Source organism: Triturus cristatus, chromosome 9, assembly GCF_964204655.1.
Source record: "Triturus cristatus chromosome 9, aTriCri1.1, whole genome shotgun sequence".
NCBI lineage: Eukaryota > Metazoa > Chordata > Amphibia > Caudata > Salamandridae > Triturus > Triturus cristatus.
The window spans coordinates 214,642,498-215,103,867 of record NC_140592.1 but is presented as its reverse complement, the minus strand read 5'-3'; the positions used below and the strand labels follow the sequence as shown (position 1 = coordinate 215,103,867).

General features: G+C 44.5%; 3 protein-coding genes across 8 annotated transcripts in view; all 3 read left to right on the top strand.

Moving 5' to 3' along the window:
* RPP14 (ribonuclease P/MRP subunit p14) overlaps nucleotides 1–38,815 on the top strand; it is a 113,911-nt gene extending 75,096 nt beyond the window's left edge. For all 3 annotated transcript variants that reach the window (XM_085624750.1, XM_085624752.1, XM_085624751.1), the window contains exons 5-6: nucleotides 19,166–19,244; nucleotides 37,247–38,815. In XM_085624750.1, the coding sequence (XP_085480876.1) occupies nucleotides 19,166–19,244; nucleotides 37,247–37,303 (136 nt within the window). In that variant the 3' untranslated portion in view covers nucleotides 37,304–38,815. The remainder of the gene's footprint in view (nucleotides 1–19,165; nucleotides 19,245–37,246) is intronic.
* Nucleotides 37,320–38,815, top strand: HTD2 (hydroxyacyl-thioester dehydratase type 2). Its single transcript, XM_085624749.1, has one exon. It carries the CDS (start codon nucleotides 37,320–37,322, stop codon nucleotides 37,848–37,850), a length of 531 nt encoding a protein of 176 aa, XP_085480875.1. The 3' UTR covers nucleotides 37,851–38,815.
* Nucleotides 38,816–126,829: 88,014 nt separating this feature from the next.
* Nucleotides 126,830–410,348, top strand: PXK (PX domain containing serine/threonine kinase like). 4 transcript variants are annotated; one of them, XM_085624748.1, is made up of 19 exons: nucleotides 126,885–127,108; nucleotides 232,192–232,242; nucleotides 234,786–234,833; nucleotides 283,238–283,424; nucleotides 286,305–286,382; nucleotides 291,924–291,997; nucleotides 297,869–297,943; nucleotides 305,961–306,065; nucleotides 319,543–319,644; nucleotides 321,817–321,978; nucleotides 323,430–323,547; nucleotides 332,651–332,729; nucleotides 350,951–350,999; nucleotides 354,594–354,671; nucleotides 354,968–355,054; nucleotides 374,712–374,781; nucleotides 382,591–382,650; nucleotides 403,473–403,502; nucleotides 409,050–410,348. In XM_085624748.1, the coding sequence occupies exons 1-18, from the start codon at nucleotides 127,007–127,009 to the stop codon at nucleotides 403,487–403,489; spliced, it is 1,542 nt and encodes a 513-aa protein (XP_085480874.1). In that variant the 5' UTR covers nucleotides 126,885–127,006; the 3' UTR covers nucleotides 403,490–403,502; nucleotides 409,050–410,348. The 4 variants fall into 4 exon arrangements, with proteins under 4 accessions (XP_085480871.1, XP_085480874.1, XP_085480872.1 ...); XM_085624747.1 differs by having other exon boundaries at nucleotides 126,887–127,108; nucleotides 382,588–382,650; XM_085624745.1 differs by lacking the exon at nucleotides 403,473–403,502 and having other exon boundaries at nucleotides 126,830–127,108; nucleotides 382,588–382,650.
* The last annotated feature ends 51,022 nt before the right edge of the window (nucleotides 410,349–461,370 follow it).

Sequence of the window (461,370 nt, the reverse complement as noted above, 5' to 3'; positions counted from 1 at the left end):
CACGCTTTGTTAATAATCAGCCCCCAGGTGGGCCAGGTCCCTGTGGCATTTGCATAAAAAAGGTGGGGGGGGGGACGCACAGCCCCCCCCCCCCTTTCTGGGACTTACTAATGCCCCAGGGACTAATTTTAAAATGCGGGGGCCTCTCTGCCCCGGTGCCCCAGGATCACCACCTCCCAGGAGCCATGTTGAATCTGTATTGTGGGGCCTCCAAGACCTCCCCGGGGACTATCCCCTCCCCAGGGCATCTTCTTTCTAACAATTTTGGAGGCCAGCCCCCGCCCCCCCCCCTCCCCCCCGGCCGTTCTTGGCCCCGGGGACTGCCAGGCCCTACAAATTAAAAAGGAGGGGTGCACCGCCGCCCCAACCCTTCCTCTTGGAGCAATAGATGGCCCTGGGGACCACTACCTGTCCCAGGGCCAGCTTCAACCATGTCCAGGGGTGCCCGCCCCCAGGACATAGCTGCTTGCTATGGCTTGGCGGGAGCTTTACCGCTCCCGTCAAGCCATTGCAAACATTCCTCTTCCAGCAAGTGAAAGCATTAAAATGCTCTTGCTTGCTGGAAGTGGAGCAAAATTGCTTTCACAGAGAGGGAGCTGCATGCTTGGGGGGGGGGCACATGGCACCCCTTAACTATTTCAGAATGTCGGCCCAGGGAATGGAGTCTCTTGGCACCTCTTCCCTATTACATGTAGGCCAGTCCCCGGAGGATGGGGTCCCCCTCCACTTATAAAAAGGAAATCATTTTTTTAAAGCCAGCCGCAAGTCACTGCGGGCCTTGCCCCCTTTCTCCACCACTCTACAAACGCACCTCCTGGTGCACTACTTGTTGGGGGATGAAGTCCCCTTAGCTTTTGAGGGTCCTAGGGTTCCAATTACCCCTCCTGTTACCTCCAGTAAGTCCCACACAGTGGGGTTGCTTAGAGGTTCTCAGAGGCCACGCCTTTCTCCACCACTCTGCAGACGTGCCTCCTGGCGCACTACTTGTTGGGGGATTAAGTCCTCTTGGATGCTTAGGGACCTTGGGGGGGGGGGGGGGGTCAGGAAGCCCTCCTGTTACTTCCAGTAAGTCCCTTACAACTGGATTTCTGAGAGCTAGTTGGATGCCCCACCCTCTTTCTCTACCACTGTGCAAACGCGACTGCTAATTAAACCAGCATTCGGAATGCAATAGGTCTTGCATTCTCTTGAGTTAGAGCTATTGGCATTGTGTATATGACAATGTTTCTTTACATATGTGTTATGGAGTGTATGTATGTGATGTGCAGTGGAATTACAGGGGAGAGGAGTTGGCCAAACGGCTAGGGCGGTCGACCTCGAATTTGAGGAACCGGGTTCGAGTCTCTGCAATGACGCTGAACATCCTGTGATTCTGGGCAAATCACTTAATCTCCCCGTGCCTAACAAAAAGAAAAAATGAATGTGTCCTCATGTAACACAACTGGTGCCATGTAAAGCGCTCTGATAACCGATAACTTCGGGTCAAGTTTGCGCTAAATAAAACTCTGTTAAAAAAAGAAAAATGAGAGCTGGGCTGGAATTGTTAGTTGTGGAATTGTGTGGTGTGGAGTGCTTTTTTGTAGTGGAATTGTGTGGCGTGGTGTGCAATGGAATTATGTGGATAGAAATGATGTCGTATTGAGTGTACTGGTATTATGTGGAGTGGGATTGTGTGATATGGAGTGTAATTATGTGGAATGTTATTTTGTATTGTGGAGTGGTATGTACTGCAGTTTATTTATGTGGTGTGCTGTTGAATTTTGTGGCATGATGGGAAATTGTGTGGTGTGGGTTGGATGTGTGTGTTGTGTAATTGGGTTGGTTTGGTGTAGAAGTATGTGGTGTGGTTTGGAAGTGTCCCAGAATGCCCTGCAGCAGCTTGCGGCTCCTCTGTGGAAAGTACTGTGCCCCGGAGAGATACATTCCAAAGAATCAGATCATGAAGGAGTGGAAACCAGTTTTCCTGTTACCTAAAGCCGAGCTGATCTACATGTATGGTCATGTTTTGTTTTAAATATGCAGTTTGTATCTGATGCCAACCTAGGTTGGCAGAATTGGAACGTGGAGCGGCCAACTCTTTCCAGCTTTCTTTTTCCCAAACACAGAATATAAAATAACCTTTTATAAAGCTGGCAGGTTACAATCACATTTTGACAAGTTTCTACCTCTGTATATCTAGTTTCTGAGGCCATGTGACGAACAGAGTGTATGCTTTAGAAACACCAATGACAACACAACATGTGCTCTGTCTGCTTGGCCACCTCACTGCTGACCCTTCTGTTGTGACAGGCCACAGCGAGCTGCTTGCTGAAGTAGTGGGTGGGCACCATTTGCTGCCATGGAGCAGCTTTGAAGTAGGCTTTAGGTGCTTTTTCAGGCCGTGTACCTAATGGTGGGTTGCATGCAAATTTGAAAAGGATCTTTTCCGGAAACAGTGCTCTCATGTGACGTTTGCGAATCAATGCAAAGTACATATTGTTTCTAACGCGCGGCTTTCCAAAGCGCCTTTTACAATAATTGATAAAGACACTATAATCTTTGCACCAGTTATGATAGATGGTATTTCAGACACTGCACACCAACAATATTATTACTATTATACACAGCACTCGCAGCCAGAGAGTTAACAAGCAAGGATGCTGAAGGGGGTATCGGAAAGCAAGGACAGGGTGGGGCGAAGGGGACAGCATATGGACAAACAGTGGTTGGGAGGAGACGGCATTAACAGATGAAAAATAAGTAGTGTAGTTGGAGGGGGTTACAGAGACATGTGAAGTTACCGTGCTGGTTGAAGCGGAGTGACTAAAAGGAAAAACTATGCGCAGTGCATTAAAATGTTTCAAACAGCGATGGGGATGAGGACGGTAGCTGGGCGGGACGCAAAACCGGGGAGGAGACGAGACGGGCTGCAGGAATTTAGCTGTCAACCTGACCTGCCTCTAGGAGATGGTGCTTACAGGGGAAAGAAAATGTCTGGTAGCGCTTGGAGCAAATTAACGTAAACATTTGCAGGCTGCCTGCGGTTACCCCGTGATAATAATTCATAGCCCCTGGGAGGCCCCTTTGCATTACCTATAGAAGAATCCTGCCTCTGCTTTTCATTGACCAATGCCGAAGGCAAGCACATTCCTAAGAGAAAGCACAGCCTAAATGATTAGTGGAATACCCCTGTCGCAGAAGATCCGATCAGAGCATAACAGGGCACCGCACTCATAATTGATGTATGTCCGAAGTATTAAAAAAATGTAGGTGGGCATCATACTTGCATCCGTCGCTTTAACAATTATAAACAAGCATTTGCAATGCAACATGTCTCGCATTACTGATAATTTGAGGTACTGGCATTGCAAATAATAATGCAACGCCAATAGTTGATACTTTCAGTAATGCGAGACCTAGTGCATTGCAACTGCTTGTGTAGTGAGCCAGGAACCAGCATTGGATGTCTCAGTTCAGTCCCAGGAGCTGCTTCTAGAGGTCCCTAGTGAGTAAGGTACCAGCATTGCATGTCTAGGTGCAGTACCACATGCTGCTCTTAGAGGTCCCTAGTGAGCAAGGCAGGAGCACTACATATGTAGGTGCAGTACCGCAAGCTGCTCCTAGAGGTCCCAAGTGAGCAAGGCACCAGCACTGCATGTCTAGGTGAAGTACTGCTAGCTGCTCCTAGAGGTCCCTATTGAGCAAGGCACCTGCACTGCTTGTCTAGGTGCGGTACCGCAAGCTGTTTCTTGAGGTCCCTAGTGAGCATCATAACATTTTGGGCACCTACGGTACTGCACCCTGCAGAAGATATGGTAAATCCACCTTACCCATAATGCATTGCATGCAAGATAGTACCACGAATACATTCAAATAGCAATGTCCATATATACAATTAGTAGCTTTGAAATGTGAGAAAAGAATTATTATATTAATTCCTGGTTAGGTTGTACTCTATGCGTAGCTGATGAAGGGAAATTTATAAAAGGTCTAATATAAATGTGAGATGTGCTAGCGAGTAACGTAAACACTGCCAACCTAGTTTAGGACCAAGTGAGTGTCCTGTCTGAAGGCCTTTAAGAAAATAGTGCCTTGAGACTGTAATTAAAACCTAGGGCGTAACAACACATGTAACTTGGGTATCCTCATGCGAGGTTACAAGAAGAGACAAGGCAGGTACTAAGGAGGGACTACTAAGCCTAATGACCAATGAAAAGCCACCATGTACAAAGGACAGGAGCCAATTAAGAAAGCAGAAAGTAGGCTGAGCTTTATGCCCATATCCTGAATAGTGCTACAGCAAACAAATGATAGACGGAATGCTGACAATGCAACCATTCTCCCCTAGTCAAAAGATCTGGGTTAAATCCATTGTTCTTTTGCCCACTATGCCACCCCAGTTCGGACCCAGCCATATGCAAATCAGTCTTGACCCTGTGCCCCATGGGATTAGTCCAGACCGAACTGCCAGGCCAGGTCCTCCCTGGACCGGAAACAAGCATCCTGAGACCGGTTTCAGGGTATGTCACCCTTCTTCAGCCAGGCTAGCTCGAATCCAGTGGCACAGTGAGCAAGGGTCCCACGTCTGGGCATTCCGTCTATCATTTGTTTGCTGTAACACATCCTGAATAGAGCATGTCTCAAAGAGACATCGGAAGCGCTACCTAGGCAGTACCTAAAAAGAGTTCCCCACACCAGCACATGAACCATGGAAGTGGAAGGAAACTGTACTTGGGCTGTGCTCCTGAATGAAAAAAAAGGAAGTGACATATCGCTGTATGAACCATTTAGGAAGCTGCAAAGAAGTGCGACACTGCACTGAACCAATGGGAAAGCAGCAGGCGGGAGGAAAGTCCTTTATCTAATACAGTAGGTCTTACAGACAGCTCATGCGTGCTGCCTAGGCTTGACCTAAAACCTAGAGAAATTCACTTACAAAACCAAAGGTTACAGAGACGTTATAGCTGAATATAGAATTTGCAAAGCCATAGAAATTCCCTTAAAAACCAAAGGTTACAGGACGTTCTAGTTAGAAAATAGAATTAAAAACAACCTTAGAAATTCACAGAAGAAAACAAGTTACAGGGACGTTATAGTTAGGCTCAGATTTCACTCGTACAAAACCAATGAAAGTCAGCAGTTATAGTTACCGGAGATAACTTTAACTTCCGCCCCCGTAATGCACTGCTTATGACCTCCCATATTACATCACTCATAGCGTGGTCAGTAACATCACTGAGTGAAATCTGAGTCCAACTATATCGTCCCTGTAACATTTGCTTTTTTTCAGTGAATGAACATGTATCCATTGGCAGAAATTGTACACCAAATAGCTGTTTTGTGGATTCTCTGGTTCTTACTACAATATGATTGTTTCAAAAATAAAAATTAGATAAAAAAGAATAAACATTACTGAGCTTTATTAAATAATTTTCTAGATACCCTCTGTGTAGATGAAAATATTTGCAGTTCCCATTGTAAAGCCATCTTTCTACTGGATTCTCAATTATTAGCTCACAACTACAGTAATGTTTGGGTACATCACTGCAGTACTGTATTGAGAATCACATAAGTGATAGGATATGTCAATATTTGGGGAAAAAGAAAAGAATGAGAGCACATTTCAATTGTTAAAGTATAGGAATGAAAAAGTAAACTAAAGACAGAAAAATAATGTTAGAATGGAGGAAAAAGTGTGTATATTCAAAGACCCTACTCCTAAAATACCTTCAAAAGAAATAGTTTAAATAGTTTTTAGATGGCTAATAGGTTGTTTGTAAATGTATGTCAAAAATAGTGACATCTCCCTCATGCAACAGGTTTTGGAGATCCAAGACACTTCCTCATACTAATTTGATACGAGGGCCAAGATTGTAGAGAAGGAATCTACTGCCCAAGCAGTATTAATTTAGAAAAAAAAGCTCTCCCACTAATGAGCAGAGTACATAACACAGTATGATAACTGCTGTGCAGGTAATTGAAATAAAAAATTGTCTTCTTCAAGAGCTGTTTCTCAAGCAACCTTCAGACAACATCCAAGCCGCACTGTTCTGCTTCCATTTCTGACACTTCTATGTATTTGGCCCATTTCAAAGGAACTCCTTCCTTCAATTCTTGTTCCTTACCCAGGCCAAGAGATCAAAATTGCACTGAAGAGACATTTGCTACAATAAGAAACACCAACTGAATAACCACCCATTCTGATGGTAATTTAAAATTGGTATTACTTTACCACTTTGTTTCTTTAGTTTGTGGTAGAATACGTGCCTTTGTTATGGGTTTGTCTTTAGCAGGATTTAGCCGTTTGCACAATTCATCAAGACCTAACTGTTTTCACCATGTATGAAAACAACCCACTATTCATTTCTTATATTCCATTATCAGTGCTGTGTACATCAATTATAAATCTAAATGTTTTCTTGCAAGCCTTACTAATACTAATGTGGTCTTTGTAGTCCCATCAAAGACGTTCTATTATTAGGAAGCTGATTTTTACCCATGTACCTTGATCTGCTGAAGGTTTGCCTTTTGTGAGCTCCCTAAACTGTGGAAGAGTGGGTGATGTTTTAAATGCACTAGAATATTGTTCTGGATGCTTTTTAAAAGTCCCTGTACCAAGAGTAAGTCTTTCTAGATTCAACAGGTGGTGAGTTATTTTCCCCTCGCCATTCATCCTCTTGCCACCCTAATCTAACACCTTGCCCTCTGCCCACTTCCCAGCATCTGCACACAGGGAGGGCCCTGTGTGCTATACTAAGGGTATTGGTATTTGTAAAGCAAGCATGCCGTTGGTATTGTTTCTTGGCATTGTGTGCTGTGAATTGTACATTGCCAAACGGGTCTTGGGAGTCTGAATTGTGCATTGTTGCCCAGCACTGGTATGTAAAATTATGAATGGTGGATGTGTTATGTAATGGAAGTTCTGTTGAATCTTACATGTTGAGCATACAATCTGATGATGCTGATTATGTGTGATGTTATAGTTTGCAACCCGGTGCCTGATGTTTGATTTATGCAACCTTGTTTTAGGTGATTGTTAAATGTATTGTTTTGTGGACAGTTGAGTCTAGTGTTATGTTAAATGCCAAAAGGACAGTACTTACCTGTAACATTAGTTTTGCAGCTTGAACAAATTACCTATTCACATGACACCCTTCTGTATCCATAGTAGAGGAGTGCTCAGGGAAAATGGAATCTTAACACGGTGAATGTGTTGAAACTTGGTTCATCATAACAAAATACATTTCAGAGACCAGCCATTGGATGGCAGCGTAATGCAAAGCATGACATTCTAGAATTGCCACAAGCTGAAACACCTCTTGTAGAGATTCTAATTGAAGAGTTATTAATAATGCTACACATTCCACTATTAAAATGTGCCTAATCCCAAAATATCGTTATATACTCTCAAATCTGCGTGTTCAGGTCCTGGATGGATGATACTCTGAAGTTGAAATTACAATCTTTATTAGGGGCAAAGTACAAAATATCCATAAATAGACTGAAGATTCACATAGGCATAGTCCTTAGGTTTACTGACACCAAGAATAACAAAACTCTTACATGGTGAGCAAGCACCTATGCACATCTACAATATGAATCTAATCTTGTTCTCTCAACATACCGGAAATGGTGATATTTTGTTAATAACTGGGAATTCAGCTAACGAGATCTTTCATAGAATAGATAAGCAACACAGCTGTGAAATCCACCTATGCAGAACGGCAGTATTTGTTAATTCCTTACCTAAACGTAAAGAGCAAAAAGTCTTCACTGAACATTGGTGCACTTGTGGCATTAATCATGTCGGCTGCACTGGCATTGCAGTACCCTTATGTACTCTGTGCACTAAGTACATTTGAGCCAAAACTGAGGCCTGGAATTATCTTCTCTCACAGAACCTGAACATGGAAGAGCAGGATGGATACAAAATGAACCAACAGATCTTATAAATTCCAGCCAAAATGAAAATTGGAAGGAAATAAAACAATCCTTCTGTTAATTGTACTGAAAAAAATAGTTGCCCAGTAAAACTTTTTGAAATTTGGACTAATTAACTAAATAAAAAATGAGGCCTCCTGGCTTGAAAATCCGGCATTTTACAAACAACTAAGTCTTGATCTGCAACTATTAAAAATACAAGTAAAGGTGTTATTCAGAGTTTATTAAACATCTCTCCTCAATCCTGTTTCCAGAATAATTCTGTAAAATCTGGATCTTAAAATGTGTAATTGTTGCATAAAGAATTATCCTACGTAACTGGAGTTCACCACAGCAATCACATACTGATGAGTAGGCCACGGGCTTAGCTACACAAGCCTCTACAGAAAGGATCACTTGTCATCTCTGAAGCAAGTTATATTGAGCGCCATGTGTTCCAGATGCATGTTAACATCTGCTTGAACTGTATGTAGGTCAGTCTTGCATTCTTTGACTGCATGATCACTTCTATCTCCTGATGTTGGCATATTTCACAATTACTAAACACTCTCTAGCCCAATGTTTTAAATTGCTTTTTAAATAAAGTATTTAGACAGATGTTCTCTAATATAATAATTGTTGTAGCAAGCTGGCTCTTTGTATAGTGGACCAAGAAGATTTACTCTATGTAAAGATTCCAGGCAAACCCCAGATGAATTAGAGGCACAAATGCTCTCTTTTGTGGTAGTGTGGACGAGCAGTGAGGCATATAAGAGGTAGCGCCTAAGCATTTATTGCACACACAAAGACAGTAAGTGAGACACGCACTCAATAAGGAAAACCAACACCAAATTAATAAAATAACTCATCATTTTATATGAATTTAGATACCAATATCTTTGGAATCAGGTAAGTACTTTTGGAGTTACACATTTTTGCAGTTTTTAAAAATGGACACTGCAGTTTCTGAAGTGGTAATGTTATCATAGGGAGGAAAGACATACACTGCATACAGGTACTTCACAGCGACTTACGGGACCAATCTCCTGGACTTAGGGTAATTATGGGGCAAGGTCTAAGGCAGCACCAACAGGTCACCTCGGGCAGCATTGTGGCGGCCGGGTGCAGAGATGCTTTTCAGCATCAGGTGCCCAATGTTTTCCTATGGAGGAAAAACATGTAGTGCATTTGGCCACTTCACAGCGACTTACGGGAGCAATCTCCTGGACTTACAGGGAGTATGGGGCACGGTCTAAGGTCACACCAACAGTCACATCAGGAGACTCCGGGGTGTCCAGATGCAGAGGTATAACGGCGTCTGGTGTCCGCTTCACTGTAATGGGGAACGATCTGGTTGGAAAGAGGCTACTTGCAGGGACATTGGAGACCAAACAGGCTGAATCAACAAAGGGGCTCAGGTCTCACAATGCTTTGGGGCGTGGGGACACCTTTGATTCTCTTCGGGCGAGTGCGGCTGGGCGCAGAGGTGTTCTGAGGCGTCGGGTTTTCGGAGACACTTGCAGTAGAGGAGGCCTGCATAAAGAGGCTGCAGGCAGCGTCAGTGAGTCCCTTGTGGGCAAACGCAAGGTGGACTTTGTCTCTGGATAGTTAGGGGACCACGCTGACTAGCTCATTTTTCATGCCTGTCCAGGTGCCAAAAGGCTCTGGACAAAGGGGGTTGGCTGCCTCTCTTGTGATGGAAGCCAGACTCTCATTTCATAGTCTGTGGCTTCTTTGAAGCTCCCCTGCCTTGGAATGCTAATCAGCAAGTCATCCTGTGGGAGGGGGCGTGAACACCCTCTTCCTATTCAGGCTTTGTTTCTGGTCTCCTGTGAGCAAAGGCCCTCACCCTGGGAGGTCAGGAACTTGTCTTGGGTGTTAGGCTGGCAGAGATCAGTCAGCCAATGCACCAGAGGCATAGGTTTTCAGGGGGCACCTTTACGGTGCCCTCTGGGTGCATGTATTCACAAATTCATCACTGGAATGAGGGTGGGTTTGTGAACACGAGATATTTGATACCAACAGGGGTACCATTTACTAGGGACCTATAGAGAGTGCTAAAGGCATTGCTAACTGGGGAAACCCTTGTACAGTTTTTGGGAAAGAGCTCTGACACTGGGGACCTGGTTAGCAGAAACCCAGTGCACTGCCAGTCAAAATCCCTTCATTTACCAGGCAAAAGGTTGGGGTGACCATGTCAAAAAATGTGGCACTTTCCTACACAATGTTGTGGGCCCTTTAGGGTGACGCACGATATGCGTCAGCCCTTTAGGACCCTCTTTAGGACTCATGCCGTAGGTACATGGGGTACCATTTGCTAGGGACGTACAGGGGTGCTAAAGTCCTTAGCCAATTGTAGCACAATTAGACCACACCTTGTTTTGGGGAAGGAGCACTGACAACGAGGTCTGGTTAACAGGCCTCAGTGCACTGTCAGTTTAAAATCAGCATCTAGGAGCTAAAAAGGGGGCAAAATGTAATAACTAAAACAAAAGCCCAGTTTCCTACAATTGTGAAGTTTCTTCATTTAAACTGTTAACATCGTGGTCATGCTAATGTGTGTATTGAAGAAAATTAACATTTGGTAATTTGTTTACAAGTCAAAAATTGTTTTGTACCCAGCTCTGCCAAGCACTTGCTGCATCTTAGACCGGACAATTCATAGCCCTGCAGTCCATATGAGCAGATAACAAAATGTGTCATGCCAATGAGATGCGGAGAAGGGATTCAGTTAATAAAGTGCAGGTGACATTAAGTTGTCCACTGCTGAGAATGTTCTCTCTGCCGTAAAGTTGTTTTTAACAGTGTACTTTAAGAAGCTGTCCAGAGAATGGTTTTAGCGTGGTACTTCCCAAACGTTTTAGAACCACGGTCCACTTTTCAGAAAGACAAACTTTCCCAACCCTCCTAGCTTTAACGGACATGAAGGTGGGGTCAGTTTGTTTAATGTAATAGCAGACATGCTTTCAAAGTGCTGTAAATGACCAAAATAACAAACTCTTCACATGCCCATTGATCTGTCTTTATCGGACTGTGGCCAATGGAATGATGTTGTGATAACCCTGAAGATGGCGGCCGCGGTCTGGACGAGACGGTGAGCGGGATCGCCCCCGGGAATCCCCTTGAGGAGAAACAACTGTGACACTGCATGCAGCCCCAATACATTATATTAAGATATACCGCAAGGAAAGAGACGGCGGAGGTGACTGGGGGTCGCCATAGTGAACCGAGCGTGCATCCGACTAAAGCAAAACGCTTATAAACAGTATAGTGGGGCTAACGGTGTACAAAACACCACTGATACTGGAGCGACGTGACCACATCCGACATCATCGTAAATTTTCAACTCTGCATATGGTATAGATGTGTGAACCCATGATCTGCTACAGCCGAAAACGAAACCTGGTTGATACTCAGACGCCGCGCAGTGACACTAACCAGGACCCGGGAGAGAACTTGCATTCTTGTTAATCACCAAAAGGACATATAAAATCTAGCAAGGACTTGAATGCGCAACGTGATCCCACCTTGCATGTCCCTGTCATCCCCAAAAGACTTAGGCTGCCTGTGCCACTGTATGCAGACATAACGTCCTCTAACTCCCCGATTCTGGCTCACGGCTGAGAAGCCTTTGGCTATAGAACAGGAACACGTCCGCAAAGTCAGTAAGTGCACGAATTGTTGATACTATACTTAACACCAGCCCATAGCTGCCACGGTTTCAAATTGCCATTTGTGACATTTCCATAATTTCACTGAAATTATGAGTGACATTTCAGCGACTATGAGTGACACTTTCTCACGAGCGAAAATCATGCAATGAAGACGAGGGAAACTTCTTAACATCAGAAATTACAGCCGTTTGAGCAATAAGAAACTCCAAGAAGTTCTTGAAACTACTGCAGAGCACTAGAAATGGAAGGGCGCTAACCCTAGTGCTCGCTCCTGACAGATGAGTGAGAGCCCTCCTGGCAAAAGAAAACACCATCATGACCACGGGCACCGGCGCACCGTAAGTCACACCAGATCAAGCCAGCCCTAGCGGTGTTCACCCTTGGGCCCTTGCTGGCTGTCTGGTGACCCTACTGTGCTTCGGAGTGAACGTTGAGTGCTATACCTACACAGGATTGAGTTCTGATTCGGATTAAAACCTGGTTGTGCCTGGTGCGCCCAGCTGTGTCTGCAGGGCCTCTGTAAGTCTGATTGCAACATCATGATACGAAACAAGTTAAACTCGCCTTTGAGCATGAAAGACTCATCCGGCACAAAGATGATGAAGTGGACACTGATTTTTCTGTCCTTTCTGGTTGTCGTCTATCTTCAAAATGGCACCGGTCAGGCGATTTCAGGTTGACGCCCTGTGTGGTCCACAAAAGGTGAGCAGAGGGGCCGACTGGACATCAGCCATTGTTTTCTTCCTCATCTTGTTTTTCTATGTTTATTGAATGGTTGGGCCCCGGAGGTTTGGGATCGCCATCGGCGTAAATCCTGAGTAAACCCTGGAAATCGAGCCTATCAAACCAAGCTACTTGCTTCATATTGCTAAAATATGATATAATATTAAAATATAATATAATTGCTTCCCCACAGACTATTGTTTTTGGATTTTATCTTTTGCTTTTTGAGGTTTGTGTTTGTTTACCTATCTAATTTACTCCAATTTTACGATGTAATCTGTTTTGCTACCTAATCTGCTCTTGATTTTTAATTCATCCCTTGTTTATCCTACTCCCCTATTTTATCGTGTTTGTTTACCTATTTAATGTGATCCATATTAGCACTGGTATCTGCTTTTAATATCTTATCTGCGCCTGACTGTATTTCCCCGCTTATTTGCCCCCTTGCTTGATTCATCATATCTACCATGCTTGTTTTACCTTTTCTACCCTACTGAACATCAGTGATGTAAGTTGTTTTGCTATTGAATCTGCTCCTGATTTTATTCCTCTTTTGCTTAACACTACCTCCTTATCTTGCCTCTGATTTTTCGACCCCACACTCTCCCAGCACCCCCCCTCTCCTCCCCTACCCTACCCCCATCTCCTTTAACTTCCTTCTCTTTACTCTGTCTCACGTCCACCCAACATGCCTCTTCACAGCACTGACCATCACCCTCAGGACCATACCCTCTCTAAACACGGCCCCAACTCCTGGACCATTCTCTACGTCCCTAATCTCTCCAAACACGCAAGGAAAAATTTCAAACAAACTCCTCATCTGTAACCCTGAAACACTCCTTGTTGATAACTACCTCAGCCTCACCTCCCCCATTATTAACAACTACATCTTCTACTCCAAACGCCCTTCCAAATGGAAGAGCATCTTCCTCCAACACCCCCCTATCTCTAAATCAACCAATATACCATATGGATTTAAAATATCCACCACTCCCTCCCAAGCCTTTCATGGTGATATTGATATCTCCATCTTCAAAACAGGTAACATCCTCATACAAGCCTCGCCATCCCACCTTTCTATCTTTGAACACCACTTTAGCACTATGTCTCTCCTCCTTAACCACTCCGCGCCTAACACTCCTCCTCCCCGAACGAACAGAGCCCCTCAAACCTCTTCCTCCTCCCTCCCCCCCACTCTACATCCACTCCCCACCTCCAAAAATTGTCCTCACCATCTCCCTCCCTGGACCCCCCTATTGATAACGACTACCCCCATCCCCAATTACCTACTTCTCATCCCCCACTTATCTCCCTCTCTCCCCCTAACCCCCTTAACCCTTACTCCTCTGACCCCTCCTTGAATAACGGTAGCCCCAAACTGCTGTCACCTACTTATCATTTCCTTCCCATGACCCGCCCTCCCCCTGTCCCCCAAACCTCCCTCTCCCTGACCCAACCACTCACTTACCCCACTGTCTTTTCCCCGCAACCACCTATCACAACTCCTCACCCCCTACTCCTACCAATCCCATACACTCTCTGATCCTCCCCTTCCTCTCTACACGCCCCCCTCAGGCTCTACCTACCCAACCCCCCAACCCCGCACCTCAACGCCCTATAAACACCCATCTTCCTCACATCCCCTCACCCCAACCCTCAATAATTACACATCCCCATCACACCAATATATTTGTTTCTCACTCGCTTCATGCCCTTTTATACTCTCTGACCACATCACCTGAAGATTTCTGCCCCTTGTATAACCTAACCCCTCCACTCTCACTTAACAGCTCCGCCAGCCATCACCCCATACCTACTACCCTTTCTCCCCCCTCACACAGTAGGCCTCCATCCGCAACTAATCACAACCACTCCCTATCCCCAGACCATTCTCCTCCCACCTCCTACGCCCCGTCATTCCTTCCCTGTACCCGGAATACCCCGAGCCTACACAACACTGTACTCGTCCTACCTACTTTAACTTCTGAACCCCTCACTCCTCCCAGCCCCGTCACCGCTCACCCCACACCATCTACCACATCTCCCCCCTCACACATTAGTCCACCCTCTGCAAATAATTCAGACCACGCACTCCCGATACCTCCCCTCTCCTCAATTGCCCAGATCCTACACAACATTGAATGTGACCCATCTAATTTAGCTACTGAATTTGCCCGACTCAGAAAAGACTTCTTTGTACACAGCACCAGATCCCTCCCTCACCATAAAACCACCATCCTCCCTCCCTCAAACATCCCCAATAACAAACACAACCTTTGGAGATCACTCCCTCTCCGATGCCGTAAGCATAGACCTCTCCGCACCTCGAACCATCTCTCCCCGTCCGACCTTTGTAACTCCTACCTTCCTAATCTGCCAACCACCAACCCTCCACTTCCGTATGCCCCCATCCCTGTTATCATAGGGACAAATAGAACCCCCCTCCTCCCCTGCTTCCCCCAGACCACCACCCCAACTTTCGCTGATCCACTCTTGCCCACCCTCCATACCCAACCCCACACTACTGAAATGCATGCTAGTTAACTGTCGCTCCGCGGTCCTACACGCCACGGAAATCTCGGAAACCATCCTGAGTGAATCTATTTATATTGCATTTCTCACTGAAACATGGCTAAATGACCACTCAACGAGCATACTTGACCTTCTCTTCCCCCCAAATCCCCCACCCCCCCCCCCCCCCCCCCTACCCGGAATACTCTATTCTTAGAAAAGACAGACCTAACAGAGTTGGGGGAGGGCTAGCCATTATCTTCAAAAAGGAACTTCAGATTTCCCTTATCACTGACCCAGGCTACTCCTCATGCGAATACCTGGAAGCAGAACTGTTAACTCAAAACTCCCTCCCAATTCGTCTACACAACATCTCTCGCCCCCCGGGACCACCACAGCCCTTCATTGAGGACTTATCTGATCTACTGGCACAATCAGCATTATCCAACTCAAAAAATCTCTTTCTTGGGGATCTCAACCTCCATTGGAATGATACCAATGACCCCACCATCTCCCTCCTCACTACACTTCTTGAAATCAACGAACTCAAACAACTCTGCCAATCTCCAACTCACACTAAAGGATCCATACTTGACGTCATTCTGTCCAATGATGATCTGACCTCCGTTACCAATATCATCCCCACTGACTTGTCCGACCATCACCTTATACTGTTCACCATTGCTACCTCAGCAAACCTCCCGCCCCTAAAACTACCAGACCTAAGAAATTGACCAGAAACCTAAAAGGTATCCCCCCAGGTGTCCTACAATCGAAACTCCAAGCTCAACTTCTTCTCATTCCCCCCCCTCCCAAAATGCGAATGAGCTCACTGAACTATTTAACAATACTGTTAGAGATATTCTTGACCAACTAGCCCCGCCTAAACTCAAAAACCAAAGAAACACCCCCTCAAACTCTTGGTTTAATACAGAGATAAATAATGAGAGACGGGCAATTAGACTGTCGGAAAGAACCTGGAGACACCATCCCTCACCCTCCCATCTTGCACTTCTCAGACATGCTAGATCCACTTTCAAAAAACACATCCTCCAGGAAAAGGCATCCCTCTTCCGCACTTAACTTGACCGTGCCAAAAACAGACCCGAAACCAAACTTTCCCCGCACCTCCTAATATGACAGCCTCATCAGACAGATGTGAAGAAATTGCCCACTTCTCTGAAAAAATTGCCAAAATTGAACAATCCTTCCTTCCCACACAACTATCCACCAACTTCCAATACAATCTTGTCCTCACCTCTAATGCTTACTCCACATCCCCCCCTTCCAGACGACTCTCTCTCCTCTGCCCTCTATCCTACCGCTCCCCAGCGAGCCTCCTCACCCACCCATTTCCATACCCCCCACCACTCCACAGGCCTCTCACCTTCCACATCCCCAGTAACTAACTCCCCTAAATCTCATCCGAAGAACAATGCGTCCTTGCTCAACTTTCTCCCCGTCACTGAGCTTGAAGTCCTCAATATAATTGGCAATCTAAAACCGTCCTCCCACACAAAAGACCCAATACCCTCCAACCTTGTCCCTTCCCTGAAGCACATCATCACCCCATTCTGGACCAAAATCATCAACACCTCTCTCTCCACCGGCTGTGTCCCCTCCTCCCTTCAGCTTGGTCAAATCTCGCCCATAATGAAAAACCCCAATGCTGACCCCAATGAGCTAAATAATCTCCGCCCCATCACTAACCTCCCCCTTCTTTCAAAGGTACTTGAAAAATGTGTCCTACTTCAACTAGACAAACACATAGAAAATTTCAACCTTCTCGACCCCTTTCAATCTGGCTTCAGAAAAGGCTGCAGCACCGAAACGGCAATGCTCAATGTCATAGATGACATCCATCAATCACTTGACAATGACGAGACCTGCCTTCTTATACTTCTTGATCTCTCCGCAGCATTCGATATAGTCAACCATTCAACCCTACTTAATGTGCTTAGGACCCGTTTCGGCCTTAATGGCACTGCCTACAAATGGTTCATCTCTTATCTACAACACTGTACTCAGCAAATCAAAATTCAAAACTGTCTCTCTACCCCCACTCCTGTCTCCCTTGGAGTCCCCCAAGGATCTATTCTCTCTCCCTCCCTCTTTAACCTCTTTATGGAACCCCTCACTCTCATTCTTAACCAAGCAGGCATAAATTACCACCTCTACGCCGATGACACCCAAATCTATTACAAGATTAAAACTCATGCTGACATCTTCCACCTCAACAACACCCTTACCAAGATCCTAACCTGGTTCCATTCCAATCATCTCAAACACAACCCTAACAAAACCGAAATCATTCTCTTCTCCCCCAAAAATAACCCTCTACCCATTCAATCATGGATCCCTGACCTCAATGCACTCAATTGCTCACTCACCCTGTCCAACGCCGTCAAATCTCTTGGCATCACTATTGACAACACCCTAAACCTTAATGTTCACATCAAAACTCTGCCAAAGGAGCCCTCTTCACTCTCTGTCACCTCAAGAAAATCAAACCATTCATACCCACCGATGATTTCAAACTCATAGTTCAGTCGCTTGTTCTGTCACGTATTGATTATAGTAATGCCATCCTCAATGGAATCCCCAAGGTACACCTAGCTCCAATCAATGCTGTGCTCAGCCTTGTTGCCAGGCTCATCACGGACTGCAAACGCTTCGATCATATATCCCCGGCTCTCAAATCTCTTAAATGGCTCCGTATCGAAGTAAGATCTGCCTACAAAACCGCCTGCATTACTCATAAAGTCCTCCACCAAAACACTCCGCATTACCTCTCAAAGAAACTCCACTCTGCGGGCTCCACTCGACCTCTGAGACGCACCAACACCCTACTCCTAATCCCACCTCTGCATAAAAAGAAATCTACACAGTCTTGCTCCTTCTCTGGCAATGTCCCTATTATCTGGAATGCCCTCCCAAAAAACCTGCGCTGTAATCCCTCCTATTCTAGTTTAAAAAAAGACCTCAAAACCCACCTCCTCAATTATTATTGGGGTTCCTAACCTGTGTCCTACTCATGATTTCTTATCTATCGTACTATATTTGTTCAGTAATTATCTACCCTGTTCTCCTGTTCACCATTTACCTAATTTACTTAAATGCATAGCTCCTGCCCCTGTTTATTTATCTGGTTTTGTATAATGCTCATGTTGTTTGTACTTTGTATATTTCAAATTTCTGTTGCACTACCTTTCATATGCTTTTATACCCTATGTGCTTTATACTATCCTTATCTTGTAAAGCGCTCTGATACCTCTGGGTCTAGTCAGCGCTATATAAAACCTTCAAAATAAAAAAAATAAAAATAATGATCTGCCCATAAAAGTGGCAGATGGTGAACTGCACTAAAGCTGGAACACTTTCCTGAATGGGGTGCTCGCCTGTGGCATCTGTTCACTAAGATCACAAGGCTTCTAAAAAATCTTGGTGTTGATACCACTGAGTTTAGCAAATTTGAAAAACTCCTTGTGCAGCAGAGTATAGAATAAGGACTCGTATCCATTTTTGTGTTAAAACTAAGTCCAGTAGTGCATTTTAGACTAATATTACCCAGTGGCGGTCACCACTAGGTATACAGTTAGAAATGCTTTTTGTGTTTGCTAATAACTTTGGCACCGTTTGACGAATCTTCACGAATCTTGACAAAACTTTCCAAAAGAAGTGCTACTTTTTGTCTAGTTTGTGCACTGGAAAATTTCAGGCTAATCAAGCTGGGTCAGAGATAAGGGGGGTCATAAAACGCGAAATCCCCATCTATTTTCCAAAGGCTTTTTTGAACAGCACTTCTGCAAAAACCGCTGAACAGAATTACACCAAATTTGTCAGGAAGCTAGATTGTAGTCCAGAAAGTGTGCCTCTTGTGATTTGGTGTAAATCTGTTGAGTAGCTTTTGAGAAAATAAGGTGCAAACATATTTGTAAATGTGGTGAAATGGTCCCTCAAACAAAACTTCCCCCCCCAAAAAATTTAGTGTTCTGATTGACCCAGGGAGCTTGTTTCCCTTAGGTCAATTTGCTCACACTAATTTTTCTTCATGTTACTGGCAGCCATTCACCAATCCCTGTGTTAAAACAATAAGCAGCAATTTGTCTGGAGACCTAGCTTCACATCTGACCTCTGTCTTTGTACGCACAACAAATGTGGAAATAAATACAAAATGTAAAGGAATCTTTATTTATTGCTCTTTCACAACTCGCCGAATGTGGGCTGGCGACTCACAGTTTGAAAAAGCTGTTTTAGAGAGTAGCTGACAATTGCCAGACGTGAACAGGCTTGCCTATGCACATGAATCCTGCAAAATGAAAGCAATTTATTATGTGTTTATCTCATTTTTCCTACAGAGGCCTTGTCAAGCTATGGAGTGCCCTAACCCTGCTGGGAAATTACCAAAATCAAAGCTGTGCTTTCAGAGTTATTCAGGTAAAACTGCTAATTGCATCTTTGATTTGGGTTATTGGTTTTTCAGAGAAGATTGTTTTATGAGAATGTAGTGCTTACATGGAAATATCTGTTCTAACTGCACTCCTGCATCAGACTAGTCCTGCTATAACCAACTATTCCCTTTAACATGATTGTCTCTTATATCAATAAACTGAGTATTTCGGCGTATTTGCTTAATTGTCAGAAAACATTTCTAACAATTATTTTCATATCCGCTCAGCCAAATCATCCATAGATTACATTTCAGTGAAAACACTACATTTTTACAATTTTTTTAAATGAAAATCTATGGGAAACACGTTGTCTTAACCGAGTCTACACACTTAATGCAAAATGGACAATGCACCCATACGTAATCGAGAAGCTGACCGCTTCCTTTGGTATGCAGCATGATCAGTCAGGCTGTTGGGATTTTTCAGCTTGCTGAGAAGGATTTTGACATCCTGTTGGTGTATACATGGTTTAAACAAAGGAAAGTAACCTCCCACCATTTCCTCAAAATGCTAACCCACCTCGGCTTGTTTCCTTAGTGACCTGCTAAGTCTTATTGATGGGAGTTCTTGTGTTGGGAGAAGGTGTCCTGGCAGGATGAACCTGATTCATGGGTCATTTGCCGTCAGAATGAATATCCCTTGGGGGATTCACAATCTCGTAGATGCCTGATAGGAAGTTGATGCAAGGGAGGGGATTTGCCGAAGAGTGAAGCCAATGTAAGTAGTACGAGTTATTTCAAGGTCCTTCAGCTCCAGTAAGGTGAAGGAGCCTTCATCCTCATCTGCCTGCAGGGGTGGACCCTGACCCTCCACGGGACACTCGGTCCTTACTTCACATCACTGGTCATTCGGCATCAGAAGTCGCAAGGTCTTCTCGCTTGATATTTTTCTTTATTGTTGAGTTCCTCACCTTCTAGGTCGGCATGCCAAGCGAGAATCCGGTCTGATATGTGCCAAATGTCTCGCTGTGGCTCGGACCTCAACCATGGGGACAGATTTGTATAAAAAAAAAAAAGCAAAACTGGCATCGCAGGCATTGCCCTTTTCTATCGTTGATGCAGTGTGATAAATACAAAAACTGCAAAGTGCAGGGCGTGTGAGCTTGAACATAAAATCCAAAATTATGCATTTCAGTTTGATGCTTACATGATTATTCAAACACATGCATGTGAAACTGTCTGCAGTCGATATTTGTGCTTCCATCTGTCTTCTTGAATTCTTGCATTGAACTGGAGAGCCAACTCTGAGGTATCTCTTCCAACTTTTTTGTTTTGCTGATACGTATCATTGCCTTCATTGTGGTATTGACCAGCAGCGGTCCGTGGAGGGAGTTCCGTGGGGCGGAAAGCCGGGCGGGGGAGGGGCAGGGTGGGGGGTACTAAACACTGGAACATGGATAATTGGAGGTAAGTAAACAATTAAATAAATAAAACAAATTTCGCAGCGCGCCCTGCATCACAAAATGCGGTGCAGCGCGCGCTACAAAATTCGTTTTATTTATTTAGTTGTTTACTTACCTCCAATTGTCCATTTTCCGGTGTTTAGTACCCCCCACCCTGCCCCTCCCCGCCCCACCTTTCCGCCCCACGGAACTCCCTCCACGGACCGCTGCTGGTATTGACCCACTTCTGAAATAGTTGTCTTAAATCTTAGAACGCAAATTATATTAAGTTGTTAGATTGATTTAACAAGTGATGTGTATTTATTTAGCACAATGTACTATTCAGCTTGTGATGGAACTGAACACAAGTACTTCCACTTGAAACAGAAAAGAGAATATACCAGTCCAATAAATAATGCATTATGTGATCAGGAAACCTGGTTTCAAATCCTAGCTTTCCTACATGACCAAAATGTGTGAACTTAGTCAAATCACTTTACTGTGCCTGTTTTCCTTGATTATCATGTTTGACAGTACCTTGAAGTAATTAAGTTCAGCATGTCCCTAAACATAACTATTTTAGTAGACCTATGATGTTGCTCCACCTATATTGATTGATGATAATGGCCACGCATAAGGGAGAACAAGTCTTCTGACTAGTTTCTTGGTTCACTCATGGCATCAATTGCATGTTTAGAAAGTTTGTGTAGTGTGGGGGAGCAGCCTTAGGACTAACACAGAGGAGCGTAAGACATTTATTGCAAAACATTGACCAATAATGGACACATGACTCAAAAGGAGATCCACACCAATTTTAGACATTTTTTACTTTATTTGTATTTTATCTCAAGACCAAGACCTTAGCAATAAGGTGAGTATGTTTTTATATAAAAATACTTTTCACTTTCAAAAGTCGACACAGAATATGTTTGAAGCAGTTCAATGTTATCCTATGGGGTAAGCTATAGTGCGGTTTAACAGGTAAGTACCACACTTACAAATCCAGTCTTCAGGCCCAAAGGTCAGCTAGGGTCAGGTGAGTACCAAGACTGCACCACCCGTGGCACAGGGGCGGCCGGGTGCAGAGGTCAAAGTCTGAGTTCGGCCCAATCCTTTTCAGTGGAGACTGGGGGTGCCTGGAGTCACACTGCTTGCAGGCAAGTGGATCGGTTGCATGGTCCAAGCTTTGAGGGTTAGCCCAAGCACAGGGGACAAGCACAAAGCAGCACCAAACATACACCATCAGTAGCACAGGGGCAGCCGGGTGCACAGTGCAAAATAAGCGTAGAGCGACCAATACTTTTCAGTGGAATTTCTTCTTTTGACAAACAGGCTGCAGGTATGCACCAGAGCTTGCAAGAGGGAGACCAACGACAGCAGAGGTAAGTAGAGATGTTATGTTATAAAATACTTTTCAAGCGCACGTTCACCAAACGGTTTCTTGGCACTGGAGTAAAAGTAAGGCAGCAACAGAGGGGTAAGCCTGATTGTCATAAGCCTGAGAAAACAACCATGTCTTCAGCTGTTTTCTAAAAGGTGCATAAGAGGTGACCGACCTCAGCTCCACGGGGAGCGAGTTCCAGAACTGAGGAGCGAAGACTGCAAATCGGGAGCCACCATGTTTCTTACGAAAGGTAAGTAGAGATGTAGGGGGTGGCAGGGGCCCATTCGGTTTAGCTCACCAAGGCCCTGGGGCTTTGGGTGCAGGGGTGCCTTTTGACGTCTGAGTCTTCTTACTGGAGCCGGTCGGGGGGTGCCTCTGGATTTAGTCTACAGACGTCGTCGTGGAGGTCAGGAGCGGTCAATCAACACTTGACTTGAGGTCAGAATTCCTGGGGAGACTTCACTGGGCAGGTGGGCCCCTCAGACTCGGGCCATAGGCATCTTATGCAGAGTGGTCAGGGATCGCGGTTCCACCTGTATCTGGAGCCATTGGAGTCGCTTTCTTCTGGAAAGGTCTGCTGTCCACAGGAGATTGAAGTCTTTCTCAGAGGTCACTGACTACAAGACAGGTCACAGGTTTGCTGGACACAGGGCCGGTAGGGCTGAGCCAATGCAGTCGTCGTCTTCAATCTTCTCTGCAAAGGGGTCTTCTTTCTTCTTAGGTCAACGCAGATATAGTTTGTAGGTCTGGGGGAGCCGCATAAATACTAAACTTGGAGGCATTTTAGGAGAGTAGCTGGTAGGACCAATGGGCACCTTACCCGGGGTGGGGGCGTAGACCTAGCCCTGATTGGAGGGGTCTCTCCATCTTCAAGATGGCAGCGACTGAGAGATGTGCTTTACCTCGCCTCCCCAACCTTAGGGGATGAAGTTGGCAGAGGTGGGCACACCTCCTATTCTCCTAAGTTTTCCTGCCGGCTTTCCCGCCCAAAGTGGGGGTGTAAACCCTGGGCTGCCATCTTCTGCTAGCAGAAGAGCCTGGGGGGGCGTCGCATTATAAAGGCGGCAGGCCTTTGAAGATTCCCCTTCGAGCACCTGTCCATCCTGGTGGAGGAGGTATGACACCTCTGCCCAAGATGTGCATTGCTCTTGTCCTAGAGAGCAGGGACCCTCTACCCAGGGGTCCAGAAACATGTCTGGTGGTGGCTGGCTGCCAACAGCCGGTCAGAGACCACACCAGGGTTGGTAGGTTTTCAGGGGGCACCTCTGAGGTGCACTCTGAGTACATGGTACAATAAATCTCACACTGGCATCAGTGTGGATTTATTGAAAGGAGTAGTTTGGTTCCAAACACTCCTGTGTTCAGTGAAGCCTTCATAGTGCTGTGGAACTCAAGTTGTTGAGTTTCCCATCCATGTACTCTGAATGTCTTTACTGGTACTTACAATATTAAGGAATGGACCCTAATATTGCAGTGGCATGTCTGCTTATGCAGATGTGTCCTCAGCTGTGGTATAGTGCACCCTGCCTCAGGCTCTGAGGCCTGGTAGAGGGGTGACTTACCTATACCTCCTGGCAGTGCTGGCTGGCATGGCACCCAGGCAGGGTGCCATTTTGACTGTTCTTTTCGGCCCTTCACAGGGGCATGTAAGCTGCAAGGGCAGTGGCATGATCCCAGTGAGGAGGGTTCCAGGGGACCCTCTTCAGCTCTCCGGCCCTAGGTACTCAAGTTACATCGACTAGGGACTTACAGGGGGAGAAGTACCAATTGTGGATATGTTTTGGGGAAGAAGCACAGGCAACTTGTTTGACAGGGACTATGTGAACTACAATTGAAACCACATCAATTGTGGTTCAATCCACCACCTCCTCAATAATATTGCCTCACATGTGATATCCTCCAGTAAATTTCTTCTTCTGGGTGACTTCAATGTCCATAGCGAGATCCCCAATGATCCAGAGGCGTCTATTTTTTTGGCCGAACTATCAACACTAGCACTTACCAAAATCAATACTGCTCCTACACATAGCGGAGGCCATACTTTAGATTTAGTCCTTTCTAATACATCACACATTAAATACCTATCAACTAATCCTCTGACTTGGTCTGATCACTCCTCTATAGAATTTAATCTATTAGGCCCTGCAGACCAAATAACCATAAATAAACCAGTATCACGAGAATACAGACAATGGCACAAACTAACCCCCACACTATTCCGTGATACATTCATCCCTCCTCAACATTCTGCCTCCGATTCACTAGACAATTGTATAACCACTCTTCAAAATTCAATCAAATCCTCCATAGATGCCTTAATCCCCCTGAAATATTCTTCAACCACCACTAAACGCACTCAGGCCCCATGGTACTCCGAAAACCTCAGCGTAGAAAAAAGCCATTGCAAAAAAATAGAACGTTTATGGCGCAGAACTAAGGACCCTGTGGATAAAGGCTAATACAAATCAGCCCTGGACTCCTATCATAAAAACATTAAAGCTGCCCGGAAAAGCCACATTGCCAATCTTTTAGAGGCTACAGACAATACACCTAAAGTCCTTTTCCAAATACTCAACACTCTCATTAGCCCCAAAGCCTGTAACCCAGAAGATGAACCCACTCAGGCACTTTGTGATAACATAGCCAATCATTTCTCGCAGAAAATAAATGATATATATAATAAAATAACTTCCACTACTTCGCCCCAGAATCTACACATTACAGCAGTCTCCCCTCCTCCTACTGCACTCAGCCTTCATAAATTTCCTCTGCTCACGTCTCAAGAAACTGAATCACTATTGAGATCTGCCAAATCGGGTTCTCCCAGGGACCTTATTCCAGCCAAAATCTCGAAAAAGTTAGCAGGGGAACTTGCCTTACCACTTTGTCAAATCCTCAACAAAACTATTGAGGAAGGCAAGCTACCCGATGACTGGAAAGCAGCACAGATCATGCCTATAAGAAAGAGCACTAAATTATCTCCAGATGTGATATCTAATTATCGCCCAATTTCATTACTCCCCTTACACAGCAAACTGCTAGAAAAACATATCAACACCCACCTGTCCGCATTCATTGAATCTTCCGGCTGCCTCGACCATTCACAATCAGGATTTCGCCCCCGGCACAGCACAGAATCAGCTTTAGTCAATGTCATTGATGACATTCGAATGCAGACGGACGCTGGCCGAGCAGTAATTCTCATACTGCTCGACCTATCCGCTGCATTCAACACCATTTCACACCAGATTCTACTGAAAAGACTACAAAATATAGGAATACAGGACATGGCTCTAGACTGGCTAAGGAGCTTCCTCAAAGGAAGAACACAAACAGTAAACCTAGGTCCTTTTAGTTCCAAGACCACGTTGGTCACAAAGGGAGTTCCTCAGGGTTCCTGCCACAGCCCCTCCCTTTTTAACGTGTATGTCACTCCTCTAGCCACTCTTCTGAGAAACATTGGATTCTCTCCAATCTCGTACGCTGACGATACTCCGCTTCTTCTCTCTTTTGATAAAGACTCCCCCAACACCAAAAATATTTTTTCTGAAGGCTATAACATCATGGATGAGCAGTAACTTCCTACAGCTCAATGCGGAAAAAACAGAAATAATGTTATTCAAGGATGCAATTACTAGCTGGGCACCGAGCTGGTGGCCCGAAGAACTAGGCCCGCCCCCCTCCCCTAAACCAGTGATTAAAAACCTAGGAGTTCTAATTGACAGTAAACTCAATCTGGATGAACACATAAAATCAACTAAACGTGCATGCTTCTATGCCCTTGGCCTACTCCGCAGAGTTTTCCACTTCCTCCCTACGTCCACTCGGAAAACATTGATACATGCCCTAGTACTCAGCCGTCTGGACTTTAGCAATGCCCTACTTATCGCCGCAAAGGAATCCTCCCTGAACAGTTGCAGGTGGTCCAGAACACGGCAGCTCGTCTGACGAACAGTGCACCTTACCGCACACCTTCTCTTCCCCTACTCCTTAAACTTCACTGGTTACCTATACGTAAGAGGATCCAGTTCAAAATCTGCTGTTTGGTGTTCAAAGGCCTCAATCACATGGGACCTACATACTTGGCGGGCAAACTAGTTAGGTATTCACCTTCACATACCCTACGTTCCCAAGGGAAAGGTCTCTTGACCATTCCTAGGATAAAACAAACCAGATTGGGAGGCAAGTCTTTTTCCTACCTTGCCCCCCAACTTTGGAGCCAGCTTCCTTTGGACATCCGGCTCTGTGACAACTACCTGTCCTTTAGGAAAAAACTTAAAACAACACTCTTCTAATTCCATCCAGCTTCCACCCTTCTCGTCCTCAGCGCGGAGATACCCCACCCGGGGTGATTCAAGCGCTTTACAAATGACATAAATAAAATAAATAAATCAAAACCAGGCAAAATGTGTGGGGCTAACCATGCAAAAAGAGGTACTTTCTCACAACCATACTGTACATCCAGAAGCAGGGCAGCCAACGGTCCCCGACGTTCTGCACCAGCGCAACAGATTTAGCACTGGGCTCTCCACAACAACATTCATCTGCTGCCTGAACATTTGCCTGGAGTGGGACATACTTTTTGGATCTGTTCAACAGGATTCATCAACAATCCCACTAGTGAAAATGTCTACCACAAGCCCTCCAGAAGTACTTTCAATGTTAGGGGACTCAAACAATAGACCTGTTCACCTTCTCCGAAAATACAAATTGCCAAAATGTTGCCTTCCGATACCCAAACCTATGGATGAACTGCCCAGGGATATTAGTTTATACATTTCCACCATATCCTCTACATGGTGTGGAATGTGAGGCAGGTGACCCTCATGCTAATAGCACCAGAGAGCCCAGAATTGCTCCCAGACAGGTCAGTTAACCCTCACAAGAAGCTCCCCCATATACCAGACATTCTCACTCAGCAGGAGGGACCGCTCAGATAGCCAGATCCCAGACATCTGAGCTACTGGATTTGACATCTGAGTTCTTAAGAGTTTGGTTACCTCAATTTCCCAGAGGAATGAATGGCTAGCTTGTGGGAAGCATACAAGCCTACTGCTGTGGACAGATTGGCAGAGGTCATTCTCGGCCTGCGTTGCTGCGCTAGCGCTGAAAACCCACTCATTGCGTCTGTTTTTATTAATCATGGAAAACTGCTTTTATTCTTACTTGTGTTTGTTGTGAATTTTGCTGCACTTTCTCTTCGCAGCCTCTGTGCTCGCCGACTCCCCGGTCCACCACAGCTTTCCTTATGCTGATTGAGTGGAGGGAGATTACCGAGGCTAATTGTTTGACCCTCAGTTCTTCCGGGTGGGGACGTTAACGGGCGGCCATCTTGGCAGGGTGACACTCTATCTTTCCTACCTGGGCCTGTCTATTTCAGGGCTTATGGCGCCGACACGCAGCGGACAGATTGGCAGAAGTCATACTCGACCTGTGTTGCTGCGCTAGCACTGAGGACCCACTCATTGCGTCTGTTTTTAATAACCACGGAAAACTGCTTTTATTCTCACTTGTGTTTGTTGTGAATTTTACTGCACTTTCTCTTTGCCACCTCTGTGCTCGCCGACTCCCCGGACCACCGCAGCTTTCCCTATGCTGATTGAGTAGAGGGAGATTACCGAGCCTGAGGCTAATTGTTTGACCCTCAGTTCTTCTGGGTGGGGACGTTAATGGGCGGCCATTTAGGCAGGGTGACGCTCTAGCATTCATACCTGGGTCTGTCTATTTCAGGGCTTATGGCGCCGATACGCAGCAGATGCGCGCAGCGGGTTTGCCGATGGCGCGCCTAAGGCAAGCCCATCCGCGGCCGGACGGCGGCCAGGGCCAGTGATGTTGCCCAAATTCCCTGTCATCGTTTACATACGTGGAGTCGGGCAGAGATACTTGCCCTCAGACCCCCCTCTTGTTCCAACCCGTCTCTCTTGGAACCCGGAGGGCCTAAACGAAACTATCTATGCCCTTGCTGTGGGTTCGCCCCTATTACTAGCCGCTTTACAAAGCGACGCAAGGCTCTTAGCCTTAATCCCGCCAAACCACCCACGGAAGTGGAGTTAGAAGCTGGCTTAATCAATTGCAGATCCCTGCCCAAACATTCCTTGGACATACATCAGTCCCTTCTAGAGAACAGCTGGGACCTCACGTTCATGACCGAGACGTGGCTACGGGATGATTCCAATCCCGCGCTGACTTTAGCTTTCCCCAAGGATTATGGAATAGTCTTTGTCAATAGGCACAGCAGGAGACCTGGGGGTGGGTTAGTAATCCTCCATAAAATTAAATGGGAGATTGCTACTTCCAACTTCGAGCAGATAGATACTATTGAAGGATTGCCCTTCTGCGTCAAACTCTCTGCGTCCACCTCATGTTCAGGACTCCGGCTTTACAGACCACCTGACTCCAGCCTTAAATTTGCCCCTATCCTCGTGGATTATGTTGCCCAGGCCAGCATGCGGTATTCCAACTATACACTGTTAGGCGACCTGAACCTACATGTGGATGATCCTACCTGCCCGCATAGTGCCAACTTTATTTCCAGACTGTCCGGCTGCAATTTAATACAACATGTGCGATTTTCTACACACAAGGCTGGTCATACACTGGACCTTATTTGCTCTAATCTACCCGACATTGTAGTCCACCCTCCTGTTCCGGTGATCTGGTCAGATCACTTGTTGATCCCTTTTCAATTACATCTGATTATCGATGGGAGAGCCACCTCCATCCCCAAAGATCTTAGAAGGAATTGGAGTAGGGTTACCCCTGAGTCTCTTTCCCAACACTTGAAGGACTCCAAGCCCTCTTTTTCAAACGATCTAGATGCTAACATCGCAAATTTAAATAAATCGGTTAGCGAGGCACTTGATTCCATGGCCCCCTTGAAACCAGTTAACTCTTCTAGAACGTCCCCCTCTGCACCGTGGTACTCTGAGGAGATCAGAGCAAAAAAATCTGAATGTAAAAAATTAGAACGTAGTTTGAGGCTAACTTACTCCGAGGAAAGTAAAACTTGTTATCGGGCAGCACTTAAAGAATATCGCAAACTCCTTATTGGAAAAAAAAAGAGACTTTCTAGCTGAACGGATTAGGATTTCTAAAAATTAATCTAGGGAAATTTGTAAAGTCTTTAACGTACCCCCTCACACTCACCCACGTTCGAACTCCCTCTATGTAACAAAATCTCCAATTTCTTTGAGGAGAAAATCGCGCTTATTTACTCGTCTTTCCCTGTTGTACCCGACGCCCCTCAGATGACTAATGCTCACAAATTAGAGCAGACTGATAGGCCAATCTTCTCTGAATTTGTGGAGATCTCTATGGAAGCCTCACTGACAGAGCTGCAGAAGTGTAAATCAGGGTCTCCGGGCGACCCTTGGCCGGCAAAACAATACAGTGCTCTGGCAGAGTGTCTTAATCCCCACTTAAATGCCATCTGGAATTCCTCACTCAGACAGGGTATCTATCCTGCAGCCTGGAAGCACGCCTTTCTTCTCCCTATTCTGAAAAAAGCCAACGCGGACCCTGAAATTGCTAGCAATTACAGACCTATCTCTCTGCTCCCCGCCACGGCGAAGGTTCTGGAGAAACCGGTGCACCAGAAACTAACTGGCAGGGTTTATTGAGTCCAACAGCCTCCTTCATGAATCTCAGTCGAGCTTCCGCACAGGATTTAGTACAGAATCTGTTTTGATTGAAATGGCTGATTCCATACGTTGGGCAGTGGAAGGAGGCTCAAAGGCCATGTTGGTGCTGTTGGATTTATCTGCAGCATTCGACACTGTGTCTCACCCAATCCTATTAGATCGACTGAAGGACATAGGCATCCAGGGAACAGTTATGAATTGGTTATCATCCTTCCTATGTGACCGTAATCAACAGGTCCTGACTCACCCCTTCACCTCACCCCTTCACCTCACACACCAAACCTCTTAAATGGGGAGTTCCTCTTTAATGTCTATCTAACACATTTGGCGGAACTTATCTCCAAAACGGGGATTAAAGTAAAATCATACGCGGAGGACACTCAGTAACGGTTCACCTTTAGAGATGTGTCCGTCTCCACCTTTGACCCTCTAAAAGAATGCCTCAAAAACATCGCCGACTGGATGACCGCAATTTTTTAAAACTTAACGCGGACAAGACCGAGGTCTTGTTTTATAATCTACCCTCTCCTCTCCCGTCTCATGCATAGTGGCCTTCGGAACTGGGCAATGCTCCCACCCCAAAGGACTCGGTTAAAAATGTTGGTGTGCGATAGGACAGAGATCTGTCCCTCTCGACTCATGTTCAAATGTCCCGGCGGTTTGCTTTAGCAAAATTAAAACTATTAGGAAATGTATTAATTTCCTGCCTGTTGCAACCCGCAAAACCGTGGTCCATGCTCTAATCGCGCCTCTCACCTTGATTACGCGAATGGCCTGTATATGGGCCTTCCGCTTGGCTTGATCCACAGACTTCAGATTGTTCAAAATGCCGCTGCCCGTCTGGTCTGTGGCGTCGCGCTTTGACACCACATTTCCCCGTACCCCTGGCAACTACATTGGCTGCCAATAGCCAAACGGATTGAATTCAAGGCACTAACGTTTGCCTTTCGAGCAGCTAAAGGAAGAGGTCCGACCTATTTGAGGAGGAGACTCCTACCTTATCAACAAACCAGATCTTAAAGGTCCAATAATAAATGTTTTCTTTCCATACCCTGTTTTGTGAAAACTAGAATGGGAGGCAGAACATTCGAGGTGGGTACCACCAAATGCTGGAACAATCTCCCCCTGCACCTTCGCACAATACAGTCCGAACAGGAGTTCAGAAAGTCCCTGAAAACCTGGCTTTTTAGTCGGCATGACTAGTTCTGCGCGGCCCCTTATCCTGCCTACTGTCTGTAATAGCACCGGGACACCCCATTTGGGGTAGCTGCGCGCTCTACAAACGCCTTTATTATTATTATTACTGCTCGCATCTGCTATACCACAAAATGGAAAAGGTTTATGGATTACTGTGTTGACAAACATTTAGATCCTCATTCCGTGCAGCTAATTTTCTACCTCCTACACTTATGCGGGCAGGTCTCGTCTACCCTTCTACAAGTTTACACTTAACAGCAGTTGCAGCGTACCAGCAAAAAAGACAACACTTACCTGTTTTCTTGAAGGGTCTAAAGAGGGTAATTTCTCCAAAACCTCTGCTGGCACCTGCCTGGAACCTCCATGTAGTTTTCATTTGAGATTTGTGAGATTTATAAAGTGCATAAAATCAAAAGGCATTGAAGCGGTCATCAAATAAGGCATCAGAAAGAAGGGGACGAACCTAACAGGAAACATGCAAAAAAACAAGCCCGAGAGTCACCCAGGCAAAAGAGTTATATAAATAACCAGGTTTTCACCTGTTTGCAGAAAGTGGAATAAGATTCTAGGCTCCTAATCTTTTTAGGGAGAGAGTTCCACAACCTGACAGCTCCCATCGTGAAGGCTCGTCTCTCCCTGGACCTTGGAACTATCACTTTTCTCTGTCCTCCAGATCTTAAAAGTATGCTTGGAGCATACCAATTAAAGACGTTCCTGAGATACCATTAGCCCTGTTGATGTTGAGCCTTATGTACCAGGCACAGGGTTTTAAAAGCCACCTGCATTCCAACCGGCAACTAATGGAGTACTGAAGCCTTCCCTTACTGAGATGTGTTTAGGCAGGCCCAGCACCAACCAGGCAGCAGCATTTTGAATGCCCTGAAGCTTTTTAGTGAGTACTGATTGGCATTTAAATACAGAGCATTGGAGTAGTCAAGGCGAGATGGAATAAGTGCAATGGCAGATCTGTAGAAATAGCGAATGCCTTTTATCCCTAAGCTCCTCAGGAACAAAGGGGATAACTTCTTCAAGGTCTTGACGATCCAAAAACAAGAACTCTGTTTTATTGATTTGGGTGTTAAATGTCAAGGGATTATCAAAGATCACCCCCAAACTTTTAGCTGTAGCCACCAGAGCAGGTAGAGCACCACTGGTTGCTGGCCACCAACGGTCGGTCCAGATAAAATTTTCTGCCCCGAAAACCACAATATTCGTCTTCTCCCCATTATCATTGTAAGCCAGTTCTCTCTCATCCGAGTACTGACTTCGGCTATACAAGCCTGGACCTGTCCACATCCTCTTCCTGATCATCAAAGATGGAAGCGATGATTTGGTTGTCATCCACATAAGACGATGCCTAGAAACCAAAGGAACGCATCAGCTTTGCAAGGGGGTGACATATAGGTTAAATAAGGAAGGGAGGAGGGAAGAGCCCTGCAAAACTCCGCAGAGAAGCTGTAAAGGTGTGGCCCTAAAGTCCCCGCAGCTGACTAAGAGTCCTGTTCATTTAAAATGACTCCAGCAGGTTAAAGCTGCATCCCTCAGCCCAGCCTTCCTCAGCCTATCCAACAACACCGAAGGTGATATGGTGTTGATGGCCGCGGATAGATCGAGCATAACCAAAATAACTGCGCCTCCCAGGTTAACTTGCCATCAAATCGGCCACCACACCAGTAGTGCAGATTCAGTGCTGTGGCTCCTCGTGAACCCATTTTGGAAAGGGTCCAGAAGTTCATTATTGCTGAAAAATTAAACCAATTCCTGGTTCATGTGCTTCTCCAGGATTTTAGCTGGGGCTGGCAGATCTGGCGGGGATGTTTTAGATCACATGAATCCCCATTCAGCAATTTTTTAAGGGGAATGACAACCGCTTCCTTCCAACACAGGGGAAACACTCCTGACTCCAGGATCTGAGAATTTACTTTCTCCAGGGCTTCTGCAATTGGTTCCTGGGCCAACTGCAGTACCTTCGGTGGACAGGGGGTCGTCTGGTGAACCTGAAGTGATTTGCTCTAAAAGGGTTTCGATTTTAGCCACTGGCAAGGGAGAGAACCAGACTAAATAACAGTCAATAGGGTGACCATTGCCTTTCCTAATAGGCTCTTAAGATTCTGCATAGAACTTCATTATCTTTTCCTTAAATATCTCGGTCACCTTGGCATGTAGTTTTCACTTATTAGTAGGAACTGTGCATTTGTGGACAAAATAAACTTAGGATGGTGCCAGACTGATTCCATGCACCCCTACAGGGTATGTTGTCTCTTGGACCAGCGCACTCACAGTGCCACAGCTAGCCCCTCTACACCTAGACAGGGAGCGAATAGTTCTAGCAACTACTGAACATAACCCTGTGCCCTCAGGAACCTTTTGCTCAGTCACTCGTGCTCTCTTTCGCTCAGATAAATATACAAAGAATACACATGAAGGGACGTTTTTCAATATTTATTGAACCAAAGTGATTCTTGTATAGAAAATATGTGCTGCAAACAGAAACAGATGAAAGCTGTAACAAGTGTCAGGACAGTGAACAGGACGAAGAGTTCCACCATCTTGCTGAGACAATGTATATATATGCAAGCATATGAAACAGTATAACAATCTAACTTACTCCTACAATGGGAACCCTAACCTAAGTGTCTAGGGTGTTAATGTATGGCCCGCCAAGAAACCTCCTTCTGGATGATCTAATCCCTTTACGTGGTGGGGAGACTGTATGGTCACTATTTGGACACCCCTCACGGAGATGTCAGCTGCCAGGCGAAAAGCTTCAGCATGTAGGGACCCCTCGAAGTCAGCAGAAGTGTCTCCTCTGATTGTACTTGGAAACAAAAGGTTTTATACAGAAAAAGGCATCCTTGCCTTGGGTCGAGATTGTGATCAAGCTGCCACGGTTTGAATTCCACAGAACACTGTGTCGCCATGTGGACATAATAACAAACACATTTGTATAACACATGTGAGGGCCTTGCACACAATGCCGAGGCAATGTGATAGTGTTCTCACAAAGTTCTCCGTGCTAGCAAGGTCGGTGTTTCCAAGAAACTAACCGAAGTGTCACAAATGCAAAAGTGTGTCAAAAGTCAATGGGACAAAATGATGGCAACTTTAGGAAAGAACCGTCTTCATGTAAAATGGCATTATTTCCTACCAGGCTTCACACTGCCACATGGCAAACTTATGACCAAATCTTGAATTCTCCAGAACTTGTTGTGTAGGAATCAGGGGGGAGGGGGTTGTGAGATTGGTAATCCTCTTTAATAGTTCTTTCGGAATATTAATAGCAGATCTTATCTTCAGCGAAAAATAGGATGGCTTAGCCTCAAAAATAGAGCTTTTATATTGTTCTTTTCTCCCAAATAGAGTACCAGTCTCCGTTCCTGCCTACAACATAGTCTTTGGAGCTCTTTAAGTGTTTCTGAAAACCATGGGGCTGATGTTTTCCTCCTGCAATTAAAATTCGTTCAGACCTCTATGGCTGACACTCCCCAATTGTTAAAATTCTACAGCTAGTGAACCCAACCACTTGAGTCTCTTACTTGAAATTTGGCTGACACTTCAGCCAGCACTTTTTCTGAGATTTTACTCCACTTTCCGACCCTAATAGTTACTCCATCTCCCTATGCACTCTAAACAGCACCATATGATGGTCTGACCAGCTTAACTGAAGGCAAACTTCCACTGTCGGTATATCTAAGTTGGTAAAGATCCCATCCAGCATGTGTCGGCTGTATGGTTGATGACGGGCACCTGTTGGGAGACGCCAAAGCTGTTCGTAGTGTCCAAGAAAGCCTTGGTATCATTATCGCCTTTCTCTTCTAAATGAAGAGTAAAATCCCCCAAAATGGTAAAGTTACTACAGGAGATGAATGGTTCAAGTACCTGGTACCCATTTACAATAAATTGCCTTCTAGGACCAGGAGGGTGATAACCCAGCAACCTCGTCAGAGTCTGAATATGGTTGTTATAATTTTAAAATACCCCACCTCACCTCCCTCCATGGCAGAGGTATTGACCAGCTCTAGATTGCAGTTCAGCCAGTCGCTGCAGATAATGGCCAGTCCCCCACTTCTCTGGGTACTCCTATCTAGCCTCACAATGGCATAACCCAGTGGGAATAGCTGCCACTAGTTCAGGACCTGAATCCTCCTCTGCCCAGGTTTCCATAATGAACAATCGAACTGCGCGCAGTGATCATCATCTTGCTAATTTCAATACTATGTTTTATCGTAGTGCAAACGTTATCCAAGGCACACTCTAGTATGTCCTTCCCCACCTAATCCCCTCTGTTCTCTATTTCCCTGTTATTATCCCTGTTATGAAGTCTAGGTACTATAGTTACCGCCGGGATCCTCATAGACCAATTGCAGTGCAAGCAATACCACGGACCAGCACTTCCAGAATCCATTTTGTCACACCCCTCTATGCTTACTTTCTGCTTAGAATTAATGGGTTCTCTTTTTGCACACCCACACACAGTCTGTGTCTTGGAAGGGCACTTTCCTTTTTTTTAATTTAAATTCTTTTGATTAAACTTACAGATGAAAACCACAACATCACAAGTATGACATCCATTGTCCCGTGTAAATTCTTAATAGTATCGACATCTCTTATTTACCAATCAGTGTTTGGCCCTTGTCTCAAATTTATTCGGGTGTCAGGTCCATTATCAATTGGCTCATACATTACTTTGTCCATTTCTCGCATCTTACATTCAGTACCTCGTTGCATCATTTCAGATCCCTCTATAATCCGCCCACCTATCCCAGACTTTGCCCCACTTCCCAGGGTATCCTATGCTTTAATAGACCTCTTTCTCAGCTGCCCCGCACCAATAAAGGTCTTTCTTCCATTCTGTGACTTTGGTGGGTTGTGCTGCCCCCTACAGGCCCTAGCTATGTCTCCTTTTTGCTATTATGGCTGCTAACATTAGCCACAGTTTAGTACACTTAGGCCATGTTTTCTCCCCTGTTACGCATAGTATGTGCCATCGGGCATCTAGCAGGGCCAACTGCCCGACACGGCGTTCATCACCTGTGTGACCTACTCCAGTATCTCTGGGAAGGACTCTTTGCTAATCGTAATCACCTCCCTCTTATGCAGGCTCTTACAGTTTAGAAACCTTTATTGAGGTTCATAAAGACAGTGTTGTTCTTCATACCATTCCCAAATTTCCCCCAGTGCTGTTTCACCTGTCCACATTAACCAAACGATTGAGCTCTCTGCTTTTTTTCTCCCAACCATACTGTGAGGCAGAAAGGGCCCTTCACACTCTGGATATTGAGAGCGCTCATGTACTCCATTGATCGGACTAGGCACTTTAGAAAGTCTACTCAACTTTTTGTGGCGTTTGCCAAACCCCACAATAGTTCTGCCATCTTTAAGGCTGGCACTGCTGGGTGCATAATTAAAGTGTTTTCAAACTTGCTATGTTCAAGCTAAGCTACTTCCTGTGCACCCTAGAGCACATACACACAAAAAGGATGCAACACTGTCCATTTTGGGTAACATCTCTTTGGCGGATATCTGCGAGGCTGCTACTTGGTCAATTCCATATACCTTCACCAATCATTATTGTATTGACTTCCTTCAAAGTCAACAGTCTTCTGTTGGCCAAGCTTTCTGAAGAACACTTTTTCATACATCTGCTTGCTAGGCACTGCTTTTGACAGGGATTGGGTTCTAGTCTGTGCGTAACATGTGCATCTAAAGCCGCACATGCTATAAACAGAATATTTAACGATCTGTTCGTAATGTGTACTGCTGTAGATTCATATGAGCTGGCATTTTTTCCATGTACTTTAACTTCCATTGTTATGCACACCACACTAAGTCTCCGAAACCACACTCCACTTATACTACTCGCCTGCTGAGTGGAAAAACAAACTGAGGTGAAGTTATTATGCTGTTCCATTGTGGACTAAAAATGGAGTTGCAACAATTCTTGGGACTCAACCTTCTTCTTAGAAGAACAAGTTGGAGGTGTCCGGGCCCAACACTAGATGGCAGGTGTATGCAGAGAATATGAATCTACAGCGCTACACACTACCCACAAATGGTTACAGAGTAAGGTATATATAAACTGGCAAAATAGACAATATACATAGCATAGGTTTAGCGTATGTTATGTTGATTTTTATTGTATATTTTACATTAAATAGCACTGTGCTTTTCTATATGCTAAATACGAACTAGCATTCATGCTAGTCTGTTTTATGTACATTTTCTCAAGCAACTATTTTGAGATCTAATCCTCTCTAAATACAATTTGTCTCTTTCGTATGTCCGACAGGTCCACAGTGTCCAGATAGAAGCATTGTGAATGTGATAAAATTTAAATTGTGTGCGTAATAGTTACTGATTAATGTTTGTTCTTTGTTTTTCACCAGACGTCTCCATTTCTGCTTGCTCTAGCTGGTAACAGTAGAGAGCTTGTGCTGGACTGAATGAGCAGGATAAGGAATGTTCAACGTGTTCAAAATAATGCTGAGACAAATTGTTCTCAGTGGAGCTCCAGTGTGTCAGCAGCTGGCTTCAAAGCCTGTTACAACCACATGGCTCTGCAGAACGGTATCAGGTCACTGTTCAGAAATAAAGGTTGGAAATAGGGCAGAGCTTACCAAAGTGTTCACTCACAAGGATGTTATGACTTTCTCAGACTTAACTGGGGATAAAAACCCACTGCATGTAGATGAAGACTATGCAAAAACAACAAGGTTTGGAAGGACCATTGTGCATGGTGTTCTAATTAATGGGTTGGTTTCTACGGTATTGGGGACAAAAATGCCTGGACCAGGTTGTGTCTTTCTGTCTCAAGAAATTAGGTTTCCAGCTCCTTTATATCCTGGAGAGGAAGTTGTAGCAGCCGCTGAAGTAAAAAAGTTAAAGCAGTCCATCGCCTATATTTCAGTGTCGTGCACTGTGCTAGAAAGTGAAAAGACAGTAATGGAGGGTGTGGTGAAGGTCATGCTTCCAGGGCGTAAAACGTCATGAATGTTGAAGTGAACAGTAGATTAAATATCATTTTTTAAATAAAATCTTCAACCTGACTACATCTGTAAATATTTTTTTGCTTTAAAATGTTAAGATTTCTTCAGTAAAGGCATCAACCTTAAAATGTAGTTTTAAATTAGTGTGTTCTGTAATCCAGTAGATTAACAAGCTCTATGATATTATTTTTTCGCCTTTCATGCTGCCATGCAAATGTGTGATTTATCATTCAGAAACTGTTTAGGCTGTATCTATCAACAAAATGTCATCCCAGTCCTTTACCTACAGTAGTTATTGTCCTTAATAAAAAGAATTGCAGCAGAAACACAATTATGAGCTATGCCGTCATATTTGACCAGTGACTGTCATGAACCATTGAACCAAACGCTGCTGCCGTTGTCATTTTCAAGTCGAAGCCTACCTTACAGTGCAGCTTTCTGGTTTGCGAAGACATCTTGGGGACATTCAGAAAGCTTCCTTGGGAATTTATTCTGACCATGGCTTACCATTCTCGTTGTGTTTTGTAACTCACAGTTACTTGCTGTCTATTTGCTGGCTTTATTTGTTTTAGGCTGTCCAGTATGTCTTTGGCCCTCCCGTGGGACATAACCTGTTTACTTCCATGAGTGCTCGCTTTCTGTAAACAGGCCTTGAAATTGTGTTCTTATTTGGTCACATTTGTTGTGCATATAAAGACAGAGGTCAAATGTTGAGCTCTGTCTTCCGAAGGAGCTTGATGTTTATTTTTCTTTCTCTGACTTCAAAGTGGGAAGATTTATATGACAATCCTGCTGGGTAGTGGGGTTGTCTTGGAGAAAGGCTGTACGTTGTTTTTTTTTTTTTTCTACCACACAACAAAATTTAAATGTCTGTAAATAAACTGTGCAAATATTTCTGTCTATATCAGAATTAAGCAAGCACTAATAAAGCACATTTCTTGTAATCAGGAATGCCATTTTAACACATTATTGTTTGTGCGCTTGTAGTGTTATCTGTAACTCTGTGTAAATGTAATAGTTATTTCAATTGAAAATGTGGTCTGTAATAGCAGTATGAAACCCCACCGTCCACTCCATGACACTACTCCCCTCTATGCTACGCCACTTTGCTCCGCGCTACTACATGACACTCCACTCACAACATTCTACTCTATGCCACTCTACTCCAATCCGTGCCACTCCACACTACTCCTCGATTCTCCACTCTGACACTCTACTCCATTCTACTCCACCCTGTTCCACTCTGCGCCACTTCACACCACTTCATGTCACTTCACTCTACCCTAGTCTACTCACTTCCCTCTTTGCTACTTCATCCTATGACACTCCACTCTACGAATGTCACTGTCTCACTACTCTACTTCATGACCCTACACTCTGATACTCCACAACACTTTTGCTATATGGCATACCATGCCACTCTACGACCCTCCACTCAGTTACCCTCCACTCTACGACACAACACTCCCCTCTCCCTCTACTCCACAACCCTCTACTCCACCGTATGGCCCATTTCTCTGCAGCACTTTCATCTTCAACACTTTACTCTATGTCACTCAACTCAGTGCCAATCCACTCTGCTCCACTCTATGCCGCTCCATTGAGTCCATCCACTCTATGCTATTCCACTCTGTCCCTCCACTCTATGCCGCTGTACACCACTCCTCTGTACTCCACAACAATCTAGAAACCTCTACACCATGACAGTCTATGCCACTTTACGACAATGCTACTCTACACCATTCTACCACACTACGCCACTCGACAACACTGTAAACGACGACACTCCATGCCTTTCTCCTCTATGCCACTAACTACTATTAGCCACCCTAAACAGCAGCCATGCTGGTGTACAACATGACTAAAACAAACTAGCAAATACAATAGCTCTTGTGTAGGGGAGACCTATTGGCTTTGCCAATGCTAGTTTCTTCTGGAACGCTAACCACATCAGCAAACATCATTCTTAAAATCACTACCAAATGCGCTCTTCTCCATTATGCAATACCAAACTGTTATCTCCGTTTGGAGTTTCTACAAGTTTAATGGTTCTGAAATACCTTTCTCATGATTCAAGGAATGAGATCTTGATTGTGTAAGGTTTCACAAGTAGTCTCCCTCCCAGTGTTCACTCAGATTTTAAAAGGTAGATCGCTCCATTGTCAATTTATTTTCAACTGAATCCACAGTTAGGTACACTGAAGCATTCTTTGATAAACTACCGCCTGCACAAATGCACCTGGATTGTTGACATTTCTCAAAAATTCTTCCCATTGGCAAATTCAAGCGTGAACATTTTTTTTGCATTTCTTGATCTTTTTGGTCATTTGATTTAGTCAAATGGTGTTGTATGTACACTTGCAGAATTTCTTTATCTCTAGATTATCTTTCTGCCTGTACAGACATCTGAATTAGCCCTTTAGCTCTTTTTTTCCTTAAAGGATTGTATCTACAGATAATAGATAAAACAGTAACTACTTAGTCGACAGTACAGGAAATGATGAGAGATTTCTTTCTAAATAATAACAAAAAATTGATGGCGGTACTTGATCTGAAGCTTCTACACCAGTGTACCAAAGCTATTGATTTAAGTGGGTTCCTTGCTTTTCTGAGACTGGATATTACGGCATGACAAGTTGCAAATTTCATTTTTCGGTAGGCGACTAGACTCTGATTTGGAAGAAGGGCTTGTGCTTTTCCTTGCCCTCCCTTTACTGATGTATTATCAGACTCTGAAAGGAAAGTTCAGGAATGCCTTACAATCTGAAAAAACTGGCCTATAGCAGGGGCAGCTGGTGACATTTGAAAGTGGTGGGGCGTAAAATGATTGGCATATTGCACCATTGCGAGCGAGCGTAGCAAGCGATCCCGTACCATCATAAGGGGGATTTGTTGCGATTCTCTTCCCGTGAAAATTTTGAAAAAAGAGAAGAAAAATGGTGCATTTTCAAGCAAATTTGAGAAGGCAGGAAGGTTAATAAAGCAATTGTGAAAGTGCCTCTGTAAACTGTCACTTTTCTCTTTACCTATCTCTCTCCCAGAATTCACCACCTTCACCTGTAAGTGGCTGCGAGCTGCTCTATCGGCGTCACTCTCTTCCAGTGACACTCTCACTTTCCCATCATCTAAGTATCCCTTCCTACCTTATCTCTTTCGCTATCTTAGCATCTCCCCTCCTCTGTCAATGGCTGGGTGCTGCTGACGCTGCCCGGTGACTGTCTATTGCTGCCCCTTCCATTGTCTTGCAACCCCCCATGCTCTCCTCTCTCCCTATCTTGCTATCTCTTCCTATCTTGTTGCTGTCACATCCATCTTGCTTGCTATCCCTCCCTACATCTCTGTATCCCTTCCTCCCTCGTCTTTCTCTGTCTCCGCACCTCCATTCCCCCGTCCTAGCAAGTGACAAGTAGTTGCGACAGAGCTTATCTCACACAAGAAGCGGATTAACTAGCTCTAGCCTCTACTATAGCGCCTAATATGTACCGGTGATTGCAGGTGGTGAGCGCTTAGCGCTGCCACTCTTTTAAGGTCCGGCGTCCGGGGCGTATTTCTCATCATCGGCCTTCACCTCCAGAGCAAGAGAGAAAAGTCAGTTAACTGGGGAATAGAAAGAGAAGGAAACAGTGACATAAGGGAACGAGGGTGCAGAAAGGAACGTGTGAGAGTAAAGGAGATAACCTAATGCCTATTGCTTATATCATTACAAAACAAAAGCAGAATGGTTTAAAAAGACCACGTTTGTGAATACAGAGCCGCAGTATGCATTTTGGTTTTCAATGCACGCACCCCACAAGCAGGTATTTCAGTACCTCCAGGAACAGTGTGCTTTCCCACCCAGGGAAAACATGGTTGTTGAAAGAGCGAGGAGGCAACAAAAGTAGGGCTTTACTGGCAAACACCGTAATGTGGCGGTAATGTGTTTAGGTGTGAATAAATCAATATGGCCACCTTGCTTTAGTTAGTTATTTTTCATATTTTGAATGTTTTATTTCTCTCTACCCTGAGGCTGCACTTAGAAATTGAAAAATGTCAGTAAAAAACTACGTTTCCAGCAAGTGTTTTCTTTTTTGGATCCATTTCACAAGGAAGCAGATAAACGAAAGGAGGAAAGAGAAGGTAATACCGGTTTCTTGAAGTCTCGGACCGGTTTTTACTACATGAGGAGGAGCGAGTCACTGTCCTTGTCGTCTTTGGGCACGAAGGAAAAGACAGAGTTCTTTTCCTTCTCTGCCCGGTTCGCCCGTCCCCAAAGGCCGAGCCTTAACCATCGGCCTTGCCCCTTGGCAAATTCCGCCGTCGGGATGCATGTTTAAGAAAGTAGGGGAACGGACTCAAGCAGTGACTTACGACAGAGCACATCTCACACAAGAATCGGTTGAACATCATGAACTATCTATCTATAGCGCCTAGTGAGAGTAACGTAGCTGACCTAATGCCCATTGCTTATATCATTCGAAAGCAGAATGGTTTAAAAAGACCACGTTTGTGAATACAGAGCCGCGTGCGCAATATGCATTTTGTTTTCCAATGCACGCAAAAACATTCTTCAAAGAGCGAAGAGGCAGTCGCGAGGGGAGGAGGAGGGGGTCGCGGGGGAGAATAAAATTAAGACGAAAACATACCTGACCGCCTCTGCTCCGCGTTGGCGCCTCTTGAGTTGAAACGGGAACAGCACAGGATTGGCTGAGGGCACAGCTTACTCTTTGCCCGCCGCCTGCCCATTAGGAGACCGAGGGGCTCCTAATGGGCATGCGCAAGTCAGTGAAAACCCAAGTGCCCATGACTGGGCACGGGCGAAAAATTTGCTCGCCTTCCCCACTCATGCGCACTTGTGCTGCAGTGCTGCCTGTCCCTGGCTGGTCTGACAATGCATGTCAGTCAACATGACACCGGACCGCCCACGGTCCAACGTCGTGCTGACTGACATGCATTGTCAGTTCTCCCTCGGCGTCTCTGAACTTAAGTAAACTAAGTTCAGAAAAACAGAGGGAGCTACGGGCGGGGGCGGGGGGGGGCAACGCCCCAACGGACGCACCGCGCCTGGCCTGTAGTAGAGGTGGGCGAGCCCTTAAAAACTCAGGTCACCTGCCCGGCTCAAGCTCGGCTCGAAGTCCTCGTAGACCCTCAAACCCAACACGATCTTGGCCGAGCCTCTCCCCCTGAGTCAAGAAACTCCAACACTGACGCAATGTCTATTGGCATCTTTTACCAAAAGACAATGTGCTTGTTTTGTTGTTTTTTTTTTTTTAAGTTGTAACAGCACGTTGTTTTTCACAAGCAGTGTAAAGCAGCATTTTGTAACAATTCTGAAAACACAAACGCATTGCCTTTTAGCACCTCTGTCTAAAAACAGGGCACCCTTGTTGCTGTTTGCTGACTTTGGACCTAGGGAACCAGGTTCGAGTCTTGGCATAATTCTGAGCAAATCACTTCATCTCCCCAGTGGCTACAAAATTATTGGGACCTTGTGTAACGTCACTAGTTCTCATGTAAAGCAATCTGATACTTTCGGGTTGAGTTTGCGCTACATAAAACTGCAAAAAAGAAAGAAAAGGGAAAAAAATGTAGGTTTTGACAGGCTGTGAAAAACAGCTTTGGGGGTAAACTCTGAAAACATGAACATACACTGCCTTTTAGCATGACAGGGCACTTGTGTTCATGTTTTTAAAATTTGTAACAGAATGTTGATTTTTCTTTTTTGCTTATATGGGTGTCATACTCATCTCCATCTTCAGTACCCACTGTACAGAATATTCGAAATAATATGAGGCGCTCATCAAAAGATCATAAAAAAATCTTCGGAGAACCAAAGCAGACTGTAAGAGATTTATAGATTGGCACAACCATGCCGCTCCCAAGTACAAACTGAATTATATTGTTCGGTTATCCCTGGTTCTCTGCCTAAGTGCCTTCCCTGATTTGTGGGTCTTTTCAAAATCACTGGCTTGGTCGTGAATTCTGCAGAGCACCTCAAATTAACAGCAAAATGGCACATATATGCAGTAGTTCAGATTTCTAGGGTTCAAAAAGCAACCAACACAAAGTGCCACCTCCTCCAATTGTAATAAATAACTCACCTGAGCATGAAGTGCAGGAGATTCTTGAGTCAATAGTCGGAGGACAGTTTCATACCTAGTGTCCTGGAAACGCTATGATTCTTCAGACAGATCTTGGGAACCAGTCATTTGGTCATGCAGCCCACTTAATATGGTCTTTCCATCATCAGTTCCCTAATAAACCAGGTCCTTATTTGAGGGCTATAAGGGGCCCCTTGGGGAGAGGTAATATCTGGGATCCTGGAGTTCATGGTCTCTAGGGGTCCTGTCCAATGTGGTAGGAACACAGTCATATTTTTCTCAGACTCCAAGATACAAACTTGGATGGCCCAGTGGCAGCTGGGGAGGCAAAGGAGGGAGAGTCACATGGTTACACAGATAAGCCCTTCAGGGCAAGGTAGATAGAATTGAAACATTCCAGAGCAGATGGAACATTCTGGAAGGTGCAAGAAGGTTAGGGACACCGAGTCGGTAAGAGTTGGTAATATTTAAGCACCAGTCACAGTATTACACTTTGTCTGGCATCAGCAGTTGATTGGTTCTCTCTTTCGGTCACATCGTTTGCATTCCATGCCCTTTTGTTTTGTTTTCTCCTTTTCACTTAGTTAGGGCAGCTCAGATTAACCTTTCCTTTCACGGATACTGACCTTTGCTTGCTACCATTTTAGAATTCCTACTACAAATTCAAGCATTCCAGGGCATCATGCCTCCCCGCACCTCTACTATTGGAGGCAGCCTTTCGTATTTGGTTCCCAGACCAAATACTGGTTATGTGGGGGTTAGTCACTTGCTCTCCACAGCCATAACCTGGTTGGTAAGAGATTCTACTGACCCTCTCAAAACATTGTGTCCTGTTTTACACAAGTATATTTAGGTTAGTGATGCCTTGTTTTATCGGATTACCAGGGTTACCAGTCAGTCCATTGCAGACCAAGAATTCCTGCCTCACACCTCCTTCCAGCCTTGCCACTTAGGCCACAGGCCAAGATATTTATGGAATGTGTCTTTTACCTCTACCTCCCTTCTAATTTTTCTCCCCGTATAGTCACTTCAGATTATGGAGTTCTTTACAAATCTTAATTGAAAGGGGAAGACTGGGGTTCCTGTCGGAGTCCCTGGTCTGAATTATAGTGATGTTGTGACTGAGGTGAAAAAGTATTTTTATTCTTTTCAAATGGAGTTGAATTTTCAAACAGGTAGCATTGAATATTATCACAATAGGCACATTAATTAACACTAGACCACCATATAAATGAGGGAATGTTGTAAATCTATTCACTTTCCACTAGAATCTCCTTCCACGGCCCCAAAAGAAACCTCCGCTCCGCCGACCTAACCCTAGTCACACTCCCCCACATCCACAGGGCCAGAACGGGTGGCAGATCCTTCTCCCACATCGCAGCCAAGACCTGAAATGAAGCATCAGACGAAGCCCGACACTGCACCTATTCGGAAAGGACATCAAGACCTGGCTCTTCGGATGATCACGGAGTTAACCCTCCCCCCACCCCTCAGCGCCTTTAGACCCTCACAGGTGGGTAGTGCGCTTTGTAAACCCCTGATTGATTGTTTGATTGGCTAGATGGAAGAAGCAGATTGACTGTATCATGACAAAGATTGCTACCTTAAGTTCAATTTTGATTCCACCAAGTTTCTAATGAATTAGAGAAATAGTATGCTTGACAAGTGGAATATTTTCAGTAAAACATTTTGAATGTTAGGTGTCTGGTGACTCCAGCCACATACTTCATTTGCAAGATACATAAATGCATGTTTAAACCACCGGAAGGCCTATATTGTATAGCATGGAAGTGTTGACATTATCCTCCACAGAGACTTGATATGTTGATTTCCACTGCCAAATCATGGCCAAATGCCTTGAATCCCCCTCGCTCAAGTAAAGAAAAAAATTTTGATTTTTTTTCATTGCTAGGCCTCACCAGAGGTATATATATATATTTTTTTTTATATATATATATTCAGGTTCGAATTCTTCGTGAAAAGATGAGAAAAATATTATACACCAAATCTTTTCTCAACAGCCTTTCTAGGTTTTGTATAATATACAGTAAAAGGCCACAAGATTTCCTGCCCTCCATCATGGGTGCATGTGTGGAAATATAAATACATTGAGTATTCAAAGCGTGAGCTCCTACGTAAAACGCTCATCCTCTCATTAATCCATCCCCGAGGAAGGTCCTTCCAGCAGTCTGTGGGCAATGGAGTGGAGTGTTAGCTTCCTTCCTTTATTTTCTCCCAGTATTGTTGTAGCAGTATCATCCTGAACAAAGGCCTATTCCTCTGGAGCAGCACTTTCATTTGGGCAGGGTATTACATCTAGGGTGAGTGGGTCCTTTTGTACTCCAGGTGGAGTTTGCTTTCCCAATAACGGTCCTAGGCAGAAGCCGAAAAACCCTCTGATCATCTATGAAGTCTTTCGTATTGTTTCTATAAAACCTTTCTCTATAATCCTGTGAATTAATTATCAACAGAGCAGTTCCACCTTATTCTTTGCCTTTTTTGGTCAGCAGTTTAAAGTACCTCAGGACCATTTATGGTTTCACGTTCTCTGTTCCAGCAGACATTTTTAGTTCTCACCTGCAGGCAGTTTTTAGCTATTCTGTTGCTGAAGACCTTTTCTCAACAGTTCCAATGCTTAGGGCAGGCTTTAGGTCAACCCATTGCTCTCCTTTGGTTGGCATTCTTGTGAATCAAATTTTCTTGCTTCTTATTTTATGGCTTTCCTTCCTCTTGTTATCCTTTTTCCACCCCAGGGCCCAGCTTTTGATTCAACAACTTTTATACTTCCACAGCTCTGAATCACAGAACTACTTTTTTGTCTGCTCTCCATGCGATTGCATGTGTTTTTAGCTCTCCGAATATTGCTTCCCCTTTAACATCAATACCTTCTACACACTCTGTGTTGCTCCCCCCAAGCACCTCCACCCCCCTCTCGCTCAGCTTTTTAGGTCGAGCCTATAGCATGCGCTGCTCTGGCGAGACTTTATGTAAACAGTAAAAGGGCTTTGGAAAGCTCGCCACACGCTCATGCGTGTGGTTTGTTTTCCTTCAGAGGCTATTCGCCTTTGCGTGCGTCTTTCTAAGAAGGACAGCACGCAATTGGGCAAAGGCGGGTGTATGTCCCGCCTTTGCTCCGCTCACGGCCTATTGCTTGCGGTTACCCGCAAGGGCCACATCTGTTTTGAATTATCGTGCACCGATGCATGCGTGATAATGCAAAATAGATGTCTTGCTGTGGCGCGCACCACTTGTGTCCTTGTTATAAACTCGTGCCCAGCTAGCTGTGCTTCTCCGTTCCAAACTCAAAGCATGAAACACATATCCGATATTTTTCTTGTAGAAAGACTGCGGTCCTGACTGGCTGATGCAGTTTCGGTTTCACAATCAGACGTCACTAGCCTGAAGAGAAACCTGCCCACAGCAGCCAGGGCGCTTTGGTGGAGAGGCGGGTTGAACCTGAGCCCCCGGCGAAGCCTGCCCTGCTGCTGCCACGATACACACAGGCGGCACACGGCTTTGGGTAGGTCACGTCACTGCTTTTACTGCTCCACCCGAGACCAATATTCAACTGGTAATACATAGGTAATGACGATGCGAGAAATTGTCTTTCTTTTAGAGTTTGTCCGGTTCAGTTTTTATCCTTAGCGGTATCATGTCCGCCCGGGAGACGGAGGGTGAAGAGGTGTTTTGTGTTGCGAAATATCCCTCGGTTACTTCAGTAGTACAATTGAGGTACATGCATAGCAGAGCAACATTATAGGTACAGTGGCACGCCACCAACATCTGACGCGCCTCAGTTTACACATGATTTACCATGGCACAGCACTGCTATCCCTCAGGTTAGAGAAGATATACATCAAAGGGTAGCAGGAGTGGCTTGTACTACTGTACCTCAGCCACTGCCCTAGATACTCCTATTGTCATGTCCTGAAGAAAGAACCAGGACTGGAAAATAAGAAAGGTTCTAAGAACCAGGTTTGCTTTCTGTTGTTCCTACACTTTGTCCTTCACCTAGCTTCATAGCAACTAATAGAACGCTGCTTCGAAGGTCAGGTCTTGTTGCCTTAAGTTAAGGACACGAATATACGTTTCGTACCGGTGGAAACATGCGAACATTTCTCCAAGTTCTCCAGCGAATCCGAAAGCATCCACAACCCTCCTTGGAACTACACTGCTGCTGATTGGCTGATCAGTCACGCAGGCATCCTCGCTTAGGTTGGAGCAGTGGCAGCCTTGGACCTTCTGCCCGGAACTTGGGATTGACAGCGCTTTTCTCATGTATTTCGATCTCCTTTCACGAGTCTAAACTCAAGTGAAATACATACATTCTACCACATCCCGCACACGTCTTTTATTGCAGTTTTATATAGCGCGAACTCAACTTAAAGGTATCGGGGCCCATAGTGCCAATATCGGCCACACTCACCAGCCCTCTCGCAGCAACATACAGGTAGCATAAATAAGCAGACAAGACAACTTTTGGTGGAGAAAATTGCTGCAGGTTAATTAGCATACCAAATATGCCAAAATGGTGGGTTATCTTACAGGCGATTCAAAGGCAAGCCGCCCCTCGCGGCCTACCACCTGATGGGCCAACTTGCATCGTGGTCTTAGCCAATCGGTGCTTAGCGGTTGTGGTGAGGGGATAGCCCCTCCCCCTTCCGGTGAAACATTGGTCCACCATATAACTCACGCCCCCCCCCCCTACGAGGGGCGGAGCGTTCAAGCGACCCCCGGTTGTACAGGTTTCCAACTGCCCGTAGGACAGATGGGGCGCCATCGCACCCCAGGGTCCACCGCACAGACTTCCTGGGGATATTCGGCCTCAGCACCCTTTGTGCTCCTGAAGAGGATACCCCTGAGTACCTTTCCGCCTCTGGATCGCCATATAACTCCGCCACAGCCCTGGGTGTGGCGGCCGTCGCAGCCAGGGCCCCCCACCAAGGCCTGTGCTACTATTTGTATCCCGCTATTTCCAGGGCCTCCCCTAGGTAAAGGAGGAACAAGTCCATGCCTATTCTGGAGAGATGTACCCCATTGTCCTCGAAACACTCTATGGATTTAGCATGAAGCAAACCATGCCTTATGAATCCGAACCCCATTTGTTCGGTGAATTTATGCATTGCGCAATTGACTCTCCTGCGCGCAGCCTCCATTGCTTCCCCAGATCGTGCTCCCTGCCACAGGAGCCGTGGGCTGATCTCTGACCACTACAGTTCACATGTCCCTAACTTATTGCTTAATTTGCAAAGAGTGGCTTTCATATTTTGAAGCAATGTCCTCTTGCCCAGTGCCATCAGGTCGTTGCCCCCCAGGTGAATGACCAGCATGTTTGGGGGACTCGTCACTCCCCCCAGTCTCTGCTGCAGTTTGTCCAACAACCCATTCCATCGCATGCCCTGGTACCCCAGCCAAGTTATCTCGGTGTTTGAAAAGCTGTGCCTCCATTTCCTTCTCGCAGCCCACTGTGCCAATCTGCTGACGCCAGAATGGCCAATCACCCAGACTTTTGTTCCTGGTAAATAAAGAAATGTGATGTTGCAAAACGTTCATTACCAACACAGCATGCCATAATGAAACATTTAAATTACACTAACTCCACACTCCCGCCAGTACCCGGAAAACCGGTTCCTGCGGGCAAACCAAATAACGTGGCTCATGGCCATACACAATTGTAAACAGTAACTTAAAAAACATGCCCCCACCACACCCCATGACCGGGCTGCAGAAAAGGCCCATAGAGTTCGTGGGCTCATGGACGTATGTATCTTTTGAAACAGTGGGATTGCCCGCGCCCCACTTGTTTGATACCCTCTGCTGGCAAGCCTTCCTTAAATGCTGTAGTTGCTGCCCCTATGCGGAAGGAGTGGCTGCAGAAACGTTTGCTAGGGTCCTTGTTACCAGATAGCGCCAGGCATGCATGCATGATGTGTTCCACCTGGTACTTAGTAAGGGGCGAGCTGTCTGCGTGTATGAAAACATAAGCGCCTGCTGCCGGACGCAGGGCCGCATAGGCGGAGAACAGCCTAACTGGGCAATACCTCCCGTCCCCCCAACTGTGCAGCCAGAACACCCTGCCCTTGCCGCTCTGATCTGTCTTCGACCTTCGTAGTGTTACTTTGAGGGAATCCCCAGCGAGAACCACATCCTGCCAATTCAGAGCCACCCCAGACTTATCATTCTTCGCTCTGGCCACCAACTCACTAATGCGAAGTGCCCCAAAGAAAGCCAGGCTGAACGCGGCAGCAAACAATGCTGCCTCAAACTCTGAGTGAGTAGCCTTGTGCATCCAATCTAGCATCCCTTGGAGTGTCTCAAAGTCTATAGGGGACCTGTTGTCCGGTGCCTTTGGTTCACTCCTGGCCCACCCTTTTAATGCCGCTCTGATTTCAAAAGAACTCGTTGGATCTGACTGCCCCTTGAGTCTAGCTTGGTGGCTGATTGCTGCAAGGTAGCCCGATATGCAGGAATGACTCTTCCCATTGTCTTTAGCCCACAATATGAAGGACTGCACTCTGGTTGCTAAAGATAGATCGCCTCCATTCCATGGGCCCGTCACTGAACAGAATTTATTCACACAGGATTTATATCTCTTGTTAGTCCCCGGCGCTAGGGATAACTTGCCCAGGCCCCTCATACGTTTCTCCACTTCAACAGGAACCACAGGTGCGCTGGGAAAGGTGTCCCCTCCTCTCTCGCTCTCTGCCATGCCTCCCGGAACCGGTGCCACTGAAAAAGAGAGAGAGCATCAGCCACTGTGTTCTGCACACCCTGAATGTGTCGCGCCCTGCATTCAACATTGTTGTAAAGACAAGCCCGCACCAACTCCCTCGAGGCACAGAACCAGGGGACAACTCGCTGACTGGGAATTGATGGCCTGCACTACCGCTAGATTGTCAGACCAGAAAAGGACCCTTTTTGCCGACAGTATTGTGGGCCATAAATGGAAAGCCACCACAATGGGGAATAACTCCAGCACTGTGATGTTGGTCGTGATCATTTTCTTGTGCCAGGCACTGGGCCATTTCTCAGCACACCATTCCCTGTATAGAATGGCTCTGAATCCTTTCCTGCTTGATGCATCTGTGTGTAGGGCTAGGTTCGGGCTGCCTGCCCAGGGAGCCCTCCAAATTACTGAACCATTAAAGTTGGCCAAGAAATCCGCCCACATGGCCAGGTCCAGTCTCGTGCCTTTGCTTAGCTTGACCATGTGGTGCTTTTTTAAGACCCTGGAGGTGGCCCTGGCCAACCTTCTGCCAAATACTCTTCCAGCTGGTATGACCCTCGCTGCATAGTTCAGTTTCCCTAAGAGCCCTTGAATGCATTCTAGGGTGGCCTTGCCCTGCGCAACCACAGACTGGATGTGTTGTGCGAGGTCGCGTACCTTGTCTGTAGGTAATCTGGATTCCCCCGCGATGGTGTCTAGCTCTATCCCTAGAAAAGTTAAAACCTGTGCTGGACCCACAGTTTTACCTGGTGCAAGGGGGACCCCCAAGTGACTGGCCAGCTGTTCAAAATCCTCAAGGGCTTGCTTACAGTCCTGCATGTCCTCACTCCCAATGAACAGGAAGTCATCTAGATAATGGGTCACCCCTGCAACCCCGTAGGTATCCTGGAGGGCCCATTGCAGGAAGCAACTGAACGCCTCAAAATAGGCACATGACACCGCGCAGCCCATGGGCATGCATCTGTGAAAAAAGTACCTGCCCTCTAGCCTGAAACCCAGCAGGTGATGGCTGCTCGGGTGGACTGGTAGCAAGCGAAACGCTGATTCGATGTCCGTCTTTGCTAACCAGGCCCCTCTGCCTGCCCTCCTGACTAGGTCCAATGCTACGTCCAGAGTACAATAAGACACAGAGCAGGTTCCCTCCCGTAGCCCATGGTTAACCGATGCCCCTTCTGGGTAAGAGAGGTGGTGAATCAGTCTAAAAGCCCCTGGGTCCTTCTTGGGCACCACCCCCAGGGAAGAGACTACAAAGTTGTCGAGCGGGGGTTGCAGAAATGGACCCGCCACCCTGCCCAAAACCCTCTCCTTCTCTACCTTTGCCCTCACTACCTCCGGATGCTCTCTCGCAGACCTGAGGTTGTCGGCCTCTCTCCTGCCCAGGGGGACCACGTAGGGGATCTTAAAGCCTTCATTGAACCCCAAAAGCAGTGTGCGGCTATCTGTTGCGTTGGGGTACCGTCTAAGAAGAGGCGTGATGTTAGCCAGGCTGACAGGGGAAGGGCCTTTGGAGAAGAGCCCGTGGGAAGTTGAACTGGCTGCGGGGAGAAGACAGGTGGGGGGGGGGAGAGATATTGGTATCGGTTGTGTTCTTGCCTCAACTTTGTTGCCCGCCTTTGTCGACTGGCTGCCTATCCCGCTTGGTATGGCAGGAAACCGCTGTGTGGGGCCCACCACATGTGTTACACGCATCCAGGAACTTGCACGTCTTACCCCAGGAGCAAGATCCATTGTTAAAAAGGCGGCATGTACCCGGGTGGGACCTCCTGAAACCTCCCCTCTGTCCCCCTCCCCTACGTGCCCCGCAAAAGGACTGTTTGCCCCTTGCGCTTGTTGGAAATGACCCCTTGGAAGACGATTGTCCCCCCTGTGTAGTTCCCTGGGTGCCTACGCTTTGCTGTGAACGGGAACCCATATGGTCCATCCAAAGCTGGACCTCTTTTTGGTCCCAACCCATCTCCGGGCACTGAGACATCTTCCTCCTGAACTCCCTGTCATAGTTCAACCATCCATTTCCAAACCACCTCATAGCCTCGTTATGTATGGTCATGGAGTATTGCACCAACCCTGGTCCCTGTTCCGGAAATTTCTCCATAGTGACAGATGCTAGGATGGAGAAAGCCTCTAGCCAGTCAGCTATGTTCTTCTCCGGCCAAGGCTGGTATTTTACTTTTTTATCATCCTCCTTCGCCCCCATTTTCCTGGCGTCAAGCCCCTCTTGTCCCAGCATCAGCAGGGTAAAAATGTCCACAAAATCCCTCCTCCATGTTCCTTCTTTGGCTGCCTGGGGCACTTGCCAGGCTAGAGAACAACGCCCAGACAGCAGGGGTGCCGTCGTGACTTGCTGGACCAGACTCGGGCTGGCTGCTATGGGGGGGGGAGCGAGACGGGAGTTGGCGCTGTGGTAAGCACCCCAGAAGTAGGTGTAGGAGGAATGCCCACTGCCGGAGTAGGTCTAACCTGCCCCCTTGGCTCCCCCACACCTCCTGCCCATACACTTGCTGCTGCTAATGTGGCTCCTTCCTTAGTGCCCCCACTGGGGCACAAAAGCGCGGGGTTGGTGGACACAGAGCCTGCTTGAAGCTGAGACATGAAACTGTTCATAGTGTCCAAGAGTTTGGCAAGCTCATCCCTAGTGGCGTAGTTACCTTGGGCCGCGGTACTGTCCAACGGGGTAAGTGGCCCCGGGGGCGTGGGCGCACCCAGCGCTGTAACGACCTCCTTGGGGGCCTTAACTGCTCTGCTCCTGGGTGGTGGCAGCGCATCTACTAGGAAATCCCTGGACGTGGGTTTGCGGACCTGCTTGGGCCTAGATGGGCCTGCCTCTGCACCGGGCTGTTCCGTAGGAGGAGAATTGCCGACGGTCCCAGAGTCCTCCTGATCGGGGACGTTCAAGATGCCATTGGCCCATGCCAGGCCTTTGATCTTGGCCATCTCAAAGAAATTGGCCCACTGTGCGTCCTGAGAAGTGCCCGGCATCGAGTTGTCCACCTGGGATCTCTCCGGAAAAAGGGGGGGTGAGCCCTGGCTATCCATGGCGACCTTCGACTCCACACGGGCCCCTGATCTGAGGAGATAAATTTATGGGATCAAAACATGATAATGCTTGGTTGTTTATTGCGGACACCTCAAGCCCCCTGCTTCCCCGACGCTCCTTGCCCTCCAAATCCCCTATACTTACTTATTGTGCGATAGCGCAAGTGGACCTGGGGCGCGATGCGCCCGAAGGCTGCTCAAAGTATGCTCTGCGTGTGCTGATGAAGTGGGAGGCTGGGGGGAGAAAAGGAAACGTTAGCGGGGACCCTGGTGGGCGAATGAGACCCTAAACGCCCGCCCCCCATAGGTCCCGATGGTCCCCCGTGGGACCCGGAGCCATCTCTCCTGTTTCCACCCGAAGGTATGATCCCTGACCAATACCTGTTTCTCAAGCTGTCCAACCTTTTGCGTCAGACTCCTTGTGACGTCGCCTCCTTAATGACTTTCTGACCTGGAATAAAGAAAATATTTATTATTGCGCCCTGGACGAGGCCAGCGTCCATGACCCCTCATGCCCTGTCACATCTTCGCTGCAGACCCCTGTGTCCCAGGACCCCACTGCGGCCGTGGACCTGTCGTACCACTGTGCAGCTGTACCCAAACGAATGACACAGCACCTGCAAAGGAGACACGTTAATCATGCCCATAAAATTGTACATATATGCTATTGCGTCCCCCCACTACATCCATGCTGTGGGGGGGGGGGGGGGGGAAGCCAGGCGAGCGTTATTAGCCCTGTCCCGCCACCTGCGTTAGCCCCTTCCTATAAATGCCCATGACCATGCACATGAAATTGCGTCCCTATAAAACATATTAAATAACTCTGCTTTCAAAATTCGCTAAAATTGCTAAATTTGCACTTTTTAGGGGAAACCCCCCAGTAATACATCGCTGCCTGCCTTAAGATCCTATTTTGCCCGCATAAAATGGCCCTAAACTCGTTGCAAAGGCTGCAGCATCCTGGTGTTCCCATTCAGGCCTCCCATCCAAGTACTAACCAGGCCCGACCCTGCTTAACTTCCAAGATGGACCCTGAACGTCCAATTTCTTGAGGAGCCGGCTGCGTGTGCGAGGCTGCCCGACTGACACTTAACCACAATCCACAGCAAGCGCCAAGGGCCCGAAGAGCAACACTGGCAAGCCTTGCCGCTTCCCCGAGCCGTTAGTAGAAAATTGTGCCACTCAGATTGATCGATAATGAGCGTTGTACGAGATAAACAATTATGCGCACAACACAAAATTAAGTTTCTTCATAAAAGCAGCAAACACGCTCCGCTGCGCATCATGCATGCTGTGCGTTGATAATGACTCAAGTGTTTCTAAACTCAACACACACTCGCGGAAAACAGGCAACGCTGTGGCAAAGGGGCAGAACTTCACACACTACATATAAAACACCATCCGATTAAAATGGCCACAACCTTTTGGTCCTTAAAGACTTCCCCTTCTGCTCCCGGCCCGTCAAGCGAACCTCACCCCTAGATCCAATGTGGTCCAGGACATCGACTAATACACTGAACATCGCTCCCGCCTGGCCGTGCGCACCCACCTTTTAAATTAGTGAAAAGTTGCCTCCTTGACGGCGAGGCAATTCAACTCAATGCTTGCCACCTATTCCACAACAAAGGCCCCCCCACGTCCTGTCCCGCCGGCGCAACGGGCCGCCTCGTGGGCCCCCCAGCGGAGCTCGGGCCTGAACAGCAGAAAAGCCCCCCCCCTTCCCCGCCGGGGGGGGGGGGGGGGGGGGGGTACTGGGGAAGATCTGCCTGCGCTTTGAGTCCTGTGCACTGCCCCGGACTCCATTTCCCAGTGATCCCCACCCGTGAGCACCAGAGAAGACGGCCCGGAAGTAGCGGAGCTGAGCCTCGACTAGGCCCGCCCGCGAGTCCGACCCAGTAGACAGCAGGCCTGCCCCGCAGGATAATGAGGTGAGGCGCGGCACCCGGGCACCACTGGACAAGAAGGGGTGCATTGGCCCGGCCCAGTCCCAGCGGCCGCACCGCAGGGGGGGAGCCCCAGGCCCCGCCAGCACCCATGAAGGACCATAGAAAAGCCTGAAGCATCCGGCGGCTGCTAAAGCAGAGCCGGATCAAGCGGATACCGTAAGCCGTGTCCCCCCCCCCCCGCAACCCGCCGGACACCGAAGGTGCGCTAGCCGCACCTGGGCCCCAAACCCTCTCAGTCAAGCGACCCCAGCCACCACGCTACATCCCTGGAGGGTTAGGGGGCCCACTCCCCCGTATCCCCCCACTAACTACCCCCCTGCGCACACCATGGCGTCACCTGATCCGCCTAAAGCGGTGCGCGCGAGTCGTCAAGTCCTGCGTACTACTACCCCACAATCAACACGCCCCCCACCGCTCTCGGGGCCCACGAGAGGGAAAGTGGGCCACCCGGACCTCGGTGCCCAGTTGGGGGAGGGTTCCGGCCGGAGCTGCACTAGATCGTGCGGGGATGCTGCTGCTGCCCCCCACCCCGCAGGTGGCCTACAGCTCTAGCCGGGCCGCCCTGCCCCCGATGCCCATCCTGGACACAAGGGCGAGGGGGATAGGCCTATTGCTCACTCACCGCGTTATGGCCGCAGCATTTCCACGATAGCCACGATAGTTGGCGAGGGAACAAAGAGGCCGCCAGGGGGGCGGGGGAGGACTGTATACCTCTCCCTGACCCCCCCAGATGAAAATGACGCGTAGGGGACCCCAACCGGGGTCTAAGGCCAAACACTAGGCTGCCCAGTGTGCCATCTTGTGGCACTAAAGGGGCTGCTCTCTTATGAGGGTCCCCTGCGGGGACAGTCGGTCAGCCTGCAGTGCATGAGCACCAGTTGCATTACGGACAGACGTGTTCTGTTTTTGGGAGGGGGCGGGCACGAGAGATTAAGTGATTTGCCCAGAATCACAGGATGTTGAGCGTCCCGGTTTTCCAGCTTCAAGTACGACTGTTCAAGCCCCTACGCCACAAACTCTCCAGCTTTCGATTTCTTCTACACAAAAATGTATCCAGCAGCAAGTGGGCGCAGAGGCCTGGCTTTACCTGCAGCTAAATGTCTTGATTAATGAAAGGGAGCCGCTGTGGCGGGCAGCCTGTTCCTGCAGTCCTTCTGAGCAGAGATTTGAGCACCGGTTTAGGAACAGACTGGCACTTGTCGGAGACGGGGGCAATAGCCCACATTTTTACCTGCCACCAAGAGCAACGCTGTCTCCTGCTCACCGGACTTATTCTTCAGTCCAGCCCACACAACTATCTCTCACGTGTTGTGAGAGACAGAGGTACTCCTCACTTGCAGCACTCAGCGGGGCTGCCCCTCACTTGCCCAAAACACCTCCCTATTGGCCGATTGACCCCTGTGCCCCCACAGCCGGTCGCTCCCCCTCACTGCTCTGCCTACCTGTCGCTGCCTGGCACCTGCCCACCCTGTTACCTCCGCCTGACGCCACTCACCTGGTTCACGCCGCTGCCGCCTCCTGCCTCCTGCTTCCTGCCTGTCGCTTCCTGCCGCTGCTGCCCCTCCTCGCCCGCTGACCTCCGACGCTGCCCCGGTGACTTCCGCTCCGTTTTTTCCCGCCGTTTTCGCCACCGCTGACCCGCTCTCCTCCTTCCTGCTCCCGCCTGCAGTCCCCGCCTCCCCCCACTGCCCATTGGACAACCCGCTCCCGCCTCCCAGCTGACCCTCCCTCCCGGCTCCTTATTTATGACGCCCCCTGAGCGACCGCGCAGCGGACGCGCGCAGCGGGAGCGCCGACTGAGTGCCGAAGGTGCGCCAAAGGTAAGCCCGTCTGTGCCCGTCCGTGCCTGGACCGCGCCCAGCGCCAGACCCCCTGGCCCCCGCGCCCGCCAGCCTCCCCGCAGGACCTACGACTTCACTTCGCTCATCGCACTCAAAACCGCCCGAGCCCCCGGGTGCTACCGAGCGTCCCCGCGACACACCCATGGACCCTTCGCCTGCCGATCCTGCAACTTCTCCTGCCTCCAAACAAGCACCACGCCCACCAAGACGGACAACAGCAACCACCTCAAGTGCATCCTGATCAACACACGCTCCGTCCACAGACACGCCGTGGAACTCTGGAACCTCCTCGACACCGCATCTCCAGATGTCGCCTTCCTCACGGAAACCTGGATGAACACCTCCTCAGCCCCCGACATCGCCATAGCCATCCCGGACGGCTACAAGATCATCAGGAGGGATCGCGTCAACCAGACCGGAGGAGGGATCGCCATCGTACACAAAGACACCATTCGCATCTCGACTGACTCCACCGACGCATTCAACACCGCCGAATACCTGCACTTCCAGATCCACACCGACCCCAAGACTACCCTCAGAGGCACCCTCATCTACAGACCCCCGGGACCACGCGCACAGTTCTGCGAAGACATCACGGACTTCATCAGCCCTCACGCCCTCCCCTCCGCCGACTACATCCTCCTCGGGGACCTCAACTTCCACCTGGAGAACAACGACCGCAACACGACCACCCTGCTGGACAACCTCGCCAACCTCGGACTCCAGCAACTGGTCAACACCCCCACCCACCACGCCGGCCACACGCTCGACCCCCTCTTCTCATCCAGCAAGCACGTCACCTTCAGCCACTGCACCGGACTCCACTGGACTGACCACAGCTGCGTCCACTTCAGCTTCAAGAAGAACACGGTCCAGCACCACCCGAAGCAGGTTCCCCACAGAAACTGGAGCAAGATCACCGTCGACCAGCTCACCACCTCCCTCAGCCAGAACCCACCGGTCAGGACAACGGACCCTAACACAGCAGCCCTCGACCTCACGCAATGGCTGACCTCCTGTGCCAACGACCTCGCCCCACTGAAGAACCCTCTCACCAGGCCCAGAAGCAAGAAGGCCCCCTGGTTCACCGACGAACTCAAGGACTCCAAGAAGGCCTGCCGCACCCTCGAGAAGGCCTGGCGCCTCGACAAGACCACCGACAACAGAACCGCCCTCAAACTCGCCACCCGCAGACATCATCTGCTCATCCGCACCACCAAGAAGAAATCTTTGAAGGAACGACTGGACAAGAACGCCCATGACAGCAAGGAGCTCTTCAACATCGTCAAGGAGTTCTCCAACCCCAGCGCCGGCAACAACGACATCACCCCCTCGCAGGACCTCTGCGACTCCCTCGCCTCGTACTTCCACCGCAAGATCGCCGACATCCACAACAGTTTCGGCGCTCCACCCCCGCACCCATCGACCGAACCTACACACCCCGCCGCTATCCTCCAGACATGGACCAAAGTGGCCACCGAAGACACGACACGCATGATGAACACCATCCACTCCGGATCTCCGACCGACCCATGCCCCCACCATGTCTTCAACAAGGCCGCCTCTACCATCGCACCTCACCTCCGAGACATCCTCAACGCCTCCTTCGACACAGCCACCTTCCCGGAGAGCTGGAAGCACGCCGAGCTCAGCGCACTACTGAAAAAACCAACAGCGGACCCGACCGACCTCAAGAACTTCCGCCCAATCTCGCTCCTTCCATTCCCTGCCAAAGTCATCGAGAAGGTCGTCAACAAGCAGCTGGCCGCCTTCCTCGAGACGAACGGATCCCTCGACCCATCGCAATCCGGATTCAGAGCCAACCACAGTACAGAGACCGCCCTCATCGCAGCCACCGATGACATCCGAGCCCTGCTCGACAAAGGTGAAACAGCGGCACTCATCCTCCTTGACCTCTCCGCAGCATTTGACACGGTCTGCCACCGCACCCTAGTCCAACGCCTCAATGACACCGGCATCCAGGGGACTGCTCTGGAATGGATCATCTCATTCCTCTCCGGCAGAACACAGAGAGTACGCCTCCCTCCGTTCCGCTCTGAGGCCACCGAAGTCATCTGCGGCGTCCCGCAAGGATCGTCGCTCAGCCCCACTCTCTTCAACATCTACATGAAACCCCTCGCTGCCATCGCACGCCAACACAACCTCAACATCATTTCCTACGCCGATGACACCCAGCTGATTCTCTCCCTCACCAGAGACCCCGACACCGCCAAAGCCGACCTACACGAAGGGATGAAAGATGTCGCCGAATGGATGAACATCAGCCGCCTGAAGTTGAACACGGACAAGACAGAAGTCCTCATCCTGGGACCGTCGCCCTCCGCATGGGACGACTCCTGGTGGCCCCCGGCCCTGGGCACCGCACCCAAGCCAACGGACCACGCACGCAACCTGGGCGTCATCCTGGACTCCTCCCTATCGATGACCAGACAAGTCAACGCTGTCTCCTCATCTTGCTTCCACAACCTCCGCATGCTCCGCAAGATCTTCAGATGGATCCCGACCGAGACCAGGAAGACTGTCACCCAGGCCCTCGTCACCAGCAGACTAGACTACGGAAACACCCTCTACGCCGGCACTACAGCCAAGCTTCTGAAAAGACTTCAGCGTATCCAGAACGCCTCCGCCCGTCTCATCCTGGACGCCCCCCGACGCAGCCACATCTCGAGCCACCTGAGAGACCTGCACTGGCTCCCTGTCAACAAGAGGATCACGTTCAGACTCCTCACCCACGCACACAAATCCCTCCACGACCTGGGCCCAAGGTACCTCAACGACCGCCTGACTTTCTACACGCCCACCCGACAGCTACGATCCGCAAACCTCGCCCTCGCCGCCGTCCCTCGCATCCAGAGAGCCACCGCCGGAGGAAGATCCTTCTCCTACCTAGCGGCCAAGACATGGAACTCCCTGCCCGTCCACCTGCGGCTGACCCAGGACCACTTCGCCTTCAGGAAACAGCTCAAGACCTGGCTGTTCGAGCAGTAGCAGACCCCCTCCCCCAAGCGCCTTGAGACCCTTCCGGGTGAGTAGTGCGCGCTATAAATTCCATGATTGATTGATTGATTGATTGATTGATTGATGTGTTGCTCTGCTGGCTGATATCACACTCATCACAGATAGCAAACCTACCTCCCGCCTGTTTCTGACAGCAGAGCTACCGCTCACCTTTCGTAAACACTGGTGTGATCCCACAAAAGGTTACAGACAGAAGAACCATGCCCGGCTTCTTTGTGTTCCAGGGCCACTGGAATTATGTGATTGTGTGTTGCATAATTAGATATTTGCAGCATAATCTATCATCTACTGCATAATCTGCAGGTGTTGCCCCCCGCGCCCCCCCCCCAAAAATCCTAATTCTAGCTCAAATGGTTCAAAAGTTACTAAAACGCAGCAACACTTGTGCTGCCAATGGAAGGCCCTTTGCAAAGCTTGACTGCCACCTTTCTGTTGTTTATTGCTTTCTCGGGGTGTTAAAAGGGTACTCATGAGGTGCAACCACTGCCCAGACAGTGTTAACAAGGATACAAATGGCAAAATAATAAAAGTAATACTAGCACAAAATGTGCCGCATTCCGCCGCATAATGTAACTTGTCTTGCAGCATAATTAACTCAACCCTACAGAATAATTCGGTCCTCTACTGCTGCATAATTCCAGTGGTGTGAACCCGCCTGATTAATTATCGGTTTGTTTAACTGTCTGTTCTGTCTTACACGGAAATCAAAGGAACAGGAGGTCTTCGTTAAAGAGAACCAAGGAGACAACTCTGGTAGGGCAGGAAACACTACCAGATGGGAACCCGAGAGTATGGGTGCTATGGGGACAGAAGGACTGGCAATTGAGCGACTTTACACCAGAACGGATCAGACGGAATAACAACAACACAGGGGAGCTGCAGCCAAGACCAGCAAAACGGTGCAAGATAAGGACAGGTCTGTTTCATCTACAAAGAGGCAAGAAACGAGAACATAGCAATAATGAGCGCCAGATGAAACACAGAAGATCCGCAAATATTGCACCTTTGCACATAATCTCCAAGGTCATTTCGAAGGGCGTAAGACCCATTACTGATACCGACAATACTGCTGTACCTGGCTGAGGTTAGATGGAAGGACTCGTGACCCAAACCCCCACTGGGAATCATCTTCGAGAAACAACACACTACACACACCGACCGGTTAGGTTAAGGTCCAAAGAACAACCCCACCGGATAACCCACACCCTTGAAACATCCTACCAACACCAATTTGGAATCACAATTGTGGAATAAAGTCTGCAAAATGTGTTAAGAGGTCAAATACCCAGAAACACACCCTTACATAGCAAAAGGTCGATTTATAAACAGTGGGACAAGACATTTCTCCACAAGGACACACAATGCTACCAGACCACTAGTCTTTCACTGAGCGACACCATTTAAAGCGCCATGAACACTTTTTGGTGTATGTGCGCTTTAGAGATATGCTGGAACATAACCACAAAATTGCGTAAGTAACAGTTGTCTTTGGAAACTGTGAATACCAGGCCAAGAGATGTGGTGCGGGAATGGTTTCTACTCACCTTCAGGGGTATGAGTTGGGGAATCTGTCTGCTTCTCAGCCCCCAGACACCAGCTCGGCACATTTTCCCATCGCTCACACATCCTGCTGCTCACAGATGCTTACTTTCAGAGGTGCATCTCCTGTACTTCTGGCACGCAGCAGCCCTGCTGTTCAGATAACTTTAGGACCACACCTTCGTGTTGCAGGCTACAGCTAGTCACCTAATGTTTCAAATATCTATGTGGAAAACTATTTTCCTGAGCCACACAGTCCCCTGGCAGTCACCACAACTGGCTGCTGTTTAAGAGTTCAGAACTTGAAAAAGGCCAGGCTGATAACTCTCCGCCTTGGCAGTGCAAGAGGGTTTGGTTTTAATCGCACAAAACACCTAGATGTGTGTGATAAGGGGCCACCAGGCATAGTTTTTTTTTTTTTTTTTTTTCCCGCTGATCGCAGTCCCGTATCTTTGGCAATAAAACTCTGAACCCCCAGACCCCACCCCTGAATCCCACCCGTCCCCTCCAGCCCACCCACCTAGTCCAAACTGTTGAGGTCGCCTGTCGATCGCCACCATTTCCGCTGTACGCCCTCCTTGCCCACCCGCATCTCGCCTCGCTATGTCGTCCCCCGCGCCCTTCCCCGCCTCTAATCTGATCCAGCAAGTGTAGTCGTTATGCCTTCCCCCCACCGACAACCTCCTCCGTGGCCTCTCCCTCAGCTGCCTCCAAGCTAGAACCCTCCCGGGGGCTCTCCGCTTCCGCGCCACGCCTGCCAATATATTCAGCGTACAATCCCCAAAAGTTTTTGGGCCGGCTGCGCGGCGGGAGCAGTTCACTGAATCTCTCTGTCTGCGTGCAACAATACAGCACATCACGCCTCCACTGCGCCACTGTGGGCAGCGGGCCCCGCATCCAGCACATTGCAACTCGCCGTTTCGCAACCAGCATGCCCATTTCTACCAGACGCCGCACCGCCCTTGGTACTACCCTGGAGTGCCCCAACAGCGCCACCGCCGGGTCCGGAGCCAACTCCACCTCCGCCACTTCCGCTATCTGCCGATAGACCGTCTCCCAATAGGCGTATATGCCCGGGCAGCGCCACGCCAGATGCATGAAGTCAGCCACTGGGTGCTTACATCTTTCACACGTGGGCTCTTCTCGCAGGCCATATCGATGCAGAGGCTCCGGGGTGTAGTAAAATCTGTTTAGATATTTGAAATGGACCAGCCGGTGTCTGCCATGCAGGGAGATGCGACGTATCCCCGTGCAGCAGTATGCCCACATGGTATCGTCTATAATCATTTCCAAATCTCTCTGCCAAGCCAGTCTGGCCTTGGTAAACTCCTGCGCCCGTTGCGACTGCGCCGTGCTATATAATTTAGAGACCAACTTTTGTGGACTTTCATTCTTAATAATGAAGGACAACTCCGGTACCTCTGCTGGTTCCGCCATGTCGTCTCCCAGCAACTGTCTCCAGGCTTGCCTGACTCTATGGTATTGGAAACGGTGCAATTGCGCGCCACCCCTTTCCTGTGCTGCCACTTCCTCCCACGTCTTGACCACCCCGTTTACGAACATGTCTCCCATGGTGTGCACCCCCAACGCTTTCAGTGACCGCACCACCCCCTCGTCCGTGCAGGGGGATAGCCACCTCGCCCAGGCAATTGGCATTGCTGGCGAGTACAGCTGCGCCCCCGAAGCGCGTTGCAGAATATTGTTCCAAGCATGTCTAGTGGAGTTCAGAGAATCTAAGAACCCCGTTCTGCGGTCCGTAGGCTCAAAAATGACCGCTGGGAGCGGGAGCGGCGCTGCGTACAGAGTCTCCAGTTTGAGATACGGCACGGCCCCGTTTCCATGCATCCAGCTGTGCGCGTGTGCCCCCTGCGCCACCCTGTAGTACAGTTCCATATCCGGCGCTCCTAGGCCTCCCAGATGGTAGGGCAGCGTCAGGACCCTCCAACTAATCCGTGCCTGCCTGCCCGCCCACGCCAACCTCAACAGCGATGCCTTTAGCCTTGCGAAGAAGGCGCGCGACAGCACCATGGGGATGTTCACAAACAAAAACAGAAACCTAGGGAGTACCACCATTTTCATGATGGAGATGCGCCCCAGCAGCGAGAGAGGTAGCCTGATCCAAATCTCCACATCATCTTCTAGTTGACTGATAGCCCTGCCATAATTTTCGGACAGCACCACCTCAGAGTCCATATGAAGCTGGATCCCCAGGTAGCGGACCGCATCGCCGACCACTGCAGCGGATATTCCATGTCAAAGGGAGCCGTAATCGGCGTCAGCGGGAACACTATAGACTTGCTCCAGTTTACCTTCAGCCCCGAGAGCGCACCATATTGAACCACCTCTCTCAACACAGGAGCCAGGTTATTTTCTGGGTCCCTGACGTATAGCAGAGTATCATCCGCATATGTGGAGACCGTTATCTTATAGGTTGGGAAGTTGATTCCCCTTAGACTGTGATATTCACGCAGAGCACACGCCAGTGGCTCCGCCACTAACGCGTACAAAAGAGGCGACAGGGGGCAGCCCTGTCTCGTCCCCCTCGTGATGGGTATGGCATCAGTAACTTGATCTCCCAGCCGCAGTCTTGCGGTGGGGCCGCTGTACAACACCCCGATCATTTGAAGAAAGACCGGTCCCAGCCCCATTCTCGTCAGGACCTGCCGCATAAATGGCCACTCTACCGAGTCAAAAGCCTTTTCCATATCTAGAAAGACCGCTAATGCGCGCGTATCTGGGCGTACATGCTGCAGGACCCCGAACACCGTCCGCAGATTGTACGTGAGGTTCCGACCCGGCACGAACCCTGCCTGTTCCGGTGCAACCAGTTCCGTGGCGAGCAAGGCCAGGCGTGTGGCCAACACTTTGGCGTATAATTTCGCATCGACGTTCAGCAGCGATAACGGCCTATAGGAGCTGCATTCCTCCGGCGGCTTACCCGGTTTCGGAATCGCCACCAGTAGCGCCTCCCGCATAGACGGCGGCATGTGCCCTTTAACGCACATATCATCGAACAGAGTCGATATGTGTGGAAGGAGCTGATCAATAAAGGCTCGGTAGAACGCAACAGTGAGGCCGTCCGATCCCGGGGTACTAGTCGCTTTCATGCTTGCTAGGGCTTCTAGAATTTCATCCCTCTCAATCGGCAGAGCTAGGAACTCCCTGTGCTCATTTGTAAGAAACGGCAGCTTAATATAGTCTAGATACTCCCCTATACTATCCTCCATACCAGTCTGTTGAGAGGTGTACAGCGTGGTGTAGTACGACTGAAAGCGCGCAGCTACATCTTCTTCGTCCGCCAAGAGCACTCCTTCCTCCGATCTGACCTGGGTGACGACGGTTCTACGTCTACGGGCTTTGAGCAAATTCGATAATACCGATCCCGGTCTGTCGCCCTCCCCGTACACCCTGGCAGTGGCGTACTTCCCCAAATGCAGTACCTCTGCATCAGCGGCCTCGTGAAATTCCGCCAGTAGTGTCTTCATCTCCTCCGGGATGCCCTCTCCATTCGTTTCGCGCTGTCGAGCCTCAAGGGCCTCCAGCTTACGTTCCAGCGCGGCAAGCCGCTGCCGGATGTCTCGCAGCACCCCCGAGTGTTTCGCAATCGCCACTCCTCGGATATAGACCTTAAAGGTCTCCCAGATAGTCTGGAAGTCGTCCACTGAGCCTACATTGGTGTCAAAGAATAGCTCTATCGCCTCCGTAAGTTCCTCCTTAAAAAGGGGGTCTAACAGTGAGTATGGGGGGAATCGCCAAAGAAACGGCGGGGGCGATGCCCTGGGCGTCGCCAGGGACATTAACACCGGAGAGTGGTCAGAGAGTGTTCGCGGGAGCACCGCACAAGTCCGCACCTGCGGTAGGAGAGACGATGACACTAGCCAATAGTCTATCCGTGTGTGCAAGCCGTGATACGCCGAGTAATGTGTGTAGCCCCCCTGTTCCGGGTTGCGAGACCTCCACACGTCCTCCAGGTCTAAGCAGAGCATTTCTCGCGCAATCGCCTTCGCTGCAGCCGTCTGTGCCCGTAACGGTCCACCCGATCTATCCAGCTCGGGGTTCAGAACCACATTGAAGTCACCTCCCCAGAGCACATTCCTCGCGCCGTGGTCCCCAATCGTGCCCGCCAGCGCCGCGTAGAAGTCTGGACTATCATAATTTGGCCCATAGCAGTTAACCAACAGTACCTCTAGGCCTCCGCCTTGAAAGCGCGTGAGCACAAATATGCCAGCGCTATCCGCTGCTAGTAACTGCGTACTGTACTCCGCCCGAGGGCTGACCCAAGTCAGAACCCCTCTAGAGTGTGTCGTGAACCCCGCCGCATGCGCGTCGCGCAACTCCCTGGAGCGCAGCATGGGGCTATTATTAGGAAGGTGTGTCTCCTGTAGGAAAGCTATATCTATCCGATGTCTCTTAAGCTAGTGCACCACTTTACGGACCTTTCGGTGGTCATTCAGGCCCCTGACATTCCAGGTCAGAATCCGTAGGTCGCCCAAGCGTTCAGCCATAGCCACCCCATTCGTGGACAACTCTGCAGCCATAGCGCCCAGCTCCCGCCGCTCTGTATCGCAAGTTGCAGGCGCGCACAATTATACATCTTGGAGCATACCGACAGTAACACCTCAAAACCCCGCAACGGATTTCCCCCCCTCCCCCCTCCCACAGCAGACCCACCCCAACATGGCCTTGCCGATTCCCATAAATGGGCACCCAAAACCTCCCGCCTCCCTACCCCCAACGAACTACCCAACTGACAGTTGTGGAACGCACTCGCGGGCGGAGGTTGCTCAGCGCCCACACCCTGGTGTGGAAGCGCCTGGTCCCTGGCAGCAACCACCCGGCCCGGCGAGCCTCTATCTGCCATCCCCCCACCTAGCGTCAATCGCCGACCGCATCGCCGCGGCCATTCCCGGGTCCCATTGGCCGCAGGAGCGTTCGCCAACCTCTCGCATAAGATAGAAGACATAGTGAACTCCCCCAGCCGCGTGCGCCGCCCTCGGGCACGGCAAGCTAACCCCCCGCCAAGAGCACCCGCCCGCGGGAGTGTCCCCGGAGGGAGGGCATGCACAAGGCCCCACTCTGTCCACCATCAATTGTACCAATCTTACCAGCCGCACCCCCCCACTGATCCCAGCGTAACTTTACCCAACAGCCAGTGAAGAATGACCAGTCTTGCCTGCCCTTCGGGGTCAGTCCTGTTCATCCAGTCCGCCTTCCCCCACGCCGTCCTGGGGGTGCGCCGCCGGGCTCCTTCGCTGCTCTTTAGACCAGTCTTTCAGCGCTCTCTGCAGTGCTTTGGGATCTTGAAATATATGTGATTTGCCCTGTCTGTTAACCCGTAGCTTGGCCGGGTACAACATCGCATAGTCCACACCTAACTCCCGGAGCTGTTTTTTGGCTGGGGCAAACTGACGTCTCGCTTCCTGCACTCTGGCTGTGAAGTCCGGGAAGAGTGATATAGTCGATCCTTCGTATGTCAAGGTTTTCTTCTCGCGGGCCGCCCTCAGCGCAGCATCCCTGTCTCTGTAGTTCAACAGTTTTGCGATAATTGGTCTGGGCGGCGCTCCCGGCTGGGGCCTGGGGCCCAAGGATCTGTGCGCTCTCTCCACCACGAACATCCCCGAGAACACCTCCTTTCCTAGCAGCTCCACCAGCAGCGTTTCTACAAAGCACTCCATGCGGCCCGTCGCGGTCGTCTCCGGAAGGCCAATAATGCGCAGGTTACAGCGACGCGAGCGGGCCTCTAAGTCCTCCGTTTTATCCTGCAACACTTGCATCTGGCGCTCGAGCTTCCTTTGGTCCGCGTCCAGGGTCGTCTGCGCTTCCTCCACCTCAGAGAGACGTCTGTCCGACTGATCCAGGCGTTCCGCATGTTTGTCTAAGCGCTCACCCATACGGTCCATCCTGTACGAAAGCGCGTCGATCTTGGCTCCGAGGGAGGTTATGCCGCTCTGCAGCCCCTTCTCCATCGACAGCAGTAGCCCTTCGAAGGTCCGGCTCCTCCTCCTGGGGGGCTGATGCGCCCCCCGGCGCCCCCTCCAGCGGCGTCTGAGCTTTGGGGCGCCGCTGTTCGAAGGTTAGCTTAGGCTGGGATTTGTCGGCCTTACCCATCTCTCTTCTCAGCGCTACTGAGCGCGTCGCAGCCACCTGTGCGCGCCAAGCCCGCGCTCTCACACGCTCCTCCGTGTAGCTGGGCCACTTCCCGCTGCCTCCGATCGTTTATCCCGTGCCGTGGGTGACCCTACAGCCTTCACCCAGGCCGCCACCTCCGCCGATCGCGCGGGGCCCCGAGTTACAGTCGCCGCACTCCTCTCCGTTCTTCACCACTGGGCACTACACCAGGCCGCAGCCTCGTCTCCGCGTAACCAGGCGAGATCCCAATCAGGTGGTACACCGGCGCTTAAAGTTGCTCCCAGCCGTTGCCTGCAGCCAGTGGGGGCCTCAGCTGGGCCCACGCCCTTTCTGTCACTGGTTTTCCCCTCTTGCGGCCCTTTCACCTCTGCCGCGGCGCGGCTCCACCAGCCTCCAAGGCCGTTTCGCAGTGCCAGCCAAGTCCAGGGCCGCCACGAAGCAGCGTCTGCTGTGTGCCCCCCGTGCTCCCACGGCAGCCCGTCTGCGTCCTGAGCCTCAGCCCGAGTCGTGGCGTCACCGTCCGGGACTCGCACCGGCACACCAGGGCCCCCTATGCCAAACGTTCTTGGGGTGTTTTAACTGCCAGCATCATGCAGCATGTTCCTTAACAGGCGCTACTCTCGCCGTTCGTGAGCCGGTTCCGGTTCACCCTGGGGGGTGCCCGCCTGGCCGCGCAGCCGCCAGCCTCCGCTTCCCCCCACCTGCGCCGATGTTCTTCTCTCCGGCGCCCACCGCAGGGTCGCGTCCTCCGTCACCGCCAGCAATACTCTTCCGGCCGGCTTCCAGCTCTCGCGGCCGGCCGCACGCACTGCGACGCACAGCAGCCAGCCTCCTCACGCGAGGTCGGGGACCAGCGGCCCAGTCCGCTCACCGAGTCGTCCTCTCCCGGTGTCGATCCACTCCGCGCCGAGGCTCACAAAACCGCCAGACGGTAGCGCGGTCCCTTAGATGTCTCTACAGCAGACGGGTGGTTCTATGCCAGGTGGTAGAGGCAGGATTTTTGAAGGATTTGTTAATCAGCTCGTCGGAGCTCCGAGCTCAAGCAGCCATCTTCGCTGCGAGCTAAGCTCCGCCCCTCCACCAGGCATAGTTAGACTGCCTGGTTGAATTTCACCCAAAGTACTCATCCATATATCATCCAAGAATGAATTTAATTATTTTGCAAGTTGACATCCGGGTTAATGACAGCATTGATTTCATAAAGTTGGAGTACAGCTACTTTTACCTACCCTAAAGGGAGAGATTTACAGTCCCAGCACGGGGCGCTTACTTACCCATGTGCCAATTTCCTCAGGTGAGCCCTTCTACCTGTTTCCTGGCTCATCAGATAAAAGCCTGGAATCAATCTCTATCTTGTTGGAATAGATGGGAGAACTAGGATACATCAGAATGTTGTGACTCCTAATACTTTGAACATTCTTAGCTTCTTTTGCTTTACTCTGGGTTCCTTTGTCCCTGGACCTCATCCCAAAAGGACCTCCAAGGTTATAGGGATCATTTATGACAGTGACCTGAGATTTCTGAGATGCTGCTGTAAATGTATCCACTGTGTGTTACCATACTCAGCTGGCCCTGGAGGATCTTAAGACCTCTGGCACACCAGAAACGTTTGAGTGCAGATGTCCTATTTTTAAATATGGACCTGTGACAATCCCGTACACCGGTCATCCATGCTTTCAATCAACATCAATCCAATTTGAAAACACATTTCCAGTTGTCTCTCACTGAGAATAAATAACAAGAATTCGCATAGCCAATAGGTCCCGCTTTTGGGACCTTATAAGTATTTGGTTATGCAGCACAATATCCTTGGTGCAACAACATCAACTGTTGCATGGCTAAACACTTATAAGGTCCCAAAGGCGAGACCTATTGGCTATGCCAATGCTTGTTTTGTAAATGTAAATCATCTCCGTGTTAGTCACGATATTCATTTGAATGGGAAATCCAATGCATTTTTATTAATTGGAAAACGGTTGAGTTCTGTAATATATCACCTCACACTTGTCTGGCTGGTGACCGCCTCGCCTCACTGTGTCATTTCACGGTCTTGCAATGCCACCCACGTGAGGCCATCACTTGCTAAACACATCCAAGCCTGCCTGCACTACAGACCAGCAGAGACTAGATTGATAAAGATAAAACAATGGGCAGTTCAAGAGGAGTACAGGTATCTCAAATTCAACATCCCTCCTTAGGGTAGATGACCTATTTTGCGCCTTCAAGCACATTCAGAGGGTTTGGCATGAATATCTCTTGTGACCCTCTGGCCTGGCAAAGACTCGTCCTGAAATGACCACCTGTTAACACTTGGCTGTGTCAAGTATTAAAGGTGACCTGTCCGTGCTTCAGGGAACACTGGCAGAGCTCAGGGTTTCGTACATAGCTGCCCGAGTGATTGCATGCCTCCATACGTGATTGCTGTATTCATTACCTATAATATATGATTTTTGTGGTCATCTGACTCCAGTGTCGTGCCTATTCCTTCCAGTGTAGTGAATAACAGCATTACACTTTTAGCAGTCTAAACCCTGACCCTTGTAGCTTGCTCAGTGCTTTGCATCGCCTGTGGAAGGTGTAGTCTGAGGTTAGGCTGCCCAGAAGATACAAAGTTACTGTATAGTCTTCCCAGTTCCCCCATTGCTCACCTGCCCTTTCCTACTCCCCATTGCTCTTGCCACACAAAATTATTTATTCTTCCCTCCGATTCCTGCACCGGATCTACCATTATTCCGCCATCCTCACCCTCACGTTACTCCCCCCACACTTTTTTGGAGGGCCCGGCAGCTGCAGTGTGCTTCTGAATGCGCCTTCTAAAACAATATACTTGCTTACTTTTTGTATGTCTTTATAGTTTGCCATCCCAAAATGGGTATGTGTCATCTTGAAACGGTAAATTAAAATGAAAAAAATTGCTTGTAAGCATGCACATATGCCATCATGCTGTAGGCGTGCACCTATGTGCCTAAGTGTGGGGACTCATGTCCACTTCATTGACTGTGGGTTTTATTTTAACAATGCTGCTCAGAATCGGGATATAAAAAAAAAAAAAAATCTGTACATGCTGAACACCATCGTCAACAAACATTGGCAAAAACAAAATACACGACTTGGCTTTGCCAGTACTTGTTTTCCACTGCTAGCAGGTGTTTTCCTTCAGATAATCATGGGTGAAATGCCAAGGGCCATGGACCCTAATCTGTGCCCTGTGTCTCAGGATTTCAAGTACCTTGAGTTTAACCTTGGTTTTTATTAGGTCTTGCCTGACCCAGCGCATGCGCTGGTCTGGCGAGACTTATTGAGAGGGCTCCAAAAAGTGCTACCAGGCCAGCCTAAAGCTACAGTCCAAGTGTGCGGGCACGCGCGCCGCGCTTGACCACAATTGGCCACTTTGATGTTTGATCGCGATCACTTTCACTTTCGCGGCCGCACGGCCGCTTGGCATAGCCAATAGGTCTCGCTTTTGGGACCTTATAAGTATTTAGTTATGCAACTGTTGCATGGCTAAACACTTATAAGGTCCCAAAGGCGAGACCTATTGGCTATGCCAATGCTTGTTGTACTTGCAGCAGCACACACCGGATGGCTTAAGATGCTGTTCAGTGCTAGCCCCTTTTCCACCAACTATACTCTGCCCATGAAATATCCCAATTTACCTTCTACTGTTTTAATGGCATTTCTAAGAATGTGAACGGGCACTGGAAGGGCCCTCTTCCCACTGCGTAACTCCAAGGCCTGCTCTTGACAGGCAAGGAGTTGTCTCCAAAACTTGATTATGAAGGTAGGAAGAATCATGGTGGAAATGAAGGCTTACAAAACGGCCTGCCCTTAGGCCAGTTTTCCACATTGACATCAGAAGATTGCGAAGGAGGTGGGATTTCCTCTGCTACCCACCCGACATGCATCTGGCTCACCCATATGGATGTTTTCTGGTGGACTGGATATTTTTAAGCTCACTGAAGGCTTTATTTGGTACCCACAAGTCCCACTTCCATTTATGGGAGTAGCTCAGCCCTCCTCCCCCCTAACTCCCCCTCTCCCACACTGCCCCGTACCTACTACTTGTGGTGTGAATCTGAAAACATTGAGGGCCGCTTGGACTCTGGATGCAAGCAAGGGTGAAAGGAACAGATCACAATGAGGATTTAAACGATGGATTAAAGAGCAGAGTTTCATGTCTATACAAACCTATAATGATACACGGGAACAATATAAAGGCTTTTCTGTTTTATGAAACTATTTAACACTATGAAATCACACTGTTAGGATCCTTGTCTTTCATTTTATCTTATCAGTTTTCAGGAACATTTATTTCTGTGTTTATTTCGCTTTTTATATGTCCATCCTCATGTAGAGTTGTTTGACACATCCTCGACTAATAATCGATGTTTTCAACTCCCCCCCCCCCCCCCCCCCCCCACACAGCTTAAGTTGCGTCATGCCAGAGAGGCAAATAGTTACATCCCCTTAACTGTGATACGAGCTTCGTTTAGAAATCTGGAGATTCTGGTTGCCAGGCAGCTATCCTTCTCTCCCGAGAAGAATACTCTGGTAGGAGAGTGGAAACTTGTTTTTTGTCCGGTATGGGGCTCTGAAAAGCCTGAGCAATCATCATGAATGATATCTGCTGTCTGCTACACAAGGGAGACTTAGAAGGAGTGATTCTTCTGGATTTACCTGCAGTATCTGATGCTGGGGTCCAAAAGCACTTGGTCTTGAGTCTCGCAGAGATGGGATTCCAAAGCACCGCTTGGACATTATTATTATTTATTTTTGTAAAGCGCGATAGTCACCCGGACATGGTTTAAGTGTTTTCTCTAAAATTGTTCCCAAAATCCGACACTCCCCTTCCATTCCAAAAGGGTCCCCATTCAATTCTGGGTTCCTCCAGGCTTGTTGCTGTCCCCAATGTTGTTCAACGTATATGTTCAGCACCTTCCCGGCCTGATTGGACTGCCTGGTGCCACGTAATGCATAGGACACAAAAATTATGATTCACCTAACAAAAATATTCCTAGCTCAGTGACCAACCCGAGAGACTAACGGTCATTCTACAGTGGACAGACCTACGGCCTCATCGGCATTAATCTGAATGCTGACGAGACGGAGCTGTATCTCTGTGGCAGCAACAAGATCTGCTGGTGTGACAACATTTGACTGGCCAGCATGGATGAGCCTCCAATCCCTGCCACTAAAGTCAAATCCTTAAGATTGACACTTGATCAGCATGTGTCAACATTTCATCAATATGATGGGACTTTGTCTGTTGCTTCTCGCGCGCTTATGAAGGTCCTACCAGTTCTTTCTATGGTGCCTCATGCTTCAAAGATTACCTTCTCTATTTTGTTCACATTTGAGTACTGCAACTCGCTATATCTGAATCTTCCTGCCTGTTAACTTGCTAGGCTCCAGAGAGTGCCAGACTAAGCCTCCAGGATGGTCTGGAAGATGAACAAGTTGGATCATGTTTCCACATCTAGGAGGAGTCTCCAGTAGCTGTGTTTGAGCAGAGAATTCAGTTCAAGACAGCATTGCACATAAATCTTTTCATGGTAGGGCTGCTCTTGCTTTGCAAAACTTCTGTCTTACAGCTGACCATAGACGTTTTTTGTGGTCCAATAGCCAGCCTCGATTGCAAAGTCCAAAGATCGATCAGTCTGACGATGGGATCTTTCCTTATTGAACAACCATCCCTCATCTATTTAGCAAGCCACGTAGATTTCCAGACAGCCTTCAAGATTCTTCAGTTTACTAGCGTTTAGGACTGTGTGGCCAAAGTTTCACCCTATACTTTTTACTGCCAGAAAGTCACTGGGTAGTGTACGTAATCTTAATTAATATATAAATAATTGTGGCTGCTTGCAGATGTGTCTGTGCAAGTACATGCATTTTACATTCTGTGCAACATGGATGGCCTGCCATGTTGCCCCCTCCCGCTGTGTAAATTAAACATTTAGAATTCCCGAGGTCTCATAACTGCAGCACACGTTGGCCCGTATATTTTGATCCCTTCGGTGCTGACCAGGTCTATGTGGCTTCCGGAAGTCACACTTGAAGCTGCTTCTGCTACACCCTCATGCACGAAGATCTGGAGCCCAAAACCTCGAATTGTGACAAGCAAATATGCTTGTGACAACCCCATGGTATCTGCTTGATACACAGGAATGCAACACTCGCACATCTATGACATGCTGATCCTGGTCTATCACCATTGTGTTTTTGCATAGAATGGGTGGGTGGGCTTTACAAACTGGATGAAATGAGGATAGTGACTGATGTTGTAGATTGTAAGCGACCATGGTCGAAGTCAGTGGTTTTATGCAGCTTGCAGTGCCATGTCATGCTGTTTTTGAAACACCCCACCTCTCTAGCATAAGGATTAAACTATTTTAAGTCACTACCTCTATTGTTGTCTATGAGAGGGTGCTGCAGTACCAGTGGTTGGCCAAATGTAGTGCTGTACTTACTGCAAAAGTTTAAGTTATTGCAGAAGTGCAGTTTGTAAATCGGGGCCTGCGTGTGTGATTTGCAATAGCTATTTGTGAATGTCTCGGTGACAGTGAACCCATAAACAAGTAACTCACATTAGGTGAATTATTCAAGATTTGTGGTGTTGCCAATTTCACAACTGATTTTAAGTGAATGAGAAGTAACCTTTTGACTCCAGGCTTTCCAAGGTAAGAAAGTGCATACCAACCTATCTCAGAACAACAGGAATAAAAACTATGGCTCACATGATGCATCAAAGCACTGGTGTTCAAGCACCTACCATGTTACACTATTGTTAGACCGAACATCCTTGCCATGGTATTCCCCCAAACGTTTTGCTTTCACTCCCTGCTTTTTTGGATGAACCTTTTTTTTTGTTGCCATGAGACTCTGTGCACTTTATTCCTGCTAACCAGTGCTAAAGTGCTAGTGATATCTTGTTCAAACATGATAAAATTGGCCTCCACCCAATTGGCACATTTCACCAAAGTATTACTGTAAAACTTGTTTCAGGTGTGCCACTGCATACCTGTAGTGCAGTTTTAATCTGCCATTTCAACCTGGCAAAATAAACCCTTTACCAGGACTAAACCTTCCTTTCCACTACTTGCAAGTCAGTCACCCATAAGGCAGGCCCTAATCACTCACAGGGCAGGTACATGGTATTTAAAAAGAAGGACATGTGTCTTTGAGGTTTACATTTTGTGGCTGTGAAAAACTCCTATAGTCGTTTTTCACTCCTGTAAGGTCTATCTCTCCCATAGACTATCACTGGGGGTACCTTCTTACACTAAATACGTGCTAACTTCAGTTTGGGACCAGATAGATACATGCTTCCACTCTAATAAATTGTCATTTAAAATCCTCTTTCATGGTAAAGTCAGATTTATGTTACAATTTTGAAAATTGTACTTTTAGAAAGTTACCATTTTCTGCCCAAACCAACTGTACCTTGCTGTCAATGTTCTGGGTCACATGACTGGAAATGGCTCTCCTGTTGTGGGTTGTGTTTACCTTCCAGACATTGAGACAAATGGACCCTAGGTGTGAGGGGAGAGGGTCTTCCTGACCGGATGGCTGAGGTGGGGCTGTGTCCCGCCTGATTACGTTTCAAAGGGCCCTTCCAGAAGCACACAAAGGAATCTGACACCAGGCCTGCCCTTGCCTTTGCACCCTAGACAGTTTGGAGCCCGGACCAGGGCAAGGGGGAGAACTGACCAGAACGAGTTTCAGCAGTAGGCCAGGGAATTTCCCACACAAAGACTGGCGTTGGCTATAAAAATGGAACTTAACTTCTCATTAGAATACTCCTGGACCTGTGAAAGATTCGGAAGAAGGACTACCATGCTGTCTGAAGAAGAGGAACTGCCCTCCAAACTGAAGAAGGATTGGCTTGCCTTTAACCCAGACTACCCAGAGTGACTCCAAAGGTTGGTTGACCTCCAGTGTGAGCTACAGGGACACAACAAGCTTTCAGAGGCCTCCTAGCAACTGGCCAACAGACCAGCACCAACTGGACACGCCTGAGCCCTGCTGCTTGAAACGGCTGGAGTGAGTCCAGATCCCCAAGAGGTGCCTCCCAGGTCTTAGACCGTTGGCTGGCATCGGTGAGATCTCCTGAAAAAAAGGTGAAGTTGTAGAAGTTTTTGGCTCCTTGCGATCGTTAAGTGATCTCTTTGCACTGAGAACTGACTTCCCGCAACAACCTCCAGTGCGAGGTTCTGACAGGACCGGCTCTTTGCGCTGATTACGAATGTCCGCAATGACTGGCAATGAGACACCTGCACTTTGCACTGACAGCGACCGTTTGCGTCGATCCACCAATGCAAAGCTCCAGCAACAACTGTCTCTTCACTCTACAGCAACCACTGTCCGTAACACTCGACCTACACCTCGCGCCTACAGCCTGTAACTTGTGGCCCACGCCGATGTGATTGGCACCATTCACAAGGACTTGAGAAGGTGACTGTTTAACGGGACTAAGCTGGCCCCTATATCTGACCCACACTCCATCACGGTTGTCCTGAATTTGTTACTTTCCCCTGGTCCAGTGCGACCAGACATCAGCAAGTGTCACTTTGTGCTTTTTGGAGGTATTTTCACCTAAAACTTTAAAAAATCATATTGTTTTTTCTACTGATTGGATTGTTGTCGTTTGGTGTCATTTTTATTAAGAAGATTTACTCTTATATATCTAAATTGGCTTGAGATTATTCTTGATTAAGTGTTTTTTAATGTATTACTGTTTGAATGCTGCATAAATACTTTACACATTGCTTATAACTTAAGCCTGACTTCTTTGTGCCAAGCTAAAAGAGGGTTATGCACAGGTGAATTTAGTGACTTTTGTGGTTCACCCTGACATGGATTGTGTTTATTATTTGAGTGGGGCTTCCACCCTTCTCAACCTATAACCTAATTTCTTACAGCTACTATCACAGCTCTTCTTTCTATGTCCTATATGCCAGTGCCTCAACTAAAAGCTGCACCACTCCCTCAACGTCTCACTTCCATTACATTTCATACTGTAGAACACGACATCTGCTTAAACCTACACCTACATCAAAATAACATATCAAATCACCTATGGGTTGTGAAGTTATCTTTCACTCCATTTAACTCTTGAATCATGTGTAAACATAGCTAAAAGAGGGGGTGGAATAATGATTAAATCTATTTACTTAAGAGAAACCATACTTTCCATCAATTTTATGTAGGAAAATCTGTATGGTATGTAAGGACCTGAACATTTGTTAAGTGCTTACCAATCACCAGGGCCATTGGAATTATGCATCTTTATGGCATTTTCGTCATCATTATGGTTTTGCCTCATTTGCCACATAATCCATCAGCTGTTGCATAATCTACAGATTTTAACAAAAAAGTTTCTGTCTCAAATGTATCAAAGGTTACTAAAAACCATTCCTACGATGTGGAAGGCTATTTGTAAAGGTTGACTGGGCATCTTTCAGTTGTTAAACTAGTTCTAAGGTGATGGGATATTTCCACAGACAGTGTTATCATGTGTAAAAACGGCAAAATAATGAAAGAATGCTATCTCAAAATGGTCCAGACTTTGGCGCTAATTTGGCTTTTCTTGCCACAAAATTTAGACAATCCTGCTGCATAATTTGGTTCTCCCCTACCGCATAATCCCAGTGGCGCTTCCTATCACCAGAGTGGTCAGTTGTCCAATCAGTCTAAAATAAAACTTCATAAATATTCGTTCCCCAAACCAATCTGCTGCTATCTAAATGGATCACATCTTAGACCCCACTAAGGCAGCAGTGCCACCATTGTCCCTCTCGCTGAATGAGTGCTGACCTTAAGGTATTTATTCCTGCCTTTTGCATATAACACTTCACCCAATAAGCTAAAGTTGTAGATGAGATGGGAACAAAAGACTTTGCAAAGGTAATCAGAAGCTGACCCAATAAGGCCTAAGAACTCTTCTCCTGATGTGTCCACAGACAACATGCCATAGGAGTCAGAGTAATGAAGATTAGTTAGACATGAATATGGGGGGAGTGGCCCCAGTGCCATCATATATCTCTAGACTTGTGCCTTTAAAGTAGAAAAACCTTTAGTTGTGCTGTCTTGCTGATTCCCATTGCTTGATAGGCTGTAGAAATGGAAAATAGATCTATTGACTCAAGATGACTGAGGAAAGTACTGTTCCTTGCACTGACAGACCAGGAGTGACAAATAACAATATTGCCTTGTGGAACAATGAAGACTTCAGTATGCAGATAGCTCTAGACACGTCCAGCAAATGAACCTGTTCTTTCGCACTGTAGGAAAGAGAAGTGAAGAAAATGGGAAAACCCAAATTCTGACAACTGTGAGAAACTGATGGAATTGTTCAAAGTAACAGATGTACAACTACTTTGTTGGGAAACATTTTAGACATGTTTTTTTCACACAGAAGAGCTCCCAACTCTCCCACCCACTGATCAGAACAAATGACCACTAAAACAATACTTTAGCATACAAGGACATTGGCTGTATTGACTGCAGTGATTCAAATGGGGAAGCTTGAAGAACTAGGACTACCACAAACGAATTTGAAACTGTACAACTGATCACTTTAAAACAAAAAATACTCTTGAGCAATCTAGATGCTAATTTGTTTATGGACAGGACATCTGGTCACCTAAAAGCTCTGATTGCTGTCCATAGCTCTTTAGAGTTAAAATAGATAATCCAAGCAACAATCCATCCCAAAGAAACTCTAGAATTCCAACGGGATCACAAGATGAGGCTTGTCTTTCAGTCTTCTGATACCAAGATTCATATTTCAATAATGCCTAGCATATACCTTTAGTGTCTCTGATCTTCAAGACCGCAAGATGTGTAAGGCTACATCAGAAGAAGAGCCACCGGCTGCTAGAGCAAGCCTTTCCAGAGCCAATCCCTTAGCCAAAGAAACCTGCTAGTTAACAGGTATTGAATTAGAGACTGTAATGTGGATGGCATTATGGAAATTATCTAGGGAGGATAAAATGTTTACTGGCCTAGAAGGGGATACCAGTCCCGCCCGGGCCCATAGGGTGCCACCATCAGTATCCTGATCTTCTCATCTTGAGCTTTCCTCAGAATCCTCCAATTCAGGGGAATCAAGGAAAGGAATACAGAATGTTTTGTGGCCAAGCAGTTGACAGGGCATCTGTTCTCCATGCCTTTGGAGACAGAATCAGAGGTTCAGAGGAAGAACATTGGTCTTTGAGGCAAAGAGATATATCCATGGGTGGCAAATAGTATCTACTGAAAAAACTAGAGGGTATAACCTCATTGTCACTTATGTGGGAGAGCCTCTGATCAGGTGGTTTGCAAGACCTGGAAAGAGTTCCCCGTCAATATCAGACGCTAGCAAACCCTGCACACCTTCAGGAAGAACCTCAAAACCTGGCTCTTCGTCTGATCCGGGCCCCCCTCCCCCCCCCCCCCGCCTTGAGGCCCTCACGGGTGAGTAGTGCGCTACATAATCTCCTGATTGATTGAGGTTTATTCTCACTCCCAGGGAGAGACTGTTGTCCGAAGGAGGGAAATGTCTTGAGACAAGGTGATAACAGCAGATTCTGTAGACTTCCCTGTTGATTTACATAGGAGTGGGCTACCTGATGTCTTTACTGACACAGACCAGCTGACAAGGATTCAGTTGTTGAACTGTATTAGGGCTTCGAAAATGGCCACCATTTCCCTTCCTTCAACTGGAGAATCTCAGGCTTTCCTCCTGTGACCAAAGACCTTGAACACTGTCACTCCCTTGAATTCCCCCCTGCGCCCCCAATTATTGCTGATGGCATCTGTTGTCCAGATGACTGGATGGTGGGAGAGAGATGGAAACTCCCCTTTTCAAGGAGCCACCACTGACGGGCCTGACAAATGCTGTGTGTCACAGAAACCAAAGCCTCATGGTATATCGAGTATTGACTCCAACAAACCAAAAGATGCTGCACCAGGTGTTGCAGAAGACTGTGAGACCATAAAACCACTATCAGGGTACACAAGCAACCGCCCTTGACTCTACTAGATGTTCTATGGCTTTTAAATTATTTTTTAGCAGCAACACAAACTGGCAGAGGATCAATGTTTCTTTTCTTGCCTGAGAAAGAACTTTCCCCAGGTCTGTCCAGAATACTGCTCTAATAAATTGGAGATTCTTAGAGGGAGCAAGGTATGACTTATGGAAGTTGATTACTGTTCCACGGGACTGGACTCTAGCATAGTTACTGAACATCCGTGATTCCTTTGGAAATAGAAGATGCAGAAATTAGCCTGCCATCTAAAAAGGAAATAGTTTATTTTATTTATTTAGAGAGTTTTATATAGCACTGGCCAGACCCGAAGGTATCGGAGCGCTTTACAACATTTTATCAGAATGTCAAGTGACCATAATAGAACATATTGATTCATGACGAGTACAGTTTAGACATAAAGATTAACAAATAAACACACTGAGTTCTTGACGAATCTACAAAGGAATGAGACAAGGGTTAGGTGATGTATACGTCCTCTTAGCAAAGTGAGTGTGTGCTGCCCTGACCAAGATACAATGTAGAGCGTCAGCTATCCATCCGGGAGAGATCGGTTGAGAAAAAGGTCTTTGAGCTGGCTTTTGAATTTTGGAAAGGAGGGGTTAGTTTTGATATGGACTGGGATGGAGTTCTAAATTTTGGGCGCATTTCCAGAGAAGGAGCGTGATAGGGTTTTTTGTTTGCAAGTTTTTCGAGGAATGAGAAGTAGAGTGTTAGTACTCCTGAGGTTCCTTGTCTGACCGGCTTTAAATTTAGAGGCCAGGTATGCAGGTTTACCGGTATGCAGGGCTTTGTGTGTGAGACAGGCTGTTCTGAAGCTGGCGTGCATTTCTGTTGGGATCCATTTTAGCTCTCTGAGAGCAGGAGAGAAGTGATCATATTTTTTTATTCCAGTGACCATCCTGACTGCTGCATTTAGAGTAGTTCTGAGGGGGATTTTGCTGTGCCTGTGAGAGTAGCGTTCCCGTAGTCTAATCTAGATAGTACCAGGGATTGAGTTGCTTGTTTGAGGTCATTGGGAGGGATGAATGGTTTTATTTTGTTAAGCAGTTTTAGGTTAATAAAAGCGCTCTTAGCAGTGTTCTTGATGTGTTTGACCATGTCTAAGTTTGGGTCCAGACTGATTCCCAGTGATTTTACTGAGTCTGCTGGGGTGAGACTGCAATTGAGAGCATCAATGGTTTTTAACCATTCTGTGACTTGGGGGGTTTGGTCTTTGTTGGCTATGATGAGGATTTCCGTTTTGTCTTGGTTGAGTTTCAGGTGGTTGAGGGATAGACAGTGTTGGATTTCTTTTAGGGTGATGTTTAGTCTCTGTATGTCGTCAATGGAGAACGTTTCTAGGTAGATCTATGTGTCATCCGCATATAGGTGGAAGGGATGTTATCTTTTTTGAGTATCATGGAGAGGGGTTCCATGTAAATGTTGCATAGTGATGAGGAGAGAACTGAGCCTTGCGGGATACCTCTGCTTACGGGGCGTAGGTCTGATGTGCAGTTTTTAATTTTTATTTTTTGGGTGCGTTTCTGCAGGAAGGAGGAAAACCACTGTAGGACCGCCTCGTCTACTCCGACCCTTTCCAGCAGTACGTTGATGAGTAGTTTGTGGTCAACTGTGTCAAAGGCTGCCGATAGATCCAGGAGAATGAGTAGACAGCATTGATCAGTGTCTAGTGATTTATGAACATCATTAATGGCATTCAGGATCGCTGTCTCAGTGCTGCAACTTTTTCTGAAGCCAGATTGATGCAGGTCTAGGAGGTTGTTGCTGTTGATGTGTTGGGTTAGTTGCAGGAGGACACATCTTTCCAAGATTTTTTCTAAAAATGGGAGATTGGAGACAGGCCTGAAGTTGTTGAGATTGTTGAGGTCAGAGCCCGTTTTTTTCAGTAGTGGCGTTACTTGATCAATTTTGAGACAGTCTGGCATGTCTCCAGTTCTTATGGAGCTATATATAATCTTGGTCCAAATCGGGGCAAGGGTGAGTTTGAGCTGCTTAACCAGTCGCGCAGGGATGGGGTCCGAGAAGTGTGATGAGGGTTTGGCACGGGTAATCAATTTGATGATCTCTGCTTCAGAGATGGGAGTGAAAGATTTCCAGTTGATGGGAGGGTGCCTGGCTAGGCTGTGATCTTCTTTGCTGGGTGGCGGGATTATGTTAGGCAATCTGCGGTTGGCGTCCAAGGAGAGCTCAATCTTGGTGATCTTCTCATTAAAGAAATTGGCAAAGTTGTTACATAGTTCTTTGGTGGCCGTCACTGAGGAAGAGGGGGGCTTGGAAGTTTGTTGTCTGATGATATTAAAGAGTTCTTTGGGTCGATTTTTGGCCTTTGTTTAGTGCATTACAGAAGAATGAGGTTTTTTTCGTTCTTGATGTGGTTTTTTATATTCCCTGCGTTCGGATTTGAGTAGGTCGAGCTGGACTATGGTCGGGTTGTTTCTCCAGAGTCTTTCTGCAGCTCTTAGTTTTCTTCTTTCCGAGTTTAGGTCATTGTTGAACCAAGATCTAGAAGACATGGTCCTGGCTTTTTTTTGTTTCCATGGGGCAATCTGGTCGAGAATGGAGGTCATTGTTGCATTGTAGTGCGAGGCGAGTTCAGTTGTCGAAAGGTCGCATGCAGTGGTGGGAAGGAGTGAGCTTACCCTTTGTTCAAGGTCGGCAAGGGGGATCTGTGTTAGATTTCTCACCCAATGTGGGTATCCTGTGTACGGGGTAGGTGGTGGCATGTCTGATTGATGTGGAATAGAATGATATGGTGATCTGACCAGTCAACAGGAAGGATATGTTCAATAGTGATTGTGTCTTCGTGAGCTATGATGGCATCTAGAATTGCCCCCTTGTTATGGGTTTGTTCGGTGCAGTGCTGGGTAAGATTATTGTTACATAGAAGTTCGTTCAGGGATTGGATCAGCAAGTTGTTTTCATCGTTCCAATGTAGGTTGAGGTCACCTAGTATTATGTTGTTGAAGTCTAGGAGAGAGCAGTGGGTTATCAGGTCTGAAAGGTGTTCTCCGAATGGCTGGGTGTTGCCAGGAAGATGGTAGAGGAGATGGCAGTTTAGTGTTTTTTTTTGTCGCTCGTCTTAATCATGGCTGTTGGATATTCAAATGAGTTATATTTGAAGGAGTCGGATTCCATTACGGAGATGTTGCTGTTATGGATGATCGCAATGCCCCCACCTCGGTGGTTCGTTCTATCTTTATTGATGATTGAGAACCCCGGGGGGACAAGCATGTCCATCATTGGGGGGGAGGACTCATTCAACCAAGTTTCTGTAATGAATGTGATGTCTATGTCGTTGGTGAGGATGGTTTCTGTCAGTTCAGTGGCATGCTTGGTGGCCGATCTACAATTAATGAGCATGCATTTGGTCGACCCCTTGTCACTGAGTTTCTTCGTTGGGGGGATCACTGGGATATACATGAGGACAGCTGGAGGCCTCGGCGTTCTAGGTGGGGAGCGTTCTCTTCCAAGTCCCGTGATCACCTGGATTTTGGAGCCGGAGTTGACTGCTGAGGATGCGTTATAGGAGTTGGCAAGGTCAAACGCCTTACTCATGGACATTGCTGCGGTAGTTCTTTTGGGTCTTCGAGGCTCATTCAGGAGGGGGGGTTGTAGTCCAGCTGTGCCATTGAGCCTTGGGGGGTCTTGTGAGTTTAGTGTTGGTAACTGTGGATGGGAGGTGAGGGTGTTGGGAAGGCTCCAGAGGTGATAAGAGGTATGATATGATGTTGATGCCCTGTATTACAGTCTCTAGTTGGTTTTCTAGTGTTGTCAGTCTCTGAGTCAAAGAGTAGGAGGTGGTGGAGTTCAGGTTTCTTCTTTCCCAAGTGGGTCTGTCCAGGGATGGAGATAGCTTGCCGGATAGAGAGTGTCCCAGAGTGTGGGGGTGTGCTAAGTTGCCCTTGGGGGTGTTCGAGGTCATGTGGCCTGGAATGAAGAATTCCACCAAAAGAGCTAAAACTTTAGTACATACCCTTGTGCTGACGAAAGGCCGAATGGGTAGGATAGTGAACTGGTGGTGGTGATAAAAGACAGAGAAACGTAGAAACCTTTGGGATTCTAGGTGTTTTGGATATGCAATCAAGCCTCTTTTAGGTCTAAAATAGTTCCCGGGAAGGACAAGGTGAAGAGTCACCATTTCAATAGAATACATGGAATTAAAAAGCTGACACCCTTCATATCGAATACAATAGAGTACTTTCCCGATTCTGGGCCAGAAATAGAAATGAATAGCATCCCAGTCCTTGTTCTATGTCTGGAACCTGAGCAATGGCTGCTTTCAGAAGTAACTTTTGCAATCCTTACAGAAGAACCTGACAGCTGAGATGACAGTGAGGAACCGGGGTCACTCTAAAGATGTCTGGAGGAAAATCTCAGAAATTAAATGTATATCCATTATGGATGGTCTTTAAGATCCATGTGTCTGAAATCAACTGCCCCAATTTCTGGCAACATTTTTAGGCAACCACCCCCATGTGCGTCTTCTGAAGATTCTGTAGGCAAGTAGACAACATTTTGTTGTGGGAATGGAAGCCAAGGAGGTAGCTCCAGAGCGGGTTTTGTTAGAGATCGGGCTCCCTTGGCCTTGAACCCTCCTTGAGCCCATTTAGGAGGACTATGCATACACAACAAAGCCAACAGTGGCACCATTTCAAAACAATAAAAGTCAAGCAATGAAATCAAAATGATGATCACACTGATGAGTAAATCAAAGCACTGCCATACAAAAATTCTTTATATTTGAAAAAGGAGGCAACAATTCTGTCCAGATTACAATATATTTTCACACAACCGTCTCCGCTTTGTGCCTTTTCCCTGTCATAGTTTGCTGATACAAATACCTTACTAATGCCTAGGTGCTGAGGGGGGAGCAATCCAGCAAAAGGAACCTACATATAAAACATCCTTATTAATACTGGTCAAGACTTGCCAACCACTTGAGAGCTTGGAAGTTTTCCCACAAGATCCTTTAAATGAGGCATAACAAGACAAAGCAGGGTAACGTAATGAAGGGCACCCACAAGAAGGGCGAGCAAAACAAACAAAAACATCAGAAAGTTTCAAGAGGTAAACAAGGCTTAGCGAATCAAATCCCGCTAGCAGCAAATGTAGCAGGACCCACTACTACTACGAGATCAGCCAAACATGAAGATTAAACAACAATTAAATATGATTTCAAGAACAGCAGTATAAAACAGTGAAAACCATAGCGGGGATTCATAATAACTACAACTGTAAGGAACTGAAGGATCCAGCAGACAGGCCAATAATAGAGAGAGCCTGTTAACCTCATCACCATGAGCTTCTATTGAGAACAAAACTACGGATACAAACAACGCAGGCAGTTTTGCGTTCAGCGCCACAGACGCTAAACTCCTAGATGAAATTGAGCGTACACAACCAGGGGAAGGATGAAGCGTAGAGGCCCTCTACTGTAAGGACAGCCAGACGCCCTTACGTTTCTAACCAGTATTAACTGAATTATTCTTGTGGCAACAAATGCCTTAACCTGGCAAACACACAAGCTGGAACTCCAGGTCAATCTAATGCAATCACTCGCCACAAGCACTGCTAACATGGACAAAAAAATCAACAATTTAGAAAACCTATTTAAAGGCCTTATCCCACACAACTCCATGTCAATCTGTATATGTGCACCAATAGTAGACAAGCTGTGCACCTTACCGGACTTATTTCCCTTTTATTCGATCATTTAATGAGCTCATGTAACCATCTCATTGCACCTCCATCAGTTTATTAGGGCAATGGTAAGGATGAACTAAGAGAAGTCAGGACACAATCCACTACAGCAAGATAACAAAAGAGCAACACCCAATTAATGTGATGGTATTATCAGAAACATCATCTGCAATTACAAATACTGATAAAATGGAAAGTGGGGAATTTTATCCAGGTCTCAACTGAGACCACCGCTCCAACAATCCTGAAGCTCACCAGCAGACAAAAGAAAGAACAAAAAAAAGCTCAGGAGGGCCACTACTCACGAACTAGTGACTAAACGGGGGTTACAAATGGATAATTATAAAACTATCAGACCCTTTACCCAATATTTTCTTCGAAGGGTTTCAATCAACAGCAGAAAAAAACTCTCTCCAAAGACACGACCTAGAGACCAATAATTCAGAAATGATTGATAGAAGGATGCAATAAAGTAATCAGTGCAACTAATCAACAAATCAAACAAGGAAGGACGAGGCCAGTGCATCAATGCAACCTGAATCATTCTCTTACAGCAAGATCTGGCATGAGAGTAAGGGAACAAAGTCCCATAATAAGGAATGCCCCAAGCCCGAACAGCAAACCGACAGAACAACATAATCCACACATGCAACCAAATAGGTGTGACAAAGCATGGGAAAGCACCGGTCTGCAGCAAGGCAGCATAGCTGAACAAACCAGTGACCTACATTACAACTCTCAACACACAAAGGAGACAGTGAGGGGAGTCCTGAATGACATTAAAAGATCAAACGCTTCACTCTCCTTTAAAACCAACATTCCTACAAAACAAAGCAAACAACCAACTGCCAAATGCTCTCAGATAATCAAAAGATCACGCGTAACTACTTTGTTGGTGACGAACCCATGCAAAACAAACTTATTTTTATACCACAATACAGATCAAGAGATAGCAGAGACATTTACTGCAACACATTCCCTCACTCAAACATCTGGGAACGGAGGACAATATAAGGATCCAGTTTAAGGGTCCCCCGCCCTCGAGTGGCAATGAAGCTACTGTTGTACCATGGCACAGCCAGCCTCAGGTAGCATCAGTTCTCCGTGAGCAACACTTCTTTGCCCAGTGGGGCATTGCAATTCAGCTTAGAGAGCCAGAAAGATATCCTACTATTTTAATTACCCCCAAAAGGAACGATGATGCCCCCCGAGTTAACCAAAAGTATACTCAAGGGAACAAACAACATCATGGAATCTAAGCCTGGATTAAATCAAATAATTAGGGTGGACTTTTCACACCCAAAACAACCCAAAAAATGTACTATTGCCCCCACATAGCATCAAGATGTGGATAGAGATTGGAGCTGGCGGCCCTCCACATTAACAGCCCCCCGCTCATTCCTAATATATTCAAAGACAACTAAAACAAAGAGCAATAATAGGTATTTGAAGGTCATCTCATTCAAGGTTGCTGGCTTAAAGCATTTAATAAAACTACCAAATGCCATAAGCGTTCTAAAATCTGCTGCTGATATTCGTGCACAAGAGACATGGGCCACACACCCTTACATATCGAAGGTTTTTACACTATTAATCAGCAGGCTACAAAAGCCAGCAAGTATGGGAGATAAGCTGGAGGGCATGCCACCTACCTATTCACAAACAAATGATGGACGGAATGCTGACAATGCAGACATTCTCCCCCAGTCAAGAGATCTGTGTTAAATCCATCGTTCTTTTGCCCACTACGCCACCCCAGTTTAGACATGGCCATATGCAAATCAGTCTTGACCCTGTGCCTCATGGGAACAGTCCAGCCCGAACTGCCAAGCCATGTCTTCCCTGGACCGGAATCAAGCATCCTAGGACCGGTTTCTGGCTATCAGCCGTCATCAGCCAGGATAGCTTGACTCCAGTGGCGTAGTGAGCACGGGTCCCACGTCTGGGAATACCCATCCCACTTAGGGCGAAAAGCGTTACAACAAACAAATGATGGACGGAATGCTGACAATGCAGACATTCTCCCCCAGTCAAGAGATCTGGGTTAAATCCATCGTTCTTTTGCCCACTACGCCACCCCAGTTTAGACATGGCCATATGCAAATCAGTCTTGACCCTGTGCCTCATGGGAACAGTCCAGCCCGAACTGCCAAGCCATGTCTTCCCTGGACCGGAATCAAGCATCCTAGGACCGGTTTCTGGCTATCAGCCGTCATCAGCCAGGATAGCTAGACTCCAGTGGCGTAGTGAGCACGGGTCACACGTCTGGGAATACCCATCCCACTTAGGGCGAAAAGCGTTACAACAAACAAATGATGGACGGAATGCTGACAATGCAGACATTCTCCCCCAGTCAAGAGATCTGGGTTAAATCCATCGTTCTTTTGCCCACTACGCCACCCCAGTTTAGACATGGCCATATGCAAATCAGTCTTGACCCTGTGCCTCATGGGAACAGTCCAGCCCGAACTGCCAAGCCATGTCTTCCCTGGACCGGAATCAAGCATCCTAGGACCGGTTTCTGGCTATCAGCCGTCATCAGCCAGGATAGCTTGACTCCAGTGGCGTAGTGAGCACGGGTCCCACGTCTGGGAATACCCATCCCACTTAGGGCGAAAAGCGTTACAACAAACAAATGATGGACGGAATGCTGACAATGCAGACATTCTCCCCCAGTCAAGAGATCTGGGTTAAATCCATCGTTCTTTTGCCCACTACGCCACCCCAGTTTAGACATGGCCATATGCAAATCAGTCTTGACCCTGTGCCTCATGGGAACAGTCCAGCCCGAACTGCCAAGCCATGTCTTCCCTGGACCGGAATCAAGCATCCTAGGACCGGTTTCTGGCTATCAGCCGTCATCAGCCAGGATAGCTAGACTCCAGTGGCGTAGTGAGCACGGGTCACACGTCTGGGAATACCCATCCCACTTAGGGCGAAAAGCGTTACAACAAACAAATGATGGACGGAATGCTGACAATGCAGACATTCTCCCCCAGTCAAGAGATCTGGGTTAAATCCATCGTTCTTTTGCCCACTACGCCACCCCAGTTTAGACATGGCCATATGCAAATCAGTCTTGACCCTGTGCCTCATGGGAACAGTCCAGCCCGAACTGCCAAGCCATGTCTTCCCTGGACCGGAATCAAGCATCCTAGGACCGGTTTCTGGCTATCAGCCGTCATCAGCCAGGATAGCTTGACTCCAGTGGCGTAGTGAGCACGGGTCCCACGTCTGGGAATACCCATCCCACTTAGGGCGAAAAGCGTTACAACAAACAAATGATGGACGGAATGCTGACAATGCAGACATTCTCCCCCAGTCAAGAGATCTGGGTTAAATCCATCGTTCTTTTGCCCACTATGCCACCCCAGTTTAGACATGGCCATATGCAAATCAGTCTTGACCCTGTGCCTCATGGGAACAGTCCAGCCCGAACTGCCAAGCCATGTCTTCCCTGGACCGGAATCAAGCATCCTAGGACCGGTTTCTGGCTATCAGCCGTCATCAGCCAGGATAGCTTGACTCCAGTGGCGTAGTGAGCACGGGTCCCACGTCTGGGAATACCGATCCCACTTAGGGCGAAAAGCGTTACAACCAACAAATGATGGACGGAATGCTGACAATGCAGACATTCTCCCCCAGTCAAGAGATCTGGGTTAAATCCATCGTTCTTTTGCCCACTACGCCACCCCAGTTTAGACATGGCCATATGCAAATCAGTCTTGACCCTGTGCCTCATGGGAACAGTCCAGCCCGAACTGCCAAGCCATGTCTTCCCTGGACCGGAATCAAGCATCCTAGGACCGGTTTCTGGCTATCAGCCGTCATCAGCCAGGATAGCTTGACTCCAGTGGCGTAGTGAGCACGGGTCCCACGTCTGGGAATACCCATCCCACTTAGGGCGAAAAGCGTTACAACAAACAAATGATGGACGGAATGCTGACAATGCAGACATTCTCCCCCAGTCAAGAGATCTGGGTTAAATCCATCGTTCTTTTGCCCACTACGCCACCCCAGTTTAGACATGGCCATATGCAAATCAGTCTTGACCCTGTGCCTCATGGGAACAGTCCAGCCCGAACTGCCAAGCCATGTCTTCCCTGGACCGGAATCAAGCATCCTAGGACCGGTTTCTGGCTATCAGCCGTCATCAGCCAGGATAGCTTGACTCCAGTGGCGTAGTGAGCACGGGTCCCACGTCTGGGAATACCCATCCCACTTAGGGCGAAAAGCGTTACAACAAACAAATGATGGACGGAATGCTGACAATGCAGACATTCTCCCCCAGTCAAGAGATCTGGGTTAAATCCATCGTTCTTTTGCCCACTACGCCACCCCAGTTTAGACATGGCCATATGCAAATCAGTCTTGACCCTGTGCCTCATGGGAACAGTCCAGCCCGAACTGCCAAGCCATGTCTTCCCTGGACCGGAATCAAGCATCCTAGGACCGGTTTCTGGCTATCAGCCGTCATCAGCCAGGATAGCTTGACTCCAGTGGCATAGTGAGCACGGGTCCCACGTCTGGGAATACCCATCCCACTTAGGGCGAAAAGCGTTACAACAAACAAATGATGGACGGAATGCTGACAATGCAGACATTCTCCCCCAGTCAAGAGATCTGGGTTAAATCCATCGTTCTTTTGCCCACTACGCCACCCCAGTTTAGACATGGCCATATGCAAATCAGTCTTGACCCTGTGCCTCATGGGAACAGTCCAGCCTGAACTGCCAAGCCATGTCTTCCCTGGACCGGAATCAAGCATCCTAGGACCGGTTTCTGGCTATCAGCCGTCATCAGCCAGGATAGCTTGACTCCAGTGGCGTAGTGAGCACGGGTCCCACGTCTGGGAATACCCATCCCACTTAGGGCGAAAAGCGTTACAACAAACAAATGATGGACGGAATGCTGACAATGCAGACATTCTCCCCCAGTCAAGAGATCTGGGTTAAATCCATCGTTCTTTTGCCCACTACGCCACCCCAGTTTAGACATGGCCATATGCAAATCAGTCTTGACCCTGTGCCTCATGGGAACAGTCCAGCCCGAACTGCCAAGCCATGTCTTCCCTGGACCGGAATCAAGCATCCTAGGACCGGTTTCTGGCTATCAGCCGTCATCAGCCAGGATAGCTTGACTCCAGTGGCGTAGTGAGCACGGGTCCCACGTCTGGGAATACCCATCCCACTTAGGGCGAAAAGCGTTACAACAAACAAATGATGGACGGAATGCTGACAATGCAGACATTCTCCCCCAGTCAAGAGATATGGGTTAAATCCATCGTTCTTTTGCCCACTACGCCACCTCAGTTTAGACATGGCCATATGCAAATCAGTCTTGACCCTGTGCCTCATGGGAACAGTCCAGCCCGAACTGCCAAGCCATGTCTTCCCTGGACCGGAATCAAGCATCCTAGGATCGGTTTCTGGCTATCAGCCGTCATCAGCCAGGATAGCTTGACTCCAGTGGCGTAGTGAGCACGGGTCCCACGTCTGGGAATACCCATCCCACTTAGGGCGAAAAGCGTTACAACAAACAAATGATGGACGGAATGCTGACAATGCAGACATTCTCCCCCAGTCAAGAGATCTGGGTTAAATCCATCGTTCTTTTGCCCACTACGCCACCCCAGTTTAGACATGGCCATATGCAAATCAGTCTTGACCCTGTGCCTCATGGGAACAGTCCAGCCCGAACTGCCAAGCCATGTCTTCCCTGGACCGGAATCAAGCATCCTAGGACCGGTTTCTGGCTATCAGCCGTCATCAGCCAGGATAGCTTGACTCCAGTGGCGTAGTGAGCACGGGTCCCACGTCTGGGAATACCCATCCCACTTAGGGCGAAAAGCGTTACAACAAACAAATGATGGACGGAATGCTGACAATGCAGACATTCTCCCCCAGTCAAGAGATCTGGGTTAAATCCATCGTTCTTTTGCCCACTACGCCACCCCAGTTTAGACATGGCCATATGCAAATCAGTCTTGACCCTGTGCCTCATGGGAACAGTCCAGCCCGAACTGCCAAGCCATGTCTTCCCTGGACCGGAATCAAGCATCCTAGGACCGGTTTCTGGCTATCAGCCGTCATCAGCCAGGATAGCTTGACTCCAGTGGCGTAGTGAGCACGGGTCCCACGTCTGGGAATACCCATCCCACTTAGGGCGAAAAGCGTTACAACAAACAAATGATGGACGGAATGCTGACAATGCAGACATTCTCCCCCAGTCAAGAGATCTGGGTTAAATCCATCGTTCTTTTGCCCACTACGCCACCCCAGTTTAGACATGGCCATATGCAAATCAGTCTTGACCCTGTGCCTCATGGGAACAGTCCAGCCCGAACTGCCAAGCCATGTCTTCCCTGGACCGGAATCAAGCATCCTAGGACCATTTTCTGGCTATCAGCCGTCATCAGCCAGGATAGCTTGACTCCAGTGGCGTAGTGAGCACGGGTCCCACGTCTGGGAATACCCATCCCACTTAGGGCGAAAAGCGTTACAACAAACAAATGATGGACGGAATGCTGACAATGCAGACATTCTCCCCCAGTCAAGAGATCTGGGTTAAATCCATCGTTCTTTTGCCCACTACGCCACCCCAGTTTAGACATGGCCATATGCAAATCAGTCTTGACCCTGTGCCTCATGGGAACAGTCCAGCCCGAACTGCCAAGCCATGTCTTCCCTGGACCGGAATCAAGCATCCTAGGACCGGTTTCTGGCTATCAGCCGTCATCAGCCAGGATAGCTTGACTCCAGTGGCGTAGTGAGCACGGGTCCCACGTCTGGGAATACCCATCCCACTTAGGGCGAAAAGCGTTACAACAAACAAATGATGGACGGAATGCTGACAATGCAGACATTCTCCCCCAGTCAAGAGATCTGGGTTAAATCCATCGTTCTTTTGCCCACTACGCCACCCCAGTTTAGACATGGCCATATGCAAATCAGTCTTGACCCTGTGCCTCATGGGAACAGTCCAGCCCGAACTGCCAAGCCATGTCTTCCCTGGACCGGAATCAGGCATCCTAGGACCGGTTTCTGGCTATCAGCCGTCATCAGCCAGGATAGCTTGACTCCAGTGGCGTAGTGAGCACGGGTCCCACGTCTGGGAATACCCATCCCACTTAGGGCGAAAAGCGTTACAACAAACAAATGATGGACGGAATGCTGACAATGCAGACATTCTCCCCCAGTCAAGAGATCTGGGTAATGGATTTAGGCCCAGATCTCTGTACTGGGGTGAATGTATGACATTGTTCTGCATTCTGTCCATCAATTGTTGTTTTTGCATTTGTCACCCCGAGTGGGAAGGGTATGCTCAGACGTGAGTCCCTTGCTCTCCATGCCACTGGAATCAAGCTATCCTGGCTGACGAGGGCTGAAAGCCCGAAACCGGTCCTAGGATGCTTGTTTCCAGTCCAGGGAGGACCTGGCTTGGCAGTTCGGGCTGGACTGTTCCCATGGGGCACAGGGTCAAGACTGATTTGCATATGGCTGGGTTCAAACTGGAATGGCATGGTGAGCAAAAAAACGATGGATTTAGGCCCAGATCTCTGTACTGGGGTGAATGTATGACATTGTTCTGCATTCTGTCCATCAATTGTTGTTTTTGCATTTGTCACCCCGAGTGGGAAGGGTATGCTCAGATGTGAGTCCCTTGCTCTCCATGCCACTGGAATCAAGCTATCCTGGCTGACGAGGGCTGAAAGCCCGAAACCGGTCCTAGGATGCTTGTTTCCAGTCCAGGGAGGACCTGGCTTGGCAGTTCGGGCTGGACTGTTCCCATGGGGCACAGGGTCAAGACTGATTTGCATATGGCTGGGTTCAAACTGGAATGGCATGGTGAGCAAAAAAACGATGGATTTAGGCCCAGATCTCTGTACTGGGGTGAATGTATGACATTGTTCTGCATTCTGTTCATCAATTGTTGTTTTTGCACCTACGTATCCACGGCATTAAGGGTAAAAATTGCTGCGTTTAGTACACACCACACAAAGAATTGTTGTGTATAATGCACCTTTATTAAGATGTAGGTACAAGGATGTCACAGCCAGCAGACGTGAACAGCTTCCTCTCCAACTATCTCGCGGGCAATGCTTAATTTGAGCCGGTTGTTTCCAGTGCTCGGTGCCGGAACTTAATTGCTTGTGACAGTCTGGCTAATTTAAAGATGACCACAACAACAGTTAATTATTAATTCAATATACATTAAAAAGGATTATTACCTGCGGCTCAAGCCATTCTTTTAGCTTTGGGGGCCTGGAATAGTCTGAATTGTCACAAGGAGTGTGACGGTTTGTAGCTGTGTTTTTACTATCATTGGCAGCATGGCCCGGACAATGTGTGGTGCACGCTGCAGTGGCCTCCTGACAAGAGCCCTGGCAATTCTTTTTTTTTTACAACATAAGCACTGCACACAGGGTTCCATCACCTCCTATATATACATAGAATATGACCACATTCCAAATGCTACAGGAGCTAGACATTCTACTTAAAGAAACACCCCAATGCTACACATCCCCATTCCTTGAAACAATAAAATAAACCACAACTAAACAACACCCACTATTTTCCCTTTTTTCTAAAAACAAATACTTTATGCACATACATAGTTTTCCAAAGTCTTAGGTTTTCTAATAATTCTTCCAAATGTGCTGGTTTTACTACTGCAGTTCGCCACATTCTCTGATTGATCTCCACATACTGTCATTTTCACCCTATTCCAACTCCAAAGCACTCTTCATGTACCACACTGCTGTCCTCCACCTGCTGCTCATTCTCACGTTCTTCTTCCAACTACCAGTACTTGTTTAACCCTTGTTTACCTTCTACCTCCTCAACACCATAATCTCTTTTATCCTTACCATACCTTGCAAGGGCCAAACGACTAATGTGACAATTATTCCCATTGTCCAGCTCCACCGTATTCCTCATATCTCTTACTACTTCTTGGCTCGCTAAATATACTTTCGCCTTTGGCTACCTTCCTACCTGCCTTCACTTTCACCCACTGGCCTTTCACCAATTGCGCCTCTTTTGCTTTATGCTTGGTATTGAAATGCACCTTATTCTTTTCCTGTAAAGCTAAAATGTGTCTTCCTACACTCTCAGCATTCCAATCTAACTTCTTACTTCTCTTCATCCATCCAGGATTCACCTTAGAATGAGGCACTCACCCTCTCATCAAACCAAACGAACACATGTCCACACACCATTCTCTGGAATCCATATTCCCAATTCTTTTTCCCTTTATCTGCCATTGTATAATACCTTTCAACACTCTATTTGCCCTTTACTCTACAGCATTACCCCAGGGATGATATAGCGCTGTAATCGTATGATCAATACCTGCAAACTTTACAAAAGATTTAATCTCCTCCGATCGTACTAGTATAAATTGTACTCACGACCTCCAACTAAATCCCCCTGGAAAACAACTTTACTAGACTAATAATGTACTTGGATGTGCCATCAGATCATGCTCCATAATATCTCCATAATATCTAGTGCTATGTCCTCCCAAGGTAACTTAGGACAACCCAAAGAAGACAACAGGGGATTCAGGGTCTTCTGAGATTTGTCTTCATTCTCACAAAACATATTCTCACAAACCTCTCAATTTCCAAATCCACATTAGGCCACCAATAAAGCAACTTTATATTATGTTTGGTTTGTGTAATTACAGAATGCCCTTTGTTACCAATTGAAATGTTTTTTCCTCTCAGTAGGTGGAATAAGTTTCTCCCCTCTACATATAAATTTGTCATTTACACTCAATTCTTCATGCGCTTCCCAAAAAGCTTTCATTTCTCCATTGCATTAGGTTCTACGCACATTTCCCAAACCATTCACAACTTTTTCCTTCTCCATCTTTAATGTCTCCTCTTTACTGTATGCACCCACTCTTCTTTTTGTACACTGCTTTTTTCCTCATTAGCAAAAATACTGGCTACCGAGAATTCATTCAACAGATCCTGATCTATTTCCCTTTGCTGTAATGACAATCTGCTCAGGAAGTCAGCTGTCACATTTTTAACACCTGGAAAATATTGTACATTATATACAAACTCTTGCATCCTCATGGATGGTCGCGCAATTCTTGCTGGCGCTCTAAACAACCCTTCCGTGGTTAGTAGCTTGGTCAAAGGCTGTGGTCAGAACGTAAAGTAAATTTCCTACCCCAAATGAATTTCTATAAATGTTCCATTGCCCATATGCATGCCAGTGTCTCCCTCTCTATCACCGAGTGTTTTTTCTTCGTTGGTGACAGAGAGTGAGATGCAAACTCAATTACCACCTAATCCCCTTGTTCGTAACATATGTGTCTGCTAAATGATCAAATCCATGTAGACTAAAAGCACTATAGTAATGGCTTCTTTAATTTCTTCAAAAGACTTCTGGCATCCCTCATTCCAATCAAATTGGACTTTGTTCCTCATTACTAGCCTCATTTGATGAGTTTTATGTGAAATCTTTTCTATAACTTTTGAGTAGAACTTGGCTAACCTAAGGATTGCTCTCAACTCCTCCATGTTCTTAGGAGCTGGAGCATTCATAATGGCTTCCACACGTTTCGTCATCGATTTAATACCAACATCACTGATCTCGTGGCCCAGATAGGTGACCTTCTTTTCTGCAAACTTTCATTTAGAGCTTTCAGCAGACATACCTTTCTCTTTCAGAATGCGAAGCGCATTTCTCAAAACTTCGTAATGATGTTTCTTGTTCCTTCCCATTATTAAAATGTTGTCTTGGCATTAAACAACCTCTGGTATATACCGAACAACTGTAACATTCGTCTTTGAAACCCTGCTGGGGCTGTAGCGAATCCAAACGGCGTGCACTTGAATTGGAAACAGCCAAAAGGTGTGCAAAATGTAGTAAGGAGTCTGCTTTTGGAGTTTAACATCACCTGATGCTGTTCCGAAGACAAATCTAATGTTGAAAACCACTTAGCTAGCCTGGTTAACACAAAATTACGTCAATCCTAGGTAACGGAAACTGATGTACTAGTGTGTTTCCATTCAACAATCTCAAGCTCATTTAGAAGGATTACAACAATTGACAACATATTTGTTACAGATTTACTACTGTCTGTTTGTGAACAGTTTGAAATTATGCAATGCAATGACAGTGACCATTATCCATTGACCTTCAGCCTACTGGTGGAATACCAGACCAATATGCTGGGACCAATATGCTGGGAGTTTCAAGAGGAATTGATTGAGATCACCCTGTTACTGAAAAGGCTGAAGTAGAAATCCCTCTCTTGGCCACAATTTATCGAGTGAAAAAATGGTACTTGAAGAGAATCTGCTAGATTCAATAAATAAAGAACATTAATTCCCCAGTATGTGGCCCAGCATAATATCTTCACTTTATAAGTGCTGCAAAACATAGCACAAAGGAGGGCAAAGTACAAATAGACCATTTAACAGGGAAATAAATCCTTGGTATACCTCAAGAGTAAGAAGGTGCAATGCGGCTGTGAGAGCAGCAGCAGGCAGCTCAGAAAACACAGAAACAATGAAATGTTGGAATTAATGTTTAAACAAGCAAAGAAACAATATCGAGCTACTCTCTGGGCAGAAAAAACTAAATATATAAAAACCCAATAGACACATCGATCCTCATTGCTGGTGCAAAATATTCTGGCAAAATTCTGGGATTATGTTAGTACGCTAACCAAACCATTTAAAAGGTGCTGTGGATCACTTACGTACAAAGCCTGTATGCAGACAACATTACTCAAGGCAACCTCAAAAGAATATTAAGTAAAACAACAGTGGACAAATAATTTATTGCAGCAGCTAAAGTGAAGAAGGCATTGCAATCCATCAGAGAAGATTGAGCACCAGGGACAAATGCTCTTCCAGGATCATTATTTAAAGCACACATTGAGTCATGGACTAAGTGGTTACCTCCACTTTATACTTCATTTACCCATGCACTGGAACCAGAATCATGGAGAGGATCCATTCTTCATCCAATTTACAAGAAAGGTGACAACACTAATCTAGCTAACTATTGTTTGATTGCTCTGCTGGATGGGGAAGCAAATACCTATGCCAAGATACTACTGGCTGCTTGAGGAATGGACTAAAGAGGAAACACGAACACCATTCTACCAGACAGGATTTAGGGACAAATCTTCCAAGCAGGATAATCTAGTAGCTCTATCATGCATGATACATGGCTCAACGCTGCCCTCCAGATGTGCGCCTGCTTTGTCGACTACTCCGCTTCTTTTGATAGAGTAGATCATAATCTATTATGGTCAATGCTTAAGATTTGAGGTATCTCACAATCTTTACTTAAAGCAATAGTTTCCTTGTACTCTGACAATTGGGTATGAGTTAAATTAGGAGTAGGTGAGAAAGTGACCAAATAAATTGACATAAATCAAGCCTGAACCAGGGCAGCGTGTTGGCCCAGTTTTTATTTAATCTTTATATGGCGGCCATGATGAGTGTACTATCGAAATCTAATAGCTTTCCACAGAGACTTGGCACTCACACGATCCAATTTATTTAGTATGCAGATGATCTGGTTATCTTGATAAAACTAAAATAGCAATGCAGCAAACTTTGGATAAACAGCACAACTATAACTTATATAACAAACTTCAAGTAAAACCAAGTTGATGATATTTGGAAAATCATAGAATAAGTCCATGCAAAACTGGAATTTAGGTAAATTAAAGATAAGATATGTTACAACATAAAACTACCTGGGTGTATGGGTCTTAGCAACTGACACATCGATTATTCACGGGAACAATTAAAAAAAGGCCAGTAATCTAACGTTAATCCTTTGTAAACTCAACTCACAGTTATATAGCCCATTAGCAGAAGCAAAAGCCAAGCTTATTCCAATGGTCTCCTATAGTCATCTGGCATTTCCTTTAAATCTCTCCCAAGTTATGGATAACATTCAGTGTACAAATTACAGACATATTTTTGAGTTAACACACGACACTGTTCAGTGACAGATACAACTAGAGTTTGGACTTTTAAGACAGGATTTGGAATGTGAGTCATCCTTTATTAAATATTATCACCAATTCATGAACGCTCAACCTGACACACTTGAGATAAACATTCAAGAGATTTTTAATCAAAAGAACAATCCCTGGCCAAATTATCTTGCTGCAGCCAGGAAAGACAAACGCCATTCTGGATTCCTGCTTTTGCACTATTCCATAGGTGACATTGAAATCTATATTAAAAAAGCACGCGCAACACTTATCCATGGAAGTGAATTTAACCAAAATACAAAGCAGGTCCGATTCACACTAATCTGTAAATCATATGAGAAAGATCAGATGCCTTAAAAAAAAGGCTCTAAGCAGACAATGAAGAAACCAACTCCTGCGTGGAGGGTTTATGGTCTTGCCAATTAAAGAGTATAGAGCAACTTGGCATACAACGCAATCTGATAAAGAGGGCTGCAGATTCTTTAACTAGGTAAGGAAATCGATAGTGCACATAATTTGCTGCTGTCCTGAATTTTGAGCCTGCCATGCTCTACTCAGGCCAGTGTTTTATGAAATGCAATTACAACTTGCATAGGTGCCATGGCATACTACTCCACAACAATTGATATAACGGAACTTGCAGGGCTTGGAAAATGTATTAATATTGTAAACAATAAAATGAAATCAGAATTGCCTCACACAGTTTTAAAATCACTTAATGGATGGCCACCATTAGCTACATTGTGTTTTAATTAATGAAGCATTTTTCAAACCTGATTTTTATGGTTTTAGACACGGACATATTGTATTGCATGTGTTTATTGTAACGATGTAACTGATTAAATCAATGGATTATTCATTGATTCAGTCCAGGTACTTTAATATATGGTGCTAGTGATCCCACAATGAAAAGTGCAGTGAAAACGTGTGTCTATATAACAAAAGGGAAATAATTGGCTGGAAAAACGCTCCAGACTGACAATATAAATAAATAGTTAATAAGCGAAATTCAATTATTCTGCAGCCAATATCCCCTTATGTCAGTGACATGTTGATCCATAATAGAATGATAGGTTCATCCTGAGGACAATTTTATTTTGAGGTAGTCCAGGCATCAGGGCTGGGATACGCGTGCAAGCCAGTCACAAATACACAATCAGGAAATGGCAAATTGGTCAGGGTTGATGAAGGTGGCTACAGAAAAATTCAGGTAGTCCACAAGCAGAAAGAAAAATCATAGAATAGGCCCAAAGTAAGTTCAACAAGTGGACTGAAAAGGAGAACTAAATAAGGCTGTATAAAGTGGTAGGAAATTGTCAATGTCATCTTTAAGAATCTTGGACAAATTACGAAGCCCACAGTTTGCAAGCAACTCTTGGCATGGAGAAATCAGGAGACCTATTGCTTGAAAACAACTCTGGCACAGAAGTGTTGGAGTCAGGGAAACTACAGTAATAGTCTGCTGGGACTAAAGCACCAATAGGTAGGCAGTGACGTCACTAGGGTTGGTGTCACCCGGTGCGGGTAACTCATGGTGTCACCCCCTCACAACTTACCGCATGGACCTCCTCCGCTCCGAGTCCGGCTTCCCCCTCATTTCAGGGCGTGCCGGGCGGTTTAACAACATTTAAGTGGTGGATGCGTTTCTGCCAGGCAGCTCTCCGCCATGGTGGAGTCGTGTGACAATGACACTGTAGTTGAGCCTCCCACCCAGGCTTGGATATCGGGGGAGGTGCTCCTACAAGCTATTCCAAATAAAGGTCTCAGTTCAATAGCACATAAATGCCCAATAAAGGGCAACCACATACAGCCCCCGCCCCCCTTCCTGTACTCTGATGGGAGTGACAGAAGTAAATGGACTGAAAAATGATAACGCCACAGATTCACCCCTTGTGTCGTCTTCACATTTCAAATTACAGATGGCTGCCAGGTCACATGATAGTGAATTTTACAGCACATTTTTCATTACATAATCAAATTGTATCAACTTTCAAAGCACAGTAAATAGTAGATGATGACCTTAAAGAACATCAGGTTACCCACCCAGACATATGTACCCATAGACATTCTTTCAGAGAGGACCAAAAATAGACACAAGTAGTGAATCAGAGAGAACAAAGTAAAAGTGAGACCAGCCCCCACATGGTGTGTAGCGAGCAAGCGCAGTGAGCAACCAAAACTAGGGGGAGTTTGGGGGGTTGAACTTCTCCCCCCCAAGAAAATTTGGGAGACAGAAAGGCCAAAACAAAGCATTTTTCAACACATTTTTCATTACATATTAGATTGTATTAACTTTTAAAGCATAGTAAATGATTACCTTATAGAGCACCAGGATACCCAGTCATAAATCACAGACATTCCTACAGAGAACACTAAAAAATGAAATGTCGAGCATGAAACATGAATTTAAATATAACCAATTTATTCTTCTACCACCCAAATCTGTGTAGACAGTGAGCGCCCAGCCGTGCCTCTGCAGACAGATACCCCTGTGCCTGTTAACAACAGTGTGATAATGACTCATTAATCAGGTTGTACAGTGGGCTACCTGCTAGTCAACAGTTTATTGGAATGTATAATATCATAGGTATAGTACTTTGTACTGGCGTGGTGTTCCCACTATCCGGCAAAACGATATATCAGTGGTCGAAGTGGGGGAAAAAAAGTAGGGGAACTGTGGGCGGAGAATCAAAGGGCGGGAATAACCCAAGGATTGGATCAGTGGGCGGAGCCAGAGGTGAGGCCAGAATGCGCAAACATCCAATTTTTTGTATTTGTTTGGTTTCACTGCCCAGTTTTATCAACCAATGGATACACATGATTATTTAAGGTTATAATGAGTTATTGACAGTAAAATGTATTCACAAAGTGGGATATACTTCTAATCACAGAATGTCCCCAAATACGATAAAAAGCACAAGCCATTTGTCTCCGAGCCATGGAATTTCTGTCATCAGCACTTCTCCCTTTTCCACAGCAGCAGTTCAAACATGAATGGCTAAAAATCCTAGTTTGCAAATGTTTTCTAAATAATAATGGCTCTGCCATTTTTGCCTCATATTGCAAGATCTGCAGCATGATCTGACCATTTAAACTAATAAATTGTTTGTAGCTCAAACGTATCAAAAGTTAATAAAAAATGTGACTTGTGTTGCTGCGGAGTAGATGATAGTTAATACCTCACTGTTCTATGTTAGGATTTTAACTTATAAACTGCAAGTTACAAAAGGATCTCTCTGACAAAAGCAGTAGCCCACTGGCCTATTTACATTATGTGCACTTTGTGATCTGCATGGTACATGTTCTTTGCAGCAGGTACATTAACCCTCTGAGCTACCTTTCCATGAGTCAAATCTTCCATTAGACAAAATTCCGATCTCTCTCTACGAAGAACTTTAATCACCAGAGTCATCATGACATTTTTATTGTTACTGAAAATTGCTGGAGGCCATAATATACTTGCAAAAATGATGCCTCCACCTAAAGTCAGCACCTGGTGCGGTCACACCGGTTGCACCGCCCTAGAGCTGGCCCTTCTCAAGGGTCCTGTGATCTCAGTGACAGGGTCAATGTTGTTCTAGAGTGTGCTGCTTCATAGGCCTAGCCTTAACACTGGAGGTGAACTTCAATATGAATATTAGGGGACATGCCTTGAAGGTTAACCTACACTTGTCATGCTAGGGTCCACTTGCTGGTGCTACGACACCGGGGCTTCTAATGTCTTGCAAAGCCTTCTAAGGTCTAGCATGAGATAGTGCTCTCTCAGGAGAGCGGTCTGGCGGACTGGTTATTAAGGCTGAACCTGGTTCCCCAGTTCCAAATTCAGCAGCTCTGGCCATAGTGCCACATCCTCTCCCCCACTGAACACCATACTGCCCCACTGAGAAAAACTCAGATTGCCTTCAACTACAACCCAATTGTTGCCAACTATAAACACCTGGATGTGGCTCAATTTAAATTACACACTGGGCAAGAGCAATATGTGGCGTACATTTACAAACAAAAAGTGACAGCATCCTGGAAAAAGCAAACAATCATAGGGAATGCAAAATTATGCAAACCATGTGAAATGTAAGCAGGAACAACATGGTTACCTTAACGCTTTTACACTCACTGTTCAGAAATCAGTGAGTGCTTTTGCCTGAAAAGTTAAGGACATGACTACAGGGCCCTGAATGGACCCATTTCAATGGCCATTGCTTATATCCATACAAAACGTAAGCAGTATGGTAAAAAAAAGACAACATCCCTAGATGCAGAGCAGCAGTACAAATTTTGTTTTTCAATCCTCAATTTGCAGTACCTCCAGGATTGGTGCATTAGTTCCAAGCCCAGGGAAAACAAAGCCAAGACAACAAAAATAGCGCTTCACTGGCAAACTCTGTAAAAGTGGCGCTAATGTGTTTGGGTGTGAATAAAATGAATCTGGCCAGTTTGCTACCACTCTGTCTTACTTTATTTAGTTATTTATTTTTCATATTTTTCAACTTTTATTCCCGATGCTGCACTTTGGAATTAAATGTCAGAAAAATACGACATTGATTTCCAGCAAAAATGATTTTCTTTTTTGGATCCATTTCACAGGGGTGCAAATAAAAGAAAGGAGAGGAAAGAGAGTGAGAACCCCGTCTTGCAGCCACTGTTTTCAGTAAGGGAAGAACTGCCGCGCTAGCAGGCGAGAGGCCTCAGCATGTACACAGAGCTGCTGTGCCTGAAAGTCGTCTTCGCAGGCCTCCCGACAGCTCAAAAGATGGGCCCACAACTCGTAGAAGACGTCATCAGTGATCAGAGGCAGGCCACCTCGCTCTGCACTGCCTTCCCCCTGCGCCCTGCTCAAGAAGTCACAAAAGTCACTCACTCACAACACAGCACAGGCAACATAACCGCTTGACCACCTCCCATGACCATTAATCAATTGGTGCCGGAGAAACTCACCTGCTGTGTTGGTGGCAGACAGGGGGGGCTACGTCGGCGGCTAGCCTAGGAATAAAATTTAATTATGGCGGCCCAGAAACGGGTGGTCAAGACAGTGCCTCTGCTCCTCCTCGTCACTCGTGATGCTGCTGCAGGCCAGTCACGCGCACTTTTAGGGCCCAATGCGCATGCGGAAATGACATCAGCCGCCTGCACCTGGCCTAGAGAGGCGCACAGACGCGGCGGAGGAGGAGACAGTGCGCACTGCGTACAGGCACCTCCTCCTCCTGAAAGGTTAGGTTGCTCTGCACACACCGGCCCTGTTGGTGTCACCCCATGTGAGGGTGTCACCCGGTGCGGGCTGCACCCCCCGCACCCCCATAGTGACGCTGCTGAAGGTAGGTATCAATCATTATTGATAGCTTTAATGCAGTTCGTGCTGTGTCTACACTTTAGGTGAACTAAACACTCTTCTACAAAAAGATCCCTGTTTTTTAAACGATGGACGAAGTGGAGTCATTGGCTTCCAATCTTCTGCCTATTTTTGTTTTTCCCATTTCCTCCAGCTGTGGCCCAAAAGGTACTATAAAACAGAATACCCATCAGGAGTCACTTTTGTAAGCTATCTGGATAACTCTCTTGATGCTCCTACTGAGGATCCAGAAGCCACAGCACATGAACAGTCAAAGGAGATATCAGTGAGGAATCAAACTGCTGCTCTACTGTAGAGAAGATAGCAGTGAAATCATTTCCCTGCTGCATGCAGTCTGCAAGAGCTTGAAGGTCTCTTAAGAGGGACTGCACCACATAAGTTGCATTTATATTGGCTTGCACAGAGAAGCTTGAAGATGCATGAGAGCGCTTGTCTGCAACCTCAACCTTCTTGTCCACTGGATCAAAAATTGCTGCATCCTCAGAGTTGGTAGAACGGTGTGAGGATAACCCAGACATTAAAGAATCTACCTTCACAATAGGTGGGAGCTCCACATTAAACCCCTCAGAGGGCATCTTCAGGATAGAAACCTTGGTAAGTTTGGCTTCTCATCTTCCTTCCATTTCCTCGCTAGGAGTTTACGGACGACAGTATAAGAGAAAGTTTTAAAAACTCTGTCCTCTGATACTGCTGTAATATGTCTTCATCTTTATCTTCCTCAGCCACAGCCTCGGGAAAATTAAACTTTCCTAGGCTGAAAGACATCTTCCAAATCCATCCCTTATATGTAGCGCCCCGAGTTGTCCTGCTTCTCTTCCAGCTGATTGGGGTCTTTCCAAACCTCATTTGCCTGTAAGATCACTGCAACATCATTGTTGACAATTGTTTGTGGTAGCAATATAGAAGAAAAGTCTGGGGTAGCAACATCAGTGTTTTCCTCAGTCGTCTCCCCCTAAAGGAAAATTGGTTATTTTTTCAGTTTGACTCCATACTGGCAGCACCCAAAAAATCCAAGTACGTTTGCACAGTTTAAAGTGGACACTGCTTCCTGCTTGGACTCCGTTTCTATGGAAACTAGGTCATGCGGTGCCACCCAGTCTCACAATATCGCCACCATAGCAAATGGAGAATGATGGCGGTGGATGTACACCAGAGGCATCGCATGAGAGCCATTAGCCCTTTTGCTTAGGAAGTTCAAAGGAAAGGAAAATGTGCCCTCCCTGAAAAGGCCACTACAACAGGCTATGTGCGAAGGAGGACTACCAACTTGCTGGATTGGTTGACAGCCATTCTAACCATATGTACAGAAATGTGACCGACGTCACGACAAAAACACGGTATCATTGCCAAGTAACTGATTACCCGAATTACCTTGACAATGGAATCACAGGATGGGTGCCTGAGCTTACCTTGAAAAATATGCTTGATTGTTGCCATGAAGTAGTTCTGAAGTGTTAAATAAACATAGGCAGCTTCAACAATATAAAAGTGGCCCACCATTTGCAAACTGGGGAGTGAAAAAAGTGGTCCACATATGGAAAGTCCCCACTGTGGCATCTCCTGTATGCCTCCCGTGTGTGTGGACCTCCATGCCAACGACAAGTACACACTTGCCAGCCAATTAGCTATTGTAAGCGTTTCAAAGGTAAGTTAGCATGGGGATTCATCGGTGGGACTAGAGGCAGGATAGAGTTGAGAGGGTGCAACATGGGGAAAAGATGTGTGCAGCAGCTATTGTGGGTCAGGTGACAGTTGATTCATTTTTACATGGGAACTGCACCATCTACCACAGCATATGTGAGACACCAGCCTTGTGTTGCTTTGTGCACCCAGTGCAGTCTACTGTTGCCTGCACAGTGCTGTCTGCTACTTCACCCTATGCATTAAACAAAGATATTCCACACCCAACCAGAAATCCTCCCCACCAAGTCAAAACCAACCAACACACAGCCACAAATGCTGCCTACACACTAACCTGTCAGACTAGCCTACCTGGAATTGCCAGATTGCTCTATTGCCCAGTCCGACCCTGAGACTTAGACTGAGGCTCAAGGTTATAAATGTATATAGGTTCAGGATGGAGAAGACCAAATATGGTTTTTGAGTTTTTATTAATTTGTATGTTGTGCCTCGTGTGACTTGTGGCTTATTTATTTTTCAAGAGACAAGGGAACCCAAGTAATCTGGGGTGACAGTAAATATACAGGAACAATGGTCCCTCACAACATAAGTCATAGACAGTTATGAACACAGAAATACAATTATATCTATTTTATAGAAATTTCAATGGGAATTGTAATTTTATTTACATAATAAAGAAAGAAACCTTAAAAAGTGGGACAGTATTCACCGAGAAATGGAATTTCATTACAAGACCGGAGGCTACATTATGCATTAATCCTTTAATGCAGTCACAGACAGCCGCACTACATCATAAACAAGAAAGTTCTAGAGTGTAGAGAGTAGGGTACAAGTGGCATGAGGCACAAACAGACTGCCTCTTTTAAATGCAAATGAGTAGATAAAGTCCAGAGATGAGATCCAAGATGAACTAGAAGATGAAGGCAACAAGAGGTCCGGAGCGAAGAAGGCTGGAGAATGGACATTATCCAGAATTATCTGAAAAAGGGAATAAATGTCAAAATGCGAAATAAAAAGCAAACGTAAATTGCAAAGCATGAACTGATATCAACGTATCAAAATGCAGATTATAAGCATACAAATCGTAAATGAAACCTCAAAGGGTGTGGCTAAGGGCGGGATAATGATAGCCTCCGTCTCTTTAATGAAATCCAGATTTCAGGCATAACAATGTGGGGCCGAAATACAATCAATAATTAGGCCACAAACATATAAATAACACCATTGCACATATTTACAGTAAATAAATAAACAAGTCAGTGTCAAGGTACTGAGGTCGACAACGTTTCGATCCCTAACATAATAATGGGACCATCATCAGGACACAACAAGTGATGCCTGAGAAAAATGCCTGCATGTTGTGGTGGGCAAAGTGTTGCAACATGATTACTGTATAAGGAATCCAACCAGGGCTCAATCTAGATGAAGGTAGAGAATGTATACCATACATAAAGCAAATCCAGGCAATCTGTAAGAGTGTAAAGGTAACGGGCACTAAGGAATGGGACCGGAGCATGATCTGACTTCGGTGAGGACACGGAGTGTGTCCGCAATACGTGTTCAATCGGTAATTGAATCATGCGGTGACAGAGATCAGCCCATAAAGTATGCCATGACTTATGTAACCTAAACTGAACCAGAATATATCTAGCCTATGGGCAATGCCTGTTGTTGGGTATCTTTAAACAACACTTTGCTGTATTCTCTGAAGATTGGTGATTCTAAAGTTAAGGGTTTTAGATTTAAATTCACAAGCTGCGAGTCTGTGGCACAACTAATTAGTGATATCACTGCCCTTGACTTTTGTTCTTTACATAATTATTATAAATCACAGACTGGATGAAGGTGTCTTTACCTTACCCTTACTGTCTCGGTCGCTCTGCAGTACCGATCACATCACCTGCTTGGTTGCATTGACTTCAACATTACATGTTAATATCCTGTGAAGATCCCATAGCTCAGTGTCCCTGACTTCAGATGGTTTAGATTGCGTGATCCCTTCTGTACCCTACAAGTACTAGAATGTTGCCCCCAAGTACACTGACCATTTATTCATGCTGATATAACTGATCACTCTCTGACCTGCAGGCTTTCCTTTCTTCACCCAGTTTATTTATGACGTTAGAACTTAGCTACACTGGCAGAAATCAGATCTTGACTCTTTGCTGGTAAAACCTATCAAGCTGATCTACATCTCTTTGAAGTGTCTGATACACGAAATCAAACTGTATTTATCCCATGCATAGTTACCTAAAACCATTGCATGTAAGTATGTACAAAATATTGTTTTAAAAACAGCAATACAGTGTAATAAAAACATTATTTGAGAATATTAAAATCAAGTAATTGGCTGGAACTGTGCAACACTGTTAATTAGACTGCAGATAGGACAATTGTTATTAAATTGAGCCATGACCATAACTAAACGAATATTCAGGAACACATTTTTGAAGGCTTCTAGTCTTCAATCAGGGTTTATCTGAAGAGCTCTTCACTCATTTAAGAGACCAGGACAGGCGCAAGAATTATGAATAAGGGTTTTGTTATCCAGTTCTTTATCCACTTTGCATAGGCTTCAGACAGAGGATGGGGTAGATTTTATCCAGTCCAGAAGATAATCAAGTGTGGGAAAGACACCAAGACGAAAGGGCATACATTTAGCATTTAGGTACTTGGAATAGCACGTTCCCATGTAAGTCTGCGTTCTTAGCTCAGCATTAGAGTTCATTGTGAGTCAGGCATGGGAGCGACGTGCAAGAGTGTTTCTATCCTCCAGAGTGGATATCTCGTGCATTAATATGTTCAAAGCTTTCTTAAATGCATCAGTAGATATTGCAGCATTCTAGAGCTCTCCTGCCTGCCTGCCTGCCTGAAGGCTCTTTGTTGATTCATCTAGAAATTAGCGCTATGCGAACTTCTCTTTATGATTCTTCACAATTTCCAACCATAGTAAGATGTCTAACATATCCAGGGGCGTAGCTTCAGGCGGATGTTTAGGGTGTTAAACCCCGCTAATAAATGCATTTTCTAGTAAATAGTTGGATACAGGTGATTTCAGTCGGGTATAGAGAGCTGTCTATCGGATTTCATCAGGAATATTTTACATACACACTCCCTCTCCCTCTCTCTGTTTTGAAAGTTCTCAAAAAGTATGGCTATTTACAAAATCTTGTGTTTTCTCTCTCTTAGTGCTCACCAATTTGCATTCCTCTCTTTTTCTACTATCACTTAAGCCCTTGTCATGTGCCCTGCTAGTCTTAGGATGTGTTCTAACATTATATGTGATAACGCAGAAAAATGCCTATGGCAATAAATCAATACTGATGTCAATTTGTCCAGAGGTTGAATACGAAAACACATTTAAAAATAACACGTAGAAAATGGTGCAGAATGCACTAAGCTGACATTTCTATTTCCAGAGCTTTAGCCTAGGCCTTTTCTTTCTACAAAATAGATGCTTTAGGAAAATGCTGAACTTTGCACAAGCGTATTCAGTAGAATGACCCTATTGTGACTTGCTTAGATGGTGTCATAACTGTAAAATGTGGTGAGCTTATAAAATGTATTATTTCTCCAGCTACATATTCTCGATAAACTAGAACTGAACTTCCTTCATCGTCACATGTTCATATGAAATTGAATAGACAGTGTATTTTAACAATAAACGTACCCTTATAAGAAATTGACTTCCTTTACCTAATAAGAGATCTGCAGGCAAATGTTTCTGTCCTTGGTGTAGTTCATTGTTCCTCAGTGAATCATTTAACAAGTAATAGACCGAACACTGCAATATTCTTCACTGGGAACCAAGGCTAACTTGTCCCAGTCGTACAAATATTAACATGAGATGGTACTTTTCTGGTAATGTATTGAGTACTTCACATGTCTTCTGTGGGAAAGAAGGAACAAAATCGCTTACAGATGAAGGATGCTTTCTCACTGGAGGAGAACTTTCGGAAATGAAACATTGTAGTAATGTGTTTTTAAGTCTTTTTGAATAGTGTGTGTTTCTAGTTGGAGAAGCCATTTTTCCCAGAGCACCCATTGATGCTATTCTCTTATGCACTTGTCCTTTTTGCTGTGAGCTACTGCTGACCGCGATTGCTGTTGCCTGACACTTTGTAGGTGGTAATGACTTTACCCTTTTGCTTGGATGGGTGCAGCTACTGCCTTATCTGTTTTCCTATTTTCCTGATCGAGATTTATTTGTGTGCAGTTGTTACTGCGACTGTATTTTAATGCTTATGGAGAGACGAGACTTTCAAGAACTACTCTTTATGGGGAGTTCAACGTACTTTAGACTTTGATTTTCATGCTCCTTTGATCTTGCTGTTTTCCAAAAACTCTTTATGGGTTCTGATAGGTTAGGTTCCTTCTAGATAGAATAGGAACTAATTCCTTTAAAGAAACACACTGTTATGTTGCTATATTGATGATTCTGACCATACTTTTATGATTTTTGTAACCAGATTTTTTGATTTACTAATTGAATAAAAGGAGAAATAAAATAAAATCATTAATCTCATAATGAGAAATAAAGCTTTGAAAACATCCTAAAACTCTCATCATTGACTGAACTTAAATGTAATAAATTCCAAGGATTACTTTAACTACACACATCACAGTTATCTCTCCCCTCACCATATCAAGCTCATGTTTCCTGATTCGACACCTTAGTGTCCGCCCTGTAAACTGGCTGATGCCGGCTTCTACCATATGGTGTGGGAGTGCCCACCACTACAGATGTCATGGTATGAGGTTACAGCCACGATAGCGGAACTCGCTGAATATACTCTGTCACCTACCCCTGAATCCTGCCAGTTAGGCCTTCACCCTAAAGCAAAGGAGGACAAACATCTACATCGATTCATAGACCTTGCATACACACTCTCTTGCACTGGGCATGAGCAGAGGCCAACACACTACACATGCTAAGCACTAGAGGAGTGGGGAGAGTGGGTGGGGGGAACTAGGATACGTATATCCTTAACATAGAAGCCAAGAACGAAATTCAGCCACCATGACGGAACTATGTCCGGGACCTCATGAATGCATACTTTCTGTACAATTGTACCTAAGTATTATGTAAATCCTCCTGTTCATGTGATCTCTGTTCCCCTGTGGAAGGTGATGCCGAGAGCTGCGCCTGCCGATAGCACAGATCAGACATCATGTCAACCTACCATTATGTGCTTCCAGCAGCCTCGTCCTTACCCCTACTTTCTTATCATTTATTGCTTCATTGACTCACTGTCTGCTATTTAGGACTGGCATGTTTTATTGTCCTCACTGTCCTCGCCTGGGAATCACCCTTTACCTTAGTAGATCTTGTTCCGAAACTGTTGTAAATGGCCATACTGCCCAATCATGATGTGATCTACATATGTAACATATATTATATCATTGATGCTCTCTGTAACCTGCCTACCTCAATAAGGGCCATCTTATTGATGTTTTTAAAACAAAAATGACAATTGTTTTGATGATATAGATGATTTTCCAGTGGATATATATGGAATTAGTGCATGTGCATTCACCACCGATTGCTTAATATTTTCAAAACCTTTGTTGGCTTTAACAGACCAATCAAATTTTGCACCTTTCTTTAGAAGTGATCACAATGAGTGCACAGTCAAGATATAGCCTGGGACAAATCTAGCATAGTACTCACATAAACCCAGAAATGAGCATAAGGAATCTTTATCACCAGGAGGTGGTGCTCTCTGAATACTTTCTAGATTGCAAAACGTTGGTTTTATGCCTTCCTTCAAAATGGTATGACCCAAAAAATCAACTTGTTGAACCAACAATTTACATTTCCCAAGTTTCACTGTCTTGTGTCTTTCCTCTAAGATACACAACACTTTTTCAATCATTAACATATGCTCTTCCAGAGTCTCTGTGAAAATAGGGATGCAACCAATGAAGGTTTGCACCCCTTCCAGATCACCAATCAAAACATCCATCAGACGCTGGAATGCACTGGCCGTTGATGCTAATTCAAACCGTAAACACAAATACTTATAAGCACCATAAGGCATCACAAACATAGTCTGCTCTTGTGCCTTCATGCTCAAGGGAATTTGATGGTAGGCTGAATGCAAGTCTATAGTAGAAAAATACTTAGAACCACCAACATTAGCTAACATATCCTGAATACGTGGCAGAGGGTGACAATTCAAAACGATGTTCCTATTTAAAGATCTCAGTTCACTTGTCACGTGTCAAGACTATTGGGGAGAACCATTCTGGAGAGTCAGTTATTATCACTCCTTTAGCACATGATTTATCTAAAAGAATCTACAAATCCTTTTTCACACTTAACGGTATTGGTCTAACCTTATGTATAATCGGCACAGCATTCTCTTTTAATCTAATATCGCCCTTAAAACCTTTGACTGTAGCAATTTTGTTCTTAAATACTCCAGGATATTAAGCTATCATAGCCTGCACAAAATCCTCATCAGTACTAACTGACAAAATGGGAATGTCCCCAAAACAATGGGATTCTCATGTGCTGGTCTCAAAATAATACCTAATCTTGCTAAATCTTGCCACCCCACAATGTCACGACCTCTCACAGCCATATATACTTACATCCAAATTGTTCTATCCAAACATTCCAGAATTGCTTCAAAATACCCCAGCATATCAATATCTATGCTTTGGGGTTAACATTAGTAGACATGACAGACCAAAACGTGTAATATGTAATATCAGCCAAAATGGTAATTGGCACCCCAGAATTAACCGTAAAATTCCATCAACTGTTGATTGACATATCAGTTCTTTCATTTTCTTACTTGCACTAGATTCTTTCACAGCATTCACAGTCAAGAGAACATTGTCAAATTTTCCCACACACGCATCCACACATTCCTCTTGTATGTTCACATTCTTATTTTCACCCTGCTAGGCAAATTCAAAGTGACTCCACACACTGGTTAGAAATGTTCAATTTTCCTACAATTATTGCATTTCCTTCCAACAGCAGGAGGAAATGTAGTGTTACCGATATGGCTCATAGAACCTCACATATGATAACTATTTTGAAATTTCTTGTTTTTCCCAGTCTTAACATTCATTGCACAAACAGAATTTTCTGAAGAAATGCAACTGACAGGTTGTAAACCACAATGATTAGACAAAGCTTGCCATGAAACAATAAACCTTTCTAAGCTTTTAGCTATAACTATAACTTCTAATAGAGTAAGATTGTGGCATGTCAACAAACGTTCCTGTGTTTTCTTAGAATAACAGTTAAACACAAATTGGTCTCTTATATAATATATTGATTTCAAATTTGCAGGTAGAAGCTAAAACTCATAAGGCAGCAATAAACTCCACAACAGATGTTTCACTAGACTGTTTCATTTTAAAGAAATGATGCCTCTCCAAGAGTACACTGGACTCCTCTGAGTATTGTTTCTTCATTCTCTCCTTTGCCTTCATGTAAACATTCTAAAGAGCATTTTTCTCCGTGGGAGCAGCTACTATCAGAAGATTATCAAAGACTCCTAGGCCCGCAATGCTCAAATGGTTAAACAACAAGGCTAATTTCCTTGGAGGCTCATGATCAAATGCATCAATTGCAGTTAAGCATTTTTCAAAAATATGTAGCTACTCCTTCCATTTAATTTCTGTCTAGCCTGCCCTCCACAGGAATAGTGGTGGCTGAATCAATCACTGTATCAAGACTTGGTTGGATGCCATGGCCAAAAATGTCAGAAAAGGTGTATCCACAAATTAGATACAAAGTATATATAAATCCCACCTAATGACACAGACAAAACCAGTTGCTGATATATAAAACCAAATACTCAGGACCATTTTTTTCTTCATCACAACCTTTTGACAAACTAGATTTCAAGTAGGCACACTTGTTCAAAATGTGTAGCCCAAACAAAAAATGGCTGCTGCATCTCCGGTTAGACATGCAGATCGCATCCCAATCCAAAATGGCTACTGCATCTAACATAAGATGGACAAATCACAGCCCAATCTAAATGGCTGCTATTTCTAATGCCAGACACACTTTGGCTCTGTTTCACAATGCCTCCTGGGACCACCCATTCGATGTCATGCCACTATTAACTTGTGACTTGCTGGGGACGCGAGCCTCCTGGTAATCCCATGGAGATGGTTTCACATGCAAAGTTCTCAAGGGTGAGTGCAAGGCACAGCTGTTGGTTGGCAACAAAAGCAATTTCCATGGGGCACTCACCTGACAATGTGCCCTTTCCTTAATTGCTGGCCAGTGGCCACAGTTAACAAAGAAAAAATCCTCGACTCCTTTTGCCTCAGTGGGCCCTTGAAGATTCTCACTCCTCCTCAAATGCCCCCTCGCAAAAACGTACCCTACTCGTGGTACCAAAAATATGTAGCATACGTCTCCAAGGAGTCGGACAAAGAAATAACACTCCTGGTTAAACTTCTGTCCATAAATAAGAGTTGTTTATCTTCGATAGAAGGACCTATGAGCACAGACCTCAACATGGTCCAAGGGATCAGCTGTAATTGACATCATTAGGATATACACTCTGGAACCCTACCACATTACAAGACTAGAACCCCACTTGCAACATCTAAGAACATAAACAAGCATTGGTAAAATTAACAAAGCAGAACAACAAAGTACCCTAGTCACAACAGATAAAACTCCTGCTGACCTTCTCCATACTGGTGTACTATCTCAATTTTTTTGTCATTTTATAATGTATTTCCATGCACAAGTGTTATTTAATGGCTCTGCCTTTGAAGTTTGTTTTCTGGGGGTCGACCACTTTGAACAGGCCGTTCCCCCAATTGAGCTCTTCCTCCAGAGAGCAGGCTATCACAGCAGGACAGTTTCCAATCTTGATAACCCCAAACACAGGCCACGGGAGACACTGGAGGTGCACATATGGTTGTCAACCTCTGTGATATGCACATCAAAAGGTTACCAAAGGTCTCCAGCCCTACTTTATGATTCCCTTATCAGCCCCATCTTCAGCCCCTTTTAAAGTACAGTGATGGGCCTGGCTATTCTTTCCTCCAGTGCTTATCCCACCCAGCTCTCTGGAATGCAACAATCCACAAATCTCTCAGGGAAAGTATTCTACCTCCACATGTTCTTCCAGCCAGCTCTGGGGTTCCCAATCTGGACCCACAGGCCTCATGCACTGTACCACTCACAGGCATCCTACATATTACACTGCACGCAAACCTGCGTGTAGCTTCCCATCTACTGCTGCCATGGGCATACATACATAACAGCACGCCGTGTAAAGACACGGATGCAGGCCTCCATGCATTGCTTCCATCGGCGCTAAAACATAACTGTGTACCATGTAACGCACTTGCTTGTCTGGTCCTCCATCTGTCCTGAGGGACGCCAAGGGCGAGCTAAGCACACAGCAATGGAACTTCAATTAAGTGGGCAAGTAAGCCCCACACTCATGATAGAGCTAAACTGGCCTGACCATACTGAATACTCATTACAAAACGGTATGCTGCCACCACTGTGCTCGTGCTACTTAGCTTTTGGTATGGGCTGTAGTCCCTCACAGCTATGAGGATAGTGCATTGTGCTCCCAACCCAGACTAACTGAACTACAATCCATGGAACAAGCCTATGCCATGGTGCACACGCATGATCCATGCTCCCTCATAACCATAATTTGTTATCAAAGATCACTGCAGCTGGGGCACTCATGGCAGGGGTGCACTTCTATTACCATGCAAGGGACGTTTCCATTCCACCAGTTGCCTAGTCAATGAAATAAGCCTTCTAGAGTCAAGTATATGTTAAGAATTATGAAAGTTTATTGAACAAATAGAGTTTGTCCCGAAACTAAATGAACAATATTTATTAATTAGAAATATTCCATTACTCTGATGTGTTCAAAAGTGCTGGTCTCAAGGCAGACTCGGCTGCTGATCTATGCACTGGTGTGGACAGGATTCTCTGGAAAGACCGGAGGCTCTGATTATGCTTCTAAATGTTTACTGCCAACGAAAAAACAGTAAACCTTCAGAATACTACATGTCCCCTGAGGCTTTGAACCACGCCTCCTAAAACACACCACTAGTCAGTCGTTAAGCAGTACAAAATAGAAAAGCACCATCTTCCTGCCTTTTTCTTTGCTGCTCCACAATCAAGATAAGTGCCTCTTTATTTTGTCGCTTTACAGGCTTCACGTTTATACTGTGCAGTTTGCGCTATTTAATAATGTGTGCTTGCGGCTTCGCCGCTTGTTATCTGCTTGTGTAATCTTTTTCTTTCAGGTTTCGGTTGGTGCTCCGCAACCGATTGCATCACAAGACCGCTCCGCTGTCCCTTCCTTTGTCTCGTTATCGGCTCCTGTAGCACCTTACAACCATTTTTTTTTTTTTTTATTTGTTTCATTTAGTTTTTTTCCCACTTCTGCACTCTTGACGCTTTCTCCCTTTGCTGCCTTTCCCCCCTAGCACGTTCCGCACATCTGCACATCAGGCGGCAGCCCCTCCCGGGAGCAAGGCCTCATGTGAAGACCAATTGGGCCATACACGCGCACCTCTACGGAAGCCTGCTGGAGAGTCTCTCCTCAAACTCAGCACAATCTTAAAGACATCCCTGGAGCCGGGTCACTCCAGGCTGCAACAGCAGGGAGTTTCTGGAGTCTCTAGTTACCAGGGCACATTTAAAACTAAGGAGACCTTTGTCAGGCTGCTCGTGATTTCTTTATTCCTGTATAAGTCCTGCTGTCCAACACATTGGTAACTCCCTTTTAGAGTCCTGCAGCCAGCTTATTGCTCCTATTGACGTCCTGACTCTGGGCTGAGCAGGGCTGTAACAATATTGCATTTTGGTCTTCCAACTTTTCCTGAATATATATTTTGGTTGACCTTTGCTTCCCTCTGGGGACTTTGAGTGAGGTGTTTCTCCCCCCTCTTGTGAATATGTCTGACTTTGAGTCCTTTGACCAGGGTCTAGTTGCCTATGGCCCTGACGAAGACGAAGATTATTGCTATAATGATGGCATGGAGGCAATTATTGATGAATTGATCCAGAAATCTCTATATAAAGCCCTCAGCTCCGCATTTCTACCCATTTCTCAACGCTTAGACGAGCTTGCTGGGCGCTCGTCCACCTCTCCCACCTCCCACATCCGGGGTCCACCCCCCTTTTCTTCCCCTTCCGCCCCATTATGGCCACATGTGAAGATGATTGCTAAGGTGACTGAAGGGAATTTGCCTGATCATGCTTACAGTGCAGACTCCCTTCCACCACCCCCTCCCTCTTTTCCATCGCCCCCTGCCCTGGCCACTGATACAGATACTGATCCCTCTTCTTCTCAGAGATCCCAAGCTCGCAAACGCTAAAAAAAGTGCAAGCGCTCCTCTTCTTCCATTATATCCCACTTCACCTTCGACCCTTCTGATATTGTGCATCCCAGGTCCTCCGATTGGTCCCGTGCTCCTGCAGTGACTGAATATATGCAGTTAAATCTGCATAAAAGTTTTGATAAAGAAGTAAGGTCCCATTTACGCTCAGAATGCCCTCGGACAGATTTATCTTGTAAGACTGCCCTCACCCCCGATATTAATACATCTATGCAGACCTTCCTTAAGACGTACAACAAAGACCCAAAGAAGGGCAATGATAGAGCACTACGTGCATGCCAATACTAACTCATTGACGTTTCTGGCCCACTGACCAACATCTTAGAATTGGCCCTCCAAGCCCAAGAGACAGGGGCTCCTATTTATTCAAGGTGCTTGGTTGGACTCAGAGGGCAACTTGCCTCTTGGCCAATTGCGCACAGGCCTCAGAACACCACAAGTCTAGGCTTCTTCAAATTGACCCACAGTTGGTGGAACTGGCCACTGCAGAACTGGGTTCCCTGGCAGAAGTTCCAGTTGTTTAGTCTGGGGAGCAGACTATGGTACTTTATGCACAATTGAGCAAAGATCACTTCTGATTCTAGGGTTCTGGATACTGCTCAGGGTTATCAAATAGAATTGTCACAAACCCCATATCAGGATTCTTTCCCCTCCTCTCATTTTTTCCTAACAAGACAAGTCTTTTATAGACTACGAGCTTCAAGAACTTTTGTCAAAACAGGCAACTGCGCTGATGTTCCCTCAAAGGGGATTCTGCAGCAACGTGTTTCTGGTACAAAAGAAAAGTGGGGGGGGTGGGGGTTTAAAGTTTATTTCTGAATCTCAGAAATTTCAACCCTTTAGTGATTTGACACCATTTCAAGATGGAGGGTATCCATCTACTAAGGGACCTTCTTCAAGAACGAGATTGGATGGCTTCTCTTGATCTCAAGAATGCCTATCTATCCGTCCCCATTTGCCCCTCTCATCGTTGGTACCTGCAGTTCTGCTGGAAAAGCCAATGGGTCAAGTATCAATCTCTTCCATTCAGCCTATCCTCGGCCCCATGGGTGTTCACCAAACTTCTGAAACCAGTGGTTGTCCGCTTAAGGGAGATGGGGTTCGCATGATCATCTCTCTGGACGACATGCTTCTCTTAGCTCAAGATCATTCCCTTCTGTTAAGTCATTTGTCTTGGATGATGTCTCTTCTCCAGGAACTGGGATTTGTGAAAAATACCAAAAGGTCCATGACTATTCCATCCCAGCAAGTAGAATTCTTGGGTTTTCAGGGGGCTCCCTGAGAGCGCAATTGCTTCTTCCTCCCTTGAAAATAAAGTCCATCAAGAGGGAGTTGAGATCGACTCTGTCGAAAAAGATGGTGTCTTTGATATTCCTAGCCCGGATTGTGGGTTTGCTAGCATCTTTGATTCAGGTGCTTTTTCCGGGTCTGTTGCATTACAGAGCTCTTCAACGTCTGAAGATTCACTGCTTGCAACAGGGTTTCAGTTATGACCATCTAATTCCTTTGTCTGTCAAAGTCCAAGAAGAACTTCAGTGATGGCTCCTCCATATGGAGGCATGGAGCGGCAAAGCCATTTTCGGAGTACCCCCGACATTGTCATCGAGTCAGACGCCAGTCGTTGCAGATTGGGTGCACGATGCGGAGAATTTTCTACTAGCGGTCGTTGGTCAGCCGAAGAATTACGACTTCATAATAATTGCCTGGAACTTCTGGCCAGCTGTTTTGCCATAAAATCAATCTCTCTCATCAAGAGCAACTGCTGCATTCTCCTGCGGAAGGACAGCGTCTCGGCGGTTCATTACATCAAATGCTTGGGGGGCACGAGATCACGTCTGCTGGTCACATTGCCTGGGAATTCTGGCACTTCTGCCTTGCCCTTTAGATTACGGTTCTGGCAGAATTCCTCCCTGGCAAGGACAATCTAGTTGCAGATTGGAATTTCAGATTCCTACTGGACTACAGCGACAGCACACTCCACCCTTGCATCTTTCAGGAGATAATGTCTACTCGGTCCGTGTCAAGTGGACCTGTTTGCTTCCTGGCTCAATGTTCAACTGAAACAGTTCTACAGTTGGAGGCCGGATCCAATGGCCATGGTGACGGATGCCGTCCTTCAATCATGGAAGGATCAGGTGAATTATGCTTTCTCACCGTTTGCCATGATTTTGAGGGTGGCCGCTCAAGTCAGATGTCAATTGGCGACCCTGGTTCTGGTCACCCTCTGTGGAAGACACAATCTTGGTTTTCGAAACTTCTAGATTTATCTGCTGCTCTTCCCATTCTCTTTTCTGTTTTCCCTTGGCTACTCCTGGACCCAGTGGGTTAGCCGCATCCTCCGATTCTTCAGGACCAGTTAACCCTCATGGTCTGGAAGATTTCAGAAGACATGACTAGATTGCAGGGCTTTCGGTGGCAGCTGCCCAATTTATTCATCAAGCTTGGGCTCCTTCCACCCATAAATGATACTCTTCTGCATGGAAACGTTAGGTGGGTAGGTGCCTTCAATGGGAGGTGGATCCCGTTGGAATACAAATTGAAAGATGTTCTGAATTTCCTTTCGGAGTGTGTTGAATCTGGATTCTGTTACAGGTCAGTAAAACATTTGAGATCAGCAATGTCCGCTGGACATGACCCGGTTGATGGCAAGCCTGAGGGTGTCCATCCCATGGTATGTAAATTAATGAAAGGTATCAGGGTGACTCATCCTCCGAAACCTAAATACATTCAGTTATGGGATGTTACAAATGTTATGTCTTTATTGGAGTCATGGTCTGGTAATCATGACTTGACCTTGAAACAACTTTCTGCTAAATTGACTATGCTTTTATTCAGGGCCGGCTTTAGTGTGGGTGGCGCCCGGTGCAACAATCTTTATTGGCGCCCCCCAATTAACTCCTCCTTTGATTTTCTCACTACCACCTGGTAAGTGCCCCTCACCTCTCGATAGCTCCTCTCCCACATACATTTCATTTGTTTTAAAGCACTGGTAAAGCCTAGCTTTACTAATCCACTCGACTATCCACATAAAATACACATCTGTTCTTTGCAGCAGGCATAATAACGCTCCCGTTCTATTTAATGTCAAAACTGCTACAAGACAAAACTTTGCTCTTTCCCTCTAGCAAGAACATTAATCTCAAGAGTTATCTTGAATTTCGTTTTTTTTTTGCTGCCTGAAAGCTGAACGCACACAGGGGCTTTTAAACGTAAGTAATGCTAAACACAGCACCCCCATCCAGGTCAGCGCCCAGTGCGGCCGCACCAGTCGCACTGCCCTAAAGCCGGCACTGCTTTTATTCTTGATTTAATGCTTGACGAGTGTCGGATGTGCGAGCTCTGGACCTTGCAGGTAGGTTGTTTTCTCCTTGTGGTGTTTTATTTCTTATTTCGAAAGAGAACACAAACCATGTCACAGTCCATTGATTATCCTGCTTTTCCTCACAATGCTAAATTATGTGTAGTAAAATCTTTGCAGGTTTATGAAGAAAGCACTTTGGCTCATAGAAATGATCCTCTTAGTCCTTTGTTACTGGCTATTCAAAAGCCTTTTCGTCCAGTGTCAGTAGCGACATTGGCGCGTTGGGTTCCCTGGGTCATGTCGGAGGCTGGGATCGATATTTCTTTGTATGGCACTCATTCAGCTAGAGGTGCTATGGCATCTAAAGTGCTTGCTCTTAGGTCTAGAGTGGAAGATATTCTTCAGGCTGCTGACTGGTCATCAAATTCTTTGTTCAAGATATTTTACTATATGCAATGAGTAGGCATTTGAGACAATGGTTGTCTCACTCCCACCTCTGCAGTTTAATGAGTCTGGCCAGTGTTTTTCTATGGAAGTCAGCAAAAAAGGTGGCAACTGTGATGAGGCCCTGCCGCGGGCCTTGGGAACCGGCCAGCAAGGTCGCGCTGGGGCGCGGGGACGCTAAATCATGGGAGACCACACCAGTGCTCGGCTTGAAGACCGCGCCCCCGAGCGGGCGACTCCATTTATTTTACCCCGCAGGCCACGCCTGGCCCGCGGATGACGTGGAGCGGTCTGACAAATAACTAGACCGTCAGATATTACATCCCTATCCAAATCGGTCAACAAACAACCCCCAAAACTAATCACAGTTTTAAACAGTTCAAACCACAGAGGTGGTAGTACTTGCGTGCCCTCCGTCCGCCGTCTCTGGATGTTCTCAGCAGGCAAAGTCTCTCAGTCTCTGGCTAGGCCTCAGGCTATACCTTTGCGGAGAGCCCCGCAGTCACGGACTGGTGGGGAGTCCGCTCTCTGGAGCGGGACTGGCCGCCGGTGCGGTGATAGTCTTGGTGGTCCCGGGTACGGATGTAGGTGTACTCCCTGTCGGTCCTTCCATGGGTCTCACGGGGTGACTTGGGGGCACTTCCTTGAACCACGACACATTACGGGACACCTCTTCTCCTCCCCTTTGTGCTGTGACCATGGTCCCGTGATTCGCGGTGACTGTCCAGGGCCATGGTTCATAGTTCGTTTTGAATTTTCCTCTGGGACGGCGGTCCTTTAGGAGGACGGTAGCCCCTGCGCGGAGTGTCCTTTCCATGGCCCGGCGATGGCCGCTTGCTCGTTGGTTTCGGCGGGCTCTCCGGTCTTGTACGTCCTCGGCCTCCAACGGGGGTGGCGCCCATCCTTGGCAGGTCGGGAGTAGATCTCTCCGTGGACCATGAAGCATCTGGGCCCACGGGCTCCTCTGGGTGGTGCAGTATGGTGAGCTTCGGTATTCCCGTAGAAATTCGTGAAGCCGTCTTTCCGGGTCTGCTTGTTCTACACCCGCTATGCGGAATACCTTGTTTAGTGTGCGCATAAAGCGTTCTACATCTGCCGGTGATGTATTCCTCTTTGTCTTAGGAATGTGGCAAACTCAGCTCCTTGGAAAGGCGGTCCGTTGTCGCTACGGATTTCCTGTGGGAGCCCGAACATGGCGAATACTCGCTCTAGTACGGGTTCTAAGTGGGTGAATGCCGTGGACGCTACCAGTTCTACTATGGGATACTTTGAGAACGCATCCACCAGCACCAGTGTGTGCTTCCCTCCGGGGAAACTCCCAAAGTCTATGCTTACCCGTGACCACGGGACAGTGCACGCGTCTTCCGTGATCACCGGCACGGGTCTTTCCAGGCTGCCGGTCAGTTGGCACAGCGGGCATCGCCTTACATATTCTTCCACCATGCTCTCCAGCTCTGGGAACCAGACTTTCTCTCTCATCCTGGCCTTCATTTTGGTGACTCCCTGATGTCCTCCGTGGGCCAATTGTGTCGCCTTGTGTCGCAATGCTTGTGGTATCACCAGTCGGGGCCCTCTGAGCAGGATCCCGTTGTTGGTGGCGCTGAGTTCGTGCCTGATCTGCCACATTTTTGCTGTGTGCTCTCGCTCTTCCGGGCCCCAGGAGTTGGCTTGCCGCAGATAGTTTGTCCATGACCCATCTTGTACAGCTTTCAGCGTTCTGTTGTAGACTGCGTCTGTGGTGGCTGCCTCCTTGATGTCCTCCAGGGTCCTGTTCAGGGGGCAGGCCGCTGTAGACACCAAATGTACATACTGTTCGACCTCTTCCCTGTCCTCCTGGGTCTCCGACGGGTCCGGATGTCTGGACAGGACGCCTGCCGGGTTCTTGGCTCCTGGCCGGTATACTACCTCCATTTCATAGGGTTGCAGCTGAACTGCCCATCTCTCGATGCGCGGCGGTGGGTGAGGTGCCGTCCCCTTGAAGAGTGGTACGAGCGGCTGGTGGTCGGTGACCATCGTGAACGGCTGTCCTTTGAGGTACAGGTGGAAATGGTTGCACGCCCATTTGATAGCCAGCGCTTCTCGTTCAATTTGGGCATATCGGGTTTCGGTGGGTGTGAGGGACTTGCTGGCGAATGACAGGGCTGCCCATCGATCCAGTTCACGTTCCTGAGCCAGCACGGCACCGAGTCCCACGGGGCTGGCATCCACCAGGACTTCCGTCCGTTTCGTGGGATCAAAGTACGCGAGCGTGGCTTCTCCTAGGAGGGCGTCTTTTATGCCTTGGAATGCCTCTTCCTCCTTCTGTCCCCATTGCCACTTTGCGTCTGATTTCGTGAGGGCCCGGAGGGGTTCCGCTCACATGGCTAGCCCGGGGATGAATCTCCCGCAGTATGTTACCATTCCTAGGAAGCTGCGCACCTCCGTTGGTGTCGTTGGCGCGGGTGCGGCTCTGATTGATTGTGACTTCCTTGGGTCTACCTGAATGCCTTTCTGGTTGAACACATACCCAAAGAACTCCAGGGACGGTTGGAAGAACTGGCATTTGTCCCTGTGTAGGGTTGCCCCGTGTTCTTTGAGGCGTGTCAGTTGGTTGCGGAGGTGTTTGTAGTGGTCCGCGGCCGTCGCCGAGTGGATGAGAATATCATCGCTTACGTTTAGTACATTGGGTAGACCCGACAGCATTTCACGTATTGTGTTCTGGAATACTTTCGCCGCCGATGATATTCCAAAGTTGAGTCTTTTGTACCTCCGGAGTCCCAGATGGGTGCTGAATGTGGTAATGTAGCGGCTTTCCTTGGCCAGCGGGAGCTGGTGGTACCCAGCATTTAGGTCGATCTTTGAGAACCACTTTGATCCATTTACGTCTGCGATGATATCGTCCATTGTCGGTGTGATATGACGCTCCCTTTGTATGGCTTTGTTGGGTAATCTCATGTCGATACAGAGTCGTATCGCTCCTGGCTGCTTCGGCTTTTCTGCAATGACCATTGGAGACACCCAGGGTGTTGGTCCTGACACCTTCTCGATGACGCCTAGCCTTTCCAGGTTGTCTAATTCCTTTTCCACCAGCGGCCGCAGATGGAAAGGGACTCTCCTGTGTCGCAAAGCGACTGGGACGACCGTCCTGTCAATGTGTAGTTTGACCGGGTCACATTTGATTCGTCCGAGGCCTTGGAATAACTCGGGGAACTGGTTGAGCAGCTCTTCTACTTGGTGAGTCTGTATTCTCCTTGCGAAAGAGATCAAACCCAGGTCTTCTGCGGTGTAGCTGCTTATTAGAGTGTCTGCTTCTCTGTCAATGACATGGATCGTTGTCATTACTTCCAGGTCGTCTGCCTTGACGGGGACTGTGATTTTCCCTTTTAGTGGAAGAGGGGTGTCTGCCCCGTATGCATAGATTCTCGTTTTGGACGGCTTCACCGGCGGGCAGAGTCTTAGGCGTCGATAGTGCTGAAGGCCCATCACGTTCACTGTGGCGCCCGTATCGATGACAGCTTGCATTTCCGTCCCTGCCACGTGTACCACACACGTTGGTTAAGGCCTGCGGCGTAACTTGAGTTCCCGCGCGAACGAGATCAAGTACACCTCCTCTTCGTCATCGTCCGATGACTCTTCACTCGTTTCCTGGTATCTTCTCCCTTTCCTCTTCGGATCTTCCGGGGGCCTCCCCTCTGTTACCGACAGTTGCCGTACTGCCTCTGTCGGGGGCCTTCGGTTTCGGAACTCACGGCCTTTGGTGCGCCTCCGGCATACTGATGCAAAATGGTTGGGTATTCCGCAGTTGGTGGACGTTTTCCCTTGCACGGGGCAGTCTTTCGCAGAATGTGGCTCGTGCCCGCAATACCCACACCTTTGTTTTGTTCCTTCCGGTTTTGAGCTCCTAGATGAGTCTCCTCGTGGTTTTGCTCGGATGGCGTCTGCACGTTCTGTTTTGATGTTCTCGGCCCGTCCTGGGGTTTTGATGAGCGCATGGTCCATCTCATTCGCTCTGACTGCGGACAGGTCATGTGACCTGGCTAGTACTAGCATGTCCTCAAGTGCGATTTTCGGTTGGCGAGGGATGAGCCCTCGTAGCGTCTTATCTCGGCACCCCTGTATTAGTTGTGCGCGTATCTCTTTTGGCTGGTCGTCCTCTGTGCGTGTGCTAGCGAGCTCCCGCAGCCGGGCATAGAATACGTCCATCGATTCACCTTCCCTTTGCCGTGCTTGGCGCAACTTAAACCGTTCGAAATCTGGGTTTAGTTGTGGGTCAAAATGGGCGTCGAGGGCGGCTACCGCCGTGTTGTAATCGGCGTCTGCTCCCGTGTTGGGTAAATGCTTGAATAGTTTGAATATTTCGTCCCCTGCGTAGTGCAGGAGCAGGGACCTTTTTATTGCGTCGTCCGTCTCCCTGGTCGCGATGAAATAGTTGTTGAGCCGTTCTATCCAGATTTTCCATCGGGGCGACGCTGTCGCCGGGTCTTCTAGTTCGCTGAACGGGGGATAGGACTCCCGATGCTGCGTGTTGGAACGGAATGTGAGCTGGCGCTGCTGCTTGGCCAGGTGCAGCTCCTGGGCCTGGTGCGGCCCCTTGGTCGTTGTCACCCATCGTGCGTGCTGCAGGTGTCTACCTTGGCTTTGTGGGGCAGGTGGCGTGTCCCTCCCCTGCTGGCTTGCTGTTTTACGTTTCACACCTCAGTGTGTGCCGATATCCCCTTTCTCCCCTCTCCACTCTGGGGTATTGAAGGCTGTAGCAGGGCAGTGGCAGTGGGCCTCAATCAGGGGTGTGTTGTGGGCCTGTGTACCTTTCCAGCGCAGGTGCCCTGTCCTTCTTTGTTTTTTTGGATTGTCAAAGCTTGTTTTTTTCCTTCCTTTTGCTGTGCTTGGGGCCCACTTCGGAATTTTCCTGCCTTCAAACGCAACGGTTTGGGGGGCTTCTTGGCTCTTATCTGCCTTCACACGATCTAACTGGCAGCTGTACAGGGTGGGTCTTCAAGGCAGCACTCACCCTGTAGCTGGATCTGCTTCACCGCGGTGCCGCGTGGTCTCAGGCCCTCACCTAGGCATGGTGCACGTGCACGTGCGTTGGTCTCCGGCGCTCCGATCCACATGTGCAGCGGCGCTCGGCTGCTGGTGCGCACGTCGTTGTCCGCCCCACCCTCGTCGCCAGTGTGATGAGGCCCTGCCGCGGGCCTCGGGAACGGGGCAGCAAGGTCGCACTGGGGCGCGGAGACGCTAAATCATGGGAGACCACACCAGTGCTCGGCTTGAAGACCGCGCCACGGAGCGGGCGGCTCCATTTATTTTACCCCGCAGGCCACGCCTGGCCCGCGGATGACGTGGAGCGGTCTGAGAAATATCTAGACCGTCAGATATTACAGCAACCATATCTCAAAATGAAGCCCTAGTGTACTTTTCATTTTTGTTGTATTTGTGGGTTGTGCACATTTCTTTGTGATAATGTTGCTGGTGCCATCCACATTATGGCATATGAGTGCTGGTCACGGTAAGAAGTAGACTGACATCACAGTCGGTGACAAGGTTGGCAGGGTAAGTGGAGATGGGTAAGTGGAGATTGTCATGAAGGAAATAAGGCATGCTATCAGAAGAAGCTGATGGAGAAGGCGTGGCTAGTAGGGGGAGGAGAAAAGGGCGGTAGGTGAAGATGTAAATTAGCGAGAGAAAGATAACTCCATTACAGAAGGAAGAGCCAGAGGAGGAGACTGGGTTGGCAGTAGGACGAGAAGTGGTTGTTAGGGGCGTAGAAGAGGATGGCAGGAGGCTGGCTCTGATTATCAGGGGGCGGAATGGGGGAATCCGACCGCCGGCGGAGGTGGCGGAGGGAAGGAGGTTCCTACACCCCACTGCATGCCAAGTTGTGTGAGCGTGGGGCTTTAGGACCCAGCGGGCGCCGGGGAGGTCCTGTTGACAGCAGGCCCGCCTCCGTCTCCAGCGCTGAGCCCCACAGAGCGCCGAATGCTGCCGGCCCGAGCTCTTCCCTTGTCACTGTGCTTCCCCCGTACAGCCCGCAGCCGCGCGCGGCATGGCCTTCATGGACAAGCCTCCGGCCGGGAAGGTGCTGCTGGATGACACGGTGCCGCTGACAGCGGTGATCGAGGCCAGCCAGAGCCTGCATTCCCATACGGTAAGGGATCGGCGGGTCGGTGCCAAGGGGGCTGCCGAAGGGAGACAGACCGAGCTCCGAGGCGGGCAGTCGGGGCTGGGAGAGCGGTGCGGTCCCCCGGCCAGCGGGCCGAAGCCTTCTGAGGAGCGAGTGTAGGTTGCCTTGGGAGCAGGGGACGCCAGTGGATAAGGTCCTGGAAACTCTCAGGCCTCCTCTGTGTCTGCTTATTCCCTTCCTACGTTTTCTCCACCTTTGCCCCACACGTATCCCTCTGTTTTTATTTACATTTCTTATGCTCCACTCTCGGTATTTGTAGTGTCGGACAACAGTAATGTGCTGGACGTGTCTTTACTTTTTTTATTTTTAACCTGGCTCCATTACGTTGCCCGAACATCTTTATATCTATCGGTCAGTATCTTCTAATCTGTATTCGTGTTTTCATCTGTTTTTCCATTTTTCTCTTCCCATTTATGTTGTCTCGATCTTTCGCTCTTTGTCTGTTCTTCTCTACATTTGCTATTTTCCTTGCTCCTCGGTATTTCCTCGTGTCTCGTTTTATCGGTTTAGTGCTCCCACCTCCTCCCATCCTTGGCGGTTCATCCGTGTTTTTAGCGATAATGTCTTTTCTCTCTGACGTTTCCCTAAGACGCTCTTTATGTTTGTGTCTTGTATTTGTCTTCCCTAAATATCCATTTCTCCCACTGTCCTTTCCTTCACCAGTGAGGCGTTCTACCTGCTTTCATATTTTAATTTCATGCTCTGGCGACTGTCGCCAGTAACGGCATATGTGAATGAACATGATTGATAGATTATCAACAGTGTGCTAAGAGTCCGAGCCATGGAAGTCCTAGCCTTCCTCTGAACCTGAGCAAGCAGTATACAGCTAAGGCTTTCTGTGGTGTAAGCTCAGTGCTGTAGGACACATTTTGCTTCATTTTGCCATGTGTATTATGCTGAGTTTATTCCCGCCACTGTTTCTGGTCTGTTGCCCATTTATAAATTTCCCTACTCTGGTATTCCCTAAATTGAAGGTTTTAACTATTGTGTTTTTACTGTTCGACGTTAGGTGATCTGCATGCACTAATGTGAAGTTCAGGGTACATTTTGTAAAATTCCTTTCCCTTTCTTCTCACTATAATTTGAATGTGTTTGCAGTTCTGTATATGCTCCTTTTAATGCATTGTACCCTGTGTGCAAATGTCAGTTATACTCAATAACTGATTACAATCTCATTAAAAGCAAGTGGTAAGGGCATCTAAAAGCTTATCAATCTCACTTCACCCACCAGACACTACTCTACACTTTCTCAAGAGTCCAATTTAATATTCGCAATATACATAGTACTTTTACAGTAGAAAAATCTATATTACAATCCAGCTGACACGTTTCACTAAATTACTTCGCTTTTTCAAGACAAGCTATCATTTCAAGTTGTTGCAACTTAGATTAAAAATGTCGTGAGTACCTGTGTTTTTTTTTTTGCCTGCCTTCTAAAATGTTAACCAAATGAATTTTTGCAAGACTTGGAAAGCCAATGACAGGTCTCAAATTCCTTCAGTTATTAGATCATCATTATCAGTTTTGTCTTGTTCGAATTGGTAGTTTAAGGAGAACACCCTAGATAATGTTCACTAGTCTGTTTTTCGCCTCTCCTCTTCTGCAGCCGTAAGGCATACTAAGCACTGGGTAGACTACTACACAACCCCTTACTTTTTTTTTTACTTCGCTGATGTGAGGTCCACATCTGCTGGTTTACAGCTGGTAATGATTATAATTAATTTGCTTTCCATTATAACTGTACTTGTTATTTTTTTTTAATGTAAAACTCCCAGACTCCTATTGGGCTGGTTTGCGCTTTATAAAACCGTATATAATTACAATTGTAGCATTTGTGTCTTTGCTTTGCGCCAAATCAACAGAAATGTGTTAGAGTATAAATGTTGTACGTTCTATTTCACCTCTTCATCTGGAGAAGCACAGTCTGACTCCTTAAATGTATAGAGTGTAATTGGATATGCCTGCATTCAGTATTTACAAATTAGATCTGCTGGTTGTTTAAATTTGTATTATGTGGCTGAAGCGCTCCTCTGATAGTAGATTCAGCAGGACAGAGGCTCTCTATTACTTCAAGGACCACAGGAACCGTTAAGCTGGACATTTTTGTCTCAACTCAACAGGTCCCTTATCAATTCCCCAAGACTAGATCTTGACTACTAAATAAGAATTAGGGCCAAATAAAGCCAATATCCATAACCAATGCATCTCCATCCATGTCTTGGAAAAAACCCAGGCCTGTATGCCATTAGGGGCGAGAATCGTATTGGGTGTACCTCCATAAAACCCATAAAAAAACAGACCCATAACCGCCAAAATGTTTAAATCCTGTAGTTATGGTAGACTAGTGCAGTTCAAAATCTCTATTCAGGTACACAAAGTACCCATAAAAGCACAGACATTTACAATAAAAACTAACAATAACATAGTAATATGCAGTGTATAAAAACAATCTTTTAAAAAGGATCTTAGTCTTCAGTGCAATTCAACTGTTTGCAGCATAATCAAATAATCCAGGTTAACCTGTATTCATAAACTAAGGGCTCGCACTGCAGATCTAAAAAAAAAAGTGCCTACGTGAACAGTTACCTCTTCATCAGAAAGTTGATATAACATATTAAAAGCTACCTTAAAATCATTAATATTGCGTCTCTTTATAAGGGTAAGTAAGAACTGCTTAGTGTACATTGAATAAAAGCCACACAAAAAATAGGAAATTCAGCGTGGTTTGCCCTTATCTCCATTACAGGGGCAAGGTTTTAGATTAAGATTTCTTTGAAAACCCAGAGGGAAGCACAGTAGGTATATGATTGTGTCTGCCCTATATCGGAACAATAAACTGTGCCCTCGGCGACCTGTTGGCCCAGTCACAAGATATCTCTTTGGACAATCTGTTGTCCTCTTCATACAGGCTACCACAGTCGACTTCCTCGTCTCCGCATTCATTCTTTCAGTGTGAGCGAAATCATACGAAGCTTGCTGAAGTTGTTTTTTGCTAATACTAATGGAGTGCTCATGGTCTGTGAATACATGCTGATAGCCAATCTTGTGAAGACTTGCCTCCAGTTCTGCTAACCAGGGGATCGGCAAGACCTTTGCACAACTGGACCAGTTTTTAATAATATCTCCCGTAAGACTCTACTTATTTTTCCACACTGCTGACCATAGTAAGAGGGGTCTGGCGTTAATAAAATCTTCTATATATGAAAGTCCCAGTTCAGTATGGCAAATAAAATGGGATGATGAAATGGGGACCGCTAAGACTTTTCTTCAGAACCTATTTTCTTTGTTCTGGATGGAATCACATTTAGAAATTCCCCAGATCTCTGCGCCATATGTCGCTATCAGGACACACTGCATCCTGTGAATTTGCAGCAGGGGTATGAGAGCTCCCTCTCCCCTAAATTGGGGCTAGACTAAGAAGAATGCCAACAGTCTTAATCATTTTAGATCTGCAGTGGGTAGTGTGCACTGACCGTAAAACTGTAGCATCGAAAGTAAGCCCTAAATAAGGAAAAGTGCTAGTGCATTTTAATTTGTTCTCCCCAATGTTATGAGCAGACAACTGATTTTCTGGGGCCGCAGGACATGATATAATATTTAGCATAATTTGTATGCATGTCTAAGTCACCCTAAAGTCCACAAATTCATGTAGTAGGATGCGCAAGGCTCTTGGAGTGCACGCCATCAACACCGCATCATCAAGAGGGAAGGAAGGGGATAGCCTTTGGAGCGTCAGCAGTAATAGGAGTTAGGCTGGGGTACAGATTATTAATATATAAAATAAATGAAAGCGGGGCTAAAACACACCTGTCTTACTCCTCGAAAGACTCCTATATCATTAGAGACCTCCCCGTGAATGTTGAGTCTGACTCGTGCCTTCATATTCTTCTGCAAGTATGCTAAAAACTGCACCAGTGCTTCATCCATTCCACATAAAAGAAGGTTTGACCACAACTTTGAACCATATACAGAATCAAATGCTGTGGTCAAATCCATAAAAGCCAAATATATAGGGCATTGTCTGGCTACAGTATACTTCCCTATAATCAGGGTCCAATTTAAACACTGATCGATGGTCCTGACCCAACTTCGGTATCCATATTGGCAAGGGTAAAGAATGTGCTTCTCCTCTGTCCAATCCTTAATCCTGTTGTTCAGAAGCCTTCCTAATATTTCTAATGTTGAGGCTATTAAGGAAATGGGCCTGTAACAACTCGGCTGCATGCCGTCACCTTTTTTGAAGATGGGCACTATAATAGAGGTTGACCATGAGCTCGGCAGTGGAGGGAGGACAAGATTGTTAAAATGTTCATTAATAACGGTGCCCAGAAATCAGGGTTATGCTTAGTAGGGTCGATTGGAACCCCATCGGGCCAGAGGCTTTGCCACCCGTACACTGTTCTATTGCTTCCTTTACTTTGCTCAACAAAACCTGAACTCCTATACAGCTTGGGACCATAATGATCTTGGCCTCCTCTGGGATGGCTGCATAAATATTTTTAAAATGCTTCTCGCATGATTCACCAGTGATTTGACAAGTAATCGGGATCAGTGTCTGGTTCATGTGCCTCATATCAGATACAGCAGACCAAAAAAGTCTGCTGTTCTTTGTATTATCCACCGACACCTGTGAAACCACTGTTTGGTTAGAACTTCCCTGTTTCTCCTAGTGGTGACTACTTTATATTCCTTATGTAGAGATGGAACTTCCAGTGGATCCCTAGGTTTTACCATAAGGGCCCTACGTAACTGTTGGTTAACCATAGAACCTTCTTTGTCAAACCACCTGGGCTTATTATAGGTTGGGCACAGTAAGATCCCCCTTATATTAAGACAAACACACTAAAGGCACCAGTTACTTGGTGTTCGGTATCTACCTCAATTAAGCAAGTCTCGATCAGTTTTGGGTTCTCCTTTGATCACTTTGTAAAAATGTTGGGCAGGTTCTTCGACTCTCCTTACCAATCTTAAATTGTCAGTGGTCAGTTGGAGGATTCTAGCTGTGCAATAAATCCTGTAATTAGGCTTGGGGGTAGTTAGAATACTACCTCGATAGGGTTGTGGTCGCCATAGTGCGATGAGGGCACTTTCCCATGCAGCAATGACTCCCTCCAAACTAGATGATATAAAAATATAATCTATTGTAATGCAGCAGCGTCTATCTGTAAAGGTGGGGATGGAAAAGTCATTTCTACCTACTATATCCATTACATTGTTTGCCGTGCGCAACCAGGTACTCCATCAACCCAGACCCTCTAGTGTCAGTGCTATTAAAAAACATTCTGGGTTGTCTAGGACGTCGATACAGTGGGTGCTCAGGGAAGCCTGTATAATGTCCTCTGACATATATAGCCTTACTTAATCAATCCTGCATTGTGTCCTCTGACACAGATAACCATCTCATCGTGTCTTCCATTATAGTCATCCAGTAGATTTTAAAATAGCAACTCTTTATTATATTTAAATTCCTAGAGTTCGAGGGAGTGGGTATGTAGCCTTGTAATTAATAATTTGTGGAGTATAGTTCATCTACACTGGTTTTGTTTTCATTAGCTTCTTAGTAAGTAACAATGGCAAACTCTTTCTAAAAAGCACTTTCATCGGAGATATTTTGCCGCCACTAAATCTCCATTTGTAAACTGAGCTCTTGAAAAAATCTCTAATGTAATGGTGAGAGATGGTTTTTCCTCCCTTGCCTATATTGAGTTTGCTGTCTGATTTGAAAGAACCAAATGGCCATTCATTGCCGTTGTGTAATTATGGAGTACAGCAATAGGAATGGTTAACTAAAAGATCTGGTCGAAGTGTATGTTTTTCAGGTTGGAGTGGCGGGGGAGGAGAGGTGGCAAGGAGGATAAATGTGGGGGTGAAAAAAATGTGCTTTTTAAGCACATAACTTATTTGCCTGACCTCTTCTTGCTTTGTTACGCCCCACCATGGGTCTTGTTTTCCCCCACTTTTTAGTTAATTTTATATTGTATTTATAAAGCATGTGTTCTACTAAGTCTGCATTTTGCAGTCAATGCTGCAAGATCTTATTCAGTGAGCCCCAAGAATATGAAACTAAAACACACATTTTTAAGATTTGTTGCACCTTTTATCTGAACTATACCTCTTTTGTGAGTAAAGTTGGCCCGCCGATATTACCCATCGCGCTTGATCCCCAAGCTTCCCACTGTGGTTGGTTACTATACATTTGATAGAAGTTGTGTGCTAATCTTTGTAAAAGGATGATTTGCATAGCCATATGTGATGAAGGGCTATGCATATAGCATTATCACCAAGCAAATTATAAAGCAACCTTGTACCCTCTGGGGAATAGTGGTACAATGCACACAAAAAAGGGATTTCCAAGGGCAGTGTTTCTGCACATGGTTGATCTACTCAGTTCCGGAAATTACTCATATAGCCACAGTAAGAAATGCATTTAATGTTATTGTTCATTCAAAATCATATAACATGACTGGACCTGGAGATCATTGACAGTTAATTGAATTCGGTATTTGAATACAATTTAGCCATGTAAACTATTTTTAGAATGAATCAATAAGAGTCAGTGATGTGAAAGATAACATTAAAATTCTACCCTATTTAAGTGAAGTAATCTGTTCCTAAGCAAGTTCCACAGTTATTTTGGCTTTGGGTAAGAACAAAAACAAATTTATTTTTCAAGTTCTGGATGTGTGAGTTTATCTAACAGTAAAGTTCCAATCTGTAATAGCAGCGTTTTGGTCTGTAAACATCAAATGGCAGACCAACATCAGTAAAGAATCATTCACAGTGGCCCCAAGACTACTCATCAATATTTGGAGCTGTTCCCCTCATGAGATAGTGGGTGAATCCCACCAGGCACAAACAATCTGACTAGAGTCACCTATTTGGAGCAATTGATGGTCCTTAAGTAAATAACAGAAAACGTAGAACTGAACACTGTATGGAACCAAAAATAGACCTTCAAGATGTGGGGCCAGGAAGTCAATGGGGGTGCCAAAAATATAAAAACAAGTGCACGCAACACTAACTTTGTTAAATCGACCGGGGTTGAGAAAATTGAGATATTTGGTTCAGTTCATTGAAGGTGAAAAAGGCAAAGGTAAACTGCTACACTTTATTAGCCAGATAAGAATAAATGAAAAATATTTACTGAACAGAATGATGACCCCTGGGTGTTCCTGGTGGTATTTAGTAAGAATTGGCCCAGAGGAATCAATGTCTTTACTTGAGTTGCAATTGAGTGTTTTGTGCTCTTGAGGATAATGTACATATTAATTATTAAATGAAGCACGGTTAGTTTACCATATGTGTGTTTATGTCTGTAAGGCCGTTCCCGCACTCTGCACTGCCGAAGTACAGTGTACATATTCACTACTTCTTAATGTTTGATCTCAAGAATAATCTTTGAGTCTACTTATTGACAGTACATTTGAATATGTTGTAGTATCCTGCCATTGACAGTGGTTTGTAATGATAAATTAAATCTTAGTGTAATGCTTTTAAGATTATTTCCACAATTGAATGTTTTAAGGACACTTAACAGTAAGCTTTATGCAGACGTTACAAGATTGTTGGATCTAAGTACTTAGAAGAAGCAATGCTTTCACAGCATTCAACACCCGATTACATTTTAGAAGTTGTATTAGTTGTAATTCCACTCAGAAGTGGAGGGCTGCTTGCAGACTTTTTTAAGTTCCAGCCAAACAGTGTTTGAGAGATAATTGCTTGAGGACAAATGGCAAATTGTGTAAGAGTCCTCAGATGTCTCTCCACTGTGATTTGTCCATGAACGTTTGTGTGGAGAATTGTGAGGTGGATGAGATGATGCATTCTGCCTGTCCTTGTGAATGGCAACTCACTGAAATCTCTTCTTTGTCCTTCTTATAAGTACATTTAGGAAACGTCATAAACCAGGCATTACTTCAACCTGTAATTGCAGAACTGCATGCCAGAAGTTGCAATTAATACCTTGTGTGGAATTCTGAAATTGGCACAACCAGAAGAAAGCCTAGCTCGCCGGTACTAATTACTGTAGTATGTTTGTTCCTTTGTTTGTTGCTTTGTTTGTTTGCTTCTTTCTTTCTTTGTACTTGCAGGATGAGATAAGGTGATTGATGCTAAATTACTGTCTTGCCCATATGCTGCCAGGTGTTAACAGACACTAACTGCCCTTCCCCCAGGCACCTTTTGCCTCAAGCCCATTATTGTGTGGTGGATAATTAAATGCAAATAACAGGCTTCAAGAGGACGTTACCAAAATTAACACCCTGTTCAGAGAGCAATGAGGCTTAATTAGCATCTGGCTTTGTGGTAGAAAATGTGTATATATTTCATGGGCCTTTCTAAGATGTGAATGGCATCCATGTTTTGATTAACCTGCACTTTACATTGAAGGTCGCCAGTAGGTAGTTATAGTTAGGACCTATTTTCCATAGGAAATTCGCAACATTCTATTCCCAATAACTTTGGTGCCGATTGACGAATCTTCGCGAAATGTTCGAAACTTTTGTCCAGCTCCGGTCCGCTCCTATCCTGAAAGTCTCAGGATGATTTGTGTAGCAGGGGCCGAGAAAAAAGGGGGGTCCCAAAACGTGTTTTCCCCATGCAATTTCCCATAAGACCTTTAGCCGCAGCTACAGCCCGAAGTGCTGAACGGAATTACACCAAATTTGGCAAAGATGTAGTCCTCAGTTCAGACTCGTGCCTTTTGCTTAAATGGTGTCAATCTGTTCAGTAGTTCCTGAGAAAATCAAAATCACATATATATCTGGGCGGAGCCTAACCACACATCTCATCGTGAGATCTGATTGGCTGTCAGCACTTCATCCAAGAAGTGTTGGCAGCCATCTTGGGACCAATATACATGATAGCACCTCATTAAAAAGCATTGCAGTTAATAGAAGGTTTTAAGACTTTAGTTACATTATAAATCATTTGTTGATGGTATCATACTCATTTTAGGAATTCTGGTGTGTTCTAAGGTGATTTTACCATGTGAAAAAGCCTTCTGCTGGGATATCATGAATCATGTTTGAGAGAAAAATATGTTCTCATGCTTCTTCCACAGAGGTTTGAAGGTGATCTATAAGCTAACCTGAGAGCATATTTTCTGTAAATTCACATTATCTTTCTCAGTCATGTGAGAATGAAGTCTGACATTCTCAGTAAAACGTACATCCAACAAGGGCAGAGACTCTCAGTTGATTCCTTTGTGTTCTACTGCAGCTTCCCAGAGTGTTCTAAAGAACAACTAGAGCGCTAACAGTCCTACTTATGACAAAAGTATGGCACACCTGAAGCCATCTTGATTGGAATAAAGTGGTAACACTTAAAACATTTAATTTGCAAAGGAACAATATGAGGGGGTTCATTTTGCCATAGAAATTATGATTAGTGCTGCAGAAAGAAAAATTTGGGCATATTTTGAGTTCTCAAATCCTCTTCTATTTCATACAAAAATTAATTCTGACATGCAGACTGAAACATGCACTTTGAATACCAGCAGCAGACTTACCTGGTGACCAGTGATGTCATTTGAGCTGTCATCAGTGATGTCACTGACCATGTCATGAATGATGCAATATGTGACATCATCAGCAGTGCATTGCGGGCGCGCGAGTTATAGTTAGCAGAACTAACTATAACGGAGGAATTTCTATGGTTTTGTATGAGTGAAATGGCCAGCTAAATATAACACCCCTGAAACCTATGTTTTTTTCTGTGAATATATATATGACTGTGTTCAATAACATGGATGAGGAAGCCTGATTTTGGCACCACCTTTCTCCTTGTTTTATAAACATCTTTTTATTGATTTCTGAAAGAAACAGGAGCAGGTACATGACATTCTTGGCAATCAAAAAGCAGTTGCAAGTAGTGCACAACGCAAACGATGATAAAGCAGTCTGCGTTACTTTTGATAGTGACAGAATTGACCTTTCAAGGTACTATATTATGAAAGGGGTCCCTTCAGGCTCCCCACAAATTATTTTTTTGGCATAGCTCTAGCCTGGTATATTGCCTCTTCAAGCTGGGAGCAGCAGGCCAAGCACTCAACCACTCTGACACGCTTTCCCCTTATTAGGTCGAGACTATTAGAGAACTCATGCATGGTCTGTTGCAAGGCATATTTTGGGTTACCAAGAATATAGAGAGGCTCTTAGCCCACTCATTGTGTTCTATTGGTTGGCTTTCGTTGTCATTCTCATTTGTCTGCTTTTTATTTGTGTCCCAGCTTGGCTAAATATTGTTAGTCCTTTCCCCAAAGCATTGTCTCTGTACAATCTCTTTGATTTGGCTGGCACCGCTGCTTCCACTACTTGCTTTTCAAACACTGCTTTTTGTGTTTTGTTTGAAGCACTCTGTTAGAGTCCATGTGTCTTCGATCCTTCTCCCACGTGTGCATCTCCCCCTGCGCTTTGTGTTGTTCTCTGTTGTCCGACTGCTTCTCCCCACCCCAGTGCTTAATTTGTAAACCACTAAGTGCCGGGCTCTCGACGGGAGGCCACTTAAGCTTGCACCACACATTCCCTCTGTCAGCTGGCAATGACAGTACAAATATAGCTACTAACCATCAGACGCATCTGCTGTTGTGCTAATACCGAAATTAGCTAGACAGTGCCACCAATTGGCAAACTGTCATAAGCCCTGGGGCTGGCAATTAGGTGCTGAGCACCGGAAACCACCGGCTCAAATTAAGCACTGCCCCACCCCCTTCCTCTTGTGATTTCTCATGTGCTTATCCTACCCGTGCCGTCCGTGTTGCCTTCCCCCATCCCTTGTGTTGCTTTAAATAATGCCCTCCTCCGTTGCATTCACGTACCCCTCCAGCCCCACCTCCTGTTTCGTTTGTGTCCACTCCCGTGTTCCTTTGGCGATAACCCCCATCCAATCCTGTTATTTTTATTTTTTGTAATCTTCTGCCATGCTGCACAGCAGCATCCTGGGTGCTGTGCAGCATAGCTATAAAAACATTGGCAAAGCCAGGAGGTCGCAAAGGTGACACCTATTTGTTTTGTCAAAGCTTGTTTTGTAGTAGAGCTCATGTTGTATATTTTTTATCATGTATACGATAATGCACTCTTATTCTGTTAAAAATATTATTAAAAATCGTCTAGCATTGGCATTCCTCATAGTGTTTTCCACGTAAGAGACGCATTTTAGTTTTGTTTCCATATTGTACCATAAAATAGTATCATTGTTTGGGTCACTGACCCCCAGATCAGGGTCCACTGTACCCTTACTTATCCGATTATTTCACTATAACCGAAAGTGCCTCCATCATGCCAGCACCCCTCCATAGTAGGCATACTTTCCCACCTGAAAAGTACTTTTCCGTTCATAAATATTTATCGGCTAGCTAATTAAATATAAACCCGGTAGTGGGCCTTTCTCTGGCATAATTTATACGCAAGGGAAACATTATGTTTTTTTCTTTCATTTGTATTTTTAAAGAGACAAAACAATATTGGTGATTTAATTCCTGCTCTTTCTTGTTATGAAACCATACAGCTCCTATCACAATGAATCATTTGCCTTTTGCAGAAAATGTTCATAGGTTGCCCTAGAGTTGGAATGATGCATGGTACTTCTATTTTGGTGCTATTAAAGTAGGCCAGGGCCTCCTTTCCAGCAGTAAGATATGAGTCATTTCCCCTTCTCTCAATACAGTTCAGCAGGTGCTATGTGCGGGTTTATAAATCACTTGTGGGGTTTGATTCAGCTTCCGGCATCCGAGACTCATTGTGCAAAGAGAGCTACATTCAGCAATCATGTCTGCAATTTTGTTCAAGTGGCATGAGCTTTCTCCTTTTGTGCAGTCTCTGCATCGATGCAAGTTATGTCTCTTATGTTTTGCCCACTGGGCAGGTCTCATGAGTAATACTTTTTTTTTGTATAGCGCTTCGTACCACACAACTGCTAATTTATTTTCCCCAAATGTTATTTATATGTTGTAATACGATATCCTCTACATACAGGTTTTTATAGATGTATAGATATGAGGCTATATTTAATAGCCATATTCAACAGGGCTGAAAAGTTGCTCTAATGTAGATTCACAAAATATTCATAGTATGTTAATATTTCTTCATATTTTAAGGAGGCATCACAATTAAACTGCCGGCGGCACTGCGAGCGAGCACTGATGCGACAACTTTAAAGAAACCGCTGAAAACATGGCTTTTTAAGAGTTAAGTTGTCTATTGGGTGCAGTCCTGTGTGAAGCTTCAGCGCCGGGACACTCCTGAGGGAGTAGCTGTGCGCTTTATAAGCTCCGATCATTCATTCATTCATTCATTCATTCATTCATTCATTTCATAAAAAGCCAGTGCTTGCAATTTCAGGGTTCCTTGATTGCACCAGTTTTTGTTGTGTATATATAAAACATATGACCAGTTCCTATCCATGAGTTTCATCTAGCTAGTGCCATTGGTACTCATGGTGATAGATTGCGTTGCACTCTAGCTAGTGCCATTGTTAGACCTGGTGATACATCGCGTTGCACTCCAGCTAGTGCCTTTGTCAGTCATGGATGGTATATCGGGCTGCAATAAGCCAGATCTTTTATCTAGCCTTTAATGATGTCATTGCCCCCATCCAATGTCACCTCAGTGCTTAGCCAGCAATAATGCGAGCACCATATGTTTTCCATTTAGGGGCTGGAAGCTCCTTCACATAGCCCAGTAGGGCCAGCAGTGTGGATAGAGTAAAGTGTACAAAGCCAGCTTCTTGATATTGACATCTGAGACATTTCAGGTCTACTTCTAGGCTGAAGGATTTTAGTTTCTTTGGATGTGTCACGCAGGATCAGAAAAAAAGGGGCAGGGCTAGAATGTTTGTGGTTGGGTGTCTGGAATGCAGGGTGACCAGATTTTGAGAACCAAAAACCGTGGCAGGCTAGAAATTAAAGTAGGACTAAAGCATTTAGTCTTAGTTTTATATCTGGCCTGTCACAGTTTTTGCTTAGCCTTGTAAATGTGTGTGTGTGTGTGTGTGTGTGTGTGTATATTTATGTATATATCTATATTACTTCCAAAATGCTGCTGGATTCTGTTGCGCACCAGATCGAAGGGCGCATCGACAATGAGCGGAGTCCGCAATCTCCACGTAAACTCCTTTTGCCCTTTCCCCTGTATGTAAAGGAGTTGACGCTTCATGAAGAAACTGCAGTCCTACGGATATTAGGTCAGCTCCAGACTTATTTGTGTGCTACCGAAATTACCACTAGATGCATTTTGGCTGTCCTGCAGCCTTGCTTACTGATAGTGAGGCGCCATTAAGCATGTGTATTTACTAAAAAGTGGCATGCGACCTCATAATGGACCAGAAGAAAAGACTTTCGCAAAGACTGCCAAAACCTTGCAGATTACTGTATTGATCATAATAAATTTAAGTATGTTCCGCATTTCAAACATGCCTGACTGTGAAAAGAGCAAACACAAAATGACATAATACTCTGTACTATTTTCAGGTATCGCGCCTGCGTTGCAGTGCGTAGCACTGCTCGCGCAGTGAGAGACCTCTTGTAGGGGGTCTGAAAATGTACCTAGGAATTGCACACGCTCGTGCGTGTGCTTTTCCTTTTGTGACATGCTATTGGCCTTTGCGTGCATGTTTTTTTACTAAGAGAGCATGCAATAGGCCAAAGGCGGGAGCATTGCTCCGCCCATGGCCTGTTGGTGTTTATTACACGCACCAAAGGCCATGTTGTTTCAATTGTCGTGCCCAGACACGGGCGCGATAATTGAAACCACATGTTTTGCTGTGGCGCGCGTGCGCACCACTCGCGGGCGTGGTGTTTTTTTTTTTTTTTTTTTACAATAGTGTTCGCTTTTCCGATCGCTTTCACTGCTGCTTGTTCTTAACATGGTGATGACTGCAGTACACCATTGTATTCAGTAAGTGAAAGATATAAATTGCTATTCATCCTAGAAATATGGTCGATTGATTATGGGGTTGCTTGCCTCTGTAAAATAGCATAACGTGTTCTGATATCCAGACCACATGTGAATAAGATGAGAAAACGTCATCGCCTTACCTCTGTAAGGGCATGCTGCGTCTGTCTTTCCACTGAAGCTGAAGAGCGCAGATAGATGTCACAGCGCCTGCATGCCTCCGTGCACAAGAGAAAACGCAGACCAGAAATCTGGCACCGACCTAAATGGCTCTGCTTGTATCTCCGACGAAAATCTCAACCCACCCCTCATCCTGCCTCGTCTTTTCCACCTCTATTCCACGCTCCTCCGGCACTTTGCTAGTGCTTTCCCCGGGCTCCTCGCAGCCCACCCAGTGCCCAGACCGCTCGAGCTGGCTGCAGAACCAAGCACAAACAATGGCTGTTTGCCGGGGCCCTGACTCGTGAGCCATGCCCGTGAACTCTCGGCCTTGGCAGGAGTGCGGGCATCGTGTCCGCTCCTGCTCTGTATGGGAACCAGAAGGCGCTGGCCGCGTGGATGAACTTGACGCAGCTCCATCTGTGCCCTCGCCCACAGGGCACAGTGGACCTGCCGGGCGGCAGCGGACGCACTTCCACATAGCCATGTCAACAGCCCGTTCCCATCAAGTTTGTAAACCGTGAGTAATCTCTTGTTTTTATACCTTATGGTGTTTGTGGGGGACAAGGAAACAAGCTTCATGGACAAGTGGAAGAAGCAACGCGGACAGGGTGGTGTAAGAGGTAGAAGCAACAGGTAGAAGGATGGCAGAGGAAGAAGAAAAAAAGTAATCGGCATTGGCAAAGTCATTCGGTCTCATCTTGACTGTGAGAGAATGATTGGCCTTGGCAATGTAGTTTTCAGTCCTGTTCTACAGCAGTGCGGCTACAGCATGGCTGAATTTTGTAAAAGAAGGCTTTGAGGGGGTGAGTGCTGGCCGTGTCATGCACTTTTATTTTAATTGCTAGTGGAGCAGAAGTAAGGCCAGGGGGCAACATGGAGGGGTCAAATGCTTTTGAGTGGCAACCGGACAACAAGGGTGTGGTGAAGTGGTCTATGATTCGCCCAGCGCTGGCCATATCAAAGTTTTTTTTTTTTGCTTAAGGAAAAGGGGGGAGTGGTAGGCAACAGGAAGAGCGGGAGGGTGAGTCACGAGCAACACTGGCAACAGAGGGTGGGAGCGATGTACTTTGAGCAAGCACATGGACAACCGAGAGTTGGGGGCTGGGGTTTTTGGAACCGAAGCATGTAGAGGGGATACATAAAGGGTGCATATAGCAATCTCCCGCCCCGTACCCAAAGGATTGGTGTTAATAAAGCAAAATGTGGCCCTAGTTTGTATCAAATTATATATAGCAAACAGAGAAACATTATAATACAGTTCCAGCTTTTAAGGTAAATTAACTTGGATGCTAGTGGAAAATAATGCTACTGAAGCTTCCTTGCTCGAGGCTTATTGCTAAAAAATATTTAAATGGTTGTAAATATGAACTAAGCTTTTAATTTCTTTTTCTGCGTTTAATATCTTAACTTAATAATAACTTGCTTTGCACTGTTTTACTGAAGGTAAATCTGCACTTGGCTCTCGAAGCTCGAGTTTTGCAGAACAAGATACTACTATGAATGCAGGTTTTAAAGCTGCAACTCTCTATGTTGTGTGGTGGTGTTACATTGTTTTGAAGCATTGGAACCAGTGTCTTTGTGCCTTCAATTTGATTTCTGAAACTTGACTCTTTTACCCTTTTTATCATCTGTTATTTGCTTTTTGTAGTTTAAAGTTTTATAGTTAGTTTTATTTGTATGACTCAAAAAAGTACTATGACGTGGCCACTACTGGCCTCTACTTAGCACTTTTTACGTCGAGCCTGGGCAGCTCATGCGCTGCTCGGTGAGACTTTCTGTATTCAGTTATGTACTTGAAGCTCCGACGGCTCTCCGCCTATATTTTTCCTTGGTTTGTGTCATTTTGTCCACTGTAAACTGTGCCTTTTCATTGGTCAATGAGCTTAATTGTCCCTCAATAGTACCCCCTTGTCTCATTTTGTAACCGCCCATTAGCACTATTTTTTCAAATGGCTTTGTCCTGCCAGGCAGGACACGCTCTCTCCTAACACTTATCTTTATAGCATGGGCGCCAAACGCATTTAGAATGCAATAGGTCTCCCATTTGCGAGAGTTTAAGCTATTGGCATTGTAAATGACAATGCCTTTTATTTTGGTTTTAAAAACAAGCCATACATAAAAGGCATTGTCATTTACAATGCCAATAGCGCAAACTCTCGTAAATGCGAGACCTATTGCATTGCAAATGCTTGTTTTCAAAGGTACTAAGAAAAAAGTGATTGATCATTAGTTACCCATGGTGGGTACCCTCCAAAATGTTGTACATTCAATCATGAATAAACTCATTGTGGTTAGCATTGCAAATATAAATATTAATTGTGGAGAGTGAAACGAAACAAATTAGAATGTGACACAACATGTAAACCAATTATAAAGGAAGTCCACGTCAAAGAAATTTAGCCCAAGTGGGCTGTTGCATTCAGAGCACATCCTACTTCTCAAGATACACATATGTTCCATTAAGACCCTCAGTGGGTAGCGTACCTAAATAATTCCTCAAATATCTTTTTATTAACACTGCTACTCTCACAGGGCGTTAAACATCCAATGTATTGCGACTAACAAAACAACAGACATGTTTCAGCGCTCAGCCTTCGTCAGTGTCAGGGCACCAATCTCCATTTTCTTTTTTTAAACCAAATCATGTGATCTAAAAAACAAAGATTAACGTGATGTTATAGTTAGGCAAAATTGTGCAAAATTAAACTTGTTAAAAACCTGTTTGAGATGTGTTGCACACAGATATTCGAAACAGTTCAAAACAAATCAGTTAAAAGAAAAAACTGCAGTAGTTCAGAATGTGTAGAAACATGCAGAAAGATTCTAGCTTTCCTTTAACTGTCTAAGGTGTGCAAAAATAGGCATGTTCTCTCTGCTTGCCATTGTAAGCTAGGAAAATAGGGCAGAAGAAAGAAAAACAGTGTTCCATTATCATTGCTAAACAGGTGCTTCAATTATGCTCCCTGACCTGCCTTCCACCACGGCTGCTAGCAGCAGGCATTGTGATGTCAGAAGTCGACTATAATAATTTATAATGTTTGAGCTCATACATTTTTTGTTTATAATCTGTGACTGGGTGTGTCACAAGTCACTAATTATAAAGAAATTAGAAACGCGTTTATAAAGGGATTGCAGAATCCCATGTATTATATGGTAATAATATCTTACTTTGCATTAAAAAAGCAAAAACCTCAATTCACAAAAAAAGGTTAAAGTGACATTATAGTTGGGTGAATTTGTCAGCTTTAAATGTAACTTCTTAAACTAAAAAAAACTTTTTAAAATTCAAGCGTGATAGTTATTTCAAGTAACTAACTTGCCACCCTCACCTTGCACTGCTTATACCCTTTCATATTATATAACTCCTGACAAGTTCAGTGACCGCATTGAAAACATCTGATAACATTTAAGTGACATAATTGCTGACAACACTGTGCATGGCGGGGGTGCAACTGACATTGTCACTTAAGTTTAATGTCACTTTAAACTTAGTTTTTTTCTGTGAAGAAAATGTGTGTGTGTGTGTGTGTGTGTGTGTGTGTGTGTGTGTGTGTGTGTGTGTGTGTATATATATATATATATAATGCACTCTACCGTACATTTTAACAATATTGCAAGTTATCTCCGCATTCCATGACCTTTTAATGGAACTTGCACATTTGGCCTTGTTCCTCTATATGTTAACAGAACATCTCTTGCAACATGCTTATAATCTACAGAAGGAGGTACTTTGAGAAAATGAGGTAAACTACCCCCAGCTGCATATTATAAGGATATTGCAAGCCACAAAGCTGTTCCGTGACCATATAGAGGAATATGGCAGAATGCCGATCTCTAGTAAAAATAAATGAGATAACTTACAATATTGTTAAAATGTATGGCAGTGCGTATTCTATTTCTCAGATCACACGGTTACACCACAACCCTTCCCGATATATATATTTGTTTTCCACTGCAAAAAAAAAAGTTTACAGGGGCTTTATAGTTAGGCTTAGATTAGATTTCGGCCCTGGGGCCCTTTAAAAAAATAGTTTTTAACTTTTGGCAAAGGTGGGCTGCAGACATTAGACAATTAATACAGTATTGAAACTGCTAGAATTAATAATTCTAATAATTCATTGTCTAATTTCTGTTGATTTGTCTTCTGTTCCAATTTTCTTTGAACAGTGTACTATTTGGTTGTGTATTATGTACATGTTTTATTGTTTGTTTTTGCAAATATCACAAATGATATTTAGGTGTATGTCTTAATTGTCTTCAAAAGAAAGGGGAAAAACTTATAAAAAACAATAGAAAGAAAAATAAGTGATCAATCTCGGAGTTAATAAAAGTAACTTCTGAGTGTTAATGAATCTTGTTTGATCTTTGGTTGGAGAGGTATTTTGTATATTGCCAGGATAGCTCGCCAGCAGCACCAGCATTAGAACATTACTGTGCCTTATAGGGTTTTCTCTATCCCGGTCTGGGCATGTATGCCGTGTGTACTGCTGCATACACTGGCGAAAATAGTGCACAAGATGGGGGATGACATAGCAAGGCAGACAGACTCATGTCAAGACCTGTAGACCTACAAAAATACACAGAGAGAAAGCACACTGCGAGAGGCATAGATCGATAACTAAGACACGAAAGCAAATAGGCGAACAGGCACATATGGAGACAGGAAGCTACACGACAGTACACGGACTGGATAATTAAAATACACACAGAGGGAGATGGCTAGCTAGATCAACTAACACACAGGAAAGAAGATAGATAGATAGATAGAGAGATAGATTGCTTTCTTGCCAACGAGTATGAGGAGGGACATAAATACAGGCTCACACACAGCTTTTTTGGGTACACCATCTTAGGGAAGCCCACAAAAAACATACTGGAACGAGTTTTCAAGACTACATATCACTTGTGTAGTTTTCCCCATTTCTGCACCAAATATCATATCCGTTACGGCGGGAAATATCATAACCGTTATGGCAGGAAAGACAGGCACTGACCCTTCAAGCACTAAAATGCAATTAACATCAAAAGATCTCAAAAATAAATAGAAACTCAAACAGGCAGGTAATAAATGTTACCCCACAACTTGTAGCATTCAAAGCACTGAATAATTTGTGCAAGTTATAAGAAGTGAGGAAGTTCCCTTTCACACTCAGTAAGTGGCGTTCCATGCTCAGCAAGTGGTGCAGAGAAAAGAGGGAGTCCTTTGTCAGGTATACTTTCTTCTATACCAAACATAATTTATTGCGCCATGGCATCATGCTTACGACCCAGAATATTACCGTTATGTGTGTACCGGTAAAGGGAAAGAAGTGTGCAACAAAGAAGTCGTTTTGCTACTGTGTTTACGCCTCACAAGGAGGAAACTGTTTGTGCAGGAGAACTCCGACGTCACAACCGATTCAGAGGAAACAGCGTGACTTCACTCACTATATCAGATCAAGTTACTGTATGTTATGTAGTGTCAATATTACATTATATTTTATTAACTCAGTTTATATATTTTTTTTAATGCAATCCTGATTAAAAATAAATTGTATGATAAAACTATCAAGACTCCTTAAATGGACCTAATACACAAACCGAGATTACTTTCCCCGAATGCCACAGTGTGATTTTCACAGTTTCAGCAGCACACTTGTTTGTATTAAAAAAAAATACAAAAATGCTGAGATTCGCAGATCCGCCACGATTATTGTGGCAATTCTTTTTTTGTAATGATTTTTGGCATAGGCGGGGTCCCTGGGGACCCCAACATCATGGTATTCCTACCCTGCCCCTTCTCTTTTTATTTAACTTTTTTTGGGGGGCTCATTTAGTTGAAGTGTTGGCAGCCAATCAGACCTCAGCATGTCGGATCCGCCGAGGAGCCGAAGTCCCTAGATGTACAAATTCGTTTTTTCTTTAATAACTCACAAAGTATATTGAACGGAATTACACCAAGTCACAAAATGGGTTCTTTCTGGACCAAGAGCTAGCTTTCTGCCAAATTAAGTGTATTTTCAGTTGTGTCTAATATCCCTATAGAAAATTGCATGGGGAAAACGCTTTTTGTCCCCCTTTTTTCTCGTTCCCCTGCTTGACGAATCACCACATAATTTTCAACACAGCAGCTGAATTGAGTTGCAAACTAGTTTTGAAAATTTCGGGAGGATTTGTCAAACGGCACCAAAGTTATTGGCAAAACAATAAATACTACGTACTTGCAATATATATTTTCCAATTGATCCATTTTCAAGGGCGCTGTGGCGCTCATTCGTAATTTGGTGGTGCCGACAACGCCACTAAAATCCTAAACAGCGTTACTATTGCCAGAATGCAAGATGAGTGGCACTCCCAAATCAGGGTTAACATTCCATTCGTTGGTCCTCTGGTGGTGGAATGACTCGGACAACGCCCAACGTGTTTGTTTTCCCCTGGACCTTGGTCACCGGATGGATGTTACAGTACTTTTACTATGTTTATATCTGTTCTACATTTTTGTTATCTCTTTCTGTTACATTGGAATTGTAGTTCAAATAAAGAGCTCTGATGTGTGAAAATGCATGATTCAACAGATCAAAATCATGCAGATTAGTGAGTGAGTAAAAGTGACTGTGCATTTAAAATCTGGTGAAAACGGATGCATTTAAAAAGTTGGCACAGTTGTTTTGGACTTAATCAATTAGGCATAAAACGATTACATGACATTCAGTTAATTTGTTTTTCAAGTCCCAAGGAGTCACTGTAATAACCATCTCACTGGCTCTTTAGTTTTTCATAGGTTACTGTTGAGATTTCCCCCTTTCATAATATTTTAGGCGTGGCTCCACCGTATCATGACCAGTGCACCCGTACTCCACATGCTGGGAATCGTAATCGCAGAGGCGTATTCAAGGTTTTCTTGTTTTGCTTTCCCTAGTTTGTAGAGTGCCCTGTTTTCCCTTTATTGTTCCATTGTGCTTGTGGTTTTTTCATTTGATTTTCCTTCAAGACTCTTAGTGCAGTAGCATTTTTATTACTGTGGACCTCCTGCACTTTCCATGCTGGTAGTTGTAGTTTTTTAGAGACAAACAATCAATATGGATGTTGGGCTGCTGGACTTTGATAATTGTGTGCTATATTTTTCACTGTTATAGCTGCATATACGAGTGTACTCATTCCATTGCTTCAATGTTAATTTATACCCTTCTACTGCCCTCTAATTGGCTGTTGTTGCTAGTCACTTTGATTGAATTAATTTCATTAACTGTACTCGTTTCAACACTTCTCTATTTTCTTAAAACACATTACATTTTCTTCACCCTTTAGTGGGTAGATTTCTTTGCTTATTTTTCTGCTGTTAAATCATTCCTCTTTCATTTTTATTAATCTCAGTGTATGTGCCCATTGGTTATTTTACATTCGAAAATAATTCGTGTCAGTTTTGCTGGGGAGGTTTTTCTTTGTGTTTTCTCATCTTCTTTGGGGGAACTCATCACACTCTTCCTCCACTCTCATTGATGTTGTTACTGTTTCTATAGATGGACATACAGTTCATACCATTCGTGTTCAGAGTCCGTAGTAGCAAGATATAGTGAGATTCTTTTTGTTGCAAACTCCATTCTGTCTCCACCTCGTTTAGCTTCTTCTATTCGATCTATTGAGTAAAATCTCATTTGGGACCAATCACTTTAATGATTCTGTCCAATATGTTTGGCCACTGCGTTACTCCTATCTTTGTTGTTGGTGGGTCTTACATGTTCCAGGATTCTTTTTTCAATTCACAAATTGTGCTGCCAATACATTTTAATCCACTAGCGCACTCTATAACGTAGATTACGTATTAGCTTTTGCACGTAATGTGTTTGATTTTCAATTTGTGTTTCTTTGCCTTGATGAAGTCCCGTGTCTCTATTGAAATTTTACAGGCTTTTCGCTGTTTGCATTTCCAGAATTCTGGACGTGTCATCCAATGTGTTTTTTTTTTATTGAAGTGACTGTGCACAAGTCTATCTTTGAGATTTTTGGCTCTCCTGGCCTTGATATCTGGATGGTTTCCAACTATGTTGGCAACAGTTGGATCAAGTTTGAGTAGACCCCAGTATTTTCTCAGTACTTGATGTACTTGTTTAGCTTCTGCAGAGAACTTTTTAATCAAGCATATATTTCCTGTATCATTTTCCTTGTTTTTTTTGTTTTAAGATTTTTTATCTGTTCCATTCATTCTTTTGGTTTTGGCCAATCAAGGGTTTATTGCATGGGTATTTTCTAGATTGAAAACGTTTTTCTGTGTCCAGGCTATGTCTCTGTCTTTTTTCTTGGGAACAGTTACTTTTGAAGCTCAAGAATTCCCAAGAATTCTCAACTTTAAACAGTGTTGATGGAAACTTTCAGAGTGCAACATCGAGTTGGTGAAAGTTGTTTTTGATGTGTTTGAAACATGTTTTCATCAATATAGATCTCTGTGTCATTTTGACTGTGACAACTCAACATCAGTGGTTTGGGCTGGAATTATTTTGGGATGGAAATGGCTGTAATGTGAGCCAGTTTGTGATAAGGTTTATAGTAGCTCACTAGTGGATGTTTCAAAATTCTCACCATAACACTGTTACACTTTTACAGTTCAACTTGACTGGTGTACAGATTTTTAGTTTTTCACATCTTTTGGTGTTTTGTAAACATGCCATGAGACCACTTCGAATTTCAGTGGGATGAGTTCTTTTATAAGACCCTTTCCTTCAGAGTTGCTACTTCTCAGGTCTTTCAAGACTGTGGTGCTTCACACAACGTGAAGCCCCCCACTAAATCATGGCAGAGGTTCACACTGGTATTTATTTTTATATTTACTTATAGCAAATTTATCAAGTTATTTACAGAGAGCAGTTGGTGCATGTCCAGTGCATGATTTGTATTGGAAGATATTTTCAATATAGGTCAGGGGCGGTTGTTAATAAAATAGATAATCTGCTAGAAAGGGCCACAGAAACAGAGCTGGATGTGGAAAGTTTGGCGAATTGAAAAGGCATTCCAAAGTTACAGAGAATTATTTGAAGCGAGGGGTGGCAAGACGGAACGGTGGCCTCCGAGAGAGGACGGCGAACGCAAAGTAAACAAATAAGAAAAATAGGCCAGCTCAAGTTTAAGAAAGCTGGGGTGATTCAAAGCTAGGCAGGAAAGACATTTGTGTCAATGCAAGAGAGGGGGTGAATACAGGAGACCAGGGAGAAGAAACATAGAACAGGGAAACATTGAATCAAATAGAGGGATGAGCTTATCGTACATAAAGGGGATGACACATGCGCAAAGAGTCATTATGGTTCGGGTAAAGAAAATATGCATGGTAAAATTAAACAGATAAAATGTAATTGGATGGACTAACCAGGGCCCATAGGATGATGGGTGTGGAAACGGGAAGTTTGATGTGGTGTTATTCACAACTCAACTCACAGTAAATTCAAAACAATTGCTTTAAAAAAAAAAAAAAATGCAACCTTCTGAAATATTTCACTAATCTACACTTACATCATAGACTCACTTTTCTTCCTTCCCTCTAAGGAAGTGGGGAACCTGGAGGGTAGGGAAACAAACATTGTTCATTCTGCAAGAGAAGAATTTCTTGTGTACAGAGACATTATCTTAACCCGCTGCTGGAGGCTCTCCAAATATTCCTGTAAATAGCTTCAAAGAAAGAAACACACTGCTTCATATATGCTTCAGTACCAAGTGTTTTTCTTAAAAATCAAGAATATCCATTCCATCTCTGCCATTGAGAAAGACCAAGACAGGCTGCATAAACTCAAATGTAAGTGTTTTTTTTGGGAGGAATATACTTATAATATCATTTGTATGTCACCAAAGATGTGATCCTCATATCGAGCAATCAGTGCAGTGCTCTTCGGGAATGGGCTTTTGTACAGATGTGATTTGTCTGAATAAGTGTATATAGTCGATTCTGTTGAGGGACCAAGGTTGTCACTGTGTATCTGTTGGGCCAAGGTTGTGTTTCTATGTACAATTTTAGACTGGAATATTGTGGTGTATGTTTTGTGCTAAATTTTGATTCCAGTAAAAAAGAATATCTTTCCATGTTAAGATGTTAATTAAAATTTACATTCTAATAGCTCCAGAATCTGTTTATCAACTTCAAAAACAGCCTCTTTTTTCCTCGTCTAGTCTGTGAATTGAACAGTGTGGGCGCTTGGTTTTCAAATGAAATAAATGTCGTAGCTCTGCTTGATGGAAGACTGACACTGAAAAGCTGACCGTTTCGCTCATTCACAAAGCCTTTTGGACACTCTCTAGAAGGCTACCTCCTTTTGTGCAGCTGAAACCAGAATGAGCTATGGAATTGATAGCATTGTAGAAAGAGCATTGACTACTAAGCTGTTGTCCAGTGATGTGTTTTAGTGTCACACACAGTTAGGAGCCCGATATGTGGTTCGGGCTGTAAGGTTTGTTTTCAACTTTAAAAAAGTTTTTGTAAGATATTTATTGTTTTTCTTTTTCACTAGAAACAAGTCAAGCTTTAGTACAAGGAATAGTGAAGAAACAATAAGATAGATGGGTATTCATAAAATTATACTAAATACATTGTATCAGAAAAGTATTGAATAGAAATCAGAGTGAAAAATAACATTTGGCTTCTCCGTTGTCGTATGAGACTCTCTTGAGCTCTAATTCCTTTTACTGCCCTTCCCTAGTCTTCCTTTCCTCAAAGCCTTCTTGTGAGAAGTTGGCCTGGTATATGATGTTCACTAGTTAAAGTGACCCCCTTGTACCATGCCAAGCAACCCTTATGGTGTGGTTGTAAGTCAACCTTTTCGGACCAGCTGCCCTAGTGGTAGCGTAGGCTAAGCAGTCTTTCAGGCTAAACTCGTTTAGGCATGTAAAGCAAGCTGTTTTACCATATGTAACCCCCCTTTATACCAATGAAAGGACACCACACAGATATATATTCAAAATATATATGTATTTATTACTCAAAGTATACCCTAGACTCTTTATGAGCACAGGAGCACAAATCGTTAAACAAGAAAGTATCACAATATACAGAAGTTGCACTTTATATGGATGGGCCCTGGTGGCCACTCAAACCATATACTAAAATAGTGGTATAAGTACCACGAACAGGAAAGGGAAAAGGCCTAGGGCCTCTAGAATCGCTGGGCCTACAAGGAGCTAACTTCAGTTAGTGACCAGGAGGTCCACGGGTCGCGTGTGCAGTGAGGAAAGATACACGCGGGCTCCCATAGGTTTTCAATGGGTGCGTAAAAGTTCAAAAGTTACTGCTAGAAGGGTCTTCTGGATGGACTACGAACTTAAGACTTCAAACCTAGACATTAGAGATGTTACTCTACACTTGGGCACCGGAGTGCCAGCTTTACCTCACCCACAGGAAGCGGGTGCATAGGTCTCGAAGTGCGTCGGGTTTCGTATATCTGTTCAATGGCGCCTGATGACAAAGATGTTGCAGGCGGTCGGTCCAGAAGAAATGCGGTGGATCCAAGGATGGATCGGAGTTGTAGAAGACCTGTAAGCAGAGGGGACAGTGTTCACAGTTACTAGCCAGTGACCGGCGTGGCACCAGGTAGGTACCAGGCGATGTTGGGTGCAAACAGGTGAAGAGGTGTAGCTTGTCTCTGCAGCCACGTGGTCCCTGAAGGTCGACGACATCCAGGAGTCGGTTCACGAGCTGCCCCACGCAGGCTCTTGCTGTCGGCGGTGTCGGCGACTCGAAGGAAGCAAACAAGCCTTGGCAAAAGCAGGAGTCGCAGGAATTAAAGAAAGCTGTTTACTCTGACCAGCAATGTCAGAGGGGCTGCTCCTTTGGAGGGAAGCAGGGGCCAGTCTGGAGCAACCAGACCAGCGTCGTGGTTTTCAAAGTTGATCGCCAAGATGGCCACTAGCCAACGGGCCAGGGTCCGGTTAGGCGCGTCGAGTTACAAAGTGCAGAGGGGCCCCACGCAGATCGTGGAGAAGCTGGAGGGCTCACCTTTGGTGCAGATGCTGCTCGGGTGTTGGGCTTCTCAGGTCCCAAAGCACAACTTGGAGGGAGCCTCTGTTGTCGCGCTTGCAGCTTGTCGAGTGTCTTCCAAGATGGCTGGCTCCACGTGTCTAGGTGCCTCCACGGGTTCCTCCTTTGCAGGGACTGTGGATCGGGCTGTGAGAGGTCTGGAGGTCCAGTTCTTGTCGGTCTCTGGGCTCGGGCTCCGGCGGGAGGCGGCGGCAAAGCAGACGTCGATTCGCTGGTTGGTGCTTGCGTTAGCAAGATGGTCACTCCCTGACCATAGGGGAGATTTCCTTCAGTCTTCTGAGCAGCAGAACGTCGAAGTTCCCGTCTTCTTCTTAGTTTCAAGTTGATTCCAGGATGTCTGAAGTCTCCTACCTTTAAGGACACAGCTCCTACCTTTAAGCGGATTCTAGGGGCCGGACTACCTGCTAGGTCCCTCCCTAAGGGTGGGACCAGGAAGGGGGGTGGTTACACCCCCAATCCTTTGTCCAGCTCGCCCCAGGTCCGGGGCTGTTGTGCCCCAGGACCGGTTTGAACTGGCATATGCACCGAGGCTCCTTGTGAGCCTCAGGCATGTCTGATTCTATTCAAGCCCTACCTGACCAATACACAAAATCCTGTCTGAGGTGGTGCTCGCACCTCCCCTGGCAGGAAACCCTTTGTCCACGTCTCCCAAGCTGGAAGGACTCCCAGCAGCAGGAGGGCAGACTTGCGTCTGTGGTGGCAGCGTCCATTTTGTGGAGCTGAGGCTATGTCTGATTTTACCCGGGTTTCAGGTTCTGTACATGTCGTGTCCCTCTAGAAGGGTGGAATGCTAACCCCGTCGCCAGAATTGGCGAGGGGTTAGTATTCCAATTCGTATGACACCTTACTCGACATGTTTTGATAAAGCCAAACCAAAGATAGCATTTAACCGCGAGGTTCATAATGCACTTAAGAGTATGTGGTATGGCGATATCTGGAAACGGTAGAAGGAAGTTGTTCCGACCACTGCAGACAGGCTCAGCTCATGCCAGAGCACCATCTCACTTGGAACCAAGCACTCTGCCTTCAGGATTGTTAAGGCCTGCCATAGGAGTGACTTATAGGTTAACATGTGTCCCATTTAAGGTTAGGTATAGGTATACTACACCTAAGTAAGAGGTGATTAAACCAACTTACCCCAGCTGAGTGAGCAGCCAGTTGTGTCAAATTGCTAGGCCAGGCTAGGGGTGGCACAATACATGCTTCAGCCCCTGGTAGGCCTTAGATACACCCATGCCCTGGGTACCTAGGGTACACTGGTACAGGGGCTCACAGGGTGACCTAGTTCCAATTGGTTATGCACCTAAAGTGCATAGTGTCAATTTAGTAGAGAGAACAGCAGGCTGGGGGTCTGATTAGCAGGCCCTCAGCCTCAATATATGTCAAAAACCAGTGAAGCAAAAAGCAAAAATTTGGGTTGACCATAGGATAGCAGACCCTACTCTCCTACACTTCTTATATACCGCTGCCAAATCTCACTTCTCATGTAATTCATTTCCACTACTCCCAGCACACCAGATAAAGACTATCTCTGATCTCTGCTCCGTCATAGGCAGAGTTCAAGCCAGTTTTGAAAGATTCATTTACGGAAATTATCAGTGATTTAATAACTACATTATCCTGACCACAGCTATTAAAAAGAACTACGGACAACTTTGCAACCTCTAGCATATCTCTTCTAATTGTATTTTCCCACGCAGACTAAAAGTTGATCATGTCAACCCTCTTCTAAATTAACCTCCAGCTAATCCGAACTAACTTGTCAAATACAGGCAGGTAACTAAATTACCTTAGTTGGACAAAGTAATCTAGAAATTCTTGGCCAACCAACGCACAATCATTGAACAAAACAATCTACTGGTGTTCTCAGCTGGTTAACTTCTTGTTTAGGCAACTGCAAGAAAATAGTGGATGGGAATCACATCACTCAATCCCTTCCTAACTACATGTTGTGTTCCCCAAGGATTTGTCATGGGTTAATTTTATTCAGTATATATTATTGATGGATAAGCCAGTGGTGTCTATAGATAAAGACACATTTCCACAATTCCCAATATTCGCAGTCCTAAAACCTGCTTTATGGAAACCCACAATTGCATGTCCTAACGTCATTAGACTAAAACCTGAAAAAAAGTAATGATTCCTCCTTTCCCAGCAACATGAGGCCAGAAGCTATAAGACTGTTGCCTGTACTGGGCCTATCAGCATTCTCACCTTCCCTGGTCCACAAAGCAAAATTGTTGGGTAAGTTACCAGTCCCTCCCAGAACTACATTGTCTGATGTTCAACTCAGAGTGGAATCCACCAGATTGGCTCTTCAATTGCTAAAAAAATGAACACCTCTGCTTCAGCCATCGAAGCTCCACTCTGTTGTACATGCAGTGGTAATCTCTTGTGTGAAATAAGGTGATGCCACCCTAATGGGATCGACTAAAGCCAACCTTGAGCCTCTCAAAGTGATTCTGCACTCTACAGTCAGACTTGTGTCAAGCAAAAAAATACTGACTTTATCATTCCTGTCCTGAGAGAACTACATTGACTCACTGTACAGTCGAGAATGTAATTTCATTTTCATCATTTCAATAACTCCCTTTGCCTAGAATAATACCAATAATACCCCTCCTAGAAAATATGTGTAAGTAAAAAAGACATCATGGGCAAAGATTCTCCTTACTCAAAATTATATAAGCATCATGGTGCAGCAATCCGATCATTGTCTAGAGCATCACGCGCTATGCAACTATTTATACAATAACCGATATACATCGAGGGACCTTTTCTGTGTTCTGGAGAAACTCAATACTCCTATTTTTATACTAGTCTAGTAGTAAGTCATCTCTTCCCTATTTTGCCTCTCTATCCTTCTTCCTACTTTGGTTTCCTCTCCACTCATCCATTTTCAATTTCCCTCTTTCCACACTCTGTCACATTCTCAAACATCTAACCTTACCTTATCTGTCCCCCCCCCCCCCAACTTTCTAATGTTTTCACCCACCATCTTCCCTCACCATACTTTTCCTTTTATCATGTCCATTTCTATCCTTCTTGTTTCTGCCATGAATGGGATAGGAATATCCCCTGCGTGGTAAACAGAAGCGTACGGGTAAGCGTATGAATCTTCTGCATTGACTTAATAACTGTGCAAAATAAACTCAAGGGGTAAAAAACTTTAAATAGAAAGATATAGTAAATTATTTCTATGCATAACTGGTAAAATGTAATATATATTACATAAAAATGTTACTGTGGGTGGGATTTGTTTTTTAAAAATATTCCTTAAGAAATTATTCATAAAATAAACAAATATTTCATTAATCATTTAATGCACATTCAATTTAGTGAGGTAATCTGCTGTAACGTTTGAATTTATTAGTACAAGATATATAATATTTTTAATTATTTTATATTAAAATATGGTATTATGTTCTTTAAAAGAATAACAGACTAACATTTTTTTTAAACTTTCCTATAGACAGTTCTGAGACATGTTTGCCGGATGTCCATCTTGCTGCAAAAAATTACTAGCAGTAACTTTACACTCTTAAATCTTGTTGTAGGAAGCTCCAATGGGGGTGGAGACTTGCAAGTCTACGCTTAGGTGTAAATTTACACTTGGAATGGTAAATGGCAAAAAAGTGTTGAGTTACACCTTGGTGTAGTAGTCAATATGCATGTGAGGTAACCTACACATCTGTATTTACCTTTGTGAAATGCGGCCATTGATTGTGAATGATCTTTTGGAACACAAGGATATATGAAGGTTCGAAACGCAAGTCAAGTGAAGTTTTTCGACTAAAACCTGCCAAAAGATAGTAGAATTATGTATGATGATTATAGTAAGATTAGGTGATTCTAACATGGTGCACCTGATTTGGTAGTAGGCAAAAAAAATAAAAAATTCTCTTACTATTTCATGAATGGGTCATTTCTTTGCGATTACACAGTGTTTTGCACAACATGATTACCTAAGAATAAGGGCCAGTAGTTGTATCTGGCCATGCCAAAGTAGTCCTAAAATGATCCTATGTAACATTTGATAAAAATGTAAGCAGACTTAATGTAGAACTATTGAAGGACTGTGCTTCTATTGAAGTGGAACCAGAAACTCAACTCATTCAGTGAGTTGTTTGTGGTTAAACACATGAAGACCTTTATGATCAAAATTGTGTTTCAAGTTATGGATCATTATGGGTGCCCCTGACATTTTTTATCTGAAGAAGATCCATGGACGAGGACGTGACGTTATGGTCAGAACTGCTGACTTTCAAACAAGAGTACAAGGCCCAAGTCTCTGCATCGGCTCAGTATACTGTGATTTTAGGCAAATCACTTAATCGTTCTGTGCCAAAAAAGTAAAAAATTAGTGCGACCTTGTATAATGTAAACTGATGCTCATGTTAGGAACTCCAATACTTTCTGGTCAAGATTATGCATATATAAAACTGCAAAAACAAAATCAATTTGCTAGTCAAGGAAAGAAATAGGATTTTAAAGAGCAGAACTAATACATTGGATGTATATATTTTATTAACTATATTGTGAATACAGAATACGACATGTTTAGGCCAAAGCAGATGTTTTGAGAAACCGAGGAGAACAATGGAATGTTGTCAGATTAAAAAGTACAGTTCTGAGGATGAATAGAAAGCCCAGTAACGACATGAAAGATTTGTAGTACTCCAGGATTAGTTTGCTTTCATGTGCTGTTGTTAAGGGTGCTCACATTGACCTCTGGTTTTCCAAAAGAAGTGAAAGATTCAGCCAGATGGAAGCTATAGACCAATATTATTTTTGAATGTTGATGCTAAGGTTGTTTCTATGTGTTGGGCCTCATCCGTTTGCTTAGAAAGGTGATCAGTGATATTATTAAAGTAAAGCAGTCTGGTTTTCTTAAGGACTAGTGGGCAGTGACAAATAAAGAGAATGCCTGGATTTTGTATATATTTCCAGAAATATAACTTACTTATAACAAGGTTACCAATAAACAATGAGAAGCAGTTGATGGCGTAAAATGGCCACATTTGAGATCTACCTCTGGGGTTCCTAAGCTTTTGACCCCCACTTAATCATTACTGGAACCCGGGGACCCTTACTGATTCTTAATGGGAGTCCGAGGATCCCCACTGAGTCATTACTGCAAGCCAGGGACCACGTCATAAACATTTTTGATGATTTGAAATTCAAAACAACACACAAAAGATACAGAAACAAGCATTCATTAAGCAAATACATACATAAAATATTTTATTTAATTCATAAAGAAATCTAAAAAAAAATCTGAACTTTAATTTTAATGGGAAGGTTAGAGCTTTGTTTATTCAATTTAGGCCACTCGTCGTCCATACTATATTCTTTTTTGTGCACTGCTCTCACAATTGAATCTAAGGATTCTAACTTAATTTTAGCCTCCAATTTCAAAGTCCTTCATATTTACAGAGCAGTTAAAAAAAGTTCAACTTTACACTTTAGCTTAAAATCTATGTTGGCTTGGCTTTGTTTTTTTCTGGGAGTTATGTTCCTTTGCAATGTAAAATGTCCTTTGCAATGTGGTACTGTATATTTCTATGTGGCAGTAGTCTCTGGGTTACAGAGCCCTGCTTCTAATGTGCAAATGACAAATAAAATCTGTTGTTAAAAAAAAAAAAAAAGTTCAACTTGAAATTTTGCTTCTAAATTTATATACATTTTATTAATCTATTAATGTTATTTAATTTTCTAAGCAGTTGCAGTGCCCGGTGTATGTTTTTTTTTAACCCCGCCTGGGGGTCCCTAGACCACAGATTAAGAATTACTGATCTACCTTAAAAATTTTAGATTTTCAAAATAAATTTTGCAGTTTGATTAGTGACTTCTCAACTAATATTGAATATTGCATCACTGCAAATTGGTTACTTTCACCTACATTGAACGCGGAGAAGGAAATGAGACTGGAGTGTCTTCTTCCACCCCTATTAGTTGGCATTTTGGAGCACGCGTCAAATCATTCGATTCAATCAAGGTATTTGTGGCATTTATTATGGAGGTATGCAGCAAAAAAGAGGTTACGTATTATAAAAAAACAAAGCTTTGATATCAATTGTTTAAAATGACAAGAAAAGTTGCACGTTTCTTGGCACATGAGATCTATGTAGTTATGTGTGAGATGTAGAGAATTTAATGGAGGTGTGTGTTTGCAAATTGTTAGTGAACCTGTCATTTTAGTTTAGTGAGAAACATTACAGGAGGGATACTCCAAGAGGCATTCAAGAAAATTTGAATTGTTTTTTGCTGTTCTGAACTAATCGGGGTCTAGAGCTGAACATAAATAAGACTAAATACATGGTCCTCAACCCCTATAAATCCACTGGACCAAAAATAATGGCTAATACATCGTTCGAGCAGGTTGCAAATTTCACCTATTTAGGGGTTACCTTATCGCACAATCTTAGCTGGAAGGCGGAAATTAGTAACAGTGCATTAAAACTAGAGCAGGAGACTGGAGCTATTCTAAGCATGGCAAGGAAGTGAAAATCAACAAGGGTAGCACTTGCTCTAGAGATGTATAAAGTGAGGGCAAAAAGTGCTGTCCTATATGAGGCTGAACTTTCGGGCCATACTGCAACCAGAGAGCTATCCGTTATAGAGAACAAATTCCTTAAGCACCTAATCAACCTTCCATATAGCTCTCCAACTCTTCCACTAATGCAGGACATGAGCTTATACCCTATTGCATTCACTACCCAGTTGAGACCAGTACTATTTTAGCACAGGATAAGGTCAACACCAGAGCTCGAACCCTATAGAGGACCCCTTAGAGAGATCTTAAAAACATCTGGACACCTAAGAATTCCTTAGCTGTCATATGTAAGGCAAACATTCCGACTTTTATATCTTGAAAACCTCTGGGACTGTCCAGATGACTCACATTCGACTCCAAGGCACTTGATAAAAGTCCGGTGCAGAGAATACTTCTGGGGTGCAACAGTTAAAGACTGTAAATTTGGGAGTCTAACAGATCACTTCCTTGACCACAAGATTCTGCCACTCTATGAACCTACTTTAGATGTCATTCAGGGTTCCCTCGACAGACCGTTATATTTGATGTTTAGATATGGGACTTTGCCTACACTTGAGTTTACAGCCAGATGGGCAAAAACAAGGAGCTCAAATTCCACCTATCCTACTTGCGACAAAGCTCCTGAATCTCTAGAACATCTTAGATTTTTCTGTGAGGCCTATAGATTCCCAGGAAGAAAGTGGATTATCCCATTATGTAATCTAGTAGGTATAAGGTCCCTCCATCCTGCTTTGAGAATAATGAAAACTGACACACGCAAGGTGACCGTTGTCAGTATAGCTAAATTTTACATGCTGCATGGATAATCGGCAGTCTGAAAAAGGAATGCCACTTGCGCAACTAACCTTAACTAACTCGCCGACATTTGGAAAAACGAACTTAGAACAGTGTAAGCAAAATAGTAACCAGAGTGCAACAAAAAGTTCTGCTTGTGGGTTTTAGTTTAGTTTAGGAAGTGTAACTATAAAGGCTTCTGCCAGTCTGACATTATTTTATTTTAGTATAAACTTCAACAAAGTGCAACAATAAGTTTGAAAGGCTGATGCAAATTCGACACTCCTATAATTTTTACAAAACATAGCAAGAGATGCTTTCCTCAGAAACCCAAATCATTAATTGTGTATAACAAGACTGCGCCATAGCTGATCTTATACCTACGAGCTTGAAAGGTTGCTGTTAACTTGGCATTACCTTTCCCTTCAACATAGTCCCATGAAGTGCAATAGTAAGTTAAAAGATGCACCTAGTTCAATGTTTTGTTAATCTTCATGAAATATAACAAGAAACGCACTCTCCAGAAACTCAAAAGACGCTGCCGACGCGATGATTTTTATATATAATCTTTATGAAATATAATAAGGAATGCACTCTCCAGAAGCTCAAAATATGGATCACTATGTACAGAGAGGCCGTACTAAATTGACTGTATAAGGATAATGTAATGATTGTATGATAAAACTGGACTTTTAATCATTCTATTTTAACAAACGTGCTAATTTTATAAATGTTGTATGGATTCTACTTTTAACCTGAAGTCTCATAATATCTATCGGGAGCGCATGGTGGACCTACGTTTGATTCCATTTTTGATCTCTTAGGGTCCGATTATGATGGTGGTCGGACCACCACCGCCAGGCTACCTGTGGCGGTCCCACCGCCATCAGCCCAGGCAGGATCGCCCGCTACATTAGGATGGCGGCCGGAGAGACCGTCTGCCATGCATCCGGACGGTCCTCAATCCCTACAATGGTGGCGGCAGGCACTGCTGTAGGGATTACAATGGCCCTTTCGGCCTGCCGGTTCATGGCAGTTAACTTGCCATTAAAAGGCTGACGGAAAGTGACTTTGGGAGTCCCTAGCAGACCCCCACTTCCACCCAGCCCTCCCCCAGGGACGGGGGGCACCCTAAACATCCCTGCACCATGTGGCAGGCACTGCATGGTGCCTGCCACATGGTGCAGGTATGTTTACAAACATGCCTCGTAGCATTGAGGCTTGTGCTGCAGCCCTTTTCCGGGCCGCATCACAAGCCTCAATGCTACGAAGCATGTTTCCGACAACCTCCAGGACGGTCGAATCCTAAGCTGTCTGAAGGGACCGCCGAATCCTTTTCGGCCGGTCCTGTTCCCAACAGGATGGCAGTCAGACGCTCCTCCTAGGTGAGGTTTTTGCTGTCTGGTATCAGAGGAACTAGGGCGGCTTAACAAACTGTAACTGCTTCCAAATGAACGTAATTTGGTTTTAATTTGCTATAGTATGCACCGCAGTGAACTATATTCATACCTCTGTATGCTTTATGTGAATTTACTGGTTTATAGTGTACTTTTATGGTTCTTTGAACCGAAATAAAGTGTTTGATTGATACTGGAGGGATTTAAGATAGATGGTTGAGGATAAACTGGACACTGTTTTTGAACAATTGAAAATATATATGGACAGGTGGAAGTTACTTATTTCGCTTGAGAAGGAAACTTTTTATAAAAATTAGTTATCCACATTGCTCATATTCATAAAGAGCAGCATATGTGACACATGTGAGTTCATCATTTGAACAGTTAGGAATATTTCCATGGAGGACAAAAGGCCAAGTTTGGAAGGCATTGACAAATCTTACAAACCCAATTTCTCTTTCTTTGCTGTTGGTAACTGTTTTTCTGAAAATAAACTGATTTCCTCCTTTGTCATTAAAGAAAGTTAAAGAGGTTTGGAATATGGTAGAGGCTAGTTTGGGAGATAATGCTTTAGTCAACTCATAGACATGCACATGGGAAATCTGCTGATATCCAGTAAATTAGTGTGGGATGTATGAATCACAAAGGTTATCTTGTATTTAAAACAAATATGAAAAGATGGAATGTGTTGTCTGACAAACTGAAAAAAGATTCTGGAATATCAGATGCATAAAGGAGTAGGTATCAAAAGTTGGTGAGTCAGGTGAAAAGTTAGATTTAGCTTTTTCCTATGCTCAGGGTGGGAAGTTAAAAATGATTTTCTGTTACAACTGTCCTAAACATCAATCCAGTATGTCTGCAAGAACATTTAAAACAGGAAACGGGATGGTGATACTTTATTCAAGGTGAAAAAAAATGAAATATTAAGTATTCTTTGAAGCTATAGTGGAGGGCTATACCTTCCCAAAAAGACAATTGTACTTGTATACTGAATAACCGTTTAATTAAAAGATTTATAAAAGTGAGTGTCATTTTATCGCATATCAGAAAACATTGAAGATCTGTGGTGGTCATTAAACAAGATAATATCTCTTTTGGAATTGTACGAGAGAAATTGAAGACCTGAAATGCTTGTTTTGGAACTGTGGCGTTAGATCTGACATTTGAGACAGGATAATTGAAAGATTGAGCACGATTCCGAAAAAAGCTTTGTGAAATGCGAACATTCCTTCGTAATCGGTTCTGTGCAGCCTTTGTCCAACCTGCCACCATCAATCTCATCCGCTGTAGCATTTATTAAACCTTTATGTCAATTATTGTTCAGCAAACTACTGTACGCCTCTCTTTCTGGTTCAGTTATTGTGATGGCGGTAGATGACACTTCATTTTTAGGTCGAGCCTGGGCAGCGCATGCGCTGCTGTGAGGCATGCAGTAGTGGAGTATGGCTTTGAAGCCCCGCTCACTCTCCGCCCATATTTTTAATTCGCTTGTGTCATTGTCCTTCGTAAACGCTGGCTTTTGATTCATTATTAGGCTTGTTAGTCCTTCCTCGGTACCGCCTTGTCTGAATTTGTTTCCTCCCATAACGACTGGACCTTTTTACTGGAGTTGTTACATGGTCTGCTTTATAAGTCGGTGAGCACTATTTTATTTAATGCTCTTTACCTATTCACCCACTACCTTGCAGCACGCCGCCAGCTTTTATTTTAATCTGTATTAATGGCGATCCGCTTCAACTATAGCGGCTGCGTTTATTTATTTTTGCAGCGCGGTCCGCATTTAGGGGCCGCTCTTGTTTATTTGTTTACTAGCGCCCATGCACATTCATGGTGGCCGCGCCCCTTTCTTTACACGAACTGTGCCTAAAGAAAGGTACATGGCCGACATCAAAGTGAAAGCGCTTTTACCCCCCCAAAAACATCTGTTTGCCAACTTGACAAACAGATGCTTATTTTTGTCAAAGCCCCCATGCCGCAGTTTCACTTTAATGTCGGACACGCCCCTTTCTTTAGACACGGCTTGTTTAAAGAAAGAGGTGCGGCCTTCATGAATGTGAAATCGCCGCATGAGCGCTAGTAAAAAAAATATATATATTATATATATTTGCGAGAGTTGAAGCTATTGCATTGCCAATAGCTTAAACTCTCGTTAATGCGAGACCTATTGCATTGCAAATGCTTGTTTAATCATCCCCCGACAGCAAATTGTAGGACAGTGATCTACAGTGTGTCTGTGTACATCTTTAAATGCCTAACACCGTCATATACACGACACTCCAGTTTGAAGGCCTTTTTTGTGTTTTCCAAAGTGAATTCATGCAGCTCTTTGGTGCATTTCCAAGTGCTGTTTCAACATATGTTGTTGCATCAGTCGATGGCCCCCAAGGACGTGGCAGCAGAAAGCTAATATGCAAAGCAGAGAATGGTTTCATGACATATCTGCCGCTGACTGCAGTAGATTGCGTGAGCAATGGACAGTTTAGCAGATAAAAGATAACGTTGGTGAGATGATTGAAGTGTGCTGCAAAACAAATCCATGCGCTTTCTCTCCTCCCCTTATCCCATGCGAGAAGAATCAAAAGTAACTGTACAAAACTTTGCTGTATTTTGAAAGCAGAAATTCTGAATTACTGTTTTGCTTCCCAAATATTCATTTATATATTTAGATGTTTTTAAGGGCCTACATGTCCCCTTATAGCTAATTTGTTGCGCAGAGATCAAGTCGCTCTGGAGCAAGATCTTTGCCTAGATTGGACCTTACAAAGGTTCAAAAGTGGTAGGGAAAATTTAACATCTCAAAAAAGCCAAAGATAAGAGGGAGTGTTGTAGTTAAAATAAATAGATTAATAAGCATAAAAGATTTAAAAAGAACACAGCTGGGGTAAAAAGGTGAGCAACCTGTGTCTCCCATTTCAAAAAATCTTAAAGTCAAAAAAGGAAACACCTGCCTCAAAATAAATTGTGAAAGAATTAAGAATGAAAAAATGAAGTGCACAAAACATGAGCATTTTGCAGTGAAAAATGACACATTGAAATGCCAACCAGAGGCCATATTTAATTTCAAATTAACCAGAGGGTCGCCAACGGGTAACTTTTGAGCAGCCAGTAGCCTCTAAATCAATCATAGGTATGAAACGTAACCTAATATATTTTTGATAGGCTCTGGAACTTAGTTGGGTGAGCTGCCTCCTGGATAGTACCACTCAACTCCTGAACCCTGCTTTAGCATCTAGCCACCAATAGTCATTTGTTGTGTTGCATTCTCTCACAAGTCAGTTACATCATGTGTGAATCTAGGTTTAGAAAAGAGTGTGTCAATGGTAAAATGGGCAGCTCAAGTGTGGGAATAGGAGAGGCTAAGGAAACGTTTCTGAGCTGGGCAAGAGAGCTTCTCAGGAGTCGAAAAGTGCTGGGTCCAGAGTAGGAGCAGGGACAGGACAGTGACTCACTGACTATGTGGGTTGGGTAGGAATCGGTGTGCAAGCATGTCTGTGTGCATGCAGATGTTTGTGTGAGTATATGTGTGTGCATTTGTGAACATGTGTGGTTTAATGAGATTCACTAGCAGACAGTGTCCTTCTGCGGCTGCATTCTCTGGAATCTGGTAGCACGTCTGATATACATCTGACATAACTGACTGTGACTGGCACATAGATGGCCATTCCTCACATAAGAAGCACAACAAACCAGAGCAGTGTCGGCCCCTAGAATCACCACACTGGTGCTGGTATTAGAAATATCATAAAATAGTATTCAAACATCTGTGGTTCCACTGCTCGAGAACCACTATACATACACCAGACTCTATTGAAGAGGGAGCACTTCAAGGATTTTAAACAATCTTATTCTGAAAGTTCAGATTGATTCACAGTTTAATCAGACTCATTTTCTTCTTTTAGTACACATAAGAGGAGGGAGCAATAATACAATGCCCCAAAAGAACGTCTTTATTAATTTTTAATCAATACTTCGCAATCCAGCCCAGCCAATGCATTTCGTCCTGTTAAGGAGTTCATCAGGGCTGTAATTTAAAAATGCCTATAAACTTTTTGCCAAAAGATAATTTACACTAACAAATATGAAATATCTTTCAAAAGACATTTACTGGTTACATCATAATCTATATTCAGACATTAGAAAATATATACAAGTATCGAATGAAAAACAGAAACCATTAAGACAATTCACAATCACAAAACCAAGCTAATATTGTCCAAATGCACTCACGTTGCGTGATAGGGTACACATTCTCTGAAACTAGGTAGAATGAAAAATTTCCTAGCTATCGTAACGGAAGGTTTCAATTCCATTAAGGACTCGGAGGCGAGGATTATGCTATTTTTTCCTCACTTTATTGAACAGCAGCCATTTGTAGTCACCAAACAAACCTACTATTCCCATGAACCATAGGGAATAGAAAAGAACAATAGAGTGTCCCAGAACATAGTGTCCATAGTTGCACCAATCACAGGTCCCCAATGTGTAGATAGTCCTTTGTCTCTGCTCAGCCCTCCTCTTTCGTCGCTCGGTCAGCCATCAAATAACTCAAGACTCTTGTTTGCTGGAATCGCCTGGAAGGAGTAAGAGCATAGGATAAGCGATAGCAATGGCTAAGGATTAATCCTGCGGAAGGAAGCATTTCAACATGTAACCAACTGTTCAAGGCAGTAGAAACAAATTAACTTTACTTACTTCAGTACGAGGGAGGGAATATAACCAGGAACTTGTACCCTGGGTGGGATAATCCTTGCAACCGAGTCCTTAATAGAATTGAAACTTTCCGTTACGATAGCTAGGAAATTTTTCACTCTATGTCAGGACCGGAGGCGAGGATTATGCTGGTTTAAAGCTTACTCACCACCAAGTGAGCCATGTCAATAACCGGTTTGCAATAAAACCGTTTAAAAGTAGAATCTGAAGACCAATCTGCAGCATTCAGAATGTCTTCCAGACGAGCTCCCAGGGTAAATGCTTTAGGGGCCATTGCCCCTCTCACAGAATGCGCTCCCAACGCACGCAGGTCGATACCAGCCTCCTGCATGACCCATCGCACCCAACGCGCAATCGTAGGTGACGACACAGCCTTATGGGGTTTCTTGAAAGAAATGAGCAATTGCCTCTCCCCCGGAGGCCGGAACTCCTCGGACATCTCCTCATAAGCCTTGAGGCATGCCACTACGCACAACTTTGGTGAGTCCGGAAATGCCGGATATGATATAGACCTGGTGCCGCACTTAGTGCGTCTACGGATAGTAAAGGTAACTCCGGTAGGGGAAAAGATTCTACTAGAGACATCCAGGGCTCTGACATCCGAGACTCGTCTGCAAGAGATCAAACACAGCAACATAGCCAACTTGGCGGACAGCTCTTTGCGAGTTAGAAACCTATTCGGCTGCCAAGACATCAGCAAATTTAGCACTCTATTAACATCCCATAACTGGGAATAACGCGGTTCAGGGGGCAAAGAGAGAAGGATGCCATGGAGTAGACGACAGACCAAGGGGTGTTCACCCACCGGAGAGCCATCCACCATGGAATGCCCAGCCGAAATAGCAGAACGGAAGGTATTAACTGTCCGATAGGCCAACCCCTCTTCCGCCAGGGAGGCCAGGAAATTTAGATAGCAATCACTTCAGCCGCCACGGGATCGATACCCCGTCGCAAACACCAACGACACCACCGACCCCAGGAGGACCGGTATCTTTTGGTGGTGCTGTCAGCCCAGGCTCTCGCCATGAACGCCGCAGCCGGTTTCAAAAGGCCCTCGACCAACCATCGTCCCCTGTAATCCGCCAGGACATGAGAGTCCGAGACCCCTGTTCGATCAGAGGATGAGGATTCCCTTGAGGATCGAGGAGGAGAGACGGAAACAGGGGGAGTGGGATTGGAGAAACCCAAGAAAGTTCCAGAAGAACCGGAAACCAAACTTGCGATCTCCAAATCGGCGAGACAAGCACCACGTCCGCCTTCTGACGCCGCACCTGTGCCGTCACTCTCATGATCATGGCTAATGGGGGAAACTCATAACCTGCGTCCTCCTCCCAATTCTGTAGGAACGCGTCTGTCTTCTCCGCTAGTGGATCCGGGCGCCAGCTGAAGAAACGCGGAAGCTGGTGATCTGGGCGCGAGGCAAAAAGGTCCACCGAGAAGGGCCCCCAGAGGTTCTGGAGAGATAGGAACACCGTCGGATGAAGCTTCCAGAGACTCCAGTCGTGAAAGTGACGCGACTGGAAATCCGCCACAAGGTTGTCGTGGCCAGGGAGATATTCCGCCGTGACGGAGACCTGGCGATCAAGGCAGAACTGCCAGAAGGTTGCTGCTAGATCTGATAGGGCTTTTGAACGTGAGCCTCCAAGGTGATTGATGTACCTGACCGCTGACACATTGTCCATGCGGAGGAGGACACAGGAGCGGACGGAGTCCTTGGTCCAGCACCGGATCGCGAACGATCCTGCCAAAAGCTCCAAGCAGTTGATGTGTACTTTCTGTTCCGCCTGAGACCACACGCCTCCTGTGGCAAACTCGCCGCACCTCGCACCCCAGCCGGTTCTGCTCGCGTCGGATTCGATAATCACATCTGGATCGGAACCAAAAATGCCCATTCCACGCCTCCATATGCGAGAGCCACCATTGAAGCTCTTATCTGGCATCTTCTGACAGAGTCAGTGCGTGAGAATAAGGAAGGCCTTTGCGCAGGTGCGCCGCCTTGAGATGCTGAAGGGCCCTGTAATGTAGAGGACCCGGAAAGATTGCCTGAATGGAGGTAGACAGAAGCCGGATGATGCGAGCAAGCTGTCTGAGGGAGATCCGAGACTGGGATAGAGACCGTCGAATCTCGTCCCGAATCTGCGAAGGAAGACTTAGAGTGGCTGCCACAGAGTCGATCATGAAGCCAAGGAATAGAACCGTCTGCGACGGAGCCAGGGTCGACTTGGCCTCGCTTAGGACAAAGCCGAGGCTCTGCAGGAGGTCGACTGCTGTCTGCAGGTGCCGCGAGAGCGTTCGAGGATCCGATGCCATCAGCCGAATGTCGTCCAGATAGTCGATGAGCCGAATCCCCGACGTCCGCAACCGCTCGCCAACAGGGCGAAGCACCTTGCTAAAGCACCAAGGAGCGGAGTGTGGTAAATAAAATTCCTTTACCGGGACTGAATTTGATACGGAATCATAATAAAATAGCTCAGTAAAATGAGAGGCAGAATCCGTGATATTAGAGTTTCGGAATGGGCTTTATTCCAATGATCGATTATAATCGGATGCTCCAAGTTCCATCACCACGGGGGTTCAGGAAGTGAAGTACATACTTTATTGACAAGAAGTAACTTTTATAGTACATACATTACAATGAAGCGAATACAGTAGGCGTAACAATTGATAAGGAAAATGACGATTTGTCTGCGTAACCAAAAATGGGTGTAATAAAGAGTAAAAAGGAACATAATTGGTTATGATGTCATACATAGGTGGATCTATAAGATAATACTTGGCCTAGATGCGCGCGCAGCAGTATGACGTGTAATTGACGTGCAACTAGGGGGTGAAGAGGACTTGACATTAGCTCTACATGTGGAGACGAAAAGTCTGGGGGGTCAAGTCAACCTAATCCCAAATCATATCTAACATCCTATGTTTAAAGAACTATGTTATCCACAAAAGAAGGACTCTCGGACAGAATCTATTCTATACCGACTGTGCGTGCGTGTACAAGCGTCTAAGTGTCTACACTGAAAGCGAGGGGGTAGGAATATCCCATGGTAACAGGGCTATGAATTACTTGCATGAGGACAGAGAAACCGGGCCCTTTGCTCGGTAACTGGAAGAATGTTTACCCAAACTACTAGGCAGGAATGCACCGGCTGAGGGGGAAGCAGATAATTCGAAGGTGAAATACAGTTCTTGGCAGAGAATAGGCTGATGTCAGGCTTCGTGAGCCGCGCAGAGAATGAGACAAAGTTCATGGTCACAGATGCAGGCTCAGACTGGAGCTTTCAGAGGCAGAAGGCAAGAGGAGTTTTGATGACAGAATCAGGGCCTACTTGCCTAGACTGTAAAATGGCATAAGTGAACCATATAAAGCCGGTGGCCTTTCATATTTAGGAATGGAATATCCGGCCTATTCATGGCGGATCTGACAGAGGACATGTTGACGGTGGACGCACATGTGTTTGCGTCTTCATAACTGGAACTGGAGGAAACATACATGTGCTTGTGACATGCACATAGAACCGTTGGGGTCCAAGATAGGGGACATAACTGACCAGAAAAATCCATATTTCCACATTCCCTCCTTGTCCCCTACTTGCCCTTCAAGAGATATCAATCTTCATCAATCCATTGATCTGTTCATATAGCATCATTTGTTCTTCTTTCTTCTTCCGTGACGAATGAAATCTTGGTGGTGGAATACACGATGTGGCACACAGACCACAGATCGCTGGTCCACATTGTAGACATAGACAGCAACTGAATAGTATGAGAAGGCCAATACCTAGGAAGGATAAAACTCTCCATCCCCAGGCTGATATCACATTCCAAAACCAACTGGACCAAGTCCAAGTGCCTGGGTTCTGGTGTATCTGGTTTACAATCTTATGAAGGCGAGTGATGGCTTTATATACAGATGGCGAATTTTCTGGTATGAATACGCAGCAGCTTGATCCGATGACCCTACAAGCTCCGCCCCTATCAGCCAGGATGACGTCAAGGACAAGACGATTTTGAAGCACAACAATCCGCATAGCAGACTGCTCTTCTGTTAGATTGCCTAAGGCGGAAATAGTTTCATTCACTACTGCTTCAAGGGTTCTAGTTAATCTACGTATCAGCTTACTATTAGTAACGGTACCTATATAGGGAAAGATGCCTTTATTAAAATCTACATACTTGTCCCATGCTGTCTCAGTGTAATCGACAATGGGGAGATCTCTCCGCTCTCTGTTGTGTACTAAATGAATATTTCTGTAATAATCAGGAGGAGCTAGGAAAACAGGTGGCAAAAGGAATGCAATGTAGCAGGTACCATCCCAATCTAGAGGTAGACGCATATATGCAGTCTGACCACATATAAAGTAGGAGTGGCGAGGAGCTCTAAATGAAGATTTGCCTTGATCACTGAATTCTACTATAGTAGTGCATTTACTATGGCCCATATGTATGGAACCAACCTTTCTTACACACAATTCACCCTTCGCTGGGAATACTGACATGGTGGGTAAGATTAGTTCAATTTCGGATACGACATTTAGAATCATGAGATTAGGTGTAAAATTACCTAATCCATATACTTCATTTTCTAGATCAGTTCCTGTTCTTTTGGGGCGACCCTCCTTGTCAGGGTAGCAGACCTTGAGTAAAACTAGGTTCAGGTTTCCCCATACCCAATGATCTTGGTAAACTGCTGTGTCTGAGTCTATGGAATTGATTAAACTGAACCATGCTCCACAGGAGCCATTATGTGTAAATGGATGTGGAAAGAAAGGCAGGACTCCTTCATAATTCTGATAGGGAGGGAGTCGGCCACACACCCAACAATTTGTGGCATTACTAGTCTGATGGGAATGATGTAGCATACTAATGAAAGTGTTATTGCGCAGCGCAAGTCTATAAGACAATTCATGCGGAGGTAAGTCACTAAAAGAATGTTCAGCAGCAACATTATAAACATGTCTAGGAATAGGGTAATATATGTGCAACAACATACTTGTAATAATTATTAAAAGACTCAATAAAAACAAAATTAATAATGTCACTATACAGTGGCTACGCAGTGATTTACAATACGCCTGTCGTTTCAACATTTTCCGCGACTGTCCATGATTCAGGTCTAGAGGATACATGTCAGGGACAAATTCAACCGCTTCACCTTGGAGAGGACTTAAACAATCAAATTGTCTGACGTTCTAGGCCTCAATTTTACTTTATAAAGTTCGGTTTCAGTCTTTTCAACCAAAGGAAGTTTTGAATCAGTCTGTGAGGGAGTGCAGGGCACAATGTCTATATCCGAGGATAGTCCATGAAATTTCTTGATATGGCTTGAATGAATCCAGCCCTTGCGGCCCTCGATCTTCACGGCTGTCCTTGTGGTCAGCAGGACCAACTTGGGTGATTTCCACCTGGGCTCCAGCTGAGTCTTTCGGTCGAAATTCCTCACAAAGACAAGATCACCCGGAACAACGTCATGGGGTTTCACCTCAGTGTTGTCGGGAAAGGCTGCAGCTACCTGTGAACGACAAGATTGTAGTGCAGACATCAAGGAAGCCAAGTAATCTGTCAGCATATTACAGTCAATATCAGTTATTTTGCGTGGTATAGGCGTCCCCCACATATTCGGTGGTCTGCCGAAGATCACCTCATACGGGGATAGCCCTGTTCGAGAGTGTGCTACCATTCTCATGTAAAAGAGTGCAACGGGTAACGCTACTATCCAGTCGACACCTTTCTCTCTGCATATTTTGGACATTCTGATTTTCAGTATCTGGTTATGTCTTTCTACGAGACCTGCTGCCTCGGGGTGTCGGACACAGTGGAATTTCCACTGATAACCTAACAGAAGTGAAACGTGTTTCATCAATTCGGATGAGAACGGCTGGCCGTTATCTGAGTGAACAACACGTGGTAAACCGTATCGTGGGAAGAATTCTCGAACCAACTGTTTGGCAGTAGTCGGGGCAGTGTAATCTGAAACCGGGTACGCCTCTGTCCAGCGGGACAGAGCGCAGACAACTACGAGAACATATTTAAATCCTCGACATCGTTCCATCTGGATATAGTCCATCTGGAGTACTTCAAAAGGATGATGAGGAGGATGAAATCCACCCTGTTCTACGGGAACGCTTTTTCCTGGGTTAAACTGACAACAGATCATACAGGTACGGACCTTTTGTTTGGCTGCTGCTCGTAAATGTTTATTGAACCAAATGTGTTGAATGCTGTCTAGCATAGCCTTTTCTCCTAGATGTGCTGGACTATGTATAGTGTTAATTATAACTTGGACCATTGAATCAGGAAGGAACCATACAGACTTTTCCTTCATCATCCATCCTTGGTCCGTTTGGATCCCTCCTAATTCAGTCCATTTCTTTATTTCGTCTGGTGTAGCATGTGACTGTATGTCAATTACGTCAAGAGTAGGATCTTTAACTGTCATACAATGTGTCGGTGTCGGGACTATTGTCTTTGTCATGTCGGGGGTTTGGGTTTGAGCAGTCTGTTTAGCTGTTCTGTCGGCTAGATCATTGCCTTGGGAAATGATATCAGTGACCTTCGTATGAGCCTTACATTTCATAATTGATATTGCAGTGGGTAGATGTATTGCATCTAATAAGGCATGAATGAGGGGTCCGTGCTGAATGTGGGCACCGTGGGAAGTTAAATAACCTCTCTCTCGCCACAGCACGCCGAAGTCATGTACAACTCCGAATGCATAACGTGAGTCAGTGTATATGTTGACTTTTTTATTCGTGGCTTGAATACAGGCTTGTGTCAGAGCGATGAGTTCTGCGGCTTGAGCTGACAAGGTGTTTATACGATTAGTTTCAATGACTTCAGTATCTGTGGTGACTGCGTAAGCGGCCACTAACTCTCCTGTACTTGTTCTCATACATGAACCATCTACATACAATGTTAGGTCTGGGTCTGGCAATGGGACATCGGTTAAGTCTTGTCTGGGTTTCGTCGTGATTGTAATAACTTCAATACAGTCATGGGCTAGTGGGTCTGTTCCGGTTACTGGCAAAAGTGTGGCAGGATTCAATGTGTTACAGCGTCTGATTTCTATATGTGGCTGAAACAATGTAAGTTCGTATCCTGTAAGTCGCGCTATAGTCAAGTGTTGTGTTTGCGTTCTATTTACAAGAACCTCTACTGCGTGTGGTACTTGAACTGTCAATGGATGTCCTAACACTATGGCATCGCTTTGTCTGATTGCTAAAGCTGTTGCTGCCACTGATTTTAGGCATGCAGGTAAAGCCTGAGCTACGGGATCTAATGTACTAGAAAAATAAGCACATGGTTTGTGTGCTCCTGCTTGTTCTTGTGTGAGTACTGACAAGGCAGTACCTTCGCGTTCTGTAACAAAGAGTGTAAACTGTTTTCTGTAACATGGCGTTGCTAAAACGGGTGCTTGACATAAAGCTTTCTTTAGGCTTTCAAAAGCTTGTGTATGTTCCTGAGTCCAAGGGAGAACAGTCGGTGTGGCTGCCTCCTGTGTGGTTAACTGAATGAGTGGTTTTGCTAGAAATGCATACTGAGGGATCCACTGCCTACAATATGAAGTGAGGCCTATGAAAGCTCGTACCTCCTTTTGTGTCTTGGGTATTGACATGTTAGCTATTAACTGAATGCGGTCGGGTGTAAGCTGCCTTCCCTCCTTGGACAGCGAGTGTCCAAGATAAACAACTCGCTGGACACAGAATTGCAGCTTAGAAGGGGACACCTTGTGCCCCTTTTCGGCTAGAAATTGTAAAACTGTTAGTGATGCTGTTTCACATTCCGGTTCGCTTCTCGCGGTGATCAGCAGATCATCGACGTATTGAAGCAGAGCAGTGTTAACTGGCATGTGGATACTGTCAAGTTCTCGTTTCAGTGCTTGGCTATAGATGCTGGGGCTTTCTGTAAATCCTTGAGGTGCGCGGGAGAATTTAAAGCTACGCCCATTTAAACTAAATCCGAACAAATATTGGCTTTCCGGATCTATTGGGACGCTGAAAAAGGCATTCTTGAGATCAATTACAGTAAAGAATGTTGCTTCGGAATCAATAGCTGTCAATAATGACGAGATATCTGGGACCACAGGAAATTGTGGCACAATGCATTTGTTTAACTCGCGCAGATCAATAACCAATCGATATACTGGCGGGGCTGTGGGATCTGTTCGTTTAAGAATCGGAATTATCGGTGAATTACATACATTGGAGTCTGTTTCTACAACTACTCCTTGGGCAATAAGCTCGTCAATGATTTGTAGTAAAGCCACTACAGCATCTGGTGGTAACTTGTATTGTCGCATTCGTGGTAGCACCACTCCTGCCTTTAGTGTGACTCGATATGGTGTAATATTCATGCAACCAACATCAGTAGGGCCTTGTGCCCATAGATGTGTGGGTAAAGTCTGCAGTCGGGGATCCATGTCTCTAGACACATAGTGACCTTTAAAATCACGTAAAAACAACCTTACACCTTCCGGAGAACAACATATTATGGCTCCTAGAGCTTTCAGGGTCTTTATTCCTAACAAGTTTTCTGGACATGATTTAGTAAGCAATAAATCTGTAGTTCGGGTCAGAGGTCCTATCGTAAGTGGAAGAGGCTGTGATACTTCATTAACAATAGGTTTTCCTGAAAAACCAAGGGAAATATTCTGAGAGCCTGAGAGGGGTGCCCCTGGAACTTCACTACGTTTTATAGTTGTTCGACTTGCCCCTGTATCGAGTAAAAATTTTCTATCTTGACCTAATAATTCACTATGTACATAAGGTCCTTCTTGGTCTACAGGAATCTCGATAAGGGGTAAGTCAACTTCCCTCTCTAGGCTAGTTCATGCGTAACGCTGATACTCAGGATATTCATACTGTGCGGTCTGATACATTTGTCGTGTTGTTGTCTGCGTGGCAGCAACAGGCAACGGTGGTGCAGCTGGCACAAACTGTATTGGCTGTTGTGCGGCTGGCATGGCCTGGGCATGCTGCATAGCTCCTTGTTCATTCTGATCTTGTCTTAGTGGCCGTGATCTTTCTTGTGTTTTACCTATGGCGATATTATGTTTTAAAACTGGACAATCGTGTACGTAATGACCTGGCTTTTTACAATAATTGCATGTCCCTTTTACAGGTCCTGCTGAATCGGAATGTGTCATACCCTTTTTATGTCCTTCAGCTGGAACTGTCTGGGAAACTAGCATTTTCATTTTCGTGTCTTTCATGCGTCTGTGTTCATGTTCTTGTTCCTCTCTAATTCTATTGTGATGGTACTGTAACATCTGTAACATTTGTGATGGAGTGTTACCTTGCCAGGTACTCTCGAATTTTAATACTCTATTCTTTACTGGGGGCAGGGCATTTTCCACTAATTTTGTTACAAACAGATGTGGGTACGATTCGCTACTTGCTTTTATGCCACTATTTATACCAAAACATTTTTCAAATCGGGCATAGTAATCACTAGTGTCTTCATCCTGCTTCTGTTTACAGGCTGAAATTGTACCCCAATCTTCCTTTTTCGTAGTTAATAAACGTGGCAGTACCTGTACTAGTAGACCTGGTAGTGCTTTAGTTTTGTCCCCAAGCCCCGAACCTGGACCTCGGGCCTTTTCTTCTGCTTCTAATGCTGACCATTCTATCTTTTGGTCTCCTACCTCCCACTCTTTTTCCTTGAGTTTCTCATAAATGCCAGCAGGCATCAATACCTTTAATATTGTCATAATGTCGGGATAGGTATACTCTCCCATGAGTAACATGTCTTTAATTTCTCGGTGAAAACCCGCTGGATCTTTGTCATGACTGGGTACCACTTTCTTCATTTGCAACAATTCTATTTTTGATATGGGCGTATATACAAATACGCGCCTAAACTCGTTGTCCTCGCCTTTTATTGGGTGCACTTCTCGTAAGGGATTCTGTCTATCCATGTGATACGTGGTTCTTTCTTTGACGGGCAATGAAACATGCTCTGAGCATACAAAAAGAATATACTGCTTTCTTGATTCTAGAATTTCTTTAATTAATTTAGTACCTGGACCTCTCCATTTATTCATAAGCAATTCAGTCAATATGTCAGGTAAGGGACCAGGGTCCGAATGCTGACTCCGATATAGTATAATGAGTTGTTGAATCATATAAATCCCAGCTAACCTCTGTTCATCTGGGGTGAGATTCAAAAATGTGCGTACTACTGTATCATCACTATATTTTCCGGGACTGTCCACCCAATGGACAGCTGCCCTGGCTAAATCTTGTTCGTCCATAGAGTCGAGAAAATGATAACCCCTTCGTTCTCGGAGTAGCTTGTCGGCGGTTTGGAACGAATGCTCGTTAGACCTTATATTAATTATAGGTATTTGGAAATTCCTGTCATTATCTGGACATATCGGACGTATTGAGTCAGTATGACATCTAGTCTGATTCCTATTACAAGATCTTCCTCTACCTACATAGGCTATGGTGTCCGACTGTCCTGCGGGCAGTCCTGACCCTTCTTCCTCGCTTTGTTCGAACTCGTCTGCCTCTAATCTCTCTTCGTGTAGGCGTTCTATTTCTTTACGGATCTTTCGGCACATGGCTATTATACAATTTTGCTTATCGTGTCTCCCCTCTGATATATTCTGGCTCCACCTTGTAAGAATTTGCATTGCTTCCGGGTCTACCCCCGGTCGGTCTACATTTCTGATCACACAGTTTATGAGGAAACGTAACAGTTCCCCCTGTATCTCTACCTTCTGGTATTCCATAGCTCTACTAATACATTCTGGATCTCGCCCTGTTTGGACAAAATGGTATATTTTATCTAGATGCGCAGTCATTCCTGGTAACTTCGCTAAATACACTGCGGCTCGTCTGATACGCAATGATGCCAGGATCATTTCGTCCTCTATACCGGGCACCGGGTCATATCTACAATCTACAAGAAGTTCTTTAAGCGCACGGGCACTTACAAATTTGGGTGTACGTGAATGCGCTGACTCTTGAAAAGTAAGTTTATTTATTCTAGGTGGCGTAGAAAAAATATTGGTAGCACCTCCCGTGGCCCCATCTGGGGTGTCGGGTGTGAAAGGATTCGTCGAACGTGACACAGCAACTATAGGTGTGGACACAGCTATAGAAGTACCTGTAGGAACAGATGCAGAAACAGATGTGCTTGCCGGAACTTGTGACTCGATTTGTTGCTGTAGGGATACGGGTGCAGGGTCTTGGCGTTGGACCTCCCTGGTATGCGGTCTATGTGGGGCGGAATTAGCATACTCGGGAGCTGCGTCATCTAAATATGAGGAAAGAAAAACATCTTCTGCGGTTCTAGGATGCCCCTTAGGATGTACCTTGATTGGGAATAATGGGGGTGGCAAGTCTTTCGGTATCTCTGGAGTAGCCTTAGGTAATCCTTCGGCTAGAAGGGGATACATACCATTCATAAGGGCATTTCTTTGTCTGTCTACTTGTTCTGATTTCACTCGGATACCTTCCTCAATTAATAGATTTTCTCGATCTTTGTTTGAACTTTCTTTACTCTTCTCTTCCTGTCTACGTGCTTTTTCCGTACGTCTATGAGATTCTTTACGCCATAACTCAACGGCGTCCTTCTGTGACTGTCTGACTTTCCTTTTCCATAACTCTTCCTCGACTTTCATGATGCACTCTGCATCCCAGGTTCCCGCTGCGGGCCACCTCTGACTTTCTGGTAATCCCTTGGTGTAGTCTACCCATAAATCAAGAAATAATATAGCGTCTAAGCCATGTTTGTGATACATGAAGTGCCCTGGAGTATCCCTAGGAGGAATAGGGACGGCTTCTTCGAGTACCCCTTTTCTAGTAGTGATCTGTCTTAATTTCGAAAAGAGCGGCATATTGACAACTGATCTGATACTTAATCTTGAACACACTTAATACAAAAGCACAATAATGAACAACCATTCATACCACAATATGCAGGACGTTTAACACATTAAACATTAAACATTAAACATTTTTTAACCTTTAAAATAAACAACAATGATGATCGTCTGCATAACTAATCACCAAGCATAACTCTTGACACTAACTAGATACTTCGGAATACTTGATATACTGCTAAACAGTACAGATACACTGCTAAAACAGTGCAGACCGGATTTGTGTACCCAAACCCGTCTTGACCGGCACAACCTATGTGCACGTCAGAAATGCCTCCCCAGTAATGGTACTCACCGGGTAGCTTCGGAAACAGAAGGCCTCGGTAACTTGAACTTGAACCGGACTGGACTCGACTCGACTCGTCGGAAACTGGGCTTGACTTCGAACTGGTGGGTCTCTGTATACCTCGGATCTTGCTCTCTCAGCTAGGCTCTGGTCGGGATACTTCGCACTTCTCACCGCCTCGTCTGGGTGTTGATCGCAGTCTCAGTCGCCCCCGCTTGACCGGAGGGAGATACAGGAAATCCTGCTGGTACGCGTTATTGTCCGTCCAGCTGTGGCAGGAGACCGGGCCTGCTACTCACCGCCGGCGCGTGAGATGAGAAAGTGTCCCTATTCGGGCGCCATCATGTGGTAAATAAAATTCCTTTACCGGGACTGAATTTGATACGGAATCATAATAAAATAGCTCAGTAAAATGAGAGGCAGAATCCGTGATATTAGAGTTTCGGAATGGGCTTTATTCCAATGATCGATTATAATCGGATGCTCCAAGTTCCATCACCACGGGGGTTCAGGAAGTGAAGTACATACTTTATTGACAAGAAGTAACTTTTATAGTACATACATTACAATGAAGCGAATACAGTAGGCGTAACAATTGATAAGGAAAATGACGATTTGTCTGCGTAACCAAAAATGGGTGTAATAAAGAGTAAAAAGGAACATAATTGGTTATGATGTCATACATAGGTGGATCTATAAGATAATACTTGGCCTAGATGCGCGCGCAGCAGTATGACGTGTAATTGACGTGCAACTAGGGGGTGAAGAGGACTTGACATTAGCTCTACATGTGGAGACGAAAAGTCTGGGGGGTCAAGTCAACCTAATCCCAAATCATATCTAACATCCTATGTTTAAAGAACTATGTTATCCACAAAAGAAGGACTCTCGGACAGAATCTATTCTATACCGACTGTGCGTGCGTGTACAAGCGTCTAAGTGTCTACACTGAAAGCGAGGGGGTAGGAATATCCCATGGTAACAGGGCTATGAATTACTTGCATGAGGACAGAGAAACCGGGCCCTTTGCTCGGTAACTGGAAGAATGTTTACCCAAACTACTAGGCAGGAATGCACCGGCTGAGGGGGAAGCAGATAATTCGAAGGTGAAATACAGTTCTTGGCAGAGAATAGGCTGATGTCAGGCTTCGTGAGCCGCGCAGAGAATGAGACAAAGTTCATGGTCACAGATGCAGGCTCAGACTGGAGCTTTCAGAGGCAGAAGGCAAGAGGAGTTTTGATGACAGAATCAGGGCCTACTTGCCTAGACTGTAAAATGGCATAAGTGAACCATATAAAGCCGGTGGCCTTTCATATTTAGGAATGGAATATCCGGCCTATTCATGGCGGATCTGACAGAGGACATGTTGACGGTGGACGCACATGTGTTTGCGTCTTCATAACTGGAACTGGAGGAAACATACATGTGCTTGTGACATGCACATAGAACCGTTGGGGTCCAAGATAGGGGACATAACTGACCAGAAAAATCCATATTTCCACAGGAAGATAGTCCGAAAGGCAGAGTGGTGAACTCGTACACCTCGCCCCCCCCAAAGGAACTACAGGAACCGACGATGAGGCGGGAAAACCGGGATCGTGAGGTCGGCGTCCTTGAGGTCGAGGTGTGCCATCCAATCGTTGGGGCGGAGCACATCGCGCAACAGATGGATACCCTCCATCTTGAAGTGGCGATACACTAACCACTCGTTGAAGTCGTGCAAATGTATTATCGGCCGCTTTCCCCCGTCCGGTTTGTCCACCAAGAAAAGGTTGCTGACAAACCCGCGAGGATGGAGAGAAGTCTGGGCTATAGCGTCCTTGTCTAACATAGAACGCACCTCCTAGTCGACCAACGCTGAGTCTTCAGCGGAAAAGACAAGCGGTCGGGGACAAACCGCCTGCGTGGGAGACCCGAGGAATTCTATGTGAAAACCCTGCACTGTCTGCAGGACCCACGCGTCCCCGGTGATGGAACTCCAAGTCTGGAAAAAATGAGCCAGCCGGCCCCCCACTTTTAGAAGGGAAGAAGGGAGAACACTCACCGGAAGAACTGGAGACTCCACCTCCTCTGCCATCTCTGTTTCTGCCTCTTCTGCCACGGGTGGGATAGAAGTTCCCAAAGCGGGCCTGGTCTTGATACTGCCCGCTAGCGGAGCCTTGTCCCCTGCTCTGGTTTGGCCGGCCAGACGAGCGGCCCCTGCCTCGTCCGGCCCCTCGGAAAACCTGAGGGCGAAACACTTTTCTAATAGAGGACTGCGCCCGGTCTAGGGAGGTAAAGGTGTTGACAAACCTCCCTAGCTCCTTAATGAAAGGTTCGCCGAAAAGGCCACCGTGCGCCACAGCTCCAGCCGCGGAATCGGCCAGGTCCCCCAACTTCGGGTCTACCTTGATTAATAGGGACCTGCGCCGCTCCGTAGATATAGCGCAATTCGCATTACCCAGGAACACAATTACCCGCTGGGCCCAGGAGGAGAGATGGTCTGGAGAAATGAGTGACCCTGAAGCCTTGGCTTCTTCGGCCATATCTAAGATTTTAGTGGCCGGGCCCAGAACGTCCAGGAGTTTATCCTGGCAAGCCCACCAGGACCTATCAATACCCTTTTTAGGGTCTTTGATAAATTTCTGGAGGAAGGTGGCCATCCGGAGGTCAATATCAGGAGTTGCAGCCACCTTCCCATCCAGAGAGGGACGAGGACACTCCGCCCGCAAACAATTTCGAGTCGCTGGGGCCCAATCGGAGGAGCGAGGATGAAGAACGTCGTCAGGATCCAGCATATCCGCACAAAGGTTTTGCGCATCCAAAGAAGGATCCGGGCGAGAAGGGCGCCAAGGCCGCGAAGGCCCCGCAGCGCCCTCGTCATCCCCCTGAATGTCCTTATCCCTGCCGGCAGCCGGTGGTGAAGCCGGAGCAGATGGGATAGCGGGGGAAACCAACTGAGGGACAGTACTTGCAAGAAAAGCCTGTTTAAGGCGGTCAAATGCGTCGCTATCTACGCCAGCCGGCTTGGTGCGCTTCGCCGGGGGCTGAGGATCCGCAGGAGGATTATGAGAAGAGGGGGTATGTAACCCCTGGGAAGCTTTGGCGAGGCGTTCGCAGGCTTGATCAATTTTACGCACCAAATGCTGTTCAAGCGGAGTCATAGCCTGCTCCACCGCTTTGAGGATGGACACGTCAACCGCGTCATAAAAGTCATCGTCCCATTGAAGGGCTGTCAGGGGATCCTGCTCCCACTGTTCATCCTCAAAGCCATCCTCATGGTACTCCATAATGCCAAGTCAGGGAGATTAGTAAATAAGAACTGAGGGAGTATACCTCACAACTATGGGGGGCTGGGTGACAGCCGAATGAAGAAAGGGGGCGACAGTGTAAGCGCAGAGGCGCAGCCCTAGGACCTCAACAGCCCTGGTGCCTAGAATTCAAAAGGGCAGCCTGCAGTACGGGTCCTTAGCAGTTTTTACTGCAATACTGACCCCAACAACGGAGCGTTATTGGCCTAAAGATACAGACCCCCACTAGGGCAGAACACTTTAAACACTGCCTAACGGCAAGCACCAACCTGAAACCAGGCGTTTTGGGGCCGTTAGATACTTAAAGCACACACAGATGTTCTGCCAAAAAGAAGGGAGAAATCCCTTAAAAGGGCCGACCCAGGTCAGGTGTGTCGCTGCAGGCAGAAGACCAGGCTGACGCGGCGGCAGTGCTCCGGGTTCCGACATGATGCAGGAATGCGCGCAATCCGGAGAATGCAAGCCGCGTCAAGCGCACGACCCAGGTGCCCTGTAGAGAGGCAGCGCCGTCCCCGCGGGTCGCCGGCACCAAGATCCTGGCCGCTAGGGAGCTCCGACGCTCCCATGCGAGGCGCCGAGTAGCGGCGGAACTCGCAAGGACAACACTCAACACAGCTCCTACACCGGTAAGGTACGCGGCGATCGTGCAGCTTCTACCCTGGGACAGTACGCGGCGATCGCGCCTAAAGCGAGCGCGCGCGCCGCCCGACACAACCGTGAAGTAAAAGGCTCACAGCGCTCAAAGCAGATACCAATTTCAGCGTGATTGACAAGCGCTGCAACAAAGCCACAAGAAAGCATGTAAATAAGCAAAGTAGCTCAGCGTATATCAAAGAAGTAGGTCAATCACACAAATTAACGCGTTTAAACACAAAACCACAAAGAGAAATAAATATGGGACTTATCTTGGCTGCAAGCAGCGAAGAAAGAGGAGGGCTGAGCAGAGACAAAGGACTATCTACACATTGGGGACCTGTGATTGGTGCAACTATGGACACTCTGTTCTGGGACACTCTATTGTTCTTTTCTATTCCCTATGGTTCATGGGAATAGTAGTTTTGTTTGGTGACTACAAATGGCTGCTGTTCAATAAAGTGAGGAAAGAATGGCATAATCCTCGCCTCCGGTCCTGACATAGAATCTGTATGAGTATGGCATTAAACAGCCAGCTTCTCCCAATTGGGATCTGGAGAGAGAAAGGCCAACAATAGAAGGGCTCTATCGCTATCTAGCCATTCCTAACTGAATCTCAGTTTGTACAAATCTTTTTATCTGGCAACTGAGCACAAATAAATATGGTCTTAATCTACTCACTTTGCGTAATCGTATAAGAATTCTCTGGAACTGGGTTGAACCAGTGTGAATATAGTATTGAACGAGTAGTATCTCCCAAGTAGGATCTGGGGGAAAAGGTCAGAGAGAGGGGCTCCCTAACCATCTTGACCATTCATACCTAAATCTCAGTTAGCACAAGTCACTTATTGCTGGCAACAGTACAACACTCTAACCAAATTTAACACTAGCGTCCTTTATACATACCACACCCTCTTGTTTCATGCACACATTTAATCTATACTTTCACCCTTCAATCATTTTCTCATACTATCAGTTCATCTCGGTTCCAACCACGACCAATCATATCTCAATCTCAGTTTGTAGCAATCACTTCTTACTGGCAATAGTACAACACACTAATCAAATTTAAAACAAGTATCCTATATATGTACCACACCCTCTTGTTTCAAACACATACTTAATCTGCACTATCAGTTCATCTCAATTCCGACCATGAACTTTCCACTCTAGTTTTGTGGCTCACTCCATTGATTTCATCTTCCTTCACTGGCAGAATAATGCAGTCTAGCATGTGACGGCGCTGATACGGATATCGGTTTCTATCACAGTCGGTCAGTGCATCATGTGCACATTTTATAAAGAACCCTTGACAATCAGAATCTCCCAAAATTCAATCCTCCATTGCCTTAAACTCAATGTGTTTCTCGTTATTATTATCCAATCACTGTGTTGTTTTAATTCCTTTCAGACAAATCATCCCACACATAACATCGCAGTCAAAGCGTGATTTTCCTAAATAACCCTGCCCTTTTTATTGCTCCTTATAGCGTGTGTTCACCATTCAATCAGAACACTCGAAATTTAAAATGAGCCAATTGCCAAGTGTGCCCATACGGAGGCCCTGATATTTCCATTGTTGCTAAAACTGTCTAATCCCACATTAAGTTATCATGTAAAGTGAACGTCCTCTCCAATCGCCAGGCACAATAATTCAAATACACAAATCATCCAATCCTAGTAAGGAATACAAGTGATGGCTCAGAAACGCAACATGCTGTCCATTTAAACGTTGCCACACATATTGCAAAACCAAAATTGGCTATATAAGCTGTATCCTCAAATTTAAAATGATCACTAAATGTAGATAATACCAAAGAAATTCATTCGACACAGACAAATCTAGACACAAACCACCAAGCAATCAAATATCTTAAGATTCGAAGTATACCAATCAGATGGGACTACCATCCAATTCCTCTAACACATTAAGTTTTGTGAGTGACAAGACTGAAATGAAAGAATACCATGCAACTAAATCATAAGCCCACACGTCTTAAAACCTGTTAGGCTTAATAACTAGGTTCCTTTGATTAAAAATGAATCCTGAACTTGGGTCACACCTTATAAGTGGTTCTGTCAAAGAGTAATTATAAACACCAACTGTCACCCAATCCAAACTCTGGAAATTTTAAATAGGCCAATCAGATTAAACCACCTACCAATTGCCGCGTCAGGCTATATCGTGGGATCGAGAATGCCAAATAGGACAATACCATACAATTTGATCACGATCACGTTTCACAGGATATTTTCTGCTTATGAAATATATTCTCCCAGTATATAGTTGTGGGCATAAGACACCACCCAATCAAAGCTTCTGGATGTGTTTAACAACCAATAAAATGGACCTCATGTTGTTGAAACGTTTTGATACAGGGTGTACTCAGTCACAAATTTAGTTCATGGGTGTCCAAGATTAGAAAAAAGAATCTCGCCAAATAATCTACATATATTCCATTTATAAATGGGATGTCAATGGGACTGTAATCCCAAACATCATTAAATAAGTTTAAAAAACGCCTGTTCTCTGAGAAGGACCAATCAAAACAAAGTCTGTGTGTGTTACATAACCGTACAAGACAAATATCATATCTAGTATCGGTTTCATAAACAATATACCGTGGTCCAATGTGTGGTCCAACCAACATGTCATGATATGTCAATGTTCAAAACATCCAGTCCTTCCCATACGCATTTGTTTTACCATTTTACAAGCACTGTGGGCCCTGAAATATTGCAAGGAGTTCTAAAATGATAGGCTATTATTATGCTGGAACCATCCGGGAGCAGCTGTAATGTTACTGCACTATGAGGCGAACACAATTGTACTCCACAGCAAACAAAACCAGAATTCATGAGCAAACCGAGTCCATTAATCAACATACCAGAATCATCTTAAGAAATTGTGTAGCTCACTTTCCAGGTTCTATCCTCGTTGCAGCTTTATTAATCTGCTAATCCATCTTGCCTCTGTTTGGAAAATATTGCAAGGAGTTCTATTATGATAGGCTGTTATTATGCCGAATACTATCCTGGAGCAGCTGTAATGTTACCGCACTATGATGCTGTTAGACCTGTCAGCCCTAGGGTGGTCTTCCCCTACATTTTTTGCCCTCTTTGCCTCCTACTGGACCCATATTTTTGTTGGACATTAGGACTCTGGACCCCTTACCACTGCTAAACAGTGCTGAGGTGCAGGTGCTCTCCCTTTAAAACATGGTGACATTAGAGTATCAGCTACAGGTCCTGCTACTGCAGTGAGGCCTACCCTTTATTTACATACTGGTAGTTTGCATGTTCTGGGACTTTTTGCTACTGTAGCCTTTTGTCCCCATTGACAGACAGGTAGGAAGGGAAGGGAACACCCCCAAAGCCTCCTGGATTTTTCCAGTGTCTTCCAACCCCTGGATTCTTCCAGAAGGTGCCACCCCTCCCGGTCACCTGACATTAGGGTATATTAGGGAGGGTTCTGGCCACACATCCTTGTTACGCTACTGGACCGGGAAGACCCTCTGCTGGAATGAAGACTGCTGTGCCAGAAGGACTGCTACACTACTGAGGCTGACTGCTCCCAGGAACTGCTGCCCCCAAGTTAGCTGAGCTGCCCTGCCTGCCTGCCTGCCTGCTGATCTTGCCCTGCCAGAGGGGGCCAAGGAATAACATCACCAGAGTGTCTCCACCACAATCTGCTGTCCATCCCCCTGCCTGGTGGGGAATTCATAAGGATTGCCAAGTTTCTTTACTGCTTGAACTGCCTCTGCAGCTCTGGGTGTGCCAAACTGCTTTCTTAATCACCCTTGAATCACCGCCGCCGCTTTGGGGCACCTGGACGCGCTGTGCGCCTGCTGATAATGCTGTGAGGTGAAGCGCTGCCTGTGCAAACTTTGCTGCCAGCCTGGGACCTGAAATCAACTGCAACTCGACCTGTCATGCGCTGTGAGCCTGTAAGCGCCACTGCTGCCTGGGGACTCCTGAGGTACTGTAAAGCGCTGTGTGGAAGAAGCGCTGAGAGCCTGGAAATCCCTGCCGCCACTCGGGACAGGAATGCGCTGAAGAGCGCTGTGGCAAAGGAGCGCTGGGTGCCGTGACCGGTGCGCTGCTGAAGGAAGAGCTGCGCATGTAAATTCACCGCTGCTTGCCCGTGTTTAAAGTATATTTAAATCTGCCTCCCGATTGTCACTGCCGCAGCCCGGGCAAAAAGTGCACCAGAACCGCTTTTAAAACTTCTTTCTTTCCCCCCGTAATCACCGCCGCGGCCCGTGAGCTTCGGGAGCCCTGACCGCGTCATCCCCAGCATCAGGGGGAAGCTGCGCTGGGATTGGTTCCCACCCGGAGTGTTGCCTGGCAACGAGGGGCTCGTCCCGGTAGTGAGGCCGAGTTGGGAGTGCCGAAGGGCTGCCCTGCTCGCAACCGTGCTGCACCAGAGAACCGAGAAGAAGAGCTGCGAGGGCTGGTGGCTTTCCCCCAGGCAGCGTCGTTGCAAGGCAAGCACCCCTTAAGTGCCCGGAGGAGCTTCTCGCCGATGCCCGCTCACCCCAGTCCCAGGTAATCGCTTAGCGCGAGCGCTGAGCTGCTGGCTGTAGAGTTACCTTGGACGGGGTGAGGCGGGGGATTGTATGGGCGGTGGTGAGAGGATCGGGACTGCCCCAATTACATAATAAGACTGCCGGGGGCTGTGGACATTTACTAGCGGGCCTGCCAGGGATTGTCCTCGTTTAATAGTGGGCCGGCTCCCATGAACTTGCTTTTGGAACTGGCCTGGTTTTAGGGCATTCCAGAGAGCGGACCTGCGGGGGCCTAACTACTCTGCAGCTTTCTCTGTTTAAAGTGACTCCTAGTGCACTCCTCCCGATAAGATCAGGAGTAAAACACAGGCTCAGAGTTACTGCTTAAGGAACTGCTTTATTCTTAATACAAAGAACTGTTCTGTCAAGGTGGTACAGGCCCATAAAGACTGTGGGCAGCGTTTAACTACAGCAGGTGGAAACTGTTCTTGTTTGCCCCAGTACTTCCTACATAAGAGACATTACATATCGGGAACCTTACATTATACACTGAACTTTCTTTTCGTATTTTTGAATCTTACCTAATGTTCAGCTAAAGATACCGTTATTTTATATAAAACCTGGTGTGGTGTCCTTTTATGAGTGCTTTTACTGTGTCACTGTCGGTGTATGTGGCACAAGTGCTTTACACATCGCCTCTTAAGTTACTCCTTTCTGCTCTGCGCCAAGCTACCCCGTCGGATGCGGTGGTCCCTACTTGGACTAGGGTGCATACCCCGGCCAACTAGAGACCCCGGTTCTAACAGATGCGAACACAATCGTACTCTGCAGCAAACAAAACCCTTTTGGTAGGCTTTGCGGCCAATTCTCGTTAGTGTCTCTAGATGGTTCTAGGTAGTTCCTCATACATTTGTTTCTCACTGTTGGGCCCCTTCTATAGGTAATAGTAGGTTTTGCAGGAATAACTTCCGGCAAGCCTTGCACACCCATTAAGAGACAGGCCTCAAAAAATCCTAAACCTTTTACCAGACGTGCTGGCCTAGTGACTTAATCTACTCAGCCCAAGTGTAATGCTCTTGACCCATGAACTGGTTTCAAATTATGTGATCTTGGCAAATATTTTAATTCTCTAAGCCGCCATTTTCTTTTGAGCACCATCAAATATTTGAGTTAAGATTTTCTGCTGTACAAAACACTCTTTTGTTTGAGTTAATAGACTAACCTTTTGCTCCATTTATAATTAGAAATCTAGCCACATATAGGACACACATGACCACTGACTTTCCTCTTAGCTATTAACAGCATTGTCATCAGGGTGGGGCAGGAATGTTTCTAAAGTCATGTTCAAAATCTATCACTTTTAATGAATACATAACTAAAGTATGAAGCGGTAGCACATTGTCATTTGCATTCAGCAGATTTTTCTTTGAAATAGCCACAATATTTCCCACTGACATGCACTTTTACTGATAAAACTATATAGTGTACAAACAATATTTGGAAATCGAGTTTCTGAAAATATTTGGCATTTGCACATCACCAAATAAAGTGTTCTGATTTTATTTTGCTCATATTTAAATCTTTGTTTGCATCGCACTTCTGAATTACAAAAAAGGTCTTTTGTTATTCCTAATACACGTAGAGATGTTTGTACTCCTCATTTACAAGCTATTTAAATGTTGTGTGTTACAAAAACTGAAATCCTACAGCCTTTCATTTCAGAATAATTGTCACACAACTCATTTGGCAAAAACCTCTAATTGTAGTAAGAGAAAGAAAGGTAAACATCATTTTCCAGGATAAGAGGCAGCAATTAGTAAAAAGACAAACTGACATCAGGCCTCAAACTTACAAAGAAGTTACTAGACCTGCAGATCAGTGATTTGAATATTCTGCTCAACCTAAATGAAATGCACTTGACCCACAAAAACTTTTCCAAATCGCGTGATCGTAGGAAAATATTTTATTTCATCAAGTCACCTTTTTGTTCCATTATCAAAAAAGAGAGCACCTTCAAATATGTGAGTTCAGCATGTCTGCTTTACAAAAGTCTTATGTTTGATTTAATAGATTAAACATTTGCACAGTGTGTAATAAAAATCTGGCCCACATAAAAGGTACACATGATCCCTCACTTGTCTCTTGGTTTAGGTTATGCAGTTTTATTGATAAAACCAAACGGCGTACAAAGAATAATGGGGAAATCGTGTTTCAGCAAATATTTATCTTTTGCACATCACCAAGTAATGCGTTCTGATTTGTGTTGAAACTATTAAAATATTTGTTTCTATCACACATTAGAATTTTTAAAAAGTGCTTTCCCAACTACTGAAATATATATTTTGAAATATTTGTACAGTTCATTTAGAAACAAAACTGACATCCTCTAGCCTTACATTGCACACAGCATGATTGTCAGACAGTTCACTTTACTTTTCTTTCTCTGACTGCAAAGTTAGAGGAATTTGTAAACAGGTTCTCCCAGATAAAATAAGAAACAATGTGTAAGAAGACAAACTGACATCTGACCTCTGTCTCTGAATGCACAACAAATGTAACAAGATTTAAATGCATCTTTATTGTTGTTTCGCTTTTCTTAATTATAAAGAACACCTGCTCTTTGTCAGCAGGAGTCTCTCACCATAGGGGGCCAGTAGTCCCTAAAAATTGCTCGCCCTGAGAACATTTGACTCACTATAGTGAGTGGGCGAGTAGATTTCTTGAGGCCTGAGAGAGACCATTTTTAAAAAACAAAAAATCTTGTACACTTTCCTGTGGTCCTGATTGCAAGTAGTTATCAGTGCCACTCTGTCAGCATATTTTTTCTTCTTTGGTTTCCGAAACAGAGTAAGACTTCTATCCATTTTCCGAATCCTGTTCCCTGCTCTGTTCATTAAATTGTTGTCATACCGTTGCACACGCAATCTATATCTCGGCTCTCACAAACATTGCTCAAAATCATCTTCCTGACTGCAGTTCCTAAGTAGTCTAATCATCTCACCATATGGGATACCTCCAATTACTGAAAAAGGATGTGCACTATTCGCTCTCAGTATACTGTTAGCTGTTTCCTTACGGTGCAATCTAACAAATAATTGCACATCCAGAAAGTGTATTTTAACTTAACTGTGGCACATTGTAAACTGTACATTAGAATTGTTCTCATTTAGGCACTGTACATATTCATTCAAGCTCTCATTTTTCCAGTCCAGATGATCAGCACATCATCAATGAAGCACCCCCAGAAATAACCGTATTCCATCCAGTTTCCCACAGATGAGGCCCATGCATGCACCCTCTCGAACCAACCCATAAAGTGGTTGGCATAAGAGGGCACAAACCTGGATCCCTTCGCAGTTCCGTGGGTCTGGTGGCATCCGTTGCCATCAAACAAAAATAAGTTCTTCGTCAGAATCAATTCCACCATTTCTGTCAGCATTTTGGAGTGTTCTACCAGACTCGCTCTCCTGTTAGATAAGAAATAATCTAATGCTAAAAGGCCAAACTCCTTGTGTATGCAGATGTAAAGTCCTACTACATCTAAAGACACAAACGTCATCCTGGAATCCCATCCCACATCGCTCAACCTATTTAACAAATCCATGGTATCCCTTATGTATGAGGGCAATTTTACTACCAGATGTTTCAAAAACAAATCTACATATTCAGATATTCAGTGAGACTCATCACATAATACTGACTATTCCTTTCGTAAAGGTGGTCCTGGCATAATAATGCTCCTTCTTAACTTTTTTGGGGTGATTCTAAGCGTAATTATAGCACCCACCATAATACAGGCCATATTTAACATATTTTAACCTCCTTGGTCTAATTGTGTCTGTTCATAGCATAATGGTGCCGATCTATCTGTTATTATGTAATCATGCCCCCAGCACACTTGTGGTCATCCTTGGCACAACAAAGACATAATGGTGACCATTCTTGAAAGATTGTGGACATCCTTGGCCTACTCATTGCCACTCCTGAGTATTTTCTGAAAATGACTATCTGCTATTTGGGGATTAAAAATTAATTTATTTTAAAAATAAAAATGTTTTTTAAAAGCAAAAACTATGTGTTTTTCCCAAAATGACAAACGCTTGTTTGGATAATGTTCAGAAAATTATAGGATGATGATTAAAGACCACATGTTTGCATATCCAAATGATATCTATTACTGATAATTGGATGATATTTAATACTGTCAGTTTTCATTTTCCCTGATTTTATTTTTTCATGTAGAGACTGAAAACACTGTGTTCAATGTTAGTATTTATTTTATTTTAAAAAATATGAACATAGAGAAATTAGGTTTTTTTGAGTGACTCTTCATGCAGTCAGTGATGTCAGCCTGGCCAATACTTGTATAACTATGGATGGAGTCCTGTAAATATCTGCAGATGTGCACTTGTTAGTACTACTATGGTGATATTTTATTGTTGTATTTATGTGGCTCTGAATCTTGCTAAAACCCAACAATCATCTAAGTGTACCTATATTGTTTGAATAAAAATGGAAATATACTATTTGCAACTTTCTTTCTCACAGAATACATAATAAATATTATAAACCCTGGGAAAAAATAAACATGGGTAAAACAGATGGAAATGTTAAAAGTAAACACCATAGAACGGGAACCCTAATGATAATTATTCCTGGCATTTCATGATTCACAGGGAGCCTTATACTATTGATAGTTGTATGACACTACTTTTAGTAAACCGGTTTAGTTTGCTGTGGTGGTCGCCATAGGTGGTCCTGCATGAAACTCTCACGTTTGTAGTCTTGTCTGATGTGGTCACTTTTGTAACTGAAGTGATATTTGTTAATAGGTCCGGGGATTTACATTGACAGACACAGTTCTGGAAAAGGCTGAAAACACCTTATTTTTTAGAAGAGGTTGAAAACCCCTTATTTAACCCAATTAAATGTATTTTTTATTGAGAAAATGTACATAACACTACTTAACTTGCTTCGATCCGAGAGATGTACAGAGAAGTGAACCACCTAGCATCACACTGATGATAGGCTTTATTGTCTAAAATCATCCCTTGTAATCCTTCCATTTCTGACATTTCACTTCTTTCTTGCATAATGCGTGAAAAGACCATCTGGCAATGGGAATCGAAAGGAATCTGCAGATACAACCTGGTCTCAATAAATAGCCCAACTTGACAGAAAATCGAATTCTCTTTTTATGTATTGTTGCATTGATTCAGACAATATTTAATACACTCAATAAACATTCTTTATTTAATGATACACAGCACTGCGTTTCTTTCAACTCATTTCAGGCGTAATGTCTGACACAAATGGCATGAAATTCTGATGTGCGTCTTCTCGTATACAAAAAGTGTAAAATGGCACATTCTCTTGTACTGGAATTTTGATGGGCACTGGAATTCTGAACACCATATTCTCTATCATAGGAATTCTAAAGGCTCTCTTGTATTTTTAGTGATGTTGACTGTGTATACACTTCCGCTATTGCAGCCGTTAGGAAACAAATTGCCCAGTTTTTCAACCTTAGATAAGCATTTCCTTTATGTAGTTTCATTTAAATAGATTTGTTTTTCTTTTTTTAGAGAAATCTTAATTTAGCATTTTGTGAATGACAAAACAATAAACAAGATTTCAGACATTGTCGCTCAATTCCCTACTTTGTCCCATTGTTGCAATTTCTGTGCCTCACGCCATATCATTTCTCCATTCAGTGTGCAGGGGCGTAGCTTAGTCCGTGTGATTTGGAGGGTATGAATCTCAGATTTCTCAACTAAAACAGCAGCGGGCTATAGGGTGAATGTACAATGTCACCAAGGTTCGGGTGGACTGTCCCATGAGGAGCAGGGTCACTACTGATTTGCATTAGGTGGTCCTATGGGGATGATTTAGAGTTTGGCAGACATGTACTATGTTGCAGTGGCAACGGAGTACACTGTCCACCATACTCTTGATCTGCCCACATGATTTTTTTAGAAAAAACGTTACTGCCGTCAGTGTAAAACTTCATTTAATGGCTCAATAGGGTAGGGGTCATTGGAAGTAAGCCGTCCGTCCTTTTTAGAGTAGACGGTCAGATGGCTTTCCTTTTTTTTTTTTTACTGTTTGTAAAAAAAAAAGGAACACAAAAAAAGAAAAATGATCCCTGCACCATGGGAAAAAAAATCAGTATGAGGTTCATTAAAGGGCATATTTAGAAAGAAGTGGTGCAATGCAGTGCAGCAAGCAAAGTTGCTGTGCTGCTTACATCACCTGAAGATAGAATAACTGTGCAATATATTCATGGAAATGGCACAGTTCTACTTTCTCCATGCACCTGTGCACTTTGGGCAGCTTTGCGCCAACACAGGCACATTTGCACTATAGTGCAAGGGAGTCATTATTATGTTCAGGATAGTGTTTGGCGCAGGACGTGGTACCTTCTTGCACCAAATCTATCCTTGGAGGCTTTTTCCTCTTTGTATGGATGCTGCATTCAACAGAATTCAGCACACAAGCAAAGAGTGAATAACGAGGCTAAATAAAGATATTTCTCCTCATTACGCAAGCCTCCATTTTGGTGCAAACCCATGTTTACAACTCCTTGTAATTATGGGGGTGTGTCAAAATCAATGAGTGGATGTACAGGACTGTTCATGTGCCAACCATGGAATGCCTACCTGATGCAAATGAACACAAGGCAGCGCAATGTGCTGCCTTGTATTACTTTTCCTTACAAAGCTATGCAAATTGACATTTGCATGGCTTTGTAAATACTAAAAAGGATTGTGCGTCCAGGCTGCATTAAAAATTTGATGCAGCCCCAATGCAAAATCTTTGTAAATCTGGGCGTAAATATACTTATGTTCCTGATCCAAAACAGCAGCTAGTTGAACCCTCATAGTGAAATCCGGGTAAGAAAAACCGACACAGACATAGCAGACCCTACTCAAGGCTCCCAGACCCCACTACCAAGGCAAGAATGTATTTAGTTGAGGGGGCACACCCATACCCTCCTCCGAAACCCCTCGCCAAAGCTATGGCCCTGACAGTGCAATTGTATACCATATAGGGTTTCTGCATCAAAATTTTTGACCTGCTGACAAAAGATAAATTTTCCTCTGAATGAATGTAAGTAATTCTTTTTAATGATTTCTATCTCTGACGTTCATTAGTGATCGAATGTGACCAAAAAACATTATAAGCATAGTAAATGATGACCTCAATGTGGACCATGATATGACAATCTTTGTTGGGGCTCTTTAATTATTCCCTCACTATCACCCTCCAATAGTGCCTCTCGTCTCTCCATAGCCCCTCTCACATGTATATTATTTGTTTTATAGCACCTCTCATACCAGTGTAGGGTATCAGAAAACTTTACATCACACATACACACAGAGACAATGAAACATACATGTGTACATCAGTGTATAGAAAATGTTACATAAGGCAAAGGGTACTACAAGGCAACCAATACTGGTAGGCACTCTTAAAGAAGGCTTGGTCTGGAGAAGCACAAACTCAGGATTCAGAACATAACACAGTGGTTAGGGTCGACTTCAATAATAAGAATGTATTTCTACCCTGACAACCCTTTTCAGCAACAGAATGAAAGTCTAGGGAAAAAACGTAGCTTTCTAGCCTGTACTGTGCAACTTGCATGTAGCTCTTTGATGGCAGTTAATGGCTCACTGTGCTAGATTACGATTGTAATTTATGAACTGCACAGTAACAAAAAAATCCCTGAGACGAAAACAGTAACCCACTGAGTTATGCACATAAAACATTGTTCTTTGATAGACATGATGCGCCTTCTCTGCAGCAGGCATATTAACCCTATGCACTACCGTTGAGTCAAAATTGCCACTAGACACAACTCCCATCTCTCTACAGCAGGTACATTGATCACTAAAGTTAACTTGACACATTTGTTGTTGCCCTAAAACAGCTGAATATGCCAGGAACTTTCCAGTGCTTTTAAAACTGCTAAAAAAAACGCCCTTTCAGCCTTTCGGGGAAATGCCGGTACCCTGTACGGCCAGTCCTGACTTGCAGATTGGGTAGTGATGGGCGTTACGGTACACTAGTGGTGACCTGAGATATGGGGGTCACAGGTGCACTGGCGCTGATGGTAACTAGCACTAGAAACTAAAATGATTTCATACAAAACAATTTATACTTTGTAGAACACGTGGGCTTTGCTTTCACTTTTCTAATTAATATTCTTATACTTTTTCATTCCTTCCCCTCCAGCCCGCATTGAGGTATCTGTATGCGTAAATACCTTGCCTCCCAGGAGTATGTCATAAACACATTTTAAATCCTATTTGAATCAACGAATGGCCGGTGGAGCGCGAGGATAACTACATGGGGCTGCTTTGTCGGTCGCGCGGTCTCGCTCTCTCTCTCTCTCTCTCCCGTCACGTGACCCGGGCTCTTATTTGTTTTGGAGGCAGGGGCTGCTGTGGGTGCAGAAAGTCCTGCTGAGCTGGCTGTTGCTGGCCTCCCCCGCCCACTCGCTTTCTTTTCAGTTATCTTTCACCACTTCCTGGAGCACAGGCTGAGAATCGGAAACCGAAACCAGAAAGGCAGATGCTCTATTGAACCGAGAGGATGTTTTCTCTCCTGTGCAGTTACTGGAAGATTAGCCATTATATTGTAAGTTATTCGAATGAATCTGTGTATATCGAGTTGTGCTCGGGACACACTCATGATAAATAATGGTGGTTTCTGATTTGATATGCTGTTTAAAAAAATTGCAGTACTAAAGCCAACTAGATGAAAAGTGATTAACGTCAGTCGTAGGCCGCACGGGAGAACTCAGTTTTGACACATACACCATCCTGTTATCGTGGTATAAAGCGCTATATAAACAAGCACCTACATAGACAACAGGCCTGACTTAGTGTAGGCAAACTGCATTTGTGCATGCCTGTGTTTCCATGTATTAGCACGGTGTTGCCAGATCCCGGCTGGCTCTGTCTGTGCTTGTAAATAGATTGTAAACTTTAGAAATTAAATTTGTTGTTTTTTACAACCGTGTGCGATTCGATCTATTTCGCAAGCCTCTGCATATTCACCCTTTTCAGGACCCCAACAGCAGTGTTTCTAATGCCAACTAACGCATGCCATCATTATGCAGTAGTTGTTGGGCAGTAAAACGTTTAGCTTAACAGTGGGAACTTTGAAAATAATACATACAAATACCACTCACCTGTCAGCAATCATCATTATTTAAGTCTTTTCTCGGGTTATAACCATAAAAACACATACAATCAAATACAAAACATAACATGCCTAAAAACAACATACACATCAGTAAAAATACATGTTACGGACATAGAATAATAAATACAGCTGCAAAATCGTGATAAATTTGCAACTCACGGGGCGCTCTATTAATAACAATGGACTTAATCAAACACAGACTCCCTTTCATCGCAGCTCTTAAAAAACAAGACACTTTAAAAATAATATGTTCGTTAGTAGCAGCCGAAGAAACATAAGAGACGGTCTAACTTGCCTAGGATTCAGGGATTTTAGAAAGGCTTCATATAGATTCTCTTGGGGGGCTTAAAATAACTGCAAACCATCACAAAATGAAGGGTGTCCTGCGGAGATGCATTGTTGCAGCTGCAGGGGCCCAGTGAACCTGGGAGACTCCAACCCCTTGGAAACGCCAGACGGCGATGCATCATGTCGAATCTAAATCTGTGCAAAATAAATAAGTCCCTGTCATTCTTCACAAATAAAGTTCCATGGACTGCACTGTTTTTATCAACATATGCCCCTGTACCATACAGTTCAACATTTCTGATTGTTCTCTACTGAAAGACTTGCGTTCTAAAAGGTTGTATCTCACCCATTTCAAGTCTGCAGTACTCAAGTACTGGGGGCTATAAAATAAATCCCACCAGAACCAGGTTTCTGACAACATTCTTAATATATACAATCCACAGAATGTTAACAGCATGATCTAAGGCTAAACAATTGTTGAGGATCAACCTAGTCCAGACCTTAATCCAACATATTAATGTCCTAAATGCAATCATATCTCCTATATACTGTACTCCCAACTTGTCATGCATGCAAGATGCCGAGTACTTTGGGGAACCTACAGCAGACGCATTAAAAGTTATTTTCAATGGACTGGATGCTGTCCGCCTTCATGTAACCCCAGACTTCACTGCCATATAGGGCCTTAGAGATACACTTGACCTGTTAAACCTTGGTTAGGATTCTGGGTGGGCGGCTCCCCAATCTCTGAGCAAAACTCATGACCGCAGCATTTGTCTTGATGAGCTCTGTTGTCTTGTTTTCACTCAAGTACTTCCAATTTTTTGTCGAACAACACTCCAAGATAAACATGCATTGGCATAGCCAATAGGTCTCGCCTTTGGGGCCTTATAAGTGTTTAGCCATGCAACTGTTGCATAACTAAATACTTATAAGCTCCCAAAAGCGAGACCTATTGGCTATGCAAAGCGGCCGTGCGGCCGCGAAAGTGAAAGTAATAGCGGTAAAGCGCAACGCGCGCGCCCGCGCACTTGTACTGTAGCTCTAGGCTGGCCTGGTAGCACTTTTTGGAGCCCTCTCAATAAGTCTCGCCAGACCAGCGCATGCGCTGGGTCAGGCGAGACCTAAAAACGACTTGGACTTTAACCAGGCTATGAGTGCCCACCTTAAATGTTTTGGATCTGGTACTCCTCAGGCCCACTACCATCACATGAGATTCAGTAAAAGTAACCGTAAGGTCCAAGCCGGCCATAAAGCCTACAAACTTGCGCAGTAATAGCTGTAAACCCACGGCGATCCTCGCCATGAGGACCGCATCGCCTGCGTACAGTAATATCGGTAGCAGTCTTCACCCAGCCTTAGGGCAGTCAGCCCTCACAGAAAGAAGGGCACGCTCCAACCCATTGACATTTAACATAAACAAAAAGTTGGCAAGAATGCACCCTGGGGAACCTCCCTGCTAGTTTATTTTTTTTGTTTTGTTTTTTTTATCCTCATATGACCTCCATAGATACAACGACCTCTCAACATGTACCACCCTTGTCGTTTTTTATCTAATGGTTGTAGACTCAGCTGATGGTGTATGTGTTGAACCCAACCACACCACTCATCGGGAGCTGACCAAAAGGTCTAATCATAGGATAGATAGCTAGTTTAATCACTGACTGAGTCATCTAAAAGATTCCAAAACAACCCCACGTCTATCCTACCCTTATTCTGATATACCTTTTGGTCTAAGTCTCTAAAATAACGTACCGCGTTCCACCAGGCTCTCCAAGTTGGAGGGAGGACCTGACGCCAAAGCTTACAAATTTCTCTTCTTGCCAAAAGAACAAGATAGAATACCAATTTACTCTCGGGCCCCGAAAGCACCAACAGACCATCAGGCTTCAACATTATACCAAAAATAATAAAAGAAAGGCTTACCTCAACCTCCATGCCCAGCACATCAGACAAGGTCTTACCCACACTGCCCCAGAACTCTTGAATCTGGGGGCAAGCTGCAAAAATGTGAACGTCATCCGCGTTCGGGGCACCACATCTCTTACAGTTGGCCTCTCCACCTCCCCTTATATCGGCGAGCTTCAAGGGCGACCAATATATCATGTGCAGTGTAAAGAAATGATTTTTCCTACGTGCAGCAGATTTAATTAATGGATATAGAATTTCCAAAGATACTTGCCATAACTTTTCCAAATCTTCCTTCGGCAAGCACTTCTCCCAGACCGGGTATGGACGTTCCATTTTCTTGTCTGCTGCCGCAAGCAGATGTTGATACCAACAACCGACTTCCTTTTTTTTTAGCCCTTGGGTCTTGCAACTCCTCTTCCATGGAAGACTCCTCGGGCATAATCCTGCATAGACCTTTACACCATAAAGAGATTTGATAAAATTTAAATCTGGAGAGAACTCCTCTAGTAAGGTTCCACCAAAATTCCCAAGGATAACAAATGTTCCCATCCGATATATCCTTCCAGAGTAGGATTCCGGCCTCTTTTAGTGGCTGAGATAGTGAATCTTTAAGGCATTCCGGAGTTCCTGGCGAGTCCCACACTGGAGCCCAATCACTATAATACGGTAATCCTACGCCAGCTCGACACCCAGTCCATATCTTTGCCGCCATGAATAAAGTCTTAAACCTAATCTTTTTAAAGTATTTGGGGGCTCCAAATTTGTACATAAAACCTGCCTTGTCCCTCTCTGGAAGCATGGCATTGAACATATTTCCTATCAAGGAGCTGTCTGGTTTTGATAGTAACATCCTACAATTTTTTAGTTGATATGCCCAACAATACAACTGAAGGTCCGGCAAACCCAAGCCTCCCTTAATCAGCTTTCGCCTAAGTTTCTTCCAGGGTAGCCTGATCCCTTTACTTGCCCATATAAACGAGGAAATCTTACCCTGCATTTTCGCAAGAGCAGTTTTATCAAATTCCAGAGCTATATTATTAAAAAGATAGGCGATTTTGGGGAGAGCATACATTTTAATCAAGTTGACTCTCCCGTAGTGGGTTAACGGTAAGGTCTGCCATCTCTTCAATAAAAGCTCCACCTCCTTCAAAACTTTATCCAGGTTAGTTTTGGGAATCTTTCCTATGTCTTGGGTTACTATCACTCCCAAGTATTTTAACTCTTTAGAAAGCCCAACCCCCTGTGCTGAAGTATTCCATGCCATAATTTCGGTTTTATCTCTGTTAACTTGATAGCCTGACACTTCCCCGAAGGACTGAACTTCAGCCGTTAACTCAGATACAGTAGGAGTAACATTGGAGGAAAATACAATGAGATCATCTGCATACAGTGCAATCTTTCTGAAGAATCCGTTAATTTCAAAAGGAGAGATTTTATCATTCTGTCTTAGACTCTGAGCCAGAGGCTCGATATACAGGTCAAAAAGGATCGGTGATAGAGGGCATCCTGTCTCGTACTGCGCTGTATCGAGACCGCGTCTGAGAGAGTGCCGTTAACCAGGATCTGTGCCCGGGGACAGTTATATATTTTTTTGAGAACTTCCCTGAAGTTGAGTCCAAACCCAAAAGCCTTTAGGGTGTTGTTAAGGTAATGCCAATTAACTTGGTCAAATGCTTTTGCAGCATCGACCGTGATAATAGAAAGGGGGGCTCCTAATGTTGTTGCCATATCAACCGAGCCTATTAAGGAATACACCAGATCCAGCATCTGCCTACCCGGTAAAAACCCCTTTTGGTCTTGATGGATAATTGCCCCCACTATCTTACTAAGCCGAGCATTTAACACACCCGCAAAGACCTTATAGTCGCAATTTAATAATGAAATGGGGCGGTAAGATTGACATTCCAGTGGGTCGTTGACCGGGTTCAAGATTAATGTAATAACTGCCTCATTCCAAGAATCTGGCAGAGGCGAATTCACTCTGAGAATTTTATTAAACAACCTTACCCAGATCGGGATTATTTAATCTAATATTAACGTATAAACTTCTATTGGTATTGCATTGGGACCTGCTGATTTCCCTTTCTTTGTTTTATTTGAAATTACACGTATTTCACCCTCCTCTATATCTTGAGTTAAAGTTGCTTGGGTCACCAAATCTAATTTCGGTAGCTGTTTTTCAGACAGCCACTGATCGATAACCTCATCCTCAACAAATAACTCCTCCCTATATAAACCTTGAAAGAACTCCACAAATGCTTTCTCTATCTCCCTTTTTTCCTCCACCACCTTGGCTCCTATCTTGATGTTATTGATAAAATTGCGGGACCTATCAGATCTGCTTTTCAAAGCAAGTAGTTTGCCACAGTTCTCCCCCTGATCAAAATCGCACATCCTACTTGCCTCCCACTTTTGAAGCATTATTGCTTCAGTTTTAAGCCTAAATTCCATCTGTAGATCCTCTACCTTTTGCTTCGAGGGATTTTTTCTCCACAGTGGGCATCTGCCCCCTTTTTAAGGCTGTCTCGGTCAGTGCAAGCTGTTTTTCTAGGTCTTTGATCTCATTTTTTTTCCACTCTAGCCCATCCGAGTACCGCTCCCTTTAAGAACCCCCTCAGCCAGGCCTTGAAGGCGTCCCAAACTATGTGCAAAGGAGCCGAATCTAGATTATGGTAAAAGAAGGTAGCTGTCTCTTTTTTTAGTAACTCATGAGTTGAGTGTTGCAAGAGGAATCTTCTGTTCAGGGTCCACCTCCTAAAAGTAGGTTCCAGAGGAAGAGCCAGCTGTAACATCATGGCACCGTGATCCGAAATATGAATTGGCTGATATCTAATTGATCTCACTGACTCTAGCTCGGAGAGATCAATAAACATATAATCTATTCTTGAATAATGATGGGGTTTTTTGCTAAAAAAGGAGTATTCTCTCATCTCTCCCATTTTTTTTCCTCCAAATGTCACCAAGATTAAAAAATTTTAACATGGTCAATAAGTATGCTTTTACGCGTGGTGCTGTAATTTGTGTTCTAGGGGAAGATCTATCTAAATTATTATTAAGCAGGACATTAAAGTCTCCTCCTAAAATTAAAGGTGCTTCATAGTCCACCGAGGCAGAACACAGGCTATTCAAAGGGTCAGTATCATCCTTATTGGGACCATAATAATTGGCTAAGGTATATTTAATACCGTAACAACTCACCTCCGCTATTACCCACCTTCCCCTTTTGTCTATTTGTGACTTGGGAACATGGCAGCCTGCTGGGGGGAACATGGCGGCCTGCTAGAAGCTGGCCGGGGTCGAGCTCTCACTAACCTTGGCTGAGTACTGGTCTCCCTGCACTGCGGCGCTGTGGTCTGTTGTGGTTTCTGCTGGTGTTTTGTCCGCATCTCTCGTGGGACATCGTTGCTGATGGGCGAGTTGCTGGCCTCTCTGAACTGTGACGGCTTGGGCTTCGGCGGCGGTCTCCTCGACGGCGGTCTCCTCCGGGGAGGGGCGTGGCGGATGAGGCGAGCTACGAGCGGCAGGCCGGCTGCTCTTCGGCTCTCCTAATGGCCCCCTACTTGTCGCCAGTGTACGGATTGGCTGCCCGCGTCTCGCTGCAGTTCTGGTTCGTTCCTTGTTCCTACTGGGCAGTGGAGCTCCGGGGAAGGCCGAAGATCGAGGCTAGGTGATAGGGGGTGAAGAAGTGGAACAGCGATTGCTGCCTGCTGTTACCCGAGTCTCCTTCCTTCTTTCTTCTTCCACAACAGGGGGATTTGACTTTTAGGAAATCAGGTGGGTTGGTTACTTAGTTAACAAAGGAAGAAGAGGGAGGAAAGGAAAAGGGAGGATAAGAGAGGAAAGGGGAAGGAGAGAGTAAACAGGGAAAGGGAAGGAGAAGGGGAAAGGGAGAAAGGAAAGAAAAAAAACACAAAAAACGTCAAATCAGAACTGGACATGATTTGGTGCAAGTCCAAGTTCTAGTACTGGATTGGCAACGTCAGGTGACAGTGTTTTTTTTCTTTTTATAGTCTCCGTTATTGATTCTATTAGCGTTACTGCTACTGTTTGTACTATACAGGGGGGGCAAGATCTTGGTTATTGAAAAAAAAGAAAAAGCGCTAAGCATGTTTTAAGCTTATCGTAAGCTCCTTATTCTATCTTAGATGTAATCGAGCAAGCCTGGGCATTTGCAATCCCCCGCCCTGTGTATTCTTTTTTTTTTCTCCTTTTTGGCTTTCTTTTCGCCTGATGTGTGGTGGGCCAGCTTTAGCATGTCTTAGGGCTGCTAGGGGACTTGGTGAGCTGCGTCGAGCTCATCTTCGCTGCTCTGTGTCGACTAAGCCGGCTTCATGTTATCTGGTACTTTCAGGAAAAGTTCATTTTTATTATGATCCCTGCCTATCAGTAAGTACGAGGCGATCAAATTGGCCCCAAACAGAGAGTTGGGTTGATCCTCTAGCCATCTGGAAACATCACTGCTTATATAAATGCAGCCACCCTCATGAGGTTAAGGAGGATGAGCTTAGGTATGACCCGGCTTATAGGAGAGAAGTCAGGTTCATGGAGTTTGCTCCGCAGGGCGAGGAGAGGAACCAGCCACCCAAGGGGGGGTGCTTTGGGCAACAGAAGTGTACCGCTGGCACTCAGATCAGTTCATGCCTCACTGACGAGGTTCTCCAGGGGAAAATATATAAATTGAGATCGAGTACCTTCCTAGGGAAGGAGATCTTGCTGTCCCAATCTGCCACCTCAGGGCAGGGCCCTAATAAGACAAAACTTGGGAGGCGGCCGGAAAAGGCTAGTAAGGATGGTAAACTGATACCTATTAAGGTTAAGAAGAAAGCTAATCAACCTCCAGCAAGGGTGACCCCGTCTTTAAGGTCTTACTTTAAAGTGAATATGCAGGATAATAAGTTAGCTGAATGGCAGGGAGAGAAGCAAGGAGCAGCCCGGGCTCAGAACACTAAGCCACCAGAAATGGCTACTCTGCTAGCAAATAGATACACAGTTCTCTCTGAGCCCACCCCCTTAGACAGGGCAGACATCGACTTGAGCAGTATCGATGTGAGGAATGAAATTGTCACTCCTGACAGGGGCCAGGAGACTACAACACCTGGCTCAGATTCAATCCAGGAGATGCTGACGCAGCTGTCTTCAGACATAAAAGAACGTCTTTCTACCTCTGAAATAAACCAGAAAAAGATTCAGGATACATGCTCTAATTTAGAGGAAAGCATTGCTGCTTTAGCACACCGTACTGAGGAACTGGAGAATAAGTTGGGAGATCTTACACTAGATGTAAAAGAGAACACCTTAGAACTAGGAAGGTTAAAGGAAAGAGAGAGAGATCTCTCAGAAAGACTGAAGAGACGTGAAAATAACTCCAGAAGGAACAACATCAGGATCCTGGATTTAGCAGAAGGCCTGGAGGGGGATAATATTAAGGCTTTTGTCATTGGGATTTTCATTAAATCTTTTCCCCAGGTTGCATCAACATCCGTCTGGGAGGCTGAGATCCAGCAGGTCCACAGGGACCCATTTAAGCTCAATCCAGGACGGAAGAAACCAAGAAAAATCTTGGTGTATATTCAGTCATATTCCCTGAAGGAGCAACTACTTGGGGCTGCGCTGAAGTCCAAATGTATTCAGTTACAAGGTTCAACTTGTAGAATAAGATCAGACATTTGTTGCATCACAGAGGATAGAAGGTGGGAGCTGGGGAAGCGGATCGATTCACTGAAAGACTTGGGAGCACAAGTCCAGTTAAGATTCCCAGCCTTTCTGAAAGTTATGCTTGATAATAAGATGTACAACTTTAGATCCCCAGAAGACGTGGATAATTTTCTATTGCTTAAAAAATCAGCGGCTAAATGACAATGACAGTGAAAGCACGGGTTTAGTGCAGGGAGATCAGTAGAATTTTTGTTATTTACTTTTTTCTTTTTTCAGGTTGGTGAGCTTAGACCCGAATTGGCAAAATGGATCTGCCAAGGAATAGTCAGGGAGGGTTCCCCAGGGTGGTGTGGGTGGGTGATGGGGTTTCACACGTGTGCGGGTGGGGAGCATTGGGGAAAAAATATAAAAAATATATCCTAAATATGACCTCATATGACTTATTTTGTATCTGTGGACTTAGCTTGGAGGAGAGTGAGGACTATGATAGGGGATAGATCTAGGGTAGAGTCCCTTGAAATCTTAAGTTGGAATGTAAATGGCCTGAGAGTCAGGAGGAGACAGCGATTGGTTTTGCAACATCTTAAAGATAATCCTGCCAAGATTCTTATGCTTCAAGAGACTCACCTGCTACAATCCGAAAGCAGAGCGTTATTTGGGAAATTAAGATGGGTGGGGAAAGTAATTGCCTCCGATCAACAATGTTGCTCAAAGGGAGTAGTTCTAATTATTAAATCCAACGCTGAGGTAGAGCTTATTAAGTCACAAATAGAACCTCCCTGCTAGTGCTAAAAGGCTGTGTGAAAGCCATATCCTGAGAGTATCGCACCAATGTTGTGTGGGTGTGTAGGAAGCTTAAAATAAGCTCGATGTTAGAATCCACCCCATTGCTAGAAGAAAACTGCAATTTCTCACGATTGTCCCTATCAAAGATGGATTTCAAATCCATAAAGGCCATGTGGATTGACTCTGACCGGGCGCAGGTATACTTGTCATGTCCTTTTAATTTCATGACTTTATTCGGATAAAACATATCCCTAAAAGACAAATGGTGTAATTAATAAAATATACAGAAACATGACAATTAATAGAGCATAAAATGATGAGACTTACAGAATTATTAAAAACCCTCATACAGTATTCATCGAGCTACGAGCTCGGATAGCAGTTTTCAAAAAAGCCCCAGCGCTCATAATTAATTCATCATTGCCCAATTCAAGAAGAGTTCTATATGCTTCTCTATAATCAACATTAAAACATTTCTTAAAAAAGGGGAGTAAGGGGGGAGGAGCCTAGCGCGCAACCAAGATGGCCGCGTAGGTGCGAGGCTCCCGAGGACCTCCGCGACCTCCTGAATTAATCCTGGCGATATCCTATCCTTGTTGAGGGGACTGTGTCGGTGAACCCGAGCTGAGGCGCCACCCGTTTTTCGGGCTCAAATCGGACCCCGGACATAGGTGGGAGCACCGATCGAAGGTTGCGGCCTTCTCCGCGCCGGCCCCCCGGACTTGAGTAGTGGGGCGATCCGGGGACAAAGTGAACAACAGCGGCGGGCAGGGCTGGGCGACTTGCGTACCCCGCGCTTTCACTTTCGCTTTTGCGCCCTCCTTGCCCTCAAGCGAGGTAGGGTTGCGGAGCGGAGTGCGGTGGTGTGGCCCTGTCCAACTGCCCGGCTGACCCGCCGGCTGTGGGTCGTCCTGCGGATCGGTGGTCGCCCTCCCCCCCCCGGAACCCGTGAACTGGTTTATCGGCTCGTTCGAGGAGATTGGCACGACGGTGGGAGAGCAAGCATGTCCACCAAACAAGATGGCGACCGGGCGAAGGTGAAGACGACCCGCCGTGGCCCGGCACACCAATCCAACAGTATGGACCGCTACACTCTCCAGAAGGGATCTCCGGAGACATCGCGCACATCCCCGGCGGGCCCGACGGAGGCATCTGCTCAACCGGTTGATCTGACCCTCCGGGACGTCATGGGCGCCATCGCAGAGATGAAGGCCTCGGTGGACCAGCGCTTCGACACCCTAGCGCAAAAAATAGACTCGGTCCTTGTGGATGTGAGTCTTGTGAGGGCTGACTTGTCCAAAACGAACGACCGGGTCGATTCCCTGGCCCACACCACAACGAGCCTCACGACGGATGTGGTGGCCCTCCAAAAGGAGGTGCGCCGGCTTGGCCAGGCGAGCGCCCTGATGGACCGGCGACTGGAGGATTCCGAGGGTCGGGCCCGGAGGAACAATGTCCGTATTGTGGGGGTGCCGGAGGGACGAGAGGCGGAGGCGGCAGATCTTTTTGTGGAAGAATTGATCCTTACCCATCTCCAGCCCCGGGGGCTGAGTAAGCTTTTTGCGGTGGAGCGTGCTCACCGGGTCCCTGGGGGCAGACCTAAGGCCGGTGCCCCGCCGCGGCCTCTCATTGCCCGGATTTTTAACTTTCGGGACAGAGACGCTATCCTGCAGACCTCCAGGCAACAGGGACCGGTCAAGCTTGATAACATGGATGTGCATTTCTACCCAGACTTTACTCCGGCGGTCCAAAAGCAGCGATTGAGTTTTCTCGGTGTTAAACGTCGCCTACGGGACCTGAATCTTAAGTACTCAATGCTTTTTCCAGCTAAGCTGAGGGTGGAGGTGGATGGTCGCACGCACTTCTTTGACCGGCCCGAGGCGGCTGGGGACTGGTTGGACGCTCTGCCTGGAGATCGGGGCCGGGGGGGTGGGGGGGGGTGCGGTTGGCGGGGAGGGCCCGCCGGATCAGAATTGAGGGGTGAATAAGAGGCCTTGCTCTGGACAACATTCCTTTACCATTTATTGATCGTATATGTTCCCCTCCTATGGAGGTCGTTCGGGGTCTGTTGGGGGCTTCCCTCCTCCTCTGGGGGACTAGTTAGTTTTCATCTATGGGGCGACAGGCACACTGCACTTTGGGGGGGCTGTCTGGGCTCATGCAGGGGTGCAGGGAGGGGGGAGTTCTGTTGGGATGGGGGGTGGGGGGGGGGGTGTTGTTTGATTGCACCGCAAGGCAAACCTGCTACTGTATTGTTGCTCTCGAGATGCTCTGTGGGGGACGACTGCTTGTTTCTACGTACGATGGGGGGTAGGGATTTGACTGTGTTGTCATGGAATGTTAACGGCCTGGGGGATAGGATTAAGCGTGGTGTGGTCCTGCAGTACTTGAAACGTATTTCACCAGATGTTGTCTTCCTGCAGGAGACACACCTTATAGGTAACTCCTTTCATGCTATGAATCGGCGGGGCTATCGTTTGGTGGCCCATTCGGGCTTCACTTCGGGCTCGCGGGGGGTGGGTATCATGATCAAGAACTCGCTCCCGTTGGAGATTGATGAGGTGCGCCATGATGAGAGGGGACGCTACACTGTCCTGGTGGGTAGAATGGAGGGTAGAGTGTTTATTTTTATATCAGTGTACGTCCCGCCTGGGTTACAAGCCACTACATTTGCGGACCTGGGGCACCTCCTCCTGGACCTTCCGGGTGGCCTGCTGGTGGTTGGAGGGGACTTTAATGCGGTGGCTTCTGGGTCCATGGATCGTCATCCCCCTAGGGACCTCCCCCGGGCACAGGCGTGGCTGTCCGGTCTTTTAGACACGCTGGGCCTGGTGGATTGCTGGCGACTAAAGCATCCCGCACAGCTGCAATACACCTTCCACTCGGGTGCCCATGGTAGCCTCTCGCGGCTTGATTACATCCTTGTCCCGGCGGCCCATGCTGGGAGGGTGGGGGAGGTGTGCCATCTGGCGCGGGGTATTTCAGATCACTCCCCATTGCTGTTACACTTTGATGTCTTCCCGAGGGGGGAGGGCAGGGTGGCTCCAATCAATGCATGGTATTTGCGCGACCCCACCATTCGTGCCGACTTGATCAAATCCTTACAGAGATATTTCGACGAGAATGTGGGGTCTGTCCCTTCGGCCATCTCCCTGTGGGAGGCTTTTAAGGTAGTTCTCAGAGGGGAGGCCCTCTCCTGTATCTCCCATGCCCGGCGGCGCGAGCGGGAGGAGGTGACCCGGGTGGAGGCCGAGATTGCGGAACTGGAGGGTGACCTGGGGAGTGGGGTAACGGATGCCAAGCTGCACGTTCTACACCTCAAGCAGGCGGCCTATAGAGCCCTCGTCACGGAGGCGGCCAGGGGCCTCAGTAGAGAGCAGCAGGGGCGATTGTATGATGTGGGTGATAAGGCTGGCAAATTGATTGCGTGGTTGGATAAGAGAGAGAGAGCGAGTCGTGTGGTTCCTTTGATTGAGAGTATGGATGGTGCGTGTGTCACCGAGCCGGAAGCCATTGTCTCCTGCTTTGCGGATTATTTCCGCGAGGTCTACTCCCCGGTTTCCCCCTGCTCGGAGGAGGATTCCCGTGCCCTGCTTCGGGACATTGCGCTGCCCTCCCTCACGGCGGAGGACAGGGATTTGCTGGACGCCCCTCCCACCTCGGACGAAATTGCCCTGGCTATTCGCTCGGTTGCATCCGGCAAGGCCATGGGCCCCAATGGTATCCCCATCGAGCTATACAAGCTACGCCCGGATGTACTAGCGCCCCACCTGCGCGCGATGTTCCTGGCGGCCCACTCGCAGGGTTCCCTCCCGCCGGACCAGCGTCTGGCCACAATCGTGGTGATCCACAAGGAGGGGAGACCCCGTGAGCGGGTCACATCCTATAGGCCGATCTCGCTCTTGAACGCGGAGCCCAAAATCCTCGCCAAGGTGTTGGCCAACCGGTTGGTCGGCGTGGTGGGCGATTTGGTCCACCAAGACCAATCTGGCTTTATACCACACCGCAACACGGCGCTTAATCTGCGACGCTTGCACGGGGTGCTCGCGCGTGTCCCATTTGTGCGGGAGCCGGCCATCTTGGCGTCCTTGGACGCCACCATGGCGTTTGACACACTTGAGTGGCCATACATCTGGGCGATGCTGGCGAAATTTGGATTTGGGCCGGGTTTCATTAGCTGGGTCAAATTGTTGTATTCGGGCCCATTGGCGCAGGTGGTGGTGAATGGGCGAGTCTCGGCCCCATTCGCGCTGGGGCGGGGCACGCGACAGGGTTGCCCCCTGTCGCCTCTCCTGTTTGCACTGGCCCTGGAGCCCCTGGCGGAGTGGCTGCGGTGGCACCCTTCCATCCGTGGTCTCCGTTGGACCCCCGAGCATGAGGACCGCGTGTCCCTCTACGCTGACGATATCCTTCTGTATCTCGCCTCCCCGCGTAAATCACTGATCGTCCTGGTTGATGTTTTGCGCTCATTCGGTCGCAACTCAGGCCTTGTCATCAACTGGGCGAAATCCTGTGTATATGTGCTTTCCGGGGAGGCTCCGGTCCTACCACGAGACTGTCCGATCCAGATTGCCTCCCAGGGGTTTCGGTACCTGGGCATATATATCACTCTGGACCCGGAGGCCCGCTACGAGCGGAATTTGCTACCCCCCCTCCAGCGCTTGAAGGAGGACGTTGTGCGTTGGCGGCGTCTGCCGCTTTCGCCGCTCGGCCGAGCGGCCTTGTTTAAGATGATGTCCTTGCCGCGCTTTCTGTACGCCCTCCAGAATACTATGGACTTGGTTCCGGCACGCTACTTCCGTGAGGTGGAGGGCCTCCAGCGGCGCCTGTTCTGGGACGGGAGGCCGCGTATTGCTCTGGCTAAATTGACGCTCCCGTGGTACGATGGGGGGGTCGCCCTCCCGGATATTAAACGGTATTACTGGGCCTCCCAACTAGCTGCAATTAACCATGGCCTTTACGGGCCCGCCTTGAACCCGGCATTTGAAATGGACAAGATGCTCCTGCCCGGTGGCGATTACAATCGAGCGCTCTACTCTGGCGCGCCCGACTCCCGTCTGACGGGACCGACGCGTGTCATGGTGCGTGTCTGGCACGCGGCTAATGCAGCTATGGGGTGGAAGGACCGTTTGACCCGGGCGTCACCGCTATATGCGTCCGAGAGGTTGGGCTCCCTGTGGACGTCGAAGGGCTTCGAGAAGTGGGACACGATCGGAATCAGCACGGTGGGAGATCTCTGGACGAGGGGGGGATTCAAAACTTTTGAGACGCTGCAGACGGAGTTTCAGCTGCAAGGCAGTGAGTACTTTCGGTACCTCCAAGTCCGCCACGCGCTGGGCTCCGTCTTCCCGGATGTCGCGTCCATTCCGGAGTCTTCCCCCCTGGAGGACAGAGTGCTGGACGGCTACGTCCCAGACAGCACGATCTCCCTTATATATAAAAAGCTGATTAACGACAGATCGTGCCTGCTGACTAGTCTCCGCGAGGCCTGGGTTGCCGACGGGCTGGAGCTGGACGACGAGGATTGGATTTCCGCGGTGGCCTCTCCGAAGGAGGTGGCCATCCCGGCTCGCCTTCGCTTCGTCCAGCTTAAGATCCTTCACCGGGTTTACGTGACGGGGCCAAGGCTTCTACGTATGGGCTTTGCTGGTGACGGGTTGTGTAAGCGTGGCTGTGGTGCTTTGGCAACTTTTATGCATATACTGTGGGAGTGCCCTAAGGTGGAGCGATTCTGGCGTGGTGTGCATGAGGTCCTGCGTGTGGTTACGCGTGTCGCGTTGTTGCCGGAAGCGAGGAGATGCTTGCTGAATGTGTGGGAGCCAAATGACTACTCGGTCCCGCAGACGCGGTGGGTGACTCTGGGATACATGATAGCTAAGCGTGACATTGCTCAATTGTGGGGATCCCAGAGGCCCCCGGCGGGGTTGGCCTGGAAAGAACATATGGATTGGTGTATGTTTCGTGAAAAGGTGGTGTATGTGGCGAGGGGTAAGCCTGGGGCATGGGTGAAAATCTGGGGCCCCTGGAACGCCTACCGCGGGGGTATTTGTGAGCCGCCACTGCTACCGGCTGCCTCGCCAGCTCCGTCTCCCTAGCTGACCCCCCCCCCTCAGCCGTGGGCACGCGGTTCCCCAGTCCCTGATCTACTCCCATTCCCCTCTTCAGAGTTTTGCTGCTGGTTGGGATCCCCCACTTACGGAGCTCGTGCCGTCATTTTGGATTGCGGGTTGCCTTGCGGGTGTGGTTTTTTGTGTTGTTTTGTTTTGATAAAAGGAAGCCGTATTGTGGGCTTGGAGTTATGCGGCCTGCGCTATTGATGTCTCCTGCTTCCCCAATCTGCACCGCCAAGAGACTCTTACTGTATGTATGTAATATGCTTTTGTTACTCTAGCGGCCGGCCGGGTGGTTGTAGGCCCATACCTGTAACTTTTTCAAACTGCAATAAACGGTTTAAAAAAAAAAAAAAAAAAAAAAAAAAAAGGGGAGTAAAAAGAACGTTGTGTAATGCACATAATACCCACAGAAAAATAGAAAATGTATTTAAGATGGTCTTGAACGTCTGTCGCATGGGCAGGGAGAGGAATCGAGGTTAGCGCAAAAACCCAGAGGAAAGCACAATAAGTACTTAACTTTAAAGCTTTGGGGGATAATTCTGGGACCGTCTTAACCGCCTGCAATGAATCTGTTGGAGTAAGCACTGCCTGGATCTCAGAGGGGATTCTAGCGCAGCCGGATGTCCCACGAATCACTTGAGAAAGGGGGTTATAATCGCTAAAAGGGCAGTGTACCAATCTAAAGGTAGAAATACAGTGGAACATGGGAGCTGACATAAAGATAAAATCAATTAGAGGCGTACCGCCTAAACTTAAAGGTAGTAATAAATACAGGGACTGATTGAGGTTACACGTTTTTCCAAAGAGTAAACAAGGTTATGGTTTCTAAACAACGCATTTAACTCCAAGTCTTCCTTGGTATGCACCATATGTAACCCCTTTACCAACCAGCATTTGGGCTTGGTATTATTTGAGACCATAGGGGACTACCAAATATGACAATTAAAATTGCCCACTAGAATTACTTTTTCCAATCCATACATTTGGTTTGACAAGGTGTCAATAGCTAAGCTTAGAGTTGTAAGGCTAGATAACTCCTCCATCCAGGCTTTGGCGATATAAAGGTTAAATAGGGGAAAGGAAGTCAAGCCAAGAACAGTTAACTTCAGCACTTGTAACAGATGTGAATCCCAGGCAAAATCCTTAATTATCCAAACTATGTTCAATGGGACAAAAGTAATCAAACCCCCCTTTAGCCCGCCCTGCCACTGTGGCCACAGCCAGGGTAAAATAAGTTCTGTACCCCTTCCAGAAAAAAACTGTTTGACTCTTCCCACGTTTCCTGGAGACAAATAACCTGGTGTCGCTTTACAAAGGAGACCCAGTGAACATCATTGAATTTGGCTAATAGTCCGGCAATATTTCAACATAACAATAGGAGTTCTTGAGGTTATTGACCAATAATTCGGCAGGGAGAATTGAGGTTTGGGGACAACAAGAGGCAATGGCAAGGAAGAATGGATGTCAATCACAAGCCTCAAAGTTACCTAAAGGCGCAAATCTGTTCACTGACCTTGGTACAGGGGATACCGAAGGAGTAGGTAGGTGTCTACCCTGTAGGACCTTCCCCTGAAGAGCCTGTTTCTTTATGTTCATGTAAACTATATCCGGTTTGTTAAAAAAAAACAAGAGGAAGGGGCTGGATGTTGCGCGGACTGAGAGATCTAAATGAGCCTAGGGTTGTCAGAACTCATGCCGCAATAGTGTGCCTGTTAAAATTTATCACCATCAATCCTCTGCCCACCTCTTCACATCGTGCCCCAACTAGTTCACCCTTCACACCATATTGATGGCACCATATATCTGTGTCCTCCGATTAGAATGCCAATTTAGCCAATGTACCACTTTATTTTTAAGTTTGCCATAAGATTCCGACATTGACCTGGTCAAAAGAGGAACCTTACACAAAACCACTACATATGGCTTGGCTTCAGTTGGTAGGTTAAGTACAATCTCTGTTTTAGGCTACATCAGAAGAACCTTATTGCGGGTACAAGAGCCTGGGATGGTCCCTAAGGTAGGGCCAAAAGTGGGGGCTGAAAGGACAGTAAGGGCAGTGGGAACATTATACAGAGCCCCAGTAGGCTGGGGTATTTCAAGGGGAGGATCCAACCTAGTATTACTCTCTTGCAAAGTCTGTGGGTAGACGTGGGATGGCTTATTAGATACACTAGAGCTTAATCAGCTAGTTCTGGGAGTCCGGTATCCAGCATGGTTCATCAGGTCTATTATCTGTGACAGTCTTGATTCAATGTTTAACTTTGAGAGGATTGGAGCCATGTTGGCACTAAAAGCACCATTAAACTCCTTCAGGCAGGCATCAGGCCAGGTACCCTTGTGGGAAAAAAGCTGAGCCAATCTCTGTTTGCATGGCCACATGAGCATGAGTGCTCCCACTTTTGGGCACCGGGGCCTGTCTCCAGTGCTTGTTCCTGGGGCTTGAACAAGTTTGTGTAAGCACATCTGACGAATCGACTGGAGAACCCACCCTTGCCACCAAAATTGAAGATTAAGAGGCTGCTAGTGGGTTTCCCTATGTCGAGCTCCCCCCATCAGAGTTCTGGAGCTCATGACGCACAATATGGTCCCCAGGCAGATGATTGGGGCTTGAAGAAACAAATACAGAATCATCCCCAGTCAGAGATAAAAGTCTCTCAGCTAGCTCGATATCCTTTGACACTACCCCCACTGCACCTGTCGGGAAGTTGTCAATTGTGGTAGCACGATGGACCACTTGCGGGGGCGATGGATTTGAGGGGCAGCTTTTCTTTTCCCAAAGATCAGCTGATATTTAATAAAGATGGGAGCAAAACACAGCTCTCCAATTAAGGCAATCACAGAGGTGTAGAACAGAACACATAAACAGTACCTTATCCACACTTAGGAGATAGTCAAGGGGAATGGTCCAACTGAACCGATGTAAGGCGTTGACTGGCCCTGTTTTGGCCTGGGCGCATCCCGTGCTGCTGGGTAAGGAAGTGCTATTAAGGGGGGTGTTGAGGATGTGGGCGGCACTTCCAGGCGTAAAACAAGGTGGCCTTTTTGGTCCCCAGCGGCCCACACCAATATAGGTGTCCCGTGCTGCGGGGTAGTGAAGCACTATTAAGTGCCGAGTCGTGGGTGCGCGTGGCGCCTCTGGGCACAACACAAGCTGGCATTTGTGGTCCTCAGTGGCCCACAATAAGGAAGGTGACCAACTGTCAATCGACTAAGACCAGCAGACTGATATTAGAATAAATCATGGATCTACATATATTGAACTTGATCAACCTAATATAAAAGCGAATAAATTAGTACAGCTATGGTTTGTGTATTACAGATATACGTGCATTTATTTTTACTGTACTTGTGCTAAATGAGGAACTTGGGGGCCAGCTCTCCTATTGGCTATGAGACAAATGTGGCTTGATAGTGAGGGGGGCTTTTTTAGGGACAAGCTTTGTTTTTTTTTGTCATAGAGATAAAAGCAGTATTATAATGAAGCCTCACTCGCTACCCGATGTTTGTTTCACCTGGAAACAAAAGAAGGAAGAAGGTAAGACTCCTTTGCTATCCAACTTTCAACTTTCACTCCACTCGGTTTAATACGAAGACACCTTCAGCACAGCCCTGCTTATGTTTTTAAGCCAAACACAGATCAAACTCCAGGAAGCCTTCGTTATAGCCCTGCTGCGTCATAGAAAGATATAAGCATGACTGTAATAAAGGCTTACTTGCCAATGGAATCATACGATTCTGCGGCTGTAGCATTTTCCCACTATTTATGTATGTGCCGCAAAAGCCATCACTTGCTGTATAATGTGGAGATTCTTACAAAAAACTTGTTTCCAGCTCAAACGGCTCAAAAGTTACTAAAAATGCAGCAACATGTGCTGCCACGCACAGGAAGGTCCTTCACAAACATTGATTGGTCACCTTTCAATTGCTTATTGATGTGTTTGTGTGTTAAAACGGAACTAATGAGGTGAGACTTTACCCATACAGTGTTACCATGAGCACAAGTAACAAAATGAAGTAATACTATCACAAAATGTGCAGCAGTACTCTGCATAATGTGCCTTTTCTTGACGCATACTCCAGTCAACCCTGCCTCAAACTTTGATCCTCGTCTTGCTGCATGATACCAGGGCCCAGCCTATGACCTTTGGTTTCAGAATACAATTTTGGCAATTGCACCTGTTCCTAGCAAAGGCCTCTATCAATCCAGTTTTTCCAATAACCTGAGCTTTTTGTTGCAGAAATACTTCTGATGAGTCTAATTCTTTGTCATCCCCAAGGTTGTTTTTTTTTGCGTTACTTAATATGCTATACCCATATTCCCAATGGATGTTGGCTTTCTTTACCCCTATCGAAGACAGCTCTTTTCAGAGGGAACAGAAGTGTTACTCTGTCGTCAACTCTTTCCTAAATTGGAGCAGTGCTGAGGCAGTCCTGATGGATGGATATGGGGAATTTTCACCTGTTCCAAGGTGGATAAATAGAAAAGGCCTTCTGCCTTTCAGATGGAATCGAGCTTGCCAGGGTAATTCATCTTAGTAACAACTGTTATTTACCCTTCTAGAAACGTTTCAAACATGTGCTGTCAGCTCAGTAGTTTGGTGAAGCACCACCATTCCCACATCCTCATTTGGTGTCTTAAAATTCTGACATCACTTCCATGTGTGTTGGACTGGTGGCAACCCTGAAAAGTGACCTGCACTCTTAACCACTACAAGCACAGGCCTTATGCAATGGGCCCGGAAATGTGTTCATCCTTGTCACTTGAGTGTAGGGACAACGTACATGTTGTGCATGTGTATAAGGTGGTGGCTTCCTCCTGCACATAACCAGTGGCACTACTTATTATATTGTTTTGCCTACTCTGTTGTTCCCAGTCCTTGTATTCAAGAAGCAGCTATAAAACTATAACCAAAGGTATTGACTGTATGGTTTCTGCTTCTCCCCACTATAAGAATTCTTAGTGAATATCAAACTTCCCTTCTACGTTTTTTTAAGTTCCTAAAATCTATCAGTGAAGGCAGAATGTACAGATCCGCCTCCGTGCCCAGAACACCTAGTGATAAAACACCATCTGTGGTTGATAGTTTCTTTGGTTGATTGGTAGGCATAAGGCATCCTGTATTGGAGAAATGGCTGTTTTCACTTTTACTGTAACTAAACATACCATAATATGAGATGTCTGTCTTAATGTGTCAGGATCTATTTTTGTTTATATTTAGCCCTGGGTGCTCTGTGGATGTGAGGATTTGTGGGTGCGCGCATTTCTGGGCATTCGTGACTTGTGGGTGTGTGCGTTGTATTAGAGTGATGTGTTTAGAACTGGAAATGCACATGCTGGTGAAAACAGAGCTGTAGGAAACGGGTTCTCGGCCACTCCCACTACCCTGCCCTCTTCTTTCTTTTGTCTTTCACCTCTGGCATTTTCCTAAAGATATTTATCTCAAATTGTCATATAACTTGTTCTTTCAGTAAATCTTGTCATTAACAGTCTGGCCTTGAGTGTGAGCCTGTCCAGCAGGGCTATGTCATTATTATTGTTAATTTAAGAAGTCTGTCTCTCAACTGGACGTGGCTTCAGAATTGAAAGTTAAAGGCATTACAGAAAGCATAGTAAATGGAAAAGAGCTGGTTGGTTAGTCACTTGCCTTATAAAAGCATAATTTGCTCAAAGTTTTTATTGATTTTAAAGGGAGTCCCTTCACCACAGTGTCTGGATCAAATCACAGGTCTGCAGGTACTACACTTCCACTGCCTGGGAAGCTGTCCTCACCCTCCATTTTGAGCCATATCAAACTAGAGGCTTCCTAAATGGATCTCAATGTGCTTCACACTGTTAGCCGAACTTGAGAGGATGAAAATCAGTAGACATCCTTTTCAGCATTTGCAGAATCACCTATCAGTGTTTGCGTCCAACCGTTACTTTATGCTGAAACCCCAGAGCCTATTACAGTTTAGCCGATTCTAGTGCCTAGCAAACATACCTAACATAGTATCTTCACATGCAAATAATATTGTTTCTTTCTACGTACCTGTAATCTCAAATGGCACGTTTTCTCAAAACATGCCCCTATATTCCAAAACTCCAGCATGAAAAACTGATCTTTTTTTTAATCTTAACTTCTGACCGCAACCTTCTGTAAATCATGTGTATGTTTTCCTTAATCTCCATTAATGTATTTTTCCTTTTAAATTACTCTCGCCTTCCTTTCCATCCTCTGCATGCCTCTTCTCTTTGAGCACCACATCTCTAAATTACACATACGTTTTCTTTAATCTCGATTAATGTACTTCTTCAAATTGTCCACAACTCATGCTAAGTATCACACGCTCTTCTTTTTGGGAAGTGATAGCCCTGCAACCTAACACTGCCTAATCTCCTCTCTCTCATATACCCTAACAAACATCCGCATGCCCGTCTAGCTCCATTAATGATCACACCTACATTCTGTTACATTAATCTACTGCAAAGAAACTGAAGTGAATGCAAAGAATAGTTTGCTTGAGTGCACAAGACTAATCCCAGTCATCAACAATAACCAATAAGGCTGAACTAACTGCTAACCTTCCGTTTCCGGTTAAAGCGCTTCAAAGCCTCGTCGGCGGGTAGTAAGCATTCTATAAATACAATTACAAAAGCATGAAGCTCAGAATAAAACGCAATATATGAAATAGTAGAACAGAGTATAATTCAGCTCAGTAAATAAGTCATAAATCAGACCTCAAACCAACAGAGTGTTGCCTTCTAGAGATTAGGGGAACTGCCACTAACACCCTCTGTGTGAGGCTCATTTGAAAGCGTCAAATACATGGTTCGTACATTTAATGTGAATGTGCAAAGTTCTAGAAATGCCACCCAATCATGTTAAAGAAAGAACAATACAGTTTAAAATCATATTTCTCAGCAGTATTCTACGGATTCCTATAATGTAGTTTCAATTGCATGTGCTACTGTGGCATAACAGGGTCATAACACAGGCCCCTGCAGCCCCTACAGCGCAGTGGGACCGCCAACCCTTTAGGGGGACCCCAACTCTTCAAGAGGTCCCCATTTAGCCCAAGGCCAATAAATATCTGCAACATATGAGAGACTCGGAGGCCCCTCATCAGTTTGCGTTTTGCCACTGTGGCACAAACAGAATGGGAAACAGCCTTTACAATGAGGTTTTTACCTCGTTGTACCTTTGCCGCACATTTTCTACCATGCATGTTTTTAGAACGCATATGCTTTTACAACGTATACCTTTACCACTCATTTAAGGTAAGTTCAGGGGTGTGGGGGTCTCCCCCCCACAAATCCATTGTTTATAAATCAACAATGCGTGGTAAATGTATATGTTGTAAAAGCATATGCATCCTAAAAAAAGGCAGGGTAAAACATGCGTGGTAAAGGCAGGCAGAGTATTACTCTGCGTTGTTCCGTCATACAAACAAACAGAACAAATTGCTCCATATCAAGGTTAAGTTCTCATGAGAAGTACATTGTGGCCCCAATAGGGTGGATCTTGGGACATATTCACTATACTAACCATGAAAATGAAGCTCCATAACTAAACATCATGTACACAAGAGAATGAGCTCATGTTTCTAAACGTTTACCAAATATTCACTGTACACTGAATGAAAGCGGAAGAAGGCCAAAGATGACTGCATGCATGGGAAAGATGGCAACAAACCGCAGAAACCATTTTGAAATTGAGGCCTACTTTATCAAGGTTAAACACAGCTTCTCAGCAGAATATCTTTAATTCATTATGTGTAATTACATTGTGTTAATACAATTGTGCGTTTTTCATTAAAACCACTGTACCAACTTTCAAAGGCACTCATTGCCATCGTAGCCTCGGGCACTTGAAGGAACTATTTTGAGTGTGGAGATGCTCCTTGTAAAAGTGCTAAATGTCCTCACTCACTGTGAAGTTAGCCTATAGCTGAAGTGGGATGATCCACAGCCCCATGCTGTATGGTATGGTGTAGTGGGCGGATGACAAACAGTAACAGTCCAATGAATAAAGATGACTAGTTGAAAACCCCTGTAAGCTACAAGTTAATACCCATGGCATGTACTTGTTTAAACCTTGTTAAAACCAATAAAGAATTATGGTACAAAACAAAAGAAAGCCCTTGTATGTATTATACATATAATTTTAGTAGATCAAAAGGTCTTGGGTAACATTAGACCTTAAAAAAAAAAATTACAAAAAAATGTTTAAAAAAAAAAAAAAGCAAGAAAATCTCCTGCCCGCTCTTTCCAATTCCACCCGCACCACCACACTTGAGGAAAAAATATGCAGTTTGGAGTGTGTTAGATGGAATGTCATAGATTGCGATAAAGACAATAGAAGTCCACACCAGTTGGTGGAAAACTGAATTAGGTAAGCTCTGTACGCTAGGGTGACCAACCGTCCGTAAATTACACGGACCGTCGGTTATTTTAGTATGATGTCTGTAGGGCGTCCGTAATTTGGGGTCCCCAAATTACGGACGCCTTGCAGACATCATACTAAAATCAAATTGGGGAATTTCAGGAAGGTATGCTGTTCCCCTGCGAGAGGCCCCATGAGTTTAAAATTTTTCACTCGGGCCTCTCACACTTATCTTTTAATGTGTAGATGGATGCTGCCTGCAGCAGCCCCTCCCAGACTTTGCGAAGACTGTGGACTGGCCTGTTGTCATTCTGAGAGTGCAGACGGTTATCACGGATAGAATGACAATGGGTCCTATTATAGTGACAGCATGTGGTGTGTCTTCTCCTGCACAAATATTGATTGCAGAAAGGACCTGAGGTCGCTTTGCAAAGCTGCACGCATACTGAAAACTGTGAAGTGCACGATTGTCTCAACCTTATATAAACTTATTTTGACTTGTACTTATTTTGGTTGTCTTTTTACTTATATACTATTGTGCGACCTCCTCTGATACGTTTTACAGACATATGTGTTGGCCCAAATTTTTGTCCTGAATTTATACCTCCTGTCCTGAATTTTTACACTGACCGTCCTGAATTTGCACCCATGCCTGTTGGTCACCCTATTGTACACAAAGCTCTGCATGAATTGATGTGACGAGAAACTTCCTGTCCTGTTTCTCGGTGATGGAGTACGGCCAGCTCAGAATTAGGCCTCTGCTGGGTTTTATTGGAAACAACATTAACTGATATGACGGAGCATTACAGCAGCCATCTTGTGGTTGCTGTCTAGATTGGCGTGGAAGAAATACAGGATGTTTGATAAGCAAAACAATTGACGTAAACCTGTGTTATATTCTGTCTGATTAAATTAGCAGTTTTGAGAACACAGCGTAGCCTGTGTGATCAGACATTCACCACGGCGAAAGTGCATAAAGCAGTAGTTTTTCCGCTCAAGAAGAAAATGGGTGTTCTCCGCATCTAGAAGTGTGGGTCACATAAAGAACTCGACCAAAATAGGTTACTTTTCACCATTACCTGGTCAGTCTATACGCCGCCCCAAGCCTGTTCTTTAACCCTCTCATCGCCTCTGTCAGAGAATCACCGAGCCACGGATGCAAAGATACATGTTCTCCCAAGTCCATGCACGTGCAGCTCATTTCCTTTCCGGGGCTAGTAGTCCTGGTTTACAGTGGGAGAAGTACTGCTACAAGTCGCAAGAATGCAAACAAAACCTACAGTGGAGAGCCAGATCTGGCTTTTTATGCAGCAGCGTACCGAAAGGCTGTTTAAAATCATGATTTCTACACATTACTGCAATACCAGCCCCAATTGATGATATGTGCTAACTTGAACCAAATAGAAAATGGGAGAACATTTTGAGGGACCAAAACTTCGATTTCTGCTTTTCAAAACAAAAATGCAAGTCAAATGTGTGCAATTTAATCAAAATCATGCAACGGCTAAGGGAACTGACCTGGCCTCCGACGTCAGATTGGACACTCGCACAATAACTCACGAACCACAACTTCCTTGCTTAGCAAAAAAGGCCACTTTATTAAGACAGGTGCCAATTATTTTTTTTCTGCAACACATTTTGCCATTCCAATGAAATAAAAATTCCCCAAGTTTGTCTTCACCTATCCAACAAAACATACCCCCAATGTAAAACCCCACTCCGAACCAGAATAACTGACCCCTGTGTATAGCTTCCCCTAATTCTCCTTTCCTGTTCACGTGACTGAGCCCCCCCTCCCCCGTTGGAGGATGGACAATCTCGCTCAAGGCTGCCCACCCCCCCAGCAAAACCCGCCACCCAGGAAAACCAACAGAGTTTTCCTGCCCCACCTAAGAGAAATATTTGTTTGAAGACCCTTCTCAGGAGCACCATATGCTTTTTTTCCAGATTTGCCCAATCAAATCCCTTAACTCAAGGAGATAGTACGCCTGCCCCATCGTAGACAAATGTACCCCATCTTCCCGAAAAAGGTACCCTTCAGTGTTTCGTATGTTGGAGTGAGCGAGAACCCTCACCCCAAGACCCTCACAGAACAGTCTCATGGCCCGGTTGACCTTCCTTCTCGCCTTCTCCATAGCTGCGTGATGTCGTGCTCCTCTCCAGTGCAGCCTCGTTATGAACTCCGTCCAAATCAACTGAGTGGCCTCCCAAGTAGACTTGAGGACCTCCAGATCACGTTTCATCAACTTAATTAGAGTCAGCCCAGATAAGTCAACCAGATCATTCGCGCCCAAATGAATAATGAGCAAATTCGGTGGGCCCCCTCTTGAACACATAGTGGCCAACAAGGGAAACAAACCCCCCCCATCGCATTCCCCCTTTACCCTTCCATATGACCTCGTGGCTAGCACTTTGAAGTCCAAGTGATCTCCCGCAAATCTGTTGCTCAGAATACACAGCGGCCCATTTTACGAAGGAGTGTCCGATTATCCAAGTTGTCTTTTTCGAGTTTACAGGCCCCGGAACCTTACCTAGATAGAAAAACAAATATTAACCAAAAAGAACGAGGATCTATGCTGAGTATTTCCTAACATATTTTTCGCAACATTTGGACTTCCATCTCCCAATGCGACGTATGTCTGCCCAGGACCACCCCAACCTGGCCGCCTCTGTGGCTGCCCCAATACGGAAAGAGTGCGTTCCAAAACATAAGGGATTTTCACCCAAACTAATGAGCACCTTCCTCATCACTGCCAGCAACTGAACAACGGAAATCGGTTGTCCCGAGGCATGGCAAAAAATGCTTCCCGGAGAAAAACGACTAAAAGCCTTGAAAACCTCCCATTCCCCAACAGGACAGCATATGCCCACCCCACTTCTGTTTAAGAAAACCCATTTACCCCAGCCCAGTTGATCAGTCTTGGAAAACCTCAACCAAAGGTGCAATCTGTGCTCTTCTAGAAAAACCTCATCACTGTGAATACCTAACCTATGTCGCAGACCAAGGAGCTCCGAAGCTCTGAATGCCCCAAAAAACAACCATACAAAACATAATCGAAAAAGACCACACTCAGCCTCATTGTAACAGAAAAATGGGAGCTGCAAAAGCATTCTTTGTAACAAATCATACGTCACTGCTTCGTCCCCGCCTGCACCCTACTTAAACCTCTAAGGACCCTCTTCACCAAAACCCCCTTAACCAGATCCCTCCCCCACCACAACTGCCCGTAAAAGGAAATCCCAGCCAATTTGCCAGAAATGGTAGTATGGGAAAAACCTTTGTCTATCAGGTGTAACACAAAACCTAATACAAACTGGTCATCTTCCATCCTCCACCTATTCTCAGCACACAGGTTACCATAGCATAAGAACTCGCTCCACGCTTGCTGATAGCTCCTTCTTGTAGATGCCGCTATTGAGTTCTCTATCAAGGCGACAAGTCTCAGTCCCCCCACTCCCAGACACACTGCGGGATTTGAGTCTTGGTGTGTTCCGCCCCAGGGGCCAGCCTGCGAAATCTCGCCCACTGCAAACGAGACAGAGAGTCTCCTATACCGTTATGCACTCCTGGAATGTGTCGTGCCTTAAAAACAATGTTAAGCTGTAAACATTTGAGCATAAAAGCAAGCAACAAGCGTAAGACTCTCAAATCCCTGGCTTCTTGGTTATTAATCAATTCAACCACCGTTAGATTATCAACATTAAACAGCACTGAACGATTCTGAAATTCTTCGCCCCAAACTTACAAGGCAACTAGAAGGGGAAAAAAACTCTAAGAAAGCTATACTGCGACCTTGCAATATCCAACGCCGCGGCCAACTTTCAGCACACCAACACCCTTCCCAAAATACTCCAAAACCCTTTGCCCTAGACTCATCCGAGTAAATCTGAATTTGCCAAATCATGTCTTTATCCGCAAAAAATAAAGACACACCATTAAACTCCGCTAGAAAAGTCAACCATATGGACAAATCAGCCCTAGTAGCTGCTGAGATACGCACTCTGTGGTGAGGGAGAAAAGCCCCTGACATAGACATCCCCAGCCTCCTACAGAAAGTTCTCCCAGCCCGGACCACCCTGCACGCAAAATTGAGGTAGCCCAACAGTTTTTGCACCTTCCTGAGCTCCAATTTGTGCTCTGCCATCACAGAGGTCAAAAAAGCTGAAATCTCCTGCACTTTCGCCGCTGGCAACCGTGCTACCATTGACACCGTGTCAATTTCAATACCCAAGAAAACCATCGTTGTACTGGGACCCTCCATCTTATCCATTGCCAACGGCACCCCCAGCTCCTGTGCCATTATCTGAAAAGAATGCAAAGCCCCTTGACACCGACCTGTGTTCTGAACGCCAATGAACAGAAAATCATCCAAATAATGACAAACGAGGGCATGACCAGTAACATGAGTGAAGCGCCACTGCAGGAACGGGCTGAATGTTTCAAAGAGGGCACACGATATAGAACATCCCATGGGAAGCATTTTATCTACATAAAAAGCCCCTTGCACCTGCATTCCCAACAGTTCAAAATCGGAAGGATGAATGGGTAACAGACGAAACGCCGATTGGATATCACTCTTGGCCAATTGCGCAGCTCTCCCTGCCGATCTAACCAAATGCAGAGCATCATCCACAGAAGCGTAAGACACGCAGGAATCCACAGGCGATATAAAATCGTTAATTGAGGAATCCTCTGGCCATGACAAGTGGTGTATCAGACGGAACTCCCCTGCTTTCTTTTTGGGTACCACCCCCACAGGAGAGATAATCAAATTGGGCATTGGACAGTGCACAAAGGGACCAGCAACTCTACCTGCCTCCACTTCGAACCGTAACTTCTGTTGAACCACCTGAGGGAAATCTTTAGCTGACTTCAAATTATCAGGCCACCTACTCTGCCATGGGCCCTGGTAACCAATTTTGAAACCATCCTTGAAACCCCAAAAAAGTCTGTTGGCGGCCGCAGCATCTGGATACTCCTCCAGCCATCGCACCAGAATCTCGAACTTAATTGGGGTAGGACCCTTTTGATGCAAATTGTAAAACATGTCCTCTTCCCCGCTACCCCCTGCCCTGTTCACCAAACCTCTGGCCAGCGAAGCATTGTGTGAGGGGATGTTTGCCACCACATTGTGAGCACTCATGCTTATACCTGCAAAACTGCCTACTGCAGAAACCCCTGTTGAAATTCCAACAGGTCCCAAAATTGGTTGTCTGACCCTTTCCACCCCAGGCTGGACGGGACGAGATTGAAAGGGCCGATAAGATACTGGTAACCCACTTGCCGTATGAGTGGTAGCAGGCGGCTGAGAAGATGCCATCCATTGGAGCCACAGCTCGGAATCCACATCACCCCAGGGTCTATCATGGGACACACTCAGTGGAGCTCTAAACTCCTCGTCATATGACAACCATGCAAACCCCCCAAAGTAACTCTGAGCCTTCCTTATAATATCCATATATTTGAAAATTGCTACCGCCCTATCCGGATATTTTTCACAATATATGCTGGCGTAAATAAGAAAAGCAGAAGACCAGTTCTCAATAGTTTTGGGGACCCTAGGACGCCTGGCCAACTCCCATTCTTCCTCCTTAGATCCTTCTTTTGCCTCAATGACAATTTAAAAACATCCACAAACTCATGACGCCAAATTCTGCTTTTTGTCTTTTCTGATAAATGCGAGCCCAATGGCATAGCAATCCCCATATAAGGCAATTTTTTGTGTATATTTTTATCTGTCTCCACTGCATCCATGACCGCCTTACTCGGTGCCGCAGTGGGCTGTGCCCCAGGGATGGAGGCAACCCCCCCGCACCTCCCCCAGCGATGAACCTTGTTGTACAACCCCGGAAGGCCCCGTCTCCCCCAATCTCTCCCCCCCCCAACACCAATGGACCTGGTTGCTTTGGGCGGGTGACCCCCTTGCTGCCAAACAGACCACCATCCCGCCGTACCTTTAGGCAACGGAGCTGCTCTTGGGTTGACGACTGGCCGATCCACTTGTGGTCGACTGATAGTTGCAGGATCCCGCACCTTTGCATTGTCCGCACTTGACGTCTGCAAAAAACGAAGCACATTTTGTTGCCCCAAAAAAACCCTCTTACCCCTCACAGATTTCACCAATTGTTCCCCATTGTCACCATCCCAGTCTCTCAATTCACCTTCCTCCAAATCATCACTGTCCATATCCGGACTCACAAGATCACCAGCAGGAGCCCCACTGTCCCCCTTCATATCCAAAAAACAAACCCCTCTTCCAGAACCCAAATGCCAATTATCAGTCCTCGTAGCTGAGGGGTGGCCTGTCTGTGAAGGGAAATCCGCTCCAGATCGCCCTCCCTCATGAGGACACCCCAGACAGAGCCGCAGCGTGCTCCATCCGCAGTGGGCACTTGCCGGCCGCAATCCTTGCGGTTAAAACCGGCATATTCTCTGGCAAGCTGCTCAGACCATACTGTTCCTTCTCACCAGCTGCACACCCCCTGTCCTCAAGACTTCCACCCAGTGCCTTGACCACTGCACCCTCACTACCCACCCATACCCACTGGCCAGCCCGTGGCTCCTGTACCCCCGTCGGGGAAAACCCCTCCAAACGCGATCCCTGTGGCCCATGCACTAACGATGTGCCGGTGAACCGATGAGCTACTTGGCCGCTAACATCGCCTTGGGAAAAAAGGGGGCATGTGTCACAGGATTGTTGAGACCTGGCAGGCAACTGCACGTAATCTGCACCTCCCTGCTCACTCCTCTGCCCCAACAGACCTCCGCCTATGTTGGCTGTACCTGGCCGAACTGTACCCGGGGCCCCAACACCACTTCCGTGTGCCAATACTCCCGACGGCCCCCCCAAGGGGGACTCCCTATTGAGCCCCTGTGAGGAAATGCCTGGCAATGACGGCGCTGGGCTCAGAATAAATTGTTGCCCATTAACTTGCACCAACTGAGGACTGCCCTGCCACACCAAGCCAGCAGGCCCTAAGACTGGGGAGGGAGCTTGCACATGAACAGGCCCGGGGGTCACCACTGCCTCCAAACTCTTTGCTCGCCGCCCTCTCTTGCCATACTCATTCAGTAAACCAGCCCGGCCAACAGCGCTCCTTCCACGAATCCCAGCTGAAACGAGGGACCGCCCCCTCCTCCCTCCCGCTTTAACGCGCCGCCCGCCCACAGCTATACAGGCGGGCGCACGTACCTGCACCTCCTCGGTCACCATCGCGGAAGGGCCAGCCTGCTCCTCCACGCCCGCAACCCGGACCTGTTCAGGCCCCACCGTCACCTCCAGTGCGACCTCCTCGACTGCTGCGGGTTGCGGAGACAGGCATGCTTCCACCGCTCGAGCGACGCCACTCCTCGCTTTCCTGGGAGCGCGTTCGAGGCCCACCCAGGCCTGACCTGAAACACCGGGCTTCAATAAATCGCTTCTGCTGGCCTCGCAGAGCACCCGGACCGCCTCCAGCGACGTCATCCTGACTGCGCAAACCCTACGGTGAGAGAAAAAGGACAAAATACTGACGACCCCTCCTCCCCGCTCCCGAGGGCACACTAACTTTCCCGCCCTTCTCGCCGCCTACTTATGCCCTACCCTCGCGCGCCTCCCGCCTCCCTGATTGTCCCCTTAACTACACCTGGGTGGCCGCTCCATTGTGCGAAGCCACCCAGGGGGAGACTGGCTCGCGCCCTGCAGCCCCTGGGTCCCCCCACATCCAAACAAATAGTATAGTAAAGGTTGGAAGGGAGACGGTAAAAAAGAACTAAAATGTTCTAAAAAATGAAAGAAAAAACATTTTTTGTGGTCTCATAAAGCTCCCATTGCCATAGTAGGTCCTACTCTGAATAGAACTGTTTTGTGTGTGGGTGTGCTCCCAGTGAAAGGGCAGATTGCCATCACTCACATTGAAGCCAACTATTGGGTGAAGAGGGCTAACCCGTAGCCACATGCAGTGTAGAGTACTACAGCAGGCTGTTGAAAAATGTGACTGGCACAATGACAGGCCAATGGATGGAGAGGGCTGGCTGAAAGTATATACAAGTATAATAAATGGGATCCTGCAATCCCTGTATAAAAACCTGTCTCTGATTGTCTTATTAGAGACGACTGGTGATGCACCAAGTTGCCCCTAACCGAGAAATGGAGTAGCTGATCAACTTACCACAATTGAGTGCTCTGACTTCACAGTGGATTTTCCTTCTTTTGCTCAGTTTTTCTAGATGAATAGTTATAAACAGAAATGAGCTATTTATGGCATCATATTTATTTTTTGCATGCATGAGGTTTTTATAGAAAAAACAAAAACTCTCTGAATGTTTCTACAACGCTTTTTAAGAAATCTGACTTGTACTAAACTGATCATTTATCTTTTTGCAGCAAATATCTAACCTCTTTTTTGGTGCGTTTAATTTTGCTCTAGAAATTCTACTTTTATTCTTAGTGTTTGCAGGGATGCTGTCACTTTCATTAGAAAGAGCAGCGCACCAAGGATAGAAGTGTGTTTGGGAAAAGTTATGGTGTGATCATGTATTATATGGAATAAAGTACCACCTGTCGTACATTATAAGGAAATTGAAACATGTCTCTCAGCACATACAATAGTGTATTAATACAAATGAGTCATCCAGTCGTCCTTAAATTCTCCAATTCTTTCTTTAATTGGATTTTGATTCCTCTGCCAGCTAACACGTGTTTCATCAGTGGGTGTGTCACCCTACGACTTCCTCAGGGCTGGAAAATCAAATTGAAACCCATCTTACAGTCATCATGCACATACATTTGTAACATTATACTTAGTGTTCATGTCGACCGTTAATATTTATATTTCATAAGTGCAGTTACTGGTGGAAAAATGCTTCCTTACATTTAAGGAGCTGCTGTTACCACAATTAATTTCCGTGTCACATGCTTTGGTGCATTACAGCACCTTTTATTTCGGTTGCCACTAAAACCTGGTCGTAGGTCAGTAGATATAAATTTAGAAAGTGAGCTGTATAGCCCAATGACAATGCGCAATAACCATGATTAGTGTGTGAAAATAGTACCGCAGGCAAGCCAGTGTAAAAAGCCACTAGAATCAATTTGACGAGTCGTGTGAGACATTAAAGTGTGAAAATTATAGTAAGACTGCAGGCAAACCCAGTGTATAATCAAACAAGGGACCGCGTATAATCCCTCTATCTTCAAGTGTCAGTGTCCGTCATCCTTCTATTAAAATTCCTGTAATCCACAGTTGCTATCTATACCTCAATTGTGCCCCATTTGTCTCTCTTCACTACCAGTGCTCCATTGTCTCCGCTGATTAGTGTCCTTCTCGTTCCGTCCATTGCTTGTGATCTTGTTGTGCACATTGCCGGGGCTCCTTCTACCTCTGTATCACTAGTGCTTCTTCGTGTTTTATACCCAGGGCTTTAAGTGGGCCGGGTCTGTCCGGGTCTGGGCACTGGCAGTTATTTTCAGGGGGCCTCAAAACGGATCTCTATCGGACTCTATTTTCAGGCTTTGCAGAGGTAGTCCGTTCTTTTTTTTTTTTTTTTCTTTTTCTTGCACCAAACTTATTTTGCTCTAGCTGGAATTGCCAGGCTAGATCCTGAGGCTGCTGACCTTTGTGCACGCTGTAGATCCTTTCATACAGATTCTGATCATATGATGCGGGACTGTGGGGAAGTATCACAGTTTAGGACAGAAAGTCCACTCTTTAATTAATGACTTTTCAGGCACCTATCTCCGAGTCATTCTGAGTAAAGCTTTGTTTGTTGGGTATGCTACGTAGAACTAAGGATAGTAAAAAAACGTATAATTTCATAGATTTAGCGCCTTATTTTCAGTAAGCGTAAGATTGCGATCCTGCAACCAGCCTCCAAACACACACAGCCGCACCAGAGTCCTTCACAGGTCTTTAAAAGACCATTTGCTTGTTAATGAGGCTTTGTTGTTTTTCACCCCTTTGTAGAGCCCCTGCAGCTCCACTCTGCCTATTGTTTGAAGAATTACCCTCCCCCCCCCAAAAAAAATGTTTTCTTAGCCCCCCCCCCTCGAAATTTGGCTCTACTTGCGCCTCTGGGAGGGTGTATGGCGTTATCCATACATATCTTTATTTAGACCACGCCCCTACTTGGATAGGCCACACCCCTTTTATGAAGTTTGCCCCGCCTCTTTTAAAGCACCCCCAGTTTTTCCCCCCCACTTAAAGCCCTGTGTATACCCCACTAGTGTTGATTCAAGTTATATACATTGCTAGAGTTCCTCATTACAGGTATTGCAAGTGCGCCTTCTTGTAATAAACATGGCTCGTGCTCCTTCTCATTACGTACATTTCTAGTGCTTGATCCAACGCGGAGGACAAGATTTACATATTTTCCTTATGTCACAGATTCTTATTCACGATTTCATTCATACATTCCTGGTACAGCTTGACCTTTCGGCGGCCTTTGATACGGTCGACCTCGTAATTTTGGCCGAAAGGGTAGAAGCGGCAGGCATCAGGAGCCCAGCTCTCTGCTGGATCAAATCCTTTTTAAACAACCGCTCTCAGGCAGTCCGCTCCGGCCCGTTCACTGCCCCCAAGCTAACAACTTGTGGGGTCCCACAGGGCTCGTCCCTATCCCCCCACCTATTCAATATCTACCTCCACCCACTAATAAGCGCCCTCAAGGAGAGAAGAGTCACTTTTCAATTACGCCGACGACCTCCAACTCCTGTTCCACATCGACAACTCCCCCCAGTTTTATTTCGGATTTCAAAGACACCATGACTTTCATTCGCCAATGGATTGATCACAATCATTTAAAACTAAACCCTAGCAAAACTGAACTAATACTGATAGGTGCGGCACAAAATAACTGAGGCCCTCACTACTGACCTAACAACCTTGGCCCCCCACCCTCTCCCACCACCTCAGTAAGGAGCCTTGGGGTTACCATAAGCAATGATCTGTCCCTCAAAGCACACATAAGCACCGTGATCTGCACCTGCTTCCTGCCATTACGCAAAATAAGGAAAATAAGCAGGCTTCTATCCCAAACTGCACTAATCCAGGTCGTGATAGCCCTGGTTTTATCCCGGCTTGACTATGCAAACGCCACCTTCCTGGGACTCCCAATTGGACTAACTAAACTACTACAACTAGTTCAAAATCAAGCGGCAAGACTAATCTACAAACAACCCAGATGGCAACACGCCTCCCCTCTCTTTAAAAAACTACACAGGTTACCTATCCCCCAACGCTGTACCTTTAAAATTGCCTGCCTGGTGTATAAATCCCTAAATAATCGCAGCCCCAAATGTATTACTGACCGCATTTCCCGATCCACACCCTCACGCAATCTCTGCTCAGCCCATCTTCACCTCCTCGCAGTACCCACCTTCAAACTGAAGCAGCAGGTTCGCGACCCTTGCTCCCGACTATGGAACTCCATCCCATTGGAAATCAGATTAAGCACAAACCTGATCAATTTCAGAAAGTCTCTCAATACAGGGCTTTTCTCATGTGCCTATAATTAATCTGTTCGGACCGGCAATCCCTCTGCCTCATCAGCGCCAAGAAACCAACCGGCGAACGAGCGCTCTACAGAACCCTTCTAACATAACATAGCATGTCTCCCCACTCTATTAATTCAATTTCTGTCTATTTCAAGTGATGCTGGTTTTCTACTCATATCCTTAATATCTGTTTCTCTGTGGCTCTCACTAATGTCTTTTTTTCTGCCCCTTTCTCTTCCTATACGGATTTCTTTTTAGTTTTTTCACATATGGTTGCCATCCATGCCCCTGTTCTTTATTGCATCTTCTATCCAGATAATGCTTCTATGCAGTCAGGGCTCACCCACTCAGAGAGCTAGAAACGGATTTCCGAAACCAGATTATAACTGGTTTTGTTCCTAGCAGAGCTTTTCATTTCAAATTACGGCCTTTATCTGTCCCACCGGACCGTTCAGTGTTAAACTCCTATCGACCGTAAGAGCCAGTGTTGTGTGTGACCCTTCACCTGGAAGTGCTTAGGTTGCACATTAAGAGCTCCATATTGCCGTCCATTTTGACCGAATAGAAATCGTATTTTGTTTATTTCAACAGACTTTATGCTTGTTTATTTATTTTCCCTTCGATGTTAATGGCATCTGGAAGAAGGGAATCTAGAATAAGCATATGCATGTACTGTGTGACGCTTGAAAGTGTCCCAACAACGACACAAACTGGCAGAGACAGGCGTGTGGCGCACGGCTGCTCAGGGGTGATACTCGAGTTACAAATAGGCTATCTACTTGCAGTAGGTACAGAAGCTGTGTTGCCCGGGGACTGCAGGAATTGTGAAATTCAGTATTTACAGCAAGCACAGACTCGCCATAAAAAGCGCGCTAAAGCTTGCTTGGTCATTCCTTTCGAGTTAGATGAAAATCCTATTTACTTATGTTTTCAGAACCCACAAAAAATATTACGAAAATTGTATTTCAGCAGTCGGGCGCAGATTTGCGACAAGTGAGACATTTCAGACCGTGAACACCAGTGTGACAGGGAACAAGGCTCTAGTTTTAAATTTGTATTTCAAATGAACGTGTTTGCGTAAGTTTTCTGCAGGCGCGAAGTCTGCTCTTGACTGTGAGACGTGAACGGTTCGACCTCCTCACGTTTACACTGTTCTTTTTTTCAGGAGTACATCATCCGTGTTCAGAGAGGGATCTCCGTGGAGAACAGCTGGCAGGTGAGTGTGTGCACGTGCGCACTGCGTTTCACCCCTCCTGCAGTCTGGCAAGCCTTTGAAGATTGCATTGTGGGGGGCTCCCGCATGTGGATTGCAGCTGGCATAGGGGGATAGTAAGGAATTTTTAACTACGTGAATTGGAATAGTATGTCGATGGCTTGCCAGGCGTGAACATTAACTATTTAGGGAAATTGAATATTTCAGGGCACACGGGCACTGGAAATAATAAAGTATTTAAAGATTGTTTTCTGGAGGTATTGCATGGGTGGTTTCCCAAGAGATTTTAGGACCTCATGCTCTTTTGTTATCAGTCCATAGACTGAGCCCTGCCTCTTCCCAGAGAAGTCACTGGCTTTCTCCTCCCTCTCTCGCCTCATGCTACTGGCTGTTGTATCATTCCACCTTCAGTGCAGTGCTGGTATTGCAATGCACAAGGGACTATTTCTCATTTTAAAAGTACACTATATTTATCAAACCTTTTATTCTGTATTTCCTAGATGCATGCTTTTCTATGGCAACGGGTGTTTATGTTTAGTCAGGGCTCGAAGCAGGACGAACCTATTGTCTTTGCCAATCCTTGTTCATAAACACAGTGGTCAGTGGCTAAAGTGTAAGGATAGTGAGCGAGTAATATTTTCAGAACCAGAAGTAATTTTAAAGAAACTTCTGGAGGATTCTGGTTCGAGGGAATCTGGCGATCTGACATGGAATTTAAGGGTAACTAATGGCAACTTAGGTATTTTACTGTTCACTGCAAACGTAACATTGCCCAAAACTGGACTGGATTTGACAGTATTTATGTGGTATAGAACCAGATCTTTGAACGTTTCTTTCTGGTTTGAAGGCTACTTTTAAAATCGCTTTAGCGCATCTAGATTTTCTCATCCGAACATTCATTGGGTAATTCTCCATAATGCTTAAGTTCCTGTGGGTAAAACTCTGTATGGTATTATTTACTCCTGCCTCTAATGCGACATTGATATTTTTTAGTGTAGTGTAGCTTGCCCTCGCAGTAATCAACCTACCGTTTGCTCAACTGATATTCCTCAGTTGTGAGTGGGAGCATGCTTTGCACCTCCTGGAAGTGGCCCTCTGATGCTTCTGTCAGTGCCTCTCGGTTATGATTTACATCGGTGGCGTAACAAAACTTGAGAGGGGCCTCTCAAAGTACATGGAGAGGGGCCCCCACGCTCCGTACCCAGTCAGTAGCTCTCCAGCCAGGGGCCTGCTGCCTGTAGACAATGCCAGAGGGGGCCCCCCTGGAGCTCAGTGCCCCCCCCCTCACAGGGGCTGCGGGGGCTATTGTTACGCCACTGATCTACATCAGAGTAACACCTATACTGCACCTGCATCATACTGGCAACTGTTGATTCACAAAGGGCCCGGGAGATTGTGACGCATCAGGAACTCCATTTTGGAACACCAAACTAACTTGCCTAGAAACAAGCACCGTAAGGTGGCCAGTACCACCTTCTGAGATCCAATTCCCTTTTTATTGACACTCCAGCTCCTAAGAAAACAAAGAGACTAAAGCAATCCCTCTTTGGAAGTCCATACTGGGGGTGACCCTTCATTCCACCTGCCATCAACAGAGAGTTGTTTCAGTGTTAACTGCCACCTATAAATGACACACAATTTATGGTATGGTAAGTACATAAGCCAAACAACTGACAGTAATCATTTTTGTTACAATTCTGTGAATATCTCCCAAGCCAGGCCTGGTCTAACTAGAGTCCTTTAACTTCTACTGTGACATTTCAGGTTCTGCACCTTCCTACCCAGAACACTCTTCTGAACAGATATCCATCTTCCCAGTAGACATAATGCCCTTCTAGGAAAACCCTTGAGACTCACGTTTTAAAAACATAGCACTTCTCCTGCCTCCCCGTCATGCCGGTCATTGCGACCAACCGCCATCCGAAAACAGGCACCATACCCACACTACCGGACAGAGGATTTATGTATAGTGGTAGTGCATTAACAGGACAAGGAATCTGCCTGATTCCTTTATTCACTAGTGAGTCACGTGCTATTTTTTGTTTTAGGAGAAAACGCCTCTTGTAAAGTGTGTAAGCTGCTGCTGCAAACAAGAAATTCTGCCCTGTGTGTGTGAAATGGTTCCCATGTTGTCGGGGCTGCTTTTGTTGCTTTTAGTGGCTATTTGGCATTACCCTTTGTTATGTCCTGGCGCTCACCTGTTTCATGCATATTTGCTTTGTGGAATAAAGGATTTATCTACAATCTGGTGATCTCTCTCTTCACTACACCCTTCTGGTGGATTGTTCACATTTTGCTCTCTTTACATATCTAATGGAGATCTTACAATCATGCACTTTTGTGAATGGTCGAGTGCAAGACCTACCCCTTGTCTGGTGGTGGAAAGGGCTTTCACCCTGTAACACATTAATATGAATGCACCAGTATTAGGTGCCCCCCCCCCACACACACACAGGGTCCCGGCACTAGAGACCTAATTGTCCTAACCATGATCATTCCATTGTGACATTCATCTGCTTATTGCTGTTTTGGGCTCTCTTTTGCAGATTGTGAGACGGTACAGTGACTTCGATATGCTAAACACCAGTCTTCAGGTAAGACCTGCTTTTTTGTTGTTTGTTGGTTCAACAGTGACCTGTGATCCTGCTGTAAGTGATTTTCTGGAGGCAGTATGTGAGATGACTGCAGTTGAGTTTGGCACCACAGAATCTAAAGTGCTTTTTGAAGCAGTAACTTAGCCCATGCATCATATATCATATTCACTGTCCATATAAAAAAGTACTATTTTGAAATTGTATTTATAAGAACACTCCAGGTGGTTTGCAAACCTATTATCTGCAAAGTAGAGTATTTCATGCCATGCTGTGTAGATATCTGATCTGAATCCTCTCCAAGGCAGCTACATTGAAGTTTTTTTGTTGTTTTTTATCATATGTGATATTCATAGTAAGTAATCTGTAAATAATACCTTAGTAGTGTTGATTACTGTTTCACCTGTGGTGAATGCTGCCAGCAAGTTAGTCTTTCGATCTTTCGGCGTATGGCCCGCTTCTTCTATTTCTGATTGGCGCTCGGCTTCTAATTCATCTCCTCCCTCTGCTTGGAGGGTACTGTCTTTGTTTCGTTGAAACCCGAAAAGCTGATCCAATGCAGTAAAGACTTGTTCCTCAAAGGAAATGGATGGCATGCTAGCCTCATCCGTAAAGACAAGCGAGTGTCAGAAATCCTCAGGTCATAGATGTGAGATTCTCCTCAAAATATCTTGTGGCTCCCAGCAGGCCCCAAGATATTGGAGCTTCTGTGCCAGAAACAGAGAATTACTTTGGTATTGAATCTTCCACTGACACCATAGCAAATCTTGATGCCAAGCCTGCCCTCAACACCTACGACTCTTACAAGTTTGAGGAATACTATTGTTTGAGGACACCACTGCCATATAGGAACATCCAGTATGGATCCACAATATGCTGAAAATACTGGAGTAGTCTCCAATGTGAGTCAAAGCCTAAAAGCACCTGCTCACAAAGAATCCTGCTAAAACCATCTCTTTAGGAAACAAACATATGCACACAAATATACACTCTTGCCCCATCACCCGCCACTAGTTTCCTTCAAAACTGTGGTAACCACACAAAAACATCCGTGTCCAAGCTATAGTTTGGAATGGATTTGTGAGTGTGGGTATGTGTGTGATATAGGTGAGTCAGTGCCAGATGTGCACAGGGATGCTTCCCCTGCGCTCACTCGCAAAGGATGCCCGCTGCATAAAACAAATTTACGTACACATAAATTAGCACATTGAGGAATTGTAAAACAACTGAAAATAAGACCTGCACATGCAAATGCATGGGAACTCTCATACATAGTCTTACACGTGTCGACGCACCAATTAAGTCAAGAGGGTCGTTATGCAGAAATGGGAATCCGAGTCTCTCATATATTTAGTCCCAGGCGATCAATAAAACTGCACATGACAAAAGTCTAAAGTTATCAACCTCGTGGGTTTATTCAAAATATAGCTCACTACAAAAAATAAAAGTAGTTAATAAATCAAGTAAATTAACAACAGACTGACTAAAGGACCGTCTTCCAAAGAAAAGCTCAAAGAGCTCTCAAGACAGACCAATAAATCTTAAAGCAAATCTTAAAGCAAAAAATCTGCTAGTAAGAGGTTCGGATCATTTCCAAATGTTATTTAAAAAAAAAAAATGATATCTTGGAAACAGAAGGCACATGTATTTCATGATAAGATATTATGTGGGATGGTTGTAACAGAAATGTTTAAATTATTACAGCCAATCAGTCTAATAGGTCGTACACCACCTCTAGAAACGCTTAATTGCCAAAGCATCTTATTGGTTAAATCTGCACATAATTACTTAAGGAGATAGACTCATGATTATGAAATACAGGGACAGGGTGGTTTGTTTACCAGCAGAGCTCGCTTGGCTGAACGGCCTTGACATTCTTACAGTAAGACATCCGTCTCCCTTCCCTCCAGAACAGAACAGATTAGACTTACATGCAGAGCCCATGACTGAGGTGATATTTTTGTTGAATTTCTGAAAAGCGAGAAAGACGTGCATGTTCATCTAAAGTAAATACCCGCTTTTCTGCAATATTTCATGAATGGTTGTCAATGCAGTAATAATCAAAGGGAATGGATCACTTGTAGCTGGCACCAGGGTTCGGATAGTTGTTGCCGATATTGGTAAAAAACCCTCATTCACGTAAAATAGTTCGTGGGCGGTATATCTTGGTTCTCCGCCTTGATATTTAGATACGTGACAGCATCATCATCGGGTTTTTCCCATGCTTCCTCCAACCCGGAGGGAACCACTGGCCATTCCAGTAGTGATCAGGGAAAAAAAGAAGGGAAAATACAAAAGTGTGAGAAGTGCTCAGGTGTTCTGATAGGTTAAAAAATTCCTCTGGCTACCTATATTCAATTTTATTCCATTAGGTGCAGGGAAAAAAAGATAAAAAACAGCTAGTTGCAGAAAGGATAGGTGATGTATCCGCTGCAGTTTTTAGTCTGAGTGGTCGGTCGACATGTTTCAGCCCCTAGAGTGCCCGAAGGGGTCGGGGGGGGCTTTCTTCAGGACCTCAGGTGAAGTGGAATTGGATGGTATCCAATGTCTGTTGGAAGTTCCAAAGTTAATTACTTGGACTTCTGTAGGGTTAATCAATGCAGCCAGATGCGTCCTAGTTATGCTATCTAGAGTATGCATAAGTTAATCATTATTTTCTAACAAATTACATTTTTCAAACACATGCACAGACCTCCTTCACCACCACTCACTCTGTCATGGTATCCACCATTGGATGATGCGGGAACATAAAAAGCATGCACGCGCACAGAAATCACCTATAGGCGTACACTTTAATACAATTACAGATGGCCTCAAATAACAAGTGATGTCAAACACATTCACAAATACATGCACCTACAGATCACCCATACCCAAAGTTCGAGAAACACATCAATTTGTAGGTATATCTACAGAGCTTCTTATCTATAGACATCCAGAGTCAAATCCACATGTCACAAGGCATCATATGCACAGGCTAGGTAAAGGTAGATTAACACGCGTGTGTGTTCAACCTCAGGGCTTTGTATGAACTGCTCGCAACTCTTTTAAGAACGAATGGCATATACAAATCCTATTGGCATTTAGAAATTAAAAAAGTTGTGCTGTTTGCTTGTCGTCTGAGGGTTCATTTTCTATCCCCGAACCGAAATTATATCAACCTGTTTATTGGGACAGTCACTGGAGTCTTCAACAGTCGTCAGACAAGGAGATTCTACCACTTGTAGCCCTCACGAAAGCTCATTGAAAGGTCAAGCAGGGAGCATAAAATAACTTTTGGAAGGTTGAGAGGGAGAATGTGGGAAAGGGAATGTGGTGATGGCAGCGATGACAAATTCATATTCTAGGAGCATTACTTGAATCAAGTCGGTATTTCTAGTTGCTGTCCATTACACTCCACCTCCCCCACAAAATAGAATTTTGTCTTTGCTGTTTCCTATAAGTCATGTGAGGGCAATAATTAACGTTGGCCATTCTGTGTTTACCAGTGCTACATCATATCTGTGTTTACCAGGGCTACATCATATCTGTGCTTACCAGGGCTACATCATATCTGTGCTTACCAGTGCTACATCATATCTGTGCTTACCAGTGCTACATCATATCTGTGTTTACCAGGGCTACATCATATCTGTGCTTACCAGTGCTACATCATATCTGTGTTTACCAGGGCTACATCATCTCTGTGCTTACCAGTGCTACATCATATCTGTGCTTACCAGTGCTACATCATATCTGTGTTTACCAGGGCTACATCATATCTGTGCTTACCAGTGCTACATCATATCTGTGCTTACCAGTGCTACATAATCTCTGCTTACTAGTGCTTTATCATCTTTGTGTTTACTATTGCTTTATCATCTCTGTGTTTACCAGTGCTACATCATATCTGTGCTTACCAGTGCTACATCATATCTGTGCTTACCAGTGCTACATCATATCTGTGCTTACCAGTGCTACATAATCTCTGTGCTTTCCAGTGCTACATCGCATCTGTGTTTACCAGTGCTACATAATCTCTGCTTACTAGTGCTTTATCATCTTTGTGTTTACTATTGCTTTATCATCTCTGTGTTTACCAGTGCTACATCATATCTGTGTTTACCAGGGCTACATCATATCTGTGCTTACCAGTGATACATCATATCTGTGCTTACCAGTGCTACATTGTCTCTGTGGTTACCAGTGCCACATACTCTCTGTGCTTACTATTGCTTTATCATCTCAGTGTTTACCAGTGCTACATCATATCTGTGATTACCAGTGCTGCATCATATCTGTGTTTACCAGTGCTACATCGTCTCTGTGGTTACCAGTGCTACTTAATCTCCATAAGTCAGTTTGCTTAAAGTGCCTATCAAGACAATTTAAGATCTGATACACTGTTAATTATTTTGCAAAGCAATCATGGAATTGCATGTTGGACTCGTTTTCTGTGTCGGGTAAAGAGAATCAAAATGGTACCAAAGAATTAAAGAATTAAATAAGAATCATGCTTTCCCCTGGACCTTGTGATCAGTCGTCAGAAGGAAGAATGTGTGCCATCCATGTAAGGATTCCTCACTAAGGGATAAATAAGATGTGAATAGATTTGTTATTTATCCGCAGGGGCCTTGTGACTCATTGGACTAAAGTGTGTACTCTTGGGGTCTGTGTTTGACCTCGTGGGTCCTAGGCTCAGATCCCGAGCGGTTCACTGTACCTTTCAACTTTCTGAGGTCAATGCAATGAGCGCCAGTAAGTTGGATGCCAAAAAACATCTGTTATTTTGTGCCAGGCTGCCCCAACATGCACCTGACAAATAAATATATTAAGTTAGCAGGAAAGGAGATAATAAAATAAGATGTTCGAGGTATATGAGCTGTAGATTGTATACTTTAGCATAGATCGCCATCTGGCGTTGGGCACGGATGTTTGCAGTTTTTTTTTGTCTAAGAAGTCTGTGTTAGTCACAAGACAGGTGACTCCTTCTTATGGTGACAGTGTGCATGGGCATCGACTCCATCCCCAGATTGTTTTTTTCCGCCATCGGGTTCGGATGTGACTTGCTGCGCTCCGGGTTGGTGTCGTTATCAAAACCCCCTTCGACGCGCAATCACCTACCACTCAACGGTATTGTCTTGATCGCGTTTCCCTTTCTCGACGCGCATCTGCTACAATCGAAAAAACTTTGATAAACTTCGACACGGGCCGTTGGGCCTATCGGTGCCGATTCCGACGGAAGTCAATGGAACGGACTCCCTTCAAGAAATGTCCCCAGTGTGGTGCTTAATTCCCACACTTGTACCTACACCCAGTGTATAATCTCTGCCTCTCTCCAGAGCATCGAGAGGATGCCTGTGAGGCTTGTCTATCTTTCAAGTCTAAGAAGACCATTCGTGATCGTCGGGCTTGACGCCACGAAATGTCCAGAGGAAGCAGCTCCATTCCGAATATCTTCCCTCCAGGCCCGACAGCATTCCGGAACAAGCCCAGGAGGAACAGGTCTCAGTCTTCGAAGCAGATGACTCCGACTTTTAGGACGAAGTCACCTCAGCTCAGCGAACCGTGAGTACCGAGACCCCTGCCCCACCCAAGCCCATACCAAATGCTCCGGTAACACCTTGGCCACAAGGCCCAGGTCCACACCGGTCGAACATTTCAGATACCCCGCCCTCGGGCTCGGCTATGAAAAGCAAAGAGAAGCCTTCCGGCTCGGGCTCGAGCCAACCACACTCTGGTACCGAAAATCCACGAAGTCCAAGGCCGCCGATATGCCACGCCCTCCTCCATCGGCACCAGAAAACCCTCCGGCGCCGAAACAGCTGAAAGACAAACCCTCGGGCCGAAACAAAAAGGAAAAACTTGACGCCGAAAAAGTCGGAGCAAAAACAATCCAGGGAAAAACCTTCAACGCCTAAACCCCCGAAGCAAAAGACTCCGGAGCCGAAACAACCGACACCGAAGTCTTCGGAACCAGAAAAGGCTTCTAAAGCAAACACTATCCCTATGCCTAAACAGTCTAAGACTCCTCAAAGGGAGAAATCTTCAGCACCGAAAAAGAACACCGGCTCCGAAGAACTTTTTATCCCGGATCCAAGCCAGAAAACAATTTATATCCATCCAAAGACTGGTCATATTCTCTCTAAACAACCTACAAAAAGGAAACCGGATCATTTGCAAAATTCTCCGGTTCCGGCTAAAAGAATAGACATGGGCACTAACACCTCTCCACCCCCTACACCTCCTCCTCCACCAGTTGATCCCAATTTACTTATCTCTCCAGTACACACTTTTCTACTCTCACAACCAGAGGATAGTGATAATGGAGATGGGGGCGGACAAGGGGATGATAACATAATCCCACAACGAGACAATGCTGACAATGATGATCCCCCACAGGAGCCAGATCCAGGAATGGATTGGAATACAGATCCTGACTTAACAGACCCAGATCTTTATCTCTCTAAGCCATCCCCACCAGACGATAATGTAGGTTTTGCCCAACTAATCAATAGGGCCGCAACATATCACGGAGTAACTCTACATTCTGACCCTGTAGAGGAGGATTTTCTCTTTGAGACTTTTGCTCAGCCACAAAAAACCTCACGCTTCCTACCAATGTTAAAAGGGCTCATTAGACACGCACCAGAAGTGTTTAAGGACCCTGTTAGGACTAGGGTTCTTAACCCAAGGATAGATGAGAAATACAAAGCTACTCCCAGTGACCCCATATACATTAAGGGTCAGCTTCCTTTAGATTCCCTGGTAGTGGCTAATGCATGTAAAAGGGCCAACTCTCAAGGTTCATGTGACGCCCGGCCCCCAGATAAAGAATCCAAATTATTAGACACATCAGGCAAACGTATGGCGTCTCAAGCTGCAAACTATTGGAAAATAGCCAATGCACAAGCTCTCTTGGCAAGATATGATAGGGCTCACTATGATGAGCTTCAGAAACTCATTCAACACCTACGAGAGCAATACAAAGACAAGGCCAATGACCTCATACAAGAAGGCAAATTAATCATGAACACATCAATCAAATGTGCTCTTGACACCGCGTCCCGCGCAGTCAATACTAGCGTATTGTTATGCAGGCATGCTTGGCTCAGGATATCGAGATATAAACAGGAGGTGCAAACCAGTATTCTTAATCAGCCCTTCGACCAAGAGCACCTCTTTGGCCCTGCAGTGGACATATATTTAGAAAAGATGAAAAAGGACACTGAAACTGCAAAGTCTATGGGAGCCTTGCAGTTATCTTCTTCTAGAGGCTCCTTTCGATGCTCCTTTTATAGGGCTGGCTCAAAAACCAACACACCAGAGCACCCATCCTCATCTTACAAAAGCCCCAATCAGAGTTCCTTTTCCAAAGGATACTTTAGGGGACGTCACAGGGGTAACAACAAGGGCAGAGGCCGGGGTAACAACACCCGCAGCTCCCCTACCACCAAGCAGTGACATCCCTGCACTTCCCCCCCGACCACTCCACACCTGTCAGGGGACGCCTTTCACAGTTCCTACCTGTATGGAATTCCATCACCACAGACAGGTGGGTGAGACAAATTATCCAGTATGGTTATTGTCTGAAACTCACGTCCACTCCCCCACACATTCCTCCCAAACACCGTCCAATGTCCACAGAATTATTGACTTTCCTCAAACAGGAAATTCTCTCTCTACTACACAAAAATGCAATAGAACCGGTTCTCTTACCCCAACAGGGCATTGGGGTTTATTCACTCTACTTTCTTATTCCAAAAAAGGACGTCTCTCTCAGGCCAATATTAGACCTCAGACCCCTAAACCTCTACATCCAATCAGACCACTTCCACATGGTCACTCTCCAACAGGTGCTCCCACTACTTCAACATGGCGACTTCCTCTCCACTCTGGATCTAAAGGACACCTACTTTCATATTCCTATACACCCCTCTCACAGAAAGTATCTCAGGTTCACGGTGGACGGACAACATTATCAGTTCAAAGTCCTTACATTCGGAGTAACCACGGCTCTTGGAGTCTTGACCAAATGCCTCGCAGTGGTAGCTTCTCATTAAAGAAGGCAACGCATTCATGGGTTCGCTGATCTGGACAACTGGCTCATAAAGACCAAATCCCGCAACAATTGTGTGCAGCAGACACACAAAACTATACTGCAAATTCACGACTTAGGTTTCACATTAAACCTTGACAAGTCTCACCTTCAACCATCCAATATACAACAGTATCTAGGGGCCACTCTGGACACCTCAAGAGCTCTAGCATACCCCAATCCAGGCAGGAATCACTCCATGTAGGCTCTTATATTACAATCTTGGCCTCAACACTCGTTGTCAGCTCGAGTATTTATGCAGTTAATCGGGATGATGGCTTCTTGCATCCTCATCGTCCCTTATGCAAGACTCCAGATGCGTCCCTTGCAGGAATGCTTAGCACATCAGTGGAACCAGGCTCAAGGTCAGTTGACAGATATGGTGTTAGTGCACAGCCGCACACATCGCTCTCTGCAGTGGTGGAATGCACAAAACCTTTCCAGAGGGTGGCCGTTCCTCGACCCGGTTCTATATATAGTACTAACAACAAATGCGTCGCTCACCAGCTGGGGAGCTCATCTACAAAGTCAAACTGTTCAGAGCTTATGGACCCCTCGACAGAAACAACTCCACATAAATCACCTGGAGTTACTAGTAATCTTTTTAGCACTAAAGTCTTTCCAACTTTTGCTACGAGGCAAAGCTGTCCTAATACGTACAGACAACATGACAGCAATGTATTACGTTAAAAAGCAGGGGTGGACACACACTCTCCAACTTTACAGCCTAGCGCAAACTATATGGAGATGGGCTATTCCTCAAAAGATATACCTCCTCGCGGAACATCTCCCAGGAGTACACAATCAGATCGCGGATCTGCTCAGTCGACAAACACAAAAAATCCACGAATGGGAACTTCATCCTCAAGTTCTTCTTCCATTCTTTGAAATGTGGGGACACCCAGACATAGATCTGTTCGCCACACATCACAACGCAAAATGCCTAAACTTTGCCTCCAGGTATCCACACCCATTGTCCAAAGGCAATGCGCTATGGATGAACTGGTCAAACAAATTTGCTTATGCTTTTCTGCCTCTCCCACTCATTCCGTTAGTAGTTCGGAAACTGAAACAGCATTCCCTCACAATGATCCTAGTTGCTCCAACATAGTTCCACATCAAAAGCTACACCTCTCACCCAAACTTCTTAAACAGAACCATGGAGAGATAAGACATTCAGATCCCAATCTACTCAATCTTGCGATCTGGCTTCCTCAATTTCCCAACAGATTGTATGAACATCATCAAGGAGGCTAGACGTCCTACCACAAGAGCATGCTATGCAGCAAAGTGGAAGCGATTCGTTGTTTATTGTACAAATAACAAAATCAACCCACTAGATGCTTTGATTCAAAACATTACTGTTCTCTCTTGCATCTACAACAATGTAATTTGGCGTATACATCTATACGACTACATCTAGCTGCAATAGCCGCTTACCTCCAAAACAGACAACACTTGTCTCTATTTCGAGTTCCTGCTATCAAAGCGTTCATGGAAGAACTTAAAAGAATAATTCCACCTACAGTTCCACCCTCCCCAGTCTGGAACCTCAATATTGTCCTTACCAGGCTCATGGGCCTGGTTTGAACCTCTACACAAATGTGAGTTACAGTTCCTCACTTGGAAAGTAGCCTTCCTGGTAGCTATCGCATCCCTCAGGAGAGTTAGTGAACTCCAGGCATTAACCACACAAGAACCATTTTTACAAATGCATCACAGTAAAGTGGTTCTTAGGCCTAACCCAAAATTTCTACCCAAGGTAGTTTCTGCCTTCCACTTTAATCAGTCTGTTGAACTCCCAGTGTTTTTCCCTCAACCAGATGCAGTGGCAGAAAGTGCTCTTCACACACTAGATGTCAAGAGAGTGTTACTATACTACATAGAAAGAACTAAACCTTTTAGATAGACAAAACAACTCTTTGTATCTTTCCCCCCACCTCACAAGGGCAATCCTATTTCAAAAACAGGAATTGCAGGATGGATTGTCAAGTGCATCCAAATATGCTATCTCAAAGCTAAACGCACGCTAACCATTCCCCCTAGAGCTCATTCCACATGCAAACTAGGGGCTTCTATGGCATTCTTAGGGAACATTCCCCTAGATGACATCTGCAAAGCAGCAACTTGGTCTACACCACACACTTTCACTAAACACTATTGTGTGGATGTGCAAGCAAAGCAACAAGCTAATGTGGGCCTGGCTGTATTGAGAACACTTTTTCAGACCACTGCAACGGATACAGGTTGCCACCGCTAAGGAGAGAAACTGCTATGTAGTCTATGCTAAATTATACAATCTACAGCTCATATGCCTCGAACGGAAAATGCTACTTACCAGTATGCATCTGTTCTAGGCATGTAGAGCTGTAGAGTTGATTATGCCCACCCACCTCCCCGTATACCTTTATCCATTGCAGTATTATTTTACTTAGATACATTACACATGGACATCCTTTTCTACTTTCCTGCTAACTCCATCATTATCCTTCATGGCGAAAAACAATCTGGGGATGGAGTCAATGCCCATGCGCCTGTCACCATAAGGAGGAGTCGCCTATCTCGCGACTAACAAAGACTTCTTCGACAAAAACAAACTGCAAACATCCGAGCCCAAGACAAGATGGCGGTCTGTGCTAAAGTATACAACTCTACATGCCAAGAACAGATGTATTCTGTTAAGTAGCATTTTCCTTCTCGGAGTCCAGTCATGAACCTATGTGGAATTCACTACGCCTGAGCGGAGTTCGCAGAGTTTTGCTATGCGGAACTCCGCAAAGTGCCGAAAAAACTCTGCCGCGCTCCGTGAGCTGCAGAGTGCGGTAGGTTGTGCTGTTCGTGATGATTATTAGCACCAGGGGTTTGTCTTGTGCTGTAAAATCAGTGCAGATGGCACAACGCACAGCGCAAGAGGGTGCTGCTGCTTTCTGCCACTCAAGTAGATGCTCTACTCGAGCGGCAGCTTCCTCATTGCGAGCGGCAGCTTCCTCATTGCGAGCGGCAGCTTCCTCATTGCGAGCGCCAGCTTCCTCATCGCGAGCAGCAGGTTTCTCAACGCGAGTGGAAGTGACCTGCTGCGACCTCCCGCATTGAGAAATCTTGCCAGAATGTTGTCTAGCATATGATTTTTTCGCTCGCTAACCTAAAATTGGCGAACTGTGCGAGAGGAAAAACGCTGCTGCACTTCAGAGTTTTTCAGAACTCTGCGCGGAGTGGACAAAATTCGGAATTCATCGACCACCCCTAGAATTCACCCGCAGAAACACGTGTTAGTTGAAGACCTCTCTTAGTGGGTGGGAGATGACCATGTATGAATCTTGCCTCCCGTTACTAAAAATAAAAGACGTCTGACCATGGGGTTGTCATACACCTTGACACCGAAGAGACTAATGATATTGTACAGGAACACACTGTGATATCCTGGCATTGTCCTCTGCTGACAAACTCACACGTTTCATTTATAAACCGTACAAGTTGTTGTCGGGCACCGCAGCATGACCTGGAATTCCTGCCTCCTTAGAGCCCTCCCACTGCCGTGTAATTAACTGCTAAGCCTACTTTAACACCACGTCCCGTTTATTGTTCATAAAGGCCTACAGAGAATTTGATGTAATAATGTGTCTCTCAACCTGCATCCCCGCCTACATGGTTCAGTCTGTCTGCCTTTTAGTCTGCCCGTCTCATCGTGTCTGGGTCAGAGTAGCCGGGTCTGGTGGCTCAGCGGACTAATGCATCCACTGCAGGGGCCTGTGTTCGACATCATGGTCACAGGTTCAAATCCTGGCGGGTCAACTCAGCCTTTCATCCATCTGAGGTCGATAAAATGAGTACCATTGAGTTGGGTAACTATAAACATCTGTTATTCAGCGCCAAGATACCCCGTTCGGGGTGAACGTGTGCTTTACGAAATACACATGGTATGTTATGTTATCGGGTACTTGCTTGCTTTGTGTCTGCTTTCATCTAATTGCCTGTGTCTAGACCCAATTTCCAGTCTGCCTCTCCATCTAATCTACCAGTCTTTTGGACTAATTGCTCCACAGTTTTCCTGCTTTTTCTTGCTGTTTCTCTCACTGGCTGCCACTCAATTTACCTGCTAGTTTCTCTTGATGGTGTGCTTGCTTGCTTCCTATGTGGTTTTGCCTGCATCATCCTGCCTGTGTCTGCCTCTACCCAGCTCCTAGTCTATCTGTCTCTTTGTATCTATTTTTCAGACCCGCTGTCTCGTGGCATGCTTGCTTGCTTTGTGATCTGTCTACCTTTTTCTGGCTGTGGTTCTCTTCATCTTCCTCTCATGGCCTGCCTCTTTCTTCCCGCGTCTGTCTGCATGTCTATCACTGAGTCAGTCTGGCGGAAAACTTGCTTGCTCTGTCCTCTGCCTACCTCTTTCTACCTGTCTGTCGGCCTGCGTGCCTCTCATTCGGTCTATCTGGTGGTGTGCTTGTTTGCTGTTTGGTCTGCTTGCCTCTGTCTGCCACATACGCACACTTTTTCTCATTTGCCAGACGTGCAGTAGTTTGGACATGTTTACTAACAATACTGAATGAAATGGAAGCCTCAGAATGTTTGCGTCATCACGAACGCTTCTCGTGCATGGTTGACACATGCTCTGACAATAATAATCACGCTCTTGAATGTGATCCCAAATTTACCCTGAGGCACCAGTACATTGTAATTAAACTGCATTGCGAGAGATTAAAGTACAGCTTACATAATATTGTTTTTGGTATCGAGGTGGTATATTTAGTAACATACCATTATCTTCCACCTCCGGGCCACAAATAGTAAAAGGTTTATATTTTAGTGTTGGAATGAGGATGCGTTAATAATTAACGGATTTAGCATATTAACTGTTGACAGCATTTTCCAACATGGCAGCGTGCTTTGAGTTGGAGCGACCCATTATTATAGTAGTTTCCTTGTGCACTCTTTAGCCATACCAGACTACAGTGTTTTTTAGGCTCTCAAGTTTTGGAGCCCTTAAATAATACAGCCAGGGGTATGATAAAGCATGAAAGAGGAAAAAATGTGACCTTACATTGAGGATATCACAAACCACCAGATAAGGCAATAATATCAGTAATCTGCCAGGCCATTATGGAAAAGGCTGAACAATACTCCAGAACCCATCTAAAATGTGTGCGTTGCCTTCCTTCAAGCCCTTGGCGAGAATAGGGTTGTGAAGTTAGGAAGGAACTTCACAGCTTCTAACAAGCCTCTCCTCAGGTCCTTCCTGAGCATTATGCTTGAAGAAATTCGTCCCAACACTTGCTTCATATTTTGGTTACTGTTTTGTGGATTTTTGTCGTTTTGGTCTTGTTTGGTTTAGATAAAGATTGCTTATTTTTCTAGTGTGGTGTCCATTTGTAGTGTTTTCACTGTATTACTGTATGTGTACACAAATGCTTTACACACTGCCTCTGAGATAAGCCTGTCTGCTCATGCCAAGCTACCAAGGGGGTGAGCAGGGGTTATTTTAGAAGTGTAATCCCCTTACCCTGGCGAGGAAGAATGGTCCCTACTTGGACAAAGGTGCAAATCATTGCCAACTAGAGACCCCCATTTCTAACAGTTAGCTTGTTGCATTCCCTCACCAAATATGTTTCTTGGTAACAGGGTTCTGAAGTGGCGGCGAGGTGAGATATTTGGCTTTCTAATCAAGGAAATGAATAAGAAATAAAACAGAATACTTCAGATCTTTATGCACAGATGATGCAATAAATTCCTAAATAAGATCATACCTCTCTGTTGGAAGTGCTGAGCAGCGGCCAAAGTGGCTGACTCCGGAGTGCGGGGTTCACTGTTCGATCGCCGGCGGCAGCTCAGCTCAGCATCATGTGACTCTGGACAGTAGCTCGCCTAAACTCCCCGATGGCGCCCATCACCTGGATACCCTTGGGGGTGATAAATTCGCAATGTGGAATTATTATTATTATGTTAATGACTGCTGAGGAGTGAGTGTAGTTCCTCATTCACATATTTTTTGTATAATTCTAATACTGAGGAGCCAATTCTCTGAAGATTTAGGTTGTTCTGAAAATATGCAGTTTCATTCCAAGAGTCCAAACACAAAAATGGTCATGAATATGAAGTTGTTCACTGAGCAATGCACCCTTTTATTGCTAACTCATTAGCGAGAAGGGCTTGATGCTACAAAGTGGAACTCTAGCATGGCTCTGTCCAATATTTAGAAAATGTCATTTCCTTCTCTTCTTGTTGCGTGTTTAAGGTGGCAGTATCTCACAACATGGCCCTGTACATTGAACATACCCAATGGTTTGTACATAACAAATAACATAATCACTACTGCTGTGTAAGAATTGGTCAGGGTAGAACGTATAGTCTTCAAAAGGAATATTTGACGTGAATTACATTCTGCGTGATAAGGCAGACTTCTAGTACTCATATTATTGTAGTATTTAGTGAAATACTGCTCCAGTACCCTTTTAGTGTTACCTGATTCAGATTTACATAATTATACCTCACATATTGCAAAACAATGATCACTTTTGAATCCTCATTGCCCGGAATACTAATTTCTCAGATGATTATATTCCTTTCACATCTGACTGTACAAAAAAGCAAAAGGTCATGTTTGTCTAAATATGGCTCACTATTTCTTATTTGATAGAATTATTATTTATGATATTAATAGTTTTTATAGAACACTCATTTTCAAACAACCAGTCTGTAGAAATGGTTTAAATACATCAGGTTTTAGTGCCGCAGTTTGTTATTTTGTCTTTATGTAAATTGTAACACTATTGGGTAGCTGGTGCTGTTGAGTTCACCTTAAAGTGCCAGGCCTGAGATCTTCATACCACCCGAAGTATATTTTAAGACCACTTTGTACATGGCCGCTGCACTTGGACAATACCTTCTACAACACGGCTCTAGGATTTATGTGCAATTTCTTTTTTACATCAAAATGTTTTGATGAAGATGCCAGGCAATTAGCACAACTTGTGCATGTAGCAGTCATTTATGTTGCTGCAGAACACAGTGACTCCTTGACTCAGAGTTCCATCAAAGAAATCCCATGAAATCGGCTAAATGTTAGGCAACAAATCTTGGAAGAATTCTACTGGGATCCCATCCAATTTGCCCCTATATAGCCATATAACAGCTTCTTCAATACGAATATTTTGATAATTGACGAGTCAATCAGTGAATGTCATTTATCATGGTAGCCCTCCAAACAGTTTTTATCTATACAAGTATTTGAGTATTCTGCAAATGCCCCTTGCTCTACCCATGGCCATCACACCTGTCACAGGCAAATGTTTGCCGTTCTGTTGTCTTCCCAGCCAGTCAGGCCCCATTCACAGTGGGCCTCTGTTGACAATTAAGTGTCACAGCCTGTTTGACATGTCTGCTAGATGTACATATAACATTTGGGGTGCACTTCAAATTAAATATAATATCAAAACAATTTGTGTCTACCCACCGTCTGGTTGCTGAGAGATAAGCTTTGTTATATCAGACCTCTGTCTCAGAGGTTGTTAGATTTTGGTGTTAGATGTGGGAGGACACTGGGATTACCATAGTACACTCTTCACAAACACACCGAGCCCTTGTAGCCCAAGTTTAGTGTGGCCTGCAGTGCAAAACCTTCGCACATCCCGTGCCATTGCCGTGAGGGGAATGGCTTGGAGACGAACTCCATTTCCCAGGGGGTTGTGCGCAGAACGCACCGAGTGTCATCAGAGGGCGCCAGAGGCCCATGAAAGCAACGAGCGCCTCCCGCTGCGCGAGACGCGCTACTCCAGTACCTGCACACGCCGTGAGGGGAACGGCTTGAACTCTCCCTTGTTGCCATAATTTCCCTTCCCCCTGCAGTGCAAAACCTTCGCACATCCCGTGCCATCGCCGTGAGGGGAACGGCTTGGAGACAAACTCCATTTCCCACGGGTCTGTGCGCGGAACGCGCCGAGTGTCATCAGAGGGCGCCAGAGGCCCATAAAAGCAACGAGCGCCTCACGCTGCGCGGGACGCGCGCAGGCTTGCCTGGGCCAAGGGCGGGCCCGTCCTTGCCCGTCACTGCCCGGAGGAGCCCGGCCTGGGCCACCCCTCCAATCTCTGCTTTTCCGGGCATTCTCCTGCTCACTACGCTTAAGGTACTGATTCTTGTTTTTTGAACAGGTTTTGTTGCATTTTGGTTGTTATGGCCCCCAAAGCCCCTCCCTCCCGAATAAAGGGGAAATGTGCATGTGCAGCAAAGCGCTCCGGCCTAAAGTCGCACCCTCCCTCACCGGCTCTCCCTACTTCCATTGACCTTATGCTCCAGAAGGCGATTGGAGTTGTCACCTCCGAAATCGAACAGACTGAGAGGCGTCTTTCTATCACTCCGGAATGTTTTCAGCCTAACCAGTCGCCCTTGAATGACTGTGCAAATTCCACTGACTTGAACTGTGGCCAAAATGAGGTTTTTGCTGTCTCTGATTCACTTACATCTTTAAATCCTGCGTCTATAACTGAGGGGTCTACCACCAAATTAAGGAAGGAAAAACTAGCCACTCAGAGGGGGGGGTGGATGGGGGGGGTCTAAAGGAAAGAAACATAGAGGGAGACCTGCTCAAGGGTCCACGTCCAACTTCCCTAAATCTCCCCAATCCCAGTCCTATCCCCCCTGGGCTCATGCCCTCCTTGCGGATCTACTTGCCCAGTGTCGACTGATGGTGAGGGAAGAGATTGCCCCCGTTTTACTTAAACTCCAAAATAGCACGTCCTCTAATAATGCATCTCAGGATCACCCTAACCTGGAATTTAGGCCTATTCACTCAGACTCCACTCTAAATCTTGGGCCTTTGCCTATACAGAATTTAATTCCATCTTCGATTCAGCAATCTCACGTAGTCCCTAACTTGATCCAAGATCGACCTCTACTAAATTCCGTTGCCCTCAGTAACAATTATGATGCTATTTCAACTGATGGCCAGGGAACGGTTGGTCCATCTTCTCATATTTTACATAACAATATCCATCCTATTATTCCCCAAATAGTAAGGCAAGACGCAATACCAATCAGACATATAGGTGATAATCCTAATAGTCTTTTGTCATCCTCCCTAGGGAATGCAGGGGGGGTCAGTCACTCGCCCCTACAAACCCGTCTTCCCACAATTAATCTACCCCCGGAAGCTGCTCCTTATGTACTAATACTGGCAGGCTTGCCCGTATTGAAGCATGGCAATAGAGAATCTTATCTGGAACTACGCAACAAGAGTTTGTTCTGGCTGACCAAAAACAAGCAATTCCCATACAGTAAGGCTGATGATATTCTGATGGTCAGGCGGGTTTGCGTGGGTGGGTCCCACACACAAGTCTCTTCCTGGGGATTGTGTGATTATACATTTTAGATCCCCAGCAATCATTCGAAGTATATTAATGCAACAGCCATCAACAAGGGATTCTTCTTCGGAAATTTGTGCTCTCACTCTCGATTTCTTTTAGCCTTGTCCCTGGAGGACGGGTGCCCCGCTACCTCTATTCAACCCTAAAGGTCGCGTTCCCCCTCACAGCCCCTACCCGTTAATTTGCAACACCACATTACTCCTTTTAATCTACCTGTATCAAATCGATATGCTCCATTGGAAGATGTGGATTGACTCACTAGGCCAGTCGTTCTGTCCCCAGATAGCGACTATTTAGGCACACTGGCTAATGACGGGGACCCTATTGCTATTTCTCCAAAATCAGACACAAGTAGGCCCGATGCTCTCGGGGGTCATCCTCATTTTCTATCTTCCTCTTCTGCAGGCTCCCAACTGGTGAAGGGTATTACCAAATCAAAGAACGACAAGGCCAGTACTCCTCCTTCCTCCGCACCTGTGGAGTTAAGTTCTTCAAATACCAATGGCCTTGAACCACTGGTAATTGCTAACAAACTCTCCTTTTTGTCATGGAATGTAGCGGGGTTCCGCAACAAGATGGATTTACCAGACTGGGGTTCCTTCATCGATCAGTTTGATGTTTGCTTGCTCCAGGAGACTTGGCTTAGGGAGCACTTTTCCAGGTTGGTTTTTCTATCTGTCAACAAACTGGCTTCAATTGCCGAGAGGGGTAGACCTTTTGGGGGCATGTCTATCCTAATTGGTTCTCACCTAGGCTGTACTGTGTCTCATGTAGATACTTTTTCTCCTGACATACAGTGCGTTAGACTTTCATTTCCCTCTAGAACTACTCTGACCCTTATTAACGCATACTCTCGGCCTACCCAGTCTGGCAAAGAATCGCCATTATTGGATACCTTAGATAAATTTATTTTAACAGTACAGGGTGAGACCATTTTGATTATTGCAGGAGACTTTAACTGCCAGTACGAACCCCTGCCGGGTTTTGTAGAGTCCATCACCTCTGAGGAGGACTCACTTTGGTCTATTCCTGACCTCCAAGTTCCTCCGATTAAGTCCTGGTCACCTCTTGCCCTCCAGCTGAACTCTATTACCCTGGCACACTCTTTGAGAGCTTGTAATGGCCGTTCTCTATCAGACCTGGAGGGTAGACCAACTTTTAATCGTCCTGGTCATTCCTCTCGTATTGATTATGTTCTGGTAGAGACTAGGACCTGGTCTAGGGTAATAGACTTTAAGGTCCTTCCCCGCCACGACAGCGACCACGATGCCCTTGCTCTTGATTTAAGTTTCCCGGTGATGGGCTTAACTACAGAGGGAAGAACTATCACCCGTGGCCCCCTCTTCTTTCAAATGACAGAAGAAGGCTTAAATGGCCAACGCTTAAAAAATCTCCCGACAAAATGACCATTTCATATCAAGCTGTCTACCAGGCACTCTCAGAATTAATTGCCTACTCAGACCAGAGCTATGATTTGTTCACTCAACAGATATATTATATCCACTTGGGCTTAGTGTCCGCCCTTGCTGATACACTAAATTCTCCATTGGTCAAACCAGGAAAGCCCAAGCAACTTCTCACTTGGTTTGATCATAATTGTAAGACTGCAAAGGGGGCACTTCTGGCTTCTATTAAATCTATGAACAGACCACTGATAAGGCAAAAGAGACTGCACTATAAGTCAGTGTTAAATGAGGCTAAACAGATTTGGGACAACAGTAAATGGGATGCTATAAAATCTGCACTTGGGAACCGGGATATGAGGGAATTCTGGTTAATAATCAGAAACGGAAGCGGGGTAGGCCGTAAAGCAGACGACCCTAATATTGCCCAAGAGAAATGGATTGAGCATTACCAACTCTTGTATTCCTCTCCAATTGTTTCCAACCCTATCCCCAATTCCTCCTCTAATCCCCTGTCCCAAAACGTTGAGACTATATCAGTACGCTCTTTATTTAGCCCCACTCGTACATCTACTGAAGCTTCCCACTTTAGAGTCACTCTATTAGAGGTTGAATCTGCCATAAAAAGGCTTCCTGCTGGCAAGGCGCCTGGCCTTGACAACATCCCTGGCGACCTCTACAAGGACCAAGTGGCGATTTGGGTCCCATACCTTTGCTATCTATTCAATGCTATAATAATGGGAGCCAAAATTCCGGACACCTGGGTGGGAGCTGAGATCATCCCAGTTTTTAAAAAGGGCTCTCCCTTACTCCCGGTCAACTACCGTCCGACCAGCCTGATCGATGTAAGCCAGAAACTCTTTTCGCGTATAATACTCAATCGGCTACAGATTTGGATGGATGACCATTCGATTCTTAGTTGTTACCAGGCAGGTTTTAGGGATAAGATATCTACGATAGACCAGCTACTTAGGCTTCTACTTCTATATTGGAAAACCGTTAGAGTAGAGGGTGGCAGCCTCTACTTAATTTTCGTAGATCTCAAATCTGCCTTTGACCTGGTACCTCGTCATATTCTATGGGCTGTGATGGAGGATATGGGGGTCCCCGACAATCTCCTCAACATCATTAGGCGACTTCACTTGGACAACTTTGCACAAGTTAGGAGCGGCAAATGGGGTGCTTTAACATCTAGATTCCCAGTTTCAAGAGGGGTAAGACAGGGCTGTGTTTTGGCCCCCACTCTGTTCTGTCTCTTTGTGAATGCACTCATTACCCACCATAAAGAGGTCAAAGATATTGATGCCCCAAAATTACTTAACGATCAGGTGGTTGCATTAATGTTTGCAGATGACACTCTCCTGCTTTCCAAATCGCCTATGGGCATCCAACGTGCCCTGGACAGTTTTGCCAACTTTTGCCACATAAGGGGTTTGGAGATTAATACACAAAAAACTAAATTCATGGTCTGCAATCCTCCTAAGACCAGATGTTCCAATCCCTCCTTGAATGGTATAGTACTGGACAGGGTCACTGTGTTTGAATATTTGGGCATCACCTTGACTGACAGAATGGAATGGGGCCCACAACTGGCCAAAGCCAAATTAAGACTGGCACAATCCACAGGTGGTATACTAAGGCTCCATAGAGAGTCCTCCACTAAGCCAGTCGCTCCTATGGTGGAAATATATAGTTGCCAAGCTCGTGGTGCTATTCTGTATGGTGCTGAACTGTGGGGTCACTCCTCGATTTCCGATATCTGCAGGACGGAAAACGCATTTTTTAGATCATTACTGGCCCTTCCTTCCAACACCCCTCTCATCCCCATCAGAATGGACTTGGGCATTAGATCTATTGAAGAACTCGTTTCCTTACGACCTTTATTGTATTGGCGACGACTATGGGCAAACCCAGAACTGCTGAATTTTAGACTCGAAACCCAAGAGCTGTTGTCACTTGTGGGAACCCATAAATTGCCTTGGTTTGCTTTTATAAAGAATGCAAGTGTGAAACTGGGCATTCCAGGTTTCTGGTCCAATCATGCTTCATTTTGTGCCGAGATGTCTCGTGCCGACTTGGTCAACATACATCGTAGGCATAGCATCTCGACCATTCTCTGTAATTCTGGGCTGGGTCAACTCACACTCGACTATCTTAATCAAAAATCTTATTATAGAGTAGAGCCATTTTTCGACGAGATTGTGCCGCTCTCTGCGAGAAAACTGTACCTACAGTTTAGATACGGCACACTCCCATTAAGGGCTTTCTCTTATAAATGGTCGAATGATAAATCTATGGAATGTCCGGCCTGTGGGGGCAAGGAAGAGTCTGTCGCCCATGTATTTTTCTTCTGTACAGGGTACAAATTAATACGACTACGCTGGCTTGTTCCACCTTGCAGAAACCTCGGGGTTACCAATTATAAACAGGCACTCAGCACTTTACAAACTAACACCTCCACGCCCATAGTTTTTTCGGTCTCACGTTTCATTAATGCCATGTGGCGTAGGAGGAAAGCCTTCCTATAAATTCATGAGATCCCTCTTCCTTGTTGTTAATTTAGGAAAATCTATTCTTTTTTTTATCTTTCTCAATTTTTAATTGTAAATAATCTGTTCCATTCTTTTTAAATTCTGCTTTTATCTTTATGTATTGTCATTGATTTGTATGAAATGTTGCATCTTTTATGGTCCTTGACCGAAATAAAGATTATTTGACTTGACTTGAAAATACCCGTGGTGTGTAGGTTTGGCCTTGGTCACCTTCACCCCATTGGTTTGGGCAACTCCAGGCGTCATTCCCACGAACTAGCTCACGCCAGGCATAAATGTGGCATCTACAGGCACCCATTTCAAAACACTCCTGAACCTGTTGAAGCTCAGAAGAGGACTGAACCTGCTGTTTGAGGCCTGAGAAGAGCCTAGAAGACTGTACCTGCTCTCCCCCTTGTACCCAGGACAAAGAAGATGACTCCAAGATTCATATGTCCGACCTCCTGTTAATGCTACAAGGACACAACAATTTACAAGAGTCCTTTACCTGCATACTACCCAGCTGATTAATGACACCTGGACTGGACCCTCCTGTTGGCTTCTACCTGTCATCTTGAGATTCTCTAAGTGCTTCCCCTGAGGTCCTGGGGCGCTTTAGGCATGTACTTCTGTGGTGGAATGGAACTTAAAGGACTGAAGTCCGAAAGTAAAATCTTTAACCAGGACGAACCTGGGTGACGAACCTGGTTAATATATCCAACCCAAGCTTCATCGCGGTCAGCAGCAAATTGCACTTAGGTCCTGTTTTACATCATCCATTGACTATCATTGTAACTTTGTGCTACTTGGTGCCATCTGTAGTTAAAACTTCAAAAAATCATACCTCTGATATTCTTCTTATTGTGTGTTTTTGTCATTTTAGTGTCATTTTGTTAATCCAATTTTACTCTTATTTTTTCTAATTCGTTTTTGGATTTTATTGTTTCGCGTTTTGACTTTGTTACTGTTTTAGTACTGCATAAATACTTCACTCATTGTTTCTAAATTAATCTTGTCTGCTCTGTGCCATAGTTACCAAGGGGTTAAACTCCAGTTTAATTAGTGACTTTAGTGGTTTACCTTGACAAGGATTAGGATTATTACTTAAAAAGGGTACTTCCATACCCCCCCCCACCCCCCAGATAGTACCCTAATTTCTTACATTGTCTAATTCACCATTCAAACTTGAGATTGTGAAAAATGTATTTGAAAATTAGATTCAGGCAAAAGGAGCACTACAGTGCAAACAAAAGCTGTCTAATAGCCCAGCACTGTTTTGCAACCGTATCAGTCCCGTAGGAAATTTGATACCACCGACGAGATCACTTACGATCCTCACCATCACTCCCCTGCATACTTTAATGCTGGGCCACTAGAAATATGACGCAAGGGAGGATTTCTGAACTATAAAAAGAAAACAAAGCCAATTTATCAATTCCTTTCAAAGTATGTTTTACCAATGGTTGATGACTTTGTGGATGACGGCATATGAGCGCAATTTTATTTACACTGGTCTTTGTCACAGATTAAAATGGTTTGTGTGCTCTATAAAGAACAGGGCACTTAGGTCAGCTGAAATAGCCTACACGAACACACAATTTGAAAAAAGAATCTCTTTAATTTTGAACACCCTAGTTATATTTTTATAGCTTGCATTATAAGGTTCTGTTTTACTCTGCCCTTATATGATGGGATCTCTCTAAATTCATTGTTTCTTTGATGAACAGATCTAAAAAAATATATTTTATCTTCTATCTCTATTATGTACTGTCACACTTGGAGGCACTTACGGTTCAACCAGTCAGACCTTCTAAATAGATGCAAACAGTTTGGAATCTTCAAAACTGTGTGTGCTCTCTTGAGATTACTGCGGCTTTGAGACTAGTGTCTGTCATGCAAACGTGAATTGCATGAACAAAGAAACTACATAATTTCTGTCTTTCCGCTTTATTTCAATTCCATTCAAATACACGAGATGCCATTTGCACAGGCATTCAGTCATATATATTAAAACTATCTGGCAACATAATTTTCTTATATTCCTTAGTCCTGCAATCAACAGCTGAAAGGTGGTAGGTTGATTTAAAAAAAAAAAGGAAAAAAAAGAAAAGTGGCATGCACGGTGCTTGCACCTCATACCCACCTATCATTAGTATTTTTAGTCTGTTTAAAGCAGGATAGCCTTAAATGTAATCTGAAAAGTATGGAATTGATTAAGGATTTATGATCAAATGCAGCAAATCAGTAATTGTAAGGCAGCAGAAAGGCTCCTGTGGCCCGGTGTTGAATGAGGGGACCCAGGGAAGCATTGTGATTCCAACTCGGGAGTTGTGTGGTGTTCGAGTTACACAAAGACCCTTAGAAAGGCTTAGACAGCATGGGTTCCTAGGACCATGTCAGCAAAAGGATCTTGTGGTTTTTGGTTACTTTGCCAGCCGCATGGGATGTAAGCAGAGGGTCTATTTCCTCCGTGCAGCATTTAAATCGCTCCATTTCCATTCTTCCTTTGACACTTTAAACAAGAATGGCGCATTGCATGCGTGCACTTCTGTTTCTAATTTGGCTCGATGTGCTGAATATCACATTTCAGGCCCCCGTTGTCCTGCGGTCACACAGTGTTTGACATGTGACAGTTTCTGGTTTGGAGCAGATGCAGAAACTTTGTTTTCAAAGACCAGCAATGATTTGGCTGGGCTCCAGTGCTCTCACTGTGGCAAGAAATGGTCACCTCGAGTGTACAGTTTGTCAGAATCATATTAAGGGCCTCATGTAGGTAGCCAAATACCGGTCGGTAACGGCCGATTTTCGGTAATTATACCGTTACCGACCGGTATTTTGGCTATTGTTATGTAGGGGGACGAATTTTGGTTTCGGAATTTACCGAATCGGTAAAATTACCGATTCGGTAATAATACCGAATCGGTAATGTTACCGAATCGGTAACTTTTCCGAATCGGTAATTTTACCGATTCGGTAAATTCCGAACCCAAAATCGAGATGTAGGGGGAGTGTGTGGGTGTGTGTTAGAGTCGGTATTTACCACCAACTTTTAGTTGGTGGTAAATAATCAAAGTATGTATTTATGCATTTTTACGCGCGTAGCAGTGTGCAATGTGGCATACATACATGCCCTTAGGGCATGTATGTGTGCCACATGTGCACACATGGCCGATTCAGGGGTGCAACAGGGTGTCAATGTGACACCCTGCCACCCATGCAAGTGTTCCCCCCATTACCGAATCGGTATTTACCGATTACCGAATCGGTAAATACCGATTCGGTAATTACCGAATAGTAACGAATCGGTAAAAAATACCGACTCATTACCTACATACGAGTTACCACTTCTAAAATACCGATTCGGTATCGTTCGGTATTTTAGAAGTGGTAACTGGTATGCTACCTACATGAGGCCCTAAATGAGGTGTTCATATAGATGGACTCAGGGAGACCTAGGGGTAGACAAACTGGCCGACATTCGGTGTACTGCTTTGTACTGTAAAACAGTGGACCTTCGCATGTTCAGCCCCTTACACAGTTCTGGTGGGGGCCACCGTGCCTGCCTCAGTAATGCTGATCACAAAAACTTCGGAACATTCTTTCTAGTCACAAGTTTCTACTTTATGTAACTTTATTTTTTTCTTGCTTTTAGACAGGTAACCTAAGAGTGTTAGAGTTTGTCCTGTATCAAGAAGTGTGTGTAAAAGATAGGCTCCCATGGCCTGTACCATTAAATTTAGAATATTTTCCTTTCTCCCGGGTGCCATGCCACTTAGAGGTGTGGCGAAAAACTGCTTCTGTAGCTGTTAATGCATTGCTTTGCCTGCTGGTACAACCTGTGCTTGGGTACATCATGTTTGGCACACCCTGATCCATATGCGTATATCCACCCTTGCTAGTTTCCTTTTTGTCTGCCCAGTGGTGTGGATCAAAATCTGTTTCTGTCACGGTCAGCATTTTTTTCTTACATAGATTCAAGCCATTATGCCTTGAATCATTTATAGATCTATTTCTTTTTTCCCTTTTTTTCATCTTTTTCCTTCAGCTCGGGTATCTTATGTAGCAGTGCTCCTTCTTTGAGCCATACACATTGTGCCATTGACTATTTTCATCAGCTGCTGACCCTCATAACCTCTGGTCCTGATCCGGCTACCATTCCCGGCTTCTTTCTCACCTGCTTCCGGTATGCCATGTGTAACAAACAATTCTCCAGGAAATCCAACTCTCCGGCCTTAACCTTGAAAGATGACTTGTCCTCTCTGGCCTTAACCTTGAAAGATGCCTTGTCCTGGGAAACTAGACACTGATCTGGAGTTCAGTCCCTGTGTCCATAAGGAGAAGGCCAAACCAGGCCTACCGTTTGGTCATATCAAAAGTTTGGGTACTTTGTCTATGGAGACCCAGATACCTCGTGAGAGAATAAGGGAATTTACCACGCTAAAATCAGTTATAGACCTTCAGGTTCTCAAGAAGGCCCAGGAGGTTTTGAGGAAGTCTTTCTTTGAGCCTACACCTCAAACAGCAAGTACCAGCACCTAAGGAACATTCAGTCTTTGTGCTCAGGAAACACATTACTCCTTTTGTAGTAGTGTTGGTGGCTTCACTGAAGAGTAAAGCAATATCCTCCCACATTGACAAGGAGGTCAAATGCATGAGATCTATGGAAAAAGATGCGCCAGACCACAGACCTGTTCCATAGGTGACCAAACACCATCATGGCCGGTAGTGGCCTCCATCAATGACAACTGTTCGACCGGTATGCTTTCTTGTTCCTTGACTCAGAAAGAGCACAAGTTCATGTATAACATGGGCGAAGAGGACATGGACAGAAATTGCTAATGTCTAGGGACCTCCTTGAGCGAGCTTCAGGACCATGAACTTTGGTTTGGCCATGTGCATACAGTCTTGCCTTAAGGCTTTGGGTTTGAAGCCGATGTCCATGAAAAAGTCATTCACTTTCCTTTTGATGGAAAAAGCTGCCCGATCCATTGATGAATATGGTCCTCCAGCAGTCCAGTAATGGTCATGGTCATGTCCAAATCGATGAATAATGTCCAAGCATTACCTGTGAGTCATCTTTCTCTTTTCTACCGACAAAGACCTCCAAGTCTTATAAGATTCAGGAGGCCTCTTTCTCGAAAAACCTGAATAAATGTTCACCTTTCACAGTAAGCAGGCAGTCGAAGAGAAGGCACCTTAGGGATAGAAGTAGCCCTCGCCCCCTGCCCCAGTCAAGGCCAAGACACACCAGTGACCCCCCCCCCCCCCCCCATTGATCTGCTGGTCTTCTTGCCACAATTGTAGTAGGCCCATTCCTCTGAAGTAGTGCCAAGACTGTTCAACCATTATCTCCCTAGACCCAGACAATCTCTTATGCATGGGCTATGTCAGGGGTGAAGAATGGTTATGCTCTGACTTGGCTGATGAAACCCTATAGAGCTAGCCCGGGCAAAAGGTACCCAGCTGAGAGTAAATTGTGTTAATCTGTCCAAACATTGAAGTTGCCCTGAATTGTGAAGTGTGTATAATAAACTGTTAATGTGGTTGGAGGTGTTAGTGGTTAGGGGACAGATGCAGACATACTGCTGCCTCCCACGTCTCAGTTAGGGCGAGGATTAACTTGCACAGAACTGTGATTCACAGTGTGTAGGAAAGCAGTCCCTGAAGATCAGCTGTAATCCTCAAATCCATTCAAAAGCTCTTCATGCTTTGAGACAGTTTTCATTTTATTTTTACAAATCGTAAAAAAGGGAATCAAGCACCTTTCTTCAAGATGGACATTCCAACATCCATATGGCAAAGCTAGACATTACAATACACTTCAATGCTTTCAGATTTACTTCTGCTGGGGAATCTTAGGAGCATACTGCCCCCTATGGTTTGGGCTTGGCTGAGAAGGCCCAAGCGCATTCCACTATCAGCATGGTCGTAACATTGACTTGTCCGGGCTTTGTCTCTGAAGACCTGGTATAGTGCCGCCATTTCGGAATACATTGCAAAACGGTGCTGCTGAAGTCTTGTTTGCCCGTTAGTTCATACTAGCATCATTAGTTGACAGATTCTATCTATCTATCTATCTATCTATCTATCTATCTATCTATCTATCTATCTATCTATCTATCTATCTATCTATCTATCTATCTATCTATCTATCTATCTATCTATCTATCTATCTATCTATCTATCTATCTATCTATCTATCTATCTATCTATCTATCTATCTATCTATCTATCTCTCTATCTCTCTATCTATCTATCTATCTATCTATCTATCTATCTATCTATCTATCTCTCTATCTCTATCTATCTCTATCTATCTCTATCTATCTCTATCTCTCTCTATCTCTCTCTATCTCTCTCTATCTCTCTCTATCTCTCTCTATCTCTCTCTATCTCTCTCTATCTCTCTATCTCTCTATCTCTCTATCTCTCTATCTCTCTATCTCTCTATCTCTCTATCTCTCTATCTATCTCCCCCAACCGTTTGGCTGAACCCAAGCCACTTCTACGGCGGGCACACGGCAGGGGTAGCCACCCCCACATATCCACACAAAATCCTATGCGTAACACGCCGATCAAGCAGAACACAACACTGGAGCCGTGGCCACAATTCTGAAGCGTGTTTATTGACAACACTAGGTCCGACGCGTTTCGGAGTTTCCTCACTCCTTTGTCATTTATTTTTTATTTTATTCTTTTACCCAGAATTCGGGATGATTGGAAAAGATACCGGGTCTTTAATGAACAATTCCAGACATTATCTGCACTCCTGAATCCAGGTGTTTTGAGTTCAACTCCCTGGCATGGGGAATAACATGCAGATCCTGAAACATTGAGTCATTTACAATATAGATTCGCTACGTTACCTTTACCAAGGACATTTTCCTCCTGCTTTGCTGCTCTGGTTTTAACCATTGGGGAAATACACCCATTAAAACTCGCCCCGGTAAACCCGCAACTGGTAATTTCCCCCACCCATACCCCTCCGACCCACCCTGAATGAGGGCCTAAGTGTCCCACCCCCAGCGCAATCTTGTGGCTCTTTCTGCATGCAGTTAGATTAAGGTACTTTGAGTTGATATAGAGGAGCAGACGAGGGTGCACGTGGGAGGAGTAGGTCAGGCAGGTGTGTTGCACACGCCTGAATCACTGCCTTTTAAATGTCAGCTACACGTGCACAGACTCCTGTCTGCACGAGTTAATAATGCGTTTTAAGAGGCATAACATTTCCTTCGTTTCTTAAAGGTGACTTTTGCTTTTTACCTCTTTTCAATGCAGGTTTTGAAAGACACGTAAAGCCCATGTGCCGGTTGTTTGCTACGAATTAAAACTGTGGTTTTTGGATGTCTGTGTAAAATCAGACAGCTTGTGACCATCACACGCCCTTTACGCTCCTTTTAAGTTCTGTGAGGAGGAAACCTGGGTTTGCAATGCTTAATCGAGCGGGCAGCAAAGGACTCGCTGGATAGAAGGCGATCAAAGAAGGCATGGCTTAAAACGGTGTCTGTTGGTGCCCTTTGAAGATAGCATGCATTCTCGATTTAAAAACAGATCCTGAAGCAGATGTGTTCATAACTAATTTCACAATTCGCAGAACTGGTCGAGGACGAGCGGCTGGGGCGAGTGAGCATTTCTGGCATCATGAGTAACCCCGCACCAGAGTTTCTTGGAAGAAGGGCACAATGTGTTCTACTGCACCGGAAGTTAGGTCATAGAACTCACAGGTCTCTTGAGACAGGAAGTTGATGGAGGTTTTCTGAGGTGGGGGGAGGCAAGACTCCTACTCTCAAACGAATCTGGTTAGTGAGTAATGCTGTTGGGGAGAGGAGCTCAGGAAATGCAATTGGAGGTTCGTGCACTTTACTTAACTGCAGACGGATGCTTTATGCTGCTCTTTGTGCCCTGTGCAAGTACACTGGGCCTTATCCACCAAAGTGACCCTTTCCCCTCCGAATCACAGCAAAGCGTGTATGGAATTGCTGGGAATTATGTTGTGTCTTTTGTGTAAGAGATCCTTGGTTCATTATAATGAATCGTAAAAAATACAGTTCCAGAAAAGTGTAATTGTATTGTAGTGTTTATATAGCGCTTACTACCCCCAGGTGAGGCGCAGAAGTACTTGCTCAGACATGTAACATGCTACACTATGTAGCGTGTATGGTTGAATGGGGAGTGAATTTGGTTTCGATCCTATGTGGTAAGTGTTACCATGTTGTTCGTGATGAACACTGAAGTACAGTTATTGTCTTATGGGATGTAGAGCTTTGTGGTGTGACGGATGAAGAAATATGTGAGATAGAGGCTCAGTTATGGTTTACGGTATGCTGGCTTCTTTTTTCAGCTTTATCTGTGTTTTTAGGATAACTATGATTTCCTTCCGTATGCAGTCCGAGTTGCTAGTGACAGCACAGAATCAACCATTTTAGGATCTGGTGGACATAGGACTTCATGCATGGTGGGAGGGGGGGCAGTTCTGCTAGCATTGACTGTGTTAATAGGGACTCATCAGTGTGTTGCTAGTCAAGAGAGGCTGAGTGGACTAGGTGGAAGTTCTGCTGGCCAGCTTTGTGTAGCACATCTCTTCATTCTTTATGCGCCTGACCCTGGGTATCCTACATTTTTTGATTATTAGTAGCGTTTATGGACTTCTCTAACTTTCATACATGAAAGTTCATATTAGGCTTTGCGTTCACGGGTGTAGCCAATGTCTTCTGTGTGCTTTGTTCACAGCATTTGCCTAGATCGTCACCAATAGGGATATTAAGGACTGCCATTGCAAACATCCAATGTGTCCTCATTTCCGGCAAAAATCCTTGGCCCCGTCCTACATATTTTATGGCAGCAGCCAGTTTCGCTTTTGACTACATGTTGATTTTGAAAACATGTTTTCGGAACTGTGGTGTGAATGAGGCGTGTCTGCAAAGAGGACAAACTCAACTGTGTTAAACAATTGTTCCCAGATACTGTTGTAGTAGAAGAAAACAAGGCATCAGACATTGCAAAATCTGTCACACGCGTGTGCCTGAGAGCAAACTCTTCCGCGAGGAGAGGCAGATTCACATGAGGAGGCAGCTTCTTGAACATACTTGAAATTAACCTTTATGGCGTAGAGGTTTCCAAGCATAGCAACGGTCGAGCCTGACTCAGGCCGAATGGCTGCCCCTGGCTTGGTCATGGTTCCTTTGGGACTAGCAAGGCAAAAAAGAATCAGGCCAAGCTCTTCAGTCACTCTCTTTCTCTTAAATACTTTTACTCTCAATAAATGGCACTCAATGCTGTCATGTAATCTGAGGTATTACATTAAAAACACATATTGAAGAAAGAAACTTTTTTGAACCTTAAAAAGTTTCAAAGAGTGTTTAGCATATTTTTGTTGTGTGATTTACCTGGCTAATCTTTCATTGTCTTAGCTTGTGCTTTTTCACTCTTGGCGACCAGCCACCACCCTGGCTTGGCTCTGCTTTTGCTATGACTTTGCTGGCTTACACCCCTCTAGTCTGTGGTGGACCCCTTATAGAAGATTTGACGAGTATGTACATGGGGGGGGAGGGGGGGAGGGAGACTGCACCCCCAACCACGGCCCCCCTCCCCACAGGAACGGCCTAATATTGTTTCAGAAATCCAGTCATTATTTTCCTTGGCTGTGTCATTAGAGAGCAAGCCCTTGAGAAGGCAGGAGTGCTTCGTTAGACGTTGTGCTCTACCGCCCGCCAGGGTTGGGCCTGCCGGGTCAGCGGCAATGATGAGACGCTTTGATAAGACGTGGTTTTATTTTAACTTATTTTGGCAGTAATCTTGGCCATTTTGCTTGAAGCCAACTCTTGCAACACAGTATGTTCTCCTTGTTTTACTGCATTGACGCACAAGCCAAGAAAAGCAGGTAGGGAATAAAAGCTTGATTAATGAAGTCTGTGTAGCTGGAAGGCTGGGTTACCTTCAACGTTTGTTAGTTTGAAAACAATCCTCCTACTTCCTGGTGAGCAGGCTGTTGTGGAAACAGAGCCTGCCTGGCATGTCTAATTACCTATGAAAAGCTTTGCAGGCAGGCTGTCACATGGAAAGTTTTTTAATTCTGTCTGACCTTCACCTGTATCTTTAGGCAAGGCGCTGTAGAAATGTACAGGCACATGTTACAAAAGTAATAATTAACATTTTCTAGTTGTAGAGAGGTCAGCGTGCACTCTAATTTCTGCATGAAAGGGATATAATTGGATATGTAAATAAATGCTTCTTCCTAAACTTAAACCCTTGGATGGATCTAATTTCCATTAGGTTTTAGGCGTCAAATCATCTATCATGCTGTAGACACTCATGATCTTATGGTCTACTCCACTTCCTCCTCAAATAATCCACAATGCAAACTCTTATTTAATATTTGTAAATAATTGAAGATATTCATATTTAATATTCGTAAATAAATGAAAGACTCTGGGAGACCCAATGTAAAAGGGGAGGTGCCCCAAGAAGGATGATCCATGGAGAGAACTTTGTATTGAATCAGTCGTAAATGGCACAACCACTCCGAGAGAGCCCACACGTTTGAGAGTGGAAACAAAATCGAGGCTGTTGCCTACTGGTATGGATTCCGGGTAAATAAAGTACCCTAAAATTGGGTAATTACGCCTGATATTTTACATTGCTTAGAAATGGCAGCAAAGTTTATGAAGCACTGTATAACAAGTTGTTGATCATTATTGTATTTAAATTAAAAAATGGATTAACATTAAAAAATAGCATTTCTAAGGGCAGTTATAGGGAAGGACTGCGAGGCAATAAAGGAGCAATGGACCTCAAGAAGAGAAGACATTGATGAATATTACAGGCTATCAGAATACTGGTGCTTTTTAAGTAGGCCACACTCCATAGAACTGTGGGGGGAGGAGACATCCTGAAAGATAAAGTCGGTCTATGCCCTAGTCATTGCCCTTTCAATTTTCGAACCAGCCAATGGCGTATATAACCAGTCTTGTTTATGTGGTATATTGCCAGTACCCAGTTTCTCAGGATATGTGTGTCTGTGGAACCTTTGTGGAGGAAGGATTAACTCTTAACCCTAACCTTGCTGTCTCCCAACACTGATGAGTAAAAGGGGCATAAGAAATGCCCACAGGGTCCAAGAGAGTAGTGTGCTAGGAGGAAGGAGTACCCTTTCACAGAAGGAAGATGTTGATAAAGGCTCAGAAATTTGGTGGACCGTGTAGGTAATGACAATCCTGGAGCCAAGGAAAATGCAGTAACTGTGAAAGAAATGGGCCCAACGAAGATGCCACACGTGGACTACACCAGAGGCAAGGATATGTATGTCTGGCCATGAGCTTGATACTTACTAAAGTCTTCAGAGAACTGCAAGACATGAGTATGGGTGTCTGTCTACTTTCAACAAGTGACTAGACTAGATAAACAGTTTTTCTATATGCATTGTAGTTCCGTGCTCACTGACCAACATTTTTATCTGCTGCTTTGGTCACCCATTCAAGTAAAAAATGTCAGAATATTGCAGCAGGCACACCACAAGACCCCAGGAACAGACGTTTTCGGCGTATGCAACCAAATTTCAGGTAGACTAGAACATGGTCTTGGATCCTGTCACACCAGTTTACATGTACTTAATGATGTGCAGATGTTCTGAGCAAGACTTCATAATTGATTACAATTCTGATGCTAAAGGATGTTGTCTTTATATTGACAGCACATGAAACAGCAGTTTAAAATTATTGTATTCCTCAACAAGGTACCCATCAAGCTTCTTGTACATAGCTGTGGTATTGCACTCATCAACCATGCCCAGGTTTGAAGCCACCGGTTAACGAGTGAAACCAGAGCAGGGTTTTTTTGTTTGGACCAAGGCCAGACATTTTTCTGCAGCGATGCTCCTTCTAAGACGTGCTGGTTCAGCTTCAACTGATTGGTTTGAATTGCCCAACTAATTTGTAGCTGGTTATTGGGGCATGACCTTTCTTCAGTAGACAACACTCTTCCAGTTAAGAAACTGCTGCTCAGGAAAAGAAAATCTCAGTATTCTGCCCTCCCCCGCTCATTGAACACCAGCAATAAGTATACCAAGCTGAAAGACCCAGTATTACAGTACTAAATTATGAAAATGAATTCCTGAAGTGGGTTCGCAGCTGCAATGTGTAGAGGACACGTCTCTGGAGTTTTCCTATTAACATCATAGCCTTGTATTGATTTGTCTGAAGTGGAACCACTTCAGAATCCGAGCGAGAGCATTGAAAAGAGATGATACATTTATGAGGCAACCCTCAATATTTGATTGAAGGTCGGGAAGGACCGTGCTATCATTCAAATGAACCTGTTCATAGATCCTTGAGAGAATCCACTCTATAAGCAACCCGGGTTCATATCAGTCAAGCAGCATCTAGGGCAGCTGAATCACATTTACTCCACCTAACGATGTAGCTTAATACTTGAGAGAAGGTGTGTACTGTTTTCAAAGCAGAAGGCGAATGTCTCAGCACAATAGTGTTATTGTGTGTGTATAGCCACATATTAGGCACACCCCTTGAATGTGTTCAGCATATCCAATGAAGATACTCTGTGACTCCATGTCTGCATGAAATAAGTCACAGGAGAAAGAGCGTAGCTATCCCTCTTGCCCTGCTTGAGATGTAAGGGAGCAGAAGTCATTCACAGTTGTTAAACTGTACAAAGTTCTGACAGTGCCCAAAAATGCAGAACCAAATCCCAACGTTACCACTACTGTTAAAAACAATGCATCACTTTATACGATCACGAGTTTTTCTTGCAGCCAGAGAAATGTCAACAAGAGATGTATCATCATTGTGACCAGGGGGCAGGCACATAATGGGGTTGCGGTTTGTTATTAGAGACGTTTCATGATGCTAAATTTGTTGATATGATTAATGGCCAAAATGACCTTCGCCAATCCAGACAGCAGGATCTTTACAATGATCTTATGTTTGATCAACTAAAAATGCCTTTTGCTGCCACGCTTGATTGTTGGGGTGGCCTTCTTCAGGATATGAGAAATTGATGCAATTCCCAAAGAGCTGCACAGATTCCTTGCTTGTTACAATATTCTCAGCGTATTTTGAAATGCAAAGATAGCTTTCTTTCTCTAGTAATGTTCTGTAGAATTCAGCAGCTAATCCACCCTCTCCGGTGCTTTTTCCGTGTTAATGTTTTACCCTGCCTTATACATTTCATGTAATGTAACTGGATGGTCTGGGTAGCCTCTCCTTTGCTGTGAAAATTGCATTATGATAAACTTGGCTAATGGCATTTCGAGATTTCCACATCGTTGGAGAGTTTTGAATTGTGGATATTATTATTATTATTAAATTCCATGGAAGGCTTCTTTATCTTTTCTAGTACACAGGATCGAGTCGCATTGTTTTTTAAGATAGTTGGGACAGAAGTTTTACTGTCCGCCAACCTTAGATTATCTACTGCTAGCAGTATGACTTTTTAAAATCTTTTTTGGAATGTGTCTTTTGGAGTCTTATTAAGTGTATGCTCTATCTTAGCAGAGATAATTGATTACGTTTTTATTATATCCTAAGCAAGTCAAATGTAGTTAGATCTTGTTTGGATATAGCAAAAGGACAGTCTAGGTTCTTAACTTGTAGGAAAAACTATTACACTTAAGTTCTACATCATTAGATACTGAAACTTAAAAAGAAATTCAAGCCTTACCTTGCTCCACATTTAATTTCTCCCTCCATTCTTGTTGTTGAGTTTTTTTTCCAGCCTTGTCTCTGATATCATATTCCTTGCTTTAGCTGGCATCCTTCAGATTGAAGCAGGCTCTTTGATCAATCTCTTTATATTCAAACATGTTCCCTGTAATTTTTCCTTTTACTTGGTTTCTCGGGTGAGACCGTATGCTCCCGAACCCTTTTTGCAGGTGGTGATCCCTTCAGTATGTCTTGTAGTTCGTAATTCATGGCTATTCCTTTACCTATTCTTGAATTGTGCCCCTGAACTCCTACTCTCTTTTCTATGGAGTTGGTGTTGCTCTAAAAGGTAGCGAACTAACAATATTCCTGTTATTGGAACTTGCTGAAGAATCCACCTCAACCGTTTATTGCTGTACTGTATGAGATATCTTAGTATCTTCTTGCCAAATATTTACTTGATGCTTCATATCTGCACTGTATAGCCTGTGAAATGTATATACCAGGAATATTGTTAGTGACTTTTCCATAATGACATGAAGTAATAGTACATGTTTGTGGTCCAGGTGGGCAGACACTCTGAGTGCATTCCAGAACCTGCAAATTGACTTGCTCTGAGACTTTGGAGTGGGTCCGAGTATTATTACAGCCATAAATGTGTGCTCTTTAGCAGGAATGGGAATTTTTTTATGAATGGGGATATTGTTGTAGGCTTGTAGAAAGATTTCTCCATTCATCTATACATAGTTGCTGTATACTGTTGTGTTTGCTCAAAGATCTGCGCACATACATTAGCTGCTTAGAATGGGATGGCTTCAATTTAAAAAATAAATCGCTAAATAAAATTGAATGATTAGTTACAGTTTTCAGATAAAAGATATTTTAAATTTGCTATCGAAAGATTATAAAACTCAGTATAGTTTATATTTTGATTTCTTTTCAGAAACAGCTTTTGAAGCTGATTAGGCGGTTTTCCAGGATATAGGGCATCTACTTCCTTCTCTCCTCCAGTGTATAGGAATTCACACTTTCCCCACAGTTCTTTGAATGTGGTCTTGCCTCATTGGGAATGGCAACCAATCTTCCTCTCCCGCCCCATAACAGAATCTTTCTCTGACAAGGCTCATATCTTTCTGTGGAACTTTAGCTTAACGCATTTTCCTTTTTCACATGGCCAGCTTATATTGTCAGAAAGAGGCAGACACAGCCATCCACTCAGAAAGGGTGCAGCACCTCAATTTTTTTGTAGGTATCCAGTCGTGGTCAGTTGCCTGTTGCGCATACTTTAGTATGGCCAGTAGAGGCCCGTCCCCTGCCAAAGTGCCAGGGCGGGCCGGAGGAGGGAGGTGGAGGGGTAGTGTTCGGGGAGAAAAAAAAAGAAAAAATAACTTAACTGAATACCGCCGCCCGCCGAATCGCGCTTTTCCTTCTTCTTCTGGGCACTTCTTCCAGACTGCACTGAGGCCAATCCTGACGCTGCATGAAAGTGTCAGGGTTGGTCTGAGCGCTGTCCACTTGCACACCCAGACAGACTGGGAACCTGTGCCTAATCTCTCCAGCCCCAGCAACGCAGCTGGGGCGAGCTTCAGTGCGCATGATGGTTTGTCCGGCCGGAGATGGCTGGCCAAACTGTCATGCGCTGCCACTGTAACACTTCCCCACCAGCAGTGCCATTCCCTTGGACCTGCCCCAAGACTCGTCAGAGTCCTGGGGGCGGGTCCAGGGGGATTAAAATAAAACGATAATAAAACTGGTTTAAAACACGTTTTATTTGAGGGTGGTGGCTCTCATCCACCCTAATGGAGGGGCCGCCACTGAGTTTGGCCTCTTTGAAATGGTATCCCACAGTGTTCTGAGTTCTTGTTGAAGTGGGGTGAAAGACTTCCATTAATATCCCCATGGATAACTGATTCATCTCAGGCAGTACTTCAGCCACTTTTGCTGTCCTATGCTTTGCATCTCTTCTGCCAGTGCCTGCCACAGAGGATGGGCCTGGCACTTGGCACATTTACCGTGTTCGGTAACTGCTAACCATTGTGACTATCTTTGATAAGGTGATGCTTTCTTCTAGGCCACAGATTGGCCTGCTCAACTGGCCTTAACATATGGAGGTTTCTCAATTAGTTTTTCCCTATTAATTTTAGTTTTGTTAATTGGAACCACCTCCATGTTAACCTGTTTTAGATAGGGAAGATAGATGGAGGTGGACAGCGAATGGACACACTTTAAGACAGTGGAGACTTCTACATCAATAGCTGAGATGCCTATCTTGGCATCTTGTTTTCATGAAGCTACGTATTCGCTGGTTGATCGCCCTGTAACACCCCAACCTCTCGTGTACATCCCAACCAATCTACCACAAACATCCAACACAGTGAGGGAGGTGATGGACTCCCGTCATGTCAAACTGCACAGATGTACAAGGAAGGGCCAGCAGTCAGCCTTCCTTACTGCTTACTTGTCAAGCAGTGTGAAAATGTTCTGTCTTAGGCTTGTTGTGTTCTCAGTGATACAAGGATGGGAACCTCTGTTCATCAGGCGGCATACCTAATACTAAGTGCTGAAGGTGTGGAAATGGGACAGTTACAACTTCTGTAACTAAATAAACCTCTTTTTGCTGTGTAAGCCCTTACTACTCTGATTACTTGAAGAGCTCTGCTGTACCGGTGTTTTAATCTTGAGTACGAAGGCCTTGCCTTCCATCGTTGATCTTGTATTGCACAGTTTCCTAATATTGTCGTCTTTTCTTGAAGACTTCCTTTCTTCTCTCCTGCGTGTCAAATTGACTGAGAAGTGTGTCGAATTTTCTGTCAACAGCAGTTACTGAATCTTATTTTGTTGCCAACCTATTTTCAGCTGTCTCTTCCCTCCCAGATGTGAATGCCATCGGGTGTTTACTGAGCGGCACGCTTTCCACGTCTACCGTTCCAATGCACGGCGGCCGGGGAAGGCGGGCGTGGGGGGCTGAGGGAAGAATCAGGGGCGTGGCTTCCTTTGGTGGAGCTGGTGCATTGCCACCGGGGCCTAGAGGCCTGGGGGCATACATAACCCTGATTATTGTGGTAATTAATTACAACAGCTGCCACGGGCCAGTTTCCTTCCTTGCACTAGGGCCCATGACACACTGGCTACTACTGGGGAGGGTTGGAGATTATCATTTCGCGTTGGCGACTGGTATTTATTGTAATCTAATGCCCTTTCTGCGCGCTTTAGAATATCTCCAACTTCCAAATTACACGAGGTAGGAAGGGTTGACTCTGCCCTTGGAAGTGAAGGTCCACACGCGATATGCAAATATTATGCATTTTTTAACTCCATGATGCAGCAATTAAAAAATGTAATTCCGTACAGTGACAGTTGGAATCCAACTGTTATATCAAATCCTGTTGTAAATTTGTGAAAAAATAGTAGCTTATATATATTTTTTCTATTTCTGCTATTTTTTCCTCTACTGACATGCTGATGTAGCATTTCCACTTTTTGTGGCACCCCTCACTTGCCTGGATCAGTAAGCAGACCTGAAATTAATTGTTTGACAGTAAATAGCATGAAGGCTTTGTTTTGACCCTACACTGAATTTTTTTCAAGACCAGACTTTAGTTGCATTTTTTTTACTCTAGAATAAAATGTCATAAATTGATATAACCGGTGATTGTGAGGCATCATCTTTTTGCGTCTTCATAACTTTGGACAGACTGTGCTACAGGCATGTTGTCTTACCTTTTGTACTCTGACTCTTCTCTTCCTTGCTCCTGGGTATCATTTTGGCGCTGATGTAATGCACATTTATGTAGGGAGATGATATGTTTCTGAAAATGTTTCGGGCCCGCATCCAAGTGCATAGATCAAGAGATTACAAGTTAATCCTCAAAGTATAGTGAGTAACTGTATGGGCCCCTTTTTTCCTGGGCACAATTCTGCGCAATATTCCATTTTCCATGGGGATTAATGCTCTCTTTTACCACTTGCTCTGATCAAGTGGTAAAGGAGGGTAGTTGGGCCTGTGTGGGTAGGGCCTGGAGGAGAGAGGTGGAAAGGATGGCAGCAGAAGGGGGAGGATGTGGCTAAGCTGGGGGTGGCGGCATTACATAATCTCCTATACTGTTTAAAGGGTTTGTTCTGACCTGAGGACTGGGGCCAGGGTGCAATTGTACCAGAGGATTTTACTCACCGGAGATATAACTCTGCTCAATTTATAATCTGGACCCTTGTGGTGCCATGACACCTGCATCAGTTATGTGGTTGGAATACAGTTCAGCCGTCTGGGTACAGAGTGCAGGTTACTTCCAGAGTAGTTGCTTTAAATGAATAAGATATCATTTTGGAGAGTTACTCAGGACTGTTGACTTGGTACTGAAACTTCAGAAAACCATCTAACATAACAAGTACCAGTAATGGTGTGGTAGTTCAGTCATTTAAAACTAGCATAACTGATTGGAAGGGCACCTTTTACCTTCCTAGTCAATGGGAAAGTAGCTCACCCCAGTGTGAAACTGTAGAGCTGCACGACAGTTTCCATAGGTGCCAAGCTTCTTACTCACTGCGTACACTGTTCTGTGGTCGAAGAGGAAGAAATGGGGCAAAATGTACTACATTGTCTGAAGTTAGTCAGGCACCAGATTTAATCCTCCACTGGGCTGACTAGATTTGTTTTCTCTCCTTTTAGGATCACAGTATGAGCTACTAACTACATACGAGTCTCACTAGGGGATACCCTTCCAAGGAAGACCAAAACAGTTAAAAAAAAAAAAAGATAATCTAGGCAAATCATTCACAAATCACTGTGCCTTCCACAGCCTAAGGGCCCTTAATGGCCGAACGAAGGACGACCAGCCTCCATGTCCCAAACATTGTATTGCAAGCTCTAAGTCAATCCTCGATTACACACTTGTGAATGGGCCACTGTTTTCCCTCTTCGACGTTTTTATAATAGACCAGCGTACAGAAAGGGATCATTTTCCACGACAAATACAATTTAACCTTGATATCCCAACTCAGAAAGTAGCCCAGATTCAGGGATCCACACCTCACACTGAATCTGAAGAGGTTATTTTTGAAGGACTTCATTGCAAGTTCAATTAAGTCCGTGCTCAAAGCTTTCTAAGCCATGTCTTCAGCCAACTTCCAAAATGTCATCAGCACATGGAAGACCTTAGTAGCAACTATACTCGCATGCAAAAAACCAGCAAATGGCAATGTCCACCTACTGACTCTTAGCCTGGCAAGGCCCCGAAGCCTGCCAGCCTTCAGTCCCATCCTCTCAAACTAGGCAGAAAGCATTTGGGCGGTTTGTTCACTGCAGACGATTCACTCCTGATGAGCCATACAAAAATAGGCCTGCAGAGACAGTTAAACATTCATTGTACATTCATATTCCATCAAGAGACATCTTGGGGTACATCTACAGAAGACTAAAATAATGATTATAGGTTACAAAATCTAAATGGGGGGCGAGTGGTTCCCAAACGGCAGCAAGATCCCCAAAGATAACATCTATATGTACCTGGGTGTCCAAATTGACATCTGAGGATTCTTACTACCACACAAAAAATATATTTGTAACAGGGCAAGATCCCTGTTGGATGCCTTTTATAAAATTGGAAAAGCACCTGCCTGTGTCCTCAAAACCTCTTTTAGAGGTAATCGGGGGGAAAAACTGATACTGAATCTTTCATATGGCTCAGAAGCCCTGTATGGTAGGGATGCACAGCTACTTGGCACTCTGGTCTTGAGTACATATTGGAAGATCTTTGTATTACCCCCCGGGGCATCCCTGTACCAAATACAGCTGGAGTGTAGACTCCTCAACCAAAAAGCAATGCACCAGGGGTCATTTGTAATATTTTGGCATAGCCTTTTGTAGCTCGAAAGCTGACAGGGTAAATCAACTCCTGTGGACAGGAAGGCAGACTCAAGGTGCGTCTCTAGCACCTAGGGCATACCTGGATCAGGCAGTCGTAAATCTGCAACTAGGTGCTGTATGGTACCAGACCACTCCTTTCTTGGCCTTCAAAACAAACCTTAGTAAATAAAGCCATGTGGCTTTTCTCTTTCATTAGTTCAATTATCTTTATTAGGTTTAAAAATAAAAAAAAGTAGTATTAAAATATAACAAGCTTTTTCGCACTACATACATTATGAGAGATCAATTCAGCATCTTTAAAAAAAGAAAAGAAAACATTTGATATTAACTAGTTGGGTTTGTCTTGGGGAAGTCCAAAATGGAAGGAGTGGAAGAAAGAGGAATATATGAGCAGAAAACATGATTAGACAAATGAGGGAATAGAGGGGATGCTAGTTAGGGGGCCGTGAGTAAGTAGTGTGAGGCCAGATTCTAGTGTTGGCCCAGATCCCCCATGTGTCTTGTTATTCCCTATCAGAAGAGGACTGATGTGAGATGATAGAGGGGTACTCTGCTATATGCTCTTTGAATTGTATTAGCATGGTGTCCCAGGCTGCTGCTATGAGACGTTTTCTTATCTTCGGGCTTCCTCTCAATACAGCGCAGTACTTTCTGCTACTCCAATGGAGCAAAGCTTGATACCATTGGAGAAAGGATGGGGACTGCTGTGCACGTCAAACGCATAGTTAGTATGCACTCGGCTAAAAGAAGGGCTAAATTAGCAAAGCGCATTCCCACTTTAAAACTTCTCCTCCTTGGAAAAATACCCAGCGCTGTAGCTTCCCATGAGTTGAGTGTTGTTAGCTCTGTAACTGTAGATAATGGGGTGTGTACCAATTGCCAGAAACTGGCAATATCTGGGCACGCCCAAAGCATGTGCCGAAGGTCAGCCGACAGCGGGCGTCATCTAGGGTAGGCACATTCAGCTGATGAAGAGCGTGCCGGCAAGGCGATCATACACTTATATGGTCATAAACTGTTACAAGGCCCTGCATTTTCAACCGTATCTGGCAGCTGGCTTCTCTTCAGTGGTGAAATTGCAGATCATCAGGTATCGACTTGGAGGCCTACCAACTCTAGATCTGGCCTCAAGATGGCAGAACCCGAATGGCAGGAATACATTTTGGTTATGCAACTGTCACTGGGGAACCATCAAACACATAACATGTGCCAGCTCTGCTCTCCTGACGTTAACAAGACGATTCAGAACATGTGGAAGAGCAGTGATTGAGGCCCTGCTAGCCACTGATCTTGGACCAGCCGCTCGCTTTGTCAAATTTCTGTCTTGCGCAGCAAACAGACTAAAAGATGAAGCGGCAGTGTTTTCTTGAAAACTTTGAATATAACATTACCCCCACACTTACCTGGCCATTGGCTCCCTGACCCACATCGCGTCTTTTAGCCTTCCATTGCTGCATTTTTACCCTAGTGACTTGATTTTATGAATTAGCAGCAACATAAGTAGCTCTATAGGTTTAGCACCTACATGTACCATCACAATATTCTCCACGTCTTTGTACGCAATGGCTTCATTATTGGAGTATTCAGCTGTGTTATTTTGTTTGTAATTAATCCAAACACATTTTTAACGCACACTGATTTGATGTTAATGAATCTCTTTGATACATTTTGGGGCCCCATGACCTGCATTGACATGAATTATTGTGCTTTTTAAAGTTTCTTTTATATGTAATGGTTTTTAATAACTGTGCGTATATTTAATAAATAATAATAATGTTTCTTCCCAATTGTCTTACTGCCTTAGTACTGGTAAATACCCCTTACCAGATCCTCTTATTGACTGAGTATTAATTAACCTTAAAGTCGGGATACATGCACATCTGTTTCAAAAAATGTTATGGAAAGTAGAACACCAGTAAAACATATTTTAAAGGCAAACCCTTTTTTTTGTTCCTACTAAGTATAAATGTATAAAAGGTGGAAGACGAAACCTTGAATAAAAATGTCCTTTGTGGCGTCCATTCGATAAGCCAGTATGAAGTTGTTGCTGGCCAAGATAACTTAGACCCAGTAACGTACTACAGTTCTAGTTATGTTGTTGATGTTGGGGGTCCAGTAACATCAACAAGTATCATATTCTACCGAGGCAAGATTTCAGATCATTAAATAAAGGAGCCTTTATGTTGAGCTATTCACTGTGTTTTCTTCAACGAACTTTGCAAAGCAGAAAAAAACACAAGGTAGCAGGCCTTCTCCATCTTTACACCAAGTATCTTGACTGCCATCAGGACTGCCCCAACCCTGCTTCAATTTAAGAGAAGCACACCTCTTTAAAGAACCCTACCTCACAATCCCTTACAGTCCACATTCGCTCACAAAACCCGCTACTCCTCCAGCTTCTTGTTGACTGTATCTTTGCCTTTGACCATGTACAGTTCTCCGCTACCTTTTGGCTGAGTTTGTGCTATACAAAACACCCCTGCATTCATACATGCATGCACTCCTGAGTTTAATACAGTCTTGAGAATTGTGATCCCTCCTCCTAACAATTTATTCTATTTCCCAGGTTTGGTGCTTTCCAGCTATTTCTTTGTGTACTGCATGCAGCTGTTGTGACATGATGTAGATCTTTTGTTAGGTAGTGACACTGCTCGAGCAAGCACATCCACCACCACAATCGTCCACCACTTTCTCCCCTTTTGACTCTCCCATTAAAAAACCTGGTAGCCTAATGTCCAACACTAAATCGAAAGCCATTGTTTGTCACGCTGACCCTTCAACTGCTTCCCTCAAGCATAACGTTTGGAGATACCCTCCATTTTATATGTCTGCACAACTAAATATACATTCATTATTTGAGGCTGGGTTTAACCCCTTCAGTGCCCGCCCCTTTCCCCGCCCTGTGCCGGCCGTTGTATTAGCGGGCGGGGTCTATGACGAGCTGGACTCGTCATGGGCACAGCGCCACCGCGGCCCATGACGAGTCCAGCTCGTCATGGGCACTGAAGGGGTTAATTGCCTGTTAATAAGAGACTTCGTGGAGAAAGTCATAGTAAAGCACAAAAAATGGCACCTTATAGCATATCTGCCTATGGTGCCTCTTTAGGATGTTTCAGAAATTCTTGCCGCCTTCTTCATTTTCCAGATAATACATTAGAATGTCCGCCCAGACGACATAGGTTTGCGGATTTCAAATCAGATTGGTGTGACCAGAGGCTGTTGTCTGTAGTGTTGTTAAGGAACTTTGACTTCAAATTTCTTTGACTTGTAGTTTAAGCAGTCTTTCTACTTCCTGCCAGTATAAGAGTAGGGACTCCAGTTTAACTCAACTGCTTCAGACAATTGTCCAAGTCGTTATGTAAATTTGCGCAGATGAAACAATACCAAAGAGTAAAGTGACAAAAATATTTCAACATCTCTTTAAAGATCGGACATATGTTCATTTGTGTAATGGGCATAAATCTATCTTGAACCGTCCTAAACAATAACCGAGGAATAGTTTTTAGTATTTTCATGAAGAGTTTGAAAAACTGGCTCTTACGTAGACAAACTCTCCTACTTGTTATGGATCTGTGCTGAGAGTCCTTGGTATATTGGCACACACCAGCAAAAAGTTTTACAATGCGCATAAAATATCATACAGCTGTAGGATATGCACTGAATATATATTGCATGAGTCGCAATCAATGCAGCGGTGAAACCTACACACATTTATTTAAAGTATTTAACGTCTTTGTAATGTCACCTTGCAGCATGCTCTAAGAACAGCTATACTTGTGTAGGCTAAAAAGGTAGTTACGAGCCCCAGTGGCTGTGACCGCACATCTCCAGTCCTGTGTTCTCAGTCTCCACCTTGTTTGTAAGGTTTTCATGTGATTGCGAACCTGAGCAGACTTCAGAAGTTTGCTGAACTGTCAGTGGTTTCTTTCTGGCCTCAAATTAGGGGCAATATCATTTCAGTGTTCTGTTTCTCTCCCGGTCCTTTGCACCTATTGTGCTTTATTTGCGGTGCACAGAAACTTGAATTTAATTCAGAAATCCACTGGGAGTCAGTGGAATCATTTAAACACAACTCGAGCAGCATCCTTTTTCCGCTGCTCAAGACATAGTCATGTTGTCTTATTAAGCACTGTACTGATGTGTTTTTGATATGGTCTCCGTAGATGATGTTTCAAGAATCAAGTCTCATCTTTAGCAAGACCAAAGTAGTTTAACTCTGTTTTGGAGTTGAAGATGTCTGAGGGTTTTCTTAAACATTCCTGTTTCCATAGATTTAGACATAGGGGTTGATTACGATGTCGTTCGGAAAGCATTGTGACCGAATCGGTCTTGGAATGGTTTCCGACCAAATTGGAATCGGGGAATCTGAACGACCAATTACGATGGTTTCAGCCTGTGTTCTGACCGAATACACATGCTACCATTGAAGAAAGGGGTGGCTGGGAAAAATAGTGCACCCCATTGTGCCTGCCACACTGTGCATGGTTGCAAAGAGGGGTCCTTTGGGTACCCCCACGGGCCCCATTCGGATGGCTCCGGGGGAAGGGGTGCCTGCTATGGGCCTCCAAAGTCAGATTTCGACAGCCGATCCGTGTCGAAACAACTGATTCGGAAAGGCTGTCCGAATCGGACATTGTAATCGCTTGGTCGGAATGCCATCCGGAACCGACTCTGATCCGACTCTGAAAATCCAAACGCTTTCTGAACATGGTAATCGGTCGTTCGGAAAGCTTTCCGAATGGATCGGAAAGACTGGTTCCGAATTGGATTCGGCAGACCCGAATCCGATTCGGAGCCTTTCTGAACAACATCGTAATCGACCACTTAGACTTGCTGTCTGAGTTCGCACTCTCTGCAACTGGATTATGTGTTTTCTGTAGGTCTTTGTAGTTAATATTGCTGGAGCCTAATCTCCCATTTAACGCTACCTGAGTAGTTTCAATGTGTTTTCGGTTGGGTTGAAGATATGGGAAGTTTTCCAAAGCATAGTGTGCTGTAACTTAACCACTTGACTTGAGAAGTAAATGAGAGATCTGTGTCAAACATGGCACTTTTTTAGGTCTAGGCTTGACAGCACATGTGCTCTCTTCGAGACATGTTGTAAACAATATGTGGGCATCAGCCTGCCCATAAGCTTACTATTTGTACTCTTCAAAGTTGCTCTCCTATCCGTTGTTTCTGTATGTCCATGGCATGCATGCGTCATGCCTTTTCTTGTGTTTATCCCTCCTCCAGAGCATGGACAAAGTACTTGTGGCTATTCACTGCCCCTGTTTTGGGAGCTACTTTTTTCTCTGTCTTGGAGCACTCCATACGAGTGCTCCTGTTTTCACAACCTCTGGCTCCTCCCACCCGTCCCCAATCCTATTACTTCAATCCCACCGCAGATGTAGTAATTTTAACTCTTAGCCAGTGGCTCACCTCCCTCCTCCTGAGTATAGGCTCCGATAGAAAAGAGGAAGGGAGACTACTAATCTAGGCGGTTCTCCTCGGAGAAGGGAAGAAATCATGGGGCCCTCCATCTGTATCAACTGCAGGCGGCACGGGTACTACTCGGGTGGGTTTGCCCATGCATGTACTGAAGGCTTGTGGATCACTTTCTTAGTGTGAACGTGCATTGTAGTTAATTCTTCTTTGGGAAACCTCCAGGCATAACAAGGAATAAAGAAAAAACAACTAGCCCATAACGCAAACATTTAAATATGAAGGATTGAAGAATCAGCATATGCCATTTTAAACTACTGAAAATGTAATCAAGTTTGGAATTAAAATGTATATTACTATATGAAACTGGAATGTCTGCTGTCTCCCTAGCCAGGCAATGCATTCTACATTCAGGTCCTACGTATTTCTACTTCCATTTCGTGCTATGCACCCCAACCGTCCTCCACAAACCTTTCGTAAACTACAAATACCGCTGGCCCCTACCAGCGCGCGCATGCAACAGACCGAAGGGGCCATGCCGAGTCAATAGAGTGGTTGGATAACTTATCTGGGAACCTAAATCCTCTCTTGAGTCCATGCATGAGCCTTGAGCGGCGTTTGGATCACTTTTTGGGAATCCCCCAGGCACTGCACGCTTTATGAAGAGTTTACTGGCTGAGGTACTTGTACCAGGAGCGTAGATGGCAGGCTGTCTGTAAGAATATGTGTGCCCATCGTATGTTTACGAATTGCTTTTGTGTGATGTTTGCAGGCTTCCGATTGAAGCTGTATCGCTAGCTGTGTTCGTTTTCAGGGAAATGTACTGTTTGCTCTTTATAAGGAAAACATCAAAACGAATACCAGACTGCAATAGAAAATAAAACAACTGGCTCAGCTACTAATGCATGACGTGGGATAAATGGATAATGCATACATGCCAACATTTAAAAAACCAGTGTGGGTGATTTTTTTTCCTCAATATCAGGGAATGCATTTTCTCCTATTGACTTCTTTTGAAGCAGAGGCATTTTCAGGTGGGGTCGGGTCTTTTGTAATGTGTGAAAACGAGACGAGACTTCTGAATTTGTCTCACGTTATGTTCCCACATATTTTCTTCTGTGTGGATTGTGTACTGTCTTAGTGATTAACCACACCATATTTTACTTACAGACACATATCTTATTATCATCAGAATGGATGGTCTGTTAGGATCCACATTGGGACAGAGAAACTAGCAGTCCTCACTAGCACACCTGAGCGACTTGTAGTAACTAGTCCTAGAATGCAAAGTAAAAACCTGACCTGAATGAGTTACTCACACTGGCTCCTTGAAAGCCAGACATAGCTAGTGTCCTCAGGTCCATAAGCAACTTCAAATGCAACAGACGCCATGCTGCACACCAGCTAAACCAAGACAAAAGGTGTTTTTGCAGCCAACATATTGAATTAGCACTGTACAGGTGCAATTGAGGTATAGGTTTCTCCGGCGAAGGCTTCCAAGGCATGAGGTCCAGACAGCTTCAACTATGCATTCCACATTGACAATACCAATAGCTCGGCATTGCCGAAATCGATTGGCTTTACCTGTGCTTGTTTTACATTGAGAGCTTTTCCCCAAGACAGGCCATTCAACACTGACAGGCCATTCAAGTGTGTTGGATTTAAGTGTAGTGCCACCCAACATTAAGATCTCTGGTTTTGTATTGACGTAGCTTATGGTTTGTGCAAGTTAAAACCGTTTTTTTTCTTTTTTTTTTCTTTTTAATATGTCCTTCCGTTTTATATCACTAGCATGTGACATAAGGGTGGGCTCATTTAACCATACCAAGCAGTCAACAATTAACATGTTTTTCTTTGGTTAGCTCGCAGCCGATTGGATGTCAGGAGTACACTTATCTTGATATGTAAACTGAATTGTGCTTGATGCGTTTACTTCTAAATTTTAAATCTGAAAAGTGCAGCATTTGTCTTGAAATAAGATGTTAATCATAATATTAATAAATTATTGTAGTGTTGTTTAAGTGTTTCTTTCTTTGTAGTGTGTCCTACACAGTGGAGACAGCTCCACATGCTTTTATCTTTTTCTTTTTTTTTTTTAAGATCTCAGGTTTAAGTCTACCTCTTCCTCCGAAAAAACTCCTTGGAAATATGGATCGTGAATTCATAGCAGAGAGACAGAAGGGGCTTCAAAGCTATCTGAATTTTATCACTACAAATCAAATACTGTGTAATTATGAGCTGGTTAAGAAGTTTTTAGACCCCAATAGCTACTCTGCAAACTACACCGGTAAGTTAAAATGCTTCTTTCCCAGCAAACTTGCCAGCTTTATGACTTAGACTTTTGTCATGTTACCTGCCCGCCTCCTTTAGTACCTTGTTCTCCCATCAGACCTCTTTTCACAGCTCATACCTCTTGTCTGTCTCATTCACAAACACTAGACATGCTGCACAACTCATTCCTTTACTTTTTCTTATATGGAATGTTGTGTTATATCATTAATGTGGCAGTTTCCTACAGCGATCCCCTTCCTCATGCATCACAGACCTGTCGTTCACCATATAATGGCTTATGTTTAAGCTCTATATTAGTCCTTGCATGTATTCTTTTTAAAACTCTCCTTCCCGCCATCTTTTGTCCCTCTGTTTATGTTCTCCCAGTTCCCTGCCCGCCACCACTCATCTTCATTCATCACTTTTATCCACGTTTTCATTTATCATGAAACCCAGGATCTTACAATTTAAACCCTGTACTTCTACATAACTCTTCACCAACCTTTAATGTTAGGTGCCTTGTCAGTATGTGTTAAAAACCCTAATTGTTCTTATCATGATAAATCATCTCTATGTCTGGACTCCTCTAGTGGTTTCCTTTTGTTTCTTACTGTGCCTCCAGGTTTTTAGACTTCCTAGTCGGTACCCAGATAGTAACGATCCCTACACCTCACCCATCCTTTGTCCAGTAAAACTAGACTCTTGTGCCCTTTTAATCTCACTTATTCACAGAGACTATCCGCCTCCTCTTAGACCCTAAATTATTTTCTCTTTCAGTTAGAAGTTTGTTGAGTTTTGCTATTCTCAGTTATTGTTTGTCCATGTATCCTCTTACCTCTAAGGGTGTCTTCTATTTTTTTTTATGCCTCTGCTGACTATACTTGCGTCCCTTAGCCTGATGTTGCCCCTTTGTTCCAAGCCTCACTCTGGGTCACTTTCCAGCTCTGCTTTCATTACTAAGTTCAGTTTCCCCCATATACCATTCACTGTGGTTCTATCACCATATATATGATGTCACTTTATATTTCTTCTGTTACTTTGTCATTTAGTGCCGTTGCAGTCTTTGATTATAGAATCCTGAAATCCATCTCCTCTTGACGTGTTGATAGACTCTTCTCAAACCCCTTTGTTTTCTGTTGCCTCCTCTGTTCAAAAGTAAAACCTAATTACTGCCTTCATAGCCTACCCCTCCAACCTCTCCGAAACAAGGCTACCCATATCATTCACCGTGTAATTCTCTGAAGATGTGTCTCATCGACCTACCAGGGTTGTATGTTTTTAATTCAAACAACTTTTATTCCCCACGTTTACTCTTCCTTATTCATTTTTTCATACTGTTGTAGATCCCATCCCTGTTATTGAAAATACCGTTTTGCCTACATTTACCTCGAGCTGTTTCCCTAATCTTAAAGTAGCACTAACCTTAATTCATATCCCTAGATATAGCTACATTAAAAGTATCCCTTTAAAATAATCTATAAGAATAAATTACCATATTGTAATGCTAACACCACCCTGACCCTAAATTAAATTATTTTACATTATATCAATCTTATACAAACGTAACCCGATTTTTTTGTTACATCAAAAATAATTAAACATTTAGTTATGTTAATGTAATCATAATGCTAACCCTAACCACACAGGCAATTACATTTAATATTTACATGATAACTAAAATAGCTGTAATTGATACTCACCCTAATACTAAAGTACATTAATATATATTAATTGATCTCCTTAAGCTCACCTTTAGTCTAACCTTAGATTTAATTAAATAATCGTATGCATTATCAGTGCGAACTCTTAATTGAAAGTGTAATAGAATGGAGTTACATATTTTATAATAAAAACAAGTAAAGAAGAAAGTAAGAAAATAAATGGCCAAAGGAGGGAAGTTAATATTGGGCACTAGTTGACTTGGGTCTTAGATAGGCTCGAATTATATATGCTTCATAAGTGCTGCTAAGCAGCTTGTAACCACTTCTAGCCATTTCCAAAATAACCCTTTTTATGGTCTGGCTTGACAGTGGAGTTTTAGGCAGGCATGTATGCAACCATCACTAAAGAGGGGCCCGCTCCACCCACATGTTGAGAGTTGGAGTACATGTTTTCATTGGGCAGAAGTTGTGTGATTCCACACGCCCTCCACATAGCTGTGATCATTTTGTTTATTTATCTAATTGTCTAAGCTTAACTTTTAAGGGGCACACACATGACATTGGAATGATATTAAAGTGTCTTATATAATAAGGTAGATAATTAATGTTGTTTTTCTCTGGCAGTAGCACAGATTTGAGGAGGGCAGTATTTTACCTGCATACATTTTTAGGTCTGTCTTCACAGTGCAACTGTCAAGTGACTTTTTAACCACCACCAATATTATTCTACAGTTCTTTGCTTCCACCCAATTACATATCTATTTTCATGCTATTTACGTGTGATGTTTCGCATTACCATACAACATTCCTTTAAAAGCCAGACCTATTGGCATTGCCAACGCTTGTTACATTACGCATTTGCTGCAGTGACAACAGCCATCTTTTCGACGGTATGGTTAAGAAAAAGGAGCGTAAAGAGTGTTTTTAATAGAATGTTGCTGCCCTGCATTTGTGTTTATTCGTTGTTTTTTTTATTTAGGAGCTCTTACATGTAGTGCTTACTGCTGCCTTTTTTAGTCCTATTCACATGGCTTTCCACTTGCATTCTTGTGGTTGATTTTTCGTTGACATAACATGAACGGAAACAAAGACCTTACTGCAGTTGTTTACTGTGAAAACATTGTTCTGTAGTGTTTTACTGCAGACCCAGCTGTATACACACAAGCATGCAGCACTGAAAGGTTTATTATGGGTATACACTGTAGCCAATGTATACTTTTTCCTTGTTTTTGCAGAAATTGCCCTACAGCAAGTGTCCATGTTCTTTCGATCTGAACCCAAGTGGGAGGTTGTGGAGCCACTAAAGGAGATGGGTAAGAGAAGGACATGTCCTGTGTGAAGAAGAGTCACTGAGGCATTCAGGATTTTAGATCTCTGTGGTAGAGTAGTGTGCGGGCGAGAAGAAAGGTATTGTTTCTGTACAGTTGTCAGCTGTTTATTCATCAATAAAATGCCCAATTCTACAGTGCACACCAATAGTAGAATAATCAGCGCTGCTTTTTGTTGCCTCTGCATCTCGCTAACATACCTACCGACTCACACAGTGTCGCTGTGTGGTACACGGTATTGGCTCTCTTCACACCCGGTTAAGAGCCGGTGTCACACGGTGGAAGACTGTGGGAGCTAGAAACCTTTGTCCACATTGGGTTCCCAGCTTGAATTTGAAGGCCTTACTCAGCCAATGTGTGGTTTGCAGCTTCCCAGGTATTACATCAGTTCCAGCCTGAGAAGCTGTTCTTTGTGGATTTTTTGGGCACTGGGGCAGCGTAGGAGGAGATGCTTATGAAAAGCCCCACACTAGGTTCTCCATGACCCCAGCCCTGCCAGTGGCTCTCCATGGCCCCAGCCCTTCCAGTGGCTCTCCATGAATGAAGAGACAGTAGCAGCATCAAAGGTCCCTACACTTCTCTCACACGGTGAAAATTCTTTGAAGGTTGGCAGGTCTTCTCTAATTGGATTTCACAGATGCTGCCAAGAATGTAATGCATCAGGGCAGGGGCATCATTACAACAGCGCTACCTGCTTGGTTCAGTGTGCAGTGCATGTAATACATGTACTTAAGAAAAGTAACTATTACACTACCACCCAGTTAGTTTGACACATTACACATGATGCTGTGAAGTAAACTACAGAGAACCTCCGTCTCTTGCATCTGTTGGAGGCTAAGGGGCCGATTTCGAGGACTGAAAGTATGTCAACGGCAGAGATTACTCTGTGTGCGCCACTGACATACACCTCTCACAGCCCAACACAGTAAGGGCCTTCAGACCTTTTGCCATTTGTCTGCGGGCCCTATGTAGAGTGGGCAAACAAACGGCAAGTTTTCACTGTCTGTCACCGCTACGTAAAACCTTGCAGTAAGGGGCAGTGAAAACTGCAAAATGACCTACACCATGGGAGAAAACTCCCATGGTGAGGGGAGTCATTACTTTTTTTAAAGAAAAATTCAGAAACATAATCCTGCTTTGGGATTTTGTTTTGAAAATAAGAAGCCAACAGGCTTGCTTTATTGCTTTTACTTTTTACAGAAGCCTTTTATGAGTCAGAAAAGTCTTTCCAACTTATAATAGTGGTTTTGTGATCATGTCCGATTCACATATGGAAGGGTGCATGAAAAGGGCTTTCCGCTCCTTTTTGCGATCCGGAGAGGAATGCTTTGCTACCACAATTGCAGGTGCAAACCATTGATCAGATACCAACACCTCAAAGGTATCTGGTTCACAAAGAAGGATGCTGTCTTGATGGGACCTCTTCCCCTTTAGGAATTGTGACTGCAGCATGGAGGAGAGCATGCCGTGGCCTAGTAGATAATGGAGGCAGACTATATTTAGGGGTTTGTTTGCCCCCTGTGATTTTACTTCAGAGTACATCATTTGCAACCCAGTTAATCTGCTGGGTCCCTAAAGTAGGGAATCCACTTTGCAATGAATCCAAAATATCGTAACCAGTTGTCATTTTGAGTGTAGTGTTTACTTGTGTGTGCATTAAAGCAATTTTTATTTTTACAAAGCATTTGTTGGACATTGATTTATTACGTATTGCTCAGTTCTGAGTTTCTAGTCCACAACACCTCCCCAAGTCAGCCCTGGGGTGCTCTGCCTCAGCACCTTAAGAGCTAGGTTTTACATTGTGAACTCTTTGACAAATGCAAGAGGAAATGGTTTTATGTTGAGTACCAAGTGGCAATTACAATAAGAATAACTTCCCTTTGTGAGCTTCTTAGCAAACACCTTGCTAAGGATAAATATGCTGTTTAAACTAAGACCTTCTAAACCAGATCTCTATTTCAGGTGGTGCTAGAGAGGTCTAGTTGTCACTGTGTACATTTGTAATTTCATGTTTAGTATTTAGTTGAGGGTGAATTAAAGTACTTTGTTTTCTTTTAAAAAGTAAATACACTGGGCATTGATTAAAAATTATTTTGCAGTTTCTAGAGGTCTTTAAAAATTATTTGACAACAATTTGTTGTTTTAATCGATTCTTTACACAAGAAAATGGTAGTAACTCTGACTTTCATCTTTAAACTTTGGGAATGTCTTGTGTCAGTAATATATTTGTTGACCAATAAACCTTTTAAATTGAATGAGGATAAAATGGAAGTGCTGGGGTTCGGGAATCTTTCGTAGACCTGACCTTCATAAAGTGGTCACTGGCTCTTTGCACAACGTCAACCCCTATAGACATGACCAAAACTCTCTACACTGGTACTACCTCTGCCTGCATTTCACGTTCATTGGTACATGTTACTCCTTTTTGAAGAGCTTAAGGAAAATTCCTACTTGCCTCTTAGTGGAAGAAAGGAGGTTGGGAATTCAGGCAGCTATCTCATCTTGTTTGGATTTTTGGAGTGCAGTCTTGCTTGGCTTACTTAAATATCTTTTCTGACCATTTTGAATTGTGCAGATGCCGCTGCTATATCCGTTTGCCTTTGCGCTCTCCTGTTAAATCCCAGTAGGACTTCACCCACAGGTTCCCAGTGAATAAACAAATCCAATAAATGAACAGATTTTATATAGGGCACTTTGCGTATTGTACAAGGCACTTGCTGCTACTTGTCCTCAGTATCTCAACTCACAGCTCCCGCCCTACCTGTCCTCTGAAATGCTTTGTTCCTCTTCTCATGCACTGTTGGTTGTGCCCATGTTCCATGGCACCAAAGAGGGCAGACCTTCCTTCTTGGTTCACACTATTATTCCCAGTACACCAGAAATGAACTATTCTGCCCATCTGAGTGCAGATTGAGCGGTGTACCCGTGAGAGTGCAAGGAGGCAGCACATTAAAGCCAGACCTGTTGACATTATCAGTGCTCGTTGGAACATAAATGTGGTCACACATGAACCATCGGTGGGTTCTCGTATCATCTAACTATCCAGTCATGAATACATTGCATATTTCTTGTCACGCGTTTCCCATTAACAGTCATTAGGATGGTCTCTTTAAAGTTGTTCAAAAATGTATCCTTTGGCCTGTCCAGGCCACTATGATGCACTGTAAAAATTCCTAATCCATACTTTTAGTTGTCATCTCCGCTATGATCTCCTCTTATTCATTGGAGAAGAGCTGGTAACCGTGTGAGGTTCAGCCCTCCAGAAGTTATCGCCTACTGAATAGCACTCGATGCGGTATCCTTTTTTTCTGCTGGATTTCTGACCCCCCAAACACCCTTCTATACAGAATGCACGCTTACCTCTCTGCTCAAGGAGGTAGGGTCAGACTACACTTGTATCCTCCCGAACAGTTCATTTTCCCTAGGCAGATACTCTTCCACGACTAAGATGGCCAATTTTGTCATCCTCCGTCATATCAAAGGGAATCCTCGCTAAATGAGATGTAATCACCCTCCCAATGGGTTTAATGACTTTAAGGAAAAATCACAATTTTTCAAGGGCATTACATGTTCAGTTCTAAGGAAGGGCAGTATGAATTGCAGAAGGTCCCCCCCCCCCCCCACACATATTGCAAACGAAACGCTTGGTGAATGTCTTCACCTCAGCAGCTCAGGAATACTGTGCCTCCCTGAGTCTGGTACCCTGAATCTTCACAGCTTCTCTCCTCTGTTCTCTTCTCCCCTCTGTTCTCTTCTCCCCTTGCTTCAGCTCTCGGCAGGCACAAATCCATTCCACCTCGAGATTCTCAAAACCATCCAATCAGTAAACAGACAACAAATGAACAGCTTTGTTTTGTATGAACAGCACCAGAAGGCTAACTACTAATCCTGCTTGGCACGCACACCCTGCATAGCAGCCACCTTGGATAGTGCAGCATGAAATACACTCCCAGTACTAGCAGAGCCGAATCAGGACATTATATCCTTTTAGCAAAACTCAGTGTTCAGGAAGTCTCCATCAGATACCCATCTTGCACCTGAAACAAACAAATAATGAATGAAAATGTTACATTTGCTATGCTTGTAATACCACTGACTTTCCTTTGAAATTAAGCCACAGGGATCCTTTTTAATGAAGACGTGTAGCATTAAGGTTTTCACTGGATGAGCTCACAAAAGTAACCATTAGTTTGATGGTCAAGTGACCAAAATCCAACTTGAAATCGAGGGATCGCCGAGCACTTCTGTGAATCTGGAAATCCTGTGTTTCTAAAATTTACAGAAATAAAGATGTGTAACTTTAATCTCCCAATGACAACTTGCTGCTAAGCGGAATTGTATAAAACTAGCATAATATTACCCCACTGCTCCTATTATGGGGGGAGAAAACGACGTGCGAAATCTATATTTCAGAAATAAGAACTCTGTTGGGGCAAGCAGTGCAAATCAAGTACACCTCAGACTACATGTTGTCTTTTGAAGAATTATGGCGAGGAATGATGTGTGTTATTCAAGTATGTACATGTTTTTTAATGACATAGAGCGTAGTGACATGTCTAACTTTGCAGTGTTCTTTACTTTCCATTTATCACACCCTAAACCCAGATAACTAGGTCCTATGTGGTATTCTGCCCGTGTGCATACTAAAATCTCTCTCTCTCTCTCTCTCTCTCTCTCTATATATATATATATATATAGAGAGGGAGAGATGGATAGAGATGGAGAGATGGATGGAAGGAGAGAGGAGGAGACATATCAAGCAGTGAGGCCTTGACAGATTGAAATTCTATAAAGTAATCCCTCTTTGTTTTGGTTGGAGGGTAAAAAGGCCAATTACTGACCAGCTGTTTCCACCAGGCGGTTTAACGGATTCTGGGCTGAAATGTCTCCTTTCAGCAGAAGCAGGGTCTTTTGTTGTTGATCAACTGGGGGCATGGGGGTGAGAACCAGCCCTACCAATCCACATAGACGCGCTGGCAGGTTTTGGAGATCTGTCCATACCCATATGAACACACTCACAAGTGCCCCCCGCATCACCCCCCCCCTCAATTAGATTAGCAAACTACTGATTTAGTTTTGGTTAATTTGAGTAAAAAGTGCTCAGTAACCACCAGGTATGCTATGCAGTATGCAGATTTGGCATTAGTAGCAAAAGGGGCTAGGTTTAGGACATGGCCACGCCCACATCTGCCCATCACCGCCTTGATTTGTGTAAGGGGCTTTTTGTTCCACAGAATGAGGACCTTCCACCAGGCAGTATAAGCAATCGGCCCTTCATGTTGACTCGATTACCTTTTGCTACTTATTAGTATTGGATATACATTAAATAAGTAATTTCAAACCTATATATACGAAAATTTAAGGACTATGTTTTTATGTGTAACTTTTTTTTGACTATATCTGGTATATTTAATTATTGGGCCTGCACTGGCATTTTAGCATAGCAGGCATTGGACATTGTTTTCCCGCTGATGCTTTCTGTTCACTGCTGCAGCTCTTTTCACTTCGATTATTTTGTCTGTCCAGGTTGGCGAATACGTAAAAAGTATTTTCTCATGAAGTGGAAAACCCAATCAAAGGAGCGTCTGGTGCTGTGCTGGGTATGTCAACAAGTTATGTCTATTCTCCTACTGTATGTGCTGCAGCATGTTTTTCACAGTTCTTTGAAATAGTTGCCGGTATTGTCCAAATGTTGTTTTTCATTTCTGGTTTGTATTAACTTTTAACATAGTAAACACATCCTATATGTGGTCAGCATGTTTATTTTCATAATTTGATGCTAGTTCTTTTGTACCTGGTGGTTCCAAAGTCAACTATTGGAAAGGCATTTGACCAAAGCAGTTGTTAAAAAACATAGGGTCTGGCATTCATTCTGGTTTGGAGGATTCTCGCCTATTTTGATTCATGATAGTCAATCTGGACTGAATAGGACTTGTCTGTTTTGTTATTGTATGACTTAAAGAATGTCAAGGTTGCAGACTGGCCCCCTGTACCGTTGCTCAGATGTCATGTGTTGTATGACTTAAAGAATGTCAAGGTTGCAGACTGGCCCCCTGTACCGTTGCTCAGATGTCATGTATGACTTAAAGAATGTCAAGGTTGCAGACTGGCCCCCTGTACCGTTGCTCAGATGTCATGTGTTGTATGACTTAAAGAATGTCAAGGTTGCAGACTGGCCCCCTGTACCGTTGCTCAGATGTCATGTATGACTTAAAGAATGTCAAGGTTGCAGACTGGCCCCCTGTACCGTTGCTCAGATGTCATGTGTTGTATGACTTAAAGAATGTCAAGGTTGCAGACTGGCCCCCTGTACCGTTGCTCAGATGTCATGTGTTGTATGACTTAAAGAATGTCAAGGTTGCAGACTGGCCCCCTGTACCGTTGCTCAGATGTCATGTATGACTTAAAGAATGTCAAGGTTGCAGACTGGCCCCCTGTACCGTTGCTCAGATGTCATGTGTCCCTGGTCTGGATGTATCAATGCACAGACCAACTTCAAGGGCGGCTGGGCCATTCACAGACTCCACTTCTCTCGGAAATGTGGCTCATGCCAGGCTGTGCTTTTCCCCTGGGGTGAGGGCAAACCGCACCTTCATTCCTGTCTCAACAGCGCAGGTAAAACCACGCTTCTCACGTTCCAGCCTGTAGCTATGAAAAAGAGTCCAATTCACTCCGACACCCAGGTTACACAGATCTCTCTTCTTTGGCTGACTTCACCAACACCAAGGTCACGTTACACCTGGCTCCTCCGAGACAATCTCCTCTCCGGCAGAAATGTCATGCACCTTCCTTCTCTCAGAAGGCAGGCTATGTTCTAGGCACTTCCGGTCAGGGGAACTGCTTATTGCAGAAAGGGATAGATTCAGGTGATGTTCTCTCACATGAGTGAAACTGGCTGTCAGCCAAACACCAGCTCTAGTTGCACTGGAGTTTCCTAATTACACCGCAGATCACTGCCATCCCTGCTATTAGAGATTTTTGAACTGGGATAACAAGAGGGTTAGTGGCTCCCACTTGTATACAGTCAAATCAGACAGAATCCACTGTCTGCACTTTCAGAACTGTTTAAGGGTGGTTCTCCTTTCAAGTGTTCTTTACAAACTGTTCTCCATACATAGCCTTTGAATACAGTGATTCTCATAGGAGGGTTGTATTCAGCCGGGAGCACCCACAACAGAGGTACAGAGAGCAGTGAGACTATTTTGGGTACCAGGCTGTCATCAGCCACATTGAAGAGTGATGAGGGTAAAGAAAAAAAGACTACCCTCACCTAAAGGGGCCACTTTTGCAAGGAAGAAAAGAGACTGTAGTGCCACCCTTCACCCTCACCATCTACCAAATGGCAGTGCTACCGAAAGATTACAGATGAGCCGGGTCTGGTGGCTCAGTGGACTAATACGTCTACTGCAGGGGCCTGTGTTCGACCTCATGGTTGCAGGTTCAAATCCCAGCGGGTCCACTCAGCCTTTCATCCATCTGAGGTCGATAAAATGAGTACCATTGAGTTGGCTGACAACAAACATCTGTTATTCAGCGCCAAGATACCCGTAGTGGTGAACATGCACTTTACAAATACACGTTATGTTTATGTTATAACTCAGCAAAAGGCCTAATTGAATACCTTACTGAGTCTTGTTCCCCACTTCAGTATCTGGGTCTTCTCCCTCCAGTTTCAGGTATGTCAGCAATTCACTTCCACTGTCTAGAAAAACAACTTCACCTCCATCTTGTGCATAAGGCCAGGCATCCCAGAATAGATCCCACATGCCTTCTTTACTTTGGCTCACTCAGATGAATGTACCACGCAGGCTACAAACACAAACATGTTAGTGCTAGGATCTGGTTTAATAGATAGCAGTGGAACTTTACACAAGAGGCATGCTGACACCACTGCTCTACCGTTGTCCACTGTTAGTGCATTGAGAACAGGCTTGGCGCTCCCTTTCAGGTCACAGGACAAGCCCATGGCCCTCAGTCATGTCAAGGCATATGCATAGGCCTCTGTACCCACACTAGATTATTATGAAGCCAGGGCAAAAATAAAAAGCCCCACTCAGTAAGGCACTAGGGGCAAAAAAAATCGACTATATACTATTCAGGGAACATTTCTATTCTGCCACCCCTGTTTCTCCTCCCACCCTACGCTCCTCAGTTGAGTAGTGGTAAAGGAGGCGTGGACGAGTCGTGCATAAAACATCTGCATAAAGCCCCTGTCCCTTCTTCTAACTGGTATCCTAACTCCCACACCCTGTGGCAGTTCTTTACCTTCCTCCACCCAAATATTTAATAAAATAAACGTTTCGCATTTGACCACCCTCCCACAACACACTAAGCCTTACCCACCCCAGTTTTAAAAGAAACCTACCAGATGGCCTGCCACCCGCTCCTACCAGCCTTTAAAACATGTACCCTCCCATTCGCCACCCAAATCTAAAAAAATAAATTGCCAAACCACACTCTCTCTAAAGACACCCACCTCCCTTTACTGAGATTTCCACCCTCCGTCCATATATAAGCAAAAATAATACCTGGCCTCCTGCAATCCAACCGTTGCTCTAACCGAGGAGAGCAGTCATTCAGAATATATTGTAGATCCAGCACCCTTCCTTACCATCATGAACTTTAGACTTCATAGTGCAGTTGTGTTTGAGAGCAGTATGGGATGTCAGGGATTTGATAATCTACATGGATGTTTAGGTCTGGCTTACTAGTGCAGCTGCCATCTAACCTTAAGTGATCAACCAACAAGAACATTTAGAGTACCACTGAGAAAGGGGCTTAGGCTCCATCCACATGTTGGTTCCCCTGAGTACTGTATTTGATTGAGCTGAATTTCTGTACTTCTAGTGAAAAGACTGCTTGTATTGCACTTTTTGATTGATTACAAAGCTTATACTTGATACAGAAGGACTGAGTTGTTTATGGAGGCTAGTCAGTGATCATGGCTACAGGGCTGGTCTGTTTATTATGAAATGCTGTATATTAAAGTTTGTAGAAATGTAAGTGTGGATTGCTACTATTCTATATTAAAGCCTACTGATAGGTATTTTGAAACGTAGAATCTCACAAAATACTCTATTAGGCAAGGGTTTGGTAACATTGTGTCTTAAACCATGGCCATAGAAGCTTTACTCGCTGGAAATCCTTGTTAGGTCCCCCCCTTATGAGCGCTAGTATTTTACTTGGCAAACTGTAATTTTCCATACCATCCGAGTTTTATGACTGTGTGCCTCATGGTTGCCTTGTGGAAAAGTTTACATTCTATACTGTAGGCGTGAGTTGGTTATGGTGCTAATCTATATGTGGAATTGGTGTGCTGGGAAACTTTGTCCAGTGCCAACGGTCTGCTCTGCTTATTACGAAACATTATGACAAAGGCAGTTGGCCTAGCTTATTTATTGTGAATCTCACAGATTACCCTAGTAGGCAAGAGGTTTGGCGTTGGCCTTCCACCCTGACAAACACTGGGGGGTTTCACTGTGAAGATACTTGTTAGGCCCTGTTGCAGTGAGTTTTGTATTGTTTTGCAAGCTGTATTTATCTTTATATTTTTAATTCTATAAATAGATGCATGATGGTTGTCAGTTTTTGGGCTCTTCTATAGGCCAATGTTGGGTAAGGTGTAAAGCCAGTGGTAAAGGGAAAAGGCTTGATCAGTACATTGGGAAAAGTCATGCCAAATTTCATATGTTTTGATCTGTGAAATATGAAAAATCATAACAAAGTCAGTAGGCTTGACCTATTCATTGTGAAAACCATGTGTTAAAGACAATACGATTTTAAGGATGTGTTATTACATTGTGGTAAAGCTTGTTGGCAAGTATTTTGTCACATGGAATTTTGCAGATTACCTTAGTTGGCAAGTGTTTTAGTGTTATTGATCCACCTGCGCAAACCCTAGGGATAGAACACGTGCACTACAATAATTCTTCTTCTTTTAGGAGAGATAGTATTTTGCTTTACCAACTGTAATTGTGTATACATTTGTACATTTATAACTCTATGCCGAATCGTTGCCTCGTGGAAAGCTTACTCACAGTACAGTAGGCTTGAATTGGTTATGGTGACAAGCCAATTATATAGGCCGTAGGCCTGATTAAGGCCTGATTATTTATTATGAAAAGTTACACGAAAGGCAGTAAGCCTGACATATTGATTGTGAAAAGCTTATGTTAAAGTCAATAGGCATTTAAGGGTGGATTGTTGATACTCCTTAAAGCCTACAGGTAGATATTGTTTTATGAAATGTCATGGATTATCTTTGTAGGGAAGGCGTTTGGTGTTGGCTACTGCCTCTCACAAGCCCTAGGGGGAGGAGATTTGCACTGTGATAATTCTTATTAGAATCTCTTCTTAGCTGTCTGCCACAATCCAGGAACAAAACAAACAATCAAATAATTAATATATTAATTAATTCATACATCCATTTACATAATGATATACCATATAGATACATAGGGGGGCTTTGGGTCATCATGTATAGATACATAGAGGGGCTTTGGGTCATTTCTGTTCTGCCATTGGTTTGTCTGAGTGTCAGTTACACTCTGGTTGCATCCATGACAGCATTCAGCATGGGGTAATGGTTTAGTCCACTTCAGTCATTGGCTCACTTGCCCTGTGAATGACAGCATTTTCTGATGCATATATGTACATCTACCTGAAAATAAGTGTGCTTCAGTGTCAGGGCTGATTGGCCAGTACTTTCAATTTTCTCCTTTTATAGTTCTCCTTTCATTTCTTTCCTTCTCCTCTTTTTATTTTGATATTTTTTTAAGAGGATATTACAGCTCTCCAAGGCAGTGGTAAAGGGTCGCTTGCTTGTCGCTCATTTCATTTGCAGTGTGCCACATCACACGAAACTACTTCCTTTAAACAAGGAGACCATTATGGAATGCTGTTATCCATAGCATATTATTGCATTAAACTTCCAAGCTAGCCAATGTATTGGTTTTCAATGTGGCGCCCATGCTGGAACTTTAAAACAACAATTGACTATCTGCAATACCTCGATAAGCCTATCTTTTTTCTACTTTTATTCTTTTTATCCTGCATATGTTGCTGATTTTTGTTTTATTGTAGTTGTTTCAGAGGGTGAATGAAAGAATGAGTTGGTGGATGGATAAATGGATGCATGAGTGCAAAGATAAGTGACCTGTATTATGCGTTATTTATTGAGTGCCTTAATCCAACATAAAAGGCACTTCCATTCATAAGCCAGACCTGTGCTTGTTTAATATTTGCATATTGTACGCATTCAACGTGACACCCAGTGGGCAGGGTTTACTTTCCCAACTGATCAACAGCTACAAAGAAGAAAAACATTCCATGTGACCCTTAGTCAGCAAAAGTGTTTTCCTTCCAGATCGGCTTACGCCTGGATGTTGTTTACGTCAGGTTGGATGTGTGCAGAGTTATGTGAACGTGTCGAGCAGTCATGTGCTGATCCTTACTACTGTATCTCTCTTCAGGCTGACCTTGGCCCAGACAAATACTTGTCTGACAAAGACTTCCAGTGCGCAGTGAAACTTCTCCCTTCCTGCTCGGTGAGTTTCTTTTGAATGACCTTTGAACCGTAAAGCTTAACATGCATTTTGGTTGCTGATCAGGCAGAAAATGCTTTGCAGTGGTTTATGCTGTAACTTGAACTAATCCGTATTAGCATGTAAAGCCTTTTCTTGTTTTTTTATGCCGGATAACATGAAAATCCTAAGGTTTTGCTGTGATGCAATGGTTTTGTAAAGAATAAACCTATAAATCAAAGTAATGCCTTGAATCCACACCTTTTACAATATAAGCGCACATGGGGTGGGATCTGGAAGTCAGTTTGCCAAAGTAGTATATAGCGCTGCAATGCAAGGTTGCACTTGGTTAAATCCTGACCTTAGCAGTCATTAGGAAATGAATTGAAATACTTCACAAGCATTCTCTCAACCTCCCCAAAACACATCAGCAGTTACAATTTACAGGTGTGGTCCTCGTCTTAAGTTGGTCTCTCTCTCTCTCTCTCTCTCTCTCTCTCTCTCTCTCTCTCTCTCTCTTCTCTTCTCTTTCTCTTTCTCTTTCTCTTTCTCTTTCTCTTTCTCTTTCTCTTTCTCTTTCTCTTTCTCTTTCTCTTTCTCTCTCTCTTTCTCTTTCTCTTTCTCTCTCTCTCTTTCTCTCTCTCTCTCTTTAGTCTTACTGCTGTTGTGGACCTTACTATTAATTTTAATGGTTCCATGTCTGCTTTAAATCCAGCTCTTGCTCATTACATTGCATTATAGCCATTATGGTAGTTTGTATAGCAATATATATCTGATAGAGAATCCTGGCTGCAGATTCCTTATCTTGTGAATTATTTCCAGGCATTACACTGTACCTGTCTTTTCTTAAGCTGTATCCTCTGCAAGTCTGTAGGTGGCATCATTCGGCTCTTTGTGGTGTCGTCTGTGCCGTGATTGATGTACAAAGTGCCCACTCCAGCACGCTGCTGTCAGTTCTCTTTATTCTATGCTAATCAGCGCAGACCCAGAGAAGAGCTACTACTTAGTCCATATTTTACTAACTTTTTTTGAATTTTTGTCGAGTCATTTTGAGTTTTCCTCCTTGTGTAGTAGGGATGTCCTCTAAGAAGGCCTGCTTCAAGCCCTGACGCGCCTCTCACCGCTCAGTGTCGGTGACGTTCCCACATCTTGTATGCCTTTGGTGTCGTGAGCGCGACAATGATCTGAAGGACTTCTCGGATTGCTGTGCCATGAACTCGAAGGCCTTGAGGGAGCAATCCCTTGAATTCCTGGTGGCTCGAAGTGTGACACAGCGACCATCCACATCCCGGTCGAGAGGAAGGTCCTGGGAGTGGTCGCGGAGTCCGAGATCATCATCTCACTCAAAGTCGTCAGGTCATTCGGGTAAGTTACACCACCACAAGAAGAAGAAGAAGTTGAAGAGGTCTTCGACTTCTCCATGTCCGTCTGCTGCCGAGGCGAGGGTGTGTCTGCATTCAAGGACTGGCTCTGCGGTAGAGCCAGCGCCTAGGTTGTCTCCGCGCCTCCCCAAGTTTCCAAGAGCGCCCCTGCCCAATTAAAAGAAAATAATTTTATGAGGCTTTGCACTTTGTATTTGGTGGCCCGTTCCCGCTTGCGTGCCTTCAGGCACTGCGGGTTCAGGAGGGTCCTCTAATGGATTCACACCGGTGGCTCCGGCCCCCAGTGGCAATCAGGCCCCTTGGATCCACAGCAGTGCCGTCCCCGTTCTGATCCTGAGTCCAAAGCGGGGCCGGAAGGGCGTCGCCCGCTGCTGACTCTGGCACCAACTGGAGCCATGCCTTCCAGGCCAGAGCCTGAGTCCTATTCTTATGGGATAGAATTCGGGGAGGAGTGGGAGGGGTCACTGGACCCTGAAGAAAACCAGGCGTATGACACAAACCCCTATCGTGGCTACAGAGAAGGAAGCAATGGTGGTGAGGAGGTTGACCGAGGTCCTGGACCTGAGCTTCCCCGCAGTAGCAGTCAAGATAAACGTGCTTCAGCCGGGAGAGTCCCCCTCTGAAATGCTTTTTTCATTTAATGAAGATCTTACAGACGTCCAGCTTGGGACTTGGTACAAGCCCAACACAGGGGCTTCTGTGAACAGGAAATTTGCCCGCCCCCACTGACCTGCCCAAGGGTACCCTATCTTCCTCACGCAACACCCTACCCCGGCAAGCTTGGTGGTCTAAGCCTCCACTTCCCTTGTAAATCATGGTGCATTCCCAACTACACCACAGAATCGAGAATCCAAGAGGCTGAACAACTTGGACAAGAAGATGTTTGCTTCCACCATTCTGGCACTGCGGTCTGTTGAACGCTCTGCATGTTTCTTGGGCTGCTTTTACTATGCTCTGTGAGATACGGTTGCGCAGGTAATGCGAAGTGTCCTCGAGGAGGCATGGGCCGTACTCTCCCAGGTGGTTGCTGACGGTAGAGACACAGCTAAGTTCACGATCCGCTGTGGACTTGACACCATCGGTTTACTGGGCAGGGCAATTTCATCAATAGTGGCCCTATGGTGCCACGCCAGGGTGAGGACGACTGGATTTTCAGGGGATGTCTAAGTCTCACTTATGGACATGCCCTTTGATGGCATCTCCTCAGAGACCAGGCAGATTCAGCGCTGGAGTTCTTTAGGGACTGCAGGCATACAGCCAGGTCCTTGGGCCTTTCCATGGCCTATTGTCACCTACAATCCGCCATTTCTCCTTTTGTGGCCCAGAAGGGGCTTCCAACCTCGTCTAAACCCTCTCAGCCACCGCAGTCTGCAAGCTTCCTAGCCTCTGTGTGTGGCTGAGGATGCGGTACCCACAGACCCCATTTGTCGGGCAGTCAAAGGTTGGGCCCGTCCACCACTCCCCCGGCACCTGCAGCCTCCAAACCCTTATAGTCTTCCCTCTTACCATGATGGGCACCTGGTGGGGGGGAAGGATTCGCCTTTACCTGACCCACTGGTGACCTATTACATCAGACTGGTGAGTTTTGCAGATCGTCCAAAGGGCTTCTCCATGCCCCCATGTCACCTTCTGGCGACAGGACGACTGAGGACCACCTATCTCTTCTCTACCAGGAAGTGACGGCTCTTTTGGCCAAGGGAGCCATAGAGAGAGTGCCGACGTCAGAAGTAGGCTGTGGTTACTATTCTCCCTACTTTCTGGAGCCCAAGAAGGACAGAGGCCTTTGTCCTATCCTAGACCTGAGCTCTCTGTTTCTTCCTCAAGAAGGAGAAGTTGACCATGCTCAAAGTTGCTCAGGTCTGGTCTGCCCTGGACCTGGTAGACGGGATGGTAGCATTGGACTTGTAGGATGCATATTTCTATATTCCCATTCTGCCTGCCCACAGGTGTTACCTGCTGCTCATGGCGGAATATGAGCACTTTCTGTTCTCTTTGCTCCGTTTTGGCCTTACCAGCACCCCTCAGGTGTTCATCAATGTGATAGCGGTGGTTGGCACCCCCTGATCTTCACAGATCAGTAGCAATCTACCCCTATCTCGCCGACTGTCTGTTGAAGGCAGACTCGCCCCAGGCTGTTGTCTCCCACCTTAAGACTACTGCTGACCTCCTGCTTTTGCTGGGGTTCTTTATCAACGTGCCAAAGTCACACCTTACTCTCAGACACTCTTTCAATGTAACTGTTTTGGACACAGTGTAGTTTTGGGCCTATCCTCCCGAATGGCGAGTCCAGGATATTCAGACTATAATACCAATGTTTCAGCTTCAATCATGGATTTTGGTGAGACTAACTGCAGCTGCTGGGCCTCGTGGCCCTCCTGCAACCTTTTTGTGGTACATTGCCGCTTGCATATGCTCCAGTCAGGGCAAAACTGGTTCTACGTTTCTTGTGTTCTGGTTCAGAAAGGACCTGGTTGGCAGTTCGATATGGATGGATCCTATTGGAGCAGAGTCAAGACTGATTTGTTTATGGCTCGGTCTAATCTGAGGTGGCATGCTGGGCAAGAGAATGATGACTTGAAATGCTAACCTGAGCGATTGGCAGTGTTTAGACTTCTTGCAAGCATCCTTCCATCACCTTTTGTGTGTTTGATATCAAGTCAGCGCCACATTTTTCTTATTCTAATTTGTGGCGATATCACTGGAATGTAAAACTTTTAGGACCACCCGTATAACATTTCCATCCTTTAACCAATGTGAACAAAAAATTATGTTGAAATGTTATTATTCATGATGTCTTTTTTAAATTTATTTTTTTAAAGCCCGAAATTCTCTGCCAAAGAACAACAAAATGGACTCTAGTCAAAAGATAAACATTGCCCATTCACAATATTTCACATAAGCATATCCCCATATGCAAAGTCACAACCATCAGTGGTTCCAGGCAGCATAGGGGTAAGAAAGGGGAGCTGGAGAGAAGGCAAAGGAAATCATACATATATCAAGGGCCAGCCTTCACAAGCTTTTCCACACCTCTCCCCAGAGAGAACTTCACAGACTGAACCCCAGACCTGATCCCCAACCCGGCCCCCAACAACACTGATCTCTGTGTCCATAGTCACCCAGTGTCAGGGGGCAGCTCCTCCAGGAAATCCCTGGATGAATTTGCTTGCCCAGAAAGAAGGTATCCGTTCCACTCTCAGACATGTTAGAAAGCCCATCAAAACAGTGAGCCCCCTCTGCAATATATCTTTTCTAACCTGTAATAGTCTCCTTTTTTTAGTTTTCGCCTACAACGTGCATGGGCTGTCAGAGAAATCTATTGTTTATGAAAAAAGGAAGCTTAAAAACAGGCTTAGAGCCCACCCGTTACTTACTATTTATTAGCTTCACGTCACTTACCTTTCCTTCCTTTTGATTGGCCAGTGCCTCCTGCTTATTCCAGGCCTTCCACTTTCGGTCTCTTCAGTGGAGCATGGGCCGAGTACAGCTTCCTGTCTGCGGCCAGTATCCATCCACTGGCCGCAGACTCCTGCAGGTACTTTTTTTTCCTTTTCTACATGCTCTCTGCAAGAGTGCATGTCTCCAGTCAGTCTCCCACCATTCACCCCCTCCCTCCTTCCTTCTATACAACGTCATAAACTGCTGGGCCTGCATCTGTGCAGAGCCTATGACATGGCGTGCCTATTCGCACTGCAAAACATTATTTTATCTGTGATTGAACCTATTCCCTTTTTACCAGATCAAATGTTCCATTTATCCTGCTTTTTTGCAATCCCAAATAGCCTGTAAGATTGTTCAAATAGTTAAGCGCTCACTGCTGACATCTGGCATGATGTGCTAGTCACACCCTTGAAACAGGCAAGGCCTAATCATTCTTTCATCCCTCCGTGGTTGGCAAACTGAGGGCCATGAAAAAGGACAATACTAACAGCCGTTATTCACATCTTTTGGAAAAGGCAGCACCTGCAGAAAAAAAGAGCTGTATCAATAACCAGTTATATTATTATAGAGAAGACCCGATTACCACCAGGCAGCACAGTTCTTCTTTTAAGACCCTGACTGTTATTGTTCAATTCATTATTTTCATTACTATTTGGTTTTATAAAGCGCAGTGCCTCTCCTTTGGGTTATTTCAGGGCTCTAACCAGTTTCCGAGTTTGTGTTTTTGTAAGCCTCTGAAAACACATCGGGGCGTGGTGGGCTTCGAGAGGAGGCATTAGTCTCTGGAGCGAGAACACATCTTGCTTTCAAAGCCTAGATTGGCAGCCTCACAATCTGAAGATTAGACACATTTCAAGTCGAGAATTTGGAGTTCCAGCGGTGCGGTGTTTGAGAACAAGGGTGGGTTAGGCGCTAGAGGTAATGTAAGCACTATATTTGAAAGTGTAATGCCAATACAGGGCAGAAGCACACACATGCCAATAGACCCCCCAAAAACATCAATCTTCAGTACTCTGATTCTCCCTTCCAGGTCCCCATACTTGGATGACCATCCACCCACCCACCCCATGGTCTCTTCAACAGCGAACAGGTTGTGTGCTTGGCATGGACAGGAGGCTGTGTCGGCACAATTGCCTTCTGTGGGTGGGGTGAATGGAAGAGAATGACTAGAAAGAAAAGGGTTGCTGGACCAAGGGGGTGGGGCCTCTCACATTTACCTAAGTACTGGAACAATGAAGGGAGTAATGAAGATTATCTGTAAGTAATTTAAATAAACCAATATTAGGCCATCCTTCCAAGAACCGTTATGAGGCATGCATCTCCTATTTAAACTCAGCATATATGTTCAGTAGGTAAAATCGTGTAACAGTTGTGGACGTAAACTGTGTGCTGAGACATTTCCTTTCAATGACCCAACCACATCCTTTGTCATATTGAGAAATCCTTTATTTGAAATGTCAGAATTGGTATTTTGCAATGTTGACCAATAACATGGTACGTGCATTCTGTCTGAATGTCGAGCAGTTAACGTTTGCTTACTGGAACTGCTTTCTTCACTGACCTTAATTCTACGGACCATGCGTATAAAGATTTTTGTCTTTTTTACTGCTTTTTCTATTTATCCCCTTTGTTATATTTCCAGCAGCTTTGTAATTTAGTTTTAACTTCCTGGGACTGTTGTAACTTTTTATTCTGTGAAAATGTTGCTTACTGGTTGCATCTCCTGCTGTTATTTAAGGTTAGCATAACTATTGTAATGTCTTTTAGCTGTGTCCATGGCAAGCTTCAAATGTTGATGGCTCGTGCCTTTGAAAAATAAGTACTGTAGCTATATGATTGCTGAAACTCATTTTTCCTGTGTGTCCATCAATCCCCACTACAATGCTACAGAAGCTGTACTCGGCTACAACACTACTGCCTCAGCATACCTGCTGCAGCACCACACCTCCCAAACGACAACACTATAAAATACATCCAGACAGCTCCAAATTTGAATTCTCTGACACCATGCACTGAAACTTTAAACAGCGCAACGTGTGTGTGTGTGTGTGTGTGTGTGTAACTAACTAACTGTTGGATAGCTTCTACAACATTGCAATATCACAAATATAACACTTCCTAAACAATAACATAACTATTACCCAAATGCATCACTGCATTAGCACTACAAGTACAGGTAGAACAGCAGGAAAACTGCAGCACTAGATGCCTCATAGTACCGCAGCACTACAATAATATTACAGTGTCTGTATTACGCTACAACACAACGTGCAATAACACAACGTGCAATTAACTACAACACTTCAAAACTAACATGGTAACATTAGCACCACTACGCTACAACACAGCAGTACAAGTTCAACAGAACCACTGCAGCATGCATCTGCAACTCTATAACTACATTCAAGTACTATAACACTGCTACCAACATTACAGCATTTGCAGCAACTTCACAACTACAATGTTATAATCACGGTACTGAAACTCCACTACCAACTCAGCAAAATGGAAGTATAATAAGTATAAACACTAGAACTGCCACTGCAACCGCACGACAGCCTCAACTATTATAATGCCAGACCACATCCCCAACACTGCCACATCACGACACCAACACTAGAATTAAAGCAATACAACTACAAGATGAGAAATAGAACAAAACAGTACTATGTACTAAATCTGAAACTGAAAATAGAACACTACTGCTTAAACACTACGGCTAAAAAACTGCAAATCGAAGTATTTCAGCAGAACAGCTACAACAGTGTGGCACTACAATTGCAACACTGCAGTTGTAACAGTCACTTCAACCACAATCCTTATCCATTCAAACATGCTAATATGTACTTTTGGGCACTAAGACACCAATTCACTGGACAGAGTTAACCCTTTCAGCTCAAGTTTTAGTGTTTTATACCTATTCCGTAGACTGATATGTGGTATTGACTTTCAGTGAATATATTTTCATTAATGAGCCCCCGACTGCGGCGCTACAGTTACTAGAGTGTAACTGCAACAGCATAGCTACAAGCTTAAATCGCTACAAAATGTGTGTCCTGATCCCCAGAATGCTTGAATTCCTGCTGTCCAGTGGGTCTTTTGGCCCAACAGAGGCAATCAAGACTGTTGCATGATGATATAGTAAGTCATTACATATGTTAATGCTTTTGCTTTACTCGCATAATGCCACAATTAAGGTGACCGTTTTTATTCCACAGCATCCCTACATCTACCCAATAACATTTGCAACAGCTAGTGAGTCCTCTGCTTTGGTAATCCGAATGTTCAGTGAAAAGGGAACGCTAAAGGATCTCATCTACAAGGTAGGGTGCACCAGCAGCATTTTACCGGTCTATATTTGCATGCCATCCTTTATTTGATATGATATCTGTATGTTACTAAAGAGCTCATTGAACTTGTAGGAGAATATGACATTTCCTAACTAAGTTGAGAGATTGAGTTCTATTAAAATTGTGGAGGCAAAGATAAGGCATCATCTTTAGTCTTTTATTTTCTTATCCGCCATGTAACTCATTGTCACATGAGAAAACACTCTTAAAAAAAATCTTAAGACCACAACTCCAATGAGTCCATTATGCAAACATTGTGGCCATTTAGCATTTAAGACGTCCTTATATAATCCCTCAGCACCTCCTCTTTTTTTTTTGCAAAGTGCTTAACTGCAAGGTAGGTTCTACCATCCATCACTCTTGTTTCTGATTCACACACGAGAGCATGCATCACTCATTTACCAAAGAATAGAATGCACTTCACCAAGTTCAGTATCCAGAGATGCAACGTCAACAAACTCATTATTACATTTTAATATTGAATCATTTGTACATCTGTATCGAATGACACATAAACCCAAATACTTACTCCTTACAAAGAGATTCCCTATCTCTGGTTGGGAATAAGGCATGGACCAAGCCCCCCTGGACTGCGTGGTACCGCAGGGCTCATCACTAAGCCCCACGCTGTTCAATGTGTACATGAGGCCGCTGGCTGAGATCGCCTGTCTATATGGCATTAAGATCGTTACATATGCGGACGACACTCAGCTAGTGGTCTCCCTTGCACAGAAGAACAGTGAGCCAGTACAGGTCAACCTAACGACTTGTATGGAAGAGGTTAGGAGATGGATGACGGCATCCTCTCTTAAACTCAACGGCGATAAAACTGAGCTCATGGTGCTCGGCCCTCCAGCTTTGTCCACCATTGACCGCCTATGGCCCATCACCTTAGGCTTACCCCCAATTCCGAAAGACAATATCAAAGCTTAGGGGTATGGTTGGACAAATCCTTAACGCTCAATACCCAAGCAACAAAAACATCTGCAAACTGTTTCGGGATCATTAGAATGCTAAGAAAAAGCCTGCCACTTCTGCCCTTTGAAGCCAAACAAATTGTCATTCAAGGCCTTATTCAATCCCGACTGGATTTCAACAATGCCCTTTACTCAGGGGCGCCGGAATACGTGCTGCAAAAACTTCCGCGGATTCAGAACTGCGCTGCACGCACGTTGCTGCAGATTCCACGCAGAGTATCAGCGGTGCCCGGGCTAAGGACCCTACACTGGCTCCCTGTCAGGGAGAGAGTAAAATTCAAAGCCATGTGTATCTCCCACCAAGCCTTCTGGAGAACTGGCCCCAAAATTAACCACTCCCTGCTTTCCCCCCACTGCCCCGGCAAACAACTGCGATCCACCCACGCATTCCTAGCGGTAGCCCCTCGGATCAAAAGGTCAAGAGCAGGAGGAAGGTCCTTCACGTTCAACGCTGCTAAGCTATGGAACTCCCTCCCCCTACAGCTCAGATCGAACCCTAATCTGTCATCCTTTCGCAAGGAGCTCAAAACGTTCCTCTTCAGCAACTAACTAACCCCCAGCTGCTCTCCTCAAAGCACTATCCTTTCTATTAGCGCTTGGACGCCTAAGGGCAGCAGTCGCGCTTAATAAAACCCCTTTTCATTTCATTTCATTTCACTGTGACCAATCTGCTGTTCTCATTATGTCCTCTGTTCATCCCCTTTTGGACAGCATTACTTCTCATGTGTAATGAGCCTCGAAGGCCTAAACCTGCAAGAGCCAACGAATGCATCTTGTGCTATAGGGGGAAGAAACTGCTTTAGACAGTTTTCTAATGGCAATCAAATACAAACATCCACGTGCATTTGACCATACAAAGCTTAGGAATATCTGGAAAGGCCTGGTATGGAATATACCTCTAATTGAATTTCATTCTTTGTGCAGTAGTGAATGTTACCCCATCTGATATATCCAGGGCTTGCACATATGAAACCCTGTGACATTGAACTAAATATAAAAGAATGGACATTTTGGCGAAAGTTCCTTACAGATAAGATATTTGTTTTAAGGCTATGGAGGGAAGACATTAAAACCATATTACTGTCCCAAAAGTTGGAATGTCTCGGCTCTGGTGAAAAAGACAACCTGATATCTTGGATGAGTTTACATATCACTGGCAGCTTGTTCATTGGAGAATGTCCTGCTGAGGTGACTTACTTAAAAGAAGTTATTGTCGTATAAGATGTACTTGACTTGGCTAGTTCCGAAAGGAAATTTAAGATGTACACTACCACTGCTCCCAAAAGATCCAGGATTACCACCTCCCCCACCCCCAAATGCCAACGTGACTATCTTCACCAGGCAGAACAATACCGTTTGACTGTACCCTCTGTTCAGGGTTTCTTTGAGTGAACAAGGAAGCCTGTCTAGCCAGAAAGACCAGGATTGGACAGCATATCTTGTAATCCTCCATGCTGTAAGATTCAATGATGTGTTTAGCATTTGCTAGTGCAGGAGACTCTGAACGTCCATCAGAAATGATGGAACCTCCGGGAGAGGGATCAGCAAATCCCAGGAAATTTTGAGAATAACTGGAAATCAGACTTCAGATCTCCAGACCAATGTTCTCAAAATCAGATCGACAGACTGCCTAGATTCTTCAGATGCCAATCATTGGACAGGGTAGAAAGGCATGGTATGTGCTCTTCTACAGTCCTGCAGGAATGCATCCACTGCTTATGCATGGGTATCAGTCCCGGGCTCAAGTAAAAGTGCAGTGGAAGGGTCAGATGTTTTGCAAAGAGATCGACCTCAAAAGTACCCCGCCGTCTCCTCATTTGCTGGAAGTCTCCTGTGTCAAATTTCCAATGGCTGGAATCACAAATGTACCTGGAATTCCAGTCCACTGCCTATTTTACTAGATTCGGTAGTATCGACAGTCATTGATATGGGTTTCTCTGGCAAAAGTGTCAAAAGTACTTAGTCAGTTATCCCGGCATCCTGGATCTTGAGCCTTCTAATCGGTGGATGAGCAGGACACGGCACATCGGCCTTTCCTTGGTAAAGTTGTTGATAGCGAAGGAAACTGTTAGAGGTTCCAGCCAATTGATGAAGAGTCCTAACTCCCATATGACTACCTTCCTTGAAAAAAATGCCATTGCATAAACCGTACATACAGCGATACAGTTGTGCAGAGTGTAATATGATGTTTATTATCCTTGTTGAGTGAAATATGCGTTTTATCATCATAATGACAACCCTGAAACCACTCTGTGGAGCTTCAATGTTGTCAGGGCTACTAGGATGATGTGGCATATAGGACCAAATTATACGGAAAGGTTATGTAAATTATGCAGCACAAAAGGCAAATTATGTACACTTTTTTCTGGCAGCATTATTTTCACCAATCTGAGGTAGAAACCACATTTGTGACATTAGCACATTATGTAGCAAATGCAGTAAATCCAGAATTATGTGGTAATTGTAATTGCAATTGTAAAGACATTTGTAAAGCACATGGTTACCAAAGGCATCCCAGCGCTAGAGGTCAAAGTTCATGAACTACATATCAGTTTATGGAAACAGGAAGGTTTTTATACGTTTCCGGAAGACCAGATGGTTAGTTTCACAACGAATGGCAAGGGGGAGGGAATTCCATAGCCTTGCTGCGTTATATGAGAGAAGGCGACCCCCTGCACGTGCTTTCCTAATTCTAGGTACAACTGCCAACTGTTTATTGCCTGATCGCAGGGTTCTCACAGGATGGTAAGAGGAAATGAGGGAACGTATGATAGGTTTACCAGAACCTAACAATACCTTATGTGAAATGCAGAGAGCCTTAAACTGCACTCTCTGCTGAATGGGTAGCCAATGAAGGGAGGTCAGAGCAGCCCCTCCTGACTGTCGTCTGGGAGTATTCAAGAGTTGTCGAGCCGCACTGTTCTGGACAATTTGCAATTTCTTAACCGTGGAGCATGGTGCTCCTAGGTATAGGGCATTAGCGTAGTCAAGACTGGAAAGAATGAGGGATTGGACCACCACTTTCCTTGCAGAGCAAGGGAGGAGAGGAATGATTTTCCGTGTCATCCTCATCAGCCCAAAGCAGCTACTAGCAACTTTCCTTGCTTGCTCCCCAGAATCAAGGTTACGATCCAACCACACCCCCAAACTCTTAATATAATCTTTGGGGATGGGGGAGGGCCAAAGCAACTTGGCTAAGATGGTATTATTTTAGGTACGGAGGGTTTACCCAGAAACATCGGCTCCATTTTAGATCCGTTCAACTTCAAGAAGGAGCTCTCCATCCATGCTGAGACCTCTCCAAGACACATGGCCAACTTCTAGGCAGTGTTGTTGAGCTGATTAAAAGAGACAATCAGCTGCGTATCATCGGCATATGTAATGATTTGGATGCTGAAAGGCTCCACAACACCTGCCAAGGGGCTCATGTACACATTAAAACGCGTGGGGGACAGGGAGGATCCCTGAGGGACCCCACATCGGAGTGGCAGAGGGTCAGAGATGCAGTCTTCATGAAACACTTGAAATGACCGGTCGTCCAGAAAAGAGTGGATCCATTTAAGGGCCAAATCAGTCACTCCTACATCTTTAAGCCTCTGGATGAGCAGCTGATGATTGACTGTATCGAAGGCTGTGCTAATATCTAAAAGCACAATGGCAGCACAGCCCCCGTTATCTAAGATTTTCCTAGTAGCCTCAACCACGGCTAAGAGGGCAGTTTCTGTGCCCTGTTGGGGTCTGAACCCAGTTTGAGTAAGGTGAAGGCAGTTATTGTTTTCCAAAAACACGGACAGAGCACTATTCACATGTTTTTCAGCAATTTTGCTGATCCCTGGCAATAATGGTAAACGCCACAGCTACAGAATCTCTTAACTCCACTGGTCTTCACCAGTTTTATCAGGTAAGCTGTATGATTTGAAGGCCTGTTTACAAACCATGCTGCATGCCGCCACCCTGCTCTGCAGTGCTGGCTGACAGCTATGGAGGCAGGGAGGCAATAATGACTCTTGGTTTACTCACGATGTGTATCAAACTTCGACCCCACAACCAGCGCGCTGCCGGCCGGTCATTCCTGTTCCTTAGCCTCCAGGAAGCGATCCACGGATAATCAAATGCAAGATATAATATTTTAGTAACTTACTACCTGCTGTCCGTCAGCTAGGTAATAAATGCATACGTTGAGCTGCGTGAAGGGCAAGCACTAGGTTGTATGGCCGATGGATGTGATAGAAAATGCTAAAAGAAAGATTCTGTTGTCCCTAGGGGCACGCACGTCATTACCTACGTTACCTTGGGCTCTTATTAATGGTTTTGTTGGAAACAGGTGTCTGACGTAAGGCTCCAAAGAGCAGTAATACCTTTCCCGTTTATTGTTCCGTGAGGGAAAACCACACGCTACCTAGGTTACGAGTGCTTTCGGGACCCGCTTTCATTCACCATTTCGTGAATCATACCAGCAGGGATTTGTGTCATATGATGTAGTGCTGAAGCAATATTTAACTTTGCGCAACACGGCCTGTGTGACTGCTGCTCGTGAATGCCTCCGCTGGAAAAAGGAACTATATATTGGTCAAACAAACAAAAAAGACACATTTTATATGGCAATCTTCTCCTACAAACCAACAATATATTCTCAATGTATTTCTTTAAGCTCCTTATGTTAATAACTGTCCCAGTGAAGTGGAGAGATTATTTTCATAATTTATTAGAGTACACTTAATTTTTCATTAATAGATGTGTGTTTTTGTTCCATTTTGAATAATGGAGATTCAGAGCAGGCTGTATGCTCATTCATATGTAATCTGCTCTGTGCTGGGCCGTTGATATGTGATCACAGTGTCAAAATAGAAGCAGGGAAATAGCACTTTAATAGGCAGTTGTTATGCAAGACCCTCACTTTACCTCAACAGTGTCAATAGTCAGTAGATAGCGTTGGTGACCTTTAAGTATAATTTTTTCACACCACAAAGACTCCATAGCAAGGCGCGATAATTTAAGAAGGTCGGAACTGGAATACATGTTCATTTTTTATTTTTACTCAACTATTTTTCTTTTAAAATATGTTTAGGTCTGGCGTTGGCCAAAACCTTTGGATTTTACTAAAATGTTCTATTTAATTTGCTTACTTTAAGTCATCCCTCATCATCCATTGGACTATTATTGTGTCATTCACATTTTTTTCCACCCACTAGGGTATACTGCATGGAGCACTTGGTCAGCCCATTGGTTATCTTTACAGTAAGTGGCGGCTTTCCACACTTTCACGAGGATCACAACCCCCACCAAAGTACTTATCTTAAGTGCAAGGGATTACCACAGCAACGTTATGCTTTTTGAGACCCCAAAAATATTTTTGCTTTTATTTTATATAAGCGAGGACCGGCAACTCCCTCCAACAATGTAGTTTTACAAAAATTATAATAAATCAAGCATTGGCAAAGCCAAAGGCTGCCCGTCAATGGCAGACCCATTAGTTTGCCAATGATTGTTCATGATTGAACTTGAATGCTAACTTTTTAAAGTTGTGTGCTCTACAGGAAAGGAAACAAAAAAACTGCCTTATAAAAAAATATTACGCATGATTATTATCAACTTATGATTGAGGGCATACTCGGCCTATGCCAAGAGTTACACTGCTAAATCAACTGCTTCTAAGCTGCAGGGACTGATCTGCTGTGCTACTGCTCATTTACTCAACTATTTGTCTGGTGGTGAGATTATGAGGCTCCACCTAAAATGTGTACACAGGCTTTGTGAGTGCTTCCATGCGGCACAGCTTAGTACCTTAAGTAAATGCCAGTGGAACACTTGCATGAGCACAAGAGGAAAGAGCACATTCTTTATGAAAATATGTACTGTGTCACTGTTCTCTCCAACCTGATCTGTGCAGGCTGTGGGTCCCAGGTTCAGTCAACAGTGTCCTAGCTATAGACAACAAGATGAAAGCAGCACTCAGTCATAGAAAAGGATGAACATACTCCTATGGACTGACATTTTTCAACAAACGTTAAATGAAACTGGCTGACGACCAAAAGCAAATAATGGTTTAAAGGCCTGTCCCACAGGCCCTCGCTGTGTAATTTTATGGTTAGCTCGAAACAGCGTCAAGTGTTGCCAGAGTTGATGTTACCAACACCAAAAATGTACATAAAGAGGGCCTTTGCATCATCCCACCTCAGCCAATGGTTCATTTGGGCAGCTCATCTCAGCCACTGCTAGATGTAAATGTAATTTGAATTTTGGATCAAGCCACAGGAGTATTTCAATCTCACCATGAACTACTGGCAATTATGTGTCGGGGATTTTAAACTAACAAGTATATATGTTTTTCCGTAGAAGTTATTGTGCATATAAATGTAATTTTGAGCTTCGAAAACCTTTTTGAACACTCCTATTGATGTTGCACAAAAGCGCAGTTTGTACTTCAGTGTGTTGTGTGACTACTAGGTTTTCTCTCCGAACTGAGTGATGCCCGTTGGGTGCTTTTTGCGGCTTGGCTATTCTGAATTTGCTGCAAGATCAACGGCCAACATGTTTTTTGTGTGATCTTACTTGTTGATACATTGAATGCCCTAAAAGCATCACCTATGACTAGGAATGTTAGCACTGATAGCTTGCCTACCATCTCCACTGACTGCAACACCATTAGATCGCCCTTCTCCTCTTGCTTCATCTCCACATTATCATCCAAACGACCCTTGTAATGAAACCAACAGCATAATGCCATCCTAAATCAATGATAAATGTGGTCTGTATTATAACATAGAACATAAGTTCTCTTTCACTGACATAGACTGAAATACTATTAAGGAGCCAAATCCACAGCCTTTGCAGAAGACACCATGCCCCGTGATAAAGACTCCACCTGTCTTCCTGATCCTGTTCAGCTACACCTAAGCAACAGCACGCAAAGCACAGCACCACAGAAAAATCTGACCACCCACAGGTGCTATTCACGTGAGAGGTGTGTTTACTTACCTCACACTTAATTAAAGACATTTACAGCAGACAGCAAAAACCTACTAACTACTCTCCAAAAACCTGCTTCAAATTAAAATGAGGCTCATGCAAAGTGTACAAACCCACTATCCAACTCCCTCCCACAAGCAGTCTCCTCCAGAGACTGCTCTCCTAATCTCTTATACCTCTCACCACCCCTAATATTTAAAGTAAACCTCCCAAGCACATTACCTCTAAGCCACCCCACAGGTTTAACTACTCTAATCAAAGATCCCGCAAAACATCCTATTTCCACAGTTTGCATGCTCTAAACACAATCCAAGATCAGATTGTCTAAGCAACCTCAGAAGAATCATTACTTCTCCGGCAAGGGACCATCTCCCAGACATCACATAAAATAGTCCCTCCTATGTCTGCGCTTTCTAGCAACGTTTATTTTTGCCCTCATCCAGAACTGTGACCTTTACATTATTTCACTTGAGCAAACCTTGGTCTACCCATCCTTTATACCTCTATTGTATTACTATGATAAAACACACAACATCTTCCACCTTGATGACACTAAACACACTGGAATGGCTATCCACAGGAGTCTGTTCAATGCAGCTGATTAACTCAATAAATTCCTCATTGATCTAATACTGCATTGCAAAGATTGCAAACATGAGACCTAAACCAGGAAGGCTGAAAACTTTACACCCCCCTCCTAAGAGCAAAAAGAGTTGTATTGATGGTTCCTTGATTATAGTACAGATCAACTCACATAAAAAAAAATCACACGATCCTCCCTCCAATAAGGGTTGTCACCTGAATCTAATTTCCATATAGACACACAAAATACACACCTCTTCACCCACATAGATTGGATTAGGCAGACCATGTTTTGATTCCGTTCAATATTCTGACATTACTGCACCCTCACTTGCTAAATTGGAAACAGTTATTTGAAAACCTCAAACACATTGTTAATAAGAAGTCGCAAAGCCAACAGACTTACTTTAATATACTACCATGCCAGCACTGACCTACACAAATGTTCACAGACTGCATCTGTGCCCTATTTTAATTTTAGTTCCCAAGTTTGTAGTGTTGCTGTTTATAAGCTTTGGGTGCTGTGCCGCGCTGCATCAAACACTTGGCAAATTGAAGCTAGAGGAGATGCATAGGAGGCACACAAGGAGAAGGTTTCATAGGAAGATGCATACCCATGGTTGCATATGTTAACACATTAAAACCAGACCTATTGGCTTTGCCAATTCTTGGATTTCTTTGGTTTATTGCATGGTATCTAGCAGGCAGCTAAAGATTTGTTTACCGAGACCTAAAAGTGTGAAGACATGCTGACACATTACCTGGAATTTTGAATTACATTTTTGTTCTTTATTTGTGATCTGATATATTACATTGACAGCTGGCGTGGGTATTGAGAAAACATCTGGACACAAAGTGAATCATGTTAAGATGATTTAAATAACATTTTCTGATTTTACCAGCCTTTTTGCCCTGTCACTTCATTTTGGCTATTTGTGTATTAAACGCCCTTCAGTCAGATGATCTATAAGGAAAAGCTTAGATATTCTATTGAAGCATGTGGCACATTTCAAAACATGCTAAAAACCTCTTCCTCTGGCTGTTTCCTGTGTACAGTCATGTGGGGCAGGACCGTTGAATGACACCAGTGGATCTGCCTTGGTTAGTAAAGGATGTGGTAGTCACTGTCATCATGGCAGTTGTTACTTATTGGCCAACATATGGTGATTCAGGGATTTGTGGAATTCACTGGTGCAAATGCAAGCACTTTCTCAGTCTGTCTATTTTTTTTTAAAGTGGAATTGACAGTGAAAGAGCAACTGGCTTCATGAATAGGGTGAATGGTTTGACGCTCCAGCACCAGAATATCAGTAGAAATATTGAATGAGGAGACAATTAAAGAATACTGCCTCTAAATATTGACAAAAAAAGCGAATTCTTTACATCATTACTAGTCAACCCATGTTGACATTTCTTTGCAAAGCTATTTGTTGGAGTATGCATGCTTATGCAAGTCTCGAACCCTTTATGTGTTTGTTTCCCGCTTTGTATTTTCGCGTTTGATATACTTCGTCATCATTTGGTTTCTTTCGCAGACCTTTCTTATTTTGACTCTGCTATTTAAATTGAATGTCTCTCAGCAATTTTTTTTTTATAACTATTAATAAGTCACTTTTCTAATTCCTTTAAGCTGTTCTGCATTAGTGATATATACATATAGAGGTTTTAAATATAGAGGTATATATAGGTTTTGAATATAGAGGTATAATGGCTCTTGGGAAACTGTGAAGAATTTCAGATTTTTAGACAAGTTAATTTATGATTCTAAGTTCTGTATCAGAATATATCTCTGCAAAAGCACACTGTATTCAGTAACATTTGTGTTGTTCAGCTGCCACATTGGCAGAGAGGGATAGAGGTTACAGCACAAGGGACAGAGATGTGTGCATGTGACCGACCCTGGATTCCTGTGTCTGCCTGAAATGACCGGAGCAAAGAATATCTGCACCTAATGCTTAATTTGAACAGGAGGTTTCGGGTGTGGGAACCGGGGGACACCGTGACTCATTTTTGGGGACCAGCTTTTTTTTTTCCTCATCAGTCGTTCACTGCAAGCAACTGAGGGAAAACCAGGCAAATGGGAAAGAAGTAGGAAGAGAAAAACGGAAAGCCCATTGCAAAAGAAGAAAGCTGGAAGCTGTGCGAGTGAGGTAAAGGGGCAGGGAGAGTCAGATAGTGGTTATAAGAGGCATGAGGTCGATTTAAGATGACACTGTCTGGGTATTCGGTTCGCTGCCATTTAAAACCACAGGCTGCGGGTTTCCGAGCAGGTCTTTGGGCATCAGTACTCTTTCCATTATAATTAAACACTGGATTTAGCCTTTAGTGCTAAGTTCATTCAGCTTATGGCTTTCAGAGAGATATACCACCAACAACATTTGAATATTATTTCAGATCGTTACACATTAATGTACTTAAGTCAGTCATATCCTCGGGAGCGGTGGAGGAGGGCATTTATAAGACAAGTCTTTTCAGTTGAATTGAGGTTGCAAGTGCACTAATGCCTGTCAGTGAGTGTTAGTTGAACGGTTCTCAAATTGCCTTGTTAGTCTTCTGGGCTGCATCAAGTGTCAAGTACTTGTAAGTTGTCCATTGTGACAAGTTCAGCTGATGATGGCTTCGCAGGCCTACAAGACAATGTTTTTCTCCCTTTCTGTTTTTCTCCCCTTCTGTGAATTAGAGGAGAGTGATGATTTTGGGAGATCTGAGACTAGGACCAGCATTGAGACTGAGAGGCTACATCATTTTAGAGAATGTTACTTAGTCTGACTCATTGAAGGCTCTTGTCCCAAACCTTGTCACATAAGCCTCAGGCTCCCAAAATTCAGATAAACCGCATCCATCAAGAGAAAAACAAGATAATCTCTCTATTTTCTGGTCTGACAGATGCGATCCAGCATTTAAGTACCTTTAGGGGCATCCTTTGACAATGAAGAGTAGTTTTCAATCAAGGAAGTTTTCATCATGCATACATTGCATTCATTCTGAGATCAGGCCTGCTGAATTATTTCTTTGATTCATGCTGAAGGATTCTTGGCAGAGGCTAGTGTAGTGCTATGTACCACAACTTTCTTGTGTCGCAGCATAACACTTCTCCAGGTCATTCTTTAATTTTGGTTGGCATTCAGTAGACCCCTTTGTTTTATACTGTATGATATTAATTTCAAACTGACCTTTCAGGGAGGAGTGTTCCACCCAATAGTATTCCCAAAGAAAATCACGTTATTGTCAGAGATTCCGGTAGTGTTTAAACAGGTAATCACATTATTGTGCAGCCTAAAATGTTTGCAAAGTTGGGTATCTTCTAGCAAGGCACTGTTACAGTTGGATGCCTTCAGAACTATTTATTTTTTTAACAGAAGTCTTCCTGCAGATCTTCAAATGTGATAAAATATTTAGATGTTATAATTTGACCTTTGTGTTTATCAACCCGCTTTGTGCAGTTTTGACACAACACTCAGTTGGATGTATCCTGGGATCTAGCTTTAGCCTCTTGCATAGCCTCAGCTAGATCTTACTGGAGTGAGGTAGCCCTTGGCTTTGAGAAGACCAAGATTTGTGTTGTCTGACCCACTAAAGGAGAGATTGGTTTCTGGTGTAATTACCTATATGTCAGCCAGTGTAGATCTGGCTTGCCCTTTATACGGCACATGGTACAGTAATTCTAACTACCCACATATAGTGTTTTAATTCCGGTATTCACTTGAACCTGTGTTTTTTTGGCAATATTATTTCAGTGCGTTTATGAATTTGCAGACTAGCCAGTCATCTACTTGAATATTTGTCTGAAATATCTAGTCGGTATATGAAGTGGAATTGTACTAAAAAGATATTTTGCCAATGTGCCAGATCATCTAGAAAGTGAGTCATTTTTATTGATTCAAGTCTGTTCTGATCTGGTTCCAAACGTTGTTACCATGTGGATGCGTAGCCCACACTGTGGCCATAAAGTGGAGTTAATCTATTCCTGGACTGTCATTCCAGGTTGAGTTTCTGTAAGTATTTCAAAGTTATGGGCACCAAACCCCCAAATATTGCAATAAGTTCTTGGGAGCAGATTCAGATTTTCATCCCTTTGGTATCATCTGCACGATGTCTGAATGACACTTAACTAACCCTCAGCCTTGAATGCTGTGCCTGTCTAAGTTGCTTGGAAGCTGAAATATGCCAGAGTTGCCCATTTTAGCAATACAAATATTTGAACCTTACGTTGCAGCACCTGGAAGCTGCAGCAAGGTGATCTGAGCTCTATACAGAACAAAATAATGAGGGAATAAAAATGTAGCTATTTTTTTCCCTTGAAATCCGTCCATATGCTTTTAGTGTTGCACTTAACAATTAGAATGCCTTGCTGCTTGAATGTGTTTAGAATGTTCACGGCACCCACAGAAATATGAATTCCCATTAGTTTCTAGTACAAAATATTCCTTGTAAATATTTTAAGCAGGATCATATAGCTAGATTGTAAATTCATTGACTTCCTTACTGTGACTGCCCAGAGTTGAGATACAGCTAAATTGTCATTATTGGAGCTTTTCAGTGTTTAAATGTTGGTAGATCCAAAGTTCTTGATTAGTTTTCTTTGCAAAGATCTGTAGGCAGTTGGAGTTCCAAGAGTTGACCTTGTTGCTGGCAATTGCCTCCCCGAGTTGGGGAAGATGCTTTGACAACAGTGGATGGTCACTGACAAATACATTTCCTCTTTAAGATGCATCTGGTTTGTTAGCAGTGAAGTTGTGTACCGGCCTACATCTTCTCATTACTTGAGATAGCTTAGTTGACAAGTGTTTGCTGATTGGAATGACAGTAGCATCAGTGTTTGCTTAGCAGTACATGGTGTTTGTCCATTTTCTTGTCCCGTAGCATTTTGTCTCGCTCTTGAGTTTATACAACTGTTCTTCACCTGTCTTCTGTTATTTTAGGCAAAACCAAAAGACCCATTCCTGAAGAAGTACTGTAATCCCAAGAAGATCCAAGGACTTGAACTTCATCAAATAAAAACATTTGGGCGCCACATACTTGAGGTAAAACCATCCTTTATATAGTGAATGAATGAATGTTGTTTTCTATTTGTCCATTAAAATAACAGTTCTTTCAACAGCTTCACATAAGGCATCATGAAAGTTTACTCTTTGCCTTAGGTGGTCATTTTGTTTTTTCATTTAACTTGGTTAAATATAACAAGTAATCATTTTCTATTACTCAAGCAGATAAAACTGGAAGGAAACAAAGTCTACAAATTTGTTGGGGTTTCGAACAGCTGTTCAGGTCTAGGTTGCCAGTTCACCTCCCTGACCCCACACCTAAGTCATTAGTGAGAGAAATCATTAGTGTCTGAGGGTTTGTCAAGTAGGTACATTTGAGTTTGATGATCTCGACCAAGTTTGCACTCATTGAGGGCCACACACATGTATCACAGCCTCCATTTTCCATTTTTCCATTTAATACATACATACTATTTAGCACATGCATTAATACTGTCATCTGAAACGGCTAAGCAGTCAGAGAAGGTGATCTGCATTGTCTTATAAATATTATTATTATATTATTCTAAGTATGTAGCAAAGGCTACTTGAAGGCTTCAGGCATTAATGTCATGTTTTGGTACCTCCATAAGAGCTTTGAAATAAAACTAGGAAAGCAACCAGCAGCTAAACATTATCTTTGCATATTTTTGTATCTACGTGTGTACTTCTGTAACGAAGATCGTGAGTATGTATGTATGTGCGTATATATAAACGTGTGTATATATATGTGTGTCCTTTAAAAGCCATAGTTAAAGTACAGGCATAGTTACAAATTACAACAAAAACACACCAAAATTCTCCAGCCATGCAAAAAGTAACTCGCACAACAGATGCAATACCCGTGCCCTCACTCTTGTGAAAGATGCGATTACACATGACATAAACAATGTTACATGCGTGATTACTTCTCACAGTAGAATTAACATCAATACAAAATGCTCTGAGTGCAATTTTATTAATTGTTTGAGTATGTGTTGTTTAAAGATGTGCTTTTAGGTGTTTTTATTTCTAGGTTTAATTGTTTGAGGGGAACACGACTGGTAGGTGTAGCAGTGTGCGACCAATCTGGTTTAACTTTATATTCAGGCTCCCTTGAGCCGGTGGAGTCGACGGACTCATGGTTACGCACCTGCGCGCTACGAGAGGTATTAGACCTGATAACGATTTTAGCAGCTTACACAGCAACCCCACACATTTTCCTACTCCCTGCTGACGAGAGGCAACTACCTCGAAACACGTGTCCAGGGATGGCACACGCCACGCATACTTGCATTCACACTCGAGCATAGGTGTATCCGCCGACGCTGACCTTCAGGGACCATTTTCATTGGGGGAACACGACTGGTAGGTGTAGCAGTGTGCGACCAATCTGGTTTAATTTTAATTGTTTGAGTATGTGTCGTTTGAAGATGTGGTTTTATTTATAGCTATACATTTTATGTGGTCATAAGCATTGCATTTGATGTGCAAGTTGTGATTTCATGGCTGTTGTGTGAGTTATTGTGTGCTTAGCTAACCATAACTGGTGAATTTCAGTTTTTTTGTCTTCTTTGTTTTCTTCTATTCTGGAGTATAACTGTATTTTTAACTGTGTTTAAATGAATGCTTCTCAAAGCATCCAATATGATTCAAATATGGATTCATTGATAATTCATGAAGAACAAGGGAATTTTTGTATCACTTGGTGGGTGGCTCACCAGACTGTCAGAGAACCTCGCCACCAAATCCCACTCACCCCACCCACCAGCGGAGCAATGCTGTCTTGTTGAGAGATCCCATCTGCCTGAAAGGTTTCACTAAAAGTACCTCTGCTGGTGTGATGGATGCACTACCATATTGACGCGGTCTGCTCAGCAGGCTTTTTAGTGTTTGAACAACAAAACTCAAAAGAAGCGGTGTTTCTAAAAAGAAAAAAAAAAATGTCACTGGCATCCAGAAAGTTTTTTCCCTGCATCTTGGACATTTATCTCCTGCTTGGGTTTCACACCTTGCATGACCATCCTGGGCAGAACAAATGAGGGCCAGATATCCTACCCTAAGCATGATCAGACTGCCGTTTTGATGTTGATGAGCGGGGTGGTTGTTGCATGGTACGTTTCAGCATCAGTTGTCTAAAACTGTACACCTTCAGGTGTCTCATTTAACTAGTCCGTTCTTTTTGATGCTCAGGTTCTGAAATTCTTGCATGAAAAGGGTTTTCCTTATGGACATCTTCACGCTTCTAATGTGATGTTGGAAGGGGATACCTGCAGGTTATTGGACCTGGAGAATTCTTTGCTTGGATTGCCATCCTTTTATCGACCCTACTTTTCCCAATTCAGGAAAATCAATGTAAGTTGATTAGGACATTTTAACATTGTTTATTGCTGCCTTCGAAGCTCTAGGCCAGTCATGTACAAGTGATGATACTAGTTTTTAATTCTGTGCCTGCGAATTAGCTTAGCTTTCATAATTTCAGTATGAATGAACTGCATTTGAACGTTTGGAGGAGTACATGGGGTATGAATTCCTAGGCCAGTTTTCAGATATGATCTTTTAAAGATTTAGATCTTAAAATGAGACGATGATGTAATCTGCTGGTGAAGATATAGTATGAAATTCAAAAATGCTTCCTTATAGAATTTAAATAGTATCTCTTAGTACAGATAAATAAAAAAATGAATATATAGTGAGTTGCTGATCAAACTACATGATTTATTCACCTTGGATGCAATGCCAACTGTTGTATTTTATTGGAATACTCGTTTGATACTGTAGTATCCTTTCCGATGTTAATAATAATACAAAATGAAGGAATCTAGCACGTACGCAAGTTAACCAAAGCTGTCCTCTCATCTGCTCCTACGTTTGACTATGTACTCCACACTGACCAGCAACTCATCTTCGGTCTGAAAAAGCCCATTGATCACACAAAACTGCTAAATCAATAGTTCAATATTTGGTAATTGTCTTTGTTCTGCTTTTTCCTTGTGTTTATACATTCACAACTTAAATTCTTCTTTATTATGTACGACAAATAATTTGAAGTCGCTGTCTGACTGAGTTCAAACATCTCTAGTTGCATTCCTTAGCCTTTAAAAAGAAATTCCTTTTTTTATAAAATCGCACCTTGGAGCTTGTAATGTATGCCAATGCAAATAAATAAGCGCCTCCTGCCACGCAGGAGATCTAATTCGCCTCCTTTGTGATCTACTATCTGTTTAAGTGTTAAAAAAGTCTGGTCTATAACCGGAACGTAGTTCCGGACAAATACCCACAGGCTAGTAGTGAGTTGAAGTTCATATCAGCCAGAAAGAAGAAACTGTGTGAATGAAACGTTGATGCACCTAAAGGCATTGCTAGAAAATGGGCATTTAAAATACAGTGAGGCCCTTCTTATGAAGTGTCAAGTTTTGATAATATTGTGAGGTAACTCGGAGATCATGTAAATTTGATTAGGTGGTATACCCTGGCTTATGTAGATTAAAAATACAGACATAATAGAAATATATAACAAACAATAGGAAATCAAAAATAGTTATGAATCAATGAATAAAGTATTATCGTAGTTCAAGGCATTGTTCATGAATGTGGCGTTGCAGTTTGTTTGTCATAGAGAGTATATTTGGTAAAGATGTCATGCCTGGTGCCTTCAGAATACACCATTTTCTGATGAACTAACTGCTTGGTCAGTATTCATTTATAAAAGTTATACTTGCACATGAATAGTTTGCATAATGTGTATGAGATGTTTTTTAGAACTGATAAACAACCCCTCCCCCCCTCCTTTTCTGTTTCTCCAGACTTTAGAAAGTGTTGATGTGTATTGCTTTGGGCACTTACTGTATGAAATGACCTATGGCCGCCCTCCAGATTCCGTTCCTGTGGACAGCTTCCCTCCAGCACCATCGGTCTCTGTGGGTCAGTATTCCGCCTGCCTCTATCTACTTACCTCTTATACAGCAGCACTGCGTCAAGGCTGGTTCTTCTTATGAACTGCCTTTTCTGGATTGCACTTTTAAACCCACACTGTAAAGAGTGATCAAGTTCTACAGGGTAAGCTGGAAACATGATACCAAGCAAACAGTTCAACTGAAGCGTGTGTGCAACACCATCCCTTTTATCAGCAGACTGCTACTCGCAGACACAGCTTTTTTCTTTTAAACCTGGACCCTACGAAAACAAGTAGATTCATGTATCATAGACTTAGTCATAGTCTTTTTGGATTTCACAAAGGTGTACACCCTTTTTCCTAGTTAATAAAAGGTACCTATGCATCTAGTGTGGGAAACCTCCTAAGTAGTAACTGTGAATACCCACAAAGCTCTCTACATTCCTGACCGTCCCCTGGAACTTCAATTTCCTAACATAATAATTAAATTTAGGACTTCTGCAAATCATCCACCCTGCAGGTTCTCCGCAGTTTTGAGTTACACAAGCATCTATAAATATTGACTGATCCTGCCTTTCACTCAAGATCTGTCCATATTGGGCACATTTGTATTATGGTGTGCAACAGATCCTGTAAGATGTGCCCTCACTGGTCAGTACAAAAGGTCTTCCGCAGTCATATCCGGTTCACAAAAGATGTACAAAGGAGCCAATAACTTTCCACATCTGTGTGATTGAGCTCCCCTGATTCATCATAGAACATAAACTTGTCTTTTGAATGGCTTTGATCAAATGGGTTATTTGTCATTTGCATTGGCAGACTTTAATGCAGGAGGTTGGATGTAACCTGCTTGAAAATTCAGATGACCATTGTACAGCCAACACGTCTTTAAATATAACTGTTGTGCCACTTGTTTTTCTGAAACATCATTTTATTAAATTCTTATTGGTGGGCTCTTACAAGTACATACTTTTTCCCATCACTCGGTTTGCCAATAGTCTCTCTGCAGCAAGTAGTAGGTTATTAAAGGGCTAAGAGTGGGATAAAATGTTCAACCTGTGATGGAAATGTAGTCAAAGGATATGTGATATCATTTCCACTATCCCTGGCATTGTGACGAATCTGCCTCATGACAACGGGTGGGGGTGTTTGGAGGGACATTTCTCGCTTGACAATGCATTTCATGGTGGTCCCTTTTTCAGATGTAGACATCTTTGTTCATTAGTTTGCCCATCAAAATCACTGTAGTTGTCATTTCCTTGTACGAACATTGAGAAGAAATCCTTGATATGTGGATGGAGTTTGTTAAAAACACGATTGTGCATTAACAATAAGCATGTATGTATGTCATGGAATAACATATATATTTTTTTAACTCAAGGATGGTACTATCCTCGCCATGGATTGATGTTATCAACACCGAAAGTCCAAAATGAACGGTCACAAAACAGATCTCCAATCCATCATAGTTGATTCTGAGACATTACGGCATATAAATGCTCTTCCAGATGATGTAGTCCTTTGTCAGGAATAGGTACCTCGCTCCAGCTGCAGTGTAACCTTCTCACTCAGTCAACACTTAACAGCACCAGCCCTGGACTCCAGCTTGCGCTAACCATAATGGGTCTATCTTGCAGTGGCACGCAATAGTCCTTCAACTGCTTCTACAGTACTGTAGACCTAACTGACAAGTTATCTATTGCATTGCAGAAGATAGTACTTCGTTAATGGTAGAAGGACTATCTTCTGCAATGCCTTCAATTAGGTTTTTAGGCATGGAGACGTTGCTACCACCTTCCATCTTATAACCTGTGCTTAACAGTAACAGTTTGGAGGATTCACATACACTCTGCATCCCAGGTTGATTTTGCTCCTCACTCACACTTAAATCAGTGTTCTTGTCCATCTGAACAGGAAAGTGATTCATAGTCTGTAAGCATGCAAAACAGTATTTCACCAGATATTTGAATGCCATGTCTACCCACCTTTTCCTTAGCTCAGCTAGTGCTGAAAAGCTTTCAGATATAAAGTCTTTTGTCATGTTTTTGCTGTTATTTGCCATGGTGTTGTGCTTCTGTTGCGGACACATCTTTCCATGGTAATAACACAGAAAACCGTTATTTCTGTGCAGAATAGAACCGAATAAGGAAAACTAAATATTTACAAGTGATAGCAAAGCCCTGTTACAGTTTGACAATTGAAGTCTTGCAATCTTTTTTCAAAGGTGTTGTACACCTACAAGTCTTAGATTTTAACATTGAATAAAATTCCTCTATAGGTGATAGACTTCTTGAGATTCTTTACAAGGCCACACCTGTTTCAGATTTGTTTATCTACCACTGTTTCCCGGGATTACATTACTTTCCAAATCGTTCAGCTGGTGAAGGTTTATCAAATGTCTTCTCTCTTGAAAATAAAAAACTCCCATCTCCTGGCCCTAGCAGAATAACTCTGCACAAAGACACCTTCAGAAGCCTTGATGTGCTTGGCTAAGAATTTCTTTCTCACATTCATGAGAAACATGTTGCCCACCCTTTGGTCTTGTCAGTTTGTGGGAGACCGTTAAGGTTTACTTCTGCGTGGTATCCATGTGCTTGGAGAAATATATTCTTTCACTGTATAAAGGAAATTGATAAGGTCTGAGCAGGAGTCCTTTGAACTTGAATTGACTTAATATCAGTGGGGACCAAGACATGCTTGACAAATTTGATGATAAAGACAATCGGGACATTAGGTTCAAAGTACAAACTGCTTTACCCATGTACGATGCAATGGCTGACGGACCTCGTCAGGTGAGAGTGTGAGTCCTTAGAATAGGCAAAGGATGTTTCCTTAGTGTCTTGATAAGGCAATGTTTCCGGTAACAGAGGCTAATGGGCAAATTAATCAGATGTTTTCAACTGGTAATCAGTACTCTGTATTTAGTCATCATATGCTCAGGTGAAATTGAGATATCCCACAATAGTGGTTGACTTTGTGAACATTTTCACAGTTTTTGACCCTCAAGTAACTATTCAGGAATATTGTTGCAGTGTGTGGAATTATTAACTATTTTAAGGCTCCTGTCCAATGATCTGGGAGTGGTCCAGTCTGAGGATGCCTTTTTATGTTTAAGAGGAACTGATATGTTAAGTTGTCTTTTTCCCTTGGCGAGAGAGGCACAAATCACAGTTTTGTCAAAGTGGAATAAGTACTTCAGATGTTGCTGGTCATATCTTCCACCTATCTGAGATGCTGTCAATAATGCCACACTATGTCTAAGTACCTGATTTAGAGTGTGGCAGATGGGTACTCTTTCATAAACGTGATGGACAGACACCCCGTCCTTTTGAGTACAAATGAATTCGGATATAATGCACTTGTAATAAAGCAGACAGGATATCCATCACATTTGTGACACAGAACCTGCAGCCAAACTTCAAACTATGCCCTAAATGTCTTTAGACCTGGTTCATCCTAGCGACACTGCCTAGTGCAGGGAGTCTCAAATTACTATAATACTTATAGGCACAAAGGCTGAATTTAAGCCTGTTTTAGCAACACACAATGCAGAGAAGTTTCCCTGGTCTACCTCCTCAGCAATCACTGCATCTTAGATGTAGAATCTATGCACTCTTATTTCCAAAGTAGACAATATATGAGCGAATTAAGCTTCAGAGGGAACCCTCCATGTCTGTCTTGTTTTGCAATAGTTATTTTCACTGTTGATGGTGCTGCTTAGAAAAATAATCCTTACTGAGATAGATTATTGTAGGGTTAAGATTAATAAAATTGAATCCTTACTATCCATATATGCTGCTAATATTATTTTATTTTTGCAGCAAGTGGAGGCCAATCTCAGGCTACACTTCATACTGTGCACAGATAACGGAGTTCTCTGCCTTTGTATTATCCGGGGTAAATTGAAAATATGTATTCCCTCTAGGCAAATGTCATTGAGTTCTGTATCACACATCCCTCTCTATTGGGCCCTAAAACAATCAGATATTATGCCGTTAACACTATTCATAGTGAGGCTGACACCTTGAAATACAATGTTATGACTTGTTGGACACACTACAACCAGATGTACCTGGGTGGCTGAATCTTTCCACATCATTGGCTGATAAGATCACTGTCATTATGTTATGGTATTGCCTCATTATCTGCGCAGTTTGGCTGGTGTTTCACTTATACTTGATATTTATTCTAAAGAAGGTAGCTCTTTTATTGCCAAGTTGAAATTGGTTGGCAAGTATCCAAAGCTAGCTCTGGTCTCCTGTATTGTGCTCTATTGCCAAGTAAAGTTCAGCAATTGAACCTGCTACCCTGCTATTTTGCTCCACTGTTATTTTGCTGATAGACCTCTGGTTGTGCTTAATGAACATCCTCTTTGAAACCTGTCATTTGCTGGGGATACATCGGATACCAATGAATTGCACCATAACTGAATGAGAGCCCTCAAATGCATACAAGTGATATAACCCTACAACAACATGCCCAACTATGCGTCTTTGTCATAGTCTGCCAGATTCTTACAATGAGCGCATCTAGTAACGGGAGTGAAGCAGAGATCCATACGTAAGCTAACGTGTTTCCTAAACATTGGGTCATCAAATTTGTGGATCAGTCAGTGAGTTATATGCAGATCAAATTGTAGAAATATGTGTCATTTAAGTCTATATCCCAGTTGCCCATGTTTTATGCTTCATTCTTGACTGTATTTGCTTAGGGCTGGTGATCGTTGCATATCTAGTTTTTCAGATTCAGTCTTTAAACTTATTTGTAACTTTATGCCATGAAAAGATAAGAGAGGCTTTCCACAATGACGTACGAAGTTCAGTGTTGGGACAGCAGTGTATACAGCCATCGTTTTCAGTACTGAAAAGGACTTCATCCTTAAGGAAAGGCACACAAATTTTATGATAAGAAAGGTGCTTTATTAAGATACGAAGCAGCAACCAGCCCATGGACAAGGCAGTGACCAACTGACCATCCTACATGCACACATCCTCACATTCTAACCCTCCGTATTACATCACAGCCTGAGTACCATTCCAAGGTCCTTGTTCTAGATTCAACCTTACTGAGAATCTGAGGATTGAGCATGGTGCTCCTCGAAAAAAAGCCTTATAAAGGGTAACAGTTTCTTTCGTAACTTTATGTCTGGGGCACCCGACTATGACATTTATCAGTTGATGGTGAGGCCAAAACTAAGCCTAGTTGAAGAGTATGACTGTTAAGATGTACATTTTTATTTGAGTGTTCTACAAGCAAGGACACGTACACCCCACGTAGCCCCACAAACTTCTCTTGTCCAGGGGTCAGTCACTGTTTTCGATCATATAGAGGTTGTGTCACATGTGGAGTAATACACATTAACAACTGCGTGGCGAGCTGCAGTGTTATACACATTTAGGTTTGAAAATGTAATGCAGAAGCGTGTTAAACGCCAGATAGCCAAAGCCCAGCTGATTGATAAATCCTGAGTGGTAGGGTGGCATACTAGTCGCATGATTGGCGGTATTGTTTCATCTTGCAACAATTTTGAAGAAATGCCCACTGAAACCATTGTCTGTCCTGGTGGGTGTTTCTTATAGGTAATAATCCTTGAGTCTTCCATGAGAGGTTGCTTTTTGGTTTGCTTGTCCAGGACAGATATGCTGCAGCAAATGGTAATGTTGTACTTTGTGGCCGAGTCACCAGGTAATGCTTCAAGGTTGAAACAAGTCTTGGTTAGATAGCATCAGTTAAGGCAGGTTTATCTGCTTATTCATTGTCTTTAGCGTTGCTGGCCTCAGTGACTTTGGGGGCTTGGTATGCCATAATCTAGTAGGACATAAAAATGTAAGAGTGAAGCTTGATCCATTTATTTACACTGGAGTACAAATGTACAAACAATTTATTGAGTATAGGCACATGTGAATTGTACGTAACCAAGAACGTTTCCTTAGGACTACAGGTTAGGAGAGCAGACAATTTCATTTGGAATAGAGGTTGCCATGACCATTTCAGGTGCCAGGTGAGGCTTGGCAGCATTTATGTATTTTTTTCCACTTGTATAGTGCTGCATACTGTAGAAACGTCCTCGGACTACTTATAAGACAGCCAGCTATTCCAGAAGTGGAATGGGGAAGAAAGCAAGACTGGAGGAATAAAACAGACCGAATGAATTCAGGCAGCAGTACAGTAAAATGGCAAAGCAGGCACAATATTTATTGAACAAGATTGTAGTCAAATTCTTCTAACACTGAAGGAAGTTTTAGGAATTATGAATATCTGGATACAAAATGTTCCAGAGTCTTGCTGCTTGAAAGGTACAAGAACTCCCTCTGTTTCCAAGGTGTCAGATGATGGATGTGCACACTTTCCACTAGAGAACACGCATAAAGCTCATTAAGTTGGCTGTGGGTAATGTTGAATTTGAGATAGAGTAGTTCTGTCTACTCAAGGAAATGAGTTATTTGGTCACTTTTGCTTTCCCCAAGTATGTTTCTGGTCACCAGGTGGTGAAATGATTGTAGTTTGGTGATAATTTACGTGAATCAAGGCATGTATCTAATTACACGGTTCTAGGTTGACTGTGGCAATTGCTCTTTGGGAAAGTGGCAGTAGCATGGGTATGTATTCTACTTATCTGAGTAGAATATTTTTTTGTCAAGTTACTCATTTCTCCTTAGCTTCAAAAAAGCGTGGTGCCCAAGATGACTTCAAGGTTACTGGCTGTCTTAAGTGTGATTGAAGCTAGGTAAGATGAAGAGTTGGTTTGTTTTGAGCCACTTAGAATATTCTTTGTCATATGGTCGCCGAATGCTCAGCTATGATCTCATCCATTGTTGTACTTGAATGAGATATTCTTTTTGACTTTAGAAGGCTTTTGTGTGAAAGCCCACACTGTGCACTTGTGTGTTGGCTAAAGGTGTGAGGGGCAAACCCTTGAACATCCCTTTTATGATGATGGATTTGGAACGGTCCAATTGTTCCTGCCAAAAGGAACAATCCTAACCATCTCCGGATTATTTAGGATTACTTCTACTATTTCTGAAACCCTCATTTGGTGATGCAGGCTCTTCTCTAGGCTCTTTGACAAATTTGAAATATGGCAGCAGTGAAGCCTTTAAACAGTGAGGCATTGTTTGTGGTTCCTTGGTCATTCAGTAGGAGTTGCGTGCATCGGTTTTGGCGTGTTTAAATTAAGAGGTAGTCCGGACGATCGGTGTCTTTATGACAATATCTTGCAAAACTAGGATGGATTTTTAAAATATGTATTTATCCTACATGCACCTGATTCTTTAAAACCGGGGTTGCTTGAATTTACCGAATGCTGTCAATTTTGTCTGAGATTTGTCAGAATAATCTTGTGAAGTTTCTGTATCCATTCTCTAGTTTGTATACTGTTAAGAATTAGGAAATATTGAGCTCTACGGTTTAGTTAATAAACTTCTATGACTTTTCAATGAGAATTACCTTTTTTTAAATTATAAATTACTTTTTTTTGCCTCTTTTGCTGGTCACCGGGTGAGCCATTTTCCAACAGTTTCTTTTAGAGTGTTGTCTTTATAGCTTTGTTAGTGCTGCTGTAAACCATTCACCTTGCATTGTTTCATGCATTCAAATTCTATCTGTTCTGAGCAAGATGTGCATTCTATTTGTTCTGAGCAAGATGTGCACTTCATGGATGCCAATGAAGTGCCCTTCATGGGCATCCTTTTCTGCCTGTAGCCTGCATGTTGTAAACCAGGGAGAATGTTTTATAGTCTGTACAGCAGTGATTGCTAAGGACGAGGGGGATAATCTAGTTTTACAAGTACATTTCAGAAGCTGGCATTATTTTTGTAACTTTGTTCTGCCTAATAAATAGAAGGACCAGAGACATTTTAGCATCAAGCATTTTCTATTTCAAAATTGAATATGGAACTGTCCACTTTAATACTGAACGTACACCTAAGAATATTAGACACCGGTCATTGATCAACTGTGAATATTCTTGCACCTAAGGGGAATGGACCAGTAGGAGGCCTCTGTGAAGCTTATCATTGGAACTATTTCTCTATTCTCAAGCAATAGCATTTCCTGCACACTTGTAGGCTAGAGACGCCTTTAAAGAATGTTTGGGGCAGATTGTTAATGTATGGTCCTTATTCACCTGTTCATAACCAGTCCAGCTCTTTATATCCCAGAGATTTGAGTAGAGGTTAGCCTGTGGGCAAAGCTGGCCTTGTGCACTGGGACAGTGCTGGCGGCTCACTATACGTATTCTGCATTGTTGAAAGGTAGCTAGGTTGACAGCCATCCTGTATTGTTGAAAGGTGGCTAGGTTGGCAAATATGAGCCTGAATGTAGTGGCTGGAACTTTATGAATTGCTGTTATGTGTTTAGCAGGACCAGGGCCGGACTGGCCGTAACAGGCAGAGGGTATTTCCCCGGAAGGTTGGTAGGGTGGGGCCCGGTTTTACAGCTGTGGGGGCTGGGTTTTGTTACTGGGGCCAGTTTTTGCAGCGGTGCTGCATTATCAGCCCCCAGTAACAAAAGCAGCAGTGCACCCCCCCCAACCTTCCGGGAGGGCTGGTCCGACAAAATTGTCAGGGCTGGTTTGGGTTCCCAGTCCGGCCCAGAGCAGGGCAGGGGCCTTTAACCTCAGTCTTCGTAGTATTACAAATGGTATGACTTCCTTCTTCGGTCTCTCATAGTGCCAGGCTATTTATCCAGTGGGCCTTTTTATATAGGGCAGTAGTCTGAAATATAATTTAAACGGTGAAGACTCTTAAATTCAGTCTAGTTTCTCATCCCCTACCCCTCCTATCCAGTGCAGTGATGATGATATACTAACCAGATGATACATCAGCCAGCAGCTGCCAGTAGGCGAAAGATAGAACAAAATCACTGTGGCTCCTAAATCTCCCTATTTGTTAAGCTCATTCTCTATCTCCAGCCACCGCAGCTTCAGCTTCTGTTGTTCAAAACATATTCATTATATCCAGTGTATGTAGACAAAAGCTATGTTGATGTACGTCTTAGTGGAGACTGGTTGTGGTGCTCCACCTCATAAGGCAGAGATGCATTTCCTCTCTAAAATGCTCAAGTTTAGCGTGTACCTGCTTTTTAATTTTCAAGTGTATTTAGAGTGTTGTGTCGATTTTCTGTTTTACTTAGTGTCTGTGCTGGAATCCATACTGTCCAGTGAAGCCAGTAAAACCGGTATGCCAACAGTCTCTCAACTTTTACAGACACCGTAAGTCACCCTTTTTTTGTTTGTGTTGCTCCAGATTTCGTGAAAGGGCCAAGAGTATTTCATTCTGTGATAACTTCATTATAGTTAGTGCTAGGTTGCTGCAGAGTGGGGTGCATGTAATGAATTTACAAGTTTAAATAAGCAATAGATGGAACTCGAGTTTTCAAAACTGCATTGTTTTTTTCTTTGAGAATTCAACCGCAGGGGCTTGTCCTTTGGGCGACCCACCTGGATTTAAGACATGTATTCCATTGGCTTCTGTGATAGTCTTGGTTGTAGTTCCATCATAGTCACTGAATATTTTTGCTAATTTAAACAAAATTATTCAACATACAGTTTTCTGAAATAGTATTCTGTATAAAAATAAATACTAAACAGTATGAGAACAGCTAAAAAATAAGTACATGGAAAGAAAAGACAATGCAAAAGAGATTTTTTTTTTTTTTTAAAGTTATTATTCGAACCACAAGAGTTGAACTATTAAATATTTAAAAAAAACAGCTGCTGTCACTTTAAAACAAAGATGGTGGAAGAGGGGGGTTGAAGATTATGCCATTGAAAAGCAGGTTCAACAAATCATCAGTAGCTAGACGGGCGTCCATTGAACGCACCTTAATACCTCCAGGACAACGATTATTGTTGTGGATGACCTCTATGGGCCCACTTGCTGCCACCAGGATATGGGACACTGCCCTTTCGCTGTCAAAAAAAGTGAAAAGCCTATGTTAAAAATGTGCTTCTGATTTTCACCCCTCAAAATTGTTTTTTTTATCTGAGGATCCAGAAAATGATTCTCCCCAATCGTGCCCCTAGTGACATTTCTTGCCCACAACTTCCACCATAGGCTCAAGGTCAGAGTACAGCAGTGCCTTATTCTTATTCTTGGATCCGTGAATATACTGTTAGGTTTTATGCAGTTGATTGTCACTGCCCACTTACCAATGTTACTGTTTTTACTCCTTCAGATAAGCTGAACAAAGTAACATTGTGAAGTTCATAATTTAGTTTTTTTCTTAGAACCACACCAAAATCTAATTTGTTTTCCACAAGGTAAATGTAATCAAAGTTGCCTTATCAATTGCTAAGCCTAATTAACAGAGGTATTTGCCTTTCTGCTGGGCAAGCAACTGTTAGTAAATAGGTTTAAATACCATGATGCATCACTTATTTAGGAAGGTGGCACAATATCTTTTTAGGCAAAATTTGCTTTGTCAGTTGAGAATGGCTGTTAAGATGATTTCTCGTTTATTTCCCTTTTTTGAGTAGTACTGTTAGTTGGGTAGAAAACAGGTATGAAATGTTACTTTTGTACTTAATTGACAAGTTTTCAGAATTAAATAAATCCCTCAGACACTGAGTTGCTGCAGACAGTGCATCACTATTAATTAAATAAGTTCGATTCTCTGCACCTCTGAGTCAACTTTTAAGGTCTTCAACCTAGCTCCAGCCTTCAGGCTTCCATCCCCACTACTGATGGCAAAGCAAGAAGTTTGTAAGCACATTACTTTGGAATTCTTTGTATGTATCTGTTATAATCTAGTAAGTGATTAATGCATACTCTCGGTTGTTGCCCTTTGCCGTGCTACTCAGTCTATGTGATGTCATCAGAATGTTCAGAGTGTTTGAGTGGAAGAAGAGATCAGTTGGTGTGGAAGGGCTGAGCGGCAAGGAGGCTGCTCCTGGTGGGGCATGGTATGAGGCATAGCATGAGACATAACTTGGATCCTATCTGAAGAATAAAGCTGTGATCCTAATATACATCTCTGGACTACGTATCTTTCATTTCCTTGTAACAGTATCCTTTTTTTCAAGATCATGGGATCTGCACCATATATGACATTTTGGACATAGACAATGAATGCAGGTTGTGGTCGCCTCCAAATCTATGATTAAAACAACAGAGTCCATTGGTGTCTGTACCGGCATATTTCAGAATTATATTCTGATGTAACTTCCATTTCATGATCTCGTCAAGTAATCCTCCTAATTAGCTATAACATTTTACTTGAGCCAGTTTTAATTTCCAGGCTTATTAACATAGTTGTTTTTCTTTCTTCTGAACTTCATAGCTTGTGTTTTGCTCATATTAATAGTTACACATTACAGTTTCAGTTAATATTGAGGGTATTTATTTGTCTTTACGTGCCAGATGGAGTACAGTAAATTAAAGCTAAATTATCTGCATTTAGTCCATCGATTTTGGAGGATTGCCATTGGCCACTAGCATTTTGTAACTGAGATGAACCTTTAATTACATTTGGTATACATGCTGGCGAGGACCTTTACTTTACAGAAGCACATTTTCTCGCAACACTTACGGCCTAATTACGAGTTTGGCACCCCATCAGACCGCCAAACTCGCAGTGGGTGAAACCACCGCACAGGCCGTCCAACTGCCGCATTATGCAGCAGTCTCACCACCACATGACCACCGCAACCGCCGGGATCTGAGATCCCTCGGTGGTATGGGGAAGCAATATTCTGACGGTGCCGCTGCGACACCGCCAAGCATATTACATGTTTCCTGACCTCCACACTTTTCTGGTGGTGGAGCTGCCATGAAAAGTGTGGAATCTAATGGTGCCCTACAGGGCCGTGTGTTGCCCCTGTGCATGGGGCTGCACGAAGGGGGCACATGTTGTGTCCCCCTGTCTGTATGCACCCCTGTTCCTGCATGTCCATGCCATGCATGAACTTGCTTTGGCCATCCAACGGTGATGCCGTGCTAAGGCTAACATATGCGCCTTAACACAGCACCACCGTGGTTCCGCCAAAGCACCGTCCACCAGACCAGGAGAAAACTCCTAATCTGGCGGGCGGCGGGTGAGTTTGGCAGTGTGGGATCGGGGCTTTGGTGTGGCTGCCCACTCCCACACCGCCAAACTCGTAATCAGGCCCTTGGAAAGTACCATAGTGGACAGGGACAGAAAGTGACATTTTAAAAACAGGAACATACAAATCAACAACCAAATAATTGTTTATTTAAGCTATCTATTGCGGTCAAAATTAAATAACGGCTAACTTAACAAATAATTTACTCAAATGCAAAAAAAAAATTATGTCAGTTCTATTATGAGGTTGAATCCTAGAACACAATTATAACCTAACTTGTCACACAGTGACTTATAAATTAACATAATTTGGACAGTATCAAATCTACATTTTGAAATTATAGCTTTTTCTTGTCAAATCATAACATGGGTCATATGAAGTAAAGCACACTGATTTTCTAAATGCAGCAAATAGAGAACATGGTGTAAAACATTTAGAGTGTGCCTTATAGGAAACAAAAGTTCTTAAAGTATTTTTTTTGTTTAAATCTGTTTTATTGAGTTTATACATTCTTATGTTACATATATATATATATATATATATATATATATATATATATATATATATATATATATATATATATATATATATATATATATATATATATATATATATATATATATATATATATGCAATACTGTTCCCAACAATAAGTGCATATGATACAATGCGTATACATTAGCGGACTGTCGATACGGTACAGAGCGCAGTATTGACAGTGCAGTGTTTAGCTATTATATCTAATGTATCTTAATAGCTTTTCGAGTTAAGAAGCGGGTACATTATACATCTCGTGGTCATCCTTGCACATTGTGTAAAGCTCACAGATTGGTGCAGTTGAGTGCAAATACATTATTTGTGAATTTTACAAGAGTTCTTTCGGTTCTAACACATTTAACATATGAACAGATGATACAACAAAAAACATCAACATTCTCCTCGCCCATATTACCTTTCCCCCCGTCCCCGTATATGCGTGCATAATGTTGCCTTGCTAATGTATTTCACGGTGTCTCCCGTCTGTGGCGTACGCGCCTGCAGTCTCGTGATTGGCGCGTCCGTGCCCATGGAAAACCATGGCGTACATTCAATTGACATGTTTGTTTTGTGCCACCTGTTCACATGCCTCTCAGTCGGTAGGTCCCTCAGGTCCCTCCCCCCTCATTCTGCCACAACTCGTTTAAAAAGGCATCCCAGTGTGCTGCTATGGGGACCTGATGCAGTCCCAGTGTTTCCTCGCGCCTGATGGCGATGCTTTCTGCCTTGGCCCATGCTAACAGTGAGTGACACCACGCTTGCGCATGTGGTGGATCTGTCGCTTTCCACCTTTTAGTTAGTCATCTTTTGGCAACCACCATCCCTAAATCTAGGAATCTAGATGCTACCTTATTGGCTGATGTTCTCTTGAATTTGTGTAGTAAGTATACTGGCCATTCAAAAGGCGATTTGCGGCCTGTGCAGGTATGTAACATTCTGGCTACTTCGTTCCAATATATACCTATTCGGGGGCAGCTCCATAACATGTGGATTAGCTCCGCTCCCAGTTCAGCACATCTCGGGCATGCTGCGTCTGCACGATTGAAATACCCGATTGATCTTAGCAGGCGTGAGGTAGGGCCTGTGGATTATATACAGCTGAATTTGCCGGAACCGCATGTTTCTGGGTATGCGTGTCAGACTGTGTTGAAGTCCAGTATGTGTGGTTCTGTTGTGCACAACCGTCCTTTGTTGTATAAAGAGCTTTTTCTCTCTCCTTGTGTTCCCCCTTGTCATATGGTTTACTACTCTTTTTACATACTGTCCTACACCTTAATATCAATTGGACTACCACTAAACATGGTTTTGACCTGAAAGATATTCAACATTTGGATCGGACGTTGAAGCTATTTAAGAATTAATATTAACCAAACTCCACCTCCATAATTAATTTGAATACTTTATTTCGGTCAATTGACCATAAAAGTGCAAATGCAATAAAACCATACAGTAAGTTAAAACAATCGTATAAAAAGTACACATGCAGGTCAACGGCGAGGTCCTTGATTGGAAATACTAAAAAACCACGCCTCTACAAATTTCCCAAGAGGGACATATAAAATAAGCCCTATTAAAATATGCTAAAACCATACAATATAAATATTAGGCATTGCCAAGTTACACAATCAAATTGCCCGGTGAAATACTTATGTTCGAGGCATATGAGCTGCAGATTACACACTTATGCATAGATCGCCATCTGGTGTTGGGCCCGGATGTTTGCAGTTTGTTTTTCCTCTTGGAAAGTCTTTGGAAGTCACGAGGTCGGTGACTCCTCCCTTGGATGGTATTGCGCATGGGCTTCGGCTCCATCCTCAGATTGGTTTTTTCCGCCATCGGGCTCGGATGTAATACTTCGCGCTCCGGTTCCGAACATTTCCAGTTCGACGATCGAAGCGGAATCCTCGCTCATCGCGGTATTGTTCAGATCCAGATCTCCTCAATCACCTTCTCTTCGACATCTTCGATTCCAGTCATCTACGGCGGCCTTCGGGCCTACCCAATCTCCGGTCCCGGCTGATGGAAAGAACTCCTTTCAAGAAGTGCCCTTGATGTGGGTCCAAATTCCCCTACACCGATCTTCATGAGGTGTGCAACCTCTGCTTCTCCCCGAAACACGAGGCTCGAGACTGTCCGGCCTGCAAGTCTTTCAGATCCAAAAAGACTATTCGAGATCGAAGGGCCAGACGAAACATGGCGCACTCCTCGACCTCCGTTCCAGTCGACATCTTCAGGGCCAATTCGAAGATCCGGGACAGCAGCACACCGAAGAGGACCTCGTCAGTGCTTCCGAAGCCGACGACTCAGATGTGGAGGACATCACCCCGGCGCAGAGGGTCGTGAGTACTATACCCCCTCCCGCACCGACACCCAAAAAGGCTTCGGTCACGCCTTCGCCTCCGGGCCTAGGCAAGACCAGAGACACTGCTTCAAACACCCCACCTTCGGGCCCGGTGAAGAAGCCAAACAAGCCTTCCGGCGGCTCGGGCTCGAGCCAGCCCTCCAGCGGTTCCGAGAAACACACTTCGGCACCGAAAAAGAGACCGGCCTCTACCTCGACACCGAGCTCCGCACCAAAGTCCTCGGTGTCGAAACCCAGCCTTTCGGTACCGACCAAACCCCATAAGGCCCTCGGCACCGACACTCCTACGCCGAAGCCCACCTCGGCGCCGACCAAGAAATCGGAGGTTCCCAAGCCCAGTGCTAAGCCCGGCACGGACAAGCCTAAAAAGTCATCGCCCCGAAACCTTCTGCGCCGACGGAACAAACATTGTCACAGGAACTGTTTACACCGGATCCCTTGCAAAAGACTCTTACCAAGGATCCAAAAACTGGACATTTGGCACTCTCTTCTAAAAAGAGACATTGGGACAAACCGACTCCGCCTCCATCTCCAAAGAGGAAGGACTCTGCTACCTCCCCTTTCAGAATTCCTTCCTCACCTCCTCCACCTTCTCCACCTCCGCCCCCTCTGCCTTCTCCACCCCCACCTCATCGCTCCCCGACCCCGTCTCCAGACGATGACGATCAGGGGGACCCATATTACGATCCAGGGGATGTGCCCCAAGACCCCACCCCTACAGGATCCCCAGACCCATGGGACAACTACAATAATCCAGACATTCCAGACGTCCCACAAGATGACCTTTACCCTTCCAGGCTATCTCCACCGGAAGACTCATTAGGTTTCCACCACCTACTTCAGAGGGCGGCACATTATCACGGGGTAGAGCTACACACTGACCCAGTAGAGGAGGATTTCCTCCTCGACACCTTTGATACCGCACATAGGTCTACCTCCATACTACCTATGCTCAAGGGGGTGATAAAACATGCAGCAAAAACCAAAGGAAATGATGGACGGAGGGTTGAACATTGCAAGCACTCACCCCCAGTCAACTGATCTGGGTTTAATCCATCACCGTTATTTAGCCCACTCTGCCACCCCAGTTCAGACATGGCCATATGCAAATCAGTCTGACCCTGTGCCTCATGGGAACAGTGCAGCCCGAACTGCCAAGCCATGTCTTCCCTGGACCGGAAACAAGCTTCCTAGGACCAGTTTCTGGCATTTCAGCCGTCTACAGCCAGGCTTGCTTGAATCCAGTGGCAAAGTGAGCAAGGGACTCACGTCTGAGCATACCCTGCCAACTTATGGCGAACACAGCAAAAACCAAAGGAAATGATGGACGGAGTGTTGAACATTGCAAGCACTCACCCCCAGTCAACTGATCTGGGTTTAATCCATCACCGTTATTTAGCCCACTCTGCCACCCCAGTTCAGACATGGCCATATGCAAATCAGTCTGACCCTGTGCCTCATGGGAACAGTGCAGCCCGAACTGCCAAGCCATGTCTTCCCTGGACCGGAAACAAGCTTCCTAGGACCAGTTTCTGGTGATAAAACATGCACCAGAGGTTTTTAAGGACCCAGTCAGGGCTAGGGTCATTAACCCACGCATAGAGAAAAAGTACAAAGCTGCCCCCACAGATCCTGCCTATATCAAAGGGCCAGCGCCACTGGATTCCCTAGTGGTTTCCACTGCACGGCAGAGGTCAAACACCCAGGCGTCAGGCGAAGCACCACCACCTGACAGAGTCAAAGCTACTGGACGCGTCAGGAAAGCGCACTGCGTCACAGGCAGCCAATATATGGCGTATCGCCAACACTCAAGCGCTATTGGCCAGATACGATAGAGCGCATTATGATGAATTAGAAACCATAATGCACCACCTTCCAGAAAGATACAAAAATAGGGCCAATGAATTAATTCAAGAGGGTAAGTCTATAACTCCTCCGTCGCCATGCTTGGCTGAGAGTATCATGCTTCAAACCTGAGGTACAGGCCTCCATCCTAAATCATCCCTTTGACCAAGAACACCTATTCGGCCCAAAGGTGGATGAGGCCCTCGAGAAAATGAAGAAGGACACGGATACGGCAAAATCTATGGGAGCCCTGCAGTCACACCATCCTAGGCGCTCCTTTTGCCGCTCTTCCTTTCGGGGTACGGCTAGAGGCTACTCCTCAGAGCGTCCACTTCCTACAAATCCCCTGCTCAGTCCACCTTCACAAGGGATTATCAAAGAGGCGGCTATAGGGGCAATAACAATAAAGGCAGAGGCAAAACAAATACCGCCCACTCTGCCACACCGCCTACCCAATGACTTCCCCCCGCTCCCTCCAGACCATCCCACTCCGGTCGGGGGCAGGCTACAAAATTTCCTTCAGGTCTGGGAGACCATCACCTCCGACAAATGGGTGACCCAAATTATTCGCTCGGGGTACTGCCTAGAATTGACATCTACCCCCCAAACATTCCACCCATGCAACGCCCAATGTCACAAGAACATTCCACATTATTAAAACAGGAGGTAATCTCCCTCCTACAAAAACAGGCAATAGAATAAGTTCCCGCCAATCAGCAAAATTTAGGGGTCTACTCCCTATATTTTCTAATGCCAAAAAGAGACGAGACTCTGGAACCTATTCTAGATCTCCGGCCTCTAAACACATACATACATTCGGACCATTTTCACATGGTAACACTTCAGCAGGTATTTCCGCTCCTCTCCCAGAACGACTTTCTCACCACACTGGACTTAAAAGACGCATACTTTCACATTCCGGTACACCATGCTCACAGAAAGTACCTCAGATTTGTAGTGGACGGGCAACACTACCAGTTCAAGGTGCTCCCATTCGGGGTCACAACAGCACCAAGGGTATTCACCAAGTGCCTAGCGGTAGTGGCGGCACACCTCAGAAGACAGCACATTCACATCTTCCCATATTTAGACGACTGGCTGATAAAAGCCACGTCCTACAACCAATGTGTACACCACACCGCCACTACAATCCAACTACTTCACCAGCTAGGCTTCACGGTGAACCACCACCAGTCGCACCCATCGCTCTCTGCAGTGGTGGAACACCACACATCTTTCCAGAGGTCGACCGTTCCTGGACCCGGTTCCACAAATAATACTAACAACAGACTCATCGCTCTCCGGCTGGGGAGCTCATCTATTACACCTCACAGTGCAGGGCACATGGACGCCGCAACAAAAGTTACTCCATATCAACCATCTGGAGTTACTGGCAATCTTTCTAGCCCTAAAATTCTTTCAAAGTCAGATTTTAGGCAAGGCAGTCCTCATTCGCACAGACAACATGACAGCCATGTACTACATTGAAAAACAAGGCGGCACACACTCTCCACAGCTCTCTCAACTAGCACAGAGCATATGGAGATGGGCAATTCCACACAAAATCTTTCTCCTAGCCCAACATGTCCCAGGAGTACAAAACACCATGGCAGATCTGCTCAGCAGACAGACGCAGCAGATCCACGAGTGGGAACTTCACCCACAGGTTCTTCACCCGTTCTTTCAGATGTGGGGGCATCTTCGCCACCCACGAAAACAAAAAATGACCAAGCTTCGCCGCCAGATATACCCACACCCATTGTCCAAAGGCAATGCGATATGGATGAACTGGTCAGGCAAATATGCGTACGCCTTTCCACCTCTCCCACTAATTCCATTAGTGGTGCGAAAGCTACAACAGCATTCCCTCACACTGATCCTAGTAGCTCCAACGTGGGCCAGACCACCGTGGTACAACACGCTGCTGGAACTCTCGGTAGTACCACATCAAAAGCTACACCTCTCACCATACCTCCTAACCCAGAACCATGGAGAGATCAGACACCCGGACCCAGCTCAGCTCAACCTTGCGATCTGGCTCCTTAGATCCTAGAATTCGGATACCTTAACCTTCCCCCTGACTGTATAAACATCATCAGAGAAGCTAGACGCCCTACCACTAGAGCCTGCTACGCTGCCAAGTGGAAAAGATTTGTTGTTTATTGCCATAACAACACAATCAATCCTCTAGACGCATCTATCCAGCACATCATATGCTACTTGCTCCATCTACAAAGGTGTAACCTAGCATATACATCCATTCGGCTACACCTCGCAGCAATTGCCGCTTACCTACAGAACAGACAGCACCTATCACTTTTCAGAGTGCCTGCCATTAAAGCCTTCATGGAAGGCCTGAAACGAATAATTCCCCCCAGAGTACCACCCTCACCTGTGTGGAACTTAAATATAGTTCTCACAAGGCTAATGGGACCGCCCTTCGAACCTTTGCATAAATGCGAACTGCAATTTCTCACATGGAAAACAGCTTTTCTTGTAGCCATCACTTCCTTTAGAAGGGTCAGTGAGATACAAGCACTTAATATACAAGAACCTTTTCTCCAAATGCACCAGAACAAGGTTGTTCTCCGTACCAACCCAAAATTCCTACCCAAAGTCATTTCCCCCTTTCATCTAAACCAATCGGTAGAATTACCGGTATTTTTCTCACAACCTCAAACTGTTGCAGAAAGGGCGCTGCACACGTTAGATGTTAAACGGGCATTACTTTACTATATCCAGAGAACACAACCTTTCAGAAAGACCAAACAACGATTTGTCTCTTTCTCTCCACCACACAAAGGCAACCCCATCTCAAAATCGGGGATAGCTAGGGGGATTGTAAAATGCATACAGATTTGCTATCACAAAGCAAAACGAACGCTATCTGTTCCCCCTACAGCCCACTCTACACGAAAGATAGGGGCTTCTATGGCTTTTCTAGGTAACATCCCATTAGATGATATCTGCAAAGCAGCCACATGGTCAACACTTCACACTTTCACTAAACCTTACTGTGTAGATGTGCAAACCAAGCAACAAGCTAGTGTGGGCCAGGCTGTACTAAAAACACTATTTCAAACCACTGCAACGGATACTGGTGGTCGCCGCTAAGGTTGGGAACTGCTATATAGTCTATGCAAAAGTGTGTAATCTGCAGCTCATATGCCTCGAACGGAATATGCTACTTACCAGTATGCATCTGTTCTTGGCATGTAGAGCTGCAGCTCTACACACGCCCACCCGCCTCCCCGGCTACCTGTATCTGTTCCAGTCTATCTTATTTAGATACAACACACATGGGTTTCTTCACTGTTATTACTACGCTCCATCTTTCCCTGTTGGCGAAAAACAATCTGAGGATGGAGCCGAAGCCCATGCGCAATACCATCCAAGGGAGGAGTCACCGACCTCGTGACTTCCAAAGACTTTCCAAGAGGAAAAACAAACTGCAAACATCCCGGCCCAACACCAGATGGCGATCTATGCAAAAGTGTGTAGATCTGCAGCTCTACATGCCAAGAACAGATGCATACTGGTAAGTAGCATATTCCTTACATAGACAGTTGCCCGCCACCAGAAGTAAAGCATCATGTCATTTGATACCCTTAGAAACAAATCTCTTTCAGCCATAAATGGTTACGATACAATGAAATGGAACATGACCTATATGGGTGACGTGTCAGCTTGAGTCTAAGAGTTAAGGCCAAAAAATGACTTGCGCACACACCACATAGAAAGTAGGAAGCACGAAATAGCAAATACAGTTGGCATTTTGGGTATTGTATTTTAAGAGCCTAAATACAGCTGCACACTGCTTGGTCTCCAAATTTCTACATAGTTGTATCAGCCATCTATGTCTGGCTTTTTTTATAGCCACGGCAAAAAAAGAATACATGAAGTTCTGTCTCCACCTTGTTACTACAGGCCGCACACCCTAGAGGAGAGGTACCTGCACATTGTCTAAATTGGACGTATAATTTTCTTGCTAATGCAGGTTGTACATCGTCCAGGAAAGGCTCAAGAATGTAATGATCTTTGATTCTCATAAAGGTAACTGTTCGAGCACCAATTGCTGAGCTCTCATGTAGATAAGCGTACTTGCTTTCCCTATAGCTCCTGACCAGTTCATTCCTTGTGATTGCAGGACATGCTACCTCTGGGTTACTCCATAATCTAATTTTCCAAATATTACTTAGTGTGTCCCTGATGTGTGCAAACCATGCTATTTACCCTGCACGCGGGAGGCCCATTACCTCTTTTAACTCTGACCTGTATACAGCCAGGTCCGGGGTCACCCAAAGAAGACGCCAAAAGATTAGCGGTCTCAGACCTATTTCCTCTGCGATCGGTCTCACCCCTAAATCCAAACGCAGAGTAACAAGTGTGGTGCTGGAAGGGAGACCCAGTAACTGTGTAATGAAATTATTCTCAGACTTGCTAATATTTCTTATAGGACTATACCCCCAAAGTTCAGCCCCATACATTGCGGCACCCCTGGTTTGTACTATATAGATCTCAACTATTGGAGCAATGGGTTTAGGCAAAGAGTTCCTATATAGTTTGGCCAACCCACCTGTGGTCTGGGCTAACTTAACGCTTGTTTTATCAATTTGTGGTCCCCAATCCATTTTTTCACTTAGGGTAACACCTAAATATTCAAATACGGATACCTTCGCGAGCGGGATGCCATTTGAGACAAGGATTTGAGCGCGTTGTGCTAACCTCCATAATTCACTCCTACCAAAATTGAGTTTAGGATTCTCAGTCACTCCTGTAGCTCCTTACCACTTGTCCTATTTTACCTTGAATTTTGGTCAATGTTTTTAAAAGATTTCTAAATTTCACAATGCTTGCTAATTTTGTCCTCATTTATTCAATCATGCTCTAGGCTTGAAGAGGTAGGGCTTAACCAGAAAGAGGCAATACAGAGCCCAGTCCCCAGGGAGGAAAAGGATATAAAACAGTTATCCACGAGCCAGCATAAGAGTTGTGCCTCCTAGATGGATAATGGCGCCGGCTCTTCTGACATGACATGACAGGTGCTCTGATATATAGTGGCCCTGCCACTAAAGCAGACCTGGGTAGCATATTGTTAATCATAGGATAAAAAAGAAAAAAAAAAAAGTTGTACTTAGTGGGTTAGGTTTGAGACATACATCTCAAACCAAACATCCCAGAGTTCCCAAAATGTTGTTTTCTTAGTCAGCTTATTTGCACGATCGAGGGGCGACAGCCTCTGTATGGGACAAATCCATTCATCTTCAATAGGGGAACAATGAGAAATCCACTTAACGCACAGTTCCCTCCGTGCAAGCAGAATCAAAACAAAAAAAAAGGGCTTTATGAATTTTAAGAAAGCTACGGTTTTCTACCCAACCTGGAAGCACTCCAAAAATCACTGAAGATACTGTCAATTTAATCTCTTTACCCAAGATATCTGAAATGGTCTTACCCACTTTCTGCCAAAACACCTGGATTGAAGAGCACAGCCAGAACATGTGGGTCTCATTTGCATTGTTTTCTCCACATTTCCGGCATTTCTTTATTTCTCGGCTCCCCAGCTTTGACAATTTCTGTGGGGTCCAATATGCCGCATGAACAGTGAAAAGATGATTTTTCCTTAATGGAGCAGGTTTCACATATGACCACAAAAGAGACATGGATACTTGCCCTAATTTCTCGAGATCTTCGCTTGGCAGGTCCCTCCTCCAGATCTCAGCAAATGATTTTTGTGTATCTTCTCCATATTGAGCTAACATCCAATACCATTCAGCGACTTCTTTCCGTAGTGTATTACGTGAACAAATCTTTGATACCAAGTCCCCGTTCTCTGTAATCTCCTTCCCGATGATTTTACCCAGCTTGAAAGTTGGTAGTATTTAAATTTTGAAACCAAATTCTCGGTGATCGCTGAGAAATGTTGCCAAGAGATAAGCTCAGTGTTCACAAAAAACTGCCCCCACCTACCAATCCCCCAGGTACAAAGCAGTGCAGCAAGTGCGTCTTTTAAACAGTCCGGGGTACCAGGAGAGTCCCAAATAGGTGTTGCATCATTGTAATAGGGTATTTGTAAGAGCGATCTCACCTGAAACCAAACTTTAGTGGCCGCTAGAAGAATCTTCAGCCTCACCTTCTTAAAATATTTAGGATGACCAAATTTTAGAAGAAAAAAGTCTGCTTGCTTTGGTGAATTTGCTGTAATGACCCTAAAGAGCGGGGACATACGCGAATTCTCCATCAATAGTTGACGAAAGTTCTTTACGTGAAAAGCGCAATAATACAAATAAAGATCTGGGGTAGAGACACCACCAAGTGCTTTCTTTCTTCTGAACTTATTTAGAGATATTCTTGGCCTTTTGTTTCCCCAAATAAAGCTGGAGAAAGAACCCTGTATTTTCTTGAACCAAATTTTTGAAAACCCTAACGGTATGGTATTAAATAAGAAAGTTAATTTAGGGAGGATTGACATTTTTAAGAGGTTTGATCTGCCCAGAAAGGAAAGTGGGAGAGCCCCCCCATGCTTGTAACTGTGACTTTACCCTCGCTGCAATTTTATCAAAATTCACCTGCGCTATTTTTTCTATATTTTGAACTATTTGGACCCCTAGGTATCTAATTTCTTGCTTTGTGAAATCACTCCTATAAGAAGTATTCCATTTCATCAGCTTAGTATTTTGTTGATTGATTGAATATCCCGATGCCCTTCCAAAACAGTCCAACTGCTCCCAAATCGCAGGAAGTGATTTCTCTAAATCCCCTGTCAGAACCATAAGATCATCGGCATAAAGCCCGATTTTCAAATTTTTATTGTTGATCTAGTTTTAAGATATTCAAAAAACACCTAATTGTTCTACCACCTTCGAAATGGCAGTTATGACTATCTCAGGAATCCCTGCAATACATATTTGGTACCTATGGTAATATCGAATTGTTTTATAGCATATACTTTTTATATTTTCAGGGGACCAGCAGTTTTCTGTTACTCATAATACATTAATACTGGCTGTACTTTATAGTTGGGGGATTAGCTAACCTGGCCTCTTAAACGCAGTGATAGATTCACTGGAACGCCTCACCTCCACTAAACACTAAATGAAAGGGCTGCAGCTTCACTCAGCACAATGTAGGACCCAAAACCTGGAATATTTAATAATCCTCATATAGGCTATATAGCTTTTCACTTAATTGAATACATCACATAAAAACTACATTTTACAGATACGCATTATCACCTTGCTGGACAAAGTGGGAAAACACCAGCTGTTCTATCAGACCTTTTTCTTGTAATTCAGCACAAGTTCAATTGTGTGGTAATTAAAAAAATTGAACCTGACAAAGACCTGTGTTTCAGGAGACCTTCATTTTAAAAGGTAAAACAGGGGCCTAATGTGTAGATTGTGATGGGGAAAGTAACTACATAGCTAATTTTAAAATAGCTACCTTCCCTTGTTATCTACTTAACATTTTATATTGCATATTACAGCGTTTTAATCCGGGTTATCATGTGAGCAAATCACACACAGGAAATGCACCAGCTGTTTGCTACCAGTTGACAGCTTCAAGGCTCTAGAATTTATTTTGGCCAGAACCGAGCCACGTAAGGCTGCCAGTCACAAGTATGTCACTCTACCACAAGAACCACATTTTCCAAAGGAATAATGTATATCTTCGGGATTTCATTTTTAAATAAGATGTTTTGGTGTGGTGTGCAACAATTGAAGAAAGTGATCCCATGAGTTTCTTCTTGAAAAGTTCTGAAATACAGTTACACTCGAGGAGATGTGATGTTTCTTTTTTTTTAAGTTGCTTTTCTGGCTGCTTGTGAGCCCAAGGATATGTTGCAAGTTGTCTGTGTGATTTATCTTGGGTGATTAATCTCACTGTGATTAATTAATGAATCCTAAATATTTGTTTATTGCATATTCATTAACCTGTGGGAACTTCTTTCACAATTTAGAATTTAATCTCATAATTGCTGTTTTTATTTTTATAATTTTTACTAAATTCCTGTTTTTTAGGAGAGTTCTCACTATCGCCCTTTCTTTTTACTTTTTACACATATATCTCTCTCTCCTTTTATTTTAATTAGTTGGTGCATTCACATGGTTAATACAACATTATTTCAATAAAAAGAGGGAACCTCCCCATGCTTCCCAACTCCTTTTTATTTTTTTTTAAACGTGACTCCTATGTTTAATTTGTTTGTAACCTCTTAAATTACCCTAACACCTAAACCTATTACTTATGTGTACTTTTCTAATATAGTTTTGAGTCTTGTTATTGTTTTTGCTAGTTAATTACCCTGAAATTTTTGTTTCGCTGGTGTTTAACGTGACAACATCATTTCAGGATTGAAAGCACTCCTTAACACCCACCTTATCAAATACAGCAGTTTATCATAGATTCTGTCCCTTATTTACTCTTGCATGCTCTGCAGTCTAGTTCATAACGTAAACTATATTTTCCCTTCTGTCACAAGGGGAGGAAGAGCAGCTGTTCTACAGTAACTCTGGCTCCTCTATTTTGAAGAGCATTCATGTACTTCTTAAAAGTGATCATCTTTTTTTTTTTTTAAATGTAAATTTTGCAGTTTAGTTAAAGTGCCTCTTAGCATCCTGTACTGCAGCTCTGATCAGCTGCTGTGGAGACTGTAGCCTGGGTGCATTTAGTAAAAAGATATTGTTGGTGCCAAGATACCACGGACAGTGAATTAGCGCTTTAGAAATATTTAACCAAACTTAGGATTGTAGGACATGATATCTACGTTAATGACTACTTTACTTTGTATTTTGGACAGTCATTTGCAAGATACAGAGAGACTAATTGTAGCCACAGCCTGCTTTAGAGCAAAGCTGGACAGACAGGCATTTTTACTCTGCTGCAAAGTGTTCAGCACTTTTCATTGTACCCTTGAGACCGACAACTTGCCACTGATTTGTAGTACTCCACATTATCAAATGGGGATATTCCTCCTGCTCCTTGTGATTCAGTGACATGTATGAAAAGATTCAAGTGCAATCCTTTCTCTGTCCCTAGAGCTAATTTGGTTTCGGTTAAACACTTTGAAAGTGTTCTTGCTCATTGGTTACCTCCTGGTCAACAGTTGCATCATTGAGGTAATTTATAGTATTAGACTACAGCACACATGTTGAATTGCTAGGTGCTGCATCAGATGAACTGCAAAGTTGACCTAGCCTTTGTTAGAGGAACTGGTACGTTTCGTATGCAGTGCATCTCCAAATGGAAAATTGTATTAGAGGTTTCTGCAAACCTTTGCCTTCATTTGAGTTCCAATATAAACAACCTGTTTTAGAATATGCCTACATTTCAGAACAGGTTATGGTTGAAGTGAGCTTCGTTTTTAAACTCTTCTAAGTTAATGAGTTGAGATTTTCTTTTATAGAGGTTTAGTTCGATGAGAACTGAAGCAGTGGAAGAAATGTTGAAATAATGCATGTGCCCTTTCAGAATAAATTTGATTTAGGGTACGAGCTGCAGATAACTTTCACATTCTAGTTGTCCACTACGGTTGTTAAAATCTACACGGATTGCAAAACATTTTGTGCATAACATGGTCATCAGTCTTTAAAGTTTCCTTAACCCTGGAGCGCCAGCCTCTCTTCCTTGGACCGCAAATTACTGTATTAGGGATATTAAATAGGCCCCTATGATTTTATAAGTATTGCTGCGAGACCTTCTCACTATAGCCATCTAAGCATTGTGCAGATGTTGAAAATGTAATAAGGTGTCTTAAAAATGCTTGTAGGAGTGTTAATACCACCATGTCAGAGGGTTTAAGTTTCAAAGTGCTTCGTTTCATTGGAGCATGTTGGATATTTGTCACAGAGATGGCAATAGTAAATTCAGTATGCTTTGGCTGAGTCGCTCATGATGACTTTGTCCAATAACACTTTTGTCCATATTGGCAAGCAAAACATGTTTTAAAAAAATGTTCTTACCTTCTGTTATGAATACAAAATTAGTTCAGATTTTCCTGAATTCTTTCTGCCTTCTTTCTTGAAATTTAGTTTATAGCTTCACTGTCCATCACTTGGTGATTACGTTGGGGACGTGGGCTACAAATTAAGTATTGATTATGAAGTGGTTGCTTCACCTCAATAAATGTCCGGTTTTGTTGATTCTTTTTTTGGGTTTTTGATCATATGAACTTTAAAAATTACCTAACCTCTACAGGTATTTAACATTATTTCCTGACATTGAAAATGTACAGTACAATTGTATATTAAAAAGTCTGTTTTTGTGCATCTTATCCATTTAGAATATTTATTTTAACAATATGTCCAATTATATAGTATATTGAACATTCATTTATCGCTTAAGTTACTGTCTTTAAAAATAAAGAATTACTGATATGTTAGAGCTCTTAATTCAATTTAGATGTATATGTACTCTGATGCTCTAATCTATATTTACTGTTTGTTTAGAATATGCAAAATGCAATGAGTATACTCAAGTCCCTGATAAATATGCTTATATTTCTGTGTAGTGCCTCCCCTTAAGAATAGCTAAAGGGGGAGGGCATGTGTTGTACATAGACATAAGGAGATATGTATTAATAAAGTTTTTTGTTTCTAGTGTAAAAGATGTATGCATATTCTTTGGCATTTTTTTTCTTTGCTAGGCTGTTCAGTGACGTCCTCCTTTCAACTTCTGAAAAGCCGCAATTCAAGGTAAAGTATAGATTGTGAATAATCTTTTCGGTAAAAAAAATGGACAGTCCGCTGCTATGCACATGAAAGATGTGCACAATGGCATCTTTTGTTTCTTTTTTTTCATGGAGAAAAATAATTCCTGCAAGGAGAAACTTCTTATTCTACACCACTATTTTTATTATATTCTTTCCTACCAAAGAAAGCCATTACTCTGGCTTCTTGCATTAATAAATTACCATATGTTTTTGCCAAAGCCAAATTGTTTGTCACCACTTTTTCAATGGGACTTAAAAACTCCCCCAGAAAAATCACATTTACACCCTTGCCTCTGAGTCTATGATTCCAAAACAGTTAGCCATAATCAATCAATCAGTCAGTCATTTGTAAAGTGCACTACATACCAACGAGGGTCTCAAGGCGCTGGGTGGGGGGGGGGGGGGGCTACTGATTGAACAGCCAGGTCTTGAGCATCCTCCTGAAGGTCAGCAGGTCTTGGGTCTGTCGTAGGCTCAGTGGGAGGGTGTTCCATGTCTTGGCGGCGAGGTGGGAGAAGGATCTCCCGCCGGTGGTTGTTCTTCGGATGCGCGGTACAGTGGCAAGTGAGAGGTCGGTGGATAATTTGGCCAACAATTAACCATATGGATGGATGATCCTCAGGACTGTTTGGCAACTGAAGTGATTAATGTTTTGCTCTGCTAGGCTGCAGTTAAATGTGCAGATGGAAAAAATAGGACTGGTTTGTTACTTTTATCACCAATTACTGTATTATGCCATAAATCAAGCAGTCCAGACTTAACTTCTTACACAAAAGGATAGGTGGATCATATAGTCTTCCATTAATAAACCTACCTTGGCAAATATTGGATAGAGTTGAAGCAAGTCTTTTTTTGCCTTATCGTCTGCTTAGATAGTATTGGGAGTAAGTTCATACATAGCTTTGTGATCAGAATCCTATCTTCTACATAGGCATAAAACTCATTTATACGTCTCTGCTGTTGGTCATTGGGTTTTATATCACTGAACAGATTTCATATTTCTAGGTTTCAGTATTTTCTTCTCTATAATGTATTTTAAATGTTTCACTGAGTAACTTTTTTATCTTCTCTGGTAGGTGCAGGGATCTTAGAACCAAGTAAAATGTTTTAACATAGAGAAATCATTCCCAGTATTTCTAAATCATGAACTCTACAGAGGGAACAGTGATTTATATATCTCTTTCATTAGCATAAATGTAAGGTAAAGTTCATGATTCTCCAAAATTTTAACCCAGCATGTAAAGGATTCCATTAACTATATAAATTTAAATAATCTAAGCATGATTGAAAATGGACACAAAAGACTGTGGTACACCAAGAACCCACTCAATAAACATATTTTAGGGAACCATTTTCTCTTTGGAAAGATGATGTCCCCATGCCTCTGTTGCATAACACTGATTTGACAGAATACATTTCACTGTAGCTTCCAAACAATGTTTCCATTTATTATGCAAATTTCAAGATTCCCCATTGCACTTTTTCAGTCCAGGTAAAATTTGTATTGTGCTTTTTCCAGTACATTGAGTACTTAAAATGAAGCCCTGATAGATTATCTGATTTGATAATCTATTCAGTTTTCCCATAACTCCAAAACATTTTTTTTACTCCTCTCAAGGGCATTTCTCATCCCCCTTGTTCATTGATCTTTGTATTTTTCCCCACAAACAAAATGCTGAAGCAACCTTGACATTCCCTGCAGGGCATTCACCATTTTAGCTATCAGGACTGTATGATGCACAAATAATAACATTAGGTCTATATTATTTTTCTACTTATGGCAGCTGATTTACTAGGCCGACAAGAGAGAACCTGAGAGAACACAATTTTGTGTCATGTTGGATAAATAGTAGATGTGACATTACTCACCTATGGAGTACTATTCTACATATCCCACAAAGTTTTATTCTTTCTCTTCTGTGGCCTAATCTTACCACAACCAGCATTTCCATCATACAACCACATCAGGTAGTTTAAGAATCCTTTTTGAAACCCATTTGAAGGTTAAAGCACAAATTATTCTTGTTGCTCCATGAAAATCATTGGGGTGACCTATATGTTTTTTTGAAATTGCCATGTACTGCTCTCGAAAGAGATACGTAAAGGTGTAATGTCTGATCTGTAGTATTCTTATTTGCCTGAATACCTTGTTGGTGGGTGGCCAGTATGCCCTCACTCTGAATACACTCATCTTCTTTCTTGTATAAGACTATTGCCAAATGTTAACCTGGGCAAATAGTATAGAAATTGGTCTACAGCACATTGGTACCTCTATTTCCTTAGTTAATGAACGCCATGGTATGTATAATGTTTTGCAAAAGAGGTGCTTCATATCTCCGATATATTTTGTTTTGTTTTTTCTCTGGAAATAAAAACAGGCACGGCTGCCTTTCTGTTTTGCCTTCAAAGGGCATATAGCTTTCTGTTTCGGTAAGTGGGAAAGCAGGAGAGGTAGTATTAATCTCAGTAAAATGTGTCTGTATCCCTCCATTGTCGTAAATTTCCTTATGGGCATGTCAGCTTGCCACTGTCACAACACTGTCTTGCTAAATCTCTTCTTCTACTGACCGTTTGAAAATAAATATCCTCAAGTTGCTCATATCTTTACTATATGCCATTCCACTAGTCTCTCCCATTTATTACTCTCCCATTTCTTCCACCTTACCAACATCTTATATTCTCTTCTTGACAATCTGTTTTATAGCCATCATCCCTGGCATCTTTTATAACTACCTTAATTAACTCAGACTTGTATATAGTCTTTTTCAACCCACAGTTCTATGAGGGGCACCTTAGAAGGATTCCATTTAATTATTGATCAACATCTGTTCTTATTCATTTTCTTCAAGTAATGTCTAGAAAAAATTATTTCCTTCCTTCCAACTTTATCCTTGGACATGGTAAGGTTGTTGCCAGGAGAATGATGCCAAATTCTGCCTGGCCTACACGTTACCATCTAATAACCCTGCCACCAAACGTCATGACCCATTTCTTTCCTGCAATACGATTTGTTGTCAGGTTTGTCTTCATATTACGCCAATAGATCATGATTACCTCCAGGTTTACATACAGCTTTAACATCCGGAACTAGCCACCACATAAAGTGGTATGTCTTAAAAGCTGTGATATCACCTATGAGACTCCATTCGATCTTTTCATTGCACATTTGATTAACAAATTGATCAAACAATCACTATGGCCATCAGCTGTTTTTTTCAGAGGAACTGATGCAAGTGCTGTCAAAGTTGATTCCTTGATTTTGAACTTATTGGAAGTTCTTACATGCACACTAAGACCTCAACTAAGTTGTGTGTATCTGACTTTGTTTAATATTTGTGTGCATGCGTGTTTGTGCATATATATATATGTGTGTGTGTGTGTGTTCGCCTTTGCCTTGCACCCGTTGAACCTCTAACAGCCTAGTACTAGCCTGCAATAAAAGTAACCGATCTTGCAGAAAATGAAAACCGTGTCTAAAAGAGGTGGTACGAATAACCTTATATGGGGATATGCGGATAGCCTGTGTTATAAACATGTCTTTTCTCCTTTATTATTTAATTTTTCCTTTTAATTTCAGATTCCCACAAAGCTGAAAGAGGCCTTGAAAACAGCCAAAGAATGCATTGAAAAGCGATTAGTCGAAGAACAGAAGCAGGTAACTTGCTTAGTCTTTATTTTCACCTGTCTAGTAAATATACTGTGAGCACTTTTGCAGGTTGAGAGGTTTTTCAAGCTGTTAAAATGGCAGTACTCATCCGATCAGTTCAGCAATTATATAGTGACCGATCCATTATGTGTGCCTTACGCAGACAACTACGTCAACGTGGAGAATAATTTACAGAGTGCATGCCCATGGCTAGTGTTCATGACTAGTGACTCTGTGTCAGTATGAACATTATGCATCTATTGATTCATCACTGACCTTACTTTCACCTGCATTGACTGTTCTAGCTTCACCAACACAGAAGACTGACACGGGCCCAGTCACACCATGGATCGGAAGAAGAGAAGAAAAAGAGAAAAATCCTGGCACGAAAGGTGAGAGAACCACTTGATGTGAATAAGAAAAATAGACGCTAAAAGCTATGGATGCATTCTGTAAAAAATCTGCTACCCTCTTTGATGTGCATACCACTCGCAAACCACGAGAAAGGATAAATGACCTCGGTGAATAAGCACTCTGTATTATTAAATATGCAACGCTTATTTATTGAGTGTCATTTATTCAGTATCACTGTGTTGTTAAATTGCTTCCCAGGACCATATTAAAGAGCCTAACACCATATTTTACACAGTAATTGTGCTTTTTCAAGGCTGAACAGTAGACATGAAAATAAAGAACATGGAAAATACATATTTATTCCCAACTTAAGTGACATAGTATTTTTTTAATTAATTTATTATTAAGGACATAGTATTGCGTGTATATACATACGATTGTGATAATATTTCAGATTCAAATATTATAATGACAGTTTTAAAAATATGAATGCTTTTTGAAATCTGCTATCCACATTAAATAAAAGTTTAGATAATAGTGTGCGATTGAAACATTTTCAAGTTCACTAAACCCAGCAGTATAATTGTTCAACATCTAATTTTGTTGTAGATCGGTGTATCTTCTATATTGTCTGTGAATGATAACAGGTTCCATCGTATTGATGTAAACACTTAAAAGCATGCTTTGATTTCGGGGATATAAATGTCCTCAGTTCTAAAAAACACCATAGTGCACTTTTCAAGGCAGATTATCTTGCTGAGTAAAGTGAGAAAGAAAGTTTTATATAACCGTATATGACTTACTAGTAGCAGCAACAAGCATGCATGGCTGCTTGTATTCCACATGTTCATACACTCATTAACTATAACTCTTGTTATATAAGGATAAGTACAATCTCATTATGGCTGTAGAAAAAAGTGGTGTCCTACAGTGATTATACCTTCTAGTGGAGTATGCATTTTTGATAGACGTAATTTTTAGCATAAAAGGGCCTTACATGTAGTACAGAAAATATAGACTCTTGGCCTTATAACAAACACTTTATTTACAAAGCACAATTGCTGTACTTTGACACTGACCAAAAGCAGGTAAGTAACTACGCTATCAGTTCAATGGGGTGGATGGAAAGCATAAAAGTACACAATTTATCACCAGATGTTCATGTTGGTTGGTCTTTGTAAATGTTTTACACAAACTATTTTCAGCCCCAAAGGCAGAAAGGAGTGCACAAGGGCAACGTCTATTTCGGTGTAAGGAGAAAGGATTTATGGTTGGTGTTAGACCTGGCACCTTGGCGTGAGTCTCCCTTCCATTTGTTTGCTGTTGCCTCATGTGTTTTTGCTGGTGTTAGATGCTTTGGGCACTGTGCTACTGCTGTCCAGTGCCACAATGCAAGTGCTCTCTATGGTAAATTGATGTATGAATTAGTGATTCCATGATTGGTTGGTTTGGTTTACTTGTCAGACCCTAGTACAGTGCATCAGGAGTGCCCAGGGCTGGTAATCCAAATACTGCTGGTGGGCTAGCAGCACTGGTTGTGCCACCCACAGAAGCAGCCTGTAATAGTGGGTCTAAGGCCTGCCATTGCAGAGCCTGCATGCAGTCTGGTACTGTCATGATGACTGGCCAAGTGCACCCACTTGCCAGTCCCTAAACTTTCCCTTTTCTTCATATCAGACACCCCTATGGTAGGCCCAAGGGTAGGGTGCATTGTAAGCATAAGGTAGGACATGCCCTGGTGTGTGTGGCATGTTCTAATTGTGAATTACAGCCATTTTCGTTTTTCACTATTGCAAGGCTACCTGTTCTCCATAGGCCAGAATGGGCAGTTTGATTATTACATCTTATAATCCTAACTGACTCAGGGAACATGGTAGAAATTCGAATTTAGCATGCCTGAACTCAGAATGATAAAATACATCTTTTAGTGAAGTTGGTTTTAACATTCTGTGTTTGAAAATACCACTTTTAGAAAGTAGGTATTTCCTTGTCTAACCATTCAAACCTGCCTCTGCTAGGCTGTGTATTCCTTGTCTGGAGTTTGAGTGACAGGGCTGGGGAATTTCAGGAGACAGGGTGAGTCAGCCCAGTGGTAAATAGAGAGATCTGTATCTAGATGGGAAGGAGGAATTGCACCTGGTACCTGAATAGGGCTGTGCCTTCCCTCCACAATGCTGGCTCCACCTCCTGTGGTGCGTCTGATGTCTCTGCTTTGCACTCTGAAAGGAAAGAAGGAGTCATGTAAACAAAGTGCTCCAGGACTGACCAGAACTGGTTTGGACTAGGCAAAGGCCTCTCTGCCTTCAGAGAACAAAGGAAAACTTAGTATAAATATTGGGACTCCAACCCAAGAACTTTAGATCACTTTGGGAAACAAGAAGAAACCTTTGCTGAGGAGTGGAACCAGAAGAAACTGAGGAGAGACTATCCCTAAGCTGAAGTGCTGCTTGGGGGATTGGCCTGCTGTGGTTGCCTGACTGCCAAAGAAAGGAGAAAGGACTTTGTGTGCATTTTCATTCAACTTGTGTAAGGATCTCCAAGGGCTTGGAAAAGAGCTTGCCTCCTGCTGAAGTCTCAGAGACAACAGACTTCAACCATCAGCTCCCCAGAGTTCTTTAGAAGTGCCTGCTGCTGTTTTGTGCCTTCTGAGGGACTGCGTGTTGCAAGGAGCTGGAAGCGCGACTCACGGAGAAGAAGAGTGTCGCCGTAGCAGCTGCTGCTGTCGCATCCCGCAACAAGGGTGACGCCGCTGAAGCTGACGCATTGCACCGCATCACGAGAAGCGTCCCGCAACACCGAAAAAGCGTGTCGCAGCCGCTGTAGCTGTCGCATTGCGCCGCATCGAGAGAAGTGTCTCGCATCGAGGAAGAAGCGTGTCGCCGTCGCAGCCGCTGTCTTTGCATCTTGGATGTCGCCGCTGTAGCTGTCACATTGCACCGCATCAAGAAAAGCGCCTCGCATCCACAGAGAAGCGTGCCACCGTTGAAGCTGCTGCCGTTGCATCACGGAACAAGGGTGTCGTTGCTGCAGTTGTCGCATCGAGTGGAAGCGTCTCGCAACGTCGGAGAAGAGTGTCGCCGCCAAGGCCGCTGTCGTCGCATCACGGAACAAGGGTGTCGCTGCTGCAGCTGACGCATCGAGTCGAGTCTTCTCGCAACATCGGAGAAGTGTGCCGCATCAGGAAGATCTTCACGTCTTTATTTCTTTGCACCAAACTTTCATCACATCACCATCGTTGCAACACTTTTGTTGCCCTGCGTGTCATATCTAAAAGGTACATTGACCCAAAGTGTTGCATTTAAGATCTAAAAGAGAACTAAGCTAAAACTACCATCTTAAGTAACAGTATTGTGGATTTTTGTCGTTTATGGTCTTGTGTTAAATCTATATAAAGAATACTTATTTTTTATATAAAACCTGTGTGGTGTCCATCTGTAGTGTTGTCACTTGATTACTGTATGTGTTCACAAATGCTTTACACACAGCCTCTGAGATAAGCCTGTCTGCTCGTGCCAAGCTACCAAGGGGGTGAGCAGGGGTTATTTTAGGAGTGTACCCGCTTACCCTGACTAGAGGCAAGGGTCCCTCGTTGTCACAAGTGCATACCTGTGCCAACTAGAAACCCCCAAATCTAACAGTTTGTGAATCTCTTCCTGATGTATACGTCTTCCCACGGATATCTTATTAAGAAGTTCCTCAAGGTTTCTGATTGGGTCCAGAAAATGTTAACGTTATTCACCTATCTAGCACAAGGTGATGTAAGCTGCGGATCTGCTAGGATATCTTTCCGAATAGTAAAGCAATAGAAACAATGGCTCCATAATGGCCATGCTTGCAAATTCAGTTCCTTTTGTTGCACACTAATGCAAGGATGCTGAACTCTACCTACCGTTTTTCCTTATTTCCCAACTTTTCTTTTTTTTAAAGTCAATACTTTGAATTTTTGCTCAATCCCAACATATTGTCTCCACATTTCTCCTCAAGCCTTGTGCATGTGGTGTTTGTTCCTTACCCATTATACTGGATCATGCCTTCTTTGTGTCAAAGTGTACACTAAAAGTAACTGTGGAGAGAGAGGCAAAACCTTTTTCAGCCCTTTACAGGCACGAGAAACTAATAGAGCATTGCTCTACTTAGCATAGTTCGCTATCTAGCCCATACATTTTTTTGGGGAAAGAATAGCCTCCCTTCTCACCACACCAAGTTTCACAAATAAAAAGAACACAACCTCAAACAATCCTCCTTCTCCTTCCCCCATCGTAACTCTGGGTCAGGATCCAAGCAACATTGTCACTGCTGTCTGACCGAAGTTAAACCATTGAATTTGACATTGGAGCCAGTTGACGTCTTGCGAATATGACAGTCAAATCTGCCGAACGTTAGCTTTCCAAATTCTTGCTGTGATCAAGTGCATCCCAAAGGTCATGTTACAGATGTTTGACAAGCCTTCACCTATGTCCAGATCTGGTCCCTTTCACTCCCTGAACATTACCCTCAGGCTCTGTTACCATACCTATAGCTGCAGCTTCTGGCTTGTGTCCTAAAAGCCTTACAGTCCATCTATGCCACGGTCCTCACCATCATTGACGGGTGCAACGCATGCACTGTTGGCTTCTATCATTCATTCAGTCCTCTTCAATGTTGTCATTTTGAAGACTGCCAAACAAGGGTGATAGCTATCTTTTCAGATGAAGAGCTCTCTTCCAAAAAGGCTCCAATTCTCCATAATCGGCACACTTTAATGACTTGTTTGGGTCCTGCAGTGCTTTTGGCTTCCGTGATCTGAACTGGGATGAAGAAGATGATAGTAGGGCTGAGCTACACCTGCCTCCTCTTAAATGTGCCATTGCTTTTTGATAGACTTGCACTAAACAAGTGGTATGGACCCCTTTCATGATGGTGATTCTCTTTTGCTTAGTGTATCTCTTTATGAGGTATTACAAAAAGGCAGCAGAGGTGCTAGACCTGCAATTCTCCTTGATGTAATTAAAATATAACCTCTTTACAGAGCCTCTTCAGTGTGAGTCAGGCAACTGAGTCTCTTCTTCCCTTTAAAAAGCCCAAATTGATCAGCATTTGGCAGGCTACTCCCAGATATTTTTTGGGGTGCAATAAAATGGTGTGTCCACCCAATTTGGAATATGTGCTTTTTGACCATGTTAGTCAACAACTGAAATTCGAGATGGTGACATTGGCAAAGAGAATGCTGACTTTGAATCAAAGGATAGGGTGATTTCCTTAGATTATCAAGGTGCTTTTTTCTTCATGCCCATTCAGAATTTCCTGCAATTTGCATATGGGAAGTAGTCTTTCCGGTTCATGATGTTGCTGTTTGACCGTACTTCAAATTTTAAGTGATTAGCAAGTTTATTGGCATAGTTTCTGCTACCTACACAGGGGATGTATTTACTCTTCTACATCGGAAATGAGGTGATGAAGGTGATTTCCCCTGAAGTTTCTCCAAAACATCTTCTCTATTGCCTTATTTCTTGTCAAATTTAGAGATATCCCACTCCTATAGGGTCCATTTCAATGGATTATTCTCAGCTCCAACTTTAGAAAAGGTCTTTCTTGTACAAGCAATGTTAGACAGCATCTATAATATAGTAATTCTGTTTTGCCAACAGTCTACATTATGGATTTCTTTTTGTGTTTGCTGGGCTTGATTGCCTTCTACATTAACCTAGTTCCTTAGGAGAGGCTTCAAGTGAGGTATTTTCTTAAGTGACATCTTGAGGCACAGTGACAACAACTTGCATTGTAGGCTTTGTATCTCACACATCATACCTCAGAAGTTGCGTAACCTCTTGTGTGATTACAATCTGCCTTTGTGGATCCATTCTGGCTTATATTGCCGCAAGTGACCATTGTGACCCATGCATCTTTTCTTGGCTGGGGTCCCTCACTGCTCTAGAGGACAAGGTACGACCAGTGTTAAAGTAAATAATTTAGGGGCGCTCACTTTTTGACTTGACCTCATGGCAGTTCTCTCATGGATGCCAGTTTTTCAACTATACGTTCTGATAAATAATATAATGGCAGTACACTTCAACAACAAGTGGGAAGGATCTTTGTTGTGAAAGCACATAGCTGTGGTTGTGGCCCACAGACAAAGACATTACTGTGCCGCCCACACATCAGGCTCTAATATTTAAATTTTCTGTGTGCAGAAAAGGCACTCCCCGGTACCAGATGAATTAATTGCATGAATATGTGCCAGATCCAGACTGATGCCTCAACATATTCTTTGAGGATGAATCTGCAACAAGATGAAGATAAGATGACTATAAAAAAACACATTTATTTTTAAGGGTTTGTAACTTGTTCTTTGTTTGGTATCCACTAGTTGTTTTTGGTCTTATGAGACATGATTTTTCTCAAGCATTTGGATTAGTTATAGCTAAATTTCTAAGCATGCTTAGTTTACTAACACATTTCTCTGTGTGTTGACACTTACCCACTAGCACTGTAAAGCATAGTATCAGTCAACATTGGGACAGGAAACGTACTGGTGCATCAGTACTAATCCCACTGCATACAAAAGGAGAGTATAGTATGTTTTGGGGTAAAAAGGGACTTTTACACAAGACCTACCAACATTGAAACATGAACATGTAGAATGAACCAACCAGATTTTAGATCTTCACTGGGAGAGTCAAACACGGATGTGTCCCGGTGCAGAATTAAGACACATTGAACATAAACTCATACACATGGGATGTGATCAAGCAAGCCATCTCAAGAGTTATGGACTTTGGGCTCACTGTTTTGAAATTTGTGGTGCTAGACATGTCATTGTACATGCTTCTGGCGAAGCACTAATGGGACATAGTTTTAACTCTTTCCCCGATGATGCAAGCATGATCCAGCCACAACACAGTTCCTCATGGTCATCATAGGTTAATAGTACTTCTAGTTGAAGCACAGCCAGTTCTCATACAGCCCATTACAAAGATTACAAAGATGATATTCATCAAAAAAAGCAGCAACTTGAATCTTTCAGTTGGATCCTCAAGCAGATCCTGGAAAAAGTTCCAGTAGTTACTTCAAAGGCCATTCACAAACTTGCAAACACCAGCTGAGTGAGATTTGTGAATTATCCTTTTGATATCATGTTTTGTAATTCTCCTGCTTGTGTCTCCTCTTTGTCTTCCTTGCCATTAACTGAAGCTATACGGAACTCCATGCCTCTGCTTCAAGAACATAACTGTGGAAATACCTTTTTGGTTACACCTTATCCTAGACCTCTGTATTCTGTACCAATTTCTACCCCTTGATATTTTTTTTATATTGGCATGGAATTATCGGTCACTTGTTCTTTGTTGTAGTTTTTATGGCTATGCGGTTTAGCCTTCCTGTCTTAATTCCTTTAGTTTGTGGGGATTCAGTACTGTAATTGACAGTCATTTTAATTGCCCTAAAAGCAATCCCTCTATTCAGTAATGTACATTCATCAACAGGAGTAAATCTCACACTACTTTATAAAAACAGACCACATTGACATAGTGATGGAAGTTCTCTGGTTAGACTCTATGTTGCCTGGGCAAATCTGTGCAAGGGCTTAGAGTAAAATGTGCTTGGGGAGACTTCTAGTAAAAAGATTTATAGAAAGTTTCCATCCAGGCAAGACAAGTTTTAATCACCACTACATAAAAAGTTTGATCCGCACTCAGTATAAAAACACAAGTCCATCCAGTTATTGTATTTTATATATTCCTTTATTCTTGTATCCTCTCTTCCTAGTAGCCAACGCGTTTCGTCCTGTCTAAGGACTTCTTCAGGGCTCATCTGTTGTCTTTCATGTTGTTTTTTGATGTCTTCGTACTCTCGTCCCTTCTACCTTGTTAGGTCTCGCCTGACCCAGCGCATGCGCTGGTCTGGCGAGACTTTTTGTGATGGCTCAAAAAAGTGCTACCACTGTAGCCTAGAGCTACAGTGCATGTGCGCGGGCGCGCGCGCTTCTCTTTCGTGGCCGCACGGCGGCTTTGATGTTTGATCGCGATCACTTTCCCTTGATGTTCTCCGTGAGCCAGTTTTTTTTTTCCTGTTTATTACTTCTATGTAGTAATGGTGGCACCCGTGCGCCGCCATTACTACAGAGCAGTAATAAACAGAAACAAGCATTGGCATAGCCAATAGATCTCGCTTTTGGGACCTTATAAGTATTTAGTTATGCAACTGTTGCATGGCTAAACACTTATAAGGTCCCAAAAGCGAGACCTATTGGCTATGCCAATGCTTGTGTTATTCTTTCTTTATCGTCAGTCCGAATTCCATAATCATGTAAATTCAGATAGGAGACTGTTTTACATATAAAAACATTCCTTCGATAACCTCAGGTCATGGTTGACTCAATACTCCGATGTGCTGTGTTCCCGTTTTGGAGTTTCCAAGATTTAATCACCAGCAGCTTATCAGGCTTAAAGGTCACCATAGGCTTCTTGAACATAGGCCCCCTCATGTGTCCTGTTGTCATAGCCAGCTGAATGTAAGCAACTCTAACTCAGTATTTTAGAGCTGAAAGCACTATTTTAGGTGTCTCACTCTAGCTCCTTAACAGCAAGGTGGTGCTGCTTTACCGTACTGACACTGCTGTAACTCTTTTGTTTAACAAGTGGGCATTAATCACTGTTCGGAGATTGCTTCATTAGAGGTGTAAAACAGCTTTCTATGTGTCCATACGGTAGAATTCCATGGAGGCTTGCTAGATGTGGAAGCTGCACATGCAGTTGAATTTAAAATAGCATCACCATGATCACTTCTTTTTAAACTAAAATCAGCCAGTGGCCTTTAGGTCATTAGTCTTGATTTACAGACATTAAAAGAAGCAAATCGGAGACTGATTTTAAAACTTAGTTGAATAAAATAGTCATGCAAACTGAAGTATCTTGAAGAAAAGAAGATAAGCAAGCAAGATAGCCTTCTGAAAGATGTAAAGGAATCCCACAAAAGAAAGACATAAAAAGAGATCATTAAGTGAGAGAAAATCAGTATCCTTCATCTAAAACATATGGCCAATCTAATTGCAAAATTGTGCCAAAAGAGAGACAGTTGTTCATTCTACTTATCGACAGCGCGTCCTTAGTCTTTAATCATCAGACCGAGCAGCAATTCCTAAATAGATAGGCTTAAGGACATACGTTTGTTTATAACTTGCCCTGTGGGATTGTGAGGAATGAAAGAGCAATTTTGATACTAATACTGAACTCCATGCAACTCTTCAACTTTACTGAGGGCTTGTGCTCCCACAGCCAATTTTTACATAATCACTAATAAGCTCCTCAAACTTTACCTGTAACTTGTAAGAATAGTTAAAGTGGGAGTCCTGCCCTAGAGCTGGAAAATTGTTTTTACTGCTCAGTGCCTTCCACAATTCAGGACACATTGGTTAGAGGCCATTTTATGAAGACTATATTTCTCATGTTCTTTAATATGGTCTTGAACTTTTCCTTTTGGCCTGTACCTTTCCTCTTTCCCTTCTTTTTTGAGAATTTTACAAGGTGGATGATTTTGAACTAGTGTGTGAATCATCATTTGCTTCTACATTTGGGTAGAAGGCTGAGGCTGCTTGATTCATGTTACTTCCACTCGTGTATAGGTTATTTAGGGGAGTTTTGACGTAAAAGCATTGTTGGCAAATGATGAAGATAGATGTCATTTTTCTTTGATTCCTTTAGACATGGTGTTAACTTTTCGGTCTCAGGTGAATTTGTTTCTCTAGCTGCAGTGTAAGGTATTAGTACAAGCTGGGTACAGCAGCTCTTTGACTGCTAGTTTACCAGTAATATGTTCAGGGGCCTGCTACACATCACATATGATCTCTAACTCCACCCTGATGTATTTCTTTTACAAGTCTGCTGTTGTCAGTTACTCACAGAATGAGGTACCAGCCTAGTCTTTAGTAATTAATTCCCTCTTTATGGTCACTGTGCATTGTCAAAACTTGGGCTGACGGTGATCTCAGGAGTGGTTATTTATGAATCTCTCAAGATATAATTCCTCCAATCCTGGAAGAATGAGACTACAAATACTTGTACTTAGCAGAGATGAGATAGCCCATGTTGAAGGAAGTGATGAGGTCAAATGACTGGCCAGGGTACTTTTTTTTTTATTTAGCTCCCCCTTGTTTAATCAAGGAGAGCGAGGAAAACACTTGTGTTCATCACTCTGCTTGATCAAAAAGGTGGGAGCTGCATTGAGCAAAGAATCTAAATTTTTAAGAAAGATTTCTGCAGCTTGGATTCTTTGTTCACTTTTTTCCCAAATAGTTGGATTTTTGGCTGTTTGGTCTATATTTTTTTAACAAATTGAACAGAATTTCACATAGGTTCTTAACTTAAAAGTAAGTATGGTATTTCCTAAGCTAAATTGACCAGGAAGAACAGCACAGGGAACTCACAAAAGTCAATAAAGAACTAATAAATTTGCTAGTGAAAGGGCCTAACGAAGTATCAACAAAATACATTTTGCATTTTCATACTACCACCTAGGACCTAAATTAAAAAAAAATGTTTTGCATTGACTGGAGTTGTTTTTAGTGTTATCATGCAACACCTATAATCTAGGGTCCACAATACTTCCTTGGGTATTCTGAGCCAGATTTTCAGTTTACCACAGCAGCAGCAGACATGTTTCAGGAATGTAAGAATGAGAGCGGTGCTCAGTCTCCTTGCACTTTGAAGCTCAGTCTTTCAGAGCCCACTGCGTCTCGCGTATTACTTGACAAATATCCAAGTTGGCACCTGGGCCATTCTTCCAGGCTCCAGGTCCTCTTGACCACCCTCTCCGGATGACGTGGACCCTGTGGTCAGTCACATCCACTCAGGCAACCCCAACATCACCAAGTCGGACCTGAGCTCCACCTCCTTCCAGGCGGTATGCTCCAGGTCATTGCCAAGCAGACAGTCCACAGGCATGGACGGACCCACAGCTACCCTCAATGAACTTGAGATTCCCTTCCCCCATTTAAAGGGAACCAAAGCCACTGGGTAGTGACTGTCACAGTTGTCAGCTGCAACAACTTGGAGGAACACATTGTAATCTAAGCAGAACTTCAGATTTCACCCGACTCATGCCTCACACTTGAACAACACAGAACTAACTTGCATGACCTCTAGAGGCTTCTGCAGCACCCCCTAATCCCTTAACCAACCTTCTGCAGAGGCAGCCCAGCAGAATCCAGAATTGCTAAATAATGCAAACCTCTTATTACCAAATTTAATAGGCTCAGGAGATCCAAAGTTAGCCAATGTCTGGAGCATTGGAAAGAACATAACCAACCAGGTGTTTTTTTACATTTGAATGGTCCTAAGGCCACTTCCATCCAAATAAAGTGGACAATGGATGAAATAGACAGCCCTTTCTAGCATTTCTTTAGTGATGCATATAGGCTGCGGAATGATATCCCCCATATCCATCAAAACCGCTTCATCCCTGCTCCAATTTAGAAACAAGCTGAAGACACACCTGTTTAAAGCGCACTGCCTTAATCACTTTAACAGTCCATTTTCACTCTCTGAACCTAGCTACACCATGCATTACTTGTTGAATGTATGCTTCCTTTCCTTACACACAGCGTCATAGTGGTCATTGTAGCCTGATGGTAACAAGAATTGCTTCTTCTCAAAACTTGGCTGCAAAATAATTTTGCAAAAACCCTTTACAGTTGAGTGAATCGTTGCAACTGATTTCTGCTCCCATACTCCCATTTATTGCCTGCTTAAGAATCTTTGCCAAATTTACAATTCAGGAAGCCATGCGTAGTTGTAAGAAACGTTACTTACTTCTGCAGTAATTTTGACTTTGTTAGGACACTGTTCCGAGTTCTGGAATTGTCCAGTGTTTCTAGATATGCACCCGGAAAAAACAAAATTGTGAGACTGGCTGGGGCTCTGGACAGAGGCACAACTCGCCTCACTGCCTGCCCCTCCGGCACTGTGGGGGGAGCAGACCGTGCTCCCCCACACCCGAGATGACACAGTTTCCACAGACACCCTTGCCGATCCACACACACACACACACACACCCCTCCCTGACCCGCACAGCTCCACCAAAGATATTTACCACCTGCTCTGAACAGGTGGTAAATATCTGAGTTACACTCCCTGTAATCTGGAAAACCTGTGTAAAAGTACTCGATAATCCTGGGGCAGTGTGGAGTATGAGTTGAAGTGGAATGTGGAATACGGGATGTTGATACAGAAGGAGAATGTGGAATGAGCAGCCTCAACATCTCCGCTCAGAGTTCACAGGGAATCAAAATGGAGCCTCAGTGCGTTGACACCATACCTTCACAGCAACACATTCTTGCTCTCCACTGCCCTGAGACAGTGTAAATGGACATATTCACTGCTTATTGTTTTGGATCTAAGGGGGAAGGCTTGATAAGGATGACTCCAAGCAGTCTGAGAAGGTATGAAGATATTTTAATGGAGAGGATAAGTCTCACCATGAAGGGGCCCTGGAGCAACTGCTTACAATCGGAATGCAGTACCCTCATGACCTCATCACACATTCCAATGTCTGGGCATTCTGAGCCAATGCTCACATTACCACACATCTCCCTTTTTACAAAACAAAGTATGAAACAATACATTTATACAAAGTATGAAGTAAGATAAACATATTAAACCTAAAACTTCAAATATAGTGCCTATACCCCCTTTCAAAAAAAAAGTAGATAAACGAAGGAAAAGATGAAAGAGAAAAGAAGGAAGAACAAAAAAGAAGAAAGAAAGGAAGAGACAAAGAAAAAGCAAAAAAGAAAAGGAAAATAGAAAGAAAAGAGAAAAAAAAATGAAGTTAAATAAAGTCATTCATTTTTTTGGTCGTACAGGAATGCGAGAACTCTTCCTGATGGTCACATTATTTCTTGAATGCTCTTTGATAGGTAAAGAGACACGTTGTGAAAAATACTTTTCAGTTTTGCTAGACATATCATCGTGAGGAACAGGTGCCACATGAGACATACCCCACCAATTCCCATCAGAAAGTTTAACAGAATTCTTCCCTAGTTCACAAACTTGAACTGGATTTTTGAATTTGGACAAGCCTTTGCTAACAAGGATTGGATTCTTCACACGTACCCAGTCACCTATTTTTAATCTGGTTACTCTTTTTGAACTGGGAATACTTTTAGTAAACCTCTTCAAGTTAGCAAAATTGGAATTAAATTCAGCTGATTTCCACCAGTCATCCACATTTCCATCTTTTTGAGAAATTCTTGTGGTCCAAAAAGGGCAAAGTTCTGTGGATGGTTCTCTACCTCTCATCAATTCGAAAGGAGATTTCCCAGTAACTGAATGTGGAGTAGTGCGATGTGACCAAACTAACTCAAGTATTGACTTAGCAACACAAGACTTGCTTTTGATGGATGATTGAATGCATTCTACAAGTACTTTGTTAAAGCGTTCAACTTTACCATTGGTTTGGGGATGATAAAGTGGCGTTCTCAAGTGTTTTATTGCACAATTTTCTAAAAATGAAGACATCTCAGAGGATGTGAACTGAACCCCATTATCAGTGAGAATCTCACCTGGGAGACCTTCTCTTAAAAATACTCTTTGAAAACATTCAATTGTTTTTTTAGTAGTGGGTTCAGAAATTGCCTCAACTTCAACCCATCTAGAAAGATGATCCACCATTACAACAAAGTATCTCATGTAGTTGGGAAGAATCTGATAAGGACCTAGAAAATCTACCCCAATGCGTTGCCAAGGTTTTTTGGGACAAAGATTGACAGATTGAACTTGAGGTTCAGTTATTAAAACTTTGTCACTAAGTTTGCATTTGGTACAGTTGGATACAAATTCTTCGACCTCAGAATCCATGCGAGGCCACCAAAATCTCTCTCTAACTTTCCTCTTGGTCAAAGTGGAACCCAAATGACCACCATGAGCTAAACTGATTAAACGTTGACGAAAACAAAACGGAGCTACTAATTTATCTCCTCGGACTAAGATATCACCTTCAAGGGACAACTCATCCAAGACCTTCCAAAATGTTTGAAGATCATATTGTAACACAGATTCTTTTGGCCAACCAGATTTTACAAATGTGATAACTTGACTGAGAATGGGATCTGATTGGATAGCCAAAATCCAATCTTTTTCACAAAATGAAGCATCCCCTATATACGCAATAAAGCACTCTTCTATTTCTGTTTCTCATTCTTGATTTTCAGGTTCGTCAATCGGAAGTCTAGAGAGGCAGTCAGCACGTGAATTCTTTACACCGGGAATGTATTGGATAGAAAAAGTGAATTCTAAAAGTTTAGCTTGCAATCTTGAAATGCGAGCAGTGGTACGCTTGATGTTTTTGCCAGATAGAATATTTACCAAAGGACAATGATCAGTTTTAATTATAAAAGGTCTACCCCAAACATAGGCTTTGAACTTTTCTACACTCCAAACACAAGCTAAAAGTTCCTTCTCAATGACCGAATACTTGCGTTCAACAGGTCTGAGAGCTCTGGACGCAAACCCTATGGTAAATTCACGCCCATTATCCATTTGGGTGAGAACAGCCCCAAGACCATAATCACAGGCATCAACAGTTACAATGGTGGTTCTGCCTTCAAGAAAAGGCTGTAAAACAGGAACGTTCACGATTCTTTCTTTAATTTCATTAAAGGATTGTTCACAAATGTCTGACCATAGAAATTCTGAATTTTTCTTTAATAAAGGCCTAAAACATTCTGTTAAATTGACAAAGTTCTTTAGAAATTTACTATAAAATTCACACATACCTAGAAAAGAAAGTAACTGATCTTTGTTTTTAGGAGCCGGTGCATCTGTGATACTTTTTACAAGACAAGGCTTAGGCTTGACTCTTTGAGCTGAAAATAAATGACCCAAATACTCAATTTCTGTGGTTTTAAAAATGCATTTATCTTTTCTTAAAGTAGCTCCTCTGGATTGAAGTATGTTTAGGACTTTTGATATTAAGAGGTCATGTTCAGACTCACTCTTAGTGAATAGTAAAATGTCATCTTGGAAAACAGCTACTTGCGAATTACCAATAAACATTTCAGACATCAAACGTTGAAACACAGCTGCCGCAGAAGCTATGCCGAACGGCATTCTGCAAAATTGAAAAGTACCATCAGGTGTAATGAAAGCAGTTAAGTGACGAGAAGCTTTGTCCAATTCCACCTGATGTTAAGCTGATCGGAGATCTAATTTGGTAAACCAATTGGATTGACCTATTTTAGTAATTAAATCTTCAATCCTGGGCAAGGGAAAGTTGTCTACCCAGATGGCCTCATTGAAACTTCTTAAGTCAACACACATTCTTAGTTCACCTGTCTTTTTCTTTGCCAAAACTATTGGAGAAAGCCATAATGTGCCCTCTACTTTTTCAATAATACCTTGTGTGCACATATCAGATAACATATCCGATAATTCCTTCCTGACACTAACAGGTATATTGCGTAATTTGTGCTCGACAGGTGCAATGTCTTGTTTCACTTTTACAGAATATACAAAATTTGAAATTTTTCCTAAACTGTTCTGAAAAACTTTAGGGAACTTATTTTCCCAATCAATGTTGACATTGGTAACCAAATTAATATCATGTCTCTCAATAGTGATGGGATTATTTGAACCAGGTCTGATGGTTAGATTGAACTCTGCTTGATGAATAAGACCTAGAACATTAATACCTTTGCGTGCTACATAGACTTTACCATTGATAGAAGAATCAAATATTTTAATGGAAGACCAAAAATACCCCAACAAGTCTACTTTACTGCCCTCAAAAGCCACAGTCATAACATCTGGAGGTAATAAATGATGTGAACTCCAGAATTGTGTGTACTTGATTTGATCTATAATAGTGATGCGAGCTCCAGTATCTACTAAGAGCTTGATGGAGATGCTGTCTATCCAAACTTCAATTTCTGGATCAGCAATAGAAGAGACATTCTCTTGTTTGATGCATCTGACACCTAATGATAACTCTTTAATCACAACATCGCTGTTGCTGTCATCAGAATTATGGTCATCATTTATTAAACAACGAACAGGATTGGAGTTGTTAAATCTACCCCCATTGAAAGGTCTACCACCTCTGCAAACGTTGGAAAAGTGACCTGTTTTTCCACATTTCTTGCATTGTTGACCAAGAGCAGGACAATGTTTGAAAGTGGCAACATGGTTAGGTGATCCACATTTTTTAAAACAGATAATTTTGCGATTTTGCGAAAAAGAATGCGGGGTTTGAAAAGTGGGTTTTGAAGCAATTTTGTTATTTTTTAAATTACTTTTGTCAAAACTAGGAATAGATTTGTTGATGACAGCACCAGAAATGGAACTTTTGTTAAGAGATTCTTCCAAAAACTTCACATCTGGACAAGAACCCTCAATACTTTTCGCTATATCAACAGCCTTATCTAAAGATGGATTTTTACAAGTGAGAAGGCGTTCTTGTATTTTTTTTTTAATTACATCTAACTACAAGTTGGTCCCTTATCAATTGGGAAGTAAAATCTTCAAATTCACAGGTAGCTGCTAGTACTTTTAAATCGGTAACATAGGAGTCAATACTTTCAGTCGGTTTTTGTACTCGTGTGAAAAATTTGAATCTGTGAACAACAAGATTTTTGGACTTTGAAAAATATTTATCTAATTGAGCAGTAGAAAGTTGATATTCGTCCAAATCAGTCTCATCTATATCAGGATAATCAGGTAAGTGATCAAAGATGTTTTGCCCTTCCACTCCTAAGTGGTAGTACAACAACCCTTTTTTCCTATCCGGTTTAAATTTTGTGGCATCAATAGCTATTAAATATGCATTAAATGAACGAATCCATAATTTCCATTCCAGTATAGGTTCACCTGGTTCTTGTAGAAAGGGTGCTGGAGGCGAAATGCTCTGCATGGTATTAGACATAAGGTGAGTAGATCACAAAAATATATATATAAAAAAAAATAAAGAGAAAAAAAAATATTTGCACACAGCATAAAAGAATTTGCAGAGTAAATAAGTGTGCAAATCACTGGCACGTGGATCTGTTCTGAAGTGCGAAACATATGAACATGGTATTCAATTCGAGTGTGCAAATCACTGAGACGTAGATTTGCACTGGAATGTGAAACATAGAAACTCTGTGTACAATTTAGAGTGTGCGAATCACTGAAACGTGGATCTGCACTGAGATGGGACGTGAAGACTTGCATGTAAATCCAGTGTGCAAGTCACTGAAATTTAGATTTGCATAGGGTGCTCAACTTAGGGTTTGTAAATACATCACGGAAGAAGCTGCTTGTTTTAAAGAATGCTGCTTGGAATAAAATGTCACAGATTTTGCTGGTGAATGTGAAGAAAAAAAAAATAATAATAATTCCGTTGGTACAGAGAACAAATGCTGAAGTTTGAAGGACTGCTGCTTGATCCTAATAAAGATGTGCTTGATAGTGGTGCAAGTTGCTGAAATAAAAAAAAAATGTCAAAAGAAACCACTAGATGGCAGTGAAAGCACAATAGTTCTCTCGCAAGATGCTGAACTCGATGGTACAAACGAGGTAGAAAGTCAAGACGAGTGCGAGACAAGGAAGGCAGCAGGTAGGAAAATTTCACAGTGATGTAGATTGTTGCGCTTGCCGAATGGAGCGTTACATGCTGACAAATGCAGACAAAGTACAGATGTACTGTTCGTATCGAGCTCTGTTCGTATCGAGCGATGGGAAACACACGCTCCTCACAGGTTGGTGGTAGTCCGATAAAGCTTGTGAGGAAGAGTGTGACAAGTACGGTTGTACTGAGGCTGACAACACTGTCTGTCTCTGTTCGTAACGTGCGATGGGGAACACGCGCTCCTCACAGGTTGCTGGCAAGTACGGGGGCCGGTTGAAAATCAGTGGCAGTCCCATAATGAGGCTGAGGCCAATTAAAAACAACACAGCGCTCAAAATACACCACAGATTGTCAAAGATGTAGCGCAAAGCTTTCTAGACATAGCGCAAACGGAATCAGTGGCAGTTGAAGCGCGAGGCAGGGCTCAAGGGCAAAATCAACGATGAGACGATGAGCAGATGATAGAAAAATGGTTCTCTCACCTTGGTGGTTCACTTACTCGTGAACAATGACGAATTCAGTCGTGAGGAAAACAAGCCAGTAAATGGTTTGCTCTCTGGCCCCTTCTTTATCTTGTCATTATCCAAATTGCGTAGTGACATCCAGGAACATCCCAGGTCGTCGCCAGTTTGATAAGGATGACTCCAAGCAGTCTGAGAAGGTATGAAGATGTTTAATGGAGAGGATAAGTCTCACCATGAAGGGGCCCTGGAGCAACTGCTTACAATCGGAATGCAGTGCCCTCATGACCTCATCACACATTCCATGTCTGGGCATTCTGAGCCAATGCTCACATTACCACAGAAGGCTCAACTGAAACCTTCTGGTATGGACTCCGACACAGGATAGGATGCAGAAAGCCCTTTGGCCTCACAACACGTGTCTGAAACATATCCCTATGCTTTCTTTCATGTTCATAATGGTCCAGCAAATTAGTAAAATTAACACAAGTAACTACAGTGAAGCAGTTTCATCTCTGTATGAGTAACGTTTCTGTTGCTATAGTGGCTCAAGAGCTAAGAGCAACACTGAACTTTGAAATGCAATGTTCTTCCATTTCTTAACCTCTGTTTCCTTGCCCCTCCTTGTAGTGGAGAAATGAGTGTCCAAATCCATGGTAGCAAACTACCCCGACCATTACTTTCTCCCAAAATCTCAGTGTGAGTTTGGGTTGTTTTAAAATTAAAAGGATGTTGAGATTTCCTACGGATTTCTACTAACCACTGTTTCATAAATATTCCTAAACCGATGCAAAGTTTTATTATTATGTGGGGGAGAAAATCACACCTACCACTATCCTATAGGTACTGCACAGCTCCTTAGCAGTCCTTTATCAAGAGTTGTCGTCCCAGAAGCAGTTATGGTTGGACTGTTCCTATTTGAACAGGACCACAACTGGTTTGCATATGGGAAGTCTCTGTCCACAGTGGCATAGTGGGCTGAAAATGATCTTCTCGAATGTGGACCCATGCGATCACCACTGGCTGAGATTAATTCATTCAAACATTGTTTTTTTCGTTTTTGCAGTATATAGCCTAAGTGCAACTGGTATGTCAAGACATAGGTGCTGTGGTCGGTGTGCCCTAGGAATGATGCTATACCTCACTGATGATGCCTAGATAGGCCAAGATGGGTCTGGAGTGGCTTGTATTTCCCTAAGGAGGGGACTCGGCTTATTGGAGCTGGATGAAGACTGGCTTGCGCATGAGTGGCTCTGTCTAGATTTGCTTAGTGGGTGAAAAGCAGTGGTCTGGGATGTGGCCAAAGTGTTCACCAGTAGCTGAAATTAATTGAAGCATTCCTTTCATCACTTTGTTTTTTTTTTTTCAATTTCCTGAATAAAGGCTGTCATAGGCACACTTTTCCAAAATATTAACTACATTTATGCCCAGATAGAATGGAGCATGCCTTATAATCGACAAAGAATATCAGCAGACTGTGCCCTGATCTCTCTTAGAATGTCTTTTGACCCTGTCCTGCAATTTCCTTGAAGTGAGGACATGCGGCTTCATGTCAGTTCCCAAATCAACCCAGGTCATTGAAAATGTGTTGAAACTCTCTGAAGTTACTGTGTGAACAGCCACGTGAATCTCACCCTATCTTTTCTTTTTTTGGTTGAAGAAGTCCAAACGCACTGCTGTAGAGAATAACGAAGAGCATTCGACAAAACACAGCAACTCGAATAATTCAGGTAACTATCAAAGGCATCTAATTTCTTCATGAGTGTTCAATTATCCCTTGCTTATTTTGTTGAGCACATTGTTATATTTATTTAAGTGAGTGCTATGAAAGTTGATGCCTCGGCTGTCCTGTTTAAATATTAGTGTATTTGCAACTTGCTTCAGAAATTTAAATATACCTTTTTTGGGTGGTTTATGCATTTTTTTTTCTCAGGAAAAAAGAAAGTGCTTCCAGTTCATTATTACTCTTTTTACCCTTTCCGAACTTCCCTTTCTCTTCTTTTTTGCCTTTTTCTCCTTTTTTTCTTAGTGCTTGTGGCACTATTCCCATTTCTCACTGGGTCTGTTTTTTAGGTCTTGCGTAGACTGAACATGTGCCGTCTCTCCAAGACATTTTGTTTACAGTTAGTGGACATGGAGGCCCCCCATTACTTGCCATTGGATGGCTTCAAAGACACTCTTGATTGCTTGCTTTCTGCTGGTCAGCTCTGCAGTCGGCAGTTCACTCTTCTTGCATGTGCCTGTCCCCTAGAACATGGCCCAAGTACGTGTGTCCTTACCCTACTTGCACTTTAAACATTTTTCATGTGCATGCGTTTGTGTTTAACACGTGACTGCGAGGGAACTTTGCACGCAGGTGTTTGTTTATTCTTAGCTCAAGCACACGTTATTGCATGCAGGGAACTGCTTGCCTGTTATACACACACTCTGTCGCAGTCCGTTTCCTTTGAGTAAGAAAATGTGCTTCCAATGCTCTCTGCACTTGCATTATCATGGGGGAAATTTCATTCATCTTTTTAGAAGGACTTTTACAGGTTCCCCAGCTTCTAAGGCCACTGATTTGCAGATGATGAGATTCGCATTACTATGTATTTGGTTATGTGCAGAGCTGTGTTCTTTGAAGCTAGGGAGCCACATTAAAATCCCAGCAGCGCCACAACTTCTCGTGATTGTGGTGCAAATTAGTTAATGTGGACATGTAAAAAACAGAATAATCCCCCCCCCCCCTAGACCCCCCCCCTTAACATTGCAAGTGAAATCATAACGGAAGCACTTATCTCAAACTAAACGGACCGTGCATGCGAGGGATTGTTTATTTACCTTTATTCCACCGCAGGCAGCGCAGCCTTTCGTTTGTTCTGTTAGACAGCTTTCAACAATATTTGCGACTGCACCCCAACCACAACATCAGTTTTATTCCCATCGAACAATGCTGCCTTTTAACTCTTTGTTCGCTCAAAACAATAGTGGTGACTGCAAAAACACAGGATGTGTGCAATGTACGTGGGAAAATGTTACCCTTCACTTATTTTTAGCTTATGGGTGTCCAAAAAGCGACAAAGAAGACAACATTTACATTCCACTTTAATGTTACCTTTATTCCACCTTGGACAATGCTGCCTTTCATGTGTTAGGTTAGACAGCTTTAAACAATTTTTGCGAATGCACCTCAACCACAACATAAGTTTTATTCCCCTCAAACAATGCTGCCTTGCAATTCTTTTTTTAGGCAACTTTAAATGATAGTTCTAACTGAAAAAACACAAGACGTTTGCAAGGTATGTTACCCTTCACTTATTTTTAGCTTATGGGTGTCCAAAAAGCGACAAAGAAGACAACATTTACATTCAGCTTTAAATTTACCTTTATTCTACCTCTGCAAATGTTACCTTTCAATTATTAAGTTAGACCGCTTAAAACCATATTTGCGACTGCACCTCAACCACAACCTAAGTTTTATTCCCCTCGAACAATTTTGCCTTTCAATTCTTTTGTTAGACAGCTTTGAACAATAGTTGTGAACAGGGCCGGACTGGGAACCGAAACCAGCCCTCACAAAGTGCTTGGCCGGCTCACTGGATGTTGGGGATGCGGCTGAGCTGTTTGCCAGGGACGATTTTGTTACTGGGGCCGATATTGCAGCTATGCTGCTAAAACGGGCCTGTAACAAAAACGGCCCCCGAGGGGCCCAAACTGGCATCCACCCTGATGGCCCTCCGGGGAAATACCCGGTGCCCGCTACGGCCAGTCCGGCCCTGATGGTGACTGTTAAAACACAGGATGTGTGCAAGGTACACAGGAAAATGTTACCTTTCACTTATTTCAACTTATGGAAGTCCAAAAAAGCGACCTAGAGGTTAACATTTACATTCAGCTGTAAATTTACCTTTATTCCACCTCGAACAATGCTGCCTTTCATTTGTTAAGTTAGACAGCTTTAAACAATATTTGTGACTGCACCTCACCCACAACCTGAGTTTTATTTTCAACTTTACTTTGCCAAAAAACGAGCTTCAAGGACACCCTTTTTGCTGTGCTTTTAAAAACAAATAGCATTCATTCTTAGCTCAAGCACACGTAATCACATTCAGGGAACTGCTTTCCTGTTATACACATACCCTGTCCCATTCCATTTCCTTTGAAATACGAAAATGTACTTGACACCTCTCTTCCCTTGCAATGTTACGGGGAAATTTCATTAATCTTTTTTACATATGCACATTAATTAATTTGCATCTTTTTCTTCAATTTAAATTAAATTATTTCATAAATTAAAATTAAACAGTCCTTTCCACTAAACATGATGCTTATTTACGATCACTCTAACCATTACCCTACTTGCTTCTTACCTAATTCTACCCATCCCATTCTCTCTATTAAGCCCTGCTAACCCCTCATAAAAAAGTGCAGTGTTTACCATATCATAATACTTTTTTAAGACAGCCATTGTTCATGTTGCTACTTCCTGTCCATTTCACATTTTAATTCAAAGCTCATCCCTCATGCATTAATAAATTACAAAAGAATAATGGCTGTTTCATAGCAATTTGGAATAAAACTTTAAACATGTACTGTACAGCCACAGTGCTGTACAACACATTTAAAAGAAACTAGACCAATAGGTCTCACAGACACAATACTTATTGGCTTTGCCACTGCTTGTTTTTTGTGTGATTTTATATAATGGTTGCATGTCTTCTGTACTTAACATCAGTGAGCAGTTTATTGGAGTAAAAAGTATTTTCTGTGTTTTGATTTTATGGACTATATTTGGGTGCCAATCTGCACTTAAATGCTTTTCTTCCATATGTTTTTGATCTAGGGTTTTATTCTGCAAAGAGCTCTTTAGTTTAGATGGAGTTTAGAAATCATTAAATACCTATATCCCCATGTCACTTAGCTGGGAGTTTATTGTCGTGGCATTTTGCATCTGATGGGGCAGAGAATGAAAATCCATTTTCGGCCCACTGAGCTTTCATTCTTAGTCCAAAATGCTCAGAGTACCGTGCTACCTGTTCATCGTAGGGGCTTTGGCACCTCGTCAAATGGAATTGCAAATCAGCGAAGTGCAATAGCTACAGTAACTGGCCTCGCTTACACCCCTGTCTGCTCCTGCTAAGTTTCACTGGTATACTCACCTGCCCCAGTTACTCCATTTCGGTCAGCTGGTACAATCTTCATTAAAGTCCTCTTCAGAGAAGTTTTCTCCCACTTACCCACCATTGTTAGCACCTCCCTCACACTCAAGGTCTCTTCCTGAAGCCCTCCATATAGACCAGATCTTCCTACTCCCAAAGAAGTCCACAGTTCACACTGATGACTTTGCCAATTACCAGTCCATCACAAACTTACTTATCATTGGCAAGATAATTGAAATAGTGATCTACTTACAACTGCAATATCCCAACAGTGCTAACCATCTCCTGCACGACCAGCAATCCATCTTCAGCTCATGCTGCAGCAAGTAACAGCTATAATATAAATTGTAGATAATATTCCTTCCGAACAGTGACAAAGATGGCACCTGCCTCCTAATACTACTAGACCTCTAATCTACGTTTGACACCATTGACCATCCCATGCTCCTTTACACCCTCAAGTCTCAGATGGGATTCACTGACGGTGTACTTCACTGGTTCTTCTCCTACCTGTTTAACCAACACTAGTTCGTTCACATGGGCACTATCAGTTCCCGGAAGGTCACCACATGGTTGTATCAATTTCTACATCATATTCAACCTGTACGTAGAGCCCCTTGGAAGGCTACTCGGTAATGAATGCTATTCATCAGTACGCTGATGACACACAACAAAATGTTACAGTCTTTCCTGTTTCTGACGCATACACAGTTCCTCAAACACTGCGTTCACCTCATCCACTTCACCTACCTGAAGCTTAACTCCTCCAAAGCAAAATTCCTGTTATCCACCAATAACAACAAGGAAGAATTATTCCAAGTTTGGCTCTGCAACTCTTTGTAAGTGCAATAACAAGGAGAAATATCAACTCCATGATATTGCTATTGACTCTCCGGAATATTATGAATAATAAAATGAAACCACTACAAACAGTAAAATCTACCTCACTTCCTACCTTGCAGATGGTAAGAGCACAGTTGTAAAAACTGTAAAGCATATAAGTATCTTAGTGCAGCGGTGTTTGACAAATCAGACTCATCAAAAATGCCTAGAGTCTGAGTCATTCTGTGGTGGATTATTACTGGAGCTGTCTTTTTTCCATTAGACTCTTTAGTGATATGCGTAGTGTGAGGTTAGGCGAGTCAGACGAAAGTGTCATGTGTAATAATGTTAGATGGTTAAATGGCAAGTGTAAGAAAGTGATTATTGGGGATGGAAAACTGCCCACCTCAAGGACTAATAACACTCCTTGTGAGGGTGAATCCTCAAAGTCACCAAGTTAATTTGAGCTCAACTGCCTGGTAGCTATGGCACAAAGAAGAAAGGCTTAACTTAAGGCAATGTGTAAAGTTTGTATGCAGTATCAAAACAGTAACAGAGTCAAAACACCAAGCAATAAAAATCTCAAACAGAATTAGAAAAATTTAGTAAAATGTAATCAACAAAATGACAGAAAAATGTCAAAATGCCAATGATATGAGTTTTTAAAGTTTTAGGTGAAAATAGCGCCAAAAGCGCAAAGTGCTAATGATAGTCAATTGTTCCACAGACTGGCACAATTTGAGGTTGACAGCGATGGAGCATGGGTGCGAGTCACCAAATGTATTGGTCCTGGTGAAAGTCTGGAAGTCACTAAGTTCTTTGATTTGAATTGTTATTTATAGAGCGCAGCGAATGCCGAGGCGTCTTGGCGCTAACTGTGATACATAGGTAACTGGAGCAACCTGACTCTGGATGTTTAGTTTTTAGGAAACAGCTAGGTTTTTAATTCTGAATAGTTTCTAATTCCCACTTCAGAAAGAGATTTGTTTTCACTTTCTTGAAGAAAAACGTTGAAATTTCAGAATGGGACATTGTCACTTTTTGAGAAGAAATATCCTCTCCGCGTGGGACAGTGCTGAAGCTGTAGCCGCTGCCCTCAAACTGAAGGCCAAATATCTGAAGCAGATTGGTCCCACTGGTGCTGTGAAGCGCTAGAGATTTCTTGCTGAAGATTTTTTAAGTCCCAATGCAGAGTCAGACTTTGTCACTTTTTCAAAAGTGCAGGGATCTTTGCTTGGGGCAAAGCTGAAATTCAGTTCGACACTGTGGAAAAGCTGGTCGGATACTTTTTCCAGCGAGACCCACTGACACTCTCAAGGAAAAGTATTCAAAAATTTCAAACTTTCTTCTGGTGCCCAAACAATCACAGGAGCGCAGTGCTCAAGTCCCCCGGGACTTCAGGGGAATGTACTTAGAAACTCTCATGGTGTCTGTTACAGGCCAGCAGCACAGTCCAGTCCAAGTTCACTTGCTGCTGGTCATCTGGGCATTTCAAAGAAAAGGCTTCTTGCAACTTGTTGTATCACTGTAGCCACACAGGTCAGGCAACTGTCGCTTGGAGTCCACTTCCTTGTCCTAGGTACTAGAGGGAGTATTTCCAATCCTTCATGGCTATTCACTTACAACAGGTACAGTCCTTGTATGACCTTCTGCAGGTCACTGAAATGTTTCTGAGGAGGAGCCTCATTTATGTTTGGCACTCGCTAGAGATAGGGGATGAATCCTGGGCACTCCCTAGCCAATGGGGTAAAAGTTTCCAGGTTCTGGCCTACCTACTTTTTCAGTAGTCCTGTTCGCCTTACTGCAAACAAGCCAATAATGCAGTGTATCAGGGCAGTTTGAAGATGATCAAGACTTCACTCACACTAAACCTGGACTCTGAGAGCTAGGGCTGTCTAAGGGAATTTATTATGGAAATTACTAGTGTTCTCCCACATGTAACATTAAAATCCATTGTGAAGCAGGCCCTGGACTCACAACAAAAAATGAGACCGAAATCTGGTAAGACAAAGGAGCAACCAGCCAAGGGATACATAAGAATTGTGATCTAGTCCTGTTGGATCCCATGTAAGGGTGCATAAGTTTTACATGTGCCCCAGACAGGTCTTTCATGTAGGTTTTGACACAGTTGTTCCAACAGGAGGAGCAGTATCCCCACCCAGAATGTCCAGCTGAGGTCAGAGGAGTCATCCCTGCCCATTCAGGTCGACTTGTAAATCAAGCGGTATATTGTGTGGGTTCTGGAAGGAATTTCCCACCTCATTAAATGCTAAGGACAGGCTGGGCAGGTGCTGGAGAGGTAATTCAAATTAGCCTCCTAAAGCTTCAGGTAGGCTAAAGGTAACTTTCTAAAAGTTACTTTCTCTTCATACTTATTCAAAATCAGATTTCACCATTGAATTTGATTTTTACCAACTATTAAAAATAGTGGTTTAATTGTTTTTCTAGCTAGTCCCAAACCCGAGATAGCAATATTAATATTTTAATCTGTACTTTGGTTTTTTTCTATAGGTCAGCCACGTCTGCCACTGTGAAAATATCTTTTGAGGCTTTTTCAATGTAGGTACATGGTGATGTTAACTTTCTACTTGTCCCATTCTTAATAACCATGCACCGTACCTTGTGGGATACAAGGCCTACATATTGGTGAATTATTAATATTTAAATGGGAGGTCTTTGCCTGTCAAAAATGGTCATTTTGGTAGGTCATACTGCAGGTTTTACACTGCAGCAGCCAGGTACAATGGTAGGCTTGAAACCATGTTTTGTAGGGCAACTCTGTGGATGGCATAATAGGTGCATCAGTCCACAGGTGCCATTTAACCTCCATGCCCTGAATGCATTTCCTACACCAGATACTAGAGACTTGTGGACAAGATAAATTTGTATAAGTCCAAATAATCCTCTTTAAATGGAGAGCACAGGTACCTTACCGGCACAGAGTTCCAAGTCCAGTAGAAATAGGGCCCAGAAAAATTTGAGAAATCTCGTTTGACCATGCAGAAAAGACAGATTTCCTACAGCAATACATTATTAACTTGAGGATATATTATTTGGTGTTGAAGAGATGTGAGTGGTGGGATTGGCCATTTTGTTATGCATCTCTTAAATTTGTTAATTGTGCATTACTCAGTGGCTAGAGATAATATGAGCATGGCGTTGATGCACTTTGTGCCTACATGAGCTGTGTTGGATGTGTGTGTGCGCTCTGTATTCTCTATTTTTGTCTCCGTGATTAATGTGAAAATTGATAGAGGAAACATCTTGAAGGCTTCTTAAACTCAAAAGATTCTGCACAATGCCATTCATAAATAGTATGATTCATTGTTTTATGTATGAGAGTTGTTCTTTCAGGCGTTTTTGTATGCAGAGTTCACTTTGATGTAAGTATATTTTCCCCTTTGTAAGGCCATGCTATCAAGGGGTGTATCATTGACTTTCTTGCAGCCATGAGCTCATGCTTCCTGTCTTGCTTCCATTTAGCCATTAGGAGTGGGACAGTGAATCCCGCGTCTTTGTAATACATGTGGCATTGAAATGTTCATTTACCTACTGACCTGTGGCCTTTCTTTTTAGCAGGCTCTGGGGCAAGTTCCCCTCTGACATCACCTTCATCTCCCACTCCGCCCTCAACAGCAGGTATGTATTGGGTATTTTGTTAAAACTGGGTCGTTTGATTTACGATGGAACTGCTTTCCATCACACAACACTTATTTGTTTTTCCCAATTTATCATACAGCCCTGTGAAAATAGCTATAGTGTAGCCCTTATACTGCCTCCTATCCGTTATTCACAGTTACTCTGCACTGCCCGTGACAACTGCCCCCATCCAGTTAATATTGACGATTAAAAATGTAAGCAATTGGCACCTAACCCATTTTACCATCCCACGTGAAAATGCAGGTCTTGCTACCCTACAAACAAACCCACCCAATTTTTCTCCTCACCCCTACCCAATGAGCATCTTCCAGTAATATGATGTGCCATCCTTTCCTGCCAGCCGCACTTCCGTGGGGCCTCAGTGCACCACATCACCACCTTCTGGTTAACATCAAACTAACAGGACCCTACCGGTGGAAGAAATAATCTGGGGTCAGCTGCTGCACAATTGATACAACCACGACTGTGTTGCATTTATTCTTAAATACAATATTGATAGTGGATGATGAATACAAATGCATAAGAATTAACTGAAGATTTACTTCCAAATATGCTTAAACATCTTTTTATCTGTGGTACCCTGATATCCACACCTGATGGGCATTGGTCCGTAGGTAAGCAGGCTTGTTTAATACTACGAAGCAATGCATGGCTGGCGCTTAATATGTTGTTGGTTTAGCTTGTTCTTTCCTTGGGTGCTGGACTTACCCTGGCATAGACATTTGCCTCTCCAACAACATGCGGTAACCCTGTGGCCATCATCTGTTATTTCCTGCCCACTCTGCTGAGCCCAGCAAACTGCAGCTCACATCCTTTCCTTTGCAATGCTCTGTGCAGTTTCTGCATTCCACTCTGTAGGTTGGGAGCTTTGGTTTCCTATTGAACAGTAAAGCTTTGTACTGATATCTCTAAATCCAAGTAAGACACATCTCACAGCACTATACTGCCCTCTAGGAGGGATTAATGTGATATAATACATACCTTCCTGAAGAGGCGTGTGTGCGATGGTTCATGCTCACTAGTATAACTTTATGATTAATAAATGAATCTACTTAGGTGACAAGACTGTTTTATTCTAGACGGCTCTCTGTCTGTTGTGAAGAATTGTCAGGAGCACGATAAAATATATCACCTGTACAGCTGGTGCTAAATGATGTCATAGACTTTTCTGTTACCCTAAGCTTAAAACGTTTCCTACCACACTTACATTACTTTATGCATGCCCGGAATTCACAAAGGGATTGCCGGTAGATGTAAACTAATTTTCCCAATGTGAAGATCTCTGCATTCGTAAATCCAACTCAAAGGGGTTAATATGGTTGTTTCAAGTAATGCTTTGCCTTTCAAGATTATGAATGCTCACAAAAAAACTATGTTTGTGGGCATTCACAAACTCCTCTCATCCCCCTTTCCAGTCTGTAAAAGATAGAATTTTTAGTCCATCAGAGTGCTGCGTAAATACCCTTCCCAAGGTGGGAAGGGGAATGAAACCCTGCCAGATTTGGAGGGGGTGTACAGGAAAAGGTGCCTTCATGGGGAAAAATATTTTCCTGTGAAGACAAAAATGTGCATTTGCACAAAGGATATAGCTCATATGTGCAGAGTGCTCTACTGTAGAGAACTTTGTACAGTGGGCATTGCATCCGGAATGAAATATCACATGATTTCCCAGAAATATGCTTTGAAATACACCAGTGGCAGAATTAGTTTTCTATGTGCATTCCTGTAAATTTTTCCAAAAAGTAGTAAATCTACATGTGCATGTAGATGCAAATATACAAGTGTAGATTTATTTTTTTGCTTGTTTGCTGCTTGAATCTAACTAAAGGTAATAGATTGGGTCTCAATACAGGCATAACTAAAGGGTTGTACGTGAAATGTAGCAAAAGTGTGGTATCTGATATTCTGCATACTCATTGCAATGTAAGGACACTGAATTCTAGGCCTGATTTAGACCCAGGAGGAGGCCAGACTAAGCCCGTCGGGGAGACGGAGAAATTAATGTCCGCCACCCTGGTGAATGGTAGTCCGTCCTATTTAGAGATGAGCGCCTGTCCAGCAACCATCTCTGTAAGTTCAAAATAACCTCCATCACTGCAGTTCCCTTCAAGGGACAAACAGTTTGGGGGATGGCATCCTTTGGATTTGAAGTCATTCTACCAACCTTTTAAGAAAAAATATTTTTCAACCTTTGTTGTATTTGATTTTTTCGGATTTAGGGATGAGGCGTAATAAGCAAGGCTTGATAAAGACCTCTTGTACAATTTTTGTATCCTGGTTTGATTTAACCGTCACATTTTCCCAGTAACACTTTAATGCGCCACATTCCGTACAAAAAGTAAATATCATTTTCCCTACACTTTGGATAAGTAGAGATCGGGGTATATCCTTTTAATTTTCCGCTGTGTTAAATGTTCACAACATAAAAAGTTAAAGTATGATAATTCAAACCTTCCATTGCTAGATATAGTCTAAAGATGTTAGCTTTCATTCACTATCAGAGAGTGGTTCTTTCGTATGATTTTCCCACTAGAGCTTAGCTTTCAGAAGTGTCTTTTTCCTGTCTAGGTTCAGCGTTTTATAAATCTGAGACACCAAACTCCTAAAATTACCCGTACCCAATATTTTATTTAGTGTCTGTGATACTTTAGGCTCATTGGGAAACTCTTTCCAAATCTCCTGGCCACATCTATTGAAAATCAAACTAAACCATGTTTCCTGTTTTCCACATAGTTTCACACGTGTCAATTTTAATCCCTTTATTGTTTAGATTGTGCTTGGCGATTCTCTCCATTTCCATGGCCCACAGTATACACTTGGTTCAATTATATCAAATACTTCACAAAAGAGGAGATTCAACTTCTAAAGCAGGCCCTGGGGAAAATTGAGCAGTTCATGGCCACCACTACCAACACTTCTTTTGTGCATAAAACTGTGATGAAGGATGACATCTGTACAATATTGTAGCTCAACTCAAACAAGACAGAATTCCTGTTATTTGCCAAGCTACAAAGAACTAATACAAATCTGGCTTAGTGCCATCAACCTTGATGGCTTCGAACCCCAACTTTCACTAAATGCAAGACATTTGGCTTCACCTTGAACACCAGCCTCACCTTCAACAATCACTTTACCAAATAAAAAAGACTGCCTGATACCAGCTCACTGTTCTAAAAACTGTTTCTTCTAGAAAGACCCTTCAGAACTTCTGTTCAAACTCTCGTACTCTCCCATATGGATTAAGGTAATGCCCACCACTATGGAGGGCCTCCCAGACTCCACATTGTCACCCCTAAAGAGTATTCTGCACTCCGCAGCATGTCTCATCCAATGCCTGAAGAAATATGCACATCACTCCCACCCTAATGGAACTTCATTGGCTCCATTTGCCAGCCGCACCATCTTCAAAACCCCCTGCATCATTTACGAAGCCATCACGACCAGCAGCCCCGCTTAAGTTGCAGAGCAGCTCACCATCTACAGTGGTTCTCGGTACACCAGCAACTACAAAACCAACAGACTACAGACTAAGGGGGTGATTATGAGTTCAGCAGTCCATGGGACTGCCAAACCTTTGGTGGTGCGGCTCCTACCGCCGCACTGGCCGTCCGACTGCCCTATTTGGAGTTTTCAGGTAAGACCGCAGCAGGCCCGCTACAGCCGCAGGGGAACCGCCGTTCCCTAGCTGTGTTGCAGTGGTGTGAGGCAGTGCAGTGGTGTGAGGCAGTAATATGCTGGCGGTGCCGTTGCGGCACTGCAAGCATATTATGAGTTTCCTCACTGCCTGTCTTTAAATGGCAGTGAGTCTGCCATGAAAAGGCTGATCGTAAGGGAAATAAGGGAGGGGTCTACAGGGCCCCCTGGTGCCTCAGGCCGTTGGGATGCATGCAGGGGGCACATGGTGTGCCCCCCTGTCTGCCGCTTTCCCCGTTTCCTGCGCGGCATGGACTTTACAGTCCATACCATGCAGGAACGGGCTTTGGCGCTCCCACTGCGGTGGCTTTTTAATAGGCACCGCTGTAGGGACACTAAAGAACCGCCTGCCAGACCAGGAGAAACCTCCTAACCTGTCGGGCGGTCTGATTATGGGTTCGGCGATCCTGGAGCGGGGTGCTGGCGTGGCAGCCCACTCCAGGACCGCCAAACTCTTAATCAGAACCTACGAAGTAAAAAGAAAACAAGGCAGCAGAACTTTTCCAGGATCTGAAACATCCCCTATCCATCAGGACAGCCCCAATTTTAGTAAAGATTTTGACACCCGTGTTGTTAGAGAACACTTCGTCACACTGCAGTATATATATAACTCATTGACTTTATGCTCGTCTTTGATCATGTACAGCACATCGCTGCCTTTTGGCTAAGCGTACGCTGTAGAAGTACCATTGACATACAGACAATTCTCAGGTATGTGTAATTGCTTGAGGGCTCCAAAAGATTTTCTCCTTTCAGCTTAGCTGGAACTAGAAGTAGGATCTCAGCACTAACATTTTGAAAGCACTACTTTAGCTGCTACTTGATGCTTGGAAGTATTTCACTTGTTTTGCTCGCTTGTGAAGCTGTACAGAGATGGTCATGATTCCTGGAGGGTCAAGGAGTTCATGTAGTAAGGTAGTGTTCTCCTCAAAACCAACAAGATTCTTTAAGTTAAACACTCTAAAACAGTCCAAATCAAATTTGGTTGAAGAGAATTGGAAGGCTCTTTGTGTGTCAGTGATCCAACATCTGTAAAGGTTACTGAATTGGAGTCCACTGACTAAACATCCTTGCATTGATTTTTAAAGATTTCTTTTTATTTGTTCGTAGAAAAGCAACAAAAGCAGTCATTTTGGAACTGATGGTGATGCAACCATTTATTACAGATTTCACCTTCCTCGTTCCTCCTGTGCTGAGAAGAACATGTGATTAGGTAGTATCACCTGCAAAAACTACTAAGGGCCATATGCATGTTGTCTTATACATTGCTGACAAATGACCGTATAAACAGGCTTTCCTACCATCCCATAGAAGTATCTTCAGTTCACTTTCTAGTTTCTGTATGAACACCTCTGCGACTGAGAATGGGGTATTTTGAGTGCCATGCAGAAGCAATGCCAACAGCAGAGTGCGTCAGTGCTTCACGTCTTCCCTGAACTTATCTAGAGCTTGCTTCAAATTCCGCTTGAAGATGTATTCTCGATGTTGTCATCTCAACTCCAGTTACTGGTGACTGTCTGTTCAGGCTCTTAATTGGGGTGCCTGCAGTTCCATCCCTTCCCATGTGTGTACTCGGAACAGAAGAGACTTCTGACAGTTAATTTTATATTCTGGGTATGTCACAAATTCCTGGAACATGTCCAATAGCCTAGGAAATGCTGTTGGTTTCCCTTATACAATGCTATATCTTCCGTGTATAGGGAAATCTTGTCTTCCAGTTCCACCGCCTATCTAAAGCTATCCACCCTTGTGGTCTCTCTGATCCAGCAAGCCAGTGTTTAGACTGGCAGGGCAAATCATGGTGGAAACAGGGAGCATTCCTGTCTTGGTCCTCTTTCTTGCCTTCAGGCCAGGGTGCCACATTATACTTGGATCACAGCTTTGGGATATAGAAACCTGGCCCATGCCAGGTATTCTCTCTGAGACCCATCTTTGCTAGTACCTCAAACTGGTACACCAACCTAAATGCGTAGAATCCCTTTAAGGCATCCAGAGACATAACCGCCAGGGGGCCCTTTATATCTCCCAGTCCATCCATCCAGTTTTGCTGATTTCGCATATTTTTGCAGGTGGGTCATCTCGGCATAAGTTGCCAATTGGTCCGTGTGGTTGGGGGTCTATATGACCTTGTTTCCATGTTTATTATTGCCTTCGGTCAGCAGGAGGACAGCCATCTCTTGACTTCCCCTGTTTTAGTGACCATAATAGTCGTCGTAGGTTATCCAACATCTGACCTATGCCTTTGGCCTCCATAAGCATGTTTAAATTGTGCATCCTTCCTGTTGTGATTGTGTACAGCATTTACAAAATAATACGTTTTTAATGGTTTTTTTGATGTAAGATGCTTAGATCCTGTTATTCCCTTTGTCCCAAATAGAAAATGTGTGAAATAAAGAAATATATAGTAGGAGTTCGAAAACATTGGCTCAACTCTAGGTAACTAAGTACAAAAAGGAGGCAGGTGATTTATATCAACCGACACAGGTTAAAGAAATTCCTTCATTACTAAGTTCAGATGATAACGTGTCCACATCTCGAACTTCTGTGCTTTTCACTGGAAATCTTCAGTTTACCTCCATAAAGGTTCTAGTTATAGAAGGCCACTGGCAGTTTTTCCAGTTTATAGTGATAGCAAGTACCATCGCCACATAACTCTCTTCAGTGTCCTAAATGTATTTCTTGTTGTTATACTGGTCCTAGCTTCTTTTCTCTTCTGACTGATGAGGAGTAGGCATGATTGTGGAATTCCTGCACACTTTGGTATTCTCTGTGAGCCATTGACAGTTCTTTTAACAATCGCAGTGGCCATTTTCTTCCTGTACCAAATAAGTGATCGTGCAATCCCTCCTAGGAATGGGTAATGGTCAACAGATTATACGTAACATCTACAGACTTTGTGCCACCTTGGTGGATCCAGTAATTTCTCAGCCTTATGAGCTTCTATATACCAAGGGTTTCTCAGTAATAATTCATGATGACAGCATATCCTTCGAATCTATATCAATGGCATCAGAAAATGGAAGTGTAGACGAAGGTTAGCCTCATTTTTAAACCGTGTAGCCAGTTCGTATCTGGTTATCCCTATTATTGAGGCTTACTCCAAATACCCAGACTCACAGATTTATACAATTACTGCATTTGACCCTTTTGGTAAACCATACACTAACCAGTATAAATAACATCTAGGAGGCTGATAGGGGCCTACAACTTTACAGTATTAAATATATAGAAGTCCCAGGAATAGTTGCTCTTACAGCATTGATAGCTTACAAGCCTATGAAAACTATTAAATGCCTGTTTACCAGAGGAGTTGGCCTACAGTAGAATCTTCAAGTAATTCAGCATAGATCTGGGCAGGTCTACGGCTATACATTCCATCATCACTTATAAACTCACTGGTAACTTACAGTCGTATGACCTTGAATGTAAAACTGTTTTGTTACACACGAAGAGAGTTCTCTGTACATAATCACGTTTTAGAATTCCTATATGTAGTTAAGGAACCTAACTGTCCTACTGGTGTGTAATCTGTTAATCCTTTGAAGGCAAGTCCTTTTACATTCTTCTAAATTTAAAAAATGTTAAACGGGCATTTCCTAACAGACTACAGAAAATGCACATTTTTAATTTCACTTTCAGATGATTTGACTCCCTGTTCCCCACTTGCCTCCCACCTCCTTTCTATAACCATTGCCTACTCAGATCCATCATCCAGGGCTAGCTTTCAACTCATATTTCGAATTCAGATCGAGTTCTCCAGTTCTCCTATTTCTTTTTATTGTAATCTTTTGATTAGATTTTCATTTCCAGTAACACCATCACAAATAAGAGGGATCACAATAAGCTCTTATCAGTACAACTCACAAACATATTAAAACCATCTCGCCCCTTATACGTTGCCAAGATGCCTGTAAACCCATTTTTATCGGTAATGAGTCTAGGCCATCAGTAGACAGTTTTCCCCTTACCAATATCTCTCCCATGAATCCCACACTCTGGTATGTTTCTTTGGGCACCCACGTGCCTCGTACACCGGTCTGTTCCGCATACAGTAGAGGTCCATCTCAGCCCCAATGTCAGGACAGACTCTGCCTCCACAAATGTGCTGTGTCACTTTTGGCGATCACTAGACCCAGTTTCACCAATGTCCTTTCTGCAGTCATGTATTACTCCTCTTCTACAAGTAGGAGAAGGGCAATTTTGGGGATTAAATCCAAGGGGCCCCCCTTGACCGCCCCCGTGAGGTCTCAACTGTGTTTCAAAAAGGTCCGAGAACTGCGTATTCCCAAACCGAATACAAGAAGCCCCCCTCTGCATCACTGCAGTGGAGGTAGTAGAGGTCAGAAGCCCTTTTGCATGTCCCACAACCATTGAGGGGTTAATTATATGCGGTGTAAATATTTGATTTGTATGCGTCACTGATGCCTCCCATGGTCCCATCCCGCGGCCCAAGGTCCTTCTCCCACCGTTTGCTTGCTAAGGTTCCACAATTCTATCCAGCAACTCTAACTGTACATTACATGCAACAATATAGTTGACCAGTTTTAGGCTGCGTATAGGCCTGGTTTAAGAACAGAATTAGCATCTGAATTAAGAATATGACCGCTTTTGATGGCAGATCATTTTCGACCGATCTTCATCGCTCTACAATGCCAACTACCAAATGCTTCTTTACTAATTCTTGTCTTTTGGAATCGAGGAACTATCCCTGGCCTGGTTTTAGTGAGGACTAAACCTGCATAAATGCCTCTGCTTGGATTAAACCATTGCCTGGTGCTTAGTACTGTTCTCGTGGGCACAACGCTGGTCTTGTGTGTATTGGAAAGGATGCCCCTTTTCTTTAACAGTAAGACTTTCTTGTAAACCTAAGATACCTAAATTGTCAACAAGTGAAGGGTGGTACAGCAAATAGAGTGAACTTTTCCTGCAGAAGATACATGTGTGGATGCTGTATAATCACCAAAAGCTCAGTTCCAGCGCTAGATGAATTCTGATTAAAGTCAATATAAATTCTGGGAAGCATTACTTTTGACTATTGTCAATAAACCACCTTGTTAGCTGAAACAGTGGGTCTTAACTGAGGCTTCCTTAGTCATCCTCCTCTTACTCCACATGCCCACTTTCTCACGGTTGTCCGCACTTGCACCTGCTTCCCATGAAGGATAGATACGTGGGCATCACCTTTTGCTCTCCCATTTAAATTATGGAGTAACTTGATGTTTTTCCCCCTCTAAACCTAAGTTTATCTTTAAATGTAGATTCTTTCTTCTTAATATTTGGAAATATTTTTGCACTTTTCAAATGCTAGGCTATTTACTGTCACCACTGTTTTAAGATCATTGCACTGGGTTACAATCTCAAACGGAATGATGTGGACCAAAAGGTGTTCTACACCATGGGGTCCTCATTTCATAAGGACTGATGTACTTAATATCTTCTCCTCCATCTTTGAGTTCTTCCACAAGTGACGTCAAAAGTCCCAAAAAATAAAGACTAAAGAGGTATTTTTCTGTGCGGCTCTTGAACTCGAATGCATGATTGTCATTGTTACTCTAACCATCAAACTTAATGTAAAGTGACCAACCCTCAAAAAATGTCATTGCCCTAAACGAAGGAGCTCTTTATCAGAAATTAGAGGCCTCTATACAAAGCACAGTGACTCCATGATTTGCTAGGTATTCAGGTGGTTTACTAGATCAGGTATGCACACCTACAGCACATTACCATATATCTCTGGGAGTTTATCCATCTGTACATGACTAAGACAAGAAGAGTATTGTATCTGGTTTCGTTTTTCGTTTTCTTTTCTGTTTCTTCTTATGTTAAGTTTTCTACAAAATGCCTTTTGAGGCATTTCATGTTTTACTGTTCAGTTGAGGATCCCTTACTTACACCAGTGTGACTTTCAGTGTGGGATTGCCTCTACGCTTTTTGAGGGAGCTAATGTCTTTTTAATATAATTCACTCTGAAGAGTTTTCCTTCAGTCTAATTTTCCAGCTCTAAAACAGCTGCTTATGTCTACAGTTTCTCATCATTGCTTCTCAGCTTGCTGTATGTAACTCTTTGCTCAGCAGCTTCTGCTCTCTTCTGCCCATATAAAATGGTTTCTGCATTGAAATTTCGATGTATTTAGAAGATTTCGTTTCACATGCGTTGTTTTTGAAAGGGTAAGCCAAATGTTAAAAGGACGTGTTCAACTTGCAGGCTGTTGTAAAAATAATTGTGTTACAACTAGATTGTTTTTCTGTTTAAAAAAACTAATGTCTGAGATCAGTTGAATTGTTGGTAAGATCTCTCTGTGCAAGATGTTTTTTGTTGTGCAGAAAACTTAAGCAAGATATTTTCTTACACAACTAAGTGAAATGCATGTAAAAAGCTCTACGCCCACACAGCAGTGCCTCTCAGGTCTCAAGAAGTAGATACTTGCTCCAGAAGTCAGTAGCAAGCACAGCCTTCAAGCGTTGCCCAGGCAAACTGATCTAATCCTGAAGGCGTCAGCTCAGATGCAAGAAGACATATGACGCCTTTGATGTTTGGGGTACATGAAAAAGAGAGTTAGGCCAAGGGACTACCTTGCAGCTAATTCCAAAAAAGAATAACAGAATTTAAACACTCCTCCAAGTGATTTAATCCCACTCCAGCTATTGCTACTTCTTACTGTGATACTTATTGTGCTCAGTGTTGTAAATTTGCCATCAAGTGCCTGTGGGCTCGCACTCTCTAAGCATAGTTTCCCAATATCGTTATTACAACTTTGTTAGCTGTCCAAATCAGTTCTTTGATTGGACTGCTTTCCAGAACAAAGTAGACACACTGTCCTACCCCAAATGTGCTCATAAAGACCCTTGATAAAATTCACAACCAGGAAGATTTACAAAACGGAAAGAATCACGCATGTAGTATTTGTATTGCTTAGCTTAGCTTTGTATATTCTCAGGAAATATGACTCATCATTTTGTATCCTAACAACAGATGTCAGAATTTACAATGGCATTCTCTGGGTGTATACTTACGCCCATACATGTATCCCAGTACAAACAAACCAAGCTTCAATGTGGTAAGATAAGCATAGCATTAAGCATGATTTTTATTGCAATTAAAGTTCAATTATTGATGCTAGATCAGATCTTCTGCGGATTGATATAGCCAGATGACAAACCCCATCCTGTTTTGGTCTGTATGCGTAGTGGCACAGAGTGGTAAAGTTACTGAATCAGTTTAAGAATTCGCCTCCACTCTGCTCTGCAAATACAAGTTAGTGTGTTTGTCTAATTTTTACATGCCCACTGAAAAGTCTGATTTACAAGTTTTTTGGGGTCCAATTTTGCTGTCCATTTTCCTGTGTATTGTCGCAATAAAAGAGACTGAATTTGGCTGACTAATACCATCCACATTTTAGAGGACTTCTTTGGTCCAGAGGAAGGCATTTTACAGTCCCCTTGCTGAAACACATCATTGTACCCAATATCAGATGTCAATTCTCTTGTCAAATGGATAAGAGGAATCTAAAAAAAACACCTTTATTAGTAATTGAAATTTATTTGCAACAAAATAGTGGCTTGAAGGTGAATGCACCTAGAATAAAACTTACCACATTGAGGCGAGTTTTGTTTGCATCGGGGCAACGGTTGGCTATCTGTAATAGAGTAAAATGTACATCGATAATGCCATTATCAATGCTGACCCTGTTTTTGAGGATACAGTATTATCAATGATATGCATTGAAAGTATACAAAGCCAAGCACAGCAACCCGCTTGCTATACGCGTGATTTATTTTTCTTTTTGTAAAATCAGTGTGAATTCTGTCAGAGTGACCTGTGGGTTTTGTGGTGAGCTTTTGAGTAACATTTTCTGACTATTTATTTTTTGAAAAATATGCATTGATTAATTTAATTTGATAGCTGACAAAGTTGTAATAATGCATCTGATAGAGATTTCTAGCCGCAGATTCCTTACCTTTGAATATACCCAGGCATCAGCCTGGATCCGGAAGATTTTTGAGCAGTACCCTAGCACACCAGTAGGTGCCATTGCTCAGTTCTGCGTCGGCATCATCCACACCAGAAGTAAAGTGTGCAGTACCTACACAGGTGCCACTTCTGCACGCTGCCGTTAGTTCCTTCATTTCCACGGCAGATAGTGCTGATCTGCATTGAGCTACACTTCATTCACATTTTGACTCCACGTTTTCGACTTTTTGTCATTGTTTTTGAGATTTAATCTCCTGGTGTGAGGATGTCACCCAAGAAACTGGGTTGTTTCAAGCCATGTGAAGCCTGTTATCAGCAAATGTCGGTGACAGACCATCACTTGGTGTGTCTGTGGTGGCTGGAGTCGGGACATGACTCCAAGGCGTATGAGGACTGTAGTGCGATGCACCTGGAGGCACTGAGGGAGCGCTTCCTCAAGCTACTTGCCATCCAACATCAGTAGACTCTGCGATGCTCGAGGTCCTGTTCAAGTGGGAGGTCTTTGGGCAAGTTGGGTAAGTCCCACAAACATAAGAAGTTGAGGACGTTCAAATGCACTTCGACTTTCCCTTGTCTGCCGAAGTCATCCAATGAGATGAAGGAGCGTCGTTTCTCCAGGCCCCGCAAGTTGGTGGGGTCTGAATTTGGATCCACTCCACACTGCCCCTATTTTTCATGAGTCTGAGTGACCCCCGCCCAGTTAAAGTTGTTGTATGAGTCTTTGTGCCTCATTTGTGGGTGTCCTAGCCCCTCTGGTGGGCCTTTGAGCCCCACGAGAGGGCCCCTACTGGAACCATGCCGGTGGGTTCGCTGGTGGCATCTGTCGGGCCCAAGGATTCCTTGCTGAATCCAGAGCAGAGTCGTCGGCGCACCCGAGACCTTCCTCTGTGCCTGCTCCAATGCTGACACCCCCAGTGCCACCAACGCACCTAGACGACGTCATCCCCATCGTCATACCCGACTCCGACACAGAGCTGAATGGGTGTCGTCCAACGCGATCCAGGCCATCCTGAAGCAGAGACAATGCCTTATTTAATGGATAGGCCTGGAGGTAGTCGTTTGGGAGGGGTCTATAGGCCCTTATGGAGACAAACTAGTTGAGGAGGACAACTGGTATGAGGTACTGGATGAGGCCAGTGGGTTAGACAGCTCACCTGACACTGGCCTAGTTTCCCCCTCCTGTTGTTGCTACGGAGGAGGGAGGCTCTTTTGCTATGATGGTGCACAGGGCGGCTGAGATCATGGACAATACCCTGTCCTCAGTGGTAGTCAGAACTAATGTTTTGACGAAGGTGCTTTGGCCAGTAGTGTCCCCCTCAGAAGTCCCATTTAATGGACCCCTTAGGGACGTCATACTTGGGGCCTGGTTCAAGCCCTGCACCAGGGGCTCCTGTGAATAGGTCGATTACCCGCCTCCATCGCCTCACTCTTGTAGATCCCATTTTCCTTACGCAGGAACCCACTCCGGAGAGCTTGGTGGTTCAATCCTCCTCATCCTGCATTCACCCTGGCGCGTTCCCTACCATTCCACTGGATAGGGAATCCAAGAGACTGGACACCTTCGGTAAGCGAATGTTCTCTTCCACCAGCTTGGCACTGCGGTCGGTAAACATTGCTTGCCTATTGGGCGGTTATTCCCATGCTCTTTGTGATTTGGTTGCGCAAGTGCTGCCTATGGTCCCAGAGCCCCAGGCAATACTCTCTCATGCGATTGCTGACTGGATAGATGCAGGAACGTTCTCCATCAGATGTGGACTTGACACAACCGACTCACTAGGCAGATCGATTTCATTGTCGGGGGGCCGTCTGGCGCCACACATGGCTGAGAACATCTGGTTTTTCAGGGATGTCCTAGCTTCTCTCATGGACTTGCCCTTTGATGGCTGTCACCTATTTGGAGACATGGCGGATACAGCGCTCGCGCACTTCAAGGACAGCAGAGATATGGCCAGGCACTTTGGGTTGTCTGTGGCCCCTCATCCACGTCAATCCTACTTCTGTCTCTTTCTTTGCTACGGAAGGGGTCATCTGTTGCGCCCATAACCTCCCAGTCACCACGGGCAACAGGCTTCCCAGCCTTTTCATGGCTGAGGATGCGGTTCCACTATCCCCCCCCCCCCCCCCCCCCCCTTGGCAGCCGCTGCCGCCAAATCTTATTCCGCCCACTGGCCATCATGAGCACCCAGTGGTAGGCAGGATATGCCATCACCTCCCTCACTGGCAGTCAGTAACATCAGACCATTGGGTACTACAGATTGTCCATAGTGGCTACTCCCTCTACTTTGAGACACTCCCTCCTTCCGTTACATCTACTTATGACTGACTGATGGAGGACCATTTCTCCTTGCTCCTTTAAGATGTACTGGTGTCTTGGCCAAGAGAGCCATAGTAAATGTGCCGGCATCAGAGGCAGGTCGTGGTTGCTATGCCCACTACTTTCTGGAGGACTCTGTCCTATCCTAGATCTGTGCCTTCTCAACCTCTTCTTGAAGAAGGAAACATCCAAAATAAACACGCTCGCCCAAGTCTTGTCTGCCCTGGATCCTGAAGACTGGATGGTAGCATTTGACTTGCAGAGCACCTACTTCCACATCCCCATCCTGCCAGCCCACAGATGCTATCTGCGGTTAACGGTAGGCCATGAGCACTTTTCAGTTCGCTGTGCTCCCCTTTGGCCTCACAAGCACCCCCCGGGTGTTCACCAAGGTGATTGATGGAGGTGGTCGCAGTCATCTGCGGCGGTCAGGGATTTAAGTCTTCCCCTATGTTGACGACTGGTTGTTGAAGGCTAGCTCGCCCCAGGCACTTGTGCCCCATCTTCCAACTACGGCGAACCTTCTGCACTCGTTTGGGTTCACTATCAACATGCCAAAGTCACACCAGACTCCCTCTCAGAAGCTCCCTTTCATCTGAGCTGTTCTGGACACTGTGCAATTTTGGGCTTATCCTCCCGAGTGGCGAGTCCAGGATATTAAGGCTATGCTACCGATGTTTCAGCCTCTATCCAGGATTTTGATGAGACTGACTGAGGCTGTTGGGCCTCATGGCCTCCTACATCGTGCTAGTGACACATGCCTGTTGGTATATGCGGGCTCTGCAGTGAGACCTGAAGGCCCAGGGGGCACAGCATCAGGGAAATCTCTCCAACTTGGTCCAGATCTCAGAACAGCATAGGATGTTATGTTATGTTATGTTAAATATATTTGTACAGCGCACGTACACCAAACGGTTTCATGGCACTCCTGAGCAGGAGAGGCGCTGTGACAGTGATGCATTTGGCTTACAGATATGCCTGGGTAAAGAGAAAGGTTTTAAGCAGTTTCCTGAACTGTGCATAAGAGGCTGTCACTTTCACAGGGAGCGAGTTCCAGATCTGTGGAGCTAAGACCGCGAATCTGAACCCTCTGTGTTTTTGCGTTTAAATACGGGAGTGGTCAGCAAATTTAAGTTGGAGGAGCGCAGTTCTCGAGAGGGAGTATAGCGCTGAATCCTGGAAGAGATGAAGGTAGGGCCGTACCCCGCTAGGGCTTTGAATGTGGTGCATCCCAGCTTAAAGGCACAGCGTTTAGCCACTGGAAGCCAGTGAAGGCTCTTCATCAGGGGTTTAACGTGGTGTTGTATGGGCTGGCGGGCGATTAATCTGGCTGCATGGTTTTGCACCAGCTGCAAACGTAAATGATATGCGGGGATGCCAACATAAAGTGAGTTGGCGTAATCAATACACGATATTACCAGGGCAAGGATAGTCAAGGTTAAGGCTTCAGTGGTTAAGAATCTGCTGATCTTCGAGATTCTGCGAAGATGGAAGAAGCACGCCGAGAACACTGAGTCTATCTGGGCCTTCATGGAAAGATCGTTACTAATCACAATTCCTAGACTCTTGACAGAAGTTGCTGGTAGTGGGGGACTACATAGCATAGGAGGCCAGAAATTGGCGTTCCATGGATTTGCTGGTCCACCTGTGAGAATGAGCTCAGTTTTGTCGGGACTTAATTTCAGTTGGTTATCATTCATCCAGACACTAATAAAGCTCAGCGTAGACAGGAAATTGAACGCTTAGCAGATGGTAGGATTGATGTCAAACACCAACTGAAGGTCGTCGATATAGTTGAAAGTAACGACCTTTCTCTCGCGCAGAGACCAGATCAGGGGAAGTAGGTATAAGTTAAACAAAAGGGGCGAGAGGGAAGACCCCTGAGGGACCCCACACGTTAATTTCATTTTCTGGGACGAGAAATTCAAAAGGCAAACAGCTTGGAAACGGTTGCTGAGGAAGGAAGAGATCTACCTCAATGCTAGGCCCTGGATCCCGGCATTACTGACACGGTCGATCAGAACATCATGATTGGCCGTGTCAAAAGCAGCTGACAGATCCAGGAGTACCAGGGCCTGGGTGAGGCCTCTGTCCATCCCCCCTCTGAGTTCATCCATAACTGAAAGGATGACGGACTCTGTTGAATGTGCTGGCCTAAAGCCTGCCTGGTGAGAGTCCAAGAAATGAGATTGTTCAATGAAGGAACTCAGGCAGTTTGCCACATGAGCTTCTAGGATTTTCCCCAGGTAAGGCAGCAGGGAGATGGGCCGTAGTCACTGAGCACCAAGGGATCCGAGTTGGGTTTCTTCAGGATCGAGATGATCTCAGCACTTTTGAAGGTGTCGGGGACAATACCAAGTTATAGTGAATTATTGAGAAATGATAGGGGGGGTCGGGGCAGGTGCGGAAAGCCTCACGTAGAATATGAGGTGGGCAACAGTCAGTGGGGGAGCCAGAACTAACTTTTTTTAGTAGACCAAAGAAGATTTCCTTTGAAATTGGGGGAATTTGATTAAATACAAGTGAATTTTTGCTGGGAGCTGGGGGTGCTATGGAGGAGGAGGCTGGAGGAATACTAGTTTTAATCATAGTAATTTTGTTAGTGAAAAAAGAATTGAGCCAGTCACATAAGGATTGTGTGGGAACAAGTTTCGCTATGACCCTGTCTGGGTTAGTGAGTTTGTTGACTATGGAGAAAATTTATTTGGACTTATTTGCCGAATTTACAATCTTTGCAGAGAAGTATTCTGCCTTAGTCTGAAGGATTGCGTTTTTATAATTTTGGAGCAGAGTAACATAGAAGGCTCTTTTATCCAAGGAGTAGTCGTGTCTCCACCTACGTCCGGCTTGCCGTTTTGCAAGTTTTTTTAAATTTTAAATCGTTGGAGAACCATCGTTGGGCATCGTGGGGTCGCATAGTCTTGATTTTCTTAAAAGGGGCAATGCGATTACTAGCGGATTCAGGCCAAGCTCTAATACCTATTGCCTGGGTGTGCAGAGTTTCTTCCGCAGAAGTGGCTGTGGCCGTTAGTATTGAGAAAAATTCGCCCATATTAGCACGCTTCCAGTTTCTAGCCAGGTTGTTTTTTATCTGAACATTTTAGTAGGGGGGATGCTGGATATTACAAATGTGATAAGATGGTGATCCGACCAAGTGCATGGTGAGATAGCGAACTTAGATATTTCCAAATTAGAAGTCCATACTTGGATAAATGAATGCCCCTTTATGTGGGAGGCTGTCTTCACATGCTGAGTAAAATTCATTCCAGGGAGGAGATCGGTGAATTCTATGGAGTCCACACTCACTCCTGCATCGTTAGGCCAGTAATTGAAATCTCCGATTATTAGGACTCTGGCATGATTTATAGCTAGGTGAGAAATCATTTTGCCTAGTAGTTGAGGAAAAGTAGGCATGTGGTGCGGGGGTCTATAAAATAAGGCACAAATAAAAGAAGATTGTGGAGATTCAAATTTGAGTATGAGGCTGTCCATAGAAGGGATACCTGTGATCCCTAACATAGTGAACTGGAGATTCTGATGGATAATGGCCGCCACCCCACCTCCGGCTTTTCCCGGCAGTCTGTTAGCCTGAAGGATATAGTAATTCTCAGGTACTGCTGCCAGAACGTCGGGAACAGTCTCGGCAATAAGCAATGTTTCAGATAGAAGGAGGATATCCGGTTTATCCGAATCAATAAGCTGGAAAATTTCCAGCTGATGTTTTACCATTGAGCAGGTGTTAAGGTAGCTTATTTTTATTCCCTTTGCATTCTGTTCCTCAGGGAGAGCTATAGATGGAGGGGCCTCGTTGATGATTGGGGTTTCTCTACTGCTAGCTATGTGGGAGGTTTCTAAGTGGATGTCCCTGAGTGTTAGGATCCCTGCCTTATCGAGGATGGCACAAGTCTCGGGCTAAGGGCCAATTCCCCTGCAGGATCTGCAGTGGTGGCTGACGAACTACGATTGGGTCGGTGGCAGACCCCTCTTCCTTTCCCAACCAGATTTGACTGTAGTGACAGATACGTCACTTCTGGCTGGGGATGCCAACTGGGAGAGGTGGAGATAAGAGGACTCTGGCGAAGTCCAAGCTTCACATAAACGTGTTGGAGCTTCAAGTGTTCCAATTGGCAGTAAAAGCCTTTCTTCCTTTGATCAAGGAAAGGCTGGTGCAGGTGTTCACGGACAACAACACTGCCAAGTGGTACTGCAACAAACCAGGCAGGATCAGGTTGTGGACCGTGTCAGGAGGACCTGCGCCTCTAGACATGGCTGGAACGTCGGGGCATTACCCTGGTGGTTCAACACTTGGTGGGCTCTCTGAATCCAGGGTGGACGAATTGAGCCAGAGATGCCTATCAAATAACAAATGGTGTCTCTACCCGGAGGTGGTCCAAGGTCTCTTTCAGCAGTGAGGAGAGCCTTGGTTAGATCTGTTCGCCACTGCCAAGAACGTGCAGTGTCAGCAGTGATGTACGCTGGAGTTTCTAAGGCGACTCTCACTTGGAGACGCTGCTTGTCTTGAGTGGACCTCCAGCCTCCTCTACGTCTTTCCACCTATACCATTCCTGCCCAGAGTTCAAAAAAAGATCAGCAATGGCTGGGCTCAAGTCATTTTTGTGACTCTGGAATGGGAACGGAGAGTCTGGTTTGCCAAGCTGTTGAGCATGGGCATCGGTCCTCTGGTCAGGCTGCCTCTTCGGGAGTATCTCTTGTCACAGCAACAGGGCAGGGTCCTGCACCCAAACCTGCATACCCTCCACCTCCATGCATGGAGATGAGCCACGGCTGTTGACAGCCTTCAACCTTCCTCCCGAAGCCTGTGATGTTATTCTGGCAGCCAGGCGTCCCTCAATCGAGTCGGCATATGTTTGCCATTGGGAACATTTTATATCCTGGTGCACCTCGCAATATTGACCCAATATCTGCACCTCTATCACAAGTGTTCTCTTACTTGGACGGTCTTTGGCCCAGCAGGGCTCTGCTTTAGGCACAGTTAAGTGTTACCTGTGTGCCATCTCAGCGTTTTTGCATTTGTCGGACCAACCGTCTGTCTTTAAAGTCACCAGTTGTGGCTAGGTTCTTTAAAGGCTGCCAGTACATCACCTTAGCCCTTTATTGTGCCTCAGTGGGACCTCAGCCCGGTCCTTACTTATCGCATGTGTGTCCCCTTTGTCCTCTGAGGCTATTTACCTTTTTGGTGTCCATTGCATTGGCCAGGAGGGTCAGCAAACTCCAAGCGCTATCGGTGCATCCTCCATATACCACCTTTTACCCAGACAAGCTGGTCCTTCGGACACATGTCTCTTTTCTACCAAAGGTTGTCCCTCCTTTCTATGTATGCTAGAACATCACCCTGCCTACCTTCTTTGCTCCTGCTCATCCCCCCAAAAAGAGGAGAGACTTCACTACCTTGACCGAAAGAGAGCGTTGTCATTCTACAATGCCCACACAAAAGAGTTCCAGGTGGACGATCAACTCTTTGTGGCTTATGTGGGAGCAAAAAAGGGGAAAGCTGTACAGAAACAAACCATCTCTCGATGGATTGTCTTGTGTATTAGGATCTGTTACGCAGTGGCCAAGAAGCAGCCCCCTGAGGGTTTGCGTGCTCACTCTACTAGAGCCAAGGTTGCGACCACTGCGTTATCCCTTGGCGTTCCTCTCCTGGATATGTGTCAGGCAGCGATGTAGGCATCCCTGCACAGTCTGGTCCATTGTGACAGGCACTTCGCCCGTTTGGTCTTGCAGTGCGTTTTTGGTTTGATCAGACTAGCAAACCCACCTCTGGGGGGGTATTGCTTGGGTATTTATTCAAAGGTAAGAAATCTGCTGCTAGAAGTCCCTTTCAGATGAACATTACTTACCTTCGGTCACGCCTTATCTGGTACACACTATCTTGCCGCAGGTTCCTTACCGATCCTCCCTGCTCTGCGATCCGGTTCAGGTATGAGGGACACTTAGAACTTTTCCCCACCTGTGGTCCGTTCTCATCGTGGATCTGCGCTTCTGGCACGGAAAGTCGCAAAAGTAAATGACCCCAGCGCGCCGAGAGGGCACCTATATAGGTACCGCGCCCATCACTTCCAGCATGTGACCAAACAACACCACCTACTGGCGGCCAGGGGTAATGCTAAAAAATCTTCCGGCTTCAGTCTGACGCCTTGGGATATTCAAAGGTAAAGAATCGTTTAAAGTTTATTTTTTATTTTTGGAATAAATTACAAAGCAGTCTCTTGATGGAACCCTTTTTCCCTGTATATTGGTTGCCTGGTTCTGGATGATTACACCCCTACATGTTTTAACAGTGTCAGGACAAGTTCTCTTGAGGATGACTTCTTTTCCACCTTCTGATGACAGCTTTAGGTGGTATCTATAAAATACATTTATAATATTCTTAAGGCTGGCTGTGGGGTGGTTGCTAAGCAAACACACAGATGACTGTGTCTGCTGCTGACTTCAGTGATAAGTATCTACTACTTGGTTCCCCTCTGATGATTTAAGGGTTTGGGTAAGGCCATAAGCGATGGTGGTTCAGCTGCAACTTGTTCGTTTAGGTATATGGGGAGCTCCCCTTCAAACGATTGTGTTGAAATACATTGGGCCCTCTTTTGTAAGATATGTGCCTGCCAATGAGTAAATTGGTAATTTACATTTTAGCAGTTCTGCACTAAAACTGCAAATGTGCATGTTAAATAAATTAAGGTTCTGTGACATTTCAGCAATAGAGTCTGCTAACAATGTCAAAGTATTGTGTGTAGTTGAATGCTTTTAAACCTGAATAATGACTTGTGTCCTCTTTTTCTTTCAATGCTGTCTTCAATGTAGAGCATGCAACATTTTGAACGTGACCTTTCGGTAAAGTAATTCAATGTTGATTTTTCTGTATTTAAAGATGCTCTGTTTCTGTGTCTTTATGCCAGACAACAAGACTCCACAAATGTGATTGAAGTGAGGTTGACACTTGTAGATCAAAACGGTTCTATTTGGGTTTTCAAGAAATACAGCATCTTTAAAAAAAAAACACACAAAGACCATCCTCATCACCGTGGTTCAACTTCTATCTCTCATTTTCTGGTTAACCTCTCTAAAAGGGCTGGTTAGTTTGCAAAGACTGTTCTTAAAATTACCCCTTAGCACATTGACTTGCATTGAGTGGGTCCCCTGATTAGGACCAAATGTACCAAGCACCACCGGCCTACCCACGCTTCCACATCTACAATGGAAAGTGAGGAGTTGAAAAATACGTTTATTACCTATTGAGGTGAAAAAACCTTGTACCTTCGATATTTGGAACTGAATTCTGGTTCCGCTTAAAAAAAATACCAAAAACCATAATGGTTGCTTGAAGTTGTTGAATAGCACTTTTTTGGCTATCTGTTGCTTTTTCCTTGTTAACTCATTATTAGGTCTTGTCTTATCAGTGAGATCAAATACATTTTCGTTGTGAGCTCATGAAATATCTATTAAGTTCAAATTTGTTGTAGTGTTTAGATCGTCATTATAAGGTGGGGGAGATATAACTCTTCGTAATAGGAGAGCAGTTTATTAATTAAAAAGAGCCTTAAAATCAATTCAAGTGCTTGAAACAGGACAGTGTTACTTTGCTGTTTCTGTGTTAGGGCAGTATTGTAAAAGCCAATAGCTGTTCCAAATGGGAGACTGGCATCAGTTTGTCTGGTTAGTCTTTTGTCCCGGTCTTGCACTGAATCTGTTACGCTAGGCTTGAACCAGCTCTCACAGTAGCTCCGCTGCAGTTCCTTCTTCCTGTGAGCCTCTTTCACCATTTCTATCTTCATCCTCATATTTTTACAGATGTTTGCTAAACAAGCATGTCCTGTGTGACCATATTTCCACCATTTTTATGTCGTCTTTGGCCCCCCAAGTCTACGTTTTGGCGTGACCACCTCCACTTAGAAATGTTCCGTACTTGTTATGTGTACGTTGCTTGCGGTCTTGTATTTCCACCATTCTCACCTCCCATTGCATGTTTTGCACCTGCTGTTCAAAACTGAGACATTTTCCTACTGATCTTTGTGCAGCGTCAGTATTGCACATTATTGGCCTACCATTGTTCCTTCTCTGATCACCTTTGAATCACTTGCTTAATATGTGCCATCTTTAGTTTAGTGTTTTACAGTTGCAGTACCAAATTTGATAGTCCCTTCACAGTAATATTTTTCTGAATGTCTGTTTCCCCCACACTTGACTACCACACACTAAATGGCATTTCTCTTCCAGCAATGTATTTTTTTCAAATAAGATTAATATTGTGGCACATTGTCTTTACAAATATTTTCATACAGAGAGGCTTATATGGCCTTGTCATTTTCTATTTATAGTATTGTTGCACAAGGTTCCACAAGTACATACATTGCTGATATTGGATAGTACATACATTCCTGATATTAGATAATACAACAAGATTGCGATTTCTTTTTACTAGTAATGCTGAGCACATCACATTTGGCCAGCACTCATGTATTAGCATTAAGTGGGAACGTATTCACTATGTTTACCCCTATGCATGTTAGATACAACTTTTTGGTAACCCACAAATATTTAAACCGCCACACGATCTATGCATGTGTGATTTATGAAATGCCTAGGTAGTCTCAGACGTTCTTGATATTCACAAAGAAATGCAACCTACACCTATTTCTACATCCCTTAGAATGTGTAGATTGCACATGCAGAAGTTTGAGTATAAATAAAATGTTGACATTTCTTTTTTGTTTGAGTAAAAATAAAATGTTGATATTTATTTTTTTGTTTCATTCTTGCTTTCTGTCATAAATACTTTTCTTGTACATTTAACCCATACTTTGCAACTCCCCTGAATTTTGAGTTAACTGATGAACTTCGTGAAACTTTTCACCCATCTTGAGCCAAATCTATGTAGGGATAAACTAGATGTTACCAAAGCTGTTACAGTTGCTTTTCAAAACGTATGTAATTGTCCCTAAATTCTACTACTTCTTGCCATACACAAATTTGCAATAAATGTATTTAACCATTTGTCTGACATTCTGCATTTTTCCTAATAAAACCCCTTTGAAGTCAGACTTTTAAGTCCCACATCCCTCTCCTGAAGTGATTACTTGCATTAATTACAGATCATTGTCGGTTTGTGAATCCCATTAAAGTTACTTATGCATAAATTCAGACTTTCTTGAAGTAAGTGTGAATTGTACGTGCAAAACGTATTGTGAATCGGCCTCTTAATGAGAAACGAGAATCTCCTGCGTAACTGGGAGAGAAGGATGCTTTCTTAAAGTATTGAGCTTAGCTGTCGTGATAGAGCTACCCTAATGTTGATGTGTTTAGAATTGAGATCCAAAGCATTATATTGAGTTTCTTGTGGCTGAATGCTTGTACACGCTTAACATAATGTAAAAGTAGAAGCAACAAGCCTTCTGCAATGTTATCGTCTCAAGTAGAAGTATTTGCCTTTCATTAACTTGCCAATGTAGGCCTGCAGGAAACTTATTGAAATACAATAATATGCAGCTCTAAAACATCTTGTTGTCTTAATAATGTTTTGAAATAAAATTGCTGACTGTAGCATCAAGACTGTATAAAGTTTGTAAACTAAAGTAAGTCTTTTCTTACTTCTGTATGAATTTGGAAAACATGCAGTTGGATACGGCGGCTGTAATCTTTAGTGCTAAATCTAACGTGTCTAATGTACAGGAAACTGCTTTATGGGGCTTGGGCCTTCATGCTGTATGTCTTTGACATGACCTCAGTGTCCTAATTGGATTTGTGTTATGACAAAAAATTCACTAATGGCCACAAATACCTTTACAGTGAAACATCTATGATGAAAGTATTTACAAGGAAAAGACCTGGTAGGTCATTGCAACATGTGTTGAGTTTTGAGGCCAGTTGGTTATTTTAACTGTAGTTTAGGGTAGACAAGAAAGTGATTATGGTTATCGGTTAGAGTTGGTGTTATAGTAAGGACTAGGAAATGTTTTAGGATTAGTGTAAGGTTTCTTGTTCATATTTTGATTATGGTGAGCGTTGTAATTAAGGTATGTTAAAGAGTGGCAGTTAGTGGGATGACTGGGAAAAAGTTACAGTATGGGTAAAGGCTAAGATAAGAGTTATGGTTAAGAACCGTTATGGGTGAGTTAAAATAAAAAATTAATTACGGAGGGATTTGTTGTGGCAGACAGAGCAATGTTGATTGCAAAATTTGTTAAGGGCAGAGTTGTGATGGATCCTCTTTACTGGTATCCTCTGTAGTGGTCTTCCCTATAATGAATGACATACATACCCACTCATCGTGTTGTCATTGTTGAATTTCCGGTGTCATCTATAGCACTATTTCAAGCATAAAGCACTAAGATTTAGCAATTAACCATCCCCAATGCTTAGAGCAAATCCATAGATTGAGGCAGCATTTATTTGCAATTGCACTTTCTTCTAGATTGTGACACCAGGGTGTCGTTCAGGTTCTCTAAAAGTGTTGATGAAAATGTTTTTCATTATCTTTTAGTCACTTGAAATGGATATTAAAATGTTTTTATAGAAAAAACTCCAAAAACCATGTTTCCTTTATATTTGATCTTTGTTCTCGTTTGCACAGATGTTTTTATTATTTGGTAAAAACATTATATCTAAAAATTAGGAAATCGCAATATTAAAATAGGCCGCCCATGCAAACAGAGCCAGTTTAGAAAGCTAGCATTTGAAATGATATTAATTGCCTCCTAAATATAAAGTGTATGCTTACATTGGTGTGCATTAATTTTATGCTGGCAAAAATTATGATTATCGCTTTTGTGAAATTTTAAAATGTTTCAGGTTTATATTTTTATATTGGTACTTTTTTGTGCATTACAGGTTCATTTCCACTGAATTGTTCAATAGCTTTTAATCTAATCTTAAAAGCAACCACAGAGGAAAATGTATACTGACCTTTTCTACCTTTTACAGTTTTTCTTTGCACTGCTGCAAATGTATGCAGATCTTTGTTCTCTGCAAGTTTATCTTTCAGGAGGTTAACTGTCCCAAGTGTCACACTATTCATGCAGATGTAGAAAAACCTTAGCACATTTGCACAAATCTAAAAGACTTGCATACTTAACATGAAAGTTGCATTTACTGAGAAATGCAGCAAAGGGTCCATCCACATTGTGGATGTTTAAGGTGCATTCTTGTGAAAAAACAGCCTATGCATGTGCAAGGCAAGACATTCAGTGCTTCACATACATGGATATATTTTACTTAGTAACTTAGTTTACTAGCTTCTCAAAAATCTTTAGGACAAAAACCTGTAGGAACCTAACATATACATTCTTCTCATCAAACGCTGATAATTATTATCTAATAATTGTTGTCCTCTTTGGTGTTTGGCCACAGTGGCATGCCCTGGTGCAGTTGGTTCTGAAATCAACTTTCTTGCTCTTGTGTTGTTTAAATTCATAGACACTTGTTTTATACAAATCCATGTTCAAAGAATAGTTAATATCCAACTGAGAGTAGATATCAATGGTGAGTGCCCATGAAAAAGTAAGACATATTTTTTATTTTCTGTTCACCTTTTATCATTTCCTTGTGATAATTGTGTAGTGAATGGGAGAAGTATTTTTTTACGCAATGAATATGCAGGACTATAGTTGTTGTTGTCCTTATCCTTCTGGTCTGTATACACTTGCTTCTGCTGTTGGAACAAAGCAGCCAACTATGTATTTGTTAAGGCAAACTCAAACACTCTGATATTTCACTAGAGTTCCAAAACAATAGTCTGTGAGGGTCTTAAACTGGGGGCCAATTCATTTATTTATTTATAGGTTTTGTGTATATCTGGGCACATTGTTGGAGGGCTGGAACATACAGAAACTAAGAACAAAGGGCTATTCAAAGTACCTGACCTTTTGAGTCCAGCCCAAGGCATAAGATGAACCTAAATCTGTCATTCACTCTCAAGCAGATTAGAGGTTGTCCAGATAAAGAGTGAACTAAATTGTGGCATTGTTTAGTTGCACACATAAAGACCTAGGAATCAATTGAATGCTTACATGAAAAGAAAAATGGTAAGTGCACCCCAGGCAAGTCATTGCTTGATAAATGATAATGTCGTGGAAGTGAGTACAGATGACACAGTATAAACATAGTACATTGAAGACATTCTTGAAGTGCTCTTTCTCGGTTCCTGAAATCTTCATTCTCATAGGGTGATGGCTTCTACCAGGACTCCACTAACACCTCCCTGCCTCTGTGTTTAGAGATGAAACTGTGTCCCCAAAAGACAAAAATATGGAAGATCGTGATAGTATTAGTTCGTCTCATCCGTTGCGAGGTTAAATCTTGTTTGCAAAAATTATATTCTTTTTATCTTGCTTTAAAATCCCTTTTTGAGATAGATTAATAATTACATTGTTTTGAACTCAACAGGAGTGCCAACTGTCCCGGTTCCGCCTCCGCCTCCTCCGCCGGCTCCAGCTCTTCCTTCAAATCTGGACATGCCATCAAAGCTTCCCCCTGTGTCTGCTAATGGAACAGGCCGGAGTGCCTTGCTCAGCTCCATTCAAAATTTTAAAAAGGGGACTTTAAAGAAAGCAGATTGTTCAAGCATTAGCTAAATGTTTACCACCAGGCTGAAAGTGTGATATCCTCAGTGTCTAATTGCACCGTCCAGGCACATTACTGTTGTGTAAGCATCTATGTCAAGACTCCTGCATACATTTTCAATATTACAAATCATTATTCCTCTTCAGTAATAAAACGTTGGCGCTCAGACACCATCTTGTAAAATAAGTTTAGTTTATCATAGAATAGAGTTTCACCATGATAGTAAATAGAATGATGACATTGAATCATATGAATATCTTTCATTATCAGTTTGGTTTTTAGTAGTACTACTAGGCGTTAAACTAACGTTTCTGGTAAATGGAACATCAGCATAAGTATCTTAAAATTTTTAACTTTTTTTCTGGATTGAGGTGGCATAGGAAATATTTGAAACACCTTTCTGTCCCTTTGCTATGCCCAAGCTCTTTCCAGATGCATAGTCGATCTTGTTGTTGGATCAAGGAAAAGTAAATGTATGTTACATATTATTTTTATTGACACAACATTATTTAAGCTATGGAGCACAGCATAAAATACATTTTTCCAAAAGGATTTTTCAAAGCATATTCAAATGTGATTTGGAACCTTAAGGCCTGAATGAATGTATCTCATTATTATTTAACCTAATGTGCTGAAATAACCATCACCCACGTCTTTACCTGCATGTTACTCGGTGTGGGGAGGTAGGGGGGGGTTAGAAACATCATGCCAAAGATAAATGTAAAATATACATTTACCTGCATGATGGGTCTCATTTGGTACTTGACTGCTTTCGAGTTAAAAAGAACAATGATGCGTTGTATCAACATAGACAAACTTGAAAGCGATAAAAGCAGAATCGGCCTCTTAGCAAAAGGACTGCAGAAAATGCTGGTTTGTACTTTTAAATGTTGCAAATGTATTGAAAATTCTTAAACGCTATAAATTGCTTAGAACCTTTAACCAAATTGCACTTTAGAGGGTTGTAGATAGTTCATTTTTTATTGAAGTTCACCTCAACCAGTGTGTTTGTTACTCTGCAGAGAATGTCATTGTGTATAAAGATTCATGTAACCTGTGATATACAGTACATATATAATATATATAATTCAGTCATATTTTTATTAAAATAATGAAGCCTGATTGATTTCTTGTGTCCTCCTTTCACCCCAGCTAAAGTAGTAAAGATTTTATATTGTAATGTTTGGTTTACATTAGTGAAATCTATGCCGCAGAAGGCGTTTAAACCGCATTCTCCATAAAAAGCATAGCTTTACAGGGGTCTTATCTCTATTGTTCTTCATTTTGATGTTCAGTTTTATCTTTTTTTTAATCAGTGTGTTGTGCACTTGGCACTGATCAAACCAATCAAGAGAAATTTGCATTACAAGAAAATAGAAAGAATTGAAAAGATATACATATAGAATATCTTACACATTACTCTAAAAGGATCACAAGGCTGCATATGCAAGTGCATTTCAGCAGCATTGCCCATTCAACTTGGCAACTCTGAAGTTGAACACATTGTACGAAAACATGGCATCTGTGAACACACAGGCTTCTTCCCTGGGCCCAGGGATCTTCTAGTGTGAGCATGGGATTTAACAATGTGTGCTTTACAAGTTAATACTTGTTTTCCTGCAAACATTTTTCATGTTGGGCACAGATAACAGTTTTGAGGTCCTTAACATCTTGGAAATATGCATAGGCACTATCCAGGAAAGCAAACTGAAGCAGAATCCTGTGTAAATAGCATACGCCTTGAAGGAGTCTATCACCGACAAGTAGTCTGTCCTTAGAAAAAGGAATCCCTCTTAATAGACAAAATGTATCCAAATAGGATTGTCATTGGCTAAGACTCACAGGTTTTGTTCTTCTACTACAAAGAACTTCCATTTTACACATCTGGCTTACTTAGCCTAAAACACCAGATACAGTTAGAAACAAATGTTCAAATTGTATTTTTAGCTGGTTGAGCCATGAGACTTCTAATTCTCAATCCAAAATTAGCTCAAAGGCATCTCTAACTGTGGTACAAGCCAGGTCAAAATAAACAATCATGCTATGTGTTGATTGTTGCACCCAGTAGCCGCTCGTGGAGGGAGTGCTGCCGGGCGGTGACGCAGGGCGGGGGTAGTAAACTCCGGATTATGGCCAAATGGAGGTAAGTATACAAATAAATAAATAAAACAAATTTCATTGCACGTGCTGCATCGTGTTTGCCGATGCAGCGCGCGCAACGAAATTCGCTTTCTATATTTGTATACTTACCTCCGTTCGGCCATAATCTGGAGTTTACTACCCCCCACCCTGCCCCTGCCCCTGCCCCTCCCCCGCTCTGTGTCAGCACCCGGCAGCACTCCTTCCACGGGCCGCTACTTGTTGCACCCCAATTTATTTAATTAATCTTATTTCAGCAAACTTCCTATATCCCACAATGTGTCCCTATGCTTGGCATCATCCTTTCAAGACCAGGGGTCCCCGGATTTGCTTTCGAATAGGAAAATACCTTGAGCAGCTTGGGCTAAAGGCCTTGGTATTCTTCGACACAGGTGCTGTGGGGAACACAAAGGCCTAGTTAACTGAATGTATGAAACCCTTTCTCATAACAATGTTGGGGCTTTGTTGAGTATCGTCATTTTAGAGCATTAACAAATTATTTCTGATCTCGTCATCAACAGGCATTTACGCTTTCTTCAGTTACCAAAATTTTGATCTACATTTATCAAGACTGTGCTGGTGCAAAATTACACATAGTGATGCACATCTTGATACAATGTTTACTTTCCAGCACAAAACATTTTGGGCACTGGAAAGTTTCCCTAAAGGTAAATCAAACAGCACTTTGTACTGCTTTGCGCCAAGAGGTCATATTAAGGGGCAGTACGTGGGTGTTCTCACTTTACCATAAATATTTGTTGATGCAAAGCCCCATTTAGCCTCATCTAAAAAAATAATGCCTACTTGAGGAAGGTGCTAATATGGAGAAATGTTTTAATTTCTAATAACTTTTCACAAAATGCAAGGTTATTTTATTTCTCTAGTTATGTATAGCGCATATTTGACCCAAAGGCACCAGAGCTCTTTACAGAGTGAGCACAGCAGCAATTACACAAGTTACATAAAGAGTAAATAAAATACATAGTAGCGGTATAAAAAGGAGTATACGATAGACAATAGTATATGTAAATGACATAGCAGTAATTACACAAGATACATAAAGAGTAAATAAAAATACATAGTAACAGTATATAAACGAAATATACAGAAGGCAGTAGAATACAAAAATGATAAGGATCTGAGGTAGTTATGGTAGGGAGGTGCGAGTGTGGGGAGAGTAGAGGAACCCTTTTTTCCTGAGGTAGCGATGCTCAGATTTAATTGGGTGTTGGGTAGGAGAATCAGGCCAATCAGATGGTACAGGGGAGCGGCTTTAGGTATTTGTTGAAAAGATGAAGTTTAAGTTTTCTCCTGAAATGAGGGGATGAGCGATTGTCACGTAAATCTTGAAGCAGCGAATTCCAGAATCTGAAAGAAACACCTTAGTTAGATTCCTCACCTTAGAATATCCCCAGGCGTCAGACTGGATCCGGAAGATTTTTCGTCAGCAATACCCCTTGCACGTCGCTAGGCGTCGTCTGCGGCTCCGCGTCCGTCGTCGGCGTTGTGCGCCGGAATGACGTCGTCGGAGTACTTAGACGCCGCCCTCGCGCGCTGACGTCAGTTCTTCTTTTTTCCGCGCCAGTAAGCCCGGATCCGGGAGAGCTACCCCGTAAGTCAATTTTTGACTAACTTTTTCGACTCTTTTTGGTCACTTCTCGACTCTGGTGCCGGTAGGATGCCTGGTTTCAAGGCCTGCGACGACTGTCACCGACTGATGTCGGTGACCGATCATCACCGCCGGTGCCTGTACTGCTTGGGCCTCGACCACGACGCGGCGTCGTGCTCCGGCTGTATGGCCCTGACCTCGAAAGCTAGGCTAGGTCCTAGGTCCCGCAAGCTTCTCGAGCTTCGCCACTCGGCTCCGCGCCGCTCTCGATCCCGGTCCAGGAGGAGGTCCAAGGATTGGTCGCGGAGCCGCACTTGACATCATCACTCATCTGGCTCGAAGTCTTCGGGTAAGTCGAGGCACTCCAAGAAGTCCAAGAGGCGACACCGCTCTTCGGACTCCCCTCGCCGGTCGCGCGACTCGGCCGAGGGTCCGGGTGGTTCCACCCCCGCGGCTCCGCAGGAGCCGCGTAAGTCCCCATACCCGACGGTCCCTGGGACTGACGCAACGCCGGCGGAGGTCAGTGCCATCCTCTCGGCCATTAGGAGCCTGGCCCCGCCGTCGACACCCGCTGGCGCGCCTTCGGGCCCCGCGGACTCGACTGGGCGACCTCGCGTGCCGGCGGCTCCGGCCCCGACGCCGCAGGTCCCCGAGGGGCCCGGGCCTGGGCCCCCGTCGACGCTGGTCGACCTCGTTACGCCTCCTCCGCTGGCGCCGACACCGATACCACCACCGACGCCGGCTCCGGTCGATCCACGGTTCAGCCCCTGTCCGGTCCCGACGCTGATGCGGCGCCGCCCGACGCCGCATCCAACGCCGCTAGAGACGCATATTGTCTATCGACCGGCTCCGATCATTCCTCCTGTTTACCAGGAATCGGATGACGGGGGCGACTGGGAGGGGTCTGACGACCCTATGGCCCTTCAGGGCCAACTTGCTCAGGACTGGGCAGATGAACTGGGGAAGGCCAGTGGTTTGGATACCTCACCGGACACTGGATTCATCTCTCCTCTGACTGTGGCTTCGGAGGAGGGTGCAGCTTTTTCTGTGGTGCCGTGGCTGTGAGGACTAACATCCTCACTGGGGTGCTTCAGTCTGCCGCATTCTCCACTGAGCCTCTGCTGCAATTCAATGAGGCCCTCACTGACGTTCTGCAGGGCACCTGGTCCAAGCCCTCCACAGTCCCGCCTGTGGATAGGAACGTTGCCAGGCGCCACCGCCCTGCTCCGGGCGACCCCAGTTTTCTGTCCCAACACCCCACCCCCGAGAGTCTGGTTATCCAGGCCTCTACCTCCCAATCCTCCTTCCCGTCCGCTCCTCCGGACCGGGATTCCAAGAGACTGGAACAGTTTGGTAAGAAGCTGTTCTCCTCGCTCAGTTTGGGCCTGCGGTCTTTGAACACCGCCTGTCTCTTGGACCGTTATTCCCACTCTGTAGGATGCGGTGGAGGACGTGCTGCCACTGTGCCCGGAGGAGGCCCGGGCGCGGCTTTCCTCGGCTCTGGCCGATGGGAGAGATGCAGCGCGCCATGCAATCCGATGTGGACTTGACACTACGGACTCGCTGGGTAGGGCGACTTCTACCACGGTGGCACTTCGACGTCACGCCTGGCTGCGGTCCACATCCTTTTCAGGGGATGTCCAGAGCACCCTCATGGACATGCCTTTTGATGGTGCTCGCCTTTTTGGTGAGAAAGCGGACAGTGCGCTGGCTCGCTTCGAGGACTCCCGGGCTACGGCCACGTCCTTGGGCCTCTCGGCCCCGCGGCCACAAACTTCCGCTTTTCGCTCCTTTCGTGGCCAAGGAAGGGGCACCTCCTCACGTCCGCCTAGCCACCGGCCGCAGAACCAGCCTGCACGCGGTCGCGGACGTGGTTTCCGCCGAGGCGGTACTGGAGGACGACGCGGTCAGTCCACATCCACCCCGGCAGCATCCGCCTCAAAGCCTTCCTAGTCCGAGCTTTCAGGCCCATTCCACGCCAGTGGGAGGCCGGGTTCGCCATCACCTGCTCCACTGGCGTACCATTACTTCGGACAGGTGGGTGCTGCAAATCGTCCGAAGGGGCTACTCCCTCCCCTTCGAGACGACCCCTCCAGCCATGCCACCGCAGCACAACCGTATCTCGGGGGATCATTTGAATCTTCTACACAGGGAAGTTTCGTCCCTCTTGGCCAAGGAGGCCGTCGAGCGCGTTCCGAGCCCAGAAGTAGGTCGTGCTTGTTATTCCCACTACTTTCTGGTTCCCAAGAAGGGCAACGGGGGCCTACGCCCTATCTTGGACCTCCGGAACGTCAATGCCTTCCTCCGGAAGGAACGGTTCAAAATGTTAACTTTGGCTCAGGTTCTAGCTGCCCTCGACCCTGGAGACTGGATGGTAGCGTTGGACTTGCAGGACGCATATTTCCACATCCCCGTCCTGCCGGCCCACCGGCGTTACCTGCGGTTCACGGTGGGTCAGGAGCACTTTCAGTTCACCGTGCTCCCCTTCGGCCTTACCAGTGCCCCTCGGGTGTTCACAAAAGTGATGGCGGTGGTCGCAGCTCATCTGCGCAGATCAGGGGTTCCAGTCTTCCCCTATCTCGACGACTGGTTGTTGAAGGCGGGCTCGCCCCAGGCAGTCGTCTCTCACCTCCAGACTACGGCGGATCTCCTGCATTTGCTGGGGTTTTCCATCAAAGTGCCGAAGTCACACCTGAGCCCCTCTCAGAAGCTCCTTTTCATCGGAGCGGTTCTCGATTCGGCGCAGTTCCGGGTTCATCCCCCGGAACAGCGGGTCCGGGATTTACAGGCCCCGATTCCCATCTTTCGGCCCCTATCCTGGGTTTTGGTCAGGCTAGTGTTGCGGCTTCTGGGGCTGATGGCCTCCTGCATCCTACTAGTGCATCACGCCAGGCGGCGCATGCGGGCTGTGCAGTGGGACCTGAAGTTTCAGTGGGCCCAGCATCACGGCAACCTGTCCGACCATGTCTTGATCTCGGAGGGCACTGCACAGCAGTTGCAGTGGTGGCTCACGGACCGCGATTGGGTCACGGGCAAGAGCCTCTCCCTACCCCTACCGGAGCATGTCGTAGTGACGGATGCGTCCCTCCTGGGATGGGGTGGCCATATGGGAGAGCCGGAGATCAGAGGCCTCTGGTCTCCGGCGGAGTCTCGCCTCCACATCAACTTGTTGGAGCTGAGAGCGATCCGACTTGCACTGAAAGCCTTCCTTCCCTCTGTCCAGGGAAGTGTCGTGCAGGTGTTCACGGACAACACCACCGCCATGTGGTTTTGCAACAAACAGGGCGGGGTGGGGTCGTGGACCCTTTGTCAGGAGGCTCTGCGCCTCTGGACATGGCTGGAACACCAGGGCATCACCCTGGTGGTTCAACATCTGGCGGGCTCTCTGAACGCCAGAGCAGACGAACTCAGCCGCCGGTGCATGATGGATCACGAATGGCGTCTGAACTCCGAGGTGACGCAAGGTCTTTTTCAGCAGTGGGGAGAGCCTTGGTTAGATCTATTCGCCACCGACGAGAACGCGCAATGTCAGCAGTTCTGCGCGTTGGAATTTCCAAGGCGGCACTCGTTCGGCGACGCTTTTCATCGCGAGTGGAGTTGCGGTCTGTTGTACGCCTTTCCGCCGATACCACTTCTGCCCAGAGTGCTGAAGAAGATCAGGCGCGACCGGGCCCAAGTCATCTTGGTGGCTCCGGATTGGGCACGAAGGTACTGGTATCCCGAGCTACTCAGTATGTTGACCGATCCTCCGATACGTCTGCCCCTTCGGGAGGATCTTCTGTCGCAGCAGCAGGGGACGGTCCTCCACCCGAACCTGTCCAGCCTCCACCTCCATGCGTGGAGATTGAGCGACGGCAGTTGATGCCATTTGACTTGCCTCCTGAAGTCTGTGATAGCATTCTAGCAGCCAGGCGTCCCTCCACACAGACAGTATACGCCTGCCGGTGGAACAAATTTGTGGCATGGTGCACAGCAAAGGCTGTGGATCCCCTTTCCGCCCCTCTTTCTGAGGTTCTCCCCTTTCTTCTTTCTTTGGCCCGGCAGGGCTCTGCCCTGGGCACCTTGAAAGGTTATCTTTCTGCCCTCTCTGCCTTCTTACGGCTTCCTGATCAGCCCTCTCTTTTCAAGTCCCCTGTAGTGTCACGCTTTCTTAAAGGCATTACTCACACGTTCCCTCCTGTCCCTTTCGTAATGCCTCAGTGGGACTTGAATCTTGTCTTAACATTCCTGATGAGCGCTCCCTTTGAGCCTCTTCACAATTGTCCTCTTCGTCTTCTAACTCTTAAGACTGCTTTCCTGGTAGCCATCACCTCGGCTAGACGGGTGAGTGAGCTCCAGGCTCTATCGTCCAAGCCTCCTTTTCTATCTGTTCATCCGGACAAGGTTGTCCTTCGGCCTCGTCCTTCCTTTCTACCGAAAGTGGTGACCCCCTTTCATCTTGGGCAATCTGTCACCTTGCCCACCTTCTTTCCGCCTCCGCATCCTTCCAAAGAGGAAGAGCGGCTCCACCGTCTGGACCCAAAACGTGCGCTCTCCTTTTATTTGGACCGCACAAAACAGTTCCGAGTGGACGACCAGCTTTTCGTTGGCTACGTGGGTGCAAAGAAGAGAAAAGCTGTGCACAAACGGACCATCTCCCGGTGGGTCGTTTTGTGTATAAAAATCTGTTATTCCTTGGCGAAAAAGGACCCTCCTGTTGGGCTGCGAGCCCATTCTACTCGGGCCACAGTGGCTACTACTGCTTTGGGACGGGGAGTCCCTTTGCAGGACATCTGTCAGGCGGCGACGTGGGCTTCGCTCCACACGTTTGCCAGGCACTATTGCCTAGACAGCCAAGTCCGGAGGGATGGCTTGGGTATCTATTCTAAGGTGAGGAATCTAACTAACGTGTTTCTTTCAGATGAACAAGTTACTTACCTTCGGTAACGATGTATCTGTAAGAAACATTAGTTGGTTAGATTCCTCACCGACCCACCCATCCTCCCCGTTCTGCAAACTGACATCTAGGGTTAAGGCTATCCCTTTCAGGGCCCTAGAATTTTTTGGCACCAGTGTCGGTCTCTTGCATGGCTCTGCGTTCTTGGCGCGGACAGCTATGTACAAGAACTGACGTCAGCGCGCGAGGGCGGCATCTAAGTACTCCGTCGATGTCATTCTGGCGCACGACGCCGACGACGGACGCGGAGCCGCAGACGACGCCTAGCGACGCGCAAGGGGTATTGCTGACGAAAAATCTTCCGGATCCAGTCTGACGCCTGGGGATATTCTAAGGTGAGGAATCTAACTAACTAATGTTTCTTACAGATACATCGTTACCGAAGGTAAGTAACTTGTTCTTCTGTGAACGTTCCCAGAGAAGGAGTGGGTTCGAGATTTTTCTTTCTTGAATTTGAGCACTATCAGGAGTAGACTGTTAGAGCTTCAAAGAGATCTCCTTTGGCTGACTTTTGAAAGTTTTTTTGCAAGGTAGTCTGGTTTTTCCATGTAGAGAGATTTGTGGGTTATGCAAACAGTTTTGAATATACATCTTGTCTCGATTGGTAGCCAGTTGAGTTTCTTGAGAGTGGGAGTGATGTGATTAAATTGACTCTCCCCTGACAGTAGTCCTGCTGTTGCTTGGAGTTTAGCTTTCAAAGGGGCTAAGTGGGTTTTGTTGGCGCCCATGATCGTTGCGTTACCGTAGTCCAGCTTGGAGAGGACTAGGCATTACACCACAGTCTTTAGGTCTTCGATGGGGATGAAGGGTTTGATTTCTTTTTTTGGGGGGGGGTGTTCCAACGTGTAAAAGGCACTTTCAACTGAGGCATTAATATGCTCTTTCATTTTCAGGTTTTTGTCAAGTGTAATCCCCTGTGATTTGACAGAGTTGTAGGTGCATAGTTTGCAGTTCCAGTGAGGTTGTCGAGCCAAATATCTACGTGAAAGGGCTTTTCTTTCGGTTTGATGAACCGGAGTTCGGTTTTGCTGGAGGTGAGCTTAAGATGGTTGTTAGTCAGCCAGGATTGAACCGTGGAGAAAGTGCTGTTTAGGTGCTGGGTGTCTTTAACTTATGATATTTTAATGTAGAGTTGGGTGTCATCAGCATAAAAATTATAGCCAATTCTGGCTTGTTTCAGGATCATTGCAAGGGGTTCCAATTAGAGGTTGATTAGGGCAGGAGACAGGATTGACCCTTGAGGAACTCCCTGTGAGACTGGTGTTGCTTTTGAGGAGGAGTTGTTTAGTTTGATTAGCTGTGAGTGTTGGTTCGGGAAAGAAGAAAACCATTGAAGGACAGTTCCATTGATTCCTGCATGTTGTGAGAGTGTGTTTCGGAGGATGTCATCGTTGACAGTATCAAAGGCAGCCGAGACATCCAGAAGGACTAGGAGGAAGGCCTGGCCATCATCCAGAGAGCTGGGTAGGTCGACTGTGATGTTCAGTATTGCAGTCCCTGTACAGCAGCCTTTCCTGAACCCGAATTGGAAGATGTCGTGCAGGTTGTCTTTTTCAATGTGGTTGTTGAGTTGTGCAAGCGCAACTTTTGTATAGTTTTGGCAAGGAGAGGGAAGTTGGTTATAGGTCTGTACTTGTTAAGGTCGTTTTGATCAGCGTCTGGTTTTTTGATGAGGGGGTTACTTGTCTTAGTTTGAGGGAGGATGGCTAGGAGCCGCTCTATAAGGAGGAGTAAATGATTTTGGTCCATGTAGGAGAGATGATGTGACTGAGATTTTTGATAAACGCAGCAGGGAGGGGTTAGATCTATACGATGTTAACTTCATGCTAGTGTGTAATTTGAGGACTTCTTCCAGGATATAGTTGAATTCAGTCCATCATTTTTCACTTGCAAGGGGACAATGCGTCTTCTCATAAAAGAAAAAATACATGTATATATGTAGATTTGGTTTTAAATGTGTGTCCATATGTGTTTTTTCTATAGCCCTGAAGAAGTCTGTGTGAGATGAAACGCGTCGGCTATGGTCATTTGAATTTTAGAACTCAATAAAGAACAACTTTGTACAAAAAAAAGAAAAACTACTGGATTCTGAATATCCTTTTGTGTGCTCACTGCTTTGGACATTTTCTTGTTACTACACTGTGAAGTGCTGAACATTTTTGTTCTAATATTGTTATAGGGATTTTTTCCTTAGTGAGGAGTATAGAGGGGAGTGCTCCTTGGTTCTATGCACTAACACACTCTACTTAGATGCCAAACTTGTCAGGTGCGGATGTTTATAGCCTCTACCCTCAAATTGTTTGTATTCCCAGTATCTGTGCATGATAACAATAAATGCATAGTAGTGTAGTCATAGAAACACAGTATACATGCAAGACAACAATAAAGGCGTACAATGCCAATTTCTGAAGCAGATAAGTTCAAGCATCAAATTAATCATGTGATTACTAGTAGGCAGGAGTAGTTTTTTTACTAGAAGGAGGGAGAACCTGGCAGGAACTTTAGTTCAGTTGGAGTATCAGTGTTGTTCTGATGGAGCCTAGATGAGATAGCATTCAGGAGTGTCCAGGAATCGCAAGTCTAAGGTAAAGGATTAGGCAACTAAGAATGAAAGTTCAGGAGTCCGTAATTATTGGCTCAAGAGGGATTTTATGAAGGATGTTGCCATTAAGTATTTGGCCACATGGTGGAGCTCCCAGCAAAGTTTTCTTTTTGTTGCCTTGATGGCAGAGATCTAGGCTGAGCTAAAAGTCCTGTGTTTGTTTTTGTGCAACATTGTGGAGGGTTAGAGGGAAGATGACTGCCTGAGGGAGTGGAGAGCAAGTGGCAGGGGCAATAAAACTCAAAATGGCAGTCAATTTTGGACCCAAGGGAACTGACCACAAAATTCAGGCTTGCAAGTGGTCAGTAACCCACCGAAATCTCGGTCGGGGCACAGATAGGATGTAGAGCATGTACAATGCCACTACTCCAATGTGTATGCAAAAACAATGCATAAATGCTATAGAATGCCAAAGATTCCCCAGTGCAGAAAGGGGAGAAATCCTTATGCTGTCCGCGTTTAGCGCTCCTCGCTTATGTCAGAGACTGGAGAGTGAATGATGTTGAGCGGGTACAGTGCCACTATGCAAGTATGTATGCACACACAAAGCATAGATGCTTCAAAATGCCAAGAAGCCCCCATAGGAGTGTGCCTCATACAGACCGATCTGGCTCCTAAACGTAGAAGCCAAAATCCTAGCCAAGGTTCTAACGCTTCGGCTCACCAGAGTAATAACCAGCATCATACACCCAGACCAGTCCAGAATTATGCCCCATCGAGTGCTAGACTAAATTTGCGACGCCTCTATGGAGTGCACACCACTAAAGATAAATTTGAGGAAAGTGCGGTACTGATGCCCCTCGACACCCGTGAGTCTTTCGACAGCATAGAATGGCAGTATTTATTTGTGGTCCTGAAGCGGATGGTCTTGGCCCCAAATTTTGTGCATGTACTCAACTGCTATATGCAAACCCCCTAGCAAGAGTCGGGGTGAATGGAGTGATTTCTAAGGAAATTACGTTACATAAGGGCACTATGCAGGGATGCCCGTTCTTCCCATGCTCTCTGCCTAAGCAATGGAGCCTCTGGCCATATGGTTTAGGGAAGACCCGCTCATAAGAGGTATATCCGGGGGGAAGGGGGATTCTCGGAGGAAAGGATTTCATTGTATACTGACGACATATTTCTATACGTCACAAAGCCCCATTCTATGATCAACCGTATACTTCATATGTTCTCCCTATTCTGCAGCTACTCTGTGTATCAGATAAACTGGCGCAAATCCCTGGTGTTTGTCCTGTCCGGAGAGACACCAAATCTGCCAAACATTGGGAAAGATCTAGTGATTAGGGATAAATGTAAATACCTTGGAATGGTGATCTCTCGAACTGAGACTGATTTCCTAGATGATAACACTGCGAGTCTGTAGTACCTGCAACATGACTGTGTCTTCACTCTCAATTTAGTAAAGTTATATGAAGATTGGTCACTTTACAAGCCCCTCCCTACGACTCGAATAGTCTGCAAAAACTGGGCCAGAAAAGAAGTGCCAGCAATAAATAAAGTGAAGTCTCTAGACTAGAATTTGGGACTGCCAGAGACAGAGTGGAAGAATGCAGTAACTGTGTGTAAACTGCCCTGTAGCCAAGGAGATCAGAGGATGGATTAACAGTTGGGACAGGTAATGGCCTTGTTTGTTTTAGGTGATGGGATTTGAGAGTGCATGTAAGCGTGTATTTGTTTAATAGTTTCTCTGTTCTTATGTGTGCCTATGTGTACTATTATATATGTGTTGTGTATATGGTTAGGGCTGTGTCTCTCCTTGAAAGACATTGCCTCACCCTGGAAGCCATTCTTGGTGTCAGGGTACACCAAATGTATATGGTGTCCCCAATATAATGGGGTTCACCTTAGGCACAATTAGGACCATTCATGACATAATGTCGATATTGGGATAATAATGGTAAATCTAGACATATGTTGGGCATCCTTAGACTAATCAAAGAATAAGGTTAAGTTTGCTTGACCTAACTGTGGCCATCTGTCACATGTCTGTGGCCATCCTTGGAGTAATAATGTCCTTGACTGACATGATGTGGTGGTTCTTAACATTCTGGTGGGCAGCTAAGACAAATTTGTGAAACAGACATAATGGTGGACATATCACTGGCATAATGTCGGCATGTGATGTTAATACTTGAATAGGTGGAGCAAGATCTGTCAATTCGATGCATTTGTATTAGGGAAATCACAAGCTGATATTTGGGGACCATGCATGAAAAAGATTTTTGAGGCAAAGGTTGAGTTTCTGTTCAGAAAATGACAAGCTGTTCTTAATGAGTGAGTTAACCCAATATGAAAAGAGCATATTTGGTAGCAAACGTGCATTTTGAGAAACTGATGTTGAAAACAAAATGATTAAAGATTTAGTGCTAAAAAAAAATCTGCTCTTTGAATCATGATTCATATGGAGTTGAGGAGCTTTATATCTGGTAGTATTTCCTTTGTGCCAGTGCTCACTTTCCGCTGCAGCTGTTATTTCATTATTCATGTGAAGGCATTTTATATTGATAAAAGTTTTCCTGACATTGTAATACCTCTGTCTTATGTGTTACGGTTGTTTGTTCTACTGCACTATTTTCAAAATACTGTATCCAAAATATAGACTACCACAATATGATGAAGGTAAGTATTTATAGGTGTGTTAGCTTTATTTACATTATTTAACATCTCATATATATATCTCAAAGATATCTGTAGTTCTAAGGAACATAGATGTGGAGTTAAAATAGAAAGTCTGTTCTTACCTTTGTATATGCATTTTCACGATATTGTATTAGTCAGTATTCTACGGGCGATATTTTGGCACTCAATGTTGTGGTCGCTACTGCAACAGTAGTCAACGCCATCAGTACCTCAGGACTATTTTCATTGCGCATAAGTAGCTCTAATTAAAGAAAAGGCTGGAGACCTTTAGGCCCATAATTATCAATGTTTTGCTTTGCCCTTGTGTCACGCAAGGGGATGCAAAACCTAGAATGAGATTTACCAACCCATGCAAGACTACCTTGCGTGGCCCTGCATGGCTTGGTAAACCTGGAGTAACACAAGGCAGCTCTAGTCGCCTGCCTTGCCTTACTCTGCCCTGGTAACTCTAGAAATATTTCGAAATGCTGCACCCTCCCAGGGGAAACACAACGAAGAGAAATATCTTTATTTCTCCTCATTATTTCCTCCTTCTAAATGTCCTACATTCTGCATTCTGCAGCAGAATTAGAAAGAGGAAAATTCCTCTGAGAATTTTTTGGGGCAGGAAGGTAGCTCTTCCTGTACAAAAACAATCCAACTTACAACGCATTCACCCTTGCACCACGGCACAAGGGTGTCTGTATTGGCACAAGGCAGCACATTGTGCACCAGCGCAAGTAGAGTATAGGAATGCACCATATAATGTTAAATATGGCAAATTCCTGCCCTCACCCTTTCAAGCAAGCACAAAGTTACACAAGAGCTTATTTACAGTGTATATAATGTAGGGGCTGATGGTAAAACTCTAAAATCGGAGTTCACTATGTGAGAATATATATCATCACCATCACTCCACTAGTAGAAACGCGACACACAGTCAGAACGCAAATCCTTCCCATTTGCTTCGCCCGAAGCTTCGAGTAAGTACAGCTCCTTAGCCACTTGTCGCAGCAAGCTTCCACATTTCTCCACATATCTGCAACATATTTTTCCTCAATTTCGCTCTTTTTAGAATTGATTGGGCCTGCATCACTGATCTCTGCATGGTGCTGCCCTCAATGAGGATGAGTTGATTTTCTCTTAATCCTTACTGACACTGTTTTGTTTTTAATGACCAGCTGGGGATTTTGTTACCCTCCTTTATTTTATTCTATCTATTGAGTCCCACAATTTACAAAGAAATGGGACTCATTCAGACATTGTGCTGTGCTGGTATATTTTGGAACCATCTTAGTCTTGTTATTGAAATCTTGTTTAACATCATACCCTAGATTATATATACTGTAAATAATCATTTGTGCTTTTCAATATTGATTCATTGTGTAATCAATAAATTTGCTAATGTATGGTGTACTGATACTAACTTATGTATGGTTTTTATTGGCCTAGAGAGGCTATGATGTTTCCTCTCTCAATGGGGATCATGGTGTTGCATAACTGATTCATTACCCAGATCACTAGGATTACTTGGTTGCCACTTACCTAATATGCACTCTCCCTTTCACGTAGCGCAGTGATATGTCTTGCTGCGTTGCATGAAACCTTGATAAATCAGCCCTTCAGTGCACACTTGCATGTTATTAAAGTTTCACACACATTTGTACGTAATTTTCCACCCAGATGACCCTTTTTTAAACAATTTTATTGACATTTCTTTTATCATTACAATGCCTTGCAATACAATAATTTTTCACGGTGTACAACCATAGATGTAACAGTTTACAGAGAGTAGTCTCGCTGTTTATACATATCGGAGACTCGTCCACCCAGGGTGGTGGGACTGATAAATCAACTATAACATATCCAAGAAACATCCTGTACCAAGGTGTGTTCATTAACTAATGTCGGACCCAGACTCATCCTGTGGGTGGAGTTCACATGTATTTCCACGGTAGGCGTTCCACTTCCCCCTTACCCTCGTCCATTTTTTGGGGCACCCTCGGTGAATGTAGACTGATTTCTCTGCCTCCATTGCCATGTCCATATCATTGCACCATTGACTGAGGGCAGGGGTAAGTCTGGAGCCCCAGCGTTGCGCTATATTTCGTTTTGCTATTGTCATGCCCAGTGTTACCCAGTCTTGCGCTGAGTTGTTTAAATCCGTGGGTTCCCAGATATTGAGAAGACAACGTTTTGGTTCTGGGAGAATCGTGACTGTCGTGACTTGTGAGAGCGTACGCATCACCGCTCTCCAATAGCGCGCTATCTCTGGGTAAAGCCAAATAGTATGGTAAAGCGTACCTGATTCCCCACATTGCCTGAGATAGAGTGGCATGTCTGCTCGGTGTATTGTGTGCAATAGTGTCCTGGTATAATATGCGCGGTGTAAGATTTTTAATAGCACCAATCTAAGCCTCAACGGTATCGCTGCCTCCCTAGGGGACGCCAGTGCCTCCTGCCAGTCAGCTTCATTTAGTTCACCTATTTCTTGTTCCCATCTGGCCTTCAATGCTGCCGTGGGGTCAGGGCGGTTATTCACAATTTTCCGATAGGTTTGTGAGATTGCCTTTTTATGAAGGTGGCCTGTTAGAATTCTATCTTCTAATGGTGAGGATTCTTCAGGTCGTGTTCCTACTGGGATCAAAGACTGGATTGCGTGCCTAACCTGCATGTAGCGAAATAGTTCTGCCTGTGCTAATCCGTAGGTGGCCTGCAAATATACAAATGTGACCATTTCCCCTTTCTTCCAGAGGTCTCCAACTTTCGATATTCCAATCAGATCCCATTGGCTGAAGCCTTTGGTATTGCGCAGCATGCCCAGTCTCTTTGTGTCCCACAGCGGCATAGCTTGAGTTATTACTCCCTCCCATCCTAATGCTCTCTGTGGCTCGAACCAGACGTGTATCGTGTGCGCTGTTGGACCTGTGAGGTTGTGCCTTCTTGCCCTGTTGTATCGCGCTCCCATAATCCCTGGAGTGTCTAGTGGGTGTCTGTCCATTCGGTATGCTGCGTCCTCTTGGGGTACATGGAGCCAATGGTTGATAGCAACCAACTGGGATGCCCAATAATATATTTTAATATCCCTGTCGTACCAGCTTCTCGTAAGTTTGTGGATAGCTATATGGGGAGTTTTCCCATCCCAAAGCAGAGTCGTCACTTCCGCATTTATTGCTGTGAATGTTGGGGGGACAGGGAACGGTGTATTTTGTAGTGCGTATAGAAATCTGGGGAGTGCCATCATTTTAAAGAGGGCTGCCCGTCCCAGCAGTGTCAGTGGCAGTGTGCGCCAGTGTTTGACGTCACCTTTGAATCTCGTCATGGGCTGTGTTAGGTTTTGTGCAATGAACTGTGCTTGATCATGTGTTATGAATATCCTTAGATATTTAAAGCCAGTATCCGCTACTTGAAGTGTATAACCATGTGGGAGCTGTGGTGGAGAACCATGTAGGATATAGAGGAGTGACTTTACCCAGTTTATGGTATACCCGGATACCCGCCCATAGGCCGAGCAGATATCTAAAAAGCAGTTAATGGAGCGTGCTGGGGATGTTAAGTATAAGAGTATGTCGTCTGCATATAGCGAGGTTTGGTCTTCCCAGTCCAGTGCCCACCGCAATCCACGTATCACTGGGTCTTGCCTTATACAGGCCGCCAAGGGGTCCAGCACTATTGCAAACAGGAGTGGTGCTAATGGGCAACCTTGCCATGTCCCCCTCCCTAGTGGGAATTCGGTCGATATATGGCCGTTCACCACTACATGGGCTAGTGGCTGAGTGTATAGTAATTGGATCCATGCACAGAATTTGGGCCCGAATCCCAAGTGGCCGAGGACTGCAAAAAGGAAGGGCCATTCAACTAAGTCGATCGCCATTCGTGCATCTAGTGAGAGTATAACTACGTCCTCTGCTATGGTGGATCTGCGCTCTATAACACCATGTAGCATCCTCAGATTGAGCGCAGTATTGCGGTTGGGCATAAATCAGGACTGATCCAGGTGGATCACCGTGGAGAGATGTGGTTGTAGTCTGGTGGCCAATACCTTAGCTAGTATTTTTGCCTCAGCGTTTATCAGGTAAATCGGTCTATAGGACGTACATTCCTGTGGCGGTTTGCCAGGTTTATGTATCGCGACTATGGTAGCTAGGCGCTGATCTCTAGGAAGGATTCCCTTCTCTAAGCTATCAGTGTACATGGCCAGCAAGTGTGGTACAAGCTGGGGTACGGCTTGCTTATAGAATTCTACCGGAATTCCGTTGGGCCCTACTGCCTTCCCCTTGTGTAGTGCTCCTATTGCCTGTGTGAGTTCCTCCAGTGTTATATCTTCTTCCAGAGCTGCTGCTGCTTCTAGGGTTAGTGTGGGCATGTGGTCTTAAAGGAACGCCAGATTGGCCTCCTTTGAGGTGGTGGCAGTTGGTGTATATATCATTTTATAGTGTGTCGCCATCGGTTCGGTGATTTGTTGCGGTGCAGCTGTTATTTGTCCGTCATCTAAATGGATCTGCGCCACCCATTTACTCGCCCTTTCCTTCTTTTCCAACCAGGCCAATAACTTACCCGCTTTATCGCCAACAGTGTGGTGTGTTTTCGTAAGCGTATTACGAGCATCCACCCGCGTGTAGACGTTATATGCCTATTGTGCAAGGTGTAACTAATGTGTCGTCTCCTCAGTAGCGTCCTCTATATGTGCTGCCTCTGCCAAGGATACTTCAAGTTCTAAACTATCAATGTGGCTTTGTCGTTCCCGTTTCTGTCCCACAATTAGGGAGATTGCATGCCCACGGAGCACTGTCTTGTACGCTTCCCACAGCGTCGTTGGAGAGGGAACCGAGTGCTGGTTTTCTTCAAAATAGCTCTTTGTCGCCTTAATGAGGTCCCTACTAATTTTATGATTTTTAAGGTATCCGGGGTGAATTGGGAACAGTCTTTACCGTTGTGGGGCTAAGGGTGTGTATGTAACGAGTATTGGTGAGCGTCCGATATACCTCTGGAGAAGTGCGTAATCTCTGCCATTTCTAGCATCCCTGTGCTAAGGTAAAGATGTAGTCTAGTCTGGAGAGGCTATTATGTACTCCAGAGTGGCATGTATATTGCCTTTCTGTCAGGTATCTGGTCCTCCAGACTTCTAATAAGCCAAGAGCATCTACGAATTCTTCTAATTGGAGGTTGGCACCACTAGGGTCTCTAGGGGGCTGTTGGTCTAAGGATGCATTCATGGTGGCATTAAAGTCACCCCCGTAATTGGTTCTCCACGTGGGAGTGCAAGCAGGAATTTTCCCAGGTCCAGAAAGGAAGTCTGATGTAACATCGGTGGGACATAAACTGACACTGTTATATATTCTACCGTCCCATTGGCATGTTATCGCTGCAACACGCCCTTGGTCGTCCTTGTGAGTTCCGGTTATAATCAATGGGAAACGTCTATTTACTAGGATCCCCACCCCTCTGGAACCGGAGGTAAAATCTGAGTGTTCCATCACTTTGAAGCCCCACCTGTCTAGGGCTTTAATCGTTCCCTGCAATGGGGGAGGGCTACCGCGGGATTTTTAAGTCTGAGTTAGTGTAAGACTAGGCCCCATTTAATTTGATCCCCCAGACCATTTACAGTCCATGATATCACCCTCAGGGGAATGCCGGACAGTCGGGAGGTCTGTGTCTGGGAACCAGTCACCGATCTCTGAGTTTGTGTTTGGCATGATTGTCAGTAATGTTTAGCCACCCTTGGGCTATTTGCAATGCAGTTCCCCTAGTGTCTTCTGGTCTGATCCTTGTAACACCTGTCCTCAAAAAACAACCAATACTAAAAAGAAATCCAAATAACTGAGCCCATCCCTCCTCCCCCCTCCCTGCTCCGCGGATTTAAAACTACCCGCCTCCCCAACTCAGCATAGTGCTTTAATCCCATAACTTCGTACTTGCGTAAGGGGGCAGAGTCACTCCATGTCCCCCGTTCATTCCCTTTGTGTCCTTGCAGTCTGCAGCAAACATCCTGCACCTTCCAGCAATCCGACCCAAATGCAATTTTCAAACTGGCCGTCGTTCGTTATCCGTGGGATGTATCCCGTAGTCTATGGGGCCCTAGGCTATCTTTACGTACGGATCCCCAATCTGTGGGTAGTTGCAATCTTGTCATGACGTGAAGTTCTTTTCCAGTCGCGCCAGTGCTGCCTTGGGATGATCCCACGGTTCTGAGTGTATCGTTGTGAGGTATCATTCTGTGTCACTGTTAGTCCTCGTGCCGGCGTCCGCCCCTGCTACTGACTCCGTCTCTTTTGATAGGGCTAGTTTAGTGAGTTGGTGTCTTTGCTTTGCCACTTGCCTGTTATGCCCTTTGGCCGGGCGCCATCCCTCCAGCCATTCTCGGGCTTCCTCCAGCGTCGTGAAGAACCAGCTCTTTCGTTCTGCTTCCACTCTCAGTTTCACTGGGAAGAGCATTGCGTATTTGGGTTCTCAACTTCGCAGCTCTCTTTTGATATCCCAAAAATTCCGGCGTTGCTTTGTTACGGCCGCTGTGTAGTCAGGGTATAATGTCACGTTACTGTTGTCTACCCTCAAGGGGGGCGCAATCCGGACCGCCTGCAAAATCGCATCTCGGTCCCTAAAGTTGAATATTGGGGCCAGAATAGATCGTGGGTGGGCTCCCGGTCTAGGTCTCCCTCCTGGTACTCAGTGGGCTCTCTCCACCGAAAAGAAATTAGAGAGTCTCCACGGGGCTGCAGTTGCGTTTGGACCAGTTCTTCCATGAAGAGATCCAACGCTGGCGCTTTGATGCTTTCCTGTACCCCCACCAGGCGAATGTTGTTGCACTGCAAGCGCCCTTCCTGATCCTCCAGCTTCTCTGCCATCTGCTTGGTCGCCAGCTCTAGGTGACGCACTTGCCGTTGCAGCGTCGCAGTATCAGTCGAGCGAGCCGTCGTGGTGGTATCCACCTCTGACATTCTTTTGTTAATTTTGGAGATATCCGCTTGTAGTAACGTTATGTCGCAAGATATAGCACCGATGGAGGTTTGCATTGGCTGAAGGGTGGTCATCACATCTTGTAACATGACCTCTTTGGGTTTCACTGTCTGTTGCCCACTGTCAGTGCTTGGGGCCAGACCCGGCGTGTCTGGTGTTCTTTGGTAAAAGCGTACTTATCTAGTCGGGTTACTTTGCACCGATCACTGTCCTCTGCCTCCCATGGCACCCCGAACCCTGGGGGGTATGCCCTTTCAATTGGCGTGTGAGAGACAGTATTCGCCGCTGCCTGCCAACGTGGAGCTAGTCCCTTGTGCGGCCTGTCGGTTTTCTTGTCCCGTTCCACTGCTATCTGTGGTAATCGGCGTCTGTAGTGGCTGCACTTGACCCCCTGGTTCTGCTAGGGCGCTGCGTTGTACTTTATGCCGCCTGTAGTTTGAGTGCTACGTCTCTCGGGGGTGGGTGTCTGATATTTTCACCACATAAGTTCATGTGGAGCTTTGCGATTTTATGCTCTCGTCAAGCACAGTGGACTCCCACACCGCTGGCACCTCGACTTTGTTCCACTGTGATGTGTTAGGAGTTTGTAGTACTCATAGAGCTGACTAGGCCTTATCGTGTGGCTTCTCCGGTGTCCCCGCAGCCGATTCCCTCGTCAGTGGGCCGCCACCCACCCCCTGCGCGTGAATGGTCATATCAGTAGTGCAGTCAGGTATATGCCTCAGTGTGTGGGCACTTGTGTCTTTTCCGCCACACCCGCAGCCCTGTTTCGATTTAAACCGGCCCTGTCGGGCGGTCACGTCGCTGTTCTCCCGCTCTCTGGGTGTCTCAGTAAGCATGCAGCCTAGCGGGCTTTCAGTCTATTGCGCATCTGCGCCGGCTTTATATCGGACGGGTCTGGAGCTGTCTCGCCGCTTCACTCACCGCTCGGCCCGAGGCTTCGTCAGTTCCTCCGCAGTACTCGCCGGCCTCGCCTCCGTCGAGGGCGGCTTCTGAAAGTACGTGAGGTCCCGGCTCGACGTCCAGACCTCGGCCGTGGCTCCGCCCACAGGTCTCCGGCAGTCCCGGTTACGTTTCCGTCACTGAAATTGCAGCGGCCGCAGCCCAGGATGCCACAGTGCCACCGCCTCCGTTTAGGTACTGTGCAGGTGTCGGATTAGCGTCAGGATTTGTGGGGAATGTAGGGCGAATGCCGGAGCTCTTTAATAGGGTTAAATACAGTTTTGGGTTCTTAAAGCTTAGGGAATATCCCCAAAGTTGCTAGGGGGAAAGGAAAATTATTTTCCAATATGGAACAAAAACTTCTGAAAAGAAAAGTATAAAAAACGTCACAGAATGAGTGACTGCCATTGATTCCAAGGAGCTGAGGAATCCATTGGGAATTTTAGGTTGGATGTAAATTTAACTAACAGGAGAACTTGTTGGTTGTGACTCTCATGGTCAGATATACCTCTCCTAACTCAGCTGGCAAAAAAAAGAAAACGGCTGTTTCCACATATGGTGCAGATTGTGGAGACTGGGGTGCAGAGCCTTCCCTGTTGCTGAAACAGGTGGTTTTCCAGAAGAGGTAGACTCATCGGATGGCAAATGCCCAGACTCAACACATCAGGGTACCACACATGGACCAAAACGCGTCTTGTCTATTGTGACCTTCCTCAGTTCTCAAGTTGGGAGAGTTAGTGGACGAAACATCTACAGAAGGCCTATGCTTCACTGCGAGCAGAATGTGTCCCTCAGGAGCCCTCTTGTTGGAAACTCCAGTGTGCATTACACTTGACACTGCTTGTTCTTTCCAGTGGTGAAAAGATCCAGCAAGGGCACGCCTCACTAGTCAAATGTCATGTACCACCCCTACATGAAGAAACCATTCGTGGTCTGCAGCTAACAGCTGCTGAGCTCATCTGCTGTTGCATTTAGGGGCATATTTATGAGGGTCTTGCGTCATTCTTGCACCACTCAAAGTGGTACATGCACGACGCAAAGCCCCAAGTCAAATTTAAGAAGCCACGCAAAGCCACTATGCGTGGCTTGTAATGGCTTCACAAATATGGAGTAATGTATCACAGCGCGAATCGCTGCGTTGCCTTACTCTGGGCAAGGAAGGCGTTCCATGGGCGTTACGGTGGGTGTTCCCGCGCAACTCCCATGTTTTTTGGTGCATTCCCAGATTTACAAGGACTTGTAAACCTGGGAATACGTCAAAATATTACCTCAAAATATCTTCATTTCTGCATGTTTTTTCCTCTGTGTGCTGCATTCTGCAGCGCACAATGGAAAAGGAAAACGCCACTATAGATTGTTTTTGTGCAGGAAAGTACCCCTTCCTGCACAAAAACAATCTTGCCGAAAACACAGTCACCCTTGCACCATGGCTGCCATAACAGCACCAGCGCGGAGGGAATAGACAGGAATGCACCATATTGGATTAATACAGTGCATTCCTGCCCTTTCCCTGTGGTGCAGGGCAGCGCAGCAAGATAACTTGTTGCCTTGCGCCACTATACCCATAAATATGCCGCTTAGTCACCACTCCTAGGTGATTGCCCATCAGGGAGATCCACTGTTAATTCAGCCAGTTCCAAAGGAGCAGTGCCTCCCGGCACAAGATCTAAGACCACACACTGCCCTGCTTATTGCAGTACCATATGGCAGTCGCTGAGCAGAAGATTATAGTTTGACTGGTGTAGCAAGATGGGGAGAGAATTCTCCAGGTCGCTTATCAGGTCTCCTAGGTACACTCCTTGAGGTTCACAAACAAGCAAGTGGGAACCTGTATCAAAAGGGTGGGAGCCTCTTGTATTACTTTAATCCCTGGAAACCCTGGATCTTACTAAAAGCCTTTCTATTGTATTACCTTGAACACACATTAAACCTGTAATTTGTAAGTTCTAACATTTGACCTCCGGCCATTATATCTGTGCCACCATCACACGCTGACACCAGTTCCTTTCTTTCCACGACTGCAGACATGAATCCGTAGCTCAAGTCCTGTCATATATGACAGATTGTTCCCTCTGACATTCTCAAGTGTGCAATGTCAGCTCCTAAGACTACAAATTTTAAGCCATGTGACTGCAACAGATGTCTGTGATGGACACCCACGTCTGCTTATGGTGCTCCGGCTCCAAACAGTCCTCAGCATAATGTATGTGTACCGCTAAGATGATTACGAAGGCCATCCATGACCTCAAGTCAAATCTTGCCGTTGCTGAACTCCGTTGATTCAAAAAGAGCCGATAGTCCTATTGGACACAGAAATCCATGCTAGACTGCCCATTCTGAGCTTGACACCCATGCCAACACGTTATTATGCTGGGGATACTGATTATGATGTTGACTTCCAGAATGATGACAAAGGCAACCTATTCAACGAACTCTAGGATGCCAGTAGTCTGGAAACTTCCCCAGACATGGGCTTCTCCTCACCTAACCCTGTGGGCAGTGATGAGTCTGCTTCCTTTGCAATAGTCATTCGTAGGGTGGCTGTGGTGCTTGACCATACTTTACCCATTCAAAAAGTTATAATCAACATGCTGACAGAGGTCCTCAAACCGGCTCAATCCAACCCGGAACCTCTGTTCCCCTTTAATAAGACATTGACTGATATTCTGATGGGCACCTCGGTCAAGTCAGGATCTTGCTCCCAAGTCACCAGAAAAGTGACGGGGAGACAAACCAGCTCTTGGAGAACCAGACTTCTTATTCCAATACTCTAGTCCTGAGCGCTGGGTGGTTTTGGCATCTACCAGCCGCCTGCAACCCAAATCTTTTCCCACCACCCTGCCTGACAGGGAATCCAAAAAGATGGAGACATTCACAAAACTGCTGTTTTCCTTGACCAACCACATCCTCAGGTCCGTGAGTAAGACAAGCATCCTAGGAAGGTTTCGCACGTGTTATGGCGGACATCTTGCCAGCTGTCCCAGAGGACCTCCCCACTGCCTAACCTTACAAAGACTCCACGGGCTTCTCCTTTGATGTACAACAGTTCCTAATGGACAGGCTCTTCGAAGGGCCAAGCTGTTCGGACCATAGGTAGACTCAGCCCTTGAATGATTCAGAGACAGTAAGGCCACTGACAGTTTTCTGGGCTTCGCTCCGCTAATTCCCCCCCAAAAGCAACACATTAAGTGGTTGTTGGCAGCACATGATCGCCTGTCAGGAGGTTGCATCTCCTTTCACTTCTACAGCTGGAGGGTCATTAGGTCTGATCATGGGTGCTCTAGATCGTGCAAAAAGTATACTCCCTTCTCTATCTGTCCTACCCACCTCTTGACATGCCACCCGCACCATAACACCTCCCGGAGAACACTGGTCCATACTCTGTGAAGACGTTCAAGGTCTCAGGGCGCCAACATAAGAGATCGCAACTGGTTGTTACTCCAGTTACTTTCACCTTATCCTATACCTTCACCCTCTGAATTTCTTCCTTCGGAAAGACAAGTTCAAGATTCTAACCCTGGCCCAAGTTCTGTTTGCCCTTGCTCCAGGAGACTGCATGGTAGCGCTGGACTTTTTTCATATGCCTGTCGTTACCGGAGGTTTCAGGTAGGCCAAGTGGCTCTGTGGCTGCTGGGTCTCTAGTGTCCTGCTTGTGGACCAGGCCCACTGCTACATCTGGGCCTTGTAGTAGAATCTGAAATCTCAGTGGCTCAGCACCAAGGCAACCTTTCAGACTCCATCCATGTGTCAAGGGAGATTGCAAAAGTCCAGCAATGGTGGCTGCTCAACCAGTGACAGACTCCTACCCCTACCCACAACTAACTGTTATGATGGATACATCATTGCTGGATTTTGAAGGTCAATTGGAAGAGGAGGGGATCAGAGGACTCTTGCCTGAGACAGAAGCTCACCTCCACATACATTTATTGTAATTCCACGCGATTGGTTTGGCACTGAAGCCGTTCCTTCCGACCATCAAGGGGGAACATGTAAAGTGTTTCTACTGATAACACAACAGCCATGTAGTATTGCAACAAACAGAGCAGTGTGGCGTCATGGGTCCTGTGCCAGGAGGCCCTGCTAACTTGGAAATGGCTGAAGTCCCAGGTCATCTTCCTGTCAGGGCAGAAAATTTCAGCCGATGGTGCCTGCTGGATAACCAGTGTCAGTTACTCTCTGAGGTGGCACTGGGTGTCTTTCAGCAATGGGGAGAACCCTGGAACTATAGATTCGCCACTGTAGAGAACGTGCCATGTCAAAACCTTTGTGCATAGGAGTTTCTAAGGCAGTCATCCCTTGGAGGTGCCTTCTACCAGGATTGCGAATCAGGACTCATGTAGGGTTCTGTAAAAGGTCAGGAAAGACTGTGTCAATGCATACAAGTAATCCGGACTGGGTGAGGAGAGTGTGGTACTTGGAATTTCTGGCTAGGACAACCTCCTGCTGCTGCAGCAGGGCTGCATTCTACACTCAATCCTACACCTCCATGCACAGAGATTGAGCAGCAACAGTTGATGGCTTTCGACGTTCCTCCCAAAGTGGTTGGTATTACTTTGTCAGCCAAGCACCCATTTCCAAATCTTTTTATGCCAGACACTGGGAAAAGTTTGTTGACTGGTGTTCCACCCGGAGCATTAAACCCCTAAATGCACTGTTGTCAGTTGGTCTTGTTTTGATTATCCTTAGCACAGCTAGGTCTTGCTCTAGCAACAGTTTAAGTTTACCTTCATGACAATTTATGTTTACCTGTTCAGCCATCCCTCTTCAAATTACCGGTTAAGATGTATTATTCAAAGGGACTGATCCACCTGTTCACACCAAAACGGTTTGTGATGCCACTGTAAGACCTTAATTTAGTACTCACCGTGTGCACCCCCTTTGAATCCATGCACAGTTGTCCCCTTTGCCTAGATACCATCAAGGCTGCATTCCCCATCGTGATAACATCAGCAAGGCGAGTGAGTGAATTCCAGGCATTGTCCGTGGCTCCACCTTAAACATCTTCCTTCCCAGACAAATTGCACTCCTGCTAAAGGTAGTCCCGCCCTTGCACATAGGGCAATCAACCACCCTGTTGGCTTTCTATGCACCACCTCTTCCCTCCAAGGAGGAAGAACGGCTCTACCGCCTTGACCAGAAATGGTTGCTTAGCTTTTATGTAGACCGCTGAAGAGACTTACCACAGGAGGACAAGCTTTACGTTAGTTTCTTTGGGGGCTAAGAAAGGCAAAGCAGTGCAAAAGCAGACCATCTCAAAATGCCCCGTTTACTTATGGGTAATCTTCATTACACCTAGTCTTGGTCGTTCTTGATGCAGTCCTTACCCTTGAGACTACTCTCCTCTCTGGCAGAATAATTCCTTAGCTGAAGCAAAAAAAGTTCCTCCAAGATGGCCCCCATTGCCCAGGAGACACCACAAAAGGGAGGAACTGATGATGCACATCCTGTAATATATCACGCAAACGACACATGGAAAATACAAACTAAACTGGAAATAATCAACCACCATACCCAAGGTGGGGGGATGGACTCGGAACTGCATCAGGTAAGACCAGGACTCTGAGTAATTAAGATTACCGGTAAGTATCTGGGGCATTACCTCCTCGTCCATTTTTCTGGATGCTATCTTTACCCTTCAAACAATACCCAAGCAACCAAATGATTATTTACAGACATAAATGAAAGAGAAAAAACACAGCACCATAGAGTTCCCAAACTGGATTTATTTTATCATGCGCCTGATTTTCATCATCATACAAAATTAAAAGTGCTGTCTAATGCTGCAAAAACATGAACCCCAAAAAAAAAGAGAAATGCCCACCTAATTACAAATGACAGTGGGAAAGAAAAGTGTGATGGGATTTCCAAGTAGCAGTAGCACACACATCCTTCGAGAAGGCTCCCCTAAAAACCACTCAAGAGGTAGACCTTCCTCTAGTTGAGTGACCTTGCACCTGCGGGGGAGGGTATTCTACCTTTGCTACGCGGTCATTACTCCGTATTACCATTACTTCGCATATTTTAGTTCGCAGATGCCATTACTTAGCATGCATTTACTTAGCATGCATTCACTACGCATGTTCCATTACTTAGCATGCACTTACTACGCATAATGGAGTTACTGTGCAAATTAAAGTTTTAGTTTGCGAAGTAAATACCTGCGGAGCATCATATATTCGGAAGGGTATTCTACCTTTAGTACGCGGTCATTACTTCGTATTACCATTACTACGCATATTTTAGTTTGCAGATACCATTACTTAGCATGCATTTACTTAGCATGAATTTATTACGCATGTTCCATTACTTACCATGCAGTTACTACGTTACTGTGCAAATTAAAGTTTTGGGGTACAGGGGTATTTTTAGGGGTCAGGGTGGGTTAGTGTTTAAGGTTTTGGGGTGTAGGGGGTATTTTTAGGGTTCAGGGTGCATTTAAGGTTTTGGGGTGCTGGGGTATTTTTGGGGTTCAGGGTGCATTTAGGTTTTGGGTTGCTGGGGTAATTTTAGGGGTCAGGGTTGGTTAGGGTTTGGGGTATAGGGGGTATTTTTAGGGTTCAGGGTGGGTTGTGGTTTTGGACTGTAGGGGGTAATTTTAGGGTTCAGGGTGCGTTTAAGGTTTTGGGGTATTTTTGCGGTTCAGGGTGTGTTTAGGTTTTGGGGTGCTGGGGTAATTTTAGGTGTCAGGGTGCGTTTAGGTTTTGGGGTACTGGGATATTTTTAGGGGTCAGGGTGAGATAGGGTTTTGGGTGTAGGGGGTATTTTTAGGCTTCAGGGTGCGTGCCAGGGGATAGGTTGCTATTACGATTAATTTCTTGTTTTAAAGTACCAATAATGCGTGGTAACGGTATGCGTAATAATTAACTGTGAAGTAAAAGCATTTTTAATGTATTTGTATATATTTGCAAAGTAAAAACTTCGAAGTAAGTACCTGCGGACTAACGGTATGCTAAGTAACATCATATATTCGCGGGGGGAGTGGTAGAACCTGACACCTGTTAAGCTGTCATGATCAAAGTCTTAATCCACCTAGAAATTGTAAAAGGAGAAAGCCGAGACCCTTTATTAGGAAGACAAAAATTGACAAAACACAAATATGCCTTCCGGATGGAAGAAGTATGTTCTAGATAAATAGACAAAGCCCTGCAAAGATCAAGAGAACGCACGGCAATCTCTTCAGACAAAGATGGGTTAGGAAACTAAATCGGAAGAACAATGTCTTTCGAATAGTAAAACTGTGAAGGAACTTTAGGCAGGAAACCATGGCCTGGCAGAAGCACAACCTTGTCTGGAGAAAAAGAAAACAGATAAACGGGGACATAAAGTAAGGCTCCAATCCCCTCCACCCGTCTGCCTGAACACACAGCCACCAGGAATACCACGTTCTCTGTCAAAGTTGAATGAACAGAATCAGTGGCTTAAAGGGAGGACAAGTCAAATCCTGGATCACCAAAGGCAAATCCCAAGGAAGAACTGGAGAATGGGAAAACGTTTTCTGAAGAAAGAAACCCTGGAGGAGATGAGATGTTAACAAAGCAACTTCAGAGATCATCCCCCCCCCCCCCCCCCCCCCCCCCCCCCCCCACCACCATTGAAGGCCCAAATAGCTGCCCACTGGGCTCTGATGGCAGAAACTGCCAACCCCAAACCATCCACCACAAATATCCCAAATTCTCATTGGAGCACAAGTTGCTGTATCAAACCCCCCAGGTCAACACCATTTATCAAAGTACCCTCCCTCCGATGATCGTAAAGCTTGTAAGTTGAGGGTTTACAAGATACTTGGATGGAATTAGCCACTGCCTCCAAACATCCCTGTGCCAATAACGTCACCCTTTCAGCAGCCAAACCCCCAGATTGAGGTGCTGCAGGGAGGATACCACCAGGATCGGTTGACTCAAGGGAGAAGGATGAAGAGGAAACACCCATGGGTGACTCACAGACAACTGAAGGAGAAGATGAAACTATACTCTCTGCGACCACCCTGGAACCACCAAAAGAACCTGAGCATGGTCAGCCATTATCTTCTGTAATACCCTGGGTATTAAGGGAATGTGAGGTAAACAGTGGAGCCAGATGTTTGGTGAAAATTCTAGGCGTCGATGCCAGGCCAAATAGGAGACCGAAACTGGAAATTCTCGCCGTCTACTGAAAACCTCAGTAATTGCGGTTACAGAGGAAAAATTGGCACGTGTAAATATGTTTCCAACATGTCCAAAGATGCCAGGTACTGCCTGTGTCAACAGAGGAAAGATACTTTGAAGCATGACCATCTTGAATGTTTGGGGAACCACGAAGCAATTCAGTGCCTTTAGGTCCAACACTAAATGAAAGTCTCCTGACACCTTCTGCACCAGGAAGAAAATGGAATAAAACCTGTGGCCCTGCTGCGAATGAGGAACACAAACAATTACCAGTTTGTCCAGAAGCTGTGAAATGTCGTTCCAAACGACCTGGCGGCAAATTGTATCCCTTAGAAGTGGAGTGTCCCTGAAAGAGTACTTGGGCTTCTGAAAACTTCAAATGATACCCCCCGGAAACTACTTGAATTGCCCAGTTATCTGAGACATCCTCTTGCCATTGTGCTTGTAACTCCAGAAGGTGCTCCATGCTGGAGAGGATCCCAGATAGTCTTTCCTATGGGGCGGAGGGTTGGCTGCAAAGGAGGAGGGTTGGAACTGGGATTTGTCAAGATTCAGGGTGCACCGGCCATGACCCCTACCTCGAAAAAGCTGTTGTGTACCTCTTGCCAAACCTAGAGGGAAAGCTCTTTTAAAGGCAAAACCCCTGCCTTTATGAAATTGATGGACTGGAGCCAGAAATGTAGGATTTTCCACTGATTTCTTCCAACTGCTGTCCAATGAGTTTGGAGCCCTCAAAGGGCCATTTCATTTAAACAGCCTTTTGAGCAGCGTCCGTCTTCCAGTTGTGCATCCACAAATGCTGGCAGGCAGCAATAGTGGCCCCCGAAGTCGCTGCTGACCCACATATTGTCAAATGATAGGTCAGACAGAAAACAGACCTGCTGCTCCATGAGGGATAAAAGAGTTGAACAATCCATCCCCTCAGACATGCAATCAGCCAAAGCCTGAAAGTCTTTAAGAAGGGACTATGTGGTGTAAGCATTGACACGAATAGGGAAGTAGCAACACTGAAATGCCCCATCAACCTTCTTATCTACTGAGTGGAGGGGAAGCGTCTTCTGACACCAAATTACCCTGAGTGGACATGCCTGCCCTTAAATTGTTTACAGATGGAAACTTCTGCAAATGTGTCCAAGGGTATAATGCAATGAAAGGAATCTAGGAAAAGATTTGTCCACTTCTTTCCAATCATGGGACTGGACCTGCCGTATACCATTATGGAAGGGCACAGTCTTGGGTTCCACCTGCTAATAATTGGCAAAATAAATCATCCTCCTAGGCTGATGTGCCAGTAGAGTGGGGAATCTGGTTGTTTCTCAGGTGTCACAGGAGCTCTGTAAGGTCAGCCCCTGAACATAACAGTCCCTTTGATTATCCTCCCCAAGATCCACTCCAGGCTTATCCAGATCTTGCCTGGGATTTTAGGCAGTGATTGCCCCTCTCGGGCTTGAAGAGCTGCCTCTACTGCAGCTTCAATCGTGGACTGCAATGAGGGCTGAGAAGAGGGTCCAACTTCCTCCTCTGAAGACTCCATAATCAATAGTCAGTAACAGCAATGCCAATTCAAACCTCAGACCTCTCTGGATGCTAAAAACATGAGGCAGGAAACTGATTAACTTCCTGTTTTAAACCGGTTTCCAAGGAAACCAAACCTTGTGAGAGCATCCAGAGAGGCTGGGCCACGAGGAGTAGAAACTCTGCCTACAATTACAGACTTGCACTTTTTGTGGGTAAAAAAGCATTTAATCATCACACCTCTTGCCTCAAGGACCATTCTGCGAGTCCAACAGAGAGGTATTAATCACCCACGCCCACTATAGCAGGATGTAACAGTGCTGTAAAGAACCTCTAACAAGCGTGTGGTAGCCCCCGAGCCCAGCCCACTATGGCAGGAGGACGACACGGGTAGGACGCCATATAATGCCGCTGTGAAACGCTGCAAGTACCCAGGCAAATATTAGCCCCACTGCTATAGCTGGTTGAACGGGCATAAATAAACAAGAAATATAAAGTTGCCGATAAGTGGCAACAACAAATAATCATATTATAATATAAACATACCTGAAGACAGACAATGCTCCAGTGTATGGTTTATTCCAGACAGAAAAGAACAGGATGTGCATCCTCAGTTGCTCCCTTTTGTGGTGGTTTCTGGGTGCCATCTTGGAGGAACATTTTTTCTTCAGCTAGGGTATTAGTTCTGCCAGAGAAGAGAGGAGTCTCAAGCATAAAGACTCCATCCAGGAAGACGAACGGGGAGGTAATGTGTGTTAGGATCTGCTCTGATCTGGCCAAGAAACAACCCCTGAAAGGCTTGCGCGCTTCCTCTACCAAAGCAAAGGGTACCACCACTGCGCTGGTGTATGATAGGCTGGTTCTGGACCTTTGCCAGACTGTGACATTTTCATGAAACATTAATGCCTGGATAGCCAGGTCAAATGGGACAGGCACTTCGCTCGATCTATCCTGCAGGGTTTCCTTGTCTATGCCATTCCATAGACACACCACACCAAGGAAGGTGTATTGCTTTGGTATCTATTCACAAGGTGAGGAATCTCGGTTAGCGGGGCCTATCAGAAAAACAAGATACCTCCTTTAAGTAACACCTTTCTGGTACTATCTAACCACAGATTACTCTCCTCCCCAATCAATGGAATATAATGTACTTACATATTTCATAAACACGATTTCAATTTGAATGTCTGCACACTGCTATATTCTGATTTCATGGGCTCCGTGTCAGTCAGCATGGACAGAGATCAGAAAGAAACTGATGTCTGCGCTAGGATGTAGTGCAGATATAGTGGCCCGTAGCGCGGAGCTTCAGGACGCCACCTGTTGACGTCAAGGGAATGGCTAGAAAAGTTTCCGGATCCAGTCTGGTGCCTGGGGAAATTCACAAGGTGAGGAATCTGCAGTCTCTTCCAGAAAAGGCATTAACACAGGCAAGAAACTTGTTCTGTAGTGCCTTTGATTAATAATATTTGATTTCCTCATCAGCTGTTTGTTTCACTTTTGTTTTTTCCATTGGAGCTATTTTATTCATTGCTGGTTTCCCACTCCTTAAGTAGCCTCCCGCACTAATAGCAGGCCATGCCCACACCAGAAACTATTGCCCAATCTGAGCTCAAGAAAGGAATATGTTTCTTGCCCAGTGAGCATCTGTTTGTGGCGTGTAGTGCCATAGATTCATATGCTTAGCATTATCCTGCCTTCTAGTGTTGAGCTCGGACGATGACAAGTTGTTTTTCTTTGAAGAAATCTTCGAATCCCAAGGTATAGTGCCCTCCAGCGTGTATTGCGCATATGCCATAGCTCCATTGTTAGATTGTTTTTGGCTCATCGGGTGAGCGTTAGAAAGATAGGAGCACGAAAGTGACAGAATATAATATAAAGAACATGCATATACAAGATAAAAAGTGTTAAATAAAAGTTAAATATTTAGAAGTAATTAAACCAAAAGCTTCTGGGGAGGTGGGTGGGTGCATATGAATCTACGGCACTACATGCTACGAATAGATGCTTACTGGGTAATAAGTAACACATTCCATTCGTAGCATGTGTTGGCCGTAGATGCATATGCTTAGCATTGACTGTAAAGCAGTTCTCCCCTTGCTGTGTTTAGTGAATGGTTGAATCACTTGTTTGAAGCATATTTTTAGTACAGCTTGACCCACTCTTGCTTGTTGATTAGTAAGAACATCAACACAATAGTGATTAAAGAATGTATGTGGGTTAATGTATGTGGGTTCTCCCCGAGCCCATGGGTCTCGAACTTCAAAATACACTTCCGCCTCTAACAGGTCAACCCGATCAAGACATCTCGGTCTTTGATGCTTGGTTCACGGCAGCTCTTGACAAAGTAGCCCCCATCAATATCACAAAACCTGCTAGGAAAAAGCCCACAGCCCCCTGGTTCTCGTTAGAACTTCAGCGGGAGAAAAGCCTGTGCAAGAGGCTTGAACGGCTCTGGCGGAAAAAGTATGAGGTAGTGGCAAAAGAGACCTACAGAATGGCTCAAAAAAGGTTCCATAAACTAAAGCAAAAAGCACTGAAGGACTATTTCGCAGATCTAATTATGGCATCGGATAATTCCTCTAAAGAAGTCTTTAAAATTGTGAAAGATTTTGTAAAAGCACAAGTCCTGAAAAGTTCGATCGCCCCCACTCTGCACTTATGTGAGGCTCTGGCCACCTTCTTCCAAACAAAAATTCAGACCATTTACGCAGCTTTTCTTAAAATAACCACTCCTAGGCCTCCGGCTGAGATCTTGCCTACCACTCTCCCCGCGGAGATCTGGAGTGAATTCCGCCCTTTCAGCCCAGACATCTCCCTGTCTGAACTTTCTAAAGTTAAATCTGGCTCTCCAGCCGACCCCTGTCCTCCTAAGTTTTTTAAAATCCTAGCCCCATGGCTGAACCCGGTACTTAACCCTATTTGGAATTCCTCCTTGAAAGGAGGTATTTATCCCACTAACTGGAAAACAGCGTTCGTCCAGCCAATTTTGAAGAAAGAGGACGCTGACCCAGCAGACTTAAAAAACTTCAGGCCCATCTCACTCCTTCCTGTCCCTGCTAAAATACTCGAGAAGGAAGTTCAAACACAGTTGGCTGCATTCCTGGAGTCACATAAACTCCTCCACGACTCACAGTCGGGCTTTAGGACAGGCTACAGCACCGAGACGGCCTTACTTGAAGTGGCGGAAACAGTCAGGGAGACGATGGACCAAGGGAACTGTGTGATGTTGGTGCTGCTGGATTTATCCGCAGCATTCGACACGGTGTCGCACCAGATCCTCCTAGATAGACTCGCCGCGCTTGGAGTGATGGGTACCACCCTGAGATGGTTCCGCTCCTTCTTGGAGGGGCGTTCCCAAAAAGTGCTTTTGCACCCATATGTATCCTCTCCCACCCCTTTGACATCTGGAGTGCCTCAGGGCTCAGCCTGGAGTCCTTCCCTCTTTAATATATATCTTGCCCCTTTGGCCCCTATAATCGAACATCTGGGGGTGAAAGTCATCTCTTATGCGGACGACACGCAGCTTGTGTTCTCCTTTAGGGAACACTCCGAGGCTGCATTTACGAATTTCAGAAGCTGCCTTCAGAAAGTTGCCTCTTGGATGAATGATGACTGTATGAAGCTAAATACAGATAAAACTGAGGTGCTCTTTTTCAACCAACCTTCCCCCCCCAGCCCAATACTTTGGTGGCCTGCAGCGCTAAACCCTCCTCCGGTCCCAGCAACCTCGGTAAGGAATTTGGGATTCAAATTCGATGCCTCTTTGTCAGGAAAAGCCCAGATTAGCCAGATTTCTGCCAGTTGTTTTTGGAAGCTAAAAACCCTGAGAAGATTCCTGAAGCTAATACCGATCAGCTGCAGAAAGTCCGTTGTTCATGCTCTGGTCATCTCCCAACTTGACTATGCGAACAGTTTGTATCTGGGCATGCCTGAGTACCTTGTTAGAAAGCTGCAGATTATACAAAACGCAGCAGCAAGACTGATTAGGAATGTTCCATTCCGCCATCACATCTCACCACACCTCCGGAGCCTTCATTGGCTACCAGTAAAGAAACGCATCGAATTCAAGGCTTTAACCTTGGCCTTCAGAGCTTCTCGAGACTCAGGCCCTATATATCTCAAGAAAAGACTCCAGAAATACCATCAAGGCAGAACCCTTCGCTCGAATTATCAGGAATTACTGGTAATCCCCCATTTCAAGAAATCTAGGATGGGCGGCAGGTCGTTCTCGGTAAGAACAACCATGCTATGGAACTCCATGCCGTAACATCTGCGTAAATCCCCTTCAGAACGTATCTTCAGGAAAAACCTGAAAACATGGTTGTTTGATCGGGCCTAGACCCTCTTGGCACCTTTGTGTTTTGCTGTCATGCTCCGCTGCTAGCGCCGGGACACCTCCGTTGGAGGTAGCCGCGCGCTCTACAAATGCCAATAATAATAATACATGCAGCTGCTTTACAAATATCTTCTATAGGAAGATATACTATAAAAAAAAAAAGCCATAGTGGCGCCTTGTTTTCTTCTGGAATGAGCCTGTGGTGTTACTGTAAGTAACCTTTTAGCTTTTTGATAGCAAGTCTGAAAACACCTGACTCCATATAGCAATTCCTGCTTTGGATATTGGTGCCCCTTGATGTGGTTTTCTAAACGATTTAGTCCTATCAATATATAACATAATAGCCCTTCTAACATCCAATGTATGAAGAGGCCTTTCTGCTACTGTGTCTGGAGAAAAAACTTATAACTATAGTTTGGCTTGTGTGAAAAGCTGACATCCTTTTTAGGCAACAATTTAGGCTTAGTTCTTAAAACTACTTTATTTGCATGAATCTTGAAGAATGGTTCTTGCAAAGTAAGTGCTTTGTAATTCACTTACTCTTCTGAGAGATGTGATTGCTACTAGAAAAGCTACCGTCAAAGTTAAAAACTGTAGTTGGCATGAACAAAGTTGTTCAAATGGTGGTCCCATAAGCCTCGTAAGTCTAATATTTAGGTTCCAGGTTGGGGCCGGTGGAATGGAAGTTGGTTTAACTCTTTTTTAGACCTTCCATTAATGCTTTAATGACTGGTATTATAAAAATAGACCTATGTTGTCTATTTTGCATGTAGGTTGCTAGTGCTGCTAAGTGTAGTCTAATAGATGTGTAAGCAAGCCCTGTTGCTATAAATGAAAAAAATATATGGTACAGTAGATGATAAAGGCTGTATTTGTTTATCTTTACAAAAAATTACAAAACGTCTCCGTTTAGCTGCATAACATGCTCTAGTTGTTGGTATACAAGCCTGTTTAAGTATGTTCATACATTCTTGTGGTAGTTTTGAATATCCAAATTCTAAAGCCTCAGGAGCCAAATCACTGTTTGGGATTGGGGTGTAAAATTTTCCTTGATCTGGAGTTCACAGGTGTGGCCAGAGAGGTAGTTTCTCGTATGGCACTAGAGATAGTTGCAGTAACCATAGCTGCCATGCCCATGTTGGGGCTATTAGGATTAGTGTCAGACAGGTTTGCATTAACTTCTGAACTACATATGGAATGAGTGGGAGAAGAGGAAAAGGGCAAGTAAATATTCCTGACCAATTCATCCATAGGGCATTGCCCTTGAATAGTGGGTGAGGGGACCTGGATACGAAGTTTTGGCATTGAGGTGAGTGGCAAACAGGTCTATTTCCAGTGTCTCCTACCTTTTGAAGTAAGAGTGAAGTAGTGTCTGATCGATTTCCCACTTGTGCATTTGTTGATGTGTTCTGCTGAACATAGCTGCAAAGTTGTTGTCCATCCCAGGTAGGTATTCTGCTAGGAGGTGGATGTTGTGATAAATTGCCAGTACCAAATTCTCTCTGATAGGAGAGAGAGCTGTGAGGAACGTGTCCCCCCTCTTGTGGAATATAATGCATTGCAGTCATATTACTTGTTCGTATGAGCACTATTTTGTTGTACTAGTGAACCTGAACCGCTTAGAGGGCTAGCTGAATAGCTAGGAGCTCCAGATGGTTGATATGCAGATGTGTTTGAGCTACTCTCCATAGACCACGAACTGTGAGATATTTCATATGTGCTTCCCATTCCCAAAAGGTTGCATCTGTAGTGATGGTGATTTGTGGAATTTGGGCTTTGACAGGCCGGCCCTGCAACACGTTGTTGCTGTTCCACTACTGCAGAAAGCAATCAGTTGCTGGTCCTACCAACACTAGATCTTGTAGACCCCCATTTGCTTGAGACCATTGATATTGAAGAGTACGTTGAAGGGGATGCATATGTAGACTAGCATGTGGTTCTATACCATGGCTAGGCATGAGGCCATCATCCCTAATAGTCTCATCACATTTTTTAATGTGATGTAACCTTGTGGCTGAAATTGCAGTGGTGTTTGAAAGAACTCTGTTACTCTTTGCACTGGGATATGCTTTTACTGTGATTGAGTTGAGGGGTGCCCCTATAAAAGGGTGAATTTGTTTTGGTTGTAAATGGGACTTTTGTTTAATTACCTGTTGAGTATGTTGAAGACACTGATAGTGTGTTGAACTTTTGATAAGCCAGTCATCTAGATTTGGGAAAACATGTATTTCTTCTCTTCTTAGATGAGCTGCCACTACTGCAAGACATTTTGTGAAAACTCTTGGAGCTGTTGTCACTCTGAAAGGTACCACTTTGAATTGATAATGTTGTCCGTTTAGCTTAAAGCGTAGGTAACGTCTGTGTGCTGGGTGAATGGGGATATGAAAATATGCATCCTTGAGGTCTAGAGCGGTCATGAAGATCTTCTTGCTCTAACAATGGTATTACTTCTTGTAGTGTAATCATGTGGAAGTGTTCTGATGAAATGAACCTGTTTAGCATCCTTAGGTCTAAAATAGGTCTTAATGTTTTGTCCTTTTTGGGAATGAGAAAATAAAGGGAGTATACTCCTTGTCCCTGATGATGTAATGGTACTCTTTCTATTGCCCCTTTTTGATGGAGAGAAAGAACCTCTTCCTGTAATAGTGTTAGATGTTCTTTTGGGATTTTTTGTGAATTGGCTGGAATTGTGGGGGTTGTTTGAGTTCCAAACAATACCCATGTTCTATTATTGATGACACCCATTGATCTGTGGGTATTATCAATGTGCATCGAAGCCGCCATCTTAAAACAGTTAGCTATTGGCATCACTGTTTCAAGATGGTGGCTTCAATGCACATCAATTTTATGCTGCCACGTAATACCGCTACGTCAGCACGACATCTTTTTGCGCCATAAATAGACGCCGGAAAATCAAATGCGGTTCAGCCATATCCCCTCACGAGACTGAAATCAGACGAATTACTGGTAAGATGTCTAATCTGGAATGCAACATAGGTGTGTATTCATAAGAACGTGTGATAACTACCACAAGAGTAGCTTAACGCAACTCTCAACAACGCAACCTATTGTGGGAAAATTACGCCGTGCCAACCAAGTATTCACAACGCGGCAGTAGCATGCGATAGTCACCAGACAACACGTCAAATGGTCGCGCAAAAATCAATGCCACGCTGCAAAAATGCGAAACGCGAACGCAAAAAGTCACGCGATGAGGCCAATCGCGGTACAAAAAGTAGCAAAAACCAGCCACAGGCTTGCAAATCCCACGCCTCTGGTGGGAAAATGCACCATAAAACCCACAGAAACAACACACCAGAAACAAGCCAAAGCACGTAGCAACATGGATGCACCCTGACCCAGAGCAGAGGTCAACGCGAACCCCACAACCCCCACAGACCACCAGCAAAGAACAACGGGGACGGTGACGGCCGAGGAAAAGAGGGAGAGGAAGACAGGGTGCAGTCCGCAGCAAAACCAGATCAGCGTCACGGAGGTGACACAACACCACCAGCAACTGACCCACAAGTAGACCACCTGGAATGCAGTCGGAGTGCCAAGGAGGCCAAGAGGCGTTGGCATGATGTGACGACCTAAACCAGGCACAAACCCGCTGCCAACAGGAAGGCTGCGACAGGAGGTGGCAGTCCTGCACCACAGGAGGAGCTGGAGGAAACCGAGGCCAGTCATCAGTGTGGAGACGGTGCAAGGAGTAGGGAGTATGAACACAGCTCGAGAGGACCTGACACAACATCAACAGGGTGAGTAACGACCAGGGACTGGGGAGATGGACACAATGGCACACATGCACAACGAGGTGTAGCACACTGCACACCCACAATTACCCTGGATCATGTCCCTCATCCCCTTGGCACACTGCAGCACACACACATAGCAAGAACAGCAGACCCACATTGACAACGTGGTACAATGCGCAAAGCCGACACCGCAGAACAGAGGACACAACTGGCTCCGCACATGCACAGAAACATGCCTACTACATCTGACAGAGCGGGAAACTGTGAAACGGAAATGTACGCGTATGACCTCACATCCGTCATGCAGTCCAAATGTACACTATCCCGCAGAAGAATCCAGCACCTCCCAAACAGCCACAATGTACATTGTCATACAGTCTGCATGTAAACCAGTACAATGCGCCAACATACATGTCAACACAATGTCAACATGCATCACCCCTTCACTTTGCAGAGGGGCACCGAACACCTCCAGCAGAGCACAGAAGACAACACATCTGTGAGGCCGGAGAGGACCACCACACCTTCGACACAGACGCCCTACAACAGCCCATGAATATCCCACAACACCTACCACCAGGACCCGGGCAGCCAAGCTACTTAGAGGAGAACACAGAGCCTGCAACAGACCACACAGCAGGAAGCACCCACAAGCACAGTTGCTACACAACACTTCACCCACCCACATATGGCACACCAATGCCATGTGTCACCAGCCAAAAGGAGGTGGCCCAACAGGTGTGGGTGGGCTCCGGACCCATGGAAGGCAAACTAGATCACATACGTTGGTGTCTATTACCCTTCAGGGTCCACCTACACCCCACAAAGGAGACCCACACTGCCATAGAGACAGATGCCGATGCACATACACAGTACACAACCACACCCAGAGGCCCGCACATATCAGTCACACACCCACGTTGGCTCTGCGTACTACGGCCCAGCCCACTACCCTTACGAATTGAGTGGGTGACGACAAAGCTACATGTCCAAGCTCAAACACGATGCCTGCGGTGACATGCCTGCATCTGCTGTACACAGCACAAGGTAATGTCGTAGGGCCCTGGGCCCCCATGCATACAAGACCACAGGGACACATGCAGACATTATGTTGAAATGGCAACAGGAATGTGCGCCCGGCCCCTTTATTGGCAGGGCCACATGTACAGTGACGCCTGTGCTGAATGTGTGTGGGGTGGGTGCAAGCCAGCCCTCAGGGAGTTGTTGGTGCTGGCAACAAATACAACAGTTACCACAATGAATACGTAAACAGACAACACCAGCATCACAGGGACAACTGCGGAGCATCATGGAGGTAGCCTGAGCAAGTCCAGAGGGCACACAGTGAGCAAACAGAAGTGTCCGTGAGTTGCAGTGCACTGAGGTCTGGGCACTACAGCTGAGCGCGCCCATGTGAAGAAAAAGTCTCTGGTTGTGTCCCTTCGAGATATTCCTGATGCAGATGCAGTGGGGTGTGTTAGACCTGCATCATCTTCCTCATCAATGTCCCAGGTCTCCCACACTGCTTGAGGTGACATCGCTGTGCAACCTCTCCACAGCACAAAACTCAATCAGTAACAGAAGATGGCTTGCGGTGCACTGAGTCAGTGGCACCTGGAGTGCCTAGCAGGGTATTAGTCTGATGATGGCATCCACGACAGGTGTGAGCAACTCCGTAAATCTGTCAGGACCACCGTTTCGACTCTGGCAGATGTTGGTTGGAGGTGGTCCTGGTGGCGTGTGCCTCCTGTGGTGATGCGACATCAGGGCCGGTCAGGACTCGATTGGGTGTGTGAGCCCTGGTGGACCGCAGTTGAGGCCGGAGGCAGCCGACAGCGCAGGGCCACAGACACATGGCGTTGATGACCCTAAGGCTATCGCCTCAGGGGCCATCCAATATTTCAGAAGAAGGGGTCCCGGACCTGACCAACACAGTTAGTGGTCCCAGATGCACAGTGGCCGGCACAGGCACCCTGCCCCGGGACGGTGACATCTGGTGCACTGAGGTAGGTCCACACGCAGTGCGCGGGTCCTTATCGATGTGGAAGGTGAATGTGGCGGAGTCTTGCAGGGGACAGAGGAAGGTGTCCTCCAGGGCATGATGTGGAAGGTCTGATGTTATCTGGAAGCAGCAAATGGTGGAGTGGAAAGCGACAGCCTCGTTTGCACCACCAATTCGGTATCAGCTACATGAGGATAAAAACTAGCCCCTAGTCTATAGACTCAGACGCCACAAATGTACAACCAGAGAGTGTCCATGAATGTCGGGGAACCGAATAGGTGGCACCGGGGCTTAGAGGGGATGCAGCCTGCGATGATGCTGGTACACTGATATGAACTCCGCAATTGCTAAATCAAGACTCTGTGACCCAGTGGACCGCAGTGTAGGCCGGAGGCAGCGGTCAGCAGTGGCCCACACCCACCTGTCATTGGGATGCTATGCACATGGTTGCTGCCATCTGACCAAAGGGAGTACAGTGAAGTTGAAACTTCCTTTTTGTGCGTACACGGACAATGTATGATCAAGACTCAGTTCCAAATTTGTGACCTACTGGACCGTAGTGTGGGCTGAAGGCAGTAGTCAGCAGTGGCCCACACCCACCTGTCGTTGGCTCGCGATGCACAGGGTTAGTGACACCAGTGCAGTTGTCGGTAGTGTTCAATCACCTCCGTAACAATGATCCTTTTCCCTCCGGACTGCAACACGTCATCCTCTTGCGTGCGATGATATGTATTCTGCCTCTGAATAATCAATGTTCAGTTCCAATTCTGTGACCTACTCTTGCGCAGCTTTGGCCGAGGGCAGTAATCCGCGTAGGCCCACAGACACGTGTGGTTGTAATGCTATGCAAAGACTTGGTGGCACCACATCGGAGGGAGTATAGTGACATGAACTCTGCCTTAAATAATGTTTACTGCCATGGTGTAATCAAGACTCCGTTCCAAATGTGTGACCTACTTGACTGTGGTGTAGGCTGGAGTCGGCAGTAGAGTACGTCAACTAGAAAGGAGTAAAGCGGGCCTTTGTCGTGGAGGCCGTGATGGTCTGAGAGGCTGTCAAGGGTGCGGGCCTCGGGCTTGGAGCTTGCGCAGGCACGTGGTGGGCCCTCCTTGACACACGCCGGAGTCGGAAGTTGATCAGTGTGGCCTGGCTGCGCAGGGGCGGGCCTGACGGGTACGAGGTCCAGCGGGCTGGGGTACGGCAGGCGCACAGGATCGCAGGCAACTCCGCTCATGAGGATGGCGTCTGCCTCGTGGCGTGGTGAGGCGCCGCCCTGGCAGAGACGTTGGGCTTTCCGGAAGAGGACCACGCCCAGGGCGACGTGCTTTTTATTCAAACCCCTACGCTGGCCTGGCGTACGCTGGGCCATCCCACTCCGCTCACGCTTACAGGTGGGGGACGTAACAGGCAACATTCCTGCAAACTCTCCCACTGGCTGGGGTGACATGGTTGCCTCCACTGTCCACTACACTCCATGCACCAGTGGTGTATGTCGCCATGGATATGGGTGTGTTTGGCATACTGCGGTCTGTCCAGCACATCTCCGCCACTCTTGGCATTGTGTACTTTCCCAATCATGGTTCTCCTGCATCCTTCACACATGCCTGGTTGCCACCTCGCCCCACATTGGGCCTGTGTGTGGCTGTGGTGGCATGCTGTTGATGGCTCATGTTCACGGCTTGCCCAGGTTACCATTGTGAGTTGTTCTGTCTTGACTGGTGTGTGGGCATGTTGTTTTGCATGTTGGTTGTGATTTTGCGACATGTGCATTGCCAGAGTTGTGAGTTGCATAGTTGTGGAGTAGAGGGGAGTGGGGTGTTCATTTGGAACTTGCCAAGGGGCTGTGCATTTCACTTGGTGCCATCCTGGGTACTGATGGACTGTCAAGAGGATGAATGGACCATGCACACTGGCTGGGTATTTGGAGGCGACATTGGTGGGGGTTCCACGGTGTTCGGTTGTTGCCTGCACATTGATGTGAGACGTGTATTTTCTGTTGCGGTGATTGTGTGCTGTGTCACCAGGGGGTACAGGTATGACGTGTGCTGTGGATTGCCCCAACACGTGCGTGCATCCAGCTATGGCATATGGTCCTTGCTTGGTCTAGAGCGGATCCTGCGCATTGTGTTGGACGTATGGGGACTGGGGTACCAGGCTGATGGTGATGTCCAGGACAGGTGTGAGGGACTTGGATGTGGCTGGCTGTGTGACTCCTCCGACTCTGGCGGCTGTTGGTTGGGGGGGTACCAGGGGCCAACAGGTGCAGCACAGCCAGGAGCTTTGTGTGGAGTGAGATGTTGGTTGTCCGCTGTGTTAGTGCCGTCGCCTGTTGGCCGTTGTTGGTCAGGATGCGTAGGATGGTTGTCCTTTTGAGCCTGTAGTGGGCAATGACATTGTCAGGTGTTGGGTCTGTGAGGCTGGTGCGTTTCCTGGGGGTCCGCTGTCTTTGTCTGCGCTGCCTCTGTGGTGGTCTGGGGAGGGGGGGTTCCGGGTTGGGGTTGGAGTCCTGGGGTGGTGGCCCTCTTGGGTGTCTGGGCCGCATGACCAGTGGCTCCATGGCATCTGTTGCTCTTCCGATGTGGCTGTGGGCTGTGCTCCCTTTTGTGGTGCAGGCTGTGGTCCGACTTTGCACCAGGTCAGAGAGGATGTTATTTTCCTGCTGCTAACGCGCCTTATCGCCTGTTTTGTGTTCTTATCGCAGTTCTGGCTGGTCGTTATGGAGTGGTGTTGTCACGGCTTTTGGCACGGAAACGCCTACACTGCATCTCATTAGCGACAATTGCGGGAGTCATCTGGGGCGATGTTTTTTGCGGCTGCTATCGCGGGTAAACTGGTGCTGTGGGCTGTTAACACCAGCTTGTTAGTGGGGCGATAAGTTTATCACAACTTTGGCTGCGATAAAGTGCCGTTAACTCGGCGATAGATCCTTGTGAATAACCCCCATAGATTTTGCTTTCTTGACCGATATTCAATAACATGCTAGTCGAATTACAATTTAGCCTACATCATGGCTCGTGTTTTTCCCTTTGTGGACTGATCTACTGCATGAGCCTTATAAACGATATGGAGAGATGCTCTCTCTCATTTTTGCTGTGGGGTAATTCTAGTTTGATAACTGCTTTATCCTGTATCCAACATTTTCCAATAAGAAATTTAGCACATCGTTTTCCTAAGGGGCATATATATTTTGAAAGACATATTTCTTCCTTTTTTTTTTTTTTTTTTTTTGAAGCAGAGCCGATTATCGATTGCCCTGATATCCGGTGATACTCATGTACCCAGTTTTGAAATGATGGCTATTAAGATTTGATTTCTTGCCATCTTTGGTGAGTTCTTTTATATTCTCCCTAGATACACATACGGCCAGGACTTTTATCCTGTTTCTCCATACAATTTAAATGTATTCCTTTTTTCATTTATTAGGTTAGATTGAGTTTTGTGCCATTTGAGGAGATACATTTTATTACATTTTTATTTCGTGTTTATCACAAGCAATTCATACGCCGCTAAGTGGACTCACCATAGACACTTTACAGATTTCTTTATCAGGAAGGGGGAGACAGTTTCCTGAAATGTACTCACAGGTGCCCATTGCACATATTACAACTCAATTATCGTATTCTGCTATTCCAGATTTACCAGATCTCGTTGGTCTAAAAAAAGTTCTCTAAAGACAACAGTTTGGCTAAGGTTTTCCATCTGGATGTCGTACTTATGACCTTTGAAATCCTAACTGAATTGCCACTTTAGGTAAGATGAAGTGACTCTTTATGTTCACCCATTGATGCATTTTACTCGTAGTTTCCCAGGGCTGTATTGTTTACAGACACAGAGGACCTATGAGTATATCTTCTTCTGACCAGGGTGCATATATAACAATTTATCTTTGCTTAACATTAAAGGTGTATTTCATGCATCTTTGTTTAACTCTTTGTATTGCCCCTTTTTGATGGAGAGAAAGAACCTCTTCCTGTAATAGTGATAGATGTTTTTTTGGCATTTTTTGTGAATTGGGTGGACTTGTGGGGGTTGTTTGAGTTCCAAACAATACCTGTGTTCTATTATTGATAACACCCATAGATCTGTGGTAATTTCTTGCCAATGTTGGTTTAAATAATAAATAAAAAAAAGTTGTAATCTTCCCCCTACAGGTGTTGTATGTGTTGGGGGGAGGTGTAGGTTGTCACTGTTTTGGAGGGGTAGGGGTTCTGGCAGTGTTTGCACAGCCTTTACCTGTTCCTCTGTAATTTATTTTGTAGAAGGTTCCCCTATTGAATTGTTTTTTATAGGAACCTTGTTGTTTGTTGGTATTATTCGAGTTAGAGGAGGAATTTCCTCTGTTTGTACCTCTATATTGACCCCTACAAAAGGAACCCTGGTACCAATAGGTTTTGATATAGGGAAATAATAGGAACATATTATATAGAGACACAACTTTTAAAATTCCAAACCCCAATACAAACATTTCAGGTAAGAGATAGTTCTAAATCTATGTAAGTAGTGAAGTGGCCTAGGCTAATGTATGGACGTGCTGAAAAAGTTAACTGTGGGTTCTTCAGAAATAAGTCACGGTGCACATTCGTTTTAGGAAACACACATAAAAGATGCATGGTCAATTTAGCTGCGCTGAAACACAAATAGATATTTCTTTGCAGACTCAAACTGGACAGGACATCAACAATTAGTACAGACATCACAGAAAAAGCCACCACATTTCTGCACTGTCATTGAGCACATGGTGTCAACAATGGTGGATTCTGCCTGTTGAGATTATGTTTAGGTCAGATAGGCTGGGTTGGGTCCATTGATGACAAACAAGAGATAATCACTCGCTATACAGAAAACCAAAAATGTGTTTCTATGTTATCTCACCTTTATTATGATAACCCACAAGAGGGGGCTTTGCTAAACATAGGCACACACATTCTTGAAAAATATTTGTGTGTTTAGGTAATGTCTTATCTGCCAAGCTAGATATCTGCGTCATGGAGGAATTTGAAGCCCATGTTTTTGTGTGGCTTTTTCAGGATATATACTACTGCGTGTAATCCAGAACTTTGAAATTCAGACCTTGGTCTCTGAAACTGGCTGATTTTCCCAACTGATTAAAACTATATTATTGTATAAAATTGTTCAGTTTTATTTTAATAATAGATTTTCCCAGTTTGTAGGGCCCCCATTGCTTTAGAAGTTTGTGTCTTTTTTAAGCTTTTCTAACATTTCATCTACTTGTGGTCCAAATAATTTTTGGCCATCAAATGGTAAATGAAGTAGATTTTGCTGTACTTCTGGTTTAAACCCAGATACTCTAAGGCATGCAGGTCTTCTAATTAGTGTGTTAGTGCCAATTTCTCTTGAGCTGGTGTCTGCAGAATCTAATGCACATTGTATAGTGGCATTGGATATAGATTTGCCTTCTTCCACTAACCGTGTTGCACGTTGTTAATATTGAGAAAGAAGATGTTGCAATAATTCCTGCATTTCATCTCATGTAGCCGGATTATATCGGAACAGTAGCCCCACAGAATTAATGATATGTATATGGTTGGCAGCTTGTGCTGCTACACTTCTACCAGCAGCATCATATTTTCTACTCTCCTTAGCTGTAGGAGGTGCGTCTCCTGTATCTTGAGAATTAGCTCTTTTCCTGGCTGTGTGGATCACTAGTGAATCTGATGTAACCTGTCCCTTAATATACGGAGGGTCGAGCAGACAAGCCTTATACTTTTTCTCAACAAGAGGTGTGATTTCCCTAGATTTATCAGGTTGTTTAAATATTTCCTGTATAGATGCGAATATACCTTTTAGCATAGGTAGAGTTTGCGTTACTGTGTGATATATTAAGTGTTTACACCAGAAAATCTTCTTCCTGTGTAACCGAATGTAGATTGACTTTAGTAAAGATATCATGATAAGTTGATTTATCATCTGGTGGGGAGGGCTTGGATGGATAAATGCTTGGATCCGGATCATCCAATGGATCAGCATCATAAATATTCCATGGATTAGGGAATGCATGAAGATCACCCGGTGGAACCATAAAATAAGGGATATTATCCTCCTGATTTTGATGTTCACTATCAGGTAACTGATTTTGGTGAGTGATCTGGTAAAGGGATTGGCTGCTCTGAAGAAACATGTTGTGGAGAGTGCACTTGTTCTGTTGTTGAAGGTCTGAGAGGAGAAGTTGGCATAGTAGGTGATGGTATAGTAAGAGAGGGATGTGTAGGTGGAGGAGAAAGACTGTTTGTGTGTAGTTTTAGATACCAAAGCTTTTGTGTTGGAAGTATGTCTCGGCTCCAAGATGTTTTCAGTTCAGATGTGTGTTTTTTCAGCTCGGAGACATTTGTTGGATCCGAGGAATGCTGCTTTGTCTCTTGTTTGAGAATTTTAATGTTTTAAATTTGGACGTTTGTTGAAGGCTTTGCAGGCATAGTAGGTGTTTGTTTGTGTGCCTGGCTTTGCAGACCTCCCCGGGCCAAAGGCAGTAGAGCTCCAAAAGCCGCTGTAGTTGTTTTGGTAGGGTTTTGGGCGGCTTTTGCAGAGGTACTCACATGCTCTTGTATGGAGTCAGGCTCGGAGTCCGAACTGCCTCTACATCTAGCCAGCAGTATCTGTACATCTGTTGGCGCCATCTGTGCTTCAGATTCTTCCGGTTCTTGACTGGGGTCTGATGACTGATCCCCCGAAGATATCCGGAGCATCTTCTGTGTGTCGCTGCATGATTTTGTGTGCCCAAGGACGCTCTTTTCGCCGCCTAAGTGTCTTTTTCAATCTGAACGCTAAATACGCCTCAAAGGATGTTCCTTTGTGTTCAAGGGACAAACATAGATTACATACTTTATGTAAGTTCTGTCTGAAATATTTAGTGTGGCAGTTTTGGCAAAGACTGAAGGGTGTACTTTCTATCCCTCATGGATGTATTCTTGTAGAATGGAGTCGAAGAAGTGGAGTAACGGTGGGCTCAGGAGGGCACCATGATTGTCGAGGTATCACCAGGTTTCCGTTTTTCTGGATATCAGATTTATCATCTCAGAGAGAACACAGAAAGCCTAAAAAAGGCCTCAGTGTAGAGTGAAGCTTCTGTCCTGGAGCTGCAATAACGATGCTCGAACTAGATTGTGGAATAAAAGAATCTAACAATGGAGCCGAAGAGCATGCGCACTACACAATGAAAGAGGGGTCACTATACCTCGTGACTCGAAGACTTTTTCAGAGAAAAACAACTTGTAATCATCCAAGCCCAACACTAGATGGCAGGATAATGCTAAGCATATATATCTACGGCCAAACCATGCTACGAATACTAAGGGCCAGATTTACTACTACTTCATGCAATGCAGCAAGGCACCTACACGACTCGTTACCTATTATGGGAATCAGGTGTTACGAGGCCAAGGTAACGAGACAGGTAAGATCCTTGAAGAATGGATGACACAAGGATCTACTGATCTGTAACATGTCATGGGACACAGTAAAAGCCCTTAAATAAATACACTGTGATAACCAAGCACTTTTTGGCAATCATAATCTGATAATATTTTAAGAGGAATGTTTGCATGGTATGAGTGTGGATTAAACAGTGGACTTAACAAACAAGCATTGGCATAGCCAAGAGGTCTCGCCTTTGGTGCCTTATAAGTGTTTAGCTAGATATATTGACTTTGCCAATGTCTTTAAGCTATGCTGAGAGAAGTGTGACTGCTGTGCAGCATGCTGAGAAATTATAATAAAGTGTCAGAAGCATTTTTGTTACCTTATATATGATCAAGAAGGCATTATCTATGTTCAGCCCAATTCATTACTTTGAAACCAATAGTATTTCCATACATATATCTTAACTACAAAATGGATGCAATTCCTGGGCATAACCATCAGACAACGCAAATAAATTCTATATAAAGCGCGAGAAAAGGACAACCTTTCCCGGTGCATCAGCCATCTCTGCTGGGAGGGAAAATGCCTCAACTTGAGAGTAGCTCTGCCGCTTGTTTGAGATCATTTATAAGGGTTCTTTTTATTGCCTCAGCTGCCTCCTCTGCAGGAGACCAGCTTCTCACTTACCCTTTTAAATCCTCCCCTTACAGCTTCAAATATTTATGAGATGTTAAAAAGCCATTTACAACTCTCGTGAACATTCCATCTAGTATATGGTTCACATCAAAATTACCTCAAAAATAAGGGGGAAAAGTGCTTTGAACGATGTGCAGTGCTCTAAAAAGTAAGTCAGTCCCGTAGGCGCCACTAGCACTGTACTGCAATGCAGAAAAATGAAAAGTTGTGAAGATATTGTAAAGCCGAATGTGATTTCTTTCAAGAGCCTCTCCCGGCTGCTTTCTGTGCCATCTGCAGCCTGAGTATCTTCGCAGTGGATGGAGCTACACTGAAGCAGAACTGCTCGCGCACTGGGAAACAATCGGGTCAGGTCAGCACTCCCTGCAGAACCTGATGCCCATCACAACTCCCACCATCTCGGTACCACTGCATCACCACCCACTCCCGGAGAGCGAGAATCAGTCACAGGTCCCATTTCTCACACATTCTTTACCACACACACCCGAAATGCGCGATGGCTGCGCTACTCCAATCTCTCCAATCTAACTGCAAGAAGCCCATGCCTGCTGATGCAGAGTACCAAAAGCAACTTCGCCCACACCCAGTTAGGCAACACAAAAGCTTCCACTAAACCTGATCTGCTCTCAACCATATCCATTGCCCTAACTAGCGATGATGATGTTCAAAAATATGGAAGCACGGGGACCAGATCAACAGAGAACCAAATGCAAACACCCCCTCCCCCATCTAATCAGTTTAAACCTTCTTAAAAACCAGGTAGAGCGGCTGCAGCACCCTCTCCATGCACCTTCAGCGTGTTGCATAACATTAACCCCGCAGTTTATAAATTGACTGAGCGCCCGTGTTGTTAATCTAAAAGGGAGAAATGCAAGTGTCTGCATGTAATTTAAATAAAAATGCAAGACGAGAGAGGCACGTGGTTAAGGTTAAATAAAAGTTGTACTTACACAATGGCCCCTTGCAGCATGCTGCTTCTGAGCCTTTGTAAGAGTTGAAAGGACAGGAAACATGCACTTTCGAATTGGGGGGGGGGGGGGGGGGCTGAAGCAAGCAGAGGCTCACAAGGGGGTATAATTAGGAGTCTACAAACAACAAAAATTCATGGCTGCTGCACAACTAATGCATTGACTGAATGCCCTGCAAGAGTAAACACCAGCAGTTGTTTGCCGAAAGACGACATACGGTCGCCCTTCTAGATTAACGACACGGGCGCACAGTGAACAGTGCTGGCGGCAGCCCCCTCCCGCCGCGCTTTAATTAAAGTTTAAAAATTGACTGTGTGCCCGTGTTGTAAATAGAAAAGGGCGATATGCGAGTGTTATGGGAACTGAAGCAAGGAGAGGCTTCCGAGGGGCTATTCGCTACAAGGAATGTCAGGAATGCAGCTGGCATCCGGCCGCGCTGCTGCTCGCTCCTGAGCTCCCTAGGCGAGGGGAGTTCACGTTTAGAGAGAAGGCGGAACATGCAACCGCCTTTGGCTAATTGCGGGCTTTCAATTTTTGAAAGCCACAGGCAATGGCCAGTCACTTCAGCTTTTCAGCAAACTTGTGCGTATGGCTTTTTTTTAGCCACACACATGAATAGCTGAAGTGGTTCCAAGAGGTCATTCTCTAGAGCAGCGCATGCGCACTGTACTAGGCTCGACCTAAAAACGATGGGAATCCGGAAGGTCCTTATGAAAGCTCGATAACCCGGAAGGGCAGTGATGGCAACCAGCTGAAACATGTTGACCAATGGATGTAGGAGACATTGCTCCTCCACAGACATCCTATCTAGTTTTTAACCTGTCCTAGGGTGAACAAGGAATACATTATTTGGAATGCAAAGGGGATACCCAGAAGCATTTTAATCATTTCCTGGTCCCAATATCATGATTGTTCACAACATCAAAATGCTCACCCCAAAAGTGGGGCAGAGACCGGCTGATATTCTTCACTATACCATGGGAAGACTCACTGATGAAACATGCCACACAGAAATACGTAGATTAGAGAGTGTATAAAAAAACCACAGGAGTATACCTCAAATCAGTGGGATACAAAGGACAATATAGGAGGCCACCTCACTTTTGGTGTATTGCTAAAAGAAAGATCACTTGTTGGGGGGAAAGAGAGGATATCTGAATTCAGATTAAAATGCTCCTTGTGTGAGGTCATAAAAAGAAACTTGGCCTCTTTGTTCTTAACAGCCTTAGGGTTCCACAAGGGCACATAAAGGACATCCAGACCCTGTAGAGTTCTAGTTGACAGTGATGCCCCGAATATATAGGGCTCGTGCGGAAACAGTGCCCCGCTCTGTATTGACGAATTTTATTTTTTAACCAGTCTGCATCCTGGAACGAGGGAAAACCACTCCGCCTCAGAATGACAATATTGGTGCATCAATTTAGGTGAGAAGGAAGGCAGATGCACTTTTAATCCTGTACTCCTAAACAATGGAGACTTCCCTCGATTGCAATCAGCAGAGGAGAGAAGTCTAGCATTTCTACAAAGTCCCTAGG

Bases quoted from the DNA above. Each gene is read 5' to 3' on its own strand.
- HTD2 (XM_085624749.1), top strand. From the start codon at position 37,320: ATGTTCAACGTGTTCAAAATAATGCTGAGACAAATTGTTCTCAGTGGA.
- PXK (XM_085624745.1), top strand. From the start codon at position 127,007: ATGGCCTTCATGGACAAGCCTCCGGCCGGGAAGGTGCTGCTGGATGAC. The intron at 283,425-286,304 runs GTAAGTTAAAAT...TTGTTTTTGCAG, and splicing joins CTACTCTGCAAACTACACCG to AAATTGCCCTACAGCAAGTG. The intron at 286,383-291,923 runs GTAAGAGAAGGA...TTGTCTGTCCAG, and splicing joins GGAGCCACTAAAGGAGATGG to GTTGGCGAATACGTAAAAAG.